We start from the raw sequence: 423,295 nt of genomic DNA, 5'->3' as shown, positions 1-423,295 counted from the left end.
GCACCTGACTGGCTGAGTCAGTGGAGCATGTGACTCTTGATGTCAGGATCATATAAGTTCAAGCCCCACGTTGGGTGTGGAGCCTACTTGAAATAAAAAAAATAAAAATAAAAATAAACTATTAAAAAAAGGAAACTGAGGCAGAACCTAAGCATGTGACAGGGCAGGGCAGAGGCAAGGAGTAAGTAAGCATCAGTGAGCCTGACAGTGTCGGGGCTGACCATGGGTGTGTGGGTGACAGGCTTCTGATCCTTCTTAGGTGGAAAAACTGATTTTGAAAGCATCTGCCTTCTGCTCTGTGAGGGCTCGGGGGCAGGAAGACCAGGCCTTCTGGGGTGACTTTCGCTGAGTGAGGCTGGGTCAATTCCTTCTTCATGAATTCTGTCATGCCTAGACTCTTGGCTCTCTGGGTTATGAAAATAGCCTCCTAACTGGTTTCTCAGCTGTGTGACACAAGCTCCTCTGATCCATCTTCCAGACAGCCCTAGGGGTGTTTTCCTAAATAGCAAATCTAATGGTGGCACTTTGCTGCTTAAGATCATGCAGCAGCTGCCGGTCGTCAGCCCCTGCTCTCTGACGAGGCCCTCACAGTGTAGCCCTGCCAGGGCAGATGTTCAGGGAAGATAATGAAGCTGAAATGTCAAGGCTCCCCCTTTAGGTCCTGGGAGGCCCCTATTAGTAGGTCTGTATGGCCATTTTAGTTTCAGTTCTGTAAAGAGGGTCCCCCAAGCTCCAGGCCCCACAAAATCTACTACCCCATGGGCCCTAACCATCTCCCCAACTTTTTCTGATGGCAGTGTGGTCTCTCTCTCTCTCTCTCTTCCAACAGCCCAAGGGTTTCTGGACATACAATCTGGAACATTCCCACCAAGTTCCTTAATGAGGCATCTCTCCTGAGGAAAATCCACCCTCATCCCTGCTCACCCGGCCCCCACCATATCCCAAAAGTTTACAGCCTCCTCCTCCAGGCTTCCCTGCAACCGTGGGTAAACTGCTACAATCCTGCATAGGTCATCACCTGGCAGGTCTCTGCCTCACGGAACTGAGACGTGCCCTCACCCAGGTATTCCTGATGCTAAAACAGCACCTGGATGAAGAGGAGTGTCTCAGATTGGGCTTGGTGAACTGAGCTGAAATGAAATGCCACCATTGCTGCCTCTTATAATTCATATTACTCACCATTTTTGCTGGACATACTAAGTGTTATGGAATAAGTAAGACATTTCAAATACATTATCTGTGGGATCCCTGGGTGGCTCAGTCGGTTAAGTGTCTGACTCTGGATTTTGGCTCAGGTCATGATCTCAGGGTTGTGAGATCAAGCTCCATGTTGGGCTCTATAATGGGTGTGGAGCCTGCCTGAGATTTTTCACTCTCTGTCTCTGCCCCTCCCCCACCCCTCCCTCTCTCTAAAGAAAAGTATATTTATCTATATATTTTATATAGATACATTTATATTTTATAAATTTATATGCAAATTTAAGTATATTATGTACATGAACATAAATTTATAAATTTATATTTATATATAAGTAAAATATTTAATATATATTTTAATATATATTTTGTGTGTGTGTGTGTATATATAACTGAAGGCTGACCAAAGAGAAGATACCAGGCTGGCCCCATGAAATTGCCAATATTTAGCCATCTTTGGTGTATACAAACAACAGTTTCCTCTGGGGCAAATTAATAGATTTAAACCCAGTCATCTGACTGTAGGGTCAATATTCTTTTCTATAGAGAGAAAGAGCCATCCTGACTGCAGTTAAAAAAGAGAGAGAGAGAGAGAAAAAAAAAATGCTGAGAGCCACAGTTGCTGGGTAAACTCTGACATCTCACTGTTCGATGTGTAGGGAGATGTCCATGTGACAATTCTCTTTATTTCTATGTTTTTGATAGTCCACATTTTAACCACAGTCAAAACAATCAAAAAAAATGTTTATTTTCTTCCTCTTCAATTAAAAATATCCCCAAGGGAAGGACTCTATTCTTTTTGGAAGGGGGGGGAAGAAAATGATGTATAGCATAGTTTTCTTTATTAAGATTTTTAATAACAGCTCCTTGCTAGTCTTATAAATAAGAGAACTCCCCTTTATTTATTTTACAAGATCATATTTTAAGTAACAGCAGCTTTCACATGACACTCCTTGCATAATGATTTTAAGAAGAGGAAATTGTGTTTATGTTTTGAGATAGCACTTAATTGCCAGGAACATAAGTAAAGAACCCGAGGCAGCATTACTATTGAAGCCTAAGAGAAAATAGAAAGCTTCTAGTTCCATTACTGCCATGCAAGGCAAAGTCATAATTAATATAATTTATAAAGAGGTTGTTATCAAAGAAGGTATGTCACCAAGCCCCACCAGCCCAAATTGTTGATCTAATTTAGTTAATAACTGCTTTGTCATAACCACTCCCCATTACAGGCAGAAAAAAATTGATAAATTCACATGGACCATATTACAGATCGTTCATCGACTTGGCGAAGGCATTTTGCACATTGCCTGAGGAAGGATTTCGAATTGATTGTATAGAGCAGAATGGAAGAGAATAAGAACCTAAAATGGAAATGTGCAATTACAGCTCAGAATATCTTTAGGGAAGCTAAACCATTTCGAAGTATGGGTCAGCTACACCCGATGACAAATGAGAATGGCGAAAGACTTCTGATCACTGGCACCCTTCACAGTTTACAGAATGACTTTCATTTTTCCCTGGTCCCTTTCTCATTTCTCTTCTATCCCACCCCTAATGGCCTTCTAGACAGGACAGTATTCATTTCATCCTCAGATGCATACATCCAGTAACATTCCAGATCTTTCTCCCACCTGGTCACAAGAATGATCCCCTATCAATCAGCCCCCAAATATATTTGAATGCAGCTCTGAGCTAGACCACATTAGGGAGCTGCTACCCATGCCTTCACACCCATCTGGAGCTCAGGGACCACAGGTTTGGTCCAATGAGGGAGGTTCACTTTTTCTCCTTTGCTGCCATCCTTTATCCCTTCTTCCTCCTACTCTTCTACAGACTCCCAGTCCCAAGCAAAGTTTCATCTGGAGCAGAAGGGAAAATCTTGGTTCTCAAAATCTAAACTCTGAAAACTAGAAGCGATGGGCACAAAAAATTTGGTAGCTAATAGGTGACTTATGAGTGAGGAAAGCTAGTTCCAAGATAGTCAATGATTTGCCTAAGGTCTTTAGGACTTGCATCTTCCGGGAAGCCTAAGTGGTGAGAGTTTGTGGTATAATGGATTGGGTTCTGCACTGGAAAATGTGGGTTCTGATTCCCTCTCTGTTACTAAGTTGCTAAATGGCCTTCAACAAGCCACATTGTTTCTTAAAACTTCTATTTCCTCCCCAGTAAGATGCCTGGGTCAGACTAGATCAATAATTCTGGATCTTTCTTCTCTCAGTGACACGGCACATTCCCACAACAGTTCCGTGATGATATCCCAGAATTTGAGGTTACTCCTGTGCGATAGAGCTATGTTTCTTAGCATTTTTTCAACCTCTGCCATCTTTTGAAGACCACAACAATATAAAGAGAGATGATCAGAGACTCTTCCAGCTCTAACATTCTAGCCAATTCTAGGCAGAAAAGGTGGATTTTTAATTTGTGTGTTTGTGCCTGAGTGTGTCTCAGCCTGCCTCCTAGAAAGCATCAAAATATTTGCTGAAAGAATTGAATTAGGTGGCTTAAGTGTCATTCCTTCTTTAGGGTCAGGGAAGATCACCCTCTTTTCTCTCCCTTCTTTACTGCCTTTTGTTTCCCTTCTCCTCCCATCCGTCCATAGTTCAAGAGTACTTGGGCAGTGGGACAGGTGCAGTTTGGCATAGAACCTATACTCATCACTTTAATCCCTAGCCTGTGAAGCGCATCAAAGTTCCAGGAGATCTGAGCTTTACTTAGTGAGAGAACCAAATGTCAGTTTTCCTTTCCCTTTTCAGCAAGTAGCAAACAAGAATGTCCTACAGAGGGCCAAAGCCAGATAGACTTACATGGAGCACACTGGAGTCTTTTTGTTCTTGTCCTGCCTATATTTTGGAAGCTCCAGCGGGAATGCGGCCTGAATTTAAACACTCGGGGCCATGACCATTAACAGTGAACACTTTTGTAGATTCATGCAGCTTCTCCTGCCTTTCCTCTCCCATGGCCTTGAATGATCTGTTGTTTGTGGACAATTCACTTGTTGTACTCCAGAGAGCAGGCTGATCCTGGCTCTCCCATTGTCTCTTATAAGGGCAAACAAAAGCAGTCTTCTTAGGCCAGAGCACCAAGCTGATAAAAGACTGATTAAGGCCTCTTTGTGGTGAAATTTAATAGGTCTGGGTTGGGCATTATATTTGATTAACCCCAACCAGTCATTACATGGCATTATATATACAGTACAGCTATGCCAACAGCTCTCTGGGCTGGGTGGAGCTTGTCTCAGAACTCCTGAATGGTGCCACGATACCATAGACAGGGTTGGTCATCAGCAAAATGGAAGTCAATAAACTTGTCTCTGGGGCCTGCAATTTTCCCTTTCACGCTGTCTTTCCTTCTCCACCCAACTTTTATGTTCAGTCTTTCCCAGGCAAATTATTAGGTTCTTTCCGCCAGGCAGGAAGATATCTGATAAACTCTTTCACACAGAGTGTTTTAAGTGGGTTGCCTTTTCCAAGAGTAGCTACGGTTCAAAGGAGGAGCTGGGACTGGGAATCAGAATTTGAAAGGATGAAACTCTCATGGTGGCTCAGAGGATGCTTGGTTCCCCAGCCCAGACTCTCTTCTTCCCGTAATTGGGCCAAGTAGCTTCCCCTGCTGGCTCCCCAGGCCAACGCTGGCCTTAGCCTGGAGAAATGAAAGTAACTGGTTTGACTCTCAAGCCTCCCATCTTGCCTGTCCCACCTTTTAAATTTCCTTGTTTTTCCTTCCTTCTTCAGGATTACCTGATTTTATTTTCTTCTTCTTTTTTTTTTTAGAATTACTTGATTTTTTAATCCATTGCTGTTTCTCCAGCTACTTTTTAATTAAATGCATCTTCTTCGGGCTGAGAGTTCACCTGATTTTGGAATAAAGATATTTTTTGGCTTATTACTGCATAAAAAAAGTCAATGGATTAGGCGTTTCTTGGGTGCAAACAGGTGAATCTCTGATAATCTGGCACGTGGTTTACTTGTTTATTCTTTTTCTATTAAAACTATGGACACTTGGCATTTGGGTGGCTCCATTGGGTTGGGTGTCTGACTCTTGATTTCAGCTTAGGTCATGATCTCAGAGTCCTGAGATCCCACTACCCTGTTGGGCTCCATGCTCAGCAAGGAATCTGCCTGAGTTTCTTTCCCACTGCCCTCCCCTCAATCACCCACACACTGGTCCTGTCTCTAAAATAAATAATCTTTAAATTAATAAAACTATGAACTTGTAATGAAAATAACAGTATGAATATCAACTATTCTTTAATTTTGAACATTTACAAAACAAAAGAAAATAAACATAGGACAAAATTCAGAGAAATACTACAAATGGACCAATCCTTTGTTTAAGAAACACAAAACTTGCCAGTCATACCAGTCAGATCTCTTTGGATTACCAATGACAGAAGATCCAAGCCAAACTGATTTAGGCAAAAAAGGAAAGATTTGACTCAAAAATTCTGCTTAATGCTGGCACTAGATTTGCATCAGTGCAGGGGCTTTATATGTCATCAGGACTCAGTTTCTCTCTTACTTTCTCTCTTGAGTCAGCACTCCTCCAGGTTGGCTTCAATTTAAAACATATGTTCCTTTTATAGTCACACAAGGACTAAAGCAACTCCTGATCACATTCTCTCTCAGATTAAAGTCCTGCTCAGGAGAGCCATATTTTGTTTTCCAGGAGTCCTAGCAAAGCCTTGTTTTTTTCTCATTGGTTCTGATTGGGTCATGTGCCACACCAAGAAACATATAGGCTACAGGTACTGGTTTGACCTTCCGATATTGAGAGGGGTTGAGGAGGGGCCCTCAAGTGCATGGATTAAGAATGGGGAAGGAAATGGGCACCTGGCTGGCTCAGTCTGTACAACCTGTCACTCTTGATCTCAGGTTTGTGAGTTTGAACCCCACATGGGGTACAAAGACTACTTCAAAATAAAAACTCTTTAAAAAGAATGGGGAAGGATAGATACCTAATGGACTACAAATAGGACTGGGGTAAATGGATACCAAAGCAACATCCACTAAAATCACTATTTCATTTTACTCTGCTTTCCTTTACTGAGGTTAAACAAAGAGCAGCACTCTTTATATTTTTCCTTAGGGTTGAGAAAGATTCCCAGGTGTTAATCTGGCAGTAGCTTTTGAGCTATATAGCTTTGATATGAAAAGTCTCTGCAGATTTGACTTTTTACTTCAGAGGTAGGGGGTGGGAGTGGGATGAGGGAGGGGCAGTGGAAATGACCGTTAGTTTTCGTTCTAGTTACTCTTGTGAAGGGATATTGTTTTTCACTGTTTTTGCTAATCTCAATTAGGATACCGAGATTCCAGTCCCAAGTCTCCTATTACTTTCCTTTGTGAGTCAGTGGTTTTCAAAGTTTTTTCTTTTACTTTTGGAGTATTTTGCTTAATGAATCCTTATTTGGAACCCAGGAAACATGTGACAGAGTGAGATTTTATTAATGTGCAAATGTTTCCAGCCTGTCTTCCCTCCCCACTCCCAGTCCCATTGAAAGGATACTTTTTCATACTTAAATTCCTCAACTCAACTCTGAAAAGTTCATTTTTACCACAGCAGATTTTGGATTTTAGTGATTCAGGGCTAGAACTAGAGTGAGGAAAATAAATTTCTGGTACAAGATTAAGAGAGCTCCCAAAACTCAGTAATCAAAACAAATAATATTTTTAAAAATCAAAATTACTGTTAAAAAAAATCTATTACAAGCAAAACATAAAACATTTTTAGAAGACAGGATCTAATAGTGCTGAGCCAACTCATATTGGAGCCTGAGGCAAAAGGAAAAAATGTGAGCCTTGAAATTAGTTGTTATGAATTTATTTTAATGGTTAATTTTTCTCCCAGAACACTAGAGTAATTGAAAAAATATTGGAAAATTTAAAAAGTAGGTGTACTAAAACTGTTATTTTAATTATAAATATTTATTTGTACAAAAATAAGAATTTATTATAATTTTACTTTCTTTGTTTTAATGGAAGGAAATTCATCAATGATGTTTTCATTAAAATCCATTAACAATTAAAAATTACATAAAAACATATAAATAGGGGTGTACATTTTTAACTCATGAGGCTATTAGTAAGTGAAACTTGTTTTTCTAAATTTGCTTAACATCTCCAGATGATTCCTTATAAACCTTTTAATAGTTTTAAGGACTAAATTAATTACATTTTAAATAACTTTACTTCATTAAATTATAGTAATTTGTTAAACTGGAAAATGGAGTAAAAATTCATTCAAAATTCTATAACCCTAAAATTATTGTTCTGGATATTTCCTTATAGTCCTTTTTGTATATCTTTATTTTATATAACTATAATCATTACATACAAATAATTTAGGTGCTTTTTCTTTCTTCACTAAACCACTTACCCATGTTGCTAAATGGCCTTTATAATTACCACTTAAAATGACTGCAAAATATACCTTTGAGTAAATTTCATAGGTTATCTATTACCCTATTATTAGACATTTGGATGATTTCCAGTTTTGCACTGCTATAAATAGTGCTATTGCTTTTTCCATATATTGTTTATGCATGTTGCTTTTGCCACATATTTTTTTCTTTAAGATGGAATTTGTGGACATTTGAAAAATACAATTGAATAGACTTCTAATCAAAGATGGGGGACTGAGCTGATGCCAGAAGTCCCTCTTTTTCAACCCAACCATGAGAAATGCTAGTTAATTGTGTAGTGACTTGAAAGTGAAAAAGGGGAATGTCTATAGACCAGAAATAAAGGAGGAGCCCACAGCATTGAGAAGGATCTTTAAGGATGACGAGGCTGGGGACATGGGATAAGAGTTCAACACTGTCCGTCTAGAATTGAACGGCAGTCTCTATGTGCAGTGCAGAGGGCAGAGAATATTGATTTCCTGTAAGAAAAAGCACTCAAATTCAGAAGTGAGTTGTCCCACGTGTTATAAATAATTTCCAGAAAAGGGTAAAATCATGATTCCCAGGGATATAAAGATCATCTAGTATCAAGACCCTGGTTGAGAAAGATGGAAAAAAACAAGATGAATAGAGAGAATCAAAGTATTATATGGATCACCAAAGAAGATGTATTTTTAAAAAGGATCCATACTTTTAAATATGTCAAATACATATATTTTAGGAAGTCATACTTTTTAATATCTAGCCATAAAAATGTATGCTGTTACTGGGGTCACCCTGCCCTTTAGAGCTATACAAGATTGACTCATTCTGCAGTTTGTTTAAAGTTCAGTGTCTTCCTCAAATTTTCTGGAAAAGTCCCAAGGGCAAGTTTCTGGTCAATTTTAGTTCTCATCTCCCATTTCTGCAGAATTAATTGTTTGGGGGTCATTTTGCCACCCCATTCATGCTGCCTTTATGACTCTGTAGGCCCAGACTTCAAATCAGCCCTGCTCCTTGATTCCTATCCTCTACCCCACCCCCACCCCCATCATCCCACTGTCATACAAAGTAATTGTGTATATAGCAGACGTTAGTGAAGCTTTGGAGTGGTGAGGGGATTATATTACTGCAGTGCACAAATCTTATGGAAAAAAATGTATCATCCCTGTTTTTTAAAAGTTCTTCACTACTCTGGCACATACCTCAACTTCCTCCCTTCTCTACTCTCTGACATCCAACTTCCTGTTAATTGTTTACGCCCTTAGGGTATGAGGTACTTTTTTTTTTTATTTTTTTTTACAAGAGACTTCCCAGAAGCAGTACTTCTCTTAGACCCAGATAAGAGGGACCCCAGCTCTGGGCACTGTGCCCCCCATCTATGGTCTGAGGCATCCAGTTGGCCAAGGAGACATACTTGCCCCATGTTTGTCCTCCTTTCTACGTTCTAGATGAGATAGTAAATATTTTAGGCCTTATGGCCATATGTCCTCTATGTTAGCTGTGGGCAGGGGTGTGTTTGGAACTTGGCTGTGAAGGCAGGAGGATTGTCACAAGTGTGCCAAAGGCTCCCTCCATGTGGGTTGGAATTGGGATAGGAAGAAAGCCCAGGAGGTAGAGATGGTTGGTGGGCCAGGAGCCAAGGTTTGGGCCCAGCTCTCTGCAGAATACTATGTTCTGGTTCAGAATTCTGAGGAGTCCATGAAGTCTAAATTCAAACCTGGACTACCAGATTTTTAAAAAGGAATATTTGTCAAGTTAGGTGAGTAAAACACATTTTGTTTAACAATTTGTTTATTTGCTTTATGACTTCAAGTCCTCACACATGTCGTATATGGGTTTACCCTGCCCCTGCCCCACACTAATGTCAAGAGATTTTCCTAAGCAAAAATTTGATTCCACCTTGAAAAATCCTAGTTTTTTTAAACACTTGTTTCATCCTGTTACAATAAAAAATATATATTTTTTCCAGCTCTAAACATTCAAGGTCAAGAGCAGATAAGTAGCTAGTATGATGTGATATTAAATCCTGAGTTTGGGCAAGAGCTTCTTATATCCCTTCAAGTTCAGGAACAGTTCTAGTGACCAGATAGGGCTAAGTCAGCTAGTACGGGTCCTGAAGTTTATTTTTGTGAAAAGATGTTAGCCAAGGGTGGAAACCAGGCAGAGTGTGACAGACTCAAACTGCCTGAAGCATCATTTGGTTTAGAAACCAAATTTCCCAATAGCTAAGACTGCTAAGAATGGAACTATCAGGGTTTGTGCTTGCCCCGAGAATAAACGCCATGAGAAAGATACAATGGAGATAATGAGCATCATGTCAGCTCTGAGCTGTTAGGCTAGGAGGCTGGAAAAGGGACACTACAGCTGGTCGGGAGGGCTTTTCCCTCGAGTTTCTCTTGGCCATCTGTTCTGAACCATGCCATCAGCTCCCCATTGGAAAGGTCAGAATGGGTGTGTGGGTAAAGCCTAATGTTGGCTCCACATGCTGTGTTAGATGCAGCTGCTCTTGGCTTGGTCACGCCTGGGTTTGCACCCAGGACCCTCAAAAGCTCTGTGCATTATGGTAATTAGCCATCTGCCACAGCCTTTCCAAGACGGCTGATCACAAAAGGAAGCCAGGAAACTCTCTGACAACAGCAGAAATGGAGGCGGGAAGAGCCGCCTCAGGCCGCTGGCCCCCTCCCCCACTCCTCTCCGAGACCCTGAAGCCTGAAGGGAACTGGTCCAACACTCAGCACAGCCCCTCATCTCCCAGGACCCCAGGGGAAACAGCAAGGGATCTCCTCACTGATGCATGGCTGTCACCCATTCAAAGAGAGTAGCTGAACAGGGGACATGAGTCTGCTGAGATAATTACACTCTGTGTTAGTAGGGAGACAGACACACACTATTTGAGAAGGGGCTTTCCTTTGGGAACTGGGTGACTCGCGATGGCATGACTGGAAATATTTAGATGATCAGTTCTTACTGGAACTCTAAACTTGTACTTATGTATCTAGCTATGTTAGCCCCTGATTAGTAAAATTATTTATGGTATATATATTTAGCAATAAAGGTACAGTTGCATAAATATGTAGTGATATCCAGGTCCATAATTACCTGTTGGCAGAAATCTTGTCATGTATAAACAACCTCCTGAGGATGGAACTTTCATTTTATATATGTGGGTATGTACATACATAAGCTAAAGAATAGTTCTGGGATACATAAGTTATCTATATAGAGATATCTATGTAGTACATATAGTTTAAGATATTTTTTGAACTTTAAATGTTCATAAATGTATCCATAAATAGAGAACTACGTCTGCATGGGGAGGGGATAGCATGTAGAACTCAGAACAGGAATTGGTTCAAGTCCCAATTCTGTCACCACGTGCTGGGGTGATGACACACAAACATGGTGAGACTCATGGGAGAACTATACTCCTTGCAGCAGAAAAAGGGGAATAAAACAAACATCAGACCTCATTATCATTGGCTGGACTTGACTATGGCTATGTTCGAACTCCCAGGGAGAACTAGAGGCACGTATGGTCTGGTAGCAACATGCAGAAAGGTAGCTAGGAGGTAACCAGAATTGGAGAACTGTTCCAGCAGATGAGGACATATGAGGGGAAATGTAGTTACACTTATAATTATAAGGGCAAGCCCAGAGCTGCGTGTGCATGGGCTAGGGATAAAGAGGGCGAATGGTGTAATGACTGAAAAATTCAGGGAGAGAGAGTCATGGTGGAGTACCTGTGAGTTTGATCTTGAAGGACATACAAATGATCACAGGAGTGAGGGAAAACATTTCAAGATCTAGAAATAGCATTTACAAAGGTATGGAAATACAAGGTGTGTCCTGGTGATGGTGAGATATCTTGGGTGGCCGGAGCATAAGAGGGTGAAGATAAGACCAGAAAGGGGTGTGAGAGTTTGAAGAAGGGTCCATAAGCTCCCCTTCTCCCCCCAGGGATCAAGGGCTTTATCCTATGGCTGGTGAGGAGCCACCAAAAGATTTTTGGCAGAGAAGTTATAAATCAGACTTAAGTTTGAGAGAGATTGGTCTGATAGCCGGGAGGGGACAGACTGGAAGGAGATTTTTGCAGGAGCCTGGGCAGGAGATGGTGATAGCCAAAACAGTAGGGATAGAGAAGAGGGGGTAAAGTGAATTCAAGAGGCTGTGGGGTAGAACTGGTAGGACTTTGGAGCATGAGAGGAAAGGAAGAAACAAACATGACTCCAGTTTCTAGCTTGATGCATTGGGAAGAAGTTTATGCCCTTAACAGAAACAGTGAACACAGGAGGGTGGCTCTGAGTGGTTGGGTAACTGTTCTGGACATCCTGCTCTAAGGTGACTGCAGGACAGCCAGAGAAATACTTCTAGACTGGAATAAAAAGATTCACACACACACACACACACAAATACACAGAGGACCCCCTACTAAGAATAGTTGGGTAAGAAGTATGAGGAACCATACCAGGAAGATATCAAAATATCTCCTATGATCTAGCCCTTGTCCAACTCAGACCTCTTTCCTCTTCATTCCAACAGCTCTCTCTGTGCCTGTGTCTCTTGAACATGCCAAGCATGCTCTTGTCTCCAGGCTTTAGCTCTAGCTGATCCCCCTCATTCTTCTTTGTTTTCTTATTTTGTGACTTTATGGTGTGTTGCTTGTTTACCTGTGAGAATATACACTCACAGGGGCAGGGATCCTTGTCCCTTTTGTTCACTGATACATCCCAAGCAGTTAAAACTATGCTGGGGCACACAGTAAGCTCTCCATAAAAACTTGTTAAATGAATTAATTTTAAAGTGAGTCCACTTAGGGACGCCTGGGTGGCTCAGCAGTTGAACGTCTGCCTTTGGCTTGGGGAGTGATCCCAGGGTCCCGGGATTGAGTCCTGCATAGGACTTCCTGCAAGGAGCCTGCTTCTCCTTCTGCCTTTGTCTCTGCCTCTGTCTGTTGTGTTTCTTATGAGTAAATAAATAAAATCTTCAAAAAAAAAAAAAAAAGTGAGTCCACTTAAAATGAGGACCAAAATTTGATTGATAGTTAACCTTTATTTTTTTTTAAGATTTTATTTATTCATAGAGATGCAGAGAGAGAGAGAAAGAGGCAGAGACACAGGCAGAGGGAGAAGCAGGCTCCATGCAGAGAGCCCTACGTGGGACTCGATCCAGGGTCTCCAGATCACGCCCTGAGCTGCAGGCGGCGCTAAACCGCCGCGCCACCAGGGCTGCCCAATAGTTAACCTTTAAAAAGAGAAATACAAATTGTAAGAGTATTTTTTAACTTTCTTTCTTTTTTTTTTTTTTAAGATTTTATTTACTAAAAAAAAAAAAAAAAGATTTTATTTACTTATTTAAGAGAGAGAGTGAGCAAAAGAGAGAGCACAAGCAGGGGGAGAGGCAGAAGGAGAGGGAGAAGCAGATTCCCCACTGAGTAGGGAGCCTGATGCAGGCTCGATCCCAGACTTCAGGATCGTGACCTGAGCCAGAGGCAGACACTTAACCAACCGAGCCACCCAGGGACCCCGAATCATAAGAGTATTTTATTTATATTCACAAAATGTGGTTTATAAGTACAACAATTATGATTTTTAGAACAAAGAATGAACCGAGTGTTTTTTATTTGGGGAGGTGTATCATTTTTCTGACAAAATTGTTTAATGATATGGTATAACTTAAACCAATTCCTATTTGACTTTTGTGGAATGACCATAAAAAAGGGGTTATCTTTTGCAAAAATATTTGAGGCTTTGTCCATTTTTCCCAAGTACTCCCCTACTTTAGTATGCCATAAATAACTAATTTTTGAATTTTTAAATTAGCTTTATAAATAATGAAATGCTCAAATCTTAAGTGTACCATTCAACTGGATTTACAAATTCATATCAACACAGAACAGTTCCATCACCCCAGAAAGTTCCTTTATGCACATTCCCTCCTAGGGAGCAGTCCCTCCCCCAAATAATCACTGATCTTTTTTCTATCACTGTTAGTTTTTCTGTGTTCTAGAATTGCAAATAAATGGATTCATACAGTATATAGTTGCTTTAACTGAATATAATGTATTTTGAGATCCGTCATGTGTTGTGTATATCTGCAGCTCATTTCATTTCATTCCTTAGTAGTGTACCAAGGATTTCTCATTTTTCAAAAGGCTCATTCTGTGTAATCAATTGTTACTTGATGTAACTCTGACATTGGCTTTGCATGTGGTTCAAGTACTCCTTTTTCTTTTCTTTTTTAAGATTTTATTTATGGAGAATCCCTGGGTGGCTCAGTGGTTTGGTGCCTGCCTTTGGCCCAGGGTGTGATCTTGGAGTCCCGGGATCGAGTCTCACATCAGGTTCCCTGCATGGAGCCTGCTTCTCCCTCTGCCTGTGTCTCTGCCTCTCTCTCTCTCTCTCTCTGTCTCTCATGAATAAATAAATAAAATCTTTAGATTTTAGAGAGAGAGAGAGGCAGAAACACAGGCAGAGGGAGAAGCAGGCTCCATGCAGGGAGCCTGATATGGGACTCTGTCCCGGGTGTCCAGGATCAGGCCCTGGGCTGAAGGCGGCGCTAAACCTCTGAGCCACCTGGGCTGCATGAGTACGCCTTTTTCACTTTATTTCATTTGATGAATTTCTATATCTTCCTCTGTAAGATTTGCTACTTTACTTTGCAATTAATTTCCATATATTTGGAATGTGTTTTCAATTATATATCTAACAATGCATGAGAAACTGACTAATATATATATATAAATATATTTCATATATATATATGTATAGATATATGAAGTAGACATTACCAGTAAAAAAGGAAGAGTGTTTGGAGTAGGAACTAATTTTATAAGTGGCCACTTTATTAGTGTTTTGATCACTTTTCATCTTTTGATCACTTTTGCTTCACAAAGTAAACTTCTAAATAGGGAGCAGGAGTCCCAAATCCCAAGTCCCAGGGGCACTGAAGAATCACTTGTATGTACATATTCACCAGTTTGTTGTCATTGTCTACTTGAGACTATAAAGCTGAACAAAGCAGGCATAGATGTCTATTTGATTCAATTATATAAAATTGCTGATATTTAAGCATTTCTGATGTATAAAACCAGCAACTTCATGGGGTTCAACTTCATAGTTTTTACACTGCAAATTGCCACCCATTAATGGGTAATGAAATCAATTTAATAGACTAGGATCAGCATTTTTAAAAAATGAAATAGACTAGAGTAGAAAATATCAGAGGAGATCTCATGTTGTAAGAATAGTTAAGGCTTACTGAAGATATATTCTGTGCCAGGCACTATTCTAAGTGCTTTGTAAGCCTTAACTATTTGTTATCATTATCATTATCAGCATCATGATTATTAACTCTATGCTAGCCTAGTAGACCAAGAAAGACTGATGATACCATGTTAAAACTCCACCCAGAAAATTCAAGACACCTTCAGGTCAAATGATCTCACTATAGTATAGCAACAAGACTAGCCCCAAATACTGCCCTGGGAAATTTCAAAAGCTGTGCTTTCATTGTGATTCCGGGAAAACTAAGGACAGAGTATCTGATGCATACTATGTATTGTGTCTCCAAAAACTCACAACGGCATCTTACTTTATGTAATGGATGGGTTTCTGAAAAGTTGAAAGCTTTTTAAAATCCAATTCAAGACAGCATGCCTGATATATCTGCTTCCACTTCTGAGATAATCAGGCTTTATTTACAGAAACTTCCCCCATTACATAAAAACATGGTGGTAAAATTCTTCTGTAAAGACTTCCATCCCTGGTCTTCATCATCATATTTTCCTAAAGAGAAGAGTAAATTTTTCCTGTCCAATAACTGGTTAACTCCAGATGAAATATGGAGTCTCCATATTTCTTAGGAGAATGAGATTAATTCAGTTGCCAATTTGCCTTTTCCACATTTTTCTTAGAGCCATAGATTGACTTTTTGGCTTTGCAAGTAGCTGAGAATGGGTCCTTTCTTCTTTCTCTTTTTGTTGAAAGATAATCCCCTTCTACTCTCTACCCCCAGCAAAACAAACAAACAAAAAACACCCAAACAACATGGTGTAACCTGAAAAACTTTGAGTGTCTGTCATTCTTCCCTTTATCCTGAACCTAGTTTCTATTACATTAGCATATTACATTATTGGAGAAGAAGCGGCTCAGTGCCACTGTGCATAAGGGGGCGGAGGAGGGGGGAGGGAGTCCTTCTATAATATAGGAATGTGAACTGCAACACCAAAAATATTGGGTCTTTACAATGCAGGGATCCTGCAGGCCATGTGCTTGGAGCTGACAACATAAATTCTTGCCAATATAAAGCTTCTCTGCAAAGGGATTAATACTGCAGAGGTTGCTGGTGCTAGAGGAGCATTTGTTTGCTAAGACAAAAATCCTTCAAGTTAATTAGTGTTTTGAAAAAGCCAACCAAAAACAGTAACAATCATGGTCAATAAGGAGGTCTCCACTTCTGTTTTCTGGGGAACAAAAGCCTGGATGAGGGAGATGCCTAGCTGTTTTATCAGATACACTTTATTACAGAAGCATTTTGTCAGTGGACCAGCCATTATAGTAAATTCCTCAGTGACTTTGGGTAGACTAAATAATCTTTCTTTGGTACACATCAGTTTAAAGCAAATATTTATTGAGCACCTACTAGGAGCTAGATGTGGGGCTTGATCTCAGGACCATGAGATCATGATCTGAGCCAAAGGCAAACACTTAACTGACTAAGCCACCCAGATCCCTTCAAATGTTATTCTTTTTTTTTTTTTCTTTAAGATTGTATTTATTCATGAGCGACACACAGATAGAGAAAGAGGCAGAGACACAGGCAGAGAGAGAAGCAGGCTCCATGCAGGGAGCCCGACGTGGGACTCGATCCTGGGTCTCCAGGATCAGGCCCTGGGCTGAAGGCGGCACTAAACTGCTGAGCCAGCCGGGCTGCCCTTCAAATATTTCTCTTAAACACTTCTGTGACTTGGAATATTAAGGCTGTCCTTGACTTTGAGACATTCAACTTTTGTGTAACTCCTAAACAAACTATACTGTACACTGAATTCAAACCTTTCTTCATTAACTAATGCATGAGTGTTTAAGTTTCTGTGCATACTGCCAGCCTATCAGTGGCGTAATTCTGGCAAACTCCATCTTTGCTTGTCCAGCACTGTTTTGCAATTATTCAAATAGCTCTTTTGCATTTTGCTCTTTTTTTCACTTAGCAATTATTTTTATAAAATGAGTGACAAGAACATAGCTCTCAAAACCAACATAATGGAGAAAGATGGAAATCATTAAGAATGCCAAAAGCAAAACATTTTCAGCTTCGACTAATGTTCACTGAATTTAAGCCAGTACTTTGCGTGTTTAAATGGGAAGAACAAAACTAAACACCATGCATGAAAGCAGGAAATAACTTGAAGATTGTATCTGAAGAAAAACTTACAATATTTTTGTCGCTTTTGTGGCTTTCTGCAAACAGCCCTTCTCTTAAGGCATAGAAGATGATCCATTTTCTAATATTCAAGTTGTGTATATATATTTTGGGCATGCTATATGTACAGGTAGAGGATTGCCTACAAAGAATCCTGCCTGTAAAACTTGTGTAGAGTGAAGGAATCATTTTAACAGATGAAATTGTTGTTGGTGAAGTAAGTACCAAGTTTACTTGTTGTCCGTCCTGAAATCCCCCAATGAAGTAAAATGTACTCTTACAAACAAAACAACAGCAACAAAAAACTCTTAAAAGCCTAGAGCATGGAAGAGGCAGGTTGCCCCCAGATGAAAGTTTTCAAGAGACTTCTGAAAGAAAAAATTGACAAAGGAAACTTGTAGAACAAGAGTGGAAAGCAGGAGCTGCTCTAAAAGAGGACTCTTCCTGTCCCATAAAATCCTGAATGAATTGCCAAGTGCCTTCAATGGCAGTAAGATGAGGGGAGGGTGGGGAGTGCTTTCTTCCAGAATAAGATGAAGTCAAGAGAGCAAAGGTCAGATGCTGTAGGGATGGGAAAACAGAAAATCCCTCTGACCTTGAGGAGGAAACAAAGCTAGAAAGGCAGAGAGGGGTACTGCATTGTGACCCTGGGTCAACTGGGGCCCTGAGGGTGAGGGACCCCACACTGGGCAAAAAGTTCTGTACTCCTGCCATAGAAACAGAAAGCCACTGGACCTCACAGGACCACATTTTCCAGCCAGAAAAGAGGTCTCCAATCCTGACTGCAGTTGAAATGCAAACCCACTGGGAGGCATGTCCAGAATCTGATTTAATTGTATTGAAAGGAAGCAAAGAAAGATACATTTCTTTAACACATGAATCTTTTAAGATCCACAAACTACATGAAGAGAGGCAGGAGTTGTTATAGGGTACTTTGAATGATAATAAAAATAGTAATAATTTTGAGTAACCTATAAACCCATGAAAGAGACATTTTTGGTCAAAGGGGCCTTCTGGGACAGCCCAGGTGGCTCAGCGGTTTAGCATCTAGCATCTGCCTTCGGCCCAGGGCCTGATCCTGGAGACCCGGGATTAAGTCCTTCGTCGGGCTCCCTGCGTGGGGCCTGCTTCTCCCTCTGCCTGTGTCTCTGCCTCTCTCTCTGTCTGTCTCTCATGAATAAATAGATAAAATCTTAAAAAAAGGGGGGGGGGGCCTTCTGGCACCTAAACTTTAAAGAAGTTAGTAATTGTTATGCTTACAACCAGCTTGCCTTCCAGGAACTTCCTCTCCTATAAGCACCACCTGTCACTGCTGGATATGGTTTGTGTTCTCTCTGAGTTTCCTTGCCATGAATCACGTATATTCTAGCAAGTTATTCGGTACAGGTTAGCTTTTGCACCCTTACTGGGAAGGGGTGTGGCACATAGAAAGGGGCAGTTGCTGGCCTTCCTGAGAGGCAGATCTGGAGACCAGAAAGTTCATCTTGCCAACTTTGCAGTCACCACCTGAGGCCTGCATTAACTCATGCTTCCTCTGGAATGCCTTCACCTGGCAGTGGACCCATTCTGCACGCTGCCTCTCATGAATTGTCTCATACTGTCCTTCCTCTGAGGTGTCATTGTCCTGCCCATGCCTCTGGACTTTAAAGTCCCCAGGGACAAGGGTAGTATCTCCTTTCATACCCAATATGGGACTGGCTTGCAATAAGGTGCCCAAGGAAAACACTAGAGATTTGATTTTATCAAAGTACTCTGCATCCTGCTAAAATATAGTCCCACTTAACGGAGGTTTTATTTCTTCTGGTGGTGATACCTATATCTTCATTTGCAGTTATCCTCCCGTTCTTGGTTCATGAACCTTAGGTGGTGTCTGTTGACTCATTGCCATGTCAGAGGAAGACTCAGCTCATTTATATTCCTTGCACCCTTCCCACCACCCCGGAGACCCCTTCTCCCAATGTTCAGTTTCCCCACTGGCTGCATCTTCGACTTCAAACAATGTATTTGGACCTCCATCTATTGTTCCACTTAGACAGTATCTCCTGACTTTTGTTTTGACAGGAGGTTAATTATGCCCAGCCTTTCCCTCCTCTCCACTCCCTACCCCTTCTACTTCCCTGTCTCTGCCAAGATTGATCACATTAACATTCTCAGGTTTGGTTAACATTTACATTCTGTTCTGCAACCAGACTATCATCAGTGATCTGCCCATTAGTTCATTCATTCATTCATTCATTCATTCATTTTTCATTCAATAAATATGTATTGAGTGCTTACTATGTGCCAAGCACTCTTGCGGGCACAAGAATATAGAAGTGAATACAATCAGCAACATTCATGAAGCCTTCCTTCTCATAATGGGAGAGAAATAAGTAAAATATATATAATGTGTTAGCTAATAAGCCCGAAGGAGGATAACAAAGCAGAGAAGGGGGAAAGGAGTTATGAGTACACAAATGTACATACCCACAGTCACAGTGACCCAAAGGAAGTGAGGGAATACGCCATGTGGGTATCCTAGGGCAGAAGGAGTAGGAAATGCAATGGTCCTGAGGCCAGAACATGCCTCATTAGTGGAAGAAGTGGAAGGAAAGCTTAGTGAGATTGAAGGAGAGGAACAGGAAATGAAGTCAGAGAAGCAATAGGGTGTGTGTGTGTGTGTGTGTGTGTGCACGCGCGTGAGCGCGAGGCATACATGATGCATGCGCGTGATGTGTGTATATGCACACTGCACACATGGAACTTGAGTACAGACATGCAGCCACTCTGAGAGCTTTGGCTGGGATTCTGAGTGACACAGTGTAACTGCTTTATCAGCATGACTCAGGCTGCTATGATGAAGGTGACTGTAGAAGACCAGGGTGGATGGGCGCCTGGGTGGCTCAGTCAGTTAAACGTCTGCCTTTGGCTCAGGTTGTGCTCTCAGGGTCCTGGGATCCAGCTCTGTATTTGGCTACTTGGTTAGTGGGGAGTCTGCTTTTTCCTCTCCCATTGCCACTCCCCCTTTTTTGCTCTCTGTCTCTCAAATGAATAAACAAAATCTTTTTTTTTTTTAAAAAGAGACCAGGATGGAGGCGGGAGACCAGTGAGATTTCTCCCAACCAATTCTCCAGTTCTCTGACATCAACAGGGTGTCCAATGGTTCAATTTAATTCTAACATTAAGTACCTGGAACAAGCCCAGACACCACACATTATGGATTCAGTCCCGTGACACTGCCCCCACTTAAGTCACAAGCCACAAATGGAGTACCCAGACTACCATGACTCCCCAACCTCGGATTCCGTAGTTGGCTAGAACAACTCACAGAACCCAGGGAATCACTTTACTATTACCAGTTTACTATGAAGGATACAACTCCGAAAACCCAAATGGAAGAGATGCAAAGAACAAGGTATAGGATGGAGAAGGGCACAGAGTTTACATATTTCTGGTGAGAAATCTGCACAGATTCTTCTTTCTCAAATACATGCTATCTTTTAATTTGCTTCAGTTTGTTTTTTGAGTAGATAATGTATTCATATGATTCAAAACCCAAAATGACATGACAGTTATATGGTAAAAAATCTTGCACCCACATCTATCTCATCTGCTTCATGTTTAGACCAGACATTCATTCATTCATTCATTCATTTTAATTTATTTTAGTTTCTGCTTTTTTTCCCCCTGAAATTTCTGAATTGTCTTTCTTTTTGAGGGAAGAAGGAAAATGTACCTTCTTTACCTTGTATCAAACATTTTGTAGCTTCTCACTCCTTCTATCTGTTGCTTAGACCAAATAATTATACTTATTTGAAGTATCTAAAATAATTTCACAGAAGTGGTGAGTAGAATGCTGGTTGCCAGGGGCTGGGTAGTTGGGTAAAAGGAGATTTGCTATTTAATGGATATAGAGTTTCATTTTGCAAGATGAAAAAATTCTGAGGATTGGTTGCACAACAATGTGAGTATACTTAACACTGTTGGACTATGCACTTAGAGATGGTTTGCAGTCAAATGCTCTACCACTGAGCTATACCCCCTGGAGATGGTTAAGAGGGTACATTTTATGTTATATGTAATTTTGCAAAATTAAAAATACATTTTTTAAAAAGTTAGAAAACTAGAAGTTTTACCAATATCTATGGAAGTTAGGACTCTAGGTTTAAATGGTAATTATAATTCTATAATAATATTACTATTACAATAAATAATAATTATCACAATTATCATAAAGTTGCAGCTTTTAATTATTAAGCATTTACTTAGTTACTGTATCTCTTTCGATCCTTAACACAACTCCCTGAGGTAGATTACCACCCCATTTTAAGATGAGAGTATTCACAAATGTGCCAAGGCCATCAGAGGTCTCCCCACACTTTGAGATTGCTAGCTGGCTTGAGTGGTAATAAGAAGCAGAAGAAAGAGAGGCACATTAGCAGTTAGGAGGTTGGGCATGTTGCTCAAAGTCAGTGAGCCCCTCTGGATCAGAGATTTCCCCTCTGTGCCCCAAGGAACTCCAGAAGCTTCCCTGAGACCTTCATTCTTACCCAAAAAGTGTGGGAATGGAGAGGTCAGGTGAACAGAGCTCAAATCCTGCTGAACCAAAACAGTTTGCGTTTTTCTGTTTTCCATTTTGTTTTTTTGTTTTTTTTGTTGTTTTTTTTTTAATTTTTATTTATTTATGATAGTCACAGAGAGAGAGAGAGGCGCAGAGACACAGGCAGAGGGAGAAGCAGGCTCCATGCACCGGGAGCCCGACGTGGGATTCGATCCCAGGTCTCCAGGATCACGCCCCGGGCCAAAGACAGGCGCCAAACCGCTGCGCCACCCAGGGATCCCTCCATTTTGGACTTTCACCCTGAAGAATGGGCTCTGCTGCTAAAAGAAATTTGAAAATCACTGGATTTGATTATCTCTGAGTTCACTTTTTATAGCTCTAATGAATCTTCCTGGACATGGCATCTCTGAGGCTTGTGGGTGGGTGGGGTCTGCTACGTAATTTGCAGGGCTCAAAGCAAAATGCAAATTCAGGACCCCTTGTTCATCAAGTCTTAAAAAAATTTTTTTTAATTGCCAATAAAGGCACTAAAACATGAAACTTTTTCTGTTCTTCGGTGGTCTTTCTCTCAATTTGTCATGACGTTTTTATTTGCTATTTTATGTCATTCTGAGTAGAGAGAAAGTAAAAATTTAAATTATTGTCATAAAATTTTCTATTCCTATTTATATTGGGAAATGCCAGTTTCTAATGCAAATATAATAGCATTTCACTCACATGCAGAATCCTTAAAATTATATAATTTGTATTTCATAGCTTATGCATGCATATATGTTTCGTTTTAACCAGAACGGTGGAAACATTACACAAACCTATCTTAACTGTTTTTATTTCACATCTTGAGATGCACACATTATACCACCACTTCCGTCCTTCTCCTGATGGATAGGAAAGAACTGGAAAGAAGGGGAGCTGTGGGTTGCCCGATCTTTCTTTCCCTTCCCCTTTCCCTCTATGTCATCATTTTCAGTAGTAGTGGTTAGCTAATACAGGTAGGTTAATAGGAATCAGAAAGGATGGGACTGGGTTTCTTGGTGGTTTGGTGTTTCTTAGACTACCATTACCTTCTTCTTGTGCTCTGAGAAAGTTCTGATAGCTCCTTGGGGCTGTTAGCACCCCTGTTTACTCAGGCACAGACATATGTTTACTTTTTACTTGCTTTGAGTCTCATTGAACTCCCACACATTGTGGGGCCACTGGAATGCTGTGTTCATGAGGCGTGTCAATGCTATATTGCAAAGGATGTAGTAAGGAGCAGCAGTGGACATACATCCTGTATCTCCTCTGTTCACACACATGCTCCACTGTACCGTCGAACTTCATGTAAGAATACAAGCTCAGGGGATGCCTGGGTGGCTCAGTGGTTGAATGTCTGCCTTTGGCTCAGGTCGTGATCTTGAGGTCCTGGGATCGAGTCCCACATCAGGCACCCCGCAGGGAGCCTGCTTCCCTCTCTGCCTATGTCTCTGCCTCTCTCTGTGTGTCTCATGAATAAATAAATAAATAAATCTTAAAAAGAAAAAAGTATACAAGCTAAGAGATGAAATTATTAAGAATTTCAAAATGACAACAGAGAAGCATTAAAACCCAAGCATGGGCCATTCTGAACAGGAGCCCTGTATGACTGCATGGGTTACATACCCTGAAGCTGGTCCTGTGGGTCAGGAAAGGAATATGAACATTTCCATAGGCAAGTGCTTTCTTCATTGGATGTGACAATGCTTCAAAATGTAGAAAGGCTTATAATAAATGAGACATCTATCATAGGCATTACTACTGTTTACCAATATCTGATTCTCTTCTTCCAGGCTCAACCCATTTTAAAGAATGTCCGTGTGACTTTGGTTAATAAAATGTGCATAAAATGACATATGTCTCTTCTGGCCAGAAGCACTTAAAGAGCTGGGGTGTGATTAATTATTTATCTCCCTTTGCCCCACTCCAGTGACCAACAATATCCAGATGGTGGAGTCTCTACCAGCTTGGGTCCCTAAATGAGAATAATGTGAAGCTGAGCCTCCACCCTCCCACTACCCTTTTGCTGACCCAGAGTGGCCCTGTAGCAAGAAAAAGAAAGAAACCTTTGTTATAAAGATTTGGAAGTTTTTTTGCTATTGCCCAGACTAATACAGTGTTATTACTGTTTCCTCCCCAATGGAATATATACTACAACTTTAAATTATCTTTAAAATAGTCATAAAATATATATTTAAAAACCAGGGATGCCTAGGTGGCTTAGTGGTTGAGCGTTTGCCTTTGGATCAGGGTGTGATCCTGGGGTCTTGGGATCAAGTCCCGCATTGGGCTCCCCATAGGGAGCCTGCTTCTCTCTCTGCCTATGTCTCTGCCTCTCTGTGTCTCTCATGAATGAGTAAATTAAATCTTAAAAAAAAATAACAACAGAACAAATACTGGGGGTGCCTGGGTGGCTCAATCCATTGGGTGTCTGCCTTCACCACAGGCTTTGATCCCAGGGTTTCAGGATCAAGCCCTGTCTCAAGCCCCCTGTTCAGTGGAGACCCTGCTTCTTCCTCTCCTCTGTCACCCCACCTTGTGCTCACTCTATCTTAAATAAATTAAATAAATAAACAAATAAATAAATAAATAAATAAATATATTTTAAAACAAATGCTAAAGGTTTTTAAAAGCTGATTCAGTTTTTTTTTCTTGAAATAGAAATTACTTTTGGTAAATTTTGTATTTGTTGAGTATTTAATCATTAAATTTTATATGCATGCTGTTTGAAGGGCAAAACACCAGGGTAATTAATGTTCTAAAGGTTGAACCTAATTTTCCTTTGTATCCAGGGATCTCCACTGATATACCAGAGTCACTGTAATATCCTAGATTCCATATTTCATGCTATTGAGCAAAACCTTTTCTTTTTAGCAAACTTTGTTGAATAGAGAGGATAATAACTCTACTGCATCTTTTTGTTGGCTTCATTTTCAGTAGTGGAGTGATCGAGAGAGGTATTTCCCTCAAAAAGGATTCGGGGGGGTGGGGGGAAAGATCTGGATGACTGAGGTCTGAATAACTCTACAGACTTGAAATTCTCCCAAAGATGCCACATACATTGTGCTTTTACTGTTGATATTAAACTTGTCTTCTTTCTCTGATATCTGGAAGGATATAGATTCCATCACTGGGGAAAGCTATTTATAAGAAGAACATGGAAAACTTGTTTTAAAAGGGATGATAAAAACTGGCAGAGAGATCTTTGATGGATTCTTTTGTATTCAGAATTAATGCTCCAAGGAGAAAAAAAGCCAATGAATGTAAAGGTCTGAGCAGCAAATTAACAATTCTCATGGTTGGTCTTGATATTTGATGTCAGATAAATTTCAATGAACTAAGTCTCCAGTTTCTTTCTGAGAGCAAATATAAAAGTCTGCTCTCTATAGACTTTAACAGATGGAAAAGAAATATACTGAATTATGTAAAATGCTAACTCAGATCCAGTTATTTAATTTTTTATTTTTTTATTTTTTTATTTATGATAGTCACACAGAGAGAGAGAGAGAGAGAGGCAGAGACACAGGCAGAGGGAGAAGCAGGCTCCATGCACCTGGAGCCCGATGTGGGATTTGATCCTGGGTCTCCAGGATCGCGCCCTGGGCCAAAGGCAGGCGCCAAACCACTGCGCCACCCAGGGATCCCCAGATCCAGTTATTTGAAGGCTCTTAGTATTCCAAGTAAACTCCTTATGTTTAGAAATACCTGGTCATTGATGTTTGTAGACTCAATGTTTTCTGACTTGACTATCTTTTTTTTTTTTTTTTTTTTTTAAAGTAGGCTCCATGCCCAGTGTGGAGCCCAATGCAGGGCTTGAACTCACAATGCTGAGATCAAGAGTCAGTCACATAAGCAACTGAGCCACTCAGACACTCCTCTAGCTTCACTGTCTTTGGAGTTTCAATAAAAGCAGTGCCTTATAATTTTGTGAGAGCACAAATGTGAATAAATCACCACAAGTTTGGGGTACCTAAGTTACTACACCAATCCAGGAGGTAGGCCTTGCCTGCTGCCCAGCAGCCTCAACACAATATAGTCTTCCTTTTCTCCATCAGCTGTACATGCATAATCTCATGAAGTATAAAAGAGCTAGTGTGTGTGTGTGTGTGTGTGTGTGTGTGTGTGAAGAGTCTTGTGAAAAAAGGTAGTCTCTAGTTCTAATGTTGTTGAATAAAAGGTAAAACTCTCAGAAAATAATTATTTTTAGAAGAAAATACTTTGGGGATAATTATAGATCATTGTTAAAATCTCTTCCATTTGAAGTCAATGATGTGATAAGTCACCCATGTACTATCTAAAGAAACAGAGAGAGAGAGATAGAGAGAGGGAGGAAGGTTGGTTTATGAGACTATTTAGTGACTTCCTGGCCAGAGCACAACTACTTTTCAAGTGAGAAATAAAACAGTAAAACTTCAGTGAGGAAATGCACTGGAAATAATTACCTTTTACAGAAGTGAGATTCAAGTGGTCTATAGAGACTTGTCTATGAAGCAACAAGCAGTGTACTTCTACCGCTGCAATGAAAGCACCAAAAATAAAAGTTGGTTCAACAATCTGCATAATGTGGCACTAATAGGGCAGGTGGCTTCAGCTGACCCTCCTTTCAAGCTGAAGAAATTCATGCCCTAACATAGACGTGTTCAACTCACAAGGAGTCTCCAGCATTCAGGGGCAAATACTTTCTTTCAGAAATACAGTAAATGTTCTTGCAAAGGAGACAAAGGAGACAGTCATGTTCTTTAAGAAGGCATTTACAACATCAAGAATGCCTTTCTGAGATGGGTCCTTGACTGTCTACATTCATATTGTATCTTCCTCTATGATCCCCTCCCTACATTTCTTCCAGCTCTGACGCTGGATAATCACTCAGAAGGGCAAGAGAACCCTGCTAATCTCCTGTGACTTGTCATACTCCTCTGTTCACACTTTTAAACAAGCACAATTACATTGTCTCATCACCATAGACTGGATTTTGTAGTTTCTGACCACTTTATAGTTAATGTTCTATTCAATCATTATGCAAGGTAGGATAGGTTTATTTTAGCTTATCTTAATAGACTCATAAAAGACTCTGATCCTGTATTTAGACACTCTTTAAAAGTTTGAGGGAATTTAGGGACATCTGGGTAGCTCAGTCAGCTGAGTGACTGACTCTTGATTTTGACTCAGGTCTTACTCTCAGAGTCCTGGGATGGAGCCCTGTTTCAGGCTCTACAATCAGCAACCCTGTTTCAGGCTCTACAATCAGCAATCAGGGGGAGTTTGCCTGAAATTCTTTCCTTCTCCCTCTGCCCCTCCCCCTGCCATGTGTGCATTCACAGTCTCTCTCTCAAGTAAATAAACCTTTAAAAAAAAGTTTGAGGGAATTTAAAACTTAAGTAATAATTTATTGCAATTCATGGGGAAAATTATATCATGTGATGGTATTTATAAATTTAGTTATTCACAACACATGCATGACTTTAGGTGTCCTGACAGATATCAAGGACCTGTTTTCCAAAGAAACAATTAACCACTGACACATATTTTACTTTGCTTCATTCTGTATATTTTAAAAGCCATTCTCAGTTTAAATAGTGTGTGATTTTCAAGTAACAAAAAGATTTACAAAGATGCAAGGAGAGAAATAATCAGTGTAAATCAACTGTAACTCAGCTGTGCTGCCATGTGCCCCTAAGCCTAACGGACATGAGGGACTTGGAAATTAAGTCACTGTTTGAGAGTTAATCTTGTAAAGAAAACACTTATTAGATTGGAGTTCTAAAGAAGTTGGCTAAAAAGACAGACTATCTCCCAAGTCAAAAGTAGGAAATACCTGGAAATCTAATAAAGATTTGCCCACAAGTCAAAAAAACTGCAGCTTTATCACTAATGTTTGTATACCTGTAGAAATGATGTCCATTTCCAGGAGGAATGGCAACCTAGGTAATCTGGCCAACCCTCTAGGTAAAAACAAATAAAATGGAATAAAATTTACAACCATCTTTTTTTTATTTTTTTTATTTTTTTTTATTTTTTAATTTTTTTATTTTTATCTTTTTTTTATTTTATTTTATTTTATTTTATTTTATTTTATTTTATTTTATTTTTTTTATTGGTGTTCAATTTACTAACATACAGAATAACCCCCAGTGCCCGTCACCCATTCACTCCCACCCCCCGCCCTCCTCCCCTTCCACCACCCCTAGTTCGCAACCATCTTTTTTTTTTTTTTTTTTTTAAATGCATTAGTGCTCTAGTAAGAAAGTGAGGAATACTCCGGCCAAAAACTAAGTGAAAAAGGATGAAAGAACCCAGGGATATAAGCCAAGCAATAAAATGATTTTTTTTTTTCTTTGAGGGCATTTCCTGAACTGGATAAACACAAACTTTGGCTTTTATGGCTTCATAGTCCTGAAGACAAGAGACAAAGTTCAGGAACCCAGAGTCAGGAGAGGGGCATCTATTATGAGACCTAATGAAACTAGGACCTTAAAAGCCTCACCCTTATTCTAGTGTGAGAGGAATAAGCAAGGAGAATTGTTTGCCTCAAATCTTACTACTAAGTAAAAGGAGCAAACAAAATCTCACTTGAGAATGTATAATCAAGTAAGTAGGGTTATAGCCTGAATTTGCTTTATCTAGATGGTCAGGCTGAGGACTTAGCTTAAAGTGTTCTTGGGCATAATGTGCCCTCAGGCACCTGGCAGAAGGAAACCTACCTTCATTCCAGACCTCAAAAATTCCCAGAAATAAAATCCAATAAAATATAGTATATAAAATATAGAATATAATCCTATAAAATAAAATAAAATCCTATGAAATATAAAAGAAAACAAGATACTATGACCAAAGCCAGAAGAAACCAGAGTTAGCACAATCAGATCATTAAAGACTTCAGATATAAGAATTATCAGAAACAGAATGTGAAATAAAATAAAGGTATGGGAAAAATGAGTGGAGAACAATAATATGAGGAATGACCAAGCACATTAGAAAGAGAACAAAATAAACCTTATAGAAATTTGATAATTGCAATTATAAATCAATAGGTTTAACAGAAGAGTATATATAAAGAGAGAATTAGTAAAGCAAAAGATAGGTCATAAAAATTATCCAAAATTTTGCATAAGGAAACAGATATGGAGAATATAAAAGGGAAAGAGACAGAGTGCCACAAAGTTAAAAGGTCTAAAATGTACCTAAATAGAGTTCTACAACGTGATGGTTGGTGTTAATATCAACTGGTTAGGGCATGGTACCCAGATATTTGATCAAACATTACTCCAGATATTTCTGTGAAGGTATTTTTTTAGATGAGATAAACATTTCCATCAGTAGAGTTTGAGTAAAGCCGCTTACCTCCCATTATGTGGATGGCCCTCATGAAATCAACTGAAGGCCTTAAAAGAAGAGGATAGATCTTTTCGAGCAAGGAAGAATTCTCCCAGCAGATTGTCTTTGTGTGTTGTTTTTTTTTTTTTTTTTAAGATTTTATTTATTTATTCGAGAGAGGCAGAGACATAGGCAGGGGGAGAGGCAGGCTCCCTGCGGGGAGCCTGATGTGGGACTTGATCCCAGCACCCTGGGATCACGCCTGGGCTGAAGGCAAATGCTCAAACACTGAGCCACTCAAGCGTCCCCAGCAGACTATCTTTGGACACAGACTGCAGCTCTTCCCTGAGTCTCCAGCCTACCAGCTTACTCTGGATTTTGGACTCACCAAGCCTCCACCATCACAAGCCAGTTACTTAAAATTTCTCTCTCTCTCTTTCCATACACACACACACACAGTGTTGTTGAGTCTGTTTCCCTGGAGAGCCTTGACTAATACATGCAAGGAAAGAGAATGAAGCAATATTGAAGAGATAAAATGTGGGAATTTTTTATAACTGGTGAAAGACACCAATGTACAGATTTAAGAATATTAATGAATCCTCACACACGATAAATATAAAGAAATCTGTAAGTAGACATAACATAGTGAAGCTGAAGAACACCAGAAGCAAGGATGAAATAATAAAAGCATCCATAGAAGACAGATTACTTTAAAAAAAAAAAGATTTTTATTTATTTATTTGAGAGAGAAAGGGCACAAGCAGACTCCCCACTGAGTAGGGTGCTTGATGTGGGACTTGATCTCAGGACTTTGGGATTGTGACCTGAGCTGAAGGCAGATTCTTAGCCACCTAAGCCACCCAGGTGCCCCAATGATAGATTAGTTTTAAAGGAATGACAGTGAAACTGATAACATAGCTCTCAAAAACAACATTCAAAGTCAGAGGATATTTATTTATTTGTTTGTTGATCTTTGAAGATTTTATTTATTTATTCATGAGAGACACAGAGACACAGGCAGAGGGAGAAGCAGGCTCCCTGTGGGGAACCTGATGCTGGACTCCATCCCACGACCCCGGGATCACTACCTGAGCCGAAGGCAGACGCTCAACCACTGAGCCACCCAGGTGTCCCAAAAGTGAGAGGATAATGGAATGATATCTTCATTCCTGAAAGGAAATAGCTGCACCCTAGGACTCTAGGCCCTGAAAAGATACTGTTTAAGAATAATGAAGAAATAAATAGAAATATTTTCAGACAAAGTGAAAGAAAAAAAGGGACAGATGAGATTATCAAAAACTGAAATCATCAGAAGGGTCTTTTAGTAAAGTCTAAGGGGCATATTTCAGAGGGAAGGAAAGAGATACTTTCTTGCATGTAGAGAGAGACCTCAAATAGAGATGCCTGAAGTGGACGTGAGATGCAAGAAGAATGAAAACCAGCGCAAGTAATAAACATGCAGGTAGAGATAAACAAGCGTTAACTGCATAAAACAGCACTAATGACATGTTAGAGGATTAAAAACAAGACAACAAACAAAAACAAGGTATCTTCCCTTTCCTAGGTTCATGAAGGCGTACTCCCTATATCATCTAAAACTTTTATTCTTGCTTTCATATTTACATGCTTAACCTACCTGAAATTCAAAAACAAAAAAAAAAAGAAATATTATTTTTTCTGAAAAAGGAGGCACCTCGGTGGCTCAGTCGGTTAAGCAGCTGCTTTCAACTCAGGTCATGGTCTCTGGGTCCTGGGATCAAGCCCCACATCCGGCTCCCAGTTCAGTGGGGAACTTGCTTCTCCCTCTCCCTGCCCCCTGCTTGTGCTCTCTCTCACTTTTGTTCTCAAATAAATAAATAAAATGTTAAAAAAATATTAATTTACCTGAAATTACCAGTGTCTGGGGTTTTTATTGGGGTCCTGTCATGTAGGCCTAGAATACTCGTGTGACTGAACTTGGTTATTCAGTCTCCAGTCCCTCTGAAGGTCAAATATAGTATGGCTTAAGACTTTCACCAGAAATCACATTGTTAGGTAGCCTGTGGAGCGCGGCCCATGTCCCCAGTTATTAGGCAAGATAATTTGCTTGTACCAGACACTTAACAGGCAAGATATTCTAAGGAACTTAGAGTGTACAGGGTTTGGGCAGCCCAAGCCAGGTGAGTTAACCCTTTACTAGACCCTTTAGAGACCATTTATTTTGAACAGACTCCCAAGTCACTTCTGTTTTAGAACTCATGATTTGAGACTTCTGGGATTACCTAGGTCATATGAATTTGAGTTTAGGACTGTTTAAGGGCTTCGCTTTGGGTTATTAATTATCAATGATGATACTACCCTTTCTGTTCTGCCCAGTGCCAGTCCAATATTCCTTGAAGTCATGTGTGTGTATATATGTGTGTGTGTTAAGGTCGTGTATTTCATTTTTTCCCCTGTAATAAGGGCATAATCCTACAGTAAAGGATCTTAGATGTAATGGGCAGATTCTTCTATTAGATTTACCAATTTTAGAGGCCTCTAGATCTTGTCTTCTGTCCTCAAGCTTCAACAAGCTGTGACTATCAACCTAAGTTTAAGTTTGCCAAGTTAAACAAATGCCCTTGAGGCAAACGTGACTTCTGTAGCCTCTGAGTCCCTTCTTTCCCTTGGATACTTGGCCTGGTCATTCCTTGTTATTTTACAGTTCAATTGAATGTTTTTAAGAATAAGCTTTTAGGGCAGCCCGGTGGCTCAGCGGTTTGGCGCCGCCTTCAGCCCAGGGCGTGATCCTGGAGACCTGGGATCAAGTCCCACATCGGGCTCCCTGCATGGAGCCTGCTTCTCCCTCTGCCTGTGTCTCTCATGAATAAATAAATAAAATCTTTTAAAAAAAAAAAAGAATAAGCTTTTAAAACATACTTAATTCTGTATTTTTGTTTTTTTCCTTTCTTCTTCTTCTTTTTCTTTTTTTTCAGGAGAACCTGGGTGGGTAGAAAACACCTAGCCATCCATACTACTGGAGTATAAGACCAGTCCATTTGTTTTCACTCAATAAAGATATTTAAGGTGATAAAATTTCCCTTGACTATAACTTTCATCATTTCCCATAGGTTTTATTATAAATTACTATTCTTTTGTTGATGTCTAAATAAATTATGATCTCAAGTTTTATTTCCTTTTTTTTTTTAAGATTTTATTTATTTATTTATTCATGAGAGGGATCCCTGGGTGGTGCAGCGGTTTGGCGCCTGCCTTTGGCCCAGGGCGTGATCCTGGAGACCCGGGATCGAATCCCACGTCGGGCTCCCGGTGCATGGAGTCTGCTTCTCCCTCTGCCTATGTCTCTGTCTCTCTCTCTCTCTGTGACTACCATAAATAAATAAAAAAAATTTTTTTAAAAAATCATTATTCATGAGAGACAGAGAGAGAGTGGCAGAGACACAGGCAGAGTGAGAAGCAGGCTCCATGCAGGGACCCTGACGTGGGACTTGATCCCAGGTCCCCAGGATCATGCCCTGGGTGGAGGCAGCGCTAAACTACTGAGCCACGCAGACTGCCCTTTTCCTTTTTGACGCAGGGGATATTTTAGAAAGCATTCTTCAATTTAGAAGCAGGTAAGTGTTTCTGTTTTGTTATGATTCTATATTCTTCTGTTGATTTCTAGCCTAATTGAATTCTGGGCAGAGAATGTGGCCTGTAAAATCTTTATGTTTCTGGAATCTATTAAGATTTTCTTTGGGCCAAGTACATGATCAATTTTTATGGATATTCTGTAAGCAATTGAAAAGAATGTGTTTTCTCTGTTTATAGAAACCCTGTGTAAACAGGGATAACATTTGTGCTTTAAATGAATGTGCTTTGCTCTTTCACATTTCCATATGTGTGTTCTTTTTCCCCTCCCCAGAGTAATCTATTGCTTTAGGTGAAAATTTGGACAGTTACAGCAGAGAGAAAGTGGTAGTCTATGTTCAGCTTTTGATCACCAAAATAGGATTGTTAAAAATCTGAAGTAAAACAATATTCTTTAGAAATGCGGCGAGAGAGAGAGAGAGAGAGAGAGAGAGAGAGAGAGAGAGAAGGATTTTCTAAATTCCTTATGTTAATTAGAATATCCAAATCCAGGCCTCAGGGATTTTTGCATGCTGAGTTTAAGTAAACCACAAGTAGGCAGAACTCAGTTTGTGAAGTACTTGGTAGGAGATCACTTTTTCTGTCTTGCTCCCGTCTTCTGTATTGGAAAAGGAAAAAGATCTGTGTTCTGACCACCTCATTTCGGCTGTAATCTTGGAGTGTTTTGAGGGTGATACTGTTACTGGTCGTAAAACACAGAGGCTACAAGTAATAGGACGTCAGATAAGCTGGAGTCAGAATGGGCTTGTACCTCCCTTCTACTGAGAACTCTTGTGAGTGTCTGACACATACAGAGGCCTTCTCACTGTTATGTGGAAATGAACCAGACTGTGACAACAGAAGAGGGGTCCCATGGGAAAGTTAGACAGAGAAAGAGCACAAGTTGGGCCTTTTGCCTCCCTTGACATCTTTGTAGTGTGAAAGGAGTCAGAAGTTCCTATATTGGGCACCTGGGTGGTTCAATGGTTGAGCATCTGCATCTGGCTCAGGTCATGATCCTGGGGTCCTAGAATCAAGTTGCATGTCAGGCTCCCCACAGGCACCCTGATTTCCTTTTGCCTATGTTTCTGCCTCTTTCTGTATGTGTCTCATGAATAAACCGATTAAAAGCTTTAAACAAAAGAGGAAGAAGAAGAAGAAGAAGAAGAAGAAGAAGAAGAAGAAGAAGAAGGAGGAGGAGGAGGAGGAGGAGGAGGAGGAGGAGGAGGAGGAGGAGGAGGAGGAGGAGGAGGAGGAGAAAGAAGCAGCAGTAGTTCCTATATCCCCCCGAGATGGATGGCTGGCTTCCAGAGCTAACCCCACCACAGAGGCTGCAGGTGGACAGACAGCAAAAGATAGGGGACTGACATTGGTTTGATGTGGAGGGATGTAAACAGGGTGGCTGCCAAATCCCAAGCAGGGCTACTAGGCCCACCTGGGTTCAGAGAAGGATAAGGAGGCCACAAGCCACTGACTTAAGCAGTGGATCCCCCTCACATTAGGTAGATCAGGGACATCACTATAGAAACCTGGTGACTCTAAAGACAACACCAGGTCTTGTCCACACAGATCCAAACCCCCTCTGCTGAGTTGCTTTTGAGAGTGGTAGGTAGTGGAAGAAGAAATGTGAAACTCTGAGTATATACCCCAAAGAGACAAAAGATCCAAGGGAGACTGATATACCATTCATTAGCAAAGGTAAGTACTACTCCTTTTAGTACCAAGTCAGGAAAACCTTGTGAGGAAGATTCAATGGTTATAAGGAATTGAGAAGCTACAGTTTTTATACTTCTCTAAGTAGTTGTGAGTGCAAATGTGACATCTTTGGCCACCTGTTTGTCTATATCACATCAGATTTGCTGCTTGTCTTATTCAAGTCCTGTTAATCCCTCATCTACTATTTATCAGTTCAAGCCGTTAAATTATTAAAGAGAAATAACACCCTCTCCCCATTTGATAGCAGTTTTATCAACGCCCTGTTTCTGAGCAATTTTGCCATAAATATTTTGCTGTGTTCACATCTGATAACAAAAAATGTTGTATTTTCTTTGATAGGCTCTATTATTTATCCTTCTAAAATATTCATTTCTGTCACATTTAATGTTTTGGGGTTTTTTTTTTTTATTAAAGATTTTATTTATTTATTCATAAGGGACACAGAGAGAGAGGCAGAGACACAGACAGAGGGAGAAGCAGGCTCCATGCAGGGACTCGATCCTTGGTCTCCAGGATCACGCCCTGAGCTGAAGGCGGCGCTAAACCGCTCGGCCACCAGGCCTGCCCAATGTTTTTGGTTTTGAAATCTTTATTATCTGATGGTAACTTGGGGCCTCCTGCTCACTTTTTTTTTTTTTAAGATTTTATTTATTTATTCATGAGAGACACAGAGAGAGAGGCAGAGACATAGGCAGAGAGAGAAGCAGACTCTATGCAGGAAGCCCGATGTGGGACTCGATCTCAGGACTCTGGGATCACACCCTGAGCCAAAGGCAGACGCTCAACCGCTGAGCCACCCAGGCATCCCTCCTGCTCACTTTGTATACTAGTTTCCTAGAGCTGCTATAACAAAGTACCAAAAACTTGGTGACTTAAAACCACAGAAGTTTATTGTCTCACAGTACCGGAGACTGGAAGCCTGAAATCAAGGTATCAGCAAGGCCATGGTCTTTCTGAAGGCCCTACAAGGAGAATAATTTCTTACCTCTTCTAGCTTCTGGTGTTTGTTGGCAATCCATAGTGCTCCTTGGCTTCTAAATTCATTGCTCTAGTTGAATGCCCATCTTCTATGTGTTTTCACATTGCCTTCCTTCTGTGCATGTCTGTGTGTATGTCCAAATTTCACCTTTTCACAAGGACACCTGCCATACTGCCTTAAAGTCCACCCTAATGACCTCATTTTAATTTGATTACCTCTGTAAAAACCCTATTTCCAAATAAGTTCACATTCTGAAGAACCAAATAAGGTACGTTCTGAGGGCTAAGACTTCAGTGTGTCTTTTGGAGGGGTTCATGATTCAAGCCATAGTACTTTGTGTTTGCATGATCTATTTGGCTCTTTATTTCCAACTTTTATCATTTTGTTCCTGGTACATTTTTTTAGACAGAAGATATTGAAAAGTCTATTTTTATAGGGAATTCAGCTCATTTTTTTATGGATTCTAATGCTTTCATCTTACTTTACATCTACTAATATATTTTACTGTTTCCTCTTTTCTCCTTTCCTGAATTTAACTGATAACGCTACTTCCCATCACTAAGGTGAAACAATTTGAACACTTAATTTTTCACTTCTTTCATTCTTTCCCTTCCTTTGTGCCACAATTTCTATTTTTCTTTTAGTTTCAGATGTATTTACATCCTTCCTTATAGAATGACTCTTTCTGTTCTCAAGAATTTTCTTAATCCTTACACAACAGTTTGTGATCATATTAGCATCATCCATTTAGATTTTAATTGTGTTTAGTGTAGAGCTTACCACTGCTTTTTAGAGATAAAGGTATATAGAAAGAGATATAGAGTTATAGTCTAACCCTATTTTGAGATCTTTGTTCTGAATTTAATGTTTATTTGGCTGGAATACTTCCCAAGCAATTTCTTGGAAATTTCTTCAGAAAGACCATATGTCTATACATTTTCTGTGCCATTGTGTATTTGAAAAAAGTCTGTCTTTTGTTTTCATATATAATCATAACTTGGCTCAATAGGAATCTTGACTCACGGTCCTTTACTTCCAAATGCCTCAAAACGTATATCTATATCTAAAGTCAAATTATGCAGATAAAAATCTGAACCTGGCCTGATTATCTTTTCATTTGGGTAACCACATCACTGTCTGAAAGTTTACAAGATATCCTCTTTATTCCTGGGGGTTTAGAAATTTCAGTAGGATGTGGCCAGGTTTGTTTCTTTTTTCCTGAATTCCGACTGCTGCTTTGTGAGACCTTTCAACCTGAAAACATTTTTCAGTTCAGGAAAGTTTTTACTCTGGTTTATGTTTTATTTTGTTTGTAATTGTATCTTCTCCATCCATTCTTGTTTTCCATCTGGAACTTTTATGATTCCCAGGACCTTTGGATTTGCCTTTCATGGATCACTCTTTTACTATTGATTTCTCTTTTGATGTCATTTTGCTTAAGGATAAGAGATCAAGTCTCCATTTATATTGTAACTTTATATTTTGATATAGATTGTTTTGTTTTAGATTTTATTTATTTATTCATGAGAGACACAGAGAGAGAGAGAGACAGAGAGAGAGAGAGAGAGAGAGGCAAAGGGATAAGCAGGCTCCATGCAGGGAGCCTGACACGGGACTCGATCCCTGGTCTCCAGGATCACACCCTGGGCTGAAGGCGGCACTAAACCACTGAGCCACCCGAGCTGCCCAATATAGTTTTTATAGTACAGGAAAGTTGCAAGAATAATACAAGACATTCTTTTACCAGTTGTTTACATTTTTGCTCTGTTGTCTCTGAAATTTTTAGATGGGGAATCATATTTTAAACTTCTTTTTATTAAATAGTTTATAGTATTTGTTGCTTTCATGAATAAGAACTTTTTTATTATATTTTCTAATTATGTGTGGCATATGTGAAAATTGGTGGGGGAATATTTATCTAGTAATTTGACTTTTTATTAAACTCTCACACTACCCCTATATTTTTCGTTAATTTTTTTGTATTTTCTCAATGGATGATCATATCAACTACAAATAATGACTTTTTAAAAGATTTTATTTGTTTAGTCATGAGAGATACACAGAGAAAGGCAGAGACATAGGCAGAGGGAGAAGCCAGCTGCCTGCAGGGAGCCCATGCAGGACTCCATAAACCCCTGGTTTATGACCTGAGCCAAGGCAGGTGCTCAACCACTGAGCCACCCAGGTGCTCCTAATGAGGTTTTAAATTTTTCTTTCCTATAATTGAACTTATTCCTATTATTTTGACAAGGGCCTTCAGAATAATGTTGAATAATGCCCTGATTCTCCTGGTTTAGTTCCTAATCTTAATGGGCTTTGCCAAGAAATTGAGGAATGTCCTCTGGCATTCACCATAGAAAGTGATATTTGCTATTAGCTTTTGAAACATGTTCCTTTTCAAGTTAAAGAAGTCCCATGTATTTCTAATTTTAAGAGTTTGGGTTAATAATAGATGTTAAATTTTTATCAAATCTCTTCTCTGTACCTATTGTAATGGGCACAGTTTTTCTCATGTAATCTATTAGTGTAGTGAATCAGAATAAATTAACCAGGGTTTAGCCATCCTTACATCCAGGGCACAATGCTGATTGCTCAAAGTATATTCATCTTTGTAACACTGAGCTATGACCTTCTTTCCTCCTCACTGTCCTGATTTTACTGTCATAGTTATATAAACTTCCTGTCTTTTTCTGTGCTCTTAATACATTAAAATCAACTAAGAGTAGAAGATGATAAAATCTTGAGAAGCTAATAAATCTCTTGAAGGCCAAATCTAGAAGTTTAAGTGAAAAGTAATGGCAATAAAAGACTTTCATAACCTCTACTCTTTTCACTTTGTTAGAATAAAATCTTTAAACGAATTAGCTGATTTTAAGACATCAATTGCTCAGGGCCTCATGGACACCAAACTAAGAGGCACTGTCATTTTAGAAGTGTCAAAACCTTAGATTAGCCAGGTACTTTAAAACTGTATGTGGCTTATGGGATGCCTGGGTGGCTGGCTCAGTGGGTTAAGTGTCTGCCTTTGGTTCAGATCATGATCCCAGGGTCCTGGGATTGAGCCCCATATCTGGCTCCCTGCTCAGCAGGAAGTTTGCCTCTCCCTCTCTCTCTGCCCCTTCCCCCCACTGCTGTCCTCTTTCTTGCTCTCTCTCAAATAAATAAAATCTTTAAAAAAAATGTACATAGCAAAAAAAAAAAAAAAAAAAGTACGTAGCTTATAAAGTCAAATAGTACTAACAATAATTTTTAAAACCCACAAAAAACGATCATTGATGGGGTGCCTGAGTGGCTCAGTCAGTTGAGTGAGTGTTCAACCCTTGATTTCATCTCAGGTCATGATCTTGGGGTCCTGGGATTAAGCCCTGTATGGGGCTCCATGCTCAGTGTGGAATCTGTTAGTCCCTCTCCCTCTGCCCCTCCCATCACTTGTGCACTCTCTCTCTCTCTCACATAAATAAATTAAAAAAAAACAAAAAACCAAAACAAAACCCAACCAGAAACCAATCACTGTCCTCCCTGCCTCTGCCTCCCCAGCCCCAAAGGCATCTATCTGCTTGGTGTTTCTTCTGTTGTCACCATAGTTCCAAGTCAGAAACTGTTATCATACTGTTCTCTTTTGATTCATCAATTTATATATAATCTACTGTTTTCCTATTATGATACCTGAAGATTTCAACTTTCAAACACTTTCTACTCTTTTCTCTATTCTCACAAAATAACTATATCTTTAAAAAAAATCCAGTCATCTTTATGTTGAATAAATCTTGCACACTGCTGAGCTGAATGGTATACTATTATTACATTTCTTCTCTTGCAAGATGCTTTAATTTTCTTGTTGTTCATTGCCTCATCTTTTCATTTGCTTAGTTTTCCCTGAATCTATTGCTTAGTGTTCTAATTTCCCCAATACTCTGTAGAGTGCCTCTCAGTACAATCTCCTGCGCAGCAAGTCTGTTGGATAACTTCCTTTTCCATGTACCTCCTGCAGATCTGCTGTGTTCTCCTGGCCAAAGCACAATGGCCAGCCTGGGAATCCCTTTACTATTTTCCTGCACTGGGTGCTCTGCTTTGTTTCCATGTTTTCTTTCTTGATTTAGTCCCTCTTTTTGATGAAACACATATTAGTAGCTTCCTGTGAAAGGCCCAGGTTGTGTTAACCCCTACCAGTTGGACCTTGTGCCTGAAACTCTGCTGAAAAGTTTTGAGACTTTGCATGTCTGGAAATATTTTTATTATGTCCTCATGCTCAATTTGTCAGGGCATGACATTCTAAGTGGAAATTAGTTTTGTGGACGTTATTCCTTTTCCTTCTGGCTTCTGATGTTACTATTGATATGTCACCATGATTATTTTCTTATTCCCACTGCATTGTATATGATTGTTTTTTCTCTCTGAAAACTTTTAGGATATGTTTGTCTCTGGTAAGAATAAGTAATATTGTGAATATTCTCTGTCCAGAGGCTATTTTCCCACTTAAATGTTATTTAGCCATTTGATCCTCAAACAACCCTCTGAGGTTGTTGCTACTATAATTATTCTCACTTTACAGAAGTGGACAACATGACACAGAGAGATTAAGTTATTTTCCTCCCAGGATTTATATCCAGCCCAACTCTACAATACATGCTCTTAACCACTATTTTTAGCTTCTCCAAGAAGGTAAAAGGAGCCAGAGGAATTGCCCACTAATGCAAAGTTTCAGGCTCTAGGTCCAAAAAGTAGGGATTAACACCACTGGGAGTTGAGCTTCTTGATCTCTGCACAAGGTCAACACTAATCAGGAAGCAGTTTCTCTGTACACTAGCCTGCCTTGGACATTTCTAACAGTAACACTTTTTGCAGCCAGCAGGCAGGGAATTTCCCAAGGCAGAATAATTTTCAGCATGGTCTCACACTGCTTACAGCCAACCAGGAACATTGCAGAGGGTGAATCACCATCCATCAGGTGGACCCAGCACCAGTCTTGTCAACAGCAAGCACTCTTCTTTGGGACATCTTGGGGTGCCTTGCACCCAGATGCTGCCAGCTGTTCATGCCCTTATCTTCTATGCTTACTACAGTCATAGTGATTTTCCTCTTCTTACCTTCTAGAATATCATTGTAGAAATCCATCATTGGCACATGATTGGTCTATGTGTGTGATATTCTTTGTATTTTTTTGTTAACTTTTCACACATTTATGTCTTTCTAGCTATACTGGGCAGAAAAACTATCTTATACATCTTTTAAGTTGTCATGGTGACAAAGAGGCAACATATATACACACACATGCATTTGTGTGCACATGCTTTTTAAAGGCCTTTAATCATAGAGGTAATATATCTTCATGCTAAAAAAAAAATTAAAAACAGTGCAGAAAGGTGGAAAATGAAAGCTATTCTATTCTATTCTATTCTATTCTATTCTATTCTTTCTATTCATTTATTTTAGAGTGGGGCAAGGAGGGGCAGAGGAAGAGGGAGAGAGAGAATCCCAAGCAGGCACCATGCCCAGTGAGGAGCTAGATGCAGGGCTTGATCTCACAACCCCAAGATCACAACCCGAGCCAAAATCAAGAGTCTGATGCTTAACTGACTAAGCCACCCAGGTGCCCCTACATTTTCTCAATACTTTTGAGTCTCCCATTTCCCTGCTTTCATCTTTTGCCATCTCATTCTCTATTCCCACTCAGCAGAAACAGCAATGATTACCTGTGTAGCTCTTTCCAGAAATTTTCTACATATGTAGTGGCATGTATATGTATTATATCTTTTAACATCAATGGGATCATGTTATGAATACAGTTCTGAAACTTGTTTGATTTGTTACATTAACATCTTGCTGTGGGTGCAAATTCTTCCCCTTTTATATTTTTTATTATTTTTTTAATATTTTTTTTAAAGAGATCTTATTTATTTATTCATGATAGACAGAGATAGAGAGAGAGGCAGAGACACAGGCAGAGGGAGAAGCAGACTCCATACCGGGAGCCCGATGTGGGACTCGATCCCGGGACTCCAGGATCACACCCTGGGCCTAAGGCAGGAGCTAAACCGCTGAGCCACCCAGGGATCCCCATCTTCCCCTTTTAAACAGCTGTGTAGTATGAACGAATCTTTCTTATTTTTTAAATTTTTATTTATGATAATCACAGAGAGAGAGAGAGAGAGAGAGGCAGAGACATAGGTAGAGGGAGAAGCAGGCTCCAGGCACCGGGAGCCCGATGTGGGATTCGATCCTGGGTCTCCAGGATCGTGCTCTGGGCCAAAGGCAGGTGCCAAACCGCTGCGCCACCCAGGGATCCCTCTTTTTTTTTTTTTTTTTTAACCAGTCATCTATTGATGGGCATTTAAGTCCCTTCTAGTTTGGGTTTTTTTTTGTTGTCGTTGTTTGCTTTGCTATTACAATCAATGTTGCAGTGAATATCCTTGTAAAAACATCTTTAATCACTTATGCAAGTATATTTATAAATTGAACTCATTGAAGTGGAACTTCTAGGACAAAAGGTACATGCACTTAAAATTGTGATAAGTACAGCTACACTTTTTTCTATGAAAGTTATGCCAAATCTACTCCTACTAACCGTGTCTGAGAGGATTTGTTTTCCTCCCTCATATCCAATTCCAAATCACATAGCTTTTTAATGTTCCCTTATCTGATTTGGAGGAAAATTTGCATCTCTTTGTCATTTTAATTTCTCTAATAATGATTGAAATTGAGCATATTTTCAGATATGTGTTGGTTATTAGTCTCTTTTTTTTTTTGCAATTAACTGATTTTTATGTCTTCAGACCATTTTCTAGTGGGCTATCCATTGGTTCTTTGGCTTTTTGTATGTTTTACAAGAAGAGGTCTGCTTGTTGTTATGTGGGAGGACTTTTGGGGGTATATTAACAAAATGAGTCCATTACCTGTTATATGTGTTGCCAGTATTTCCCTTGATTTATTGTCTATGTTTGAACCCAAAACATAGACTTTGTTTTTTGTTTTTTCACTTTGTTACTTTCGTGTGTGTGTGTGGACATGGGAAATGTATATGAACTACAGCAGCTGAGTGGAGGATTGTTTAAAACCCCAAGCACATAAGAATGAAGAGGATAAGGGAGCAGGGAAAGAAACAAGGGAACTTTCCAAGCTCTGCTGCTCATGTACCTTTGCTTGTTCCATAAGAGTCATAAGCCTTACAGAGTAGCCAGGAAGCATCCATTAACTAAACCTGAGACTCCTATTCACATAGTTTTCAGTAAAAAAGAAAACCAAAACAATAAAAAAGTTTTAAAAAATACATTGTTAGATAAAAGCTAGCTTTCTCTTTCCTCTCCCCACCCCCAAAAAGATTATGGGATATCCAGGATTGGATGACAAATTAATATTCAACTTGTCCATGCCAACTCTTCCGGCCAGTTTAATTCTCATCAGCCACTATAATTTATTAACAGTGAGGTGAGAAAAGACATGAATCAGCTTAATGTGATATAAGTAGGGCGTTGCCATAGCAACAAGATGCAGTCTGTTTTCTACTATTTATGTATGGTTTATTTTCTCCAGAGCCTCTGAGTTATTGCTTGAAACAAATGGAATGAGAAACATCTTGTTCCGAACACCGCCCCCCACCCTTCAGTGTGTATGTGTATATAAAACCACATTTTTTTCTGTGAGGGGAAAAAAACAAAAACACAAAATTAAAAAAAAAAAATATATATATATGTTTATAGCAAGAAAGTAACTACATAGTTTCCAATCTACTGTGATTTTGCAGAACTCTAATGTTTTTTTTTTTTTTTTTTTTTTTTTTCACCTCTGAGACACGCGATTCCTCACAGAAACCTCTGGGAAAAAACCCAAAACACATGCTGGAAGCAAACCCAAAGCTAATATTGTTTCTCAAAGGAAACATTCATAGTCTCTACCATGACTGGCTGGAACCAGCTCCCCACTCCTAAAAGAGCAGACCAAGAGTGAGCAGACTAAGCCTGGTGACAAGTTTTATTTTACTCGATGTCAAAAATTCAGAAGAAAAGTCTGGTCCAGGGAGGCAGCAAGGGCTGAGCCTATGAGCCTGCTTGCTTGTAGAGGGAGGGCACCATGGATCCTTAAAGGAATCTTACCAGTCAGTGAGCAGCCCCAACCATGCCTGAAATACCTTGCAAGGAACAGGCACATTTTACAAAGGATCCTCTTCATTTTCCCCATTTTCCACTTTTCCTTGAGGATGTAGAATTCAGTTTTTAGGTCAGAGATGGAGTTGGTCATCTCCAGGCCATGGAAGACATCAGGGTTTCAGCTGAGCAAAAAGGGAAGCAGGAATGGAAGGAATCCTTTCATCATCCCCTTCCCTCATCCTAACTCCCAGTTCCTATGATAATCGCACCCATGCTCTATAAAGATGGAAGGAAGCATAAAATAGAGGGGAAATTTAACTCAATATCTTCACTCTGCATTAAATGCGAATTAATGTTTTATTTGGTTATTTGGTTTGAAACTTTCTGTCATTTCATCCATGTAGCAAATCTTCCCCATCAGATCCTCAGCCTTCTATGCTTGGCTGTGGGCTCCAGCTGAAGAAACCCAATAACGACCAGGAACACTCACCTCTCATGAAGATGGCTCCCGCATCTCAGATTCTAACATGTTCGCCTTCAGGACCCCCAAATCCCATACCACTCTCCAGACACTCCTCCACTGTTCAGGTCCAGGAAGAAGGGAAATGCTAGGAGATTATTATAACTGTTTTGGTGTCTGAAAGGCCCTTCTCCCCACTCTATCTTCTGGAGGGAGGGGAGAGGGTTCAGGATATCATACAAGTGAAATGAAACAGTTCTTCTATATCACCCAGCCTCATTAGTCCATAGGTCCTGGATATTACTATACAATACCCTCTTCATTGGTAACCCACTGTGATTTACCACTAATGAGAACATCTAATTCATCCCACACTAGAATCTTCCTTTGAGTCATTTTTTTTTCAAGGGTTGAAGCACTTCTGGTTATATTGAGCTGCTAAGTATTTTATTTTATTTTTTTTAGGTATAATTTACATGTAGTAAAGTGCACAAATCCTAAACTTGAAGAATTTTACATATGTGTATACCCTAACCACCCACTAGACCAAGATACAGAATATTTCCCACACTTCAAAAGCTTCCCTCTGCCCCTTTCCAGTCTCTACCTGTCCAAAGGTATATGTTGCTCTAATTTCTATCATCATCAGTCAGTTTTTCTTGTTCTTGATCTTATGTAAATGAAATCATATGAACTTTTTTGTATCTGGCTTCTTTTGCTCAGCATAATGTCATCTGTGAATGACATTATATGAGTGGTTTGTTTATTTTTAGCTGCATGGTAACCCTAGTCTATGAATATTCCACATTTTATTTGTTCATTCTCTTACTGATGAACATTTGAGGGTTTCCTGTTTGGAGCTGTTGTGAATAATTTGGGGCTGTATGAACAGTCTTTTTTTTTTTTTTGTATGAATAGTCTTATACATCTCTTTTGACATCACAACTATACAGAGTTGAATTGCTGAATCATAAAGTAGGTTTAGGTTTAGTAGTTGCTATCAAAGTTTCCAAAGTGGCTGAACCAATTTACACTCCCAACACATCCTTGGCAACACTTAGTATGGTTACTCTTTTAAACTTTGGCCATTCTGTTGAGTAGTAGTATCTCATGGCTTTATTTTATTTTATTTTTAAACATTTTATTTATTTATTTGACAGAAAGAGAGAGAGCACAAGCAAGGGGAGCGGAAGAGGGAGAAGCAGGCTCCCCACTGACCAGGAAACCTGATGTGGGGCTCTATCCCAGGACCCTGGGATCATGACCTGAGCCAAAGGCAGACACTTAACCCACTGAGTCACCCAGGCACTTTCTCATGGCTTTAAATTGCATTTTCCTGGTGACTACTGACATTGAACACTTTTCCAAGTGCAGGGCCCAAGGCACTTGGGGTATTATGAGGCCTGCAGTTGCCCACCAAGCATCCCCATTTCTGAGGGAGCAGAACAGCTAAAAAACACACAGACAGACAGAGAGACCACAGAAGAAAGGATAAAGCACTCTTCCTGCTTTTTAAATAAAGGATCATGCAAGTATGTGTCTGGGCTCCACCTTCAGTCTGCTGAGTTCAAATCTTCAGGGTAGGGTCTGAGATCCTGCAGGTTCATCAAGATACCAACATGATTGCTATGTTCCATAGACCCTTTTCAATCAACATATAAAGATATTCAGTTCTCACAGAGCTAGATAAATGAACGAAGAAACAAACCAACTCTCAGCACTAGCTCTCTGCAAGGCCCTTCACTGCGGCCTTGAAAGAGTCATCTCTATGCACTGGCTTCACTTTTCTTCCATCCACTTCTCAATCCACTGCAAACTTTAAGTCATTCCATAGAAACTGCTCTTGCCAAGGTCAACAAGTACATTTTAGCTTCAAAATCCCTTGGTTATTTTTTAGTTCTTGTAATAGAAACCTTATTTTTGATTATTTGCCTGTCTTTTAATATCTTTTTTAACTGCCGCCTTTCCCAATCAGGATGGATCCTCAGTTTATACTTTGAAATCCTTCCCTCTGGCCACAGTTGACTGGACCTGGGATGGCCACCTGAATCTATTCCAGGAAAATTGGATTCTCTTTTTCTTTCTCTCCCTTCCTCTCCCTCTCTCTGCCCCCTTCCCCATCTCCTACTTTCTCCTCTTCCCTCCCTCTCTCCTTCCTTCCCTCTTTCTCTCTCCCCGCTTCTCTGTTCTCTCTCAGGTATTGAGATTCTAGTTGAGTCTGGGAAAGTCTTTTAACTAGACAAGCTATTCTCTCAAAACCATATGATGACCATCTTCCAGTTCCTATGTAGCCTCATGAGCCAAGGAAAGATAAATCTGCAAAAGAGAAGACAGCAGATATGCAGAGAAAAGCTGCAAGGGTGCTAAAAGCTTTAAATTCTTGCCTGTAACCTTTCTGCTCTTGCGTCCATGTGACACTCCTATTATCTTATAATCTATCCTCCCCTTTTTCTTGAGCTAACTTAAGATGGTTTCTGGTACCTACGGCCAAAGAATCCTAATGAATACCACCCTTACTTTTCTCAGCTTCTTGGAAGAGTTGGCTCCTCCTGAGGACTCAGTGCTTCTTGACTCCTTTCTTCTTTATACATGGATGAGTCCACCTTTCTGGCTTTTCTACTGTTCCAGTCACGTCTTCATAGTCTTCCATGATGGATCCTCTCCTGCTTCCCTCCAAAAAATGCTGTTCCTCAGGTTTGTCTCTGCTCCTTCCTTGTTTGCATTTCACCACTCCTAATCTCACTCATTCCATTTGTCATCTCTATGTGGAGGTACCTGGCCATCACCAGTCCCCTGAGTTCCAGATCCACTTATCTCTCTGCCTACTGCTTGCATGGCCCACAAGTGCCTCAGACTCACATGTCCAAAACCAGGGTCATTATCATCCCCTCCTCCTAAGCCTCCTCCTCCTACATTCTCTCTCTTGAGGAATAGTACCACTCAACTTTTCAACAAGAGGCCTGGCCACATCCCCTAACACCTCCTTCTTGCTCCCTTACATCCACTATCCTCTAGTCAATAAAGTTCCCAGTCCTCTCCATTCAATTTTCTAAATATTTCTTGAAATCATTTGCTTCCCTCCATTTTCCCTGCCTCTAGGCTGGTTTAGGCCACATTCTTTCTCCCCAACTGACCTAATCGGTCATCTGCTTCTAGTGTTGCCCTCCTCCCCACCAACCCAATCCTCTTTCTGCTTTATGGCCACAATGATCTCTCTGTAACAAAAATTGGATGCATGTGCTTCCCATGTCCCCCTTCTCCTGGGGTTAAAGCCTAGACGTTTATTTTTTATTTTTTTTACAGATTGTTTATTTATTTATTCATGAGAGACACAGAGAGAGGCAGAGACACAGGCAGAGGGAGAAGCAGGCTCCATGCAGGGAGCCCGATGCGGGACTCGATCCTGGGACTCCAGGATCATGCCCTGAGCCAAAGGCAGACGCCCAACTGCTGAGCCACCCAGGTGTCCCAAAGCCTAGACTTCTAAATATGGTACATGAGACCCTGTGTGATCTGTCCTCAGGCCTTGGCCTCCAACCACAGAAGATCATTTAGTGATCTCACATGCTCTCTGAGTCTTCATGCCCTTGCATGGGCTGCTCCCTTTGCCCACCACTCTTCTTGTGGTCTGTCTGCCCCCTTCTCAACTTGGTTGACTGTTACTCATCATTCAGGTCTTAGCTTTAAAGTCCCTTCTGTGGAAGCCTTCCTTAACCCTTGCCCCATAACTGTTCCCATCAAACTATCATGTTGCATTAATAATTGCCTGTTTACTTATCTGTCCCTCTCATTATTTGATTGAAAGCTTTTTTTTTTAAGATTTTATTTATTTATGAGAGAGAGAGAGAGCAAATGAGCCAGGGAGAGGGACATAAGGAGAGGGAAGAGCAGATTCCCTGCTGAACAGGGAGCCTGATATGGGGCTCAATTCTAGGACCCTGGGATCATGACCTGAGCTGAAAGCAGACATTAATCAACTGAGCCACCCATTGCCCAGATCATAAGCTTTATGAAGACAGGGCCTGTACCGTCACCTTCTAGCCAGTGCCTGGCTCATAGTAGGGATTATTTGTTGAATGAAAAAGTGAATGTTAGAGCACTTCAGGTTCTTTGATATAGATGAGGCAGGTTGAGGGATGGGGAAGGGGAAATGAGATTAAAAAATAAGCAGGACCCAGACATAGAGGAGATCACATCTCAGGTAAAAGTTTGATTTTTATTCTGTCAGTGAGAGGGAGATGGATAAATTTTACTCCACAAATTCACACTCATTCAAGATGTTCTTTTGGTTTATCTCCCTATGCTACATCACCTCTGAACTTTGACTTGTGCTGATCTCCTGCCTAAATTCCATTCCTGTTTCAGTCATGTCTCACCTGCTCTCTGAAGCTTTCCGGGCTCACCCAGATTCTCTGTGTTTCCCTAAGATTCTACAACGTTCTGAGCCAATGCTACATAGTCTATTCTCTGTTTCACTGTGCTGTCATTTACTGTGAGTCACATCATCCTTCTGTAAACCAGAATATAAGCGAGAGTGACTATAAGCAAATAAAAAAGGAAATTATGTACACAAACATTGCAGAGTGTCCAAATGAATATCATCCTTCCAAGTAATCCTTATTCAAAATAGTCATAGAATTCTTCTTTGGGAAGGGCTTTAGCTCTATCTTATGAACTGTATAAGAAATAGATTTGTTATTATAATCCTGAATTTTTGGCCTCAAAATTGTTTACTCAGCTTGCTCACCCACCTTATTTTCCAAATGACTTTTATATGTAATTGTAACAGCGTGTTCAATCAGAAAAGCAGAGCCACTATGAGTGATATGGATTGAGGGATTTTTTTTTTTTTTTTTTTTTTATGGATTAGACTTTCCACAGTTGCGAGAGCTGGGGAAGATGCCTGTTGCTGTGCATCTGGGATGGGCCTGAGGTCTCTTTAGACCAGCAGGGTCAGGAGTCAGGAGGAATATCTGACATGAAGTATGGCAGAGTGAGGACAAACTCAACCCCTTGTAGGGTCTCTCACTGTTGCCGTCATTGACAACGTCAGGACCAGCAGAGCTGTACCCGTGTCTGGTATCTGACCCTAGAGTCTGAGGGCTGGGGCAAGCAATACAGCGGCAGCTCCTTCGAGCTCTCATGCTGTACCAGATCCACACGGGGAGCCCCTTGGATCAACACCAATGAGATGGTTTGCCACCATTGAAAGTGGTCAGAAGCAAATGCCAGTATGAGAGTTCCTGAGAAGGTTGGTCACAGAAGAATCTTTGGAGTGGCAAATGCATCAAAGGTCAGACTGACTTCTTTGAAAAGGACAATGTTCATTTGGATATATAACATTCTGATTTTTTATGGGGGGAAAACAAGATATAATATTTTATAGCCATTCCTTCTATTTTCATCATTTCCCCCTCTGGTTCTCAAGTATACACATCTTTTTGGTGGTGTATGGTGGTGATGGTTATATTTTAGCTCACTTAGTATTGTGGCTCATTCAGAAGTTGTTCAAAAATAATACAGAGTAATGGGCAGGTCCTGGGAAAGTATCCTAGAGCTGGCTGATTCCTTCTTCCTACCCAGGAAGGATATTCTTGGTACTTCCTTGTATCATAGATATACTTCCTAACTATAGATTCAGAGTCCATTTTTTTTCTTGGGGCTTGTGGCCCTCTGGCCTTTCAGCACATCTCTGCAAGTCCTTTCTTGTTACATGGCATATGTCAGCTTCTTTATTTTAGCTCTTTCTAAAGGCTTTCTTTCTCCTTTAGCACTGGCAATTTTAATACAGATGATCCTATTCTTGTCACCCTAGGCAAATCCAGAGGCCAGCAAAAATGATCTGTGGGTGTAAGAAAAACCTAAATAACAAATGGCAAGGTTAATGCGTCACCTTCCAGTCAGCTTGATCCCAGTTTCTTTTCTTCATTTCTTGAACAAAGCCCAGAGGCTTTTGATGCCTAATATGATTACTAATGCATTCACCACCTTGTCCATTGCTGCTGAATTTTTAAAAATTTTATATCAACAAATGTACTATTTTAGCCTCTTCTCAGCATACAGTTCAGTAGTGTTAAGTACATTCACAATGGTGTGCAACTAATCTCCAGAGCTCTTTTCATCTTGAAAAACTGAAACTCTATACCCATCAAACACTATCTCCTCATTCTCTCCCCCTCTACCCCGCCCCAGTTCTGGGAAACCACCATTCTACTTTCTGATTCTATGAATCTGACCACTCTAGGTACCTCATATAAGTAGAATCCTACAGTATTTTTTTTTTTTTTGTGACTGACTTATTTCACTTACGATGATGTCCTCAAAGTTCATCCATGTTGTAGCATGCCAGAATTTTCTTCATTTTTAAGGCTGAATAATATTCCATTGTATGTACATACAACAGTTTGTTTACCCATTCAGCCATCAGTAGACACTGATTGCCTTCACCTTTTTGCTATAGTGAATAATGCTGCAGTGAACATGGGTGTAAAATATCTCTTTGAGGGATCCCTGGGTAGCTCAGAGGTTTAGCGCCTACCTTTGACCCAGGGCGCGATCCTGGAGTTCTGGGATCGAGTCCCACGTCGGGCTCCCAGCATGGAGCCTGCTTCTCCCTCCTCCTGTGTCTCTGCCTCTCTCCCTCTCTATGTCTATCATAAATAAATAAATAAATAAATAAATAAATAAATAAATAAATAAATATTTTTTAAAAAATCTCTTTGAGACCCTGGTTACACTTTGAGAAGAGTGACCCCTGGATCATACAGTAATTCTATTTTTAATTTCTTGAGGAACCCCCCCCATACTGCTTTCCATAGCACTATATTTACATTCCCGCCAAAAGCGCACAAGGGTTCCAAGTTCTCCACAACCTTACTAACACTTGTTCTTTTCTCTAGGTTTCTCTTTCAATAGTAAATATCCTAATGGGTGTGAGGATATCTCCTTGTGGTTGTGATTTGCATTTCCTTAATAATTAGTGGTGTTGAGCATCTTTTCATGTACTTGTCCCTTTGTATATCTTCCTTGGAGAAATGTCAGTAGCTCATTTCTTTTTGTTGCTGAATAAAATTTTGTTGTATTGATGTACTGCAGTTTATCCATTCACATACTGAAGGACATCTTGGTTGCTTCCAAGAATGGCTCCTGTAACAATTGTGTGTAGATTTTTGCATAAACAGAAGTTTTCAACTCATTTGGGTAAATATCAAGGAGCATGATTATTGGATCAAATGATCAGAGTATGTTTAGCTTTGTAAAAACCAAACCTGCAAAACTGTTTTCCAAAGCGACAGTACCATTTTGTGTTCCCACCAGCAATGAATGAGGATTCCTGTGTTTCCATAATCCTGTCAGCATGTGGTGTTGTCAAAGAATAGAAGTTGAAATAGATGAGACTATACCCCCCACTTCCCTCTAGCCACCCTCTGCGGCTCCCACTGCTGTACTGAAATATGTGTTTTGATGTCTTTCTTGAGGCCAGTGACAACTTCTCTTTCATATTGGTATAGGAAGAAGTGTAGGGTCTGGCAGAGGAGATGCTCACTATTTGTGTAATGAATGAATGAATAAGGAAAACAGCCAGAAACACAATTTTGTATGCACTTTGCATCCCTGATGCCTCACACATATCCCACCTTCCAGGCCTGGTCCCCAGGCCACATTCTTGTCTTTAGCTCATAATTCCCAAACTCAAGGGAAGATATCCTTGCTGAACACTGACTCTCAAAAGGAAGAGAGAAGAGTCCCGGTGGCTTAAAAGGAATAGTGCTTAGTTAGCCCCTGAACAGATTCTGGCACTTTCTAAGGGAAGAGTCTCATTATAAGTTGCACTGTTCTATGAACAGTGGCCTTTGGCGAAACCAGAACTGAGGAGCTTTCCTCCCTTCACTGAACATTTAGAAATATATTTTTGGGTTGTTTTGTTTGTTTTACAATGAGCATATATGACTTTAGGAAGCAGAGGAACCAGGGTTTTTTTAACTATAAAAATACACTTTAGGGGATCCCTGGGTGGCTCAGCGGTTTAGTGCCTTGCTTCGGCCCAGGGTGTGACCCCAGAGTCCCGGGATCGAGTCCCGCATCGGGCTCCTTGCATGGAGCCTGCTTCTCCCTCTGCCTGTGTCTCTGCCTCTCTCTCTCTCTCTCTCTGTGTGTCTCTCATGAATAAATAAATAAAATCTTTAAAAAATAAAATAAAAATATACTTTATTATTTGTAAAACATTGGTCAGATATGTTACTATATTCTTTTTTTGTTTATTATTATCCTGAAGTACACATAGATAATATGGGCAATATTTTGAGACTGTTTTCACCCTTTATAACCCACAGTTTCTGTTTTTACTGAGGCTCCCATATCAACCAGTTTCTTCCAGAGTATAGAGAAGACAGATACTCCTTCAGCCATTTAGCCATGAAGGCTGGTACCCCCCAGGGCACTTTATTATTGTCTACAGATAACAGGATAGGAGGCTGTGCTAAGGATTGTCCTTTTAAAAAAAATTATTATTCATTCATGAGAGACAGAGAGAGAGAGAGAGAGGCAGAGACGCAGGCAGAGGGAGAAGCGGGCTTCACGCAGGGAACCCGACATGGGACTCGATCTGAGGTCTCCAGGATCATGCCCTGGGCTGCAGGCAGTGCTAGACTGCTGAGCCACCTGGGCTGCCCAGGATTGTCCCCTCTGAAGGGGTAAAAGTGTGAGAAAGGAGAGACAGTAGATCCAGAGGAAGAAAGAGGTGGTCAGATGCCAATACCAAGGATCTCAGCTCTCCCTCTCAGCTGAGCCTCAAGGTCAAGATACTGTAGAGAGAGCTGGTTAGGCACTGAGGTGTGCCAGACAATAGGATTCAATTACTCCATTCCCCAGGCATGATACGGGGAGGCCACAGGCCTCTAGGAGCACAGCCTTTAGCTTTGCTACATCCAGCAGGAAGGGAGGAGTGACAGTGTGGTCTCAGAGAAGGCAGGAGAGCGGAGGCAGCAGAGTTGGCTCCCTCCAGCCTGTATATGGCATATGGAGTATCTGGGAGTTCCCAAGCACCTTAGCAAGGCAACACGAAGAGATGGAGGCCTGATGGAATAACCAACCTCGAGTCAGAATGAAGATGTCTCAGCATGTAGTGCTTTTAAAAATCAGACTCCAGGGGTACCAGGGTGGCTCAGTTGGTTAGGTGGCTGCCTTAGTCTCAGGTCATGACCCTGGAGTCCGAGAGTTGGGCTCCCTACTCATCCAGGAATTTGCTTCTCCCTCTCCCTCTTCCCATCCCCTCACTCAGTCACACTCTCTGTCTCTCTCAAATAAATACATAAAATTAAAAAAAAAAATCAGACTCGAGGTATGGGTGCTAGTAAGAAACAAAAGTCTAGATGAGGCCAGTCCAGGGGCCAGGCTAGGAAGCAGAGGTCATGAGGAACTGAGTCTTCTCTCCTGGTGCCATGAGGTCAGATAAGCTCTCACTTACCTGAAACTATCGTCTTGGGAAAGAGTGAGAGAGGAAGTGGGAAAGAACTGAGCATTTATTCGAACTCTGGGTCATTCAGAAGATATTATTTAGATGGCACAAATAGAGATACTGGTGATTTGCAAGTTTAAAGATTGTTTCCTTCTCTCACTGTTCATGGGTTGGGTGCTTGATGGGAAAATTAGATCAGTTATGGAAAAATTAAAAAGTTTCCTTTCATTTCTACAATTGAGTAGTACAATGCATTTAAGTCCTATGTTGCCCCACATATGTGGTGTTAGTTGGATGATTTCAATAGTGTTCCCCTTGGCTTTGTGTACTTTCTTGATTTGCACAATATCCAGTCCCAGGGTCCTTGAAAAACAAAGTATCCACACGCACACATTGTAATATCACAACCCAGTTACTGCTGTGACCACTGCTGATTCTGAGTCACCGGGCTCCACACTGGTCTGAGGTCACTCTAGGTTCTAAAGGCAACCGGGACACTTCCGTTAGCTGTCATGAGAATATTTTGCTGACTTTCCTCATCCCAGCTTTATCACCTAGCAAAAATGTCCAGGAACAGTGTTATAGTACCAAATTCTTAAAAGTCATCCTCAGAGTGTTTGATTTGTATTGTTTCATACAATACCAACAACTCTGTGAGTTAGATGGAAGAAATGGTAGTTGTTCTATTTTAAAAAACAAACAGTGCTCAGGAGCTTAGGGTGGGACGCAGTCATTAAAACAGAAAACAGGGATCCCTGGGTGGCGCAGCGGTTTGGCGCCTGCCTTTGGCCCAGGGCGCGATCCTGGAGACCCGGGATCGAATCCCACGTCAGGCTCCCGGTGCATGGAGCCTGCTTCTCCCTCTGCCTGTGTCTCTGCCTCCCTCTCTCTCTCTGTCTCTCATGAATAAATAAATAAAATATTTAAAAAAAAAAAAAAAAAAACAGAAAACAAAACTAGTCCTTCAACAGAAAGAATTTATAAGAGGGAACTGGTTTTAGGTGTTTGTATTACTGGCATTGCTCATACTGATGTGAGGTTGGGAGCAAATGGTCAAGAAAGAATTCTTGAGATGTTTTTGGTGCAAAAGGGTGCTTTTTATTTTAGCACAGGGACAAGACCCGTGAGCAGAAAGAGCTACATTTTTGCTGTAGGAAGCTGGTGGTTATACGCTTGGTGCTCAAGGGGGTGGAGGGGACATTCAGGGAGTATTAGATCATAAATGTGTTTGTCTTCTTCAGATTTCTACTTGTAAAACTACTTTCACAAGACTTCTCTGGTACTTATCACTCAGCTCGATATTCACTATAGGTGAGATATACAGGCAGTCACGAGACTGTTTAATGATGTAGCAGCCAGCATCTATTTGATCTATATCGTTGCTCTGCAGGCTCCAGGGCAGTCTTCTGGGCTACAGGTGAACATCTCTCTGCTTCTACCCCTCATCAAAACCAGCTTAACTTTAGTGATGTCAGGTTGGTGGTTGAAAATTGCCCACGGTAAATGATTTATATTATGAAAATGAGTATACATGACAAATCAGATTTCTTTTTGTTTTTGTTTTGCTGGGGGAGCTGGTTATTAAATATTTACCAGCACACCATTGCTATAGGTATTGGAGGACTGGGGGTGGGGGTGGGAAGGGGAACATTAACACAACAGTGGTGAATGGAGCTACTACCCCCCCCTGCCCCCCCAACTCCGGGCAAGACTGGGAAACCAAGGAAAGAGACAAGGCTATGAAAATCTAGGAGCTCAGGGGAGAGGCTCAGGGCCTGGGCTCAGGCGGCAGAGGAGGGGGCATGATGATACTGCATGCCGTTGCTGATGGAAACTGGAGGCCAGAACCCACCACAGGTGCTATGGTGAGGGTGACAGGGAGAGCAAGCCTCAAAGAGAGGGTCTTTCCTCCTCCTGTCTTGAGTCCCTCTCTAGAGCCCCTAGTGACAAAACTTAACAGGAGCAGCAGCAAAGGAGAAATCCTGTTAGCAGAGCCCCCAGCTGCCCATTTCAAAGCCACATACAGAAGGTGGGGTGGGATGGGAACTAAAAACTTAAAAACTAGAATATTAAGCAGTTTGCCAAAGGTCATACAGTGAGTGTGGTCTGTCTTGTTCACTGAGATGTTTCGGCGCCTAGAAAAGTCCCTAGTATATAATATGCACTCAGTAAAAAAAAAAAAAAAAAAAAAAAGTCCCTAGTTTCTTTCTTTCTTTCTTTTAAGATTTTATTTATTTATTTATTCATGAGAGACACACAGAGAGAGAGGAGCAGAGACACAGGCAGAGGGAGAAGCAGGCTCCATGCAGGGAGCCCGATGTGGGTCTCGATCCCGAGACTCCAGGATCATGTCCTGAGCCAATGGCAGGCGCTAAACCGCTGAGCCACCCAGGGATCCCCCCAAGTCCCTACTTTCTAATATGCACTTTGTAAGGAAGGAAAAAAGGCAGGCTAGTCTAGCCCAATTCTACAGCACTCATGGAAAGGCAGAAAGAGTCCAAAATATCCCTGGTTGTCTGCCCGGTTGTGTAAGCACCGTCATAGCCCCGAGTATCCCCGGTGCACTGTCTCCCAGTGCGGCCGCAGGGCCTAGCTAAGGAGGTACCACGGCCGGCCGGGTGCTTTGGGGAAATGCAGATCTGGATTCGAGTCCCAGCCCCGCCATTCAAGAGTTGTACGGCTTTGGGCAGACTACTCGGCATCTCTAAACCTTGGTTTCCTCATCTGTAAAATGGAGACACCGATGGTGCGCGGGGCATAAACGAGGTAATGGTGTGTGGCACCTGCTGAGTCCGTGCTCGCGGTTCCTATGACCTCCGCCCCAACCCCATTAGGCTGGGCTTGCTAGTGGTGGGCTGGGGCCGGGCCGGGGCCTGCCACCCGGTTGCGGGCGGGCCCCCCTCCCACGCCCGGCGGTGCCGGCCAGGTCCCGCGCTGCAGGGGCGGGGTCGTCGCGGGGTCGTCGCGGGGCCGGGGGCGGGGGCCGGGGCCGGGGCCGGGGGGCCGGGGGGCAGGGAGCTCATCCTCGGGGCCTGGAGATTGGAATCTGTGTGTTTCCTAACAGCTCCGACGTTTCAAAGCAAGTTTACTCCAGCCTGAGACAAGCGCGGGTGCGGCGGTTCCTCGACATTCAAACCGAAACGAAACAAAAGGAAACAAAGAGAACCGCCGCCCCAAGCCGGGAAGGCCCGCGGACGGCCCCCGCGGGGGGAGCGGCGGGCGGGGGGAGCGCGCCCCTGCGGCTGCGCGCGGGTCGGGTCGGGTCGGGTCGGGGGCCGGGCCGGGGCCCCCGCAGCCCCCGCAGCCCCCGCAGCCCCCGCAGCCCTCGACCCGGGGTGCGCCCCGCCCGGCCGGTCCCGAGAGCCGGGGGGGGGGCGGGGGGAGGGCAGGAAGCACCCGCTCCCCCTGCCGGAATCCCGGGAATGTCGCCGGGCCGGGAAGCGGCTGGACCGCCTCTGGGCGGAGGGCGAGGTCGAACCTGGAATTTCCTGGGCGCTTTTGCACAACATCCCCCCGAGCGATCCGGCCCCGCGAAGCCGCACGCCGCGGGGGCTGAGAAGGAAGCGGCGCACTCCCGCTCCGGGCGGACCGAGTCGCGGCAGAGGCTCCCGGTCCCGCTCCGGTCCCCCCAGAGGCCTCTTCTGGCCCGAAAGACCCCTCCTTTGTGTCGGAGGGAGGAAGCCCTTCGCCGCTCGGAGACGGGCAGGGCCACCCCGGGCAGGCGTTTCCAGCTGGATTGTCGCCATCTCGTGGCGGGATCGGGGGACCACACCGGCGCCTCGGCCCGACCCCGCGCCCGCAGCTTCTGGGGCCTGCGAGCACCTTCCTTCCCCATCCAGCTGGCAACCGACATCTACAAATCATGTTCCCTGCGCACAGGCACAGGCGCTGAACTGGAGTGCCTCTGCGGCCACCTCCCCATCGCATGGGCTCCTGCCCTCCTCGAGGCAACCAGGTGTTAAGTGGAGAATCCAGGGGAGAGCAGGTGCCTTCCTGAGGGGCCTCTGCCTCCTGAGGAGCATGAGCAACTACGGAGGCGCCAATCCCCCACCAATTTCCCATGATAGAAACTAATGATTAAGAAGACAGAGAGGCACTCTGTCTTGTTCCCACCGGTTAGTAATGTTATTATACTTGATGAGTATTATTAAAGGACCCCTGTTATTAAAGACTCCCTATTATTATTGTTATTATTATTTAGCATTTATAATATATTCTGTATTTCCAAAGCACTCAAAGACCATTATCTCCCTCAACTTTCCAAACACGCCACAGAGGCAGGCTTCATTTTATAAAATAGGGAAACTGAGGCACTGTAATTAGTGCAAAGTTCATGGATTGATGAGTCACCAGTAGTCATTTCTTCCTGGATGATTATCGTCTTATTCCAAAGTGTCACAGATGCCAGTAGATGGTAAATAGACACCCTCACTTGGGAACTAGTTCTCTCACCCATTTTTACAACCCATTGTAATCACATTGGGAATCCGGTTCCAGGAATTTAAAACTTATAAGTCATGTGCTCATTGCATTGAGCATATGGATGATGTTCATTGTATTTTATTTTATTTTTTACAAATCAGAAACAACCCATTAGGGGAAAAAAAAGCAGGGATGTTACAATCAGTAAGCCAGATGTATCTTGATTTGGAGAATACATTGGTTTTCAAGACAAATACCCCATTCTTTAGACACAACAAGCATAAAAAAGACCAATAAAAACAGTCATCTTATTTTGTGTCTATTTTCTTTTCAGAGACAAGAGTAACTATTTTCTGCTTTCAGATTTTGCTTCTTCTAAGAAGTTTTCAGTCTTATCATTGGCACAGTCATATTACCACAGTACCTTAAGTTCCTTCAATACTAGCTTCTCTCCAAAAGTACCAATAAAATAAGTTACTTTGGTCTGCTCATAGAAAGCACTCCTGTTCTTCCACTCCCTCAAAAAAAAAAAAAAAAAAAAAAAAAAAAAAAAAGGGAGAGAAAAACATCCTGTCATTCTAGAAGTCTCCAGTGGAAAGCCTTGGGCTTGAATTCAGAGCTGGGTCAGGGTTGAGGCGAATGACGATTTGAGAGCCTAGTCCTACCATCAGTTGCTGAATTAGCAAAGCTAGAAAGTTGAGGAAGTTTGTCCTGAGAGCCTTCTCATTCAACCTGTAGCGTTCTCTTTTTTTCCCCAGTTCTCACTAAAAATAATAAATTTCTAAGTGTGTGCTTTTAAAGAAATTAAGGGAGTTATTTGTTATTTGGGGTATATCAGGTCAGCCTTCTCAACCTTTCTTTATATTCATTTAACTGGTTCATTGCCTCAGAAGGAATGTGTATATACATTGTAGTAATAAATAGGTACTCTTTATGGACCTGTGATGTTATTATTCCTATGCAGCAGTCCTTTGAAGTAGATTCTCATTATCCCCACTTTACAGGTAAGGAAACTAAAGTTCAAAAAAGAGAAGGGCTAGAGAAGAGCTGGGATAGGTATACGAGGTTGCAACTTTTGTGCACACAGAAATATGAAACTACCTGCACATTCAGGACTCTTTCAGGTGGAAAAACAAGACTCAGGAATATGATAGGTAAATAGTATCTGCCTCCTAAGGTTGATGTGAAGATTATACAAATTAACTTATATGCTTAGTGCAGTGTTTGGTCTATGGTAAGCACAGTGTAAATATCGGTATCTATTATAATTATAGTGGAAAGAAACTTTTCAACCAGACTTATCTGTGCTCCTAATACTGCTCAGTGGCCCTGGGTAATTTATATAACCTCCTTGAGCTTCACTGTCCTTATCTATAACCATAGGGTTATAACACTGTCTTGTGAAGGCATCATGAGGACTAAGTGAGTTATGCATAAAAATTCTCATCATAAGGGTGCCTGGGTAGCTCAGCTGATTAAGCCTGTGCCTTGGGTTCAGGTCATGATCTCAGGTCCTGGGATCAAGCCCTGCTTTGGGTTCCCTACTCAGTGGGGAGCCTGCTTCTCCCTCTACCCCTCCCCCATTGGTTTTCTCTCTCTCTCTCTCTCTCTCTCTCTCTCTCAAATAAATAAATAAAATCTTTGAAAAAAATATTCATAATTTTGGTCACAAGTAGTGGTTCAGTAAATTCCCATTTCCTTCCTTTCTTCAATCTAGCATTAATGGTTTGGGTTTGTTTTTTTTAGTGTGTTTAGTGGTGAGAAAAGAATAATAAAAATGAAAATATGTATAGTCTATAAATTATCTTATAATTAAGCTATATAGATTAAAATGTATTTTATAATAAAAAAGAGAACTGTTTTATAGGGATGTCATAGCACCCAGATACAAAATGGCAAGCAAGCAGGGCTGTTCCTCTGGAAAATTGTAAGGTATGTCAACAGCAAGTCTATCTCCCCTTTTGGCTGCAGGGTTTTGGTCAGGTTCAACCTTGCCTTCTCTCCAGATTGTCTGATAGCAGGATCTTGGGGAGTAGATAGGAGATGGAGTGAGGAAAGGGACTTGGAATGACTCACTGAGGAGCTCTGTTCCTTTCTCCCAGAAGCCAAGGTCAACAGGGCTGAGGGGGAAGGAGAGGCTCAGGTTGGGCTAGTGGCCTTCTCTGAAGCCTTGGGCCAGGGTGGGGTAGTTACCTGCATCTCTGTTCCTCAAAAGACAGAATCAGCAACATCTAGGAGCTTGTTAGAAATGCAGAGGCTTGGGCCGCCTGGGTGGCACAGTCAATTGAGCATCCGACTTTGTTTCAGCTCAGTTCCTGATTTCAGGGTCCGGAGATCAAGCCTTGATATAGAGCTCTGTGCTTTAAGACTCTTTCCCTCTGTACCCGGCGCCTCCCCTACCTTTTAAATAAATAAGTCTTTTTAAAAAAATGCAGAAGCTCAGGTCCCACCCCAGACCTCCTGAATCATAACATGTGTTTTGTTTTTCTTTTTTAAGATTGTATTTATTTATTAATGAGAGACACACACACAGAGAGGCAGAGACATAGGCAGAGGGAGAAGCAGGATCCTCACAGGGAGCCAACGTGGGACTCGATCCCAAGACCCCAGGATCACACCCTGAGCTGAAGGCAGACTCTTAACTGCTGAGCCACCCAGGTGTCCCCCTAACACGTGTTTTAACAAGATTTTTAAACAAGATTTAACAAGAGATTTAGATGCACTCGAAATTTGAGAAACACTGAGCATAGAGCCTATGGAGTTCACTGTAGACACTTGGTCTGAATGGATGCTGAGATTTGGACTTTTACTTTAAATTTTGTATCTCTTTTTCACTTCTTTCCTTGAATCCTCACTGTGTGCTTTATAAATGGGAAAAGACAGAGACTTACTACAGCAAAAGTGGCCACTTTAATTCATCAGAATTCTCAAGAGGCCCAAAAGTGGGAGATGGCCCAGATAACAATTGAAAACTCAGTTTGGTGGCAAGTAGGTAGCAAGGGCAATGATCTGTCAGTCAAATGGTATTTATGGGGTGCCCACTGTGTGCTAGGCCCCCTGTGTGCAAATACTGTGCGTGACACAAAGAAATAGCATGGTGCCATGGAAAGCACTGGACTGAGAGTGTTCAGGAGATCTGGGCTCTGTTCCAAACCTCACCTTTAAGTAGCTGGGCAATTCCCGTCACCTCCCAGCATTTTTGTTCCCCATCTGAAAAACCCATGAGTCAGATTAGAAGACCCTAAATTCCCATCTGACTTGAAAAGGTCTGTGATTCCAATAGTCCTAGCCTCAAAACCTTAGGCTAATTTGGTAGACAAAATGATTTTAAATGATTACACATGAAACAGAGGGCAACCCAGGACAGGATATGATTAAGGCCTGAGTTGTGCGGAACTGGCAGCCTAGGGATTAATGACTCCTGGAAGCTGTGTATAAAGGGCAGGGTCTGGAACCTCCCTAAACTCCTCCCCTCGCTCCCGGAGCCAATACGGAGGGGGGCGGGCTGGACTTTCACCCTTGGCCACAAGGTGTCGCTGTCATGATGTGAAATCCGTGGCTGGCAGGAATGCTTCCCGGGAAAATCTTTGCGGCCCATCTGGGTAAAAGGACAACACTGGCCTCCAGACCTAAAAAACACAGGTTTCTAAGGGTGCTGAGGAGCTCAGAGCACAGGGCTGTCTTTTGTCTAAGCAGAAATCAGTGTGTATACCCTGACCTGCCCAAGTTGGCTCATAGGCCACAAAAGAAGCAACAAGCAAGAATGTCAATGCAGAGCACATAAAGGAGTCCACCTCCTTACACACACAGACACACACACACATAGACACACACACACTATTTTTGGACATCAGGGTATTAGGAACCCCTCCCCCCCTTTCCACAATGAGTCTCTACTGCTCAAGTCAGGTCCTCACTTGCCCTACAAATAACCAGCAAGGAATACTAGCCTAAATCAGAAGCCCCTTCACTTGCTCATCCCCAGGAGAGGTTACCCTGGCAGTGGAGACCAGAGCTTTCAACACAAACCTACGATCAGTCTAATCACTCTGTTCTGGAGCGTGCAGTGTCTACTCCAGAGCCACCAGCACTCTTCAACATTCTCTCCATTTCATTTCCTTGGAAAGGGGGATGTGTGTGAGGTAAATGTAGCGTTTGTTAAGGTTCTACTATGTGCTGAGCTCTGGCCTAAGTGCTTTACATATGTTGCTCATAGGTCCACTTCCTCTTCACTGGTTCCCACTCCTCACTCCCACCCTGCCCCTGAAAAACAACACAAACAAACCGAAAACCTCCAAATCTCCTAGGGAAATAACCAGCAGTTACTCTGAGGTGTAGACAAAGTGCACACAGCCCCCACACCTTGGTGGTTTTCAGTTCTGTTTCTTGACAATCAGGTGACAAGGCCTATATCATTTAACCTTTCCAACCCTCAATATCCACATCTGTAAAGTAGAGGTTTTATTGAAACCAATTTTTTATTTTTAAATTTGTTGCCTTGATTTTTTTATTGAGGCATAATTTATATACTACATTGAACTTTCAGGCTAAACATCCCAACACCTAGACCAAGAAAAGAACACTACCAGTGTCCCAGGGCCCCTCATGCCCTCCTCCAATCGCTAATCCTTCCCTCCCCTTTCCACCAGGGTACATACTTGCCTGACTTATAAGAGCACAAATTCATTTTTGCTCAAATTTGCTATTTTTATACTTAATGTAAGCGGAATCATAGAATATGTACTCTTTCATCTCTGGCTTCTTTCACTAAACATCATGTTTTTACGTATAGCAATACTTTGTGCTTTCCACTTGCTGTATAGTGTTTCACTGTGTGAATATACAATTTATTCACTCTACAGTTGGATATTTAGGTAATTGCCTGTTGGAGGGCTATTATAAATAGTGCTTCTCTGAACATTCTACTATCTCTCTCTCTTTTTTTTTTTTCAAAATTTTTATTGTGATTAACATAAAATTTACCACCTTACCCATTTTTTTTTTCACCTTACCCATTTTTAAGTGTGCAGGTCAGTGGTATTAAATGCACTCATAATTTTGTGCAACTATCACCAAAATTCATTTCATAGCTCTTTTCATCTTATAAAACAAACTCTATACCTATTCAACACTTTCTCTTCCCTCCTTCCTCCAGTCTCTGGTAGCCACCATTCTACTTTCTGTCTCCATGATTTTGGTTACTCTGACTACCTCATAGGAGTGTTCTCGTCTATTGGTGAGCGTTTATACTAATTTCTGTTAGACACAGTATCTGTTAGACTAATCTCTCTCATTAACATAGATGCAAAAATCCTCAACCAAATGTTGGCAATCAAATCCAACAATGTAAAAAAGAAAAATATTATACAACTAGGTGGAATTTATATCAGGCATGCAAAGCTAGTTAAACATTCAAAAATCAATGAATGTAATAAATCACATCAATAGGTTAAAGAAGAATAAATCACATGACCATACAATAGATGCGGACAAAATCAAACATATTCGTGATAAAAACTTTCAGTAAATTAGAAATAGAAGGAAACTTCCTCAACTTGATAAAGAAAACCACAAAAACCTACAGCTAACATTATACTTAATGGTGATCAATGCAAAGCTTTCCCACTAAGATCAGGAACAAAGCAAGGTGGTCCCCTCTCATGCATTCCTTTTCAATATCATACTGGAGTCTTAGCTAATGCAACAAGACAAGACAAGAAAAGGAAAAAAATATGTATATATGTATGTATATTTATATAAAGAAGAAATTTATATATTTTACATAAATATATTGATATAAAAATAAACATAAAATGAAAAATTAAAAATAAATAAAATATATTTTTTCATCTTTAAAAAAGATTTTATTTTATTTATTCATGAGAGACAAAGAGAGAGAGAGAGGCAGAGACACAGGCAGAGGGAGAAGCAGGCTCCATGCAGGGAGCCTGACGTGGGACTTGATTCCGGGACTCCAGGATCATGCCCCGGGCTGAAGGCAGGCGCCAAATCGCTGAGCCACCCAGGGATCCCCTAAAATGTATTTTTATATAAATACATATTTATATAAAGAAGAAATAAAACTGTCTTTGCAAATGACATGATTGTCTATGCAGAAAATCTGAAGAAATCATTTTTTAAAATCCTGAAACTAATAGGTGATTACAACAAGCTTTTAGGATACAAGGTTAATTTACAAAAGTCCCTTTTCTATATACCAGAAGTGAAAGAGTGGAATCTGAAATTAAAAACACAGTGCTATTTACATTAGTATCTCTCAAAATGAAATACTTAGATACTAACAAAATATGTACAAAGTCTATCTGAGGAAAACTGAAATTCTGATGAAAGAAATCAAAGAAGAGTTAAGTAAGTGGAGAAATATTTTATATTCATGGGTAAAAAGACTCAATATTGTCAAGATATCAGTACTTACATACATGATCTATATATTCAATGCAATCCCGATCAGAGTCCCAGCAAGTTATTTTGTGGATATTGACAAACTGATTCTAAAGTTTATATGAAGAAACCAAGACCCAAAATATCCAACACAATACTGAAGAAGAAAAACAAAGGTGGAAGACAGATAAGACCCAAATTTAAGACTACCTATAAAGCTACAGTAATTGACACAATGTGATATTGGTGAAAAAATAGACAAATTAATCAGTGGAATGGAACAGAGAGCCTAGAAATAGATCCACACATAGTCCATTGATTTTTCACAAAGAGCAAAGACAATATGGATCAATGATAGTCTTTTCAAAAAATGGTCCTGGACTGACTGGATATCCACATATAAAAAACATAAATCTAGATGCAGACTTTACATCCTTCATAAAAAATTAATTCGAAAAGGATCACAGACCTATACCCTAAGCACACAATTATAAAGCTCCTAGTAGATAACCTAGGAACAAACCCAGATGACCTAGAGTTTGGCAACAACTTTCTAGATACAACACCAAAGAAAGAAAGAAATGATAAGCTCTATTTCATTAGAGTTAAAAAAAAAAAAAAAGGTCTGCTCTGTGACAGATATTGTCAAGAGAATAAATAGAGGAGCCACAGACTGGGAGAAAATGATTACAAAAGACATATCTACTAAAGGACTTTTACCCCATATATAAAAATTATGCTTAAAATGCAACAAAAAGAAAAGTAACAACCTGATTTTCTAAATGGGCCAAATATCTTAGAAGACACATCACCCAAAATGTATAGATGGCAAATGAGAGTACAAAAAGATGTTCCACAGCATATGTCATCAGGTAAATCTAAATGGAAACAATGATGAGATACCATTATCCTCCTGTTAGAGTGAACAGATGAAACTGGCCCAAACTATATTACAAAGCTATAGAAATCAAAACAGTATGATATTGACATAAAAACAGACACATAGATCAATGGAACAGAATAGAGAGCCCAGAGATAAACCCATGCATATATGGTCAATTAATTTATGACAAAGGAGCCAATAATATATAGAATGGGGAAAGGACTGTGTCTTCAATAAATACTGTTGGGAAAACTGGACAGCCACACAGAAGAGAATAAAACTGGACCTCTGTCTTATCCCATATACAAAAATAAACTCAAAATAGATTAAAGACTTAAATGTAAGACCTGAAACCATAAGACTCTTAGAAGAAAAGATGTGTGATAGTCTCCTTGACATCCGTCTTGGCGATGATTGTTTGGATTTGACACCAAAAGCAAAGGCACAAAAGCAAAAATAAATAGATAGGGCTACACTAAACTAAGAAGCTTCTGCACAGCAAAGGAAACCACCAAGTAAAAGGGCAACCTACAACATGGGAGAAAAATATTGCAAATCAAATATGTGATAAGGGGCTGATATCCAAAATATATAAGGAACTCATACAACTCAGGGTACCTAGGTGGCTTAGTCAATTGAGTCTGCCTTCAGCTCAGGTCATGATCTCAGGATCTTGGGATGGAGTCCTGCATCAGGCTCCCTGCTTAGCAGAGAACCTGCTTCTCCCTCTGCCCCTCACCCTCGCTCATGCTTGCTCTCTCTCTCTCTCTCTCCAAATAAATAAACAACATCTTTAAAAAAAAAAAAAATCTCATGCAACTCAATTGGAAAAAAAAAATCTATTAAAATTCGGTGGAAAACTTGAAGCATCTAGGCACTCAGTTGCTTAAGCATCTGACTCTTGGTTTCAGCTCAGGTCATGATCTCAGGGTTGTGAAATTGAGCCCTGCAATGGGCTCTGCCCAGCTGTCTGCTCAAGATTCTCCCTCTTCTCATGCTCGCTCTCTGTCTCTCTTAAATAAATAAATAAATAAATAAATAAATAAATAAATAAATAAATAAAATCTTTTTAAAAAGGTAGGCAGATGATCTGAATAGACATTTTTGCAGAGGCATACAGATGGCCATCAGATACAGCAAAAGATGCTTAATATCACGAGTCAGCAGGGATATGCAAATTAAAACCACAATAAAATATCATCCCACAGAATGGCCATTATCAAAAAGACAAGGAGTAACAAGTGTTGGTTAAGATGTGGAAAAAAGGGAACGCTTGTGCATTGCTGGTAGGAATGCAAATTGTTGCGGCCACTATGGAAAACAGTATAGAGGTTCCTCAAAAACTAAAAATAGAACTACCACCAGATCTAGCAATTTTACTTCAGAGAATTTATTCCAAGAAAATGAAATCACTATCTTACAAAGGTATATGAACACCCCATGTTCATTGCAACATCATGTACAATAGCCAAGGCATGGGAACAACCTAAGTGTTCGTCTCTGGATGAATAGATAAAGTTAATGTGATATATATGTACAATGGAATATTATTCACCCATAAAAAAGAAGGAAATCCTTCCACTCAAAACAACATTGATGGACCTTGAGGACATTATGCTAAATGAAATAAATCGGAATCCCTGGGTGGTGCAGCGGTTTAGCGCCTGCCTTTGGCCCAGGGCGCGATCCTGGAGACCCAGGATCAAATCCCACGTCGGGTCCCAGTGCATGGAGCCTGCTTCTCCCTCTGCTTGTGTCTCTGCCTCTCTCTCTCTCTCTCTGTGACTATCATAAATAAATAAAAAAAATTTTTTTAAAAAAGAAAACATTAAATGAAATAAGTCAAGGACAAATACCGATGATCTCACATATATAAGGAATCTAAAAAAAAAAGAACTCATAAATACCGAGAACAGATTCATTGTTGCCAGAGGTATGGATAGAGAATGAGAAAAACAGGTGAAAAATAAACTTAACAAAACACTGACACTAATTCTGGCAGGGATGTGGAGAAACAAGGACTCTCATTCACTACTGGTGGTAATGCAAAATGGTACAGCCACTTTGAAAGACAACTTAGTTTGGTCGTTTCTTATAAAACTAAACATACTTTTACCATATAATCCAACAGTTATGCTCCTTAATATTTACCCAAAGGAGTTGAAAACTTAGGTTTATACAGAAATCTGTGCATGGATGTTTATAGCAGCTTTATTCATAATTGCCAAAACTTGAAAGCAACCAAGATGTCTTTCAGTAGGTGAATGGATAAATAAACTGGTACATCAGACAGTGGAGTATTATTTAGGCTAAAAATAAATGGTTATCAAGCCATGAAAAGACATGGAAGAAAGTTAAATACATATTACTAAGTGAAAGAAGCCAATTTGAAAAGGCTGTATACTGTATGGTTTCAACTATAATACATCCTGGAAAAGGCAAAATGATGGTGACATTAAGAATATGAGTGGTTGCCAGGGGTTTGCAGGGAGGAAAAAATGAATAGATGGGACACAGAGAATTTTTAGGGCAGTGGTACAACTCTGTACTATACTGTAACTGGGGATACATGTCCTTACAAATTTGTCCAAACCCATAGAATGTACAGCACCAGGAGTGAACCCTAATGTAAACTATGGACTTTGGGTGATCATGATGTGTTGTCACAAATGTGCCCCGTTGGTGGAGGATGTTGATAACAGGGGAGTTTAAGCATGTTTGAAGGCAGAGAAGTACATGGAAAATCTATGTACTTTCTGTTCAATTTTGCTGTGAACTTAAAACTGCTCTAAAAAATAAATATATGTATGACACTTAATGCATGGTAGGCTTCATCAGCCTCATTATACATGGACCAGGTTGAGGGAGCCAGCTATTTCTCCGGGAAGTCCCCAGATTGCAGTCTATGGAGCAGTGTCTGTATAGTCAGTTTCTCCAGAAAAGAATCCTCCAATCTCCCCTCAAGATGGCATTAGGCTAGTTTTCAGAGGAGGAAAGAATGGAACTGAGGATCCAACTACTCTTTCAACTTATACCCTGGTTTTCATCGTCACACCTGCCCTTCAGGTTTTCTTGTGGATTTCCAAGATTTTTTTTTTTTATGAGTTGTTTATTTATTTGGAGCATGCATGCACATGCGCAAGTGGGAACAGGGCAGAGGGAGAGAGAGAATCTCAAGCAGACACCATGCTAAGCATGAAACCCAACACACAGGCCAATCTCACCAACCTGAAATGGTGACCTTAGGAAATCAAGAGTAGAGCACTTAACAGGACTAAGCCACCCAGGCGCCCTGGATTTCCAAGTTTTTATCCCTTTCTCCTCAGTGTTCCTTTCTGTGATTCATGACTTTCTGTACTCTATAATCAATTATGTTCCTTCCATTAGCTTTCTAACTTGCAAGAAATCGGTGGAATCTCTTGTGTGTTAATGCATCCTCTTCCTCTTTGAGTCTTTATATAATTTCCATCTCAGTTAGTGACATAATTAACTACTCTTCTCACCTGCCAGAAATAGGTATGTCACTCTACATTCCTCTTTTTCTCAGTCTTGCATCTAATCATTCATCACGTCTAGTTGATTTTTATACTATAAATATCTCCTGGTTACATATCCACCAATACCACTTTATATCTAGCGCTCTTGGGACGCCTGGGTGGCTCAGTGATTGTGCATCTGCCTTTGGTTCAGGGCGTGATCCCGGAGTCCCGGGATCCAGTCCCACATTGGGCTCCCTGCATGGAGGCTGCTTCTCCCTCTGCCTATGCCTCTTTCTCTCTCTCTGTGTCTGTCATGAATAAAGAAAATGGAATCTTAAAAAAAAAAAAAGATCTAGCCCTCTTCCTTGGACCATTTGAAGAAAGAGATTGTAATCTAAGTAGTGGGAGAAAGTCCCAAAGGGAGCATTTGCCTTTGTGTTTTAGTTGTGACAAAGAGAACATGCCCCAGGGTGAATATTCCTGGTCATTTGGTTGGTGTCCTCTAATAGATGGTTGTTACAGCAAATAACAGTATTTCTTGGGGTAACTCATTTCTTTTATCCTGACCTTCTGTGCTTATCAAAGAATTTCCTGGAATGAATGTTATTTCTTGCTTTCCTTCTGAGAAGGAGAAGAGCCTAGATTATACTACTGGCAACTATTATTGAAAAATAACCAATAGGTGTGATGATTGGAAACCATGGAACCTGATTATTGTTGAGAGAACTGTATCTGTTTGATGTGATGATCTGAGGCCCAGGTCCTAAGCCCATGATGACCTGAGGAAATTCTGATGCTCTGGGGAAATATAATTGTCCCTCCTCTCTCCCTCTGCCACATTGATTATAGTACCATATTCTGAAACAGAATTCATCATATCTTCAGTGTTATCCAATATATCATCAAAAGATAGGCAGCATGGCAATCAAGAAATAATGTGAGAAAATCTCATTATGTCAGACTGATCACTTCTTTAGGATGAAAACTGGTAGAGCCAGACCCACAGACACAAAAATGTACACACAGTACTATCTCTGTATGTACACATGCACATACAAAACTCATATTTATATTTATATCTTTAAGCTGCCCCATCATAACACACTCCTAAAAACTAGGACTCCTTTGGCTCTGTTGGTTGCCAAGGTGATTCTTGCTGGAGTAAACACAGTTTTACTGGTCGACTCAGACAGAGCTTCATTTAGGACACTCCAGGTCCCCTGTGCAGAGCCCTCCCCTTTCCTGAGGTCCTTCTTCCTGCCCACTTCTCCTTCCCCAGTGCCAGGCAGAAACGCACACTGCCAGCTGCAGAGCTGGCTTAAGGTCTGAAGAGCTGTGTGTGGGAACCCTCAGTTAACACATGGAGCCCAAAAAGCAACAGGAAAAAAATCTCAATGCTCAGCTGAATTCCAGAAGCCTACTCATTCCAATACTAACAGATGAGTAGGAGAACAGGAAGGCAAGTGTCATGATCCCACCCCTCCCATTCTCCCTGGCTCCCTCTTCTGACCCTCCCAGCCTCCTCCTCTAACCCTAGTTCTTGAATCTGAAGCCACTCAGATCCTTCTGTCTGGGGACCCGACATCTTTCACTTTTCAGGCTTTCAGCATGTGGTCTTTGAGCCGATGAAGGCTATACTAAAACCAAAAGCAATTTTTTAAAAAGGATGTGATAAAAGAGCTTTGGAAAAGTTGAGTGTATTTTCCCAGGAAGACAGCAGTGCCTTAAAACAGCACAGTCCACAGAGCCAGGGACTGTGACTCTAAACTCCAAATTTTTAATTTACTCTCTTTTTCTTTTTTCTTCTTTCTCTTTCCCTCCTGTCTCTTTTTTATAGCCTCCCTCTCTTCTTTCTTTCTTTCTTTCTTTCTTTCTTTCTTTCTTTCTTTCTTTATTTCTTTCTTTCTTTCTTTCTTCTCTGTTCTCTGTCTCACTAATATGAAATGGAACAGAATGACTTAAATTTTGAGGTCTGGCTGGGCCTTTGAACATGCTGTATGTTTCTCCTTAGATTACCCCAGAGGCAAAACTCAGTCTCCGCTGGTTTTTCCAAGAAATTCACTCATGCCAAATATTGGTGAGGTTGATCAAATTTTTGTAAGATTTGGTGGGGTTTCAAGAAGAGGATCATATCACAAAATGAAGAGCCTTTCTCCTCTCCTCTGCTTACCACTCCCTCTAATTCTTCTCACTCTCTTATAATGCTGACAGCCAACCTGGATGAGGGTGAAGTGGTTGGGGAAAAGGAGTTACAGCTAGATTCTACCCAAAATTTATACCTGTGGACATGCTCAGAAAAATCACTGCTTCTCCATTAACACAACTCACCCTCTTTGGAGTACAGTTCTATTAAAGATAGCATATCAGGATATGTGTGTTTTATATATATATATATAAAACAATAGAATAATTTTTGACTCTAGGCCCAAACAAACTGTTGTAAGCCTCTCTGTTTTCTAGGGGCTTGCTTCTTCTCCTTGGAGAATATTGCTATCTTTTTTTGGGTCAGAGCTACTGCTTTCCACCCTGCTTCCTGGTAGCTGGAGCCACCTCAATACCTCTTTCTTCTGACAAGACATGTCTCACTCCCTGGGGCCTGCCCAGTGGTAGTAGACCATGTGGCCCATGTAGCCAGTGATATTTTCTTGACATACAGGAGGTCTCTGTCTCTCATTCAGGCTCAGGACTTTTAAGGCTCTAGTCCTTAAACATAGGCCCTCCTGCTACAACTCTTGCACATTACTGGATTTCTCAATTTCTTAATGAGTCTTTTCTTTGAAGGATATCCCTCAGTGTTGTGCACAAAAATAGCCCTCAATACCAACCTATATGCACTACTCCAAGGTTAAATCCCACTGCCTTGACTCCTAATTCAGTGTCATCCATGGTTCTCCTTGGTGTGTAGAATGTGGGTGGAGGGATATAATACTTTAATTCTGGCTTTCTGGGCATCTCCCAAACCATCTCCTTCAAAGCCTCTTTTTTTTCTCCCAGGGTTCCTGTGTCCCTTGGATCTTCTTACAAATAAAATTCTTCAAAGCCCATCCTGACATTCTAGAACAGGGCTGTCTAATAGAAATGCAATGCAACTCCCATGTGTAACGTAACATTTTCTAGCAACCACATTAAAAAGAAAAGAAACAAGTGAAATAATTTTAATAATATTTAAAATACTATCATAGCAACAAATGATCAATATAAAAATTTAGTGATTTTTTAAAATAATAAATCTCTGAAATCTAGTATATATTTTATATTTAAAGCATATCAGACCAGCTAGCTGTTTTCATATTGGACAGTACAGTTCCAGAGTTTCAAGGGTTGGTGTGTAAATAGGCCCCTCTCATGTATACAGAATATGTAGAAATATATCAAGTACAAACTTCTCAGCTGAGCTTTTAAGGCCCTCTGTAATAGGCTCCACCATTCCAGCCAGGCTGGTCTTGTTATTGGTGCTCCTTACCGCATGTGTATTTCTGCGTCTATGCTTGGTCTTTGCTAGTCCCCTAATGATCTTCTCTCTTTCCCCTTTGCTGTTCTAACTCCAAGCCCACTACAGTTGCATCTCTTCCTGGACTACAACAGTGCCTATTGCTATTCCTCACAGCTTCTAAGTAACCCTTTATAGGTGGGACCATAATATTTAGAATTTACTCTGATTATATTATCTCTGTATTATTCTCTCCACCAAACTGGAAGCTCTTTTAGAAAAATATCCATGTTAGGTATAATACTTCTCAGTCACCCATATGATTTATTCTAGCACAGAACCCACAGTATACACTAACAATGCTTTTTAGTGCTTCAATAGGATGTTAGATATAGTTTTTACCATTTATACCATTTCCCTCTTTCCTTATCTCTCCAGGTAAATTGAAAACTCCTTCCAAACCATATGTTGATTCTTTTTTTTTTAATTGAAGTATAGTTGACACACAGTGTTACATCAGTTTCAAGTGTACAACATAGTGATTAATTAAGTCTATACTTCATGCTGTGCTCACCACAAGTGTAGTTGAACCCCATCACAGTACCACTGACTGTATTCTCTATGCTGTGCCTTTTATCCCTGTGACTTATTCATTCCATAACTGGAAGCCTGTACCTCCCACTTCCCTTCACCCATTTTGTTCCCTTTCACCATGGCAACCATCAATTTGTTCTGTATATTTATGAGTTTCTGCTTTTTGTTTGTTCATTTGTTTTGCTTCTTAGATCCCACATATAAATGAAATCATATGGTATTTATCTTTCTCTGCTTTATTTCACTTAGCATAATACCCTCTAGGTACATCTATATTGTTACAAATAACAAGATTTCTTTTTTTTAAGGACTAATATTCCATTGTGTATACCACATCTTCTTTGTCCAGTCATTTGTTGATGGACACTTAGACTGATTGTATCTCTTGATTATTGTAAATAATGTTGCAATAAACATAGGGGTGTTTTGAATTAGTGTCTTCATTTTCTTTGGATAAATACTCAGTAGTGGAATTAATAGATCATATGGTAGTTCTATTTTAATTTTTTTTTGAGGAACCTCCACACTTTTCTGCAGTAGCTATACCAATTTATATCCCCACCAATAGTGCATGAGGTTTTTTTTTCTCCACATCATTGTCAACATTTATTATTTGTCTTTATTATCCTAGCCATTGTGACAGGGGTAAGATAATATCTTATAGTGGTTTTGATTTGTCTTTCCGCAATGATTAGTGATGTTGAACATCTTTTCATGTGTCTGTTTGCCATCTGGATGTCTTCTTTGGAAAAATATCTATTCAGATCCTCTGCCCATTTTTAATAAGATTATTTGTTTTTTTGCTGTTGAGTTATATAAGTTCTTTATGTATTTTAAATATTAACCTTTTATTGGATATGTCATTTGAAAAAATCTATTTAATAGGTTGTCTTTTCTTTTATTGATGGTTTTCTTCACTGTGCAAAAGCTTTTTATTTTGGTGTAGTCTCAATAGTTTTTTGTTTTTGTTTTTGCTTTTTTTCCCTTTTCTGACAAGACATATTTAGAAAAATATTCTTTGGCTGATGTCAGAGATTACTGCTTGTGTTCCCTTCTAGAATTTTGTGTTTTCAGGTCTCACATCTAGGTCATTAAACCATTTTAGTTTTTGTGTATGGTATAAGAAAGTGGTCCAGTTTTATTCTCTTATCTATAGCTGTCCAGTTTTTCCAGTACCATTTATTGAAGAGACCATCTTTTCTCCATTGCATTTTCTTGCCTCCTTGGTCATAGATTAATTGACCATAAAAGCATGGGTTTTTTCCTGGGCTCTCTGTTCTGTTCTATTGATCTATCTGTCCATTGTGTGTCAGTACCATACTGTTTTGATTACTACAGCTTTGTAGTGTATCTTAAAAATCTATATTACAGATCTTAAAATTTGTATCTGTGAAAGCTTCAGCTTTGTTTTTCTTTCTCAAAATCATTATTTGGGGTCTTTTGTGGCTCCATACAAATTTTAGTATTGTTCTAGTTCTGTGAAAAATGTTGGTATTGTGATAAGGATTCCATTAAATCTGTAGATAGCTTTGGGTAGTACAGATATTTTAATAATATTAATCCTTCCAATTTGTGAGCATAGAATATCTTGCCATTTGTTTGTGTCACTTCTTTTTTTGTCTCTCAAGTCTTTGTACAAATTCTACTGGGATTTCAATATCTACGTTTAGCCAAAATTGCAAAGCATTTGACAGATTAATAAGTGCTTTTGCATACCTCATCTCATTTGATTCTGAAGACAACCCTTTGAGGTAGGACTTACTGATATCATCATCACTTTATAAATGGCCACTCTGAGGCTCAGAGAAGTTGATTGATTTGCTTGAACTCACACAGCACAGAAATTTTAAAGAAGGTCTCCTCACAATTGAGAAGCCTTGTTTTCCAACTCTGTGGTTATCCCCTGTACTTCTATCACATCCCATCCCTACTTCCAAACTGAGGTAGAACCAGGGGTTTTGTTTTGCTTAGTTTTCATAATGTTCTTCAGGAGATTCTTGAGCATCTTGCACTGCCATATTCAATAACAAGCATTTGGGAACTACTTCTCAGACAATGCTATGTAGAGGGCAGCTCCTTTATTGCTCTTTTGGGGAGAATTTCCAGAGTAAGTCATCCTTGTATGGGATCTCCCCATCAGCTAGCTTCTCTTCCCTGATCTGAAAAGAGAAAGGAGTACAAAAATTGTTAAATATGTGTGAATGGATACGGTTCAGTAATAGTTCTATCTAAATGGAAACTTTCATAATTATTACTCCAAAAATCCAGTGATAATAGTTCAGAACTTTAAGCCACACTCTCCCCTCTATGCAGAAGGCCCCACACCCATTAAAAGCAGCATTATTAAAAACAGCAGCTACTGGGCGTGCTTGGAAATAACTCTTCTCAAGTAAATAACTTGGAATGTTTTTATTTTAGAATATCAAAGGGAGCCTGGACCACATTACAGCTAATTGACTACATATTTCCATGAGCAGAAATGAAGCTATATTTTAGTTATAAGGATACCGACCACATTGTCTTTAATGCTGGTTACCAGCTTTTTAAAAAGAGAGGAGAGAGAAGCAAAAAGTAAATTGCACACTGAATTTCAGCCTAACTTAAATCTTAGCTCTAGTTCTAGAACAAGGAGGTAAGGGGGGAATGTGGTACATGCATTTTGGCCTAATTATAGCAATTACAACCATGCTGCCACAGCCCTACCTTTGTGCAGATCTCTTCTGATAAGGAACTGTTCTGATAGACAGTGTTCTCTCTCTCCTCCCATGGAGGGATGGTTAAAGTAGTCTAAATGACTAGAAAACAATGAATTCTGAAAGCTGAGCATGCTAGAAAGAAGAGCCACTCCTGAAGTTAAGAAATACTTCTAACAAAGTTGATGTTTTTTTAATGATTTGCATAGTTGTTTTTGCATTACATGCTAATTAGGCTTAACAAGCGTTATTTATTTTAGAACCTAACTAACCATTTCTGGGCTTAACTAGGGGACAGAAGTCCAAGAGGAGGGTAGAGAGTTCCCAGTGTGGAGCCTCCCCTGCAGCCACTCACTGCCCATCTATCTCAGGGGAGGGCCTGCAAGTGAAGCCTCACCTAGCACCTTGTCCTCCTGGTTCATCTTCTCCCTGTTTACTCTGTTATTGAACAAATGGCTCAACTGGGGACTTCTGAAACCTCTAGGCTGTGGGTGGCCTTGATTAAATGCTCTAGGAAGCAAAGAACAGAGAGGAAAATCTTGACTATCCAGAACACTTGGATAATGACTCTTTCTGGGTGGTGGAAATTTCCCAGATAACTGAGCATTTGCTTTCTTAACCCTTGAAGTTTTTATGTTAACCATTTCAAATGGCAGTCTACATCAAATGTGTCACTTTTCCCTGGTTTTTAAACAATGGACATAATTAACATTTTCTTGACTGAGTCACAACAATTATACATTGACTTATAAGAGAAATACAATAGAAAGATGACGTCAGAGGTTGCTGAGCCATATATGATGGTTTATTCCCATATTACATGATCCAGATTTGTACATATGTAAGTCCTTGCCATGGCTTTTTGTAGCTTTTATGAAACCTCCCTCTCTCTGGTCAGAGTACTTACCATGAGCAATCCTTTTGCCCCCCCTTTGAAATTGCTACATTCTAGAAATTAGAATAACTAAGGGGTCTGTTTTGAGTGTAAAGTAAAGGCAAATAGGCTTTGATAGAGGACATAAGGGATAGCAAATAGGACTTTCTGCCACATTTCCTCATTCACTTTTCTGTATGGTACCTTCTGTATAGGGAGAATTGTCAGAAAGCTGAATTCTGGAAAGGTGAGAGAATATTGTAGCTGCTCCAGAAAGTTGATTTGAAAACTCATAAGGAGGCTAAGTTGAGATATGAATCTCCCTCACATTTATAATAACAATTATTTTTCTGAAGATAAAGCAACAGGTGCCAGGTTTAAAATATTCAAATCTCATAGATATATACAATGTGAAAAGCAAAGCCATTCATGTTATCTTCACCTCCACCATCAAATAACAACTTGTGTAAGATACATCAATTTTTTTCTATCCACATACTAGCATGTTATTATGACTTTTTAAAAAGATAAGTTTAGTATCATACATTACTTGTGCTTTACAACTTGACCTTTCAATTTACCAATTTGTCTTGACTATCTCCTGAATTCATACTTTTTTTTTTAAAAGGTTTTATTTATTTATTTGAGAGAGACAGAGTGGAGGGAGGAGCAGAGGAAGAGGGACAAGCAGATTCCCTGCTGAGTGGGGAGCCCCACACAGGGCTCGATCCTAGGGCCCTGGGATCATGACCTGAACCAAAGTCAGATATTTAAACAACTGAGCTACCCAGGCACCCCCATGAATTCATACATTTTTAGTCACTTTATTGCTTTGAATCACAGCTTAGTATTTCATTAAAGAAATATAATTTCCTCAAACAGTTCTCTGCTGATGGATGTCTGGATAGTACTCAATGTTTCATCATTGCAGGCAACAATGAAATGGACATCTTTGAATACATATAACTGAGTGAGTATTTGGGGAAAATAAATTCTTGTGTAATTTGTCCTCAATATTAGTTTCCTAGGGCTGCTGTAACAAAGTACTACAAATTGAGTGACTTAAAACAATGGAAATGTACTGTCTTAAAGTTGTGAAGGTTCAAAATCCAAAATCAAGATGTCAGCAGAGCTGGACTCTCTGAAACCTATCAGGGGCCCCTTCCTTGCCTTTCTAGCTTCTGGTGGCTTGCTGACCATCTTTGGTGTTCCTTGCCTTGCAGCTGTATGACTCAGATCTCTGCCTTCAGTGCCACGTGACATTCTCACTGTGTCTCTGTCTCCATATGGCTATCTTCTCATAAGGACACCAGTCACACTGGATTAGGGCACAACCCCACTCCACTATGACATCATCTTAACTGATGGCATCTGCAACCAGTTTCTTTCAGAATAAGGTCACATTCTGAGGTACTGGGGGTTAGGGCTTTAATACATCTCTCTTTTTGGTGTGTGGAGAGGAGACACAATTTATTTATTTTTTATTTTTTTAAAGATTTTATTTATAAGAGAGAGAGAGAGAGAGAGACAGGCAGAGACATAGGCAGAGGGAGAAGCAGGCTCCCCAAAAGGAGCCCAATGTGGGACTCGATCCCAGATCCCAGGATCACGCCCTGAGCCAAAGGCAGAACTCAACTGCTGAGCCACCCAGGTGTCCCAGGGGACATGATAACATGTCATCCTCAGGGCTTTCAAAATTTTAGTACATGCCAATAACACATAACATCCTCAGGACTTTCAAAATTTTAGTACATGCTGCCAGATTTTCTTCCAAAAGTATTATGCCAATTTAGATTCTCACCAGTAATTGATGAGAGTGTGTTTCTCACCTTCTTACGCACCAGACATTATTTTAAAAATTATTTTCTAATCTATGTGAAAATGTATAACTCATTTTATTTACTGTTTCTTTAATTATTAGTGAAATGAGCAAATTTTTACTCCTTTATGGAATACTTGCATTTTTCCTGAGATTTGCCTCTATTATTTTTTGCATGTTTTTCTATTTCTTTTCTTAAACATTTATTTATTTGAGAGAGAGAGAGCAAGTGGGGTTAGGGGGAGGCAGAGGGAGAGAGAGAGAATCTCAAGCAGATGCAACACTGAGCACAGAGCCCAATATAGGCCTGGATCCCGTGACCCTGAGATCATGACCTGAGCCAAAACCAAGAGTTGACTGCACCATCCAGGCACCCCTTGTTAATTTATTCATAAGTATTTCATTTCCCATTGCTTTTGTAAGATCTTTTCTTCCATTGAATTTTCTACCTGGTTGCTGTTTGCATGCAGGAAAGTTACTGATTTTTAAAAAAATATTAATATATGACTGGCTAATTCCCTGAACTCTCATATTGTTTCCAGTGGTTTTTCAGATGTTTCTCTTGAGTCTCTGGTGCATTGCCATAACATCTGCACTAAGTAGAGTTTTGCCTCCTTCCCTACAGAATTTATACCTTTTATTGATTCTCTTTCATAATTACATTAGCCAGGTCTTCCAGAAAAGTGTCCTATGATATGCTATGATAGTGGACATGTTTGTCTTATTTTTTTATTACAGTGGAAATATTTCCTTTGCTTTCCCATTAGTCAGGATGCTGAATTATGATTTAGGATCATACAATAGACATAGTCTATTATATTACAGAAGTATTCCTATGTTCCTATTTTGATATAGTGATTAAGAGTATGCCGCCTGCTAGCTATATACAACCCACTTCCTAGCTCTGTGCCCTGAGGCAAGATCCTTAACCTTGCTGAGCTTTAGTTTCCTTATCTGTAAAATGAGCGTGATAAATAATACCTTCATTGGTACCTTCTCATTTCTCTAAATGAGAAACTGCATGCAGAGCATGTCAAATGGTACTCACGACATAATAAGAGCAAAATAAATGTTAGCTCCAATTATTGTTATTATTTTACTATAAGTGAATGTCCAATTTTATTACATTCCTTTTCTGTATCTTCAAAGGGAATCATGGCTTTTCTCCTTTGACTATTAATAGGGTGAATTACATTAACAGATTTTCTAAAATTGAATCACCCTGAAATGAACCCCACTTTGTTACAGTGTATTTGTTTAATGTGCTGCTAGATTCTATTTGTTAATATTTTTATTAGAATTTTAGTATCATTTATAAGTGAGAATAACTTAGTGTGGGGTGCATGTATGTGTGCTCAGCCAGGTGTCCACCTGCTGCTAGTTGGTGGAACAAGGAGGACTTCCTGGAGGAGAGGGATGGAAACTACAAAAGGGATGAGAAACGACAAAAGTTTCAGAAAGGCCAAGGACATTTCAGTAGGAAGTATAGGCACAGGATCAAAATGCGGATTAGACCTGCTACTGTGGGAAGGGAAACAGGTCCAGGGACAAGTGAGGCTTGGGGATTGCTGATGGGTGGCTACCGTGTGCCAAACTAAGGAGATCTGGCCTGACCTACATGTCTTTCAGAAGTCGACTGACCTCTTGTCCTTACTTGAAGGTTTATTCGTGTTTGTACTGACTTCCCTTCTTTCCTCTTGGATTTGAGGAGAGATGGTAACTTGGTATGCTCAGTTATGTGGCCTATGCAGCTGTTGGTGGACTGCAGGGGTGTGCAGGCCTTCTGTCCTCCAGACCCCTCGAGTCCCATTCCCTTTCAGTTTCCGGGTGCTGCTTTCTTGTCCAGGGTTTTCCCAGAACACAGAAGGCTTTGCTTGTGGACTCCATTTACCCAGAAGTACCCCTCTGGCCCAGCCAGCTGCTTCTTCCATCTCTACACAGAACCTAGAAGAACACTGGGGACAGAAGGGAAGATAAGAAATGAATCAGAGACTCTCTCAAGAGACCTTTCAGAGGACAGATGGACTCCCCTTTCCCGACAGCATTGTAGACTTTGTTTTAAGAAAACATTTCTATCCCTGAACCTCAAGGGAAGGTTAAGTTGAAATTAACTTTATTCTGTTGGCTTTATGTTCAAATGTGGAGCAGTAGTTGAGTACTGCAAGGGTCTTCACACCTGAAGAAGGTCCTATAGGATCTGCAGATAATGTTTTGCATATTGCACGTGCTCAGTAAAGTGCCTACTGATTTGGGTTAACTGGCTGGTAAGTTTGGTGAGTGGTTAGTGAAAGAGTTCAGATTGGGACGTAGAGCTGTAGGCACATCTTCTTGGCTTCCTTCAGACCCACCAGACCCACCAAGTTTCCCCTTTGGAGGTGAGGCTAGAGGAAGTAAATGGTGATGAAAGCAGTAGCTCTGTGGAAACCACCACTGAAGCTGTGCCTAGGGAATAGAAGCAAGCTGGAGAGTCACCCAGATCCAGTATCAGGAAATGGAAGCTTCCAAACAGAGCCAAGTGTCCGAGCAGAGAACAGCCACAGCCAGGAACCAGAGTCCCAACAACCAAAGTAAAGCTTGCAGGGCTTACCCTTTTTTCTTATTATTACATAATTCTTTTTTTTTTTTTTAAGATTTTATTTATTTATTTGAGAGAGAAGAGAGATTATAAGCAGGGAGGAAGGGCAGAAAGAGAATCACACCCCTTGCTGAGCAAGGAACCTGATATGGGATTCCATCCCAGGACCCTGGGATCATGCCCCAAGGCAAAGGCAGATGCCCAACCAACTTGAGCCTCCCAGGTGTCCACATTATTGCAGAATTCAATGACTATCCTAAGAATGGCCTGCCCAGAGTCTGAAACCCATCAGATGCCACATCAGACCTGCTGCTTTTACCACATCCTCCTGACAAAACTCCACAAGATCTTTAACATTATGGGTTGAACTTCAGTATAGCATGTCTGAGAATCCCTCCAGAGAGTGAACACCACTTGCTGAACAGCAAGTGTCTCCTGCAGTGTTTCTCAATGTGGTCTGCAGGCCACCTGTCACAGAATTACCCGATATTTCTTACAAATGTAAATTCCTAGGCCCCACCCAGACCTACTGAATCAGCATTGCTGGGAGTGTGGCCAGGAGTTTGCATATTTAATAACATTCTAGATAATTCTTATTTATGTACACTGACATTTGAGCTCTACTGTGTGATATCAAAACATACACAAGTTCCCTAGAAATGACTCAATGGTGATGGTAAACTCTGGCCCATATTTAGTCCTTTGTTCATTTATTTATTCAACAAATATTTTTAAAGACTTATGTCCAAGGGAATATGTTAATTGCTATGAAAAGTTAAATTTTTTTAAAAGATTTTATTTATTTACTCATGAGAGACACAGAGAGAGACAGGCAGAGACATAGGCAGAGGGAGAAGCAGGCTCAATGCAGGGAGCCTGGTGTGGGACTCGATCCCAGGTTCTCTAGGATCACGCCCTGGCCTGAAGGCAGCACTAAGCCGCTGAGTCACCGAGGCTGCCCGAGTGTTAAAAGTAAAATACATGAAAGCAGAGATGGTGATGCCCTGGTAAAGGTCAGGAAGAAGGATCCCAAGCAGTTTCAGAGCTGAGATGGCATTTGAAGTGGATCCTGAAGAACAAGTAGGATTTTGCCTGGGAGAATGGGCAAGGGTAAGAGGAGCATTCTGGCCTGTGGGAGCAACCCGAGTAAAGACACAAAGACACCAAGATGCAGGGCATATCTGGGTCCATTGAGTGCTTTGGTATGATTGGCCTATTGAGTGTCTGCCAAGAGGAAACCGACTGAAAATAAAGCCAGAAACAGGCAGGGGCCAAATTGGGAGGAAGCATGAATGTTATTCCAAAGTCTAGACTTGGTGCTATAAGCCAGCAGTTCCCAAACCTGGCTATGCAGATTCCTGAACCCTATCCACTACCAGTCTGATTCAATCTGGGCTGGGATCAAAGAGTCTCTTTTCACCAAGGTCTGCAGGCAATACACAGCCATGGTTGGGATACACTGCAATGAAGATTGCCAGAACAACCTTTGGTAAAGGAAAGTCATTATCCCAGTTGGACTCTGGGGCAGGCCCAGGACCAGAGTGAAATGAGTGAGGCATATAGGGAGCAAAATTTAAGGAGGCCTTCACTCTTGGCACTTCCATGGTCCTGAGAGTAGTATCTCCTCAAATCCTGTGCCTTTGGCACCTTACTCACTACATGTTAATCCTAGCCCTGACTTGAGGACAATGGAGGGGCTCAGACAGGAGGAGGACATACATCAGAACAGGCCACAAGGAAGGTAGTCCAAGTGAGAGAGGATGGAGGCTTCAGGAATGGAGAGAAGACTGGTTGGGGCTGGGCGGGGGTGAGGCTTCCAAAGTAGCACCATAAGACAGCATGTGACCCAGGGCAGAAGCCCAGGAGGATGCTGAGCTTAACTGGCTTGGGGGCAGGAGCAAGGGCAGTGGGCACTGACATAGCAGCCATGAAGTGGGTTCAGGGAGCTGATAAGGTGGTCAGTTTGGGATACACTATTTCAAGTTCTTGTAAGAGACTCTGGGCAGAACTATGCTTTATGCCACTTCTTCCTAAAGATATATTCAGGTACATCCTATTGCAAGAATTTCATTCAATTTAACAACTAATTATTAAGTGCCTACTACGTGCAAAACCCTGCATTAGATTGCTCTGGATGTTGTAGGGAGACATGAAAAGTGAGTAAGACACTACCCTTGGTCCCCAGGACCTCATATGCAAATGAATAATTCCAGTGTGCATTAGTCTCTATTTGATGTAATAATAAAAGTATAGAGATAGTACTGTGGGTGCCTAGAAGAATTCACAAGATTAATTCTGGCAGTTGGGATTGGAGAAGACATCTTGGAGATGAGATCTGAGCTGCCTCCTGAATATGTATACGGAAGAGAAGAGCAAGCAAAACAAGAAAAATTGAGCAAAAGCACAGAAATAAGAAGTACACAGAGTATTAGAAAATTACTTTAGACACCATGTTTCCACATACATTTATTAAGCATCTTATGTATGCTCAGAACATTGTTAGTGTGGCAGCCATGAGAACGTGCCTTAAAGAGCTCCAGCTCTGGGGAGTTCAAGGGACCAGGACCAAATTACCACAGGCCACTCCCAGCCAATAATGGAGCAGGACAGGAATTCTTTTTTTTTTTTTTAATATTTTATTTATTTATTCATGAGAGACAGAGAGAGAGAGAGAGAGAGAGAGAGGCAGAGACACCGGCCAAGGGAGAAGCAGGCTCCATGCCTGATGTGGGACTCTATGCTGGGTCCCCAGGATCATGCCCTGGGCTGAAGGCGGCGCTAAACCACTGAGCCACCTGGGCTGCCCAGGACAGGAATTCTGAGAGAGGCCCATTCCTCAAGAAAATATGGACTTACTTAGCTGATGACCAATTTTGGCTCAAGGATTCCCCAGCAGCTATGCTGAACCTTCTTGAGACTACATAGCTGTCTAGGACATTTCCATGCATCCTCCCTTCACTCACCTTCACTGATTAGAGGGTTAGATTACATCAAAGCCTAACTCTTCCAGACTTACCAGCAACCTCTCCGGTTTCTTTCACATCAGCTTTTCCAAGGACCCAGACTAACCCCATCAGGTACTATGAGGAGGGAATAATATGCAGGTGATTCTTCACAGTTCTTTGCATGTTGAATCATCCTTTAATACCCTGGTAGGGCTTTGTGTTCAAATGAATTTACCAAAGAGTTATTTTATTTAAAAAAAATTTTTTTTTCTGGGGATGCCTGGGTGGCTCAGTGGTTGAGCGTTTGCCTTCAGCTCAGGGCATGATCCTGGAGTCCCGGGATGGATTCCCACATCGGGCTCCCTGCAGGGAGCCTGCTTCTCCCTTTGCATCTCTCTCTCTCTCTCTCTCTCTCTCTCGAATAAATAAATTTAAAATCTTTAAAAAAATAAAATTAAAAAATATTTCTGAAAGAGGACAAATCACTCTGCACCTTTATGTTTTTGAGTATATCAAGATTACTCAAAGAGGGATGTGGTTGGAATGAAAACACTCTGGTGGCCCAGGAGACCCGCATCTGTTAGTTTTGTCCAAAAGTGGGGTTGTGGGATGCCTGAGTGGCTCAGCAGTTGAGTGCCTGCCTCCAGCCCAGGGTGTGATCCTGGAGTTCCAGGAGTGAGTCCCACATCGGGCTCCCTGCATGGAGCCTGCTTCTCCCTCTGCCTATGTCTCTCTCTGCCTTTCTCTCCTCTCTCTCTCTCTCTCTCTGTGCTCTCATGAATAAATAAAATCTTTAAAAACAAAAAAATGAAAGTGGGATTGAGTTTAGCATTATGGAATGAAATGAAGGAGTTGGGGTCACACCAAAGAGTGATATAGGCTAAGAATCTAATGTTCCTCTCTATCACTGCCAACATGTGGAAACACAGTTCACAGATCAAAATGAAAATCATCCAATAGCCTAATTCTAGGGATTACACTGTGGCTATTAGGGCCAGAACCTTCTGCAGATAATAGTGTCACATCCAATAGCACACGAGCCTCTGCTCCATTCTGTCTGGTCACAGTTTTGATTCAGTGGACCCAGATGCTTTCATGCCAGGTATCCCTTGGCACATAGAGTCATAGGTCCTAATTCTGCTGATCCCAGCAGAGGGCAATCCCAGTTGCGTGTGTGCTATCATGCAACCTATAAAACCCTGGAGTGTATTAAAGATGACTGCTAATTCTTTGACACTCCTCCCATTAAGAGGTGGGCACTACTTCCCCTCCCCTTGATTCTAAACTAGAACAGTTGTATTATTCAGGGTTTCAAAGAAACAGAAGCAAGACAGTATATAACCCATATAGAAAAAGATTTATTATAAGGAATTGGCTCACATGATCATGGAAGCTAAGAAGTCTCAATATTTATCATCTGCAAGTTGGAAGCCAGGAAAGCCAGTGGTGTTATGTTCGTTTCTGAATCCAAAGACCTGAAGATCAGGAGCACTGGTATTGTAAGTCTCAGTCTGAAAGCAGGAAAAGACTAGTATCTTAGCTCAAGTAGTTAGGCAGAGTGTAAATTCTTTCTTCTTCTGCCGTTTTGTTTGATTCAGACCCTCACTGGATTGATTGGTACCCAGCCACATTAGGAAGAGCAATCTGGGCAGCCCCGGTGGTGCAGTGGTTTAGCGCTGCCTGCAGCCTGGGGTGTGATCCTGGAGACCCGGGATCGAGTCCCACATCGGGCTCCCTGCATGGAGCCTGCTTCTCCCTCTGCCTGTGTCTCTGCCTCTCTCTTCTCTCTCTCTGAATGAATAAATAAATAAATCTTTAAAAAAAAAAAAAAGGAAGAGCTATCTGCTTTATTCAATCTACCAGTTCAAATGCCCTTATCCAGAAACACTTTTATAGGACACATCCAGCAATAATGTTTAACCAAATATCTGGGCATCCCGTGGCCCAGCCAGATTGATCATAATACTAACCATTAGGGTACACTGAAAGAGAGGCTGTGCTAGTTCTGGGACTAGCCTTTAAGAGAAGAGGCCACTTCCTCCTTGCTTTTTGGGGGCCCTGGGTAGCTGCATAAAAAGTCTGGCTGCTATGCTGGAGAAACCATGTAGAAAGTCCCTAAGATTATGTGAAGAGGGGATAGGCAAGCCAAGCTTCCGGTCAGTGCCATATCCACTAAGGTACCATGAATGTGAGAAACGGCATCTTGAACCCTTCAGATCAGACCAGCTGCAGCTGAATACCTTGAGCAAATCCAGTCAACTCCAGGTGGAGCAGAAGAATCACTCAATTAAGAACTGCCAAATTTCCAACAGACAAAATAGTGAAATATAATAAAATGGTTGTTATTTCAAACCACTAAATTTTGCAGTAGTTCATTGTACAGGAATAGATAACCCTGAGGAAAGAGTCTGCCCTTGGAACTCTCTTTGTATGGTGCTCAGGAAGCCCTAAGAACTTGAAATGATTCAGCACCCTGAAGGCTTTACTAGACTGAGATTTCAAGGGTCTTAGAATTTGTTGCCTGTTCACCATCTCTGGGCTCAAGGTGTATGTATTCAGAGATGCACCAAGGGATACTTTCAGGCTCCGTCTAGAAATTGATTGGTTTCCTTCAAGCCTAACACTCTTTTCTCTTGACCAGTTTTTTAACATGGAAGACCAAGGATGTAGAGAGAAAGGAAAGAGTGGTGTATAGAGAAGGGAGAAAATGGAAAGAAAAGTAAAAAGAGGTTTAAGATGGGTTGGCATCTGTTTAGGAATGAAGGAATGGAGTAAAAACCTCCAAGTGAAGAAATGGGCCAATTCTCACCTGCTCTTTGGAAACTGCCCATTGTTCAGCACCAGCTACACCTTACAGGATAGATCAAGACCAACAGCTAATGGCCAGCAGAATTCCTTTATCTTCAGTTTCTGTTTGACAGCAGCTACATCTATTCAGTCACTCAATAAGTACTTACTGAATAATCCTCAACTGTGGGAGAAACTAAATACAGTACAATTTAAATGTACTGTTTCACCCATTTGCAGCTCAAAATGAGATCTTTTTCATAATTAAATCAAAATTCTGCACTCCCATTCCAAGGGCAGGAAATCTATTCTCCTCTCCTGGGGTTTCCTGTCTGTGACACATTCCAGAAACCCATGGGTGCTTACTCAGATAACTTCAAAGAAAATCCATTTGTCTGCCAGAAGAAACCTTTCTCCACCACCATTGCTGCAGCCTTGCTCTTACTGTGGAACTGATGAAAACAGAGTTCCTCAAATTCTTTAGCCAAAAGAAGGGCTACAGTGGCCAAGGTCCATGGCAGAAACAGTTGAGGTTATTGTGGCTACTTTGCCACCAAAACCAGTAGTCCAGTACTAGTCCTGTGCCTTGAGGAATCACTATTGAATCTGAAGTTCACTGCCAATTTGGCAGTGGTTCCTGGAAGTTCAAGGAGGATGAGAAAACTCCTCTCTCTCAATGCCTTGTCAACTTCAGGTGTTTCAGAGACCAGAGTTCTAGATCTTTAGGGAAATATTCACATACCAAAAATCCTCCCCTCCTAAGGAATGCTATAGAACTTGAGTGACCAGGACATAGAACTTGGGTGACTTTGGCTTCCAAAGTAGCCACAAGATAGACCCCAAACTAGACCTCTTCCATGAGCAATCAGATCCATTTCCCAGAGGGAGAGAAAGTCCTGTCCCCGCCTTCTTCATTTCCTGTCCCAATATGACCCATTTGTCATTCCCCATGTCCTCAATAGGGAGTCAAAAATTATCAAACAATACATTTTTGTTGTCCCTGGCCACCTCACTACAATAAAACATAGTCTCCATCGCTTGGAGAAGGTATACACAACCAAAACTTATATAGCAACAGAGGAAAGTAATACAACAAGTCATAGAACTTCAGACCTAGAACAGACTCCAAAAACCATAGGTCAACCTATAGGTCAACCTCTCCATTATACCAGCAAGGAAACAGGCTAGAGGCTTAACCCACCTGTGCAAAGCCAGGCACGGCATTTGGCAGTTGAGCCTAGGTCCTCAACCCAAGCTCATTCCTCCAGATTCATGTAACTGCCCCTCCTGGCCTCGAATCTAAACTGTAAGATACTTAATTTGGGGGCTTTACTTTTTTTTCTGTGCCTAAGAAAAACAGAAACATTTCTCATTAAGCCAAGGCAGGGTCTGACAGAGCTTGGCAGCTGGGACTATCTTTCTAAATGTGGAAATACCACATCTCCTTTGAAAAGTGGGAGCAACAATTTGTGCCTCTAAAATGTGAAGAAACGTATTTCTTTGTGAGAAAAAAATAACTGCAGTGAAATTGCTGAAGACAAATATTGGGCAAGGCAGTCGGCAAAGCAAGAGATACTGAAGTTGTCAGAACATTCCATTTATTCCTGTGCCAAAAAGGGGAAAAATACCAGCAAATTATTTTCCTTTTGCAAGTACGTTCTGTGAATTTTCCCAGAGGATTAATATATAGGAACTCATAAATTATAAGAATCGAATGCTCAAAGTATTTGATAAAGAGGGCAGGCTGAAATAGGGCTAAAGAGGAAAAAAATCATCTTTATTCACCCTTTAGCAAAGTCTTCCCACCATCACCATCCAGGGTGATTGATGAGCTGAGTCATAAACATGAGATCACTGACTCAGTTTAAAACACATACTCCTTTTATTCACATATATGATGTGAAGATGATGTAATTTGTGAAGAAATACCAATAGATCTTCATTCATTCACTTTCATTTATTAAGTGCCTACTGGACATCAGGATTATAATAATTTCTGAACATATAAGTAAAAATAAGATGTGGGAACATCCCTACTCTCACAGTCCAAGAGAGGAAGATAGACAAATAAACACTGGGAGCCAGAAATCAAGCATTCGATGGGAGAATGTATAAACCATGAGGTGCCAGGGACACTAGAGGTGAAGTTGGGGGTGAGGCTTGGACTTAAATGAAATGATGACATGGGCTAAAATCTGAAGATATTAGACTAAGTCAGCACAAGTAGGATGGAAAGGAAGAGACAAATAAGAAATGAAAAGGTAGGAGATTAAATGACTTGGTTATCAGTTGGTTGTAGAGGTCTGTGGAAGAGGAAGGCAATAGGAACACATTTTGACCCACACCTAGGAGGTTGACAGAAGTCCAGGTCTGCTGGGGTGGGCAAGGGGGGTGTTGGAATCACTCCTCAGCATCTGAGATGCACAACAGAAGCAGCCAAGCATCATTCTCCCACACAAGGCACTCCATGAACACAACAGAATACACCTCTTGTCGGCAACTGTCGGCAACTGTCAGAAACTCTGCCTTCACAATACAGGAAGCTCTGTGACATGTTAGAACCTCATTCCCTAGAGCCTAGGCTCTGCTGGATTAGTGCCCTGCTTGGCAATAGTGCCTCCCGCTCCATATTCAATCTTCGGAGTCAGTCTTCATTTTTGCCCTAACACCAGATTTCTAGTCTGGATGGCTGGATGATAGTCAACCAAGTCAGGAAACTTGGAGAAAGGCTAGTGAATTCCAATTTTGACTTTGGTTTGAAATATACATGTGGCCAAAATTCTTCTGATCAGTATGTGGAATTATCTTTTACCTATTTGGAATTTAGTGCACAGCTTGCCAGCCACTTTGTATTTTTTTGTTTGTTGGTTGGTTGGTTTGGTTTCTGGCTGAATACCTTGGCATTATGCTGTTCTTTCTTTCTTTTCTCTCACTTTACTTGCATCTTGAGAAACAGTATGCCCTCAGGACTGAATGATGAACTTCTCTACTGGAATATGTAGGTCTGGTCCAACAGAGTACGTGCTGTATTCACATTTGGAATCATTCAGTTTTGTGTATTCCCTGTACCACACCATTGTACATTTGTGTGCATTGTCTTGCATTTGTTTTCTTTTTTTAAGCTTGCTTTTCCCTAACATAGCTCAAGAAACAGCTGCACGTCTATGATTAACTGAAATGGGGTAGGAATGATTATTAAAGGAGTAAATTCTAGAATTAGGTCTGTTCACTGGAATTGAGAACAGGAGGGCAAGTCAGATGCTAAGAGTCTAGACCCAGCTACACAGATGTCACTTTAGTCTGCAGGCAGAGCAAGAGCGTGACAAATAGTAGTGGGCCAGGTCGACATTAGCACCACATGATGTAATGTGTGTTGGGATGGTTCATGCCAGAGTGGTTTGGGGAGATGATGACATTGCTCCTGATGAGGAGAAATCAGAGGCCTGTGTGACAGATACAAGACAGAGTCCACAGCAGTACTGAGGCATAGAGGAGATGGTGCCAGCATCTGCTTATCAGGGCTGGGCTCAGGCAGGAAGCAGACCAGCAGCCAGGGTTAGCCTCAGACTCCATGTTGCTGCTTCAGCAGATCTGCCTGGAGTCTAGGAGCTGGGGGGTGGGGGAGGAGGTCGGGGGAGCACTAGAGTAGATAGATGTGTGGGGAGAAAAGTGTGGCATGGAGGGAGGGATGGCCAGTTGGGCCCCGACATCTCCTAACTGGACTGAGACAAGCCCCCTTGAGGGCAAGGACTATTCTCCTCTGGCCTCCAACTGGAGTGTTTAACAAGTACTTACTTACTAGGTGCAAATACAATTGAGTTAAAGGGCCATCTTCAGTTAATTATTCAGAATCCCATGGTAACAAACAGCCTTCTGGATTTAATGAACTGCAAGACATAGATGGTCCCCAGAAAAGGAATAGTTGCCTAGAGTAATAGCCTGATTGTGCAGATGACAGTGATGGACAGAAATAGCCTCATAGACCCTGACAGAGGACACTGCCAATTATACAGATTACACAAATGGAGACCTGGCAATGTTTCAGTCTTTAGAGAGGCTTCTTTGGCCTCAGTGCCCAAGAACAGCCCTGCAGCCCATGCTGTGATACCACCAGGTGTCTGAGGAACCCATTCATATAGTCAGAAGTTCCTTTTCCCCATTTCCTGGGGAGGTGAGTGGGGCTCATTATTCTCCTAGGCCTCTGCTCTGTTCTGGAGACTCTAGTTTAGGACATGCCTGACCACCAGGCACAAGTAAACCTAACAATGGGGGCACATTCCTGAGTGCTTACTGGAAAGGTAAAGAGGAGGTCAGTTTCCCAGGATCAGTTCCCAGGTACACCATTCCTTTTTTTTTTTTTTTTTTTAATTTTTTTTTTAAGATTTATTTATTTATTCATGAGAGACAGAGAGAGACAGAGAGAGAGGCAGAGACACAGGCAGAGGGAGAAGCAGGCTCCATGCAAGGAGCCTGACATGGGACTCGATCCTGGGTCTCCAGGATCACACCCTGGGCTGAAGGCAGCACCAAACCGCTGAGCCACCCAGGCTGCTCCCAGGTACACCATTCCTAAAGGGCCAACTTTAGTGATTCCTGCACCGGTGCAGCATGGTAACTTCTGAGTCCACTCCACACCATCAACACCCTAAATTGGGTGGCATTGGGAATCTGTATTTACATTCTAGATATTAGGTCAGCAACACCTGCCAGAGAAAAAGACACTCCTGTGGAACGCACAGCAGAGGATCATTCCTCCTGCTAAGGTACGGGTCTGCACCAGCTACCCAGATAGATGTAATGTACATGTGCACAAAAAGTCATAATTTTTTCTGGACAGATGTGAAGATAAACAAATCCTGCCTGAAGCAAATTGTGAAACCGAGAAGTCAGTGAAATTTGCCTTGGGTGTCTCCCACCTCTTCTTTCTCCTTCAGTGACCAAACGCTCTCTCCCCTCCCTGCTTCTTCCTGGTTCTGGTGCCTTTCTGAAGTTAAAAAAAGGGGGGGGGGGATCTGATAACATAATTATACTTAACTGTCTCCTTCACATTGCTGTGGTAACTGCCCCAGGTATTTGCATTTTAAACCTTTTATTATAGAATGAAATGGCTTTGTAGATAGATCTTCCCTGGAAGGGATTTTTGAGGAATATTAAGCAGGTAGAGATTTTTTTTAGAGCAAGGTAGCTTTTCCTCGTTTCCAAAATTATACTGCACTCTATCAAAGGCTAGCTGGCCCCAAATGTCAATAATTGACTGCAAGTTTGCTTTAGATGCATCAGGCACTGGGAAGTTACTTCAGAGGGAACATTCTGGCTTCTCCCCTCCCCCAACCCTTACTCCATACACTCCCATTCTCTGCTAAAGAGAACACCCAACATTGTAAACCTCTATGAATTACTAAAATATTTTTTGTATATGTTATCTTATTTAATCCTCACAAGAATCCTATAAGATAACGATTATAATTACCCTAATTAAAACAGTAATTCCACTTAACGCTTCCTCTAGAAACACCATTTCCTTAGCTTAGCTACACCCTCCAGGTTTTCCTCCTCCTCCCATCTCCGTTCCTCCTCAGGATCTTTGCAGGCTCCATTTCTCCCTGCTCATTAAATGCAAGGGTTCCCTGGATTTTTGCTACACTCTTGCCCTGACCATCTCACTCATTCAGAAATATACTGCACCATGTATGCCTAGACCCTCACAGCTGCCTTCTTCGGAGCCTAGCCCTCTTTGAACACCAAACCTTTCCAAACACTTCTGCTTCATATCTCACAAGTCCTTTTTTTTTTTTTTAATTTATTTTTTATTGGTTTTCAATTTACTAACATACAGAATAACCCCCAGTGCCCGTCACCCAGTCACCCCCACCCCCCGCCCTCCTCCCCTTCTACCACCCCTAGTTCGTTTCCCAGAGTTAGCAGTCTTTACGTTCTGTCTCCCTTTCTGATATTTCCCACACATTTCTTCTCCCTTCCCTTATATTCCCTTTCACTATTATTTATATTCCCCAAATGAATGAGAACATATAATGTTTGTCCTTCTCCGACTGACTTACTTCACTCAGCATAATACCCTCCAGTTCCATCCACGTTGAAGCAAATGGTCTCACAAGTCCTTATAACCCTATAACTTTACTAAATGCAAAGTCAGTCCCCATCTACCGGTCACCTACCATCACCACCGAAAAATCTGCCCTGTGGACAGTGTTCATTGTTTCCTGTCTCCGGCCCATAGTCATTAGTCAAGTCCTATCTGTTACTCTGTTAATGGTCTCTCACTTCCACTGCTACCCTCACCTTCCCACTTAGGTTCCTGTTGTGCTCCCCTAAAAGGGCCCCTTACATCTACTTTGTCCCTCTTTTTTTTTTTTTTTTAAGATTTTATTTATTTATTCATGAGAGACACAGAAAGAAAGAGACACAGGCACAGGCAGAGGGAGAAGCAGGCTCCATTCAGGGAGCCCAACGCAGGACTCGATCCCGGGTCTCCAGGTTCACACCCTGGGCTGAAGGCGGCGCCAAACCGCTGAGCCACCCGGGCTGCCCTACTTTGTCCCTCTTTAACTTATTTTCCAAGTTTTATACAATTCTCATCAAGCCAAACCTCTAAACAGTCAGTAGTTGAAATGGGAGAAGATATTTGCAAATGACATATCTGATAAAGGGCCAGTATCCAAAATATACAAAGAACTTCTACAACTCAACACCCAAAAAATAAATAATCCAACTTAAAAATGGGCATAAGACATGAACAGACATTTCTCCAAAGAAGACATCCATATGGCCAAGAGACACATAAAAAGATGCTCAACATCACTCATCACCAGGGAAAGGCAAATCAAAACCACAATGAGATATATCACTTTATACTGGTCATATGGCTAAAATAAAAAAAAAACTTAAGAAACAATGAGAGTTGGCAAGGATGTGGAGAAAGGGGAACTTGCATGCACTGTTGGTGGGAATGCAAACTGGGGCAGCCACTGTGGAAAACAGTATGGAGGTTCCTCAAAAAATTAAAAATAGAACTACCCTATGACCCAGTAATTGCTTTACTGGGTATGTATCCAAAAAGTACAAAAACACTAATTCAAAAGGTTATGTGCACCCCTATATTTATTCCAGCATTATGTACAATAGCCAAATTATGGAAGCAACCCACTGTCCATTGATAGATCAATGGATAAAAAAGATGTGGTATACACACACTCACAAACACACACAAGAATATTATTCAGCCATAAAAAGAATGAAATCTTACCATTTGCAACAACATGGATAGAGTTGAGAGTATAATGCTCAGTGAAATAAGTCAGTCAAAGATAAATATCATGTGATTTCAGTCATAAGGGAAATTTAAGAAACAAATAAAATGAACAAAGGAAAAAAGAGAGACAGACAAACCAAGAAATAGGCTCTTAACTAAACAGAATAAACTGATGGTTACCAGAGAGGAGGTGCACAGGAGGATGGGGGAAACAGGGGATGGGAATTAAAGAGTTCACTTATGATGATGAGCACTGAATAATATTGAATCACTATATTGTACACGTGAAATGAATGTGACATTGTATGTTAACTATAACGGAATTAAAATAACTTTAAAAATGGATCCATGCTCGTCCAAGATGTTGGTAGAATATTAAAAAATCAGTAGTTGGCCTGACCATTGTTGGGGACCTATAGATATGAGTCCCTATCCTTAATGTGGCCTCTGAAATTCAGAGAAGCATGGTCTCTAGCCAGCTTTCCGGGCTCATCTCTCCCCACTGTCTCCTTCACCATCAACATTCCTGCCGCTCTGATTTTCTTTTGTCTCCTTAGAAGTTCAAGGGTCTTGATTCCTCACAACCTTTGCACTATCTGTTTCTGTCACCTGGCTCTTTTTTTTTTTTTTTTTTTTTTGATTTTATTTATTTATTTTGAAAAAGAGAGAGAATGCATATGAGTGGGGGGAAGGGCAGAGGGAGAGGGAGAAGGAGATTCCTCCGTGGGCAGGGAGCCTTATGTAGGATTATGACCTGAGCCAAAGGGAGGTACTTAATTGACTGAGACATCCAGATGCCCCTTACCTGGCTAAATCTTGATCATCCTCCAAATTTAAACTTAAAATATCCCTTCCCCAAGGAGGTCTTCCTTTATTCCTTAGATAAGGCTAAATCTCCTTGGGATGTGCTCTGATAGACATAACCCCCATCACAATTGAAATGATGATTCATTTAATGTCTGTCTGATTAACTAGACTATAAGTACCACAAAAGTGAATTTTTTTCAGAACTCTGTCACCACTATCCAGTGCACTAATGATTGATACTCAAAAAACATTTATTGGCTTGAATTAAATGACTTTCCCAAGCCAGGTTAGAAATGTCAAAGTGGAGACTTGAATCTCAACCTGTCTGAACCAGAGCCCATTTTCTTTTACTTTCTCCCCCTTACTGTGCATCTCTCTCTCTCACCAATTCTTGGATGCCCTAGATGTGATCATCCCTTTATGGATATAAATCTCACTCTCTTGGTTCAGAATCTGCTACCTCAGTCCTACAAGTATCCCACATAGGTGAGGACCAGGAAATAGCTGCCCAGGGACCCTGCAAATGTAGTAGGTATGTGTTGGTTTTAAAATATCTCCACAGGGACACCTGGGTGGTTCAGTGGTTGAGAATCTGCCTTTGGCTCAAGGTGTGATCCTGGAGTCCTGGGATCAAGTCCCACATCGGGTTCCCTGCATGGAGCCTGCTTCTCCCTCTGCCTATGACTCTGCCTCTCTCAGTGTGTCTCTCTCATGAATAAATAAATAAAATCTTTAAAAAAATATGTCCATAAATTCTTTAAAAAAATACATATCCACAAATTCTTTAATACTTCCCTTTTGAAGAAATGCAGCTTAATTCCACTCCCCTTGGGTGTAGACTGGACTTAGTGACTCATGTCTAACAAATAATTTTGGCAAAAGTGACTGTCTATAAGTTCTGAGACTAGGTCTTAAAAGACATTGGATCACTTGCTCTTGGATCATTTACTCTGGGGAAAGTAAACTGCCATGTCCTGGAGACAATCAAGTAGCCCCACAGAGGATTCCATGTGGTGAGAAACCACAGCCTCTTTCCAACAGCCAGCAAGGAACTGAGGCCTCTGCCCACTGGACTATGTGAGTGGGCACCATCTTGGAATCAGATCTTCTGGCCCAGTCAACCTTCAGATGACTGCAATCATGGCCAACATCTTGACTGCAACCTCATGAGACCCTCTGAACTACAGCTACCCAGATAGACTGCCCCCAAATTTCTAACTCACAGAAATGATGAGAAGTTTAGTTGTCTTCAGCTGGTACATTTGGGGGATCATTTGTTATACAGCAATAAATAACAAATAATGAGCTAAAAAGGAGAGCAATGGTAGGATCAGAGCAAATAATCAAACCATAGAAGCAGTTCTTTGGAATGAGGCTATGTGTGGAAACTTTTATATGGGTGTGATTATGTTATGCTGTATATAATAATGCTGAGGTGGGAGGTAGGGTACTAGGGTAAGAGGGAGCCTGAGAACCCTGCTGGGCTCTGAAACAGAAGTGGGCATCCAAACATGAGCCCCAGACAACCTGAGGCTGGTAACACAAATGAAAAACAGGAACCATGTGTCCAATGGCAAATGTAGCATCCATAACCAAGCACTGAGCCACAGAAGGATATCTAAAAGGAGGAGCCAAGACACCAAACTGCTATAGAATCAATGGCATGTCTGAGGTCACAACAGAAACAAAGGGAGTAGAAACAGAAGATTCTTTTGTGAGCCTTCTGCTTTAGCTGGCTGAGTTCCCACACAGTCTCTATACAGAGGTTTCTAATGAACCTTACAGTGGATGAGGTTGGGCTCCACCCATCCTCTTTACCAATTAAGTGTTGGCTAATAACTCGCACAGCTGTCTGCTGTCTAGAGAGCTGCTCTCAGCCAAATGCTTTGCACCCATCGATCACCCCACCAACAGATCTCAGCCGGTGACTGACTGGCAAGAGCCAGTCCCCTTGCCTTGAGATGGGACCAACTGGTGCAATTTATGCTCTAGAACTTTCCCAGGGATCCGATTTAAACTAGCATCCAGTTGAGACCACATTCTCCCCTTCCCTACTTCCCTCACTCTTCTCCAACAAATCACTTGAACAAGAATCCCCATTTCAGGATATGCTTCTAGGGAACCCAATCTACAACATACCTTAAAGACATCTAGTACTTTATGATGGGGTGTATGTGTGTGTATGTGCATGCATGCCATGAACTGGATGTGTCCCCCCAAAATTCATATGTTGAAACCCTAATCTCCAGTGTGATCATAATCGGAGTTGGGGCATTTGAGAGGGAATTAGGTGTCAACGAGGTTATGAGGCTAGAGCTTCCATATTGTGATTGGCATCCTTCTAAGAAGAGAAAGAGACCAGAGTCATTTCTCTCTCCACTGTGCAATGACACAGCAAGAAGGCAGCAATCTGAAAACCAGGAAGAGAGCTCTCAGCAGACACTAAATCTGCCAGCACCTTCATATTGGGCTTCCCAGCCTCCAGACTGTGAGAAATAAATGTTTGCTTTTTAAGCCACCTGGTCTTTGGTATTTTTTATAGTAGCTCAAGTTGACTAAGAAAATGTGTATTAGTATGATTGTGGTGATGATGAAAGAATATTTAAAATCAGAGAGAAAACAATAAAAATTTTCCTCCTTAAAGAATCTGTGAACCAACAGAATGAGAAAGCAAAACCTAGTAATTTAGTTAAATGGTTTAAGAGAGATATAAATGAGTAATTTATTTAAATGTTTATTGATTATAATGAATTTGTACTGTATCAACTTGGCTAAGCTAGAATGTCCAGAATTTCCTTCCCTGGATGGTTTAATTAAAGCTGTCCAAACCAAAAATATTCACAAGATTTAGAAGGCAGAAATTAAATAGCAATGATGTCTGAAAGTTGTGGTTGTATGCAATGAGAGATGTTAGAGGTGCTGTGCTCTAGATAAGCCTGGCTCTTCCCACTAGCTGTCTAGCTTTCCTTTCTAGCAGCTGGCACTGCCTACCGACAGCAATCCCAGGCCTGGCCTCAAATGCAAAGGCAATAGATTTCTCCACCAGCTCTTCACAGACCTACTCCAGCAGCTGATGAGCCTGGCTTCTCAAATTCCCCAGCAGGCTGTAACTTGTCCAATCATGCCAATATGTCAGGAGGATTGGCTAGCCATTTTCTCTCATCCTCTAACTCTGTATTTTGGGCTTTACTTCTCCAAATTTCCCTCTAATTATAAGAGGTCTTATTGCTATACTAGGTCCTTTTTTCTATAATATTCAAGATGGTCTGCTTCTCTGACTGAATCCTGATACACTGATGTATTCATACACTGATCATATTTAACTCCCATATTGCATAGTAACTAACATACACACACACACACACACACACACACACACACACACATATATAATTCAATGGATGTTAGATTAATTTTGTTGATGTTGTTTTTCACTAGGAATAGTAAGCACTCTAGAGATATGCTTAATGTTTTGAGCTAGCTATTCTTTTAGCACAATCACTTGAAGAGAACTTTACAAAATTAGAGAATTGAAAAAACATGGAGACATTGGCAAGCATCAGTAGTGCAGAAACAATGGAGGATTTTCATCTGGAGAATGACATAATTGGACTTTCAATTTCAATCATCCTGGTTGCAATATGAAGAATGAGTTGGGAGGTCGAGAGTGGAAGTTGTGGGGAGCAATTAGTAGGTTAGTTCAATCATCTAGGCAGAGATAATGTTAGGCAGACTAAGGTGGATAACCATTTCAAAGGTAGCAAAAATATCTTTGGCTCTGAACCACCATCACAGAATGGGGCATTTAACCTCTCAAATTCCCTCTTTTTCCTTGTGGAAATCCCCTCAAAGTTATATGCTGTTTAATTTCTCTTGCTAGCACTATTTAAATTATTATTGTTGAACACTTGTATGGTCCTTTCTACCTAACCACTGTTGTAAGTACTTTTCAAAGGCTGACTCATTTAACCCTTATAAGGTTATGGTGCAGTTTTCCTGGTGTCTTCAGTTGGTAGCAAAACCTCCCTCATCACTGAATGCTATTGCTGGTTTTCTCCTAGCTGTTGGTCTGGATGATGGAATTTACTTCCGATCCTGTGGTTGCTGTTACTCTCTCTGACATGGGGAGGTCTATCAGTTGGGTTTTGTGGTTACAAGCAACAGAAATGTACTCAGGTTATTGCAAATAAGAAATTAATTTTCCTGTACAATATTAGGTACTACTGCTCACCCTTTTGAATATTCAATATCCACATGCACCCTTGTTTCCATACTTAGATACACACACACACACACACACACACACACACAAATTCCTACTAAATATAATGCATTTCTTCCTCGTAATAACCAAAAATATGCTCACCTCTTCTCTGAAGGAGGACAATCCAAAGTTTCATTAGACACTGCATACAGATTTCTGAGTGTTGCCTATTTCTTCTTTAGTCCAATATGACCTCATATCAATATTCTACAACCTATAAACTAAATTTTGAATTTAAACACCATAAACATAGAACAGTGAAAGAACAGGAAATTCGTTTTATATTCAAGTTGGGAATTATGGATGGAGATTGCAGTGTTTTATAGCTGTTTTTACCAAACCAGGATCCAGTCATGGTTCATTAATTGCATTTGATCACTAGTAGACCGCTGCATTTCAAAGGCTTCATTGCTCACTTTTTGGCATGCATATGTATCTAGAGTACCTGCTACTTCTGAATCCATGCAGATTATATTTTCCAAATATATCCACACTTTATCTTATCCCACATGTTCTTCTTACAATGTGATTGTCACTGTTCCCATTAAGAGGGGAGTGATGTTTCATCCCCTCTTTAACCTGGCTGGGAGCTTGCTTCCAATCAAAGAAATACTGTTATGTGATGCTATGTGACTTCTAAGACTAAGTTATAAAAAGGATGCAACTTATGTCTCTCTCTTTCTCTCTCTCTTTCCCTGGCCCCTCTCCCTTTCTCTCTCAACACTTGCCCTTGGAACCTAGCTAGGTAACAGCTGGTATCAATTGCTAGACACATGAATGAAGAAGCCTTTGTATTATTCCAAGTGCAGCCTTAGAGTCTTCTAGCTGAGGCTCCCTTCAACACAGTAGAGGTAAGCCCTCTGTATCCTTTCCCATTAGAATTTTTGATCCATAAAAATTGTAAGAAATAAATATCTATTTTTGTTTTAAGCCACTAAATTTTGGGGTAGTTTAATATACTACAGTAATTAATACATGGTCTTATAAGCATACTGTCATCAATAGAGCAAATCATAATGATGTTCTGTGGGATAATGAGATGGTTAAGGTTTGGTTTAACAAATATAGTACAGTGACAAAAAGTTGTATAGCTGAGGTAGGAGTGAAGTTATACTGTTGTCATTGCCAAGTAAAATCAACCTGTTGTTTTGGTAAAATCAACAATCTCAAGTATTAATATATACTGGACTAGGGGTAAAAATAAAAGCACTTACTAGATGATTAGCTGTGTTCCAGGTGTTAGTAGCATTTATTTGTTTCAGTAAGAACATTGCATTTGGAACAAAAGTTGCAGTTTGAAATGCCAGATGATTAGGTTTCTGATTGTTCACTTTTATACTCCAAGACCCATTCGTGTTTACTTAAATAGAAATGTGGTGGGAATCACCATACCTCTATCTTTCAAATCTTTGATGATGGCACTATCTTCTGAAATTTCTCTCAGGAATTTAGTCATGCATCTTGTCAATAAATATTAACTGAGCACCTATTATGTGCCAGTCATTGTCCTAGCCACTCAAGATAGAGCAGTGAACAGGACAGGCAAAATATCTGCCCTCGAGGAAATTACATTCTAGGGAGAGAAAAAGACCATACACAAATAATTGTACAGTATATTGCCAGGTGATAATAGGTGTCATGCAGTAATATTGCTTTTCTGTGTTTTGCTAATTAGGGAGTATTCCAAGAACTTACACTTGGCTCTCTGTTATAATGGTCCATATTCCCTGAGTCAAGAAGTCAGTGTGATGCTTCCAGTTCCTGAAGCTGTCCAATTCAGTCTCTATCTTTAGGTCATGGGGAAATAGCTATTGGAAAAGAGTTTGAGGTTCCAAAGGACTAACTATGAGTTGCATTGGGTCAAAATTCCATTTAAACTTGTCCCTCATAAGGCTCACTACTGATGTTGTGGGCCCCAATAAATTAGTATAAGTCCAGGATCAGTGTTGAAGAACCTGTGAATGTTTTGAGTGTGTGCTTTCCTTCTGATCATGTTTACCCAGTAAGTGGTTTCAGATCTATGGGGGGGAAGATTCACGTGTTCTTGTGACATTGATGTAAAAATTCCATCCTCAGGCGTACTTGATCACATCTGTATTCTAGGGATTTTGCATTGTGAATTCATCCAGGGCTAGTTACTGAATGAGGTGCTGTGACTCACTTTAACAGTAATGTAAGCCAAGTTCTTATTCACCAGACCTATCTTTTAAAAATTGCAAATCAGGGGTGCCTGGGTTGCTCAGTCAGTTAAGCATCCAACTGTTGGTTTCAGCTCAGGTCATGAACTCATGGATCCTGAGATCAAGCCCTGAATCTGACTCCACACTCAGCAGGGAATCTGAAGATCCTCTCTCTCTGCCCCTCCCCCCTCTCTCAAATAAATAAATCTTTAAAAAAATAAAAAATTGCAAATCAAGAGGGCTTTGTGGGCTAGGCATCTCTTTCCATCCCAGGAATTACCTGAACAATGAACCAACACCAAAATCTCTATAGATCAGATCATTCTGATTACTGTCTGGCCTTTGGCCTATTCAGGAATCAACCACACTCACTTTGCTTCTGGCAATTAAGTCTGAGACTTGGCCTCTGCCTCCCTTGCATCCTTCCCTTCCTACCTTCTGTTGAGTTAAACCTCAAGCATTGTCTTACATGCTGCTAATTATCTTAACTAGAGGTGGTTAACTTCTGACCAAGGACAGAAGCCAGAATTTACTAAAGTCCTTGCAAAGAGCCGCATATGAAAAAGTTTTCCCCAATTCCTCATCAAATGAACACCTCTCTACAAAGAATACCACATAACTCTTAATCATTCTACCAATACGACCTTACAGCAGAGATTTGCTTTGGACTTATGTCAAGCTCTAAAAACTATCTGGAACATTTTATAATAATCTATCCTAACAAGAAAGGAGTTTAGAGACCTTTCTAAATTCTTTAAAACATCACTATCATTTTATTATTTGAGTGAATGTGCTTGGGGCAAATCCTTCTAATAAAAAAAAAAAAGATTCCGTAGCAGATCCTCTAGGGCAGGTCTGCCTATAGCAGGTCTCTATTTTTCAGAAAGATACTTACCACGGCTGCCTCATCTTTAGAATTTGTTCACTATTGGTCTTTCCAGAAGAAACATCTTATTCAGCATTTATTGCTTCTTTGCATTTCAGTGGTAGGGAGATGTACCAGCTGTATGAAAGGGGAGATCAATAATTTCTGGCACTTAATGTATAGTACACTTGAGAGGGAGCTCAAGATTTAGAGGAATGAGCCAACGTGGGGTTAATAACTATGGAGTCCAAAGTGATTTCATCAGATACCATTTGAATTTCTAATTCCATCCCCTTCACTTCTTCCCTGCTTTTCCATTCCCAAATGGCAAAGCTAAAAGAATCCCTAGTGCATCCTGTCTTCTCAGACTTGGGAAATATTGTTCAAAAAAAACAGTACCTTCGACTGCAATTCTGGTCATTTGGAAAAGGGCAGAATTTGGAGGGTAGCTTTAGTATGTGTCTGAGCCTTTTCCCATCTCCAAACATTTCTATTTCTTTTGTACCTCACTTTCTGGTTTGCATGCTTCTTTCTCTGCTCTTTCTTGGGATTGTTCCTAAACCTAAATTCATTGCTCCCCAGAAGGATGATTGACTGAGGTGCTCTGGGAAGCTGCATGGTAGGGGAAAGAGACTGGGGTCTGGAGTTACACCTGGGTTCAAATCCAGGCTCTGCAGTCACTGGCCATGAAACTTTGGCCACATCTCTTAGCCTCTGTGAACACCAGTTTCTTCTGTGAAAATGAAGCAAATCAATCTTACCTCAGAGTTATTATCAGAGTTAGAGAAAACGCATGTAAAATACCTACCCAGATACTTGGCACATTATAGGAAATACATTATTAATAAATATACCAGAACCACATTAGTATGCACTATTAGTAGTATATACTATTGATAGTAATTAGGTCTCTGGATTATCCTTTCTGCTTTTCACCATAAAAATATTTAAGTGTTTTGATCCTTTATAGTCACACTTTTAAACTCTCTCCATATATTAATTTATTTAATCTTCTCCACAACTCTGAAGGTAGGCATTATCATTAACCCAATGTTGCAGTTGAGGTTACTGTTGTACAGAAAGGCCAATTAAATTACCTAAGGTCACATGCTGGGAAGCCATGGGAGCCAGGATTTGAATATAGTCTGGCTCAAAGCTGGCACACTTTAGAGGCCATATAGGAATGTTTACTCTAATGGTGGATTTAAAGGATCTGTAAGAAAAATATTTTATATTTCAAGCTTCTTCATATTGTATTTTATATTTATTGAAGAGAGAGATGTTTAAATGTAGCAGAAAAACCAGCAGAATCATTCTTTATAGAAGTACGCAGAATTTATTCCCAGCCATGAGGTTCATCCCCTTGTCCCTGCTGTAGGATGCTGAAGTAATAGAATCTTCCAAACAAGTCTCTAGAGGAGATATATTGGCTTACTTAACCACAAGCCCAAAAGTAAGGTAAGTTCCAGAGTTGGTTGCTCTAGCAACTCAGTGAGATCCTAAAAGACTCAGATTCTTTCTACTTCTCTAGCTTGCTTTCTCTGTCAGCTTCATCCTGAAACTGGCTTGCCTCATGGTCCTGTAGCAATTGGAACTATGTGATTCTTCATTCCTTTCCAGTGGGAAAGGAGAAGAACTTCCAATCCTCTTTCAGAAGAGTAAAGAAAGGCTTTCCTGAACACTACACTGTATACACAGCTTTTCATCCCATAAAATGGCCCAAATAGCCTCACATGCCCATTCCTATATCATTCACTGTGAAGGAGATAGAGTTATCCATTAGCCTACCAAAGCCATCCCTAAAACTTGGGAGTGTGGTCATTTTCCCCAAGGCACCTGATGTGGGAGGAATGGAAAAAGCCGAACAAAATTGTGGCTCTCTTAGAAATGGGATAGTGACAGACAGACAACCAGCATATCCAGCACACTTCCATGGATGCATTTTCTATTTTCCACGCCTTTTCCTATTTTCTTGGCCCCAATTTTATCTTCACTACACTAGGAATAATAGCTCCTTCTCATGGAGTAAGCTTACATGAGATAATGTATATGGAAGGATTTTAAACACTGTACAGATGAATTGTAGTTGTTGCCATCCTGCTATTGTGGTTGGAATTTTTCTCTTCAGAGTATATTGTGTTGTTAGTAGTAGGGCCAGAATAGCAGAGGCCATGTGCCTTCCAACCTCTGTTTTATCCATTCCTACCTCTGGGAATGTACTTTCTTCCATCTTGAGATACTCCATGCTGCCTCCTCCTAGTTGAGTGATTTGGGGCAAGTCATTTCACCTCTCTGGATTCCACTTCCCTCTTTAGTGAAATGAGATGTTTGAACTAATTAATCTCTAAGGCACCTTCAAGCATTAATCTTTTGTGATTCTATGTATTTCAGGCAGCAAGGTAAAAAGAAGTAAAGAAGTGAAGAATTTCAAGCAGGTGGAGGGATTTAGGGTCAAGGGATTTTTAGGCAATCAAGTATCCAGTTGGCAAGGCTACCCTGACCTAGGGGCTCCCAAAACAGACAGATACATGTGTGTGCACACACACACACACACACAGAGGCAAACATACACATGTGCTAGCAAACATGCATACTGAGTGCACATTAGCAATTGAAAGCGAACATCACAAAAAAAAAAAAAAAAAAACCAAGGACATCTAATAGAATAAAAATGGATCCAACTGCAGGGCAGACCTGAGAGATGAAGATGTGGGGAATGAGGCATTGAGACTAGAATCTTAAATACATTCAAGTTTGGCAGAGTTAAGAATTCCACTGAGGGTGGAAAATGATCACTGCTGTGGGCACTGCTTTTATAGGCCTGTATGTGCAAAAATATGAGGGGATCTCAGAAGAGATCAATCTGACCTTCCAACCACAGCAATATGTCTACTCCTAGGTCTGACTGTTTTGCTTTTTTCTATTCCTGGTTTCAGCTGGGCCTCAAAAGCAGAAAGGCCAAAATCCAATAAGAAAATCTGTTTCTATTATTTTCTCTTGGCTGCTTAGGAGACTTCTCTTGGCAGGCTTTCTGGTGATTTGTCCAAGTGTGGGGCCTCTCTTCCCTGGAGTTTCCATCACCTTCTTCAGGGGAGAAGGAGCCTTAAGCATCACTATGCAGCGCCTGTGAGGCAGTTGCTTTTTTTCTTAACCTAGAGTCCTTCAGTCCTTTCTTTTCCTCTTGTCCCCCAAAGAGATCAGACAACCTGTCTGCAGTGGGACCCAGAATAATAATTATTATAATGATGACAATAATAGCAGCAGCTACCATTGATTGCCTGTGTACTACTGTTTAGGCATGACACTGAGCACTTTACATATTATTTCAATTACTAATTAAATAGTAGTGGCAGATAATAAGATGGTATAAAAATATTAAAAAGAGTGAAAAATAGATATTTCAAATTGATAAAAGCTATGTTCCACCAAGATGTTATACCAGTCATGAACTTTTATGCAACTAACAATATAGTTTCAAACATGTATAAATCACAGATACTAGAAATACAGAGAAATTGACAGGGCTACCATCATATTAGAAGACATTAACACACTTATCTTTGAAATAGATCAAATAGATAAAATTAACTAAGAATATACAGAATTTATATAGCATAGTAACGAGTTATATAGAACTTTGCACTCAACAGAGACTACACATTGTTCTGAAACATATGTGGAAGCAGTTATTAAAACTGACCATGTATTAGGTCATAAAGAAAACCTTCACAAACTTTAAAAGGCAGTACTCATACAAGCACTTTCATTGAACAAGATGTGATAAGACTTAGAAATTAACAACAGAAGGGGTGCCAGCCTAGCTCAGTCAGTAGAGCATGTGGCTCTTGATCTTGGGGTTGTAAGTTTGAGCCCCACGTTGGGTGTAGAGATTACTTAAAAATAAAATCTTTCTTAAAAAAAGGAAAAAATTAACAACAGAAGTCTAGCAAAACATAAATCTACCTACTTGAATATTTTAAACATTTCTACAAATGATTATTGGGCATATCAGTCAGGGTTTAGTCAAAAAGGTTGTTCCTCTATGAAATATCTGCACAAAATGGGTTGGTGATCCATCTATTCAGAGATTTGACCTGATACAATTGTAGGATTTGGCTAAACAGTGTCTCTAAGGTTGTTGTCGTTGCATCTGATACTGGAACTTGAAGTCCTTAGGGCAGGCAGTCAGGATGTAAAGTGGGGAGAGCTCAAGCTGGCACATAAAACTATGTCAGTTCCTGCTTCTGACCTCTGTCATCCAAAGCCTTGGCTTTTTGTCACAGAGCTAAATATACACATACGGATGCAGGCAAACATGCACATGCACAAGCACATGCACACACACACACACACACACACTGAGTACACATTAGCAATCAATAGTGAATATCACAACAGGAGTGAAGACATATAGTACTCCTCTGAATGAAAGAGAAGCTGAAAAAGGATCCAGGAGAAGATGGAGCAGTTTCAACCTTGGCCACTGTCCCACACCAAGGAGAGCCAGCAGACAATGCATGTAAACTACAAAAAAGTGAGCTATTGCTTTACATGCACTCTCCAAATTGCCCAGGAGAATCTCTCTTGTGGTCCAGCCTAACTGGAAACATAAGAAAGGGAATTCTGAGAAATGTAACTCAACCTGGCCAAGATGACACCTTACAAAGCCACCACAATCCAACCTTTGTAAACTTGGCACCCATACTTATCTCCTCCATATTTAATCTCCAAATAAAGGTAGTAACAAAGTCATGCTTCTGCCTAACATAATACAACTATCCTCATAAAACCAATAACATGCTAACCCAGAGGTCAGAAAACTCTTTCTTAAAGGGTCAAACAGTAAATATTTTAGGTTTTGCAGGCCACATGGTTTCTATTGCAACTACTCAGTGCTAACATGGTAGCATGAAAGTAGCCATTGACAATATGGTAACTGAATGAATGTAGCTGTATTCCAACTAAACATTATTTACAAAAGCAGATGGCCAGCCCTTGGGCCATAGTTTACCAACCCCTGTGTTAATCCTTTCACCAAAGGAGAATGAAAATCCTTTTTGTGTCGAGTGATCTTTATTTTCCTGCTAATTCATACATCACTCTTTGATATACTATAGCTGAAATATTGAGATATGATGTTAATTACACATAGTATATCTTAGATAAGGAGATGAAAGAGAAGGAGGAAAACAAAAATATTTGCTCAATACACACACACACACACACACACCCATATACATATCTAAATAAAGAAAAAGTACTCATGATGATTACAGTCCTTTTTCTGCAGTTGGTCACATTCCTTTGTCCGCTTCCAAATGTTTTTCCTGAAGGGTCTGGGCCATTGGCAGTCCTACCTGAATTGTGGAGGTTGTTGTAGTTTTCCATTGAGTTAATAATCACAAAATATTGATACACTGAAAGTTGCCCTAGAAGATCTCCAACATTCCAGAAATACTCAATGTGATGGCAACTCAATTTCCTCTTGATGGTCAAGATCATTCCCATAGCTATCTAGTAAACCCCTTGTTTGCTTGTTGATTCAGGGGCCTTAGGACCCCAAAGTTTCAACTTCCAGTTCATTGGAATCATTGTTGCATCTCCTGGTAGAAACATTTCTCCCTTTGGAACTAAGACTTCTGGAGCAGCAGAGCCTAAAGTTGTGGGAATGAGAAACAAAAATTGTACTAGAAGATCATTATGGGTAATAATGAAAACAGCAACTTCACTTTCTACCTCCTTGATTCCTAGACTTGTGAACTTTCCTATGGAAGAAATAGCAATATAACGGATATTGATTTAGAGCATTTATTGCAATCTGGAGGACCTTGCTGTAGCCCCACAAAGTGTTGCCACCTACATGGTATCATAAGTGAACCTTCGAAAGGTGATTACACCGTTCTACTTTATCACTTGCTTCAAAATGATGAGTAACATGGTGGGCCCAGTGAATCCCATGAGCATGGACCTATTGCCTAACTTCATTTGTAATAAAGTGAGTTCCTTGATCAGAAGTGATACTGTGTAGAATACCATGTTTTTGATAAAATATTTGGTCAGTTCACAAATAGTAGCTTTGGCAGAAGCATTGCAAGAAGACAAGAAGAAAAGGCAAATCCATATGCAATAAGGACAAAATGCTATCCAGTCCATGATGGAAGCAGACCAATGTAATTAACAGTCAAGTGACTGGCTAATCCCCCAGGAAATGCCATTTTGGGATCTCCTTGTTAGTCTCTGCTATTGGCCGATTGGGCATACAGCAGTGGCTTTATCCACATAAGTCCATGTTGAAAGTATGAAAGTTCATGTTGCTGAGCAAGCATAACCTCCATCCTGATTCCATGGCTATTTGTTCATGAACCCAATCGGCAATAACAGAAGTGACTGAAGAAGGCTGACTGACATCCACAGAAGATGTCATCCTATTCACCTGATTATTTAAATCTTTCTTTGGTGAGCATTCATATGGAACACAAGTATTTTCATATTCCGTGTCCTTTTGGAGAGGTTTACGTACATATCTCTTCCCCAGATTTCCTTGTCACCAATTTTCCAATGTGTTCTTTCCAAGTCCCTGACCATCTAGCCAAATACTTAACCCCAGCCCATATCTCAGTTGATATAGACCCATATGTTAGGCCATTTATCAATCCAGGCAAAATGAAAACTATATATGCGCTGTCCAAAGTCCTGTGCACAGGAAGGATTTCTCTTCAACATGGTATTTTCAAGGCTGTCCCTAAGTGGGGCTGTATTGCTACAGCTGTCCACTTTCAGATGGTGCTTGCATATCATGACAAATTATCTGTAAACCAATTTCAAGTACTTTCTTCTGTCAGCTCATCCTAGGGAGCTCACCATGAAGCCATTAGTGTGGTTGAGAGAAAGGAGGAAATGTAGCAGGAGTAGGGGGCATGGAATCTGGGCTACTTCCTCATGCAATTGACTTGTGCCTCCAGGGCTTGCTTAAATTCAGTCTCATACATACAACTTCATTTGATGATGCAGTGCTGTATCAGATGATACCCAGTTCATATTGAGCATCTCAGGTCATATGGTAACTTGGCAACTCATGGTCAAGCATTTAGTCTTTACTAAGTCCCAGTAACAAAGCCAATAATTGTTTCTCAAAAAGAGAAAGCATGGCTTTGCTAAAAAATTCTTAGGGTTTGTCCTGTGATTCATCTGTAGGATAGGGGCCTACTAAAGGCTGCAACAGCATTCCTATGTGACACTATTACTTCAAGTACTATCATATCTTCTGAGTCATATGGCCCAATTAGCAGAACAGCTTGCATAGCAGCTTGACCTGTTGCAGAGCCTACTCTTATTCTGGGATTCACTCAGAACAGGCAGCTTTTCAGGTCACTCAGCAAATGGGTCAAAGCAGCATGTCCAAATGAGAGATATGTTGCCTCAAAAATTCCAAGAAGACCAGCAGGCATAGTGCCTCTTAATGGTAACAAGAACCAAGTGCAGCAATTTGCCTTTCACCTTAGATGAGAAATCTCTTCATATCTTAGATAATTGGACCTCTAGAACTTTCACCAAAGTGGCAGGTCCTTGAATTTCTGTGGAATTTATCTCCCACTCTCTGGCTCACAAATGTCTTATCAATGTGTCTAAAATAGTTGCTACTTTCTGCTCACCATGTCCAATAAGCATAAAATCATCAAAGTAATGACTAGTGTGATGTCTTATGGAAAAGGGCAATTAAGGTCCTTGCAGACTAGATTGTGACATATAGCTCTAGAGCTGATAGACTCCTGAGGTAAGACAGAGAGGGTGTATTGCTGCCTTCCCAGATAAAAGCCACCTGCTTCTGATGGTTGTTACAAAATAGGTACAAAAATAAAAGCATTTACCAGATCAATAGCTGTGTGCCAGAGATGTGTTGATTTGCTCCAGCAACAAAACCACATCTGGAAAAGCAACTACAATTGGTGCCATCATGTATTAAGTTTATGGCAGTCCATTTTCATTTTGGTTGGATCCCAACCCTGCATCTTTTTTTTTTGAAGATTTTTAAAATTTATTTAACAAAGAGACAGAGAGAGACCATAAGCAGGGGGAGCAGCAGACAGACGGAGAGGGAGAAGCAGGCTCCCTGCTGAATAAGGAGCCTGATGGGGGGCCTGATTCCAGGACCTGGGATCATGACCTGAGCTGAAGGCAGATGTTCAGTCGACTGAGCCACCCAGGCATCCTCACAACCTCTGTGTCTTGTAAGTCCTTCCAAGCAGCATCAATCTCTACAATTCCTCCGAGAATTGGTGCTTTTGGTTTACTGTTTTTGTAGGTAGAGACAGTTCTAGTGGCTTCCACTTGGTCTTTTCTATCTTAATATTCCATGTGTCGGAGGACGACTGTGAGGTCTCTGCCAGTTGTGGAGTGTATCTATTCTAACTGTATATTCTGGAAATGAAAAAATAACCACAAGGTGAGTTTGGGAACCCATTGGGCCCACTGTAAGATGGGCTTGAGCCATGTATCAGTTATATATTGCTACATAACAAGTTATTCCAAAACTTAGAAGCTGAAAACAACAAACATGATCTCACACATTATCTATGGGTCAGAAAATCTGAGAGCACCTTAGCTGAGTGCCTCCAGCTCAAGATCTCTCATGATATTGCAGCCAAGCTATTTTCCGAGGCTCCAGTCATCTCAAGACTTGGTCAGGAATGAAGGATCCACTCCTGAGCTCACTTACTTGGTCTGTCGGCAGGCTTCAGTTTCTCTATGTTGTTGCTCTGAGGGTCTCAGTTCCCCAACATACCATGTAGCCATCTCCACAGAGTTGTTCACCACCTGGTAGCATGCTTCCTCAGTGCAAGTAATCCAAGAGAAAGAGAGAGGGAGAGAAAAAAAGACAAAGAAAGTGAATGAAAGAAACCAAGGGTGCCTGGGTGACTAAGTCAGTTAAACTTCTGCCTTCAGCTCAGTTCATGATCTCAGGGTCCTAGGATTAACCCCTGCATCAGGCTCTCTGCTCAGCAGGGTGTCTCCTTCTCCTTTGCCCTCTGCCCCCTCTGCTCATGCTCTATTTCAAATTAATTAATTAATTAATTAATTAATTAATTCTTTAAAAAAAGACAAAAGCCAGTATTTTATAACCCAATATAGGAAGTATTATCTCATTATTTCTTCCATATTCTGTTCATCAGAAACAATTCACTAGGTCTAACCCACACTCAAGGAGAAAGGATTACACAAGGCTATGACTACCAGGAAATAGAGGTCATTTGGGGACCACATCAGAGGCTGTCAACCACATTGGGTTATTAAAATACAAATGAAAATGATGAACAATTTATTTAGAAATAAATATTAAGAGCCAAAGTAGTAAAATTCATCAGGTTTTCACATAACATCCCATTTTACAAATAGGAAACTCAAGGCACAAAGTGGTTAAAAATATTTGCTCAAGGACATTTAGTGAGCAGTAAAACCGACACTCAAATCTTAGTCTAATTCCAAAGGCTCATTCTGACTCTGACCTCTTCTCCAAAATGAAATCATTTATTTCAGAAGGCTTCTGTTCCCTTCCTCCTCTTCTCTTTCTGCCTACTTTTCTCACCATTTCTCTTCCCCCAAACAGAAAGACTATTCAAAGACTGGCATATTTTACTTACTGCACCAATTATGAGATGCCCTCAAATGTGAGGTCATAGTTTTCAGAGAAGAGATGATTTTAAATGATAACCCATGGTCTATCACACAGAACTGTTTTTTCTCTGCTGCCTTCTGAACAGGGGCTGGTGACACTAACACCATAATTTTAGCACACTTGCTCCTTGGTAACAACTGAGTTTCCTCCAGGTACCTCCAGTTTCAGAGCTGCTCAGAACTTCCCCTCTAAAAGGTCCAGAGTCACTCTCAGAACAATATATCCAAAGTTTCAAATATAACTTGAGTGGTTTAATCACACACACCCCCTCCCCACCCACTCCTTCCACTTCCCTTTCCCTCCCTCTTAGAGGCCCAATCAGTGAGATTTCAGCAATAATTTCTGTAGTCTGGGAAAATGCCAGGTCACACTTGGGAGTACCTGGCTGCTCAGAGAACAGTTTCAGTTCCCATTACCCAACTACAAAGAAGAAGCAACTTGAATATTTAGAATGATCATTTTCTTTATGAAATAAATCTCAGACCACAAATTAAATATTGAAAGAATAAACTTTATTTTTTAATAACCAAACATAATTTATGAGTCTCATTCCACATAGGAGTAGAAACATAGTCTGTCAGTTCATGTAGCCATTCTTAGGGTTGACTCGAGATCTAGGTGGGTTGGGGGTAGGGTGAAGAAGAAGACTTTGGCCTTCAGTTATTATCTGAATGTACTTCCATCTGTTGAGATGTCTGTCTTCAGTTGGGCCCCAGTCCTGAAGTCATTCTTAGCCTCTTGCATCTGACCACAGGCCCCCTCCAGACTGCTCTGTCTCAGGTATTCGTGCACCCTTCTCAGAGATACAGGAAACATTCAGATGTACTCCTACCTCTTCTGGACAGGAAAATCCTACAAATCTTGTGACTCCCCCTAGAAACAAGATACAACCTTTCTCTTGTCCTAAATCCCTAACCTTTTCTGGGGAAGGTTCTACTTCCTTCATTGGCCCTAGGAATTAGCCCTGAGGGTAAACCACAGGACCCGTGCTCAGTAACCAATAATGTCTTGCTTCCTCTTGGATATCTGCACCTCTTCCCTGCTCAGTTCTGCATATTTTAATCTCAGGTTGGCAGAAGGGAGAGGGGATAAACTGGCTTTGATTAACCAAATATTATTTTATTTTATTTTTTAAAGATTTTGTTTATTTATTCATGAGAGATACAGAGAGAGAGGCAAAGACATAGGCAGAGGGAGAAGCATGCTCCCTGCCGGGAGTCTGATGTAGGATTCAATGCGGGACTCGATCCCAGGATCCTGGGATCATGACCTGAGACAAAGGCAGACACTCAACCACTGAGCCACCCAGGTGCCCCCCAAATATTATTTTAAATTAGTTTGTCTTCTTCTTGGACCCAATCTTTTAAAACATAGTATATGTCACTCTCGTTCTCTGATTTTTCTGTAACAACCTTCCCTAAGAGAATCTGTGTCTCAAGGGGAAAAAGCTATAGGATAAATAAAAAGCATTATAGAAAACACATATCAGTTAGTATCAAAATATTATTTCACTACAATTAAATACATTTTCCTGCCTTGCATAAAATTTGTGTCATTTCTTTTTATCATAGTCCTTCATTTTGTTTCACATCTGCCCAAAGCAGGAAACTTGCTGAGTTTCCTGAGTTAAGTGTTCATGGAGTAAAAAAAGTATGAGACACAGTCCTTTTCCTTAAGGGAGATTATTATGGGTTGAATTGTGTCCCTCAAAGAAATATATTGAAGTTCTAATTCCCAGTACTTCAGAATGTGACTTTATTTGGAAAAAGGGTAGTTGCAAACACAGTTAGTTAAGATGAGGTCATACTATGTCCTGATAAGGAGAGAGAGAGACACAGAGACAGAGACACAGGGAAAAGATGGCCATGTGGTGACAGAGGCAGAATTTGGAGTGATGTATCTACAAGCCAAGGAACTCCAAGGATTGCCAGAAAACCCCAGAAGCTAGAAGAAGGCAAAGAAAGATTCTCCCCTACAGATATAAGAAAATTTGACTTTACATTTGAGGATGTCTCATACTTGATCTGATAAAGTAATTATGGAAATCTCTGAATAGTCTCAGACAATAGTGACCCTGTTAGCACCTTTATTTTGAACTTCTAGCCTCCAGAACTCCAAGACAACAAATTTATTATTTTAAGCCAGCCAGTTTGTGATACTTTGTAATGGCAGCCCTGGGAAACAAATATAGTAGTCTAGTTAAGGATGTAAAAACTCAAATATCACAAAGCCATTATAGAATGGCTGTTAAACCGAGTGGTACTAAAGAGAACTGCAAAAGATCCAGAGTCTTCTAGACCCAGCCTATTCGATTCCCACCCCCAGCCTCTTGCCCAGTCTCAGGGGTAACTGGATTACTTTATTTATAGCCTTGACACAAAGAGGTTTATATCTTCTTGGCCTTTTGGGCCCTATGCCCCAGGATCTCATACAACAAAGCCTCCAGTTAATGGTCAGTCCTCCCAAAGGAAGTGACTCTTCTGAACACAAATGGCATGGGCTCCTGAGATTAAACAGGACAACCCTTCCCATCTAGGAAAGTGATACTTGCTGTGACTGTCAGCCCTGAGATGGGGCCAACCATGTGGCCCTGAGCTTTACCCAACCAGAGAGCCTCAACCAACAGAACTCTGTCTTATGAGACCTATTTTGAATCTTCTTTGTTTGCCTGAAATCTTGCCAATTGGATTATAACAGTGGATCCTATGCAGCCTGCCTGACTTGGTTCTGTCAGGTCCTCCTCTTTTTTTGGGAAATCTTTGTTGTTGGCCACTAAATAAGTTCTGTACTGGGACTTAACACCGACCAAGTACTAAGCAATAAATTATACTTTTCATTGTTGCTGGATTGACCATTATATATTTTATGTTTTCAGAGAAGGAAGCAAGAAACAGGGAAGGGAATTGGGCTCAAAGGGCAGAATGGTAAGAGCAGGATGAGAAGTCAAATTATGGATTTAAAAAAGGATAAAGGAAATGAAAGTTGGTTGGGCTTACTAGTCAGGAATTGTCCTTGTATCCTCATTATCTCTTACATCTAAATAATCAGCAGATCTTACCCATTTTATGTTCAAAATACATCTCAAATCTGTTCTTTTAAATTTCAGTAACCACTACTTATTGAAAATTACTGAACTTATTGTGATAATTTCAATAACCAGGCAACCATCATCTCTGCCCTAGATAACTGCTAAACCTCCTAACTGATCTCTTTTCCAATCTTATCCCATATAATTCATTCTCTACAAAGCAACCATAGTAATCTTAAATGATGAATAAAATAACTTCTGTCCTCTGATTAAAATTCTTCAGCTTTCACTTTCACCCAACATGGACTAGCAGACTACATCTATCTTCCTTCTCTAAGTAATTAGAAAAATGGATTTAAAGAAAATATATCTATAACTATTTTTCAGGCAGGTAAGTACAGGACTATGATCCTTGAGAGAAAGGAAACAATGTGATTTGGAGGTAATTTTCAGTCCACATCACTGAGAGGGGTAAACTAAGCAGATGTCTATGAGTTGCAGAGATAGAGCTCTAGCTAGGGGAGGTTAGGGTGGCTAGGATTTGTGGAGCAGAGTACTGAATAAGAGTGAGCAGCAGCAAGAGAGAGGGAATGAGAGAGAGTGCCCTAGAGGTCTGCAGAGATCCCATCAAGTCTCTGGCTGGGCACTGATCTGTGCATATGTAAGAGGAATCTACTCTAGGTCAGAGAAAGACCACCTGAAAGAAGTAGGCAGAACAATCCACAGACCTGGGAATAGTTCATGTTCCTACCAGCCAGGATAGAAAGACCTCATAATTCATGGGGCATTGGGTAGAGTCCTCAAAAAAAGGAGGAGGTCCTTAGTAGCAGCCCTAAATTAGCCCTAGTTTAAAGGTTACTCCAGACCTCCTCTAACAAAGCTTAAAAGGAAGCCTTGAAATAAACCAAATGATCCCAAGCAATTTAACTGCACCAAAATAAAATCCAACTGTAGTTAAAGATATAGAACTAAATCCAGCAAAACAATATAAAATTCACAATGTCTGGTATCCAAAAATTACCAAGCATGCAGACAGGACTTTTGGCTATGACAGAATGAAGAAATATGTAATCTTCTCTTCAAAAAATAAGTCTAAACTGGACAAAATTGTCCAAAATTACCATTTCAGAACCCTGGAAAATGACCAAAGGCAAACACCAAATTGAGAAGCAATTATTAATTTGATATTAAATTAAGGAAGACTAGACTTGGGGCAGGAAGCAAATAGCCATGGCAGCATTAACAGTTAGAAAAGAAAATTCTGTAGGAAATAAACAAGTAAAACTGACAACTCTGCTAGCCTGAGTATATGATCACAGCGAAGGCAAGCAGCCTGACTAGACAGAAATTTAACAAAGAGATCCTGAAAATGACAGAGCCATGGAAGCTAGATTAGCTCTCCACCTATTCCTGGCTGACTGAGAAACTACACACATGCACAGTGTGTACCAAAGAGAGCCCAGTGGAAAGCAAAAGGCTAGGCATACTTGAGAACTAGCTACACTTTGAATGCATGGACTCTTCGGTCTACATGTAGGTAAGTTAGCAGAAGAATGAGTTAAAGCCTTATAGACTCAAGGTGTTTAAGCAAAATCTCTGCTCAAATCACTGGCTGACCACCAGGCCCTTCAGACACAGAGATGACTTCTAGTAGGCCAGGACAATAAAAAAAGAATAAAAAATATCTGGGCAGAGACATCAGCTGTGGTCTGCAACTCATGGGGGAGAAGATTCCATCACTGAAGCCCAGACAATTTTTTTTTTTAAATCAGGGGAAAATCAGAATCCAGACTTGCTACAATGTATCATTGAAAATGCCCAGTGCCAACCAAAAATTATAAGAAATGCAGAGAAAGAGTGAATTGTGGTCCACATTCAGGAAAAAATAAATCAGTCAATAGAAACTAACTCTGTGAGCCCAGATGTTAGATTGAGCAAACACTTCAAAGCAGCTATTATAAATAATTTTAAATAATTAAGGAAACTTTGTTCAAAGAATTAAAATAAAACATGAAAATGTCTAATAAGTAAGGAATGTCAATACAGAAATAGAAACTATAAAAAAGAACCAAATGGAAATTCTAGAGTTGAAAAGTGCAATAACTAAAATGAAAAATTCCCTAAATGGGCTGAACAGCAGATTGGCAGAAGAGCAAATCAGTGAATTTGAAGATATATTAGTAGAAATTTTCCAATCTGAAAAATAGAAAAAAGAACGAAGAAAAAATGAACAGAGAACCTCAAAGACTTGTGGGACAGCAACAAACATACCCACATACCTATAATAGGAGCACCCAGGAAGTGAGGAGAGAAAGAGTTAGAAAAAAGTATGAAAAAATAAAAACTAAAAATTCTCCAAGTTTCATGGCAAACATTACTCTTTAAATCCAAGAAGTGCAACAAACTTCAAGAACGATAAACTTCGAGCTCCACCCACAAAGACATCATAGTCAAAAAGTTGAAAACCAAAGACGATCTCAAAATCAGTAAGAGAAAAATGACTCATCATGTACAAGGGAACAAAAATATGATTAATATCTAATTTTCATCAGAAATAATGGAGTCCAAAAGGCAGAAGAGTGACACAAAGTGCTATAAGAAAATCCTTTTAATCAAGAATTCTATATCCATCAAAACTAGGGATCCCTGGGTGGCGCAGCGGTTTGGCACCTGCCTTTGGCCCAGGGCACGATCCTGGAGACCCAGGATCGGGTCCCGCGTCCGGCTCCCGGTGCGTGGAGCCTGCTTCTCCCTCTGCCTGTGTCTCTGCCTCTCTCTCTCTCTCTGTGTTATCATAAATGGAAAAAATGAAAAAAAAAAACTAAAAATAAGGACATTTCTAATGATCAAAAATTCAGAAAATGTGTTACTAGTTAACTTGTCAAACAGGAAATGCTAAAGGAAGTCCTTTGGGCTTAAAGAAAGTGATACTAGGTCGTAAATATAATCCACAGAGAGAAATAAAGAGCACAGAAATAATAAATATGTGGGTAAATAGAACACACAGATAAACAAATATAATATATAAGAAAATGTGTATTTATAAATATATAGTTTATAAATAAATATATTTCTCTTTTTTCTCTTAAATTTCTTTAAAAATATGAGACTGTATAAAATAATAATTATAATGCTATATTGTTGGGTTTATACCACACATATTAAATTATATGACAGGGTGCCTAGGTGGCTCAGATGGTTAAGCATCTGACTCTTGATTTAGACTCAGGTCATGATCTCAGAGTCATGAGATCAAGCCCTGTGTGGGTCTCCATGTTCAGTGGAGAGTCTGCTTAAGATTCTCTCTCTCCTCTCTGCCCCTCTCCTCACTTGTACTCTGTCTCTCTGAAGTAAATAAAGAAATCTTTTAAAAATTTATATGACAATAATATCACAAAGGAAGAAGGTCAAAATAGAGTTATGTTGGAGCAACATTGCTACATTTTCCTGGAATTAAGTAAGTATTAACCTGCAGTAGCTTGTGGTAATTAAGATGTACGTTATATTCCCGACAACAACAACAAAAAATGATACACAAAAAAATACAACAAAGAAGGAACACAGAAACAAAAAAGCCATGAGACATACTGAAGACAGGAATCTGACATATGTAAATCCAACCATGTTAAATATTATGTGAAATGTGATTAGATTAAATGTTTCATTCCAAAAGCAGAGAGTGTCAAACTGGATGAAAGAACAAGATCCAATGATATGCTGTCTACAAGAGAAAAAGTTTAGATTCAAAGACACAAATGGATTGAAAGTAAAAGAATGGTGTAATTGTTAATTTCATGTGTCAACTTAACTGGGCCATAGTGCCCAGATATTTAGTCAAACATTATTCATTATTATGGATGTTTCTGTGAAAATGTTTCTTGGATGCAATTAACATTTAAGTGGATGGACTTTGAGTAAAGCAGATTACCCTTCATAAAATGGGTGCGCCTTATCTAAATCAGTTGAAGATCTTCATAGAACAAAAGCTGACCTCTCCTGAGCAACAAGGACTTCTGCCACTAGATAGCCTTTGGGTTCTTTGGTTGTTTCATTGGTTGGTTGGTTGGATTTTTTTGTTTAGTTTTTTTTGCATTTTTATTTATTTGAGAGAGAGAGAGAGAGAGAGCCCAAGTGGTGGGAAGAGGGGCAGAGAAAGGAGAAACAGACTCCCTGCTAAGCACAGAACCCAAAAGGAGGTTAGATTCCAGGACCCCAAGATCATAACCTGAGCTGAAGACAGACACTTAACCAACTGAGCTACCCAAGTGCCCCAGTAGATGGCCTTTAGATCAAACTACAACTCTCCTGGGTCTTTACCCTCCCAGCCTACTCTGCAGATTTTAGATTTGCCATAGGAGCCAATTCCATAAGAATAAACATCTTTCTATCTCTGTGTGTGTGTGTGTGTGTGTGTGTGTGTGTGTGTGTGCGCGCGCGCGTGTGTTGTTGGTTCTATTTCTGTAGAGAACCCTGACTAATACAGATGACAAAAAGGTATACCATGCATATAGTAACCATAAGAAAGCTGGGGTGGCCATATTAATATCAGACAAATAAACATTCAAACAAGAAATCCTACTAGAAGAGAAGGGAAATTTCATAAGGGTGAAAAGAGTTAAATTTCAAGAGGATAGTTTTCTTCAGTGAAGAAAAATAAAAATTATAAATATATATATGTACCTAACAGCAGAGCCCTAAAACACATAAAGAAGAAATTGACAGAATTAAAAGGAGAAATACCCAATTCAACAGTTACAGTTAGAAACATCAACTGTCCTTTCTCAGTGATTGATAAAACTAGATAATAAACAAGATTATAGGGGACTTGAACAACACAACCAACTTGACATAACTGTCATTTACAGAACACTATACCTCCAAATGACAAAATGTACATTCTTTTCAGAGTCCATAGAACATTCTCCAGGATAGGTCATATGCGAGACCATAAAACAAGTTTCAATAAATTTAAAAGTATTAAGATTATTTAAAGTACATTATCTGACCACACTAAATTAGTTAGAAGTCAAAAAAAAAAAAAAATTGAGGAGGAGCGCCTCCCTGCTTGTGTTCTCTTCCTCTCTGTCAAGTAAATAAATAATATCTTTTATAATTTTTTGAGGAAATCAGAAATAGAAAATAAATAACACATTTCTAAATAATCTATGGATCAAAAAAGAAATCACAAGGAAACTTGGAAAAAATCTTGAACTGAATGAGAATGAAACATGACATATCAACATTTATGAAATATAGATGAAGCAGTGTTTAGAGGGAAATTTATGTATTTAATTACTTATATTAGAAGGCAGAAAATCTGAAATCAATAATATTACCTACCACTTCAAAAAGCAGAATAAGTCTATAGAAAACCATGCCAAAAAAAAAAAAAAGAAAACCATGCCAATTTGATTCATAATCAAATTACTGACAAAAAAAAATTATAAACAAAGTCAGAGGAAAACAGGATACAAAGTAGAACCAAGATAAGAATTATGGCATACTTCTTGTCAAAAACTGTGCAACCAGAAGACAATGGGTCTTTTTTACCTCTTTACTTCTTTACTAAAAGAAGAAAGCTGAAAATCTAGAATTCTTTAACCAGCAAAAATATATTTTAAGAATGCAAGTGAAGTAAAGACATTTTCAGACAAAGTGGTGACAATTTATTTACAGCAGATTTTTCCTACAAAAAGATGATAAAGGAAGTTACACAGGGAGGTAAAAAAAATAACAGAAATTTGGATCTACACAAGGCAATGAAGAATACCAGAAATGATTACACATTGATTACAAAGTTAGAAATGAAAAAAAACAAACAAACAAAGTTAGAAATGGCAACCTTTCATGAAATGAAAAACCTGGTGGGTATCACCATGACCAAGTGATCAAAATTATCATCAACAAGAAGATAACCTGACACTATGCACTTCAAGATATGATATACTGAAGAAGACACAATATCACTTATATAGTACTCATGCCAAAAATCTATAACTTGAATGTAATTAGAGTGAAACAAACAAACCCAACTGAAGGACATTCTATGCTCCATTTTATTTTTATTTTTTTATAATAAATTTATTTTTTATTGGTGTTCAATTTACCAACATACAGAATAACACCCAGTGCTCATCCTGTCAAGTGCCCCCCTCAGTGCCTGTCACCCATTCACCCCCACCCCCCACCCTCCTCCCCTTCCACCACCCCTAGTTCGTTTCCCAGAGTTAGCAGTCTTTATGTTCTGTCTCCCTTTCTGATATTTCCCACACATTTATTCTCCCTTCCCTTATATTCCCTTTCACTATTATTTATATTCCCCAAATGAATGAGACCATATAATGTTTGTCCTTCTCCGACTGACTCACTTCACTCAGCATAATACCCTCCAGTTCCATCCACGTTGAAGCAAATGGTGGGTATTTGTCGTTTCTAATGGCTGAGGAATATTCCATTGTATACATAAACCACATCTTCTTTATCCATTCATCTTTCGATGGACACCAAGGCTCCTTCCACAGTTTGGCTATTGTGGCCATTGCTGCTAGAAACATCGGGGTGCAGGTGTCCCGGCGTTTCACTGCATCTGTATCTTTGGGGTAAATCCCCAACAGTGCAATTGCTGGGTCGTAGGGCAGGTCTATTTTTAACTCTTTGAGGAACCTCCACACAGTTTTCCAGTGTAACTGGCTGCACCAGTTCACATTCCCACCAACAGTGTAAGAGGGTTCCCTTTTCTCCGCATCCTCTCCAACATTTGTGGTTTCCTGCCTTGTTAATTTTCCCCATTCTCACTGGTGTGAGGTGGTATCTCATTGTGGTTTCTATGCTCCATTTTAAAGAAGACTAGGAAGATATGAGAACTAAATGCAACACCTGATCCTGGACAGGATATTGGATCAGAGGGAAAGGAAAATGACTATAAAAGATGTTATTGGGGAAACTGGTAAATGTAAACATGTACTAAATATTACATAATGACATTGTACCATATTAAATTCCTGAATCTGATGACTGTATAGTAATTATGCAAGGGAATATCAATGTCATTTTTCCTAGAAAAGACAAACTAACATATTTAGGTAAGGGGTATTATGTCTATATGATATTCTTAAATGATTCTACAAAAGATATTTGTATGTACACATGAGTGCAATAAGCACAATGACCCTCTGTGTGTTCATGCCTCACCACCCTGACATTTACCGCTTACAATGAGGAGGTGGGTGGGACTAGATAATCTCTAGGTTTCTTCTTTTTTTTAAAAAAAATTTTTATTTATTTATTTATTTATTTATTTATTTATTTATTTGAGAGAGAGAATGTGCACGTGTGAGGGCAAGAGCAGGGGGCAGGGGCAGAGGAAAAGGGAATAGCAGGCTCTCTGCTGAGCAGGGAGTCTGACTTGGGGGCTTAATCTAAGAACCTGGGATCATGACCTGAGCTGAAGACAGACACTTAATGGACTGAGCCACCCAGGCACCCCTCTTTTAGTTTCTTCTATCTCAAAAATTTCAAGACTCTGATTTTACCTCATTTCTCTCATCTTTGCATCTCAGTCTCTTCCTCAATTCACCCCAGAGCTGCTCCACAATTTGTTTCCCACTACCTTTCCCACAGAGGACAGCTATCATAAATAAGCTCTGTTCATTTAAGAAGATAGGGAAAAAATACGAACAAAATGGAGAAAGTAGTAGAAAATATAAAAACACACTAAACTTCTAGGGATGAAAAAATGCACTGGAAAATATTACACCTTGCAGGTTTTTCACCGTCCAGGTGACAAACCCCTTTCCCGTATTGTACATTAACTCCTGAAAGATCATTTCCTTTAGGCATTCTTCCCAGATTGATTCAAAGAAAGAACTTACTCATGACACTCCTATAGCTACTTCCTTTAATACATATTTAACTTGATTCATTCTAAAAGTCGATCATTCTTGATCTATATTAACATATGTATTTGCCTGTTTATTTGTGGCTTAATGTGCTAATAAATCAGACTGTGAATCCTCTCTATATATATCCATGTCAGTGAACCTGTCTTTGATTTTAAAGGGATTTGTGTTCTTATAGTTTAATAGGACTGGCCTTACTATAAAAAAATAACCGAAATAAAAATCTGATGCCCCACTTTCTTTCATCAGACTTTATCCCTGAATCTCCAATTGAAAGTAAATACAGGACTTCTGCTTTGAGGTAAATAGAGATACACCTTTCTCTAGTCTTCCTACTAACCCTGGACACTATATTTTAAAACATAAGTACTCTAAATGGTAGAGACAAGACATTAGACTGGCTAGGGACCAGGACCAAAGGAATGAAATATGGTGAATTACCTGAATTTTTTTTTTTTGCCCCCTCTTCCCAAACTGGGTGTTGGAAGAAGATGGCAACATGGAAATGCTAGCAAGCACAGACATAAAGTCCCAATAAAAGCTTGATTTCTCTAGCCAAGAACCAGAAAGATGAAAAACTTTTAGACAATAACTGCTTTACTATAGCCAAATGCAACAGGAGAAAAAAACCATAGTTCCAGCCTAGGGCCCTCCAAAGCACAATCCATGAAAAGAGAAACTGATAAATGAGACAGTAAAAGTTAAAAATTCTTGCTCTTTGAAAGAACTCATTAAGTGGATAAAAAGATAAACAAGCTATGACCTGGGAGAAATTATTTGCAAAACACATATCTGACAAAGGACTAGTATCTAGAAAACATAACGAGCTCTCAAAATGCAATAGATAAAACAAACAATCCAATGAGAAAATGAGAAAAAGACATCAACAGACATCTTACTAAAAAGGATATACAGATGGCACAAAGTACATGAAAAGATGTTCTACTTTATTAGCCATTAGGAAAGTGCCAATTACAAGCACAAGGAAATATCATTATATACCTATCAGAATGGCTAAAACAAAAAATAATGACAACACCATATGCTGATGAGGATGTGGAGAATTTAGATCCCTCACATATTGCTGGTAAAAATGCACAATGGGAAAGCCACTCGGGAAAATAATTTTGCAGTTTCTTCTAAACAACAACAACAATGACATGCAACTACCACGTAACCAAGCAATAAACTCTTGGGTGTTTATACCAGAGAAGTGAACATTTACATTCACAAAAAAACCTGCACATGAATATTTATAGCAGCTTTATTCATGATAATCAAAAACTAGAACCAAGTGTCCTTCAATGTGTAAATGGTTAAAGAAAAAAAAACCTGTGATACATTGATGCCATGGAATACTACTTAGCAATAAAAAGGAATGAACTATGATATAAACAGCAACTTGAATGAGTCTCCAGAGAAGTATGCTGAGTAAGAAAAGCCAATTTCTGGGGTGCCTGGGTGGCTCAGTTGGTTGAGCGTCTGCCCTTGGCTCTGGTCATGATCCCAGGGTACTGGATCAAGCCCCACATAGGGCTCCCTGTTCAGGAGGGAGCCTTCTTCAGCCTTCTTCTCCCCCTCCCTCTGCCTGCTTGTGTGCTCTCTCTCTCTCTCTCTATCAAATAAATAAATAAAATCTTTTTTAAAAAGCCAATTCCTAAAGTTTACATACTATATGATTTTATCTATATAACGTTTCTTGAAATGACAAAATTATAGAAATAGCGAGCATTTTTGTTGCCAGGAGTCAAGGACGTAGCAGGGGGTGGGAGGGAAGTGGATAGGGCAGGGCCATTAAAGGGCAGCATGAGGGATGTTTATGGTGATGGAAATGTTCTAAGTCCCAAGTATCAGTTTCAATGACCTGGTTATGATATTGTGCTCCAGTTTATCAAGATGTTATCACCGGGGGAAACTGCACAGAAGGCGCATGAGATTTCTATTTTATTTCTTAAAACTACATGTGAATCTTCAATCATTGCAAAATAAAAAGCTTATACTTAAAAAAGTAAATTTGCTGGGTCTGATTACATTTGGCAGTTTTTAGCCCTTTAGACCTTAAAGAATATTCTTATTAGAGGAATCTTCAGGGAGAACAGGATGACCCCAGGTGCCTTGTGAAAAGAAGGTGGGCATACACTAGAGGTTTAAGGACCAGAATGAAGCCAGATACAGAATTTGAACAACACCATATGGTTTTATCAACTTCTTAATTAAGTCCAGGGCTGGCTCTGGTAATTGCCTTGCAGAATTTTTTTAATAAAACTCACACACACACACACACACACACACACACACAGCTAAATACAATATATCCTTCTTGGTACTGTTACTCAAAATTATTATTGATTTATGTCATGGGACTACAGTCAGGGAGGACTACTTTCAAGCCAAGGCAAGCTTTGTTTACTGAAGCCACATCTGATTAGTGGCAATTATAGCCTTAAATGACAAGTGACATATTTGTCTTTGATTCCCATCCAAACCTCCATGTGTTGTCTCTTCTAGAGATCATAGGTGGTTTATGCTCGTATCTGATGAATTCCCCATTTAAAAATGACGTACATTCAGTTTTTATGGGTTTCTTGTTGCTGCTCTCTGTGTAGTGTCCTCCCTGTGGAGTGGCCAATGCTACCATGCCATCATCATTGCTCCAACATCAGCTCTCAGCCTCCCACTTCATCACTACTGCCACTCCTGTGTTCCTTGGAGTTAAGGGGGTGCTTTCTCAACTACTGTAGTTTGTTAATGGAAAAGTTAAACTTCTTTCCACTTTTCTGTCCTCTTTAAGAGTAAGTTAGTAACAGGACAGAATTTTTGAGTTTGCTTTCTGCTTCTAACCCCAGAGGTATTATGTATTTCCAAATTTAAATAGTAGATTAGAAATAAACCCTCATACCATAGTGCTTGTAAAAACAAAGAAACAGAACTTGAATTGCCAAAATTCTGTCTTTCTACATGACCACTTAGACTTTTTTAATTCTGTTTGAAATTTAAAATAGTAAGATAGAATGTAAAATTTTAGGTATAACATTTTTGTTTAGTGAGTGCAAATTTTAGTTCATTCAAAATGGTTTTTGCTGAATACTATCTTTAAAACTGAAATTTATTTTTAGTTATTTCTGATTTGCTTTTAAACTATTATTAATTACATAATAATATATAAACATAAGGATTTTTAATCTTTGACTCCAAAAATGCATTATCATAAAAAAGTAGTAATCTATTACCAATTGCCTTTTATACATTGTAATATTTATATTTTTATATATTTTTTATTCCACGGGATCACTTGAGACTTCACCAACACCCACTACCAGCCAGCAAAGGGCATATCATTCTTAACATTCCCTCCTCTAGATGACAAAATTATTTCAGTCATAATAATAAAATTAAACAAATAATCATGATGGCCAGAAAAGCAAACAGATTTTAAATAAAATCTGTATTTTATTTAAATGTGTATGTGTTTACTAGCATACATGGCAATAAAAAATAAAGAGATATATAAATATTACAATGCATAAAAGGAAATCGGTAGTGGATTAATAAATTTTAATGATAGTGCATTTTTGGAGTCCAAGATTAAAAACCCTAGGGTGCCTGAGTGGCTCAGTCGATTAAGCGTCTGACTCTTGATTTCAGCAGGTCATGGTTTCATGAAGAAAAAAATAACTAAAAAAGTTTTTTCAGTTTTAAAGATATTCAGTAAAAATCATTTTGAATGAACTAAAATTTGCACTCACTAAACAAAAATATTACAGCGCGAATTTTACATTCTATCTTACCATCTTAAATTTCAGACACAATTAAAAAGTCTAAGTGGTCACGTAGAAAGAATTTTGGTAACTCAAGCTCTGTTTCTTTGTTTTTACAAGCACTATGGTATGAGGGTTATTTCTAATCTACTATTTAAATTTGGAAATACATAATACCTCTGGGGTTAGAGGGAGAAAGCAAACTCAAAAATTCTGTCCTGTTAGTTACTCTTGAAACAAAAGCCCTGTGGGTAAGTCTCAATATATTGGAAGCTGACTGTGTAACTAAAATTTTCCACATTAACTTTCATGCAGAATGTAGTATTTATTAAAGGATGTATTACAAAAATATGCTAATTTGAAGTTTACATATATTCTTAAAATGTAAGAAAATGTCAACAATTGTTTAGAACTTAAAGATTTTTGGAGGATGAGTATTTTATCACTGACATCATTTAGAATTGCTGGCACATGGAGACCATCAAAAGCTTATCTCCTGTAACTTGGTTTCACAACTGTTTTCAGCACTTCTAGAGAAAGTGCAACCTCTTACTGCCTGCACCCAGGGTTGGTCATTTCCACGACCTCCCACTTATTTTGTCACCACATGAAAAGTCTAGCTGGAAGTGTGTACTGTGATTGGTCTCTCCTACTGACAATTAAGTGCTTCTTACATTTGTAGCAGGAAAATGATTAGATCTATTAAGTGTAGTAGAACAGAACTTCCTTTCTCCTCTGCTTTTTTACTATTATGAGAAGTCATGCAACATATTCTTGGCAAGGAGAAGGAAACCTTCCACAGGATGGAATAAAAGAAACCCCTCCAGAGAGCAGTGTTTCAGCAATTTAGTGGGGGAGACACATTGGTAATCTCCAAGGAAGTGTTTCTTGCTTCATGTTTACCCCTTTTGGATTTGGTCTCCTCAGTATTGAAGAATAGCATCCTACTTCTTTCAGAGAGGGTTTGTAGATACTAAGCTCTCTTAGCTGTTGTTTAAGACTAAATTTTTTTTCACTAGGTCTCATGTGATGGCTCAGATGGTGGTTCTCAAGTATAGTCCCTACAACAGTAGAATCTGAAATATGTAGGAACTTGTTAGAAAGCATATTCTCAGCCCACCTGAGACCTCCTGAATCAGAAACTGTGGAGATTGTTTGCATAAATCCTCCAGGTGATTCTGATACACACTAATGTTGGAAAGCCACTGATTTAACTATTTAAAGACTCCTAAGTTGATATGAAGTTTCTTCCTGTGTTTTCAAAATATTATGCTGTGGCTTTTAGCATTATTGTTACTAATGAAAAGACTGCTGCCATTCTGTCTTTATGCTTTATTGAACTATATGAAATTTCCAGTATCTGACCATATTTTATTAAAGTAAATTTACAAGTAATAAAACTCAGCAAAGTATATAAATAAATGAGTTGTGGCAAGTGTACAGCAATGTAACCACCATCACAATCAAGATATAAAATATTTCCAACACCCGAGTCACCTGGGTGGCTCAGTGGGTTAAGCGTCTGACTTGTGATTACGGCTTAGTTCATGATCTCAGGGTTATGGGATCAAGCCCCAAGTCAGACTCTATGCTCAGTGGGGAGTCTGCGTGAGGTTCTCTCTCTCTCCCTCTGCGCCCTGGCGCCTCTCTCTCTTTCTCTCTCTCTCCCCTCTCTGTCTAAAATAAATCAATAAATATTTTTTAAAAATTTCCAACACCCAAAAACATTCCCTCATTACCCATTACAGCCTATTCCCTCCTCCTATTCCTAGTAAGCTCCTGATCTGCTCTTTGACACTATAGATCAGATGGAATTTTCTAGAATTTCACATTCGTGGAGTCATACAGCACATGCTCTTTTATATCTTGTTCCTCTCATTTAGCATAATGCTCTTGAGATTTATTCTTCTCATTCTTATCAGGAGTTTGCTCCTTTTTATTGCTGACTTAAAATTCAGCTATATGGATAAACTACAATGTGTTCATCTGTTCACAAGTAGTGGACATTTGGGTCAATACAGTTGTCTTGCTTTCTAGCTATTTACAGATGGAGGGCAATTTCCACAGCAGTTACTCCTTCATACACAGAAGCGACATCCCTGCTCAGTCATTTTTGATCTACAGTTGATCTCTATTTTGCATGGCTTAATCCAACAGATATCTGTTCTTTCTATCTTCAAGTTTTAGGGTTTTCTCTTATACCTTGAGTTTCTATATTTCCACTCTTCTACTAGGTTGAGATTTGGATTTATTTTTATTTATTCTACTTAACTCATTTGTATAATTTCTACTTGAAGACTCATATCTTTCCTTGATTCTGGAAAATAATCAGCCATTATTTCTTTAAATATTTGCTCTCCTCTCATCTCATTTTTCTTTCTCTGCAATCCCTACCAGACATCTGGTATAACCTCTTATTTCAACTTCCATGTCTCCTAATTTCCCTTTTGATTTTTCTGTTTTTTCTGTCTGTGCTCTGCATTCTGTATAATTTCTTTAGGTATTTTCTGTAATTCTAATTCTGTCATGTTCTCTTCCGCTAAACTAAATTACTATTTAGTCCAGTTGTCTCAGTAAATTTTCTCAATATTTCAACTTCTGGGGTTTCTGTATGTTCCAGTTATTGATTGCTACATAGCAAACTATCTCAAAACTTAACAGCTTAAAACAACCTTTTTATTTTGCTCATGATGTTGTAGATGAGGAATTTAGAAAAGTTTCCATCAGAAATTCCAGCCTAGGATCTCTTATGCAGTTGCAATTAGTGTTTGGAGCTAGAACAGCAGGTGCTAGAGGAGTTGTAGATGGCCAGAGATCTCTCTCCTTCTTTAGTCACAGGACCTCTACATGGGGTCACTTTGCATGGGCTAACTTGGGCTTCCTCACCCCTGACAACTCCTAGGCAGCTGGTCTCCTTACATGGCAGTTCAGGACTCTACCACAAGTGATCCAGTTAGCAAGGCAAAAACTGCCCCACATTTCTGATTTAACCTCAGAAGTCACAGTGTCACTTACACTTCATTCTATTAATTACAAGTGAGTCCCAATCATGTCCACCAAGGGAGGTAACATAGACCTCACCCCCCCCCTTTTTTTTAGGCCTCATCTCTTGATGGAAGGAGTATAAAGGACATATTGTAAGAGAAAAGCATGTGGGATGGGAAACATTGTTGTGGCCATCCATGTGTAACAGCTTTGGAAGATCTGCCATGCTACAGGATTCTCTTTCAAATTCCCCCTTTTAAAAAAAGTATGTCCTGTCCTTACAAGTTCTCCCCTGCCCCCACCACCACCATTGGAATACTTTTAAGCACACTTAAAGTGCCTTTTGCATGATGTCCTGGGTTGTGGATAAGAACCCGTCAGGCTTTTCAAGATTGCCTTTGCTGGGGGTTCACCGATTACATGCAAATATTTAGTTTAGATTTTTGGCACAGAGTTTCTATGTGATGACGTTATTGTGAGAAATTAAGCCTGCATTGCCAGCCTGCATAGGCAGCATGGAATAAGGATATTTATTTCTTAGCTAACTCTTTTGTTATCCACGGCCCAAGAATGGGAGCCTGGTGCATGATCTGGAGGGGAGCCTAATTATGCCTACTCCCATGTGCAGAACTAAAGACTTGACTGCCCTTCTTTCCACTTGTTAAAATTCATACCCAAAGATGCTGGGATTACTCATAAGACATATAAGTAGCCCTCACCTCTGTAGATTCTCAATTTCTGACACCTGGAAATTTCTTCTTTACAAGCTCAGCTATACATTAAAAAAAAATTTTTTTTTTTAGTTTCTAGCACCTTTATGTGTTAGGAGTAGAAAGAGGATTTCCCATGTCTTCTTGGGCCTCATCTTGACCAAAGTCAACTGTGTTTCTAAATATACAGCTTTGGACTGCTGAATGCTTGCATTTAATGGGCAGATAAACTCTTTTTTATGGATCACCTAACTTCGTTTTAGAAGAAAATAGGAGAATCAGATTTTTGTATGGAGGGGTAAAGAAGGCATGGGTGTGTGGATTTGAAGAATAGACAAGTTCAGAACCCACTGGATTCAGGTCATAATGTCAAGGACCCATTCTTGAAGAGTTGTTCTGGTGTGAGTCTGCTCCCCCAGTGAGAGTCCAGAGGACTCTAATACCAAGTGGCAGTCCCTATTCAATGACCTTTCTATTCCTAACAACTGACTCTCCAGTCATCAGTTGGGTAGGAACTCTGAACTGTATATTTCTCAGAACCCTTGACCATAAGCTCTCCACTTGAGGGGGAGTAATAGCTATACCGTGCCCTGCCATGATTCTGTCCAGGCCACAATATTTACCAACCCCAGGAGAATTCCTCAGAAAACTGAAGTGAACATTCTGGAAAACCAGCAAGGTTTAGCCTACTTTTCCTTTATAGGGGAATAAAACATAATAGAGCATCAAGAACCAGGGCAGCTAGAGGGTTCACCCATGTCACAAGTGCAGATTTTAGGCACAGGTGAGATAGGAGGAGGTGAGAATACTAAGGAAACTCAATCTGATCCAGCAGAGCCAGTTCTCAGGGGGAAAATATAATTTTTACTAAAATTAATCTTCAGTGTATTTTCTCTTATCTTCCCCTCTTCTTGATACTTATTCAAAGGGAATTATTTTTAGACTTCTATCCAAAACTGTCCTTTAAAATGGAGACTTGTGGGACACCTGGGCGGTTCAGCAATTGGGCGCCTGCCTTTGGAGCAGGGCGTGATCCTGGAGACCTGAGATTGAGTCCCACATGGGGCTCCCTTCATGGAGCCTGCTTCTCCCTCTGCCTGTGTCTCTGCCTCTTGCTCTCTCTCTCTCTCTTTCTCTCTCTCTCTCTCTGTGTCTCTCATGAATAAATAAATACAATCTTAAAAAATAAATAAATAAAATAAAATGGAGACTTGTGAGTGTTCATATTTATACAACTGTTCATGTATAAGTAAGATGATAATAATAAAGATGATTCACCAAACACTACCCATTCCCCAAGGTCCAATCAAATTCTCACCTCCTATGTTAAATCTTCTCTATCAACACCAGCCTATTCTGACATCTTCTTTCCTCTGACCTCCAATTTACTGTCTATTCCACTCACTGGTCACGTCACACATGCCTCAGGATTTTTCCTGTCATTGTCTCAAGTTATTTATCTCTAATATTCTTTGTAAACTTCTAGTATATTGAGTTTTGAACTCTCTAACCAGATTATAGAATTTTTAAGCCTAGGAATATACATTGCACATTTTCATCTTAATAATTTATAGTACTCACCATAGGCTAAGCATGACACAAGGGCTCCATAAATATTAATAGATGATAGCTTATTTGTTCACTGTTCTTGTTTGGAAGTTTACATGATATACCATATATTCAGAAACTGAGATGCTCTGGAATACAAAGAACCCTTGAAGAGGTGATTCTGCCTCAGCCCGCTTCAGTTTCCTACTGCAACATGGAGATGACAACACTTGCTGTCTCTGCCACACTGGTAGATAAGACGCTTGTTGTTATGGATATTAGTTGTTTAATCATAAATCATACGTGACATAAATATCTTTAAATATAGCTTACTGTAAAGCCTTGGCACAAGTGTGCTTCACTTTATACAAATGACATAGCTCTGAAAAATTGGATGAAAAGTGAGTTTTCACTGATCTATTGTTTGACTTTATCATTTAAAATTTGATACGGGTCTGTCCATTGTGAAATTAAATATGCAGTAGGAACTTGAAAAAAGAGAGAAAAACTTGGGTCAGATTAAATGGACTTGAAATAAGGGCTCTGCCCTAATTGTATATTTTTAAATCCAACTTTTTTTCCTGTACAACAACATGGAGAAGATCCATCGATGATCCATCATTCATATCCCTCTTTGTGAAATTTGTACCCTCCCTACTCTTGCTTATTCTCTTCAGAACCCACCTGGTGAAACTCCAAATGGAGTAAGCCAAGTTTCTGCTTTCAGGCTTCTTGAACCTTAAACATCGAGCTCCTTTGAGGATCATATTGCCCTGTAGATTTCACCATTACCAATCTCCTCAATCCTCTAGTGGTATCACCACCACCAGAACTCATGGTAACTGACTTTGTCTCCCACTTAGCTGGAAAAAAAAATGCAAATATGTGTGTGTGTGTGATAAAATAGGAACAACCTCAACAAAATTGCTGCTTTGTTCAGCCCCGCCCACATCCCCTCCCTAACAAACTTACATAACTGCAATATGACTTTGGGTGTCCCTCTGACTATCAGAGACCTAAGTAATTTGACCTGAGCCTAAGCCCTCAATTTCTCTACCTGCATAAGTCAGGAGACCCTCCTTAAGGTTTATGCAAATACAACACTTTAATTGCTTTTGTCTTATCTATTCCTTTTGCACCTTGTGTTTTCTCTGTAAGGAGCCCCTGATAGCTAGGATGCTTACCTTGGCCTCTTCACTATTTTCCACAGGAAATCCAATTACAATAATGGTTTCATGAATTTCATAACTTCACTGAAGGCTTGAGGAATTAGTTATGAGGAGGTATCATATAAGACATACACTGCCTTTCACCAGTATAGAGACTTTACACCCTATCTCCTACGTCAGAAGCCATCCAGAGCCCCTGCTCCTGATCCATGACCTTCAATACCATGAGCTATTGAAATGTAGCTTACTTCCTAATGTTTGTCTTTTGAGGTGAGTCTGGCCATTCTGTCCCATCTTCAGATCTTTGGGATTCTGGAAAATGAAATTTTCAGCATGTCCTTTTACTTATCCTTTTTGAAACTTTTCTTTGCTTCCATTTTCAGTGGAAAGGCCACCTTTTATTTTTTTCAACAGTTGAAGCCTTATTCTACCACTCATTCTTGGGGTTCTGTCATCCTCTGAGGCCTTGCTCTACCAATTATCTCTTTTCTTTCTTGCAACTTTCCTCACAGCCTATAAACATGCAAAGTTAATTTTCTCTTGAAAGGGACAAACAGTATTAAACTAAAAAGCTTAAAAAAAAAAAGCTTGTACACAGCAATCAATCAACAGAACGAAAAGACAACCTACAGAATGAGAGAAAATATTTGCAAACTATGCATCTAATAAGAGGTTAATATCCAAAATACATAAGAAACTCAAACAACACAATAGCAAATAATAATAATCATAATGGCAATAATAACTCAATTAAAAAAAGGGCACAGGATCTGCATAAACATTTCTCAAAAGAAGACATAGGGATGGCCAGCAGACATATAAAAAAGTGCTCAAGATCACAAATCATCCAGGAAATGTAAATCAAAACTGCAATTAGATATCTCCTCCCTCCTGTTAGAATGGCTACAATCAAAAAGACAAAAGCTAACAAGTGTTGTTGATGATGTAGAGAAAAGGGAACTCTTGATTGTAAATTGATATGTCTATTATGGAAAATGGTATGGAGATTCCTCAAAAAATTAAAAATAGAACTACCATATGATTCAGGAATCCCACTTCTGGGTATATACCTGAATGAAATTAAATCAGGATCTCAAGGAGATAGCTGCACTCCCTTGTTTACTGAAGCATTATTCACAATAGCCAAGATATGAAACCAACCTAAATGTCTTTCAGCAGATGAAAGGATAAAAAAGATGTGATGTGGGGAAAGGGCGCAGGGTTTGAAAGATGGCAGACGACGTGGACCAGCAACAAACTACCAACACTGTAGAAGAGCCCCTGGATCTCATCAGGCTCAGCCTGGATGAACGAATTTATGTGAAAATGAGAAATGACCTAGAGCTTCGAGGCAGATTACATGCTTATGATCAGCATTTAAATATGATTTTGGGAGATGTGGAAGAAACTGTGTCTACTATAGAAATTGATGAAGAAACATATGAAGAGATATATAAATCAACAAAACGGAATATTCCGATGCTTTTTGTCTGGGGAGATGGTGTTGTACTAGTTGCTCCTCCATTAAGAGTTGGCTAAAACAATTTATCATGTATGGTATATAGGAGATTTTGTATGATTGCCTCTTTAAATGTAGAAGGCATCCAATAGAGAAACCTACGTTCATTTTGATATGAAGAAATGACCAAGGGGATCCCTGGGTGGCGCAGCGGTTTAGCGCCTGCCTTTGGCCCAGGGCGCAATCCTGGAGACCCTGGATCAAATCCCACGTCGGGCTCTCGGTGCATGGAGCCTGCTTCTCCTTCTGCCTATGTCTCTGCCTCTCTCTCTCTCTTTGTGACTATCATAAATAAATAAAAATTAAAAAAAAAAAGAAATGACAAAAAAAAAAATGACTAAAGATTTTTCCACTCCTGAAATGAGATGATTTGCAGATAACTCAAAAATTCTTAAGCCAAGGGCATTTTAATTTTTTTCCAACTCTTTCAATAAATGTGATCACCAGGTGATGTGACATACATACACAATTTAACCATTAGAAAGTCCTGCCTTTGGGGATAACATGGATAAACCTCGAGGACATTATGCTAAGAGACATAAACCAGACAGAGAAACAAAACAAAACAAAACTGTGTGATCTGACTTACATGTGGAATCTAAAAAAAAAAAAAAAAAAAAAAAAAAGTATAACTCATAGAAGCAGAGAGTAAAAAGAATGATGGGTTCTAGGGCTTGGTTGAGGGGATAGGGAAATGTTGATCAAAGTGTAAAAAGTTATAGTTACACAGAATGAAAAAAATCTAGAGATCTAATATATATGCCTGATTGCTATATTTAGTAATACTGCACTGGACACTGGAAATATGCTAAAAGAGTAGATTTCAGGTGCATTCATCACACAAAAATTGGTAGCTATGTGATGAGATGACATGTTATTTAGCTGGACTATAGTAGTCATCACTATATATATATATATATATATATATATATCAAATTATCATGTTGTATGCCTTAAATATACACAATTTTTATTAAAAAATACATAAATGGAAGAAAACAATTAAAATTATTTTCTATTGTACTTCCCTTCAAGTTATTATCCTATGTTTTTTTCTCTCCCTCATGGTCAGGCAATGGAGCTGTCTACCACGGTTTCTTCAGTTCCTCTGCTCAGTCCCTTACTCACTACAACCTGGCTTCTGTTCCACCACACCATTAAAACTGCTGTCCCTTTGACCACCAATGACTTTCTTTTGCTACGTAATGGCTAACAATAATTATGGCTAGGATTTAATGAAGGCTCGCTGTGTGTCAATTCTTCTTTAAGTACTCATACATCTACTATCTCATTTGTTGTCCCATTTGTCATATAAAATAGGTACTAAAAATATGCCCATCTTACAGGTCAGAAAACAGCCTTGGGGGATCCCTGGGTGGCGCAGCGGTTTGGCGCCTGCCTTTGGCCCAGGGCGCGATCCTGGAGACCCGGGATCGAATCCCACGTCGGGCTCCCGGTGCGTGGAGCCTGCTTCTCCCTCTGCCTGTGTCTCTGCCTCTCTCTCTCTCTCTGTGACTATCATAAATAAATAAAAAAAAAAAAAAAAAAAAAAAAAAAAGAAAACAGCCTTGGAGAGGTAAAGTAATACGTCACACAGCTACAAATTGCTAAGCCAGGACTTGAACCCAATTCTTTTTTACTCCAGTACCAATGATTGGATGTCTAGGTCATATACATTCTCTATTTGCAAAATGTGACCCTGTTACCACTCCCTCCTATGTGCAATTCTTTACTGTTTCAGTTTGCATGAATCCACTGTCTCCTACTCTCTATAGCTACTCAGTCTTTTTTCCAGGCTCTTCTTTTTTGACCCATGCTTTAAATGTCATAACTCTCTGGAGTTCTGTTCTTGGCCCTCTTTTACTTTCATACCACATCATCTCCTTGGGAAGATTCGTATATTCACTAGGAAACTCTTAGTACTGTTTGTTGACTACAACCAACTGCAAGTCTCCAGCCAGATCACTCTCTTGCTCTCCAGATCTGAATATCTAAATGTCTTCTGGACCTAACTTGGAAACAGTAATTTAGTAGGTTTTAAGTGAACCTGTCTGCCTCTGCTGCTGTCTCACCCTGAAAAAATGTTTTTTCTTGAGTGAAGGGCATTCTCATCTACCCTTTTGACCAACCAAGTTGCCCTTAACCTTCCTCTCCTGCAACTCTCACATGTAATTAAACAGTCACCATGACCAATCTATTCTACCACCTAAATAACCCTCTTTCCTTTACAGTCACTTTCCAAGTTCAAGGATACATAATTGCAACAGTCTCCTTGCTGGTCTTCCTGAATCCAATCTTGCCAGCTTTGATCCATTCTTTAGTCTTCAAGCTATAGGTTGGTTCAGATATTTACTACATGCCTCTCATTATCTTTGGACTAGCAGCTACTTGGGGTTTGGCTATTGCTCCATGTGTCTCATTCTGGCACCCAACCTAAAAGAGTCATGGCCACCCATGAGCCTACTGTGGCCAGGGTGATCATTCCAAAATTAGAAGGTTATCAAGGTCTCCCTTGATCAAAATTCTTTAGTGGCTCCCTAATGCTCTTAGAAGACAATCCAAACTGATCATGGTGTATCAGTCAGCTGTTGCAACATTACTATGTAACAAACTACCCCCACATCAGAAGCTTACCATAAAAAAAATTTAAAAAAAAGACGCTTACCATAACAGTCCCTATTCTCATGCTCCTAAGTCCATAGATTGACTACAACTAAACTGAGCTAGGCTAGAATTCAGTCTTTTGAGCCCCAGGATCCAAGCTATAAGGAGGTAGATTAGATTCAGATCTTTACACAGCATAAACGATTTCACAAGAAAGGCCCTGCCTTGTCATCAAAGTTCTTAGCACAGAACCTAGTCTATAGTAGATGCTTACTAAATGTTGTTGAATGACAATGAAGCCAGATAGGGCTGGCTTTGGGGAAACCAAGAACTTAATTTCTGTGTCTGCAGCCTCCCCATTCTGTATGCCATTTTCTCCTTTATTATGTGCCTTTTCTAGGAAGCTGGTTCCCTTGTGATCATTTCCCTCAGTTCACCACTAAAACCCACTCTCACAAAGGCCATGCATCCAGTAATTTACACATTAATAAAAATATCAGTCTGTTAACCCTTACAGATTTATTTGGCATCTGAGCTTTTCACTGAAGAATCTGTAGCAGGACTTGGACTCCTACTAAAGGAATTTAAATTACCTAGTAAAAGTAAAAGATAAAGAAAAATTTAACATTAAATAAATGGCAAGTTATATTGTCCTCCAGGTAAGGTTCATTCAAAAACCAGTGTCAACTCCCATTAGTTTATCACACAAATGTCAGCTCAACCCCTTCACTATGTTACTGAGAGTTTCACTCAACTAGGTGCTTTATTTTAAGCTCTCCAGGATGAAAGCTTTCTTTGAATATACTACGGATAAAGACAGCTGCCGCAGACAACTATCTTCCCATAACACACCAACATTCATGCCAGCCTCTCCCACGATTAATCCTTCAGCCTGTGGTGTACACATGGCTTCTTCCAGCCAGATCCCAGAATGCCCCTAGAAATAGGTCATCTGAAATAAACATCAACCTCACTTTAAAAAGATTCTATGCCTATGTGGTCATAACCCAAAAAAAGAGTCCTTTGGGGAAACAGGACATGTAAACAGCAGAGCCCAGGCATCCTTGCATCCTGTTCTTCCTTCTCAATGGAAATTTCATATTTGACCTCTCTAAAATCAACAGCTTTCTATTCTCTCCATTGAGTTTGGGCAATTTCTTTCCCTCGTCTCTGTTTCCATTGCTTTGGCCCCTCAACATAATACTCATAACAATAAACATAACTAAGATGCACCTCTAAGCCTGATTACTGGAAATGGGAATTGCAGAGTGGAGTGTAGGGGTGCAGAGGAAACTAATATTTATTGAGAGATTTCCACACACGCTGTTCTATTGTTTTACATACAGGATGTAATTTAACTCTCATAACATTCATCTGAGGTATCTATTATTATCTCTCTTTGTAAATAGGAAAGCCACAGCTCAGAGAGGCTAATTAACTGATCCTTGGGTCCCACAACTAGTAATCAACAGAGATAGAATTAGAACCCAAATCTGACCAATCTCCAAAATCCATGTCCCCAGCACCTGCTACATGTCTCCATGATTGAGTCTTCTTAATGAAAGAATAAAAGACACATTTCTAGAATTGTGTAGTAAGCAAGAAAATGTTTTGATGAACCAATCAACAATCTTCCAATTAACAACCTCATAAGTGCTGAGCTTCAGTTAGAAATTACAGAGGAGACAGAGAAGTAGGTAATGGGCTCTTTCACCTCCAGTAGCTTATGACCCAGGAGAGGAGAAAAGCATCTTGCATCCAGGCAATGGATAAATGCTCAACTGTGTAATACAGTCCAGAGATAGGTTAAGCCAGTGTGCACTGAACAAGAAAGGGACCAGTCAGAGATCTAGTTGGAAGAAACTAGATTAAAGCAGAAAGAATTTATTTAATAGCTAGTGGGCAAAAACCACAATGATTTATCACTTCACAGTCACTAGAATGGCTATAATAAAAAAGACAGATAATAACAAAGAATATTTGGCAACAAAGATGTGGAGGAGTTGGAACCCTCACATGTTACAAAATAGTGCAGCCACTTTAGAAAACAGTTCATCAGTTTCTCAAAGGTTAATCACAGTTACTATGCCAGCAATTCTACTCCTAGGTATGTACTCAAGAGAAATGAAGAGAAAACATCTGTACTTGTACATGAATGCACATAGAGATGTCCAGATATCTATCAACAACCCAAATACCCTATCAACAGACGAATGGATAAATAAAATGTGGGATAGCTATACAATGGAATATTATTCAACATTAAAAAGAAATGAATTACCAATACATGCTAAACATGGATGAAACTTGCAAACATTGTACTACATGAAAGAAACTAATCACAAAAAGAATCATATTGTACGATTGCATTTATGTGAAATGTTAGAATAGGCAAGTTTATGGAGGTATTAAATAGACTAATGGTTGACTGGATCCAGGAGTAGGGGAAAGAATGGAAAGTAACTGCTAATGGGCATGGGGCGTCTTTTGCAAGGACAAAAATGTTCTAAAATTAGATTGTGGTGATCATTGCACAATCCTGTAAATTTACTTTAAAACATTGAATTATACACTTTAAATGGGTGGAGTTGTATGATGTGTGAATTATATCTCAATAAAACTCTTTAAAAGTCTAGTGGGTGCTTACAGAATCTCAAGGAGGCTGGAGAGCTGCACTTAGAGGTTGTGCAGGCAGAAACAATGCTCTAAATTATTTGGGCAGCTGGAATGGCAAAGGCATCATAGCCATTGCTGCTGGGCACAAGACTGTGCTGCTAGCCCAGAGGACCCAAGCAATTCAGCTTCAGCAAGCACAGCCATTACTGCTTCTGGAAGCCAGATTATTTGCTGTTGCTGCTTCAGCCCCCACTGGCCCCCAGAATGGACTCTGTACCATCCCTGCTTTTTCTCAAAGCTAGTTTGGGATGGGAGCATTTCACTGGAAGGGCCTAAGTCACCTGCCCACACCCTACCTAGCTGCAAGGAAGGCGAGGAAAATGAGTGTCTGGCATTGCCAGTGTTGTAGGGGAAAATGAACCATGCCCTATAAGGGTAACTCTCCATACATAGGAAGGAGGCTGCCACAAGGAATGACTAATGGTGCTGCAAAGGTTTCTCAAATTGGAAATAGCATTAGCTGCTCTTTGAAAAATTTTTAAAGATTTATTTATGGGGGGGGGTACAGGGCAAAGGAGGAGAGAGAGAGAGAATCCCAAGCAGGCTCCATGCCCACCTTGAAGCTCCCTACGGGGCTCGATCTCACGACCCCGAGATCATGACTGGAGCTGAAATGAAGAGCCAGTCACTCAACTGACTGAGTCATCCAGGCGCCTCTCTTTAACTGCTCTTTGAAGACTGGACAAGATTTGGACCCAGAAAATGAGAAAAACACTGCAACTGAGGAAATTCCATTGGAGGTGGGAATAAAAGCCTAGGTTTTTCAGGAATTCACAAGATCCTCCAACAAAATGGAAAGATAAGACATGCTGGTGTCTTAACAGATAACAGATAATAGAGAAAGAATGGCACCAAGCTCTGGGATATGCAGCTGAAGAGGCTTTAAAAGAAAAGTTACCGAAGGTAGGTCATTAGAGGATATCCTCAAGGTCCAAATCACTTGTCAGAATTTCTCTGTACTCTTGTAGTCACCAGGGCCTTCAGTGACAACTGGAAAGTTAGAACCAACCAGTCCCCCAAGTATCACAAAGGAGGCACCCAGGTGGTTTCTTCACTTCCTTTGTTTTGTCCCCTTGCACGCCTGGGCAGGAAACAAAGCAGTGGAAACAGGGGCTGCTTTTGAGGTGTATTCAAATGGGGGCCATGGTGGCAGTTTGGGGGTGGGACATGTTATTTCTAGCTTAGGCTGTTGAGACTTTGCCAAATGACTTCTTTTTCTCCCTGTATCTCCCATGAACACAGGATAGATTGATCCCTTTCTCAGACAATCCCACATCATTTCTTTCCATTCTTTGGAGCTCTAAATCTTTGTTCCACCTGGGTAGCTGGAATGATGTAGGGCAGTCTGGAAGAGGGTCTGGCCCTTTCACCATAGTTCATTTCATTTTTATGCTCCCTTTCTATCTGGCTTTTCTTAATAGCTTTGAGATGAATTTCCTTTCAGCCTTGCTCTGGCCTTGTGAAAGCAAAGAGTTGAGTTATTACACACGATAGGAGCATTTATTTATCTGGCTTTCATCAAGATAAATAACAAATTTATATAAAATCTTAGCACATCAAAAAAATTCCAATGTAGAAAAAATAACCAAGGTTTACTTAATGGTTTTGCAAAAACTTTGTCATAAAATCTCAACATGGGAAATTAATTGCTAAGTAGTATCTTAACCTGAAGTCACTTATAGCACTATTGGGCAGATGGAAGAGGTGAATTTTAGGAAAGTCTCACCATGGAGCTTTAAAAAAAAAAAAAAATCACCACATCAGCGACATCATACATAAAAAGCAGGGATGATGGATTTGCCATCAATAAATTTAATAGCAGCCAGAGCACCATTTGCTAGAAATTCACTTTGAGTCTGAATTATTTTAAATAAGGCATCACACATAAGGGTAAGAAAGAAAAAATTCCCAGCTCAGTTTCCATTACTTTCCCAGCCAGTAACTTTGAAATAGTGTAGAATTTACAGGTCAGCAGCAAAAACTCACTCAACCAGGGAGAAAATGGGCCATTTCTCTTTGGTGCCCAACTGAAGACCCCACTTAGGAGCTAATTCCTGATTCTTGAAAAGTCTTTTAACTATATCATTTCTTGATTTTAACTGGTCTGAAGCAGCTCCCCAGGATACAAGGAAATGTGAGTAGATTGAGTTTTCCCTACATTACAAAGAACATTATCCAGGCTCCCAAGTGGCAACCCTTCCAAATTAGTGTTAAAGACTATGTCACACCAACTAAGAGGAAAACACAAGACACAAATGTTGGCTTTTGTCATTGGCAAGTTAGAAATGCTGAGCAAGTGGAAGAGAGAAATATGCGTTGGAGTTTTGCAGCCCATTAGAGGAGTTTGCCTTTCTGTTCTGCCTTCCTCCATAGAACAGGGCCTGCATGAGGATTCAGAATGGTCATTTGGCTGGTTCTCACATTCATGAAGGGCTTCAACTTCAGACGTTTGATGTTATCGTCAAAGGAGGACATCCATCTAGTCCCAGAGATGTAGTGACTAAAAGAGGAGGACATTCATGTAAAACTTTCATGCATCCTGTTATGCACTATACATTAACATTTCAAATATTATTATGCAAATAACCCAAATACACCTCTCTACATTTAATGTAAATGACATTTAAAACACACTACAATTTTTTTTTGCAATTCTAGTTTTGACATTTTTAATATAAATGTGTGTATATCTGTTATTCTGTTATTATATATTATATAATACCGAATGCCTCAAAAATAGAGGAACAAAAGAGAAAGAAAATGATCTGAGCTTCTCTCAATTTCTCAGAGACCCTGTATAGAAGGCTATGTTTTACCTTGTTAATGACAAAATGCTATCCATTTGACTCAGTTTAATTGGTTTCAATTATTAACCAGTCCTTAAGATTTTAAGTTCCAGAGGTTATAAAAGCAATCTGTAAATAAAAATAATAGTTACTATTCAATAAGCACTAACTACAGGCTGGCCACTCTCCTAGACCTTATCTGTTACTTTCTTTAACCCACAACAGTATCCAGGTAAAGATTATTCAAGTAAAGATTATTATCCTCATTTTACCTATACATAAGCTGAATTGACATGTGCCTAAAATCACCCAGATGATAAAAAGAAGAACTGAGATTTGAACCCAGATCTCCAAAGACCACGTTCTTAGCCACTACTCAAAGATCATTTAAATGGCAGTTACTAATTCAGTAGGAAAAGTAAAAGACACAACTGATAGAACATTCCAGAGAACATCTTCCTGAATCAGTACTAAACAAATACTGTCAAATTCTACTCTTGGCGCTATTTTCCTAGACTTCATGTTGATCAGTTCCCATCTATTAGCTCAGTTTTCCTTTGGACAGAAAACTATCATACAACTAACTAGGCTTCAGCTTTAAATTTTTGTCTTCTCTTGGGATTAGACCTTGACTAGGATTTGGATAGTTCAGAAACTCCTCAGCAACCATTCACAGGTCACTATTAGAGTGATAACCTTATTTGCAGAAGATAATGTTATACTTAAGCTTTGGACTACCTTGCTTTTTCCTCCGTGTACCCAATAATGTGCCTTTATTTATTTATTTTTTTATGTTATTTATTTATTCATAGAGACAGAGAGAGAGAAGCAGAGACACAGGCAGAGGGAGAAGCAGGCTCCATGCAGGGAGCCCGATGTGGGACTTGATCCGGTGACCCCAGGATCATGCCCTAGACTGCAGGCGGTGCTAAACCGCTGCGCCACCAGGGCTACCCATAATGTGCCTTTAAAGGGAAGAACTACCAATGCTCAAATATTTTCACTAGCCTAGTTATAGGTCATATCTTAATTTTAACAAATAATTGTAGCATTTTATTTTTTTTTAATTGTAGCATTTTAATAGGTAAGATAGGTACATGGAATAACATTTAAAAAGTGAAAAAGGACATGTAGTGAAGTCTTGCCACCTACCTACTCACTCCTGCCCTAGTTCTGTACCAAAAAGTAACCACTATACTTACGAAGTATTCCATGAAAGAATAAGGATTAAATATATCCATTGAAATGTCAGTGTCCCACTCTGAACATTGCATTTTTAGTGATAGGTCTTTAGGATCATTTCATATCTGCACAGGGCTGCTCTCCATTTTTTGTGGCTGCATAGTGTTCCATTAAGGGATGCTCCATTATGGATTTAACCAGTCTCCTTTTGGTAGACATTTAGGTTGTTTCCAGCATTATGCTATTAGAAACAATGCTACAGGGATGCCTGTGTGGCTAAGTGGTTGAGTGTCTGCCTTCAGCTCAGGACATGATCCCGGGTCCAGGGATTGAGTCCCGAATTGGGATCCCTGCAGGGAGCCTGCTTCTCCCACTGTCTGTCTTAGCCTTTTTTCTGTGTCTCTCATGAATAATAAATAAAGTCTTTAAAAAAAAAAAGATTTTAGAAACAATGCTAAGGTGAATGCCTTTTGGCATGTCACAATTTACATATGTAGACATATCTATAGGATTAATTTCTAGAAAGGAAACTATTATGTTAAATATAATCTGCCTTTTCTAGAAATTGTGTCAATTTACACTTGCACCAACAATTGCCTGCTTCTTAGTATCTTCACCTACACAGTGTGTTACAAACTTTTGGATCTTTGCCTGTCATTTTTAATTTGCATTTCTCTTATTATAGGGTTGATTGAACAACTTTTCATATGTTCACAAGTCATCTGTATTTTTTTTTGATAAAGCACCTATTAATAACCTTTGCCAATTTTTCTATTAGTCTGTTGATACTTTTGCTTATTAATGGATAAGAACTCTTTTTATATTAAGGAAATAAACCCTATGGGATATGTGTTAATAGTTTTTTTTTTAATTTTGTTGCTTGCTTTTAACTTTATTATTTCTTGGCAAGCAGAATTTTCTTATTTTTATGCATTAAAATTTATCCATCTTTTCTCTTACGGCCTATGGGATTTGCATCAAACTTGAAAACCTTTTCCCACATTGATGTTGCATAGGAATTCTTGCATATATTTATGGCTTCCTTTTCTTTAAGATTTTATTTATTTATTCATGAGGGACAGAGAGAGAAAAAGAGAGAGAGAGAGAGGCAGAGACACAGGCAGAGGGAGAAGCAGGCTCCATGCAGGGAGCCTGATGTGGGACTCGATCTCAGGTCTTCAAGATCAGGCCCTGAACTGAAGGTGGCGCTAAAACCACTGAGCCACCAGGGCTGCCCTATGGCTTCCTTTTTTTTATATTTAAATCTTTTATCCATCTGGAATATATTAGATAATTAGATACAAGAAGAAAAGTCATGATCCAGTTTGATTTTAATGTTCTAATGATTGTCGAGTGGCTTAAAAACCATGTTGAATTTCTTTTCTTTTTCATATAATGTTTTAGAAGCACATTAAGAAGAAAATTGGTGGGGATCCCTGGGTGGCTCAGCAGTTTGGCACCTGCCTTCCGCCCAGGGGGTGATCCTGGAGTCCCGGGATCGAGTCCCACATCGGGCTGCCTGCTTCTCCCTCTGCCTGTATCTTTGTGTCTCTCATGAATGAATGAATGAATGAATGAATGAATGAATGAATGTATGAATAAATAAATAAATAAATAAATCTTAAAAAAAAAAGAAGAAAATTGGTGTTACCTTCAGCCTCAGATTCTTGTAAAACCCATACCAAACAATACAAAGAAAGGAGCATCGTTACCCCTTAAGAAATAAGCTAGTAGGGGCACCTGAGTGGCTCAGTGGTTGAGTTATCTGCATTTGGCTGAGATCATGGTCTCAGGGTCCTGGGATTGAGTCCCATATCAGGCTCCCCTCCTGGGGAGCCTGCTTCTCCCTCTGCCTATGTCTCTGCCTCTCTGTGTGTCTCTCATGAATAAATAAATAAAATCTTTAAAAAAGAAAAGAAAAGAAAAAGAAATAAGCTAGTATAAGTGGAACATATTTCAAATCTGGACAGACAAGTTTTGGGAGGCTTAAAGCTTATAAATTTGTGGAAAGGAGGGCATTTTTCTTAATGTTCTTTAAGAAAAATGATATAAAATTACAAATACAATATTAGATATAAACCTGAATATTTATTTAGAATGTAAGGAAAAGGGATCTTTGGGTGGCTCAGCAGCTGAGCGCCTGCCTTCGGCCCAGGGTGTCATCCTAGAGACCTGGGATCGAGTTCCACGTCGGGCTCCCTGCATGGAGCCTGCTTCTCCCTCTGCCTGTGTCTCTGCCTCTCTCTCTCTCTCTCTGTGTGTCCCTCATGAATAAATAAATAAAATCTTAAAAAAAAAAAGTAAAGAGAAGTTACATAACAAACTTAAAAATGGAAAAGTGAACACATTCTGCAAATATTAGAAAATACAGAAAAATTACATAATAAAATAATCTAATAATATTTTTATTAACTTCTTGACACTCCTCCATAGTATTTTGGCTGCATATTCTTTGATTGCTTTTTTGTATGACAAGGATACTATAATATTATTTTCCATAGGGTAATGAGAAAGATAATTCAGTTTTTCCTCTACCATGATTGCTCAAAATTTGTTTTTTATTAACGATGGTATGGAAATTTTCCTTCAGCATTAAATGTGATATTGATATTACCATATAACTTTGTAGGACTATTGTCAAATTTGGGGAGATCTCTATCAAATTTCTTTCATATATAAAACATAAGATTTCAGATCATTTCAAAGTTTCTTATTCAATGACTAACCTTTAATTATCTTTGAATTGATATCTAGTGGCCAGTTTGTCACCAATGCCCTCATTTTAAAGTTTACATGCTTTTTTAAAAAGATTTTATTTATTTATTTGTCAACGAGAGAGAGAGAGAGAGAGCACAAGTAGGGGAGGTGGCAGGCAGAGAGAGAGAGGGAGAAGCAGGCTTCTGGTGTGGAGTTCCATCTCTGGACCCCGGGATCATGACCTGAGCAAAAGGCAGATGCTTAGCCAACTGAGCCACCCAGGAGCCCCTACGTGGATTTTATATAATTATTAGTTATCCAGTATTTTATGTCAAATCACAAAATAATATAGATTTTTTCCAGTATTTTCATATGATTTTATCATCTTCACTAGTTGGATTATTAAACAAAACAGGAGTTTATTCATTTTACTACTCAAAATGCATCTCTTCCATTTAGAGAATCAGCTGCAAATTTTGTGGGGTCAAATGCACTTTTTGTTGTCTTTGCTTGTCTGCATTGCTTTCACTTAAATTTTATTTATTTCTGCATTGCTTTTATTTCATTAATTTTATATGAGCATTTCTTGATCAAAAAGAAAGCCAGTAAGTCACAGCTAAAACTGTACTCTGAGGAAAAAATATAGCCTCAGTACCAAAAATATATTTATTTGTAATGAATTTATTTTTAAAAAAGTAGTAACAGAATGAGAAAACCAAAAGAAAGTAATAGGAGATAATAAAGACAAGGTTGGGATTATTGAAATGTATAAAAGGTTGTGGAACTCTCATTAAATCCTCAAAGTTTAATATTTGAATAGGACCAATAAAATGGGTAAATCTCTCTCAAGCCTCAAGAGGGGCAAATATAGAAAAAAAAAACAACAGATTGGGAATAAGAAAGAAGATAGTATGAGAAAATATGGTAAGTGAGTACTAAATTAAACTCTATAGCTATGATTTGAGAATATAAAGGAAATGAATATTTTTGTATTAAAACATAACACTACATTAAAATTGAAGAGTCAAGGACGCCTGGGTGGCTCAGTGGTTGAGCGTCTTGCCTTCAGCTCAGGGAGTGATTCTGGGATCCAGGGATTGGGTCCTGCATCCGGCTCCCTGTGAGGAGCCTGCTTCTCCCTCTGCCTATGTCTCTGCCTTTCTCTCTCTATGTCTCTCATGACTGAATGAATAAAATCTTTAAAATCAATTACCTAATTCATTAATTAAATTGAAGTTTCACTCATGTTGCAAGATGCATCAGACTCTGCCTCACTGTATCCCAAAGGAAGGACTTAAGTACATGCAGAATTTAAAAAGGCAAAAAGTAATAATTTATTACCTAATTTTAAAAGCTCTCACCCACCTGAAGTTACTAAAGGTCAAAACCTGGAAAATTAAAGAGAGAAACCTGTCAGAAGGCTTTCTTTGGAAATAGCTCAGCTGTGATTCCTACTCTCCTTCTCCACCAAAAGGAGAGGGGAATGTTACCTGCTGACCCCAAGTCAAATCCTAGAGATTTCAATTGGACAACCCAGAAAGCTTGATTTGTATTGTCAGGAAGGAGCCGGGGGTGGGGAAGAAGAGCACAGTTGTCTCAGTTGTCTGAGGCCTTAGTCCCATCTAAGAAATCTCCTGAGCAAGAGACTAGCCATTCCAGTGGCAGAACATAGGGCTCTGTATTGGGACTGATCTGCCCTGCAGTGTTGTTGGGACAGAGGACAAGGTTTTCTTCCCTTAGACCAGACATAAGCTTTGGGGGAAAGAGAATCGGCGTTTTTGATTCTTGCCAAGAGCACAGTGTGAGAGGGCTCTGAGAATCCAACAGAGAGAGTTTATACAGTGGTAATGGAGGAAGTAAAGACCAAGGACAGAGAGGATGCATAGAATTCATTGCCCAGATCACTAGATTTCCTGTCAGAAGGACCCAGCTGGAAAACTGTGAAAAAACTATACAAGTGTTCATAAAAGAAAAGGGGGAAAAAGAAAAAAAGGAAAGAAAAAACCAGAACAAAAAACAGGCCTAGGAAATGTGAAGTCAGCTTATAACAGTATCTGTCAAAAATGAACTTTCTACCCATCTTTTCTCTCCTTCCTCTGGGCACATTCCAGCTCCAAAGGGATTGGAAATAGCAACTAATAATTGAGTGGAGGTGAGTAAGAGATCGAAAAGAAGATTGCTCTCTAGTGATGATGGTGGTGGTAGTCTCATTCTTTCATCTCTCTGATTCCCTATTTAAAAACAGACAGTGCAGTGGATAGCAGAATCAAAAACCCATGCATGGATAACACTGATAGTAAAACTATTGACAGGGTAGCCACACAAGTTCCAAAATACAAACAGCTGAGGACAAATGATCAGGAGCCACAGACCTGTGTGGTAACTCAGACCACGCATAGAAGAAAGCAGAGAGAAGCAACACAGCATCAGATAGATATGAAAACATAAGACCCCCAAATACCTGCTACCAGGTATTTACTAGAAAGGGTGAGGGAGGAAGGACCAGGTAAAACTGTGAGGAGTTTGGCCCAACCAAGTAGCAGGTGAGTGCTAGGGGCCCCTTTTGAGGCTGAAGACCCTGGCCCCTCTACACTGCCCAAACCAACCTCCTAGGGCTCCTTTGCAGAATAGGGCCTCATACCGAGGAAGAAATGTTGGAACTACTCAGGGTTCTGGTCATGTAAGCAAAACCAGAAAGTAATGTGTAAAGTTACACATTACATTACTAATTACAAGGTAATTAGATTACATCAAACTTTTCACCATATAGCAGAGAAATACCATATAACAGAGGATATGGAAGTCAAATAATTAAGAGACACAAAAGAAGAAAATGTGAGCCAAGGATTTTATATCCAGAAACATTGACTTTCAAGTAGAAAGGGCACAGATAAAAGATTATCAAAATGCAGTAATTCAGAGAATAGTGTACCCATGAGCCCTTCCTGAGGAATCTACTGGAGAATGAACTTCAAACAATCAAAAGGACTAAAGAGATATTGACATAAGGACTGTTGGTGAACATTAAATATAGAATATATAATTATCTGTAGGACCAAAACTAAATGAGTGTTAAAAGGAACAGAGTCTGTCTAGTAGGTAATGTTTATGTGCTCAGGAACTATAGATACAATACATTTATTAAAAAGATGGAGGGGAGGGATCCCTGGGTGGCGCAGTGGTTTGGCGCCTGCCTTTGGCCCAGGGCGCGATCCTGGAGACCCGGGATCGAATCCCACGTCGGGCTCCCGGTGCATGGAGCCTGCTTCTCCCTCTGCCTGTGTCTCTGCCTCATTCTCTCTCTCTCTCTGTGACTATCACAAATAAATAAAAATTAAAAAAAAAAAAAAAGATGGAGGGGAAAAAAAAAGATGGAGGGGGATAGGGAGAACATAATGCAAAAATAATTCTAATTACTCTCAGTAAATAGTATTGTTTTACTGAAACTATTGTGTATGTGACATGTAGATTCAAATAAATGAGTAAACATGGGATATTCTGATTCTATCATCCCTTTTTTCCTTGAGAACCAAGATTCATAGTATGGAATAAAAGACATACAACTGTAATACAGAAGAAGCTAAGTAAAAACCTATAGACCTGAATTTAAATTAGAAATATCACTATAGGGGCAGCCCGGTGGCTCAGCGGTTTACCGCCACCTTCAGTCCAGGGCCTGATCCTGGAGACCCGGGATCGAGTCCCACATCAGGCTCCCTGCATGGAGCCTGCTTCTCCCTCTGCCTGTGTCTCTGCCTCTCTCTCTCTCTCTCTCTCTCTCTCTCTCTGTGTGTGTGTGTCTCTTGTGAATAAATAAATAAAATATTTGAAAAAAGAAAAAAGAAAAAGAAATATCACTATAAACTCATGAGATAGTTTACCTTTGAAAATGTAAAAATGGATTTAGACATATATACTACCAATTTTGTCCACTAAAAAAAACCTAGAAACAGTAACTAACCCAATAGCAATGAGTTAAACTGGTACCCAAAGTGCAGTCTTAAAATACCATTTCTCACTAAAACAAATCTATGTTTGTTTAAAAAAAAATGGCTGATTCCAAGTCTGTCACAAGAAATGTACAAAAAAAGGCTAGAATGTCCTGTAATACTAAGTAAGGAATAGTGTGAATGTGTCAAAAGAACCCCAAACTCAACTAGAAGAGGCTCATACTGATCAAATATAAGAAAATTTGAGCTTCAAAAAGGCAATAATTGTAAGTTATTGAAACCTATCAAATATGTTTAAATCTATGAATTCATATTTTAAAAAACTAATTGATCAAGCCAGATATGAAAGCCACACTTCATATGATTCCATTTATATGAAATATCTAGAATAGGTAAATCCACAGAGACCCAGAGCAAATTAGTAGTTAACAGGGGCTGGGGGAAGAGAGGAAAGGGAAGTGAGTAGGTAATGAGTAGAGGGTTTCTTTTTGGGGTAATGAAGATGTTCTGGAACTAGATGGGGTGATGGTTGTACAACATTGTGAATGTACTAAACGTCACTAATGGCAAATTTTATGTTATGTATATCTTACCACAGCTTTTCAAAAACTGGAGGGCTGCCTGAGCAGTTCAATAGGTTAAGCGTCCAACTCTTTATTACGGCTCAGGTCATGATCTCAGGGTCGTGGGATGGAGCCCAATGCTGGGCTCTGTGCTGGGTGTGAAGCATGCTTACATTTCTCTCTCTCCCTCTTTTTCTGTCCCTCTCCCTGCCCTTCTATCCCTCTCACTCTCACTAAAACAAAAACAAAAAACCTGGGAAAAAAAAACCCTAATTGATCACCTTCAGAGAACTATAGGAAAGTAATTCATTATCCTAAAAGCTAGTAAACAAAAGAGAATAAATCAAGCACTTATCCTACCTTTTTTATATTAATTTTGCCACTAAGTAACCAACAAGTAGATTAGGGGAAAGGAGGGAGGAAAGGAAAGAAAAAAGGAAGAAAAAAAGGGCAGAAGGAAAGGAGGGGAGTAAAAAGAGAATATTATCTCAGTTTGCAAGTGATATAACTGTGTTCTTAGAAAATTCAAGTGACTACAAAAACCTGTAGAATTAATAAGAGAATTTGATAAGGTGACTGAACACTGTATATAACATACAACCATATATAACACACAAGCAAAAAAAAACAATGTTTTTCTTTATACTTTCAACAATGGGAAATTTTCATTCACAACAATGACAAAACTTATAAAATATTTGGGATACAATTTTACAAGGTGTAGGACCTATAGAAGAGAAACTAGAAACTCTTCATAAAGAATACATGAAATGAGACCTGAACATACAGAAAAGTTGATCATGTTCCTAAATAGAAAGACGGAATTCACAAAACCATATGCCTCCCAGAATTAATACATAAAGTTAATACAATTTTAATTAGAATCTGAATAGAGAGGTTTTGTTTTCGTTTAGAAACTCAATAAAATTATTTTAAAGAAATCTATGGAAGAACAAGTAGCAGGAATAGCTAAGAAAATTATATTTTAAAGGAATAGTAAAAGGTTACATGCTCCACACAAAGGTGGTTTGACCTAACAGTTAAGAACATGAGCTCTGGAAAAAATAAAAAAAGAACATGGGCTCTGGAGCTAGAGTGCCTTAGTTCAAACCCAGGCTCTTCTACTTCCTGGTGGTGTGGTGCAGAGCATGTTTCTTTATTGCTCTGCCACTTAATTTCATCATCAGTAAAATGAGGATATTAATAATACCTACCTCATAGAGTTTGGGTAAAGATTAAATCTAAATTGCTTATAATAGGATATAGTAAATACTATCATTGTGCTCTGTTATTATATTACCATAACAACAAAGTCAGTGTATCAAAAGAGTAACAGAAAAAAAAAAAAAAAAAAGAGTAACAGAAAGACCTGGAAGTAGGCAAATAGATACTGGAACGGATTAGAGAATTGGAAATAGAGTCCAGCACACATGGGAGCTTAATGTACCACAAAGGTGGAATTTCAGTTTAGCAGAGAAAAATAATTTATTTACATAAGTGGCACAATGGGCTAGCCATCTGGAAGAAATGCATGTCATATACAAAAATATATTCCAGATGGATTCCAGATTTAAATGTAACAACAAAAAAATAAAACTTCTAGAAAAATTTAGGAGAATAATCCACCTTGGGTTGAGAGAGGCACTCTTATATAGGACAGAAAACTCAAATGCAGTAAATGAAAAGGCAGACATATCAGACAACATCCAATTTAACACTTTTGTATGGCATAAAGCATAAATATAAATAAAATAAGACAAATGATAGTCTGGGGGAGTATTTGCAACATTTGTTTAACAAATTCATGTTTTTAACAAATATTTGTTGGAACACCTTTTATAGGATGGGTGTAACCAGAGGCAGTGCTGAATAAAACATTCAGCAAATGCTACAAGTCAGGGTTTGATTTATTATTTTGTTATTTGTCTGAGTACCTGTATTCGTGGCACTTACCTGCTCATGAGAGATGGTACATATGACTGATAACATACAGAAAGTTCTTGAAAATGAGAGAGAGGGAAAAAGAATACTGAAATTATGCTTATTGCTTTCATATGAAAAAAACACTGCGTATTTCTTCCCAATTCCGTATTCAGTGACCTCATGCTGGTAGTTTGAACTCAGCCATGATGAGAATATTTACACCATGGAAATCAGCAATGGCTACAAGTCAGGGTTTGATTTATTATTTTATTAATTTTCTAAACTTAGGAAAGTTTTGGAGAAAAATGTCAAAAATGCAGATAAAAGTGTGGTGGTCTGTGGTCACTACATTATGAATAGCACAAAACATTAAAGCAGTAGTCCTCCAACTTTAGAAAGCTATTATCCAATTCAGTAGAGAAGTCACTCACCTCCTCGGCAAATGAGTGAGGTTCTGACACATGTAGTGCTAAAGCTGAAAGAGTTCAGTTTAGTGAATATAATTTATATGAGAATGAAAAATAGTTTAGCAGTAGATCACATTTCAGATTTAATGGCAGTAAGTTTACTGGGAAGAGAGAATTGGAAAAGGAACTCCATTTGTCAAATCACGGTTAAGCTGCAATCATAGTTCACACACAGATATAGGAGTTCAGCAACAATTAACCAAGCATTCTGTAAGATTCAATTGGCTGTATAGAACTTATAATAGAGCACTGTGTATTTCTTTATTTGTAAATTGTGTCTTTAATATCGGTGATGTCTATAATAAACTTACGTGCATATATGTACACACTGTGTGTGTGTATGTGTGTGTATAGAGCCAGTTAAGCCTTTATCAGCACATCGTTGCTTCCACCTACATCCCTTTAACCAGAATTTATTCACATGGCCAAGGAAGGCTAGTTCTATTCTAGGCAACCTTGTGACCAGCTAAAAATTCTATTCCTATGGTAAAGGATAGGCTGGATTTAGGGAAAGAACTAGCAGTCTCTGACACAGCATTATCATTTTCATTTTATGTGGGAGGAAACTGAGACTCAGAGAGCTTAAGTTAACTTGCCTGAGGTCACTCATCTAGTAAAAAGATGAGCTGAGATTTGCACTCATGTTTGTTTAGCTTCAAAGGTTTTTTTTTTTTTTCCTCCACACCATTCTCTACCTCTAGAAATATAACTGACTTGGAAGTGATGGTGGAATTTACAAGTGAAAGATCTTTCCCGATAGGTATATACTTTTAAGATGACTAATGGAGGAAAGGCTTTCTACCACAAAGAAAGAAGTCCCTGAGTGGCTAGGGTTAGAAAGTCAGTGGGAGAAATGTGTTCTCCCTGCAAAGTTCATTTGCCTGCAGAGAGATCAAATCCATGGGTTTATTTAGGAAGGTAGGAAGCTATGTACCTATATCCATTTTTTTTTCAGACACAGTCCACATGATTTTTTTTTATTACTTCAGAAATAAACATTGCCATAGACACATCAGAAGAGATGGAAGGTGGCCGAGGAGGGAATAGAGGACTTTGATGGTGGGAATAATGCATTTTAGCAAATTCCCTTGCCCAGATTGGCAGTAATGCCCTCACCCTAATGTATTTAGTTCTGTGTATAAATCTGATATATTACATTTTAAACCCCTTGAAGGCAGGAACTGTATCTTGTTAAATGACCTAACATAATTCCTTCAGATAGTCCATGAGTAACGAATATTGGTTGAATAAATTATCGCACGAGTGGACTGGGATTAAATGTACTCAGTGTTTATATAAATATAAATTTATATATATATATTTTTTTTTTTTTCATATATATATAATATGTGTCTTATTTCTCTTTGAGTATTCCCTGAAAGGAAAAGCCGTGTCTGCCTTTGGGATCAATGTTATTCAATTATTCATCCAACAGATATCCATTAAACTCGGGCCATATGTGAAGCGCCAAAGAGTGAAAATACTTGCCATTCCTTAGACTAGGAACTCTGTGAGGGTGGGGACCACTTGACTTCCCCCTCTGGAATTTCCCATAGAGGACAGTATATTCAAAATGCAAAGTTCATTATAAAAATAGCTAACATTTATTGGATGCTTGCTATGTGTTGGCACCAAGTGCTTTACATGTATTGTTGCATTTAATCAGCATAACAACCCTACAAGGTGAAAACTATTACTACGTCCAAGTTACAGATGAAGAACCTGAAGCTTAAGGAATGAAGTAGTTAAAAGAAAAATCACACAACTATGAAGTGTCAGAATCCCTGGGTCCCCAAATTCTTATCCATTATGTTACCCTGATTTCCCCTAGGCTACTGGCGGTACCAATTCTCTGGAGAAGCAGCACTGAAAAATGATGAGCCATTGAAAAGCCTATCCCTCTGCTCTGCCATGGACCTTGGAGTCTTTTTCAGTCCCTCCCCTTCTTAGCCAGGACTGACAGATAAGGATGTAGAGATCCAGATCAAGTTTTTAGACTAGGTGCCTTGTAACAGAATTAGTGGTGAACATCATTTCTGACAGGTTCTAAGGTTTTGTTTTGTGGTATACGGGTTATAGATTCTCTCACATGTCTCTGGCTAATTAGAAAACTAAGAGTGATTTTGTTTGCTGAAATTGGCACCCATATGTTGAAAATGCCTTCAAAGAAACAGTGGTGTTTAATGGGATCTTTTAAAAATTCCTGCTTTGTCTGATTCAGGATGGATGACTTAACTGGTGTATTTACATTCCCTTCCCCCAAACTCCTACTAAAACAAGAGCAAGACCACAAAAGAGAATAGGAAGGAGGAGTTGTTCACAGACCAGAGAATTTGATGACTTTCTGGAAAAGAGAAAGTGGATAAGAACTTATTTACAGGTAAAATAGAGCAAAGAAAATGGTAACCCCAAATGCGCATGGAGGATAAAAGCAAAGTTGGATAAGATAATAGGAGAAAGGAGGAGGGAGGAAGGAAGAAAAGAGGGAAGGAAAAAAGATTAGAAATGTCAGAGGTGGAAGGATATTGTTAGAAAGTTAAGCTCCATCTGTAAAGCAAACTAAACTGCAGCATGATTTCCAGCATGTGACAGTGTAAGAAAATGCAATCCCTTTGACCTTAATAGTTGAACAGTTTTCTTTGAACAGTACTGCTCCTTCTCTAAGAGTCCGACAACAATGCTTGGGTATAAGGAGAATATTATTTAAAGAGTTGTGGTATTAAAACATTGTCAAAAGGTTTCCAATTTTTAGAATCAGTCCACAGAGAAACCATAGAGAACTGCACAGTTAGAGAATAGAATGTTAAGGTTATGAACCTGGACAAGGTGAAAGTAATTCTGTAACTGACAAAGGTCAGGAGGAAAGGAGGGGGGCACAGAACAGAGGTGCTAATGCCCTTGTTCACAGTAGGGAATCAAGAGACATTGTCTAAAGGTGATGTTATAAAAACTAGATGGCTAAGTGTATTATATAAAGTTGTAGAAATAACCAATAGAAAAGACAATAATAAAAATGTAACTAACAAAAGTTGGCACTGGAAGGGAGGTGAAAGTTTATATAAGTGAGCTGAATTCCTCATCTCTTATAATGAGTCAATTGATTTTAAGATTTAAGTTTGATGAATCAAGAAATAAATGATACGCATCTTATTTGGAATGATCATGACAAACAACAGAAGAATTAAAAATAGAAATGGCTAAAAATGAGAATATCCTATTCTAGAGAGACACTTACACATGTGTCCAGGAAGTAGGGACAAATGATGTTCAGTGCAGCTCTGTGTGGTTAATAGTGAAAAATTGGAAATATCTGAATGTTCACTACACATAAATAAATTATGACTCAGTCATATTATACAACAGTTTAAAGGAGTGAAATATATATAAAATGCACTGACATGGAAAGATATCCAAGACATGTTTTCTTTTATTCTTTTATTATCTTTTGTTGGCGGGGGGGGGGGGGGGGGGGCAGGCAGAGGGAGAGAGAGAGAATCTTTAATAAGGCTCCACACACAGTGCAGAGCCCAATGCAGGGATCCATCTCACAACCCTGAGATCATGACCCAAGCCAAAGTCAAGAGTCTAATGCTCAATGGACTAAACACCCAGGTGCCCCTATCCAAGACAGCTTATTAAGTAAAAAAAAAAAACCAAGTTGCTGGATTATAAATGTAGTATACTGTTTGTGTAAAATAAAAACCAAAACAAGAATCCCTATAAAAATTATCAAGATCTGAGAGGAAATCCACCGCTGTTAACAATGAGGGTTACCTCTGAGGAGGGGAATATAATTGGAGTGATGGTCAAGAAGGACTCTACGGTTGTCTGTATGGTTTGACATTTTTGCAAGACAGTGTTCATATATGATTTATGTAGCCTGAAACTGATCATTTTTAAGTGGTTACCACTGTGGCAGACATAGAGCTTTTCCAGTTAATATCACCACTCTGTGACATATCAATTTCTTTTTTTACTCTGTACATGTATTACTTGAAAATAATAATTTTATTTTTTTTTAAAGATTTTATTTATTTATTCATGATAGTCACAGAGAGAGAGAGAGGCAGAGACACAGGCAGAGGGAGAAGCAGGCTCCATGCACCGGGAGCCTGACGTGGGATTCGATCCCGGGTCTCCAGGATCGCGCCCTGGGCCAAAGGCAGGCGCCAAACCGCTGCGCCACCCAGGGATCCCGAAAATAATAATTTTAAACAGTAAGAACAAGAATCAATGCTTTTTGCTCCTTTAGTCACAGGAAACTTCATAGAACAATGTTGCTGCAGGCAGTTCTCTAAGCCCAAAGGTTGCCCTCCCACCAGCCCCATAAATGATTGTTATTTATGCCCACTTCGTGACATAGATGTGTACAGCTATTTACCATTTCTGCTGGGAGGATGGATGTTCACATTCATATGAGACAAAAACAAATCAAGATTCAACTAGACGGGCTGTTGTGGGCTTGGGGATTAGAAGAGCAAAAATAAAAATAAAAAACAAACCCAGCAACATACTCTAGTAAATCACTTCTCCTTTCTGTCTTGTTCTTAAGAAAGAATTTAACAACCTCATCTGGATTGCAGACATTTTTATGCACTCGCCACTGAGTTTTAAAAAGCATGAACAAAATGTTTGGCCTCCGGACCAAAAGCTCGATTGTAATCATGGTGCCTCTTTTTATCCAGGATTCAATATGGCAGTGTGCATATGTCACTTTGTTTGTCCAACAATAGCTCTTCTCTGTTTTCTTATCTTTTTGAGCAACCCTCAGAAAGCTTCAAAATTTTACCAGACCCTGTAGGTTTCACTTCTTAAGACCAAGTGAGATCATTTGAACATTAGGGGGATGAGAGAATACCTCTTCCAATTCTTATTCAAATTCTGACCTTCCAACAGCCTCCTGCCTTAAACGTCCCACCATTTTGTTCTTTCTGAACCTCAAGGAGTGGGTTGAGTTTAACCTCCCTCTTCTGTTGCTTGTCTTTTAGGCATGATACACTTGGGAAGAACCTAGAATCTTTCCAAAGCAAGTATCACAGATACTGGTTCAGATGGTAATGTTGAGCACTTTATTTTACCTTTAAAGGAATTAACATTAATGTGTTGATTCACAAACAGTATTATTTAATCCTCTCAATGCCCCTGTAAGGCTGGGTTTTAAAGAAGAAAAACACTGAAGTGAGAAAGGTTAGGAACTTTGCCCTAAGAGATGCATCACAACAAACTGCTCTCTATTCCAGGTCCCTTCGACACAGCTCTCCTGGTCCAGTTAGCTAACTGGAGGTCTTTATTAAAATGCCTCCTAGGCCTGCTTTTAGCTTTTAATAAAAGCACCTTTGTGCAGTTTAGTAAACTTCCAGGGACTTTAATGGGGAGATCTCTTAATGAATCCCTTTGAAGTTGTCAACACCTTTCAGATATATTTGCAGTGATACCATGAGTTGCTATTTAACCTGCTTAAACAAAGCACCCAATCTTTGATGTTGGGCTCTGAATCCTAACCTGCATTTCTACCTGGGGCAGTGCATTTAGGGTGGTGAACTGCCACTTGAAAAGAAGATCCACAAGCAAGGTTTCCCCATTATCACCTTCTCTCGATTAAACTCACTTTTTTTGTGTTTTGTTTTGTTTTGGTCTAGCTGATGTTTGAAATGTCACTGCTGAACTTATGAGCTTTGAGATATGCAAGAGAACTATCAAGTCTTTCCTCCCAGAACCAAGTAGGTAAGGTAGAGGAGAGGGGACAGAAACATCACAAGATCTCTCCTGTCCCACTTTATGTCAGCTGTGACCCAGGTCCTGACATTACTTCACTCACCCTCATGTTGGACGGACTTAAACCAAACGGTGGAGGGCTCAGATCTTGGAGTTTGGTATATCAAAGCAAGCGTTCAATTACTCCATTCATTTTCCCATCTGCCACCTCCCCTATTGTCCCAGTCAGTCCTAAAGCTGCTCCAGTATGATCTAGGCTTGTCCTTCCCCTCTTCTTCCCAAGTTGAAAGGTTCTCATTCTCTGCCTCACTTCTATTGGTTCAAGATATGTGAGTCTTCCACAGTGAGCTAGCCTGATAAGCCAACCCATGCAAATATACTAACAGGCTTAGAATAGAACCTCCCTTCTCCTCCCAAATAAAGCACACATAGTTCGTTCAAGACTAAAAATATCCAAAACTAAAAAGAAAATTATAAATATGTAAAATTTTCCCCACCTTATTTTTCAACTAATTTATCCTGAACATCTTCCCACATCAATCAATTTTGTGCAGCATCCTTTTTAAAGTTACAAAATCCAGTTATACTTCCAACTCTTCCCACTGATGAGCATTCAGTTTCTCTCCAGTTGTTCATTTTATGAACATCTTTTATCTAAACTTGTGCAAAGTATGATTTCTATATGATAAGGAATGCATGAACAGGGAGAAAGCCTATTATGCAGTTTCATTTTCTATGTGTGCCTGGAGCCAACCCTCTTTCCAACAGTATCTCTTGTATTATCACTCTGAAAACTATTAGGGGGGACAGACAGGGAAAGGACTTGGGAACTGATAAATCTTGGCATTTGTGTCTAAAAACTCACGTTTATTGTATCTATCTCTACTTATCATTTTGGATAAAAGCTGGTAAGATTTAACCAAAATCATCATGGAAAATTCATGAGAGTTCTGTTTGGACAATCACAAAGGTAATTCAGTCTCTGCAGTAAATTTGGGGTCTGTGGGGCCAACAGCTGATTTGAACCTTGAATTGGCTGCTTTTTCTTCCTTTGCTTTCTTTTTTTCTGAGCTTCAGAAGGTCAAGAGAGGCAGTAACTGTCCCTTTCTTCCAATATTATATTGAAATGTAGGCATGAGGATGAGGATATTGATGGTAAGGATAACACAAGAGACTCTAGCTAAAGCTTTCATCAATTGGCAACATATTCTATTTCAGAAACAATACAGTAGATAAGAGGAACAGGATAATCAGAACTTGAGTCTTCTCATCTGAGAGGAAATATGCTCCCTTCATCCACCTGCAGTGGGATCCAGCTGTGTATCCATCCTGCTGTTCCTAGTTCCATGAAGGGCAAACTTTACAAACTCTTTGACAATTAAAAAGCAGACACTTGAGGATTAAACTAGAATTGAGGCAAAGGTTCATAAATCTCCTTTTAGCCACAAGAAGACCGAAGACTTTGCCTCCAAAATCCTGGGGATAAGGGGCTGATACACCATCCATCACTTTGATGTGTTCAACATTTAGTTATAGAGAGAAGCTCAATTTTAATGGAATATCAGAAAAAAGAGTCTAGTGGACAATCAAGTATTGATTTAAGGCATCACAGAAAGAGCATGTATTCTGTGTCAGAAAGATGGAGGATCTTTTCTTGTGACCAGAATTGGAGATATTTCCAGCAAAAACACCTGAAGGGCATTTGTATACTACACCAGAGGCAATTGCTAGGTTCTCAGCTATTCCTACCTCACACACCTTCCATTTTGGACCGTGGTGCTCTCATAAAGCTTTAGCTCTACTTTAAAGTGTGAGTTGCTGTTAGTCAAAGTCCACTTCCATTTAAATGAGGCAAGAATATATTATATGGATGGGAGGGAGCCATAGATTTGGGGAAATCATAGCCGTTCCAATATTGTATGATTCAAGGAGTACTAGAAGGACTCCACTCTGTCTCCCACCAGCTGTGCCCAGTGCATGCATGAAGAACTTTATTCATTGAGTCTTAAGGCCTTTCTGACTTTCAGATTCCCCAATTATGATATAAGTAAATGCCTCTGGGAAGGGTCACAAATCACCTAACATTTTAGAAGATGTTAATTTAATTTAATTTTTTAAATTAGTATAATATTTTTTCTAATGAAATCTTATCTAGGACCCCAAAATATAAAAGGCAGAGTATCTCTGGCTGAAGCAGGTAGAGGGCAGAGGCTCACTCACATGGCTTCCTTTTTAAGCTGAGGAAATACAGAAAAGCAGTAGTCAATTGTATATTTTTTAAAATGAAATTTGAATTAAATATGTGCAGGGACCCATTAGTAACCCTGGAGAAACTTAAAGTTCTTTAATATGTAGTTTGGGTCATTTAAACTGGACAAAATAGGCATTATGAGTTTCTCAATGCAATGAGGTAGGAAGGATATAGTACCACCTATGAAGTATCTCCACCGAAAAGAAGAATTTAAGCAAACCTCTAGTTCTAAAGTATCTGTTTACAGGAAATAAGAGAATAGAGAAACAAGTTAAATTACACCATGTGGAAACAACCAAATACAGAATGAGGGAAATTCTACAGGACAAATGATCTGGTTTGTTGTGCAAATGAAGAGCCTAAAAGGGGGTGAAGGGGGGGGGGATCTATTAGATTTTAAAAGATAATAATCCAAAAAAAGACAAGCCAACTTAAAAAGGAACAAAGGAGGGGATCCCTGGGTGGCTCAGCGGTTTGGAGCCTGCCTTTGGCCCAGGGCACGGTCCTGGAGTCCCGGGATCGAGTCCCGGGATCGAGCCCCGCGTCGGGCTCCCGGTGTGGAGCCTGCTTCTCCCTATGCCTGTGTCTCTGCCTCTCTCTCTCTCTCTCTCTGTCTATCATGAATAAATAAATAAATAAATCTTTAAAAAATAAAAAAATAAAAAGGAGCAAAGGACTTGAACAGGCATTTATCCAACAAAAAAGATGTGCAAATGGCCAAGATGTTAAATATCATTAGTCATTAGGGGAATGCAAAGCAAAACCACCACAAGATACCACTTCACACCCACTAGGACAGCTATGATAAACAATGTAGAAAGTAACAAGTGCTGTCAAGATGTGGGAAAATGGGAGCCTCCTTCCATGCATGGCTGGGGGGAATGTAAAATGGTACAGATCCTGTGGAAACCAGTTTGGCAGTGCCTCAAAAAGTTAAGCATAAATTTATCGTATGACCCAGCAATTCCACTTCTGGATATATACACAAAAGAACTGAAAATTGGCACTCAGGCAGATATACTCTGGCATGTCCATAGCAGCAGTGTTCACAATAGCCAAAAACATCCCAAATGCCCATCAACAAATGAATGGGTAAACAAATTGTTATATATACATACAATGGAATTCTTTATTCCATTAAAAGGAACAAAGTACTGATAGATGCTACGATGTGGATGGACCTCGAAAATATGGTAAGGGGAAAAAGCCAGACACAAAAGGGCACATATTGTATAATTCCAATTTATGAAATATCCAGAACAGGTAAATCTCTAGAGATAGGATACAGATTGATGGTTGCCAGGTGCTGGTGAGAGTTGGGCATAGAGAGCCACTGCTTAATGGAGCTCTGGGTGTCCTTTTGGAGTGATAGAAATGTTTTAGAACCAGAGAGATGTGGTGACTGTGCAACATTGTGACTGCATTAAATGCCACTAAATTGTTCTCTTTAAAATAATTAATTTTGTACTATGTGATTTTATCTCAACAAAGTTAGATGATAGATGATAGATAGATAGATAGATAGATAGATAGACCAGACAATTAGATATAGAAATACAGTTTCACAAAAAAGGACCAGAAATATACCAGCCAAATCAAATGTATAGTCTTGGTTTGATTCTGAGGCCATCAAAACAGTTATTTTTTTTTTAAGATTTTATTTATTTATTCATGAGAGACACAGAGAGAGAGAGACAGGCAGAGACAGAGGCAGAATCAGGCCCCATGTAGGGAGCCCAATGTGGGACTCAGTCCCAGGACGGAAGGATCACACCCTGAAGCCAAAGGTAGATGCTCAACCACTAAGCCACCCAGGTGTCCCAGAACAGTTATAAAAATACATTTTTGAAGCAGTTGGGGAAACTTGAACATGAGTTGAGTGACAGATAATATTAAGGGATTATAGGTAATTTTTTAATGAACTAATAGCATAGTGATTGTGTTTTTAAAAACCTGAATTCTCAGAGATTCATTATAAAGTATTTATGAATGAAATAATATGTCTAGGGTGTGCTTTAAAATATTCCAAAAGGGGCACTTGGGTGGCACAATCGGTTGAATGTTGATTTTGGCTCAGGTGGTGATACCAGGGTCCTGAGATCAAGACGCCCCCCACCCACCCAACACCCAAAAATCAGGCTTTGTGCTCAGCAGGGAGTCGGCTGGAGGATTTTCTCTCTCCTTCTCCCTCTGCCTCTCCCCCAACCCCAGCTCACATGCGTGCACTCTCTCTCTCAAATAAATAAGTAAATCTTTGATAAAATAAAGTACTCCCATAAAAAAAGTTGAGAGGGAGAATAGCTGAAACAAGATTAGTAAAATTTTGACAATTGATAAGGCTAAGTAACGGGGACATGGGCATTATTGCTACTTTTGTGTATATTTGAATTGTCCACAATGAAATAGATGTAATTTGGTTTAGAAACCATAGATTTATTTAATGCTATTTATGGTCCTTCAAGATGGACCTGGGATAAATGCCTGGGAGGTTTTTAGCAAACATGAAAAGAGAAGGAGATAAGGAGAAGGAAAAGCAGAGATGAAAAAGAGGAATACTGGAAGAGAACACCAAAGGAATCTAAAACCACAGTTCACAACTTTGCTGGGGTCAAGGCCTCAGGAGGAGAGAGAAAACTGTGCTTCCTTAGCTACAAACATAGGGTGGGGGACACTCAGTGTATCCCTCCCAGGGTGAAGGAAACAGCATCCTCATGCCGATTACCAGTGGCCCAACATTTACTGGGCACCAACCATGCAGAAAGTGCTATGGTTATTGGCAGCTCCAAGTTAAATCACTGCCTTAAACAGTGACCTGCTAACAGTTAATGACTGTATCTAAATAGCCCTTACACAACTTGGGGACCACCTCTTCCTGGACATGGAAGGAACCTGAGAAATCATGGATCGCTCTTGATTTTATGAAGTCACAATAGATTTTTGCAGTGGTCAGTACACTGGTCAGGAGCCCTGGGCCCTAGTCCTAGCTCTACTAACTAGCTGTGTGCACTTGTCTCTAGTTGCTGACTCAGAACACCCCTTTTATGGAATGAGAGTTCGGATGGTTTCTCTCATTCCTCCTATCTCTACAAAGCATTCACTTCATTCATTCATTCATTCAGTCACTGGATGAACATTTATTCTATGAATAACCTTAATACATTTACAGCTAGCAAAGAACTCTACCTCTCTGTTAAACACAAAATATCTAGAAAGCTTTTCCTTGGCAGGACTTTCTACCTGCCTATTGACTTCAGGGTTGAGAGTTACTCAGTGTTTCTCCTCCAAATGGGAAATGTGAAACAAATACCTCTCTTTATCCCTAATTTTAAGTGTCTCATTAGGTGGGGCCCTAATGCCAAAAAAGGAAAGCAGCTTTATTTTGCAGTTGTGGAAAGGCAAGGAGTCCTTCCTGAATTTCCTTTCCTTCTGTTAAAAAATAAATCCCCCCCCCAAAAAAATAAATCCCCAAATTTTGCCATCCAGAGAAGACTTCTTTTCACGTTCTTCTATATGTCTTTTCGAGCATCATTTGTAATGGTTATATAGTATGCCTTTGTATGAATACACTATAATTTACTTAAATATTCTTCACTTGGGTAGTTTCCTACCGTGAAAATACAGGGGGGATCACCCTTGTGCACACCTCATTGTTTAGTTGTTCAAGAAAATCCTAAAAGTGGAATTTATGGGTCAAAGGGAAGATACATTTAAAGTTTTGATAAAGCTGCTTAAGTGTCCTCCAGGAAGACTAGCAAGTCATACTCCCTCCAGCATTGTGTGAAAATGCCCGTGTCACTGCATCCTTCCCAGTGTGAGCATCAGCCTTATTTCAGTCTTCACCACCGGGCAATCCTTCCTGACATTTCATGGGATCTCCTATAATGCTATGTTTACATTTCTATACCTGAGAGGTGCTATAACACCGTTGTAGGTTTATCCAGAGGTGGCAACTTCCTTCCTCCATTTCTGAGGGAACAGGATCTATCATCACAAGTCACCTGAACCTCCTAGCTCTTAGAGCAACGGTCAGGACTATGCAGGCTGGGCCAGTTTCTCCTTTTCTTGTCCTATCGCTGTAGGGAAGCAGTGTACCACTTCAGCGCCAGGCTCCCAGCTTCAGGAGGTACTCATTCAAATTACCTTTTTAATCACAAACAGCTAAAAGTTCATTCATCATCGCTCCTGTTTTGGCTGTATAAAATAAAGCCTTCCTGCACCCCAATTCTGCAATTAACACTTGATTTTTTTTGGTATAAAGTGAGCTTTGCTAAGCAGCCATGAATGATAGAGGAGATTCTGTTTTATTTGGATTCCTTTCAATTATGATTTCCTGCTAGCTGCCTGACTTACAATTAGCCAAACACAGAGGAAACACCGCACCATAGGTAACCGTTTTTTCTTTCTTAAAACATTCATTTTAATAGGTGTTGGCAAAGATCTATCAGATTGCTAGGGTTTTTTTCCCCCTCAGCAAATTAAATACCTGATTTATTCTCCTGGCCAATTTTTCCTCCCTTCCCTGCGACGCCCACCCCCTTCCCCTGCCATGACATAACAGTCATGAGGTTATGAAAACAGATGGAGAGAGGTTATGAGAACCAGTAAGGCTCAGAATATGCTACCTGCCAGCCTAAGCTGCCTTCATGATGGTGTGCAAATTCCTATCCCCGTTTTCTCTGCAGAGAACAGGCTGCTACATATTGCTCTCAGTTGCATGGTGAGATCAGCTCTCTATCTGTGGGGCCTCTCCCCTGGACACAAGTCTCTCAAATAAACCACAAGTCCAGGTAGTGTTTCTAGCCAATGCACTGGTAGAAATGAGGATGTTTTATTCCCTCTGAAAGGACGTGGTGTGAAAGGCAGGCTTTTTAGAAGGGTCACGGAGGGCTATGGATTTTTGCGGGTCATGAATCAAGCTGTTGATAAAAAGCACTGTGCTTTCCAGGAAGGTATGATTTGAAGTAGCCTTGACCCGGGACACGGTGAATATACAGCACATAAAATAAGAGGCGATGGTCACCTGGGTTACAGGGAGGTGGCTCCAGTAATTTTTAAAAGTTGTACGTTGAAGACTCCAGGGAACGCTTTAAAATTATATATAATCTTTTGGAAGAATGTCGTTTGCTAGGCACAAGGGGAAGCTGTTGGAGTATGTGGCCATCAGAGGGCTCCCCTCTTGGCTTGGCTTTGAATTCTCACCCTCTCTTCCCCAAAAAGGAAGAGCAAGTTGATTTAGGGCAGCATTACCCAACCTTTTTGAACACATACCTTATTTAGATAAATGTAAAATCTCATAACATACTCCCACAGAGATTCTGACAGCCTCTACACATACTCATCTTCGAAATCATTACCTTCTGCACAACCTCACCAGCCTGGGAAATGTTCTTAGCTTTATTTGCAGTTGTTTTCATTATGAAAATAATGAGAGATTGTTTTTATTTGCCTTTGAATTTTAAAAATGTCTTCCAATACTGAAAATGACTTTTCAAACTATATGGTTCCCCTCAAGGATGGATAGTGGATATCATATAGGATCGGGAAAGTCCAGATTCCTAGCACTCACTAGTCTAGACCCCATTCCTGCCCTCCTCTGTGCACCGTTCCTATGACTAAGATTGTAGCCAGAAACTCTCCTGGTCATCTACACTTTTGTATGAGTCTATGTCACTCCGTTGCTTCTCTGGAGGTTTGTGATTAGGGGGCATACATTCAAAGCTGTATTATCAAAAGTCCCAATCAGCTTCTCCAGTGGTGCACGCAACAGGGGGCCTCCAAATAGGTGATAGTAGAAAGGACAGTTTTAGTAGCAATTAAACTTTTTGAGAGGAAGTCAGGAAAATAACAGTGCACTACTAGCCAGTCTCTTGCTTGTAGTCAGAAAGAAGGTACTGGAAAGGAGCAATTGTCCTCGGTGTCCTCAGGTGGCATGCAAGACTTGGATGGGTAATGACGTCAGGGAGAAAACCTTATCTGAGCCACTACAGGGACGGGGGTGTTTGGGAGGGTAAAAGCGGTCCAGAGAGCAGGTGCATGCTCCCTAGGGAAAGTGGGAATATAAGTAAAGTTAAAGAGCTTTGTGTCACCAAACTGTTAAGAGGGATTACCTCCCAAGAGTAGGCTTGAGATTGAAGGGAGAGGGCACTTTTAACTTTTTATTGTATTTTTCCTCCATGTAATTAAATTTTTTTACAACAAACACATATTACTTTGTGATTAACAACATAAGAACAAACTAGTTGGCTTTAGCGAGTATGAGTATGACTATTTATGAGAAAAAAAATCAGGAAGAGAACCATGAAGCAGAAAGGAATGAAAACAGGAGAGGAAAGAGACAGGAATGAGGGATGAAACTCATCACTACAACAGTACTTAGAGAAGAGCATAAATATATTATTACATCAAATTTTTCACTAAACTCATTGCAGAAGAGTTTCTGTAACACAGGATAATAAAGACCATGTCCTTGATTTTGTACCTGCCAGTATGAGTGATTTTTCTCAAGGTTATGTAATTAAAGGTGGACTAAAATTTTAGTAAAAGAGAGTTGGGATAGATAGGTGGGAATACTGAATGCCAAGCTAATATGTTATTTTCTTCTGCAGACAATGAAAATTTCTTTAAGCAGTTCGAGCAAATGAAATTGCATTTGAGAGTGACATGAATCAGGATCCTAGAGTTAGCTTTAAAATCAATGTAGATTCTTGGGACCCTACCACCCTTCTTATTCAGTAGGTCTGGGCTGAGACCCAGGAATTTATATTAGTAAATCTCATGTGTTACAGATGCTGTATCGTATTTAGGAATGAGTAGAGTCTAAGGTAGATCAGAGTTCAGGAGATAATGCAAACAAGGAGACAGGAGGTAAAGTTCAGGGTGATGGAATACTAAACTGGAATGATGGTAGAGGAAAAGAATTAATATGACCAACATTATGAAGACAGATTCAATACAGTTTCATGAGTACAGGAGTGTCTGTCCCATAAGACAAGTATCTGTTTGTTTTATTGACCATTGGATATCCCAGAACCTTGCCCAGTGTACATAATGTAGTAAGCACTCAGTAATATTTGCTGAGTGAATGAATGGAAGAAAGTCATAGCTGACTCTAAAGGTTTAAGTAAAGAGACTTTAACACTAGTGGTACAAACATTTAGGGATTCTGTTTTCAGGCAAAATAATTATAGATTTTCCGTGATTGAGTCAGAAAACTTGGTGAGATGTCCAATGCCTTAGGGATTATAGGAGAACTCCTACAATCCTTCTAAGGCGGTGTGGCTGGGACGGTTGTGGGAAGAGGTCTGGAGAACTTTTTCACTGACTCTAATGACTTTCAATAACTGTAAAATTGGACTCAGTGAGTCATTGAGTTGGGTTATCAGGATTTGCTGTGCTCTATGACTGCAGGTAGGAGGTGCATAACTAGGTGGTTTTCCACACCTCCCCTTTTGTAATTTTCAGTTAAGTCAGTTTTACCCCACACCTTCATTCAGCAGCCATGGAGGAGTTTGTCCTCTGGCCTCATTGGCCCATTCACCAACTACACCTTAATTCCTTTCAATTCTCCTTTTACATCTTTCACATCCCTCCTGTCCACAACCACCAGCCCCAAACACCAAAGACTGTTCCTGATATTTGCTTGGCTGTTGACTTTTGTGTCCTACCTCCCCTTCAAAAAGAAATGGGGCTTCTCCTGGCTAGTACCTGAGCATTCTTTCAGGTATATTTTTGTTCCTTTATTCTGCTTCTCTCTTCTCCTGGACTCCTTGGGCATCAACGTCCAGACTGAGACCCCACTAGGCCTGCTTCATTCTCCCTAGAAGGAAGGTCAAACAATCAGGTAGCAGAGAGCTTTGAAAAAGCCATGGCACATTGATCTCCTTCTTGTAAGAGGAACAAAAACATGGACAGATCTGTGCTGTGGTCTGTTTCTATTTAGACTGAATCACAGGTAGGTGTACTCATAGATCTCAGGAATTGTAGAAATTGGTAAAAATAAAAAATAAAAATAAATAAAATAAAATTTTGTTTTAAATAAAGTAAAAAAGCCCAACCTGGTAGTCAGGTGTCATGTTACATTGGAATTAGCTGTGCAACCATGAGCGAGTCATTTCATTTTAGATGAGGTCAGTTTAGCTAAATGACAAATATTGTTCCTTCTAACTCTAATGTTCTTTGATCTAATAAATATATTCCTTTGCTCTGATCCCTCTTTCCTGAGATGGAGGAGACATTGGTATGGGGTGTATGGGACCACCAAGATTGGGAAAAAGCATGGAATTGGCACATCCTAGTTTCCCTGGTTAATGATGGGGATGGAATGCCAAGAGGCCAGGTAGTCCAGCCAGGCTGGAGTGGCTTCCCTGAAAAGGGTCTCCATAATGAAGGCACTTGATATGAGACTCAGGAGCCTAGGTCTGGAGCCAAAGAAAGGTCAGAGGATCCGAGAACATGACAGCCATGAGTAACAGAGTTAATACAAAATGGGAAGTTATATGGGAAAATCCCAGGAATATGGGCCTTGCTCTGAGTTCCAGGCCCTTCATTTATAGTAGTTCATTGCACTCTGTGGGATTGGGATGGAACTGGGCATGCTGACATCGTATCTTGGCTGCCTTGGCTACATCCAAGGATTTATTGAGTAACTACTATATTCTGATTTCCCTTCCTCGCCTTCTGGCCCGAGAAGTAACATTCTGCTATTACCAGTTTTCCCAGGGTAAGACTGACAAAGCCGGAGACCCTGTCTGCCTGTCCTCAAGAGGATGTTTTTGAATGAAGGAGCTACATTTCCAGCTTTCAAAGGAAGTAACAGGCAGTGCTACATAAAGAACCTGAGGACAGGATGATGAGTGTTTGTGGGACCTAGGAGGTAAGCCCCACCTTCCAGGAGGTGCAAACTTCTGGGTCTTCAGAGATGAGACAATGTCATATGTATAGGATGTCACATTACATTCTGCTCTTTCCATTCTCCGTCTATGAGGGATTGCCACTTAGGAAGGCAAGTCTTTATGATATAAGGACCTGTTTGCCTATATCAAACAATCTTTTTCTCTCTTATCTTGCATCTCTCACTTTTTGTTTTTTTAAATTAACTTAAAAAACAAACACTCTTTTTGGACCTTCAAGGTGTTGCCAATTTTTCGCTATTACAAACATTACCATGATACACATCTCTATACATACATTGTAGTCTATTTGTCCAATTAATTCCTCAGAATAAATTCCTAGAAGTACAACTGCTGAATCAAAAGAAATGGATGTTTCGAAGAAATTTAATAAAATTTACCAAATGGCCCTCCAGAATTGTAACACTATACATACCATTAGCTGATTAGGATAGTACCCTTTTCCATATGCAACAAACATTTTTACATCTTTGTCAACCTGAGAGGTTAAAAAATATATCCTCTTCTTAAATTAATTTCATTTGCAGTTACCAAAGATTTTTTTTTGTTAAATGTTTATTGTCCAGTTTAATTTCTTCTTTTCTGAGTTTCCTTTTCATGTTCTTTGCATATTTTTCTTTTACAACATTAAGCTTTATCTTATTAGTAAGCTTTTTATTTCTTAAGACTATTAACCCTTTTCCCACCATTGCAAGTATTTTTTAGTTTATCCTAAAATGATAAAGCCTTAACTTTATCATTGTGGCATTCATTTTGCTTTGTCTTTCTTGATCATATAACATTTAATTATTTCTGTTTAGACAAATCTATTTTTGTCTAGACAAATTTTGTTTAAATAAATCTATTTGCCTTCAGATGAGAAAAATCCTGAAGGAAGCCAAAGGGGAAAAAAAACCACCTTAATTACAGAGCAACAACGATAAGAATCACATCAGACTTCTCCTTAGAAACCATACAAACAAGAAGAGAATGGAATGAAATAATTAGTGTGTTGAAATTTAAAAACCACTGAATTGTATCCTGTGACATTGTCCTAAAAAGTAAAGGAGAAATAAAGGCTTTTTCAGACAAACAGAAGTGAAGGAATTTGTCACCAGTAGATGGGCCCTTGAAAAAAATGTTAAAAGTTCTTCACAGAGGAGGAAAACTATAGAGGCCAGAAACTCCAATCTACATTTTTAAAAAAGAGACAAAAAGATGTTGGACAAGAAACTAATGAAAGTAAAATAAAATCTTACATTTTTGTTATTCTTAATTAATCTAATAGACAGCTGCTTGTTTAAAAAATAACAATAGTAGTAATGTACTGGGTCACTATAGCTTATAAATAAGTGAAATGAATGACAGCAAATTATAAGTGATAAGAAGGCAGAACTGGGAATACTTTTTTATAGGGTACCCATCCTACCAATGAACAAACAATACAATGTTATTTTAAAATAGATTAGTTGTAAACGTATATTGCAAACTTCAAGACAAACATGTTTTTTAAAGTTTTAGAAAGGTATCATTGATGTTTTAAGAGAGAATATAATAATATTAAATACCCAGTTAAACAGAGAAGGCAGAAAAAGGGGAACACAAGAAACAAAGAACAAATGCAACGAATAGAAAACAGTTGCAACAATTGTAGCTATTAATCCAATTATATCAATAATCATTTCATTTTTTTTTATTTTTTGAGGTTTTATTTTTAAGTAATCTCTACACCCAAAGTGGGGCTCAACCTCACAACCCCAAGATCAAGAGCCGCATGGCCTTCCAGTTGAACCAGCCAGGTACCCCAATAATCATTTTCAATGTGAACAGAAAAATACCAATTAAAAGAGACTGAGAGGATGGCCAAAAACCATATGTTGTGCATAGGAAGCCCACTTTAAGTGTACAGACACATACAGATTAAAAAAAAGGATAGAGAAAGATAAACCATGGGAACACCCATCAAAAGAAATATGGAGTAGCTACATTAATTTCAGGCAAAGCAGCCTTCAGAAAAACTATAATGGCAGTATCAATAATATCAAGAAAAAAATTTTTTTTTAAGAAAAATTATTCATAATAAAGGGGTCAATTCTCAAAAAAAAAAAACCATACTAATCCTGAATCTGTATGTGTCTAACAACAAAGCATCAAAATATGTGAAGCAAAACTGATAGAATTGGAAGGAGAAATAGATGAATCCACTATTATAGTTGCAGAATTAAGCACGCCTCCATGAGTAACTGACATATCCAATAGGCAGAAAATCGGTAAGGATATAGTTGAACTGAGCCATTAATCAACTGGAACTAATTGATCTTTATTAAATAGCTTATCCCACAGCAGCAGAATACATAGTCTTCTCAAGCCTGCTGGGACAGTCACCAAAATAGGCTACATTCTGGGCCATAAAACACACATCAACAAGTTTAGAAGAATGAAAATCATACAAAGTATGCTCTCCGACCACAATTGAATTAAACTAGAAAATCAATAATAGAAAGATAGGTGGAAATTCCAAAATATTTGGTGATTAAACAACACACTTCTATTTTTTTTTAAAAATGTATTTATATATTTGAGAAAGAGAGCAGAGGGGGGAGGAGGGAAAGGGTAGAGAGAGAGGGAGACAAGCAGACTCTACTAAGCTGGGTGGCATGGGAAGCAAGGGGCAGAGGGGGGAACGCTCTATCCCAGGACCCTGAGATCACGACTTGTGCTGAAATCAGGAGTCAGATGCTCAACCAACTGAGCCACCCAGGTACCCCACAACATGCTTCTATATAACACCATGGTCAAAGAATAAAAGAGTAATTCTCAATGTTTTAAATATTTTGAGCTGAACGAAAATACAACTTAACAAAATTTGTGGGGTGCAATGAAAGCATTACTAAGAGGGAAATTAATAACATTGAATTCAAATATTAGAAAAGGAGAAAGGTCTAGATTAATAATTTAAGCATCTTAGGACACTAGAGATTTCAGGAAGATAATTATGCTACTACTAAAAAAGCCAAGCAGAAATGAGCTTCCAAACACCTAATTCTTATGTTTGCTCATGCCACTATTCTCTTTGGGTCCAGAATTAACTATTTCATCTGGTTATTGATCCCTGTTATATAAGACTACTACTAATACAAATAGTTCTCCGATCTCCGCTGTCACCAAGGGGAGCTGCTGCATGGATAATTCAAATTATCAGACAAATTTGTACCTGATATGCATATTTTTTTAGGCTGAGGAATTTCTGGCCCTTAGATTAATTTTAACTAGTTGGACTCGATCTTGCAGATTACATGTTTTCATTAGTACTGGGGCTGCCTAGAGAAATATTTCCCCCTACTGAGTTGCTATGAGTATTTCAGAACTTTCTGATTCTGAAAGTCATAGCAACTAATTGTAGAAAACTTTCAAACTGACAAGAATTTTTGTTTGTTTATGCTGAGTGATGGCTGTATGCATATTTGGAAAATGAATTGTTCTGCATAAGAAAGGGAGAGAGATCTGGAAGCTCTGGAATTGTGGAAGCCAGAAACTAGCCAGTGTGGTGCTACCCAGGGAAAGACTACAGGGGAAACTTTGGCTTATAGCTGGGGAGAACTGAGAGCTGAGGCATGTATTAGAGTTACCCAGAAAATCAGAACAAGTAGGATATATACATAAGGAGATATATGACTAATGGGATATATACATAAAGTGATATGTATGTTACCCAGTAGGATATATATAAAGAGACTTAATATAAGTATTTGACTTATATGGTTCTAGAGACTGAGAAGTCCTGTTACTTGCCATCTGCAAGTTGGAGACTCAGGAAAGCTGGTGATGTAGTTCCAATCTAAGTCAAAAGGCCTGAAAACCAAAAGAACTAATGGTATAAGTTCTAGTCCAAGTTTGAAGACCCAAGATCCAGAGATCCTATGGAGTAAGTTTCAGAAGGCAGGAGAATACCAATGTCCAACTCAAGTAATTGGGCAGACAGAAGTATTTCTCCCTTCCTCCGCCTTTTGCGGTATTCAGACCGTATTCAATGGATTAAATAAAGCCCACACACATTGGAGGGCAATCTGCCTTACTCAAAGTCTACAGATTCAGATGCTAATCTTTTCTGGAACCTCCTCGCAGACACACCTAGAAATAATGATAACTAGTTATCTGGGTATCCTGTGGCCCAGTCAAGTGGATACATAATATCAACCATCACAAGACACACCTGAAGGAAACATTTGAATTGCTCTGAGCTGTGTGGTGTAAAACTCTCATCTGTCTTTCTTACAGAATCAGCAAAAATTAACATTTGGTCCTATTGTAATCCCTCTGGAGAACAAAAGAGGTATTGAGTCATGTTTAGTGATAGGTTCAAGACTGTGACAGAACCTGGGAATTAACCCTAGGGACTAATAGGGAAAAAAAATTTTTTTTATGATAGTCACACAGAGAGAGAGAGAGGCAGAGACACAGGCAGAGGGAGAAGCGGGCTCCATGCACTGGGAGCCCAACGTGGGATTCAATCCCGGGTCTCCAGGATTGCGCCCCGGGCCAAAGGCAGGCGCCAAACTGCTGCACAACCCAGGGATCCCTAATAGGGAAAATTTTTTAAAGAAGAAAATGTAAAAGCTCACTGAAATGACAATTATTGACCTGGTGGTATTTTTCCCTCCTTCTTGTATGTATGTATGTATATGTGTATATGAGGGTATGTATAATAGAGCTGGGACTGCATTATATAAATAGGCTTCTGTTCTACGTTTTTTACCGAATGTGAAATCATGACTATTGGATAATATTAAATATTCTTCAAAAACCTGATATTTTGATCCCTGGGTGGTGCAGCGGTTTGGCGCCTGCCTTTGGCCCAGGGTGCGATCTTGGAGACCCGGGATCGAATCCCATGTAGGGCTCCCGGCGCATGGAGCCTGCTTCTCCCTCTGCCTATGTCTCCGCCTCTCTCTCTCTCTCTGTGACTATCATAAATAAATAAAAATTTAAAAAATTAAAAAAAGACTTTAAGAAAGCCCTGATATTTAGGGATTATGTAATACTTCATCAATGTTAATATACCAAAATTTATTTAATTACTACTCTATTATATATATTTATCAGTTTTTGACTTTTTATTATTATAAGAACTCTTGCATACTTCATGTAAATCTGCATGGGCATCTATAATTCCTTCCTTAGGATAGAGTTTAGGAAGTCAATAGGCATGAAGTTTTTTAAGATCCTTGACCCATTCTGCTATTTTTTCAAAACACCTTTCAGAAGGGATGATTCCCACTCTCACTGCACAACAGAAAGATTATTTTACCTGTTTTTGTACTTTATATAAATGGAGTTTATACACAGGTATGTTCTGTTCTGTGTCTGGTCCTTTCCCACGATACATGTTTGTGAGATTGATTCATGTTGTTGCGTATAGTTGTAGATTTCTTCTTATTTTTGATGGAATTCCACTGTGTGAATATATGACAATTTATTTATCTAGTAGTGAGCAGTTAGGCATATTCCCATTCAGTACTGTTATGAATAGCGCTGCCATACGTGTCTTTTGGAGAATGGTATATGTCCACATCCACATTTCTGCTGGATAGTTAAGTAGGCATGGAATTGCTAAACATATATATTTGGCTTTAATAGATATTGTCAAACAGTTTTCCAAAGTGGTCATACCAATTTACATCGCATCAATAATATATGAGAGTTTTAGTTGCTTCATATTCTTGCCAACATTTAGTATCATCAGTCTTTTCAATTTTAGCCATTCTGATGGGTGTATAACAGTATCTCATTGTATTTTTTTTTAAGATTTTATTTATTCATGAGAGACAGAGAGAGAGACAGAGGCATAGGCAGAGGCAGAAGCAGGCTCCCTGAGGGGAGCCCAATGCGGGACTTGATCCCAGGACCCCGGGATCACAACCTGAGCCAAAGCCAGACGCTCAACCACTGAGCCACCCAGGTGTCCCATCTTATTGTGGTTTTAGTTTGAATTTTCCTGATGACTGATACTGAGATCCTTTTCATATGTTTATTGGCAGTTTAGATATATTCTTTTGCAAAGTATCTTTTCAAATCTTTGCTCCTTTTTCTGTTTAGTAAGTTGGAGATATGCATGCATTAAATATCTTTTGTTACTACATTCTCCTTTTGCTCTGTTAATGATATCTTTGGATAGACAGAAGTTTTTTTATATAAAATGGTCAGTTTATTGGGGTGCCTAGGTGGCTCAGTGGGTTAATCATCTGCCTTCAGCTCAGGTCATGATTCCAGTGTCCTAGAATGGAGCCCCACATCTTGTTCCCTGCTGAGCAGGGAGTCTGCTTCTCCCTCTGTCCCCCCACCCCATTCATGCTTGCATGCTTTGCTCTCTCTGAAATAAATAAATAAAATCTTTTTTTAATGGTCAATTTATCCATTTTTTTCCTTAATGGTTAATGCTTTTTGTGACTGCTTAAATAATCTTTGCCCATTGCAAGAACATGAAAGTATTCTTCTGGGTTTTCCTCTGAGAGTTTTATTTTTTTTCTTTCATATTTAGATCTGTAATCCATTTGGAATTGATTTTTGTGTATGTTATGAGGTATGGGTCCAGATACATTTTATTCCATACAGATAGTCAATTTACCCAGCATCATTTAATGGAAAGAACATCTTTACTCTCTGCCTACAATATTTATTGCCTTTGTCATAAACCAGGTGACCATATATATGTGATTCTGTTCCTCCATTCTGTTCCATTGGTTGACTAGTTTCATTATTGAGCCAATATCACAATGTCTTAATTACTATAATATCTAATGGTGTAAGTCCTTCAGCTTATTTTTCAAGATTGCCTTGTTTGTCCACTTTAACAACAGAATAATAGGGATTTTTTCTTATTGCTACGTAAGAATCCCTTACCAGTAAAGCATATTAATTCTTTCCTGTTATATGTGTTATAAATATCTTCCCATTTGTCATTTGACTTTTGATTTTATTTATAGTTTCTCTTGTCATACAGAAATATTAAATTCTTATGAAGTGATGTCTGTTGACATTTTATGATTTTTTTCCCCTCCAGTATGTTTATGATTACAAAGTTTGCCCCGATCCCAATGAAGTTCAAATGTAATGTTTATATTCATGATACGGAGTGTGTATGACTACGTAAAAATAAGTATCTTTTCTATAGAATAATCAATAATCTTGCTTTCTTTCTGGAGTAGGAAGTTGATATTCAGGGAGGGCCACAGAAGGATGTCACTCCTGCTCAAAAACAGGAGAATAAGAATTCTGAGAAAGCTTTTGTTTACTTCCTGAACTCTAGTCTGATGGGTCAGTTACCCCTAATAGAAAAAAAAATGTTCCCCTGATCTCATCTGATTGCAATTGACCCAATCAACAGAATGGATTGCTGTGTTGGTGTTAGAAGGTGGTAGTGGGCCTATTGGTTTTAAAGACTGGAGCTGAGGCTGTCAACCAGCCAGGATCCCCCTGCTCCTTGACTGGCCAGCACTCAGGTAATGAAGAGCCTGCAAGGACAGAGCAATGTCCTTGTCTCCAGAAGGACTGTCATGTGGCTTACAGGAGGCTGCCTGGGGGGCACTGGTCAAATCAGAGAGGTTTATAAATATGCCTGACCACTACAGCAGTGGCAGCTCAGCTCACAGAATTCTCCATGTTTGCATCTGTTCTGGAAGCCCAGAGCGAAAGAAGGTAATATGGTTATTTTATTTCTTTTTGACAAAACCAAAGTTGGATTATAGTGATTATTAAAGGCAAAGTAGGGCAGCCCGGGTGGCTCAGTGGTTTAGCGCCACCTTCAGTCCAGGGCCTGATCCTGGAGTCCCAGGATCGAGTCCCACATCGGGCTCCCTGCATGGAGCCTGCTTCTCCCTCTGCCTGTGTCTCTGCCCCTCTCTCTCTCTCTCTCTCTGTGTGTGTGTCTCTCTCATGAATAAATTTTTTTTAAAAAGGCTCAAATGATGAGGCTGGAATATGGTCTGCGTTCTAGCTTTATTTTGATCCTGTGATCATTTTTTTTTTCTCTTTGCAGGGGGAAAAAAAGGAAGCCATAAAACCCCTCCTGGCACCGTGTATGTGTACTTAGTCCATGGCCAAAAAGAATTTTATGGGAAAGTTTGCATGTGCCAGTAAAGCATTTTGTTTTTCATCATTTTAAAAGCAAAAACAAAAACATTAACTAAAACAAAATCTTTGGGGGATCCCTGGGTGGCGCAGCAGTTTAGCGCCTGCCTTTGGCCCAGGGCGCGATCCTGGAAACCCGGGATCGAATCCCACGTCGGGTTCCCGGTGCATGGAACCTGCTTCTCCCTCTGCCTATGTCTCTGCCTCTCTCTCTCTCTCTCTGTGTGTGTGACTATCATAAATAAATAAAAATTAAAAAAAAATAATAAATAAAACAAAATCTTTCATCTCCTCCCACCAAAAAGAAGTGAAGGAGGAGGAGGAGGAGGAGAGGAGAAAGAAGAAGAAGAGGTGGCTCAGGGGTAGAGTGTCTGCCTTTGGCTCAGGTCACCATCCTGGGGTCCTAGGATCGAGTCCCACATCGGGCTCCCCGCAGGAAGCCTGCTTCTATCCTCTGCCTATGTCTCTGCCTCTCTCTTTCTCTGTGTCTCTCATGAATAAATAAATAAAAACTTTGGAAGAAGAAGAAGAAGAAAGAAGAAGAAAACAAAAAGCCCACAGAGCCATAGAGGTGCTCCCCTCAATATGAAAGTTTTTATAACTTAGCCTTTCCCAAAAATTAACACATAGGACTGATTGCAGTTATGATACATTGAAAACATTGGCTTTTCAGCCACTCAGTGTCCTGTTCAGAGTCCCTGGAGGAAAGCCAAAAGAGATTGAAACTTTCTTCTGAAAGGCCAAATGATGATCATTTCCTTTGGTTCTACCATTTGACTCTAAATCTCTAGCTTTCCGAGAAGCTAGAATCAACCAGTTTAGGTGGTGACAGTTAAAATTATATTAAATTATGTTCATATATTCATGTACGATCTCATATCTGAGATGAACTGCAGTAAGCTGCCACCTTTGTGGACTGTTATTTTAACGGGCCAAGAAGCTCCACTGCCCTTCCATGAGCTCCCACCTACTGTCTACAACCTCTAAGTTCATGCTGTAGTTTCACCTTTTAATGAGGTTTTCCCAGGATAAAATACAAATGCTCTTCAAAGTTAATACTAATCATTACTACCTCAGCATGAATTCCCTTCCATGGCCTACTCTCCAGGGCTAGTTTTGACAGGAAAGAGGCACACGCTCTGCTGGGAGCAAATCTTATCCGAGGGGCTGAGGAGGGAGCCAGAAGGAGCAGAGAGAAGGCATAGGATCTGTGATACAAGCAGAAATACACCTTTGTTTTAGGCCTCCTTTCTCCTTCCAACAAGAGAAGTGATCTTTTCCGTTCAGATGAAGTTGGGGGAAGGATAGAAAACCCTTTTTGAAGAAGACTATGGAAATGGGAGACCAGGAGGCCTCTCCTGGCAGGAGACACACACTGGGTCCCTCAAGGCTGAGAAGTCCTCCTGTGCTGTCTCTGTGGAGAAAGCCAAATGCTCCCAAGGCCTGTTCAAGACATCAGCCTGGCCCAGCAGCTCCGTCATTCAGCAATTCCTGGGCCTCGGGCCCTGCAGCTCCAGTGTTTGGACCTAGTTTGCGTTCCAATCCAGGCAAAGGCACAGTCCATACACGCACCACTGTTAGAGGCGTTTCCATAAACCTCTGTCTCTCACCTTTTCTGATTGATCTTCTATAAACAATTGATGAGAAATCAGATCTTTCCTGGAAAACAATGATTACATGATATTTATAAGCTGGGATAAAGGCAGCTAGTTAATCATATCCTAAATAAGAGGAAGAGATATCTGATCTTCTCCTGAAACCAAATAAATATTAATTAACTAAGAAACATTTCAAGTTTCTCTTTTCAAAAAACTAAAGTCATGAGTTTTTTAAAGCTGAATTATGGACACAGAGTAATACAACTTTGCATGTAGGTTCAAAGAAGTCTTTGAGTCCCTATAAAACACCTAGGTGAACATGATGCTCTGTGCATGGTAGGTAGTCAGTCAGCAGTTAACCATGCTTATGGACCCTCTTCCCTCTTAGTCTGTTTCTGAAGTAAAATGAAACCAGTACCACAAGCTTGGTTATTCTCAGCATTCCCAAAGTCACAAATTCCCACAAGAGTCAAATCAAACTAAAAAAAAAAAAAAAAAAAAAAAAAATAGAAAGGATTGGGGCACCTGGGTGGCTCAGTGGTTGAGCATTTGTCTTCAGTTTAGGGCATGACCTGGGGCCCTGAGATCGAGTCCTACATCGGGCTCCCCGCAGGAAACCTGCTTCTCCCTCTGCCTGTATCTCTACCTCTCTCTCTGTGTCTCTCATGAATAAACAAATAATATCTTAAAAAAAAAAAAAGAAAAATAGAAAGAGTATATGAACCTCTTGTGTTTTGGGTTTTGTTTTTTTTTTTTAATTTTACTTATTTATTTGAAATAGGGAGAGACAGCACAAGCAGAGGCAGAGGCAGAGAGAGAAACATATTACCCCCTGAGCAGGGAGCCCAACGTGGGGCTCCATCCCAGCACCCTGGGATCAGGACCTGAGCCAACAGCAGACACTTAACCGACTGAGCCACCTAGGTGCCTCTTTGGGTTTTGACCTCTATCATTTTGTGACTAGTGTTTGATTTCCCTTGGGCTCAGCCTGATTTATTTGAAGGCTTGCAACTGTGACCACTTTTTAAAGAAATATGGATAAAAAGAACTTTAAAAAAATAGTAAAATTCCTAACGCACTTACTGGTTCTGAAGAAGCAAAATCAAAACTAATACCCAAATAATGTTTTGAAGGACCCAGGTGCTGTGAAGAGTAAATATGACCCTACGTTCCACCAAGTTGGCAAAGAAAGCATCTTCTCCTTTCTGCCTTCTCTGGGAATACCTCTCTGTCCTTGCCTTAATCTAGTATTGCAAGGTAAAGGCTAACACCAGAATATGAGACCAGGGAGCAAGGAGAAACCAGAAAGTGGACACATTTATGCATATCATTCATTGCCTACCTGAACATCATGGTTCCCTATGTAGCTTTTTATTTGCAGAAATTTGATGTCAGAATTCACTGGGGACATCTCCATGCTATAAAGATGGGAGGGGGGTCCTAGATTTGGCCCATAGGCCATAGTTTGCTGACTCTTGATTTAGACTATGATAATAAATATAGATATAATAATAATAATAATAATAATAACTATTTAGCAATACAGTTATCACAATGACTCCCATGAGGTAAATACCCTTATTCAAGAATGATATTGAAAATAATTAACAATGGGGGCATCTGGGTGGCTCAGTTGTTAAGCAAATGACTCTTGATTTCCACTCAGGACATGATCTCAGGGTTGTGGGATCAAGCCCCACCTCAGGCTCCACATTCAGCCGAGAGTCTGCTTGAGATATTCTCTCTCTTTCTCCCTCTGCCCCTCCTGCTGGTGCGCGCGCTCTCTCTCTCTCTTTCTCAAGTAAATAAATAAATAAATAGAAAATAATTAACAACTGATATGACTAATCAATTAGAACAAAGAATAGGTAGGTGCCTGGTGGTTGAAAATTGACCTATTGTGATCATCCTCACATTACGGATTTGGGAACTGGGACTTAGGACAGGGAAGTAAATTGTCTTAGGTTATACAAAGAGTACACAAAATAGAACTGGGATTTTCTGACTCATATTCTTAGCACCTTGATATATGCTTCTATTAGCTAGAGGGACTTTGTTTCAGTAGCAGACCCAAACCCCTACCAGTTGCCCAGCCACAAGCATGTCTAGGCAAGAACAATCCATTCATACCACTTCCAAAAACATTCAAAACACAGGTGAGCCACAGGTTAGAAATATTTCAGTAAGGTAATAGTTACATTGCAAGTAACTTAAATCGAAAGGAAATGTGAACTCCTTTGACCACTCTAACTTGAATCCTTGCTCCTGCTCTATGCCTGTGGCTTATGTCTACTCTTTGTCTGCTAGGGTCTCTGCTAGAATGTCACTTGATTGTAAAGTCTTCCTGACCTCCCATAGATTCATAAAATAGCAACTCCTGCCCTGAGTTTCCTATCTCTTTGCCTTACTTTGTTTCTCCTTCTGACACCCTATGTTTAAATTTATCTATTTTTTACAATTTCCTCCAGTTGGAATGTGAGCCCCACAAAGGTAAGGACTCTGTCTTGTTGGCTACTATACCTCAGCACCTGGAAAGCACTAGCCAAATGACTGAATGAATACTGTTCACAGTAGAGAGGCCACACAGTACAGCGGTAAAAACTGGATTTATAATCAGAAGTGGGTTCGAATCCCATGTCTACCACTTATAAGTTGTGTGACCTTGCTTGAGCTAACCTCAGAGGCTTCAGGCAGAGCAAAGGCCCTGAGTGGGAGCATGCTAAGCAGGTCAGGGTGGCTGCGGTCACCACAGCACAGGGTAGACAGAATGTGGTGAAAGGAGAGAGAGGTAAAGATGAAGGGAGTGATTAGCTGGGTTTTGTGGACGATTTTAAGAACTTTGGGTTTTGCTGTGAGTGAGAAGGGAAGCCAGTCGGAGGATGTGACACAGAGGAAGAATGCTATCTGTTGTAACTTTCACAGAGTCTGTTTGTGGGCAAGGGCAGAGGCAGAGAGACCAGTTAGGAGGCTATTACAATAATCCAAGTGAGAGACGATGGTGGCTTGGCCAGTTTAAATGCTAAATAAAGGTGGTGAAAAATTGTCAGATTCTGAGAAGACAGCCAACAAGATTTGCTGATGGTTTGGGTGTGGAATGTGAAAGGAAGAGTCAATGAGGATTCCAAAGATTTGAGGGAGGACTATGGGAGGAGCAGGTGTGGGATAGGTAATCAGAAATGTGGTTTTAGTTAAGTTTGAGAAGCTTATTAGACATCCAAGAAGAGATGTCAGGCTGTCAGTGGGACAAACAATTCAAGCATTCATGGAGGAGGTACAGGTTAGAGATATAAACTGAAGTATTGTCAACAGATAAGCCAGAAGTTTCTGTCTTGGCTACTAATAAGAATCACCTAAGGATCTTTTAAAAACATGTTTTTAATTGTGATAAAATGCACATAACATAAAATGTATCATCTTAATGACCTTTAAAAAAATACATGGGGACACCTAGGTTGAGTGTCTGCCTTCGGCTCTGGTTGTGATCCCAGAGTTCTGGGATCAAGTCCGGCATCGGGCTCCACACAGGGAGCCTGCTTCTCCCTCTACGCCATGTCTCTGCCTCTCCGTGTGTGTCGCTCATGAATAAATAAATAAAATCTTAAAAAAAAATACATGGGTTTCAATCTAGACAATTGGAATGACAATTTCCTAGGGTAGGGACTGGGCACCAGTGTTTTTTTTTTTAAATGTTATTTATTTGTGGAAATAGTGTGTAAAAGAGAGAGAGAGCGCGCGCAGGAGTGGGGGAGGGACAAAGGGAGAGGGAGAAGCAGGTTCCCTAAAGGAAGCTTGACATGGGGCTCTATCCCAGGACCTGGGGATTACGACCTGAGCCCAAGGCAGATGCCCAACTGACTGAGCCACTCATGTGCCTTGGGCACCAGTACTTTTAAACAAATATACCAAGTGTTTAAAACTTGGAAAGATGAGTAGAAACCATAAAGGAAAGAGGAAAGGAACAGCCTATGAAATAGGAAGAAATCAGACAAGTGGAATATCCCCAAAGCCAAGCACAAAAAAGTATTTCAAGAAGACAGCAATAATAACTGTCAGATACTAGTGATAGATCAAGTAAGATGAGGACTAAAGAAAAATCATCAAACTTAGCAAAATGTAGTTCTCTATTTTCCTTGACAACTCTTTTTGAGGTGTGTTAAAGATATCTTTCTATCGATAGGCACTATCATATTTATTTATATTAAAAATAATGTCCAGTAGTTAAAAATAGCACCTTTCGACAGCAGAGCCCATTAGAAGTTTTCAGTCCTGCTGTGTCTTGCTTATACATCACCCATGACTCAATAGTCAGAACAAGGTCAGTTGGTGATTTGGTTCCAGACTGAGTCTCCTATAGATGATATAGAACTATGCAGGACTTCTTCTCTGAGAGGGAATGAAAAAGGATCTTTCAGCTTGACTACCAAGGAGATGGGATAATAAACTCACCCGGCCACTCCTAGGAACCAACCAAAGTGAGGCAGAGAGGACTTATAGAAGGACAGTCACTAAGAAAACAGAACTCTTTCTCTCTTTTTATTTGAGAAAATGCCCTCATCTCTTCCCTGAAACACCAAACAAATGTTTAACTTATATAGTGCTTTAAAGTTAACAAATTTGAGTTTTGCCAGACCCTGAAATGGGGAATTCAAAGACTTGAGCCATCCATTGAGAAAAATCTGCCCCTCAAGTTCAAGTCCATGTCTTGTAGACATGTCTTCTATCCTTCAGAAGCACTTCCTTCTTGCTGATCCTGAATCCGCCCCCAGTTTATTCACGAATCTGGCTGGAGGCATGCACTGCTTACCAAAAGTCTTTCTCCAAACCCACGCTAAGGAGCTAATGCTTTTCTCCACTTCACTACGTTCTTAAGGGAGAGAAGCTCTGATGAGAAGCAAGGATAAAATCAAGAATATATGTAGAACATAACAAGGGGACCGTATTAGGAGTGAAGGCAAAATTCTCATCCCCTTTGTTATTCACTCACTTCTTCCTCGGATTATGTATCTAGGACTGGCACCTAGCAGTGCCTCCTGTCCCTAGAGCAGGATTCAGTAGAAGACATACAGGCTCCTCTCCAGGGCCAAGAGGTCTTCAAGTCCATGGCGTCCCACCCAGTTAATCAGAACAGGAGACAGGATTGGGACCTACGGCTGAGACTCTAGAGAGTAATAAAGAGGGGGCATTTTCCTAGAGTAGATTTCCTAGAGCAATCGGGAGGTTATCTCTTTGGTGTGGACTAAATGTGTGCATCCCTCCAAAATTCATATGTTGAAACCCTAACCCCTACTGTGATGATATTTGGAAGTAGGGCCTTCGTCAGGTAATTAGATTCAGAACAAGTTGTGAGAGCAGAGCCCTCATGGTTGGACAAGTGCCCTTATAAGAAGTAACATAAGAGAATTATGTTCCCCCTAATATGAGGTCACAGAAAGATGGTAGCCATCTGCAAAATACGAATAAGGCCCCCACCAGACATTTAGTCTGCCAGCACATTGATTTTGGGTTTTCTAGTCTCCAGAACTGTGAAGAAATAAATTTTTGTTGTTTAAGCCACCCAATCTATGAGATTTTGTAAGAGCAGCTCAAGCTGACTAAGACGCTGTGGATACCTTGGATGGTTGGAGGGACTTATACACCCTTGGAAATTATAACTAACATTTTTTAGGAAAGGGTCCATAATTCTCCTCAGAGATTCAAAAAACTAAATCTATGACCCCCAAAAGATTAAAGATCACTGACTTGGAATGACTCTTGTGTTTTTACCCTGTAGGATTACAAGACACTTTGATATTTGGGAACCCAGTCTTTGCCTTCATTCCTATTTGAAGAAATGATCAATATCTAGGAGTATTAACAAATAAGAAATAAGAAAGATTCAAGAGGATATACACATATTCATTGTCCAATATTGTTAATGCCCACCCACCTGAGAAAGCTTATTTTTTACAATAAAATATCGAGTCCAATCTGTTGGGCTACTTTCCCTATAAGCTTTGAATAATATCAACCTCAGATTCCAAGGAAGCTAAGTCATTGGACCTCACCCTATCCCTGCTTCCTCTCCTCCTCCACCACTCCCATATTATTTGGCTTTGTATTCCAAAGCCAAATATAATTTTTTGGTAGTAAATTGGGATTAATTTTCTATTCCACGGAGTCTATCGATAGAGCAAGAAATGCAACTTTGAAGCAAGAAGTAGTCTGAATTTTTTGCATTATATAGACTATACAGCAAGGGTCAAGGGACTAGAATGTGGATTACTGCAGCACTGAGAAAAGCTTTTCAGAAAAGGAGATCAAGAAAAATATGACTCATCATGGATGAACCTTGAAAACATTATTCTAAATGAAAGAAACCAAACACAAAAGGCCACATTTTGTACGATTCTATTTACATGAAATGTGGAGAATAGGCAAATCCATAGAAACAGAGAACAGATTAGTGGTTGCCAGAGGCTGAGGGAAGGGGGAATAGAGTGACTGCTAACGGGTATGGGGTTTCTTTTTAGAGTGATGAACATGTTTTGGAATTAAATAGTGGTGATGGTTGTAAAACTTTGCAAATATACTAAAAATCAATGAGCTGTGCACTTTGAAAGGGTGGATTTTATGATATGTTAATTATAGCCTAATTTTTAAAAGAAGAGGAAAAATGTGACTCAGAAAAGATTCATCACAGCTATGGCTCAGTCGCTTATTTGACAATTAACTTGGGGTCATAGTCTTGAGATATTTCTCATGGGTAGAGCTCTATCTTCTCCCCCACACCAATGGAGATCTTTTTATTGCTTTTTCTGTTTACAAAAGAAACATTTGCATTGCATTTTTTTTTAAATTCTGAAAATATGAGAGGACATAAATAATAAAATAACTTGAAAAAACCACCCCAAAAGAAGTCACTATTAACATTTTGGTGTACACTTTTTCCAGATTATTTTTCTATGCATATGCAACAGGGAAAATATTTTAGAACTGTATTAATGTGTTTTTCTCTTATGACTTCCTTGTATGTCAGCACCCTTCATTCTGTAGCAGGCATCCTCTTTTCCTTAAACCATTGGATCCTTACAGCAGGAATGCAGAGTGTAAAAGGAGTCAATGTTCAGTTTTTGACTTCTAAAATAAGACTTTTTAAAAAATTTTTTTATTTATGATAGTCACACAGAGAGAGAGAGAGAGAGGCAGAGACACAGGCAGAGGGAGAAGCAGGCTCCATGCACTGGAGCCCGACTCGATCCCAAGTCTCCAGGATCGCGCCCTGGGCCAAAGGCAGGCGCCAAACCGCTGCACCACCCAGGGATCCCTAAAATAAGACTTTTGATTAGACATGAAGGGTTTTGAAAACCCAACACTGAGAACAGAAAAGATTTTTTTTTAATGATTTTATTTCTCATGAACCAAGAGACACAGAGTTTTACTGAAAGCCAGGAGTAGGGAAACTCCAAGGATGAGGGACCCGCACTGGGTGGGGAGGAGGACGACTTTGGTGCGGGGATCAAGGGGATGAAGGGGTGGGAAGAAGGAAGGGGGGGAGGGGACAGGTGTATTCCGACCCATCCTGTCTGGACTGAATTCCCGGAGGGGAAAGCGTGTGGGACAAATGCCGGGGCCCTCAAAAGAAACCGAGGAGGAGACTGGGGGATCCCACGCCCGCGGGGGTCAGGGTAGCGCAAGAGAGGACAGTGGGTTGTGGCCAGACGGGGAGGCAGGGCGTTGCGGCTCCAACGTACCCTGGGAACGACCCCTCCAGGGGGGAAGCTAAAACTTAGCCCCGCGTTCCCTGGGGAGCTGCCAGGGTGCCCCGACCAGACCCGCGCTCGGCCCTGCAGCCCCGCCCCCGCCGGCCGCACAGCCGCCCTGGGGGAGGGGGAGAAACAGCCCGGTTAGGGAATTGGACTTTGCATTGAGGACTATTTACCTGGTAGAGACCACTTTAAATCAAAATAGACTGTAAACCACAAGAGACTATTTAATCTGGAGGAGACCGAGATAACTTTAATTGGAAGGGTGGGAGCGTGCAGATTAGGAGTTAAGAAAAGTGGAGAAGCCACAGGGCCTGCTTCTGAGCAGTGTCCTCACTCCAGATGTTATATTTTAAGCAAACGAAAGAAATGAAAATGAATAAAAATTTATAATATTCAGCGTACATGTCAGCATACATGTTTTTGTGACCTGAAGTTTTTCACCCTACAGTATTATTATTATTATTATTTTCTTGTTCTGTGTATATGTTCTTTCCCCCCAGCTAGGCCTATAAATATTTTGAGGACAAGGACAGTGTTTTCTATTTCTTTGTGTCTACCTTAGTGCTGAGCACAAAGCAAACACTCCATGTCATTGCCACCTAAGCATTTCAAGTTCTTTCTCTATATACATGCAATTAAAAAAAAAAGTCTTGAGGCAAGCATATAGTTCAGAAGAAAAGGCCAGTGGAAAGAGCCCTGCGTAGTGCCCAAGTCCTCCTCCTGATCAGTCACTGACAAGGCAAGTCACTTTGCCTCTTGCTCTCACTTTCTCCACTTTTCTCACTTTCTCGGAGTTCACGCCTTCACTGCTCACATGTATGTGCGGGACTCAAATAAGGAAACGTACATGAAATCACCAAGAGGAGAATGCAAAATGATAAATGCAAATCTCATTTTGCTAGTGACCCCAGAACCAGAATATCAAAGTGCCTAAGATCAGGCTCTCTCCCCGACTGCTCTGCTGGCCCAACCTTCTGCAAATCCACTGCTATGCCACCCCAACCCCCACTGCCAACTCTCTGACTGTGGCAGCCAGACTGGAGTCAATGATCTCCCAGTAAATAAATGCTTGTTTTTAAAGACCAACTGAAAGATTTTTACTTAGCTGACTTGTGACTGTTTCCTGAACACAGATGGAAAAAGGTTATTTAGAGACAGGAAAACAATAAGGGCATTTTTCATTCTAACAGTGATTAGAGATCGTTAATCCTTTCCACTTCGCCAATTAGCAGGTCTTACAGGTCTTGATTGAAAACAAACAAATAAAAGTAAATATTTTCTCCACCTACCAACAGTCTTAACTTAAGGCATAAGCAATGATGTAAGTCAGGACATCACCAGGCAAGGAACTGCACCTTGATTTTCAACCTGGAAGTCTTTGGTATCATGCTCTGTAATATGTAGAGTATGTTCTACATCTCAGTAAAACTCACGGCTTGCCTTCAGTGGCTTCAGAATCAAAAGCAAGTATGATCCTGAATAACTGTGGGTTTTTAAAATTCTATTCCAATTTAAGTATCATTTACTATTTAAATAAATCTCTAGGGTGCTTGGATGGCTCAATGTATTAAACATCCAACTCTTGATTCCAGCTGTGATCCTGGTCTCAGGTGGTGAGATTGAGCTCCACATGCCCTGCAGAGCCTGCTTAAGGTTCTCGCTCCCTCTCCTTCTGCCTGTCCCCCTCCCTGTCAAAATCAATCAATCAATCAATCAATCTCTGAGAAGCATCTTCTTGAAAGGTAAAGAATTATTCATTCAGTTATGAAACATTAAATGAGAATTTGTTACATGCCAGGAGGTGTGCTAGGCATCGGGATACAAAATGAATCAAGTTCAGTTTAGTAGGGGAAACAGATTTGTCAAACAAGTAATTGTTCTACAGTGTAGTAAATACAATTAAAGATGATCACTGGCCCAGAGGAAGAAGGACCTAGGCTCCAGGTTGGGTTCATGAAACCAGCCCTCGAGCTGAATGTTTTCCCTCATGCACTCATGCCACAAATACATGCTGCACTCTATATGTGTGAGGCATTGGGTAGTAGGAATACAGTGGTGAGTGAAACAGACAAAAATTCCCATACCCATGAACTTACATTATTGTGTAGACAATAATGAACACAAGTAAATACACTAATGCAAAGTGCTAAGGAAGAAAAATTAAACCACAAATGCAGATTTGAAATTGTAGATGAGAAGACCATAGAAGGTCTCACTGAGAAGGTACACTGAACATCTAAAGAGTGAGATATCTAAGTCTTAATATCTATGGGGATGCTGCAGGACAATATGGAGGAGGGAACAACAGCACACAGGCCCTGAAATACAAAAGAGCCAGGAGGAACTTGAGGAAGAGCAAGGTCAGTGTCTCTATGCTGGAGTGAGTGAGGGGAAGAGTAGTAGGAAATGAGATTGAGAGGCAACAGGTGAGAAGGAGGTGTAGACTTTGGACAGGAAGTCATGGGAAGGATCTGAGCAGGGAGTAGCGTGATCTGAGAAGATGACACTGTGTGGTCTTAGGGGCAAAAGCAGCAAGAACAGTTGGGAGGTCATTGCAGTTGTCCAGGGAAAAGATGCTGGTTTGGACCAGGGGATGGCAATGGGAATAGTGAGATACAGTCAAATTCTGGATATATATTGAAGGTAGAGCCAACACGATTTGCCAACAGATTGACTGTGAAATGTGAGACAAAGGAATAAAAAATGCACCAAAGTTTTTGGCCTGACCAACTACAAATGTAGAGTTTTTGTCAACTGCAATGGGGCAGACTGACAGGAGTTGGTTTAGGGGGACAGATCTAGAGCTCAACTTTGAACACGTTAGGTTGAGAGGTTTATGATACCAACCTGAGGTACCCAATAGACAGTTGTATATTTAGGTCTGGAGTTCAAGGCAGAGGTTGGATATGGAGTCATAGATCAAATTTAACACCATGAGCTTGGATAAACTCACCTAGAGAGAATGAGGATTTAACAGAGAACAAAGAGAAAGAAGGAAAGAAAAGAAAAGCATTCCAGACAGAGAGGAAGACATATGAGGACAAAAAGGTAAGGACAGAAATGAATTTAGTTCAGCAAGAACAGGAGCTGACAAACTTTTCTGTAAGAAGCCAGATAAATATTTTAGACTTTGTGGATAATACTGTCTCTTGTAACTGCTCACTGCTGCTCTCACAGCATGAGAGCAGCCACAGATAATACCTAAATGAATTGAGAGTAGCTATGTTCAAATGAACATTTATTTGTGGACAGAAGTCGAATTTAACATAATTTTCACATGTCACAAAGTATTAGTCATCTTTTGATTCTTTTCACCCACTTAAATATGTAAAAACCATTCTTAGCTCACAGGCCACACAAAAACAGGCAGCAGGCCAGATTGCGTCCAGAAGCTATAGTTTGCTGACTTCTGACCTAGAAGAACACAGAGTGCAATTAGGGAGCGGTGGAAAATAAAATTGCAGAAGTAGTCAGAGTTTACGTCATGGATGAGAAATATTAAGCATTAAGTGACCAGTACATGGTACGCACTCAATAAATAGTAGATATTGTTATTGATTTGATGTGTCATATAAAGGGAACTAGCAGGCAACTTTAAGGAAGTGAGATTTATAGTCAAAACTGAGACTTAAAATCATAGGATTTAGCAATAGCTAAACTAAGAGAAGGAAGAAAATGAGGCCATGAGGCCTTTGCTGAAATAAGATTGGGGGTAAGTGGAGGGGCCCCAAAGGCACCAGCAAGACATCCTTGGTGATACTAGAAATGCACACATGGACGGCAAGATGTAATGATACTTTAATTTTATAAAACATATGTGGAAACTCATTGTGGTTGCAGGCATGATTCATTTGCAATCCATGAATTAAGATCTTAAATCGTTAATACAAGGGATGCTTCAGAGCAAATGAACCATATTTTTGTGGTAGAGGAGCTTCTTTAATTATATGCCTGCTTATCAAACTGGAGGGAAACATGATGTACCAATGTGCGAATTTAAGGTGCTCCCTTTCTGCTCAGAATCACCAGGTGGAATGTAGGCTGAGTAGTAAAATAGACTATTAGTCCTCCCTCCTCCCCCCGCCTGCTGCTTACTAGTTGGGTGAACTCAGCTCAAGTCCTTGACTTCATTGGGCCTCACTCTTCTGTAAAAATGGAACTAAAAATATATGTATTCATTTGAAAGCTGAAGAACAAATTTTTCACCTTTTGGTTTTTTTCTATTAATTTGAATCACTATTAACATTTTTGAAGCATTTTGGGGTCTTTCTATAATTATTACTATATTTTAAATTTCCAAACCTTTTGTCACCTCAAAATTTCAGTTTTTTTTTTTTGTTTTTTGTTTTTGTTTTTTTTTTATAGTCACAGAGAGAGAGAGAGAGAGAGAGAGGCAGAGACACAGGCAGAGGGAGAAGCAGGCTCCATGCACCGGGAGCCCGACGTGGGATCGCGCCCCGGGCCAAAGGCAGGCGCTAAACTGCTGTGCCACCCATGGATCCCAAAATTTCATGTCTTAACCTGCCATGAAAATAACCTGAACTGGGGCGGTTGGGTGGCCCGTTTGGTTAAGCGTCCAACTCTTGGTTTTGGCTCTGGTCATGATGTCTGGGTCCTGATGTCCTGGTTGTGATATCTGCGTCAGAAGATCCAGCCTGGTGTCCAACTCCCCACTCAGAGGAGAGTCTGCTTCCTCTCTCCCTCTCTCTCTGCCCCTCCCCCTGCCCCTGGAAATAAATTAATTAATTAATCTTAAAAAAAAAATAACCTGAACATAGAGAAATGTATTAATACTATGGAACAGACATTTTTCTTCTTCGGTACACAAAACAAAACTTCAGAGTCTACCAACAATATATGATTGAGATTCTTGAGGATGTGCTTCAGGAACTGTTTGTTGAATACTTAAAAATAAAAATCAGTGTTCCATTTTTAAAGAACAGCTGGCTGTGACTCCTCTGCTGTTTTTGCTTTATGGTCCCCTCAGATTCTTAGCTGTAATTAATTTACTGGAAAGATTTTACAGGACTGAATTAACAATGCAAACACGCAGTTGTACGATAAAAGTCTGTGTTGCTATTCTTCCCATCTCTATATTTTTAAAAATCATCACTATTTGTCTAAGAGGCTATCAGATACAGATCAAATTGTATTACATGGCAACAATAAAACTCCTTTAACCACAATAAAAAGCATTCTCAAGGATCCTCTCATGGCCCACAAATGAAGTTTAAGGAATATTTGGCAAAATAAAAATTCCGGTCTCACAAGAGATGGTCCCTCAAAAAATTGTTTAGAAAGGAACTAGTGCTATGATAAATTAACACATGGTGGGGGAGCATTTCCTGGTAGTGGCTTCAGTTCTCATATTTCTGTCTTGCTCTTTATAATATTATTGTTGTGATGAGGGAAAGGTCTCTGTTGTTAATGATTTCTGCGCCTGTTGTTTTGCCCACATTCTCCAGAAAGCCCTTTCAAGACCATTCTCTGGAATCAGGCTTTACATGCACACTCCAAATGAAAGTTGGGCATTTGCCAGTGAATTCAACTGTCAGGGTCCAGGAACCCTTCTGTGAAAGGCGGTTTGCTATAAAAGAAAGAGCACTGGACTAGAGTTCTGGGTCCTAATTCTGACCCTGCCACTTATTAATATTGTGCTTCTTGACTCTTTATTTAAACCAAATGAGCTTTTGTTTCCTTATCTGTAAAATGAGAATAATAATAACTGCCCTGCCCATCTCTCAGAGTTGTTGTGAGGAACAAAGAAAATACTGCATGTAAAAGTGCTTTTAAACAAGTGCTAAGTAAATGTCGTTTGGTTTTTTTAAAGATTTTATTTATTTATTCATGAGAGAGACAGAGAGAAAGAGATGCAGAGACACAGGCAGAGGGAGAAGCAGGCTCCATGCAGGGAGCCCGACATGGGACTCCATCCCGGGATTCCAGGATCACGCCCTGGGCTGAAGGCGGTGCTAAACCGCTGAGCCACCCGGGCTGCCCAAATGTCAAGGTTTTTAAATATATATATTTATTTGAGAGAGAGAAAAAGAGAGAAAGCACAAGCATGGGGAGGGACAGAGGGAGAAGCAAGCTCTCCGCAGAACAGGGAGCCCCATGCAGGGCTGGATCCCAGTACCCTGGGATCTGAGCTGAAGACATACACTTAACTGATTGAGCCATCCAGGCTCCCCTCGAGGTGTGGGTTTTTTTTTTTAATTTTGGAAAAATATACATATAAATTTTACCATTTTAACAGCTTTAGGTGCCCGGTTCAGTGGCATTAAGTACATTCACACTGTTGTGCAATCATCACCATGGTCCGTTTCCAGAACTTTTTCATCCTCCCCAACTGAAACACTATCATTAAGCATTAAGTCCCTATTCCTGCCTCTCCCCAGCCCTTGGCAACCACCATTCTAACTTTCTGCCTCTACAAATGTGACTACTCTAAGTACCTATAAGTGGATGGTACAATATTTGTCCTGTCTGTGACTGGCTTATTTCACTTTGCATAACATTTTTAAGGTTTGTCCACATTATTACATACATCAAAATTTCCTTCCTATTTAAGACTGAATAATATTCTGTGGATACACAAGCCATATTTCGTTGTCTGTTCATTATTGGACAGTTGAGTTGTTTACCCACCTTGGCTATTATGAATAATGCTGCTATGAACATCAGTGTACAAGTATCTGTTTGAGTCCCTACTTTTCTTTTCTTTTAAAGATGTTCTTTATTTGACAGAGAGAAAGAGAGAGAGAGAGCACAAGCCGGCTGAGAGGGAGAAGCAGGCTCCCTGCTGAGCAAGGAGCCCAGTGGGGGCTTGATCCCAGGACTCTGGGATCATGACCTGAATGGAAGGCAGACACTTAACTGACTGAGCCACCCAGGCGCCCTGAGTCCCTACTTTCAATTCTTTTGGGTACATACCACGTAGTGGAATTCCGGGATCATATGCTAATTCCATGTTTAATTTTTTGAGGAACTTCCATACTGTTTTCTACAAAGACTGCACTATTTTACATTCCTGCCCACAGTACATAAGAGTTCCAATTTCTCCCACATCCTCACCAACACTTGTTTTATATATATATGTATGTCATAGATATATAAAAGATATATATATATGTTCATATATATGCATGCCATCCTAATGATTATGAAGTAGAATCTCACCATGGTTTTGATTTGTACTTCCCTAATAATTCATGATGTTGAACATCTTTTCATGAACTATTGGCCATTTATTTATCTTCTTTGGAGAAATATCTATTCAAGTCCTTTGCCCATTTTTTAATGGGGTTGTTTGGTTTTGTTGCTGTTGTTGATTTGTAAGTGTTCTTTATATATTCTGGATGTAAATCCCTTGTCAGATGTATGGTTTGCAAATATTTTCTCCCACTTCACAGATTGCCAAATATTTTTATTTTCATTTATGTACCAGATCCTATAAAAATATGCTCAGTCCTTCACCCCCGAACTTCAGGAACACTCTCCCAAACAGAGTTTCTCAATGTAGACATGATACCATAGTTTAAAGACCAGATGAGGGGATCCCTGGGTGGTGCAGCGGTTTGGCGCCTGCCTTTGGCCCAGGGTGCCAACCTGGAGACCCAGGATCGAATCCCATGTCGGGCTCCTGGTGCATGGAGCCTGCTTCTCCCTCTGCCTGTGCCTCTGCCTCTCTGTCTCTCTCTGTGTGACTATCATAAATAAATAACTAAATAAATAAAAAAGACCAGATGAGAAATTTTCATTGGCAAAATATTTCTTCTGATTTAAGTAGTAAGAAAAAAGACTTCAAGCTTCCCTGACTCATAACCTATCTCAGTAAGATATTTAATGTAGTAACAAGTTGGAAAGTGTTTTTCTCTACCTGCTTACACAATAATTAGGTAGATTAATAGATTTAACAACAAAAAGCTAAAGTTATATATGCCTGAGGGGAGAAAATAGAGACACTTTTTAAAAAATAATATTTCCTGTTTATGCCTTGCCATTTACCATCCACAAAGGAAAAATGAACAAGCCATACCCTAGAAGAGAATAATCACCCTCTTCACAGATAAACTGTTAAATTGCATAGGTGGAATAACATTAAAAAAAAAAAATACTGAGTACCTGCCAGTCTTTCATTCAGTCATTTATTTTATGAACTTGATGTTTGGGTCTGTGTTAGATACCAGAGCACAGAAATGAATATACACAGTTCCTGCCTTCAAGGAGCTCTCACTCAGCGGAGGCAGGGATGACCAAGTAAACAGATAATTACAATACAATATGGTGAATTCCAGAGAGTGTTGAGCAGCGTTTTCATTGTGGAGAATTCACAGCTGACTTCTGTGAGGAGTATCTCAGAAGTATCAGTCTATTGCTAACATGCAGGGACTTATGATATCCATTATGAATATAAAACCTTATGAAATGTTAATTATTGTTATTACATTCTTGGTATTCTTTCAATACTAATAGGGAGGGTGTATGAACCACAGAGCATTTTGTGTCTAAAACTTTTTAAAATTTGTTTTTATCATCAAAATAATGCATTCTCCTTCTAGGGAGTGGAAGCATACTCTGGTTACACCAGAGTTAACCATCGTTAACAGTTCACTATGTTCTAGTTCATCTAAAATAGCATCCTAAATTCGAAGGTGCTAAAAAGTGGAGAGAAAAAATGGATTTTAGTAAGTACTTTAAGTCTTGGGTCTGTATGAGCAGAAGGCAGAGGCACCAAGGCAGTCCTGAGCAAACTGTACGGGAGAATTTGTAAGAAATCTGGCTTGCATGATTAAAAGAGGATTATATTCATTTTCATACTAATGTTTTATACTTCCAGGTGCTGCATTTTACTCTAAGAATGTATAGTGTATTCCCCAAATCCCTGGCTCTTGGAAGATGCTCCCAAAGTTTATGTTTCCAGAGTTGTACTTAGGACCTTATGAATAGGTTAAGGAATATGATCTTCACCATTCAGAAGATTTATTCTGTATTACTCAAGTGAACCTTTGCCTGGAAGGAGATAAATCTCGTTTCTGAAACATTGGTCAATAAATATATATTGGTCCCACATGGACAGATATGAAGGAGCATATGACTTTTTTTTTTTCATTCCTTGTCCCATATTTATTCTCTTTTCTAAAATCCGAAGGGTTTTAAGGAATGAAAAATGTTGAGATACAACCTGCCCAACTGTCAGGTCTCTTTGTTTTAGAAATGTTAAGGAGACAGCGCGGTTTAGCATAGTACGAGAGGAAAACTTGTATATGAAGACCTAGGCTCTACTCTTAGCTCTACCATAATTAGATGTGTAATTTTAGATAAACCACTTAACCTCTCTAGACCTCTGTTTCTCATCTCTAATTGCTCTATCTAGTTCATAGGTTATTGTGAAGATCAAAAGAAATCGTAAATGTGGAAGCACTTCAAAAAATGTAGTACATGCATATTATAAGGTATCATTAATACATACATTTATCATTGGTCTGCAGTGCCACTCTGAGACTCAAGCAAGAGGAGCCCTTGCCCTGAGCCCTGTACTTCACAAACACAAACACATTCAACTCTATTAAATATCTATCAGCATGTTCCTTGTATGGCCTCAACTCTGACAATAGAAACCATATTCTTGGGAGTGATTTAATGATTATATACAGTACTCTCTGGATTTGACCCAAAATGGGATCATCTTGATCAAATACATATGAAATTTGACCACACAGACATTCTGGTTAAAAACGGAGGTGCCATTTAAATGCTCTTAGAGAAGTAAGATTTAATTTAGAAAAGATGGGATCCCTGGGTGGCGCAGCGGTTTGGCGCCTGCCTTTGGCCCAGGGCGCGATCCTGGAGACCCGGGATCGAATCCCACGTCAGGCTCCCGGTGCATGGAGCCTGCTTCTCCCTCTGCCTATGTCTCTGCTTCTCTCTCTCTCTCTGTGCGACTATCATAAATAAAATAAAAATTAAAAAAAAAAAAATTTAGAAAAGATGGTGAACTGCACTAGGAAAGTTAGTAAAACAATAGAAGATTCTCAAATAAATAAGAAATTGTGGTCTATGGTCTTATTTTGTGCTAACAACAGTTATTTGGTTTGGACTGTTGCTTGCCATTAATGATGTTAGAAGAAACTTATATGAGACACAGACAGACCTAAGCTTGCCTATTTCACTTTTTAAAATAATTTAGAATATTTTTTTAAATTTTTAGAGAAAATGATTTTTCTAAATAGAAATACACTAAATGTGACAAGTACAACAAAAAATGATATTCCAATAAAATAACAGAAAATTAGAAGAAGGAAATAAAAATGTTTGCATAATTATTAAGTTTATTAAGTCATTTGTATACAACTATATATCTATATATTATATATCTGTATCTAGAGAGATAGATGTTATTTTCTATCATATTTATATGTCATATATAAATATTCTATTATATTATGGGTAGAGATATGGTCCCCTATGAAGAGAGAATTGAACAAATTGACCCATATATTTTTCATTTTGTTTTTCTTTATATCTCAGCATGGTAAAGGTTGAAAGAAGATTTAACACTATCTGGCTATAGGTATTGCTAATAGGCTGGTGGAAAAAAGTATAGGTGATAGAGTTTTTACGATAAAATTAAAATTTTGTAGTATTTTCTGTGATAATAATCATTACTGCAACCCCATTAAAATGTTTGAACATGATATGTAAAATTTGTGGTTTATTTCCCAATATAAATATATTTATTTAGAAATTTTATTGACAAAAAAAATTTTATTGACAATTCTATTTTTTTATTGACAATTCTAGTTGCTACTGCCTTAGAACAAAATTTCTCTAAGTTTATCAAAGCAAATTTTAAAAACATCTAATATTAAGGAATAACTTTATTAATATGAAAATAGTATTAAGGTTAATTTTTGAAGAAGTCCTTTTTCGTCTAGAGACGCATATTGATACATTCATGTATAAAACGATAGGATATCTATCTTCAAAATAATTGAATATAGAGAGTTGGGGTATGGAGGAAGCAAGACTGACGAAGAGTGAATAATTATCAAGGCTGGATGACAGGTACGGTGGAGTTCTTTATACTCTATATTTACATTTATAAATGTTTACTTGTAAATGTTTTTAAATTTCCATAATAAAAAGTTAGCTAAAAGCTAAAAAGTACATTGATTTAGGAAAAATTTTGCTAATTGGTGTCAACAGAATTCAAATTATGTGGATTATAACATTATAATTAGGGGTTTCCTGAAAAAAAGTACAAAATAAATATGTGGTAATTTATGACTTATGATGTACATCTTTACCTTATTACTCATCCAAATATCATAAGCCTATTAATATAACACCCAAATGTATAATAAAAATTAATTCCAGTCATTTTTGCTGTTTAGCTTTCAGTCATATAAAAACCATTGCTTTATACATTAACATTTTTGTCATAATAAGGATATATTTTTCAAGGAAGGAGAATAAAACACATTTATTTAAGGGTTTTTTTACCTTGATTTACAACTTAATGATTTGGACCTATTGTACGTAGCCCTCTACCTGCATTCATGTCCTGGGTACTGCAAATATTAGGAGAAGCATACTCTCAGAATTTCCAATTTATTCTTTATTTTAACAACTAAGATGGTTTGACTGGGAATAGCTAGAAAATGCTCTTTTTCAATTTATAATTATCTTCCTCTATGTATTTTAGGAAAATATTGTGTATTTTTGCTGGACATCATTAATAGACTTCTGATCTCTCTGTTCCACCCAAGGCAGGAACCATGTATGTTCATGGTTATGTTGACAGTGTGCCCCCTCCACAGACCAGTGACCTGTACAATCATTGTCCTCTTTAGCAAGAATAGATGAGATCAAGTTACATTTGTTTGGGGGAAGACCTGAGGGGTAGTTTGAGATAACTAGTCATCCACATGGAAAAGTTCTGGAGAGTTCTGTTCACAACCCTAGCCTCTTATTCAACACAAATGGTTTTAGGAAGATTTGTGCAGGGGGATCCCTGGGTGGCGCAGCGGTTTGGTGCCTGCCTTTGGCCCAGGGCGCGATCCTGGAGACCTGGGATCGAATCCCACATCGGGCTCCCTGCATGGAGCCTGCTTCTCCCTCTGCCTGTGTCTCTGCCCCTCTCTCTCTCTCTCTGTGACCATCATAAATAAATAAAAATTAAAAAAAAAAAAAAGGAAGATTTGTGCAGGGATCCCTGGGTGGCGCAGTGGTTTGGCGCCTGCCTTTGGCCCAGGGCCCGATCCTGGAGACATGGGATCGAGTCCCACGTTGGGCTCCCAGAGCCTGCTTCTGCCTCTGCCTGTGTCTCTGCCTCTCTCTCTCTCTCTCTCTCTGTGTGACTATCATAAATAAATAAAAAAAAAATTTTTTAAAAAAGGAAGATTTGTGCAGAGGAAAAGTGTAAGATCCCTATCTTTTATATGATAGAGACATTTAGATTCGTATTTTCTTAGCTTCTAATACCCAAACGAGGCAATGTAAAGGGGTGGGGGGCTAAGATATTTATGATGACCGACTCTAAACTATTCGTATATTCCTACTCAAAGCCCTTTTTCTGCTTGAATTAGCTGTGTGACAGCTCCAATCTCACATACTGCAATATCTGACTAAAAAATAAAAAACTTCTCTCTAGCGAAGTATGTTCATACCACAGATCTCCAATTCTAAGATACTTTTGGGGACACCTGAGTGGCTCAGAGGTTGAATGTCTGTCTTTGGCTCAGGGCATGGTCCCAGGATCTGGGATGGAGTCCAGGATCTGGGATGGGGCTCCCTATGAGGAGCCTGCTTCCCCCTCTGCCTATGTCTCTGTCTCTCTCTCTGTCTCTCATGAATAAATAAATAAAATCTTTTTTAAAAAGACACTTTTGATTGTGGGATTAACCAGAAATGTAGTAAGCACTTTTTTTTTTTTAGGAGATAAAAGAAAAAGACTATAAAATTAATTCTAATATTATAAACGCCAAAATATGTGTGTTTGGGGGGAATGGGAGAGTATATCTTAGAATTTCGAAAACACTAAAATATGATTTTTTGAAGTGTACTTGAGGGTTTTTTTTTTAAAGATTTTATTCATTTATTCATGAGAGACATAGAAAGAGGCAGAGACAAAGGTAGAGGGAGAGGCAGGCTCCTCACAGGGAGCCCAATATGGGACTCGATCCTGGGACTGGGATCGTGCCCTGAGCCAAAGGCAGACACTCATCAGCTGAGCCACCCAGGTGTCCCTAAAGTATACTTTAGAATAAGAAAGTTATTATAACTCTTCTGAGAGGCCTTGGAGAGTGACAGGAGTCAGATAAAGGTGTACATGTGGGTCATTATGTAGGAACAGGATGGTGGCCCTCTGCTCTGGCTAGAAAGGCACAAGAGCATGAGGACATGGCAGGAAGGACACCAAGAGTAGGGAGAAGGGGACTTGAAGGCAGTGATGGGTCATGCAGGAATAGTGTGTAAAGACACATTACATTAGGAAACTTGCCTGGGGCTGGCTTTGCCTCTAAATAAGCCTAAATAACCAGAAACCAAGAAGAAGTTGTCAGGGCCAGATCTCAGTTCTGTAACAGATCTCAGTTCTGTAACTTATTCCCTTAGGTTCTTATGAAAACCTAACCACCAGGCAAAGCACAAGACATTTCAGCAAGCCTGCTTGATAAACGGCTGAGTATTCAACCTCCTGGAACGTTAAAAATTATATTTAATCTCATTTTAGTGTAATGTTAAAATACTTTTAATTCTGCATGCTAAGAAACATAAAATGTTTTGAGACTAAATACCAGAGGGTATAGTCATTAGGTGTTACTGTGTTTACCCAATAATTGGCTCCTTTCCTATAATGGATGAATCTCTATTTCAAAATGGAAAAATAAATTAAACAGTAAACAAATTCCTTACATAAAGGTCATATGAGCTCTTTGTAACCAGAATGAGGTATTTCAGTAAGTTTACTGAGTACCTGGTATTTTGTTCAGGTGGCTTGCCTCACTCCGTAAATGCCAATAACTAGTGTTTATAAGTCTGAACTATTATAATGGTCACTTTCATGTAATAATCTCATCCTTATTCTCTGGGGAAAAAAAAACAACATAAAAATTGTGAACACTATGTGACTAGAAAAAATAAATATCTTTTAACACTTTGGGAAAGGGAACAGCGTTTGAAGATCGAGACTAGAAAAGGAAAAAGAGGTATTCTGGACTTTCTTGAAAATTTTGATTCTGCCTTCATAACTTTCAAAGTCTAAGTGGGTACAAACTGTACAAAACATCTCTGTGGCTCCATATTCCTCATTCTCAACTCCTATCTAGGTAGGGAGAACACTTTGGTTTTTATGTGTCACCGAAGGCACTGCCTCTTTGATTCATTGAACTACCCTTACTATGTGCCAGCCACTGTGCTGGACATCGTGGAACTCAAGATGACTAAGATAAAGTCCTTACTCTTCAGAAGCTTTAATGTGGTACGGGGAGAGTGGTCAGGGGTCGGGACCAGACAGATAAACAGGTCATTAAGCTACTACTATGTGTTGATACATACTGTGTATTGATTACAGGCAGTGAGTACCAATCAGGGTTACCTTAATCAGCCAGTGGCGTGTGTCTTGGGGTGGGCGGTGGGGCAGCAGTGGTGCACTGGAAGGCCTTCCTGGGAAGAAAAGACACAGTTTAAAGTCTTAACCAGTAAGTAGAAATTAGCCAGATGAAATGCAGCAAAGGAATGCGGGAGAGCCTTCTTGGCAGAAGGGACAGAAATAAAATTGGCAGAAATCAGTGAGTCATTAGATGGGGGCTGGATCAAAAAGAGAGGAATCTTACAGAGGGGCAGATAGTGGCTGCAAAGGCACAGGCAGAGCAGTAAAAATTGGGTTTTAATTAGATTTTTCTTCTCGCAACTCTGCTTTGGGGAATACCGCTCTTGTCCCGACCTATGTCATGGGCTTCTAACCTGGCACCAGTAAAGAGTAGCCCGGTAACTAATCTCACCCTCTGGGTTGGGCACTTGGGCAAGTTACCATCTAGCTTCCTCCTTGCTCTCCATCTCTGACATTTGTTCCTGATAGACATCTTTATTCAATGCATTTTGCTGCTTGTTTGGCTGGTGTTCCAGATTCCTAATGGCCGTTACATTAAACTTACCTTTATACTTATTGATCTTCCTTTGCTAGAAAGAATACACTTACTCAAAATAAGATCTTACTGTTTTTTTTTTTTAATGATTTCCAAAGAAATAGCCAAGAGCCAAGGGCTAAGAGCCAAGAAAGCCAATAATAATGATAATAGCTACAAAATGTACTTTTGTTGGTAGTCTCTTTAGTGTCTTAAGCTCTGCTTTCTCTCTTCCACAGTCTCTTGATTGTCATTTGAGGAATCTGCCTCTCCCCATGCAGCCCAGGTGCTTCCAGGGAAGCTGACCCACTGCCTGGTTAGTTGAAACCAACCATCACATTCCATCTTCCCATGCACGACTTTTGGTTCCAGGGCAGGCATGTGATTCAAGCAAGTGAATATCAGGATACTTGCGGGGCTGCTGGGACTAATTCATTTGCTCTAGATGTGGATGAGGGAACATGTACTTTTTGGAGCTGTTGTAGGTAACCATCTTGTGTTCATGAGAGTTGCTGATTTTAGGATAAAGCTGGTGATGCAGAAGGCAGAATGGAAAGATAGAAACAACCCTCAGTGACTAAAGACTTAAACAATCTTTAGTGACATAAATGAATCCAAAAAAGTCTACCCTATCTCTGGACTTTTCAATTTCATGAATATTCCCTTGGTTAAACCAGTTGTGCTTTTTTGGTACTTGCAACATAAAATATTCTATGCCATACAGTTATTATTTGTTGAGACCCTACTATGTGCTAGGCATTGCAATGTGTGTTCCACAGGCTAATTTTTACAACCATATTTTTCTTTTCTTTTTTTTTACAACTGTGGCAAAATACATATAAAATTTCCCATTTTAACCTTCTTTATGTGTACAATTCAGTGACACAATGTAATACAACCATTACCACTATCTACTTCCAATCATAATCATATTTTGAGGTGGGTGTTAATATCCTCATTTTTCCACAAAGGAAATTGATCCTCAAAAAGGTGCATTACCCAAATCAGACCACATTTAGTGGTATATTCAGGATGTAAACCAAAGCTGTGTGACTGCAAACCTAGTTTTTTTTCTATTTCATTACAGTGCCAGATTAAATTATCAAGCAAGGAAACAGGAAGTCTTGGTCAAATTATCAGCCCAGGGTCCAGATTAGAATCTTGGGAGGTGCACATCCAACAAACAGGATACATGGTAAGGTGATCAGAATCCAAATCATTAAAGGTTGGACACTAGAGGTAGAAATCAAGGGAATAAGGAAAACTATTTAGGTTCAAGAAGTAAGGTTTGAAAGGGATCTCATGAGTGGACACTTCAAAAATAATCTGGTTTGTATTTGCTCACCCAACCCTGGTTTGTAGGTGAAAAATTCTTGTCCTGCCCACTTATTTCTCAAAGGACTTTTGACCTGAAGACTAATAACAAACTATATTCTAAAACAAAAAATACCTTCAATTCTATGCATTCATTAAAATAAGTCACATAATAAAGTTGATCTATATCAAAAGGGAGACATCCTGTGGTGGGGCCTGGTTCTTTAAATGAGGTTTGTAATGACTGGAGAGCTCTATTACCTTCTTGTTAGGACAAGATGGATTCCAAGTAGAGTTTCCCTTAAAAAAAAAAAAAAAAATTACAAGCTTCTTTGCTAAAAGCTATCCACCTTTGATGAGTATCTCTTAATTGTTTACTTTTTAACTAAGGGTTTTTAACTAGGGTTATTAGAACTCAAGGGTGTTTAATCTGTTGATTCTGTTTATTTTCAAAAGTCTGACTCTTTTCATTTGTGATCCTAGGTAAGTAGTAGCTTGGAGGGTTTAACTTATACAAAAAGATCAGTTCCTTAATTTTCAATTTCCGTAAGTATAAATTTTTGCAGTGTCAGAGGCTCTCTTGAAGTGGGGGAAGGGAAGTTATGAGAATGGATTGGGTAACTCTCCATTGTTTTCACACCCCAAAACCTGGACCTGCACGCCAAGGCCTCTTCTCCAGTTGTGTAGTGAACAAAAATACTAACATTTTCTCAATAATTATTTCATATAAATTTAAGTGCTGACTTCAATGATTCACTGCATACTGAAAAGAAATATGACAGAGGCAGGAGTTTCATAAAGCCAAGGTCATTTGATACGGTTGATGCATGTATGAGGCTTATCACCCTTCTCCCTCTAAAGCAGCATTTAGGGAGTGAATGTCCATCATATGGGTAGGCAGACTGGCAATACAGGGTTTTGGAAAATAAAACAGAAAACTTATTTTTTTCTTTAAAAGAAACAGTTTGTGTGTGCTTTTAATGGACTTTATTTCTTTAGAGCAGTTTTAGGTTCACAGGAAAATTGAGCAGAAAGTAGGATATTTCTCATATGTCCCCTGCCATACACATGCATAACCTGCCCCACCAGAGTGGTGAGACATTTGTTACAATTGCTGAACCTATAATGATATAATCACCCAAAGTCCACAGTTTACATTAGGGTTCACTCTTGGTGTTATACATTCTATGGGTTTAGACAAATTGATAATGATATAGTATCACACAGAGTAGTTTTATTGTCCAAAAATGCTCCTCTGTGCTCTGCCTATCAAATCCTCCCTTCTCCTTAACCCCTGGCAACCATTGATCAGTAGTCTCCACAGTTTTGCCATTTCCTGAATGCCATATAGCTGGACTCATACAGTACATAGATTTTCCAGATTGGCTTTTTTCACTTAGTAATATGCATGTAAGTTTCCTTTATGTCTTTTCATGGGTTGATAGCTCATTTCTCTTTAGTGCTGAATAATATTCCATTATGTAGATGTTCATTCATCCATTCACCTACTGAAAGACATCTTGGTTGCTTCCAAGTTTTGGCAATTATGAATTAACCTGCTATAAACATCTGTGTGCAAATTTTGGTGTAGACATAGGTTTTCAATTCCTTTGGGTAAATACCAATGAGTGTGATTACTGCATCCTGTAGTAAGAGTAAGTTTCGTTTTGTAAGAAATCACCAAATTGTTTTCTGAAGTTACTGCACCATTTTGCACTCCCACCAGCAATATACAAGAGTTCTTGTTGCTCCTCACATCACCAGCATTTGGTGTGGTCAGCTTCTTGGATTTTGGCTGTTCTAATAGGTGTGGAGTCAGTCTCCTTATCTTCACAATTTTTACCCTCATCCTCTCCACCCCCACCACTCCTTGTAATAACCTGTCTTTTCAAAAGGACTCATGGAATCTGAGGGCTGTGTAGTAGGTGGTACAAACAAAGCAACATTAGATAAATGATAGATAGGCTGAGAAAGGACTGGCTCGAGTCATATGGGAGCCCTGGGGAAAGGAATCATCTGGCACCCTTTCAAACCAATATTCTTTAAATAGCTGAGGGCAGAGAGAAATTCATTTTCTATTAATATAAAATGTATAGCTCTTTATAGTTAAAATAAAGAATTTATTACGTGTTGAATCTAACAATATTTCCACTTATTTGGAATTGTCTTTCAGTTCACATTTTTCATTCGTTTATAACTTGAACAGCAATAGTTACTCATCAAGCATCAAGGTAAATTACAACTACAGGATCTTGCTCAACATATATTTTTTAAAATATTTTTATATATATTTTTAATATACTTTTTTTGTTTTTTTCTAGCTTATATGTCACAAAAACAGTTCTAACTTTTCTGAAGTTCTTGTTCTTTTTTTCATTTTTCTTTTGGGAATTTCTGAGCTAGGCAACATCTTGTAAGACAAATTCATGGCTTTAAGATGTAGAAAATAACCATCTGTCCCACAAAACAGTGTTAAAAATTGGGAAATTGGGGGTAGAATTCCAAATTCAATTGCTATCCCTACCTCTTCTGCTGATCAACTTACCTAAGGGAACATGCAGACTTGGGTCTATGCCCCAATGAGCTTTTTATTAGTAAGCAGGCGAATGCCCAAACTCAAAGCTTGGATCAAGGCCAATAGAGACAGGGAGGTCTAAGTGAGGTCTCTTGCCTTTCCAACCCCAAATCTATATCCTGTGACCCCCTCACCTATGCCAGAAGAAAGAAGAGTAGGAGTGAGGATAAGAACAAGACTTATAGAGAGGAGGTTATGAATAGCTGAGCACTAGTCCACCTTCCTGACCAGGTACCAGGATGAGCCTTGAGCCTTCTGCACCTTTGAAATGCAGGAACCCACCCAAATCTCTCACAAAGTCCCACAAATGTAGAAGCAACTGTGACTTTTGTAGCCAGCAGCATTTTGCAAACAAAATGATGTTCCTAAGACCCAGTGAAGTGATGGCAGCAGACTGAGTTTTGGGGGGTAGGTGTGTGTGTGTGTGGGGGGGGCAGCATATGCAAGGGAAGCCAAGGACAAAGAACAATGTCTTGGTTTCCGCCTCGCAGGGATGCCTTCTAGAACAGGTTAGTTTTCCAACTGCTACATGTAAATTTAAATTCAGTTGCGAGAAACTTCCAAACAAGACATTAACTATGACACAGGATCCTTTTATAAGGACATAGATGACTTCCTATACATCTTCCTCCTTCTGCTCAAAAAAAATCTAACTTTTTCTATGGACTCCCCTTTCCCCCCAACCAATTGACCACAACTGACCGATGTGGTCTGATTGGTCTAAGAGTCATCCTCACCCTTGCCAGGCATTCATTCAAGAAGGGACAGAGAGGGCATCCAGGTGGCTCCAGCGGTTTAGTGCTGCCTTCACCCCCGGGGCCTGATCCTGGAGACCCGGCCCTGTAGGGCTCCCTGCATGGAGCCTGCCCCTCCCTCCGCCTGTGTCTGTGCCTCTCTGTGTGTGACTTTCATGAATAAATAAACAAAATCTTAAAAAAAAAAAAAAAGAAAAGAAGGGACAGAGAGCCCAATTAGGTACAAAGAGATACCTAGGTTTTCAGTGGCAGCACCTCTGATGTCTAGATCACGCGCAAATCTTCTTTCTCTTGGTATCCTTCAAGTGTTTTGAGCTCTTCTATTTCTTCTATTTCCTTTAGGAGTCTGGTGTTTCTAGCCTGAAAGGCCAACATCAAATGGAGCCAGGTCTCTAACAAGTGAGTTTACTTCTCCACATGTGAACACAGCACCCCACATTTTGAATAGGTAATCCTGTAGTCCAATGCTTGTAGCCTTGCAGCTGATCTTCCCTGCATTTGTCCACTCCAGGCCCAAGACTTCTTAAACTTGATGACACAGCTGCTGCCCTGTTTCCTACTCTAGAAGTCCTTAGATCTATTGACCTTGCTGGCAAGATCCTGAAATGTATCTTAGCTGGATTATTACTCTCCACAGATTCCTGAATCTGAAGCTTCTATTGATGCTTCCAAAAGTGATAATCTCAGGATTGCAGAGGGGTCTAATATATCCTCTGACATGTGCTCCTCTCCAAAACCCCACTTCCTCCAGCTTTCAGATTCTTCAGTCCTTGAGTAACTTATACTACTTCGTGTATTAATTTCTGCCTTTTCTTTCTCTGCTCCTGTTCCATGTCTTTTTATCCTCCCTATTCCTTTCAAGGAGGCCCAAGTAAGTTTTAAAATTTTAACCTGTTACTTAAACACAGCCAATTCTTCCACTAACACAGATGAACCTCCAAGTGCTGTCTTTTCTTTTTCTTTATAGGCCTATGCATTCGTTTCCTCACCAATCCTTAGACTTTCACTTGAGAGGTTCCCATAGTGAAAAAAATGCCAGAGCATTCTGCATCTGCCATAAGATGCTCAGTTCAAATACTGCCTGAGCGGAGAAATCCCACAGGGAGGTCTCCCACCAACTCATGCCTGATCTTCACCTGCTGTTGGTCTGCCCAACTCTTCCCTTTGGTGTTATCTTGCATGTAACTTGTAAAAATATTTCTAGTAATATTCATTTTCTAGGCACGTTTCCTAGTGCCTAGACAACAAGTACCTTACTCACTTCCCTACATATAATGTTTGCGTAGTTTTTTTTTTCTCAAGATTTTATTTCTTGTTAAATAAATGGGGGGTAACAGGATAGAGGGAGAGGGAGGGAATCTCAAGCAGACTTCCTCCTCAGTGTGGAGCCCAATGAGGGGCTTGATCTCACAACCCCAAAATCACGACCTGAGCAGAAACCAAGAGTCAGATGCTTAACTGACTGTGCTACCCAGGCATCCCATCTCTGTGTAGTTTTGAAAGTCATCAAGTAAGGACTGAAATAATACCAGCACCAATGGCAATAGCAACAGTGGCTGATAGTTTACTGAGCCCTGCACTATGCACCAAGCACCATTCTCAGCATACTATAGGTACTGATTTAGTTAGTCCTCACAACAATCCCATGAAATAAGGACTATTTCACCCCCATTTTAGAGATGCAGAAAACTAAGCCACAAAGAGGGTAAATTAATTTACCCAAATCCAGATGGCCAGTAAGTGGCAGGGCTCCCTGTTTGTCCTCCTCTCTGACATCTGCCCACATGTTGGTCACCTACCAGTTCTTCCATAATACACTTCTATCATTTGGCTTCATCTTCTCTCAATGCTTGGAAATTCGGTTCTGCTTTGAAAAAGCAACAATAAAGATTTACAACTGTCTATCACAGCCCACCCTAAATCTTGCACATTATTAATTTTTTAAGAGTGCTATGTCTCTATTATTCCACAGGGGAGGGTATTAAAGTTCAAATCTGTAACTCTTTAAAGATAACCTCTATTATAAGTATCATTGGATGGCATGCTTACCAGGTTTTCCCACATATACATTAAATTTAAATCCTTAGTTCCAAGTTAATTTTCACTGCCTAACTGATAAAAAATTATCTGAGCATGTGCTAAAGAATGAATTTCTGCAGCTTAGTGAGATAAGTCATTCATACTCTAACAAGGATATTTTAAACAGCTGGTTATTCCTTCAGGAAAACCATATTCAGATCAAACTAATTTCCTAAATGACATAAAAGGAGTGAGCAGCTCTGAGGTGTCTTATGTAACTGAGTGCTGATGGCTTGGGACTAGATGATGGAATGACAGAGGAAAGGGAGGCTGAAAAAAAAAAAGAAAGAGAGGCTGAATCTTTGACATGGTAAAAATTTCCATTAAAAAAAAAAATCACAGTAAATATCACCTGCCAGGTATTAAAATGATTACAGGGCTTATTTTTTTCCATACTCCTATTGTGATAGTTTTTTTTAACAAATAATTTTAAGTACATAACCTGTTAAGCACCAGTAATTAGTTGAGAAAAACAAACACAAATGTTCTTGAAGAGAGAGCAAACCCTGAGGGAATTTAGTCCTCTGAAATTATGCTAAGTGTATACTGCACTCGTTCTGGGAGACTCCCATCCCAAATAAAAAAGCCCCTTTATGTTTTTCTCCTGTTTTCTGTCACACATAATTTCTATAATAGCTAATTGACAGGATTATTTACTAACACAGGTGGATGTGGCAATGGATAACACTGTCTGGAATATTTGTGGAGTTTTTAATGGAAGAATTGAGCCTATAAGTACCTGTGAATGGAATGGGCACTGTACTGGCAGATGGTAACTTTGCCACTAAGTAGTTAGGGGATTTGGTTTTGTCACCTTACTTCTTTGAACTTTAGTTTCCCAGTCTGTCAAATACAGGAATGAGAATTAAATGATCTCCAAGGCCTATTCCTACAACTCCCAAGCTCCACAATTTTAAGATGGCTTTGAACATTTTCGCACAAAGAAGATTCTAATGTTTAATCCGGCAATATAGACTAAAAATATGTGGGAACGGCTGATATGGGGCTAGGATAATATTTTTTGTTATCTCCCGATAGATGTTCCATTACCGTTAAACTAGTTTCTCTCTTGCACTCCATCAGCCATCACGGCTCCAAGAAAGGGAGCAGAGCAGATGCCATCACAAGAATGAAGAGGATATGGCACATTAAGGAAAGCTCCTGACATTACAAGTAGGAAAATTCGTCTCCCGTAGCCCTGAGGGATGATGGAAAGGAGAGGAGTACAAGGAAGAGATAATCAGACCCAGTGTGCTTACCTTCCACCCGTTCTTAGGGTAGAAGCTACAATTGGAGGTATATAGGTGAAGGTATATAGTTCATATAGATTTGGGGAAATCCAAGGAAACCTGGGGATAGTGGTTTGCTTCCCTGAGCATTCCTGTGAAAGGCTGAATCCTATAGAAACTCCGCTGAGAGTTTGAAGGCATGTCCAATATGATGTAGGGAGAATAATGCGATGTTGGCAGAGGGAAATGGCTCAATAGAGAAGCCCAAAGCAAGGCTCCTGGCCTACATGTGGTCTTCAGGGACTCTAGAAGTTCCCGTATATATCAGGGAGAAAAGCGAGTGGCACTGTGAGAATCAACAGACCTGCAGAGACCTAGGGTCAGTCAGTACCCAGGTGCAGTAAATACGACTCATGTATGTACTCCAGTAAAGGAAACTGCATGGTATCTCAGAAAAATCCAGTAATGAACAATTTCGCCTCTGAGGCTCTCAGTCCTGCTTTCAGACCATGGCATCCACTCCATAGCAGTGGATAACACCAGGAGGGGCAAGCGTGGCTTCCCTGATGCCATGTCAGCCTTCCCATTCTTCAGGGCTGCTACCAACCCATTAGTCACTGTGTAAATTAGAAAAAGACACTTCCTCTCTCAAGACACTTTACTTTCACCTATCAGAAAATCGTCATAATATGCTGGTTTTATTAGAACAAGGCATCTTACTGCCACAGGCCAGAGAGCTGTCCTAATAAACTCAAATATCTAGGATGCCAAAGATATGAAATCTATTCACCTTATACAGCAACCCTCAACCCCCATATATATCTTGGAATGAGAGGGAGGTGGGGAAATAAAATCTCAAAGACTCAACATTTATGTTAAGAGAGAGATAATGTGGAGACTCGAGAAGGTTAAACCTTATAAAAAATAAACAAGCTACATTTTCTTTGTACATATGACTTAGTGTAAGTAAATCTTCGCCTCTGCTGTGCCAAATTACAAATGCTTTATGCCTAAGAGTTTGCCTTTTCTTTTTAGTTTTGGTACTTCCCATAGCACCTTACATAGGAATGCAGATGGAACAGAAGGAACCGTGCTTGTTGAATAAAAAAATAAATTCTTGGAAAAATCAGAATTATGGATCCACTTCTATGTATAATAGCAAGTAATTTTCTTCCACCCACTCCATTATTTACTTGAGCCAAAACTAAAATTTTACCCATTGGCACCTGGCTAACAACCATGAAAATCCGGAGTTCTTCAGTTGTTTTTTAACAGCCCCCTTCCTCAAATATTTTTGGATACTTAAGGAAACTTAGAGATCTAAGTTTCAACATTTTTAGGACCAGAGAGAGATCATCTCAAAATTACAGAATGTTTTTTAAAAATTGAAAACAGGATTATGTAATCCAAAATAAACTCATATTAAAAGGTGAGGAACCCTCATTCTCTATAAAGGTAATTTGCCTAGAGTCACAGAATCAAACCAGGGACTCAAACACCCAGCACAGTGCGGGATCCTCTCTCCTTGCCCTTCCCCCCTCCCCCCCCCCCCCAAGTACACACCTGTCCGCCTCTCAGCCTTACTTTATCATACTTTGTAACCTCTTTAATTACCCATCTCACGCCTAGACAGCAATCGATCAAACTCAAATAAGAGAGAAGTCACCCAAAGGTCTGAAGACTGGAGAATCAGGTAAACTGTTTTGCCACCTACATAAAATGAAAAAACAAAAGGGAGAGCCGGAGCCAAGTGAGAAAGGGTACTTTTTCCGTCTTCACGACAAAAGCTAGGGAATAAAAAAAAAAAAAAAAAAAAAAAAACCAAAAACAACAACAACAACAACAACAACAAAACGCGTTTTCCTTGGGGACAGATTATGGTGAGGGGACCAGATACGGAAGATAATTCCTCTTGGGGGGGGGGGTGTTTCTCTTCCTTTGAGTTTGTAGGATCTATAAATAAATAAATAAATAAATAAATAAATTTAAAAACATTTAAAATCACATAAACAATCCTAACCTCAGCGCATTTATAATCCCTCCCTTTCCTCACAAATTATTTTCCTGATCGTTATTACATAGACCACGTTCCCAAGAAATAAGCCGACCCGAGGTCTAAGTGCCTGTTTACCGAAACCTTTCCAAGACTCGGGCGACTCTTGTCAGACTGCGATCAGGAAAGTAACTCCCAACTCGGGTTTCCAGCTGAAAGCCCGGGGAACCGGAGCTCCGGGGCTTGCAGATACCCTCAGCTGGGCTAAAGGGCAACGGACTCTCTAGCGCTCCCTACAGCTCACGCCGTGAACCTACCCACTGCCGAAAACGCCGAGTTACCCAGGATCGGCTCCCTGGCTCCACTTTTTTTTTTTTTTTCCTCTCTCCTCTCTCTCTCTCTCTCTCTCTTCTGCTTAAAAAATCGGGTGAAGGTGGCGGTGGGGCGGAGGGGGGAGAACCGAAAAGGCGAACCGAAGGATTAATCACTTCTCCCCATTACATCAGCAGCCCCCGCCCTTCCCTCCGAGCACCTCCTCTCCGAGAACCGTCGCTACGCACTAGCGCTCTCGGCGCCCACCCCCCGCTCTATTATATGCCCTGATACCTCCCCATTATCACCCGCCCCACCACACTCCCTCTTCCCTCCTTCCCCCTCCTCGGCGAGGGAGGGAGGAAACCCGAGAGAGGAAACAGGGCGTTGAAGGAAGGGCCTGCGCCATAAGAGCGGGGGCCCCATTGGCCGGTGGCTGTACGGGCGCCCCCCATTGGCTGCCTGGCTGGAATCCCCGCCTCCCCGCGGCCCCGCCCCCTCGCCCCTCCCCCCGCCGCCCCGCGGCCCTCCCCCGCGCCCCCGGCCAGCCCCGCGGCGGGGAGGGACCCACTGGGCGAGTGGAGGCTCCGGCGGTGTCAATGGCTCCTCCTGCCACGGAGCAGCAGCAGAAGCAGCGGCGACGGGGTTGAGGAGGAGGAGGAGGAGGAGGAGGAGGAAAGGTTCCTTTAAGGAGGAGGAACGACGACGCCTCTTTTTCCCTCTATCTCCTCCCTTCACACTCATTTCCCCTTCGCCGAGGAGAGAAGGGGGGGAGGAGAGAGAAGAGGCCGAAGAAAGAGAGAAAAATTCCTCACAGAAATCTCTTTCAGGGGGTGTGGGGGGAGGAAGAGGAAAAAAAAGAGAGAGCCGGGCGCCCCCCGCTCCCTCCCTCCCTTCTCTCCCTCTCTTCTCCTCCTTCTCCCTTCCTCGCCCGCCCGCCCGCCCGCCCACTCCCCCCGCCGCCGGAGACGCCGCTCGGGAGTCGGCGGGCCCGGAGTCTGTCTCCTCACCCGCCGACGCCGCGCTTCGCCTCGGGATCCCCGGGCGGGCGGACGCCCTTTCTTTCTTCCCCTCGCTCTGCCCGTCTCCTGCCTCCGTCCCTCGCGGCCGCCCCGCCCGGCCGCCTCGGCCTTCCCCGTGCGTCAGGCCCGCCCGGCCGGCCGCGCTCGCTCTCGGTCTGTCTCCGCGGGCCTTTCTCTCCGCTCGGGGTCTCGCTCGCCCCCTCCGCCCTTCCCGTCTCCCCTTCCCCTCGCCCCCTTTCCTTCCTCCCCCCCCCCCACCCCCTGCTCCGGCCCGGAGCTCGCCGTGCGTGTGCGTGTGTGTGTGTGTGTGTGTCCCTCCGCCAACGCCGCCACCTCAGCCCGGCAAATGAACTCCGTCCGAGCCGCCAACCGGAGACCCAGGCGAGTGTCGCGGCCGCGCCCGGTGCAGCAACAGCAGCAGCAGCCCCCGCAGCAGCCGCCGCCGCAGCCGCCTCAGCAGCAGCCGCAGCAGCCTCCGCCGCCGCCGCAGCAGCAGCAGCAGCAGCCTCCGCCGCCGCCACCGCCGCCTCCGCCGCTGCCTCAGGAGCGGAACAACGCCGGCGAGCGGGGTAAGGCCGCGCTCACTCCCCGCCGCCCGCCGGCTCGGGCGCCGGCCGGCCGGGCCCCGCGGGGAGGGAGGCCTGTGCGCCCCCCGGGGGTGGGAGACGGCGGCCGAGCGGAGGCGGGTCCCCCGGTGCCGCAGTGTCAGCCCGGCCCGGGCCCCGGCCGCGGCCCCGAGCCCGGCCCCGGCCCCGGCCCCGGCCCCGGCCGGCAGGAAAAGCCGCGGCTTCCCCACCCGCCCGGGCTCTCGCTCAGGCCGCGCTTTGTTTGGTTGCGGGGGCTCGGCACCCTCTACCCCCACCCATCCCTTGGCTTCTCGCCTGGCTCACGGACCCCGCAGGAGTCTGTCGGTGGCTGGGGCGGGGGAGGCAGAGGGTGGGATTTCCCCCTTCTCTGCTGCCTTCCACGGTTTGCCTCCCCCTTCATAACAGAAGGTGTGTGTGTGGGGGGGGGGGGACAACTGGGAGTGATCGGGCGGTGGGGCTGGCTGGGGAACTTGTTTTTCCCCCTTTTCTCTGTTTAGCCTCCCCCTTCCTGTGGAGGAGGGGGAAGGGGGGGGGGAATCCGAGTGGTCTGTGGTGTTGGCCGGGGAACTTGTTTCCCCCACCCCCCTCCCTGGTCACGGGGTAGGGGGAGCCGCGACTCCTCTCCCAACCCCACAGTGTTTGCTGCGCAGTTTGGCTTTAGTTACAGAACCCCTGGGAAAGGACCCGTTAAATCGAGACCTTTAAATAAATAAATATAGGACCCATCGGCCATTTCCAGCCCCCTCCCTCGCGTGCAGTGCAGTTACCCTTCCGCCCTCCCGACCACCCCTCTCGCCCGTCCTCCCCCCAGCGAACCCCTGCGCCGCTGCGCCAGCCCCTCCGTCTCCCGGTGGGGTCTGAACGCCCCTTGCTGGGAACCGGCCCCTAGGGAGAGAGTGAGTGTGTGCCGTGTCCAAGGCCTAGCGAAATGTGTCATTTGGACCCAACTGTGCAGCTCTGTCTGGTAACCACCATTGTCTGAGGGCTGAGGCTCCGGGGGGTTGGATTCTTGGTTTAGCAAAAATAATGTTCAGTTCTACTTTGACGATGTGGTTATTTGGGGGAGGTTTATGAGGTAGAGTGTTGCACCTCGGTCTCCAGACGTAACTATTCTCTTTATTAATTAGCTGCTCTCCGCGGGGGTGGAGGTCAGTACCATATTTATGTGTACGGTTGTTGTTTTAAGGAGGAGGGGAATTGTTAGGAGACATTTTGCGTGTTTTCGTTGGCGGATTAAGGTTAATTTTACATGCGTTGGTTGTCACACCTCCTTTGATCAAGGGGATTGAGATTAAATGCCTTTTAAAAATCATACATTCTTTCCTTAAAATCTGTTTCAGTGTTGTACTTGATAAAAATACTTAAATGAAAGAGAGAGATGATAATCTGAAAAATAGTTCAAAGGGTTTTCACTAGTCACTGTTACCGATAGTCCTTGAGTCCTTTGCTATATGTTGCTGGAAAGAATGTGATGTTTCAAGCCAGTTAGAAGTCTTGTGTAACATTATTGGCAATTGTGTTTTAATGATTCTTTGATACATTTACCTTTTTTTTTTTAATAAATTGAAAATATTTAGTTTCATCATTTCCTTTCACATTTGCATATCAGGGTTTTCCTGTGTTCCATTCAAGTAACACTTAAGACTACTTCCACTCTATGTTGTATAAAAATTTTTTGAGAAAACAGTGACACTAGATTGAAATCCTAGCGTAGTAAGGATTCGTTTGCTAGAAGTAAAGTAAGCGTTTTCAAGATGTACTGATTTGTTCAGACCATTAGGGCTGAGTCAAATCTGTTTGGCCAAACTTAATTTAGTCTCATTGTGTATTTTAAAATATTTATTCTGAATCTTCTTTTCACAATGTGTGTGATTTCAAACTTAGTTGAAGTGCTTTTATCTTGGGTGCTTTTCTTCATTTGTGTGAATTATCAGTTACTAAAGTCTGTTTCCTTTTGAAGTAAATTGACTTGGTTGTTGGCATTGGCATGGCAGAGTGTCAGTTTTCTTTTCATTCATGTGTATAAGCTGACTGACAAAGATGTTCATGAAATCAAGATTTCAATATGTACCTAACCAGATAGTAAATCAGATGCAGTGTAGAATCGCTCCTTTGCTGCAGCTGGGAGAAACTCTTCTGGAGATTCTATGTTGGCACAGAGGGGAAAAGAACTTACTGATTAGCCTTCAGGGAAATGCTGTGGGTCTTTTAGAGGGCAAATAAATGGCTTTAAAATAAACATTAAGATAAATTAAAAGACTAATAAAGTTTTTGCCAGCTTCATGTAAAATATGTAATTCTTCAAAAAATTGGCAATTTGATTACTTTTTTAAAAAGGTACAGTTTACATAATGATCAGAAGTTAGCCAAAAGGAAAACTCTTTATTTTAAAAGTTTTATGGAGCATACAAAGTGTCACTATTTCTCATTTGGGTGGGAGAGGTTTTGTTGTTTGTTTAAGGATATGCTGGGTTTCATAACTTTGACAAGGTAATTAAGGAACTACAGCTAACACGTGTGTTTTACTTTTTTTTTTTTTTTTTTAACTAACTCTTAATGGATATGTAACACTTGCATTAGAGTTTGGATAGAGTTACATAATAGTGGGTCAGACAGCTTTCCTGGTCAGGAATTGAAGTCTCAATTTTTTTTAAGACAAGTTAATTCAGTCTTATATTTCATATAAAGGATGGACTTTTGCCTTTGTAGTGGTAATAGAATAGTTACAAGATTTTTCAAGCAAAAATTTTGTCAGCTGATTTTTAGTTGCTTATTCACCCACAAAGTAATTGATCTAAAAACTTCCTTGATATGTCCTTAAACACACACACACACACACACACACACACACACACACACTTCCTTGCATATGCAATAGCCAATATTTGAAGTAGAGAGAAACAGTCTTAAAGAGTGAATTCTTACGAAGACATTTTAGAGCCTTCCATGGGGGAGAATAACTTATGACCCACATAGGGAAATAATTGCCTTGGGTGTTTCAAAGAATGCTGTTTTCACTCATGTTATCTGAAATGGCCTACTGTCTTAAGATGCAATACTAATCATTATGTGTTTTGGTCTTTTAGTGTAAGTTCCAGAGTTTAGGATTTCACATATCACTTTAAACTACTAGAAAATAATTTGTGTTCCACATATATAAGTGGAACATTTGTGTTCCACAAATAATTTGTGCTCACAAAATAATTTGTGTTATTTTGTTTTGATAATATATTTCAGGTTCAATGAATCTGAAAGTAGTATGGGGTTAGATTTTTTATTTTTACTTTTAAAAATCCTAAAAGGATTTAGCTTTTGCAACTTGTTCTGTTAAATATATCTTAATACCTCTTTGGTAGTCTTTTTCTAGAAGAAGTAGGAGAGCTTAGGAGCCTGCAGAAGTGCTATGTATGCTGAGCACTTTTAGCTTGTAGTTAAAATTGATTACTTTGAATAGGTAATAAGTGCACATAATTAAAAATTCTGGAGTTTCTTGTCTACACTGCCTCACATACCAAATTCTCCTACTGGAATCAATCACTATTATTAGTTTCTCATTTATTATGTTTTAATAAAAGATGAAATTTGACAACTGAAAATCTTGATGTGAAAGTTTTTGAAAATAGATGTAATCTTTTTCTGGTTGGAAAATTCATAAGATTCTTTTGAAGTGCTGAAATTTTAACTATGTAATAATTCATAGTTAAATATAATGAATACAGGGCAGTCCCAGGGGCTTAGAGGTTTAGCGCCGCCTTCAACCCAGGGCATGATCCTGGAGACCTGGGATCGAGTCCCACATCAGGCTCCCTGCATGGAGCCTGCTTCTCCCTCTGCCTGTGTCTCTGCCTCTCTTTCTCTCTCTGTCTCTCATGAATAAATAAAATATTTAAAAATATATATAATGGATACAATATATTAATAGGTATTGCTATTAATTTCTAGTCTGAAATAATCATATAGAGTGAAAAAATCATCAGTCTTTTAAATTTCGTATTTGTGGGATAAAAATCTCACCTATGATCCTGGAATTACAGGATTTTGTTTTAACTAAACTTGTTGAAGTAATTGAATACATATAGTAGTACATGAAATATTCCTGATGGAGCTACATATTTATAATATGCAGCAGCCTGGAAACTCTTTAGTGTTCTAGTCATGCATGCTAATCATACTTTCTGTGGGCTTATTCTAGCTCATGATACTTTACCTTCAGGTTCTTCAGAATAAGGAACTTAGAGAATACAAGAATAAGGAACTTCTGCAACCTTTTTTGATAGAAGAGTTCTGGACAAGGGACATGATTTTTCCTGTTTTAGGAATTAAGTACTGTGGGACACTATTCTCCATTCTGGTAGCTAAACCTTCAAAATATTTATATCCATTAAAGGAGAGATGCCACCCAGTTTGTGTGTGTGTGTGTGTATGTGTATGGGATGGGGTGGAGGATAGCCTGTTTTTTCAAAGCTTACAGATTATTTAAGGGCTAGAAATGAGATAGTGACAATGCCAGTGTTAACTTTGTGCTGATGAGGTCTATGGGTTGTCACTATACTGCTTTTCTCTTTCTTTACTGGAAGTTCTGGCAAACCCAAGGACAGGCCATCCAGCTTGGAGACCTACCAGGTAAGGCAAGAATCACCAGTAGATCCTGACCTGTTAAGACCCCTGGACTTCTGTTTGGCAGAATTCAAGGCTAATATTTTCTCGGGTCCCCCCTGCCCCTCTCACGCCCTCTGTTTGTCTTAATTTTGAAGCTAAACAATCTGTAATAGTAAGTTATTTCAGCTTGAGGTTTCTTATTGTCCCCCAGTTTATTCCCAGCTAATAAGTTACTTTTATTTTGTGTCTATCTTGTCCCACTGGTCTCTGAAGGGTTATTTTGTTTTAGACTACCAGTTTAATCAGCCCTTTGCATTGCATTCTCAACTTCCAGAGAATTCCAGTTTATGTGAGGTTGCTAACAGGGTACCCCCAAATTGCAGTTATTACCCTTTGAAAATAAAATTATAAAGCAAAATAGAGAGTTGAGACAGTTGAACAGTATGATAGAGCTCAGGGATACAGATACTTAAATGGGGGTTCTAATCCTTGCTATACCATCAACAGGCTTTTTGACATGGGGCAAGCAGTATAAACTCCTGGAGTCTTACTTCATTATCTTTAAAATGAGGATGATGATAATACTTGCTTTATGGAATAATTCTTGCCGAGAGATTTAAGTATCTAGCACTTGTGAATGGCAGTTTTTAAAAATAATAAGGAATGCAATCAGTTGTATATAAAACTAAACCCGAGAGATAAAATATGTATGAGTTTCGTTAGTTTCCAGCATACCCCAAAATGCAATCTAGGGGGCACCTGGGTGGCTTAGGGCATGATCTCCGGGGTTCTGAGATTGAGTCCTGCTTTGGGCTCCCCGCAGGGAGCCTGCTTCTCCCTCTGCCTATGTCTCTGCCTCTTTCTGTCTCTCATGAATAAATAAATAAAATCTTTAAAAAACAAAACAAAAAATAAAAATGCAATGTAGGTGACTTCATATGGCCTTAGAAAGACTGATTTATAAGTCATTAATTTTATACCTAACGAATTGAAATACTCTTTAAAGGGGAGGAATGAGGAAACAGAAAAAATAAGTATTTGGAATAATATAATAAACATAGGTCTCTGTTTCTCTTATGTACTAGAGTCTATGCCAGACACTTGCTTATATACTATCTCGTTTAACCCTCTTAACAATTCTGTAAGGTGGACATTAATCAGCAGTGAATATTCATAGCAAACAGAGAAGAATTTCAAAATTGATTTATATCGCTGAGTCTTCCCATAAACAAGAGATAACAAAATGCATTTGGCAGAGTATCTCCATCCCATTTGAGGGAGGGAATAACCTAGCTCTTGAAGCACATCTGTCCCCTATCTTATCCCCTCTATTTTATTGAAGGCTGGGACAGTAGTCTGATGCCATTGATTGTTAAACATCTGCTTTCACATTTCCTAAGTAACCTTCTGATCATAATTTTACCTCTAATGTAGATTTGTCTCCAGAAGAGATTGCACTGATTGGCCAGCATGTTTTTCCAGCTTGTTGAGATCACTAAGCACTCATTGTACAAAGAGGGGTAGATTTCCCTTGAATAACTCGTAAGTTATGAATAAAAGGTGTTAAGTCATTTTAGCTCATGGTTATAGACTAGACTATTTCAGGAAGGAAAAATGTGAAATAAATTACACTTCAATGGTAATTTTGACAGGTTTGTGAACTAAATATCCTTTTGATACCATAGCTTGATGTCTTTAGATATACAGCCTGAGTTTTTTTAAAATAGATGTTAGGTTAATATAAGAAATGTGTATAAACTTAATCCTTAGGAAATAGAGAAATGAAACCAACTAACTTCCCTTACGTAATTTAATTTAAAGAGATATCAGAAATATTTACTTTGAAATGAATACATTGTGGGTTTTTTTTTAAATCCCAGATAAGATAGTATATTAAAACAAATGTAAATTTTGTAGGTTAGTTGCTTACTCTCCCCAATTTCTAATGATCCAGTTGTTAAATGTTTAGCCTGTCTAATGAATGGAAAATTGTGTGACCATGTTCAAAAAGGAGAAAAAATGATTAAATACTGATCTCTCAACTGGTGGCTAAAACTTTAAAAATATTATGGAGGGATGCCTGGGTGGCTCAGGTTGAATTTATGCCTTCGGCTTAGGTCATGATCCTGGGGTGCCCGGATTGAGTCCCGCATCAGGCCCCTGCATGGAGCCTGCTTCTCCCTCTGCCTGTGTCTCTGCCTCTTTCTATCTGAATAAATAAAATCTTAACTAAAAAAAAAAAAAAAACATTATGGAATACTTCTGCATCTCATGAGAGAAGAGGTACCATTCATCTTTCTTATGAAGAGAGCCTACTTTTCTGTTTTCTGAAAGCTTTGAAATTGAGTATAGAAATGGAGTAATAACCTGTGCTTTACAGTTATTTTTCTGGGGGGCACAAGGGTGGCTCAGATAGTTATGTGTCTGCCTTTGCCTTGGGTCATGATATTGGGGTCCTGGGATTGAGCCCCATGTCAGGTTCCCAGCTCAGCATGGAGTCTGCTTCTCCCTCTCCCTCTCCTGCTGGTTGTGCTTGTGTGTGCCTGCTCGCTCTCTCTCGCTCGCTTGCTCTCTCTCAAATGAATAAATAAAATCTTTAAAAAAATTATTTTTCTGGTAACAGTGAAAATCTTAGCTTCACTGTTTTCTTCTAGTGTGCAACAAATTCATTTTCCAAATGGTTGAGTTAGGTTGTGTCATATTCTTTTACTATTGAAAGTTTTTCCTCAAAGTGGAATTAACTGACTAGTATAGGGGTTCAGTCTTTGGTATTTCTTTAGTACCATGTATTGATAACGGACTTAAATCAGTTTAGCCTTTGCTGGTTTGCATTATTTCTTGACTTAAGTGTAGTTATAAGAATTCTTTTTTACACTCAAGTATTGATTTTGTATCTTACATCCACAGTGTCTAACATAGTATGTATAAGACCATGTGGCTTTATGAGAATCTGTCACTTAGGAGGAAGCAAGTGGGGAAGAGGAAGAACATACAGCTCTTTTTTATTCACCTGTTATATTTTGAGTTGGCCAGGGTTGGTATATATATGTCACTAGTGTTTGTTTCTTCCCACATAATCATACAAACTTGGGGGAAAAAAACAGGCTAAGGAAATTAGAAGTAATGTAGAATTTAACAATTGGAAAGTAGAAATCCTTCCAGGTGTGTGTATCATGACAGAGATAAAGGATCAAAGAAGAAGTGTTTGAAAGAAATGGAGCGGGTGAAGACCTTCTGTTTTGAAATTGAGTGTTATTGGCAAAGTGATTGCATGGTAAAAGAAATTATGGAACCCTTCATTTTCCTATGTTAAAAGTAGCCACAGAACTAATTTGTGTGTAACAAAACACACAACTAGTTGAAGTATGTTTGCATTTTTAAGAAACTGATCACTTAGTCAAATTTTGGTATTTTAGACCCAGTAAAAGAGATAGAAAATAAGTGATTTGAACAAAGACCTTTTGGCTAGGAATGCTTCCTCAGAGACAAAATAACCATGTAGGGGAGGAAGAGGGTAGAAGAATCTTGCAAGAATTGCTTACCTTACACATTTATTGTTTTTCCTAATCTACTTCTGACCCTAAAACTTTTCTTAAAAGACTAATTTTGGGAGGGGACGGAGAGAAGAAAAAGAATTTGAGGGTGTAGGAGTGGCAGTATGTGTGGGTCATTTAAATTAAATTAGTAGTGGTCATTTGAATTAGAAACAATCTATATAGGGGATCCCTGGGTGGTTTCAGTGGTTTGGCACCTGCCTTTGGCCCAGGGCACGATCCTGGAGTCCCGGATCGAGTCCTGCGTCAGGCTACTGGCATGGAGCCTGCTTCTCCCTCTGCCTGTGTCTCTGCCTCTCTCTCTCTCTCTCTCTCTCTCTGTGTGTCTCTCATGAATAAATACATAAAATCTTTTAAAAAGTCTACATATAATTATATGTACATATATATAACCATATATAAATTGTGAAAATAATTTTATTAGGTTTTTTAATCTAAGATTTTAATTAAAGTATACAAGTGCACAAATCATTGGTGTATAGCTTGATGACTTTACACAGAGTAAACACATCTGAGTAGCCAGTAATACCTAGAAATAAACACTACCAGCATCCCAGAAGTGGTATTCATCGCATTCCAGCCTTCCTCCCCCACCATGCCCCACCCACCCCCAGGCCTTCCCAGTCATTATGTACAACCCTATCTTTCTAACTGCTTGGATTAGTTTTGTCTGTTGAACTTTATATAAATGTAATCACCCAGTATGTATTCCTATGTGTCTGACTTCTTTCAATCATTGTTTGTTTCATCCATGTTGTTTCTTATAGCATTAATTTGTTCATCCTTGTTGCTGTATAATATACATTGTGTGAATATACTACAATTTATTCATTGTACGATTAATAGACATAGAGTTTTCATCTTTGGCTGTCAGGAAGAGTGCTGCTATGAGCATTTTATGTATATCTTGATGAATACATGTACACATTCCTGATAAGTTGTATACCTCAACATTATACTGTTAGTTATCTTTTCCCAGAGGCAGAGCTTACATTTACACTGAAGGTAAAATAGTTTTAGGAAAGATATGAATATGACCTCTCATAATGTTGCTAAAACAATTGATTTTATTTCAGATATTAATGTTTTTCGTGTTTTGGGATGACTGTTGTAGCATCCTTTTTTTTAAATTTTTTTTTTAAATTTTTATTTATTTATGATAGTCACAGAGAGAGAAAGAGAGAGAGGCAGAGACATAGGCAGAGGGAGAAGCAGGCTCCATGCACCGGGAGCCTGATGTGGGATTCGATCCCGGGTCTCCAGGATCACGCCCTGGGCCAAAGGCAGGCGCCAAACCGCTGCGCCACCCAGGGATCCCTGTTGTAGCATCCTTTAACAGTCCAGTGTTAGGAAGTTTACACATCAACTTTATATACTGTAATTTTCCCCAAAGGTTGTAAGTTGGGTTATTTTGAGGAGGAGGGGAATCTTTTTTTAATTTTAGGAATTTTCAAAAATGCTGTGGACTTTACTATGTGATGCTAAGCTTTCATTCCACAAATTATTTCTTTCTGCTATTGCCATAAATAATTTTGTTTCTCTATTTCAGTTTGGAATACTGTTTCTTACTATTTTAAGCTTATCCTTTTAACTCCTTTGAAAATACTTTGCTTTTATTTGGTTGTTTCATTTTATTTTTTTCTGCATATCTTAGTTATAAATATAAACATAAAAGTATAAAACTTGGGATCCCTGGGTGGCGCAGCAGTTTAGCGCCTGACTTTAACCCAGGGTGTGATCCTGGAGTCCTGGGATTGAGTCCCACATCAGGCTCCCTGCATGGAGCCTGCTTCTCCCTCTGCCAGTGTCTCTGCCTCTCTCTCTCTCTCTGTCTCTCATGAATAAATAAAATCTTAAAAAAAAAAAAAGTATAAAACTTTCATAGAAAAATTAGGGTACATTTTGTTCTTAGGTTATTTTTCTAGTTCTTGGCCAGATCTAGCAGTTCCTGACAGAAAAAGAAGGTGTAAAAGGGCCCCTGCCAGCGTCATTGAGAAGTTCTTCCTCAACTGAAAGCTTGTGCTGAAGTGCTAGCTAGTTATTGGCTTTTTTAAAAAAAATTTTTTTTTTTTTATTATTTATTTATGATAGGCACACAGTGAGAGAGAGAGGCAGAGACACAGGCAGAGGGAGAAGCAGGCTCCATGCACCGGGAGCCCGACGTGGGATTCGATCCTGGGTCTCCAGGATCGCGCCCTGGGCCAAAGGCAGGCGCCAAACCGCTGCGCCACCCAGGGATCCCTAGTTATTGGCTTTATAAGCTTTACTCCCCACCATACAAATATCCTGAGAATGACAGGCTGTCGGTGACTGAGATGGACCTTTGTTTTCAAGGAACCATTTGCTTGAAACTGATGATATGGTAGCCTAGGATACTAAAAAGACTAAGATCTTAGTATTTGGTGTCTGCTCTTTCAGCACTTCCCAGTTCAGTGTTAGTGCTAACAGTTCTTTCTTGTCCATAAGCAGTGTGGAGGAGACTGCCACCTACCTTCTTTACTTTTTTCTTCTCTTTTCCTTCCTTCCTTCCTTCCTTCCTTCCTTCCTTCCTTCCTTCCTTCCTTCCTTCCTTCCTTCCTTCCGCCCCCCCACCCCCAACATAGCCATATTGAGTAAATGTTCCTGTTAAGTTTGGGGAGAAGGAGCCTGAGCTTTTTCATCAAAGGGCCTTTTTTTTTTTTTTTTTTTTTTTTTTTAAGAAATTTATAACTGTAGGAAACAAACAGACTTGCTGGAGGGAAGGTGGGTGGGGGAATGGGGTAATTGGGTGATGGGCATTAAGGAGAGCATTTGATGTAATGAGCACTGGGTGTTACATGCATCTGATGAATCACTAAATTCTACCCTGAAATTAATTATACACCATATGTTAACTAACTTGAAATTAATTAAACCAAAAATAAATTAAAAAACAACAACAACAAATAAAAGTGGCTTTTTTTTTTTTCTAGAATGGTTTCTTAATCCCATTTCTAAAGTAGGGGATTTTGAATAAGGTAATTATGAGATGCTCTAAAACTTTCTGTATCATTTAAATTACCAGTATAAATCATTGAGGTCTGAACTTTTTTTTTTTTTTTTTAATTTTAAAACATTTTATTATTCATGAGAGACACACAGAGAGAGGTAGAGACACAGGCACAGAGAGAAGCAGGCTCCCTGCAGGGAGCCCGATGTGGGGTTTGATCCCAGGACTCCAGGATCATGGCCTGGGCCAAAGGCAGGCATTCAACCGCTGAGCCACCAAGGTGTCTAACTTTGTTAGATATTACTATGCAGACATGGTTCTTGTTTTGTGGAACTTATAGTTGAGACTAAATTTAAATAACACTCAAAATTAAAATGAATTGCAAATAAGCATGTTGATATTGTTTTCATTGTCTTCTGATAGATATTTTTAATATTATATGTGAACACATACATACACCACACCGGAGTTTTGTTTGTAACCTTATCTGTCCACTGTTTCCAACTTGAGTCTGTTGGAGAATTTTGTATGAGTTGCAATTAAGATGAAAGTTTGTTAGGACTCCCTGCTGTCTGATACATGTTCTACCCTTTAATTATTTATTAAATTACTTTTGTGCCACAATTAGAAAGTTGTTGCAGGGGATGCGTGGCTGGTTCAGTTGGTAGAGCATCCAGCTCTTGATCTCAGAGTTGTGAGTTCGAGCCCCATTTTGGGTGTTGAGCCTACTTTAAAAAAAAAGTTGTTGCAGCCCATGGTGCCTGGGTGGCTCAGTTGGTTATGATCTTAGGGTCCTGGAATCGAGCCCTACATCAGCCTCTTTCCTCATTGAGGAGCTTGCTTCTTCCTCTCTTTGCTGCTCCCCCTGCTTGTGTGTACACACACGCTGTCTCTCTCTCTTTCAAATAAATAAAATCTTAAAAAGAAAAAAGTTATTGCTGCCCAAAGTTTAAGCTAAGTTATGGCATGCTTACGTAAATGATTAAGAAAGAAATGTGCCTAGTGAAGGAAATTGCCTGCAGAATTGGGGTCATCTTGTTTTCATGATGTTTTCCTTCATTAGATTCATTGTTTTGCCCTTATATCCAGAAATTGAAGGTAGACGGGTTTAAATTAGATTATATGTTGCCAGAATCTAAGATCTTCCATTGCAGAGATAAAACAACACTTTTAAGTTTCTTGATAGCATCTGTAGTCTAACATACAAGTAGTTGTAACTCTCAGGGTCCCTTTATGGATTTTTTTTTTCTGATGCTGTCTTAGTTTCTACTGCAACATCTCAGAGGGAACCTGTCTTCTGAGTCATTTGATTTGAGAACCTCTTAGCTGAAATCTTTAATGGTGAAAAACTAAGCTGAGACATATGGGTATAGTGAGCTTATCCAGGGTTGTAAAGTCTGGTTTTAGAGGCCTAGAAAAATGACGTATACCAATCATGGTATAGAGAACACACATTCTGAAATTGGGAATATGCACTCTTGGTTTTGTAAAGTGTCTGAACATTTTTGGTGAAATGTTAGCAGTATTGTCTTGGAATGGTGGAGGTGAGGTGATTTTTGTTTCTTTTTCTACATTTCTTTTTTTTTTTTAATACTATATATGGAGTCTGGAAGGAAGGAGGTTTGTATTTTTTTTTTTTTTAAGATTTTAATAGCAGTGATTGTGATGTGAACTTAGAGTAGTTGGTTTGATATAGTCCTTGCATAGGTCATTTTAAACTTGAATAAAATCTTAAAATTTTACATTTCTCAGTGCTCTGTTTTAAGTGCTTATTAATTTATGGACATTTATAGTTTTTGTATCCACAGCAGCTTGAGGATAATAATTGCTTATATCATTTATAGGAGATGAGGATAACTGAGGATAAGAAAGTCAGAATTCAGAATTAAAAACAAATTTGTTATTTGAGACTTTGAGTCACTGATACTGTCTTTCTAGGGTAAGTTGTGACTGTAGATTATGTAAATACAAATAGGTGTTAGCAGTATTTTAATTACATGCCTGGCTGAGTGATGAAAATCTAGTGTGCAAACATACTGGATATTAGAAAGAAAAAGCAAAACTTAATACTGGGTACAAAAGGTGGCTATTTATTTTGTACCTTTGTGGTATGTATGGACTCATGTGTATTTGATAATTTTATGTGAAGGATGTTTTCTTCTCATAAAACTGGAATTAGCCCTGGAAGAATAAGATGACTGTCAATTTATTAATTTGAAACAGATTGCTAAGGGGAATTGTTTCACCATTATCAGTTAAAAAAAGAAGAAACCTTCCCTTTCTAAGATACTATATTCTTAGAAGTTTTGAATTATGGGACCTTATGTGTTTGAGAATAAATAAGAACCTGCAGAGGCTTTCAAAAAATTTGGGCCTTGGCAGCCTAAAATTAATTAGTTTGGAATTAACTCATCTCACATTTGACCAGTCTTCTGATCATCTTCTAGACTTCTTGTAAACTTTAACCAAGAGAAAACATTTTCTTTTTAGAAAATATACTTAAGGGCAGCCTGGGTGGCTCAGCGGTTTAGCGCCGCCTTCAACCCAGGGTGTGATCCTGGAGACCCGGCATTGGGATCGAGTCCCACGTCAGGCTCCCTTGCGAGGAGCCTGCTACTCCCTCTGCCTGTATCTCTGCCTCTTTCTCTCTCTGTGTCTCTCATGAATAAATAAATAAAATCTTAAATATATATATATATATTTAAAAACCTTCATTGAAAGAGGTGAACTGTTTTGTTTTTAGAAGTAGAAGTCACTAGGGGTGCCAGGGTGGCACAGTAAGTTAACCATCAGAATTTTGATTTCAGCTCAGGTCTGATCTCTGGGTCGTGAGATCAAGCCCCACATCAGGCTCTGCGCTGGAGGCCTGCCTGCCTCTCCCTCCCTTCCTCCCTTTTCCTCTCCCTCCACACCCTTTCTCTGCCTTCCCCCTGCTCTCTCAAATCTTTACACAAAGGGGGAGGAGAAGGCTACTTGTATGATTCAGGGCAAATCAGTCATTAAGTGTAGATTCTAGATAGTAATCAACATAGTTTTATGAAGAGCTGGTTACAGATGAATTTACAATATTTTCCCAAAACCGTGACTTTTGGTAGCTGAAGAAGGAATGAGAGCAACATAAGTGGATTTAAATACAGCTTTTATATTATTAAGTATATTAAATAGTCTTATTGGTGTTATAGTTGGGGGAAATCTTTTGAGATTGTATTATATGGAAGCTACAAGTTATAAAAATAGTGCTACCATTTGCAAATAGACATTAAGTAAATGGTTGTTTCTGTTTCCCTTCAGCTTCCTTCTCTGGACTAAGATTTGTTCATATAATTACTAATTTAGATTACTGAGCATATTAAATTCATAGATAATAAAAAAAAATAGACTGAGGTTAAGTACCCAAAAAACCAAGAATAGAAATAAAATTACTTTGAATAGTCTCTTAAGAAAAAAAAGTGCCTTCGTCTATGTAGAAATAGCAAAAAATGAGTAGTGGCTTAGAAATGTTGAACCAGAACTAAGTATAGCAGAAAACAATGTGGACGACTACAGTTGAATGAATCATCTAAAATGTGTTTGTGCATGTGTAAACACATGATACCAATTCATAGTAATAAGATTTGTAAAATGTTGAAGTGGTTGAAAAATATGTCTATTAGAAAAATTTAAGAGATATTCAAGAGAGGGATAAGCTAAAGGATGGCTAAACCTTTCACATGGTTGAAAGTAATTCTTAAGGATGTTCAGTTATTTTTCCGTATACGCAGAAGATAGCTAGGGAAAATTATTTTTTTGAAAATGAATTTAAATTATTAAGTTTTACACTGATAGAACATTTGGTAAACATCTAAAGAAGACTGTATACTTTGCTATTTTGGTGTTAGCTATTAGGATTAGATATTTTAATTATCTTAGAGATGGTAAATTAGTTAAAAATAGAATGTTAGGTATAGAACCATAGTCCCAATTCTTGAGGTTTATTTACTTGTTCAAGGGGGTAGTTGGAATTAGAGCCTTGGTCTCCTGACTACCATCAGTCAGTGATGGTAGTGTTGTCTGTTCTTGTTTCAGAATTTTATTATCATTCTGTTCATTATTAAGTTTAGTGGTTTGTTGAGCCTATTGATCTGATAGTTTTCTGTAATTCCTTAGTTGAACTAAACAAAAATTAATTTTTTAGAATGTTTGTTGTACTCAGTAACTTAAAAAAATATGCAGGTCATTTTTAATAGCTTGTTTCTTATAGATTGACTTAATTTTTAAAGTCTGTACTGGTTTTTAAAAAGGCAGTTATATTATTCAGTATAAGATGAACCATATTGATGATAGATTCATGTAAAGATTCCCAGTGCAAAATTCTTTTCCACTGTGAATTCAAGTGCCCATTTATGATAATGGTGTTATTTGAGATCAATAAGGAAATCATTTATTATTCAATAAATGATATTGAGACTATTGATTATTCATTTGGAGAAGCATTCAGTTAATTTTCACTTTGTAAAATACGAAAAAATACATTTCAAATAGGTAAGAGCTTTTTTTTCAATTTAAAAAATTTTCTTACTATAGTAAAAACATTTAGCATGAGATCTACCTTTTTAACAAAGTTTTAAGTGTGCAATACAGTATTGTTAACTACTGGCAAGATGTTCAACAGATCTGAAGAACTTACTCATCTGGCATAACTGAAATGTTAATACTCATTGAATAGCAACTCCTCATTTCCTCTTCCCCACCTAGCCCCTGGAAACCACTATTCTACACTCTACTTTTATGAGTTTGATATTTTAGATACCCCCTGTAAGTGGAATCATACAGTATTTGTCATACTATAAGTGACTTATTTCATTTAGCATAATGTCCTCTAAATAAGAGCTCAATATTTTTAGAAAATCGTAGAAAAATTTTTAAAAAGTACTTTTTCCTCAGCAGTGCCAAAAAAATCAAAGTCATTAAGGAAACATCAAGAAATGGACTACATAAATGGAATGAAAGTTCTGTGTAGTGAAGGGTGCTAATAAAGTTTTAAGGCAAATGATAGACTGGAAAAAAATTTGCACTTTCTCTAATATACAAATGATTAATATATGAGTTTTTATTGAAAAAAAATTACACGAAATATTGCTTATTGAGCTGAATCTTCTCTAAAAAGAATTTTATCCCATTTGCCCTTCTTCCTTCTACCCTTACAGAAGCAGCAACTATCATGAATTTGGTATGAACCTATTCATTACATTTTTAAAAATACTTATACGTATTTCCATGAATCTGTAAACAGTTGTACAGTGTTATGGTTGTTACTGTGGGGAAAGTAAAAGCTTGCCTTCAGGATGTTTCAGTGCAGTAAGCAGGAACATAAATATTCTCTCATAATATGTTCAGTGTTTAATGTGTAAGTGACAAGTGAATGATATAAATCATGAGTGCCTGCCAATTCTTCAGTGATTATTGAGTGAATTAATGAATATAGAAGTATATAAAAAATTTTTTTTAGAAATATAAAATTTAAAGGAAAGTCAGTTCTTTTCTCTTCCCCTATCCACCATTCCCCAGAGGTAACACTAAACTGTGTATGTTTACTGCTGAGGTTGTTTTTAATTACACATACTTTATTAAAAAGAAACCACAGTAAATACATTAATTCGTAAATTTAGTTTTTTTACTTAAATATGTCCTGGGTATTTTTTGTATCAATATAAAATTATTTATTTTTTACAATTGCAGAATAGTTCATTATATGAATGGACCATGATTTATGTTAAATGTACCTCTCTTGATTAATGTTCAGGTTCTTATTTTTTGCTGTTTTAGTATTGAAGTAAATATCTTTCTACAGGTATCTTCACGTGTTTTTGTCATAACTTTGGTTTCTTAAAAGTGAGTTATTGTGTTAAAGGGATATTTGCATTTTAAAGTTTGATAAATGTTGCCAAATTTGTTTTTTATAATACTCCTACCATTAATGTATGAGATTAAATGTTATTGAATGAATGTATACATGATATGCTTAAAAACAGAGGGGAAACCAGTCTGAGAGCTGAAATGGTTTAAAAAGACTTGCCAGAGAAAGTGAATGCTTAAACTAGATCTTGAAGAATGAGTATGTCACAGATAAAGAAAAGGGAAAAAAAAGGATATTCTTAGTAAGAGGAAATGGGCCAGAGAACATGGAAGAGTTACCAGGACAGAATTTTAACTCCATCATCATACTCTGTTCATCTCACAGTTCACTTTGTCTTGGTGTTTCTTTTCCAGAAAAAAGTTAAAGTTGAGTTAGGCACTCTTCTGACTTTAAAACTTTACCACCTGTAGAATAGTCTAAATTCTTTAGCCATGATTCAAAATCATCTATACTTTGGCTGCACAGTTTTCTTTTGTATGGGTCTTCTTTTGGCAGACTTATCTACAAATTGTTCTTGAATGAACCAGAGAGGCTGCTCCTCTCATTTTCTTTTTACATTGTTGCGAATTTTTGAACTCAGTGCTTGCTTGACTTCAGTTTTTTTTTTTTTAAGATTGTATTTATTCATTTGTGAGAGACAGAGAGGCAGAGACATAGGCAGAGGGAGAAGCAGGCTCTTCACAGGGAGCCCAATGTGGGACTCCATCCTGGAGCCCCGGGATAACACCCTGAGCCAAAGACAGACACTTAACCACTGAGCCACCCAGGTATCCCTTTACTACAATATTTAATCACTTGTTTTTGAGTCCTCATGCTTTTGTGACAGCTACCCATATTTCAGCCTCAGGTGCTTACCATCATTTACATTTATGTACTAAATTTATGTAAGCATAAAAAGATCCACTTATGCTTAATGTGTGGAGGATTATCAGTAAGTATTTGATAATATTTTATGTAGTAAATTCATCTTGTTTGATATCCTGAATGACAATTCAGGATGAATGTAAATTTTTATTTACAATACTGTCAGTGAAGTTTCTGAAAACTCTCCAGAACCTACTTTCCATATTAATCGATACCTGATATCAGTGTATAGATTTCTGATACACAGTAGAAATGATGTGTAATTTATATGTTAAGCATAACAAGAAAAATATTTTTGAAAGCACTTAAGTAGAATTAGCTATCTTTATATCCATGGGAAAACACAAGGAATTTTGGTTTAATAACTATATTTAGTAGTTGTGATATTAATAGCAATCATTTATTGATTTGGATAGTCAGTAAATGTGTTTTATTTTTTATAACAGCCTTCATCATTTGTTGGTGTTTAGCAGGATAAATACAAAAAAAGTATGCTTATAATGCCCCATAGTGAAATTGTAGAACATAATAAAATAAAGAGTTCTTTAAAATAATGAAAAAAGCCAGAGTGCTACACCAAAATATCAGTTATATTGACAGTGTATTTGCTAGAACAAATAATTTCCAGAAAATGGAATACTCTTTCCTCAAAATGTAGAGGTAATATAATTGTTTGACTTGAATTCTATACCTATTTAAACTATCAGTTACCAGCAAGAATGAGGCCCAAAATGAGGATATACACAAAAATTAAGAGTTCATCACCTGTAAGATAGAACCAAAATACTAGACAATTACAATAAAGTTGAAAGAAAGGGGATTACATTGAGTCAAGAGTGCTATAATTCAGGGCGCCTGGCTGGCAGAGTTGATAGAGCATGTGACTCTTGATCTCAGGGTTGTGAGTTAGAGCCCCAAGTTGGGTATAAAGATTACTTAAAAATAAAATCTTTAAAAAAAGAAAGTGCTAAAATTCTTTTTTCACAAGGAGTGAGTACAGAGATACTGAGAACTCTAAGACATCTTATAAAAATAGTTGTTTTTGTGTATTTCTGCAGCCAGACTATCTGGATGAAATCCTAGCTTATTCCTTATTAGCTGTGTGACATTAAGGTTACTCTACCTTCCTGTGCCTACATTTTCTTATCTATAAACGGGATGACAATAATCCTCATACCATTATGGAGAGGATTAAGTGTGATACATGTAAGGCCACTAAAACACTATTCAGTAAGTTTAAATACTCAATACATGTTTGCTGTTGCTGCTTTTCTTTCTAAAAGAAAGAAAAGAATAGAAATAAAACCTGTGACTTACAGGCCAGGAGAACTAAAATGAGGGAATGAAGAAAGCTTACCCCTTAGTAAGATCCATCAAGATCAGTTGAACTTATTTTAGTTTTTTGTATTCTCTTTTGGGCACTTCTAACCACTTAAAAGCATTTGATTTTGGCATTTGATTACTTTTATTCTTTGTTAAAGATCTTCCAATGAGCAGAAAAATTTTGCTTTTTAAAAAAATCATTCTTTGCAAGAATCCATCAGATCCTTTTTATAAATCTAAGGTATATTATAGAATATATATTATAGAATCCTACTGATCTTTTTCTGTATCTTGAAATATTTTGCTGTTTCTGGGAATTTTATCATTACCACCGATTATTTTCTGCTGTGCTTTAAAAAAAAAAAAAAAAAAAAAAGAACGATGGGATCCACTAGAAGAAGATATAATAGTGAAAGAGTCATTTTTCAGCTTTTAAAATTGCATGTATTGTATCCTTCAAAAAAGATGTAAAAGAGGATGGGAGACATACAAATAAAAAGATAAATACAAGGTGAGAAGTAGCACTGTAGGCGTGAGGTGTCCAGTACAATAGCCAGTTGCCACGTATGACTATATTTAAAGTAATTAGAGTTCATAGAATTTAAAATTCTGTTCCTCAGTCACATGAACTGTGAAGTGGTTATATAGAGGGAATGTAACAGTCTATTAGTTTCATTTCACCATGGCTACTATATTGGACTGCAAAGCATAGAACATTTTCATCATTGCAGAAAATTCTGTTGGATATCACTGCTCTAGACACTATGATAGTGAAATTGATCATATAAGTAATAGCAATACTGATCACATATGTGAAATCTCAGATTACGAACTCAAGATGTTTTGTGCTGTCCAAGGATGATGTGAGAAAACTAACTTGTTTAAAACTATAGACTTAGCCAGTACTAACACTGAAACTCTTTTTATGTTTCCACTTAGTCTACAGATCTTTTGAAAATATGGGTTGTAGCTATTTACAATATCATAAAGCAGAATATTTAGATATTCCTTTAAAAACAATATGTCAACATAATATACTTTTATGAAAAATAACCTTTTCAAAACAAATAATGGAGTAGCATTGTTTTACATTTTTGTAAATCTGATGTTTTCCTCAAAGTTTGTTGAAAATTTGTATGTTGGAATCTAACCCTTGATGCATTTGGATATGGGGCCTTTGGAAGCTGACTAGGTCACAACTATAAAGCCCTCTTGAATGATATTAGTGACGTTATAAGAAGATGCCAGAGATTTAGCTGACTTTTTCCATGATGTTAGAATACTAGATAAAGTCAGTCATCTGGAAAGGGGCCTTCACCAGAACCTAACCATGCTGACATTATGATCTTGGACTTCCAGCCTACAGAACTGTGCAAAATAAATTTCTGTTGTGGTAAGTCACTCAGTTTATTTTGTTATAGCAGCCTGTGCTGACAAGACACATGGTATCTGGCTTCCCTCCAGAGCAAGTGATCTAAAAGGGACCAAACAGGAAGCCACTGTTCCTTTTGTGACCTCTTTGAGTGAAATTTCTAATCATTTGAGGCAAGTCACTTGGTCTAGCCAGTAATTAAGGGAAGAAGAATAAGGTTTCACTCATGGGGGAGAAGTATCAAAGAATTTGTGGACATTCTAAAACTACTACACTGGATAATGGCAAATGTTAATAGTCTAGATTGTAGCCTTTCTAGTGCTCAGTCCAGCAGTACCTAAGAATATGAATGCCCTATAATCCAGTAATTTGAGTTCTAGATTTGTAGCTCAAGATACTTGTAAGAATTTCATAGCGGTTATATACATGGATATTCACTGCAGTATTATTTGTAGCAGCAGAAGTTGGAGGCAATCAGGTTGTCTCATATACTAACTAGTATGAGTGTATGATAACCAAGTATCATAAACTGGATGACTTAAAACAACAGAATTTTATTCTCTCAATTTTGAAGGCTAGCAGACCAAAATCAGGGTGTGAGCAGGGCCATGCTCCCTCTGAGACTGAGTACACTCCTTCCTTGTCTAATCCCAGATCATGGTGGTGGTTGTTAACCCTTGAATTGCAGCTGTATCACTCCAATCTTTGCCTCAGTTGTCACATGGCATTCTCCCTGTGTCTATTCTTTGGTATTGGGATGGTTATTTTCCTTTTATAAGGACATCAGTTATAATGGATTGGAACCCACCCTAATGACCTCATCTTAACTTGATTATATCTACAAAGCCTCTATTTCAAAATAAGGTCACACTTACAGGTACCAGTGGTTAAGACTTAAACATATCCTTGAGGGATACAATACAATTCAATCTGTATTTTTTTTTAAGATTTTATTTATTTATTCATGAGAGAGAGAGAGAGAGAGAGAGAGGGGCAGAGACACAGGCAGAGGGAGAAGCAGGCTCCATGCAAGGAGCCCTATGTGGGACTCGACCCTGGGTCTCCAGGATCACACCCTGGGCTGCAGGTGGCGCTAAACCTCTGTGCCACCGTGGCTGCCCAATCTGTATAAACATGAACTAATACACAGCAGTTAGAAGCAACAAATTCGATGTAAACACCCACAGAGTATATAGCAGAGGCACATAATATATAGCAGGAAATGCAAGAAACAGAATGATGAGGTAGTAACAGTAACATTTATATAAATGAAAAATCAATGTGTTAGAGTTCTCCAGAGAAACAAAACTAATAGGATAGAGGTAATATATCTATATATAAATAGATGGGTTGAGAGAGAGATTATAAGGAACAGGCTCACATGATCATTATAGAAGCTGGAAAGTCAAAATCTGCAGTGTGGGCTGGCAGGGTGGAGACCTAGCAGAGCTGATGGTGCAAATGAAGTCCAAAAACAGTCTGCTGGGGGATTTCCTCTTGGTTGGGGAAGCTCTTTTTGTTCTAATCAAACCTTCAGCTGATTGAGGCCCACATTATGGAGGGCAATCTGCTTACTCAAAGCTTACCAATTTAATGTTAATCTTATCCAAAACACCCTCTATGTTGACACATAAAATTAAACATCACAAGCCCACCCTCTGTCAAACTAACACCCATAGACCTCTCCTTAAACCATACTTAGAATCTAAATAAAGATAACAAGGTCATACTTCTGTCCAACATAAAAATATCCTGTGTACAACCCAAAACACCCTAAGCCTTTCACCAGAAGCGGTTGCAAAAATCCTTTAACTTTTCTCTTTGATATCCCGCAACCTAAATACTGTTTTTTTATAACCTAAATATTGTGATGTTATTTTATATGTACTTTATAGATTATGATGTAAATAAATACCATATAAAGTATTATATATCTTATGTTAAATGATAGGGAAATAGAAGAAGATATTTATACATACATACACAGGCACACAAACATATTCATAATATAATGAAGAAATATGACAGTTACAGTCCTCATTTTTGTAATTGGTCCCGTAGTCATAGCTGGTATTCATAACTGCTTAGATGTAACTTGTGCCTTCAAGATGTGTTCAGGACCTACTTTAGTCCACTACCCACTTTAAATTACTTTTGCCTTTAGCAAGTAACTCACCTGGTCCTAGTTCTTGGTGGAGTGACCCAAACTTTCATTCCTGAAAGGTCTGAGCCATTAGTAGTCTTGCCTGAATTGGGTTGTGGTTTTCCATTGATTTTAAAAACAGGGCTTGGTAAACATGGAGAGATACCCTTGGGAATCTCCTATAACCAGACATACTCTTTTACCTCTATTACGGAGTAGCAGTCCAGACTCCCCTTGGTCCAACCACCCAAATAGCTTAGTAGCTCTCTTCTTTGACTGTTTATTCAGGGGCATGAGGTGTTCAGATGTCCAGGTGGCAGTTCATGGCAGTTCATTGGGATCACTGTTATATCTTCTGGTGGAAGCATTCCTTCCTTGGAACTAAGATCTCTAGACCACTAATAAAGCATAATGTCATGGAGACAGCAAAAATTTTGTAGGTGGGTCACTATGAGTAATAGTGAGTGGTGCCACTTCCATTTCTACCCCTTGATTTCCAGAATGTGCATCTGGCTATGGGAGAAACGTCACCATATATTGAATACTGATATTCTTGGAGAATCTGGCCCTAGCTCTGCAGGGCATTGCCATCAGGCTGGTACTGTAACTGAGTCTTCAAAAGGCCGTTTCATCATTCTGTCAAGCCATTTGTATCAGAATCCTAGGGCACATGGTAAGACCAGTGGATTCTACCAGCATGGGCCCATTGCTGTACTTTGTTTGCATGGAGTTGATTTGCTTGATCAGAAGCAGTGCTATCACCATGAGCGTGGATAAGGCATTCTGTAAGTTCACAGATGGTAGTTTAGGCAGAAGCTTTGCATTCAGGAAAGGCAAATCCATATCCAGAATAAGTGTCTATTACCAGTAAGAACAAATGCAGGTCCAGTGTAATCAACCTGCTATCCCAGGGAATGGTGCCATATAGGAGATTCAGTGTTGGTCTCTGCTGCTGGCTGATTGGGAACTTAGCAATGGCTATAGGTAGGCCTGCCTTTGTAAGTTGAAGTCCCATGTTGCTGAGCCCATGCATAGCCCCCATCCTTGCCACCCCAGCTGCTTTGTCCATGAGTCCATTGGGAGTTCATGGCATGGGAAAAGAGATGGCTGAGAAAAGGGACTGACTGGTATCCACAGAACAGGTTATCCTATCCTCTTGATTATTCAGATCCTCTGCTGAGGTTACCCCTTTGGTGGGCCTTGACACGGGACACGAAGATCTTAATGTTTTCACCCATTCTGAAGAGGTCTATCTACATACCTCTTTCATACCTCTTTCCCAGACTTTCCTGTCACCAATTTTCCAGTTGTCTTCCTTCTAAGTCATCAACTGTCTAGCCAAACCATTGACTACAGCCCATGAATTGGTATTTAATCACATGTCTGGCCATTTTTCCTTCCAAGCAAAATGAACAACCTGGTGCCCTGCTCAAAGTTCTGGCCACAAGGAACATTTCCCTTCACCACCATCTTCAGGGATGACCCACAGAGAGGCTATAGTGTTGCAGCTGTCTGCATTCAGGTGGTGCCTGCATATCATGCAGAACCATCTGTAAACTAAGTTTGAGTTCTTTCTGTGTCACCTGATTAGAGGGAACTCCCCATGAAGCTCTAGGTGCAGGCAGGGAGAGAGCAGGTAGTGTGGCAGGGGTAAGGACCATGGGCATTTGTGTTATGTCTTCATGGAACTTGTGCCTTCAAGATGTGTTCAGGACCTTCGTGTGATGATGGTGTGCCACAGTGTAGGCCCAACTTTGTGGCGTGGTGGTTGTGCTGAGCAGTTCAGGTCACAAGGGAACTTGATGTGTGACCCAGGGTTAAGTGTTTCATCTCAGCTAAGGCCCAGTCGCAGGCCACAAGCTGCTATTTAAAAGAAGAGGGGTTACCTGCAGAGGAAGCAGGGCTTCGCTCCAAGTTCCTAAAGGCCCATGCTGCAATTCTCCTATAGGAGCGTGCCAAAGGTCCCAAACAGTATCCCTGTCTGCCATTGACACTTCCTGCACCATTAGATCTCCTGGGTCACGTAGCACGTGTCAGAGTAGCTTATGTGGCAGCTTGGACCTATTGCAGAGCCTTCTCTTGTTCTGAGCTCCTCTCAAAACTAGTACCTTTTCAGGTCACTCAGTAAATGGGCCAGAAAAACAGACAAATGAGGAATATGTTGCCTCTGAAATCAGAAGCAGTCTACTAGGCAATGTGTCTCTAGGCATTGTGCATCTGTTTGTTTTTTTTTAATTGTAGAAGGCCAGATGCAACAGCTTATTCACCTTAGGATATCTTAATATGCCTGACCCCACTGGACCCATAGAAATTTCATAGAAGTTAATGGCCCCTGAGTTTTTGCCAGTTTTATTTCCCATCTCCAGGTAATGTAAATGTCCTAAAATTAAGTTTGGTAGTTGCTACTTTTTGCTAAGTCCAGTCAATGTAATGTCATCCATGTGATGATATCAGTGTGTATCTTGTGAAAGGTAAAGGTGATCAAGATTCCGCATCACACCATGTATATAAACTGAAGCTTGTTTTGTGATTTAAAGAAAAAAAAAGATTAATGTTAAGCATTTTAGAATAGTTGTCTTTGTATAAGCAAGAGAATAAAAATGGAAAATGAAAGTAAGTAAAATGGATAGAAGAATTTAAAATAAGCAAATTGTTAAGTCTCCCAGAAATTAGGACCAAAAGACCAAAAATATGGAATATGGGTAAGAAAAAGAGAAATGGCAAAAAAGAAAAGTAGAATTGTTAGGCTGGGAGACCCAATTCTGAAATACTAGGAATTCAGAAAAAGGAAATTGGGAGGAAGTAATTCAAACGAGTATTTCAAGAAAATTTCTCAAAAATAAAGGACATGAATTTGCAGATTCCACCACACATTCATGAGAGTGAATGACAAAAGGTCCATATTGTGGTATATAATGATGAAATTTCAGGACATCTGGGAATAAAGTGAAAAATCTAAATGCTTCTAGGAGAGGGGAGTCACGTACCAGTGATCTGGAGTCAGAATATCATTGAACTTCTCAGAAACAAAACTGAAAGACACTTGAGCAAATGTCTTCACATTTATGAGAAAAAAATATTTCTGCCTTAGGGATTCATTACTTAGGCACACTGTCAAAAAATGTGAGATATAGAATAAAGTATAATAGTCTTGACATATGTGAAGAAAATTATAAATCCGAAGTACAGAAAAGTAGATGAGCCCGTGTAGTCCTATATTACAAACTTAGGATATAGAAAATGAATACGATTGACAAGCTTTATTTAAGAGATGTAGGACATCCCGGGTGGCTCAGCGGTTTAGCGCCACCTTCAGCCCAGGGTTTGATCCTGGAGACCTAGGTCGGGCTCCCTGCATGGAGCCTGCTTCTCCCTCTGCCTGTGTCTCTGCCTCTCTCTCTTTTTCTCTCTTTGTGTCTCACATGGATAAATAAATAAAATCTTTTAAAAAGTATATAGAACCCTGAATACATACAAGCACATGAGTAAAGCATATACCTTATGTTCAAGTATACAAATTTAAGTTACAAAAAGTTCAATTTCTAGGAACACCTGGGTGGCTCAGTGGTTGAGCATCTGCCTTTGGCTCAGGTTGCAATCCCAGGATCTGGGATCGAGTCCTGCATCAGGCTCCCCACAGGGAGCCTGCTTCTCCCTCTGCCTGTGTCTCTGCCTCTCCCTCTGTGTCTCCCATGAATAAATAAATAAAATCTTTAAAAAGTCAATCTGTGTTAAGTTACATTGGGAATTTTATCAGTGTCATTTAGAGGATGTTCTTGGACCTTAATGTAATTTATTGGGAAATCCGCAATAATGATGAGCTTAATAATTACATTTCGGGACACCTGAATGACTTGGTTGGTTAAGTGTCTGGCTTTGGCTCAGGTCATGATCCCAGGGTCCTGGGATTGAGTCCTACATTGGGTTTTCTATTCACCAGGGAGTCTGCTTTTCCCACTGCATATCCCCCCTCCTTGGGCATGGCTGCACCTGCTCGCTCTCTCTCTTTCAAAAATAAAGAAAATCTTTTAAAAATTACATTTAAACAACTTTAATATTTTAGACATTACAGAATACTAGAACTCTGACAGAAACACTCATGTCAGATCTTGTAGATTTTAACTCGTGAAGAGATGTTGGCTTAAAAATACTGATACTTAAAAAGATAGGATATAAATAATTAAGTCTTTAATTCTTGGAATAGAAAAATAACAGAATAAAACCAGACAACACGTAACATAGAAATTAATGAAACAAAAGACAAATAATGGAATCAATATAGAGACCAATAGACAATAGGTGAACCTGGGTGGCTCAGCGGGTTATGTGCCTACCTTTAGCTCAGGTCGTGATCTCAGGGTCCTAGGATCGAGCCCTGTATTAGGTTCCCTGCTTATCAGGGAGTGTACTGTACCCTCTCCCTCTGCCTTTCTCCCTCACCCCCTGCTTGTGCTCACTCACTCACTCTTTCTCTCAAATAAATAAACTTAAAAGACCAGTAGACAATAGGATAAGAATTTTAAGAATCCTGAGTTAACTCCATGAATACTTTCTGTCAATAAATTTGAATCTTGGATGGCATAGTTTGTTAGAAAAATTTAATTTGTCAAAAATAACTTTAGAAACAGATAACACTAATAAGTTACTTATGAACACTTAGTAGAAAACAAAAAACAAATGTTCATGTACCAGCTTCCTCACCAAAGGTATACCAAATCTCCAAATTTTCTAGTTAGAAGAGAAAAAGAATGGGGATCCTTGGGTGGCTCAGTGGTTTCGCGCCTGCCTTTGGCCCAGGGTGCTATCCTGGAGTCCCGGGATTGAGTCCCGCATCGGGCTCCCGGCATGGAGCCTGCTTCTCCCTCTGCCTGTGTCTCTGCCTCTCTCTCTCTCTCTCTCTCTGTGTGTGTGTCTATCATAAATAAATAAAAATAAATCTTAAAAAATAAAATAAAATCACCTTTAAAAAAAAGAAAAAGAAGAGTTGTACATTTTATAAGACTAATTCAACAAGTATTTCTAGAGCATTTATACTGCATATATTAGTGAAATGATACAAAAGTATTTGGTACCTAAAGTAGCCAGTGACACTACAAGAAAAGATATAACTTAATTTTTTTAAACATCTGACTTTTTTTTAAAGATTTTATTTATTTATTCATGTGAGAGACAGAGAGAGGCAGAGACATAGGCAGAGAGAGAAGCAGGCTTCCTGTAGGGAGCCCAATGTGGGACTTGATCCCAGAACTCCAGGATCATGACCTGAGCCAAAGTCAGATACCCAACCGCTGAGCCATCCAGGTGTTCCCAGATACGACTTAATTTTATGAATCGGGATGTAAAAATCTTAAAACCATGGCAGATTAAACCCAGCGTATATTAATGAAGGAAAACATCACAATCAAGTGAAGTTAATCCCAGAAATGCAAAATTCGCTTAATACTAGAAAACCTTTTAATGTAACGTATTCACTTTCAACAGATTAAAAGAGTTAAGGCGTTAACTTAACTCCTTAAAGGAGTTAAAGGAGAAAAAAGTAGTATATTCATTGAACAGGTGTATTGAGTATCACCATATACCAGGAACTAAGCATTAATGGTTTAGCAGTGTAAAAACCAGAGTCCTGTTTGTATGGAGTTTACACTAATGTGAGACAAATGATAAGTAATATTAGATGATACAATAAATGCTATGAAGGAACCTAAATCAGATAAAGGGAACAAAGAATGACAATTATTAATAACCATTCACACATTAAATATAAACCCTGTCTCTTTTTTCCATCTTTATTCTGTTTTTGCCATTTACATTTCTCTGAACACTGTAAAATAATAAGATAATCAAATACTCCTATATGGAAAATAAGGTGGTACTAGCTAAAATTGATTCATTGGCTAGCAAGGTCTGTCTCATAATAATTCAGTCTTTATTAGTTGAAGTTTAAAAATTTGAAATTTGTGTTTAGGGTGATAACAATATAAACATTTATAATCTATAGCATATTTATAATCTAGAATCAATTATTTACAATAAAATGGGGTAAATATAAATATATGGAAGTTGTGTTTCTTAGTAAAAACTTGAAATTCAAAAAATTTAAAAAATTTTAAAAACTTGAAATTCAGGGATTGTCTATATATATGTATGTGTGTGTGTATGTGTATATATGTATAATTTTTTTCTACATAGAACTTTATCTCCTATAAAAGGACTAAAGGAAAAAAATAAACTGTTTCCCTGGGCAGTGTTTTTAGCATAACACTAAATTTGTAACGAGCTGGGAGTTCAGTTTAATTTGAACATAGTGCTAAATGAAACAAAAGTCACATAGATTAAATTCACATGGACATATTCTTATTTCCAGATAAGCAGTCTCATAAGTGCTTTTCTAGCAGTCATTATTAGGATGGACTGTATAATATCTGTGGCTTTACAAAAAAGTTTTACTCCCAAAAGAATCTAAATCATGTCTGTTAGTGTTCCATACTATAGCACTGTATTTGAAGAACAATACTTCAGAAAAATCTAAAATCTTTAATTGGATTTGGAAGATCTTTTTTCGATAGAAATCTTTTGGTTCTCTTTGTTTAATCCCTACAAAAGAACTAAACTCTCATGCCTTGTCTTCATTAAAATGCTACTTTAGGAGCTTCTGCTAAAAATGCTTATAGCAATTTTTGCATTTATGTATTTTTAAAAAGTTCAAAAGAATAATTATATAAGGTATTTTAGGTCTCTTTTGACAGATTCCTAGTTTACTTCAAGATCCTCCCAATAAAATAAGAGTTTATTTTTTCTAAGATGCCTCTGAGACAACAGTCAAGAATTGGGCAGCTTCACAAAAGATGCGTGCACAAAAGGTCTTTGACTTTGCCTAGTCCAGAGGTTTCACATTTGCAGCCAGCAAACTGATCTGGCCAACAGAATGTTTTATTTGTTCTGCACAGTGCTCCTAAAAAATAAATTCATTTGGTTTCCAACATTTTAAATGTGAAATTTCACATAATCTTGATTCCTAGCTTCCTTTAACATTTCAGATCATTTGATATCACTGGCTTGAATTCCAACGAAGCAACAGTTGGCCAGAGTTTAGCACTGGGTAAGGATTGCATGAACCATAAACTCTCCAATTGTCTCCATTCCCCTACCATTTCTTAATGTTTCATTTCACTCATATTCTTTACCTGTGACCTACATAGGCATTTAAGTTTGTGATGCTTGCTAACTTACTGCCCATGTACAGAGCCTTTTAAAAAATTTTGTTACTTCTAATTGTAGCATGGGAAGCTAACACTGATTAGGATAAATTAAATGTTTTTTAAAACCCTTGAATTGGGCAGCCCTGGTGGCTTAGTGGTTTAGCGCCGCCTTCGGCCCAGGACCTGATCCTGGAGTCCCAGAATTGAGTCCCATGTCAGGCTCCCTGCATGGAGCCTGCTTCTCCCTCTGCCTATGTCTCTGCACCTCTCTCTCGCTCTCTCTCTCCCTTTCCCTCTCTCCCTCTCTCCCTCTCTCTCTCACGAATAAATAAATAAAATCTTAAAAAAAAAAAAACCCTTGAATTTGGGCTAACATTGCCATCTGTCTTTCCCAGAACTGTATAGTATATCTTCAGGAGAATATGTTTTTATATGTACCTGTTTATATAGATACAGATATATAGATACACTTATCAATTCTTTATTTTATTTTATTTTTTTAAAGATTTTATTTATCATGAGAGAGGCAGAGACATAGGCAGAGGGAGAAGCAGGCTTCATGCAGGGAGTCTGATGTGGGACTCAATCCTGGGACTCGAGGATCACACCCTGAGCCGAAGGCAGAGGCTCAACCCCTGAGCCACCCAGGCGTCCCTCAATTCTCTATTTTAAAAAATTCTTTATTAAAGCATTGCTATGAATATCCCTGGAATCTGATAGTTTCTATAAGAAGAATGTCATGACTTCAGCGAGGTTTGTTAAGGCTCTAATTTTGTTCAGTGATGATAGGACTATTAGAAGTAATAATTTTTCAAATCTGTATCACTAAAAAACAACATTTATTTAACCTCTTTTGGTGCAATTAGACTGGGCACTTGGGGTAGTTATTTATACTGGTTATTAAATATTTCTGGCTCTCCTCCATCTGGCTTTCCTAACCCTCTGTCATTGGGCCATGTCAACAGTTCTGGCCAAAGAGTTGTGAATGGAAATGAGTGTGTCATTTCTAGGCCAATCATTTAATTGCCAATATGATCTCTCTTTCCTTCTGCTGCTACCACTAGCAGTGTTTCAGAGAATAGCTGCTCCATAGCCTGAGTTCCAGAAGAGAATGATTATACATAGCAGAGGTCTTCACCAGCCAGGCATAGACATGTAAAGTGAGCAAGAAATAAATCTGTTACTTTATTATTATTATTTTTTTTTTTTTTGAGAACTCTACATGCATGCAAGCAGGCAGAGGGGGAGAGAGAATCTTAAGCAGGCTTCATGCCCAGCACAGAGTCTGGGCTCAGTCTTAGAGCCCTGAGATCATGACCTGAGCCGAAATCAAGAGTCAGTCACTATCACTTAACCAACTGAACCACCGAGGCACTCCTAAATTTATTTTAAGCTAGAGATTTTTGGAGTTGTTCATTACTGTGGTTTAACTGAGCCTATCTGATACCTACATTGTAGCATTAAAGTGAAGAAAGAATGTAATTAGATTATTAATTAAAGCAATTAATTAAAGGTAGCTAGGCTTAACAGAATTTATAACCTGCAAGGTATTAGAAAATTTTTAGTCTTTAAGGTAACTGTATTTATAGGTTGTGTCATCAAAGACCGTAAGTCTTAGAAATTGCAACTTTGGGGGCGCCTGGGTGGCTTAGCTGGTTAAACATCTGCTTTCAGCTCAGGTCATGATCAGGGTCCTGGAATCAAGCCCCATGTTGGGTTTCCCAGCTCAATAGGGAGCCTGCTTCTCCCTCTCCTCCCCGTTTATGCTGTCACTATCTCTGTCTCTCTTGAATAAATAAAATCTTAAAAATTTAAAAAAAAAGAGATTGCAGCTTTGTTTGAGAATACACACTAAAGATGCCAGAGATCACAAAACATTTTGCAGAGTCAGTATTATGTTGTGTACATAAAAATGGTCTGAAGATGATTAAGGCCTATCGTGATTAATCCTGCTTGTTATCAAAGAGGTATGTCTGTGTGTATTTTTTCTCCAGAGTAGCATGGAGCTGAAAGTTTTTAAGCAAATCTGTAGGATAGGTTATAGATATTTGTGCCATCACATAATTTTGTAATATAATTTTAGAGCTGGAAGAACCCTTAATATCATGTAATACAACACCCATATGTTATAGACGTTATATGTTATAAAAGATGAAATAAAGAACATGTTTGAATTACCTACTTTTACATTATTTTTATGTCTTAAAATACTATTTGAGAAATCCCAGCTAATCCCTTTCCCAACTAATATTTTTCTTAGCACTCTTTGCTGACATTTGTATTCTTTTTGCTTCCTCATTCCTTTCTTTCTTCGTTGTATTTAATCTTCACAGTAATTCTAAGAAGTAGATTATTTTTTTCTGCCATTTTACAGTTGTGGAGACTGAGGCTTAAGTAATGTGCTCAAGATCATATGGCTGGTAGCAGAGCTGGGATTTAAACAAGTTCTGTTGATTCGAATAGTGTGTGTTTTTTTTTCACTTACGTCTTAGTTGTATTTAAGATTATTTGTACAAGTAATAGGGACAGCTGGTGGCTCAGCAATTGAGTTCTGCCTTTGGCTCAGGTCGTGATCCTGGGGTCCTGGGATCAAGTCCCACTTTGGGCTCCCCGCGGGAAGCCTGCTTCTCCCTCTGCCTATGTCTCCACCTCTCTGTCTCTCATGAATAAATAGTTAAAAGATTTTTGTACAAATATAGAGAATGTTTTACTTTGTGTGACTATTAATTAAAATTAAGTTTGTCAGAATGACAGGAAACAACAGTTTCTTGTCCCAAGGCAACAGTTGTCTAAAAAGAAATGTATTCCTCTCTGTTGTGATTAGTCTGGAGGTAAGTATCTAAGATTAGTATGAAGGCTCCATCATGACATTGTGACCTAGGCTTCTGTTTTATTTTACTCCCTGTTCCTGCAGGGGAGCCTGATGTGGGACTTGATCCCAGGACGCCAGGATCATGACCTGAGCCAAAGGCTGATGCTCAACCACTGAGCCACCCAGGTGTCCTCTGCTCTTTAGAACATATCCCAGAAATTAAGTAGGACAGTTCTACTAATATACTATAAGCCAAAACCAAGTCAGATGGCCAACTCTGCAGTAAGGGAGGCTGAGAAATGTGGGCAGTGTTCTGGATAGTGTTCTACTCAGCTAAATATCTAGCGTCTGTCATAGACAATTGACTAGATTTGGGATAATAATAGTCTCTCTCACATTGGTGCAATCCGTTTTTCAAATTTTTTATTCATAGTTATTTACCGAGTGATTATTATATACCAAACACTATAACTCGTAAGTATATATGACAGTAAACTGTGTTAGTGCTTATGTTCATTTACAGGTTAGGAAGACTTTAAATAAGTTAAAATAAGGAGTACTCATGCTTTTTTTGTGCATATGTAAGAAAAAGAAACATACATCCAGCTTTAAGTTTACCTTTATGTGCTAATAAAATGTATATTTCTTCAAAGTCAACCAGTATTTTTGAAAATTTTGTGCCAGAACCCCAAAATACTAGGCCTAATGAAAATTGTGAAACTTTTGAAATAAAACTATAACTTGGGATCCCTGGGTGGCACAGCGGTTTGGCGCCTGCCTTTGGCCCAGGGCGCGATCCTGGAGACCCGGGATCAAATCCCACATCGGGCTCCCGGTGCATGGAGCCTGCTTCTCCCTCTGCCTGTGTCTCTGCGCCTCTCTCTCTCTGTGACTATCATAAATAAATAAAAATTTTAAAAATAAATAAATAAATAAAACTATAACTTAGTTGTTACTTCATAAATTAGGATCTGTTTATAGACCCTTTTTTTGTTTGTTTGTTTTTAAAGATTTTATTTATTTATTTATTTATTCATGAGAGGCAGAGGCAGAGGGAGAGGCAGGCTCCATGCAGGGAGCCTGACGTGGGACTTGATCCCGGGTCTCCAGGATCACACCCTGGGCTGAAGGCAGCGCTAAACCACTGAGCTAAACTGCTGAGCCAGCCGGGCTGCCCTAGACCCTTTGTTTTGAACACTTTTTAAAAGTAAGGCTCTTAGGATATGATTAATTTCCCTTAAGTTTTCTGTAACTGGGTTATTTCAGAGCCATTTAAATGAGCTATCTAAGAGTATTTGTGGAAATGAAAGTAGATTCTAATTTAATTCTGTTCTTAGCCTTAAAGCAGAACACCTATAAAATCAACTAGTAATCTTGACCAAAAAAGTATAAGTAAAATTATCATTTAATAATGAGCTCATTAGCTTTCTTATGGTTCCAACAAATCTGCAGCATTTTAAACTTGAAACAGTTTTATATTGAGCTAGTTTACCAAGAGTTTTTTTGGTTTTATTTTCTGTGTTGAAGTAGATTTGAAGGCAAGGGGGAAACATTGTATTTGAAGCTAATATAAGTCTTTGGACTAATTGCTTTAGATTTGTTTTAGTTGTTAAACAGTATTGCTATGCCTAGTGCAATGATAATCACTGTTGAAGGAGGATCCAAAGAAAGAATAGTGCATGTGTACATATTTTGAATTTGCACTCAACATTTTATGACTAAGAGTTTGCCTCATAGATATGTTCGGATTCTTACTGTTCCCTTTACTTCCCAGTTCTTGATATCACTGCTTTTGTTTAATTCCTTTTGAATTTCTGATTATTACTTCTATAGCCCTGTAGCTTTCAGCCCCAGTTGTATATCATGAACAGTTAGAGTTTTTCAAAATTCAAAATACTTTTGAATATAACTTAAATCTCACTCAAACTGACTTAATAAGAAAATTTACCTCAAATGACAAGTTTTGTCTCAGGTTAGTTCTCCTCAAGGACCTAGGATGGCTGTCTACCATAAAAAATGCAACATTTATCCTTTTTTGTATCTACTAGGAGAAAAGAAAGAAGGACTTCTCTTATCCAGAAGCCAAAAAAGCAAGCTACTTCTTGGGTCTCACTGGGCTAGAATGGCTTAGGGCTGCTTCTCTTTGAGGAATATGGAATTACCATAAATAACCAGACTATTCATATGTGGTGGAATGGATATTATGAAATCAGAACCTCCACTTCATAGTGAGAATTGTGGATGTATTATTTTTACAAGAGCTACAGGTGATTCAGTACACAACTAATTTTGAGCACTGCTACACTTCCCAGTTCAAAAAATAATAGAGAAGGAAAAAAAACCTAATCATCTATTTATCCAGTGGAATAAAGGATGGTTTGGTTTAATTTATCTTCTTGATTTCTGCTGAAAAGACTGAGTTTGGTTAGCCTTAGTTAATGCTCCAGGGTAAAGTAATTGTTAATTAAGGATTAGCATGGGAGATGTACATTCATAATTGTCATTTAAATTTATTAACTATTCATATGAAATATACATTTCTAATATGGTGGCTGTTGTTAGAGATCCTTTGGCTGTATGTTGTCTGACAAATGAGTTAACCACTCAGCACAGTGATAAAAAGAAGTGTATTAACTATTTGGAATAAAGCTGGCCAGCAGTCTCATTTATCTTAATGCTAAGAGGGCAGGAAGCAATAAAGACTTTGAGCAGCATCACATAGTTCTAATACTCATGTGCTTTATTCTCAGAAAAGTTTCCTAAGCTCCTGTTTGTTCTTACTCTTAAAATAGATTATGTCCAGCAAGCTATTATTTTGGTTTATCAGAGAAAAGAGGTGTCTATAGACAGCTTGGAAGAAGTGACACAATAGCATGACAGCAAGAAAAGGAGAAAAAAAAAATCTGTAAACTGTGGAAGTAACACAAGAAACCCACCAGTTAGGACAGTTTATTCTGGAAAATCTCTTACTACTCATAAATGGGTTCTTGGGGGTCTCATCATATTATAAAACAGTAGACTTATTTCATGATCCTGCTGATTATCTTATAATACAGTATTCCATTATTTTAAAGATATTCTTTTAAAGACGAAATAAAGTAATAAACTTTAGAAGTATTTTCAATCAAAATGATTAAAATTAGAATTCTGGGGGCAGCCCGGGTGGCTCAGTGGTTTAGCGCCGCCTTCAACCCAGGGCTTGACCCTGGAGACCCAGGATCAAGTCCCACGTCAGGCTTCCTGCATGGAGCCTGCTTCTCCCTCTGCCTGTGTCTCTGCCACTCTTTCTCTCTGTCTCTCATGAATAAATAAATGAAAATAATTTTTAAAATAAAATAAAAAATAAAATTAGAATTCTCTTTTGGTATTTGAAGGGTGTAAAACCCTCGGCTATCCTGAAAAAGTTATGAAAACGTTTTCTTTGAGGACTACAGATAAGAAAAACACAGTAAAGCTTTAAAGCTATTTGTATGCAAAAAAAAATGGACTAAAATGTTTTGAGGTCTCATCCATTTATGAATTTATGAAAATGTGGTGGTATTTGTCTGTGTAAATCATCCAGAGACTATTACTTTTAAATCTTGCCAAGTTTCCCTCTCCCCTAACCCAAATCAGTGCAAATTAGTTTAATCTTAACTTAATCCAGACATCATCAGAGTGAATCATTGGTGTTGACAGAAGTTGTTCTTTAAATCTCCAATTTATTTTTTTTTTATATTTTAATATTTTGAACTCTGGATGATCTTGAGATGATTTTGTTTTGTTCTGGTAGTATATTACCCCTTACACAGCTTAGAAAAAGAAGGGAAATAAATTTCCATAGTAGCTTTAGGGGCACCTGGGTAGCTCAGTGGTTGAGCATCTGCCTTTGGTTTAGGTCACCATCCTGGGCTCCTGGGATGAGTCCCGCATTAGGCTCCCCACAGGGAGGCTGCTTCTCTCTCTGCCAAGTCTCTGCCTCTCTCTTTGTGTTTCTTGTGAATGAATGAGTAAAATCTTAAAGAAAAAAGAGTAGCTTTAAATTATCCATATTACTAATCAATTCTGTTAGTACCATTAATTGCTTATTCATAATTCCTTTGTAAGAAGTATGGTTAAACTTGTAAAATCTGAAGTGCTTTCAATTTAGGTTTTTGCATTTGATGCAGTCTTGTTTTTTTCAAGAAGTATTCATGCTCTAGAACAATGTTATTGACATCATCAGTCCGTGGGCTACCACATGAAAATCTGGATAATTTGTAAATTTTTAGATATTCTTCAGTTCTAATATGAAAAGTTTTTTTTCCTTTGGTTCTAGTTAATGATTTATGTGACGTGAGACAATAGTGTAAAAAAATAATATTTTGGCGCCATCTGCTGTTCTTTAATATAATCTTATATCTACTTTGGTAAGACAGGTAGATTGGGATATATGTATTTTCTGTTTACCCATAAAAAAACACAAAAATAATAGAGTTCTTTTTTTTTTTTAATCTGTACAAGCTGCCCTGTGATTCCCATATTCCTGGGGCTGAGGCTGTTTATTTCCTTGGTAATTTTGGAAATAAGCTTATTGAAAAATATTTCTGTACTCTTACTCTACCATTTTTGCACATTCATTCATTCAATTCCTCTGGGTTCCTGAAGACTTTTCCCTCTAGTTTCCTTTGTCTTCCTGTGAATGCTCCGGAGTAAGACAGCCTCACTGGACTTCTTACTTTTGCTTTTTTTTTTATTTTTTAGATTTATTTAATTATTTGTGTATGATAGACACAGAGAGAGAGAGAGGCAGAGACACAAGAGGAGGGAGAAGCAGGCTCCATGCCAGGAGCCCGACACAGGACTCGATCCCGGGACTCCAGGATCACGCCCTGGGCCAAAGGCAGGCGCCAAACCGCTGAGCCACCCAGGGATTCCCTCCCCCCCTTTTTTTAATGTCCCTTTCTGAAGACCTACATTTTCATCTTTCATAGTCTGCCCATATCTTATCCTCAAGCTCCATCTCTGACCATGCATGGAAATCTTTCCCTGTGATTCTGAGCTACTTTTATTTTTATTGTTTTTTTTATATTTTATATAAATCATTTGCAGTACAGAAATAACATTTTATATTCATAGTCACTAATTGTCAGACATGTTCTGGTACTCTGGTATATCGAGAGAGAGAGAGAGAGATTGTTCTTAATTGCCATTATGTCTTTTCTCTCCAGAGAAGTGGCATACTCTGTTGACTGGGGCAATATATATACTGATAATGTAGTCATTGGATAACAAATCTTTATGCACTACTGGGTATGAAGTCTTGGAAATCTGATGCCTTAATTTAAAAACTATGTGTACAGTAAAGATAAATGAATCCTGAACTGTGAACTTGGAGTAAAGTTGATGAGTTTCTGTGCATAAGTAGCATGATGTCTATTTTGGCTGATCAAATCTTATTTTACTATTTTTCCATCAAATTTAAACATTGTTGATTTCTGCTGCTTTGGTTTCCTTACAGCCATTTCTACCAACCACCTCAACCCAATATAACTTTTAAATACATACCTAAAGCTTAATTTTACATTTCCTCAACTAAGAATGATAACTATAGATTCCCTCTTTTGAAAGATGGACTTTCACTGCTAAGCTGTTTTAGCTCTGCAATGTCATTATCAAAGTTGAGAACATATTTATCATACTGCTGGTAAAGTATTTTTCAGTGATTTGTACATAGGTTGATTCTAGAAGTTGAAAAATAACATTGTCTTACTATGAATATGAAGATATTTTCTCTTTGTAGCATCAAGTATGTGCTAGTTTTTCTCCTCTGCCTAATACTATTATTTCTAGGCCCCCCAAAAGAAACCATTCCTAACTGCTCCAGTGGATTCTTTTTTACATTTTACCTGTTGTTTTTATCATGTCTTCAAGTTGTTTTAAGCTTCATACTCTTTAACCTATTAATTAATTCTTTGAAATTGGGAAATTTCATTCCAGCAGCTCTTTGGAGTCCTATTTCAATCTGTTGTTTCTTTGAGCCTGCTTCACACCCATTATCTTGGAATTTCTTCCATTTGTTGCTTTTCTGTGAGGACTTCATTAATTTTTGGATCCCATATCTTCTTTCTGTATTTACGCCCCGGTTTTGTTGAAATAATGTCCTCAAGTAACTTGAAAGGTTATATAGGAGACCAACTTTGTAATTCTCAGCATGTCTGGAAAGAAACTTGACTTCCTTTTCATTGATCTATAATGTTATTGCTATCAAATCCATGTATCATGATTGTTCTTTACAGTACTTGCATTTTTCAGAGCTTAAGCTCCTCTCTGGTTTTGAGAGAACATAACAGCTCCCTCTTCTGCTGTAGCCTCTAACATGCTTTCATAGACAGTAGTTTTCTTTGCTTCTGCAGTCAGTACTTGTTTTTGTGTCTTCCAGAAGTCCACTGAAATCTCATGTGTACTAATGGCTTTATCCTATCCTCTCTATTATACTGGTTTATATGTTGAGGAGTCTTGGAAATGAAATGTGTCTATCTACTCAGCCATTTTCCCCCAGGTTTTTATTTTTAAAAGTTTAAAGTTCATGGGGCATGTGGGTGGCTCAGTCGGTTGACCATCTGACTCTTGGTTTCAGCTCAGGTCGTGATCTTGGTCCTAAGATTGAGCCCTGTGTTGGGCTCTGCATTCAGCATGGAGTCTGATTGAGATCCTCTCCCTCTCCCTCTGCCACTCTCCCTGCTTGCTCTCACGTGCACTCTCTCTCCAAAATAAATAAATCTTTTTAAAAATCAAAGCTGAGATCTTTAAGAAAGTAACTTGAACATTAAATCCCTATTAATGATACAGTGATTTTACTATGGCAGAAAATGATTCCTGATTTCATGTATTTCTAGATAATAGGAGTATGTACACATACAACTTTCCATTGGATAATGGTAAAATCTTTAGCAGAGAAGAGTGAGCCATAATTTGGGGGAGGTTTTTTGTTTTATCCTCTTCTCTACTACCACCACCTTAATCCAGGGCTTTCTGGTTTATTGCCATTATTGAAAGAGTCTTTTTATTATACCCTATTTACTTACCTTTTTTTTAAGATTTTATTTATTTATTTGAGAGCGAGAAAAAATGAGCAGGTGGAGAGGCAGAGAGAAGAACAAACAGATTCCCTGCTGAGCAGGGAGCCCGACATGGGGCTCAATCCCAGGACCTCGAGATCATGACCTGACACTTAACCAACTGAGCCACCCAGGCGTCCTTATACCCTAGTTTCTTATTACATTGCTGTCTAAGCCATCTTTGAACAGAAGGTTTATTAAATGTTACAACACTAACTGAAAATTTTTCTTTTCTTTTTCTTTCTTTTTTTTTTTTTTTTTTTTTCCTTCCCTAAAGCAGAATAATAGGCCACACTCTTTACCTTGGCTTTCACAGACTTGGTGTGACCCCAGTGATTCTCAGAAGTGTGACTCCTGACCTAGCAGTAGCAACATCCTTTGGAACTTGTTTGCAGTGTACATTCTTACTCCCCCTTTCCTGTTTCTGATTTGGAAACACTGGGGGTAGAGCTCAGCATTGTGTTTTAATAAGATCTTCACATGATTCTGATCCTTGCTAAAGTGTGCAGACTGCTGATCTTGTCGATCCCTCTCAGTTTGCAAGCAAAGAATTGAGGTATAGAAAGGTTAATTGGTTTGCCCAAAGAGTTATAAGTAGGTAGTTTTCTTTTTAACACTCTACACTTGATTTGACTTTTTATAAGTAGCAATTAGAAAGCAATATAAAATGGGAAATTTGGGAAACACTTTATGCATAGAGAACATGGGACTTACCAGAACACTGAACTATAACCGTACATAAGTAGAGAGAAAAGAGATGGATATTGTAAGCAGGAAGCAGTGAATAAAGGCATGTAGATATAAATACATATATAAACATATTGTGGGACAGAATAGACTAAGTTGGACTAATAGTAGGTGTTCTTTACAGGAGCATAGAGATAACATATGTAAAATAATGATCACACTACCTGACACATTGATAAAATGTTAGAAGACTGGGTTCCTGAACCAAATCTCAGTCTTGTTACTTACTAGCTATTTGAGAAGTTAGTCTCTCTAAACCAACTATTTTCCCTTTTTTTTTTTTTTTAAGATTTTATTTTACTTATTTGAGAGGGAATGTTAGCACAAGCAAGGGGAGAAGCACAGGGATGGGGAGAAGCAGAGTCTCTGCTGAGCATGGAGCCTGATGTGGGGCTCCATCCCAGGATCCTGAGCCACCCAGGGGCCCCTAAACCAACTATTTTTCAACTAACGTCTGTTATTACTTCCTAGCTTACTAAGTTATCTTGACACTGAATGACATAAAGCTAACATCAAAAATCATCTGTCCTGAAAGGGTAAAGTTTTGTCATGAATAAAAGAATTCACAAAAATGGCCAGGAAAAAAAATGGAAACTTTAATAAGAGGGGACTGGTTAGATTTAACAAGAGACTAATTAAATAAATAATGAAACCTTTATATTCTGTACCTGTTGAAAACCGTGTTTCAGAGAATTTCATAACCTGTATCATAAACATATTTCATATGATACAGTAAAAATGAAAAAGGAAGGTACAAAGCGGTACATAAAGTAGTTCACTTAAATTATATAATTTGTATATAGAAAAATATTCTAAAATATTAATGGTAATAAACTCTGATGGGATTTTCATTAACTTTTTCAGTGTTTTTCAAATTGTCTAAGTGAACATGTTTTTATAATTAGAAAAAATTAGTGTGGTAGTACTTCAATTGTGGCAGGATTGTTGGAATAATTTTGTAGCCTTCAAAATGCTGATACTTTAAAGGGGACACTATTCATTTTTTTTTTCTGTAGTCAGCCCATGGCATTTGTGGATTTCACCCTATATTTTCTTCCGTGTTTTTTTAAAGATTTATTTATTTATTTTAGAGAGAGAGAGAAAAAATGCACATGGTGGGTTGGGGGAGGGGCAGAGGGAGAGAGAGAATCCCAAGCGGACTCCATACTAAGGGCAGAGCCTGAAATGAGGCTTCATCCCAGGGTCCTGAGATCCTGACCTGACCTGAGCTGGCTGACTGAGCCACCCAGGTGCCCTGATTTCACACTATTTTCTGCTAATCAAGAACTACTCTGAACATGCATCATAAGTAATTTCGTACTAGTAATCATTACTTCATTTTTTCTTTAAGATTCTATTTATTTTTTTATTATTTTTAAAGATTTTATTTATTTATTCATGAGACACACACACACACACACACACACAGAGGCAGAGACACAGGCAGAGGGAGAAACAGGCTCCATGCAGGGAGCCTGATGTGGGACTTGATCCCAGGTCTCCAGGATCACACCCTGGACCAAAAGTGACACCAAACCGCTGGGCCACTGGGGCTGCCCAAGATTTTATTTATTTGAGATAGAGAATGAGAGAGAGCACAAGCCAGGGGGCAGTGAGAGAGGGAGAAGCAGAACCACTGAGCAGGGAGCCTGACGATGTGACTTGATCCCAGGACACTGGGATCATGACTTCAGCCAAAGGCAGATTCTTAACCAACTCAGCCACCCAGGCATCACAAATCATTATGTCTACTTTATAGGTTTTTTAAAGAGTGAATTGGAGAATATAAAAAAGGCCTGTAACTGGAATATTTTGATTGTACTTTGCTTTCAATATCCCATCTCATTTATGATAATAATAACTAATTGGATGTTTCTGTGAGGTACTGTGTATTGATGTTCACAACATCTTACAAGGTAGACAATATTATTTCCATTTTATGGATACACTGAGAATCAGAGATTAAGGAGCTTGTCCAAGATTGCACAGCTAGCTAAGCCAAGATTCTAACCAAGGGCTAGTTTTTCCAGAGCCTGTATCTTTAATCACTGTGCTTTCCCTGAAAGCAATGGGAGAAAACGTCTTAGGAAAAGAGAATGTGATATGTAACAGGAAAGAATGAAGATAATTGATTTAGTAGTTGTCAGTTGGAGATTTTCTTTTATTTTTTATCAAGCTAGAATTATGAATTTTTACCAATTCTGGGCCCGTGGTTACTTTTTTATATATGGTAGTGATAATTTTGACATCAATAGATAATAATGTACCTTATATTACATAGCTTTTCCTTAAGGATTGGATAGCACATTGCCGCGAAGCATCTATATTTTATCACAGTATGTAAATAATGGTAGCTAATCTATACTTAGTGACTCTCCAATTCTCCTATAGTGTGTTAACAGACTGATAAAACTCTCTAACTCGAAATCAGTCATTGGAGCTTGAGTTTGTTGAGAAACTCCACTTGAATGTCCCACAGTACCTCAAAACTAAAAACCCAAACCTGAACTCCTCCTCCCCGCCCCTTCCTCCCCACTTTTCCCATCCCTGGCTTGTCCACAAGGATCCCTGCCTTGGTACATGATACCATATCCAATAGATTGCCCAAAGCAGTATTATTCCTGACTCTATCCTCTCTGCCCCTTGCCTCACCCATATCCATTCAGTTATCAAGCTTTATGAATTTACCTTGTATGTATATCTCAAATCCATTCATTTCTTCCCTTTTTATTACCACAGTTCAAGCAATGTTTATCTCTTCTCAGTTATATTACTGCTATAGCCTCCTAAACTGGTCTCCCACCATCAATGCCATTCATTTCTAGTTGTTTTTACACTGTTCAGGTAATTTTCCTAAGACACAAATCAGAACTGTCACTGTTCTGCTTAAAAGGATAATCCAGTGGTTATCCTTGGCCTTCAAAATAAAACCTAAATTTTTTAAAGAGTTAATGGCACCCTTCATAATCTGGCCCCTGCTGCATGATACAGCCATATGAAGTGACTCATAAGTTCTTTGAGACTTGCACTGGAGGTGAGCACCTTCAGGTCTTGACACACACTATTCTTTCTGTTTGACTATATTCATCTCAGCTTGGACTTCAAAAAACCTTCACTACTACCCCAATATCATCTAATATGGATTAGATATTCTTGTATATTTCCATAGTACTTTCTGTTTATCCCTATTAGAACACATGGCATACTGTATTATTGTTGCCTGTTTAGTTGTATCTCTCCTAAATTCCTGGAGGGCAAATACAATATTCTATTTGGTTCTCTTTCTTTTCTTTTTTGTTTCTTTCTTCTTTTTTCCTTTTTACAGTTGTCAACAACTTTGGAGCTACTTTCTTCAGATCCATTTCCTTCCTTCCTCCCTTCCTCCCTTCCTTCCTCCCTTCCTCCCTTCCCTTCCTCTCCATCACACACCTTTCTTTCCATTAAAATTTTATTTATTTTTTCAACTTATTTAGACTTTAAAAACAAAACGAGTTCATTTCTCCTGCCATCCACCTGCCCCCTGCCTCTAGCAACTATCAATCTGTTCTCTGTATTTATGAGTGTGGTTTGGGGGGGATTTTTTTGTTTTTGTGTTTTGGAGTTTCTGGTTTTGTTTTTTAGATTTCATGTGTAAGGGCAGCCTGGGTGGCTCAGCGGTTTAGTGCCGCCTTCCGCCCAGGGCGTATCCTGGAGACCCGGGATCAAGTCCCACATCAGGCTCCCTGCATGGAGCCTGCTTCTCCCTCTGCCTGTGTCTCTGCCTCTCTCTCTCTCTCTCTGTCTCTCGTGAATAAATAAATAAAATCTTTAAAAAAAAAAAAAAGATTTCATGTGTAAGATCACACAGTGGTTGTTTTTCTTCATCTGACTTATTTCACTTAGTGTAATGCCCTCAAGATCCATCCATGTAGTCACAAATGGCAAGACTTCAGTTTTTTATTTTATTTTTTATTTTTATTTTTAAAGATTTTATTTATTCATTCATGAAAGACAGAGAGAGAGAGGCAGAGACATAGGGAGAGGGAGAAGCAGGTTCCATACAGGAAGCCCAATGTGGGACTCGATCCCGGGACTCTGGGATTACACCCTGAGCCAAAGGCAGATGCTCAGCTGCTGAGCCCCACACAGGCATCCCAAGATTTCAGTTTTTTAATGACTAATACTCCATTGTGTATTCTATACACCACAATATTTTCATCCATTCATTCATCAGTCAGTGGACTCTTGGGATGTTTCAGATACTGGCTATTGTAAATAATGCTTCACTGAACGTTGGGGGTACATGTATCTCTTTGTGTTTTTGTTTTTTTCAGATAAATACCTAGAAGTGGAATTGTTGACTCGTGGTAGTTCTACTTTTAGTTTCTTAAGGAACCTATACTGTGGGGATCCCTGGGTGGCTCAGTGGTTTAGCGCCTGCCTTTGGCCTGGGGTGTTATCCTGGAGTCCCAAGATTGAGTCCCACGTTGGCCGCCCTGCATGGAGCCTGCTTCTCCCTCTGCCTGTATCTCTGCACCCCGCCCCACCCTGTGTCTCTCATGAATAAATAAATAAAATCTTAAAAAAAAAAAAAAGAACCTATACTGTTTTTTATAGTGGCTGTACCAGTTTATATTACCACCAGAAATGCATAGGGGATCCCTCTTCTCTACATCCTCACCAACACTTGTTATTTCTGGTCTTTTTGATAGTAGTAGCCATTCTAATAGGTATGAATGATACTTCATTGTGGGGTTTTTTTTAATAGATTGATTTTATTTTATTTTTTTAAAGATTTATTTATTCATGAGAGACAGAAAGGCAAAGACCTAGGCAGAGAGAGAAGCAGGCTCTTTGCAGGAGCCCGATGTGGGACTCGATCCCAGATTCCGGGATCTCGAGCTGAAGGCAGCTGCCCAACTGCTGAGCCACTCAGGCATCCCGATGGATTGATTTTAGAGCAAGTGAGCAGGAGAAGGGGCAGAGGGAGAGGAAGAGAATCTCAAGCAGATTTCCTGCTGAGCATAGAGCCCAACAGGGGGCTCGAACCCATGACCCTGAAATCATGACGTGACCTGAAAATAGTCAGATGCTCAACTGACTGAGCCACCCAGGTGTCGGTGTCCCCCTTATGTGGTTTTGATTTGCATCCCCTAATGATTAATGGGATTAACATCTTTTCATGTACCTGTTGTCCTTCTATATGTGTTTGGGAAAATCTCTATTCTAATCTGCCCATTTTTGAGTTGGATTATTTGGGTTTTGTTTTTGTTTTGCTGTTCAGTTGTAGGAGTTCTTTATATATTTTGTACATTAGCGCTTTATCAGATACATGATTTGCAGATATTTTCCTTCCATTCAGTAGATTGCCTTTTCATTTTGTTGGTGGGTCCCTTTGCTGTGCAGAAGCTCTTTAGTTTGAGATAGTCCCACTTGTTTATTTTTGCTCTTGTTGCTTTTGCTTTTGGTGTCAGATTAAAAAAAATCATTGCCAAGACTTGTGTCAAGGAGTTTGTTACTGCCTGTGTGTTCTAGGAATTTTATGTTTTCAAGTTTTTAATCCATTTTGAGTTTATTTTTGTGTATAGTGTAAGATGATGGTCCAGTTTCATCCTTCTGCATATTGGCTGTCCAATTCTTCCAGCATCATTTATCGAATTGTATATTCTTGGCCTCCTTTATCATAAATTATTTGGCCTTTTATGTGTGGGTTATTTTTGGGTCTTCTGTTGATCTTTGTGTCTTTGTACACCATTACAATGCTATTTTAATTACTATATCTTTGTAATATAGTTTGAAATCAGAGTGCTGCCTCCAGATTTGTTTTCCTCCCTCAAGATTCAGGGTCTTTTATGCTTCCATATAAATTTTGGAGTTGTTTGTTCTCTTTCCATGAGAAATGCCCTTGGGATTATGGGAGAGATTGCAATGAATCTATATATTCTTTGGATAATATGGACACTTTGACAATATTAATTTTTCCAGTCCATGAGCATAGGATATCTTTCCATTTATTTGTGTCTTCTTCAGTTTCTTTCATTAACGTCTTGTAGTTTTCAATGAACAGGTCCTTTACCGCCTTGGTTAAATTTATTTCTGGTTATTTTATTCTTTTTGATGCATTTGTAAATTGGACTGGTTTTTTAAAAAATTTTTTTTAAAGATTTATTTATTTTAGAGAACAAAAGTGGGAGGGGCAGAGGGAGAGAGGGAGAGAATCTCAAGCTGATTTCAACAGTGAGCCCAGAGCCCAACACCAGGCTCATCAATCTCATAACTGCAAGATGGTTTTTTCTTTTTATTTTCTAATAGCTCATTGTTCATGTATGCAGCAACTTTTGTGTATTGAATTTGTATCCTGCAACTTTATTGAATTTAACAGTTTTTTAAATGGCTTCAGGGTCTTCTATATATAACATAATGCAAATAGTGACAGTTTTATTTCTTCCTTTCCAATTTGGACACCTTTATTTGTCCTGGCTAATTGCTCTGGCTAGGATTTCCAAACTGAGTTGAATAAAAGTGGCAAGAGTGAACATACTGGTCTTGTTTCTGGTTTTAGAGGAAACAACTTTTAGCTTTTTACCATTGAGTATGTTAGCTGTGGGCTTTTCATATATGGCCTTTACTGTGTGGAGATATGCTCCCTCTATACCCACTTTGTTGAGAGTTTTTATCATAAATGGATGTTGAATTTTGTCGAATGCTCTATCTGCATCTATTAAGATGATCATATGAATTTTATCTTTTGTTAATGTGGTATATCTCATTGACTAATGTGCAGCTGTTGAGCCATCTTGCATCCCTGGAATAAATATCACTTGATTATGGTGTATGGTCCTTTTAATGTATTGTTGAATTCAGTTTGTTGATACTATGTTGAGGATTTGTATATTTATATTCATCAGGGATATTGGTCTATAGTTTTATTTTTTTCATTTAATTTATTTATTTATTCATGAGAGACAGAGAGAGGGAGAGACTTAGGCAGAAGCAGGCTCCCCATGGGGAGCCTGATGCAAAACTCAATACCAGGACCCTGGGATCATGACCTGAACCAAAGGCAGATGCTCAACCCCGGAGCCACCCAGCTGCCCTCACCTATAGTTTTCTTTCTTGTGGCACCCTTATCTGGTTTTGCTATCAGGGTAATGTGAAATGAGTTTGGAAAAGTTTTCTTCTCTTCTGTTTTTTTGTGTTTTTTTTTTTTTTTTTTTTTAAGATTTTATTTATTCATGAGACACAGAGACACAGGCAGAGGGAGAAGCAGTCTCCTCACAGGGAGCCCAATGTGGGACTTGATCCCTGGACTGGGATCACGCCCTGAGCCAAAAGCAGACATTCAACCGCTGAGCCATCCAGGCATCCCTCTTCTGTTTTTGAATGAATTTGAGAAAGATTGATATTAATTCTTCTTCAAATACTTGGTAGAACGTAACAATAAGAACCCATCATAAAAGGAAGAAGACTCATCAGTATGCTGCCTTAGACCCCTTTTCTAAAATAGATCATATGTCAGGCCACAAAACAAGTCTTAATTAAGTTGAAGAGAATTGAAATCATATTAGGCATCTTTTCCAACCACAGTGGTATGAAACTAGAGAATTAATTACACAAAGAAGACTGGAGAATTCACAGATTGTGGATATTAAACAGTATCCTGCTGCGAAACCGGTGAGCAAAGGAGAAATCAAAAAAATACCTTGAGACAAATGAAAATAGAAATGTGACAAACCGGGATCCCTGGGTGGCGCAGCGGTTTGGCGCCTGCCTTTGGCCTGGGGCGTGATCCTGGAGACCCGGGATCGAATCCCACATCGGGCTCCCGGTGCATGGAGCCTGCTTCTCCCTCTGCCTGTGTCTCTGCCTCTCTGTCTCTCTCTGTGTGAGTATCATGAATAAATAAATAAAAAATCTTTAAAAAAATAAAAAAAAATAAAAAGAAATGTGACAAATCTATGGTATGCAGCAAAGAGGGAAAGTTTGTGGCAATAAATGCCTACTGCAAGAAGCAAGAAAAGTCTAAAACAACCTAATTTTATACCTTAAAGAACTAAAAAACAACAAATGAAGCCAAAAGTTAAGTACAAGGAAGGAAATAATAATGATTAGAGCAGAAATTAATAAAATAGAGACTAAAAAGACAATAGAAACGATAAAGAAGGGACGCCTGGATGGCTCAGTGGTTAAGCTTTTGCCTTTGGCTCAGGGCATGATCCCAGAGTCCTGGGATCAAGTCCCACATCGGGCTTCCTGCATGGAGCCTGCTTCTCCTCCTGCCTATGTCTCTGCCTCTCTCTCTCTCTCTCTCTCTCTCTCTCATAAATAAATAAAATCTTAAAAAAAAAAAAAAAGATTAAGGAAACTAAGAACTGGTTCTTTGAAAAGGTAAAATTGACAGACCTTTAGCTGGACTCACCGAGACAAAAGGAGAGAAGGCTCAAAATCAGAAATGAAAGAGGAAGTATTACAGCTGATGGCCCAGAAGTGCAGAAAAAAAGGATTAGAAGAGATTTTTGTTGTTGTTAGGATTAGAAGAGATGAGAATGAAGTTATATACTAACAAATTGGACAACCTAGAAGAAATGGATAAATTCCTAAAAATATACAACCTACCAAGACTGAATCATGATGAAGTAAAAAATCTGAACAGATGAATTACCAGTAAGGAGAGTGCATCAGTAGTCAAAAAACTCTCAACAAAGTCCAGGACTAGGCTGCTTCACTGGTAAATTCTACCAATTCAAAGAATTCATGGTTGCTCTATTTTACCAGTAACTCACATTGTACCTGGCACATTCATTCATTTAGTCTTCATTTAGTCAGCAAATATTTGTTGAACATGCTTTATGTCAGGCAATTTGTTTAATTTTTTATGATTTTTTTTTTAATTTGGGAGAGAGTTCAAGCAGGGGAAGGGGCAGAGGGAAAGAATCTCAGACTGCTGAGTGCACAAGAGCCTGAAGTGGAGCCCCATGTGGGGCTTGATCTCACTATCCTGAGATCATGACCTGAGCCAAAATCAAGAATTGAACACTTAACCTACTGAGCCACACCCCAGTGCCCTTGTCAGGCAGTTCAGAATGAGTTGGTTTGATTTTTTTCTGTTGAACTGAAGTCTTGTTTGAATTTTCAGTAACTTTTTTATATCAAAGAAGTGGCTTCTAAAGGTTATTATTCATTAGACAATGTATAAATATTTTTCTTTGACCAGTCTTAGACAATCCCTATAGTTGTGTTGTGGTGGAATTCAGCAAAAGTGTGTGTGTGTGTGTGTGTGTGTGTGTGTGTGTGTGTAAATAATAACTGAATGTATTAATGGGAAGTATGTAATAGTATCGTGAATAATTATATATTTTAAAGTTTGTAATGATATAATTAGAAATACCTGATATAGGGATGACTGAATGGCTCAGCAGTTGGGCACCTGCCTGCAGCTCAGATTGCGATCCCGGGTCCTGGGATTGAGTCCCACATCGGGCTCCCTACGGGGAGCCTGTTTCTCCCTCTGCCTGTGTCTCTGCCTCTCTCTCTGTCTCTCATGAATAAATAAATTAAATCTTTAAAAAACAAAACAAAACACCTGATGCTAGTAAGTCATGCTTTTAAAAAGCAGTGTTTTATTATGACTTTATTTCTAGACTCCCTACCTTAAATATTTAAGAAAAATGTTAAATAAAATAGTTAAGCTTTAAGTAAAATATTTAAGTTAAAAAACATTTTAAATGAATTTTATCTTCAGTTTATTCAGTGGATTTTTTTTTTTAGTAGTTGGAAAAAGCTGTGGTAGTTCCCAACTGTGTTAGAAACAGTTGTCAAGTGTGGTTCTTTACAACGTGAGACTGGGAGCTGTTTCTAAACACACAGTTACTAGCACAGATTTGCTTAAGTTTCCAATCTGATCCCTGGCTATGGGTAAGTAATGCGGAATATGTATAATATTTGTGGGGGAAGGAAACTGCTTAAATTCCATAAACTCTAACTCTAGGTTCATGTATAGCATGAAGGACTTTGAACCCCAGCCAAGCAGTAGTAGAGTTTTTTGTAAACCTTTCAGATAGTTAAGTATATAAAAATTAGGATATTCTTCTAGCTTCAAAATGTATAGACTTAGGTCTCTTATTTGTTGAAATGAATCCTAATATAAGTTTTCAGTCATATTTAATATCAAAGATTTCCGGGCAGCCCAGGTGGCTCAGCGGTTTGGCGCCACCTTCAGTCCAGGGCCTGATCCTGGAGACCCCGGATCGAGTCCCGCGTCAGGTTCCCTGCATGGAGCCTGCTTCTCCCTCTGCCTGTGTCTCTGCCTCTCTCTCTCTCTCTCTCTCTTTTTCTCTCTCTTCCTCTCTCCCTCCCTCTCTCTGTCTTGTCTCTCTATCTCTCATGAATAAATAAAATCTTAAAAAAAAAAAAAAGATTTCAAAGATTATTTTTTAGTTAAAGAAGTATGCTTATTTTCCAGACAGCTTTACTTAAACCTTAGCTCCTATTAATAGTGGGGACTTTGGTATATTTGTGTAGGGTTTACAGTAAAATCTAAAAATTACAAAATTAAATTTTTGAAGGATTGTTTATTTATTCATGAGAGATGCAGAGACATAGGCAGAGGGAGAAGCAGGCTCCCCACAGAGAGCCTCATGCAGGACTTGATCCCAGGACCCCGGATCACAACCTGAGCCAAAAGTAGACACTCAACCACTGAGCCACTGAGGCACCCCTACAAAATTAAATTTAATGGTATGTGTGCTTGTATATAGCATCCCTTTGAATTGCATGGTACTAATTTTTTGCCTTTTAGAGCACTGTTAAGTGGTTGTTTTTGGTTTTGTTTTTAATGTTATTTTTGAGTGATCTCTACACCCAACATTTGGGGCTCAAACTCACAACCTTGAGATCAAGAGTCACATAATCAACTAAGCCAACCAGGTGCCCCTAGAGCACTAATAAGGTCTTAATAAAATTGTGTGTGTGTCACTGATTTTTTTTTTAAATTATAGCTACTAGAATATTAAAAATCACCTATGTGGGAGGCACCTGGCTGACTCATTCATAAGTTCAAGCCCTACATTGGATGTAGAGATTACTAAAAAATATAAATAAATAACTTTTAAAAATTACATACATGATTGCATTCTGTTTCTACATAGACATCTCTAGCTGAGGACATATTTCCTAACTGAAAATTATGCTTTCTGTAAATTATGGTTGAAATTGAGCATTTTGGGTATTGAGAATTATTTTTTATTAGTCTTAGATTACAGCTTGACATCTGAATATTGGCATTCTAATATTAGATGTAAAGGTGAAACTATATAAAGTTAAAAGGGATTTAACAAGATGTTATTTTAAGGGCTTGCTTTTAGACTTTGTTGGAACAAAACTATAATGTTTTATGGTTTCTTGATTCTTGGATTGGAGTTAGTTTGACAGTTACCATTAACCATTCACTTTATTGGTTTTCTCATTTATTTATTTAACAAATTTTTTGTTTCATATGTGCCAAATCTGCTTCTCCATAATTGTAGGAGGGAATAAAAAATAATGGATATGCCTGTAAATGAGTTCATGGAGTTGGAGATAGAAAGAAATGAAGCAGTTCTTGTCCGGGTTTTTGTTTTCTGTAAAGTAGTGTATGTAAGATCATCATAGTTTACCAGTAGTGATGGTTTCTAGGAAAAATTCCTTGACTTGAGTAAAAATTGAAGTGTTCTGCATAGATGTGAATCAACATTTATTGAGTACTTAGACAACAAAGTAAACACTGAGGAAGCATATAAATAAGAGGCCTTGGGGGCACCTGAGTGGCTCAGTCCATTAAGTGTCCAACTCTTGATTTTGGCACAGGTCATGATTATCAGGGTCCTGGGATTAAGCCCCATGTTGAGCCCCATCCATGTCCAGCCTCATGTCAAACTCTGCTCAGCAGGGAGTCGGCTTGAGATGCTCTACTTCTCCCTCTGCCCCTCCTTTGTGCGCTGTCTCAAATAAATAAATCTTTAAAAGAGAGAGAGAGATCTTGCCCTCAGAGCTTATATTTTTGTTGGGAAAATATGGCATAAACCAAAAATAAGTAACATAAAGCAGCTATGACGTATATGGTACTTATACAATACTACAGATTCTTACACAATTCTACAGGAATTCAAAAAATGAAGAGAACACTAATTTTTTTTTAGTCTTTCTCCTTTGCTTCTTACTATAACAGTGGCCAAGTGATCTTTTCAGAATGACCCCTTTTTAAATACCTTCTAGTACTGTATTTTTTTAATATAAATTTATTTTTTATTGGTGTTCAATTTTGTATTCTCAGAACAGTCAGTGGTAGTTTATTATGAGAACTATATAGAAATTAAGCACAGATTCTTTACTCCAGCACAAGTAAGAATTTAATACAGTTCTTTTGGAACTGAGCTTTGAGTACTTTAGAATAAGACAGTGTTTACAGATGGGAAATTGAGGTTACAGTGTCATTACACAATTCAGATTACATGGCTCCATGTATTTGATTGCTGTGAACTTCAGGTTGCAGCTGAGTTAACCAACATCTTTTCTTTCCATTAGTACTTCTGAATTTCTTACTTTTCAGTCTTTAATATTTGCTGTGTTGATGGTGAGAAGGAAAGGATTCCAGGGTGAGGTGGGTGGGTGAGGTGTAGGTATCTATTACTATAGATAAGATCTGTAGTTTTTTTTTTTTTAAGATTTTATTTATTCATGAGAGACAGAGAGAGAGAGAGAGAGAGAGAGAGGCAGAGACATAGGCAGAGGGAGAAGCAGGCTCTATGCAGGGAGCCCAACATGGGACTTGATCCTGGGTCTCCAGGATCACGCCCTGGGCCGAAGGTGGCGCTAAACCGCTGAGCCACCTGGGCTGCCCAAGATCTATAGATTTTTATTTTTTATTTTTTATTTTTTTAAAGATTGTATTTATTCATGAGAAACACAGAGAGAGAGAGAGGCAGAGACACAGACAGGGAGAAGCAGGCTCTGTGCAGGGAGCCCAACGTGGGACTCGATCCCGGGTCTCCAGGATCACGCCCTGGGCCGAAGGCGGCACCAAACCAGCACCACCGGGGCTGCCCAAATCTATAGATTTTAAACTGGAATGGGAGTGGAGTGAGAGAGAGGGTTGTATAGGATGAAAAGTTTTGAGAGTGTACTTTTGAGTAGAAACTACTAGCAGCATGATAAACCAACCTGATAGAGATATGCATATATACCACAAGCATATAAAAATAGAACACAAAAGAAGAGCAAAACTTTAAATGAATAGCTAAGCTCAAAAGAAGGAAAGAAGAAAAAAAATAAAGGAAAGAAGAGAAGGAAACCAGAAAAGAGAGAAGTCAAAGCAGTAAGTGGGAGCTGGTGCTGCTGTATAAAATAGCACAGGGACCTTTTGGTCTTGGAGTATATCTCCTAAAGGATCTAGAGTGGAATTTTAATGCATATATGGGGATGGGAGACATGTAGCCTTGGGCCTTTTCAAAATAGAACTAGCACTAAAACCCAGGTATATGGCCTAGAACCTGATACAGCTTCCCTAATTGTGCAAAATTTTTATTTTATTTTATTTTTAAAAGATTTTATTTATTCAAAGAGACGCAGAGGGAGAAGCAGGCTCCATATAGGAAGCCTGACATAGGACTTGATCCCGGGTCTCCAGGATCACACCCCAGGCTGCAGGCGGCGCTAAACCACTGCGCCACCAGGGCTGCCCTGTGCAAAAATTTTTAAAGAGTGATCAGTGATAGAACAGTCTAAAACATAGTATAAAGTGTGTGTAAAATTATTCAAAATAAATTTTAGTAAATCCCTTTTTTAAAAAAGGAGAGGAGGGATGATAATATGCCTATTTAAAAAAGAAACAATAGGACTTGAAAAAAACAAATCAACTTTCAGAAATTAAAAATATAAAAATGGAGGGGCACTTGGTTCAAGGTTCAGTTGGTAGGGCATGCAACTCGATCTCAGGGTTGTGAGTTCGATCCCCATGTTATGTGTAGAGACTACTTAAAAATAAAATCTTTTTTATTTTTTTTTTAATTTTTATTTATTTATGATAGTCACAGAGAGAGAGAGAGAGGCAGAGACATAGGCAGAGGGAGAAGCAGGCTCCATGCACCGGGAGCCCGATATGGGATTCGATCCCGGGTCTCCAGGATCGCGCCCTGGGCCAAAGGCAGGTGCCAAACCGCTGCGCCACCCAGGGATCCCTAAAAATAAAATCTTTTTTAAAAAATTATGTACATATATAGGGATCCCTGGGTGGCGCAGCGGTTTGGCGCCTGCCTTTGGCCCAGGGCGCGATCCTGGAGACCCAGGATCGAATCCCACATCAGGGAGCCTGCTTCTCCCTCTGCCTGTGTCTCTGCCTCTCTCTCTCTCTCTCTCTCTCTCTCTCTCTCTGTGACTATCATAAATTAAAAAAAAAAAATTATATACATATATAAATGGAAATTGGCTTGAGATGGGTTAAATACAAATTAGATATCATTGCTTGAAAAGGAAAGAAAATCTGGGGGTGCTTGGCTGGCTCAGTCAGTGAGTCATATGACTCTTGATGCCAGGATTATAGGTGCAAGCCTCATGTTGAGTGTTGGGATTATTTAGGAATAAAATCTTTAAAAAAAAAAAATCAAGAAAATCTAGCAACAAATGGTTAAGAACGAAATCTAAAATGTAATCCAGGGCAGCCCCTGTGGTGCAGCGGTTTAGCGCCGCCTGCAGCCTGGGGTGTGATCCTGGAGGCCCCGGATCGAGTCCCACGTCGGGCTCCCTGTGTGGAGCCTGCTTCTCCCTCTGCCTGTGTCTCTGCCTCTCTCTCCCTGTGTCTCTATGAATAAATAAATAAAAATCTTTAAAAACTAACTAACTAACTAACTAACTAAATAAATAAATAAATAAATAAATAAAATGTAATCCAAAAGTAAAACGTTGAAAATACAAGGCTGAAAAAATACTAGGCTGTCATAAAACAGAACAAAAAGCTCTTAGGAAAACATTATCAGGGGATCCCTGGGTGGCGCAGCGGTTTAGCGCCTGCCTTTGGCCCAGGGCGCGATCCTGGAGACCCGGGATCGAATCCCACGTCAGGCTCCCGGTGCATGGAGCCTGCTTCTCCCGCTGCTCCCGGTGCATGGAGCCTGCTTCTCCCTCTGCCTGTGTCTCTGCCTCTCCTTCTGCTTGTGTCTCTGCCTCTCTCTCTCTCTGTGTGACTATCATAAATAAAAAAAAAAAAAAAAAAAAAATTTAAAAGGAAAACATTATCAGGCAAAACTAGCTAGATTTATTTTTAGAGAAAAGAGAGAGGGGAGGATGTGGAGGCAGGAAGGGCAGAGAGAGAATCTCAAGCAGGCTCCACGCTGATCTTGGGGCTCAGTCGCACAAAACACAAGATTGTGACCTGAACCGAAACCAGGAGTTGGACGCTTAACCCACTGACTGAGCCATCCAGACAGCTCTCAGTCCAAAAGAGATTTTTAAGGCAAAGCATTATTAAGGATAAAGAGCCATTGCATAATGACAAAATAATTCTTGGTTTTCACTACCAGGAGGAAATAATAATCTTGAACCCGTATGTCCAAATAACATTATCTTAAAGTTATACAAAGCAAAATTTTACGTACTACAAATAAAGGACTACCTGCAGATATAGTGAGAGATTTTAGCATATTTCATTCATAAGCTAATAAATCAGATCACCATTACCACCATCCCCAACAAAAGTAAACACATAAATTATGTGAACAACACAGTTAACAAACTTGACCTTTCAGATTTATTTAAACTTTAAAAAATAGAATGTAGAGGTTCCAAACATTAGAGCACATATGAAACATTTGTAGAAATTAACCACATGTTAAACTACGGAGGGATGACACCACAAATAGGCATATTACTTTGCACTATGGTTCATAGAAAATTGGCTTGGTTTTCCAAGTTTCATTTGGAAGTGATGTTATTAGAATAATATATTTAAAGGAAATAATAGAGGGAACAGACACCTGGGTGGCTCAGCGGTTGCGCTTTTGCCTTTGGCTCAGGGCCTGATCCTGGATTCTGGGGATCGAGTCCCACTTCAGGCTCCTTGCATGGAGCCTGCTTCTCACTCTGCTTGGGTCTTTGCCTCTCTTTCTGTGTCTCTCGTGAATAAATAAATAAAATCATAAATACATATATACATATATATATATATATATACACACACACACACATACATTCATAAAATCCTAATGAATGAATGAAATTATAGCAAAAACATTTATTCAACACTTAAATGAGCCAGACATAGTGGTGAGTGTTTTGCTTGTGTTACTCTATTTAAATCCCTTCAGGAACCCTGTGAATTATAAGATACTATTATCTTTAGTAGATGAGAATTTAGGTTTAAAAATGTTAATTTACTCAAGGTTTGCTGTTAGAAAAACAACGTCTTTGCTATTATAAAATATAGCCAAGTAGAGAAACTCATATGAAACATATAGGTTATCAAATTATTATTAAAGTTGGTATTTTAATACCAGCAGGTCAAGGAATAGAACCTTGCTGGCCCCTGCAACTCAGTACCCTTTTATGTGTTTCAATTATCATCCCAATCCTTCCCCTACAAAACATGTTTATGATGATGTTTTGGCTTTTTCTTTATAATTTTAATACCAAAGTGTACATTCTTAAGCAGTATGCTTTAGATTTGCTTATTTCTTCCCCTCTGTTTTTCCCATGCAATTTATTTGTTGAGGAAACTGTTAACAGTTTGACCATTTAGAGTTTCTTACAGGTTTGATCACATTCAGATTAGGTGTTTGGGCAAAACTGCTGTGTTCTTTCATCAGGAGATTTGTTATCTCTGGTTGGTTTTCTTTTTGTGATAAAAGGGACTATTGATACTCAGCAGTTGAATCCATTAACTCTTTAGAGATTGCAAATTTTATTTCTTCATTTATTGGTGGAATGTTTCTCTAGGGAAGCTTCCTTCTCAGCTAATACTTGATTACCTGGTGGTTCAATTTATAGAAGAGAGGAGGAATAAATGTTTATTTCCTGTTATTTACCAGTTTTCAAAATGATGACTTGGTTTTCACTAGCCTCTTTCAAAATAACCTTAAAAAAATTTTTTTTAAAGTATCATTATAAACTCATGGATTAATTTTTTTTTTCAGTTCATTCTGGTTATTCTTATGGATGCTCAAATTGTCCCATCTTTGGCCAATAGGAGCCTCTTCAAGTTAGCTCCCTGCCATCATGGAATATATATTTTAGTGTAAATATAGCTATTTATAAACAGATATAAATGGTTCCCTGCTTGGGGATGAGTCTGCATGTTCTCTGTCTTTACCCCCACTTGTGTGCACGAGCATACTCTCTCTCAAAAAAAAAAAAAAAAAACCATCAAGATCAAATGCTGCTAGTCATTCTCGTTGGTACTAGAGTCGGCTTCTAGGCTCTGTCACTGGACAGAGCTAGGGAATAGGCTCATCTATATATATTTAGTAAATATAGCTATTTATAAACATATGTGTAAATATATATATATACACACACACACACGTATATATAGCCTTAAAACACACCTACACTAAACACGTTATTCTGTGTATTGGTTTTTATACTTACTATATATTAGCAATAATTCCTTATTAGTCTGTATAGAACTGCTTTGTATTTTGTAATGACCACAAAATATCTGTTGTATAGCTGCACCATAGTTTATTTAATAGTTATTGATGAACATTTTGACTGTTACCCCCACAGTATTATAAATAGTACTACAATAGATATCTTGGTACATACTACTTTGCCCACATCTATGAATATAGTTACAGAATCAATTACAGAGTCAATCAATCAATTACAGAAATGGAATTACTGAGTAATAATGGCTATTGCCAGATTACTGTCCTTCAAGCAATTAGGAACTTTTCCCCCACCATATCTCCTTTAATGATTCTAGCATGTGATTGTACTTTTTGATCTTTGATAATCTGCTACTTTAAAAAAATCTCACTGTAGTTTTTATTAGTATTTAAACTTAATTCTGAGTTGTCTCTTCATGTTGTTGGCCTAATTTTCTATTGAATTGTTCATCTTTTCCATTCTGATTTGTAGGCATGCAGATATAATAAGGAAATTAGCCTTCTGTGACATGTATTGGCAAATATTTTTTCCTTATTGTGTTCCTCCTTTGATTATGTTTATAGTGTTCATTTTCCAGCAGAATTTTAAAAATTTTTATGTGTTACTCAAATCTATTAGCGTTTTTTTTTTTTTTTTTTTAACAGTTTATACTTAGAAAAGAATTAAAAGTACAGTACAAGGAAGGTTTTCCCCTCTGGTCGCCCTTCAGAAGTTGCCAGCCTCTTGTCCTGCCACCTCCTAATACTTTAGTGTGTATTTCCTACAAAAAAGGATATTCTCCGAAATCACTGTGCTACAGCTATTAAGATCAGAAAGTTAACAGTGACACGTTGCTACCTTTTCTAATCCTTTGACCCCCATTCAAGTTTCACCAATTGTCCTAATATCATTCTTTTAGCAAAAGGATCCAGTTCAGAACCATGTGTTGCATTTAGTTACTATATCTTTTCTATGTCCTTCATCTTGGAACAATACTTTAGACTTTGCTTGGCTTTCATGAGTGTGACAATTTTGAGGATTATTCAAAACAAATTAGAATTGCATTGGTCTGAGGTTTCTTCAAATTAGATTTAGGCTATATATATATCTTTATCATTAAAGTGACGCTGTGATCTTATTGTATGCTATAAGGTGGCACACAGTTTGAGTTTGTCCTGTTGATGATACTCACCTTGATCGCCTGATTAAGAGGCAGTGTATGATGGGCATCATTTAGTAACTTTACACTAGTAAAGTTACTGTTTTTCCCTAAGTATGCCATTCCTTATCAAACTTTGAAGTTATTCATTTATGTATCTCTAGCAATATGAATTTATGGGTTACTTTCCATTCACTCGATTATAATCCCTTTACTATCACTATGAATTTTGATATTCCAACATTATTATGCTAGTGAGTGACAATTTAAGCTGATTTCTAGGTCCCATGTCCTCATCATTCTTTGGGCATTTTCTTCTTTCTGTCATAAGATATTCCAGGCTCATCTTCTAATTTCCACCAACCTGAACTCAGCCATTTCTCCAAGGAGCCCTTATTCCTTTTTATAAAAAATATTCAGAAGCCAAGATCTAGGGATGGTTGGGTGGCTCGGTTGGTTGGGTGTCTGACTTCGGCTCAGTTCATGATCCTCAGGGTCCTGGGATCAAGCCCTGTGTGTTGGGCTCTCTGCTTGGCCAGGAGTCTGCATGTTCCTCTGTCTTTACCCACTTGTGTGCACATTCTCTCTAAAAAAAACAAAAACAAAAACAAAAAAGCCCCACCAAGATCAAATGCTAGTCATTCTTGTTGGTACTAGAGTGTCACTGCTTCTAGGCTCTGTCATTGGACAGAGCTAGGGAATATGCACAAATACATTCACCCACATCCATTTACATCTGTATTTATCTAAGTATTAAAAACCATCAGTTCACATTGATACCTCCAATTCCAGTCTTAATACTAAAGGGTTTATTCTAGTTTTCTATCTTTTTATATTTTAAATCTCTCCTATGACAAAAACCTGGCTTCCATTTCTATATTTAATTGTTTGATGGATTCCTGTATTGTTATATACAATATACCAGTCTTCCAGTTCCACCATCCCTTCTCCTTTGTGATGCCCTTATCTCCCTACTCTTGCTCTGACTCTCCATTCTATGCCACCCACCCCACCCGCACCCTCAGACTTCCTTCCATCCTTCTTGAGCTCCAGCATCTTATGCCACAGTTTGAGTCTATGCAGTATCTGCATAGATACCATTTTCATCCTACTTGATATCTGATACCCTACACTGAGCTATCCCTCTCCATGGACACCCTCCTCACCTGGCTTTGATTCTGACACCTCTTGCCAGGCTACTCTTCTCACCCCACTTGGACTGTAACCAAGTGAACGTGCTCCTCACCTTTTTATAAATGCCTTCCAAAATTTGTGTTACACCTCTTCTTCATCTTAACATTATAAAAAATAATTATCATTTTCTTTTACTGATTTGATTATTTTGTATTTGAATATATGTTCTGGGGCACCTGAGTGGCTCAGTAAGTTGAGCGGCCAACTCTTGATTTCAGCTCAGGTCATGATTTCAGGGTCCTGGGATCAAGCCCTGCATCGAATTCCCTGCTCGCTTGCTCTCTCAAATCAGTAAATCTTATCTTTAAAAATACATATATGTGCTCTATTTTGGAATTTATTGTGAAGAAATGAAGTCTAACATTTCTTTCAGGTGTTTATCCAGTTGGCTAGAATTTTATGTGAAAGTTGTATCTACCTCCTCTCCTCCTAAAAAATTTATGAAGTTTCTTAAAAGTATACTGCATCCAAGAGCTTTTTGAAAAAAACAATGGGTGTCATTTTTCATGTTGCTTTTGTTTATAACAGATGATGATGTACCTGCAGATATGGTTGCTGAAGAATCAGGTCCTGGTGCACAAAATAGTCCATACCAACTTCGTAGAAAAACTCTTTTGCCAAAAAGAACAGCGTGTCCTACAAAGAGCAGTATGGAGGTAAATTAAAAGTAACTGCTTTTTTTTTTTGGTAATGAAAGAATTGTTAAAAAACAAAGGGAAGTGTCACTGTTTTTTTAAAGTAACGATTATGTATGGTAAAAATATTTGCTTAATCAATTTTCATTTTGTTTTTCAAGGGTGCCTCAACTTCAACTACAGAAAACTTTGGTCATCGTGCAAAACGCGCAAGAGTATCTGGAAAATCACAAGATCTATCAGGTATTTCTTCTGAGAAAACTACAGAATGGCATTAAATAATCTTATTTTGTTTGATATCAAAAAATTAAATATAGCTTAATGGTATGTTTGGGATTAAGAAGGTAATATTATAGAAAAAGCATGGGAACCCTGACCTCTCACTCTTCTGACTTTTGTGTATAAAAATAACATTTTATAAACCAGTTTCTGAAATGGTACATAACAGCTAAAAGAAAGAATACTTAAGTCAGAACAAAAGAAGGTATATGTGTTTTATCTGTCAAAGCAAAATGCTTATAAAATGATGATTAAAAAACTATTCATTAGATAAAATGAAAATTATGCTTTTTAGTGAGAAACTTGTTGCTATCGCAATAAATAGTTTATATTCTGCTTGTTAATCTCTTTTATAGCAGCACCTGCTGAACAGTATCTTCAGGAGAAACTACCAGATGAAGTGGTTCTAAAAATCTTCTCTTACTTGCTGGAACAGGATCTTTGTAGAGCAGCTTGTGTATGTAAACGCTTCAGTGAGCTTGCTAATGATCCAATTTTGTGGTAAGTGAAAATTTATTTCTTATTATCTTGAGATATACTATTTGTTGCCCCAAATGCTAAAAGATGGTGGGGAAGTTGAAGTGTGAGTTGGTAGCTACAGTTAGATAGATGGAACAGAATTAAAATGCTTAAAAATTCCCATGTTACCTGTTTATCAAAAATATAGGTTGTTGGTCCAAGTGGTATGTATGTATGTATGTATGTGTTAATTTATTTTTAAAGATTTTATTTATTTATTTATTCATTCATATGAGAGAGAGAGAGGCAGGCAGAGACACAGGCAGAGGGAGAAGCAGTCTCCATGCAGGGAGCCCGACGGTGGGACTCGATCATGGTTCTCCAGGATCACACCCTGGGCTGAAGGCAGCACTTAAACTGCTGAGCCACCCGGGCTGCCCCCAAGTGGTATTTATAAAACAAGAGTACTATCTCTACTATTTCTCAGTTAATAACAACTGAGTGATTGTGGGAAATTTTTTCGTTTAAATTTAAGCTTCATAGAAACAGAACTATGTCTAATTTAAAACAGGTAATTAATCTGATAGTTTAATGAGAAAGTAGATTTGGATACATTCACTTTTGGAAAATAGTTAACAGTTATATCCATGAACCTTAAAATATGCATGTCCTTTGACCCATGTAATTCCACTTTTGGAAATTTTTTAGCTTTATGTACAAATTTTTCATAATAGCATAGTTAATAGTGGAGGAAAATTAGAAATGATCTAAATCTTTGGCACGAAGGGAATGAATGGACTAACAATGGAATGTGTATTTGAAGGGCGGTGATTATATACATGTAACTGATTTTTTCAGAATTGTTGATAACATGGGAAAATGCTGTGTTCTAAAAAAGTTTTTGAAAAGAATACAAAATTTTAGATGCTATATAATCACAGCTAATAAATGAAAGTATCTGTAGATAAAAAAGACTTGGAGGAAACACTGCTTTGCACAGGAAGTGATAATAGTTATTATGACTACATTTCTGAGATTTGATGGGTTTTGACAATAACATAAATGAACTAAAGATATGAGGCATTAAGTTCAGAATATTTTATTGAAAGCCATCTTTGGTTTTTTTTTTTTTTTTTTAAGATTTTATTCATCTGTGATAGAGACCATGAGCTGAGGGGGGAATGCAGAAGGAGAGAGAGAAGAAGCAAACTCCCTGCTGAGCAGGGAGCTTGATGCAGAGCTCGATCTCAGGACCCTGGGATCATGACCTGAGCCAAAGCCAAAGGCTTAACCCACTGAGCCACCTAGGTGCCCTGAAAGCTAGCCTTTTAATAATAACCATATGAGGTCTTTCCAGTAGGGTGGCCGTTTTTTCCTCAATAAATTTTGAAGACTTGACACGTTATTTTGGGAAGTGAACTTTTTTTTTAATATGTTATATTGTTTTAGCCAAAAACTGTTTTACGGTTAAAATTTTGGTTTTTTGTATTCTTCTGTGTTTTTGAAGCATCAGATAATTTTCCAGTTATTTAAAGGATGTTTTATAAAGGAATCTTTCATCCTTTTACTTCTTTAGGAAACGATTATACATGGAAGTTTTCGAATATACTCGCCCTATGATGCATCCTGAACCTGGCAAATTCTACCAGATTAATCCAGAAGAATATGAACACCCAAATCCTTGGAAAGAGAGTTTCCAGCAGTTGGTATGAAGTATAAATGGAAAATATTGACTTATATTATATATTCATAAATAAAATTTCTTTTTAAAAGATTAATTTAAACTCAAGAATAGGTTTCAAGCCAATGAATATATTTATCAGTCAACAAAACATTCAACAATTCTTTTCACTACTGACATATTAATAATTTTAACAGTGGCAGTAACCATCAGTAGCCTGAGAGGAGTTATACATTTTATGGGTCTGTTTGAACCTTTTCTTAAATTGTTAGTGTTCAGTAGTTGTTTTAATTTTTATATGGTCCTTTATGAGTGGTTCTCAACTGGGGGTGATTTTGCTCCACAGGGGACATTTGGCAATGTCTGGAGACATTTTTGGTTGTCACAACTGGAGAAGAGGATTCTACTGATATCTAGAGGGTAGAGGACAGGGATGCTGCTAAATCTTACAGTGATGCACAGGACAGCCCCCACAGCAAAGAATTACTGTCTCAAAATATTAGTAGTGCTGATATTGACATATTTTGTCTTTTCTTACTGGATATTATTACTGAGTTATAAGCTGTTTTAGATTGTACATTGCACTATGCAACAGAAAACTAGTTGGTGTAATTGATTGCTTTTTATATTTAATAAAAAATATATACAGTATTAATTTAGAATATAATGTTTACATTAGTAGTCAATGTTTGTTTCTGGTTTTTTTGTTTTGTTTGTTTTGTGTTTTTTTGTTTTGTTTTTTTGACATTTTAGTATAAAGGTGCACATGTAAAGCCAGGATTTGCTGAACATTTCTACAGTAATCCTGCAAGATATAAAGGAAGAGAAAATATGTTGGTATGTTTGATTTGTATTTTTATAAGACTTAAAATGGTAATCTTTCAGTTCTGTACTGACACTTTTATTTTTTTCTAGTATTATGATACAATTGAAGATGCCCTGGGTGGGGTACAAGAAGCTCATTTTGATGGACTTATCTTCGTTCATTCTGGAATATATACTGATGAATGGATATATATTGAATCTCCAATCACCATGATTGGTGCAGGTATTCTGAAATGCGTTGTCATTAAAAATTTGTTTTCTCAGGGGCAGTCCGGGTGGCTCAGTGGTTTAGCATCTGCCTTCAGCCCAGGGCCTGATCCTGGAGACTGGGGATCGAGTCCCACATCCGGCTCCCTGCATGGAGCCTGCTTCTCCCTCTTCCTGTGTCTCTGCCTCTCTCTCTCTGTGTGTGTGTCTTTCATGAATAAATAAAATCTTAAAAAAATTTTTTTTTGTTTTTTCATTAAAATTTTTTAATGTATTATTTACATGATGGGTTTCTTAAAATGTTAGTGACTTAAAATCTAGACGAACCTTGATAATACCTTAATGGTTAGGAAGGAGTAGGAATATTGCTTATTGCAATGAAAACATGAGAGTTCAGAAAACAAAAATAGATCATCTTTTCTTTTTTTTTTTTTTTTTTTTCCTGAAGAGCGGTAGCATGAGGCAGTGGGGGAGATGGAGAATCTGAAGCAGGGGCTTGATCTTACAACCCTGAGATCATGATCTGAGCCAAAATCAAGAGTTTGCCTGCAAGGCACACCAGTTAATTAATTAATTAATTTATTTATTTATTTATGTCCATCCTCTCTCCTGCCATCCCTCCCTGCCTCCCTCTTGATGTCTGTGCTTTGTCCAATGCCTTATTCATTAAGGAAAGAAAGATACTTGTTTTATCTTTTATTTGAAAATAAAGATGGTTAGTGTTTCTGTTGCTCTGTTTTTTTTTGTTTTGTTTTGTTTTTTTGTTTTTTTTTGTTGCTCTGTTTTTAATGAAACAATGTCCTTGATAAATTTTTTTTGTACTGTTTCAAAGCTATTTTTATAGTCCAGTTTCTAAGAATAAATGTAGTGAAATAATTGTTGAGCACTGATCAGTCATTCAAGATTTGTGCTGTCTGATTTTTTAAGGACACAGTACATGGACCATTTTAAGATAGCTAGTTAATTATTACTTGTTACTGAAATTTGCATGTACTGCCCTTTTTGCTTCCCTCCCCCATTTCCACCACAGAGAAAAGGGGAGGAGGACGTAGAAAATTTTGCCTATGGATTTGCAATACCTTCCAAAGAAAGGCCAGTATTAGAAATAAATTTAACTTAGGACATTTCTTTCTCTACCTACTCATCATCCTCTTCTCCTTTGCTTTCCCTGAGTTCTTTTTTCTGGTGCTGCAGAAGTGATTTTGTTTCCACAAGAAACCATTTTTTATTTTTAATTTTTATTTATTTTTTTTAAGATTTTAATTATTCATGAGAGACACAGAGAGGCAGAGACATACATAGACAGAGGGAGAAGCAGGCTTCGTGCAGGAAGCCCAATGTGGGACTCAGTCCCGGGACTCCAGGATCACGCCCTGAGCCAAAGGCAGATGCTCAACCATTGAGCCACCCAGGCCTATTGTTAAACCATTTTTTAATATGTCATTGTATTTGATACTAAATATTATTAGTAGTTAAGTATTATTATACCTAAATTTGAATATAATGGTACTCAAATAATACCCACATTAAATATGACCACCTGTAGTAAAGACCAGTGAAACATAGTTACCTGATAAAATGAATTATTCTTACCTATTTTTAAATAGCTCCTTCTCTGCAGTATGCTAAGTGTGAAGTCAGAGGAACACAACTACCAAGTGATTTCACTTAACATGTGGAATCTAAAAAACAAAACAACAAAAAAGAAACAGACTCATAAACACAGAGAACATATAGGTGGTTTGCAGAAGGGAGGTGGTTGGGCAGATGGGCAAAAAAGGTGAAGATGACTGAAAAGTACAGAATTCCGCTTATAAGATAAATGTCACAGGATGAAAAGTAAAGCACAGGGAATGTAATCAGTTATATAGTAACAGGGCACCTGGGTGCTTCAGTCAATTTAGTGTCTGACTCTTGATTTTGACTCAGGTCATGATCCTCAGGGTTTTGGGATTTGAGCCCCCAATGGGGCTCCGAGCTCAGCAGGGAATCTGCTTAAAGATTTTTTTCCCCTTCTCTCTGGCCCTCCCACCACTTGCATGTGCGTGCGCTCTCTCTCTCTCTCTCTCAAATAAATCTTTTTTAAAAAAGTAATATTATAATAACTTTGTATGGTGATAGAGTGTACACTTAAAATAGTGAGCATTTTGTAATGTATATAATTGTCAAGTTACTATGTTGTACCCCTGAGGCTAATATGTCAACTATAATTCAATCAAAAATTTTCTTTAAAAATTCTCAAAAACCCAACTTAAAAACAAAAAGATTTCCATATTACTAGTTTTATGGCAGAGTGTTTTTACTGATTAAAAAATAGAATTCTATTGGAATTTCATCTGTCTGATAAATAATGTGTTTTTAAAAAAATAAAAGTTGTATGTTTTAAAATATCTTCTCACAGCACCTGGAAAAGTAGCAGACAAAGTTATAATTGAAAACACTAGAGATTCAACCTTCGTTTTTATGGAAGGTTCTGAAGATGCTTATGTTGGATATATGACAATAAGGGTAAGGAATTTTAGAGTTAGAATGTTTGTTGAAATCATTTAAGGCAGCTGTTCAGCCAAAATTTCAAGCAAAATTTCTACTTTTCAGTTTAACCCTGATGACAAATCTGCTCAACACCATAATGCACACCACTGCTTAGAGATTACGGTTAATTGTAGCCCTATTATTGATCACTGTATCATCCGAAGTACATGTACAGGTTAGTGTTTCCCTTATGTCTTATTATAAAATGGGCCATTGTGCTGTTGTTGCCCAATAGGTTTTCAAATAAATCATTTTTCTTACAGTTGGCTCTGCAGTATGTGTTAGTGGTCAAGGAGCATGTCCCACTATCAAACACTGTAACATCAGCGACTGTGAAAATGTTGGACTTTATATAACAGATCATGCACAGGTATTTTTAAATTTTGTGGGTTTTTGTTTCTAAAAAGTCTTTAAAATATCTGCTAATACCTATTTCTGATTAATTGTTACAGGGAATATATGAGGATAATGAAATTTCCAATAATGCTTTAGCTGGGATTTGGGTTAAAAATCATGGAAACCCAATTATTAGACGGAATCATATCCATCATGGACGTGATGTCGGTGTGTTCACATTTGATCATGGCATGGTAAGAATCTTACGTTTATTGTTAATAGAAAAACTGACTTCATTAATTTTTTTTTAAGATTTTTTTTTTTAAGCAATCTCTGGACACCCAGTGTGGAGCTCGAACTCATAACCTGGAAATCAGGAGTCACATGCTCCACCAATTGAGTCAGCCAAGCCTGCCATATCAGTTGAATTTCCAATAGATTTCTGCATTTTCTCATCACCAAACTATGTGAATTGAAAAGTACAGGGTTAAAAGAAATTTCAGTAATGTATTTTAAAATCAATATGCAATATTCTGTAAATTCATGAATCTAATATTATGTGCATGTAGAGAAGATGAGGTCCTAAAGGAATTGATGGAATCTTTAAGATCGAATCTAGTAGTTCTCAAATGTAAGAGTGCATTAAAGTCACCCAGATAAAACAATATGATGGGGACCAGGACATGCATTTTTAATAAGCACCGTAAGTGAGTTGAATGCAGGTTGTTTATAGGCTACACTTTGAGAATTAATGGTTTCACTACTAGTTTTAACTGGCAGAATATTAATAGGAGATAAAGTGGTAATAAAATATCAGTTCTAAAACTCTTATGCGGGATCTTTGAGTGGCACAGTGGTTTGGCGCCTGCTTTTGGCCCAGGGCGCGATCCTGGAGACCCGGGATCGAATCCCACGTCGGGCTCCTGGTGCATGGAGCCTGCTTCTCCCTCTGCCTGTGTCTCTGCCTTTCTCTCTCTCTCTGTGACTACCATAAAAATAAAATAAAATAAAATAATAAAATAAAATTAAATAAATAAAATTAAATAAATAAAATAAATAAAATAAAATAAAAAACAAAACTCTTATGCCTAGGCATACTTAGGTATCTTTATGGATGACACTATATTTTAAGTACTATTGTGTCATTTTATACAGGTTTCTAGAGATGCGACTTTTTGAGCTCTTTTTAGGCCACTATTTCAAAATAATGCTCTTTGGTGTGTGTTTTCAGGTATTCTTTTCATTTAATGTCTAATTTTCATTGAGGCAATTTTCAGGTCCTGTTACAATATTGGCAGCATTTTTTGTTAAGGAATCAGAGATGGGGATCCCTGGGTGGCGCAGCGGTTTAGCGCCTGCCTTTGGCCCAGGGCGCGATCCTGGAGACCCGGGATCGAATCCCACGTCGGGCTCCAGGTGTGCATGGAGCCTGTTTCTCCCTCTGCCTGTGTCTTTGCCTCTCTCTCTCTCTCTCTCTGAGGCTATCATAAATAAATAAAAATTAAAAAAAAAAAAAGAATCAGAGATGGGAGAGAGGTGATGGTATGGTGGCCAGATGGGATTGTGGTGATGGTGATGTTTAATTGCTGTTGTATGGTGTGAATCAGGCAACAGGATTGTTGGATTCACATACACAAATTGTCAATTAGTAAAGGAAGTTTTTTATTTTTGTTGTTTGTGCCTAAAACCCTAATGTAGAACTCTTTTTTAAAGTGAACTAGACCAGGAGGGAGTACTCTTCTATAAGTTCTGATTAGACCTAAATAGTTTCAGGCCATCCAGTGCATCATAGTCCTGGGGGACATGTAACCTGAGTAGAACAGTTCACTTAAAATGTAGGCTAGGAGCACCTGGGTGGCTCAGTTGGTTAAGCATCCAGCTCTTAATTTCCACTCAGGTCATGAGATGAAGCCCCACATTGGGCTCTGCACTCAGCACAAAGTGTGTTTAACTTAAGATTCTTTCCTTCTTAAAAAAAAAAAAAAAAAAAAGATTCTTCTGCCACTTGCCACCACCAACCCCTGCTTGCACACTCTAAAAAAAAAGAAAAGAAAAAAACAAAAAATATAGGCTATAGCTTGGGCCTATCAACAAGAAAGCTGAGTGGGGGAAAATAATAATATAATAAAAAAGAAAACAGAGTGGAGATGACCATTTGCCTTTCTCCAGCTGAAATAAAGAAATTGGGGGATCCCTGGGTGGCTCAGCGGTTTAGCACCTGCCTTCGGCCCAAGGCTTGATCCTGGAGACCCGGGATCAAATCCCACATCAGGCTCCCTGAATGGAGCCTGCTTCTCCCTCTGCTTGTGTCTCTGCCTCTCTCTCTGTCTCTCATGAAAAATGAATAAATAAATCTTTTTAATAAATAAATAAATAAGACATTTCATTATACATTGTACCTCTTTTTTCCCCAGGGAGTAGGGAAGGGAGGTAGGGAGCACTGGAATTGTAGTCTGGAGGGCAAAGGTATGGGGGATGTCAAAACAGAAGAATCTTGAAAATTTCCTCTCCTTTTTTAGAGGCCTATATTAGATATAGTTCCTAAATGGATCTCTTGTTTTGTAATGGCACTATACTATGCTTTGCCTGTGTTGCCTTTAGACTTTGCCCCAGAGTGACATACAACTCCAGTGTCATATTTTTGCATGCCTCTGGTCTCATTGTTGAGAGATTAGAGGTACGAAAATAATTTTAATCTGAAAATAAGCTTCCTCATTTTAAAAAAACCTTTGCTGATTGTCACTTACTAAAGTTCATCATAGTAATTTACTTCTCATCATACACTTCTTTTTTTTTTCATCATACACTTCTGATACTGTGTGTGTGTGTGTGTATATATATATAGAGAGAGAGAGAGATACACAAACACACACATATACATACATATATATACACACTTTAGTTACAAATTTTTAAAGTTTTTAAACTCTAGGCAGTGCTGTCAATAAATATTCCCATTAAAGATTAATGAGATTTGTAAAAACTGCATCTGGAACTAATGATGTACTCTATGTTGACTCATTGAATTTAAATTAAAAAGATTTGTAAGGTATTACAGATTTGTAAGGGAAGAATAAAAATTAAAACGTCTACTCTTTCATTTTCAAGAATTATTTTTGTAAAAATACTGTATGCACAAGAATAAAGGACATCTCTAGGATTTCAGGGTATGACTCCAACATTTGTCATTGTTACCTTTATGTTTAAAGTGTGAACTTCCCCTATGAAAAATGAGGAAATAAACACTTTACATTTCAACCTGCCTCCATCACATCATTTATTATTATTTTTCTTATGAAGGTTAATAACATTTACATTCCTATAGTTATTGGTCAATATTTACTCTGTATTACCTTTAGTCCTTTTATAATAGTTTCTCTATTGCTGAATTTTAAAATTTTGATTCATTCTTTGTATGGATGAGTTTTCTCATCTAGCCATTCATTATTTGCTTATTCTTAAAAGAAGGGTTTACGGGTATTGTAGCTTGAATTCTTGCCACTTGAGAATACCTACACGTTACTTTTTAAATTGGCTAATAAGTATACACAGTTTTGATTATACCTTTTTTCCCTCCAAATTTTGTGGTCATTTTTATATCTCTAAGCATTAAATGTGGTTGACAGGTCTGAGATAATTCTGGGATTTTTTTCTTGTGATGATCTACTTTTCTACTTCAATATCCATATGTAGGTTTTTGTTGTTGCTGTTTTTCTCTTCCATGTGTTTCTTTAGAAAGTTGGCTGTGTATTGGTTTAAGTTTTGTGTGATTTCCTCAAATCTATACCCCTTTCTGTATCTCTGTAGTTCCGCTTTTATTTCCCCCTAGTGTGATGTTCATCTCTAATTTTTAATGTATTTTGTTTTAGGAATTTTTCTAACATACATAAAAGAGAGAAGACTATAATGAATGAATGAATGAATGAATCCCCATGTACCCATTTTCTCCTTCAACAGCTGTCAATTTATGGCCAGTTTTATTTCATCTATACTTACTCTTTACTCTCTTCTCTACTCTCCACATTATTTTGAAGCAAATCCTGGACATCATCACCTCATCAGTAAATATTTCAGCATGTGTCTTTAAAAAATAGGGATTCTTTTTTCTTTCTTTCACATAACCACAGTGCCAGTCTCATTCCTAAAAATAATTTTTCTGTCAGTGTTTGCAGGTTCCCAGTTATCTTTGTTTAATATTCCATTGCAGAATGTTATTTTTGTAAAATATAATGAGAATGCCATTGCCATAGTAATGCCAAATTGCTATAAAATTTTGGAGACATTTATTCTAAATTTATGAATTTAACACATGACAGATTGACAGATGACAGATATCTTTAAATCTGGCTGTCCTCTCTCTTCGTTCATTTTCTTTTACTTTGGATAGTCTCTCTCAGATAGGAAGCATAAGTTTTAGATGATTGAAATTGCACATTTGTGTATTCTTGCTCACATTTACTTCTTGTGCCTGAGTTATTTCTATGAAAATAATACTATGGGAATATTTCTTTTCTGTCTTCTGTTCATGCCACTAGATCTGATCACTTTAGTAGATGATTGGCTAGGCTTATGAGAACCTTCAGTGACTTGGGGAAAGCTACCTTGCTGAAGGTCTAAGATAACATTTGTTAGGTTTCAGCACCCTAGTCTTTCTTCCTTATCCAGATTTCATAGTATTTGACAAGTGTTTTATAGATAATATTTTGGGGTTATGGAAGTTTATTTCAATGAAGATAGCATGTTTTTTTCCCCTATTTTTTTCATTCTTGTTTTATTTGAAGAGTTTTAAGAGAGACACTTAAGTGCCTTTTACTTTGTCATATTTAATAAAGACTGTTGTACTTCCAAAAATTTTAAATGAAAAAGTGCTTCACCTTATGTTTTTATATCAGTGTTAAGTTTTTAGCTTTATAAAATAGTTTTCAAAAATTTGCAGTAATGTGTACAGAAAGGATTTAGAAACACTTGTGCTGAAAAGCTAACAAGCGCTTATTTTAAAGATTGATTTATTTATTGAGAGAGAGCATGCACTTGCATGTGAAGAAGGGGAAGGGCAGAGAGAGAGAGAATCCTAAAGCAGACCGCCCCGAGCACAGAGCCCCATGTGCGGCTCTACCCTAGGACCCCAAGATCATGACCTGAGCTGAAACTAAGAGCTGATCGCATCGCTTAACCAACTGAGCCACCGGCATCCCAAACCCTTATTTTAAATATAGAAGCTCTTAGCAATCTGGTATCTTTTGATAGGGACAGAAATTATTTTTCTGGAGCCATCCAATAAAATGTCCCTGCTTTTGGAGTTTTGCATATATACATTGGAATTTTCATGGTTTCTATCTTATAAGGCAAAGTAGAATTCTGGTCTGTGTTTCTGTATTACATTTTACACTAAAGGCATCTCTTAAAACAGATACATTCCATTAAAACTTTGGAATAGTTTTACTATTAAGTTTACTATTTACTAATAGTTTACTATTAAGGTGTTTAAACTTTAGGTGATAGAAATTGCACATTAGTGTGCACAGTATTTTAAAGCAAAATTACATTAACTGAACCCTTTAAGCCCATAACAAGAGATCAGTTTCCTTGTAAAATTTTAAAACTGTAAGTCAAAAAAAAAAGTCAAAAAATAAAAAATAAAACTGTAAGTCAGTTGATTGTTCTGTCTGAATGTGGTGAAAATGACGGTTGTAGCAGTGTAGAGGCGTTTGGGGTCCCTGGCTGGCTCAGTTGGTGGCGCATATGACTCTTGATCTTACGGTCATGAGTTTGAGCCCCACATTGGAAGTAGAGTTTACTTTTTTTTTTGATAAATTTTTTTTCAAAGATTTTAAATATTGAGAGAGCACAAGCAAGGGGAAGAGTAGAGGGAGAGGGAGAATCAAGTTCCCTGCTAAGCAGGGTTGGGGGATGGTGGTAGGACCTGGGGATCATGACCTGAGCCAAAGGCAGACACTGAACAACTGAGCCACCCAGGTGCCCCTAGAGTTTACTTTTTAAAAAAGCATGAAGAAAAAAATGTGTTTTTACTGCTTTCTTTCCTTGAATGTTATTCTAAAACAAAAGATAACAGGTTACAAACTTCATCTTTGATGGAATTCAGGGACATTTTTAACCTTTAAATTGCAATATGGTAGATGACTATGTCCTATGACCAAAGCAGCCAGTCCAGATTAGAGCAGATTATAAAACCTTATAGGAAGATATATTTGTAAATATATTAAGGTGTTTAAACAACTGATAACAAGTTTAGGATAGAATTATCAGTAGAGGCCTAAGCAAAGGAGAAGAATAACAGAATTACCAACTTTAATAAAAAGTTGTACAATAAAGAATATGTAGTTCTACTTTTTACTCCGCTCTGAATAGCATACTAATCTAACAAAAATCGTGATATTACTACATCAAAAAGATACAGTGAATATATGTGGTGGAAGATAGAGCTAAGTTCTTATCTTCCATAATAGGAGGTCAGTAGACAATGCCTACATGATTTATTGTACAATGCCTACAGCAACATAAGTCTTAAAAATATAGAAGTAGATAAAAAGAATCAGCTAAAAGAATTGAAGGTGGGGACCCGTGGATAAGGGATAATGAGGAGAGGAGACTCCTGTTTGCCTTAATAAACTTGTGGATCTAGTTGACTCTCTTAACTTTACAAAGTCAAAACCTAAAGATAAGAGAAAGAGCATCCCTGCATTTGAATCATGTTTAGTCAATACATAGCAAAGTATACTTATAGTACTGTATGTTTAGAATAGTCAGGACATGATAGTGGCCTGTTATGGAAATCTTTGAGGAAGCCCAATAAGCAGCATACCTTATCTTGCCACATTCTGAACAAGTTATGAAATAAAGCCATGAAGTAACATGAAGAGGCTGAAATAATAAATTACTTTTATTTATAAATAAATAAAAGGTTAAGTTGGAGTATACAACTTTGAACAAGAACCAAATGGGTTTGGTTCACTGTGCCCCCAAGTTAAATAAGCTTACTCAGTCATAAGATTTGTTTGTGGCAGAAGGCATGCTCCCTTAGGGCAGCTCACTTCCCTGAGGAAAAGGGTGAGGCTAAATTAGGCATACCCAGTTTATTCTTTCCCAAGTTTATCAACCACATATGTCATGCAATTCCCAGCAGAAGGAAACTAGGAGCCTAATTGAGCTCCCTTCTCAATAATGAAAACATCAGAAATGTGGAATTGCTCCAATCTAACATTAAGTTTAGTCTAAACACTTTTAAAATTTTTGTTTCTTTGATGCTGTCTTGCCATAATAGTCTGTATGTATGTGTGTGTGTGTATATATATATATATATATACCCAGTGTACATTCATTTTTATTTGGTATAAAATCAAAGAATTTTTTTGTATTTAAAGAAACTATTTTTTAGTTACTCCCCCAGTTAAAAAAATATTTAATCCAAATGTAAAGAAGTTAACAGATAATTTGTACTTTATTTATAGAAAATGAAACCTGAAACTATTTCTGAGTGTTATTCTCAGAGGTCTGTTCTTTTAAAGAGTTAAATATGTAGTAAACTAGGGTATTCAGAATTACATCCTATTTTTAATCTCCACTTTTTTTTTGCAAAAAGTGATTCATTAGTTCCACTTGAGTGCTTGTTACATGTGAAGTCCTATATAGATGCAGAAGTTAGAATAGTCATTTCTTTATAGGAGCTTATGATCAGGGAGGAATGGATATGACAAATACAGAAGTAGTACCAAATAGTATATAGAGGTACCATAGAAAGTACTTAGTTCTTGAGGGAATTTAAAGAAAGGAGAGCATATTCACTTTTTGATGGGAGATAGACCAGGAGTTGAAATGGTTTTAGAAGTGCCATCTTAAGAATATCTCACTTTTTTCTCTTAATATTTAGTCTTAATTAAATCTTAGAATTTAGGATATCAATATTATAGTAACTTTTCTTCTCATTACAAAATAAGTAAGTAAAGCTTGTCCATTACAGAAAATTTAAGAAATTCAGAGAAGTATAAAGGATACAGAAGTCATCTGTAATCATACTCAGATAATCACACCTATTTTTATTTTGTTCAAGTTTTTTTCTTGAAATAAAATTTAGATCATACTTAATGTATACTGTATTGAAGTATGTATTGTTTCTTCTATTGAACATGATAACATGAAGAGCATGAATATAAGTTAGCCTATTCCCTATCATTGGGCTAAGATGAACATTATTTTGTGTCTTTTTCTAGTCTCTGATTATATCCTTAGGTCAGCTTTTTACAGTTTGTTTTCATGAGACATTTTTAAATCTCCAAGGGTATATTTTCTTTAATTATTAATAAATCTTTGTTAAAGGATATGTATGTTTATTGGGTAATAGTATTTTTTTTTTAAGATTCTATTTATTTATTCATGAGAGGCAAAGACCTAGGCAGAGGGAGAAGCAGGCTCCATGCAAGGAGCCCAGTATGGGACTTGATCCCAGGACTCCGGGATCACGCCCCAAGCCGAAGGCAGACACTAAACCGCTGAGCCACCCAGCCATCCCTATTTGCAGTTTTTGAATGAAGCTTTCCTTATTTTTTTTTCTGGCTTTGAATATACTCAGACTTAATTAGAGGATTTGTGGTTGTATGTTTTACTAAAACATTTAAATCTTTTTTATTCCTTGTTTATCATTTGAAATTTCATGTATATCTGTTTTATTCTTATTCTTGAACATGTCTGATACTTAATTTTGAGGCATACAGTAAAAAGGTCATTTTTTAAATGTCATTTCTTTTTTGAAAGTAGCTTTACCTACAGTTTGATTTCTGTATTTTTCAGGGTTACTTTGAAAGTTGCAACATACACAGAAACAGAATAGCAGGCTTTGAAGTAAAAGCCTATGCTAACCCCACAGTGGTTCGATGTGAAATTCATCATGGGCAGACTGGAGGAATATATGTGCATGAAAAAGGAAGAGGACAATTCATAGAGAATAAAATCTATGCAAACAACTTTGCAGGTGTATGGATTACCTCAAATAGTGACCCAACAATAAGGTATTTAAATGTAATTGTGGATGGAAGTTACTTCTTCACTTTTTATGTTACAAGAAAAGTCAAGATACTTAGCTTTAACTCTTAATTTTTTTCCTAGATCACCTGACTACTACAAAATAGATTATCCTAGTAAATTTCTATGCATCTGAATGAGCATAGCTATTGCATTTATTTTTGGGTATTCTGTTTTTTAGTGATCTGAGTCATGCATAATTTTTTTATGAACAGTTGCAAATGCTGTGATTTTTATTTTAAATTCACGATACTGCATTATAAATGAGTATATAGGGCCATGTTCTTCTCTTGGAACCTGAATGACCTTGTCTTCTCTTTTGTCTGAGAGTCAGGAGATAGCATAACTCAGGAAAGTAATTATCACAAAGATTCTTGGACAGAGATACCAAAAATAACAAAAAGTCAAAACTTCAAGCCATCGCTTTTAGTAGTTCCTACCACTCCCTCAGGCCACAGTAAGGAAACAGACCCAGCCCGAAAGGCATTGGATAAGAGTGTAGAACAAAACTGTTATAGTTTAATCAGTGACGATGAATTATTTTTAATTGCCAAGTTTTATCTTCCACTGGCTTTATGAAAATAGATTATGGTATTTCAAATGTATCTAGATTAGCTTTAAAAGAAACAGTTCTAAATATGTTAACTATTTTGAGGGAAATTTTTAAGAATGTTATTTTGTCTCAAATACTAGGTGGCTCTTTGTAGCTTTAGGTCTTAGAAAAAAAACAAGGGAATTTAGAGATCATCTAGCCTGAGTCCCTTATTTTACAAATTAGGGAACTGGTCCATAGAAGATAAATAATATTTTAAGGTCACATGATTATGAGTGCCCTTACAGTTGGTTGTGTTAAACAAGTAAGCTTTTGCTAAATAGATGTTTATTTTTTATTATTTCTCATAATTATAGGGGGAATTCTATATTTAATGGAAATCAAGGGGGAGTTTACATCTTTGGTGATGGACGAGGCCTTATTGAAGGAAATGATATTTATGGTAAGTGTGTTTTGTTCTATAAAATTTTGGAGCTTGGTCTGTCTTCCTGACATTAGCAAAATGGACCACTTTGAAACCATCCAAGTAGGAGAACTGATCCAATTTCTTTACATTCTCAGTAAAGATTATTTGTGATATGTATTTACTTAACATTAGTCATTATTCACTTAACGTTTACTGAGTACCCACTGTGTACCAGAACCATACCAGGTACCAGTGATGAGAATATAAATAAGACCTTAGTCTCCAGGAATATCTGGTTTCCTTAGAATCATTCCTTTCACTTTGGTACTAACTATAGAGGGAGGGGCGCCTGGGTGGCTCAGTGGGTTAAGCATCTGCTTTTGGCTCAGGTCATAATCCCAGAGTCCCGGGATTGAGCCCTACATGGGCACCCTGCTTAGTGGGGAGTCTACTTCTCCCTCTGCTTGTGCTCTTTCTCTCTCTCTGTTGCTTGCTTATTCTCTCAAATAAATAAATAAAATCTTAAAAAAAAAAACTATAATGGGAAAATACTTATTCCTCATTAAAACTTAAGATATTCATTTAGCAGACCATTATTAGATGTGTGTGTACTAGACGCTGATATGTTTCTGGAGTTTCTCTTTTGCTAATACTTATCTGGATAATACTTACATAAAGCTTACTCAATTCCAGGTTTATTCTGAACATCTTACCTGAATTGAGTCATAGAATATTCACATCAACCTGTAACATAGACACTATTAAATATCCCCACTCTGGTCAGGAAACAAAGGTACAATGAAATTAACATACTCAAAGTCACACAGGAAGGTAGAATCCTGGGATTCTGGGATTTAAATCCTGGGATTTAAAACTTGGCAGCCTGGCTTCAGAGTCTCTACCCTTAACTATTATACTGCCTACAATTTTTCTTTTTATATACATAGTTCCCTTAATTTTGTTTTTTAGTACTTAAGGACCATAAATATCTTTCTGAATATGACATATTTCACAAAATCATGCTTTTCCTAAAATTCTAAAAATTTAAACTACTGTGTAATGTAAAATTCTGTGTTCCACAAGGCTCTATATGTTGACATTGTAACTTTTATTTTTAAATAGGCAATGCATTAGCAGGAATTCAGATTAGAACAAACAGTTGTCCAATTGTTCGACATAACAAAATTCACGATGGCCAGCATGGTGGGATTTATGTGGTAAGTTAATGAATTACAGTTCTAGAATGTCATGCATCAAAACCAGGGAATAAAGGATAGAAGAGGACAGAATTATATGTAGCTCTAGATAGGCCATATTCAGCTTACAGTGTATGAATTTATGACGGTCTTTAATAGTTATACAATAAGTAAGACTCTTATTCTCCCTGCCAGTATATGAATAACGTTTACAGTGTGTATAGTGTTCTGTAAAATTCAACTGACTGAATTTATGCAGAGTATACCTTTTTATTAAAGTCTTTAATTATAATTGGCATTTTAGGCTGAACTCAAAACCGCTGATTTGGCTGAGTTACATTTGTTACACTGGAGTTTTGCTGGTGTGACTGCACTAGGAGTCTGAAATTTTCCAAAAGTATTAAGTAAATCCGTAGTATCACTGAAAGTACTAATAATACCAACTTGAGTATTTTTGAAAATTTTTGAAAAGCCAATTTTTCATTTAATTTATGTTGAAACATAATTGAGCATCTTAGAAAATTTTAAGACCATGTATTGCTCATGTATCTTCTGACCATGGTATATCTGAAACTGTTACAACTGATTCAAATGAAAAAATGTAGGAAATTTTAGAAAGGTCCTTGTGTAATGCCAGGTATGTCTCTAATTTTTATTTTCAGTTATAGAAATGTCCATGTCTAAAAATGTCCGTGTCTTGAGTCTTCTGCTCTAAATAACATTTAGTAACCTGAGACCTTATTTTGAATGATTTCACCAGTAATAAACTTGCAATACCTATTAGCTTACTAAAATGCGAACTCTTCAGTTTATTTTATATCATAGAATGAAATGAGAAGCTTTAAAGTGTAAGACCACATAAAGAATAGTACAAAAGCTTCTGGAGTTTAAATTCAGGGTAGAGGCTATACAAAAACAATGTTAACCACCTCCTCATCCATATTAAAAAGGGCAGCCCCGGTGGCCCAGTGGCATTGCCCCCTTCAGTCCAGGGCATGATCCTGGAGACCCGGGATCAAGTCCCATGTCGGGCTTCCTGCATGGAGCCTGCTTCTCCCTCTGCCTGTGTCTCTGCCTCTCTCTCTCTCTCTCTCTCTCTCTCTGTGTCTCTTGTGAATAAATAAATAAAATCTTAAAAAAAAAAAAAAGTAAAAGTTGAGTTTTTTTAATCATAACTGTCTTTAAGGGGAGGAGAACACACTATAAACTACTTGTTTCCAGAAGATATATATCGTAATCAATGTAACTTTTATTTAGCATGAGAAAGGACAAGGCGTAATAGAAGAGAATGAAGTTTATAGTAATACTCTGGCTGGGGTCTGGGTGACAACTGGCAGCACTCCAGTACTGAGAAGAAACAGGATACATAGTGGAAAGCAGGTAAAATTATTTTGGACTCTTATATGGGAAATACGTTGTTTTATGAACACTTTTTTGTCACTTGAAAACATTTTTTTTTAATTTTAGGTTGGTGTTTATTTTTATGACAATGGACATGGAGTGCTAGAGGACAATGATATCTATAATCATATGTATTCTGGGGTTCAGATAAGGTAAATGTTTTCACATTTGGCTTTCTTTTGGGAGGGAGTTGGGTGGTAATATGTGGGGTATGTAGAACTTTCCTTGTTATTTAATGCTCAGTCTTTATTCCTCCTTTTGTATATATATTCATGCTCTTACCACATGCTTGGCTTTGTCAGAATATAGTTGTTGTTTTTTTGAACCAGCTGAGGCAAGCAACCAGTGGCACATACACCTGCCGTAAGAGCACATTTCCACTGTTATATTATCCACTGTTAACAGTCATAGTTTCCAATGTACTCCACCATACTTGGAAAGTAGAAGGCTATATGAAAACACTTGTGAGCTATATGTGGCATGTTGTAGGCACTCAGTAAATGGGAGCTTCCGTTTTTACACTATTTCTGTAAAATTAATAGTTTTTTACACTATTTCCTATATTTTAACAGTTTTAGAAACTAGTAGTACTTATAATTCAGCCCTTCATTTTATATATTAGGGAAGTATACCATAATAGTAGTCACTTAATCAGGATGCCTGGATGACTCAGTGGTTGAGCTCTGCTTTCGGCTCAAGGCGTGATCCTGGAGTTCAAGGATTGAGTCCCACATCGGGCTCCCTGAGGGGAGCCTGTTTCTCCCCCTGCCTACGTCTCTGCCTCTCTCTCTGTGTCTCTCATGAATAAATAAAATCTTTATAGATTAAGTGACTACTATTTTTTTAATCTCCTCAGTTTAGTTTATGTATTAGGAGACTCTATAGTAATTAATCTATAGCTAAGTGTATTCTATGGGAAATAGAATTAAGCAAAATTAAACTAGTGTCTTTACTGACAAATTTCTCAGAGCATCTGGAAAGACTCCATTGTATAGTTCTTCTTACTATAATTAATATGAATTTTTTCACTGTTACCTCACATAACATGGGATATGGGAATAGAAGCAGTTAAGATGGCATTTTTTTCTATTATATCTATAGGACTGGAAGCAACCCCAAAATTAGACGCAACAAAATCTGGGGAGGACAGAATGGTGGAATTCTTGTTTATAATTCTGGTAGGTTTAATCTTTCATCCTTTTCTTATTGCTAATTGCCTTTAGAAATATACTTTCCAAATGACATAACCTCAATTCTTCCACTTGTAGGTCTAGGCTGTATAGAAGACAATGAAATATTTGACAATGCAATGGCTGGAGTCTGGATTAAGACAGATAGTAATCCTACACTAAGAAGAAATAAAATCCATGATGGAAGAGATGGTGGCATCTGTATATTTAATGGGGGTCGAGGTATTGTTGTTAATTTTGCATTAGTAAAAAATCCAATTTTTCATTATTCTTCCTCCATATCTCTAATGATCAGTGACATTGCCAATTAATGAATTATAATTGAGTGAATCTCAGTCTTTTTCCTTACCAAATCTTGAAATAGTTTATAAGATTAGTGCCTAGAGGTAAAGCAGAAAGAGATCTACACAATTTTTTTCTCTTTCTAGCCATCTTGAGTGTGCTAGTTGTTAGGCTTTTTAAAGGTAGAATTTGTTTATTCTCTTTTCTGGACCTTATTTAGAATAGTGATATAATAAACGTCAAGGTCCAGTTATAGAACTAGGATAGAAATTAATTGGCTTGTAAATAAATGAAAATGTCTGTAGTAAATAAGTATTGCTTTGTACCTGTTTACAACTGTTTGTTGGAGAATGGAATTAATGAAGACAAGGTGTGCCTGGTTTTGTGTACGTAAAGGTCAACTCATTTTGCATTGAGGCAAAGGTTCCACTGTCCCTGCCCCTTGCAAATGCACGTTGTTCATAGTGATTAGGGGAGAATGTCAAATGCAAATTTATCACCATTCCCATTCCTGAAATGTCAGCAACCCAGCACTGTACATATCTAATATGGAAGGATAGCTAGTTCTTACTACAAAATAATTCAAAATTTACTACAGCCAAGCAGTGATGATTCTATTAATGGCATAGACTCTGAAAGAGCTCATAACCTAGTAATTCAGTAAGGTGACAGATCTCCTAGGAGTCTTTACAGGATATAATGAACAAATGCAATACAGTGGATGGTTTTATTTGTAAGGTGTGAAGAAAAGGTTCATGGACTAAAATCACTCTTGAGCTATGTCTTGAAAAATGAGTATTCACTGGTAAATTGTGGGGTGGGGAGGCCATTCCAGATGTAGAAGGCATAATTCACACTTTCATTTGTACATATTAATTGAACACCTCTGTACCAACTGATACAGATGCTAAAAATGGTCAATAAAACTACATCCAGAAAGTTTATAGTCTAATGGCACATTGTAAACAGAAGTCTACAGGAAACAAAGTGGTTTAGTAAGGTGTACAGAGGTACTTAGAGTTGAGGCTAGAGAAGGGGCGGGGCCCAAATCCTAAGAGACTTTGTAGGCGAGTTCAGACTGGATCTTAGCAGAAGCAGATTAGAGGTAGGGACTTTGAAATGGTCTTTTCCAGTGGAAAGCAATTTAGAGGCCAAAACTGAAATACCACAGATGTATTCAATGTCCACAGAAATAATAGTTTCATGTCTTCAGAGAGCAGAGAAATGCTAGTACACAACTGATAGTTCAGTGGGTTTTATAGGAGTAATATTACTTTCACATGTGTACTGTCGCATGTATTAATTCATTTAATCCTCATTATAACCCTATATGTAGGTGCCATCATGCCCAGTTTAGATAAGGAAACTGAGACAAAGTAGGTAAATAATTTACCTACTCAGACCTAGAAGGTGGTGGAATCCATATTTGAAGACCTCAAGTCCGATTCCTCAGCTCACTTTTTAATCATTATATTGTTGTACTCTCAGAAGAGAGAATAAATTTGATGGAGGGTAACAAATCTTCCAGAGAAAATGACATTAGGAATAAAGAGGGCAGGACATTCCAGGATGAGGAAATAACACAAACCAAAGGCATTAGAGATAAAAACGTGTAGCATAATCAGAAGCATAGGTAACATAGTAAGACAACAGAATAGGTTAGGGGAACATTTTGAAAGGCTTTAAGTAGCAACTTAATTTTAAACTTTATTCTGAAAATGGTTTTTAAGTGGAGAAAGGAACATAAGAGTTGGAGGAAACGGAAAAATAGAAGAGAAACTGGAGTAAATTATCAAGTAATTATTGTAATAATAGTGGGATTAATCAGGGCTTGAATGAAAACATTAAGGCTGCATAAGTTCTAAAAATACTTAGAAGGAACTAATTTTTTTAATTCAGTATTTTTAGTGAGGACTATGTGCCTGCAGCCACTGGGAATAAAATGGTGAGTGAACTAGTCATGGTTCCTGCTACCATGAAATTTTCAATCATTCGTTTAGAAAGCTCACATGCCATTTTAAGCAGTTTTTGGTTATGTCCTGCCATAAACTCCTCTGAATTACTAATAAACTTTCTTTTCAGCTGAAAAATTAGTCCTGTGAATTTCATACAACGCAATAAGAAACTAAAAGAAAAAAACTAAATACCACCAAAAAGGCTCATAAAACTTGTTTATGTGCATTAGCCTTAATCTGAGGAAATATTTTATTATAGGTCTCCTTGAAGAAAATGATATTTTCAGGAATGCTCAAGCAGGTGTTCTCATCAGCACTAATAGTCATCCAGTCTTAAGGAAAAACAGAATATTTGATGGATTTGCTGCAGGTTTGTATGTTCTTTTGTTACCTGGAGCTTGTCTTCTATAAATGTTTAGTTTCTAAATATATTAATTTTTTTGCTTAATAACTGAAGGTGTGTGCAAAATGTATTGTGAAAGTGGCTGAATGCCTGTCAATTAACCATGGCTTAGGAGAGCACCCAGTCCAAGTTCTGGATTCTATTCTAAGCCAGAGTTTTAAGAAATCTCTCCTGCTACTCAGTAGTAATTATGAAACCTTAATTGGGATAGAGTGCAGGCTTGTACTACCATTGGAATACAATAAATTCAAACTCTCTGGCCTCAGACTTTTTAAAGATCTTGGTTAAGTAAATCCAAATATTGTGCATATTATTTCAACCTTTTGCCAGGAAGATGACGTGTTTTTTGTTTTTAAATATCCCACATAACCATCCAGCTTCCTTTTTCTTCATTTCTTCATGTGTATAACTAGTGGCTACCTAAACAGAATTCTGCACAGACATTATCCTCTTCTGCTTGCAAAGAAAATAAAGTAGTAATGAACCATTTGTAGTAGCATTCCTTCTTTAGCAAGGATTATGGACTATTAACTGTAGAAGATAAATGTTCAGTGACTCAGTCATTTGCATCTTATTCTTTAGATGTTGAGAGTTAAACTGTATAATGTGGTGATATATCTACTGTTTGTAAATTTTACTTCAGGTATTGAAATTACAAATCACGCAACTGCAACACTAGAAGGCAATCAGATTTTTAACAACCGGTTTGGAGGCTTATTTTTAGCATCTGGTGTTAATGTGACAATGAAAGGTATGTTGGAATATGCTCTGCTCTGCCTATGGATACACAAAATATGCCATGAGAAGATACTGGTATCAGAAGCCATTGCTATCACTCTCCCAAGTTAACTACAACTCAGGGACTATTTTGAAAGCTTTGACTTGTTCTAAACAGTTGGGAGTTTCTTACGCAAGGAAAACCAATTTCTATTTTAAGCTGATTTTTTTTGCTTTCGTTGGTTAGCCTCCTTTAAAGGTCTTAAAAAGTGATTCTTCTATTAGAATCCTAGAATCTATAAGTCTTTTAGAACTTATTTTTTCTTCTATTACAGATAACAAAATAATGAACAATCAAGACGCCATAGAAAAGGCTGTTAGTAGAGGCCAATGTTTATATAAAATATCAAGTTATACCAGCTATCCCATGCATGATTTCTACAGGTATATTTCTAAATTACTTGTGAGTCTTGAAAAGGGGGATAGTGATTTTCTTTTCTAAACTGGCAAGACATAACAATTTCAGATTTTTCTCTTAAATGTAAGCTAGAGAAAATTGAGTATTTGCCAATGGAAAGAGAATATAACTGAGAATTTTGTCCACATTAAGTTCTATAATCAATCTACTTGAAGAGTGTGAGACCATAAATATGGAAAAAATATACTGCACCAACTATTGCTATCACTAGGAAGGTGGAACACAATGCTTTTGTTTGCATAGGAGTTTCAAAGTAAAGCTGTAATTGTTAGATATTCCCCAGTCACTGAGTAGTTTTGGACTCCCTTCTCCCTGCCCCCAGGTTAATTCATAAAGACTTTGATAGTTTTTTTTTTTATTCAAAGTTTCAGCTGCCTTTCTGCAATTTGCAAATCAGTTTTTCTCAGAAGACCCTAAACAGGAGATTGACTTAATACATTGAAGTCCTTTTGCAGAATTAATCTGGGCTGAGCCACAAAAATTTGGGTTTTGGTCATCTTCTAAACCAAAGGTCATAGGGTAAAATGCAGTATTTTGAGAAATAACATGTTCAAGAAAAATAACATAAGCTTTTGCTTTTTAGATGTCACACTTGTAACACCACAGATCGAAATGCCATATGTGTGAACTGCATTAAGAAGTGCCATCAGGGACATGATGTAGAATTTATTAGACATGATAGGTATGTAGCACACTTGCTTGCTCTATTACCCACTTATTTCCCCCCCCCTCACTTTCCTAATTTTTGGGTTTTCATTTTGCTTTAGGTTTTTCTGTGACTGTGGTGCTGGAACACTGTCTAATCCTTGTACATTAGCTGGTGAGCCTACACATGATACAGATACACTATATGACTCTGCTCCACCTATAGAATCTAATACATTGCAGCACAACTGAATTCCTTCCCTAAAGAAAAGTCCTGCCATTCTAACATCATAACTTAAAACATTTTTTTTGGAAGAAGATTTAAAATATTTGCCCATGCTACAGGAAGAGACTGTATTAAAAATGGATACACGAGGTCAGTTGACACTATGAAGCTCAAGCTACCAAAAAGAAAGTGGCAATATATTGACTCAGGATCTCAAAGCTGGGTGTTTTAGCATTACTGTGTAAAGACTTTTGAAGGGACAGAAGTGAAGAAATAAGCTGCAATTTTGTACAGATACCAACTTCTGAAAAAAAGCTGGTGTTTTTACAACTAGCATTGAATGCAGTCCAATTTGCAGTAGTACTCTTCAATAGACAAGCAGCTTTGTTGCTGCCTTTATGGACATGGGTACCAATTGCTTTTGTAATATGGTAAAAATGTGAGCTAGCACTTCTGCGTTTCTTTTGATTTTTTTTAACATGTATTCAGATTGAGAAATATGATTTTAATGCTTTAATCTCATGTAGTTTGTTTTTAATTTCAAGCAAATCTTCTTGTACTTGAATGTGCCCTGTTTTGTTAGCACACCTAGACTTGCTGTAACTGTACTCATGTCCCAGTATGTACGTTCTTTCTATGAAAGAGAAAACACTAATCTTAAATTATATCCAGCAATGTTTCTGGTATCCTTTAAGAAAAGTTAAGACTATTATTTCCTTCCCTTCCCTGTGCAGCATTCAAAATCACCCCTAGAAAAAGTGAGTGTTTTAATGAGACTTCCTAGGAAGGGATGCACTGTAAAACAAAAGTATTCTTGTAACTCAGTTTTGTGAAAGGTAAAAACTACTATGTTTTAAAGTACACTTTAGAAAGTCTCTTCAAAACAGTCCTGTATTTGAACTCTGTTCATAGTTTTTTTTTGAACAGTTTAGACTAAACTGCTGGAAATTAAAAACAATTTCCTGCATTAAGCTGAGACAAGTATATATACAGCCCTATACAGTTTCATAGCTCCCTCCCCCCCCCCCATTTATGTGTATTGGTGACAGTGGGTATAAACAGCCTGAAAGTGTATGCATGTACCATAACATCTAGACTTAATATATTGTGGAGTATTCAATAACCATTATGTAGAAGGTAGATAAGAATTAAAAGGGTTTAATTTCCTAGAAAGAAAATGGAAAAATGGTCATTTTTAAAAAATAAAGTTTATTAGATCATAACGTTGTCTGAATTTACCACCTTTGTCAAAAGTCAACTCAAAGCTTCCAATGTAGTCTATAATTCCTTAATCAAAGTCAGCAACTTAGGGACAGCTTCAGCATCTACAGTCGACCTTTCACTAGCCAGGCAAACTTCCCTTAAAATTAAAAAAAAAAAAAAAAAAAAAGGCTTAGTTCGTGTTTTTTACAGTGTATCAACCATCCCCCTTTATGGTTTTAATAAGGTCAGCTGCATGGCAAAATTATATCCCGAATATAATTACCGAAATAATCGTAGTGATTGAGTCATCTTCTCAAATTCTCTTGCTTTTCTATGTCCCTTTTGAATAACCTCCTCTGGAAGATTAGCAAGCCTTGCTGCATTAAAGCCATAGCTTTTAGGACAAGCTCCCTTAATGAATTTATAAAGGAAGGTAATAGTCTCCTGGCTAGGATCCTCACATTCATTTTCTACCATGCATGCCTAAAAAAGGAAAATAGTTTATTATTTTGTTCTATTCATGTGCTAGCAATGGAAGTACCTGACTTGATTGCCTCAAAAATCTAAACTTTTGATTAAGCACTTTGAATAAGCACTTTATACATACCATGTGGCCCAGGCGCACTGCAACATTTTGAGAATAATCTTCTACTAACGAATGGTAATGGGTAGAAAACAATGTACGACACTTTATGTTCTCAGCAAGTTCTTTAACAACTGCATTTGCTATTGCTGTTCCATCGAATGTTGCAGTACCTCTCCCTATTAAAATAAAATATGCATAAATTATGCATCTGCCTTATACCAGAAGACAGACTTCACAAAGGAATGAAAAAAGGGGGGGAAAGGATTAATAGTAATAACAAAAAAAAAGTAGTAACAATTTGTGCACCCAAAGAATAAGCCCTGTTTTTAGCTACATAGATGCACTTAGCAACCCTTGGTGAAGGGCACCTTTCTATTTTTAAAAGATTTTGGGTAATCTCTACACCCAACAAGAGGATCAAATGTTTACAGTCCTGCAATTGAGTCACACATTCTACTAACAGCCAGCCAGATGCCTGTGTTTCTTTTTTTTAAGAGTACTCTTCAGAAATGCCCTATTAGTTTCTCATTACACATCCTCATATTGTAACAACTACAAATAAAGTTTAGAACCTTGGTAATTAACCAAAGACCTTTATCTATGACACAAAGGTGAGTGCAAACTTTTTTTCAAGAAAGGTCTGGCCATCTTCAAGAAAAATTAAAGTTTTAAAAACAGCCTCCAAATGGAAATTGTAATGTCTTACCTAATTCATCCACAAGCACCAGAGAATGTGCGGTTGCATGCGTAAGTATGCTGGCAGTTTCACTCAATTCAACAAAAAATGTACTTTCGCCTAAAAAAGCACACAGGAGATCTTTTTTTAGCATCCTAAAACAGTACATTCATCTTTTAAAAACAGTACTTCATCTTTTAGGTTCATATCATGACCTACCCAGTACTAAAGGTTACATCTCATTAAGAGATTATGCAATTCTTGAAATAATCTTTTCAAATGCCTGAAAGTATTACACTTCGAAAAACAAGAAAAATCAAACATCCACTTGAAATGGCTCATACACAAGTTTCAAGGCAGATGTATTACAGAAATGAAGGGTCAAATAATAAATCCTTAGGTGAAAACTCACCTGACATTATTCTGTCTGAGGCACCAAGTCTAGTAAATACTCTATCAATTGGTGTGAGCCTACACACTTCAGCAGGTACATAACAACCCATCTGGGCCATTACAGCTAATAGGCCAGCCTGTGAATGAAGGAAGAAAAAGGTCTTTAGTACCAATTAGTAAAAAAAAAAAAAAAAAAACACAGAGATAGAGAGGGATACATAAGATATTCAGAAAACAAGCAATAAGCCAAGCTAATAAACATTTATCTTTCGTAAGAATGATTATATACGAGTCAGGCACTCTTAAAAAAATTGTTCACAATCCAAAGTAGGCAAAGGGAAGCCTAGCAAAGCAAGAGGCTTATAGGGCCCAACCGGCCTTAAAACCTCAGAGCCTTGGGATCCCTGGGTGGCGCAGCGGTTTGGCGCCTGCCTTTGGCCCAGGGCGCGATCCTGGAGACCCGGGATCGAATCCCACATCGGGCTCCCGGTGCATGGAGCCTGCTTCTCCCTCTGCCTGTGTCTCTGCCCCTCTCTCTCTCTGTGTGTGTGTGTGACTATCATAAATAAATAAGTTTTAAAAAAATTAAAAAAAAAAAAAAACCTCAGAGCCTTGAATTTTTAACCCACTGCATTAGTGATTCTCAACACTGGAGGACTACACAGTACAATCACTTAGGAGCTCTTTAAAATTACTGATGTCTAGAACCAATTCTGGACCAAATGAATCAATCTGGGATGATGGAACCCCTTCCTATACTTTTGTCAAGCTCTCCCAACTGATGATAAATGAAAATGGGGTTGAAAACCACTGCACAATATACTATACTGCCTCTTGCTAGTTAGCAAATTCGGTGAACCTAAGTAAGTAAAAGATCATACAAGAGAGCAGGGGGGTTGGCAAACATTTTTAGTGAAGGGCCCAATGTCTCGGTCACATTTTTTCCTTTCCACAACGCTTTAAAAAAATGTAAATCATGTTTAGCTCAGTGGCTGGCCAACCCCAGATATAAAAACAGATATTTACTGTCTTTTCTAAAAGCAGTTCTAAAAGCAGTTTCCAAGTTACTAGAGGTCATGAATTTTATTTTATGTGCTTTCTTACCTGAATAAGTCGGTCATGAACCTGAGGGACAAACCTGCAACATTTTCATTCATTAATACATCTACCCTCAGAGGAAATCCAATCCAGTCAAAGAGTTTGTAAAGAAATCATAAGCTAAAACCTCTTTGGCCTTTTTAACGTACACTTCCCGTAACATCAGGCAGTTATTTGATAAAGGTAAAATACATTTCTCAATTTTACAATACAAAGCATTTTTCCTTTGCTTCCTAGTATGCTAGTGACTGAATTCTATATAATTTATGTGCTATTTGGAAGGATGGCCTATATATCTAATATATTCTTAATGACTTTCTGTAACAAACTTTAAAGCTCGGTTTACCTGTCTCATGAGTGTAGACTTGCCCCCCATGTTAGGTCCAGTAACAAGCACACAATAAGCTTTGCCATTTTCCTCCTCCTCTTCCTCACAGCCTATTAGAATGTCATTGGGTATAAAGTCATCTCCAAAAAAAGTCTTCGTAATGCAGGGATGACGTGATCCTCTAAGGTCTAAGAAGGGAGGAGTGCCTTCTTCTGGCAACAAAATTACTGGACGACACATAGGGCCATCACTCCCTTGACTGTAGTTAGCCAGGCACAGTAAGACATCTGTTAAAGAGAGGGTAACGTCATTTTTGAGGTTGCTTGAGAAGCACAAGATACCCAACTAATCTAAAAAAAATCTTTCCAAAATACTTTTTCAGTGGGTGGTATGTTCTACTTGCTTTTTAGACATAGGGTTTTTTTCCCCTAACAATAGGCACTCTAGAATACATAAAATGTTTTGTTTATGCATTTATTAACAGAAAATAAGTCAGTACTAAATGTTTTCTGTGTCTTCATTAGACCACTTGTAGTGAAATGAGAAATAACTAATTTTCAGCCCAAAATCTCTCACCTCAAAGTAAGACTTAGTCCTTTAACATCTGGACCAGAGGAATGCCATGGGGAAGCTAAGAAATACAACAGGGAAATGCTATACTGACATATTTTACTTGACCTAATCCTGGACCTAGCACTTCTTAGAAGCAGAATGTTGTCACAACAGGTACACTGATAAAAAACAATCTTAAGAGGAAAATGAATTCACCAATTCTGAATGCCTGTGTTGAGGGAAGATTTAAATTACCCATCAAACCATTCAAAGCTGTACTAGTTTAAGAAAAATGTGGCAAAAACTGAAGGATGCTATTCTATCCCAGACAGTTGCATTCAGATCAAAATAGTTCTGTTATAAATTTGGGTAAACTATGGTTACTGTATTTTTAAAATATAGGGGAAAAACCCTAAACTGTGTAAAACAGCAAAGGCTCAAATAATTGGCCATAAAATTGAAAAAGGAAATTATTTAATGAAGCTGAAAAAGCTATTAAATTACAAATATATTAATCAAAGCCCTTAGAAATCAATTGCAGGAAAGAAAGTGTGATATATTAGGCTAAAAGAAAAAAGATGATTAAAATCTTGCAATACACAGATAAAGAGAATAACTGAAAATACAGAACGAAGAAGTGATGGGCCAGGAGAGTTTTAATTTCGTCTAACAAAAAGAAGCTTAAAACCAGTATCAGAAAGAACAATGGGACGCCTGGGTGGCTCAGCAGTTGGGCATCTGCCTTTGGCTCAGGGCGTGATCCTGGGGTCCTGGGATCAAGTCCCACATCGGGCTCCCTGCATGGGCCTGCTTCTCCCTCTGCCTGTGTCTCTGCCTTTCTCTCAGTGTCTCTCATGAATTTCAAATAAAAAATAAAAATAAAAAATATCAGATGCTAAAAATTCAATTGAGAAGGTAATCTGATCTAAAACAAATGACCTGGGCAGCCCTGGTGGCGCAGCAGTTTGGCGCCGCCTGCAGCCTGGGGTGTGATCCTAGAGACCCGGGATCAAGTCCCACATCAGGCTCCCTGCATGGAGCCTGCTTCTCCCTCCGCCTGTGTCTCTGCGCCTCTCTCTCTCTGTCTATGAATAAATAAAATCTAAATAAATAATAAAACAAATGACCTCATTAAAGTACTAAAAATCTGGGGTGCCTGGGTGGCTCCATATGATTGGAGCATATGACTCCTGAGATCAGCTCTAGTCCTACAATCTCAAGGTCGTAGGGTTCAAGCCCTGCCTTAAAAACAAAAACAGAAGAAAGCCCCTGCTTTAAAAAAGAAAAAACTAAAAACCCATTAGTCTTCCGTTCAATTATTCAAGACTTATGAATAAGGCCAAAAAGTGAATAGCTTAAATTGCTACAGGCAAACTAAACTAGTCATTCTGTCTAGTGAGGAGGCAAATCTATACACTCATTACCTGTGCTGAGAGATATCCTCCATGGCAAATGTCCAATGGATTTAAATCTTAATGCACAAGATACAAGACATGACTAACCAAAGCCTTAGGAACAAGCCGGTTCCAAGTCTTACCTAATACTGCGATGCACTCAACAGCAGACTGCCAGTCTTTGTAATTTTTATCAAAGTTATAAAATAGTCGCCTCATACAGTCCTTCAATGATACGTCTCTCCGTTCTTCAGCATTTATCAGATTAGCCAACTTCTTTTCAATAGTTTTGGTCCAGTATCGTTTACAGCCCTTCTTGGTAGATTTCAACTCATATTCTTCTGGCAAATTACGAGTGATGAAATTCTCTGGAATTTCCAACTGATAACGGTTCCTACCAATCCCCCAGTAGACAATGGTCCTGCAGCCAATTCGACTGCGCTGTTTCTCCAAGTATTCCAGCAGGCTCTGTTCATTTTCTCTTATGTCAGCAAGAGCTTGGTCATAATCAGAGTCAAATCCTGCTTTGGGAGTAATTAGTCCAGTCTTTCGAGCCTTTTCATGATCAAAGGCTGTATCCCATCGGTTCAATTCTACAGTCAAATCAGGAAAACGGCCCTCAGGATTTTTTGTCTGCAGAGTAATAACCTGCTTAAGGATTTTAGACTTAAAGTTGTCCACGACTTCTTCCATGATCTCTATAATTTTACATATTACTTTGAATCCTTCTAGAGCAGAAAGAAAATCAATAATCTTTTTTTTGCTGTATGTAGTCTCTTCATACATTATAGCTCTGCTATCTGGGTGGTTCTGGCTCTTCAAGGGAGACCCAACATTATGAATTTTACTCAGCAGCCTCTCGAGGTCTGGAAGCTTCTTTAAAAGGTCCGCCACATCAGAGATTTTGTCAGGCACAACCATGAGGTCTTCTATAGCATCTAGACGATCGTTGATAGCGTAAGGGCTACAGAGTGGGGCACAAAGCCACTGCTTTAGAAGCCGCTTACCAAAGGGAGTATGGCAAGTATCAATCTTCTCTAGCAGGGTCCCTTCAGTAGAACCATTTGTTCCATTCATGAAAATCTCCAAGTTGCTTAATGTCACAGCATCTAGCACCATTCGTTGATTGGCTTTAGCAAAAACAGCACCAGGTCTTGTAGCACTGACCACATCAGAATCCAAGGGAACATATTCTTCAAAATTAGCCATTGATAAGAGCTCTTGATCAATAAGGCATTTTTTGAGGTAGAAGACACAACCACCTAGAGCAGAGAGGGCCAATTCACTCTTCTCTCCTGGTGTCAGCCCAAGAGAATCAGACTCTGAGGTCATACCTTTAAGCACCTGGGGTAACATCACCCCACTGTCCTCATTTAACTTTTCCTTAAAATATTCTTCTTCAAGGAGAGTTCTCAAAGTTTTGGCTGCATCCCAAAACTGGGAGCCTGGTATGAGACCTTCCTGAAGAGAGGAGGATAACGAACCCTTCAGAATCATCTTAGTTTCTGTTGAGAGATTTCCTTTCTCAAACAAGACTTGTACTGGAGGATAGTGTGCCACTAGAGTCCTAAACCTGGAACAATGGCGATCGTCTGAAAACTGACCTATGAAAAACTTTCCCAGTGAGGTATCAACAAAACATACTCCATAGACCCGAGTGTGGCCAGAAGAATCCTCCTCTTTTTCTTTGAGGCTAAGAAGATACTTACTGTAGTTCTCAGAAGGGTCACCTTCCAATACACTGTAGGTCTGTGTACCCTTGGTAATGACTCTACAGATCTCCCTCCTCACCACTCTGTCATACTTAGATATATGTGCCATCTTCCGGCATCGTGCCTCCATCATTTCTGGGGTCTCAGTCTGTTCCACTCGTGCTACTTTATAGCCCTTCTGAACCAGAGAATCAGAGTATCGGCCAAATGCAATTTCAGGGAAACCAGAATGAGCCCAGTTGCCTTTCATGAATACCAGCCCTAGTTCATTGACTCCAGTAAGAGCATCCATGTGGTACAGCTCATAAAACTTCCCCACCTTATAAAATATAATCAGATCAAAGTTCTGAGACTTGATCTGCCACCACTTCCTCATCCCAGGAGTACAGGAATTAAGGAAATCCTCAGGCACATAGAGTGTGGATGCATCAAAATCAGGGTGATCAGGTCGCCTCCTATGTAGATCTCTTCTCTTTTCCTCCTTAAGCCATTCTAAAGTTTCATGATACCAGATAGTGGGGCGACTACTATCATCACATCCCCCACCAATGTGGGCTTGAGATTCAGAATTTTGAGGGGCAGAGTAAGCATTCAAAGCACTCTTGGTTTCCGATGAAATGCCAGTTGATCGTTTGGTGGCCGGGGGCATTTCCTTCCTTGAACTCTTCCTTTTGAGAGAGCCATTTCCAGTCACCATTTTCTTCCGCTTTGAAGCAACTTTGACCGGGCTGTCTAGGCCCTCACTGTCACTATCCCCTACTCCACTGCTTATTTCATCACTGCTTCCTTCCTCCTTAGCATCTGGCTTAAATTCCACATCAGAGCCACCAATGTCACTCTCAGAGTCTGATATGACCCTTCGTTTTTTTATTTGGCGGCTACTTCGCCTAGATCCTTGGACCTTAGGCCTTACTTCTTCTTCACTTTCAATTTCATTGTCTTCTTCACTCTTTTCTGATGAATGAGTTGCACCTACCTGGCAGGCAAAGAAAGTGTTATTTAAATACAAAACAAAATCTGAAAAATTGCAATACTGCTGTGAGTATCTCAATATGCTGCAACATCCTGTATCAAGAACCCAGCTCCAGAAATGAGAAACTATTTTCTTTCACTGAAAGATTATCAATTTCAGTAGCATCACACTACAGGATTAAGTGATTCTCTCATGACAGTTTTATCCCATACAACAGTGATGAAGCCATTAGCAAGACCATACACCCCAAATACCTACCTACACACGATGCCCTCATTAACAGCTGTGGAAGGAACTTTTAAATTTCCCTGTTACCTTTCTTCTAGGGTCACCTCTCCCAGAGGGACATATGAAGTCTGCCATTTTATAAATTCTTCAGCATAAGAAAGCAGTGCAATCTATACTGGTTTCTAGTCCTTGCTCTTCCACAAACCAGCTGTAGTTTCTTGGGCAAGACATTCACTTATCATGGATTGGATCTCCCACACAAGTTATAGGAGACTAAATGATCTCTGTATTACCATCCAGTTCTAAATCTTTCATTTATGTTATAAACCCTGGTCTCGACCTCAAAAATAAGATTAAAAACATTTTTCTTTCATTTCTCTTAAAATACCCATTAGATTAGCTTGTTTATTCCCAATCTGTAATAGAATAAAACATAAAATCAGGGCTAGTCATAAATGAATCTCTTAAGCGTATAGTTCATTAATCTGTTAAATTAGAGAAAAATGATTTAATTCACTCAAAATAGTGACCATTAACATTTGAAACTCAGGCTGTATCTCAAGGTTATTTAACCTCTATTCTTTTATCCAAAACACAAACAAAACAAAAAGAACATCAAGTAACTAATTTCCAGAGCTTGACCACACTCTCATAGAGACTTACCACCAGACCTCATAACCAGTTTTACCACCATGTCCTTACTTTCCTGAGCTCATTACTTGTTACCAAAATGGTACTACTACTTATGGGATGTCTTCTAGGTTTGAACTTGAGAACTTAAAGCAAAATGGCTGCTGAGATTCTAATCTAACTTAACCTACAGTTCTACATAAAAGTATATGAATGAGGGGATCCCTGGGTGGCTCAGCGGTTTGGCGCCTGCCTTTGGCCCAGGGCGCGATCCTGGAGTCCTGGGATCGAGTCCCACATCGGGCTCCCAGCATGGAGCCCGCTTTGCCCTCCTCCTATGTCTCTGCCTCTCTCTCAATCTCTGTGTCTATCATGAATGAATGAATGAATAAATAAATAAATAAATCTTTAAAAAATATATATATGAATGAGTATTTGGAGCACCTGGGTGGCTGAGTCAGTTAAGCATCCAGATTCTTGATTTTGGAACAGGTCATGATCTCAGGGTTGTGAGATCAAGCCCCTCATCGGGCTCCACACTTGAGTGTGGAGCCTGCTTAAGATTCTCTCTCTCCCTCTCCCCATGCTCACTCTCTCTCACAAATAAAAAGAAAATTAAAAAAGGATGTATGAGTATTAAAGTGTGTGCACATACACACACACACACACACACACATACACACACACATAAATAATACATATAAATAGGGCAGCCCGGATGGCTCAGTGGTTTAGCGCCGCCTTCAGCCCAGGGCCTGATCCTGGAGACCCGGGATCGAGCCCCATGTCGGGTTCCCTGCATGGAGCCTGCTTCTCCCTCTGCCTGGGTCTCTGCACCTCTCTTTCGGTCTCTCATAAATAAATAAAACTTTAAAAAATAATAATAATACATATAAATAAAACAAGGGAATATCCCTTTAATATATCCCATCCCTCTTTTCTATCACTCTCCAACAGAATTAACAACGGACTGTTTAACAATATCCCACCTCCATCTCTTCTTCTTCCTCTGGTTCTGAGGGCTCATCACACACAGCCAATTCAAGCCTCTCAATCTTGTCTTTATTCAAGGCTTCATCTGCACGTTGCATTGCTCTGAGTATTTCAGGCTTTGAACTGTAAAAATGACCTCCCTTTTGTACTTCCTTTGATTGTGACCCTAAAAAATTAATACATAGATTTAATTTATATTTCTTATGAAGCAAATCTTATTTATAAATAAGAACAGTTAACTAAGTAATGGGCTCAATGTACAACTGTCTTAATGAAAAGAATCAAGCAGTTCTTAATGTTCCATTATTTCTGATTGATAAAGACTGATAAAGCCTACAAAGAAGGAATTACCAGGGGAAAACTACCAGTGAAGCTTTTATTAACTATTTTACCTCCTTGAAGTTGCCTTAACTGCTGGGTCACCCATGACTACTTCATCTCTCTTCTAATGACCTGGGACCCTGACCCTAAATAGATAAGGCGGCACAACTCCTCAGGTGAAGCATGAGAGGTTTTAAAAAGCGTCTGAGACCCTCTGTACAGAAAAAAAAAATTTTTTTTTACTTCAGGAAAGCAAAAACTACACTTTCAGTTAAATGAAGCTATGATACTAAGTTTATCCCCAAGGTAATTTAATAGGGTATATTACAAACAAAAACAGGTATCCTTACCCTATTGGTAAGGATACTAACATTTTTGAATGATAACCGAGTTCAGACTTGGAATGGTTTTTTTAAAGGTTGAATCAAATTGTCTTCTTTTCAGGTGAAAACTCTTACTTTATTCTTTTTTATTTAAATTACTTATTTTTTAAAAGATCTGAAAGCGTGTGCATGCTGAGTGAGGGAAGTGGCAGAGGGTGAGGAGAGAGAATCTTAAGCAGACTCCCTGCTGAGTGGGGCCTAGGCCTCCATTTCAGGAGCCCAAGATCAGGCGTGAGCCAAAACAGAGTTGAACACTCAACTGAGTGAGCCACCCAGGTGCCCCAGGAGCTATAATTTTAAATGACACACTTGTCCATTGAGCAAAAAATTAGATGAAGTTAATCACAAATCTAATGGCACAAAACAGTTTGGTTTTTTTCCCAAGAGGCCTAATGGATAAGTCTTTGTTTTCTTCTAACCAAATATAATTAGAAAGCAAACCTGAACTTGTCTAAATTTAATGCATCCAAATATTACATTATTTCCTTTTTTCCACTGTATATCAAAACAGAACATCCTGAAATGCCATTACATTAGCAACTTAGTGAGCTACCTGAAATAAAGGTACAATTTCCCATTTTTCTACAGAGTGGCACCAGCAGTACAAACTGCAACAATCAAGTCCATTGGAGGGTGGCTCCTAACTTCAAGTGCCTCTTTGCAGCTGCACTCACTGCCCACCTATCTAATGACATCATCATTCCCCCAAAACCCAATGCAAACTACTTGACAATTCTAAGACAAGCGCCCCCCTCCCCAAAGAATTAAAAACCTACTTTTCTCATCCATGCCATTACAACAATTTGGGAACGGAAAGGGCAAAAGGCATTATGCAATAGGGGTGGCCTTTACAAAATAATGACAACAAAATGTAAACTCTGGGTATTTTAAAAGTCATGTTGCCAAACCTTTGTTTATAATCTCAAAATTAGGGGTGCCTGGGTGATTCAGTCAGTTAAGCATCCCATTCTTGATTTCAGCTCAGGCCATGACCTCAGGGTCCTGAGATTAAGCCCTGGGCTTAAGATTAATCCCCCTTCCCTGCCCACACTTGTGTGTGTGCACGTGAGTAAACAGTATGTGAGTTATTGTGTTGGCCAAGATTATGCAGCAAATTAATATGGAAGATAGAACCAAATTTCCATATTCTGTTTACATCCTACAGGTAAGATTTTCATGTAGACTGAACTTTCTTCAGTGTGCCCTCCTGGCCCTGCACTATGGATAAGCACTATGACCAAAAAGCAGGATTCCCATAGAGTTCTGGGAAACGGACCCTTCTTGTGATTCCAAAACAATGAATTCAGTTAACATCCTAGCCTAGAGATTCTAAGGATAATGGATAAGGACTTACTCATGCTCAAGTGCATGTAGTGTGCATGCACTGTGTAATTCAACTGATAGGTTCCCCTGGCCCAAGTGAAGCTGCACAGGCAGGACTCCTGGTTATCTAGGACATGAGAAAGCTGGGCCTGGGAAAAGGAGGTCATGGTGCCCAGAAGTCTGATGTGAAACTCAACTCAGATGTGCTCATAGGGAGGATTTAAGGCCAGGTAAGGGATCCCTGGGTGGCGCAGCGGTTTGGCGCCTGCCTTTGGCCCAGGGCGCGATCCTGGAGACCCGGGATCGAATCCCACATCAGGCTCCCGGTGCATGGAGCCTGCTCTCCCTCTGCCTATGTCTCTGCGCCTCTCTCTCTCTCTCTCTGTGACTATCATAAATAAATAAAAATTTAAAAAAATAAATAAATAAATAAAAATAAAAAAAAAAGGCCAGGTAAGCATACATCTCCATCTGCCCTAGACAATGTCACTGATCTATATGCTACATATCCTCACTGCACTGACTTTCTCTTGGATCTCTGAAGATGGGGCACCATTAATTTACCCTTTTCATGCCTGAATTGGTATTGTGGCCCAAATGATATCTAATCATGAAAATATTTTTCCTTTAAGGGAATGATATTGCCGTAAGTCAACTGAAAAGACAGAAATAAAAACTCCACTCCGCTGTGTCTTTTTCCCATGCTGGAAGCATTCACCCTGCCACTCCTAAGTCATTGGAGTAAAATACACTTAATTTCACTGTATGGGAGATGCAGACACTTGTGCTCTTGTGTTGCATGCTTGCTCTCTTACATGCTCTCTCTCTCTCACACACACACTGCAGAGTGGAATCTCTTACCTGTGTATGGCTTTAATAGCCTTCTGCTAACCCAGCCCCTTGTTGGGCTGTCATCAAAAAACTGTACATGAATTCGGACAGACTTCCCTTTCTCACGGATGAATGTTCCATCAAAAGGGTGGTTGTAAACCAGGCAAGGCCACCAGGGATAACCCTCCATCTTGGCCCAAACCAAATCACCTGGTGAGAAGTCACAAGAACTGTTGCCAAAAAAGAAATACATAACTTGGTTAACATTTGGTTAAGCTGCATTAAAGGCAATTACCTACAAATAAGCAATTCCAAAGAAGGCATCGTTAACACTCCTTTGAAGTTTTCCGGCATTAATACTCAAACACAGAAATTCTAGAATAAATGATTTTTTTAAAAAAAAATCAGATATCCAAAAAAATAAATAATAAAAAAGATCAGATGTTAAAGTCACTTTTAAAAACATAAGCAAATATCACAATGCTTACTTAACATATTAAGACAAATACAAATGTAATGAATTCTGGTACTAAGATGAAAAACTATTTCTCAGAATCATTCCAAGTTATAACCTATGGCCAAATTCTGGTACAATACTGCTAACAAGAAAAAGGCACAGACGTACATGCTCTCCAAATTACAATGTATCACACCTATATACCACAATAGGGCAGGAACAGGACCTGACCCACGCTATTAATAAAATACCAAGTATACTACGTAATCTGCTAATGATAATAAATATTTAGAGTCTGCTTGGGATCTTTTCCAGTTAACACTTCAAAAGCTACATAGTACACTACTAACCCCCACCTCTAAAAATCTAGTTTTATGGAAAAAGTAAACAGAGAAGTGGCTAATGTGCCCCTCACATAATTAACATATATGCCTGTAGAATCAAAAACAAAGATTCAATCTTCAGGAAAATTAAGTTGGCCCTGAAGGTTTCCTGAGAAAGGGAAAGAAGAGAGTAAGGGGAGCAGAAGAAGATATACACCTGAAACTATAGAACACTGTATGTTAACTAACCAAAACTAAAATTAAAACATAACAGGGACACCTGGATGGAGCAGTCAGTTAAGCACCTGGCTCTTGATTTGGGTCATGATATCAGAGTCGGGAGATCAAGCCCCCAGGTCAGGCTCTGTATCAGGTGTAGAGCCTGCCTGAGATTCTCTCTCCCTCTGCCCCTTTCCCCACTTACATGCTCATGCTCTCTCCTGCTCTCTCTCTTAAAAGAAAAAAATTAGGGATGCCTGAGTGGCTCAGTGGTTGAGCCTCTGGCTTCCACTCAGGGCATGATCCTGGGGTCCTGGGATTGAGTCCCGCATTGGGCTGGCTCCCCACAGGGAGCCTGCTTCTCCCTCTGCCTGTGTCTCTGCCTCTCTCTGTGTGTGTCTCTCATGAATAAATAAATAAAATCTTTAAAAAAATTTAAAACTTGGGATCCCTGGGTGGCGCAGCGGTTTGGCGCCTGCCTTTGGCCCAGGGTGCGATCCGAGAGACCCTGGATCGAATCCCACGTCGGGCTCCCGGTGCATGGAGCCTGCTTCTCCCTCTGCCTGTGTCTCTGCCTCTATCTCTCTCTCTGTGTGACTATCATAAATAAATAAAAATAAAAAAAAAATTTTAAACTTAATAAAAAAAAAAAGTAAAGACTACATACAGCAGAGTCTCTCAGTGATGGAGAGGCCACAATAACTAATAAATTCTACAAGTACTATATACGAAGATTTTCTAAACTGGCTTAAAGGTTTTCATTGAATAAATGCTAAAGTAAAGTAAGTACATTATAAACAAAAACATTTTAGAACAGCTTCCATTAATACACTGGGGCAACTTTCTTCAGACCCAATCATGAAATTAAAGTATTCCTTTCTTCAAAAATGTGAATATGGAAACCCCTAGGCTGGGCAGCCCCTGTGGCTCAGCAGTTTAGTGCTGCCTTCAGCCCAGGGCCTGATCCTGGAGACCTAGGATCAAGTCCCACATCAGGCTCCCTGCATGGAGCCTGCTTCTCCCTCTGCCTGTGTCTCTCATGAATAAATAAATAAAATCTTAAAAAGAAAACAACAACAACAAAAAGGAAACCCCTAGGCTAGACAATTAGAAGAGAAAAACAACAGCATGACTTCAGCTGGGGCTTTTCTCAAGGGCCTTTACGGTATGTGCACTCTTACAGAATCTACAGCGACCTACACATGAACAAATCTATAAATATTGCCAGCAACCTCACCACATATTGGTCTTCAAATAGGAATCTCTGTACAATTCTAATTTCTACCCTTCTTCCTAATATGTCCAGTAAGAAGAGACAAAGACCCTTATAGCTGTGCAGAATGGTGTTTACAAGCCTCCCTACTGTCAAGCAGTCTTACCATGAACTCTTGGCCAGGTAGCCACTTAACCACATAAAGCCTATCACAAGTATCAGAAAACCACAAGCTTTCTTTGTACCTTAGTACCAGAGACTACCCTAAAGCTGTACTCTTATTTCTGCTGCTAAAGGAGGGAAATACCTTGTCTACCTAAAGACACTATCAATTCTGAGTCTGAACCCTGACCATATTTCTTAGAAGACTGGCCAGAATAAGTACGTTATTATTTCAGTCCTCTCCCTCAGGAAGCAGATTTCTAGCTGTATAGTCTTGAGACATCAGGCCTCAAATTGCATTATCCAAGTAGATTTTTCTGAAAGGGGGACCAGTAGGGATACCTATCAAGCCTGGCTGCCCCCCCCCTTTATAATATTTTATTTATGTGAGAGAGCAAGAGCATGCACATGCAGGGCAGAGGGAAAGGGAGAGAACAGCAGACCCCAGGGACCATGACTTGAGCCACCCAGGTGCCCCTTGGCTGCCCTTCTTAAAGGCAACTAAATCCCTTAAAAGATACTCAGGTAAGATTTTTGTGTGTACGTAGCAAAGCCTAAACTCCATCACTGGCTAGTTTGGGGCAGTCCTGCCCTACGTATTAAATATATGTGGATGATCCCTGAGCCTTAGCAGTATGAGAAAAGGTTTAAAAAATGTTCTTCGTTTGTAAAATTAAAGAGAACTATTTTTCTTGCCTCTGTGAATGGATAAGTTATGGAGGGTAAGAACTAAGTGCTGAACTGTTTCATTACATATTTTATGACAATTAAAAATTATCAAGAATGGAGTTAGTGCATGAGTGACAAGAATGTACATCTTGGTGGTACATTTGAAGTTCAAAAGAGTGGAATGCCTCAAAACCAGTGAAATCCTATTTTGCCTGGTATAAGGCAACAGAGCACTTGCAGGAATGAATCTCAGTTGTCTTAAGGGCTCCAAGAGAAACTGCATGATTAGATCAAAATTCTTGAGCAAAAAAAATGAGATGGCATGTCCGCCTCTTAAAAGTTCCTTTCTATCTGTAATCAAGAGTAACCTCAAGTTTCTGAGACCCAAAAGACATGGGGAAATTTTTTTTACTTTACACCTAAACTTACTATGTAATAAAATATTTTAAGTTCATTCCAGTTTTATCCCAAAGGAAATAACTTAAACTAAGACATTGTTACCTTCAAACTCTCATTTGTACAAATGTAGTGCAAACTGTAAAACAAACCATACAGTGGTGTTCAAAGGCCTCAAAATGATTAGATCCTTTTCCAAGTAACCAATTTAAAAATTTAAAGGTCTTTAAATTTATTTTGCAATGCAAATGTACATAACTCACTACAGAAAAAAAATGTGTAAAAGCTAATTACAATGGTTAACAGTTTTGAAGTAAATCCCAATCTATACAATTAAAATGAACTATTCCAACAATCTGTTTTTCAACATCACCACACAATCTTAAAGAATCTTACACATCACCTAACTTTCCTGATGTTAGCAACTGACAGTACATTATAAAATGCAAACACTAAAAAAAAATTACTACTATGCACTATTTCCTCTAATGCTAAAAGTGACACTTTAAGGGCAGCCCGGGTGGCTCAGCCTTTAGCACCGCCTTCAGCCCAGGGCGTGATCCTGGGGCTGCCTGCATGGAGCAGGCTTCTCCCTCTGCCTGTGTGTCTCTGCCTCCCTCCCTCCCTCCCTCTCTCTCTCTCTGTCTCTCATGAATAAATAAATAAAATCTTTAAATAAATAAATAAAGTAAATCTCTAAAAATAAATAAATAAAAGGGACACTTTAAAAACCCTGGTCCAAAAAATAAAAAAAAATAAAAAAAATAAAAAAAATAAAAACCCTGGTCCAGCAAACAGTGGCTTCCAACCAAAGAGAATTCATCAGGTAATAAAATATACGGTGTAAGGGCCCCTGGCTCAGTTGGTTAAGCTTCTGACTCTTGATTTCAGCTCAGGTCATGATCTCAGGGTCATGAGATGGAGCCCTGAGTCAGGGTCTATGCTGGATGTGGAGCCTACTTAAGATTCCCTCTCTCCCCCTTGCCCCTTCCTCACCCTGCTCTTGCAGGCTCTCTCTGAAAATTAATAATAAAATAAAATAGACTATATAGTAAAACTCAGTATTTTAAACATTTCATTACAATTTTTCTTCACTGGGATGCCTGGGTGGCTCAGCGGTTGAGCGTCTGCCTTTGGCTCAGGGTGTGATTCCAGAATTGAGTCCCACATTGGGCTCCCTGCATAGAGTCTGCTTCTTCCTCTGCCTCTCTCTGTCTCTCATGAATAAATAAATACAATCGTTAAAAATAAATGTTTTTCCTCACTTAATGTTAACAAAGTTTTTAAAGCTATTGATTTTGTGGGTAAATGTTAATTCTTTATAGGTAATTTTAAAATTTTAATTTCTTGTAGCTGTATGGTTTCCAAAGAATGCATTTTAAAATAAAGGAACATATATTTTTTTAAAGATTTATTTTTATTTATTTATGATAAACATAGACGGGGGGGGGGGGGGGGGGGGACAGAGACAGGCTCCATGCCAGGAGCCCTACACGGGACTCGATGCCAGGACTCCAGGATCGCGCCCTGGGCCAAAGGCAGGCGGGAAACCGCTGAGCCACCCAGGGATCCCCAGGAACATATTTTAATCAATGCAAAGACTCAGGTTTCCTATCAACACTACATACTGTATTTTAAAATATGGAGGTGTAGCCTGGGTGGTGCAGTTGGTTAAACATCTGACACTTGATTTTGGCTCATGTCATAATCCTACAACCCCTAAGATGTGGGATCAAGGCCAGAGTTGGGCTCTGCATTTAGCATGGAATGTGCTTGAGATTCTCTCTCCCTTCCCCTCTCCCTGCTCATGCTCGCTCTCAAATAAATAAATAAATAAATAAATATTTTTTTTTAAAAGATCTTATCTATTTATTCACGAGAGACAGGGAGAGAGGCAGAGACACAGGTAGAGGGAGAAGCAGGCTCCATGCAAGGAGTCCGACATGGCACTCGATCGACATGACACTCGATCAGGGGACTCAGGATCACGCCCTGGGCTGAAGGCAGTGCTAAACGCTGAACCACCCGGGCTTCCCTAAATAAATCTTAAAAAAAAAAAAAAAAAAAGTATGGAAATATAATGCAAGCTAGAATCAAGCTAGAATGTGCTATAATTTGAATACCTGCTAATCTGTCATACATTAGTCCTTAAAAGAGCCTAATAATCTTAGAAAATCACATCCACTTATTCCACTGGCTCTACTTGAAAACTTGCCCTACAGTCATATATTAACTTTACTGTATTCTATTATTTGGCTATACTTTCTGACAATCTTAACATCTTTCCCTCTTCGTATAACTGTATTAACAAGGATCATTAGCCCTATGCAAATCCAATAAAATCTTTAAAAAATAATAATTAATTAAATCACATTATTTGGGGCACCTGGGTGGCTCAGTGGTTGAGCATCTCTGCCTTTGGCTCAGGTCGTGATCCCAGGGTCCTGGGATTGAGTCCTTTATCAGGCTCTCCCTCTTTCTTTTCTTTTTTTTTTTTTTTTAAAGATTTATTTATTCATTCATGAGAGACACAGAGAGAGGCAGAGATACAGGCAGAGGGAGAAGCAGGCTCCATGGAGGGAGCCTGATGTGAGACTTGATCCTGGGACCCCAGGATCAGGTCCTGGGCTGAAGGCAGGTGCCAAACCACTGAGCCACCCAGGGATCCCTCTCCCTCTTTGTCTCTCATGAATTAAAAAAAAAAAATAAAAAAATCTTTCAAAAAAATAAAATAAAATCACATTGCTTTCTCCTTAGTCTATAATCTTGGTGTCAATGACTGGTTGTGCCCCAAACTCATAATCAACTTTTTTAGTTATCTACTTAAAAAAAAAAAAAAAAGTAGATACAAAAGTACTGCTAGAATTTGCTTCCAAAAGCAATTAAAAATAAACTGTTTGTCTAATAAAAATTTGTACATGTAAACACTGAGTCATAACATGAAAACTCTCAAACCAACCTCAGAAAATCAGCTATCAGCTTTTGCACTTAACTCTCAAGGTGGACCATCAGAGTACACTTTCCCTGCCCTCAAATAACTAATCAGAGCAATTAATTCAGAGGCCCCTACAATACCTACCTACCAGTACACCTCTGTCCATACACCTTTTCCTTCTTCAGCTTGGGCTAACTATGGCCCATCACTTATGCACTAGGGTCTACGGTATAAACTGGCATCTAGTACTATATTCTAAATAGCATTAGAAAGAAACCTGAAAAAAAAAAAAAAAAAAGAAAGAAACCTGAAAGAAGTTAAAGGAAACCAGGTTCTTTTTTTTTTTTTTTTAATTTTTTTTTTTTTTAAATGTATTTATGATAGTCACAGAGAGAGAGAGAGAGAGAGAGAGGCAGAGACACAGGAAGAGGGAGAAGCAGGCTCCATGCACCGGGAGCCCGACGTGGGATTCGATCCCGGGTCTCCAGGATCGCGCCCTGGGCCACAGGCAGGCGCCAAACCGCTGCGCCACCCAGGGATCCCTAATATCTTTTTTTTTTTTTTTTAATTATATCATTTAAAACAAATTAAGGCACTGGGTGGCTCAGTGGTTAAGCATGTGCCTTTGGCTCAGGGCATGAAGGTCCTGGGATCGAGTCCCACATCAGGCTCCTTGCAGGGAGCCTACTTTTCCTTCTGCCTATGTCTCTTATTAATAAATAAATAAAATCTTAAAAAAAATAAATAAAACAAGGTAGGTCTGTGAAACTGAGTCCACAGGATACTTTTTAAAGAGCTTATTTTTTTTTTTTTTTTAATTCTTTCCTCTTGGGACACCTGGGTGGCTCGGCGGTTGAGTGTCTGCCTTTAGCCCAGTGCGTGATCCTGGAATTTGGGAGAGTCCTGTATCAGGCTCCCTGCAGGGAACCTGCTTCCTCAGCCTATGTCTCTGCCTCTCTCTCTCTCACTTGTCTCTCATGAATAAATAAATTTTTAAAATCTTAAAAAAAAATTCTTTCCTATTACAACAATAACATTATGTGTGCTATTAGTTGGGAAAATATATTGCTATAAATGTTTAACTGTATGAAAGTTCTCAGGAAAGCACCTACATACAACTAGTGCAGATAGTTACCTTTTTTTTTTTAAGATAGTTGCCTTTAAATAAAGGTGCTGAAAAAAGATTTGCCAGATCTGACATTCCTTGTCTGTGAATGGGAATAGGGCATACACTTCAAACAAAGAGAGACAATTAGCACTGAAGTGAGATTGTAAAAAATAAACTAGCTAAGATTTGTATTAATAATATTTTAAAAAGCCAGATTTAAGTGGTCAAAACCTTAAAGTTCTCTCCATTATAATCTTAATAAACTACAGAAAAAATAATGGATGAGAAACAGGCCTAGAGTACATGTATGTCCTGCTACCCTTCTTTCTCTTTTTTAAAGATTTATTTTTAGAGAGAGCTCATGCATGTATGCTTGCAAGGGAGGAGGAAGGGATAGACTCCTCAAGGGACTCCAGGCTGAGCTGGACCCCGATGCAGGGCTCCATCCCAGGACCCAGAAATCATGACCGGATACAAAAATCAAGAGCCAGCAGCTTAACCACCTGAACCACCCAGGTACCCCCTCCCGCTACCTCTTCTTATAACCATTTACTTCAAAATGATGCCATCTTGCCTCCCTCCTTGCTCTTACGTCCAGTTATCGACATCAACACCTGCCTGCTCCAGCACTTTGCTCTCAACTTTTCTAAATCCTACCCCCCACTGCCACTATCCACATGCTCTCTCTATTATCAATAGATCTCCCCACCAAATATATTTCAGCCAGGGTGAGATTTTTTAAGATTGTTTTGTTTTTTTAAAGATTTTATTTGAGAGAAAGAAAGAGAGCTTGAGCAGGTGAGGAGGAGATTCCCCACTGAGCAGGGAGCCCCATGCAGGGCTCAATCTCAGGACTCCAGGATCCTGACCTGAGCCAAAGGCAGACGTTTAAGTGACTGAGCCACCCAGGCACCCCAATTTTAAAGTAATCTCTATATCCAATGTGGGGTTTGAACTCATGACCCCACCGATCAAGTCACAAGCCAGGCACCTCCAGAGTGAGCTTTCTAAAACCTCAATCTCCCCTATGGATTTCTTAAAACCAACAGAAGGGGATCCCTGGGTGGCTCAGTGGTTTAGCGCCACCTTCAGCCCAGGGCATGATCCTGGAGATCCGGGATCGAGTCCCACGTTGGGCTCCCCGCATGGAGCCTGCTTCTCCGCCTGTGTCTCTGCCTCTGCCTCTCTCTCTTTCTCAAGAATGAATAAATAAATAAAATCTTTAAAAATAAAGTATCATTACAAAAAAAAATAAAAAATAAAACCAATAGAAGCATAAGCCATAAAGAAAAAGATTGACAGGGATCCCTGTCAATCGGGCTCCCGGTGCATGGAGCCTGCTTCTCCCTCTGCCTGTGTCTCTGCGCCTCTCTCTCTCTCTGTGACTATCATAAATAAATAAAAATTAAAAAAAAAAAAAGATTGACAAACTTGACATTACATTTAGTAACTTCTGTTCAAAAGATGTCATACGCTGAACAAAAGGATGACCCAGAGTGGAAAAAGACTTTGCATCACACACCACTGCAAAGAACTAGGGAAAAAAACTGAAACAGGCAACGTGAGACATTTAAGCACAGAGGAAATGTATATAACCAACATTAAAAGATGCTTGTTTTTAAAGCTTTTGACTGACCCTCAGAAAAAGTCCAAATGTCGTTGTGGCCCATCAGCCTGTTCATAACTAGATCTTACATACCTCTTCAAGTCTCCCATCTGTTCTCTTCCTTCTATCCACAATCTGCAGGACCTTATTTCTGAACCAGCTTCCTAACACCCCCTTACTCCCACCGTAGCCTAACTAACTCCTATCTGTGTCCTGGGTTTCCTTTTGAAGAGCCAAAAGCCTATCCTGACACATATATTCCCTTGACCAAAGCGCACAGAGTTCGTGCACTCTGCTCCTGCTCTAAAAAAGTGCCTTTTTGCTTGCCCTATACAAGGCTGTATCCAGGATCCATAATACCTAATTCTGTGCCTGGAAGAGTAGGTACATGGACATTTGTTGAATGAAGGCCTTTTAGCATGGATCCAGGAATAATCAATTCATGTTTAAGTAAACCTAACTATACATCATGCATGTCTCATGATGAAAACTTTATGAAAAACAGTCTGTTACAGAGGATGCAAATGTAGGGGAGGAAAAATGTTTTTTCCTCTATACTTCTGGGTTCTTGGCTGAGACCCCCTCAGTAATAAAGATTAATGAGAGAAAACTGAACCAAAGTTTAACACGTATACCCCCTATGTATATATGGGAGATCCTAAGGAAAACGGAGTAACTCCCAGAGAGAGCCCAAGTCACCACCTTAAATACCATCTGCTGCTAAGACAAAAAGAAAGATGGGGCGGGGCGGTGGTGGTGGTGTGGACAGGCTAAGAAGAGCAAACAAGGAATATGGTTGTTATGCAGATTTAAATCAGAACCGTCTCCATTAGTGAGCCTTTCTCCAGATTTAGTCATCCTTCCTTCTCTTCTGGTTCAGAGCAGGAGACATCCTTACAAATGGAGGTTTCCTTTATAAACTATTTCCCTTAACAGAGAGTAAGGTAGTATTTTCAGAACTTCTGTTGTGTCTACTGCTATAAAAAAAAAAAAAAAAAAAAAAAAAAAGCTCAAAATAATCGGCCAGAGGCATATCCTACCACTCTTCACACAGCCACAGTTCAACTCACTGCCTCCGAGGGTCGCTTAAAGGAGACTCAATACCGTGAGGACGCTTAGCGAATCCGCAGGACACCTAACACTCGAGTGGCTCAGAACCACTAACCGACTGTCCAGCCTCGGAGGGAGTCCTTCACTTTTTCAGACCCTCTCCCCCTCCATCCTCTCCGGCGTCTACCATTACACTCTGTGCCTCATGCAAAACCTGCGATGCGGCAAAACGCGAGCTTCTCAAAATGTCGCCCGCGGCCCCGACAAAGGCCGGCCGAGCGGCGGGCAGCCCCGAACTGGCAGGCGGGGCGCGGAGCCCTCCCGGCCCCCGGCCCCCGGCCCCCGGTCCGGGCCGCACCCCGGCCTTCACACTCCCTCTCTCGATTCCAAAATACTGCGGTGCCGCATCCTCCCACGGAATCGTCGTCGGAGGGCCGCTGCATCCTGAAAGGACACCTTTTCCAACTTCACACGACACTTAAACGTGTATCAAGATGAACACAGCCTCGAAATCCTTCATTTGTTTGGGTGCCTGCGGGCCTACCTAGGGGACCACCCGGCCGAGCCCAGCACTTTCGGCTCCCCCCCCCGCCCCGCCCCTGCAACCTCACTCGGGCCAATCAGGTCCTCGGCCTGCGGCCTGACACACCCCCGGGCGCCCAGCTCGCCGCCCCCACCCCCCGGCAGGCCGCCCGCCGCCCCGCAGGCTCCAGGCGCCCGAGGCTCAAAGCCAAACAATCAAGTGTGTTCGCCGGCCGTCGCTCGGCCGGCCCTCCATTCACGGTCCCAGCTCGGAGCGAGCACGGCTCGCCGCCCCCCCGCCCCCCGCAGGCATCCCTCTTTCCCGCCACCCCTCCCCCGCCGCAGGCAGGCACCACCCCGCCCCCGCGCCCCCGCCCCCCCCGCCCGTGCGCACCCCGCGCGGCGCGTGCGGAGCTCCTTTCTCTTCCCGCCCCGCCCCCACCGCTCCCGTCGCCCCCCCTCCCCACGACCCCGAGCGCCGCGCACCCCCCTCGGGCCCAGCCTCCCGCCCGGGGGAGCCCGTCTCCTCCCCCGCCTCCCTCCTCCCACCCTGTTTACCACCTACGCCCCCTAACGCCGAGGGTGCAAACTCAGCCCCTGCAGGTTCCCGGCCAGGCGCGCACGGCCACCTCCTCCGGGCCGCGCAGCCCTCCCTTCCCCAGGCTCCCCCCGTCCCGCGTCCCGCCGCTGCGCCCCACCCCCTACCTGGCGGGGGCCGCAGGCGCGGCAGCCCTCCGCAGCCCTCCGTTGATGTTCCTCGCCTCCGGCGGCGACGCGCGGCCAGCCAGCGGCCCAGGCCCAGGTGCGGCCTCGCTCCAGGCCGCATCCCCGCCGGGAGAAGGGGAGGCCCCGGCGGCAGCGGCGCCGCCGCCTTCACCGGAGGCCCTGGCCGAGGCCTTGTTGGCATTACTCAGCGCCGGAGACTTGGGGAAGAAGCTGTAGAGCGTGCTCTGTCGCGACATAGCGACGGCCGGCGAGGCCCAACCGCTGTGTCTGGCCGAGCGACTACAGGCACGGAGGAACCCGCGCGGCGCCTGCTGGCGGGAAATCTGGGGGGAGGCGCGCTGCGCCGGAGGAACACGGGCCCCGACGGCCAATCGGAGGGCGCCGGGGCGTGCGCGCGCGGCGTGGGGGGCGGGGCTCGCCCGGGCCCCGCCCCCAGGGGGCGTCGGGCGACGTGGGGAGGGGCGGGGCCGCCAGGCCGCGGGGGCGGGGGCGGGGGCGGGGGCCGGGGCCCGGCGCGCTCGCAGCGCGGGGCAGCGAGGGGCTGCGCGGGGCTGCGCGGGCTGGAGCCGGGGCTGGAGCCGGGGCTGCAGCGGCGGGGCGGGAAGGGAGGCGGGCAGCGGTGCCGACATCACGCAGTGATGCACCTGGGTGGCCCGGGTGCAGGGCGCGAGCGCAAGGAGAAGAGGCCCTTGCGGGGAAGCGTCTTCCCGCGCCTGCACGACAAGTCCTGTGGTTCGACCACTTCCGCCAGAGACCCAGGGGGGAAAAAAGATCAGACTTTACAGTTCAGCAGTGGATCAAGTCCCCTGTTCATCTTGTATTCTCAGAGCGTTACTCTAAAGTAGGTGCTTGACACACTTGCTAAACGGATGCTTAAGTGGCAGGCACTTTCCCTGTTTATGATAAAACCTGCCCGCTACACCGAGCTCTCCAGTTATTTTACATAGATGAATTAAATCCGCTGCAATAACCCAGGACTTCGAAGTGCTTCAGGTCTGCAGGTTCCTTACCTGAGCCTTTCGGACCAGGGGTGTCTCAGGATGGAGGGTTTTTCAGATTTAGGGAGGGAACAGGGTAAAGTGACTAAAGTTCCTATTCTCCGAATTCTCAAAAACAGAAATAGGAAGACTGACAGTTATTTGGCCTTAATCCCAAATTGTGAATAAGTAACTGGAATCTAGAATCCTGGAAAGCAGCCCCAATCAGCAACAGCTGTGCTTTGGTGAAAAAAAAAAAAAAAAACCTATATAAGATCAGCTCTTTGCTTTGTTCAGGGAGGCTGTGTTCTGCTACAATTTCTCCTTTGCTAGCTAGGCAAGAAATAAAACCAGCACTGTTTCAAATACATTTGAGAGGTGCTCTCTTCCCTTCCTCAGTACATGTGAGACCCCCAGAGATTCTGGGGCAACACTCTGCAATCAATACTTCTGCAGCAAAACCTGTTTATTCACAGTAAGTGGGATAAATATAGACTATCCATAGCCTCAGGTAAACTCAGGTCAAAATTTGCCACCAAATGGGGAGGGTTGGTGGCTCAGCGGTTGAGCGCCTGCCCTTGGCCTAGTGTGTGATTCTGGAGTCCTGGGATCGAACTCCACATGGGGCTCCTTGAGTGGAGCCTGCTTCTCTCTCTGCCTACATCTCTGCCTCTCTCTCTCTGTGTCTCTCATAAACAAATAAAATCTTTATTAAAAAATTTGCTACCAAATGAGTTTGCCACAAAACTTGGTTTTCAGGGATGCCTGGGTGGCTCAGTCAGTTAAGTATCTGCCTTCTGATCAGGTCATGATCCCAAAGTCTTGGGGCGAGGAGCCTGCTTCTGCTATTTCCTCTGCTTATGCTCTATGTCAAATAAATAAAATCTTCGGAAAAAAAGACTTCGTTTTCAGAGATATTTGCATTTCAGAGTTGCAGGTAAGGGATTGCTGATCTTCATTAGATCTGTATGGCTGTAAAGACATAGGTACTGGGACACCTGGGTGGCTCAGCAGTTAAGTGCCTGCCTTTGGCTCAGAGTGTCCCCAGATCAAGTCCCGCATCCCACTCCTTGCATGGAGCCTGCATCTCCTCCCTCTGCCTCTGTCTCTGCCTCTCTTCCTGTGTCTCTCATGAATAAACAAAAAAAATCTTAAAAAAAAAAAAAAAGACTGAGGTACACATGGGTCAAGCAATGTGCCCCAAATCAACCAGCTAGACAGTGATGAAGCAGGGATTTTAATCCTGGGAAGCTGTTTCTGGAGTCTTGTGTTATTAACAGAAGTGTTACACTGCCTTCAATTTCACATAACCTAAGATTTGGCTGAGCTATATGAAATTGACAATATAGAACCCTCTTTGAAGCATGAAAATCCTATTTCATTTGGTTCGATTTATCATTATTATTGCTTTACCAAAAGGAAATACAGGCTCAGAGGGAATGAGCCAGTTATGGGACAGAAGTCAAATGCCAGTGCTTTTAGACTGGTCTCCAGCCCAGCCCACCTGCAGGTAATTGAGCAATATTACTTCTCTCAGCTTGTTTTTTCATTGTTAATTGAGAACGATACTAACTTCGGGCCAAATTTTGGAGGCTACAGTTAAATGTCTCCCACAAACTCCATTATGAGTTTAAAAAGTAAGAAGTCACACATCTTAGCATCATCAAACACAGTTTTTTGGTAGTTGAGATCACCCAGCCATCTCTAGAAGGCACGTACTGTTTCTAAATATAAACGAACACCCAAATAAGAACAAACAGAACGAGCTACCTATTCAGAGCTTGCTAAAGCAATGGAGTCAGCTTCCATCATGGGGCAGCAATTCCAGGGCAGGGTAAGGAGTAGGAAAGCTTCATAGTGAACAAAGGGAAGGCTTCAGATGTGCTCTGATTGGAAGTAGTTGGCATGGGGAAGCTAGAGATGGGCTAACTAGAAGTGTAGCATCCTTTGTCATTGATTTGGGAAGCATATTAGCTTTCTTGGATTGGTCCTAAACTGGAAGAGGACCCAAAAAAAAAAAAAAAGAGAGAGAGAGAAGCTGATTGGTCATTCACCAAGTCCTGCTGGTTCTGAGCCGATTGCTGCAGAGGTCGTTGGTTCCTGCAGAGGTTGTGGTGTGGCTTCAATCTGCAGCAACCAGTTTAGGAAGTCCAGGGAGCCAAACATCCCCTATAGCCCTTGAGTTTCTGCCAAATGTAAATAGCGGTGGCTGACTCCCTTGCTGTAGCAAACTGAATAAATTGTGTTTACTTGTTTTCATTTGGGTGGTCCTAACTATTTCCACATGTAGAAGAGCCACAGAAGAGCCTTCCAAGCCAAGGGAACAGCTCCTAAGTGAGAGCAAACACCCTGAGTTTGGGAAGAGCAAGGAGGCCCGATTGGCTAGAGAAGAATAAGCTGGGAGGAGCAGCAGGACATGAGGTCAGGGAAGAAGGGCAAGGGCAGATGTGTGAGCCCTTATAGGATTTTTGGCTTTGACCTTGAGTGAGCTGGGGAACCATTGCAGATTTTGAGCAGACAAGGGTTCTGATGTGATGCAGACTGCTGTGTTGATGATAGAGTGCAGTATAATAAACAATCACCTATTTCAGCTCTATTCTCAACAGAAGAAAGTGTGGAAATAGGGAGGGTGTAGTTTACATAAAGTCTAAGGAAAAAAAAAAGCCAGAAAAGCAAGAGACATTAGTGGTATTTATATCCAAAATTGTGGATGTATTCGCTCTGGGATAACTCATGAGTAGGGTAGGGTGAGAGATCTTCAAGGGTTAATCATGTGCGTTCTGCACCTGTGCTGCCCAAGCTCATGCAACACCTCATCCAAGTGAGTCCTTCCTGTGTGCCAGGCTACTGACCTTGGCACAAGTTATACAGTCATGAACTGGACGGGCTTCTCCAGAGGAGGAGGAGACTACCGAGAAAACCAGCCTGCTCTCAGCAGGCTTGGGGATTATGTTACATCATTTGTGAGAGGGATTCAGGCTAGTACCACAGTTCCCAAACTGCGCAGCAAGAGAACAAGAGCAAATTCATAGGGGCCCCAGGGGTATTTTAAATTTCCAAGGGAGGGATCCCCGGGTGGCTCAGCGGTTTAGCGTCTGCCTTCAGCTCAGGGCCTGGTCCTGGAGACCCAGGATTGAGTCCCACGTCAGGCTCCCTGCATAGAGTCTGCTTCTCCCTCTGCCTGTGTCTCTGTCTCTGTGTCTCTCGTGAATAAATAAATAAAATATTTTTTAAAATAAATAAATAAAATTTCAAGGGAAACAGCAACATCTGTAGGACACCATGCAAAACTAATTTCAGGTAGTTCACAGTTTTAACATTAAATCATGCTACATTGCTTGTGGCAATATTACTGGAGACGATAAACAACATCTTCTCTGCCCTCTTAGGTGCACTACTTTGAGAGTCTGTGAATTTAACTGACAAAGGGCAGATTAGCAAGAGAAAAGAAGCTAAACGTTTATTTTTTGCATCGGGGCGAGTGTATGTGGGAATACTCAGTGATGAGTAACAGAGAAGTGGTTAGAATTTCGGGTTTATATATCTAATTTAGTGAGGAAGAGAGAGGAGGAAGAGCAAATGGTTTCTTTAGGAAAGACAAATGGGAGGGGGGTGATGCTTGGCTGGCTCAGTGGGTAGAGCATGCAATTCTTGATCTGCAGGTTTAAGTTCAAGCCCCGTTTTGGGTGTAGAGATTGCTTAAAATCTTTTTTTTTTTTTCGTTTTTTAAGATTTTATTTATTTATTCATGAGGCAGAGAGAGAGGCAGAGACACAGGCAGAGGGAGAAGCAGGCTCCATGCAGGGAGCCCGATATGGGACTCGATCCTGGGACTCGTTCCTGGGACTCGATCCTGGGAATCCAGGATCACACCCTGGGTTGAAGGCAGGCGCCAAATCGCTGAGCCACCGGGGCTGACCCGAGATTACTTAAAAATCTTTAAAAAGAAAGAAAGAAAAGACAAATGGGTTTTTACAAAAACAAACAGGACATGAAAAAGTTTGTGCTAATTGTTTATGCAGGTACAAGTGTTCTTTATCATCGCCTTGAAACTCCCCAGGAACAGGAATTTATGACAGCTTCACTTCTCAGAAGTTGCTACCTTTTTTTTCTTTTCTCTCTTAAGATCTTATTTATAGGGGCCCCTGGGTGGCTCAATGGTTGCGCGGCTGCCTTTGGCCCAGGGCGTGATCCTGGAATCCGGGACTGAGTCCCCCATCAGGCTCCCTGCAGGGAGTCTGCTTCTTCCTCTGCCTATGTCTCTGCCTCTGTCTGTCTCTCATGAATGGATAAATAAAATCTTTTTTAAAAAAAATAAAGATTTAGGCTGCGGGGTGGCTGGAAAAAAAAAATAAAATGATTTATCTATTTGAGAGAAAGAGTTTGCTATTCCCAAACTCAAGGTGCATTATTACACTCCACAGCATGTAGGGGAGGGGCAGAGGGAGAGAGAGGCAGATTCCCCACTGAGCAGGGGGCTCCACACAAGGCTCAGTCTCTGGACCCCATGGACCATGACCTGAGCCGAAGGCAGATGCTTAACCACCTGAGCCACCCGGGCGCCCCAGAAGTTGCTGCTTATAGTCAGATACAGGAAACTCCAAGAAGGCTTCTTTCTGCATCTATTGAATCTCAAAGGTCTTTAACTTAAAATATTTATACAAATTCTGGGGTTTTGAGTGTGAAGCTGAGTTTTTGATGCTTTCTGTGATAAAAAGCAAGTACCATGGGACGCCTGGGTGGCTCAGTAGTTGAGCACCTGTCTTAGGCTCAGGGCATGATCACGCGATCCAGGATCAAGTCCCACATCGGGCTCCTGCAAGGAGCCTGCTTCTCCCTCTGCCTGTGTCTCTGCCCCCCCCCCTGTGTCTCATGAATAAATAAATAAATATTAAAAAAAAAAAAAAGCAAGTACCATGTGTTATAAAAGAAAACAACGGCCCGAGATGCTGTTACTTGGGTCAGGCCAAATCACCAAACCAGGGCTTAATATCTAACCTAATTGCAATTTCAATCTTCTCCAGAATGTTTCAACTGTTCAATCAGGAGTTTTCTTTATTTCCTTCTTTTTTTAAGTTGTATTTTTATTTAAGAAATGTCTACACCCAACTTGGAGCTTGAACTCACAACCCCGAGACCAAGAATCACATGATCCTCTGACTGAGCCAGCCAGGCCCCCAGGGGTTTGTTTTTTATTTTTATTTTTATTATTTTTATTTTTTTAAAGATTTTATTTATTTATTCATGACAGACACACACAGAGAGAGAGGCAGAGACACAGGCAGAGGGAGAAGCAGGCTCCATGCAGGGAGCCTGACGCGGGACTCCATCCCGAGACTCTAGGATTAGGCCCTGGGCTGAAGGTGGTGCTAAACTGCTAAACCACCCAGGCTGCCCTCAGGAGTTTTTTTTAATAAGAACCAATGGGGTAATCTGCCTCACTGGCCCTCTCCATCCCCCGCCACCCAAAGGAAGAAGAGGTAATGTGCACAATAAAACCCACTGCCCTTCCCCTTAAAGAAAGGTGGTCTTACCTGAAGCAATCCTTCCTTTTGCTGGTAACTTTCTTGTCCTACCTCCTTCCTACAAAACCCTTCCATTTTGTACAACTTCTTGGAGCACTCCTCTACTTGCTATATAAGGTGCTGCCTGGTTCACAAATCATTTAATAAAGCCAGTTAGAGTTTCACATGTACTCGGTTGAATTTTTATAATTTTTTTAAAAGTTTTCTTTCTTTTTTTTAAGATTTTATTATTTATTTACAAGAGATACACACTGAGAGAGAGAGAGAGAGAGAGAGAGAGAGGCAGAGACATAGGCAGAGGAGCCTATGTCCTCCCACATGCAGGAGCCTGATGTGGGACTTGATCCCGTGACTCCAGGATCACGCCCTGGGCCAAAGGCAGGCACTCAACTGCTGAGCCACCCAGGAGTTCCTTATATATATTTTTTAATTTAATTTTACTTTTAAGTAAACTCTATGCCCAACTCACAACCCTGAGATCAAGAGTCGCATGTTCTACAGACTGAGCCAGCCAGGCAACTCTGAATTTTTGTTTGTTTTTTTAAGATTTTATTTATTTGAGAAAGAGAGCATGAGCAGAGGGAGGGGCAGAGGGAGAAACAGACTCCCCGCCAAGCAGGGAGCCCATGCGGAGCTCGATCCCAGAACCCTGGGATCATGAGCTGAGCTGAAGGCAGGCACTTCACCAACTGAGCCACCCAAGGTGCCCCTGAATTTTGTTTTTTAACACATGAGAAAAATTAATGTGGAATGAGGATGATGGTCACCAAATCTGATCCCAAAGTTTGAGAAGTTGTACAGTGCCCAAGAAGCACACATTCCATTACCAGGTATAGGTTATTTAAGAATGAAATACTCATTTTTTCTTTTAATTTATGTTTATTATTATTTATATATTATTTATTTTCAAATAACTATGAAACTGTTAGGACATTAATCGTTATTACAGTGTACATAATACCTAATAAGTCTCAACAGCTGAGCCACCCAGGTGTCCCTGGTTAAGTAGTTCTTTGGAGGGGGGTGGTGGGGTGGAGATGGAGGGGATGGAGGGATACTTAACCTTTCTTAAAAAAAAAAAAAGATTTATTTATTTATTTATTTATGAGAGACACAGAGAGAGAGAGAGGCAGAGACATAGGCAGAGGGAGAAGCAGGCTCCATGCAGGGAGCCCAATGTGGGACCCAATCCTGGAACCCCGGGATCACCACCTGAGACAAAGGCAAATGCGCAACTGCTGAGCCACCCAGGCATCCCTGGGATACTTAAACTTGATGCTTTGAATTCTAACTAAGCCACTTACTAACTGCAGGACTTTGTCGGGCAGGCCATATCATCTCTCTCTGTACCTCCGTTTCTTCACCTATTAAGTGGGAATGATGATAAGGGGACATACTATTTGGGGGTGTGATGAGGATTGAATGATAGGACACTGTAAAGCCTCAGCCCAGTGCCTGCCACAGCAGGAACACCAGATAAATGAGGCAGTTATAGACAAAGCTCTGAGGGCTTTCCAGAAGAATGTAATGCTCTGTGTTCCCTCTCCATCCATCCCAGCCACAGACTGACTCAACAAGCCTTGCCTTTGTCTTGGACTTGGGGAAATAAAGTCAAGTCCTAGCCCAATCAGCCCGTGATCACCAGAGACTTGCCTATAGTCTGACAAAGTCAGGTTTCTTTGGCCAGTAGCAAGGCAGGAGAGTCCACAGCACAACAGGAACGGTGGGCAGCTCATCCAACAAAGGAGAACTGCAGCTGTTGTGTCAGGGGTAGGGGGGAGGCTCGAGAAATCGACCCGAAGTGCTGTTTGGATGGGCTCAAAGCAAAGTCAAAATCTAGACCAAAGAACGGGCCCAGAACGGACCCGTTTCCTTGGAAACTACTAAGTTAAGATAGATGCAGAATGGTGTGTCCAAAAATCCCATATCTAATGCTGGCCACCTGGGTTGTAAATTGAAGTTGCTTCTCTGGGTCAAAGTGAATGAGACACAAGAGTTGGCTGTTCATTGGGGCTGATACAATTTCAAAGAGCAAAGTCTCTGCTGGTCTGTGGATCTAGAGACAAGATCTCAGAGTAAGGAAGTAAGTGCTAGGGGCTCGCTCCCAGGCACCCCGCCCCCTCCCCTGCCCCCTGCAGCTGAGCCTGGCCTGCAGAGAAACAGTGCTTCCTCCTGCACTTTGTAGCTGGCTTCATCTTTGTTATCCCTGTCCCATAAATGGCAGGGCACATTTCTAACTTCTCATCCTTTGTCTTTTACTTTTTTTTTTTTTTTTTAAGATTTTATTTATTTGGGGGATCCCTGGGTGGCTCAGCGTTTAGCGCCTGCCTCTGGCCCAGGGCGTGATCCTGGAGTCCCAGGATCGAGTCCCCATATCGGGCTCCCTGCATGGAGCCTGCTTCTCTCATGAGAGCCACCAAGAGGCTCTCACCAAGACAGAGGGAGAAGCAGGCTCCATGCAGGGATCCCGGGTGCCCCAACTTCTCATCCCTTGCTAATTTTTACTTTCTCAATCCCCAGAAATAAGAAGGAGAGGGACTTTGTGACAGCCAGATGGGAGACAAGAGCTGTAGTCTGCTTTAAAAATGTGCCCTGCCATTTGTGGGACAGGGGTAACATAGGCACCTGTGCACTCCTCACAGCACCCAAGGGGTGGCAGAGGCTCTGAGTGACTTGCTGGGGAGGACAGGCCCTAGGCCACCCGGGGAGAGGGTGCAGGTGGCTCCCTGTACCTCCTGCCCCAGCAGCCTCTTCTCAGACCTGGAACAGCTGTGCCAGGGGAGATGGCTCCCAGGGCCATCCGGCTGGATGGCTTTTCTAATAACTAGAGAGGCCTTTTCACGTTTCATTGGCCTCTGATCTCAAAGTCTGGCCTCAGTCTCCCTTCCCAGCTGACAGCAATCCTGTCCTCTGCCTCTGCTGGTGACCATTGACTGTTCAATCCCGGGTACGCCACAGACACGTCAGGCAGCGTGAGTAAATTACTTGCACTTGAGCCTTGGTCTCCAGCTCTGATGGGTGGGGAGCGATTTATTCTGACCTCAGAGGATTACTAGGAAAATGGAATGAGCACATAATGCGTGCCCTAGAAATACCAGCCCCCCCAACACCCCCACACACACACACTGTCTCAGCCCCTACAATGCTCTTGCCCACTTCTCGTCACCGATCCCAATCCGAAAAGCTTTCATCAGCTCACCTGAAGTCCTCACCCTCACCTGGAACATGCTGTCTCCAGATCAGGAGAGCTTCCCTTCAGAGAAAGTCTACCTCAGGCCGAAGACCCCAAGCAGGGGTTTGAGAGCGTGGCCCCAACAGCTGTGGCATGCGGTTGATCCTGGTGACATAGCTCAGCTTGTCATCTACCATCTGGTGAGCCACAGAATGATGGAACTGGAGGAGCCCAGTGGGGACTTCTTATTTCTGGGGATTGAGAAAGTAAAGATTATTTTAAGCTGGAGCCATTTGAGATTCAGCAGATACAGGGGGGGGAAATGCCTCCCAGAACTTCTCTTATCTGACTAAAAGCAGAAACTAATGCGAAATGAGGACTGCCATAAATTACCGTTTTGCTGTGGGTCTGCTCCCAGGAGACAGACAGAGCAAACATGCCTTCGGTGCCCTCCCCGGGGAAGCTTAACGGTTCTGAATGCAGAAAGACCACTGGCATCTGCAGAAACAAACATCATCACAGACTTTCTTATTTCTAGTTCTCAAGTTTCTTCTCCTAAAAAGCCATTTGTCTTTCCTAAAGAGATTTATTTGTTCTTCCCATAGGAGCCTTTTCTCCCCCCTCCCTTTTTCCTACTAAATTAGATATAAAAGCCCCACATCCTAACCACCCCTTTGAGTTACTCTGAGCACTCCCACGTGCCTGAGTGCGTGCCTGAGTGCGTGCCTGTGTGCCTGGTGCAGAAATAAGCTCTGTCTGTTCACTTGCTAATCTAGCTTTTGTCAGTTTAATTGCAGGCTCATTCACTTCACCAGAGAAGAGAGGAAAAGTTTTCCCTCCTTGGAAGATTCTCTCCTTGACCAAATTTAGACAGGCTCCCTGCTCAGCTAGGCTCTGACTTCTAGGCTCCCTGTTCATCTCTGCAGTGTCCACTGTTAGCAAGAATCCTGCTTCGGTTTAGTGAAAATCCCCTCCTGTTGGTCTGGCCACTCAGTATCTTTTTTGTTGTTGTTGTTTTAAAGATTTTATTTATTCATGAGAGACATAGACACACACACACACACACACAGGCAGAAGCAGGCTCCACGCAGAGACCTGCATCGACCCCAGGATCCCAGGATCGCGCCCTGAGCCAAAGGCAGGCGCTAAACCGCTGAGCCACCAGGGATTCCCTGGCCACTCAATATCTTTTCACTCTGGACTGCCTTCAGCAACAATCCGGCTAGGTCAGTTTAGCAAAGAATTACTCTACCTCTTAGTCATTTTCTATCTACTGATCACCCCCTGCTCATTGGCAATAAATCCCTGCTTTTCCTTATTACATTCAGAGCGGAGCAGGACCTTGCTTCCCTACCACAAAACCCCAACTGTTATAGCCCCTCTTGAATCAAGCCTGCCTTACCATCTTTTTTCTTTCTTTTCTTTCTTTCTTTCTTTCTTTCTTTCTTTCTTTCTTTCTTTCTTTCTTTCTTTCCTTTCTTTCCTTCCTTCTTTCTCTCTCCCTTTCTTTCTTTTTTTTTTTTTTAAGATTTTATTCATGAGAGACACAGAGAGAGAGGCAGAGACATAAACAGAGGGAGAAGCAGGCTCCCTGCAGGGAGTCCCATGCAGGACTCGATCCCAGGACCCCAGGATCATGCCCTGAGCCGAAGGAAAACATCCAACCGCAGAGCCACCCAGGTGCCCTTATCTCACTATCTTTAATAAGTGTCATGAATGATTCTTTCCTCAACACCTCGGTTTCCCCACCGAAGCCCTTATCATCTGGGCTGATCCCTCTCTGTATATAAGGAGAAACTGAGAAGTTAGGCAATTAAACAAGAGAGGGAATAAGAGGGGCCCCTGGGTGGTTCAGGGGGTTAAGCGTCTGACTTCGGCTCAGGTCATGATCTCAGGGTCCTGGGATCAAGTACCTCATGGAGCCCCAGGCTCCCTGCATAGTGAGAAGTCTGCTTCTCCCTCTCCCTCTGCCCCTCCCCTGATTTTGTGCGTGTGCCTATGCACTCTCTCTCAAAATCTTTAAAAAGAGAGAGAGAGAAAGGGAGTAGGAGTTTGGATCCTGGGGTCCAGACTTACCACTAACCAGCCATGTGACCTCAGAGAGGTTACTTGTCTGTATTTGAAACAAGAGGCACTTATAACATGGGTAAATAACAATACCCACCTTACTGGGTATTGAATCAAATGAGTTACAGCTGTGCAGCAGAGTAAGCACTATCTAATAATTGGGTTTTTTTCAAGGTGCTTGCTTGAGGATACTCAGTTAATGATGAGAACTGAAATGAACACACTTTCCTGTCCCCGTGTTAAACAATACCAGGATCAAACAAAAATAATTCGGCTGTTTGCTCCAGGAAATATCTGCTACTAAGAGATAAGATTGTAAACTAACTAAGCAGTTGACTGATCAGGACTACTGATGAAGGAGGCCACTGATGGAGGAGGCCGGGTCTGAGGACCCAGATAGGGGGTTCTAGCCAAGGGGATTCCTGGTTTCCTGAAAGAGGGAAATCAGACACCAGCCAGCAGAATGTGAAAGCAGAGTTTATTGAAGATAGATAGATAGATAGATAGATAGATAGATAGATAGATAGATAGATAGATAGAGATGGATAGATGGAACATCCATGAGTCTTGTCTTTGCTTAGGGTCTGGGGTTTTGGTTGGCTATTGTGGCCTGGTGCATATACCTCTTAGGCATCCAGGAACTGGTCAGAACAAGGACAGGGTCCGGACGTCCTTCGTAAGTCATTCATTCCCTGAAGCCAGGGGTCTTGGCATCAAGGTGTTAGGAGTCAGTGGTCTTGGCAAACCTTTATGACCACTTGCCCCTTCACCCCTTAGATGTCATCTATCATGCTGGAAGACTCCAAAGATATCATTATCTCTTGGTCCCTGAGAAGGAGGACATATGCTATATGCATTACAAGCATGTGTACAGTGGGGTGGGCATGCAGGCCCCAGCAGGAATAGAAGCTGGAGTAAAGGGAAAAAAAAAAAAAAAAACCAGCTTTTTTTATGGGGTCCATTCTGCTTCCGTCTCACTATGACTTGTTCACCAGGACTCTTTCAGGACCCTTGCCTCCAGGACCCACCAATCCTTTGAGTCATAATTCTGCCTCATGTAACCACTTTCCTCCCTTGCAAGACCCAACCTCGCAAGACTACTTTCTGGACTTCTAAAGCCACACATCCCACCACCTGGTTGTCTCAGTGTGTCTCTTAACACACTTAAAGTTGAGCTCTTGATCCCTCCTCCCAGCCTATCCTCTGCCTCTTCTCCATCTGAGTAAGTGACGCCTCTCTGCGCACCCGGCTGCTGGAGCCAGAACTCTGGATGCCTCTCCTCCCTGATTTCTTTTTTTTTTTTTTTTTCCTCCCTGATTTCTTCTCCACATGCTAAGCCTGGACTATGGCTACGTAGGCCAGCTCCACCTCCAAACAGCACAAAAGTGTCCCTCCCTTCTCTCCATGACTGGTACTGTCCTCCTAACTGGTCTCCCTACTTATCTCCCTAACATTCACCCATTCCCCCTGCAACAGCCAGAGTGATATTTTATTTTATTTTATTTTATTTTATTTTAGATCTTATTTATGTGTTAGAGAGAGAGAGAGAGAACGAATCAGCAAAAGGAGAGGCAGAAGGAGAGGGAGAAGCAGACTCCCCATAAAGCAGGGAGCCAGACTCTGGACTCAATCCCAGGATCCTGGGATCATGACCTGAGCCAAAGGCAGATGCTTAACCGACTGAGCTATCCAGGTGCCCCCCAGAGTAACACAAATCATGTCTGGCTGGATCCCTCCCCCAACATGTTCCCTCCCCAACATGTACACACACACACCCACGCATGTGCGCACACACATGCACAATCTGGAACATCCTCAGCACTTAACTGCTTGGCCCTCATCTGGGTCCTTTTGAGATGGACTCTCTGTGTCATAGAGGCTGTTCCCCAATCAGATTGGAGGTGTCAGAGACCGAGGGCCCTGCACTAGGAGGGGCACACTGTCTGCTCAGGTCATGCCTAATGACCAATCTTCCAGGCTGGCCTTCCTGTGGCCATTCTAGTGCCCGACGCATGACCTCTCCACCCTCAGCCCTTTGTGCAGGCTGCTGCTTCTCCCGCATTGTCTGCTTCCCTCCAGTTGGCTCATCCTTCCTTATTCTTCAGGAAGCTGCCTGACTCTCCAAGCAGGGCTGGGTGGCTCCCTGAGCTCTCACCATAGCCCACTGACCTGTCACGGTCTCTCTCCCATTAGGCTGCAACCATCCGGAGGGTCTGGGTTCCCAGCTGTGTGCCGGGGACTTCTCAGCCTGCAAGTGCGTTTGATGCTGGAAATGCGAGGCTGACTTTGGCATTCTATCACCTTAGCACAGCTTCACAAGGGACTGTTTGCAATGGTGTGGGCAGGGCTAAGAGAAATTAGCAATGCGTGACAATGAAGCCTGCTAGGAGAAGCAGTAGTAAGTGAGGGACCAGGAGATGGCACCTCAAAATATGTCACTATAGCAAATGGATTATTTTGAGCTGAAGGTAGCTGAGAATCAACAAATGGCGGGAAGAGTTCTCTGTCCTTGCTTTAAGTCACCCAAAACTAGGCCATACATTTCCCTAGTGAAGGTGTCCCCCTCTCCCGGGTCAGGAGTGACTCTCCCCATCAGAGACAGAGAATCAGCATCAAGATGAATCTGCATAAACAAAACTTAAAATAATTAGTATCTTCTAGTAGTTCCCCCATACATTTCCTAGTCACTACCCTACAGTTTATTACCCCTTCAAGCCCAAACCCTCTTTCCTTTGTTAAAATGGTATTTAACTCCCCCTGCCTCAATCAAACCACTTCTCTGTATTTTACTTCTTTTCTGTGAACACCCACACATGAAAATATTAATAAAAATTGTGTGCCTTTTCCCCTGTTAATCTCTTTTGTTAGTTTAATTTGCAGCCGCCCCCCTCCACCCCGTACTTAACTGAAGAATGGTTTTCCCCTTGAGCCACTATGCCCTAAGCCTAAAGGGGCAAGGGAGAGAGCCCTGACGGGACTGGGGGACACTTGCAGCTGTAGGAAAGAGTGACCGTAAAGCTGTGGCCTCAGGTAGAGGAACAGCCCTTCCAACCCTCAGGCTAGCAGTGGGGAGGGAGGAGGCAATTCTCACATCCCTGTATCCCTTGTTAGTGACCGTCCCCACCGACTGATTAGAACCTGAAGCCAGAGGACAAGGGAACCCCGGTGAAGCAGTCAGCCTGCGGGCACAGTAGGATGGAGGCCGGTGGAGAATAACTATGGAGGGAAAAAGGAGAATGAGCTGTATAGGCACCTGAGCATTGGCCCTCTGAAGTTCTGCAGGGCCCTGGGCTGCACACAGAGAACCCAATGAGCCCTGGCCAGGCTGGCACTGCCAGTGACACCTTCAGGCCCAGACACTATGAAAAGTCAGCCGGGTCCAGACAGCAGAGGGACCCCTGGGAAGACACCCTCACCACCACCCCAAGATACTCTGGCCTCTGCAATTCTCAGAGGAAAGGGCCAGCAGGTGGGCTTCTGTAGGGCAGGAGGTGGAAGCCACTCTGGGTGCGGTGGGATTGGTTTGTCCAGGCCTGTCTCCTCAACAGCCCTGAGAAAGCAGGCCCCACCTGGACCATGTTTGTGACCTTCAGAACATGCCATTTCCTGCCACAGAGCACGCTGAGGTGGAAGCCTGGGGAAGAAATGAGTCTCCAAGGTAGGACACAGGGAGACTGGTAACACCAAGCAGATGTACTGAAAAGCAGATTTACACAAGAACAGCCTTTCTGGGGCAGCCCGGGTGGCTCAGCGGTTTAGCGCCGCCTTCAACCCAGGGCATGATCCCGGAGTCCTGGGATCGAGTCCCACATGAGGCTCCCTGCATGGAACCTGCTTCTCCCTCTGCCTGTGTCTCTGCCTCTCTCTCTGTGTGTGTCTCTCATGAATAAATAAATAAAATCTTAAAAAAAAAAAAAAAAAAGAACAGCCTCTCTTCCTCTGGCCCCTGTAGACTCAGGAGCTTGGGAAGCTGCTCCTTGCAGGCCAGCCGCCTGGGGGCGATGGAGCGGCCGCCCCAGAGCGGGGCGCGGGGCGCGGACCTCCAGTCCAGCCGAACGGATTCAGAAAGCCCGCAGGTGGCTCTGAGCCTGGCCCGCCCTGCTTCCCCAGAGTCCCCGGGCGCACCCCGCTCTGACCGAGGTCAGGGCCCAGGACAGCTGTGCGCCGCTGCCGGCCGGGGCCCCACCGCGGGGTCTGGGCCGCCGGGGCTGCAAGGCGCCGCGCGGCCACCAGGGGTCACTCCTCGCCAGCCGCTCGAGCCCGGGACCGTGCGCGGGCTTCACCCCTCCCTGCGCCGCGCCCCCCAGGCCGGGCCGGGCCATCGGTTCGGGGCCAGCACCTCACACCCCTGGCCTTGCGCCCGCCGGGCCATTGAAAGGGTGCTGAAGGAGAGTAGCCAGGTAAAATGCAGAAGGCCTAATGTGAATTTCAGATAAACACCAAATTTATCTCATTCTTTGAGTGAAGTATGTCTCAGAATAGTTTTGCTAAATTTGGCGACCTAGTTTGGAGTCAGACCCTTGCATTCTGATTCCAACCTCACCGTCACTGCGGGGCAGGAGAAACGCTCTTCCCTCTTCTGAGCCTCGGTTTCCTTAGGTATAAAACGGACGATGACACTTGCTCATGTTTCAGCTAAGGGTTCAGTCGACCTCAGCCTGTTCTCATCTCTCAGAAGCTGTTGGTTCTTGACTTTAGAGATGTAATATATTCTAGCTAGAAGCTGCCCAGAAAGAGGTGACTTGCAAGAGACCAAAGAGCAGGAAGGAGAGGTGGGGACAAGAGGCTTAACCGGACTCCAGGGTGAGAACTGAAACCACCTGCACCCACCAAGTTTAAAATCCACATTAACATGACTTTACTCTTCCACTGTCCTTTTTTTTTTTTTTTTCTTTTTTAAGATTTTATTTATTTATCCATGAGAGACACGGAGAGAGGCAGAGACGCAGGCAGAGGGAGAAGCAGGCTTCCTGTAGGGAGCCCGATGTGGGACTTTATCCCAGGACCCAGGATCATGACCTGAGCCAAAGGCAGATGCTCAACCACTGAGCCACCCAGGTACCCCTTCCACTGTTCTTATTAACTGATTTTACTATTATAGGAAACTTTTGCCAAAGATGATAAAAGTTGCAAATAATTTTTTTGTTCATTCCAGGAACTTCCTGGAAGGCTCATTTAAATTTATACCCCCCACCCCAAACCCTGGAAACATTTTTGGTTTTCACTGTTGTAGAGGGAATGGCTACTGGCATCTAGTGGGTACTAGCCAGAGATTCTGTTAATATCCTATGATGCACAGGACAGCCACAGAGAATTATTTAGCCCAAATTGCCAAAAGTGCCAAGGTTAAGAAATTTCTGATTTTTTTTTTATTTTTTAATTTTTTATTTATTTATCTTTTCTGATTTTTTTAAAAGATTTTATTTATTTATTCATAAGAGACACAAAGAGAGAGAGAGAGAGAGAGAGGTAGAGACACAGGCAGAGGGAGAAGCAGACTCCATGGAGGGAGCCCAGTGCGGAACTTGATGCCAGGACCCCAGGAGCATGACCTGAGCTGAAGGTAGACACTCAACCACAGAGACACCCAGACATCCCAATAAATTTCTGATTTAAATGAACATCAAACTGTTTGATTCTTCTTCTTCTCTCTCTCTCTTTTTTTTTTTTTTTTGTTTGTTTGATTCTTCTATAGAGAACATCAAGGGACAGTTTACTTCCCAAGACTCTTCAAAATCTTTGCCTCCAAATCCTTGCCTTGCTGTGTCCTTCAATACTAAACCCCTGTATCATGACTCTCTCTCCCAGTTCTAATCAAGTCCCTGCACCCAAATATCCACGTTAAACTAGCCTTGGCCCTACCTCCTCCAAGCTGCTCCTAAGACCAGAGTCCGAGGAAACTACTGATTGGCTATAGCTCAAAACCTAGTTGGCCATTTGTGATTGGTAGTGTTGCCATGTTGAGAACAAATTTAACCTCGACCATTTTGACAGTCATTTCAAGGAGCAGGTGTCCTAGAGGCACCTCCCCTCCATCACCTGGTTGTAAACTATGCTGCTCAGGGGTCTCCTTTCCTGGGTAGGAGGGTGAGGAGGGTGAGGATCCAGCATAGGCCCAATGCCCTCAATGGGTACACCCCATCACCCCATCATCACAGCCTTCTATCTACCCCTTGGGCCTTCCCTCATGTTCAGACTGTGCAGACACCCCACCCCCACCCCCAGATCCAAACTGAAATGCCGGAGACCTGCATTCTCTCTCTCTCTCTCTCTGACTCTCCAGTTAACACTGGGGGAGAGTCCTGGAAGGTCTTTCTGTATCTGATGACATACAACATGCAGGACACTCTGAAGATGAGAGGTAAGGTATGGCCCCCACTCTTCACCAAGTGAGTTCCAACTCCCTGGCCTGGCTCATTTCAAAATGATTGAAAGAGAAAAGGAAGGAAGAAGTAAAGAAGTAGAAGCACCCAGTTCCCAACACCTGTTAACATTTGGTGTGTTCCCTTGTAGCCTTTTACTTATGCATGTAACCTATGATCATAGCCCCTGTACAATGTCACCTTCTTTTTCCCATATAGGGCCTATATAAGGAAACCCACGTCAAGTCTGCAAAGCCCTCAAGGTTATAAAGTTGAAAGGTAAGAAAAACCAACCACAAACAGCCAAGTAGGCTTTAAGCTATAGCCGATCAATAGTTAGTTTGCAAACTACTTACTTTGCTTCCACCCCGCCTTTTCTCTACAAGATCTCTCCCTGAGTTCCCATCCATGGAGTCTCCAACCACTTCTGGTTTGGCACTTCCAAATTCCAATAGATTTTTGCTCACATAAACTCTTAAAAAATTTAAATAAGCCTCAGTTTATCTTTTGACCAGGTCAATGGCTTCAAAATATTGCATCAAGTAGACATAACCTAGCGATTACTTAAGAATTCTCCTATGACTGGATACTGCTTTCTGTTTTTCACTATTGTAAATAATACTGCAATGAACATCTTTGAGCATAAACCCCACTTTCCCCTTCCTCCAGCTATTGGTTTGTGATCAAGTCCGCCAGCAAATAGTTTGCTTCTTGAGCAGAGTGAATAACTCACTTATGTATCCTTTTTACCCACTCAAGAGCTTGGCACGCAGCACATATTCAAAACTTGCTGACTGGGTGATGGTGTTGATGCTGCCCTGTAGGTCTCCACCCTCCTAGTCCTTGTATGACTTTTGCCTTTGGCTGCCACTGAAGCGGGAGAGCTAGGTTCTTGTCTCACAGAGTTGAAGAATGATTCTGGAGGACAAAGGAGCATGAGTAAAGCGATAGTTTTATTAAGCAAGGTTACAGAAAAAGCTCTCAGGACTGAGAGGGATTGCCACTGAGGGCTTTTAGGATTAATCTTTCATTAAATGCTAACCAGGGATCTTAAATCTTTTAAATTTCTCTACTGACAGCAACTTTGTATAAACAGAACTAGTGATAACATCTCTAATGGGTCTTTTTAGGGTCTGTTTCTTTTCTGTTGACCACAGGAGACTGTCATAAATAAGACACCTCCTCACCTCCCCCAATACCTAGGGCAAGGAGGTCTGGTGTGTTCCCTTATCTTTGCTTTCCTCACACTTCCGCATTTTGGGGATTTCTATAAGCCTGATCCCATAGGCCCCTATCTATCTCTCCCTACGTGGCCCGCCTGTCCCTTACTCAACACAAGCCATCTGATCCCCTTCTCATAAGACTTTAGTCTGACCCACATCACCTCCCCAGGTTGTCTTCTGCTTTATCCAGATTTTTGGTGCTTGATACTGGCTGGACACTGAAGTCATCTAGGGAGCTTTCGGAAAGCAGGCTCTGGATTTGTCTCCAGAGAGTCTGATATAATTGCTCTGGGGGTTGGGGTCCAGGTAAGATACCTTGTAAAAAGCTCAGTAAATGATTACAAGAGCAACCACAGTTGAGAACTCTTGAATTAAATGGTCCTTGGGGTCCCTTCCAGCTTTCATGACCTGTGAGCTTTGGGTTAGGACAGTGAAGCAGAGACTCCATCATATTGCTCTGGGAAAATAGAATATATTCATAATTCTTTCTAGGAGTATACAGTTAAACTCTGGGACCTTGAGGGAAAAAACTCCTAATCCTTCTCCATCTTCTGGAAATATCTTGGCTCTCCATCACCCCCTCCAACTGATGGCCCTTCAAAGGCTGTAGGCCAAACCAGCCCCTGATCATTTACATTTCACAGATGGAGAAGCTGAGAACAGAATTGGCCCTGAAGACAATCAGAAATCCAGCTGCTAGGGGAATCTGGGGGGGAGGGGGGGCGGAGGGGGCGGGGGGGGGGGGAAGCCTGTGTTTTTAACAATTCTGCTTATGATACCTTGGCATATTGAATAGTCTACACTGAGGGGATTTGAGAAAGGGCAACTGCAAGAGGGACTGCCTGCCCTTGTCACATAACACCCTCATGTGAGAGGTGCCCTCTCTTCACCAGGAGGAATGAAACATTCCTATCTCCAAAGATGGAGGGACAGCCAAGAGGAATCTGAACAAAAAAGGCATCACTAAATCTCCCCCAGTTTACTACCCGCTGATCTATTCACATTTCCCCATGACTTTTCCACTCTTCCTGAAACCCCACATAAAATCGCTCTTGGTTTGAGTGCCTCTTCCTGCCTTCATTTCCTTCTGAGGGCTCTTCTGTTATGTAAAACTCACATTAAACTAATTTGTATGCTTTTCTCTTATTAATCTGCCTTGGGTTACAGAGCCCCAGTGGAGGACCGAGAAGAACAGACGTCTCCTCTCCACTATGATCCCACCGCAATGACCAATTCTCGATTTTAGGAGTCAGCGGAGGGCAGAAATGCGGGCTGCCGCTGTTGAGAAGGCAGCAGGAGGGGAGCAGGCCGTGGGAGGAGGCCATCCTGTCAGCTGAGGGCCCGAGACATGCAAGTCAAACAGCAAATGAGTTTTTCTAGCAGCTCATTCCCTGATTCAGTAGTGAAATATTGCCTGGATGTACTCAAATCACCTTCAGGGGACTCTGAGACACCCCGAAGAGATTAAAGTGATTTCCCCAGAGTATCTCATGACTTAATGATAGCTCAATAAGGAATGAAAAAGAAAACACTGCCATATAGGAGAAAATCATTATTTCCTCCTGCTTGTAGGCAGTTACAGCGCACTGTAGAGGCAGAGCAGCAAGGGATACAGCCTGCAGGAGGACGGAAGATTCCTATGGGCTTTCAGACTGGGGCTTCTTCTTGAGCCACTGAACTTCTGAGAAAGTGCGAGACGGGGAGGGAGGAGGGGTCCCCTCTGTGGTTGGGGTCCAGACTTGCTCTCCCACCAACTCATGATGAAATGCAAACTTCCTGTCTGGATAAAGGGCCCTGAATTCTTTCTGAAAGGACCATGGGAACAGAAGACTGAAATGAAGCACATCATCTGCACCATCAGTTCTCTTTTCCTCCATTTAAAACATTTGCAAGGGGCCCCAGGGTGGCTCAGTCAGTTGAGCAGTTAAGCATCTACCTTTTGCTCAGGTCAAGATCACAGGTCCTGGGACAGAGCCCCCACGTCCGGCTTCATGCTCAGTGGAGAGTCTGCTTCTCCCTCTGCCCTTCTCCCCATGCTCTCTTTCTCTCTCAAATAAATAAATAAAACCTTTAAGAAAAAAAAGCCACATTGGCCAAAATTTCAAATTTTTAACTACAACAGACTGAATAGCCTCACATTTACAGTCAGATGCAGTTTTATATGCTATCACCTTCCAAAAGTGTGAGATGTTCGCTTCCTGTTTCATAAAGGAAATGAAATGGGCTAAATGAGAAATACTTCCCCACCAGAAATAAAACACTACTTGCTCATTGCAAAGATCATTTTTATGTCTTCTAAATAGCGGGGAACACTTGCTGAAACTAAACCCATCGATGTCTCAACAGCTTTATTTGCTCACTCTATTTTGGGCCCCATTATGGAAGCAATCTCTGTTGGCAGACATTTTTCCACCAATAATTTTTTGAGCAGTTAAATTTTTTTCTTTTCCTTAATGCAGTAGAACTGAGCCCATCCCTCTCTCAGGATAATCTGGAGCCAGGGTGGGGGTGGGTGGGCAAGAGGGAGATAGCACGTTCCCCAAAGGATTTTGTGTTGATTCAAAATATATAAAGGGTTCACAGATTATTCCTTGCACACAGGTTTCTCCGGAGGTTTGGTACTTGAGGGACACAGAAAGCTTCCCAATGACCCTGTTGTGATTCCTGTAATCCTACTGGTATCCTCTTTGAATGAGGGCACCATATTTCTCAATATTCAGAACGGTGTCCTGAGGACTTATTAAGGATTTGGGCTAGTGTGGGTGATTTTTTTTTTAAAGATTTTGTTTATTCATTCATGAGACACACACAGAGAGAGAGAGAGAGAGAGAGAGAGAGAGAGAGAGAAGCAGAGACACAGGCAGAGGGAGAAGCAGGCTCCATGCAGGGAGCCTGGCGGGACTGATCCTGGGTCTCCAGGATCACACCCTGGGCTCAAGGCTGTGCTAAACTGCTAAGCCACCTGGGCTGCCCATGATTTTTTTTTTTTAATTTTTTTAAAAATTTTTTTATTTATTTGTGATAGTCACAGAGAGAGAGAGAGAATGAGGCAGAGACACAGGCAGAGGGAGAAGCAGGCTCCATGCACCGGGAGCCCGACGTGGGATTCGATCCCGGGTCTCCAGGATCGCGCCCTGGGCCAAAGGCAGGCGCCAAACCGCTGCGCCACCCAGGGATCCCTGCCCATGATTTTTTAAACAAAAGATTTTATTTGTTTATTCATGAGAGATACACACACACACAGAGGCAGAGACACAGGCAGAGGGAGAAGCAGATTCCCCACTGAGCAGGGATCTTGACGTGGGACTTGATTCCAGGACCCCGGGATCATGACCCCAGCCAAAGGCAGAAGCCCGGTGAGGCACGTGTTTAGGCTGTCGCTGCACCCGCACCCACCCCGCACCTGCACCTGCACCCACCCCGCACCCGCACCTGCACCCAACCCGCACCGCGGCTTTTGCCTTGCGGCCCTCGGGTCGGTAGCCAGCCTTCGGGGCCCCCGCCCTCCGCGTCCACATAGGACGCCTTAGCTAAACGTCCCGGAGCACATGCAGGCTCTGTCCGTGGCTCCGGCCGCCTCCTCGAGGTCGACCCCAGGAATGGCCGGGGACTCCCGCGCTGGACCGCAGAGAGCCCTGCGGCGCGTGACCCGGAGCCCGCGCGGTGGCCGCAGGCTGGGGCTGCAGCAGCCGGAGGGCCTCGGGCAGGACGGATACGGCCACCTGTTCGTACAGCGTTCAGGCTCACTGCAGAAGATCTTTCAAGTCGTTGCAATCTTGTTGGCAAGATTTAAAGGATTTCATGAGACCAGCAGGTGGAGTGACCCATGCCTACGCGCACAAAGAACGCTCAAACCAGGGCCTGATTGAATTCCGTTCCCGCTCCGACATGAAGCTGCTTTGGATAAACCGGATGGTATGGAAATAAATGGCAGAAATATTAGGCTCATTGAGGATAAACCACAGAAGGAGCCATAAGCGGTCTTACCCTGGAAGCAGATCAAGGTCACGGTCTAGAAGAAGGTCACGAAGTGGGAGTCATAGAGCAGCCGCAGTAGATCTCCAAGTATCTCAGAAAGTCGCTCCCGATCCAGGTCTCAGAGCAAAGGTCGATCACGTTCTCGATCAAAAGTCAGGAAATCTAGATCATAAAGCACATCTAAGCCCAAGTCAGATGGGGGCTCCCGTTGGCTCTCTCGAAGCAGATCTAAGGAGTATGAGCAATCTCGAAGCAGGTCTTGTTCTCCACCTCGTTCCCCCAAAGAAAATGGAAAAGGTGATATAAAGTCAAAATCTAGATCAAGAAGCCAGTCTCGTTCAAATTCTCCCCTTCCTGCCCCACCCTCAAAGGCACGTTCTGTGTCCCCTCCACCAAAAAGAGCTTCAAGATCCCGTTCTAGATCTCATTTGAAGTCAAGGTCACGGTCCAGATCCAGTTCCAGAGATTAACCTAGAACTCTGCATTCTTGGCACACTGTTATGGAACACTTTCCTACTTGCTTAGGCAGTTAGTTACTCTTCCATGTTTGTACTTGGCCTCTTCAGTAAGAGGAATCTCCTGAAAATGGGGGCACACAGAAATTTGATTTGTGGCCAAATTTGATGGAAAAAACTGAGGTTCTAAGGAAATGCTGGCATGGAGACCCTCTCCATTCTTTGTGGAATTAAGATAACTTTGATTTTATAGCTTTTGAACTAAAATAACTTTTGTAAACATTAAGCTCATTTAGATTTTTAATTTTTTTAATTTTTATTTTTTTTTAAAGATTTTATTTATTTATTCGTGAGAGACCCAGAGGAGAGGCAGAGACACAGGCAGAGGGAGAAGCAGGCTCCATGCAAGGAGCCGGAGGGAGCCGGTGGGATCACGCCCTGGGCCCGAAGGTAGAGGTTCAGCTGCTGAGCCACCTAGGCATCCCTCATTTAGATTTTTTAAAAGTATTTCACCAGGATCTGCTGCAGGAGTTTTGTTGTTTTGTTTGCTTACTTTCAAATTAACCGTTTCTAGCTTTGAATACCTAAGGCTTTAGAGGGAGATCCCGATTTTCAATCTTGTTGGCTTTTTATAAAGCTTGAGGTATGTAAGATTTCAATAAAAATTTGCTACCAAGATAATTGCCTTATTGAATAGGTCACTATCAAATTCCTTTAAATATTGATCATTTACTTTTTGTGGAAACAAAATGTAAATTCTATGTAAATGTAAAAGAAGTCAAGCCTCAGACCAGCAATAAATTATTCAATTTGGATAACAAAACAACAACAACAACAAAAAGGCAGACCCAGGTGCCCCTAGTGTGGGTGATTCTAAGGAGTAGTCAAAGAAGCCGGGGTTTCCTATGAATGAGACAATTTTAGAAAGTGGAGATAAATTCTATCATTGGGAATCTTCATATCTGTTATCTAGAAGATGGAAGGAATGGAGTGGAGACTAAAACTAATTGGTAAAGCAGCAGCAAACACTCATATTAGACAAATTGGAGAGATGTTTGGTCATTTTTGTGGTTTGGCCAATGATGTTGTTTGGTCTGTGTTCTGACATGATTAAGGGATGAATGGTCCTGTTTGTGGTCATGCTCTGACTCTACTCACAAAGTGGTCTAATCTGATGTTGATGCTCTGTGAGAGCATTTATGTTCAACAACAGAACACCACAGCCTAGCTCTGGATGCCAGGCCAGCTCCTGGCTTGCAGGGGCTGCTTTTCTCTTTCTCATTGTTATTGCCGCTAATAATGGGAAATTGATAGTGTTCAGGTTCGTTTCTCAGTTTAGAGAACCAAAGAGATGGGTCCTAAAACAGGTAAGCATAGGCAGAGAAGGGAGCCCATGCACTTGATCTGTAGGAAGGTACATGAGACATCACAGCAGGGTGCATTGGCCTCAGTCATGACATCACTGTATAGCCATTAGTGGACATGACTATGGCTATGAATTATCGAGGGAAGATTGAGTTCTTTTTTTTTTTTTAAAGTAATCTCTACACCCAACATGGGGTTCAAATACACAACCCCAAGATCAAAAGTTTCATGCTCTTCTGACTGAGCCAGCCAGACGCCCCAAGGTTGAGTTCTTTGAAAGAAGGCAGTTAAAAAGCAATCCATTTTAGAACTATGATTGTAAAAATTATTAAAATATTTAAGAAAAAAATATTCAGCATTGGAGTAGCTGTAGCCCTCTAGACTTAAGCCTTCCCATTCCAGTGGGAAAGCTCTGGTGGATCCGTGGTAGATCAGGGACACTGGGCTTTATTCAGACACAACTCCTGGTCCTATGAGGGAAGCAATTCCTGCCACTGAGGAGCCCCTGGTGGATCCAGACAGATCAAACCCCTGCCCATGGGGATATGCTAGGTTGATGGAGAAAGGACAGAACCAGTCGGACAGGAGAGGCACAGGGCCTTACTTGCTTGTTGTGGGGGTCCGTGACCATGGCTTGGCCTTCCGATTCGGTGGTGGGACACAGTAGGCAGAGCTGAGCTTGGCCTTTCACTACTAGCCAAATCATATGGCTCACAAAGCCAATTTTTCACAAAATTTCATAATGAGAGAGAGCTCAGCTCAGGTGAAACAGCAGAAAGGAGCTGTATGTTGAACCTCCAGGAGGGCCACGACAATGTGATAAGCTGGCTATTAAATAGCTTAAAAACCTGAAATATTATCCAAGAAAGAAAAATTCGTGTTCAGTGGTTGTGGAATGTTAGCATGAGCGTGGAGAGCAGGGGAAAGATTGAGGCACGTAAAGCTAATACAATTAATAGCTAACATTTACCAAAGGCTTCCTATGTGCCAGGTGCTGCTTTTGTTTTCCACATGCTATTGCTGTCCTCACAACAGTCCCATGAAATAGGTATTAACATTTCCTTCACGTTATAGAACAGGAAATTGAGGCACAGGGAGGTCAAGTAACTTTCCCAAGTTCTGCCAAGACTTGGAGCCAGGATTGGAGTCCAAACCATCAGGTCCCAGAGTCTTGCTCTGTCTCCCTTACACTAGAACCACCTCTTGATAAATCATGAACAGTGGTGTGGATTCTGATCAGTCAGCGCCCATAAGCCTATGGGTCCCACAGACAAAGGTAGATTCTGCAAGTGGATTCTAAGATTTATGGGAAAAAGCAAAAGAGCCAGAATAGCCAAAACAATCTGAACAAGAACAATGTTGGAGGGGCACGTGAGTGGCTCAGTGGTTGAGCGTCTGCCTCTGGCTCAGGGCATGATCCCAGGGTTCTGGGATCAAGTCCCGCATCAGGCTCACCCTCAAGGAGTCTGCTTCTCCCTCTGCCTATGTCTCTGCCTTTCTCTCTGTGTCTCTCATGAATAAATATAATCTTTTCTTTTTTTAAAAAAGAACAATGTTGGAGAGCCCATACCACCTGATTTCAATTTTTTTTATATTTTATTTATTTATTCATGAGAGACAGAGAGAGAGAGAGAGAGAGGCAGAGGGAGAAGCAGGCTCCATGCAAGGAGCCTGACACGGGACTCGATCCTGGGTCTCCAAATTCACATCCTGGACCGAAGGTGGCGCTAAACCACTGAGCCACCGGGGCTGCCCCCTGATTTCCAATTTTATCATAACCTACAGTAGCCAAGACAGTGTGGTATCAGAAAAAGGAGACACATGCAGATAAGTAAAATAGAAGAGAGAGTCTAGGAAGAGATGTACATACATCCAGTCAATTGATTTTTGACAAAGATGCCAAGGTAATTCAATGGAAAAAGCGTAGGCTTTTCAAGGAATAGTGCTGGAACAATTAGATATCCATATGCAAAAACATTAGCTTTGATCCGTACTTGGTACCCTATTAAAAATGGACTTGAATAGATCATAGACATAAATATAAAACTTCTAGGAGGAAACATTGTAGCTTTGGGTTACTCTGACATTTCTGAGATATGATGTGAAAAAAATAACCCATAAAGGAAAAAATTAAGTACTTGGACTTCATCAAAAGATTTTTTATTCTAAAGATACTGTTAAAAGAATGAAAAGACAAAAAAAAAAGAATGAAAAGACAAGCCACAAATGTTTGCAAAATGTATACTGATAAAGGAATCCAGAATATACAAAACTCAATAGTAAAAAAACAACTTAACTTTTAAAAATGATTGTAATGGGGTGAATGAGTGGTTCAGTCAAACATATTCCTTCAGCTCAGGTCATGATCTCAGGGTCCTGGGATTGAGTCCTGAAGCAGGCTCCCTGCTTTGAAAACAAAACAAACATAAAAAGCCCCCAAATGCAGACACTGTCAGTGACCACAAAAAAGTGGTCTTCAATCAGAGATAGTGTCTCAACAGTGGAATTAGAAATGCAGGTTAATTCAAACAAGAAACTGTTCTTGGGAATGGGATGGGAACCTGACTTTCAAAATGTATAGTGGTAATGATGATATGTATGTAAGTTGAAGTAGGTTTTTAAATTTTTTTATTATTATTATTTTTTAGGTTTTTAAATTTTTTTAAAAGATTTTACTTATATATTCATGAGAGACAGAATGAGAAAGAGAGAAGCAGAGCAAATCCCAGGACCCTGGGATCATGACCTGAGCCAAAGGCAGGCGCTTAGCCACTTAGCCACTCAGGCACCCTGAAGTAGGTTAAAAAAAAAAAAAAATGGGTATAATATGAACAGACACTTCCCCAAAGCAATATATGGATGACAAAAAAGCATATGCAAAAATGTTCAACATTATTAGTCATTAGGGACATGCGAATTTGAACCACAGTGAGATCTACTACACACCAATCAGAATGGCTAAAACTAAAAACTCAACAGACCCAAGCTCCAGTGAGGATGCAAAGCAACCAGAATGCTAGTACATTGCTGGTAGGAATGCAAAATGACACAGCCTTTTCAGAAAAACAGTTTGGCAGTTTTGCATAAAGTTAAACATTTACCATACAACCCAGAAAACACACACCTAGTTTTTCACCCAAGAGAAATGAAAATATGCTTATAGAAGTTTTATTCACAATTGCCAAAAACTAGAAATCCATATATCTTTTAAATACAGCAAAAATAAATAAAAGGTGATGCATCCATACAACAAAATGTTATTCAGCAATAAAAAGGAATGAACTCTTGATGTATGGAAAAGCATGGATGAATCTTAATTGCCTTATGCTAAGTGAAAGAAGCCAGACTCAAGGCGGCATACTGTATGTTTCCATTTATATGACATTTGGGAAAAGGCAAAAATGATAGGGACAGAAAACAGATCAACAGTTGCCAGGGACTGGGTAGGGGAAAAGGCTGGCTACAAAGGGACACGGAATTTTTTTGTGGACAAAGGAACTATTCTATATTTTGATTATGATGAATGACTATAGTCAAAGCTCACAATACTAAACATTAAAAAGGGTGAATTTTACTGTATGTAAATTATACCTTAATTTTTTAAAAGGAAGGAGAAAAGGAGGTTGCAACAGCTTGTGGGTATAGGGGAGCAAAATTTGCAACTCCGAAATGTGTCATTTTTGGCATATAAATTATTTTAGGCTGATTATTTTTAAAAAACAGAAGATTTAAGGTTTTTTTTCCTATCCCCCAACTGCCTAAAAGATTTAGATGGAGGACCTGCTCCAGGAGAGGAGCTATCACAAAGATAACTATAGTATACAAACTAGGCTGGTAAACAGGGAGGAACCGAGCAAAGCCTGTTTGTTTCTATTCTTTTCTGTGTCCCATTGACTCTGGATAGTACAGCAAACATTTGTTTGCCAGACATTTGTTCTTTTTCCTCTTCTGTGAATTGCCTTCCTTCTCTTTTAAGTCCCAGACCTTCGTCCCCTCCTCCTTAGCTCTGGATGGTAGGTAAGCCTCAACTGCCTGACTGCCTGTGGGCCTCATATCCTTAGGGAATCCTCATCTGTACTACATGTAAATAAATCTTATTTTCTCCTGTTGACTTGTTTCATGTCGGTTTAATTCATGGATTAGCCAAAAGAAACTTGAAGGGTAGAGGAAAAATTTCCTCCCCATTATGGAGCACTGACCAGAGTTGGCAAATTCTATGATGGATCTTTTTTTTTTTTTTTGAAGATTTATTTATTTATTCATGAGAGATACAGACTGAGAGAGAGAGAGGTAGAGACATAGGCAGAGGGAGAATCAGGCTCCTTGCAGGGAGCCTGATGCAGGACTTGATCCCGGATCCCGGGATCATGACCTGAGCCGAAGGCAGGTGCCCAACCGCTGAGCCACCCAGGTGTCCCTATGATGTATCTTTCAAGAATATGGCTGGTGTTCTTAGAATCTCCATCAACTATATAATTCCAGGCTAGAGAAATCTTCCAAATTTCAGACCCTTTGCTGTCTGCTAATTGGTAGCTTAAAACCTGAGAGTGAGTGGCTGGACTCCCCTGCGGCACTGGTCCACATGGGGGAAGTGCTAAGGGCAAAAGAATACAAACCAGAGTCCAGCTCACAGAGCAAGGAGTCAGGCCAGCTGACCCTCCTGTTTCTCAGCATTTCTCCAACCCACTCTGGTTTCTTTGGGTGATGCCTTCCTTTTCCAAGTGGCCTGGGGAGCTGTCAATCATGATGACATTTACTGGCCCCACCCCTATCCCAGGAACAGAGCCACAGGAGCCAGGGTGATACAGCCAACTATTCCTTTCTGCAGGTCACTGTGATTCATTCGAGGAGGGTACATGACCCAGGCAAGGCCAAATAGCATCTTCCTGGAGACTGCTAGATAGATGTTGGGAGAGAGAATTACTTTCTTCATGGAAGTTACAAAATTGGAGGTATTTAGAACCAAGACTGCTGGTGGTCACCTTGCCTGGAGAGGGGAATCAACAGAGCAGAGAGACAAGGACAGGGCCCTGATAACATTCTCTGAGCCCCTGGATCCAGTCATGCAGGAAGCAAGAACCATCCCTGAGCTTCCCAATTACTGAACCATTAAATCCTCTTTCCTCTTGACTACTTTCTCTCTACCTCGGAGTCTTCACTGACACACAGGTAAATATTGCCCTGTGGTCATGCACTGCTGAGAGTTCTGTTCACATGAGTTCAGCCAACGGTAACCAACACCTGCTTTGTGCCAGACCCTGGGGACCCAGGGCCCAGGAAGATACAGTTCTTGCCCTGGAGGAACTCACAGTTTCATGGAGGAGACAGACAGCTCAGCATAGGGTAAGTGTTAGATAAAGTTTAGCTAATGTGAAAGGCTACTAGAACCCAGAAGCCCAGCATTCACCCCAGCCTGGGGCTTCCAACAGGGCACCCTGGAGGTGGCTGCCAAACTGAATGTTTAAGCCTTACACAGGTGGAAAGGGAAGAGGAAGGGTCTTTTGAGCAAAGGCATGAGCAGAGATCTGGCAGGGTAGAACAGAGAAACACAAGTTTTTGGATTTTCCTAGAGGAGTATCCAGCAAAACTCTCTGTGTTGACAGAAATGCTCTATCTCTGTGTCGTCTATTATGTAAGCTCTACTATTAAGCACTTGAAATGTGGATAGTGCAACTGGGAAGCTACATTTTTAATTTTATTTCATTTTAATTAAGATTTTAAAGAGCCTCACGCAGCTGGTGGCTCCCATACTGGACGGTGCAGTGGCTGTAGGTAGTATAGTCAGGCAAGAGTGGCAAGAGACAAACCCAGCCACGCGTGCTCAGTGAAGAGCTATGGTGCCACATGAAGGGTTTTGGACTTTAACCTGTAAGTGATAGGAAGTCTTTGGAGGGTTGCAATCTGAAAAGTGACTTGGGTCATGGGGTCTGGGGTGAAGCAGAGGAAGACTGGGGTTAGAAGACCATAGTTATAGCTTGAGGGTAAAGTTCTGAGCATCTGAAATGTGGCAAATGCAAAAGGGCTATTGAGAAGGGCACTGATTCCAGAAGCTTTTAGAAGATAGAACCAGCAAGACCAGTGGTCTCCTGGCTTGAAAGGGTGTAATTGCATCTCCTTCTTGGGAAGCTTTATATAAAAGATAGATTCTGGGGTAGTGGGCCTGGGACAGGGTGCTGGCCCGGGTAAAGGGACTGGAGGCAGGGGGAGGGTGCTGTGTGGCAGCTGCTGGATTCTCAGCTTCCCCTTCCCTGCAAGGCGGGCTCTGTCAAGGTCAAAGTCTCAGACTAAAGAGATATCTTGCCTGGCTGTCCTTTCTCATTAACTTGAAGGATCACGGCGGCTTTGAAAACTACTGAGTCAGATTGTAAATATTGACACCAATTTCCACATTACCAATTGCAAGAGTGGGAAGGCTCCCAAAAAGACAGAGAGGCAGTTAAAGCCTTTGGTAATTAAAATAACACCTGAATAATGCAGTAAAGTCAAAGTATCATTGAGACTCAGAGCCAGCCAGCTCGTGGGGCCTACTCAGGTAGAGTGGGTGGGGAGAAGGCTTCCTTTAGCTTTAAGACAGGGCTGTGGCCTGGATTTCAGGGTGGAAAGGGGGGCCTTGAGCCTCGGGTTTTTTCTTTTTTTCTTTTTAAGTAATCAAACTGATAATCCTCTCTCTGAGATGTGCTGTTAAGATTCCAACCATCGGGCAGCCCGGGTGGTTCAGCAGTTTGGTGCCTGCTTTCAGCCTGGGGCCTGATCCTGGAGACCCAGGATCGAGTCCCACGTCGGACTCCTTGCATGGAGCCTGCTTCTCTCTCTGCCTGTGCCTCTGCTTCTCTCTCTCTGTCCCTCATAAGTAAATAAATAAAATCTTAAAAAAAAAAAAAGATTCCAACCATCTGGGCAGCCTGGGTGGCTCAGCGGTTTAGTGCCGCCTGCAGCCCAGGGTGTGATCCTGGAGACCCGGGATCGAATCCCACATCAGGCCCCTTGCATGGAGCCTGCTTCTCCCTCTGCCTGTGTCTGTGTGTGTTTCTCATGAATAAATAAATAAATAAATCTTAAAAAAAAAAAAAGATTCCAACCATCTCTGGTTTCCAGTGATTCGTTCATTCACTCATCAAATATTTACTGAGCAGCTGCCAAATCCTCTTATGGAAGCTGAGACCATTGGGACCAAACCCACAGAACTTGCCTTGAAGGAGCTCTGAGTTTCAAGGGACAATTATAATACAGTGAATAACATTCCCTGAGACCCACGATGTCTCAGGCACTCTGCTGGGTGCATTTTACATGAACTTAATCTTTCTAAAACCCTATGAGGTAGGAACTGTCATGATCCCAATGTACAGATGGGGACCTAAGACATGGAGGCCTTAAGTAACTTACCCAAAAATCCAGAACACACTCACTTATATACTGAATCTTAAGTTCCAACATAGCAAACTTCCTCTGTTGAGACTGAATATACAAATAGCCAATCGCCAGACCACAAATAAACATAGGACTCTGGCCCATAATCTGCAGCATCCAGCCCAGGAAACCCGCCCAGGATCTGCAGTAACCAGCCCAGGAAGCCAGCTTGCTCTCCATAGGTCAGACTTGTAAGAAGTCAGGCTACCACCTTTAGCAACCAGCAAAGGAAGCCAAACAATAACCCTGGGAACCACTGCCCCCAAAGAGCCAGGATGTGATTGATACCTAGCAGCTCCCCTACTTCCAACTTGGGACCCACCAGAGGAAGCCAAGCATGGCCCCTTACTAGCCTCATAGCTTGCCCTGCTTCTACCAACTCATCTTCAGCCTCTTGTGCCAACAGCCTCCAACCCGAGCACATCTGAAGCCTTCTCCTACCTCTGTGGTGCCAGTCACAAGTGATGGTGGCCAGTTCCCTTGTTTATTTCTGCACCATAGAGGGCCAGATAGAAAGCATCATCTGGCCCATTCTGTCTCTGCACCAACTACTCAGTTCTGTGTTGGTGTGTGAAAGCCGCCTGAGACAGTATGAATGGGCATGGTTGTGTTCCACAAAAACTTTGTTAAGAACAACTTGTGAGTGGGACTTGGTCCATAGGGCCTAGTGTGCTGAATCTGGTGTTAGACTACGCTGCTCCTTTGATAAGAATGTCATGGGGCACCTGGGTGACTCAGTGGTTGAGCATCTCCCTTGGGCCCAGGTTGTGATCCCGGGGTCCTGGGATCGAGTCCCATTTCAGGCTCCCCGCAGGGAACCTGCTTCTCCCTCTGCCTATGTCTCTGCCTCTCTCTCTGTGTCTCTTATGAATAAATAAAGAAAATCTTAAAAAAATATATAAGAAAGTTACTACAAACTCTAATTTTCCAGAAAAGTATTGACACCTTTCTTTTGTAGAGTGGGGTTTCCTTTCTAGAGAATTTTCACATCTAAAATGTCTTCTGGGACCCAGGGCAATAAGCTATCCTCAGGAGGCCAGCTGGGTATCCTACAATTCACCTCAGTTCTGACACTGTCTACCCAGGGACAGTATCAGATGCCACAGGCTGAGGGCCCAGTCCCGCAAGACTGCCCCTCACACTTCAGACACCAGCTGCAAGTTCAGGTTGTCTCCTGTGCTTCTGACTGACTGGCCATAGAATGGAGATTCCAATGACCCCTCCTTGGACTCAAGACACCAGATGAGAGTTACCTGTACTTCTGACTGGCTACGCATCAGGGGTTCCCAATACTTCCTGCTCCAGTTTGATGAATTTGCTAGAGAGGCTCACAGAACTGAGAGAAACACTTTACTTACTAGATTACCAGTTTATGAAAGAACTCAGGAACAGCCAGATGGGAGAGATGGAAAGGGCATGGAGCTTCCCTGCCACCTCAGGGGCAACTCTCCCCAAATCCCCATGTGTTCACCAGCCCAGAAGCTCTCTGAACCCCAAACTACTGGGATTTTGATAGAATCCTCATGATCAATCATCAACTCCACTTTCAGCCCTTCCCCCTTCTCAAGAGAATGAGGGGGTGGGGGTGAGGCTGGGAATTTCAAGCTTCTAACCATGGCTTGGTCTTTCCATCCAGGAGCCCACCCTGAGTCACCTCATTAAAACAAAATCCATTCCTGTCACCCAAAATTATAAGGGTTTCAGGAGCTCTGTGCCAGGAACCGGGGGCAGAAACCAACATATATTTTCTATTATTTCACACCATCTATTAGTTAATTTTGTCCTGCCAGATCATGAGCTCTTTGATGTTAAAGAGTGTGTTGTATTCATTTTTCTGTTCTCTCAAGGCTTATCTTGCACCATGCAGGACATACAGTCTCCATAGATGTTTATTAAAATGAGTTGAGTTGGTTTAAGCCATCGCAATGATTTGGTAACACTGGGAGTTTAAAAGTTGCGATTCCCATTGTACAGAAGATAAAACAGAGGTCCTGAGAGTTAGGTGAATGTGTTTATCTAGAGGTTTTTGCCAAGCAAGAATTTGGACCCTGTCTGTGAGCCCTTCTGCCATCTGGGCTCAGCCAAGAACCCCACAGGGGCCAGCTGTTGATGAACTTCCTATGTCTACTTGGTTGGGTTCTGTGATCTTGTAACTGTCTAAACATTGAACATACCTCACTTCACTCTGTGCCTCATTTTTGTCTGAGTGAAACTTGGGGGCAGTGAGTCATTCTGTAGCAGCCAAGATTTCTAGGCAATGCAGCTCATCCCTTTAAGTCTTAGATGGTTTACAGCGTTTACGTCTTCCTGAAGTGCGGGGTCTGGGTTGGTCTTCTCCATCACAGAACCCACCACCCCCACTCTGAGCCTGAGGAGAATTTAGCCCTTTGTACGAAAACCTGGGCCTTGGTTACAGACCCCAGTGGCTGGGCTTTGAGGCAACTCCAGACATCCTCACGACACCCAAGCAGATGTGTGGAGTTGGTGAATGACCTGGACTTCTCAGAGGTGGCTCTTCTTTTGTTTTTTTCTTCAATAGATGTATCTGTCTCTCCCCCTCAGCAGTTAGGTTGTCATCTGTCACTTTGTAGAGCTGAAGGAAGGCTACTGCCCGAAATGACATCCACTTCCCTTGTAATTTGCTATATCTTTTTTCCCACGGCCTTGGAAACCTGTTAACCCAACTTGGTTAAAACCTGGAAAAGGAGAAAAAACATTTCCTATGCCAACTTCAGTCCAGGAGTCAGGGCCTGCAAATTAACTGACAGTAGACAGATTAACAGAAGAAAAGAAAACAAGTTTTATTCACACGCATGTGGGAGCATTAGATGAACAGGCTCGCTGAACAGCTGGAAATAGGGGTTTATATACCGACTTAACAGGAGAAAGGACTGCCTTTCTTTTTTCTTTAGAGATTTTATTTATTTACTCATGAGAGACAGAGAGCGGCAGAGACACAAGCAGAGGGAGAAGAAGGCTCCCTGCAGGGAGTCTAAGGTGGAACTCAATCCCAGGACCCCGGGATCACGACCTGAGCCAAAGGCAGATGCTCAACCACTGAACTACCCAGGTGCCCAAGGGGAAAGGCCTTCTATAGGAAGAACAAATGGGGGCAGCCCAGGTGGCTCAGCAGTTTAGTGCTGCCTTCAGCCCGGGGCTTGATCCTGGAGACCCGGGATCGAGTCCTGCGTCGGGCTCCCTGCATGTAGCCTGCTTCTCCCTCTGCCTGTGTCTCTGCCTCTCTCTGTTTCTCTCATGAATGAATAAATAAAATCTTTTTTTTTAGATCGATTTCTTTTTTTTTTTAATTTTTATTTATTTATGGTAGTCACACAGAGAGAGAGAGAGAGAGAGAGAGAGGCAGAGACACAGGCAGAGGGAGAAGCAGGCTCCGTGCACCGTGAGCCCGACGTGGGATTCGAGCCCAGGTCTCCAGGATCGCGCCCTGGGCCAAAGGCAGGCGCTAAACCGCTGCGCCACCCAGGGATCCCTGAATAAATAAAATCTTTAAAAAAAAAAAAATAAAAGGAAGAACAAATGGGCCTTTTATAGGGAATACAAATGGACTTTTAGGGAAACAAATGGAAGGTAGGACGATTGTAACAGTGTCCATTTATGCAAGTTCTCAACCGGTCAGAGTGACTGGTCTTCTTTTTGAGGAAGAGGATTGATGGCAACTTCACTCTCCAAAAAGTTTTGTCTTTAGGTCAGATAAGGGAAGCTCCAAAACGGCTTTTTTTTTTTTTTTTTTTTGCATCTGCTGCATCTCTAATGTCTTCAGTTTAAAATAATCTGTACCCCACCTCTGTGAGGCCAAGTTAAGTCCCCACAAAGGGAAAATGGGTGAGTGAGGATGGAAGAAACACACAAGCTTCAACGACATCTATGGTGACACTTCAGAGCCATTTTAAAAGTTCTGATTCTTAGCTATTTCCTGGTGGCCGGGTAGCTGAGTAATGGATAGGGGAGGTGTCTGTACAGAGATAAGCTGTGGATCCCATTTCAGAGGCCGATCCTCTAAAGTCCAGGTGTTCAGAGCTGGGACATGTCTTCCATCAGCTCTAAGAGGTGCTTGAAAGACTGGCAGGGTGGTGACCATTGAGGGATCCTGGGAGAATCAAGTCCTAAAATTCTACCTCTAGGGCTTTATTCATTAAGTTGAAAATTCCCCCTGTCCTCTAGACAGTATCAGGTGAGCATTCTCTCAAAATTCTAAGGGCAAAATGACACAAAATTATAATGATAAAAAGGGTATACAAGGGTATCTGGGAAAAAATAAGTCTTCCTCCCATCTCCAGCCTGCACAACTGTCCCACAAGTAACAAGTTTCTAGTTTCTAAGTGTGTATGTGTTTTTATTTTTACACAAATGAGGAAACACCATACACATTGGCACCTTATTTCCATCTTCACTTTAAACAATAGACATTTGAAACAGTTCATATCAGTACTTAAAAAATTTTCTTGTTCTTGCTATAGATACAATGCTGTTTCATTATTTAGTTATTGTGCCATTATTTATTTAACCAGCCTCCTGGTGAAATTATTCCTCTTATGGCTGCAAATGGCACGCAAATGACCAGCCTTATACAGAAGTTGTTGCTCACACGTATATAACACATCAGTAAGAATAGATTATTAGAAGTGAAATTGGTGGCTGAAGGGTACGAGAACTTTCCCTGTTCAAAAATGGAGTGTCAGTCAGAGGTGCCTGGGTGGCTCATTTGGTTAAGCATCTAACTCTTAATTTGGCTCAGGACACGATCTCAGGGTCCTAAGATTGAGCCCCACCTCTAACTCTGCCCTGAGCATGGAGCCTGCTTGAGATTCTCTCTCTCTCTGCCTCTTCCCTTCCTTCCTCACAAGCTCTCTCTCCCTTTCCCTTTCTCTCTCTCTAGAGAAAATAAAAAACACGGAGTGTCAAGTGTGCTGCCAAAGTGGGCAGATGAGAATGCTGTCTGAACACAGCCTCATGAGAATTCACCTTCTACTAGGTGGAGACAACCTACACAAACTTCCCTTTACAAGACAGTTTTGATTACTACACAATAGGCTTTCAAAAACGTGGATGAGATGAACAGTGCCAAAGAAAGCTTAAGTGCTTCGTAAGGGAAGGAGGAACAGATCCGCAATCTTCAACTCCACATCCACCATGAGCTCCAACTACCCCCGACCCCCCCGCACCCCCTGCCAGGGCTCTAGCTTGTTCCACCTGCACTTAGCCTCTGGCTTGTATTTCCTCCACCTTCTGCCCTCCTGGTTTCAGTTCCTTCCCCTCCCCTTTGAGACCTGAGGTACCATTTCAACTATTGGTCAATGCCTTCAACTCCCAGCACTTTTTCCTTCCATACTACCTGTTCTCAACAGCCCAAACTTTGTATCCTCTCTCTGTCCCTTCCTCTAGGTTATAGAGCAATGCTGGAAAAATCTGGGGTTTGGGGAGATCACAGATCTGAGGTCATCAGGCTCAGCTAGGTCCATGGCATGGCCTAAGAATCCTTTCCCCTGTTTCTCTCTGGCTCTCTCTTCATTGCCCTCTTTCTCGTGCCTCTGTGTCCTCTGTGCAGACCATGCCTAACTCTTTCATCTGGGCTCTGCGTCTTCCCCCTTTTTATTTCCCCAGGGCTCCTTTTCGTGTATATTTTCAACTATTTCCTCTTTGTTTACTTTTTCTTTACAGTTTGCAAACCTGGCATCTAGTAGATGCTCAATAAATCTTTTTATAAAATCAGGTTCATTCAAGTATAATTTATGATGATTAGGCACATTTAATACTTTCATACAATATGCTCTGTTGTCTCTTGCTTCTTTCACTAACATACTGTTTCTTAGATGTATCCATGTTGTTTCATGTATTAACATTTTGCTTCTTTAAAAAATCTTTTTTCATTCAAGTATAGTTCATACATAATGTGACATTAGTTTCAGGTGCATTTTGTTCCTTTTTAATGTTGAGTAGTATTCCATTGTATGGATATACCATAATCTGTTTGTCCATTGATCTGTTGAAGGACAGCTAGGTTATTTCCAGGGTTCGGTTAGTAGGAGTATGGTAGCTGTGAACATTGGGCCACAGGTAATTTCATTTATCCTGGGTAAATACCTAGGAGTGGAATTGCTGGATCATAGAGTATGCATATATTTAACTTTATAAGAAACCGCCAAACTGTTCTCCATACTGGTTATATCATTTTATATTCCCATGAACAGTTATGAAAATTCCAGGTGCTCTACATCTTTGCTAACACTTGTTATTGTCAGTCTTTTAAGTTTTAGTCATTGTAGTGGCTGTGAATTATGTATGTCATTGTGGTTTTGTCTTTCTCTGATAACCAATGGTACTGTATATCTTTTCATGTGCTTATTGGCCATCTGTATATCTTTCCTTGTGAAGTGTCTGTTCAAATCTTTTCATTATTTCTTGTTGTGTTTTCTTTAATTGATAGATGAATTCTTGATAGAGTCTGGATAGAAGTCTTTCATCAGAATATGAGTTACAGATATGTAGTAGGATATGGACAAACCTAGTCCACGGCTTGCTTTTTCATTTTCTTAATGATATCTTCTGATGAACAGAAGGTTCTAATTGTGGTGAAGTCCAACTTATCAATCTTTACAGTTACTGCTGAGTTCTGCCTAAGAAATTTTAGGGTGGCCCAAGAGCATGTAGATTTTCTTCTACGCTTTCTTCTAGACACTTTATACTGTAAGATTTGCCCTGTAGGTTCATAAATCATCTCACATTATTTTTTAAGTCTGATGGTAAGTTAATTTTATCCCTATATGTTTGCCCAATTGTTACAGTGCAATTTATTGAAAAAGTTTCCTTTCCTTTTGAATTGCTTTGACTCCTTTCTCAAAAATCAGTGATCTGCTTCCTGTCTTTTTTTTTTTTTTTTTTTTAAAGATTTTATTTATTTATTCATGATAGTCACAGAGAGAGAGAGAGAGAGAGGCAGAGACACAGGCAGAGGGAGAAGCGGGCTCCATGCAGGGAGCCCGATGTGGGATTCGATCCCGGGTCCCCAGAATCGCGCCCTGGGCCAAAGGCAGACGCCAAACCGCTGCGCCACCCAGGGATCCCTGCTTCCTGTCTTAAAGTGTAATTTTATTTGGCTTTTTAAAAAAAGATTTTATTTATTTATTCATGAGAGAGAGAGAGAGAGAGAGAGAGAGAGAGAGAAAGGCAGGGGCAAAGGCAGAAGCAGGCTCCCCACAGAGCAGGGAGCCTGATGCAATACTTGATCCCAGGACCCTGAGGATCATGACCTGAACCAAAAACAGACTCTCAACCAAATGAGCCACTCAGGCACTCACTCTTCTATTTGGCTTTTTAAAAATAGTTTCAGGGTACCTAGGTGGCTCAGTTGGTTAAGCCTCTGTTTTTGGCTCAGGTCATGATCCCAGGGTCCTGGGATCAAGCCCTATGTCAGTCTCCCTGCTCAGCAGAAGTCTGCTTCTCCCTCTCCCTCTGCCCTTCCCCCTGCTTGTGCTCTTTTGCTCTCTCTCTCTTTGTGTCAAATAAATAAAATCTTTAAAAAAATAGTTTCCATTTCAGGGGCACCTGGCTGGCTCAATCAGTAGAGAATATGACTCTTGGTCTCAAGATTGTAAATGTAAGCCCCACATAGGGTATAGAGATTATTTAAAAATAAAATCTTTATTTATTTATTTTTTTTTTTTTTAAAGATTTTATTTATTTATTCATGATAGTCACACAGAGAGAGAGAGAGGCAGAGACACAGGCAGAGGGAGAAGCAGGCTCCATGCACCGGGAGCCCGATGTGGGATTCGATCCCGGGTCTCCAGGATCGCGCCCTGGGCCAAAGGCAGGCGCCAAACTGCTGCGCCACCCAGGGATCCCAAAAATAAAATCTTTAAAAAAAGTTTCCATTTCTCTGCTAAGATTTCCCATTTGTTTATCCATTATATTTATCTTTATATCCTTAAACATATTCATAATAGTTATTTTAAAGTCCTAGGCACTGTGCAAATTATCAATTTATTGTCTTTTAGTACTAAATCAACCTTTCATGAGTGCTATGATAATGAACCAGACCCTTTAAGTGTTTCTCTTTTGCAGTTACCACAATGTTAATTTTTGCCAGTAGAGGAAGCTGGAGGGACTTTAGGAGGAAGGAGCTTCTCTCCTGGTTCCACTGCTTCTGTTTTTATTTGCTATTGTTACATGACTGCCAGCCTCATATCCAAAGCACATAGTCCCAAGCACTTGCAGGCCTGGCTCTGGTCCACTAACTACCTCACTGTAGTATTCCTGATGTCAACAACATGAATACCAAACCTTAGGCTGCCCTGCCAGCAAGTGGGTTCCCTACATCTTGACTCCCACTGTGCACCCATCTACTACCCTTGGCCCACCTGTACCCCAGGTGGTTGGTTCCCATGACCTTCCTGACCTGGACACCTGTGACCAGGTCTCAGACTGCCCCGCTGCTAAGTTGCTTCCTAATGCCTTGACTCCCTTTGCATTTCCACCCACCAGCTTTGGTCCACTTAAGCCCTGGAGGCAAGTATTTCCTACTTTCCCACCCATTGTAGATCAGCTCTAACCCAGGCAGCTCAGAGACTTTTTCCACCTTTGGGTAGATTGAAGTCAGATCTGAATCTTGATCTTGGGAAGGGACCCCACCACCACCACCCTCTCAAGTTGTTTCTTCCTTAGTCCTTCTTCCTTAGCACTAGGTTATTCCTTAGAGTGCCCCCCCTGCCCAACCTTTTACCATTATGGTTTCTCTCCTGTTATAGTTAATAATTCTTTACATTAAATATTCTCTGTTCAAATTACTCGTTTCTGTCTCCTGATCAGACTCTTGGCTGGTACATCTGCTAATTTCATCATCTCTGTCACCTCGAGGTCTATTTCTATTGACTGATTTTCTTCTGAATTATGGTCCACCTTTCCTTCTTTGAATGTGTAGTAATTTGTAGCAATTTTTTGTTGTATGCTGAACACCGTATATAAGAGACCAGGATGATAAGCAATTGGAAATCATGTTATATCAAAGAGTTGCAAGAAGTAGAGATGTTTGTTCTGGAGAAGATGTGGGTGAATTGCAAAGGGTATCTTTTCATATTGGAGGGCGGCTGTGGCAGAGGATAGAACTAAGTTCAATGAAAGGAAAGGAAAGCAGCATAAATATCAGCATAGTTATTACGAAGAATCCCCCGTGCATCAGAACTTTTGCCTGAAGACATAGTGCTGGTGATGAAGTAGAGGCTGGATCACTGTTTACTGAGGATTTATGCATCCACATGGCCAGAGAAGAGGTTCCAGTGCACCTCTGCAGAGCTTAGTGGCAAAAGCACAGGCTTTGCGGTCAGTTAGGTTTGAGCTGGGTTCCGGTTTTACCACCCGCCAGCAAGTCACTTAACTTCTCTGTGCCTCAGTCTCCTCATCTATAAACAAAGATGATACTACCTCTCTCATTGAAGGGATTAAAATAGAAAGCCCTAGGATTTTTTGTCCTGATTTTTTGTCCATCAGAATGCTGATGCTTCTACAAATATCTGCAACTCTGGTGCAGTTGTGCCTTTGGGATCTTCAACAACCTATCACCTGATGAATTTAGTTACCTATTCCATCTCCCTTTCTGACCTCTTCAAATGGCATTGCCTGCCCAACTTCTTCAATATCATAGAAAAAGAAAAAAAGACAAAATTTCCTCAAATTAAGCTCTCACCCAACCCCTTCAATTTCATAGGTAAATCCTTCGACAACCTCTCACTTCCCCTACCTACTACTTCTATGTGTTCTGTGTACATATCTGTGATTGTATTTATCATGTTATTTTTATATTTTAAACTATTTTATTAATATACATGACATGGACTGAATGTTTGGGTCCTCCCAAATTCATATGTTGAAATCTTAATCCCCAAGGTGACGGTATTAAATAGTGAGGCCTTTGAGAGATGGTTAGGCCAAGGGAAAGAGCCTGCAAGTGGGATTAATGCCCTTATAAATGAGACCCCAGCTCTCTTGTCCCTTGTGCCTTGCAAGGTCACAAGTCTATGAACCAGGAAGCAGACTCTCACCAGATACCAAATCTGTTGGTGTCTTGACCTTGGACTTCCCAACCTCTGGAACAATGAGAAATAAATTTCTGTTGTGTATAAGTTACCCAGTCTATGGAATTCTACTATAGCAGCCCAAATGGGTGAAGACAGTATGTTTATCACTGAAACATTCATGAAATGAAAAAGGGTATAAATGAGAATTATAGTTCTTTTCCCTCATGGATTCAGTGCCACCCAAGAGAAAACCAGTTTAATTTTCTTGTTCATTTTTCCAAGAAATATATGCATAGGCAAGTATGTGCATACATATACACATATCACATATGTATCTTTTTTTAAAGATTTTATTTATTTATTCATGAGAGACACAGAGAGAGAGAGAGGCAGAGACACAGGCAGAGGGAGAAGCAGGCTCCATGAAGACAGTCTGATGTGGGACTCGATTCTGGGACTCCAAGATCATGCCCTGGGCCGAAGGCAGGCACCAAACCGCTGAGCCACCCAGGGACCCCCTATCTTTTTTGTTTCTATATAATGGGACTTTGTTCTATGACTACTGCACCCAGTGCTTTTTCCACTTCACATGTATTGTACATCTTTAGAGATTAGTACATGAAGAAAGGCTTCATTCTTTTTTATTTTTATAAGGGGAGGGCAGGAGAAGGAAAGGGAGATGGGGAGGAGGGGTGGAGAGAAAGGAAGAGAGAGAATCCTAAGCAGGCTCCATGCCCAGTGTGGAACCCACGGGTCTCAGTCTCACAACCCTGAGATCATGACCTGAGCTGAAATCAAGAGTTAAATGCTTAACTGACTGAGCCACCCAGGTGCCCCAAGAAAGGTGCCTCATTGTTTTCAGCAGTTGCTTGGTGTTCCTCCGTGTGTATGTCCCTAGGCTTATTACTTCAGTCCTCTCTTGCTGGACATTTTTTTTTTAAAGATTTTATTTATTTATTTATTCATGAGAGACCCACAGAGGGAGAGAGCAGAGACACAGGCAGAGGGAGAAGCAGGCTCCAAGCAAGGAGCCCAATGTGGGACTCGATCCCGGGACTCCTGGATCATGACCTGAGGCCCTGAGGCAAAGGTAGAGGGGCTCAACCACTGAGCCACCAGGTGTCCCTCTTGCTGGACATTTAGTTTAGTGTGGTGTGTTGTATTTCACCATGGGGCTAAGTTGTATTTTAATTGCCCAGGACTGTGTTTTCAACCGGAGGATGACACAGGGTGCATTTCATTTTTGGTTGTATATCCAGTAACTGGGTCTGCCCTTGGCATGATGTAAAAACAGTAAACTGAATTCTATTCCATAGGATTCCTCCTACAAAGACCTGGCCCAAGACCCCTCCCCAGGGGAGCCACCAGCAAAGAAGGGTCTCCCCAAATTTAATATATTACTTAATCCTCAACAGGTTCAACTGGCAGGTTTACACCTTCAGAGGCAGCCACCCCCTTCTCATCCCCGGGGTCCTCTAGGTCACCATGGAAATGTGGTCTCAAAAGACCCCTCTCCTGGGGCCCCACCTTGTGACCCCCAGTCAGCTGTTCCCTCATCTCCTTTAGGGAATCAGTGCTTGGTGGACTCTCAGGCATCACTGTGTCCTCTTGACAGCTGGGTCCTGTTCCTCCTAGCATCACTTCCTAGGAGGAGGCAGCAGTTCATTTTTCCCTGAATTCAAGCCCCTGGCACAGATAAACCCCTGGGAAGCATTTGCTGAAACTTCACAGGCCTTTCTCTGCATGAATATTTAACACTTCTGCAGTAAACTAGATTGTTAAGGCACGGAAGAGGAGTCGTCTATGCCACACTGCTACGTGCTGGCAGGGAGTCTGGGGTGTGAAGGTGGTGGTGAGGATGGGCCTCTCATCCCTTCCAATCCAATGCAGAAATTATGTCCTTCTCCCAAGCACCCAACCTTCCCAAGTAGTTTGAGTGGGTGGCTGTCACCAGGACAGCAGTATTCCTGCTCACTGGTCCACATTTATGGTGCTCCAAGAGGTCATCTTGGATTTCTGCTTTGTCATTTGAGTCTCTGCCTCTGTTTCTGTCCCAATCATGAATACAAGCATCCACCTCTGAGGTCCTGTCATCATCCACCACATTTTACAGAAGACAAAAATGAGAGCCAGGAAGATGAAGGGACTGTTCAAGGTCATAATTGGATAGCCGGTGTGAACACTCACTGAGGGATCCAGATTCACAGCAGTGGGCCGTTGACTTCCACTGACCTGGGGCAGAAAGGGTCTGTCAACCTGCTGCTGTTGCTGCTGAGGGTTTATTCCTCCTACCCTAAGCCCAAGGTGATAGAAATAGGTAAAACTTACATAAAACTTCCTATGTGTCAGGTCTTGTTGCAAGTGCTTTACATATATTCATTTCTTTTGTAGCTCAATACCCTATGAGTTATATTGCCTATTTACAAATGAAGAAACTGCAGCTTGGACAGGATAAGCACCTGTGCCCATGGTCACACAGCACCAGAGCTGAGAGTCAAGTCCAGGCAATGTGGCTTCAAAATCCATGGTCTTGGGCAGCCCAGGGGGGCTCAGCGGTTTAATGCCGCCTTCAGCCCAGGGTGTGATACTGGAGACCCAGGATCGAGTCCCACATCGGGGTCCCTGCATGGAGCCTGCTTCTCTCTCTGCCTGTGTCTCTGCCTCTCTCTCTCTCTCTGTGTCTCTCACGAATACATAAATAAAATCTTAAAAAAAAAATCCATGGTCTTAACTTCAGCACCATCACTTCCCTCAAAATAACAAGCTATGTAAGCTTATAAGCAATATTTCATGTAATCCTCATCACAGCTCTATGAAGAAGAAAATATTCTCATTGAACCCATTTTATAAGCCTCACTAGGCTGAGAAAGGCCAGGTAAACTGGTGAAGGTCACTTAGCTGGTAGAGTCAGGAGTGAAAGAAACCAGAATATGCCACCCCAAAATATGTCACTTTGGCATAAGGATTATTTTGAGCTGAAGGCAATTAGGAAACAACAGATGCAGAAAAAAAATAAATAAAGCTGTCTGAAGGCAGGGTATTAATTTTCATTTGTAAAAGGGTCTCTCTCTTCCATACAAGGAGGAGGAGGACAACTCTGAGATTCTTGATCCCAGAGACAATGTTAGACTCTTATCAGCTCAAGAATCCAAGGCATCAAGAGGAATCTACAGAGCAAACCTTGCTAAAACAACTTTTTTTTTTTTTTTTTTTTTTTTTTTTTTTGAGAGAGAGAGAGAGAGCACACATGAGAGGGGTGGAAGGAGGGGAAGGGAAACAAGGGGAGAGAGAATCTCAAGCAGGCTCCATGCTCATGTGGAGCCCAACATGGGGTTTAATCTCATAACCCTGAGATCATGACCTGAGCCAAAACCTAGAGTCAGATGCTCAACTGACTCACCCACCCAGGCACCCCTAAAATAACTCTGTTTTTCCTAAAATAACTCTTAAAAAACCCCCAAAACTCTCTTATCTCCTATTAGCTTCCTCCCATATATTTATCTTCCTAGTTTGCCATCCCTAAAAGCCAACCTCTCCTTCTTTTTTTTTTTTTTTTTTGGCCATGTCACTTCTCTACAAATTTATTGTTATTCATTAAGATGGTATATAAGCCCTAAGTTCTAACCATCCCTTCGAGTTACTCATCACTAAGTTTCGTCCTTGTATATGTATTCTGCATGAATTAATAAATTCTGTTTTTTTTTCTTGTTAAACTGTCCTTTGTCAATTTGATTTCTAGGGCTCCAGCCATAGAACCTAGGAGGATAGAAAAAAAGATTTTTCCTCCTTTGTAAGACTACAAAGACTAAACCCATATCTGTCAACTGCAAGGCTAGCCCTCACAGTATCTCATAAAAAATACTCAATCAGTGGACAATGAATGAATGTATGGCCATATTAGTCTACTCAGGCTGCCATAATTGAATGGCTTAAACAAAAGAAATTATTTTTTTCACAGTTCTGAAGTCTAGGAAGTCCAAGATTAATGTGCTAGCTTATTCAGCTCCTGGTGAGAGCTCTCTTTCTGGCTTGCAGATGGCAGCTGTCTTGCTGTGTCCTCACATGGTAGAGACAGAGTGCTCTGGTATTTCTCCCTCTCTTAAGGACATCAGCTTTATTGGATTAGGGTTCACCCTTATAACCTCATTGAAACTTAATTACCTTGTAAAAGCTTTTTTGGGGGGAAGGACACAATTCAGTAATAGTAGGTAGGTCCTTTCCCTTTCTTCCTTCGGAAAAGTAATAATAATCACAAAATAACAAGAAGACTAACAAGGTCAACCTATGGACATTGAAAATGCTTTTTGGGTCCTTCCTTCCATTGGCTGGTCATGCAAAACCACCAATGTGGTGTCCATGAGTGTTGACAGTGTTGTGGTTTCTGGGCATGGTGAGGCCATTGCTATGACCATGGCCACAGCAGGCTTTCGGGTGAGGGAAAAACCCAGGAGAAAGAGGAATTGCCACAGAAAATGGAATGATCATGGACTAACAATATCTGAGTGATTATGCTAGTTGTGCCCCATCTGTCTGCACACTTTTCACATCAGCAGATTTGTCTATGGTTCTACTTTTCCAATTGGGAACACGTCCCAGTCCTGAGATAGTCACCTGCCAGAATTCTGTGAGTATGCTACCCAAATCCTCCTAGAATCCAGTGTCTTTGCTCTTTGCACTCAGGGTGTGCTGCAAGGAGGTTGAGATTCTCTGAAGTCGGTGTATTACTAAAACTAGACTTACAATTATGGAATCATAATTTCATTTTGGGGGTGCCTGGGTGGCTCAGCCTATTAACTGACTGCCTCTCGATCTCACCTCAGATCTCGATCTCAGTGTTGTGAGTTCAAACCCCTCACTGGGCTCCAGGCTGGGTGAGAAGCCTACTTAAAAATAAATACATAAGGGATCCCTGGGTGGCGCAGCGGTTTGGCGCCTGCCTTTGGCCCAGGGCGCGATCCTGGAGACCCGGGATCGAATCCCACGTCGGGCTCCCGGTGCATGGAGCCTGCTTCTCTCTCTGCCTCTCTCTCTCTCCATGTCTATCATAAATAAATAAATCTTAAAAAATAAATAAATAAATAAAAATAAATAAATAAATACATAAAAATACTAAATAATAATAATAATTTCCTTTCTACTTCTACTAAAAATTATACGTGTGTCCTGCTAGGGGAGAAAACCAGCTGCAAAAGGCAGTCAAAAACATTTGATGGGATCCCTGGGTGGCGCAGCGGTTTGGTGCCTGCCTTTGGCCCAGGGCTCGATCCTGGAGACCCGGGATCGAATCCCACGTCGGGCTCCCAGTGCATGAAGCCTGCTTCTCCCTCTGCCTGTGTCTCTGCCTCTCTCTCTCTCTCTGTGACTATCATAAATAAATTAAAAAAATAAAATCTTAAAAAAAAAAACATTTGCACAATGACCAATCTTTTTATTTTATTTTTTAATTTTTGTTTTTGAGAGAGAGAGAGCATGTGCACTTGGATGGGGGTGGTGGTGGAGAGGAAGAGAGGGACAGGGAGAAAGAGAATCCTAGGTAGGCTCTGCACCCAGCATGGAACCCAACACAGAGCTCAACCTCATGACTCAAAGATCATGACCTGAAACCAAGACTTGGATGCTTAACTGACTGAGCCATCCAGGCACCCCAATAACCAACCAACCTTTTTAAAAGACACACATTTTTTTTAAATTTTTATTTATTTATGATAGTCACAGAGAGAGAGAGAGAGAGGCAGAGACATAGGCAGATGGAGAAGCAGGCTCCATGCACCGGTAGCCCGACGTGGGATTCGATCCCGGGTCTCCAGGATCGCGCCCTGGGCCAAAAGCAGGCGCTAAACCGCTGTGCCACCCAGGGATCCCGACACACATATTTTTAAAAGGCAATTCCTGCAGAAATAATAATCATTTGGAACATTTACTACAGAGCAGCCAGTGTTTGCTGGAATAACTCACAGATCCAGAGGAAGCAATGATGGATAAAACCACCAGAACAGAATGGGTACTTTCTATCCCAAATCCCAGAGCATGGACTAGTCCCATGAATCCCAGTCACTTAGAACTAATTTCCTGGCTGACTCGTAGAAGCTTTCAGCATTCAGGAATCCAAAGGTGAGTCACAGTTGATGATTTGAAGAGGTAGGGATAGATTCTGACAGAGAACAGAAGCTAGTGTGTGAAAGAGGCTGCAAACAGGAACTAGCTCCTTCACTGAATCAAGAAGGAGGAAGGGAGGAAGCTGGGACAATGAACCAAGAAGTGAAGCTGGATGCCCTAAGAACTCTTAGTCTGCTCTAGAGTGGAGCCTCCTGCCCACATCTATAGCTTCTGTTCCCGCCACTGAATCTTAAGCTCTAAGGACTAAACAGCTTACAATTCTGTCCCATATCCAGCTGTGCCTGGCTTCTGTGTGTTTGCGCAAGCTGTTCCTGCCACTTGGAATGCCTTCCATCTTCCATTTTTCTTCAGCTGGCTGATTCCGACCTGCCCCAGAAGACAAGCAGTCTCTCCTCCAGAAGACCACCCCTGACCCTTAGCCCATGCTTTGTTTCTACTCCTCCAATCCCCAGGGACAGGTCTCTCATCAAATTATTGCATTACAGTTGTCTGCTGGTGGATGGGTCATGTCCCATGGATGGATGAGTGCACACACAGACCAGAATGTCCTCATCTTTGTATCCCAGTGCCTGGCACATATTAGGCACTCAACATAAGTTGGCTGAATTAATGTTGATGGAAAGAGAAGGAATGAAGTGGACAACAACATGGCAGGACCAACTTTTTTCAGATGAGATGTAGCAAGTCTGAAAGTCACAATTCTGTCCCAGGGTTAGAGGGTCAGGCTTGGTGTTCCTGCTGTGGTTGTGCTTCTAAATGAAGGAGACAAGGTCACCAAATAAAAACAATGTAATACTAAAGCCACTTTGTCTCATATCTTCAAGCAAATAGAGCCCTTATGCTAGAAGGGACCTTCCTGTGGATCTCACTCAGGCTCAGGCTGTGTCATTCAGCAAGTGGGAAAGGTGGGACCCAGGTGACTGAGGGGACTTGTCCTGGTCCCATGGGAAGTCAGTGACATCAGAGAGGAAAAATTCTCTTTCCTCTGCTCATCTCAGGTTCATTGGCTGCAGCCTTATAAATGAGACTGACAAAAATATACTAACAAGAGAAAAACAGTTTATTAACACATGCGATCTCACACTATGTGTGAGAAACCTCAGTGATGAGTAACTCAAAGGGGTGGTTAGAAGTTGGACTTAGCATCTTAACAAAAGAAAAATATATTTGTAGTGAAATGGTAAGATAAAGGATTTTGAGCTACTAGGGATGGCAAATTTGGGGAAGGTAAAAATATGGGGGAACTAATGGAACAAAAGGACTAACTAGTAAAATTTACTTTTATTTTATTTACTTATTTATTTAAAGATTTTTAAAAATCTATTTATTCATGAGACACACACACAGAGAGGCAGAGACTGAGGCAGAGGGAGAAGCAGGCTCCATGCAGGGAGCCCGATGCCGGACTCGATCCCGGGACTCCAGGATCATGCCCAGATCCAAAGGCAGATGCCCAGAGCCAAAGGCTGAGCCACCCAGGCGTCCCCAGTTCAAAATAATCCTTGTGTCACAATGGCATATTTTGGGATGGCATATTTTGTTACCTTTTATTTTTTTAAAAAAGATCTATTTATTTATTTTAGAGAGAAAAAGAGAAAGAATGGGGAGCGGAGCAGAGGGAAAGGGAGAAGGAGAAAAGCAGATTCCCTGCTGAGTGTGGAACCCACACGGGTCTGATCCCATGACCTGGAGATCATGATCTGAGCCAAAATCAAGAGTCAGATACCTAACCGATTGAGCCACTCAGGCACCCTTCTACTATCTTTCAGTAGTAATACTGGGACTAAGTCACAAGTCTCCTGATTTCCCACAGTTCTATCCTGTGGCCCTGTATCGTAGATTTCCAGGAGCATGAAATGAGTAACCACTATACGTGGACCAAAGGTGTCCATCCCATGAAGAAGCATCAGAAGAGAGGAGTTGCCATTCAGAAGTTAACTCTCTCCAGATAGCTGGGAGGGATGACAGCACAGGGAGCTGTCACTTCTCAGGAACTGTGTGGGAAGGCACATGATAGAGTAGGTCACACTGTCCAATAAAATACAACACAAGCTGTGTGTGATTAAAAATTTTCTAGTAGATACATTTTTAAAAAGTAAAAAGATACAAGAGAGTTTATTTTCAATAATATACTTAGCTCAATATATCCAAAATATCATTTCAACATGTGGTTGATGTAAAAAAAATTACTGAAGAGATATTTTGGTTTATTTTTCTAGTGAGTCTTTGAAATCGGATGTGTATTTTCTATATGGAGCACATCTAAACTTGGATTAGCCATGTTTCAAGTGTTCAGTAGCCACAGATGGGGGGTAGCTACCATATTGGACAGCAGAGGAACAGCAAGAGGCCACCACCATCCTACCCAGTAATATCAATACCACTGGCCTGATATAGTATCTGAAACTGCATCATGAGCTACTCTTATGGCTAGAAGCATCATCTTCAGAAGGCCCCAGATACCTGCAGATGTATCACCTAGAAAGGTTAAAACATCAACCCAATAGACTATGCTATTAGCATGCCACCCACTTGGAGCCATAATGACTTAGAGGCAGATAAAGGGCTGCTATGATTTTTGTTGCTCTACCCTCAGTTATCTAGGAAGGACTAGGTTCTCAACTGAAATGCTTTCCTTTTAAATTCTCTAAATCCAGTGGGCTGCTATGAAAGCTCCATGATGCTCCTGGTTCAGTAAAATTGTCTCCTGCCCTCTTAAGCAGGTCACCTGAGCAGTCTTGGATTGTGGGCCAAGACCTGTGAATTACAGTGGCCTAGCCCGCACCTTCTTTCCGGACCCATTCCTAATTGGTCCCCACATCTTATCCCATCACCAGCCTCTGGGGTCCTATTCCTATAGGATTTTGCCATTAAATCCCCAAAATTGGGGTCCAAGCCAGTGTGAGTTACCTGAGCAGGACAAACTTAAACTAGAAATCACAATTCAAGAGGAAGATATTAGAAAGCTGCTTCTTGAAAAGGTTCAGCTGCTAGAAGCAGCCTCGTTTTCTCATTCATCTTTCTCTATCCCAAAAAGTAGGTTATCAAAGTTGTAAGAACTTACATTGTTTCCAAGGGATACAGTAAAGCTATTTCTGTATTGAATGAGTGGAAAATGCCTCTGTAAACATTTTAATTTTTCTTAAATTAGCACTTGTGTAAAAACAAAAAACAAAAACCAAAAAAACCCAAAGGATTTCCCAGAGCCAGCAGTTCCAAAGTTTTAGGGTAGATCAGTATAATTTTAAAATAAAACAAAATAACAGAAAAAGAAACAAACAGGGCATCTGGGTGGCTCACTTGGTTAAGTGTCTGCCTTCTGCTCAGGTCATTAACCCCAGGGTCCTGGGATTGAACCCCAGGTCTGGCTCCCTGCTCTGTGAGGTGCCTTCTCTCTCTCCCGCTGCCCTCCAACTCTTTCTCACTCTTTCTTGAATAAATCAATAAATAAAATCTTAAAACAAACAAACAAAAAAGAAACAAAATCTTTAGGTGACCAAAGGCACTTTTGTTTGTTTAAGATTTTATTTATTTGATAGAGAACATAAGCAGACAGAGCGGAGGCAGAGGGAGAGGGAGAAGCAGGCTCCCTGCTGAGCAGAGAGCCCCATGTGAGGCTCAGTCTGAGATCATGACTTGAGCTGAAGGCAGACATTTAACCAACTGAGCCACCCCGGGGCCCCTGTCCAAAGGCATGTTGAGAAAACGTTCCAGGGGATCCCTGGTGGCTCAGCGGTTTGGCGCCTGCTTTTGGCCCAGGGCGTGATCCTGAAGTCCAGGGATCGAGTCCCGTGTCGGGCTCCCGGCATGGAGCTGGCTTCTCCCTCCTCCTGTGTCTCTGCCTCTCTCTCTGTCTATCATGAATCAATCAATCAATCAATCAATCAATCTTTAAAAAAAGAGAAAATGTTCCAAAACTTGGAACTAAGGAAAAAGGATCATTATTACCTTTCTTTCCCTTTAGAATAATGCTAGCTAAATGTAGGATATTAACCACTTTTGTATCTAAATTAGCAAACTCTTGCAAACATTCTTTCTCTTTGCCACTCTAAAGACTTCACTCTCTCCAATTCTCTCTGAACTAGCCTTATCATCTTGCTGGTTGCCTGATAATGAGTTAAATAAATATTTGACATTTGCTCATTTTTTTATTTGCACGAGATTAATGTTTCTAACTTTTTTAGAAAATGATTTTATTTATTTATTCATGAGAGAGAAAGAGACAGGCAGAGACACAGGCAGAGGGAGAAGCAGGCTCCTTAAGGGGAGCCTGATGTGGAGCTCAATCCCAGGACCCTGGGACCATGCCCTGAGCTGAAGACAGATGCTCAAACACTGGGCCACCCAGGCATCCCTGTTTTTAACTTTTTGAAAATTATACTTTCTCAGTGAGATTGGCAAATTTGGGATGCCTTTGGCTCAGGGCGTGATCCTGGAGTCTCAGGATCGAGTCCTACATCGGGCTTCCGGTGTGGAGCCTGCTTCTCCCTCTGCCTGTGTCTCTACCTCTCTCTCTCTCACTCTCTCTCTCTCTCTCTCTGTTTCTCTCATGATTAAATAAATAAAATCCTTAAAAAAGAGAGAGAGATTACCAAATTTTATGTCGAGTAAAATTTATACCATATACATAAAAATTTATACCATCAACTATGTCCATAAAAGCAAAAATACTTAATAGAAAAAAGCAGGAAAACTACAATGAGATGGGTTGTAGACCGTATTTAAATGGGCAGCATCCAGGTTGTTGGTTCCCTGAAAGGTAGCTAATGAATGCAGAAAAACGTTCAGGCACTTACTTTTTAAAAACTGCTTTGTTGAGGTATAATGGACATACATACAATAAATTGAATATATTTAAAGTGTTCAAAAAAATAAAGTGTTCAGATTGATAAGCTTCTTACATAAACAATCCTGAAGCCATTGATTGGGTTCCATATACAGTTAGGCATATTCAATATTTTAAGTTGAAGGAGTTTTCAAAAATGGCACCTCTTTCCCCTGAAATGGGTCACAAACCCTCATGCGAGGAGTGCCCTCCTTATCCTGGAGGAGGAGCGTACTTGTCTTTGAAGACAGAGTGATGCCAAGAAAAATCCTAACTCATTAAGTTTCTCCCAGTTTACTACACTTATTAGCTCAATCTCTCTGATCAGTTACTAAATTCTTCTATGAATGCCCACTTTCCCTCCAACCCTACATAAAAATCCTCAGGTCTGTTTCTTTGGGTCCTCATTTCCTTATGAAGGCTTCTGCGTCACATAAAATTTCTATTAAATAAATTTGTATGCTTTTTTCCTAATAATCTGTCTTTGTCGGAGACGCTTTCAGACCCACCCAAGGACCCTACAAATATTCAAAGAAAACTTTTTCCTCCCCTACACCATCATCATAATCAACAAACACATACATTACTTTGTACATTTTATAAGCAACAGAACTTGCAAAAGAGAGTGGTCACTTATTCTGGGGGGAACCACGTAAAAGGTGGATGCTGAGAGGTCTGAGAAGGAAGACAATCTTTAATGAGCACCTCCATTCTTTAATGAGCACCTACTGTTTACAAGGCCCTGAGCAAAATCTAGGCAGAAGGCTGTGCCTTCTGAGTTCTAAAACTTGGAACTAAGTTCCTGAGTGCAGATTGGCTCAGGACTCACCCAGCAAAAGTCCCACCCTTGGACCTCCCACCAATGCCCTCTCCTCCTTCCACAGTTTGAGAGGATCAGATATGGTATAGCTGAGACCTTCTGGGTATCAGTGGTGCTGGAGGATGAAAAACTTCTGTTGGGATTACCCCTTTCCTAATAAAGAGAATACTTAAATCTCAGAAACAAGATGGAGATGGTATGCTTGTCCGGAAAAGCTGTCCCCAAAGACAGCTTCCCCACTCCTGAGCTGCTTTTTATTTCTTTTTTTTTTTTTTTTTTTAATTTTTTTTTTTTTTAAAGATTTTATTTATTTATTCATGATAGTCACACAGAGAGAGAGAGAGGCAGAGACACAGGCAGAGGGAGAAGCAGGCTCCATGCAGGGAGCCCGACGTGGGATTCGATCCCGGGTCTCCAGGATCGCGCCCCGGGCCAAAGGCAGGCGCCAAACCGCTGCGCCACCCAGGGATCCCTGCTTTTTATTTCTAATAAAAATAGAGGCAGCAGTTACTGGACACATTAACTTCCCTAACAGATTGTGTTTGATCCTAAGGCTGGGCCTTTGCTGCCCTACTCCAGAAGCTGTCATGCTGGCGCTGGCATGGATGCTTAGGAGGGCCGGCTGTGAGTGGGCAAGCCTGGGAAGAAGTCAGGAGGATGCCCAGAGTCATGCAGGGCAGGATGGAGAACCCAGTGTCCTCTCCTGAACCAGCTAGGGAAGGAGGGAGAAGAGAGGGGGAGGAATGAGGGAATGATTTCTGTGGGATGATAGTTTCAATGGAAGCTGAGCAATGCACAAGATTTTGCTGGATTGGCACTACCTTCCTTTTGAGAGACTGTTTCAGTTTCTCTCTCTTGAGCATATAAAGTGTTCAGAGAGAACTATTGGTACGGCCACACCATCAGACCTCAACGAGGAGGGTTACCAGTAGGTGAAGACAATAGAGTGAGAACCCTGGAGCTGTGACAATGGGGGTGGGAGGAGAGTGTGGGACATCCTGGGAGCCAGCGGTGGCCTATAATAACTAGGCAACATGAGGGGAGGCGGGCAGTCCTGGAAGGCTGGAATTTCAGGCAATCCACGTGGATCTGGTGTTAAAATATATATTTGAAACCCATATAAAGCCAAGAAGATGACTGTGAAGGGATCTAGAATATGTCATTGTAAGTTTTTTTTTTTAAGATTTTATTTATTTATTCATGAGAGACACACAGAGAGAGGCAGAGACATAGGCAGAGGGAGAAGCAGGCTCCCTGCAGGGAGCTTGATGTGGCGCTCGATCCTAGGACCCTGGGATTATGACCTGAGCCAAAGGAAGATGCTCAACCGCTGAGCCACCTAGGGGGTCCCTATTTTTAAATTTTTTAAAAGATATTACTTTTAAGTAATCTCCACACCCAACACGGGGCTTAAGCCCACAACCCCCAAATCAAGAGTTGCATGCTATATCAACTGAGCCATCCAGGCACTCCTAAAGATTAAGTTTTAAACATAATATACCATTGTTTGCCTTTGCCAATTACTATTAATTAAGGGCTCATATTCTGTAAAGTTGCATGTTAATCTGAAGATTTGCATCCAGTACAGTATATGATTTTCATATGGGAGAAAAGATAACCCCAGTGGTTACCATTTAGTGTCCCATGGGACATTAACAGATTTTTATATATAATGAAGCAATCTTATTCTAACATTTCTTTTTTTTTTTTTTGAAGATTTTATTTATTTATTCATGAGGACACACAGAGAAAGAGAGGTAGAGGCATAGGCAGAGGGAGAAGCAGGCTCTATGCTGGGAGCCTGATGTGGGACTCCATCCAGGGACTTCAGGATCATGCCCTGAGCCTAAGGCAGACACTTAACTGCTGAGCCACCCAGGTGTCCCTCTAACATTTCTTTATTGTCTATAAATACCCAACTTCATATTCTGAGATAACCATAGATTCACATGCAACTGTAAGAAGTAATTGAGATTCCACACATTCTTTACCCAGTTTCCCCCAATGGCAACATCTTGCAAAACTAGAGTGCCCTATGGTAACCAGGACATGGACATTGATGCAGTCAAGATGCAGAACAAGTCCATCAGTACAAAAATCCCTCATCTTGCTTTTTTGTAGCCATACTGACTGCCCTCCTCTTTCTACCTGCCCTGACCTCTAGAATGTTCTTTGAATCAGCCTTACCACTCTCACTTCTTCCTTCATTAACTACCCCATCATTGACCTGCAGACTCTAGCTTGACTTCTTTGGAGAACTCGACTTAGCCTGACTTCCCCTGGCAGGGACCACTGCTCTTACACTGCCCACCATTCAGATGGCACTCATCAGATGAAATGCTTGTCAGCTCTCCTCCCTTCAACACGCATGGTTCCAGAGTGAGATTTCTCTTCTGTGGCTTTTCACAAACTGCCTTTTATTGCATTTTTCAGGGGCTAGCTTCCTAGTGGGCTGAGCTGGAGTCTGTCCATCTCTGCTCCTCCCCAGCACCAAGGCCTTGTTTGGGGAGGGCTTCACACAAAGAAATACTAATTTCTTTCATAGACTTTCTGGAACATGGAAGTGGGAAATCTTTGTGAAGTACCCAGTGACCTCAAAATACACACAGGAGACTGCCAGCCTGGAGCTGGCACAGGACCTGCCCATGATCCAGATTACTGGTTCTAGAGACACAATCTGCCTGTGGACACAAGCTTCCCATCGCAGAAGGAAGGTTTCCAGGTGATCACCCAGATTGCACCTCTTCCTTGGTGTTTCTCCCACTCAGTCCATGGTAAGTCAAAGTCACCTCCCAGGTGAGGCCATTGAGGAGCAGATAAACTATGTGGAAGCTAAAAGTGGAGAGCATGAAGAAGGTTCCCTAGGAGGGGGCAAGGAAAGTAAAGTCCTATCTCCTCAGGCCAGGCCACAGGTGGCTTTCTCATTGCATGTTTTCTAGTCCCCAAGTGCCTGTGAGATTGACAGCCCCCCACACTCACCATGTGGAGTGGGTATCTGTCTCATGAGATCAGACACATCTAATAGACCTCGCCTGTCCAGAATGCAGTTATAAGTGTCTAGAAGAATTTCCCTGACTGTTCCAAATGCATGGACCTAAGACGACTAATGTTAGAGGCAGCAGGCACGGCAGATCGTGGTTCAGCACCATTCCATGCCTGTTTGCAGCCCTGGCTGCTCCTGAGGAGACTCCACCTGGAATTCTGAACAGAAAGGCAGGAGAGAGAAAATGACAGGCAAAGGTAACCCCCTGGAGATGGTCAGAGAGCAAAGAGAAGCATCTGCTTTGAGACTGCTTAAAATCAGTTGCAATTTTCCAGAGCTGCTGAACTCAGGGCTGGGTGAATAGAGACTGTCCCTCCTATGTCTTGAAACTGATGTGATTTGTTCTAGGAGTGGACGTTCAAATATAATTACACATCTTTGGTCTTATAGGGAAGTAAAATTTCCCACAGAATGTGTCTCTTTGACATGTGGAATATTTTAGGCTGATCATTTTTTAAAAATATTTATTTATTTAAGAGAGAGAGAATGTATACACATGGAAGGAGGGGCAGAGAGAGAGAGGGAAAAAAAATCCCCTAGCAGACTCCCCGCTGAGTGCAGAGCCTGATGCAGGGTGCTCACATCTGAGGACCAGTCCCCTAACCAAGTGAGCCACCCAGGTGCCCTTAGGTTGATTATTTTTAAGAAACCGAAGGCTCAGGAGGAAACTCTGACCTTCCCCCTAACTGCCTACAAGAATCTAGATGGAGAACCTGCTCCAGGAAGGGAGCTCTCCCATAGATAATGACAGTATATGAATTGGGGTGGTAGCCAGCGGGGAACCCAGCAAAGTCTGTTTGTTACAGTTCCTCTCCAAGTCCCACTATATCTGGATGGCACAGCAAACATTAGTTTACTAGACATTTCTTTTTCATCTTCTGTGAATTGTCTTCCTTCCTTTTCAAGATCCAGATCCCCATCCCCTCCTCCTTAGCTCTGGATGGCAGACGAGCCTCTGTTGCCTGACTGCCTGTGGGCCTCATATCCTTAAAGAACCCCAGTATGCATGTAATTAAGTTTGATTTTTTTTCCTGTTAATCCAACTCATGTCAGTTTAATTCTTAGACCAGCCAAAAGAACCTTGAAGGGTAAAGGAAAATTGTATTCCCCAATAATCTCCCTGATTTTTCAAATCTATCTTCCCAGTTCTCACTTGCCCTCACTAGTTGAAAATCCATTATTCTCCTCTAGAAGCTTCTGACTCAAATTCTTACAAGTGGTGATTAGCATTGCTGTTGAAGGTAGTCCTGTGGAGACCACCAGACGTTGCCTCCTGCTGCAGGCTCACGTCTTTTGGTACCTACACCCTACCTCCCGAATTGATTTCTGCATTACAGAATCTTCCATAATGATCTCTTCATTGTTCCCAAATTGCCATCAACATGCCTGGGGCCAGGGGGTCTTCCAGGCTCTGTCAACACCTCACAGAGGCCTTGGTGTCTTTTGCTGCCAGGAAACCTTGGTCTGGCAGCTATGTTCAGAAGCTACATCAGACAGTAGGATTTAGGGTACCACTATCTTCCATTTCAGAATGCCCTTAGACTCCTTCTGCAAAGGAGAAGGCTTTACCACCAGCCTCTGTATATAAAGGAGAGGGCAGCCAATCTTGCGTAGTACAAGAAGGGCCTACAAGCCTTACTTTTCTATAACAAAGGGAGCCCCTCAAGCAACTTCCCAGAACAAAAAAAGACTAGTTCCAAGGTAGCTCAATGCCCCCACACAGAGAAGAGGTTGGAATCACTTTTTTAAATGAACTTTCACATTTTGAGATAGTTCCAACGTATAGCTGTAAGAAATGATATGGACAGATCCCATGAGAAATCCCAGTACCCAACACCCAGTGTCCTCCAGTAGTAACATCTTATAAAACGAGGGTATATCACAAATAGGATATTGACACTAATACAGTCAAAATGCAGAATAATTACACCACAACAGGGACCCCTCTTGTTACTCTTTTACAGCCACACCCACACTCTTGTCTTCCCACAACCACTAATCTCTATTAGTTTGTCACTTTGAGAATGCCATATAAGTGATTATAGTACGTAACTTTTGGGGATTTTTTTTTTTATTTTTATTTATTTATGATAGTCACAGAGAGAGAGAGAGAGGCAGAGACACAGGCAGAGGGAGAAGCAGGCTCCATGCACCGGGAGCCCAACGTGGGATTCGATCCCGGGTCTCCAGGATCGCGCCCTGGGCCAAAGGCAGGCGCTAAACTGCTGCGCCACCCAGGGATCCCCGGGATTTTTTTTTTTTTTCATTCAGCATAATCCCCTGGAGATTCATGTAATTTGCTGTGTCAACACTTCATTCCTATTTCTCACAGAGTATGATATTCCAGGGCATGGATACACCAGTTTATTTAACCATTCACATCTTATAGATCATCTAAATTCTGTACAGTTTTTGGGTACTACAAATAAAGCTGCTATAAAAATAGTACGGGGGGGATCCCTGGGTGGCTCAGTGGTTTAGCGCCTGCCTTTGGCCCAGGGCATGATCCCGGAGTCCCGGGATCGAGTCCCACATCGGGCTCCCTGCATGGAGCCTGCTTCTCCCTCTGCCTATGTCTCTACCTCTCTCTCTCTCTGTGTCTCTCATGAATAAATAAATTAATTAATTAATTAATTAAAAAAATAGTACAGGGTTTTCTGTAAACATAAGTTTCCACTTCTTTGAAATAAATGCCCAAGAGAACAAGTGCTAGGTTATATGGTATTGCATACTTAATTTTTTAAGAAACTGCTGAACTGCTTTCTCAGACTGATGGTACCATTCTAACTGCCCCCAAGCAATGTATCTGTGATCTGGTTTTTTCCTCATCTTCTCTAGCATTTGCTGTTACTGCTGTTTTCATATTGGCTCTTCTGATAGATGAGCATGCTATCTCCCTGTAGTTTCAGGTTGCGAGTCCCTAATGACTAACAAGGTTGAACTTCTCATGTGTGTTTGCTGTCCACACTCTAGTGAAATATCTCTTCATGCTTTTTGCTCATTTCCTAATTGGACTGTGTATTTTTTTAAAACTGAGTTTTAAGAGTTCTTTATACATTCTAGAAACTAGTTTAGAACTAGTCCATTCTAGTTGGGCATGTGGTTTGCAAATATTTTCTGTCACCTGTCTTTTCATCCTCTTGACAAGGTCTTTTTTTTTTTTAATTTTTATTTATTTATGATAGTCACAGAGAGAGAGAGAGAGAGAGAGGCAGAGACACAGGCAGAGGGAGAAGCAGGCTCCATGCAAGGAGCCCGATGCAGGACTCAATCCCGGAACTCTGGGATCTCGCCCTGGGCCAAAGGCAGGCGCTAAACCGCTGAGCCACCCAGGGATCCCCTATGATTTTTTTTTTTCTTTTACAAATCATGCTTTTAGTGTCAAGTCTAAGAACTCTGTTTGGCCCTAGATACAAATTTTATAGTTTTACTTTGTAAACTGGAGTCCTTGATCCTACAGAGGCCAAGGACAGATCACCCCAAAATGTATCACTTTAGCATATGGGTTATTTTAAAATTCCTTAAGAAATAGGCAGTGTGAGAAGAATGTTCTGATCCCCATCCCACCTTGTCTCCAGGAAGCAGGAAATAAATCTCCCATGTGAAAATTACCCTCCCTGTACCAGGAATAGAGAGACATCCCTATAACGAGAGATAAAGAATTGAGAGCCAAGGCTATATAAACAAATCTGGTTACTTTTCACTAATTTACTACCCCAGTGCAAATTCTGTTTAAAATTCCTTACTAACTGAAGCTCCTGAGCCTAAGTTTTCTTTGTCCTGTCAGTTCCCCCACAGACTTGTTTCTTTGTCTAAAATGTATAATAAAAGCTGTTTGCCTTGGTCATTTCTTTAGATCTCAATTTTATTATTGGGTCTCCATGCCCAAGTAACTAAATTGTTTTTTTCCCTGTTAATCTGACTCATGTCAATTTAATTCTTAGACCTGCTAGAAAACTCTTGAAGCGCAGAGGAGAATTTTTCTTCCTCAACAATCCATTTTGAACTAAAAATTTGTCTCCCAAGTCGTGGTGTTAACACTATTTAATTGGAAGTCCCCTCCCAGTCCCCGTACTCTGATCTAATTCTTTGTCCAGGAAATAAGAACCTTGTTACCTCAGCTTCTCTCTTGCTTGCTCGGGCAGCACTGCTGGTGGCAAATGGTGTGGCTGTGAGCTCCTAAGGCTGTGTCTTCTAGTATTTTTGGATCCCCCGGTACCCAGCTGACGTAAAGAACTAGCAAATGCACAAATGCATGACAGACATGGGCAGGGAATGCTGCTCAGGAGGACAGAACTTTAGAGGACCAGAGGTGGTAAATGGGGGCCCCACTAGAGGCCAGCTCCCCCACATCAGCTTTTATAGTGAGATCACCTCAGTTCTCAAGTTACCCTTTTAGATCCTTGCTTGGGGGGGGTGGGGGGGTGGAGGGGGAGATTCCAGGCAGTTTCTTGAGCCTAGAGGAGCAATGCAAACAAGGAAAGTGCCTGCAATGTACTCCATTAAATACTAAGTTAATGAATGAGGGGAGGGGGAGGGGAGAAGAACCAAGAAGGGGTTTTTCTGAGCTTCTGGCACCCAGATCACCCCCAATGGTCCCTGCAAATTTTTTTATGCTACATGCACTGAATTATGTCCTCCCCCAAACTGATACACTGAAACCTTAACCCCCAGTGTGACTGTATTTGGAGACTAGGCCTTTCGGAGGTGATTAAGATTATACTTAAGGTTGGGACCCTAGTCTGATAGAATTGGTGGTCTTAGAAGAGGCCTCACTTCTTGCCCACACGCTAAGGAAAAGCCGTGTGAGGACATAGCAAGAAGGTGGCCATCTGCAAGCCAGGAAGAGAGCTCTCACCAGGAATGGAACTGGCTAACACCTTGATCTAGGACTTCCAGCCTCCAGAACTGGGAGAAAATAAATTCCTGTTGTTGAAGCCACCCAGTCCGTGGTATTTTCTTATGGCAGCCCGAGCTGACTAAGATAGATTTTGGTACACAGAGTGGGGTGCTGCTGTAACAAATATCTAAAAATGTGGAAGCAGCTTTGGAACAGGGTAATGAGTTTTCAGATGCATACGAGAAAAGCCTAGATTGTCCTAAAGGGACTATTGATAGCAATATGGGTGTGAAAGCCTGTGCCTGCCCGGCTCTTTGCACAAGTCTGCCTGTCTTGGCTGTGGCTTTCAGAGCTGCCTAAACACAGGACCAGCAACAGACCTGCCCAGCGGCATTCATCTGTAATCTCCTGTGCATAAGGGTGATGTCAGGATAGAAGGGCTGGGAAGCCTTTCCTGGAAGTAGACATTCCCAATGCCTCTATCCCTACCACTCTTGCAAGACAGCACCCACTTCCATCCACCCCAGGGTTCCTGAACCTCAGCCTTAAACTTCATGTTTTTTACATCTGTGTCCCACCTTCCACATTACCACTAAGTATACTTATTTTAATCAGCTCCACTTTTCCACTTGAAAATAGCTTTCTCTGGGTGCTGCGTAGCTCAGTCAGTTAAGATCTGCCTTTGGCTCAGGTCATGATCCCAGGGTCCTGGGATCAAGCCCCAGAATCAGGCTCCCTGCTTAGCTGTGAGTCTGCTACTCCCTCTCCCTCTGCCCATGCCCCCCCAATCAATCAATCAATCAATCAATAATCTTTAAAAAAATAGCTTTCTCTATTACACAAAGTAAACTTTGTGTCCTTAACAATGACATTAAATGGAACACATGATTCTTAAGGAAGTAAACTCTACAAATATAAATACAATTCATTCATTTGAAGTATATTTATGGGAAAGTGTTAACTAACCCTGCTGTGCTCATCATTTTCCAATATTTTAGTGTATCAAATCTCATGCCGTACACCTTAAACTTATACAATATGTCAACTATGTTTCAATAAAGTTGACTTATACTTCATATATACAAAAGTGGGTGAGCATGTGTATATGTACACGTGTGTACATAGCCTACTCTGTGCCAAGCAGCGTGTTAGGTGCTGGCAATCTGTGAATGAGGCAAGTTCCCTGCAGGGCATATGGGTGCTTGCTGTGCTGTTCCTATTTTCTTTTTAATTTCTCCTCTTCTGGGGATCCCTGGGTGGCGTAGCGGTTTAGCGCCTGCCTTTGGCCCAGGGCATGATCCTGGAGACCGGGGATCAAATCCCACGTCGGGCTCCCGGTTCATGGAGCCTGCTTCTCCCTCTGCCTGTGTCTCTGCCTCTCTCTCTGTGTGTGTGACTATCATAAAAAAAAAAAATCTCCTCTTCTTACCTTACTAGAGTGCTGAGTAAAGAGAACGTTGAAACTATAATATATATATATATCTTTCAGCAAGATGTTTAACAAGTATCTCTGATATCAAGATGTCAAGGGAACATTTTGGATTTCAACACATTTGGACAGGGATGCGTGTGTGGCTCAGCGGTTGGGCACCTGTCTTTGGCCCAGGGCATGATCCTGGAGTCCCAGGATCAAGTCTCACATCGGGCTCCCTGCATGGAGCCTGCTTCTCTCTCTGCCTGTGTCTCTGCCCCGCCCCCCCCCGCCCCCCTGTGTCTCTCATGAATAAATAAATAAAATCTTTTTTAAAAAATCAACTCATTTGGACAATTCATAATTACATAACTAATTATACCTGAAAACCGATGGATCCTATGGGCCTGGAGTAAAGTATCTTAGTGGTTGGCCTGTCCTTGACCCTTTTTGTTTGATATTTCTTAGTATTTTTCAGCCAGTTTTGTGGAGTTACAAAGTGGGGGGCACAAACAGGGAAAGCCATCACGTGATAAAGCAGGTCTGACCTGTGAAGGGAGAGCCAGGGCATGTGGTGGTTCTGCAATGTGTTATCGTGGTCAGGCTGAGCTGTTTCCAGGGCTTCCTTCCTGGTAAGTTGCTAATTAGGGTGGGCCATGAGGGACATTTTACCTGAGATAGGGTGCGTAAAATAAATCAATAGCCCTGTTGTTTTTACTATAGGAAAGTCATTTTAGGGGCATCAGTGTGTCTGTCAGTTACCTGCTGGTTACCTGTTGCCTGTGATGGCTCATACTAATGACCAGAGACAGGCTGGCAAAACTTTTTTTTTAGCTAAGCTCTCCATAGCTGACTGGGTCTGTTCCCACCTGAGGCTCCCATGCCCTGCTTTTCCTTGGATTCTGTGAGATATCCCAGCGTCCTTCCTCCTCCCTACTCCCCCATTCTTATTTGGCCAAAGTTCCTTTCTCTTGTTCATCCTCAAAAGAAATTTAGCTAATGGACATTCTCTTGAGCATGACCAACTCATCCTGGTTTGTCTGGGACATTCCCATCAAGAAAAGACATCTTGCTTTTCCTGTGGCTTCCAGACCCCCTGCAGGAACTTAATCTCTGGCTGAGAATGCCACCAGACTGCCTCCTATGAGGGATGCCCATCTTACAGATGGAGAAAATGAGCCCTACGTGATTTCTAAGAACTTTGTGACCTGTCATCTCTCATGGAAGGAAATATATTTTAAACTACTGCTATAGATCACAGTGGTTGTAGGAGTGGCAATGAGGTGACTACAAGATACTGACAGGGTTCAGAATATGCTACCCCACAATAAGGCACCTAGCATACTGAATATTTTAAGATGAAGGAGTTTGAGAAAATGGCAGATGCAGGAAATCACTCCGACCTCCATTCCCCTTCTCTCTTGAAGCGCTCCTAAAATCCTTGTGTGAGAGGTGCCTTCCTCATTCCTGGAGGAAAGGAGTATCCTACCTGTAAGGCAGAGGGACACCCAGAAGACTCCTAACAGATACGCCTTGCTCAGTTTCTCCCAGCTCTTTTTTTTTTTTTTTTTTAATTTATTCACGAGAGACACAGAGAGAGGCAGAGACATAGGCAGAGGGAGATGCAGGCTCCCTGTAGGGAGCCCGATGCAGGACTTGATCCCAGGGTCCTGGGATCTTGAGCCAAAGGCAGATGCTCAACCACTGAGCCACCCAGGTACCCCTTTCTCACCTCTTAACCTTAGCTCATACTCTCCCCTTTGTCCTACCCTGTCTTTCCATGACTTTCCACTCTTCAAATCTAGCTCAGAAACACTAAGGCTAGGGATGCCTAGGTGGCTCAGTGGTTAAGCATCTGCCTTTGGCTCAGGGTGTAATCCCGAAGTCTTGGGATTGAGTCCCACATGGGGCTCCCTGCATGGAGCCTGCTTCTCCCTCTGCCTATGTCTCTGCCTCTCTCTGTGTCTCTCATGAGTAAATAAATAAAATCTTACAAAAAAAAAAAAAAAAAGAAACACTAAGGCTAAAGCACTTTTTTGGGTCTTCATTTCCTTATGAGAAGCCTCTCAGGTCACATAAAACTTACACCAAATAAATATATTAAATAAATTTATTACATTAAATAAATGTATATTTATTTATTTAAATAAATTTTTAGAAAAAGAACCTTTCTGCCTTCTCAGACTGCTTCCTCCCTTCTTCTCCTCCCCAACCTCCAGGTCCACTGTGACTAAACAAGCCTGTCTGCCTCTGGACCTCTGCACCTGCTGTTCCTTCTACCTGCAATGCTCTTCCCCTAGGATCTCATGGCTTGCTTTTCTCTTCCCTCAGGTCTCTACTCAAAATCACTTTATCAGTAAGGCCTTCCCTGACCACTGCATATAAAATAACTGCTCCTTCCCTTTACTCTGACTCACTTTCTTCAATCATACTTAAGGCCACATAGTGGCATTTTATTTATTCATTTTTTTAAAAAAGATTTTATTTATTTATTTGAGAGAGAGCAAGCAAAAGAGAGAGAATGGGTTGGGGGGGTGCGTAGAGGGAGCGGGAGAAGCAGATTCCCTGCTGAGCAGGGAGCCCAACACAGGGCTTGATCCCAGTACATGACCTGAACCGAAGGCAGATGCTTAATGGACTGAGTCACCCAGGCACCTCTCCTTATTCCTTTTTTTTTTTTTTTCTTTAGGGTCTTTCTTCCCTCACTAGAAAATGAGCTCCAATAAGGTAAAGTGTATATTTTTCATTGCTATATCCCACTAGATAAAAGCCTAGCATATGACAGGAACAGTGAACATGCTTGAATGAATGAATGAGTGGAAACATGTTAACACGACCCATATATGCACACAGAGCTGGGGGGAACTGAAGGGGGACCAGGTGAGGTTTTCACATAGAGCTGGGGGGAACAGGATGGGGATCAGGTGAGGTTTCTAGCCCAGGGCTACATAATGCCCCAAACTAGTCTCCTCCATACTGGTGTTGGGCCTGAGTCCCTGGTCCAGCCTCCTCATTCTCTTCTGGCATCCCCTGAGTCCTCTTCTTATGTTAGTCAGTGTACCCTGGGTCACAGCTATTTTAAGAAAACTGATCTTCAAAAGGAAAGGAGTCAGAATCTTTATCCTCTGCTTCCCAAGGGGCTTCAGCAATGGTAACCTCATAATCTGTTTTCCAAACAGTCATGCAAATGGAAAGGGGGCACTGTTCATATGCCATCAGTGCAATGGGCATGGACGGGAAGTACAGTCACCTCCCCAGCCTCCCTCTCCAAGTATGCTCAACTCCCACCCTCCAGCAGTTGAGTGAGAGCTCCTAAGCGTAGAGACAGAGTGAACTCTTGCCTAGCAAAACAAAAGACAAAAACAAAATACACTTGCTTACAGTTTTTACCCAGAACAGGGAGGAGCAGAAGTCTGCAGGGGGTGACCTGAGGGCTTCCCACTACCACACTGACAGGGGAGCACTGGGCAACCGTACATTAAAGGTCTAGCTAAAAGAAAAAATGATTTTTTTTAGAGTTAAATCAAATTGACCTCTGAAGCTAAAATATAAAATTTACTGTATCAGAGCAGAGATAAACAAAGTTTTATGGTGAGCAAATAGCTCCCTGGTTCCCAAAAATACCCTAATTGAAAGAATCAACATGTCTAAAGAAGGAATCCACAGATCAGAAGCACCGTGTGTGAAGAGAGAACCACAAAAGCAATCAGTTATCTGCAGATGTATTCCTGGAGCTGAGGTCTTCAGACTCTGAACCTCAGAAAAATCATCTGGAAACTCCATTAAACCTTCAAGTACCTGAGCCCAGTGCCAGAGATAGCAAATTTTCAGGTCTGGAGTTGTATAGAAAAGAGTGTATAGAAATTCAGTTGTGGGGATCCCTGGGTGGCGCAGCGGTTTAGCGCCTGCCTTTGGCCCAGGGCACAATCCTGGAGACCCGGGATTGAATCCCATGTCGGGCTCCCGGTGCATGGAGCCTGCTTCTCCCTCTGCCTGTGACTCTGCCTCTCTCTCTCTCTCTCTGTGTGTGACTATCATAAATAAATAAATAAATAAATAAATAAATAAATAAATAAATAAAAAAAAAAGAAATTCAGTTGTGAAGATGCATCCAGATGATTGTGGCCCCGGAATGGCTGTGTGACATACTGGCCTTATAATGGGCTATCTGCTGATCCCAGCCATCATGATCATTGACCGCTGCCCACCTACTCAGAGTTCAGGGCTCACTAAGCAACCTCTGGTGACCTCTTGGGTTTCCTTATACTGGTCTCATCCATCAGTTTTTGTGGGCTTGGTTACTGTGAGATGTTCTGTAGAAACTGATCACCTCTGGGTACACAAGCAGTAAATTTCTGAGCGTGGGAAATGAAGAATCAGATGGAATGGGATGCCTTCACAAAGGTCTTGCCACCCATTGCCCTTTCCATGGGCAACTTCTCTCAGTTGGAATAGCATGCCTTCTTCAATTTGCCAGTCTTAAAGCTTCCTGGAGGAAAACCTTGATGCTGTTAGGTAAGATATTAGCCAGCCAGGAAAAAGTTTTCCTCCACCCTCTTATGTTTAGTAATTGGATATTGTATATTAAACTGACTAAAGACATATTAGTAAGAGAAAAGACAGATTTTTATTCATGTACCTATATTAGAGAGTACACAGAAAAGTGGGACTCAAGAAGGTAGTTAGAACCTAGGGCTTACAGACCATCTTAATAGAGGATGGGGAGGGGCAGGGGGCCATTACTAGGGAAGAAGTGACTTTTAGGAAAAATAAATGAGCCCTTAGGAGAATGCACAGAAGAACTGATAGTTTTTGGACAATGTATGTTTAGATGATTTCTTATCCCAGTGCTGACTCGTGCTGACTTCTTATCTTTAGTGATAAAAGTCAATCTTCCCTGTTGTGAAGCTCCTGGAAGAGGGGATTTATGACAGTTGAATTCTTTTGGGAGACTGCTTTTAGGAAGCTAAAGGAAGTTCAAAAAAAGCTCCTTCCTGCAGCTGTTAATTCTCAAATGTCTTCAGCTCAAAATAATCCTCATGCCACTGTGGTGAAGGGTAGCAGAATTTGCCACCCCAAAATATGCCGCTTTGGTATATTGATTATTTTTCTAGTTGTACGCACTTGAAAACCAGCAGACGGGGAGAGGCTTTCTCTGAACTGCCCTTAACTGCTTAAAGGCAGATTCTCTGGAAGGTGTTCTGCTGTCCCTGATCTCCTGGTTTCACCAACCAGGGCAGGTTGACTCCTCACAGGAGAGGAGACTAAAAGTCTGCACTACACCTAGACAACCTTTGTCACAAACTACCATATCTCCCGATGACTCTTCTTCAGGGGCCATTCATCTTCCCTAAAAACCATACACACTCTCTCTCTCAAGGCCTGCTTTCCTCCCTCCCCTTCCCAGTTTGGATGGCATTTATTTATTTATTTATTTATTTATTTTTTTTAAAGATTTTATTTATTTATTCATGAGAGACACACACACAGAGAGAGAGAGAGAGAGAGAGAGGCAGAGACACAGGCAGAGGGAGAAGCAGGCTCCATGCAGGGAGCCCGATGTGGGACTCGATCCCGGGACTCCAGGATCATGTCCTGGTAGAAGGCAGACACTCAACCGCTGAGCCATCCAGGCGTCCCTAGATGGCATTTAATCCCGAATTCTAAAGCCACCTCTTTGAGTTACTCATTTTTCCTGGGCATCTCCCATGTACACATGAGGTATTCATATTAATAAATTTGTTTGTTTTTCACTAGTTGACTTGTCTTTTATTACAGGGTTCTTAACCAAGAACTCAGAAGGGTAGAGGAAAAATTATTTTTCTTCCCCTACAGTGGCATATTATGGACCTTTTCATCATCTAGCTGAGTCTGGCACTGGGCCTAGAGGAGAGGACTGGGGATGAGTTAGCACAGAGGGAGGAGACTACATCCCATCAGCCCTACAGGAGCCCCAGCTCCAGTGGGGAAGACACTGTCTCCATGTTGAGAGAGCTCCTAGCCAGACTCTGGAGCTATGTCTCTTAGGAGGTGATGGGAGGGTTACAATAAAGGTGGAGAATATTATATGTAATAAACATACAATCACAGCCATCATTGCTTGAGTGCTTACTATATGTCAGAGACCTTAAATTTAAATGCTCTATGTAATTTTTGTTTGATTTTCATAACACTGTCTTTCAGGTAAGGAAATGAGGCTCTGAGAGGCTGAGTTATGTGCCCAAGGTCACACAGCAAGTAAGGGAGGGACAGGGACCAAAATCCAAGCATCCTTACTCCCTCTAACTGAAGGAGAAAATCTTGAGCCTGCTTTGCTTCTCTCCCTGTAAAAACAACCCTCTGGGTAACCTGAAGGTGTGAGGAGAATTGTAAACCAGTGCTAGGATGTTCCACATCCTTCTCGATTTAATTAGTCATAAAATTAGCCTCCTCAAGAAACCTGAGCTCCTCTTCACATCTCCAACCACACACACACACCCACTTTTCCCACTGTCAGTATGTCTGGGGGTATGAAGAATTTGCTAGAATTTCTAGGAATGCAAGGCTCCAGGCCAGGACTCACCTGAGGCACTGCAGATGGTCAGAAGACCTGAAGATACCCTGAGTGAGAGCCTGAAAGCCCTGTTCAAAGGCCTCCAACAAGCTGTCCTTAGAGGTAAGGGATGACAGGTTCTCAGGTGGAATCCGGGCAAGAGCTGGGTCATGTGATCCTGGGCTATTCACAATATTTCAGAAAACCCAAGCAAAAGCTTAAAATTTCCCTGAGATGAGGCTCGACTGCTAAGTAAAGCCCTACTTCCTTCATTTTCAGCTGGAATGACATCATCTGTGTGACAATCTTGCTCATCTCATACTCACCAGAAGCTTGGACTGGTGACTACAATGATTTCTGGGTAATCAAACTTGGAAGCAAATTGATTATCAGAAAAAAGTCCAGTTTTAGGATATCTGGGTGGCTCAGTGGTTGAGCATCTGCCTTTGGCCCATGGTGTGATCCTGTAGTCACGGGATCAAGTCCCACATCGGGCTCCCTGTGTGGAGCCTGCTTCTCCCTCTGCCTGTGTCTCTGCCTCTCTCTCTCTATGTGTGTCTCTCATAAATAAATAAATAAATAAATAAATAAATAAATAAATAAATAAATCTTTTAAAAAAAAAAAGAAAAAACGTCCAGTTTGCCTTTCAGAGGCATCCTTGGTGGAAGAAAGGCAGGGAACAACATTAGTCACAGGAATCTGCAGATCCAAGAAGGTAGTACTCCCCACTTCTACCTCCTTCCTTTCTCCTTGTCTGCCTTTCATGCTTCCCCAGTGAACAGAAACAGCACCCAGGTGCCCTAGACCAATGTTCAACGAACATTGAATAACCTCAAATAAAAGCTCTTTCTTTTCCCAGTGATCCCTACAAAGCCACTGTCCATTGCTAACATAGTGAGGTTCACATGGAAATAAGAAGAGTTTCATTTTGTACTTCCAGGTGCAGAAAGTCCTTAGCAGCTGGTGTCAGGAGTGCAAAGATATTCTCTGGACTCTGAGACTGGGTGTTCCAGTAGCTTACGGCCCCACATCTCAGATAACTGATATCAGGGAGGTTTCTAGGAAGCAGGAAGGAGGAAAGGGCATGAGGGCCCCTTGGGCAGTTAGAACTGCCAACCTGGCTCAGCTGCAGGATGATGTTGTGCTTGGCTCCTGGTTCCTCTGGTACAGAGCAAAGGACGAGTCCAAGAGAAGGCTCAGAGGGAAGATGGGGTTGTTCAACAAGTGAGAGCCCAGTAGGCCAAGCCAGAGCGGATGCTAAGGGAGGAGATGGGCTTCCTGCCCTGGCTGGCTCATTGCATCTGGTCTTGGAGTAGAACTTTAGGAATGACAACAACACATTTAGAGAACCAGATGTGGCAGGTTAGGACTGCTGGTTTGACCACATTAAGGAGCAACCCCTGCCAACCGGTCTGTGTGCTAATTGGGAGCAGCATTTAATAAGGTCAGGGGTACAAGGAGGCTCCAAAGGTGAAGCCAGGCTTTTTCTCGTGAACAAGGAAAAGGGGTGGAATTACCACCACCTGACACACTTGAGTTAAACACAGAGGTACCAGCAGCCATTCAACATGGTGCCAATCTCGTGGCTTGGATGCACCAGTCCCAGTCTCAATGGTGATCAAAGCCTTCTACAATCCAGCTCCAATTCAGCTCCCTGTACCTCACTCCTCAGCCAGGCCACTTATTTTGCCTCAGGCCGGAATGCTCACTAGCTTGGCCTCGGATTCTCTAAATCCTATCCATCCACAGACCAAGTTTATGGATCCCTCCTTCTAAGATGCTCTGGAGAGCAGACACTTATTTGTCTGCTCTATCAGTTCAGATTAGGCTGAGAGAGCAGCAGCAAGGAACCACCTAGAAGTGTATTTCCCTCTTTCATTCAAGAAGCTGGGAGGTGACAGTCTAGGGTTGACAGAGCCTTTCAGGAGCCAGGGGCTCAGGGTTTTTCTGGCTATGCCATCTACCTTCTCAAGGTATGGCCTACAGGGCTTTTCAGGTTCCAGGCAAAGGCCAGAGGGAGAGGATAGAAGAAGGGATGAAGGGCTGGCTGTCCTTTAAAGATTGCTCGGGCGGAGCTGCCCTAACTCTTCTGTCGGCAACTCAATAGCCAGACGGCCTCTAGCAGCCACACGAGGGGCTGGGAAGTATAGTCTCCATCCTGGATAACCCTGCATTCAGCCAAAAGCAGGCCTCTGTCACCTCAGACAAAGGGGAAGTGGACAGTGAGGATGACACTGCAGGCAGAGATCCTGTTTGTCCAGAGGTAGTTCCTTCTCCCAAAGGACTCAGGAGAGATATCAGCTCTAGAGCCCCCTGGCTTCCCGATCTTGAGTGCATCACCCCACTGCTCTTTCTAGACCCCTTGTTTTATTTTTTTAAGATTTTACCTATTTATTCATGAGAGACACACACAGAGAAAGAGAGGCAGAGACATAAACAGAGGGAGAAGCAGGCTCTATGCAGGGAGCCCAATATGGGACTTGATCCCTGCACCTGGGATCACGCCCCAAGCTGAAAGCAGATGCCCAACCACTGAGTAACGCGGGTGTCCCTCTAGACCTCTTGTTTTTTTCCTGTAGACCTCTTGTAACTAGAATGAGACCCCTCTCATCATCTCTACTGCTGCCACCCTCCTCCACACTGCCAACTTCCTACAAAAACACAGGGAAAGATGCTTAACATCATTAGTCATCCAGGAAGTAAAAATTAAAATCACAACGAGATACTACTATACACCCCCTCTAATGGCTAAATTAAAGATTTTATTTGTTTGAGAGAGAGAGAGAAAGGGAGAAAAAGAGAGAACACAGGCAGAGGGAGTTGCAGGCAGAGGGAGAGGGAGAAACAGACTCCTCTCTGAGCAAGATGCCCAATGCGGGGCTCAATTCCAGGACCCTGGGATCATGACCTGAGCCAAAGCAGATGCTTAACCAACTAAGCCACCCAGGTACCCCTTGAATGGCTAAATTAAAAGGACTGATAATCCCAAGCATTGACAGGAATGTGGAACAAGCGCCCTCTTACACATTGCTGGTGGGAATGCAAAATGTCCAGCCACTTTGGAAACAGGTTTGGCAGTTTCTCTTAAATCAAGCACCCACTTATCAACCCTGTTGTACCAACCTGCCTCCCTGTTTCTACCTTTGGACCCTATAGACTATTCTTAACACAGAGTAATCCCTTAGAGCCAACATCCGAGCACAAGTCTCCTCTGCCCCTAATCTTTCCCTGGTATCCTTGAAGAGAAAATGGCCACTCAGGTCCCCTCCCTGCTGCAAGCCATCTCCTTCGCCCTCCCCCAATTCATCCTTCCAGGCACGATGGTAACTGCCAGGGAACTGAGTGGAGGCTCGAAGATGCTTCCCAGAGTACTGCTTCCCAGAGTAACTGCTTTTAAAAAGGACACTTTCCCCGTCACAACCCCTGGCCAAGAAAGAGTCCATCCTCCAACTGTGTCTCTCAGAAACTCCAGGCAGGCCCCTGGCTCAGCTCTTTCCATCTCTGCTCCCTTTGCCCAGGAAGGCCTCCTCCAGGCATCTTTAGGGCTTCCTCCCTTTACCCTTGACTGAAGCATCCCGTCCTGTCTAAAATCACAATCTCTTCCTTACCCCATCCCACAGCTCGGCCTGATTTCCCGAGAGGCCTCCCTTGCCTCCTCTGTGGCTTACTTATTGTCTCTTCCCAGCAGGGTGGCAGGAATTTTTATCTGTTGCCTTCACTGCGACATCCCCCAGGGCCTGGCCCCAGGCTCACAGAGGGGAACTCTTACTGAACGAATGGAGGAGGCCTCCAGGGCTCAGGGGATGGCTCATTTCCTCCCCAAGCCCCTCCAGCCTCCTGCAAGCCCCAGGCACTGGGTTTTCTTGCATTCTTCAGGTGTGTCTCCTCTTCCTCCCACACTCCTGTGCGGAGGTCCTCTAGGGTCCCACGTGTGCACTTGCTTGCCCTGGGTGCCCAGGAAATGCGCAATTCAGGTTCTGTGGGAGGCACACTGTACCTTCTGACAGACAGACAGCTGGCGCTCACCCCAAGCCTTGGATGCATTTGCTGAGAAAGTCCCTGGCCGGATACAGGACAGTATCTTCAGTCATTTCCTAGGAAGAGGGTCTTAAGTAGAATTAAAAAAATTTTTTTAAAAATTTATTTATGATAGTCACACACACGGGGGGGTGGGGGGAGAGAGAGAGAGAGAGAGGCAGAGACACAGGCAGAGGGAGAAGCAGGCTCCATGCACCGGGAGCCCGACGTGGGATTCGATCCTGCGTCTCCAGGATCACGCCCTGGGCCAAAGGCAAGCGCTAAACCGTTGCACCACCCAGGGATCCCCCTGAAGTGGCTTTTGACCGGAGGACTGGCCTCTCTCCGAGTTGGAGGGAAGCTGACCGGAGGCCGAAGGCCGTTTTCTTACTTCGCAAAGAGCGCTCGCTGGTCACGGGAACAAGGGACAGTTCAGCCTTGAGCTCTGCATTTATACGCAAGTGCCCTTGGGGCTGGGTGCCCAGCGCTGCGCCCCGAGGGAGCCCTTCACCCAGGAAGGGTGCCTACTGCCCGATCCCGAGGAAACCACCTCCCTGCCGAGCTATTTCCGGCTCGAGACCATCTGCAAAAGGGGCCTGTGCTTTCAAAATGGAAAGAGAATGAGAGAGTGGGTTCTTTTTTGAGGGGGTGGGGGTGGGGGATGCTTTTTAAAGCTGTTAACCTGACGAGGGGGGCACTTTGGGGTGGAAAGGAAAAAAAAATCTCATGTTCCAGTTTAGCATTCTGTTGGTGACGCTGCGGGCCGCCCGGTTCCGTCAGCCTGGATCCCCTCATTCATAAGTGGAGGCAACGACTTCTATCTCCCTCGAGGGACAACTGTGCCGATTTAATTAGACCGCATCCAGGACAGTCCCGGGAGAAAGCAGAGAGCCCTGCGCAGATGTTGGATGCAGCATTATCTAGCAGAGCCACCCCGTGCCACTCCACCCTCCAGGAAGCCCAGGCTGGTTGGGGAAAGGGCGCAGGACAAGGTACAGCCCAAGTGTGAGCTGGGGGCGCCCTGTCCCGAGGCACCTTATGATGGCTTTGAACCCCCATTCCACAGCTGGCCCTGCCTGGCATCTCTCTGTCTCTCTGCTTCTCTGCCCCTCTGTGTTCTTGGGCCAGGGACAGAGTTTGCAACCTCACTCAGTAGGGGGGAACTAGGGGCAACCTGGCCCAGGGGTTAGAAAGAGGGGCTCTGGATTCGGATGGCCTGGGTTGGAGCGCTAATGCACCAGCTGTATGATCTTGGCAAGGGATGTAACATCTCTGTGCCTCGGTTTCCTCGTCTACAAAACAAGGATAATGGTTTATACCTCGTTAGATTATTGTGAGGACTGACGAAGATGCTTTGCTTGACCAAACTTTGGTCAGGCTCCTGAATCTTCTCGTGGCCCCACCTGTGCACCTCCTTGTAAAATCCATTTCTAGCCAGGCCCTGCTAACTCATTTTAACTAGAACCCCTCACTCCGTATCTCCTCACCCTCAATATCTGATCAAATTCCTCGTCCTCCCCCTCTTCCAGGTGTCGTCTCTCGGGAGGTCAGTTTGGCCAGCATCTTTGTCACCCCTGATGTTCCTCTCACCCACCACCTCCTTCCTGCTCCCTGGCTACAAATTCCCACTTGCCCTGCCTTATTCCAAGGTGAGCACAGTTCTTTATCAAAGTCCCTTTTGCCCTATTGCAATAGTCCCAAATAAAATCTGCTTTTACCCCTTCCTGCCCCTTGACTGCCCTGCTCTGGCTTGTCTGTGGCAGGATTTCTTTTTTTTTTTTAAAGATTTTATTTATTTCTTTGAGAGGGAGAGAGGGAGAACAAGCGGAGGGAGGGACAGAGGAAGAGGGAGAAGCAGACTCCCCGCTGAGCAAGGAGCCCAAAGTGGGGCTCAATCCCAGGACCTGGAGATCATGACCTGAGCCGAAGGCAGATGCTTAACCCACTGAACCACCCAGGCACCCCTTCGGTGGCAGGATTAAGTGAGGTTAAGGGCAAGATGCTACAAGCTCCCCTCAATTGTTAACAGTCCAGTCTATAGGCCATCTCCCCATCCCAACGTGCTGGCCCCACCCTGTGCTAACCACAGAACTCAGCCCCTCGCCTTGGCTTATTTTAAACCAAATGCAGACAAAAATGAAAGTAAAAAGGCTGTTCTCGTCTTAGCAAAAGTCACTGGAGTACTGAAAGAGGTAGAGGAAATGTATACAAACACAGACTTTAAAATTTAGACAGCCTTTATTTCAAAGTCTCAGTTGTGCTTCCACCAACTTGGCTCCTGCCATGTCGCTGGGTCTCCGTCCCTCCCTCTGGTGAGCAAATGGCTTGTCATGTGCCGAGTAATTCTGTCCCTCACTTCCTTCAGTTGTGTCCCTCCAGGTCCTGCCCAGGGCCAGTGTTCTCCGGAACAAAGACGGATCCCTCCCTGAGCAGGATTCTGCTGCTGCTGTGAAGATGACCCACACTGTGCTCTCCCTCTACTACTGACCCATGAGGATGAGACTGGTGTCGGGGTCATGACTGGTATGGGGGTTGGTGGTTGGAGGAGAAAGCTTGTTGATAGAGGAGACAGGCTGGGGTGGGGGGTGGGTGGGGGCAGGGAGGAGGAGGGAGCACAAAGTCCCCCTTCTCCCCGCCCGCACCCACAGGGACAGACAGGAGTCCTGAAGACACCCAGGGGCCGGGAGAGAGGCAGTTTTGCTTCTGTTCTGGAGGCCCCCCGCCCTGCACCCCCAGAGACACCGTCTCCTCCCCAGCTTTTCAGAGCTGGCCTTCCCCACAGACAAAACAGGTGGCAGTTCATGCTGTGTGGTGTGAGCACCCCTAGAAAGGTCCCATATTAGTTTCCTAGGGCTGCTGTCATAAATTACCGCAAGCTTGGAGGCCGGAAGTCCAAACAACTCTTCAAGGACCCAAATCAAGGTTCCCTTTGGAAGCTCAGGGGGGAGAGTCCATTTCCTGCCACTCCCAGCTTCTAGAAGCACCTGTGCTCCCTTTATCACATCAGCTGACCTCTTCTGTCCTCATATCCCCTCTCCTTCTATCGTCACATCTCTCTCCACCTCCATCTTACAAGGATACTTGGCATTACATTTAGGGTACACTTGGGTAATCTGGGATAATCTCCCCACCTCAAGATCTGAAAGTCCCAGCTGCCAAGTCTCTTTTCCCATATAAAGTAAGAGGTTCACAGGTTCCAAGAATTAGGACATCTGTGGGGACCATTAATCAGCCTACTGCAGACACCTTTTCTAGAAACAATCTCAAACCCTTCTCTTGCCCTCAAACATCCCATCAACTAGTTTTGGGGTCAGTATATACTTGCAGACCCCGCTTTGTAGGTGTGGGAGAGGGAGACGTCAGGCAGCTTATTGGAGCATCTCTTCAAGTCCTGAGAACCCACTGAGAGGAATGGGTTGGGCACAGCCCAAAGGAGGTCATATCCCAGCTGCTAATCCAGGGGCCAGATTCTAATTTGCAAGGTCAAGGGTCATGCCCCTTCCTGAGGTGTCTCCCCGCCCCCCAACACACACCGTTCAGCCCTGCTCTAGTGACTATTTTGCTGTGTGACCTTGAACAAGTCACTAAATCTCATGAGTCTGTTGCCACTTCTGAAAAATAGAGCCCAGACCACATCATCTCTTGGGAGCCCTTTTGGAAGCTCCACTAAGATCCTTACACACGGTCTGGCCCCAGGCTCATGACAGATGGGAGAGGACCCTGACTGCAGGAGCAGAAGCTGCCAGTCTGAACCGGCCTGACCTGGGCTGTGTCTGGTTTCATAGCTAAAGACAGGCTGGCCTCACAAGCGACAGGAATCAGGAAACCCAGACTCTAGCCTCAGGTCTACTCACACCTTTGCGACCCCATGAAAGTTACTTTTACCATTGCAGAGTCTCATCCCCCAAGTATAAAGTAGGAATAAAGAATATCTTCCTCATATGCTTCCTGGGAGAGTTGTGAAGATAAAATTACATGAAGCCGGAGAAAGCACATCACCTGTGTCAAAGACAAAAACTGGACAAGTAAGGATATGAATTTTATTCAGGCTACTGCAAAAAGAGGGGGTGGCCCAGTGAGATTAGATGGCTTCAGGGGTTTGACTTGGGATTTTACAGGGACGAGCACACAAGGAACAGGGGAGGGCAATCATGTTGCAATCAGAGCAAGTCTCAGCTGAACAGGTAATGTTGATCTGTGTCTAGCTGGTTTCAGGACAAACAGTTCTAATCTTTTTTTTTTTAAGATTTTTAAAATTTATTTATTCATGAGAGACACAGGGAGGCAGAGACACAGGCAGAGGGAGAAGCAGGTTCTCTGTGGGGAGCCTGATGCGGGACTTGATCCCAGGACCCTGGGATCATGACCTGAGCCAAAGGCAGATGCTCAACCACTGAGCCACCCAGGTGCCCCAAATAGTTCTAATCTTAACTGATCATAAGACAAAGAGCTAGGAAGTCAGTGGGGGAAAAGGGGAGAAGGTCTGTGTTTGACCTTGACTTGGGCCACAAGATGTATACAGTCTTGCTCTGCATTTCTCCCTCTTAAGCAGCCACCCCCACCCCACGTGCACCCCCTAGGAGCAGCTAGTTTCACTCACCTAGAAGTCAGCCTCAGCATCCAAAGAATCATCAGTCTGACATCCAAAAGTAACTGAAAAGCAATGTAAATTTTTACTACAGTCATCAGATAAGACACGAAAGGCCACTTATGACCATAGCATAGAGGACACATTGATGGGTACTTCCACCAAGGCTCAGTTACCCCCAAATTGCACTCCTCCTTTCACACATCCTCAAAACCCCAATTGCAGGGCTCCCCCCTGCCCACCTCCTGTCCTTTTCGATATAAATCAGTTCAGTCCCCCTTAAATATCCATTTCCCCCTCACTCTTACACCAATTCACACCACAAAAGCCCAGAAACCTAGGCTGGATATGAATCTGTCTGTCATGCCCAGCTTCCACTTCTGTCCAAGACGTCTACCCCCCACCAGCCAGCACCCTCCTCCCGTGGGGTGCTCTGCCCTGGCTCTGCATTGGGACCCCTGAGGTTCTACTCCAGGGTCCCTGGTGATTCATCTAGGGTTCAGGCTGCTGCTCCCAATAAGTAGCCCATCCTGGGGGAGAGTCCCTGCTCCCACTGCCATGGGGGGAGAACTTCTGTCACTGGTGAGTGTCTAGCTTTCCCCCACTGGACCACACTCACTTCCAGGACAGGTCTGGTCTTTCGTTTACTTTGAACCCCACCCCAATTCCCAAGGCTGGTCCAGGTCTTACAGACTTTTGGTGATAGAAGAGAACTTAGGAACGGTGGTCAAAAGCAAAGCTCTTCTTGATAGGGGACACTGAGGCACAGAAAAGTTCACCAATGCCTTAGTAGTCACACAGCCCATGAAAGCAGGTGTCCTACCTCCTCGGGTTTTTTTTTTTTTTTTTCCTGAGTCTCCACCCTGCCCTTCCTCTCTCTTCCTCCCTCTCTCCTCAGTACTTGGGGATGGATAGAGCTCCCCTTCAGATGACTTTGGCTGAGGCCCAGCCAGCCCCACTTCCCTAGCCCCTCTCGGGACCTGGGGCCTAACTGTCTGGTACCCAGGCTGGCTGTGGGTCTCCAGCAGCAGGTGGGGGAGGAAATGAAGGCCCCATGGCCTGCAGAGGCCCATTTCCGACTAGGCTTGCAGTTCTCTTTGGCTTTCCCGCAGCAGGTAGGAGCCACTGCAATGCTCCCACAGTCATAAAGGGCCCTTTTTTCTGAGATCCATGCTCCTGGTCAGCATAGATTTGAGCGACCCAGGTGCCAAGAAGGAAAGAACCTAGAACCTGTCTCCAGCTAAGCCCTCACCTAAGGAGAGGACTTAGTGAGGGGATTCTGTTGGGAGGCAAGGAGCCTGGGCCTCCCAGCCCAAAGAGGCCCAGAGAGCTGCAAGATTCAGGTCCTTGAGGGCAGAGCACACCATAAGCTGAGGGGGGCCCTGTTGTTCAAGAGGCTGGAACCCAGATAGGCAGTGGGCCAGGAAACCTCTTCAAGGTGATCAAATAATTGATTATATTAATTTCTTATGGCTGTTGCAACAAATCACTATAAACTGGGAAGCTAAAAACATAAATATATTGTCTCATTGTCTCACAGGTCTGAAAGCCACAAGTCCAAAATGAAGGTGTGGTTTGGGCTAGGATCCCTCTGAAGGCTCTCGGAGAGGAAGGTTCTAAGAGGGTCTAGACTGCAGGAACACTGGAGGTGTGGAGTCACACCTCGGCCTCCAGCTGGCCCTAAACCCCTAGTTTTTAGGCACTTGGGCATCAGTCCTGTCCTAGGATCTCCAAGAAAGGGGGTCTCCATCCCATAGTGAGCCCTCTAGAACATTAATGGTCATTCTGCGATAAGAGTTCCATGGGCAAATGCACTTGGAAATACCGGATTAAATAAAGCTAACGGGTGTTTACAAACCCTTCATTTGCTCCTGGGCCTCACCATTCTCTAAGAGGGCATGGAGTGTGATCTGCTGACCAGAGCCCTTCTGGGAGTCCAAGGTGGAGCTTGTGTTCCCCAGGGGAGCCCATCCAGGGAGCAGTCACAAAGCCATGCCTTTTCATTTGCACTATTTACTTCCTTGGTTCTGTTTGACAGACCTGCCTCTTGAAAATGAATAATACCCTCTTGAAAATTACAGTCGACCTCAGGTGTGCTGGGCGTGGAGGTTCCTGGTGACAGCATCGGCCAGAGAGGGGTTTCCCCCACTGCCCACCCTAGAGAAAAGTGGAACTCAAGCAGCTTGAGGCAGACTACTCAGCCTGCTGATGGCCCCACCTGTGGGGGTTCCTTCATTGCACACCCACCCAGCCCTCAGGGGTCACACCGGTCAGGCCCCTCCCTATGTGGGGGCCTACTAAGGTCTTCTCTCACAGCCCAAACTGGGCCAGCCATAAAATGTGCCTCCTGGCTCCAGACTCTCTACACACCTTCCCTCCTTCTTGGCTTCTTCCTCCCAATGGTCCTGGCACCCAGCACCTCTGTTGTAAGGAGCGTACTTGAGGGGTACTGCACATTTCCAGTAAGTGTTTGCTTGTTTAAACTTAGCCATGACCTAAAGGGTTTTAGGAGCAGTAGCTGGAAGAGAGGAGGCTTGCTGGTGTTCCTGAAACCCCTTCTCACTAGTGGCTTCTACTGTGGCTCTCCTCAACCCAGGCCTACATGAGGTTCACTGGCCACCTCCAGTTCAATGAGGCTCTGGTCCCAAGTATCAGTATTTTATGAAAGCTCCCCAAGTGATTCTAATGCATTGCTGGGGTGCAAACCACTGCTCCCAAGCCTGGCTCCTGGAAGTGCATCTCCCAGGTGCTGGTTAAACACACAGACTCTCAGCTGGACCACCCCACTGCTGAATCAAAGTCTGCATTTCAACAAGGTCCCCTGGTGGTTCTTATCCCCAGGTACCTATGTCCCATCACCTGTATCAGCATCCTGCCGGGGTGGCAGGGGTGCAGGACCATGCCCTAATCCCCCACCTCTGTCTCTAGCCTACGGAGTCACCCTGGGCAACTCACTGCCCCTCTCTCTGCACCTGGGTTTCCTTTTCTGTAACCTACACAAATGGGACAGTCACCCCTGCCACCATCTGTTACTGAGGCCTACAATGTGCAGCCACGGCTGGGTACCTCTGTGCTCTGCTGCGGAGACTCCTCACTGTGCGAGGGAGCACAGGCATGCATCACTCACATTGTCCCCACAGAGTGGACTCCCATGGTGAAGCTGAGCTGCACAGTGACCACCACCCCCTCAGTGGTTGAGTCCTAGGCAGCCACTGGCAGATGGCCGCGGCTACATCTCTGTCTCTAATATCCTATTTTTCTACCTAAGGTCTTTGCTTCATGGCAAATATCTTCCAAAGGATAAACAGCATTATTTTCATGGTTAAAAGGAGCTATGTGGCCACTTCAGGGGTGTGGGTTTCAAATGGATGTGGGGAAAAAAAACAAAACAAAACAACAACAACAAAAAAACAAATGGATGTGGGGGTGTGCTTCAGGCCTACATTAGTGCCACTGGAAAAGATGGAGAAGATGGGGCATCAGCCAATAATCCTCTAATGGTGTGCTGATTGTGAGCAATAAGCTACAATGTCAGACAGTTCTGCACTGAGATCTCCATATAAAGATCCCAGGAGCCCTGATTCAGGAAAAGACACCACCCTAAACCCCAACACCCTTCAACAAGTAGGATATGTTTCTAGTAACCCAAATCCCAAGACTGTTGCCTTTCTGCACTCTATACTAATGTCCCCTCCTGAGGATGGATGGTCCCCCTCCATAAGTCTTTAAGGAGCAGGGTGGCTTCCCAATTCTAGAAGCTGAAAAGGTCACCCACTTTCTTCTGCCTCCCTTGTGGACAGCAACCAGGGTTCCATACATTAGGCATTGGGGCAGGAAGGGACATTTATTTTCAAGTAGGTGACTTATAAGAGCAGACACAGAGGCCACCCCATCAGGCCCACCACGGTGGCTGAGGTGGGCAACGGAATGACAATTTGTAGTAACAGGTCACCTCAGCCTCTGGTGTCCTGTGCTCAGCCTGGGCAGTGGCCATGTTGCCTGCGGTGACATTTAGTGTCTGAAGCCATGGGGTCCTCACCTCTTCATTCGCAGGGAGGGATTTGAGTTCCTGGCTACTTTGTCTTGTACTGATTCCCACCTGGTTTCTGAGCTGCCTGCTTTAAATTCAAGGCAAGCCTGTGAGTCCCTCCATCTCCCCCAAATCTTTTTTTCACTAGTTTCTTTTTCTGCTTACATCTGCTATTACTAAGAATCTGACTGAATCACATATTAACTGAGAAAGCACCAGGAAAATGCTAGTTGTCCATATTCAAGGCCTTCAGGCAGAAAAACTTCACAGATCCCCTACGCCTCACCTGGCCCAGGAGGCTCCCACAGCAACCTCTCCTGCCCCTCCGAGTGTGGAGGTCCAGACCCCACAGATCTGCCTGCAGCCCTCACTGCCCTGGAAGGCCAGCTAAGCACAGAATGAAATATGTTCCTCAAACTTATTTTTCTTTCAGAGAGCCAAGGACATAAAATTGAAAATAAATACACCAGCCAGAAGGGTGAAATGGGGTTCATTCTGTTTCAGGGCCACTGTAATTATTAATACATAGGATGCAATTGCTGTTGAGGCATGGTTTGCTTGCAGGGAGCTCTGGAACACATTTTCCTATCCTTCTGCAAGTCTGCGAAAGAGGGAAACGACAAGGATTCAAGTATCCATGGTCCCTGAGAGGGTGAGTGACTTGCCAAGGTCACCCAGAGCAGAGCTGGGTCTGCAGCCCCCAGACCGTTCTGTGGGATCTTGACACAAAGTGTGCGTGGAAGCAAGGCCTGAGCTGGGTTTAACAGCAACATAAAAATTATATGGTCTTGAACCCATCTGAGTAGATATGCTGCATCCCTAAATACCCCCATCAAGACAGGTTTCATATTTCCATCTGCAGGGCGCGATCTTCAAATAAACCAGCCGGGCTCTTAGAGGCTGTGCTGTTCAGTCTAGGGCCTGAGTGCCCTCCCGGAAGGTATACGGCAGGAGGTGGGGGAGCCTGGCAACACCACTTCTAGCAATTTACTCTAGCGGTTTATTTCCACTCACATGTGACACGATGCACATCTAAGGTTATTCACTGTGGCCTTGTCTCCAGCAGCAGGAAACAGCCAAAGCCCACGTGTCCACAACAGGGCATGGGTGACACGCCACGGTGCTTGCACACTGTGGGTACTTCTGCCACTTAAAAAAAGAAAAAAAAAAAAAAAAAACCAAAAAAACGTGAGCAGGCTCTATGATAGATGTGGAAGGAGCCCCAAAATATATTGTGAGGTGAAAACACCAAGCTGCAAAACTAGGTATAGTAGCTACCATTTGTGCAGAAGAGGGAAAACACAGATCTAGGACTATATATGTAACTCCGGAGCATACTTCACTGAAACATCAGTGGCTTTCAGAGAGGTGGACTGGGTGGTTGGGAGACAGGAGTGGGAGAGAATTTTCACAGAATGTTCTTTTGTTCCTTTTGAATCTGGAACTATGACAATGTATTACCTATTTAAAAAAAAATTCACGTGATAGTTTTGTTGTGGCATAGGATGTTTTAAAAAATAAAAATAAGAACTGAAAGAAATGGATTTCAGATGGTTGGGTTTCAGCCATCAGTGAGGGGGATATTTGGGGGACAGGAGACCCTCTCAGATCTGAAGGTGGAGAGATCTGGTTTGTGAGAGGGAGGGGAAAGAGAATGGGTCATCCGCAGAGCCTGGGGAACCCCTTCTGGGGTGGGCCAGAACCACCAGCAGGGCACTTGGTGGATCCTCACCCTGGCCCAGGAGGATGAAGGGCCCCGACAGCCCTGCAAGATGTAGGAGGCTGTGCAAGAGCCCCTCCCGCTAGGAGGACAATGCAGGTGTGACGCCCCTGTTTGCACAGCTGCACAGGCTTGGCCACTGCTGCTCAGGGAACAGGATCACCAGGAAGACATCTTGTCTTGTCGGAAAGGGTCTCCCACCAGGATCACCACACCTGGTTTTCCACCATGAGGGCTAACATCCTTTTCTGTTATGGGATTGCCCTGTTCCAAGCCCCACTTGCAAAATATACATCTCTTGGCTGTGGATCAAGTTGCATCCCAAATATTGTTCCTACCAGCAGTTTACCAAACCTTCTCACCTGGACAGGAGGGGCCCAGGTGATATGACAGCCTCGACAATAGGTTGATTAATAGCCACCCCCCCCCCCCCCAAGAAAAAAAGATTTGTCCACCAGGAACCTCAGAATAGGATTTTGCAAAATGGTTTCTAAAGGTATAATTAAGGTCAGGATCTCAAGAGGAGATCATTCTAGATTAGGGTGATTCTTAAATCCAGTGACAGGTGCCCCCATAAGGTGAATAGATGGAGAAAGCCACAGGAGGATGTGGTTAGAGAGTGAGGCATCTACAAACCAAGGGATGTCGGGGACTGCCAGAGCCACTAGAACATGGGGACCGGTCTCCCTCAGAGCCGCTGGAAGGGACCAACCTGCCAATGCCTTCACTTCTGACCTCCAGAATTTTAAGAATATAAATTTCTGTTGTTGTAAGCCACCCAGTTTGTGGTATTTTATTATGGCAGCCCTAGGAAATGGAGACAGCCTTTGAGTTTGGTTGGGGAAGAGGAGGGGACTTGCGGCACTGAGGGTCACTATCAAGGATGTCGCAAATTGGGTGCTGGCCCAGCTGCAGTGTGACCCGGGGAAGGAGTCACCGGGTGGCCAGTTTCAAGACCAACGTGTGGAAGGCTGGGTCCCCTGCTCTGGGACGCTGGGTTCACAGTTCCCTGGGGCAGGAGCATCCCCCGCAGTGGGTGTTCTTCTCTAATGGGGAAGGTGTGCCTGTCCTGTCGCTAGGAAACAGGGAGCTGGGCCTGCGGGCTCCCAGCCTGGAGCGAAGGCAGATGGTGGCAAGATTAAATAGTGCCTTTCATTTCAACATAGGAAATGTTTTCAATTCTCCTCTCTTCGTGTCTCTAAAAAAAGGCAAGTGGCGGAAACGTCCCGCTGGAAATTTATTAACAAAAGCCCAGGCAGCCCAAAAAAAGCAGACTTTTTTCTTTTCACATGTCTTTCCAACCAGCCTGCAGGCACTTTGAGAGTGGGAGCTCTGGCCTATTGCGGTGACCTGCCAGACACCTGGCTGAGCCCCATTCAGTCATCACGATGCCTCACAAGGGTAGGTCTATGGCTAGCCCATTTCATGGATGGGGAGACTGAGGCCTGCTGACTGGAACTAGCCAGTTGGGAAGTTGTGAAGCTGGGATGCAACATGCAACAGTGCTGTCGTTCATTACATGCCCCTGAGGGGTGATGTTTGTCAAAGCACTTGGAGATGATAAGAAAAATTCAGATATAGAATCTCACTGTTATTAACATAATGAGAACCAAACCGCTCTGTCTTCTCTGCAAATTAATTTGGGGCAAGGAACTAAGTGGACCAGGAGAGATGAGATGTGGAGGTTAAGACCTTACAGGTCAAAGTATGTGGGCTGGGTCAATCTCTCCTCCTCTGTACCTCTGGGAGTACAGCTCCAGGCTCTGCAAGACCCAGTCTCTCAGGCTGCTCAGCCTAAAGCAGTAGCTGGCGGGGTGGCTGGTGCTGCCCCAGCACAGGCTCCCGACTGCTGTGCGCTTGAAGTGAACAGAGGGGAAGGGGGAGATTTCAGCCCCCCCACCCCCCCAGGACACATGGAGTCAAGTGCTCAGATTGCAGCTGGCTAACTGTAGGGCACAGAGAGACAGGAAGAGAGAGGTGTTGGATTTTAGATCCATAATGGATGAATAGGGGACAGGGAGGGGGAGCTGGGCAGACATGTCCCCAAATATCCTCTATTCTTTTCCCAACCTTACCTTGCTCTATCCTAAAATAAACGCTGCACACCAAGTGAGTTGTTTCTACAACAATAGTAATCCCTTCAGTGTCTACACCATCTCTCCGATCAAGGGCACTTCATATCCACTGAATCCCATGATGCTCTCAACCCAGTGCTGGGAGATGGGTGGAATAGGGAATCACACCCCTCATTCTGTGCATGGAGAAAGTGAGGTGCAGACCCAACTCTTCATCTCATCCTCCATTTCCTTTCCTCTATAATAACACTTAAAACTCTGCCTCCTTTCCACTCCTATCACCAAGATCTTACTTTAGGTTCTCACCAGCACAAGGCTCATGGCTCTGACTTTTGTCTCTCCCCAGACTAAGCCATCCAACATGCTGCCCCTAGATTATGCTTCCTAAACTCTGCTTTCATCCTGGTCGGATGTCATAACACTCACTGTTGCCCCAAACTGACAACCCATCAGAACAGAATGCCACTGCCTGGCTTCTAAGGTTCTCTTTAATTAGTTATCATCCAACTACGTTGTCTTTTTACCTCTACTTCAAACCGTAAGCACTCTCTGCTTCAGCCATACCAGGTTCTTCTCTGATTAATAAATTCATGATGTCCAGGGGCACCTGGGTGACTCAGTCAGTTGGGCATCTGACTCTTGATTTTGGCTCACGTCATGGTCTCAGGGTCATGGGATCAAGCCCACATCAGGTGTTGTGCTCAGCACGGAGTCTGCTTGAGTCTCTACCCCTCTCCAGTTCCTGCTCATGCTCACTCTCTCTCCCAAATTAAAAAAAAAAAAAAAATCACAAATAAATTCATGATGTCCATTTCTGCCTCAGTGCCTGTGCTTATGTTCCTACCCAGCTTGCCTTCCCTCCACTTATGGACATTTCTCCAGCAGCTATCATTCTTCAGGATACAGAGCAAATCAACCTCTTTCATCAAACCAGAGATTGTTCCCTTCTTTGAATTCATGCTTATGCATAGGGTGCTACACTTCAGCACTTGGTATCCAGCCTTCACAATGGACCCCAAGACTCTCCCCTCCTGGTGTTCATGCACCTGTGCAGTCTTCCTCAGTAAGTAGAGCTGACCTGTATAACCAAGAGGAGGTGGCAGAAATGACATAGCATGACGTCCCAAGGCTCATAAAAGACATGTTGACTTCTGACTTGTGCACTCTTGGATCGCCTGCTCTGGAGGAATTTAGCCCCCATCTCAGGTCAGGACATTTATGCAGCCCTATAAAAAGGTCCACATGGTGAAGAACCAGGTCTACTAAGTTAAAACAATACTAATGGCAGGCATGTGAGTGAGCTATCTTGGAAACAAATCTTCCTGCCCCAGTCAAGCCTTCAAATGACTACAGTCTTGTCCTCATGAGAGGCCCAGAGGTAGACCCCCCACCTCCCAGCTAAATGCCTTCCGAATATCTGAATTACTAAAATGGTGTGAGGTATAAGTGTTTGCCTTAAGCTGCTAAATTTGGGGATAATATTTTCTTCAGGAGTAGACAACTAATACAAATATCTTGATCAAGAAAAAATTTCTTAAATCTATTAAAATTCAGGGGCTATGATTTTTTTTCTCTTCCTTGCATTTCTCATGCCTTCTGTCATAAAGATGGATACTTTAGAATATACACACCATGTCCTTGCTTGCTCACTCATTCTACAAATATTTATTGAGTACCAATGGGTTGGGCACTGTGTCTACCAAAAAGGACAAAATTAGATCAGGTCTCTGCCTGGAAGAGCTTATGATCAAGTCATTAAATAGTCACAATATATAATTACCATGTGCATGCTACGAATACAAAATAAAGGTAAAAGAGCCAAGGGATCTCTTCTACATTAGGGGTGGGGATTGGTCAAGAAAGGCTTCTCTGTGGAAGTGACAAAAGGATAAGTAGCAATCATTTAGGTAATGGGAAAGGAAGTGAGGAAAGGCATCCCCGGTATGTGAGTGTACTTGGGGCTAAAAGACTTTGGCAGGAAGCAGAGCACACCACGGGGACGCTACCATGAGACAAGGTCCATGAGAAAACTTGGGCCGGATTATCAGGAGTTTCATGAGCCACGTCAGAGGTAGTTTGGATTTTATCCTAAATGCATGGGGAAGTCACTGGTGGGGCTTTAAGCAGGGGATCCATGTCCCTGCAGGAAGATAAGAGGACCAGAGTGCCTGGGTGGCTCAGTTGGTTAAACGTCTGCTTTTAGCTCAGGTCATGGTCCCAGGATCCTGGGATAGAGCCCCACATCAGGCTTCCTGCTCAGCAGGGAGTCTGCTTCTCCCTCTGCCCCTCACTCTACTTGTACTCACTTGTGCTCTATCTCAAATAAATAAAATGTTAAAAATAAAAATGAAAGGAAGCTAAGAGGATAATGCTTTGGAGATGGTGAAGAATAGGACCGTAATGACATGGCCAGTGGGTGGCTGCCATCATCCTTGACAGGAGAGGACAGTGGCTTAAGCTGAGATAGTAGCAGTGGAAATAAAGACAACTAGACAGTAGTCAGAGAGGTTTTGGATGCAGAATGGACAGGAATTGGAGGTAGAAGGAACAGGGGAAAGAGGCAGGTGTCGAGACTTACTGATTGATGTGTTGCAGGTAGAGAACCTTCAGTAGACATTGCACAGAGGCCACCTGGGGCTGGGCCCTTTCCTACCTGGAGTGAGAGGGGACCCCTTCCTCTGGCCCATGACCCCCAACTTCACTTCCTGGCAACTCTCACCTGGCCCAAGCAACCCTGTTAGCATCTGCCCAACAGCTATGCCAGATCTGTGTGCCTCTCAAGGCAGGGAACAATATTCATTTTTTTCATGGCTGTATGGCCAGGGCCTGGCCCAGGGTCTAGTGCAGAATAAATGCTCAATCAGTATAGGATGAATGAATGTATGCCAAATAAATCAGTAAATGAATGCATATCAGCCCTCCCATGCCCCCCATGTCTTTCCCTTTGATCTTGCTTTGGATATTGAATCCAGCCCCAGGGAGCTCCTGCTAAGGCCTGTGGTAGGTGGGAGAACTCAGGAGCCCGAAAGGGCACAAGCCTCAGTCTGTTGGTTTTAGCTGATGCCTCTTCCAGCCCTAGACCTCTTGCCTGGGTCCTGGCTCTGGCCCCAGTCCTCTGCCAGGGCACCTCAGAGGTCATGGTTCATATCCTGAGACCTGCTCTTACCAACTCTGGACAGCCCTCTGTCAAACGGAAAGCAGAGCCTACAGAGCTCGAGTTCTATTTTTTTTTTTTTTAAGATTTTAAATATTTATTCATGAGAGACACAGAGAGAGAAAGGCAGAGACACAGGCAGAGGGAGAAGCAGGCTCCATGCAGGGAACCCGATGTGAGACTCGATCCTGGAACTCGAGGATCACACCCTGAGCCGAAGGCAGGCACCAAACCACTGAGGCAGCCAGGGATCCCCAGAGAGCTCGAGTTCTAATACCTGATTGTGTAGCTGAGTCACCTGGGGGCTTGGCAATAATACAGCTTCCCGGGGCTCTCTCCAGGATAATCTGACTCAGTAGGTCTCACGGCCTGAAACTGCATGTTTAATAAGCCCTCCACATGTGGATTCTGGAGGACACTCTGAGAAGCTCCGCTATAGAGCGTTGGGGCTCAGGTCATGCCAGGATTGGACTGGGCCAACCTAAGCCTTCTTACAAACTTGGCAACAGGTTGGGTAAGAATCAAGCCTTGCCCAAGGGTCAGGGTCTTCATGGTCATTAGAAAACATACCTGGGCCAGGCCTGGGCAAGCTGACATTAGGGGACCTCTCACAACATATCAAACATTAAAATGCACCCATACCCTATGTTAAATATGACTCTTTGCTCTAGGAAATTTGAAAGGCCTTTTATACATTTTAGCTTTTTAAAATATCCATGTTGTTCTTATTGTCATATATATATATTTATATTACATAATAAAACTACATATTTATTAGACATTTATATAATAGTATAATTCAATTGTAAGTGCCAAATGCCATTTTCTTGGTATTTAATTAACTTTTCTAATTTCAATTTAGAAATTAAAAAAAATTTTTTTTAAAGATTCTATTCATTTGAGAGAGAGTGTACAACTGAAGCCAGCTCTGCACAGACTCCATTGTGGGGCTTGATCCCATGACCTCAAGATCATGACCTCAGCTGAAACCAAGAGTCAGCCACTTAACGGAGCCACCCAGATGCCTTCCCCCTTTTTAAAGATTTTATTTATTTATTCATGAAAGACACAGAGAGAGACAGGCTGAAGGAGAAGCAGGCTCCACACAAGGAGCCCGATGTGGGACTCAAACCTGGAAATCCGAGATCACACCCTGAGCCAAAGGCAGGCACTCAACCCCCTGAGCCACTCAGGCATCCCCAGATGCCCCCTTTAAAAAGATTTTTAAGTAATCTCTATACCCAGCATAGGGCTTGAACTCACAACTCCAAGACCAAGGATAGCATGCTCTGCTGACTGAACCAGCCAGGTATCCCTTAATTTAGAAATTTTTATCTCTCAGAGCCATACATTTTTATTTTATTTATTTGATAGAGTGAGCAAGTGAGGACAAGTTGGGGGATGGACAGAGGGAGATGGAGAGGGAGAAGCAAAGCCGGGAGCCTGATGTGAGGTTTGAACTCAGAACCCTAGGAGCATGACCTGAGCTGAAGGCAGATACTTAAAGGACTGAGCCACTCATTCACCCCAGAGCCATACATTTTTTTAAAATTTATTTATGTACATTTTTTTATTGAAGTTTGATTTGCCAACATATAACACCCAGTGCTCATCCTGTCAAGTGCCCCCCTCAGTGCCCATCACCCAGTCACCCCATCCCCCCATCCACCTCCTCTTCCACTACTTTGTTTCCCAGAGTTAGGAGTCTCTCATGTTTTGTCACCCTCTCTGATTTTTCCCACTCATTTTCTCTCCCTTATAATCCCTTTCACTATTTTTTATATTCCCTGTATGAGTGAAAGTCTGTTTGTCCTTCCCTGATTTACTTACTTCACTCAGCATAATAACCTCCAGTGTTTTTTTTTTAAAGCTATTTATTTATTTATTCATGAGACACACACACACACACAGAGGCAGAGACTTAGAGGGAGAAGCAGGTTCCCTGCGGGGAGCCTGATGTGGGACTCAATCCCAGGACCCCAGGATCATGACCTGAGCCAAAGGCAGACATTCCACCACTGAACCACCCAGGCAGCCCAGAGCCATACATTTTAAATGCAGGTTTCAAATATTTTCTATAGGCGCTTAAAAAGCCAGCAGGCCCAGAGCACAGTGCCCATAATGAGGTACTGTGTCAGCTGAGGCAGCTTTTCTGAAGGCACTGGGGGCTGGGAAGGATGTGTCTGGGTTAGTGCAGGGCATGGAGGGGTTCTATGTTGCCACACAAGCTCCCAGGTGTCATCTTGACCCTGCTGGGGTGGTGAGCAAGGTAGTGCTGGGTTCAGTGTGGCAGATGTCCACTTGCCACCTGGGCACTAAATATAGCCCATACACAAAGCCCTCTTTGCCTAGGAACCTGCAGAGTCGGCTTAATTGGCTAGAATTGCCATAGAGAGAAGCTTTGTTAAAGCGAATTGAAAACAGGCTTTGCCCCATAATTCTAGGATGCTGAGATTCATAATTACACAATGGATTTTTCCTGCCAGCAACAAATATTGCTGGCCTCAGTCACTGATAAATCTTTCAGCTTGATCATCCATGGTGCTGAGGTCGAGCCCAAGTACTTGCTTTCTCCAGTGACCTGAAGAAGTAGAACATTCTTCCTCCAGTGTTCTGTTCCCTAGTGCTATGAACTAGGTGTTTGTGTCCCCCTAAAATTCATATGCTGAAGCCCTAACTCAGTTATTTGGAGATGGGGTCTCTAAGGAAGGAAGCAAGATTAAATGAATTCATAAAGGTAGGGCCCCAATCAAATAGGACCACTGTCGCCTTACGAAGAGACACCAGGGGGCAGCCCGGGTGGCTTAGCGGTTTAGCTCAGGCTTTAGCCCAGGGCCTGATCCTGGAGTCCCGGGATCGAGTCCCACGTCAGGCTTTCTGCATGGAGCCTGCTTCTCCCTCTGCCTGTCTCTGCCTTTTTCTCTTTGTGTGTCTCTCATGAATAAATAAATAAAATCTTTAAAAAAATAAGAATAAAAATAAAAAATAAAAAAAAAGAAAAGACACCATGGATGCCTGGGTAGCTCAGTCAGTTAAGCCTCTGTGTTCGACTTGGGTCATGATCCCAGGGTCCTGGGATCAAGCCCCAAGTTGGGCTCCCTGCTCAGCGGGGAGCTTGCTTCTCCCTCTCCCTTTGCCCCTCCCCCTGCTTATGCTGTCTCTGTCTCACTTCCTCTCTCAAATGAATAAAATATTTTTTAAAAAAGAACAGACATTAGAGAGATCCCTCCCTGTGCTCCCAAAAAGGGGTCATGTGACACCACCCCTGCTCAGTGAGATGGCCATAGCCTACAAGCCAAGAGGCCTCCAAATAAATCCTACCTTGCTGGTACCTTTTTTTTTTTTTGCTGGTACCTTGATATTGGGCTTCCCAGCATCCAGAGCTGTGAGAAATTTCTGTTGTTCAAGCCACTCAACCTGTGGTATTTTGTTACGGCAGCCTGAGCTAATAAACCCAGCGCCTTGCTTCTACAGTCTGGACCAGCACTACCTAGCCCGACTTAAGGCCCACCCCACTGAGCCTGCATTGTTACAGGAGGGCCAGGTGGTTCAGCATTTGAACTGGAATAAGGTGTTGAGCCCCTGGGCTAGAAGTCATTTACCCCTCAGTATGAATGAGGGATTCTCAATGGAGAATAGTTTAGGGTAGGAAAAGAGAAGCCTTCAAAACTAAAAAAAGTTGTGGGCCTCTCAAATTTGCCAAAAGTAGGTATTACACAATTCCATTCATGGGTAGTCTGTTGGAGGTGAGGTAGTCTGTTGGAGGTGAGGGGTGCTGCTCTGAACTAAGCTAGCCTGGACTAGGGAACACACAAGAGCAATGGGCAAGTCTTTAAATGTCCATCAACTGATATGGAATATGATTTTTTTCCCAAAGATGGGGGAATGATAAGTTTTATATAGTGTGCATCCAGCATGGTTGAAGAATTAATAACAGATTTAGGCTGTTTGCCCTTTTACCTCTACCTCCCCTGGGTGACTCTTGGCTTGGGGGGGATTTAGTCCCACATACAGAGTCTACTGAACTGCTAGTACCTACCGGTAATGCTGCGCTGAGAAGAATTTTATTTATTTATTTATTTTTTTAAAACTAGCTTTTTAAATTTTTCATTCTTATTTTCTTTTTTTTTTTTAATTTTTATTTATTTATTCATGAGAGAGAGAGAGAGAGGCAGAGACACAGGCAGAGGGAGAAGCAGGCTCCATGCAGAGGACCTGATGTGGGACTCGATCCCGGAACTCCAGGATCACGCCCTGGGTTGAAGGCAGGCACTAAACTGCTGAGCCACCCAGGGATCCCCTGAGAAGAATTTTAAAGCCTCTTCTGAGATCCATGAAAAACAGAACCTTGTTGGATTAGCAATTTCTGCCAAGGCCACGGAGTGGGAGGGACAACCAGGTGTTTGTTGACTTCACCCTAATGCAAAAGGCATGGTTGATACATAAAATCATTAACCACGTGATTAGATCTGGCTCTTCTGCGCTGATACTATCATTTATTTATTGGTCATCTATTATTATTTATTCATTTGTCATTTATTGTCATTTATTTGTATAATATTTTTGAATTTAACTAGTCATAAAGGAAGAATAAGCAAAATTAGAAAAACAATTCAGAAGAGAAATAAGTAGGGGGAATCCACCCTACCACTAGTACCATAATTCACTGACTCTGTTTTCTATTTGTAGTTGTTTTTACAATTTAATACCTGAAATTAAGGCGTGTCATTGAGGTGGTCGTCACTGCCTGTCCATGCACATCAACAACTCTGAGATTGTCAGACTTGAAAGAAAATCCTAGATCAACAGTGGGGTAGTATTCTTTTTTAAAGATTTTATTTTAAAGATTTTATTTATTTACCAATGAGAGACAGAGAGAGAGAGAGAGAGAGAGAGGCAGAGACCTAGGCAGAGAGAGAACCAGGCTCCATGCAGGGAGCCCGATGGGGGACTCAATCCTGGGACTCCAGGATCGTGCCCTGGGCCCAACACAGACGCTCAACCACTGAGTACAGTGGGATATTCTTTAAAGAAATGCTGTATCATCAAACTTACGCTCTTGAAGATACAGAGGACAATATTTGTTGGAAAAAAGGACATCAGTGCTTAGAATCAAAATAGGAATATGAAGACATTTTAGAACTACCTTAGCCAATTTATTGTACTTAGATTTTCTTTCTTATGTGTATGTCCAAGTGTGACTTATGATATACTAGAAGAAACCATAAAGAAAAGGCTTTAAATATTTTGTTTATTTATTTAGAGAGAGACAGAGTGGGGGGAGAGGGGCAGAGAGAATCTCAGGCAGACTCCATGCAGAGCTCGGAGCCCAACACTGGGTTCGACCTCATGACCTTGAGATCATGACCTGAGCCAAAATCAAGAGCCTGTTGCTTCTCCAACTGAGCTACCCAGGCACCTGAAAAAACGTTTTTAAAACAATCCTTTGTGGTGTAAAACAAAAATGAGTGATAAATCATCTACATAGTAATAAAAGCTATCTGCATGACAAAAATGATCTCCCAAAAGTCCAAAGACAAGTGACAAATTGAGAAAAATATTTACTATTCATTTCAGCTTCATTTCCCTCATATCTAAATCTAAATATTTAAAACAACAGTCATAAAAGAACAATAATCAATAAAAACATGGGTAAAGACTGTGCATTAGCCATTGAAGGAAAGGGAAATGCAACTGGCTTCTAAGTCTCTCTGAAAGGATGTTCAGACTCACCCACAGTAAGAGAAATGCAAATTAAAATTACATAAGAGAACAGTTTTCACCAAATGAATTATTTTTAAAAATTAAAATTTGATAAGACACTGTATTCAGGAGCGTAAGGGCTTCTCCTTGTCTCTGGGTAGAAGTCTATAAAAATTGGTAAGAGCACTATGGAGAGCAATATGGACAACGTTCATTAAAATAAACGTACAGGCCTTTGGACACAGCATTTCTTTTTTTAGGAATACATTTGCCATGTAGAAAATGATGTATGTACAGGGTTATTCATGTATGATTGATTTGGCTTTAATACATATATTTTGAAAAATCTCACACTTAAAGAAAAATTGCAAGTATGGTTCAAGGAACATTTTTTTTCCCTAAGTTATTTGAGAGTACATTGTTGACTTCACAACTCCCCACTGGGTAAACACCTTAGAGTGTATTTCTTTCAAATAATTCTCCTTCCTCAAAACATTCTTCTTCATAACCACAATACAGCCATCAAAATTAGGAAATAAACAATTAAGGAAACTACTAGAATAAACCCTGTGTCAATTGGAATTAGAAGGATCAGTGGAAACACATGATTTTCCACATACAGAGAGAAATAAATGTGCCCATAAACAGGTGTGTGTGTCCCCTAGCTCTGCCCCCAGACAGCCCCTGGAAGCAGTGACATCCCAATAGCAACGAGCACATCTAGAGACCAGAACTGGCTTCTGAACAGTATTTCCCATACTCTCTCCAGGGAATGAGTGCTCCCCAGAGAAATGGCTAATACCAGGGTGGAACAAAGCAAGTACAAGATGAGCGCAGAACCTTCCTTTAAGGCTGTGATAATGTTTTGAAGCTATTAACATGTTCGTTCAGTTCTTCAGCAGTGCTGAAGTTGCCGTATTAAAACCACTAATGCCAGGTGGCTCGGGTGGCTCAGCGATTTAGCGCTGCCTGCAGCCCAGAGCATGATCCTGGAGACCCAGGATCGAGTCCTACGTCAGGCTCCCTGCATGGAGCCTGCTTCTCCCTCTGCCTGTGTCTCTGCCTCTCTCTCGCTCTCCTGTGTATTCTCATGAATAAATAAATAAATCTAAAAAAAAAAAAAAAAAACCCACAACACTAATGCCACTTACTGTAAATTTAGTGTTCACTCTGTGTGAGGCACTTTTGGCTATTATTTGGGTTAATCCTCCCAATAACTTTGAGAAGTACATTATCTTGACTTGTAGGTGAAGAAAACAAAGGCTTACCAGTAACTTGACCTAGAATTGACCTTGACCTTGAATTCTGCCTGAGGTCCCCCAAGATCTGGTACTGACTTCCTTTTCTGGCCATGTCACCCCCCCCAGCTCCATTTTCAGGGGACCCCAGCAGCTCGGTCTGTACCATGTGACCCTGTGCCCTGGCTTTCCTCAGCTGACCAGGAATCTGATGCTAGAACCCAGTGGGTCAGAGTCTTGAGGGACATGAAGGCATGAGACTTGAAACTAGAGAATGTGAGACATCAAGACAAGGGATCTCGGGAGGCTGAGACAGGCTAGGGCCCTTGCTCGGGAGCAAGGGCCACTGATGGCTGCTGCTGGGTTGTGACTTCCAGTCCTACGTGTGATCCTTACTGCAAATTTTCCTTTTGTGCTTGAGCTAGACTGAATTCTTTCTATTGCTAGCAACCAAAACAGCCTTAATTAATAAGCAAGAATCACATACGGTAGAGGTGGGATTTAAACATTAGACTCCAAAGCCTGTTTTTGTTTTATTTTTTTAGATAGAGAGAGAAAGAATCCTAAGCAGGTTCCACACTCAGCAACGCTGAGCCCAACAAAGGGCTCTATCCCATAATCCTGAGATCATGACCTGAGCCAAAATCAAGAGCAGGATATTTAATGACTGACCCATCCCGGTGCCCCAAAGTCTGGTTCTTTTACACTATTCTGTACCATCGTTCCTGGGAACCAGTTGGTCATGCTGGCAATTATACAACTCCACAGCCATTCTAACAAGGCTTTTCATGGGGTCATTCCAGGCCCCAATCCATCTGGCCATCCTGCTGGAAGACCATGCACAGAGAGTGAGCCCCTGGGGTGACACAGAGAGACCAAACCATCCCAGTGACCCAGCTGGCATGCTCCTGCCAAGATGCCAGACACGAGAGTGTAGGCATTGTGAATGTTTCAGCCCCAGCTGCCATCTGAACTACAGCTACTTGAGAGAGCCCCAGGCAAGACCAGCAGAGGAACCACTAGACTAAGCCCAGGGTACCTTGCAGAACCATAAGAAATAATAAGATGGTGCTTGTTTTTTTTTTTTTTTTTTTTTTTTTATGATAGTCACAGAGAGAGAGAGAGAGGCAGAGACATAGGCAGAGGGAGAAGCAGGCTCCATGCACCAGGAGCCCGATGTGGGATTCAATCCCGGGTCTCCAGGATCGCACCCTGGGCCAAAGGCAGGCGCCAAACCGCTGCGCCACCCAGGGATCCCCGATGGTGCTTGTTTTAAGCAACTAGGTTTGGGGATGTTTTGTTACGCAAAGCAGATCACCAAAACAGATGGCTTCTTTGGGAGAGTGGCACAAAAGACAAATACCCAAAGATTGAGTGGGAGTGGGGATGGGGGGACCCTGGGGGATGGCAAGCCAAGGCAGAGGGATCAGGATGGAGCTTGGTGCATTTGCAGAGCTACAAGAGGCCAGTGTGGCACAAGTGCACAGTGACAGGGAGAGTGGTACCAGTGGAGGTGAGAATGGGAGGCCCTGCAGGTCTCAGAAGGAGCCTGGGCTGTATGCTAACTGCAGTGGACACCACTGAAGGGCTTGAAAGGGGGGCGACATGATTAGATGTGGAGCTTTCAATGCCTCTCTGGCTGTTGTGTGGGAGGATGGGTTAGAGGCAGCGAGACTGCTTGAAGAGCCCTGAAATAGTGCCTGCGAGCCGCCTGAATGGGGGTGGTGGGTTTGAAGGTGAGGGAAGTAGAGGAGCTCCATGCATATTTTGG

At 40.8% G+C, this 423,295-nt stretch overlaps 2 protein-coding genes, 2 long non-coding RNA genes and 2 pseudogenes across 37 annotated transcripts; 4 read left to right on the top strand and 2 right to left on the bottom strand.

The window, feature by feature from the left end:
- The first annotated feature begins 99,130 nt into the window (after positions 1-99,130).
- Positions 99,131-177,671, top strand: LOC111097743. 2 transcript variants are annotated; one of them, XR_005365952.1, is made up of 3 exons: positions 99,131-99,247; positions 169,253-169,415; positions 177,467-177,671. It is a non-coding gene; the product is annotated as an uncharacterized LOC111097743 (long non-coding RNA). The 2 variants fall into 2 exon arrangements; XR_005365951.1 differs by lacking the exon at positions 177,467-177,671 and adding an exon at positions 170,308-170,616.
- LOC100682688 lies at positions 133,441-133,827 on the top strand (annotated as a pseudogene).
- Positions 139,639-212,538, bottom strand: LOC102155569. 33 transcript variants are annotated; one of them, XR_005365920.1, is made up of 7 exons: positions 212,292-212,538; positions 211,596-211,934; positions 209,803-209,950; positions 208,393-208,537; positions 206,908-207,033; positions 201,501-201,568; positions 178,773-179,217 (listed from the first exon to the last, which is right to left on the bottom strand). It is a non-coding gene; the product is annotated as an uncharacterized LOC102155569 (long non-coding RNA). The 33 variants fall into 33 exon arrangements; XR_005365921.1 differs by having other exon boundaries at positions 211,596-211,691; XR_005365941.1 differs by lacking the exon at positions 212,292-212,538 and adding an exon at positions 209,492-209,595 and having other exon boundaries at positions 211,596-212,285.
- Positions 212,539-213,751: 1,213 nt separating this feature from the next.
- FBXO11 (F-box protein 11) lies at positions 213,752-301,061 on the top strand. Its single transcript, XM_038551237.1, has 23 exons — positions 213,752-213,877; positions 274,925-275,052; positions 275,193-275,274; positions 275,667-275,811; positions 277,346-277,475; positions 278,204-278,287; positions 278,366-278,498; positions 280,884-280,990; positions 281,078-281,189; positions 281,278-281,384; positions 281,467-281,604; positions 290,156-290,373; positions 291,296-291,381; positions 292,468-292,562; positions 293,799-293,921; positions 294,009-294,094; positions 295,044-295,120; positions 295,211-295,354; positions 297,629-297,739; positions 298,416-298,523; positions 298,825-298,933; positions 299,551-299,649; positions 299,735-301,061. The coding sequence occupies exons 2-23, from the start codon at positions 274,945-274,947 to the stop codon at positions 299,862-299,864; spliced, it is 2,532 nt and encodes an 843-aa protein (XP_038407165.1). The 5' UTR covers positions 213,752-213,877; positions 274,925-274,944; the 3' UTR covers positions 299,865-301,061.
- MSH6 (mutS homolog 6) lies at positions 301,028-325,153 on the bottom strand. Its single transcript, XM_038551236.1, has 10 exons — positions 324,828-325,153; positions 313,493-313,692; positions 310,601-310,770; positions 306,212-308,756; positions 304,141-304,409; positions 302,716-302,833; positions 302,334-302,423; positions 301,649-301,803; positions 301,325-301,524; positions 301,028-301,198 (listed from the first exon to the last, which is right to left on the bottom strand). The coding sequence occupies exons 1-10, from the start codon at positions 325,082-325,084 to the stop codon at positions 301,117-301,119; spliced, it is 4,086 nt and encodes a 1,361-aa protein (XP_038407164.1). The 5' UTR covers positions 325,085-325,153; the 3' UTR covers positions 301,028-301,116.
- A 15,437-nt stretch (positions 325,154-340,590) lies between these two features.
- LOC100687949 lies at positions 340,591-348,622 on the top strand (annotated as a pseudogene).
- The last annotated feature ends 74,673 nt before the right edge of the window (positions 348,623-423,295 follow it).

The sequence above is a fragment of the Canis lupus genome, chromosome 10, assembly GCF_011100685.1.
Source record: "Canis lupus familiaris isolate Mischka breed German Shepherd chromosome 10, alternate assembly UU_Cfam_GSD_1.0, whole genome shotgun sequence".
Taxonomy (NCBI): Eukaryota; Metazoa; Chordata; class Mammalia; order Carnivora; family Canidae; genus Canis; species Canis lupus.
The sequence above is the reverse complement of the archived record's forward strand: the minus strand, read 5'-3'. Positions and strand labels throughout refer to the sequence as shown.

Excerpts from the sequence above, each read along its gene's own strand:
- FBXO11 (XM_038551237.1), top strand. The coding sequence starts at position 274,945 with ATGGTTGCTGAAGAATCAGGTCCTGGTGCACAAAATAGTCCATACCAA. Across the intron at positions 294,095-295,043 it reads TATTCTGGGGTTCAGATAAG|GACTGGAAGCAACCCCAAAA; the intron begins GTAAATGTTTTC and ends TTATATCTATAG. Across the intron at positions 299,650-299,734 it reads GAATTTATTAGACATGATAG|GTTTTTCTGTGACTGTGGTG; the intron begins GTATGTAGCACA and ends ATTTTGCTTTAG.
- MSH6 (XM_038551236.1), bottom strand. The coding sequence starts at position 325,084 with ATGTCGCGACAGAGCACGCTCTACAGCTTCTTCCCCAAGTCTCCGGCG. Across the intron at positions 308,757-310,600 it reads AGGAAGAAGAAGAGATGGAG|GTAGGTGCAACTCATTCATC; the intron begins GTGGGATATTGT and ends TTTGCCTGCCAG. Across the intron at positions 301,199-301,324 it reads CAATCACTACGATTATTTCG|GGAAGTTTGCCTGGCTAGTG; the intron begins GTAATTATATTC and ends TTTAATTTTAAG.